Source organism: Salmo trutta, chromosome 2, assembly GCF_901001165.1.
Source record: "Salmo trutta chromosome 2, fSalTru1.1, whole genome shotgun sequence".
NCBI lineage: Eukaryota > Metazoa > Chordata > Actinopteri > Salmoniformes > Salmonidae > Salmo > Salmo trutta.
Window position 1 is genome coordinate 59,412,904 of NC_042958.1, and position 542,251 is coordinate 59,955,154.

At 43.5% G+C, this 542,251-nt stretch overlaps 10 protein-coding genes across 24 annotated transcripts; 3 read left to right on the plus strand and 7 right to left on the minus strand.

The window, feature by feature from the left end:
- Positions 1-31,848: 31,848 nt before the first annotated feature.
- itga3b (integrin, alpha 3b) lies at positions 31,849-82,921 on the plus strand. Its single transcript, XM_029708647.1, has 26 exons — positions 31,849-32,192; positions 61,188-61,315; positions 62,401-62,483; positions 63,221-63,470; positions 63,637-63,735; positions 64,093-64,297; positions 66,594-66,787; positions 67,703-67,791; positions 69,127-69,263; positions 69,477-69,566; positions 69,655-69,722; positions 72,327-72,469; positions 73,054-73,200; positions 73,280-73,377; positions 73,989-74,157; positions 74,279-74,353; positions 74,465-74,544; positions 74,696-74,773; positions 74,939-75,041; positions 75,339-75,515; positions 80,197-80,313; positions 80,486-80,599; positions 80,703-80,801; positions 80,924-81,049; positions 81,441-81,604; positions 82,081-82,921. Exons 1-25 carry the CDS (start codon positions 32,017-32,019, stop codon positions 81,549-81,551), a joined length of 3,156 nt encoding a protein of 1,051 aa, XP_029564507.1. The 5' UTR covers positions 31,849-32,016; the 3' UTR covers positions 81,552-81,604; positions 82,081-82,921.
- Positions 82,922-90,623: 7,702 nt separating this feature from the next.
- LOC115159185 (angiotensin-converting enzyme) lies at positions 90,624-135,517 on the minus strand. The gene is made up of 26 exons (XM_029708660.1): positions 135,428-135,517; positions 127,357-127,837; positions 119,616-119,783; positions 119,308-119,395; positions 115,984-116,127; positions 115,660-115,851; positions 114,897-114,994; positions 114,432-114,601; positions 114,094-114,317; positions 112,759-112,903; positions 112,522-112,620; positions 112,181-112,303; positions 111,708-111,919; positions 110,681-110,817; positions 110,278-110,436; positions 109,975-110,062; positions 106,147-106,290; positions 105,744-105,935; positions 105,336-105,433; positions 105,059-105,231; positions 104,569-104,792; positions 104,150-104,294; positions 103,907-104,005; positions 103,478-103,600; positions 103,054-103,238; positions 90,624-91,213 (listed from the first exon to the last, which is right to left on the minus strand). Exons 2-26 carry the CDS (start codon positions 127,591-127,593, stop codon positions 90,987-90,989), a joined length of 3,894 nt encoding a protein of 1,297 aa, XP_029564520.1. The 5' UTR covers positions 127,594-127,837; positions 135,428-135,517; the 3' UTR covers positions 90,624-90,986.
- Positions 135,518-143,969: 8,452 nt separating this feature from the next.
- On the plus strand, positions 143,970-146,450 carry abi3b (ABI family, member 3b). Its single transcript, XM_029715012.1, has 5 exons — positions 143,970-144,199; positions 144,579-144,746; positions 144,952-145,131; positions 145,407-145,552; positions 145,733-146,450. Exons 1-5 carry the CDS (start codon positions 144,059-144,061, stop codon positions 146,448-146,450), a joined length of 1,353 nt encoding a protein of 450 aa, XP_029570872.1. The 5' UTR covers positions 143,970-144,058.
- A 1,005-nt stretch (positions 146,451-147,455) lies between these two features.
- LOC115159191 (pollen-specific leucine-rich repeat extensin-like protein 4) lies at positions 147,456-153,405 on the plus strand. Its single transcript, XM_029708672.1, has 4 exons — positions 147,456-147,507; positions 148,474-148,541; positions 151,364-151,658; positions 152,035-153,405. The coding sequence occupies exons 2-4, from the start codon at positions 148,507-148,509 to the stop codon at positions 152,221-152,223; spliced, it is 519 nt and encodes a 172-aa protein (XP_029564532.1). The 5' UTR covers positions 147,456-147,507; positions 148,474-148,506; the 3' UTR covers positions 152,224-153,405.
- A 6,846-nt stretch (positions 153,406-160,251) lies between these two features.
- Positions 160,252-203,117, minus strand: mpp2b (MAGUK p55 scaffold protein 2b). Of its 6 annotated transcripts, XM_029708697.1 has the most exons (13): positions 202,752-203,117; positions 192,337-192,418; positions 173,897-173,997; positions 169,842-170,018; positions 169,344-169,499; positions 168,870-169,097; positions 166,289-166,420; positions 166,059-166,161; positions 164,656-164,724; positions 164,310-164,471; positions 163,249-163,451; positions 162,710-162,838; positions 160,252-162,298 (listed from the first exon to the last, which is right to left on the minus strand). In XM_029708697.1, exons 2-13 carry the CDS (start codon positions 192,365-192,367, stop codon positions 162,122-162,124), a joined length of 1,668 nt encoding a protein of 555 aa, XP_029564557.1. In that variant the 5' UTR covers positions 192,368-192,418; positions 202,752-203,117; the 3' UTR covers positions 160,252-162,121. The 6 variants fall into 6 exon arrangements, with proteins under 6 accessions (XP_029564557.1, XP_029564574.1, XP_029564547.1 ...); XM_029708714.1 differs by lacking the exons at positions 192,337-192,418; positions 202,752-203,117 and adding an exon at positions 190,189-190,207; XM_029708687.1 differs by lacking the exons at positions 192,337-192,418; positions 202,752-203,117 and adding an exon at positions 190,035-190,133 and having other exon boundaries at positions 169,842-169,994.
- A 308-nt stretch (positions 203,118-203,425) lies between these two features.
- Positions 203,426-210,103, minus strand: LOC115159232 (peptide YY-like). Its single transcript, XM_029708733.1, has 4 exons — positions 209,943-210,103; positions 207,272-207,459; positions 203,939-204,019; positions 203,426-203,688 (listed from the first exon to the last, which is right to left on the minus strand). Exons 2-4 carry the CDS (start codon positions 207,457-207,459, stop codon positions 203,664-203,666), a joined length of 294 nt encoding a protein of 97 aa, XP_029564593.1. The 5' UTR covers positions 209,943-210,103; the 3' UTR covers positions 203,426-203,663.
- A 19,255-nt stretch (positions 210,104-229,358) lies between these two features.
- Positions 229,359-238,467, minus strand: tut1 (terminal uridylyl transferase 1, U6 snRNA-specific). Of its 2 annotated transcripts, none has more exons than XM_029708799.1 (10): positions 238,239-238,467; positions 237,639-237,829; positions 236,676-236,882; positions 236,418-236,532; positions 236,093-236,220; positions 235,767-236,020; positions 235,411-235,520; positions 235,084-235,206; positions 231,528-231,620; positions 229,359-230,945 (listed from the first exon to the last, which is right to left on the minus strand). In XM_029708799.1, exons 1-10 carry the CDS (start codon positions 238,315-238,317, stop codon positions 229,816-229,818), a joined length of 2,430 nt encoding a protein of 809 aa, XP_029564659.1. In that variant the 5' UTR covers positions 238,318-238,467; the 3' UTR covers positions 229,359-229,815. The 2 variants fall into 2 exon arrangements, with proteins under 2 accessions (XP_029564659.1, XP_029564668.1); XM_029708808.1 differs by having other exon boundaries at positions 235,767-235,993; positions 238,239-238,466.
- A 4,317-nt stretch (positions 238,468-242,784) lies between these two features.
- mki67 (marker of proliferation Ki-67) lies at positions 242,785-260,329 on the minus strand. Of its 5 annotated transcripts, none has more exons than XM_029708765.1 (18): positions 260,133-260,329; positions 259,541-259,646; positions 258,280-258,361; positions 256,517-256,632; positions 256,265-256,337; positions 255,322-256,120; positions 254,444-254,682; positions 254,293-254,349; positions 253,614-254,250; positions 253,393-253,511; positions 253,059-253,236; positions 252,354-252,491; positions 250,917-251,509; positions 250,644-250,680; positions 250,062-250,167; positions 248,941-249,022; positions 248,717-248,832; positions 242,785-246,325 (listed from the first exon to the last, which is right to left on the minus strand). In XM_029708765.1, exons 2-18 carry the CDS (start codon positions 259,627-259,629, stop codon positions 243,049-243,051), a joined length of 6,738 nt encoding a protein of 2,245 aa, XP_029564625.1. In that variant the 5' UTR covers positions 259,630-259,646; positions 260,133-260,329; the 3' UTR covers positions 242,785-243,048. The 5 variants fall into 5 exon arrangements, with proteins under 5 accessions (XP_029564625.1, XP_029564615.1, XP_029564636.1 ...); XM_029708755.1 differs by having other exon boundaries at positions 253,614-254,082; positions 254,125-254,349; XM_029708776.1 differs by having other exon boundaries at positions 242,785-245,775; positions 245,866-246,325; positions 253,614-254,349.
- An 8,957-nt stretch (positions 260,330-269,286) lies between these two features.
- raraa (retinoic acid receptor, alpha a) lies at positions 269,287-483,525 on the minus strand. Of its 5 annotated transcripts, none has more exons than XM_029708829.1 (11): positions 483,304-483,525; positions 436,654-436,712; positions 403,045-403,621; positions 287,400-287,548; positions 282,767-282,908; positions 280,246-280,362; positions 277,399-277,559; positions 275,391-275,567; positions 274,754-274,958; positions 273,403-273,561; positions 269,287-271,677 (listed from the first exon to the last, which is right to left on the minus strand). In XM_029708829.1, the coding sequence occupies exons 3-11, from the start codon at positions 403,196-403,198 to the stop codon at positions 271,475-271,477; spliced, it is 1,467 nt and encodes a 488-aa protein (XP_029564689.1). In that variant the 5' UTR covers positions 403,199-403,621; positions 436,654-436,712; positions 483,304-483,525; the 3' UTR covers positions 269,287-271,474. The 5 variants fall into 5 exon arrangements, with proteins under 5 accessions (XP_029564689.1, XP_029564698.1, XP_029564717.1 ...); XM_029708838.1 differs by lacking the exon at positions 483,304-483,525 and adding an exon at positions 458,472-458,586; XM_029708857.1 differs by lacking the exon at positions 280,246-280,362.
- A 49,826-nt stretch (positions 483,526-533,351) lies between these two features.
- On the minus strand, positions 533,352-536,824 carry LOC115159289 (gap junction delta-3 protein). The gene is made up of 3 exons (XM_029708869.1): positions 536,427-536,824; positions 536,180-536,267; positions 533,352-536,058 (listed from the first exon to the last, which is right to left on the minus strand). The coding sequence occupies exon 3, from the start codon at positions 535,804-535,806 to the stop codon at positions 534,892-534,894; it is 915 nt and encodes a 304-aa protein (XP_029564729.1). The 5' UTR covers positions 535,807-536,058; positions 536,180-536,267; positions 536,427-536,824; the 3' UTR covers positions 533,352-534,891.
- Positions 536,825-542,251: the final 5,427 nt, after the last annotated feature.

The following is a 542,251-nucleotide window of genomic DNA, read 5'->3' on the forward strand; positions in this document are numbered from 1 at the left end:
GTTATCTGTGGTAATCCATGTTTCCGTCAGCGCCAGGAAGTCTAGGGACTGGAGGGTAGCATAGGCTGAGATGAACTCAGCCTTGTTGGCCGCAGACCGGCAGTTCCAGAGGCTGCCGGAGACCTGGAACTCCACGTGGGTCGTGCGCGCTGGGACCACCAGGTTAGAGTGGCAGCAGCCACGCGGTGTGAAGCGTTTGTATGGCCTGTGCAGAGGGGAGAGAACAGGGATAGACAGACACATAGTTGACAAGCTACAGAAGAGGCTATGCTAATGCAAAGGAGATTGGAATGACAAGTGGACTACACGTCTCGAATGTTCAGAAAGTTAAGCTTACGTTGCGAAAATCTTATTGACTAAAATGACGAAAATGCTAGCTAACTAACACAACACTACACTAATCAAGTCGTTCCGTTGTAATGTAATAGTTTCTACAGTGCTGCTAGTCGGTAGAGGTTGGCTATTATACAAAAGCAACTTTGTAGCTAGCTAACATAACATAACACTAATCAAGACGTTCCTTTGTAATGTATTTAGTTTCTACGATGCTGCTCGTCGGTAATAGTTGGCTAGGTATGGAACAATGGCGTCGCGGGGGACGGAAATAGCTGGCTAGCTAACCTAGCTAACCTCGATAATTACTAAACTACACAATTATCAAGCTATGACAAAGACAGCTATGTAGCTAGCTAGCTAACACTGCACTAGTCAAATCGTTCCGTTGTAATGTATTAGTATCTACAGCGCTGCTAGTCGGTAACGGTTGGCTAGCTAGCAGTGTTGACTAGCTAGCAGCTAGCAGCTAGCAGTGTTGACTACGTTAGGAGGACGAAAAAATAGCTAGCCTCGATAATTACTCTGATTACTCTAAACCTCACAATTATCTTTGATAGCTAAGAAAAGTTGCTCAGATCAAACAAACCAAACCGTTGTAATGTAAAGAAGTGTAATATTACCTGTGGAGCGAAGCGAAGTGCGACTGCTCGCTCCGGACCGGAAGTAGACTAGATATGAGTCTCCAGCTTCAGTGATTTTGCAGTTCGTTCCAGTCACTGGCAGCAGAGAACTGGAAGGAAAGGCGGCCAAAGGAGGAATTGGCTTTGTGGGTGACCAGTGAAATATACCTTCTGGAGCGCGTGCTATGGGTGGGTGCTGCTATGGTGACCAGTGAGCTGAGACAAGGCGGGGCTTTACCTAGCAGAGACTTGTAGATGACCTTGAGCCAGTGGGTTTGGCGACGAGTATGAAGCGATGGCCAGCCAACGAGAGCGTACAGGTCGCAGTGGTGGGTAATGTATGGGGCTTTGGTGACAAAACGGATGGCACTGTGATAGACTGCATCCAATTTGTTGAGTAGAGTGTTGGAGGCTATTTTATAAATGACATCGCCGAAGTCGGGGATCAGTAGGGTGGTCAGTTTTACGAGGGTATGTTTGGCAGCATGAGTGAAGGATGCTTTGTTGCGAAATTCTAGATTTAATTTTGGATTGGAGATGCTTAATGTGAGTCTGAAAGGAGAGTTTACAGTCTAGCCAGACACCTTGGTATTTGTAGTTGTCCACATACTCTAAGTCAGAACCGTCCAGAGTAGTGATGCTGGACGGGCGGGCAGGTGCGGGCAGTGATTGGTTGAAGAGCATGCATTTAGTTTTACCTGCATTTAAGAGCATTTGGAGGCCACGGAAGGAGTGTTGTATGGCATTGAAGCTCGTCTGGAGGTTAGTTAACACAGTGTCCAAAGAAGGGCCAGAAGTATACAGAATGGTGTCGTCTGCGTAGAGGTGGATCAGAGAATCACCAGCAGCAAAAGCGACATCATTGATGTATACAGAGACGAGAGTCGTCCCGAGAATTGAACCCTGTGGCACCCCCATAGAGACTGCCAGAGGTCCGGACAACAGACCCTCTGATTTCACACACTGAACTCTATCAAAGAAGTAGTTGGTCAACCAGGCGAGGCAATCATTTGAGAAACCAAGACTGTTGAGTCTGCCAATAAGAATGTGGTGATTGACAGAGTCGAAAGCCTTGGCCAGGTCGATGAATACGGCTGCACAGTAATGTCTCTTATTGATGGTGGTTATGATATCGTTTAGGACCTTGAGCGTGGCTGAGGTGTACCCATGACCAGCTCTGAAACCAGATTGCATAGCGGAGAAGGTACGGTGGGATTCGAAATGGTCGGTGATCTGTTTGGCTTTCGAAGACCTTAGAAAGGCAGGGTAGGATAGATATAGGTCTGTAGCAGTTTGGGTCTAGAGTGTCTCCCCTTTGAAGAGGGGGATGACCACGGCAGCTTTCCAATCATTGGGAATCTCAGACGATACGAAAGAGAGGTTGAACAGGCTAGTAAATAGGGGTTGCAACAATTTTGGCAGATAATTTTAAAAAGAGAGGGTCCAGATTGTCTAGCCCGGTTGATTTGTAGGGGTCCATATTTTGCAGCTCTTTAAGAACATCAGCTATCTGGATTTGGGTGAAGGAGAAATGGGGGATGCTTGGGCGAGTTGCTGTGGGGAGTGCAGGGCTGTTGACCGGGGTAGGGGTAGCCAGGAGGAAAGCATGGCCAGCCGTAGAAAAATGCTTATTAAAATTCTCAATTATAGTGGATTTATCGGTGGTGACAGTGTTTCCTAGCCTCAGTGCAGTGGGCAGCTGGGAGGAGGTGCTCTTATTCTCCATGGACTTTACAGTGTCCCAGAACATTTTTTCGTTTGTGCTACAGGATGCAAATTTCTGCTTGAAAAAGCTACCCTTAGCTTTCCTAACTACCTGTGTATATTGGTTCCTAACTTCCCTGAAAAGTTACATATCACGGGGGATATTCGATGCTAATGCAGAACGCCACAGGATGTTTTTGTGCTGGTCAAGGGCAGTCAGGTCTGGAGAGAACCAAGGGCTATATCTGTTACTGGTTCTACATTTTTTGAAAGGGGCATGCTTATTTAAGATGGTGATAAAGGCACTTTTAAAGAATGACCAGGCATCCTCTACTAACGGGATGAGGTCAATATCCTTCCAGGGTACCCGGGCCAGGTCGATTAGAAAGGCCTGCTCACTGAAGTGTTTTAGGGAGCGTTTGACAGTGATGAGGGGTGGTCGTTTGACCGCAGACCCGTTACGGATGCAGGCAACGAGGCAGTGATCGCTGAGATCTTGGTTGAAAACAGCAGAGGTATATTTGGAGGGCAAGTTGGTTAGGATGATATCTATGAGGGTGCCCGTGTTTACGGATTTGGGGTTGTACCTGATGGGTTCATTGATAATTTGTGAGAGATTGAGGGCATCAAGCATAGATTGTAGGATGGCCGGGGTGTTAACATGATTCCATATGTGTTATTTCATAGTTTTGATGTCTTCACTATTATTCTACAATGTACAAAATAGTAAAACTTGAATTAGTAGGTGTGTCCAAACTTTTGACTGGTACTGTATATATATATATATTATATTTATATTCCGGACTCTGACATTGCTCGTTCTGATATTTCTTAATTTTTATTTTGGGATTATGTGCACATTGTTTTGTATTGGTAGGTGTTATTACTGAAGTGTTGGAGCTAGGAACACAGTCATTTTGCTGCACCTGCGATAACATCTGCAAATCTGTACACACGATCAATAAACGTTGATTTCTTTGGATTTTAAGAGTAATAAGCTCTCCAGATGCACTGTACTGTACATTACCACCTTTCAATTTCTCTAAGTTCTTTCTAAGGAAATTGTTTTGCTGTTCTAAAAATAAAATTAGTTTGGGCCAATTGTGTCAGATTTCTGCTGAAAAGATTGTCGCTGAAAAAAAGCGTCTCCTCGGTGTAGAAAGAGTTATTATTTAATACTTAATATTATGAACGCTAGCCAAGTGCTTAAGTGCCTGATGCCAAATCGCATAAACTAATTGCACAGACTGAATAGCATGCAAACACATCTAGGCCTATCCGTAAATCTTTGCTATAATAAATAATAAATGCTTTCTGTTACATGATATGACTTCCTATGGCGATTCGTGCACATTTGCGTCCATATCGAGGCCTGCTGCAGGGCCGGTGTCTGGACAAATCTCAGAATATGAGATACTGCAGTTCATATTAGCACAGTGAGAGACTTGGCTGGAGTTTAAATAGACGGCAGTGTCTTCCTCCCCATGCAGCCGCTGCAAGCAACATACTGGCCACATAGCAACTGAGAGCTCCATGGCAACGGCTGGCTCTCTCGCTGAGGTGCTGAGAGAACTTGGCTGGCGAGCGTGCTGTGTTTCCTATTCCACTAATGACCATCGACCACTGCGTTTGTGCCTCAAGTCGGTCTAAATTCATACTTACAGTATAACGTACAATGTAGCCAAAGGCTTTATTATTGTTCTCAAGCTCATTACTGTTATTGTCTGAGGTAGCCATTTTGTAGGCTACTGTCTATTTTAAACTTTTATTCTAGGTGGATGTTTATTTTTTTTATTCTCTTAATGAGGTGTCCTCTCATTTCCGAGGCCACTTGGTTGATCTGTTCGCTTCCATTTACATGGTCTCCAGTCTATTTACAATTGACCCAGGCATGAGGTAACTGAAAGGAAGGGCAGGAGACAAGGGAGAGAGGAGGAGTATATGGAACAGGCCTTCCCTCTTTCCTTAGTGCACTTCTCTGCACTAGACCCAGCCCAACCATTACCAGATCATGCAGGTCACCCCTGATACAAGTCATTATTCAACGTCCATCCATGTCTGAAGACGTCAGGAGATGATGTAGACACCGGCCACTAGGGGCAACAGTGACCAGGCTTTGGCTTTGCTGGGGCATTGTGTATGGGGATGGCAGATGGGCATAAGCATCTGGTTCCAAAGGTAGCATGTTTGAATCCAGTGATCGAAAGTTATTTTTTATATTTTTGTTTTAAGCCTATCCCAAACCTTAATCCTTACCTTAATCATTCAGTAACACTAACACTAACACTAATGCCTAACCTTAAGGATTCTGAGTTAATGCCTAACCTTAAGAATTCAGAGTTAATGCCTAAACTTAACCTTAGAACGATACAGAGCAGTAACCAAACACTTTGAAATTTGACATTTGGAACAATGTCCAAATTTGACGTTTGAGAAACATGGATGAACTTCTAATTCTGGCGTGAGACTGTGAGATCTTGTTGCACAGATACACTTACTATATTCATTCCAGCTATCACATGTTTACAATCAGGAAGTCCTGATACCATACCCCCCTCCACCCATGTCCACCCCCCGTCCACCCCCTGTCCACCCTCTACTCCCTTTGAAAGTGTCTCCTAGAGATGACTTTATGTAGTCATTTGGGACTGAGTCAACCACAGAGCAAATTCCAAACGAAAGCGGGAAAACATATAGAAGTAACCTCTTCAATTAGACTGTTATTACAACCAAGAGGTAAAACAGAGAAATAATGAGATGAAGGAGTAATTATTGTTTTTCCGAAATATGGGAATGGAGGGGAAACTGGGAGATAAATGTGTGGTTTGTGATCTGGGATCGGTGGTCTCTAGGTGTAGTGGCAGTTGCATTAGGCCCTTTGTCCTGAAGTTCACAGAAAGTGGTGTTGGCTTTCGTTTGGGTCTGGGGAGCACACATTTAAATCAAATCAAATACATTTTTATTTGTCACACACAGTTTACAGCAGGTATAAAAGGTGCAGTGAAATGCTTATGCGCTAGCTCCCTCAACAATGCAGTACATTAGTCAATAATAACAATAAAAAGAGTCAAGTCAAAAATAACAAGTAATAAAAGTAATAAGAGAGGTAGTATGCATAGTGATAATGAACTGTATTACACTGTATTTACAGTTATGCAGTGGAATAAATAGTATATAAAAGAACAGCAGTGTTGACTGTGTGTGCGTATGTGTGTGTCAGTTCTGAGTGCGTGTGGGTGCTTGTGTGTGTGTTTGTTTATGGGGACGTGTTTAACTATACTTGTGGGGTAAACAAACAAAATTTTGACCAACTGGGGACATTTTGTTAGTCTCCACAAGGTCAAATGCTATTTCTAGGGGGTTTAGGGTGAAGGTTAGAATTAGCATTAGAATTAAGTTTCGGGTAAAGGTTAAAGGCTTAGTTTTAGGGTTAGCAGCTAGGGTTAGGTTTAGAGTTAAGGTTAGGTTTTCAGGTTAGGGTTAAAGTTAAGGTTAGGGTTAGGGTAAGGGTTAAGGAAAATTGGATTTTGAATGGGACTGAATTGTGTGTCCCCACAAGGTTAGTTATACAAGACTGTGTGTGTTTGTGATATTCACAGCATGGCAACTCCAGGAGAAGCGCCGTGAACAACATCAGGACCTTTTCCTGGCCTTCGACACTGAGCAGGGAACTACTATGGGGCATTCTTCTTAAATTTGGCTGTCCCGACATATTTGTCAACATCCTTTGCCAGTTCCATGATGGGATGATGCCTCGGGTGGCCATAGGAGGGCAGGAGTCAGTGCCCTTTGAAATACGTCTTGGTGTGAGGCAGGGGTGCGAGGCAGGGGTGCGTGCTGGCACCTGTACTCTTTAACATCATCCTCCTATGTGTTACCCAGCTTCTCCACAAGGAGCTTGAGGCCAGCAGTGGGGTTGCGGTGGACTTGGAAACCTATTCAACATCAGGAGGCTCCAAGCAAGCCCCAAGATTTTGACAGAGCGGGTTCTTGAGCTGAAGTATGCTGATGACTGTGCTCTCGTGGCCCACACTCAGGAAGATCTTCAGTCTATCCTTGTAACGGCTATGAGCATCTATAGCAGGATGGGACTGTCTATCAACACCACCAAGACAGAGGTGGTCTGCCAATGGAGATACATCCCTCCAACCACCGTGCCTGTTTTCACCATTGACACAAATCACTGACAATAGTCCCATCATTCAAATACCAGTGATCTATTGGGCTGTCCACAACACCCTCTGTAGAGCCTTCCAGTTGAGGCTGGTGCAGTTGCCTTAGCAGGCGGTAATACAGCCGGTCAAGATGCTCTCGATTACTCAGCTGTAGAACTTCTTGAGGATCCAAGGGCCCATGCCAAATTTCTGCCAGTTGCCTGAGGTTGCTTCGACCATGTCAGGTCATCTGTTATGTGCACGACAAGGAACTTGAAGCTTTTGACCCTCTCCACTGCAGCACCGTCAATGACAATAGGGGTGTTCTCCCGCCCTGTTTCCTGTAGTCCACAATCAGCAACTTAGTTTTTCTGACGTTGAGGGAGAGGCTATTTTCCTGGCACCACTCTGCCAGGGCTTTAACCTCCTCCCGGTAGGCTGTCTCGTCGTCGTCGTCAAACTTAAGGAGGGTGTTGGAGTCGTTCATGGAAACGCAGTCATGGGTTTATAGTAGAGGTCTTCACAGGTCCAAAAAGTTGGACCTGGAACTCGAACGGACAGGAAAACAATCAGACCGGACCCAAACGGACAACTCAACCTAGACCCGACCTGTACACTAACGGGTCTGGATCTAGACCAGACCCGATTGGACCCAAGTGACAAAAAAATTATGTTTAGCCACCAAGTTGCTCTTTTGGTTATCAAATATGTCTTTATATATTGGCTAGGCCTTCCATAACGCAACAAATTTCCCTTATTAGCAGCAGGTAGTCTAGTGGCTAAGAGCATTGAGCCAGTAACTGAAAGGTTGCTGGTTTGAATCCCATAGCCAATTAGGTGAAACATCTGTCGATGTACCCTTGAGCAAGGCACTTAACCCTAATTGCTCCTGTAAGTTGCTCTGGATAAGAGCATCTGCTAAATGACTAAAATGTTTAATGTAAATATGCTATAGCCTATGCTGAGCCGTGGTCGGGTCCATTTGGGTCCACTCAGTCTATCAGCTGTAGTTACATAGACCCAAGGCCTGATGACAATCAAACAGGACCTGATGCAACAGCGCCTCTTCAACGTCATGAGGCTGAAGAATTTCACCTTGGCCCCTAAGATTCTCACAAACTTCTACAGATGCACAATTGAAAGCATCCTGCTTGGCTGTATCAATGCCTGGTACGGCAATTGCACTGTCCGCAACCGCAGAACTCTCCAGAGGGGTATGGCGGTGTCATGACGTTGCCCTCTTTGGGTTTTCTATGCACCATCCCCCTATCTCCCCCTACCCAGGCCCTGTGAGAGAGGTCGTAAATTCCTAAGAAAATGTCCCACCTTATGGCCACAGTATAAAGAGAGAGTGGGTTTCATAGAAAGAACCCAGGAATTCTTCCACCTCACAGGACTGGAGAACCGAACGACATTTATGTTCTGGAGAAGGTATAAAATATCGGTGAAGAATCCATCTACGAACTGGTCCATTTAGTACAATTTTGTGAAACTCATAAGAGTTTTTGTGAAACTCATGAGAGTTAACATGGCTCTGTTTATATAATAGCCTCAGTTGTGAGACTTACATCTAATGGTTGTATAAAATGAATGAACAAGGAAGGAACTGTTTGTGAAATTGTGTAATGTGATTTTGGACTGTTTAATGAAGGAAACTCCAATTCCCTTTGGAGTCTTAACCAAGTCCTTGGCACGCCCCCAGGGACACAGACAGGACCAGGCGTCATGAGACAGCCTTTTTCTGTATTCCGAATATAACCCCCACCCAGGGTTTCTATCACCAGACCAGCTTACCTCGATAACAAGAGGGCCAAGGTTTGACCATGCATTCCTCGTTCTGAACTTTAACCATACCACGTGGTTAAACTCTTAGACTATTGATACCGACAGAATAATAACAAGTCTTTGATATTAATTACTAGTCTGCAGCTAGGAATTCGGTATCATTGAACGCGAAGACCGACGAAACATCCGTCCTATAACGACATTAATGAATGTCACTTTGAAATATCCATTCTAACCGAGAGGGAGAAAGGGAGAGAGAGAGAGAACGCGAGGACAACCTCTCCAACAGAACAAAACTCTCCAACAAAGATCCCGACGACACACTGAGCGTAAATATATATATTGATTGCAGTTGTTCCCGAATGAGTGAGCGTTCATGTGCAAAGGATTAGCATTTCAATTGTTAATATTTATCAACTCTGTAGTGTCTTTTCCGCTAACCCCACCCCCCTTTTGTCAAACAAGCCGCCATGCCGGTTTAGCCCACCAGGGCACATTCTCCTATAATTTCCTTGTAACTATATAGTTTGTTATGCATTTCTGTGAATTACTTAGTTAGTCAATAAATGATTTTAAGACAATTGATGTATGGATGACTCATACTGAAGACTGGGTTTGTGCAGATAACCAACAATTTACAACGTTTGGAATGAGACTGACGTGAGGGAAACTAATACGTCATTAATCAGGAGACTCATAGATCAGATATTATGATATCTGAAAGTTATATTAGGAAAATTATAACTTTGTAATCTGAATATTTTCCTTGGTGACCCGACCTCCTAGTTAATTACAGTTACACGATTAATCAGTTTAATCGCGTAATAATAATTACAGAGAGTTATTTGATAAACATGTCTTCAGTTTAATGATGCCAAAGACACAACAGCGGTCAACCCATCGCATCATCGGGGGCACACTGCCTTCTCTCCAGGAAATCTACAGCACCCAGTGTTACAGGAAGGCCAAGAATATCACCAAGGAACTCAGCCACCTGAGCCACAGCCTGTCCACCCCACTACCATCTAGAAGGAGGAAACAGTACAGGTGCATCAAAGCTGGGACAGAGAAACTGATAAACATCTTCTCTCTCCAGGCCATCAGACTGTTAAACACTCAAAACTAGCCGGCCTCCACCGTCACTGTTACTAGCCGGCTACCACCCAGTACTCTACCCTGCACCTTAAAGACTGATTTGCCCTATGAGTCATTGAACACTGGTCACTTTAGTAATGTTTACATACCGTTTTACCCACTGTATATGTATATACTGTATTCTAGTCAAGATTCATCCTATGTAACTACTGTTGTGCATACCTTTTCTATACATTCCGATCATAAAGTATATACACACCATTATATAAACTCACCAAAAAAATTAACTTCCTCTCACTATCAACTACGTTTATTTTCAGCAAACTTAACGTGTAAATATTTGTATGAACATAACAAGATTCAACAACTGAGACATAAACTGAACAAGTTCCACAGACATGTGACTAGCAGAAATTGAATAATGTGTCCCTGAACAAAGGGGGGGGGTGTCAAAATCAAAAGTAACAGTCAGTATCTGGTGTGGCCACCAGCTGCATTAAGTACTGCAGTGCATCTCCTCCTCATGGACTGCACGAGATTTGACCTTTCTTGCTGTGAGATGTTACCCCACTCTTCCACCTAGGCACATGCAAGTTCCTGGACATTTCTGGGAGGAATGGCCCTAGCCCTCACCCTTCGATGCAACAGGTCCCAGACATGCTCAATGGGATTGAGATCCGGGCTGTTCTCTGGCCATGGCAGAACACTGACATTCCTGTCTTGCAGGAAATCACACACAGAACAAGCAGTATGGCTGGTGGCATTGTCATGCTGGAGGGTCATGTCAGGATGAGCCTGCAGGAAGGGTACCACATGAGGGAGGAGGATGTCTTCCCTTTAACGCACAGCGTTGAGATTGCCTGCAATGACAACAAGCTCAGTCCGATGATGCTGTGACACACTGCCCCAGACCATGATGGACCCTCCACCTCCAAATCGATCCCGCTCCAGTGTACAGTGGGTTTGTGTACAGTGTAACGCTCATTCCTTCAACGATAAACGCAAATCCGACCATCACCCCTGGTGAGACAAAACCACGACTCATCAGTGAAGTGCACGTTTTGTCAGTCCTGTCTGGTCCAGCGACAGTGGGTTTGTGCCCATAGTCGACGTTGTTGCGGTGATGTCTGTTTGTACAGTGGCTTGCGACATATTCACCCGCCTTGGCATTTTTCATTTTTTTTTGCCTTACAACCTGGAATTAAAATAGATTTTTGGGGTGTTTGTATAATTTGATTTACACAACATGCCTACCACTTTGAAGATGCAACATATTTTTGGGGGGTGAAACAAACAAGAAATAAGACAAAAAAAAATGAAAACTTGAGCGTGCATAACTATTCACCCCCCCAAAGTCAATACTTTGTAGAATCACCTTTTGCAGCAATTACAGCTGCAAGTCCCTTGGGGTATGTCTCTTAAAGCTTGGCACATCTAGCCACTGGGATTTTTGTCCATTCTTCAAGGCAAAACTGCTCCAGCTCCTTCAAGTTGGATGGGCTTCGCTGGTGTACAACAATCTTTAAGTCATACCACAGATTCTCAATTGGATTGAGGTCTGGGCTTTGACTAGGCCATTCGAAGACATTTAAATGTTTCCCCTTAAACCACTTGAGTGTTTCTTTAGCAGTATGCTTAGGGTCATTGTCCTGCTGGGAGGTGAACCTCTGTCTCAGTCTCAATTCTCTGGAAGACTGAACCAGGTTTCCCTCAAGAATTTCCCTGCATTTAGCGCCATCCATCATTCCTTCAATTCTGACCAGTATCCCAGTCCCTGCCAATGAAAAACATCCCCACAGCATGATGCTGCCACCACCATGGTGGACTTTGTCCCTGACCTGTTTGGAGAGCTCCTTGGTCTTCATGGTGCCGCTTGCTTGGTGGTGTCCCTTGCTTAGTGGTGTTGCAGACTCTGGAGCCTTTCAGAACAGGTGTCTATATACTGAGATCATGTGACAGATCATGTGACACTTAGATTGCACACAGGTGGACTTTATTTAACTAATGATGTGACTTCTGAAGGTAATTGGTTGCACCAGATTTTATTTAGGGGCTTCATAGCAAAGGGGGTGAATACATATGCACACAAACCTTTTCAGTTTTTTATTTAATAAATTTTTTTGAAACAAGTTATTTTTTTCACTTCACTTATTTGGACTATTTTGTGCATGTCTATTACATGAAATTCAAATAAAAATCAATTTAAATTACAGGTTGTAATGCAACAAAATAGGAAAAATGCCAAGGGGGATGAATACTTTTGCAAGGCACTCTATGTGCTATAACTGTGTGTTTTGAGGGTGCACCCATAGCTATAGCATACCTTGACAACTCAGTGTTCAGATAGGCTACTTGTTGGTCAGTCCCAAATGTTTGTATTTTGTAATGTGGATAAGTTTCTTCCCAGATGAACATAGTGGTCAAATGTATAACTAGTTTGGTACCCGTTACATCAACAAATCGGGTTAGCCTACAAAATTTGCGGTCTGGTAGTTTGCGTAAACAGGGTGGCCTGGGATGGAGTCAAATTCCTGGCCTGAATTATTGTTTCAGTCCGCCCCTGTATACAGTGCATTTGGAAAGTATTCAGAACCCTTGACTTTTCCACTTTTTGCAACATTACAGCCTTAAATATATATATTTTAAATGTCCCTCATCAATCTACACATAATACCCCATAATGACAAAGCAAAAACAGATTTCTAGACATTTTTGCAAACGTATAAAATAAAAAAACGGAAATATGATATTTATATAAGTATTGAGACCCTTTACTCAGTATTTTGTTGAAGCACCTTTGACAGCGATTACAGCATTGAGTCTTCTTGGGTCTTCTTGGGGCGGCAGCGTAGCCTAGTGGTTAGAGCATTGGACTAGTAACTGAGAGGTTGCAAGTTTGAATCCCCGAGCTGACAAGGTACAAATCTGTTGTTCTGCCCCTGAACAAGGCAGTTAACCCACTGTTCCTAGGCTGTCATTGTACATATGAATTTGTTCTTAACTGACTTGCCTAGTTAAATAAAGGTTAAATAAAATAATGCTATAAGCTGATTCTCCCATTCTTCTCTGCAGATCCTCTCAAGCTCTGTCAGGTTGGATGGGGAGCGTTGCTGCACAGCTATTTTCAGGTCTCTCCAAAGATGTTCGATCGGGTTCAGGTCCGGGCTCTGGCTGGGCCATTCAAGGTCATTCAGAGACTTGTCCAGAACCACTCCTGCATTGTCTTGGCTCTGAGCTTAGGGTCGTTGTCCTGTTGGAAGGTGAACCTTCAGTCCAGTCTGGTATCCTGAGCATTCCGGAGCAGGTATTCATCAAGGATCTCTCTGTACTTTGCTTCGTTCATGTTTCCCTCGATCCTGACTAGTCTTCCAGCCCCTACTGCTGAAAAACACCCCCACAGCATGATTCTGCCACCACCATGCTTCACCGTAGGGATGGTGCCAGATTTCCTCCAGACGTGATGCTTGGCATTCAATCCAGAGTTCAATCTTGGTTTCATCAGACCAGAGTATCTTGTTTCTCATGGTCTGAGAGTCCTTTAGGTGCCTTTTGGCAAACTCCAAGCGGGCTGTCATGTGCCTTTTACTGAGGAGTGGCTTCCATCTGGCCATTCTACCATAAAGGCCTGATTGGTGGAGTGCTGCAGAGATGGTTGTCCTTCTGGAAGATTCTCCCATCTCCACAGAGGAACTCAGGAGCTCTATCAGAGTGACCGTCGGTTTCTTGGTCACCTCCCTGACCAAGGCTTTTCTCCCCCGATTAATCAGTTTGGCCGGACGGCCAGCCCTAGGAAGAGTCTTGGTGGTTCCAAACTCCTTCCATTTAAGAATGATGGAGGCCACTGTTTTCTTGGGGACCTTCAATGCTGCAGACATTTTTTGGTACCCTTCCCCAGATCTGTGCCTCGACACAATCCTGTCTCGAAGCTCTACGGACAATTCCTTCAACCTCATGGCTTAGTTATTGCTCTGACATGCACTGTCAACTGTGAGAAAATATATAAACAAGTGTGTGCCTTTCCAAATCATGTCCAATCAATACAATTTACCACAGGTGGACTCCAATCAAGTTGTAGAAACAACTCAAGGATGATCAATGGAAAAAGGATGCACCTGAGCTCAATTTCGAGTCTCATAACAAAGGGTCTGAATACTTTAAAGAAGGTATTTCTGTTTTTGATTTTAAAATAAATTAGCAAACATTTCTAAAAACCTGTGTTCCGCTTTGTCATTATGGGGTATAGATTGATAAGGATTTTTTTTTTGTATCAATTTTAGAATAAGGCTGTAACTTAACAAAATGTGCTGTATAGATACGCTGAGTGTACAAAACATTAGGAACACCTTCCTAATATTAAGTTGCACCCCCTTTTGTCCTCAGAATAGCCTTCATTTGTCGGGCCATGGACTCTACAAGGTGTCAAAAGCGTTCGAGAGGGATGCTGGCCCATGTTGATTCCAATGCTTCCCACAGTATTGTCAAGTTGGCTGGTAGCGGTTCTCTACTCCAAATAGCTTGTTTCATGTCATCCCACAGATGCTCAATTGGATTGAGATCGGGTGACTGGGCAGGCCACTGCAGTAAGCTGAATTCACTGTCATGTTCATGGAACCATTCCTGGACAATCATAGCCCTGTGGCATGGGGCATTATCCTGCTGAAAAGATCAATTCTCAGATGGATACACTGCTGCAATGAAGGGATGCACCTGATTGGCAATGATGTTCAGATATCCTGTGGCTCCATTTTTATCAAGGGGCCCAATGTGTGCCATGAAAACACACCCCACACTATCACAACACTACCACAAGCCTGCAATGTTGACACACAGCATGATGGATGCATGTACTCATGTGGTTTTCTCCATACCCTAGTCCTCCCTCAGGGTGAAACAGAAGGAACTGGGATTCATCAGACCAGGCAATGCTTTTCCAATTCTCCGGTGTCCAGTGTTTTTGATCCTTAGCCCAGTGCAACAAGTTTCTTTCTTTTTGCTGAAAGAAGTGGAACTCTGTAAGGTCGTCGGCATCCATACCCCATTTGTGTCAATGTATGACTTGACACAAATGTTGTGCATTCAAAAGTTGTGCATTCTTTTGTGGGTCTTTGGGCACCAATGTTGTACTGAACTGTCAGTTGACTAACTGTAGCCCGTAAGTTGCTCTGCACAATTTGTGTCAGCCTCTTTTGTCTCTTTGATCAATGACTCGTTTTCGGCCACTGGCCTGCCGTTGGCTTGATGTCTTTTGGGTGGTGGACCATTCTTGAAACACACGGGAAACAGTTAAGAGTAAAAAACCCAACCGAGTTTCAGTTCTTGACACACTCAAACCGGTGTGCCTGGCACCTACTACCATACCCTGTTCAAAGGCACTTAAATATTTTGTCTTGCCCATTTACCCTTTGAATGGCACACATACACAATCCATGTCTCAATTGTCTCAAGGCTTAAAAATCCTTCTTTAACTTGTCTTCTCCCCTTCACCTACACTGATTGAAGTGGATTTAATATGTGACATCAATAAGGGATCATAGCTTTCACCTGGATTCACCTGGTCAGTCTGTGGCATGGAAAGAGCAGGTGTTACTAATGCTTTGTACACTCAGTATATATATATATATATATTTATATTCAGGACTCTGACATTTCTTGTTCTAAAATGTCTTTATTTTTATTTTTCGATTATGTGCACATTGTTTTGTATTGGTAGGTGTTATTACTGAAGTGTTGGAGCTAGGAACACAGTCATTTCTCTGCACCTGTGATAACATCTGCAAATTTGTACACGCGATCAATAAACGTTGATTTGTTTTGATTTGAAGAGTAATAGGCTCTCCAGATGCACTGAACTGTACATTACCACCTTTCCCTTCCTCTAAGTTTTTTCCCAAGTAATTGTTTTGCTCTTCTAAAAATAGATTTTGCTTGGGCCATTCATGTCAAATTTCTGTTGAAAAAAATGTACCTGAAAAAAGCTTATTTAATATTATGAACTCTAGCCAAGTGCTTAAGTGCCTGATGCCAAATCTCATAAACTATGCAAACACATCTAGGCCTATCCGTAAATCTTTGTTATAATGCAAGTAATCAATGCTTTCTGTTAGATGATATGGATTCCTATGGCGATTCACGCATGTTTGTGTGCATATTGAGGCCTGCTGCAGGGGTGGTTTCTGGACAAATCTCAGAATATGAGATACTGTATTTCATATCAGCACAGTGAGAGACTTGGCTGGAGTTTAAATAGACGGCAATCTCTTCCTACCCATGCAGCTGCTGCACACAACGTACTGGCCACATAGCAACAAAGAGCTCCATGGCAACGGCTACTCTCTCGCAGAGGTGCTGAGAGAGCGTGCTGTGTTTCCTATTCCACTAATGACCGTCAACCACTGTGTTCGTGCCTCAAGTCAGTCTGAATTCATACTTACAGTATAACGTACAATGTAGCCAAAGGCTTTTATTATTGTTCTCAAGCTCATTACTGTTATTGTCTGAGATAGCCATCTTGTAGGCCACGGTAAGCTACAGTCTATCATAACTGTGTTTTTTTCAGGAGGTTGTTTTGTTTGTTTTTCTCTTTATGAGGTTTCCTCTCATTTCCGAGGCAATTTGGTTGATCTGTTTGCTCCCATTTACATGGTCTCCAATCTATTTACAATTGACCCAGACATGACGTAACTGAAGGGAAGGGCAGGAGCCAAGGAAGTGAGGAGAAGTATATATGGAACAGGCCTTCCCTCTTTCCTAAGTGCACCTCTGCATTAGACGCAGCCCAACCACTGCCAGATACACTTTTTTTCTACCAGATAAACTACAGTTTAGGCAAGTCGGTTAGGACATCTACTTTGTGCATGACACAAGTAATTTTTCCAACAATTGTTTACAGACAGATTATTTCACTTATAATTCACTGTATCACAATTCCAATGGGTCAGAAGTTTACATTCACTAAATTGACTGTGCCTTTAAACAGCTTGGAAAATTTTCGAAAATGATGTCATGGCTTAGAAGCGTCTGATAGGCTAATTGACATCATTTGAGTCAATTGGAGGTGTACCTGTGGATGTATTTCAAGGCCTACCTTCAAACTCAGTGCCTCTTTGCTTGACATCATGGGAAAATCTAAAGAAAACAGCCAAAAATTGTAAACCTTCACAAGTCTGGTTCATCCTTGGGAGCAATTTCCAAACGCCTGAAGGTAACACGTTCATCTGTACAAGCAGTAGTACGCAAGCCTAAACACCATGGGACCACGCAGCCATCATACCGCTCAGGAAGGAGACGCGTTCTGTCTCCTAGAGATGAACGTACTTTGGTGTGAAAAGTGCAAATCAATCCCAGAACAACAGCAAAGGTCCTTGTGAAGATGCTGGAGGAAACAGGTACAAAAGTATCTATATCCACAGTAAAACGAGTCCTATATCGACATAACCTGAAAGGCCACTCAGCAAGGAAGAAGCCACTGCTCCAAAAGCGTCATAAAAAAGCCCGACTATGGTTTGCAACTGCACATGGGGACAAAGATCGTACTTTTTGGAGAAATGTCCTCTGGTCTGATGAAACAAGAATAGAACTGTTTGGCCATAATGACCATCGTTATGTTTGGAGGAAAAAGGGGGAGGCTTGCATGCCCGAAGAACACCATCCCAACCATGAAGCACAGGGGTGGCAGCATCATGTTGTGGGGGTGCTTTGCTGCAGGAGGGACTGTAAGTTAAACAATTTAAAGGCAATGCTACCAAATACTAATTGAGTGTGTGTCAACTTCTGACCCACTGGGAATGTGATGAAAGAAATAAAAGGTGAAATACATAATTCTCTCTACTATTATTCTGACATTTCACTTTCTTAAAATAAAGTGGTGATCCTAACAGACCTAAGACAGGGAATTTCTACTATGATTAAATGTCAGGAATTGTGAAAAACTGAGTTTAAATGTATTTGGCTAAGGTGTATGTAAACTTCTGATTTCAACTGTACATACTTAATATATAATTTCCTTTATGTTCCCCTAACACTACCACTCCTCCCCTAATTGAAGTAAACTAATGGACAACACCACTTAGGCTTCTACTTCCAGCTTATACATACTAAACTCAGCAAAGAAAGAAACGTCCCTTTTTCAGGACCCTGTCTTTCAAAGATAATTCGTAAAATTCCAAATAACTTCACAGATCTTCATTGTAAAGGGTTTAAACACTGTTTCCCATGCTTGTTCAATGAACCATAAACAATTAATGAACATGCACCTGTGGAACGGTCATTAAAACACTAACAGCTTACAGACGGTAGGCAATTAAGGTCACAGTTAGGAAAACTTAAGACCCTGAAGAGGCCTTTCTACTGACTCTGAAAAACACCAAAAGAAAGATGCCCAGGGTCCCTGCTCATCTGCGTGAACGTGCCTTAGGCATGCTGCAAGGAGGCATGAGGACTGCAGATGTGGCCAAGGCAATAAATTGCAACGTCCGGACTGTGAGATGCCTAAGACAGCGCTACAGGGAGACTGGACGGACAGCTGATAGTCCTCGCAGTGGCAGACCACGTGTAACAACACCTGCACAGGATCGGTACATCCGAACATCACACCTGCGGGACAGGTACAGGATGGCAACAACAACTGCCAAAGTTACACCAGGAACACACAATCCTTCCATCAGTGCTCAGACTGTCCGCAATAGGCTGAGAGAGGCAGGACTGAGGGCTTGTAGGCTTGTTGTAAGGCAGGTCCTCACCAGACATCATCGGCAACAACGTCAATTATGGGCACAAACCCACTGTCGCTGGACCAGACAGGACTGGCAAAAAGTGCTCTTCAATGATGAGTCGCGGTTTTGTCTCACCGGGGTGATGGTCGGATTCGCGTTTATCGTCGAAGGAATGAGCGTTACACCGAGGCCTGTACTCTGGAGCGGGATCGATTTGGAGGTGGAGGGTCCGTCATGGTCTGGGGCAGTGTGTCACAGCATCATCGGACTGAGCTTGTCGTCATTGCAGGCAATATCAACGCTGTGCGTTACAGGAAAGACATCCTCCTCCCTCATGTGGTACCCTTCCTGCAGGCTCATCCTGACATGACCCTCCAGCATGACAATGCCACCAGCCATACTGCTCGTTCTGTGCGTGATTTCCTGCAAGACAGGAATGTCAGTGTTCTGCCATGGCCAGCAAAGAGCCCGGATCTCAATCCCATTGTGCATGTCTGGGACCTGTTGGATCGGAGGGTGAGGGCTAAGGCCATTCCCCCCCAGAAATGTCCGGGAACTTGCAGGTGCCTTGGTGGAAGAGTGGGGTAACATCTCCCAGCAAGAACGGGCAAATCTGGTGCAGTCCATGAGGAGGAGATGCACTGCAGTACTTAATGCAGCTGGTGGCCACACCAGATACTGACTGTTACTTTTGATTTTGACTCTGCCCCCCTTTGTTCAGGGACACATTATTCAATTTCTGTTAGTCACATGTCTGTGGAACTTGTTCAGTTTATTTCTCAGTTGATGAATCTTGTTATGTTCATACAAATATTTACACATGTTAAGTTTGCTGAAAATAAACGCAGTTTATTACGTTTCTTTTTTTTCTGAGTTTATGTACATTTACGGACACAATGTATTTTACAATGTTGTTCTCTTTTTTTGTTATTAATTGCATCCTTCAGCTACCCTCAACTCCTCCCAACTATCTCTGAAGACCATCCAGTTTTGATTTCTATTTGCCATATCTTTTTAACTGGGCTGTTTCCCAAAAGTTCTAAACCCATATACATTTTACGGACCCAGTATATTTTACATTAGTTATCTTGTTGTTTTTAGTCCCAGCTTTCAGCTCCACTCAACCCGTCCCATCGATTTCTTAACACCATCCAGTTTCTATTTGCCATATATTTTTCGACTGTGCTGTGATTTTTCACAAAAGTTTTGAACCTTTCTATTCTCATAGTTTCTACAGATTGTAGATTAAAGATAAAACATTTTTCTAAAAGTATTATTGTATTATTGATCGACTGACTATGCCTTTTCAAATCACCCAGCAGTGCTATTTGCAGAGTTAGCTCCAGGTAAACATTGCAATTCTTCAGCTATTTCTGAACCTGTGACCAAAAACAAGCTACATATGGACAGTACCAAAACAAATGATCTCTTCACAGCAAAATCTACAGAGCTGGGATGGTTGTATCCCCCATATATATAACCTTCTATTGGTTATAATAATTTTGTATAATAATATCATTGGAAAATTCTAAGTTTTGAATCCGGCGTTGTTTTGTGTATCAGCTCATAAACCATGTGCCATGGAATCGGTACATCAAAAATCTCTTCCCAACTATTTTGCAATCTATATGGCAGGATATAACCCCATCCACTTTGCCAAAGCACAGCCCCCACACCACTAGAGGGATATCAACAGACCACCAACTTACAAGGCTGAGACAAGGCTGAGTATAGCCCACGAAGATCTCCTCCACTGAATGAGCCTGAGAGGGTGCAAAACCGGACATGATGATCACCTCTGTGACTCAACCCACTCAAGTGACGCACCCTCCTTGGGACGGCATGAAAGAGCACTACTAGGCCAGGTCACCTTAGTGCCCAAGAACACTAAGGTAACCTGCCTAAATGACTACCAATCCGTAGCACTCTTATCTGTAGCCATGAAGTGCTTTGAAAGGCTGGTCATGGCTCACATCAAAAACATTATCCCAGAAACCCTAGATCCACTCCAATTTGCATACCACCCTAACAGATCCACAGATGATGCAATCTGTATTGCACTCCACACTGCCCTTTCCCACCTGGACAAAAGGAACACCTATGTGAGAATGCTATTCATTGACTACAGCTCAGCGTTCAACACCATAGTGCCCTCAAAGCTCATCAACAAGCTAAGGACCCTGGGACTAAACACCTCCCTCTGCAACTGGATCCTGGACTTCCTGATGGGCCGGCCCCAGGTGGTAAGGGTAGGTAACAACACATCCGCCATGCTGATCCTCAACACAGGGGCCCCTCAGGGGTGCGTGCTCAGTCCCCTACTGTACTCCCTGTTCACTCATGACTGCACGGCCAGGCATGACTCCAACACCATCATTAAGGTTGCCGAAGACACAACAGTGGTAGGCCTGATCACCGACAACGACGAGACAACCTTTAGGGAGGAGGTCAGAGACCTGGCCGTGTGGTGCCAGGACAACAACCTCTCCCTCAATGTGATCAAGACAAAGGAGATGATTGTGGACTACAGGAAAAAGAGGGCAGAGCACGTCTCCATTCTCATCGACGGGGCTGTAGTGGAGCAGGTTGAGCGCTGTCCACATCCCCAACAACCTAACTTGGTCCAAGCACACCAAGACAGTCGTGAAGAGGGCATGAGACTGAAAAGATTTGGCATGGGTCCTCAGATCCTCAAAAGGTTCTGCATCACTGCCTGGTATGGCAACTGCTTGGCCTCTGACCACAAGGCACTACAGAGGGTAGTGCGTACGGCCCAGTACATCTGTAGAACCTTCCTGCCATCTAGGACCTCTATACCAGGCGGTGTCAGAGGAAGGCCCTAAAAATTCTCATAGACTCCAGCCACCCTAGTCATAGACTGTTCTCTCTGCTACCCCACTGCAAGCGGTACCGGAGCGCCAAGTCTAGGTCCAAGAGGCTTCTAAACAGCTTCTACCCCCAAGCCTTAAGACTCCTGAATATTTAATCAAATGGCCACCCAGACTATTTGCATTGCCATTCACCTTCGCACCCCTGGGCCAGACTACATTCAATCATAGGACCTCCTGAAGAGATGAGTCTTCAGTAAAGACTTAAAGGTCGAGACAATAAGGAGGCTTGCGTCTTGTGAATGTAGTGTACGTGTAGGTATGTACGGCAGGACCAAATTAGAGAGATAGGTAGGCGCTATCTCATATAATGCTTTGTAGGTTAGCAGTAAAACCTTGAAATCAGCCCTAGCCTTAACAGGAAGCCAATGTAGAGAGGCTAGCACTGAAGTAATATGATCAAATCTTTTGGATCTAGTCAGGATTCTAGCAGCCGTGTTTAGCACTAACTGAAGTTTATTTAGTGCTTTATCCGAGTAGCCAGAGAGTAGAGCATTGCAGTAGTCTAATCTAGAAGTGACAAAAGCACAAATGATCTTTTCTGCATAATTTTTGGACCAAAAGTTTCAGATTTTTGCAATGTTGCGAAGATGGAAAAAATCTGACCTTAAAATATTCTTGATATGTTCATCAAAAGAGAGATCAGGGTCCAGAGTGACGCTGAGGTCCTTCAAAGTTTTATTTGAGATGACTGCACAACCATCAATAATTAATTGTCAGATCCAACAGCAGATCTATTTGTTTCTTGGGACCTAGAACTAGCATCTCTGTTTTGTTTGAGTTTAAAAGTAAAACATTTGCCACCATCCACTTCCTTATGTCTGAAATACAGGCTTCCAGGGGCTTTTTGGGGCTTCACCATGTTTCATTGAAATGTACAGCTGTGTGTCATCCGCATAGCAGTGAAAGTTGACATTGTGTTGACATTGACATTGTGTTTCCGAATGACATCATCAAGAGGTGGAATATATAGAATATATAGTCCTAAAACGGAACCTTGAGGAACGCCAAAACTTACAATTAATTTGTCAGAGGACAAACCATCCACAGAGACGAACTGATATCTTTCCGACAGATAAGATCTAAAGCAGGCAAGAACTTGTAGACCAATGAGTGTGTCTAATCTCTCCAAAAGAATGTGGTGATTGATGCAGAGCCTTGGTCTGATGCCATTAAAAGGTAATTTACCATCTTCACGAGTGCCGTCTCAGTGCTATGATGGGGTCTAAAACCAGACTGAAGCATTTTGTATTCATTATTTTTCTTCAGGAAGGCAGTGAGTTGCTGGGCAACAGCTTTTTCATTTTTTTGAGAGGAATTGTAAGGATCGACGCTGGAGACAAGAAGCAAGTACAGGGAGTGAATATTTAATGAAATACGGACATGGAACAGGACAGGACAGCGTCTGGACATGAACACATAACGACATTAATGTTGACACAGGGAACAAACGGGGGAGCAGACAGTTATAGATGGGGCAATCAACCAAGGGTAAAGAGTTCAGGTGAGTCCAATGAGCGCTGCTGCTCGTAATGTTGGTGACAGGTTTGCGTAAAGAAGGGCAGCCTGGCGCCCTTGAGCACCAGAGAGGAAGAGTAGGAGCAGGCGTGACAGGAATGGGAAAATCGATATAGGCCAATAGTTGTTTTAAATTTCATGGTCAAGGTTTGGCTTTTTCAAGAGAGGCTTTATTACTGCCACTTTTAGTGAGTTTGGTACACATCCGGTGGATAGGGAGTCATTTATTATGTTCCACATAGGAGGGCCAAGCACAGGGAGTAGCTCTTTCAGTAGTTTAGTTGGAATAGGGTCCAGTATTCAGTTTGACAGTTTAGAGGCCATGACTATTTTCATGAACGTGTCAAGAGATACAGGATTAAAAAACTTGAGTGTCTCCATTGATCCTAGGTCCTGGTAGTTCTGAGTAGACTCAGGACAACTGAGCTTTGGAGAAATATGCAGATTCTAAGTGGAGTCCATAATTTGCTTTCTAATAATCGTAATCTTTTCATCAAAGAAAGTTCATGAATTTATCACTGCTGAAGTGAAAGCTATCCTCTCTTGTTGAAGGCTGCTTTTTAGTTAGCTTTGCAACAGTATCAAACATTTATTTTCTTATTCTCCTCAATTAAGTTGTAAAAATAGGATGATCGAGCAGCAGTGAGGGCTCTTCGATATTGCACAGTACTGTCTTTCCAAGCTAGTCGGAAGACTTCCAGTTTTGTGGCGAGCCATTTCCGATCCAATTTTCTGGAAGCTTGCTTCAAGGCTTGGGTATTTTCTGTATACCAGGGAGCAAATTTCTTGTGACAAATGTTTTTGGTTTTTAGGGGTGCGACTGCATCTAGGGTATTACGCAAGGTTAAATTAAGATCCTCAGTTAGGTGGTTAACCAATTTTTGTACTCCGATGTCCATGGGTAGGTGGAGGGAGTCTGGAAGGGCATCTAGGAATCTTTGGGTTGTTCGAGAATTTATAGCACGGCTTTTGATGATCCTTGGTTGGGGTCTGAGCAGATTGTTTGTTGCGATTGCAAACATAATAAAATGGTGATCCGATAAGATTATGAGGAAAAACATTTAGATCCACAATATTTAATCAACGGGACAAAACTAGATCCATGGTATGACTGTGGCAATGAGTAGGTCCGGAGACATGTTAGACAAAACCAACTGAGTTGATGATGGCTCCGAAAGCCTTTTGGATTGGGACTGTGGACTTTTCCATGTGAATATTAAAGTCACCAAAAATGTGAATATTATCTGCTATGACTACATGGTCCGATAGGAATTCAGGGAACTCAATGAGGAACGCTGTATACTGCCTAGGAGGCCTGTAAACAGTAGCTATAAAAAGTGATTGAGTAAGCTGCATAGATTTCATGACTAGAAGCTCAAAATACAAAAACACAGTCATTTTAAATGTATTTTTATTTAAATTTGCTGTCATAAATGTTAGCAACACCTCCGCCTTTGCGGGATGCGTGGGGAAAATGGTCACTAGTGTAACCAGGAGGAGAGGCCTCATTTAACACAGTAACTTCATCAGGCTTGATCCATGTTTCAGTCAGGCCAACCACATCAAGATTATGATCAGTGATTAGTTCATTGACTATGACTGCTTTGGAAGTGAGGGATCTAACATTAAGTAACCCTATTTTGAGATGTGAGGTATCACAATCTCTTTCAATAATGACAGGAATGGAGGAGATCATTATTCCAGTGAGATTGCTAAGGCGAACACCGCCATGTTTTGTTTTGCTCAACCTAGATCGAGGCACAGACATGGTCTCAATGGGGACAGCTGAGCTGACTACACTGACTGTACTAGTTGCAGACTCCACTAAGCTGGCTGGCTGGCTAACAGCCTGCTTTCTGGCCTGCACCCAATCTCATTGTGGAGCATGAGGAGTTAGAGCCCTGTCTATGTTCATAGATAAGATGAGAGCACCCCTCCAGCTAGGATGGAGTCCGTCACTCCTCAGCAGGCCAGGCTTGGTCCTGTTTGTGGGTAAGTCCCAAAAAGAGGGCCAATTATCTACAAATTCTATCTTTTGGGAGGGGCAGTAAACAGTTTTCAGCCATGGATTGAGTTGTGAGACTGCTCTAAAGCTCATCACTCCCCCTAATTGGGAGAGGGCCATAGACAATTACTCGATGCAGGCACATCTTTCCAGCTGATTTACACGCTGAAGCTATGTTGCGCTTTGTGAGCTCTGACTGTTTCATCCTAACTTCGTTGGTGCCGACGTGGATAACAATATCGCGACACTCTCTACACTCGGCAGTTTTAGCCTTAGCCATCAACATCTTCAGATTAGCCTTAACGTCGGTAGCCCTGCCCCCTGGTAAGCAGTATATGATTGCTGGATGATTCTTTTTAAGTCTAATATTGCGGGTAATTGAGTCGCCAATGACTAGGGTTTTCAATTTGTCAGAGCTAATGGTGGAAAGCCTCGGCGGCTCAGACCCCGTAACGTGTAGAGGAGAGACCTGAGAAGGCTCAGCCTCTGACTCCGACTCGTTGCTTCATGGGGATAACCGGTTGAAAGTTTCTGTCGGCTGAATGAGCGACACCGGTTGAGTATGCCGACAGCATTTCTTTCCAGAAGCCTTGAGAAAATTGTCCAGCTGCGGGGACTGTGCGGGGGGATTTATATTACTATCTGTACTTACTGGTGGCACAGACGCTGTTTCATCCTTTCCTACACTTAAATTGCCCTTGCCTAACGATTGCATCTGGAGCTGTGCTTCCAACACGGCTATCCTTACCATAAGGCGCTAGTTCTCCTGTATATGATGAGTACAGCGACTGCAATTAGATGGCATAGTGTTAATGTTACGACTTAGCTTCGGCTGGTGGAGGTCCTGTAGAACCATGTCCAGATAAAGCATCTGGGGTGAAAAAGTTTAATGAAAAAAGTTGAGTGAGGAAAAAACTAAGACATTGGTAAATGTATTAAAAGTAAAAAATGAAAAGTTTGGCAGATAGCCAAGTAGTAACAAACAGCACAACAGCACTGAGACAAGTACAGAAGTTGAGGGCAGGGCAAAAAGGTGAATCTGGCTCCGAGAGGGTGACGTCTGGTTCCAGATCTGTCGGGGAAGCAGAGTTGGCTAAAGCACTACAGTCCCAATGAGTGGGCTGGACAGATACGCTTACCAGATACACTTACTATATTAATTCCTGCTATCGCATGTTCACAATCAGGAAGTCCTGATACCATCCCACCCACCCACCCTCCACTCCCTTTGAAAGTACTGTATGTCTCCCAGAGAAGACTTTGTGCAGTCATTTGGGACTGAGACAACCACAAACCAAATTCAAAACGAAAGTGGGAAAATATATAGATTTAACCTATTCAATTAGACAGACATTACAACCAAGAGGTAAAACAGAGAAATAACGAGATGGAAGACGAGTTATTGTTTTTCCGGAATATGGGAATGGAGGGAAAACAGAAAAGTGGGAGATAAATGTGTTGGTTGTGGTCTGGGGTAGAGGGTATCTAGGGTAGTGGCAGTTGATTTCGGCCCTTTGTCCTGAAGTTCACAGAAAGTAGTGTTGGCTTTCATTTGGGTCATTTGAGCACACATTTAAATCAAATCAAATAAAAATGTATTTGTCACAATCACAGTTTACAGCAGGTATAAAAGGTGCAGCCAAAAGCTTATGCGCTAGCTCCCTCAACAATGCAGTACATTAGTCAATAACAATAATAACAATAAAAAGAGTAAAAAATAACAAGTAATAAAAGTAATGAGAGGTAGTATGCATAGTGATAATGGACTGTATTACACTGTATTTACAAATATAAAGTGGGTAGTGACTTGGTTATGCAGTGGAATTAATAGTATATACAATAACAGCAGCATTGAGAGAGTGTGTGTGTGTGTGTGTGTGTGTGTGTGTGTGTGTGTGTGTGTGTGTGTGTGTGTGTGTGTGTGTGTGTATGTGTGTGTGTGTGTAGGCTATGCAGAGGCGTGGTCGGGTCCTGAACCCGATAGGGCCTGGGTCGGATCTCGGGTATATTGAGTTGAGGCCTCTAGTGTACAGGAGGGGGCTGAGCACACACCTCTGGGGAGCCCCCGTGTTGAGATCAGCATGGCGAAGGAGTGGGTCCAGGGTGTCAGGTAAGGTGGAGCTGGTGTGGTCCTTGACCAGCCTCTTGAAGCACTTCAACAAAAGTGAGTGGTACAGGGCGATAGTCATTTAGGCCAGTTACCTTAGTTTGCTTGGGTACAAGGACAATGTTGGTGATCTTGAATCAGGGAGAGGTTGAATATGTCCTTGGACACTCCAGCCAGCTGGTGTGCACATGCTCTGAGGACGCGGCTGAGGATACAGTCTGGGCCGGCTGCTTTGCAAGTATTCAAGTTGGCCACAGAGATTGAGAGCTCACAGTTTTCTAGAGCAGAGTAGGCCCTCGTAGGAGGATCGGTGTTGATTACCTCGAAGCGATTCATAGAAAGTGTTTCGCTCGTCTGGGAGAGAGGCATCAGTTTTCGCTGCACAGCTGGTTTTCCCTTTGTAGTCCGTTATGGTTTGTAGTCCTTGCCACGTGTCTCGAATTGGAGCCGTTGAAATGCGATTCCACTTTGTACCCTGTACTGTATTTTTGTGTCTTTGATTGATTTCTGGAGGTCGTAGCTGATCTTTTTGTATTCATCCATATCCCCAGAAATCTCACCGGATTTAAATGCATTGGTCCACATGCTCAGTTTTATGCGGCTGTTGCTATATACCCACGGTTGGGATCTTACTGAAAATATCTTACTACGGGTACGTCCTGCTTAAATTTTTGCATGTAAGCTGGTAGAAGCAGGATGGAGGCGTGGTCTGATTTATCGAAGGGGGGGGGCTTTGCATCTGTCTCGGAATGGAGAATAACAATGATCCAGGGTATTTTTCCCGCGAGTGAGGCAGGAGATGTGTTGGTGGAATTTCGGGAGCATTTTTCTTGTCACGGGTGTCGTAAGGATTAGACCAAAACGCAGCGGGAATCTTCTTTTTTAATAGGCAGAAAGAAGGAAAACCGAAACAAAACACACGTATACAAAAACAACGACGATAACAGTCTTGTCAGGCACACAGCTAAACAAGAAACAACTACCCACAAAATCCCATAGAAACACATCCCTCTTAAATAGGACCTTCAATTAGAAGCAACTAGGAGCAGCTGCTTCCAATTGAAGGTCAACCCAACAAACACCACATAGAAATAGACATACTAGAACATAGCCCAACAAACCCCGAAACACTCTAAACAATCACCCCTCTTAAAACAGAACATAGCCCAACAAACCCTGAAACACTCTAAACAAACACACCCCTGCCACGTCCTGACCAAACTACAATAACAAATAACCCCTTATACTGGTCAGGACGTGACATTTCTCATATATCCTTTGTTAAAATCCCCAGCCACATCAGATGCAGCATCAGGATATGCGGTCTCCAGTTTGTATAATGTCCTGAGCAATTCCTTGAGTGGCAGCATGGTGTTGGCCTGGGGGGGTGGGATGTACAGAGCTGTGATACAAACCGTTGTAAATTCTCTCTGGAAATAATGGGGTCTGCATTCATCGTGATGTGTTCATGTAGCTTGTCTATTTTCGTTTAGTTATCTCAAATTCCTTTTAAGAGATCAACTCAGGTATCACACGGACGTCTGTCTTGAAGCTAGTCAGAGAGGTCAAGAGTTGTAGTCTTTGTTTACATTATTGCATGGATCTGTTCAACATCACTGCTGTACAAGATGCATTCGTGATAATGCAGCATCAGGTTGTTGACACTTTATACACAGGCGTGTTATGCACTCACCTTTGGGTTAAATACTATTTACTGGACCTTGTGAGATAACGAGAACAAGTAGAGAGATCACTATGAATAAAGCTATCTATGTCTATTTTTACTAAAACACATTTTAGACAGATGTTAAAGAAAAGAATGCATGTGACAATGTTTTAACCATGTTAACCATGTTATATATATATATATCCAGGCTGTATCACAACTGGCTGTGATTGGTCCCATAGGGCGGCGCACAATTGGCCCAACGTTGTCCGGGTTTGGCCGGTGTAGGCCGTCATTGTAAATAAGAATTTGTTCTTAACTGACTTGCCTAGTTAAATAAAGGTTAAATAAATAAAACAAATAAAATAAAATAAAATAAATGTGCCACTGTCAACCAAATGGCACATCCATTTATGGACCTACAGTGCAAGTTATATGAGAGATCAATAATATCAGCACATCTGAACAGAAATAAAAACGCAACATGTAAACTGTTGGTCCCATGTTTCGTGAGCTGAAATAAAAAATCCCATAAATTTGCCATACGCACAAAAGGCTTATTACTCTCAAATTTTGTGCACACATTTCTTTATATCCCTGTTAGTGAGCATTTCTCCTTTGCCAAGATAATCCATCCACCTGACAGGTGTGGCATATCAAGAAGCTGATTAAACGGCATGATCATTACACAGGTGCACCTTGTGCTGGGGACAATAAAAGGCCACTTTAAAATGTACAGTTTTGTCACACAACACAATGCTACAGATGTCTCAAGTTTTGAGAGAGCATGCAATTGGCATGCTGACTGCAGGAATGTCCACCAGAGCTGTTGAGAGAGAATTGAATATTCATTTCTCTAGCAAAAGCTGCTTCCTACGTTGTTTTAGAGAATTTGGCAGTATGTCCAACCGTCCAACTGGCCATTTGTTATTCTTATCTTGTCACGCCCTGACCATAGAGAGCCCTTGGTTCTCTATGGTGTTTAGGTCAGAACGGGACTAGGGGGGTGTTCTAGTCATTGTATTTCTATGTTGGTGAGTTGTATGGTTCCCAATTAGAGGCAGCTGGTAATCGTTGCCTCTAATTGGGGATCATATTTAGGAAGCCCTTTCTCCCACCTGCTTTGTGGGATATTGTTTTGAGTGAGTGCATGTAGCACTACGGTACTTCACGGTCGTTTCTTGTTTTGTTTAAGTTTCACTAAAATAAATATGTGGAACTCCAATCATGCTGTGCCTTGGTCCGTCTCTCCTCACGACCGTGACATATCTCTTACCTTTTTAGGGATTTTCTTAAAACTGCACTGTTGATTAAGGGCTTGTAAGTAAGCATTTCACTGTAAGGTCTACACCTGTTGTATTCGGGGCATGTGACAAATAATTTTTGCTCGATTTGATTTGACAACCGCAGATCCTGTGTATGGCATCATGTTGGCTAGCGGTTTGCAACGTTTTGAACAGAGTGCCCCATGGTGGCGGTGGGGTTATGGTATGGGCAGGCATAAGCTACGGACAATGAACACAATTGCATTTTATCGATGGCACTTTGAATGCACAGAGATACCGTGACACGATCCTGAGGCCCATAGTCGTGTCATTCATCTGCCGCATCACCTCATGTTTCAGCATGATAATGTATGGCCCCATGTCGCAAGGATCTGTACACAATTCCTGGAAGCTGAAAATGTCCCAGTTCTTCCATGGCCTGCATACTCAGCAGACATGTCATCCATTGAGCATGTTTGGAATGCTCTGGATCGACTTGTACGACAGCGTATTCCATTTCCCGCCAATATCCAGAAATTTGCACAGCCATTGAAGAGGAGTGAGACAACATTCCACAGGCCACAATTAACAGCCTGATCAACTCTATACGAAGGAAATGTGCCACGCTGCATGAGGCAAATGGTGGTCACACCAGATACTGACTGGTTTTCTGATCCACGCACTTACCATTTTTTTTAAGGTATCTGTGACCAACAAATGCCTATCTGTAATCCCAGTCATGTGAAATCCATAGATTAGGGCATAATGAATGTATTTAAATTGACTGATTTCCTTATATGAATTGTAACTCAGTTCAATCTTTGAAATTATTGTATGTTGGGTATATATTTTTGTTCAGTATAAGTGACAACAATTTATTAGTTCACAATGGAATGTAAACTGAACTGTTATCTCCAAAGTCATTATTTATTTGAGGAGAAAAGAGGGGTTTCACCTAGAGCTACAAAACTGCCAGAAAGCAGAAGTGGAATTCAGCGGTTAAGGGGGTCAGTGATACAAGATCTAAACCAGGAGTCATCCGACAAAACGGCAGATATCTTGAGGGATCACATATTGCCTTGCGGTCACAATCTCACAATCGTCAGGGAGGGTGATGGAGTATGGTCTCAGGTCAGGGTGGTCTCCCGGACTCCCTCCAGTACTCTTTGGGTCCAAGAAGGGTGTCAAAAGAAGAAGAATTTGGGGGGTTGGGGGAAACAAGTTAGCAGGCTGGGGAGTGAATGTGGAGGGTGGCTCTTATCAGGGCATTCATGTGAGGTCAGGCGATGCCAATCAGTTGGCCTGGAAAAGGAGAGTCAGGAGGGAGGCCCAGCTCTTATGAAGCTGGCTCCCACAAACATTCATTAGAGACCAGTTGAGAGCTCGCTCAGTTCAGAATGACCTCCAGTCAGATAAGGCTACTCCAGCACAACAATGAGCAATGAGTCATGGGAAATAGACTGGCCAAAATCTTCTGGGATTATGCTGCACGTCTTTGTTTATAACATGGAATAAATCTAATTCAACCCGTGTAGAGAAATAAAAAGGGCGCTGTTTGTGTGTGTGACGTCTAATTACCAAACATTCGAGGAATATCAATAGCATATTTACTGATATGTCCAGAGCTCGGTATGTTTGAAAGTTAGCCAAATGCATATGGTAATGGTAGAATCAAGTATTGTGTGTGTGTGCGTGCGCGCGCGCGTGCGTGTGCGAGAGAAAGAGAGAGTCCCTGCTGTGAATTTACACAACTAATTGCATAAAGTGCATTGCCATTATCGAAGTGCTGGGCACTGCAGTGCCAACATATTCTATCAAGCCAGTAATTAATTCCACTGACCACTCACTGTACGCTTCCAACCTACCGGAAAGAACTGGTGAAAGTGCTTAGGCGACAGGTTTGAATTCTGTGTGTGTAGGCTACTTGTTCAAATGGGTGTGGAGGAGCGGACAAGAGGGAGGGGAGGGAGGGAGGAGAGGCAGACATCGACACCTAGGCAGTGGCAGTTACATCCACAAGACGAGAGGGGATAGACGTTTCTCAATGGAGTGCGTATTTTGAACCACAGCCTGTACAGAGACCTCAGCGGGGTAGAACTATTTTTCAATCCGGCGTTGATCGTGGAGCTGCGGGAAGGCATAATTGCGCGCAAGGAATAAACATGGCCCCAAGTCTATATCTCCACGGGGCCTTGGCTGTGTTTTGTGTGACTCTAACCTGCAATGGATTTAATATAGACTCACGGTTTCCAGTTATCAAAGAAGGGAAAACCAAGGGCAGTTTCTTTGGATTTGCTGTTGCCCTGCACAAACAGACGGATGGGTCCACGAAATACCTGTGAGTATCCGCGGTGTACCTCCTATGCAACTGTTCTATCCTCTTCAGGCGCCATACATTGTGGCGTTCCACTGATCATTCGATTTGGATAGGTATACTTTGTTTTGAAACGAAATGAAATGAGCTACTTAGAAGTTCCATATGTTCTTGCTCTTTAAAACACTTTTCTTCCTTTCATGTGCAAGTCTTTAATATCGGAAAGGTTCCCGGTTATTTGAAACTTCAATAGTTTTTGATGTAAAGCCTGTTTAGATTAGCTTACTTTATGAAGGTCACTAGAACACCTGTCCAAAATAAGCGGGTACTGGCGCCGTGTTTTATATTCTGCTGGCTGCAATCTAATAATTCAGTGCAACTTCAACATGTCAGACACCTGTCCGAACTCTGGAACCAGCGATCCTATACTTTCATTCAAGAGCCTCTTATTTGGTCAATCGTACAAAATGCTTAATTTATATAAACATACATAGCATATAATCTCATTTATCAGGCGTAAAAGAAACATAGGCTATAACATAGACTTCAGTGACCATAGCCTACTGTAGGCTGTCCTTGCGTGTACGCAATTCATGAAATATGGTCCGCCAATATCGCTACACCTTTTTGTACGGATAAAGTGTAGCCAATACCTGTATCCAGAAAATATTTAGGCAAACCCCTGAGAAGAAGCCTACATGTATAGTGTTGGCCGACATTACGATCACTCACATTATTTTCCACGTTTCCTCAACTTTCTTTAATTTCAGTTAAATTGTTCTCTCTCGTTAGTAAGTGTGAGAGAAACAATGGGTTCGGTGCCTGTGGTTAAAAGCAGAACGTGCTGCTCAACGAATAAGGCTTTGTCTCATTATGATAATATGAATGGTCTTAAATGGATGATGTTGTCCCTCGTTGGCTGTCATGACAATCCATACGCGTCATTCTACACAATGGTTATTACAACGCTGTAAAATGTTAATAATAATAAACATGGCACTGATTCTTGTACCCTGATCTGAACAAGAGATTATAAACCATAAACAACTGCAGAACTGTTGAATAAGATCAGTACATAAATGCTTGTTACTTATTGAGTGGGCTGTGTTTTATAGCTGCAGGCAGAGACTTCACACTCACAGGGGGCACAGATTTGTCATGTTCTTTTTTTAAAAATGGGTTGTTTCTCTGTAATTCTACTAGCCACCGAGCAATTTTATGAAGTTGGCTTTAGCTAGCCCAGATAGGTTCCCAATCTCCAAACCTCATAACTAGCTACGAAGAAGCCATTTCAGGCTATCAATCAAGTTACAGTAGCTAGCTTGTCTAACTATCTTAGCTTGTAGGCCTGCTGCCAAGGTTGGCAGACTTGAAAGCAAGCAATAACTAAATGTACTGAAAAAGACTGAAAGGAATGTGAATCTTTTACCCAGTTTCATGAAAAAAAAGAACCACCAGTTAGGAGGATACAGACAGCTCAAGAGGTATGCTTAGATATGCAGAAAAATATACACATATATATATATATATATATATAGAATTTAAAAAAAAATTAACCAAGAATTAAGCACAGTGATTATGGCTGTTTCAGGTGTTTGAAAAATGCTAAATTCTCCAATTTATGGACAAGGTAGCAGCTACTCTTCCTGGGGTCCAGCAAAATTAAGTTTATACAATTTTAAAAACATTACAATACATTCACAGATTTCACAACACACTGTGTGCCCTCAGGCCCCTACTCCACCACTACCACATATCTACAGTACAAAATCCATGTGTACGTGTGTATAGTGAGTATGTTATCGTGTGTGTGTATGCATGTGTTTGTGCATATGCTTGTGTTGCTTCACAGCCCCCGCTGTTCTATACGGTGCATTTTTATCTGTTTTTTAAATCTGATTTTACTGCTTGCATCAGTTATTTGATGTGGAATAGAGTTCTGTGTATTCATGGCTCTATGTAGTACTGTGCGCCTTCCATAGTTTGTTCTGGACTTGAGGACTGTGAAGAGATCTCTTGTGGCATGTCTTGTGGGGTATGCATGGGTGTCCGAGCTGTGTGCCAGTAGTTTAGACAGACAGCTCAGTGCATTCAACATGTCAATACCTCTCATAAAGTAGTGATGAAGTCAATCTCTCCTCCACTTTGAGCCAGGAGAGATTGACATGCATATTATTAATATTAGGTCTCTGTGTACATCCAAGGGCCAGTCGTGCTGTCCTGTTCTGAGCCAATTACAATTTTGCTAAGTCCCTTTTTGTGGCACCTGACCACACAAGTGAACAGTATTCCAGGTGTGACAAAACTAGAGCCTGTAGGACCTGCCTTGTTGATCGTGCTGTTAAGAAGGCAGAGCAGCGCTTTATTATGGACAGACCTCATCCCATCGTAGCTACTGTTGTATCAATATGTTATGACCATGACAGTTTACAATCCAGTGTTACTCCAAGCAGTTTAGTCACCTCAACTTGCTCAATTTGCACATTATATCAAATCACATTTTATTGGTTACATACACGTGTTTAGCAAATGTTATTGTGGATGTAGCGAAATGCTTGTGTTTCTAGCTCTGACAGTGCAGTAATATCTAACATATCTAACAATTTCACAACATATACCAAATACGCACAAATCTAAGTAAAGGAATGGAATTAAGAATATATACATATATGGACAAGCAATGTCAGAGCGGCATAGACTAAAGATATAGTAGAATAGCATAGAATACAGTATATACATATGAGATGAGTAATGCATAGACTAAGATACAGTAGAATAGTATAGAATACAGTATATACATATGAGATGAGTAAGATACAGTAGAATAGCATAGAATACAGTATATACATTTGAGATCAGTAATGCAAGATATGTAAACATTATTAAAGTGACTAGTGTTCCATTTATTAAAGTGGCCAGTGACTTCAAGTCTACGTATATAGGCAGCAGCCTCTAATGTGCTAGTGATGGCTATTTAACAGTCTAAGGGCCTTGAGATAGAAGCTGTTTTTCAGTCTCTCGTTCCCAGCTTTGATGCACCGGTACTGACCTCGCCTTCTGGATGATAGCGGGGTGAACAGACAGTGGCTCGGGTGGTTGTTGTCCTTGATGATCTTTTTGGCCTTCCTGTGACATCGGGTGCTGTAGGTGTCCTGGAGGGCAGGTAGTTTGCCCCTGGTGATGCGTTGGGCAGGCCGCACTACCCTCTGGAGAGCCCTGCGGTTGCGGGCGGTACAGTTGCCGTACCAGGCGGTGATACAGCCCGACAGGATGTTCTCAATTGTGCATCTGTAAAAGTTTGTGAAGGTTTTAGGTGCCAAGCCAAATTTCTTCAGCCTCCTGAGGCGCCGTTGTGCCTTCTTCACCACACTGTCTGTGTGGGTGGACCATTTCAGTTTGTGTACGCCGAGGAACTTGAAGCTTTCCACCTTCTCCACTGCAGTCCTGTTGATGTGAATGGGGGGGGGGGGTTGTTGTCTGCAAACTTGATGATTGACTTGGATGCGTGCTTGGTCATGCAGTCATGGGTGAACAGGGAGTACAGGAGAGGGCTGAGCATGCACCCTTGTGGGGCACCAGTGTTGAGGATCAATGAAGTGGAGGTGTTGTTACCTACCTTCACCAAACGGGGAGCAGCCCGTCAGGAAGTCCAGGACCCAGTTGCACAGGGCGGGGTTCGAGCTTAATGATGAGCTTGGAGGGTACTATCGTATTGAATGCTGAGCTATTGGCAATGAACAGCATTCTTACATAGGTATTCCTCTTGTCCAGATGGGATAGGGCACTGTGCAGTGTGATGGCGATTGCATCGTCTGTGGATCTATTGGGGTGGTAAGAAAATTTAAGTGGGTCTAGCGTGACAGGTAAGGTAGAGGTGATATGATCCTTGACTAGTCTCTCAAAGCACTTCATGATGACAAAAGTGAGTCATTTAGTTCAGTTATCTTTGCTTTTTTAGGTACAGGAACAATGGTGGCCATATTGAAGCATGTGGGGACAGCAGAGGGGATAGGGAGAGATTGACTATGTCTGTAAACACACCAGCCAGCTGGTCTGCGCATGCTCTGAGAACGCGGCTAGGGATGCCTTCTGGGCCGGCAGCCTTGCGAGGGTTAACACGCTTAAATGTCTTACTCACGTCGGCCTCGAAGAAGGAGAGCCCACAGTTCTTGGTATCGGGCCGCGGCGGTCGGTGGCACTGTGTTATCCTCAAAGCGGGTGAAGAAGGTGTTTAGCTTGTCCGGAAGCAAGACGTCAGTGTCTGCGACATGGCTGGTTTTCCATTTGTAGTCAATTTATTACAAGGTTTAGTTGAGGTTTAGGGTTTAGTGAATGATTTGTCCCAATACAACGCTTTTAGTTTTAGAAATATTTAGGACTAACTTATTCCTTGCCACCCACTCTGAAACTAACTGCAGCTCTTTGTTAAGTGTTGCAGTCATTTCAGTCGCTATAGTAGCTGACATGTATAGTGCTGAGTCATCTGTGTACATAGACACACTGGCTTTCCTCATGTCATTAGTAAAGATTGAAAAGTTCAATCAGGAGAAACGACAGGGATTATCCAGTCGCAGTACATTTTAATTACCTAAAGCATGACATTTCTACCTTTAAATTTTGTGGCATAGAGAAAGTTAAGATATCAGACAGGGGAGGTGATATTAACAATACTCTGAGCAAAAGAGAATGTTTTTGGATTTTCACCCTCCAGACATTATTTCCTAAAGGACTTAATGATGAAATGCCTATGTATGTTATGTTGTGAATTTGAAATATGTCCCTATTTAAGATTACTCTGATGTTTTTCATATGATGTACTCAATAATTAATGAAAACTTGCTATGTCCTCATTGTGGTTTTATGGACGTATTCAATGCATCTTATTTATACACTTTTGTAATATTTGTGAAATGCATATTGTTATGTTTGGTAGCACTTATTTATTTTTCCTTTGCCTCCAACCCCTTTCCATACGTGGAACGGATGTGGGTGGGGCTAGGTCTACATAGAGGTGGTGTTTTCAGAAAATTCACAAAAGCTCTGACGAAGGCCGTTAGGCCGATACGTAAGCTTATTAAATATCAGTGATACTATCAAGAGCAGTGTGCGGTTTTCTTTTTTCCTTCATTAGTAAAGATTGAAAAAGTAAGGGGCCTAGACAGCTGCCCTGGGGAATTCCGGATTTTACCTGGATTATGTTGGAGAGGCTTCCATTAAAGAACACACTCTGTGTTCTGTTAGACAGGAAACTCTTTATCCACAATATAGCAGGGGTTGTAACGCCATAACACAAACGCCATATACACAATTTTTTCCAAAAGTTTACTAAGGGTTGATAACAGGCTGATTTGTCAGCTATTTGAGCCAGTAAAGGGGGCTTTACTATTCTTAGGTAGCGGAATGACTTTTGCTTCCCTCTGAGCCTGCGGGCACATACCTAGGCTTAAATTGAAAATTTGGCAAATAGGAGTGGCAATATCGTCCGCTATTATCCTCAATAATTTTCTATCTAAGTTGTCAGACCCCGGTGGCTTGTCAATGTTGATAGATAACAACGATTATTTCACCTCTTCTACACTCACTTTACGGAATACTAAATTACAATGCTTGTCTTTCATAATTTGGTCAGATATACTTGGATGCGTAGTGTTAGCATTTGATGTTGGCAGGTCACCATCTGATTCAATGAATGATGGAGCTGTTTGCCTTTTTCCCCAAAATGTCATTTAAGGTGCTCCAATGCTTTTTTCTATCATTCTTTATGTCATTTATCTTTGTTTTATAGTGTAGTTTCTTCTTTTTATCCAGTTTATTTACATAATTTCTTAATTTGCAATGCGTTTGCCAATCGGTTGTGCAGCCATACTTATATGCCATTCCTTTTGCCTCATCCCTTTCAACCATACAATTATTCAATTCCTCATCAATCCACAGGGATTGAACAGTTTTTACCGTCCTTTTCTGAATGGGTGCATGCTTATTAGTAACTGGAATAAGCAATTTCATATATGTGTCAAGTGCAGCATCTGTTTGCTCCTCATTACACACCATTACTTTGTGCCCTTTCAGTTTTTTTGTGGTGCATGACGCCCCTGGCTGCAGGTGAAACAGGTGTGGCCAGGTGAGCTGTGTTACAGCCTGCCGCATGTCTGTGTGGTGAGTGCACTAAAGGTACTAAAAGGCATCTATGCCGAAGAAAATGTATCCTCAAGGGTTTAACTTATTATGGCAAAAGGAAAAGCAACTATTGATTTGCAGTGGAATACCATGCCATTTCTCTCACACACAAAAAGTGTTCCTTTGCTTATGTTCTCTTAAGTATGCTTTATATGCTTTGGAGTTTCTCTGTCTTGAACATGTACATTGCCTTCAGAAAGTATTCACACCCCTTTACCTTTTCCACATTTTGTTGTTATTACAGTCTGACTAAAAAAATGTAGATTTATTTTGTGACTGGCCTACACACCCATAATGTCAAAGTGTTCTAGAAATGTCTTGCCTACAAATTTTTACAAATTCATTGAAAATGAAAAGCTGAAATGTCTTGAGTCAATAAGTATTCAACCTCTTTGCTAAGGGAAGCCTAAATAAGTTCAGGATTTGCTTAACAAGTCACATAATAAGTTGCATGGACTCACTCTGTGTGCAATAATAGTGTTTAACATGATTTTTGAATGACTACCTCATCTCTGTACGTCACACATACACTTATCTGTAAGGTCCCTCAGTCAAGCAGTGAATTTCAAACACAGATTCAACCACAAAGACCAGGGAGGTTTTCCAATGCCTCGCAAAGAAGGGCACCTATTGGTAGATGGGTACAAATAAAAAAAGGTGACATTGAATATCCCTTTGAGCATGGTGAAGTTATTAATAACACTTTGGATGGGATATCAATACACCCAGTCACTACAAAGATACAGGTGTCCTTCCTAACTCAGTTGCCGTTGAGGAAGGAAACCGCTCAGGGATTTCACCATGAGGCCAATGATGACTTTAACAGTTAAATGGCTGAGATAAGAGAAAACGGAGGATGGATCAACAATATTGTAGTTACTCCACAATACTAACCTAAATGATAGAGTGAAAAGAAGGAAGCCTGTACAGAATAAAACATTTCCAAAACATGCATCCTGTTTGCAACAAGGCACTAAAGTAATACTGCAAAAAATGTGGCAAAGCAATTCGTGTTATGTGTTATGTTTGGAGAAAATCCAATACAACACATTACTGAGTATCACTCTCCATATTTTCAAGCATAGTGGTGGCTGCATCATGTTATGGGTATGCTTGTAATTGTTAAGGACTGGGGAGTTTTTCTGGAGAAAACAGAAATGTAATGGAGCTAAGGAAAGCCTGGTTCAGTCTGCTTTCCATCAGACACGGTGAGATGAATTCACCTTTCAGCAGGAAACCTAAAACACAACTCCAAATAAACACTGGAGTTGCATACCAAGAAGACAGTGAATGTTCGTGAGTGGCCAAGTTACAATTTTGACTTAATTCTACTTGAAAATACCTGGCAAGACCTGAAAAGGGTTGTCTAGCACTGATCAACAACCAATTTGACAAAGCTTAAATAATTTTGAAAAGAATAATGGGGAAATGTTGCACAATCCAGGTGTGGAAAGCTCTTAGAGACTTACCCACAAAGACTCACAGCTGTAATTGCTGCCGAAGGTGCTTCTATAAAGTATTGACTCAGGGGTGTGAATACTTATGTAAATTAGAATTTTATTTAATTTTCAACACATTTCCTAACATTTCTAAAAACCTGTTTTAACTTGGTCATTATTGGGTAATGTGTAGATGGGTGAGAGAATTTGTATTTATTTAATACATTTTAAATTCAGGCTGTAACACAACAAAATGTGGAATTAGTAAGTGTATGAATGCTTTCTGAAGGCACTGTACCTTGCAGTCATTATAAAATGCAAACAGGGGTTTGACACACATTACTTTCCACATGTGCCCAGGCCCATTTCACTCAACTGAGACCTTGGTTTGTGTTTTGCAATACAGTGTTCATTGGCCTTGGCCAGTAACCAATGCATGTATGTTGTTATTACCGAAGTGCTTGTATGGAGTAATTTACATAAGAAAAAGTAAGAAATAATTAGCAATTGAAATAGCATCAGCCTTCAGACTGTTCCTTTTTCATTCATTTCATTAGGAATTTTTGCCTATTTGAATTGGTGGTTGCTTCTGTAGGCAAGTTAAACTTGCTCTCTCCTAACAGCTACCTATTTGAGTTTCTAATAGATCTCCCTCGAAACAGCAAACACTGTTGTCTTTATGTGTGCTCTTTGAAGAACCCTAGACTACCTCAGTTGTATTTAGGACTTCCTCTTGCCAATTATACTGGCCATATCGTTCTGCAGCATCCACGAGAAGTTGAGTTCTTTTGATCTCGGAGTTTTGTTTTGTACTCGTCGTAATTGCTAGTAATTTCTTGCGTGCACTAAGCAGGAAAGAAAATTGTAAACCAAGCCCTGCACTTCCTGTGAGCTAACAGTGGACGCGCAGAATTGGGAATTGATGACTCCTGCCTTCGTCCGATTAAGCCCCCACCTATCTGTTTCATGTGCTCTAAGTGGTGGATTGATGTGTTAAACTGAGAGTTCGTTCTTGGTCAGTCAATGCAATGGATGGTTGTGTCCTGCTGACACTAGATCGATGCACCGTCTTTGCTCTGGCCCCTGAGGGATGGTGTCGTCGTCCAGAAGTTGCAATATAAGAAGGGGACCACATGGCCATGGTAACGAGGCTGGAGGCCTGTGGGACTTGGTGACAAGGCCCCTGTTTGGAGCTGTAACAGATTTATCAGTATAGAGGAGCAGAAGGAGTGGAAGACCCTTCAGCCAAAATGTCATCAATGGTTTCACCTTAGTGCAGTATTATTTACACTCTTAACCTAACTCCTTACCTTCAAAAGAGCTCATCCCACTGAAGTCATGATAGATTTATAACAATGCATAAATAAACTACAATATGTTGTGTAAGTATGTTAGATGAAATATCAGTCTTTATTCTATGCCATTCGTGCAAATAATGTGAACCAGCATGCTTTTGTAACGTAGTCTACCATATTTACTGTAGGATAAGTTAATTTGGCATGTTTTTGGGACAATTCTGAAGAGACACAAGAATGTTTAAGTTAGGGGGATTTCCATGTCCTGTCTGTTCCATCTCTGTGTTGTCAGGGCTTTACAGTATGGGTCTGTCTAGTGTCACCACACTAAGGCCTGAGCACAAAGTTGTTCATTACACACATTTCTCCATTACTAGAGAGAGCATGTGAATATGGGAAAAATGTGTGAGGGCTTAATAAACCAACCAATCACGACATGTATAACATTTTAAGTGGGCATTTGTGTATGTATGTCAGGTTAAAGGGTTTCGAGACAATTTGTCTCATGCAATGGAAAAAAGAGCTGAGATGGTTTTAAAGGAGTGGTCACCAAACGTTTCTGAGCTGGGATCACTTTCTTAGTCAAAATGCAGGCCAAGATGCAGTATGGTTAAGGTTAGGGTTAGGTTTAAAATCACATTCATTTTAAAAAGATCAATTGTAGAAATAGGCGAGGTTTATAACTTTGTGGCTGTGGTAACTAGTCATGACTCAGTCTCAGCGGAGAGCATCAGAGGGACCTCCTCTCACCGTTGGACCATCCCTCACCTCATCCCCCTTCGCTAATACTGACCCAAAAGGGGAAACCGTCTTCGAGCTGAGGGCGAAACTCGAGTCACACCGCATTATTTCTGGCTCATGCAGAAATTCATGTTGTTACTCCTATGACCAGAGAAAGTTAAATATTCCTCACTACTAAAAATACACACAGCCGCTAATAATAACAACCCAAGGCTATCGATACACTTTGCTACTCCACTAATAATAACAATGCAAGCCTATCAATACACTTTTCTACTCATTCATTGAAGCTGCAGTGCTGGTTGCAGCGCAAGTGGAGAAGCGCATTTCATAACAGTGTTGAATAAAAAGTGTTGATAGTGCTGAATAAAAACTTAAACATAAACTCACTCATAAAACAGCAGCTCTTTGCTGTATTCTTTGACAGTTTCTCTTTAGTCATGGTTTTAGACGTTTTGTAATCACAGTATCAACTTACTTTGCTGTGTGCTAGAAGGAAGCTGCGGAGTGCAGACACGGTGATCTGAGCAATCCGATTGGCTAGCGGTAGGCCTATACTGTAGGTACACTTGATTTGCTCTCCAGGCACGCCGAGTAGGCGGAATTTGTATCATCAGACACATGAAATGGTTCAAAATGGGCACACTTCACCTACCCGGCGTGCAGGGCAGCTGAAACAAGCGCACCTACTGCTAACAGTGCGAGACAGAAAATAGAAGGAACACAAGGCTTTATCACTGTTGTTTTTATATACATTTTTGGAGATCGACTAGGAATGCCTTGGAGTTGCCAGTTCGCGTTCGACCATTTGGTGACCACTGGTTTAAAGTGAATGCCATCATCCAGTTTGACTGATTCCAGGACAGTACTTAAACTCAGGTGAAGCAACGAGATTTGAGAGTTTCTCTGGCTATTGTGGAGAAGCTTGATGGCTATAGAGAAAACCCAGACCCCCCCCCCCCCCCTCCCCCCAAGACAAGATCTGGTGCCTGGATAGCGTTGTACGTTCCTCACACAGTACCTGTACCTGCCTGAAGCCAAATATGGCACTCTTCCTTGCACCCTCACCCCTCCCTTCCCATCACATTCACCACCCGCTTCAAGAAGGGAGGAGGTAGCAATGCTGTCAGCTGGTCTCTGATTGGCTCCTTTCAGGCCTCTGACCCATGGTATGCTTGGAATGTTTCACCTTTCCCTGTACACTCGACTTGCCAGTTTGCAGGTTGGGACATGGATGGAATGAGTTTGGGGGTAATTCACAATTCAGCAACTCTTGGATGTGTCTTCTATCTTCTGTCTTGTTCAACCTTCAACAGTAGACAGAGAAGTTTGTCTGTCACTTCTCAACCTAGATTAAGTTTATGAACCACAGCACTCCTAAATAGGCCAATCAATGGTCATAATTCCTCAAGTCTCCAAGGCTTTTTAATCAGAGGGGAGAGGTGCAGTTTAGCAATCTCATCTCTGTCTGAGGGCCGTGGCCCCTGGCCATGAAAACTCTGCCTTTTAGTTTGATGGGGCCTTCCCCTATTGCTCTCCTCTCTTCACTGAGGTGTAAAGTACTGTAGATTGCTGTCAGACCTTTTATAGACAAACTGCAGATTCGCTAACAGATTTCCATGTTTGAAAAAGCATTGCGCTTCGGTTCAGTTCAGTTCACTTACTATACCTTCAGAAAGTATTCCCTCCCCTTGACCTTATCCACATTGTTGTGTTACAGCGTGAATTTAACATTTATTCAATTGAGATCTTTTGGTCCCTGGCCTACACACAATACCCCATAATGTCAAAGTAGAATTATGTTTTTAATTGTTTTTACAAATTAATAAAAAAATGAAAAGCTGAAATATCTTGAGTCAATAAGTATTCAAGCCCTTTGTTATTGCACGCCTACATTAGGCCAGGAGTAACATTTTGCCTAACAAGTCACATAATAAGTCACATAATAATAGTGTTTAGCATTATTTTTTAATGACTACCTCATTTCTGTACCCCACACATATCGTGTCTTCAGAAAATATTCATACTTCTTGACTTATTGTAATAAGGGTCGTCTAAAGGAGACCAAAATGCGGCATGTGAAGTGCTCATATTACTTTTTAATGAAAACACTTAGCAAAATAACAAAATGACCAACAACAGTCCCGTCAGGTACAAACAACGAAACGGAAAACAACCACCCACAAAACCCCATGAAAAACAGGCTGCCTAAGTATGGCTTCCAATCAGAGACAACGAAAAACACCTGCCTCTGATTGGAAACCATACCCGGCACCAACATAGAAAATACAACATAGAACGACAATCTGGACAACCCACATAGAAAACAGAAAACCCAAAATACATAGACAAAAACACCCCCCTGTCATGCCCTGACCAATCTACTATGGAAAAATGACCTCATTCTAAGGTCAGAACGTGACACTTATTCCACATTTTGTTGTGTTAAAGCCTGAATTCAAAATGGATTAAATAGATGTTTTTTCTCACCCACCTACACCCAATACCCCATAATGACTAAAGTGAAAACATGTTTTTAAAAATGTTTGTAAATGTATTGGTTGTCTAGCAATGATCAACAACTAATTTGACAGAGCTTGGAGAATTTTGAAAAGAATAATGGGCAAATGTTAAACAATCCAGGTGTGGAAAGCTCTTAGAGACGTACCCAGAAAGACTCACAGCTGTAAACGCTGCCAATGGTGCTTCTACAAAGTATTGACTCAGGGGTGTGAATACTTACGGAAATGTGCTATTTTTCTATTTCGTTTTCAGTAAATTCACAAAGATTTATAAAGACATGTTTTTGTTTTTTTCATGATAGGCTATTGTGTGTAGATGGGCGAGAGAAAAAAATCAATTTAATCCATTTCATTAATCCAAGTCAAAGGGTATGAAAACTTTCTGAAGGCGCTGTGTGTCACCTCCCTCTCTCGCTGTGCTTAGGCTCAATGTAAACTAATATCAGGATGAATGGTTGTACATTACACACAACTGCCTGGCCTACTTTTTCCCATCCAATTAATTCTCTGCTGCCTGAGAACTGTAAAATTTTTCTGCCCTAACAAAAGAATTAGGGCAGAAAAATGTCCTTCCACATGGTGGCCAAACGAAGAAGACGGGTTTGTTGGACTTGGCTGGGCTCCAACATTTCTTCTCAGCGTTCTGGTTGTCGGCTTTGTCTTCAGAAGTAGGCCTGTCAAAGCACCAACGTCATGCCACAGTGACAAGACTGGCTGATAAGTGACGCGCTGCATGTGTCCATTAGGCCCACATACATGTATGACATGATATTCTATTCAGATAATGTTTGCTGTCAAATCTTTGTGACGGAACTCATCTCAACAACAACAAAAATTCTTCATGAGAATTGCATTAAATATATTTATGAGTCACTGTAACTTACTCTTTATCCATGAAGTAATCTCTTGAAATAAGACCTTAATTGGAAGTCTCAGCAGCTGTGAGGTGTAAAGGATGATTCTTTGATGCAGTTTAGGGGAAGTGGGATTTATTCATGTCAATAGTTGTAGTCGTCAGTGCATTAGCCTTCTATAACTTTGTCTCTCTCTGTTGTCTAACGTTGTAGTGCATTAGGACATTGGCAAAATCCGTAAGTCAGTGCCAATGCTATTTCCAATAAATCGTTAAAAAAGCACAGTAATGCTGAAAATGTATGGGATGTAAGCTACTTGATCTTGTAGCATTGAATCGACAGAAGGATTTATAATTTTTCATTCCTTTAGAGTTTAGAATATGAGCAGTAATTATTAGCCTACACTCTTAGAAAAAAAGTCTCTAGAACCTAAAAGGGCTTTCCCCATAAGGAGAACCCTTTGAAGAACCCTTTTTGGTTCCAGGTAGAACCAATGATTTATATGTACTCCAGATGACTGATAGGGAACGCTGTGTTGAAGCCACTGTGCCTCCCTTGGCACTCCCTACCATTGTAAAAAATATTTTGGAACCTATAGAAATGCATTTATTAATATCTACATTTGATTTTGCCACATTTATTATATTACAGACACCTTCATACTTTTAAATTATAATATGTTAGCTAAACATAAATAAATAAATGCAAATGTATACAGTACCAGTCAAAAGTTTGGACACACCTACTCATTCAAGGGTTTTTCTTTAGTTTGACTATTTTCTACATTGTAGAATAACATCAAAACTATGAAATAACACATATGGAATCATGTAGTAACAAAAAAAGTGTTAAACAAATCAAAATACATTTCAGATTTTAGATTCTTCAAAGGAGTCACCACTTTCAATATATTTTGATTTGTTTCACTCTGTATTGGTTACTACATGATTCTATATGTGTTATTTCATAGTTTTGATGTCTTCACTATTATTCTACAATGTAGATAATATTAAAAATAAAGAAACACCCTCTCCCTGACCGAGTCTGTAATATCTACATGTTTCAAGCAGACTACCATAGTCCCCGTGGCTAAGGAAGCGAAGGTAACCTGCCTAAATGACTACCGCCCCGTGGCACTCATGTCAGTAGCCATGAAGTGCTTTGAAAGGCTGGTCATGACTTACATCAACAGCATCATCCCGGACACCCTAGACCCACTCCAATTCGCATACCGCCCCAACAGATCCACAGATGACGCAATCTCAATTGCACTCCACACTGCCCTTTCCCACCTGGACAGAAGGAACACCTATGTGAGAATGCTATTCATTGACTACAGCTCAGCATTCAACACCATAGAGCCCACAAAGCTCATCACTAAGCTAAGGACTTTGGGACTAAACACCTCCTTCTGCAACTGGATCCTGGATATCCTGACAGGCCACCCCCAGGTGGTAAGAGTAGGCAACAACAAGTCTGCCACGCTGATCCTTAACACTGGGGCCGCTCAGGGGTGTGTACTTAGTCCCCACCTGTACTCCCTGTTCACCCACGACTGTGTGGCCGAACTCGACTCCAACACTGTCATTAAGTTTGCTGACGACACAACAGTGGTAGGCCTGATCACCGACAACGATGAGACGGCCTATAGGGAGGAGGTCAGAGAATTGGCAGTGTGGTGCCAGGACAACAACCTCTCCCTCAATGTGAGCAAGACAAAGGAGCTGATCATGGACTACAGGAAAAGTCTGTCCGAACAGGCTCACATTAACATCGATGGGACTGTAGTGGAGCGGGTCGAGAGTTTCAAGTTCCTTGGTGTCAACATCACCAACGAACTATCATACCAAGACAGTCATGAAGAGGGCACGACAAAACCTTTTCCCCCTCAGGAGACTGAAAAGATTTGGCATGGGTCCCCAGATCCTCAAAAGGTTCTACAGCTGCACCATCGAGAGCATCCTGACCGGTTGCATAACCTCCTGGTATGGCAACTGCTCGGCATCTGACCGTAAGGCGCTACAGAAGGTAGTGCGTACAGCCTAGTACATCACTGGGGCCAAGCTTGATGCCATCCAGGACCTATATAATAGGCAGTGTCAGAGGAAAGCCCATAGAATTGTCAGAGACTTTTCTCTGCTAGCGCACGGCAAGCGGTACCGCAGTGCCAAGTCTAGGACCAAAAGGCTCCTCAACAGCTTCTACCCCCAAGCCAATTAATAAAATCGCCCCAGGACTATTTACATTGACCCCCCTCCCTTTTGTACACTGCTGCTACTCGCTGTTTATTATCTATGCATAGTCACTTCACAAATTACCTCAACTAACCTGTACCCTGCACACTGACTCGGTACCGGTACCCCCTGTGTATAGCCTCGTTATTGTTATTCTTATTGTGTTACTTTTTATTGTTATTTTTTATATGATTTGGTAAATATTTTCTTAACTCTTCTTGAACTGCACTGTTGGTTAAGGGTTTGTAAGTAAGCATTTCACGGTAATGTCTACACTTGTTTTATTCGGCTCAAGTGACAAATAACGTTTGATTTGATTTGAAATCCCTGCAATGAGTAGATGTGTCCAAACTTTTGACTGCTACTGTATCTTTTTAAGAACATTCCTTAAAGTATATTTTTTGAGATTACTAATGTTAGTGTCCTCACTCTACCCCCCAAAAATACTCAAATACATTTAATTGAAATACTGTAGAATTCCATTCATTCCAATGGAGGACTGCTCCTACTAGGGAGTGCCAATATGGTCGACTTCAAAGGCTTCAAAGTCTCTCAATGGCCAATACATAACATCATCAATCCAGGGTTTATATACAGTACATCATTGGGTTCAAACCTTTTGCTTCTAGGTAGAACCCTTTTGAGTTCTATGTAGAACACGTTACACAGAGGGTTCTACATGGGACCCAAAAGAGTTCTACCTGGATCTAAAAAGGGTTCTACCTGGATCTAAAAAGGGTTCTACCTGGAACTAAAAAGGGTTCCACCTGGAACTATAAAGGGTTCTACCTGGAACTATAAAGGGTTCTCCTATGGGGACAGCTGAAGAACCCTTGTGGAACCCTTTTTTCTAAGTGTATACCTGTCGACAAAGGATGTGTCATGTGTCTGAAGTATTATGAGTCAGGGGTTATCTACCAATGGATGTGCTTCTTGTACAGCTGAAGTATCTTCATTTGAGCCAGTTTGCTACAGTAGGAAAATAATCCTGCAGCAACAGGAAATATGAATTATTATGTGGATTATAATTAATGGATATTTTTGTCGGGGTTGCTACATTTTTATTAAAATAAAAACTTTTTTAAACCTCAAATACACTACAAGATTCAAATTAAGATCCTACATATGTACACTGTGATTAGTTTAGACAGTATCTCATAATGGAACAAAAATGGTCTCTGTTTATGCTGGGTCAAATTTGCTGCAGTCCTATTTACTGTCATTTCCTTGCTATTTCATTGGATTTTTGAATATATTATGACTATCCATTGCAATGAACAATAATCATAATGGCATTTACGATCCGTATCAAATTGCTTAGAGATAGCATGGCATCCCTCAGTGTGTGTAGCATTAGAATGAATGACTTTCTAATAACATGTTATAATGAATGAATCCCAGCTGGTCATTAGCCCCCCACTATCGCCCAGTATCTCTCCCGTGGAGAATCCCTCTAGAGGGGCTTTCACCAGGGACTACCTGCAGAGACGACTCTGCTTCTACCCTACAAACACAGGAACACGTCCTTTGTCCCCTCTCTGGCTGTATAAACAGGTTTACAAAAAGCATAGAGTTACAACTTGCCAATGGTGCCTTAGGCCCCTAATGGGGTGTATATGGTCGCCAAGGGAGCAACATGCTGTCTTTCACTCTGCATGTCATTCTTCATCTCAGGAAGGGTAATGTGATATGGATGGAGAGATCCGTTTACTCTTGGCATGTCTCTCTGCACCTCTCTCTCTACATTGTACAGTTGGGAGATACTGTAGTTTGGCTATGTATGAGACGACTGGTCTGGTGGTTGCCCTTTTAATGAACACAAACAAGCTGTGTCAATATGTCTCCTGTTAAACAGTGTACAATATCAGTAGGTTACGTGCCGTCTTTATTTCAATGCTTTTCTGCAGTTATTCTTGCTAGTTGAGAACAGAACTCGAGAAGCTTTCGAATGTAACTATTGTGATAGGTTAGTAGGCTACATTACATGCTTCCTGTGACAAAAACTTTGCGGTCTTCAAGTATCGTACAAAGTTCACACCGAAACGATCCATTTTATCCGCACACTCAAAGCATAACGACCATTTTCAATAGCCAAACACGCTAACATGGCGTTAGCCAAGTGCAAACAGCCTTTAAATAACCCCCTGAGCCGTCCCACCTGTATCCCTCCATCATGGCTAAACACTGTGGTCAAGACAGGTTTGACCAACTCAGGGTTAACTTGCTGGAAATTCCACTATGTGAAACTTCATGGCTTTGTGGGGGCAGTGAGTGAGGTGGAAGTGGCTGCTCCTGGTTTGCTCAACGTGGGCCACTGATTTTGCGGCCTTGTAAAGATTTGAGACCTTGAGGCCAATGATCTCCCAGGTCAACCCAGAAACACATGTCCAGACTCAAGACTTGCAGCTGTGGGGGTTCTAGTCAGGGGACTAAGGTACAGTGCATGGTTGGGGTATGATTCAAACAACGTTTTTTTCTGAGGTTCCCTTGGGAAAAATAAAGTTATTCTAAGTCAATAGATCAGTGTTATGCGTCTATAGTGGTAGGGTAGGGATTAGGGTCACCCTGTGACATCACTCAGTCTGGTAAAGCACTTACGTGTGAGACATAGTGGAGTGAGGTGTTCCAGTGCTTTAAGGGCCAAACCATTGATGTCAATGGAATTCAGTCCCTGCTTAAACCACATTCAGTGCTTGTTGTGAGGCCATTGTCACATTTGACTGTTACAGTATAAACCGGGCCAGTTTAAACCGGATGCATGCGGTTTTCAGAGGAAATGGAAAGAGACCGCGACGCGGCATCCGCTTTTGGACTTTAAGAAGGTGACATCAATGATGGTGGATAAATTAATATACAGTACCAGTCAAATGTTTGGATACACCTACTCATTCAAGGGTTTTTCTTTATTTTTATTATTTTCTACATTGCACAATAATAGTGAAGATATCAAAACTATGAAATAACACATATGGAATCATGTAGTAACCAAAAAAGTGTTAAACAAATCAAAATATATTTTATATTTGAGATTCTTCAAAGTAGCCACCCTTTGCCTTGATGAAAGCTTTGCATGCGCTTGGCATTCTCTCAACCAGCTTCATGAGGAATGCTTTTCCAGCAGTCTTGAAGGAGTTCCCACATATGCTGAGCACTTGTTGGCTGCTTTTCCTTCACTCTGCGGTCCAACTCATCCCAAACCATCTCAATTGGGTTGAGATCGGGTGGTTGCGGAGGCCAGGTCATCTGATGCAGCGCTCCACCAGCCTGAAAAAAGTTTTTAAAAAGTGAAAAAATATTCAGTTCCGGTCTACTTAACAGGGTGGGTCTCCCATAGACATCAATGCAATAGCAGCTGGGTCTGGTCTACTTAGTTCACTGACTTTCAGTGAACCAGAAAAAAACAGTGTGTGTGTGCATGCTTACACCCCTGTGTGTGTGTGTTCGTGTGTGTGCGTGCGTGTGTGTTTGTGTGTGAGTGTGTGTGTGTGTCTGTGTAGGCCTATGCACGTGCATGCGTATGCAGGTCTGTGACTGTGTGAAAGAGAAACCAGAGGGGGTTATTCAATGTTCCAGTCATGCGAGGCCTAACATGAACTGTTCCTCAAACATGTCTTTGTTCCGTGTCAGGGGGATAGTGTGTCATTTCCTCCTGTGATGTACAGCACCATATTAAAACGCACGTATCCTGAACGTGTATTTCCTGTCCGATTAGATGGACCCCTCAAGGCATTGTTGACATTGATCCCAATGATGCATTAATTAATTTCCTGTATCCCCGGCTTTCACTGGACGCATTGGATGCATCCTAAATGGCACCCTATTGCCTGTGTAGTGCACTATATAGGGAATAGGGTGCCATTTGGGATGTGACCATTGCCTTGTATGCATATCCAAGTGTCTCCTGGAATGTTGTCTAAAATGTCTGACACCATTGTGAAGAGAGATGTTTGACAAGCGGAGTGATGTGAAAAGTGCCTCTGGAAAGAGAAGACTGGAGAAGAAGTGAGAGGGGGAAGCCAACAAAATGCTTGGCCAACTCTCCCCTCAGCAACCTAGCATCAGTGGCAGTCAGCTAGCCTGGAGATATCTAGCTGAAATTTGATCTAGACCCCTGTTCAGTGGGTTTATCGAGTTCAAAAAGATCTTTGGCTGGTTTTTGGTTGCAAGAAAACTAGCATTCACCAGAAAACTAGCATTCACCAGAAAACTAGCATTCACCAGAAATCTAGCATTCACCTTCAAATGATGATGTTATTTTGACTATATCCTGTTATAGTTACAGAGTTGTACACTATCTATACACTGCTATCTCTTGTAGGTTTTGAATGAGAAACTGTATTTCAGCCACATGCTGCCACAACAACGACTATTTAGGTGGTTCACCACTAAACACCATTCAACAACCAGGGATCATTCACAAAGTTAATGCAAGTCACTACTGAGTGCATTGATGATGTCATCACATTCATATCTGGAGGAAGTAGCATGATTTCAGTGTGCCTTATCTGCATAGGGTCATTCAATTAAATAATGTGAGTGCTTTTGTGTATTTGCAATGTATTAATGAGGTTGAGGACCTTTGCTTCACTACGATCTGGAAGGAACAAGTCAACTAAGTCAGCATTTTGAGACCTAGTGGATCATAGGAGGTGAATAATGTTGTAGGCATGTTTGTCTGCCGACTAACCACAGTTCCAAAGGCAGCGGGTGTTTCAACTGGCCTGTTTCAACTAAACTGTTTGCCTTGTCAAGACTCATCTAAAAGCTATGTGTGTGTGCACAAAGAATGTGCTAACAGCTAGGTGTGTACACTCTGAATATTCCGCTAGCAATGTGTACCCTCGTGGGTTTGTGTGCGTTCAAAGAAAAGACAGGTATTTGCTGAAAATACATCAATTACAGAGAATATTGTGTTCAAATAGCCCCCCCACACAGAAAATACGTATTCCTTTCTCTCTCTCTCTCTCTCTCTCTCTCTCTCTCTCTCTCTCTCTCTCTCTCTCTCTCTCTCAACCACACACACACACACACACACACACACACACAACGTTTCATCTCAAGTGAGGACAGGATGCAGATGTCCCTTTCCAGTTAGGGTAGAGTCGGACTGTGTATTCCTGTAGCTAGCATTTCAGCATTACCGCTCTTTCAAAGCAGTCATTACACCATTACAAAGAGACAAATAGATTTTAAACCTTGTTCTAATGCAAAATCGAATCTGATAATTGAGTCGAGCTGAGTTCAGTATTACTACCCCATTTATTAGTTTAGCGGGTCAAATGACAACATTTTCCAGGAATTGATCTGGTCGTACTGCTCATCTATAGTGTAATTGGTTTATACTTCAAAGCCCACACACTGGTACTGTCACCTTGTTCTTTGTATACACTATCTATCTAGTTGTTGTGTTGTTTGCTGTGTCTTGCTGTGTCATCTGAAAAAATGACACACTGTTTAAAAGCTCAGCTATAGACTAATGTAGCGTCCACAGTTACAACTGATAGCTGCCACTAAAATACTAATGTATGGACACATTTCATCTGAATAATTCGCAACTCAAACTCCATAGCCTTTCACAATGGATTTACAATTCTTCCAATGCGCTGTGTACACACACACACACACACACACACACACACACACACACACACACACACACCACACACACACACACACACACACACACACACACACACACACACACACACATGTGAACCCTTTGGAAATACCAGGATTTCTGCATAAATTGGTCATAAAATTTGATCTGATCTTCATCTCGGTCACAACAATAGACAAACACTGTCTGTTTAAACTAATAACACACAAACAATTATACGTTTTCATGTCTTTATTGAACACACCGTGTAAACATTCACAGTGCAGGGTGGAAAGGTATGTGAACCCTTGGATTTAATAACTGGTTGACCCTCCTTTGGCAGCAATAACCTCAACCAAACGTTTTCTGTAGTTACGGATCAGACCTGTATAACGGTCAGGAGGAATTTTGGACCATTCCTCTTCACAAAACTGTTTCAGGTCAGCAATATTCATGGGATGTCTATTGTGAACTGATCTCTTGAGGTCATCCCACAGCATCTCAATCGGGTTGAGGTCAGGACTCTGACTGTGCCACTCCAGAAGGTGTATTTTCTTCTGTTGAAGCCATTCTGTTGTGAATTTACTTTTGTCTTTTGGGGCGTTGTCCTGTTGCATCACCCTACTTCTGTTGAGCTTAAATTGGCGGACAGATAGCCTAACATTCTCCTGCAAAATGTCTTGATAAACTTGGGAATTCATTTTTCCTCCAGGTGCCCTTTTGCAAACTTCAGACGTGCAGCGATGTTTTTTTTGGACAGCAGTGGCTTCTTTTGTGGTGTCCTCCCATGAACACCATTCTTGTTTAGTGTTTTACGTATCGTAGACTCATCAACAGACATGCTAGCATGTTCCAGAGATTTCTGTAAGTCTTTAGCTGACACTCTAGGATTCTTCTTAACCTCATTGAGCATTCTGCGCTGTGCAATTGCAGTCATCTTTGCAGGATGGCCACTCCTAGGGAGAGAAGCAACAGTGCTGAACTTTCTCCCTTTATAGACAATTTGTCTTACCGTGGACTGATGAACATCAAGGCTTTTAGAGATACTTTTGTAACCCTTTCCAGCTCTATGCAAGTCAACAATTCTTAATCTTATGTCTTCTGAGATCTTTTTTGTTCAAGCCATGGTTCACATTAGGCAATGCTTCTTGTGAATAGCAAACTCAAATTTTGTGAGTGTTTTTTATGGGGCAAGGCAGCTCTAACCAACGTCTCCAATCTCGTCTCATTCTTTGGACTCCAGGTTAGCTGATTTCTGACTCCAATTAGCTTTTGGGGAAGTCATTAGCCTAGAGGTTTACATACCTTTTCTAACCTACTCTGTGAATGTTAAAATGATATATTCAATATACAATATACAAAATTCAATAATTTGTGTGTTATTAGTTTAAGCACACAATATTTGTCTATTGTTGTGACTTAGATGATCAGATCAAATTTGATGACCAATTTATGCAGAAATCCAGGTAATTCCAAAGGGTTCACATACGTTTCCTTGCCACTGTATATAATACATAAGGTTCTAATGAAATTTCCATATCGACAATCGAAATGACTGAAAAATGCAGTTCAAAATGTAAAAAAATTCTTGCTTGATAATTCAAATGCATTTAAAGGGATGTTGTCTGTTCTCATGATTCAGCTGTAGCCGAACCTGCAAATTGCAAAGGAAAATGCATTTAGGCCTACCTTCGCTTGGAAATCAAGTCCATTTGTCTGGTGAACCTCTCGTGTCAGCGTTGTAGAAGTCACAGCAGAACCCTCATGTCCATTATTTTATTCTGCATGCACACAGCAGGGAGACACATCCCCAAGTCCTCCTTTGGTTCCATTTTCACACTGACACAAAAAGTCATTCCCATTCCTATTATGTCCACAAAGCAAAAGTAAATGTCCAAGATGTGTAAAAGTCTGTGTAAAAAGTATTAATTGGTAATGACGTTTCAGACAAGTGGACAGTCCAGTACTCAGTGTTCGCCTGCCTGACAGCTAGCAGTGAGGGAGATGGTGGTTGCTTGTCATGTCACGTCTTGTGTGTAGAGCTCCTGTATGTTGCCTCTGTCTGGTCTTAACTTTCATTATAGTTGACGTTCCACTCTTCGAACGCTCCAAATGGCACGTTACATTATTCCAACTGGGAAAATAGTTTGAGGTGCAATAGTGTCCATTTGTCAGATTGTTTTTGCTAGCTAGCTAGCTTTGTTTAGTTCAAGGGAAGCGAGGGCCACATTATGTAGACATGCCCAAATGTGCACAGCTTACCCCAGGCAATACCCACGCAACATGTTTAGGCAATATGCATGCGCAGAATATGAAAGAGCCTCAATGAAGCTACTTTAAGCTAGGCGAAGCTGCGACGCTTATGCTGACCCTGTCCATCAACAGTGACTGGACTCAGGAACAGCCACGACGTCAACGATTTGAATGGATTTGAATGGCTGGAAAGGAAGGCATGAATGCCCTGGCGCCTTCTGGTGCAGTTTTAGCACATTTGGGATTTTTTGCATAAAAACCACCAGAATCATTGAGAAGAACAATGACTTAAAAAATATATAATTGTATTTCTTATTTGGCTTTTCATAACTGCTTTCTTTATTAGATTATCTCAGGGTAAGTGCTTCCTACCCTGCCTACTACCCTGACTGCACATCACTGGTTGTCAATGAACACTGGGTTATCATGTAAACCTCAACGCTATGCGGGCCCTGTAAGCCTGATCTCAGACCTGCTATTGGTCCCCATGACGAACAGGTACCCTGGGCTTATCTAGACAGGTGATCAATCACCTGCATATACATGCATGCTCGCACACACACACACACACACACCTATGCAATCATGCGTACACACACACACACCCACTCACACTTCCAGGCTCTTCGGGCAGGGTGCCAGTCCAGCTGGGCCGATGGCTATCGTCTATCTCCACCAGACCTGTGTCATACCTTATCACGCCGCTGTTTAGACTAGAGAGAGATGGATGCACCTTGACAGGAACTATGCTCCTTTGTAGACCTGTCTCATCGTCACTGTGTGGAGCCTGGACTTGTCTTTGAAGTATTTTGCAACATTCAGATGAACAGGAGAAATGACCCAGCAATTCAAACTATTTTTGTGGTTGTAGTAGGATCTTCGTCTACAGAACGATGTCTTCTCCCAGGTATTCTCCAGATTTGAAGCTGAGTTGGGAGAGAATTGGCAGTGAATGAGATTATATGGCCCCATTCCAACATGTTGTAGGGGGACTGGAAGTGTGTTGGCTTAGGTGTCTGGAAGACAGAGGACTGTTTACCAAAACAAGACACCCTCCACCTTGCTTGTAGTGTCACTTTCTCCTTTGTCTGGCTATGCAGTTCTCTTTCCCCACTATTCTCCTCATCCTCTCCCCTCTCATTTTCCCCCATCCCCTCCTCTCCTCTCCCCCCGCCCTCTCTCTCTCCATTCTCTCTCTCACCTTTCTCCTCTCTCTTTCTCTCTGTCTCTCCCCTCTCTTCTCGACCCCTCTCTCCTTTCTCCCTCCTCCCTCCTCTGTTCTAAGATGACACCTTGTCTCATGCAAGTTTGGCATAGAATTGGTCATTTATGCCTCAGCAACTCTTTGTGGAAAAGGTTATCGCGTTATTTCAACCGTTTTGATAAGAATATGATTCATTCAGACACTCCTCCTCTTTCCAACTTCTTTTACTCGAAAGGGTTCAATCTGCGTCGTGGAGGTTCGGCTTTGCAGCGTGATTGACATGTAAAGGCAGCGTTCCTGCTTCAGCAGAGACTGTATCACAGTAAACGCTGCATATGTCGGCTCAATCTGAAATGACCTTACCATTTCTATCGCGGAATCTGTAACGCTTCAGCAATACAGATTGCATAGAGCCCTACATTTCAAGAATGCAGAGGCGACGCACCTTGTGGTCTACATTAAATGTTTGGTTAAGGAAGGCCAGAGGGGCAAATTTCAACATGTCCTTTGAGTTGGAATGCAGCTCCAACCTCCTTGTTCCTGATCCAGAGAGAGAGTTGAGACTGTTTATTAAAAGGTGATGAGCAGAGTGGGAAATATGGGTGGCCATATTGTTTCATTTTGAATAAGCGAGAGAATATCAGTGAGTGAAGGTCAAGAATAGACAACATGCCATTGTTTTTGAGCTCGGGTGCTTACAGAATACAGGGGGTGTTTTATATTGCGAGACTTTGAGGGTTGTGTGTAATCTATCACCAATAAGGATAGCTACAATAATATCACAACATGCTCATGAGGAGACTATTTTTATACTTTTTTTTACAAACAATGTTTTCTGGTTGTCACATTTCTTTAATGTAGCCTATTCCTTAAAGATGGAAGGGGAAACCGGCCCATCGGTCGCCCAGTGGTTATGAAACAGAGGAGACGAGAGGAGCATCCATCATCGTAGTAAAAAAGGATCGTAATACAAACTCTGCTGTTCTATCGCATGTGCAATGATGTCCGAGGGGGGCGGGGTGGGGGTGGGGGGTGGGGGGGGCAGTGTTTGTTGTTTGAAGTAACATCTTTGTTGTTGCAATATCGCTAAAAGGACGTGGCAGTTTCTCCGCTATGGATTCCAGCTTTAATCTGCAAAGCAACTTTCATTAAATGCAACCGATTAGTAACTCTATTTAACTTTTCTCTATGTTGTCTAAGGGGACTTTCAAAAACATGTCCACGTCACTGGAGGCTGCTGAGGGGAGGACGGCTCATAATAATGGCTGGAACAGAGCGAATGGAACGGCATCAAACACATAGAAACCACCTGTTTGATACCATTTCACCTATCTGCTCCAGCCGTTACCACGAGCCTGTCCTCCCCAAGTAAGGTGCCACCAACCTCTTGTGGTTTACATGTGAGAATTGTTATGGGTGAGAAGTCTGTCTAGCAGCAGGGTTGAATTGCCAAAATAAACAAAAGGTGACCCACGTGCTGCAGTACTGGAGATGAGGGCTAGTGAGGACATTCCGTTTTGTGGGGACGTGTCTGTGAATGAGGTCAAACTGATCCAGTATTGTTCAGTAGTGTGCTATTCCAGCAGTTCACTGGCCCTAACTTCCCATTGCCCAGATTAGCAGTTAGTGAACTCAGTGCCCCAATTCCTCACAGCTTTGGACAACAATAATGAATCCAGTGTTTTGTGTATTGTTTTGTTTACTTTCTCACAATGAGCAAAGGTCAGCCTGGTTCCTACTTTGCCTACTGTTTTATATTGTCACCTGGGTATTGTCGAGGTCGGCTAATCCATGTAAATGGTGTTGAGTTTTCCCACAGGAATAGCATGCCCCATATTTTACATTTATAAAGGACTTAGACTTTATCCATAAGTCCTTGTGTTCACCCTTGGTGTGACTTTTCAGTTGAATATCTCCTTGGGTGGCCTTGTCTCAAGATTTAGCAGCCAGACATATATTCAAACAAGCTACTGCACATTCCAGTGCACACACACACACACACACACACACACACACACACAAACACACACACACACACACACACACACACACACACACACACACACACACACACACACACACACACACACACACACACACACACACACACACACACACACACACACACACACACACACACACAACCCTGTTGCTGCATAGTGGGCCTCTCCTCTCCTTCCTTTAAACCTAGTGCTGGGTCCTACTACAGCATATCTGTCTGGTCCCGGTCCTGCGACCGTCTGTGGAATCTCAGATACAGCCTGGCTACTGAGTGACCAAAGTCTCTCTGCCTCCCTAAGGAGCCTACTGTGTGTGAGAACACTTGTCGTAAGTCCCAGTAAGAGGCACAGTATCGAGCACAGTGTGCAGGCCTGGGTCACATTGGCCCTGGTTGTCATCACCCAGGCAAGGTAATTCATTAATGGATGATAATGCACATCGGGAGAAAGGAGGGATAATTGGCTCCCGTCGCTGTTTCAGATGAGGCAGGGATTGCTGTTGTAGCTGGAGTATGTCAGATCCATGTTCTTGGGAGAGGGGATGCCAGTACTTCCTGTAATGGTTGGGCGTAGGATACCCTTGCACCAGTAATCTGTCTTTATATCTCTTTCAGGGCCATGTTTATTGTATAGTCTTATGTGGGCTGAATTACCTTGGTCCATTTAGTAGTGGGAGACTTCTGTTCATTGTCACTGTATGACATGAGACAGGAGGTTTCCCCTACTCAGGTCACATGACCAGGAAAAACACCTTGGCCGGTGTATGACATAGTATAGTTATGTTATGTGTAGACTGCTGTTAGTGTTCACCTTTCTAATGGGGTCCGATATGGCTCAGTTGGTAAAGCGTGGTGCTTGTAATGCCTGGATTCTAGGTTCAATTCCCAGGGCCACCCACAGGTAAAAGTTACTTTGGATAAAAGCTTCTGGGAAATGGCATATGTTATTATTGATAAACAGTAAGGTTGCCCGATGTGGGAGTGTGAGAAGGTCGGCTTGCCGTCGTGTTAAGTGAATAAACACTGAGGCCTTTGTAGGACTGGTGGTGCCAGGCACACGGTCCACTATCTCCACTCTAGCCCACTTTATACACACAATCCACCCCTTAATGTTTTCACCAGTATGACTCACAAGGTGAACTGTATGTTATCTGACTCATTTTTATCACGTCTGGACGTCTTTGAAATATTCACCTGGACTATCTCACCCTCCCTTCAAATGCCTATACCTCAAATTAAATCCTGCCACTCCCCTCAAAAGCTTAAGACATTTACTTTGAAACTCTCTTTGTATTTCTCAACATAGAGCACTCTCCTTGAATGTAGGCTCTGTTTCTTCTTGGACGGCTCCTATCTCTCCACTAAGTGCAATGTATTTACTTTTACTTCTCAGTGAGGTATGAAGCCTGATATTTACATGGGTATGAGACTTGATATTTACATGGGTGTGAGACTTGATATTTACACGGGTGTGAGACTTGATATTTACATGGGTGTGAGACTTGATATTTACATGGGTGTGAGACTTGATATTTACATGGGTGTGAGACTTGATATGAACATAGGTGTGAGACTTGAGTTTTACATGGGTGTGAGACTTGATATTTACATGGGTGTGAGACTTGATATTTACATGGGTGTGAGACTTGATATTTACATGGGTGTGAGACTTGAGTTTTAACTCAAGGCACCAAAAACTCTCGACACACTTCCCGTTGATGTCAGCGAGTTGTGCCAATAACACAACCCAATGTCACAGTCATACGGTAAACACTTTGTGAAGGTTGATTTTGGAATATGAACAGTCCTGTGCTAATTCAAAGTAAAATTCAGCAATGGAGTAGTACATTTTGACCATTGAGCTGGGACTGTTCACAACAGACCATAGTCCCCCTCAGTACTTTATTTCTTCATTGACAACATTGATTCATTGTTAGCATCTTAGCTAATCGCTAACCATATTTCATACAAATGTATCTCATGCTTACATACTTACTTAATTTATACAAATTAGGTTTGATAAATCATTTGCTGACTGTGAATGCTGCGGCTAGCCACAGGGTCAGTTCCCTTGTAGATAACGCTGGCTGCTTCACAGCTTTTTTACCCTGGTGCTAATGTTGTGGCTGTCCGGGTGAGTGAAGAAAAAGACAGGGTTGGCTCCCTAAGCTGCTGTCTGTTGCGTCCAGACTTGTACCATGGTTCACGCTTTGGCTCCCCCACACTCTGATCTCCTCCCTCTGAGACATTTTAAAGGTCATGTGGTTGCTCTCTCTCAGCCCAGAGGCTTTGTGGGTGGTTGTGGGGAAGACATGGTCAGGGTGGGCTAGAGAAGGCTGACCAAATCATTAAGAGAGGTCAAACATTTCTAGCTACGTGTCCCAAGTTGTTATACAAGATGAACAATAACGGCTTTGCTGTATCAAATAGTTTCTGTATCAAATAGTTCCGACTTCCTAGAGGGATAGTTCCTAATCGTGAATATCCATGAATTATAGCTCCTGTCATGAATGCCTATGTTCCCTATGTTGATATACAGTAGGCTATATTATAAACCTGACAGATGTTATGGCTCTGTTATATATGTCTGTCTGTCTGTCTGTCTGTCTGTCTGTCTGTCTGTCTGTCTGTCTGTCTGTCTGTCTGTCTGTCTGTCTGTCTGTCTGTCTGTCTGTCTGTCTGTCTGTCTGTCTGTCTGTCCTCAGTCTCCTGTCAGGAGCACCCAAGGAGAAAGCCCTGGCTCTGAGGAACGTGAATGAGACGGGCGCCATCTACTCCTGCCCTGTCACCACAGAGCTTAACGACTGTGAAAGGATGGACTTGGTCAGCTCTAGTAAGTACTGGCACTCTCACTATCACTACAGTGTCCTCTCTGTATGAAAGGGTTCTCCTGGTTGAGTGGGTGACATGGGGCTTGGTTGGGAGGTTCTTTAGGTGGTTAGATAAGGATGTGTTTGTTAGAACCACTGAATTATGCTTTGTATGTCATGTGTTACTGTGGAGACTGGGTTCACTCACCTGAGTAGGGATTCACCCTTGAGTGGAATTTTATATGGAATTTGCAAAATTGCAAAAACAATCCATACAAACTTGCCAAAGCATTTATTGTCAGTTTCTGACACTGCTCTGTATCTAAAATAATACATTTAAAAAACACTGTAGGATAGCCTGTATTTGATATCAAGTTCTAGCTATCTCATACTTATTCCAGACCAAGCAGAATACCTCCTGCTCCCAGAGGTAGACTCATCAAACTATCAAATTTGACAAATTCCCCTCGTTTCCCAAACCCTTACCTCTGCCCTGATTTGCTAAGCCCAACCAGCAGGTATTAACCTCTGTCATCTCTGAAAGACATGCTCCAAGTAGGAACATATTGAATTAGTCTTAATTAAAGGATATGGTAGACTGACTCACCTAGGAGGTAATTATAGCCTCAGAGGCAGAAAGTAAGAATGATAATGCACTTTTGATGTTAGTCAGTCTCTGTACATTTTTGTGGTTTACACTTGTTCAATCTTGATCCACATTGGATGAGACTGCTGCTGTTTTGTTGCTAGGTGTCTTACTTTCATGATGAACATCCTGTTGTTATATTTTGGGGTTTGTTCAGTTGGAACCTTAAGTTTCAAATAACAGTCAGACATTGTCGTATGTATATGTCTGCTCTGTTGTCACTTTTCATGGAAGTGTAAAAAAAAAGTAAATATGGAAGCTTTATAATCTTTTAATTACATTGAATACATGATTCGTTCTTTGTCATTGAGGTAACCAGTAACTTTGTATTGATCACTTCTGATGTGACTATACGGTTATGATAATTAACAGTCGCAGAAGACACCAGTTCACAGATTTATGTTTCTATTTAAGATAAAGCATGCCCTTTAAAGCAATGAGTGTGATGTGTGTCTCCCACAGCGGACTCGTCTGAGATGGTGGAGGGGATGTGGCTGGGAGTGACCGTGGCCAGCCAGAGAGACCTGCCAGGGGGTCGAGTGCTGGTGAGAGTGGGACAACACCCTCTGGTTCTCTTTCCTCACTGAAAGTGGACCGTCTCCTATCTTGAGATACTAGATGCTTATAACAAAACATTTCACAGAGATCTGCCTTTGACAGTGACATCAGTTCATGATTTATGCCAAAGTTTGAGTTATGGACATCAAGTTTGTTCCTGATAAGGCTAGCCATGTGAGGGTAAGATAAGGTCAATTTAAGACCATAGATAAAGCATAGGCTTAGACACTAGATACGATACAATATACTTTATTGTCCATTGCGAAATCTACATACAAATACACAAACACAATACACTATATACATGCAGTATGAAAAACACTGGTAAGTTAGTACATACTGTAGGTCACATATTCAGAGTCTCTGGCCTGCTGTTTGACCATGTATAGGGTTTGCATATGTTCTGTGTCCCAGTGTTCAGCTGCACTGACAGTTCAGGATTCACTACAGTGATATGGCCACAAGGCAACAGTATGGGAAGAAAAGGTTGTTGTTTCGTCAATAAAGACATAATATTAAATACAAAAACGATGTTTTAATTGACATATAAAGACAGGAAAATTCAAATGAGCAGCCCTACCCTACATTTGACATAGGCACTAAGGTTTTACAGCAAACTCATCTTATTACACCTGCTACTGTAAAAAAATGTCAAATTTACTCAATTATACCACTACTAGAACAAAATAGAACTCCTGCGTTGTGATGTCTAATCCGTGTCCAGGCTTGTGGGCACCGCTACGTGAAGGTGGTGCGGGGGGGCGCGGAGGAGCAGCGGCGGATGGTGGGGAAGTGCTACGTCAGGGGCAATGACCTGACCTTCGACCCCAACGACGAGTGGCAGGCCTACAGCTACGAGGTGTGCAACCCCAACTTTGACATGGAGCTGGAGGGCTTGTGCAACATGGGCATCTCGGGGGGCATGACCGACACGGACGTCTACATTGGCTCTGTGGGCAGCTACGTGTGGCAAGGTGGGCACCAAAAGGAGTTAAAGCCTCAAGACTTCTTCTGCATAGCCTGGTCTCGTAGACTAGACGTAGCATAGTAAACAAGGCTTCTTCTGGAAGCTTTTCTGGAAGGTCATGGCTTAAAAGTTCATGTGAAACTGTATTGTTCTCTTTTGTCTTTGTTACCTAGGCAACGTTCATGTAACGTGGAGAGACCCTGATCCAGGAAACTCGTGGGACTCGAGTGACAAAGACTTTGGGCAACTGAACAGACGATACAGCTACATGGGTATATCAGTGACCTGGCTAGTAGAGCCATTTCTGGATTAACAGGGTAGACTAGGAAGCCTACTGTAAGGGAGTGTCTCGTGCTCTTCCATTTCAAAACGCTCTCAAACATAACCGCTCCCCCATTTAGAAAGACAAACATCTCTTTGAACGTATGAATTGAAAGAGAACTAGAAAGAGGAACTACCGATGCTATCTAGATGGTGGCGCTCCGTTTAGCATAGTGGCAACTGTATCACAGGAAGTTACCTTTGACCTTTGTGTAGAATGATTTAAGGGCAGTGATTAGCCCTACCTACCATAAATGGTACTGTAACATAGTTACAACATTGTTTTAATGTTGTTTTTAACACCACAGGTTACTCTGTCAATGAGGACAAGAAGCTGCTGAGTCAAGACTACTTCACGGTAGTGACGGGGTCTCCCAGAGATGAATCCAAGGGCTCAGTGATGCTGGCTAAGAAGGGCAACACAGCGCTGGTGACCGAGTTCATCATCCCAGGAGAACAAGTGGGCTCGTACTTTGGGAACAGCCTAGCTGTCACCGACCTCAACAATGACAAGTATGTCATCACTGTCCATAGGAAATCCCCAGCTTTAGTGCGTCTCTCAGTGTGCCATATGCCAAAAGCTTGATTATCTAGAACAAAACAATAGCAAACTCAGAGGCAAAAGAATAGCATATGCTAATCTTTTGAGAATAGTATTGAGAACCGTTTGTTATTCTTTTGATACGGGATTGATTGAGTTTGAATTACACTGCTCAAAAAAATAAAGGGAACACTTAAACAACACAATGTAACTCCAAGTCAATCACACTTCTGTGAAATCAAACTGTCCACTTAGGAAGCAACACTGATTGACAATAAATTTCACATGCTGTTGTGCAAATGGAATAGACAACAGGTGGAAATTATAGGCAATTAGCAAGACACCCCCAATAAAGGAGTGGTTCTGCAGGTGGGGACCACAGACCACTTCTCAGTTCCTATGCTTCCTGGCTGATGTTTTGGTCACTTTTGAATGCTGGCGGTGCTTTCACTCTAGTGGTAGCATGAGACGGAGTCTACAACCCACACAAGTGGCTCAGGTAGTGCAGCTCATCCAGGATGGCACATCAATGCGAGCTGTGGCAAGAAGGTTTGCTGTGTCTGTCAGCGTAGTGTCCAGAGCATGGAGGTGCTACCAGGAGACAGGCCAGTACATCAGGAGACGTGGAGGAGGCCGTAGGAGGGCAACAACCCAGCAGCAGGACCGCTACCTCCGCCTTTGTGCAAGGAGGAGCAGGAGGAGCACTGCCAGAGCCCTGCAAAATGACCTCCAGCAGGCCACAAATGTGCATGTGTCTGCTCAAACGGTCAGAAACAGACTCCATGAGGGTGGTATGAGGGCCCGACGTCCACAGGTGGAGGTTGTGCTTACAGCCCAACACCGTGTAGGACATTTGGCATTTGCCAGAGAACACCAAGATTGGCAAATTCGCCACTGGCGCCCTGTGCTCTTCACAGATGAAAGCAGGTTCACACTGAGCACATGTGACAGACGTGACAGAGTCTGAAGACGCCGTGGAGAACGTTCTGCTGCCTGCAACATCCTCCAGCATGACCGGTTTGGCGGTGGGTCAGTCATGGTGTGGGGTGGCATTTCTTTGGGGGGGCCGCACAGCCCTCCATGTGCTCGCCAGAGGTAGCCTGACTGCCATTAGGTACCGAGATGAGATCCTCAGACCCCTTGTGAGACCATATGCTGGTGCGGTTGGCCCTGGGTTCCTCCTAATGCAAGACAATGCTAGACCTCATGTGGCTGGAGTGTGTCAGCAGTTCCTGCAAGAGGAAGGCATTGATGCTATGGACTGGCCCGCTCGTTCCCCAGACCTGAATCCAATTGAGCACATCTGGGACATCATGTCTCGCTCCATCCACCAACGCCACGTTGCACCACAGACTGTCCAGGAGTTGGCGGATGCTTTAGTCCAGGTCTGGGAGGAGATCCCTCAGGAGACCATCCGCCACCTCATCAGCAGCATGCCCAGGCATTGTAGGGAGGTCATACAGGCACGTGGAGGCCACACACACTACTGAGCCTCATTTTGACTTGTTTTAAGGACATTACATCAAAGTTGGATCAGCCTGTAGTGTGGTTTTCCACTTTAATTTTGAGTGTGACTCCAAATCCAGACCTCCATGGGTTGATAAATTGGATTTCCATTGATTCTTTTTATGTGATTTTGTTGTCAGCACATTCAACTATGTAAAGAAAAAAGTATTTAATAAGATTATTTCATTAATTCAGATCTAGGATGTGTTCTTTTAGTGTTCCCTTTATTTTTTTGAGCAGTATATATCACTCGAAAAAAATGCAAGTTTACCAATAGCCCATCTGTAGCTTTTACCTCTACTATTTGGAATACACGCTCTACCTGACCGGTGATGCAGAGAATACTGTACTGTAGTGGTTGAATTGGAGAGGCTGTCCTCGTCGTTTCACCACCTCAGATACGGTATCTGACATGAGATTATGGCTGAGGCATGTGTGCTCTCTCTTTCTCATAATACATGAATAAAACCTTGAGCATTTGTGTTCATGGTCTGTCAGCATGTCCGAGAAAAAGATTATACTGAATAACACATTGTCAAGAAAATATTTTGGCTATACAAAAGACAAGCCAAAAGATATAAAGCATGTCATAGGCTATGTTGCCCTCTCTAAAAGCCAATAAGAATTAAGAATAAGGTGGGTAAAATGGTTGGTAAACCGTATAATGATTATGATCCATGTCCTATATGCTACAATGATACAGAATGTGTACGGTTGTGTGTTAATATTTGTGTGGGGTATTTTTTATTTTCACCATCCTAGCTGGAATGACCTGATCGTAGGTGCCCCATTCTACTTTGACCGTCAGAAGGAGGAGGGAGGAGCGGTGTACGTATTCATGAATGAGAACGGCTCTTTCCAGAAGACACCTAGCATGGTACTGAAGGGTCCTACGGCATCTGGTTTTGGATTCGCCGTGGCAGCCGTTGGCGACGTCAACCAAGATGGATTCCAAGGTAGGCCTACCATAACGGGTAACCTTTTGGGCCTTGTTCAAATTCCTTAAAAGGGCATAATTCCTTCCTCCTTTACTTGAAGTAATCACTGATTTCACATGATTGGACAGGTGAACGCAAGGGCTCCACCACGTGGCTTTCACCTGTCTGGTCAATTCTAATCAGTGATTTCTACAAAGAGGGGAGAAGGAAAGATGCACTTTTAAAGAATTTGAACGGTGCGAAACTGTACCACAATGAGGACGTAGAAGAGGAAGAGGATCATGGTTAACTTCCTGATCCAAGCTCAGACTCTTATTGTTGGATGTGCCTTGTTAAATGTTACAGTCTCACCGATATCATAGAGGGAAATACCATTGGTGTAATCAGACAGGTCACAAATGGGTTATCCGGGATCCTTGGGAAGTCCCTACCCTAACCTTAACCGTAACCCTTACCTAACCCTAACCTTAACCCTTACCTAAACCATTTCAAATTACTTAAATGGGGTGACGTCAGAGTTGGACATCCCAAGGATTCCAGATAGCAAGGAACGTCACAAATGGCTTTGCAGGCCATTAAAATCATTTCTACTGTCATGATGCTGTCACCTAGTGGCGAAATACAGCGAGCACAAGGGCTCACACTGGAACTATAGGCAGAGATCTGTAAATAATGATGAGGATGCTCATGTATCCGCCCTAACAATGGGAGTCGTTTTCCAAAAGGCGGGAAGGCAGGCGACAAGCTTAGGTCCAAAATAAGCTCATAGAAACACATTTTGGCTCTTCCTCTCTGCTCTCGCTCTGCTCTCTGCCTATCAGAGATGGTATTATATGCATCAAATATGCAGATTATTAATTGTTTGAGCAAACTTAATTGGTCATTTTCCAAATGTATGTTCATGTATTTCCAATGCCTATATTTCCTCTATAGACTTTGCAGTAGGAGCCCCATTCCATGAGACTGGGAATGTCTACATCTGGATGGGAAGCAAGAAGGGAATCTCTGAGGAGCCTAGTCAGGTACACACTGGCATACTTAGCATTAGGCAGAAGAGGCAATTGCCTCGGGCCTCACATCATCATGGGGCCTCGTGAGCTGGGCATTAAAAAAAAGTATATAACTGTATATATAATAAATAATCTGCCTTTTTAAACTAGAGGTATCTGTTTTTTTGCATGGTCCGCGTCTCAATGTCGGCCTTCCGCATCTACGGTGGAAGGTGGCAGAGCTACAGCGGTGTTTGTTAGACTAGGCGACATCCTTAAAAATCGGTCTTCTCACAAAAACATCGGTAAAGTCCGAATGGTTTGGGCTACACGCGGTTTGGGCTACCCCTCTATGGAAATATGAGATTCTCACGAACACGGTGGTGTTGTCCGTTTTGTTCTATGACCCCCACAAGTGTCACGGAACTTGAATGGAAGTGAAGTGCCAAAAAATCTATGGAAGTGAATAGGGCATTTCCACTTAAAAAGTATACGGGTAAAAATGATTTATTTATTTTCCTGATTCATTTATTTTCCTGATTTATTTTGGCCGTCCTATATATCTCAGATACAGACATTTCAAAACATACTTCCTTTTGATTACATTTTTGGCTATCTTTTTTTCCATAGATGAATCTGTTATTCACTGTGTTTCTATGGGCTAATAGCAGCAAGGTCAAATAATGTTTTTAGATTTTTTGGGGGGATACCTGCAGGGGTCCTAAAATTCAAAATCAAATAGCTAAATGATCCTTGGTATGACCATCTTAAAGCAATTCCATATAGCTTAGTAGAAACCTAGCCTAGCCTCGGGAAGATACGATATGCATTTCTTTAGTAAAAACACAGGTGTTGCAGATAATACTGCCCTCATCGTTGAGGCAGAGGGCATATATGTGTAGCCCATGTATCTGATGCGCTCGAGCCAAAAAGAGTATGGCATGTCATACTCTTTTTGGCCAGACAGCATCAGATACATGGGCTACATATAGTAAAACAGAGGGGCGCTGTTTCGCTCGCTTCGATGCTTTCTCCAATGAGATAGTTTCAGCCATTTGCGAATTGAAGGAAAGTTGGCGGGTGCACAGTTCGGATGCTGGAATTATTTTGAATGAACGTGCGAAGGTAACCTATTTTTTGAAGTGATTTGTTTGACAATCAGATAAAAACAGGTACATTAGACTGGTTTGATTCATTTTATAGATGAATAGTTCATAGTTCATTAATATTCCCCCAGTAATGCACAATACATTATCTGCTATGAAGCTAAAAGGATGGGGAGAACAGAGTTGAATGCAGGGAAATGGGAGAAAGATACTGTATCGTGATCTATGTAGTTTTGTAACGTGTCCGTGTTGCCCCTTATAGGTTATTGAGGGGAAGTCAGTGGGTAGTGGTGGGTTCCAGACCTTTGGCTATTCCATCAGTGGAGGTATGGACATGGATGAGAACAGTTACCCTGACCTCCTGGTTGGTTCTCTGGATGACCGCATCGCTCTGCTCAGGTAAGTTGTGGACAATAAAAACAGTATGTATTGAATTGAATTGAATCAGCTAAAACTGCCATAACAAACTTGGATATATTCATCCAGGATCTTGTTTGTGTCTCACTTTATTTCATCTGTCTCTTCAGCACGTCTTCTCTTGATTGTAATATGTTTATTTTTGTCTATGTATTCTTATTCTTTGAGTCATCTTTTGACATTGTTCATTTCCAGGGCTCGTCCAGTTATCCATCTCTCTAAGAACTTCACCGTGCTGCCAAAGATTGTAGACCCTAACCTTTGTCCCCGTGGAAACAAATCCTGGTGAGAAAGGTTCCTCTCAGATCACACTGTATGAAGTAAATTCATGTCAACTGTTATTTTACTAATGTCTCTTCTATGTCTTCGACAGTGTGACTGTGACAGTGTGTTTCTCCTACACACTCAGCAATGGAAACAAAGATTTCAAGAAAAACATCAGTGAGTTTCATTCCCTTTCTAATACGGACTAATGCACTCGCCTTTATATGTATTTGGACAGCACAGGAGGCTGGTGAGGGGAGGTCGGCTCATAATAAGGGCCAGAACGGAGCGAATGAAATGGCATCGAACACATGGAAATCATGTGTTTGATACCATTCTACCTATTCTGCTCCAGCCGTTACCACGAGCCCGTCCTCCCCAATTAAGTTGCCCCCGACCTCCTGTGTTGGATAGTGAAGCTAACGTTTTAAATTTGGCTCTATACCCCAGCATTTTGGATTTGAGATCAAACGTTTCATATGAGGTGACAGTACAGAATGTTACTTTTTATTTGAGGGTATTTTCATACTTATCTGTTTTACCGTTTAAAAATGAAAGACCTGCCTCCCGGGTGGTGCCGTGGTCTAAGGCACTGCTTCACAGTGCTAGCTGAGCCACCAGAGATTCTGGGTTTGAGCCCAGGCTCTGTTGCAGCCGGCTGCGACCGGGAGGCCCATGGGGCAGTGCACATTTGGCCCAGTGTCGTCCAGGTTGGGGAGGGTTTGGCCGGCAGGGATATCCTCGTCTCATTGTGCACTAGTGACTCCTGTGTTGGGCTGGGTGCAGTGCACACTGACCAGGTTGCCAGGTGTACGGTGTTTCTTCTGACACATTGGTGCAGCTGGCTTCCGGGTTGAATGTGCATTGTGTCAAGAAGCAATGTGGCTTGGTTGGGTTGTGTTTCGGAGGACGCATGGCTCTTGACCTTTGCCTCTCCCGAGTCCGTGCGGGAGTTGCAGCGATTAGACAAGACTGTAACTACCAATTGGGGAGAAAAAGGGGGGTACATTTATTTTTATTTTTATATGAAATCACTTTATGTTTCTAGTCTCCCCATGTGAATAAGTCATGAGTACTTGGACAAATTCACTTACAGTGTAATAAAGTAGCATTTGGTCCCATGACTACATCACGCTTGTGACTCTACAAACTCTTTGGATGCATTTATGGTTTGTTTTGGTTGGGTTTTGGGTTATAATTTGCCCAATAGTAACTGAATGGTGAATGATGACTGGAGTAATTTTCTTTCTAAGTGTTTAGATAAGATGTTTCTGAACTCCTAAAATTGAAACTGGGGCCTCCCGAGTGGTGCAGTGGTCTAAGGCATTGCAGTGCTAGCTGTGCCACTAGAGATCCTGGTTTGAGTCCAGGCTCTGACGCAGCCGGCCGCGACTCGGAGACCAAGCACAATTCGTCCGGGTTAGGGGAGGGTTTGGCCGGCAGGGATGTCCTTGTCCAATTGTGCTCTAGCGACTCCTGTGGCAGGCTGGGCGCATGCACGCTGACTTGGTTGCCAGGTGTTTGTTGTTGTTGTTGTTGTTGTTGTTGTGTTTGTGGTTGTTGTTGTGTTTGTTGTTGTTGTTGTGTTTGTTGTTGTTGTTGTGTTTGTTGTTGTTGTTGTGTTTGTTGTTGTTGTTGTGTTTGTTGTTGTTGTTGTTGTGTTTGTTGTTGTTGTTGTGTTTGTTGTTGTTGTGGCTGGGTTAAGTGGGCATTGTGTCAAGAAGCGGGTTGGGTTGTGTTTCGGAGGATGCATGGCTCTCAACCTTTGCCTCTCTGGAGTCCGTACGGGAGTTGCAGTGATGAGAGAAGACTGTAACAAAAAAAAACATGGTAAAAAATGTAACCTGGTAATGCCATGATTAAAAAAAGTCATTAATAAATAATGATTAGTCAGAGGCTTCAATAGAACATGCTAACCCCTCACCATTACCAACAAAGGGGAGGTTAGCATTTTGGGGTACGATCTAACTTTCTCACATATCATTATTCACGATTTATCTATAATCATGGTAGCATTCACATGAATGTAGAAATGTTCAGCACTTTCCACTATTGTGGAGCTGTGGTCCAGTGGCAACACTCCCAGATCCATGCAGATATGTTACTCCTAGCTGGAGACCAGAGTTCAATCCCAGTGTGCTCCCTTCCAACTTCATCTCCCACTGTTTCTACTCTGTCAATAAAGCATAACAAAAATCTTCTGTTCTTACTTAATATAAAGGTGACTTGAAAATGGCACAAGACAGTATTCACCATTGTGTTCCTACTGGGCAAAACGAACTGCAAATGTATCCAACAAGTTTGTAGAGTCACAAGCTTGATGTATTCATTGCATGCAAGCAATATGGGACCCAATAATATGCTTTTGAATACATTATAAGTGAATTTAACCTAGCGGTTAAGAGCGTTGGTTCAGTAACTGAAAGGTTGCTGGTTTGAATCCCCGAGTCGGGTAGGTGAAAAATCTGCCAATGTGCCCTTGAGCAAGGCACTTAACCCTAGTTGCTCTGGATAAGAGCGTCTGTAAAAATGTGCTTATGACTTCTTTAAATGGGGAGGACTTGAAACATGAAGTGCTTTCATTCCTAAACTGTTAAACAGATACACTTTATGTATGAAAATACCCTCAACTAAAAGCTGCCATGCTATAATGTCCCCTAATATGAAACTGGAGTATAGAGCCAAAAAAAAGAAAAAAAGCTTCACTGTCTAAATACATACGGTATGGAGGGGAATGTACGGCTGAACATCTAAGTCATTTTGTTCTTCCTCCCTGTGCAGTGGTGAAGTACACAGTGGAAGCCGACATGCATCGCCGGAGCCCTCGAGTTCTCTTCCTTGCCAATAAGCTTGCCACCTACACAGGCCTCCTTACCATGCCATCTCCCAAGACCGAGTGTCAGGTGCTGGAGCTCAGACTAGAGGTAAACACCGCACACACACACACACATGCATACTGTGCATTCGCAAAGTAGTCAGACCCCTTGACTTTTTACACATTTTGTTACGTTACAGCCTTGTTCTAAAATGTATTACATCTTTTTTTCCCCTCATCAATCTACACACAGTACTCCATAATGACAAAGCGAAAAACTGTTTTTTTTTTAAAAATTTAGCAGATTTACTTATTTACATAAGTATTCAGACCCTTTGCTATGAGACTTGAAATTGAGCTCTGGTGCATCCTGTTTCCATTGATCATCCTTGATGTTTCTACAACTTGATTAGAGTCCACCTGTGGTAAATTCAATTGATTGGACATGATTTGGAAAGGCACACACCTGTCTATATAAGGTCCCACAGTTGACAGTGCATGTCAGAGCGAAAACCAAGCCATGAGGTCAAAGGAATTGTCTGTAGAGCTACGAGACAGGATTGTGGCGAGGCACGGATCTGGGAAAGGGTACCAGAACGGAATACTTTCCAAGTGCACTGTATATGACTGCTCACACAGGCACACACACATATATATGACCACACACACACTCATATGTATCATCCTCTCCAGGATCCTGTGAGGGACAAACTGGAGCCGGTGGTTTTCTCCCTCAACGTTTCCCTGGATGAGCAGAAACCCAAAGTTAGGAAGGCCCTGCAGAACCTGGACTCCTACCCTGTACTGAGCCACAAACAGAAAGTGACTGAGAGGAAAGAGGTATGTTACTGACTTAGGAATAAATCCATCGAGTATGTAGTGATGAGTACGATTTGGAACTCTTTCTCCTCCTTTGCAGATCAACTTCCAGAAGGAGTGTGGCTCAGACAACATGTGCACCAGTAACCTGCAGCTAACAGCTACGTTTGCTAACGAGTTACTGAAGCCTTACCCCAGGTATGTGGAAAACACAGAGGAAGATATGTAAAACATGGGGTATCAGTCTGAATACGTTGAAAATTAAGTTTACTCTAATAACTGTAAGTTGGAATTGAATTAATCGAGACTTGATCAAGCCCCAATCATGTAGAATCATGAGAATTTCTTTGCGTAGTCCATGTGTAGACACTCTACAGACTATCTATCTACTAACCCTAACCTAAACCATTATCCTAACCCTAACTCTAACCTAAACCCTACCCGTATTCTAAAACTTACCCTATAACCCTAACCTAACTTCAGGAAGCAGTTGCTCATCAACAGATAGTTTGTTGATAGTATCCAAATATAGTGTGACCCCGGTAGATCTAAAAAAAAACGGTGTGGACCACAGTGCTTCAGATTCAACACGATCTCTCTCTGGTGCAATATTTTGTACATGGCCCCTAATCATTTAAGGGACCGAGTAGCGCAGGCGTCACTACATACCCGGGTTCGAACCCGGGCTGTATCACAACGGCCGTGATCGGGAGCCCCCATAGGGCGGCACACAATTAAAGGATAAAGGATAAATGAAGGATAAATAAATAATACATGAACTGTGATGCTTGCTCTCTGTTTGTACGCAGTCAGGGTAACCGCCAGTTGCTGCAGTACAGCAGTAATGTGAAAAAGGTGGTGCTACTTGTGGAGATAACTAACGTGCCAGGCCCTGGGAAGGTAGCTGAGGACGCCCACCAGGCCATGCTCAACATCTCCACCCCCTCCACGCTCCGTTACTCTGGTGTGCGCTCCCATGTAAGTCCACCGGAGGGTGACAGAGGGTTAGAGGAATTCTGGCTGTTGACTTGAATTGCTCCGTTAACTGCAATTTGTCCTGTACATGCAGATAGTAGTACCATACCTATATTATGTGCAGGATACTGGTGTAGAATGCCGTGCTGGAGATACTGTTATGTGTGAGCTGGGGAATCCACTGAGGAGCAATGAGAAGGTAAGGCCACAGTGTTATTCCATGTATCATTTATACAGTGCATTACATCATTGATTTGAACCTATTGGAATATTGATTGGCGGTAGTTCAAATCTTATGACCATTTCGCAGGTCTCTCTGCAGCTCATCTTTGAAACAACAGGGATCAACCTCCAAACCAGGGAGATTGAGTCTCAGTTGCTGTTGTCCACGTAAGTAACAGGAGACATTTGTCGTCGCTCTATATCCTGAGCTCGTTATCAGATTGGCAACAGTCAGTCTTTATGTCCGAGGTTGAAATATGAATAGGGTTAAGTGGATAAGCTAGCTGAATAAACACTTGTGTCGGTGTTGTTTCCCCAGGTTGAGTGAGCAGAATGACCTGTACCCTGTGTCTGTGGTCCTGTTGATAGAGACCTCCATCCAGACCTCCTTCTCCATGTAAGTGGAACTTTAGACACATGTTCCGTGTTGTCCTGATGCCGTGTGCTCGGATTCATTCAAAATGGATAGGGAGGTATAACACCAACTAACTTCTGTTGACCCCCTCCCTTATCCTTCTTCTTCTCTCTTCTTCTTCATCCTCTCCTCCCCCTCTCTAAACAGAGAGAATCCCCTGGTCCAGACCTACTTCAGCGGGGAGGTGATGGGAGAATCAGCTATGAACACCACTAGTGACGTGGGCAGTCTTGTGGAATACACCTTCAAGGTGAGACACCAACACTTAGCTAACGTCAGCCATGTTGTGGGCTAACGTCAGCCATGTTGTGGGCTAATGAGTAATGTTTCCCTTACATTCTGACCTGTACCTGTAGGCGTAACAGTTTTGTGAGGTAATATGTGGATGGAAAGACTTTATCAATTCTTTATGTAGAACAGACATGCTTTGCTGTCACAGAATGAGGAATTCTGTCAGCTCTGTATACATTGTATTTCTATATCGATATCTGTCCTGTTGCCATGTGTCTGTCCTGTGGTGACTTTGATACCACCCTGCTACCACCAGGTGGCAGTGGAGGGAGAGCCTCTGGGTGCACTGGGGACCCTGGCCGTAGAGTTTGAGTGGCCCTTCGAGGTGACCAGTGGGAAGTGGCTTCTCTACCTGACTGAGATCGTCACCAAGGGGACAACTGAGACACACTGTGTCCCTCCAGGGGACATCATCAATCTTCTCAACCTCACAGTGAGTTACCTGAGTCTTTCTGAGGCTCTATACAGGCCACCGAATTATATTGTATCTCTATGGCCAACTGGGACCAATATGTTACAAAAATATGATTAAAGTAGGACTCCTCAATCTCTGTTTACACCCACAGTTAATCAGTAATATTTGCAATAGGGAGTACTGTTTGGAACGAAACACCCAATTAAACCAGACTTGAACCTGACTCACAAGTCTAAAAGAGGCTAAATATTCATTATGGCCTAGATTCAATCAGTTCAACCATTAACCAGTGATAGCCGACACCCTCATAGCTGATGTTTTGGCGGTGTCGGAGGTGTAACTATGTTGGAGCTGTCAAATCGGTGAGCAGCTGCTCCCCAGCTAACAACAAAGATTTCTACAACTTTAGAGAACGTTCCCATAATAGTTTCATTAGGTCATGAACTAACGTTTTCATGAGAACGTTTCCATGATGTGCAAGGAATGTTTCCAAGAGACCATTGCCTTAATGTCAAATAGAAGTTACCCAGAACGTGGTTACCATGTTCACAGAACATACGTTATTCATGTTATAGACACGCTTCATTGGAGCGTTGCAAGAACATTAATTCGTCCAGTTTTCGGTGGGTTAGGAGAATATTCAATCAACGTCCCACCAAACATACACAGAACATGGTTGCCATGCTCTCAGAATATAAGATATTAATGTTCTAGACACATTTCATGGGAGCGTTGCAAGAACATTCATGTTTCCCCCAAAAATGTCATTACACATCACATCTTGTTACTGTTTTTAAGCCAATCAGATCACAATTGCCTAGGGAGGAGGGGTTATGGTTTCTTCTGGTCAGGGCCGAACTATACTGGCCCAATAAGCACATTCCCTATAGATATTGTCACGCTGTCTAATGGTAGGAGACAGGCGCAGGAATACGTAATTTTTTTTTTCTTCTTCTCCACCCCAAAATAAAGTACGTCATGAAAATGACGGAGACGAAGCCTAACAACAAAAGTGTATATATATAACACAGGGATGTAACCAAAACAAACACGTGTGTGTGTGTATATATATATATATATATAACACAGGGATGTAACTAAAACAAACACGTATTTATATAACACAGGGATGTAACCAAAACAAACACGTATTTATATAACACAGGGATGTAACCAAAACAAACACGTATTTATATAACACAGGGATGTAACCAAAACAAACACGTATTTATATAACACAGGGATGTAACCAAAACAAACACGTATTTATATAACACAGGGATGTAACCAAAACAAACACGTATTTATATAACACAGGGATGTAACCAAAACAAACACGTATTTATATAACACAGGGATGTAACCAAAACAAACACGTATTTATATAACACAGGGATGTAACCAAAACAAAAGAGCGAGGTGTAAACCTCTAAATAATACAGGGGACGAGATCCGTCAACACAAGTGCACAGTAGCACGAAAGCCGAATCAACAGAGCACAGGTACTCACAAGACCAACAGACATGGGACAATAATCGACAAGGACAATGGGGAACAGAGGGCACATATGGGGGGGGCAGATATTCCTTATTGGGCGTTCGTCATTGTTGCTGGTTGCCTTGGCTTGAGACCTACTAGAGGAGTCACCCTACTCTCACGTTCTAGCAGTTAATGTCATTATTGGCATTTTGAATTGCATTTATCAGACATGTGGATTGTTTATATGGAAATGTTGTTAGAACATTTGGAAATATTATTCATGCATCTTTGTTTATTACTATAATGTGCATAGATATCTCCTCTTTCACACATTTCTGGAACTTTGCCTACCAGTTTTGTGTCTCTGTGCACGACCTCCTAAAGCTTTTTCAGGTTTGATGTTTCTGGACAAAGAGATCAATGCTGCCTTCACAGAGTTAGCATCCTCTTTTTCACCATCATTTCTTGGTATCCAATTGGTAGTTACAGTCTTGTCTCATCGCTACAACTCACGTACGGACTCGGGAGAGGCGAAGGTCGCACTGCTTCTTGACACAACGCCCACTAAACACGGAAGCCAGCCGCACAAATGTGTCGGAGGAAAAACCGTACACCTGGCGACCGTGTCAGCGTGCACTTAGCCCAGCCCGCCACAGGAGTCACTAGTGCGCAATGGGCTCCCGGTCACGACAGAGCCTGGACTTGAACCCAGGATCTCTAGTGGCACTGCAATGCCTTAGACCACTGCACCACTCGGGAGGCCACAGAGTTTGCATTTGACTTAAATGTTGTTCTCTTTCACTTCGATTAACTCAAAATAATGGGAGCATTTCAACAAGGAAAAGGTTAAGCGGGATTAGAACACAGCTGCCATCTTTCTTTGACTTTCAGCTTTACGATAGCCTATTGGAAACGTGTTCGCCTACAGCATGAATTCTGTTAGTATGAGACAAGGCTTTAAAAATATATATACCACATCGGTAGAGATATGTTTCTGAAAGTAATATATGGCTTACTTGAAAAAGTAACTGTAATAACAATACAGTATTTGAAGACATGAACTCATAAAAGTAATACAACTAAGTAATATATTACCCCCAACATTGGTCTCAAGTGATTCTGTTGCAATTTGTCTATTTTTGTCACATTAAAACTTTGAGATGGAACTCTGTTGTGTATTGTTTTTGGTATAATTGGCATCATCATTGCTTGAATTGCAAATGTGAGAAAGTACAGACATGCTACTGTAAATATACACATTTCTGATATTCTGAGAATATGGCAACCATGTTCTAGGCATGTTTCTATCAGAAGCAACACTACCGCCTGAGCCGTGGTTCAGCAACCAATTAGGGGTGTTGCAGATCGAAATCCAGTGACGAGAGGCTGATGGGATTCCTTATCAGAGACGCATGTTGTTCTACACAGTATATATGTTGTGTGGATTTAACAAATACGGTCTAGAGTTCTCTAGAATTCTACCAGTTCCCATCTTTCAAAGAGAAACTCATTTTCATTAGATCAGATAGGTGTGTGTGTTGTAACTGTTGCCAAATGAATACGTGAACATCTATTGCTCAGGAAGTTAGAGTAGGGTGACTCCACTAGCGGGTCTAAAATCCAGGCCACCATCAATGACGAACAACCAAGTCACTGTCCCAATAAGGGATATCTCTACAGCATGTGCTTATTGGGCTGGGATAGTTAGGGCCTGTCCAGAGGAAACCCTAAGCCCTCCTCCTTAGGCAATTGTGTGGATCTGAAATAACTTGATAGGTGTAAGCAAAAGGGCGAATGCACTTTGAAGTAAATCTCAGCTCTGTTAAAAGTACACTGAAGAAAAAGTCTATTGATCACAGGCATTAAAACAGGTTAAAATGCCTCACCAACATTAGACAACTAAGCAGAAATGCAGAAAATGTTGAAATAAGTCAATCAAATCAGTGATGCGAGAACAGTCAAATGAATTGATAACTGAAACAGACATGGTGGTGTAACAGGAAGAGCTGAACGCTGTGAACCAAGAGGTTGTGAGTTCAAATCCCAGGTGAGGACATGTTGAATAATAATTACTGTGTAAATGAACATGCACAATGTAATCATGTGTGCCAAATATGTATGTTAATAGCACTGTGTGTGTGTAGGTATCCCTGACCTTGCCAACAGACAAAAATAACTGAATGGATCTATGTTTCAACAGTAACAAGGTGTGATGTGTAATTATGTTTTTTGAGGGGGAGAATATTTATTTTGGACCACGTCCTGACAACTGAAGCAAACAAATGTTCTTGCAACGTTCCCATGAAACGTGTTTAGAACGTCAATATCTTACAGTCTGAGAGTGTGCTGTGTATGTTTAGTGGGACATTGATGGAATATTCTCGTAATGTTCTTGTCACATTCTCATGAAACGTGTCTAGAACATTAGTGTTGTATATTCTGGACACTCAAACATCAAGAGAACATTACGGGTAACATAACAAACATTTTCTCACTCCCTAAAATTGTTAGCTGGGTCTTGATCATTGTCACGAAGCCACACCCGTCCCACTTGCGTTAAAAGTTCAGAACAAGAAAGTGTAGGCTATATAGAAATAATGAGGTTAAAGTTGTCATAAACAAAATGATGAGGGTTTCTATCATCCTAATGGAGGTGTAGATTGCATCTCACATTCCAGTGTTCCTACTTCTAAACGAGGCTGCATTGGGTTTCTCTTAATTCGACTCTGAAGCAGCCAATGTCTGCTTTCGCTATAATGCCAGGAGACGCTTTTGGATTTGACCTCCGACACCACCAAAACAATCGCTATGCAGATGTCGGGTAGAGCAGATCTGATTGAATCGAGCCCATCCGCACCACGGAAGTTCAGCTTTACACCATGATTGAAATTTAAAGGCAATGTTTCCACTAGCGGAGACTGCATTCACGATAAACGCTGCATATGTCGGCTCAATCGGAAATGACCTTTACAATTCTGTCTTGGAATTTGTACCGCTTCAGCAATACAGATTGAATAGAGCCCTGTGTCTGCACAAAGATAGACTGAAAAGGTCAATGATATTTTGAGAAGCAGGAGTTGTCTTTATTTCCATTCCAGTAATTACTGTTGTAACGTGACGTAATGTGCCTCTTTGTCTGTCGCCTCTCCTTTGTCTCTTCCTCTACCTTTTCTCTCTGTCTCCTCCTCTCCTCCGCTCCTGTCCGTCTCTCTCTCTCCAGTTGTCCAAGAACAGGAGCAAACGTCCAAAGCGAGCGGTGGAGGGCGAACACTCTCGCATCATCGAGCCGCAGGCGGTCCTTACCGTGCTGACTCCTCGTAAAGAGACCTACCTACTGGTGAGGACAGGCCATTAGACAATTTAATTATGTCCATGATCTACCAATTATAATGCTGTGATCATGAAACCTCATCCAGAAACTTACTGTAATTGAATGGCTCTAGAAGCACCATTGATGAGCCTAGTGTCTAGTGTCCGGTCCTAATTCTGGGCTTGTTTTTGTTGTGAAGGATTGTTCAAAATGGACGGCCCGCTGTGTGACCTTCACCTGTCCCTTGATCAACATGTCTAGCTCTGCCAAGATCATTGTGAGGTCACGGGTGTGGAACAGCACTATGCTAGAGGTGAGAGGTCAGACGATACAGCAAGACTCTTGGACCAAAAGGGTCAAATTGCCAAATCCGAATAGGGTCATGACCATACCTTTTTGGATTGTGTGTTTGGCAGGACTATAAAAATGCTTTGAGGATTAAGGTTAGAGGTCAGGCCACACTGAAACTTGTGACGGACAACCCCACCATCAAGATGGAAAATGAGACCAGAGAGGTTAGTGTCATAATGATGATGATGTAGACAAATGGTATTCTTAGTATGGTATGGATGACATGGATATTGATTATGATATTTCTCTCTCTCTCTCTTTTTTTTCTTTCTTTTCCATCCTCCAGTTCATAGTGGACATTGACCCAGTCCTTGGGGTGGAAACACCTTACGAGGTTCCCCTGTGGATCATCATCGTTGCCGTGGTAGCAGGAATCCTGCTGTTAGGAGTCATCAGCATCATACTATGGAAGGTGAGAACCCTAAGGACTTTCTGATTAATAACTATACTTTTTGTGGCTATCATGTTTGAATGTAAACCTGTTATGACATGTCTGTTGTACACTGCTTGCTTGCAATAGTATCCCATTTACTCCAATGCACCAGTAAAATAAATTATTCTATGCAGCCTACATTTGTGACTGCCTTTTTATATTGACTGTGATTGTATCAAGTATGTTATACTGTACCTATCAGTAATACTCCATTAAACTCAACTGCGCTAGTTTTAGCATGCTACTGCTAGCAACTAGCCTACAATATGTATAAGTGCTGCCCCAATAGCACTAGCTCGCTACCGCTAGCTACTGTAGCTGTTAGCTTCCACATGTAGCTCCAGTCTAACTGTACCGCATGGTCCCCCAGTGTGGCTTCTTCAGGAGGGCCAGCAGGAGGGAGATGTACGAGGCCAAAGGCCAGAAGGCTGAGATGAAGAGCCAGCCCTCAGAGACGGAGAGGCTGACTGAGGACTACTGAGACAGGAGAGGCCCCCAATGAGGGGCCATGCTACACTCCACTAGGGCGCCCGGGTAATGCAGTCCTCCGGCCTCCGCCGCGGGCAGCGTCTAGCACACTAGATGTAATGCCTTGTAGATTGTGGGATGAAGTTGGTTGTTGGCTAGTAATGTGTCGAAGGGGAATTTGGATTTCTTCCATACTAACTCTTCTTCATTGTCAATTCTAACTAGCATTTGTGTCTCCCTCCTTTTTCAGGCTGATAGTGTGCTGTACCTAACATTTTCTACTTGTCTTTTCTACCGTATTTACTAAGTATCTATTCTGCAGCATCTCTCACTCTCCTGATGATTGACTTTACTCTCTTTCCTCTTCAATCGCTTTTTTACTCTATGGGAAAATACATTTCTAACAGAAATTGTCTAACTTTGTCTAATTCCTGAGTTTAGCCTCCAGATATTTCAATTCTTACATAAAATCAACAGTTCACCACTATTTGAATATGGCTTTCCCTAATGCTGTGTTGTCTACCTGTCTGTCTTCTCAACAGCTTGGCTTCTTCAAGCGGGCCATCTACTACCGGATTATGCCAAAGTACCATGGAGTGAAAATCCGTAAGGAGGAACGCTACCAGTTTAACATGGGCTTCCAGCCAGAGGATCCAGACAAGAAGTACTGGGTCACCAACTGGACAGAGATGCAACGTTACTACTACTGAAACCCTGACCTATGACCCTGAACTCTGAACTCTTGACCTCTGCCAAAGTTCAGGAGCATTGTGACGGAAGGACACAAGGGTTTTTGGGATGTCACACAACTTGGAGGGCACAGCACACAGACCAATTGTGAATACTGACCACATTGATTCTGGAACCTTTCTCCACTGTGTATAAGTCTCTGTAGATTTCATCAAAATATTTGTTGTTCTTTTTTTGGTGCAATATGCCAAATATACTGTTTCAGAAATTGCAATGTTTCAAGTATTTTGATGAAAGCAGTGTTGTACATTGAAAGATTGTTTAAAAATCCCAGTTTGGTTGTAAATTTGATTTATTTTCCTACCACTGCATATTTAAGTACTGAAAAAAAAAACTTCATGTATATTTTTCTTCCATATGATCTATCTGCAAGTTCCTGAGCAAAGTCATTTTTGTTGTTGTCACTGTTTCTTTTTTTAATCAGGTGAATGAGTCTGTAGAGAGTCTGTAAAAATTCTTAGTGAATGTACTGTTCCTTTCATATCGCTTTGTTTTAGAATGTCACTGATTGTCAGTGGTTTAGCGATGATGTCACTACGACAGTAGTTTGGGAGATTATTTTGAACTGTGCAGAGCTTTATTAATCATCAGGGTCATCTGATGTTATGACAGAACAATAACAGTGCCTTAAAAGAAATGGATTCAGTGATGACACTTTACAGTGCCTTCAGGAAGTATTCATACCCCTTGACTTATTCCACATTTTGTTGTGTTACATGCTTGAAATCAAAATGGATTAAATAAATAAAAAGTCTCACCCATCTACTCACAAAACCCCATTATGACAACGGGGAAACATGTTTTTAGAAATGTTTGCTAATATATTGAAAATTAAATACAGAAATATCTCATTTACATAAGCATTCCCACCCCTGGGTCAATACATGTTAGAATCACCTTTGGCAGCGATTACAGCTGTAAGTCTTTCTGGGTAAGTCTCTAAGAGCTTTGCACACCTGGATTTTACAATATTTGCACATAATTATTTTTTTCATTCTTCAAGCTCTGTCAAGTTGGTTGTTGATCACTGCTGGACAGCCATTTTCTAGTCTTGCCATAGATTTTCAAGCCAATTTAAGTCAAAACTGTAACTAGGCCACTCAGGAACATTCAATGTCGTCTTGGTAAGCAACTCCAGTGTATTGTGTCTTAGGTCATGTGCTTAGCTCTATTCCGTTTCTTTTTATCCTACAAAAAACTCCCTAGTCCTTGCTGATGACAAGCATACCCATAACATGATGCAGCCCACCACCATGCTTGAAAAATATGTGGTACTCAGTGATGTGTTTTGTTCGTTTGCCCGAAACATAACGTTTCGTATTCGGGACATACATTTCATTTCTTTGCCAATTTTTCAGCAGTTTTACTTTAGTGCCTTATTGCAAGCACAATGCATGTTTTGGAATCTTTTTTTATTCTGTACAGGCTTCCTTCTTTTCACTCTGTCATTTAGGTTAGTATTGCGGAGAAACCACAATGTTGTTGATCCACCCTCAGTTTTCTCCTATCACAGCCATTTAACTAACTGTTTTAAAATCACCATTGGCTTCATGGTGAAATCTCTGAGCAGTTTTCTTCCTCTCCAGTAACTGAGTTAGGAAGGATGCCGTATCTTTGTAGTGACTGGATGTATTGGTACACCATCCAATGTGTAATTAATAACTTCACCATGCTCAAAGGGATATTCAATGTCTGCTTCTTTAAATGTTAACCCATCTACTAATAGGTGCCCTTTGCTAGGCTTTGGAAAACCTCCCTGGTCTTTGTGGTTGAATCTGGGTTTGAAATTCCTTACAGATAATTGTATGTGTGGGGTACAGAGATGAGGTAGTCATTCAAAAATCTTCACGTTAAACACTATTATTGCACACAGAGTGAGTCCATGCGACTTATGTGACTTGTTAAGCAAATGTTTACTCCTGAACTTATTTAGAGTGCCATAACAAAGGGGTGGAATACTTGTTGACTCAAGAAATGTCAGCTTTTCATGTCTTAAAACATAATTCCACTTTTACATGATGTGCTATAGTGTGTAGGACAGTGACACAAAATCTAAATGTATTCAGTTTTAAATTCAAGCTGTAACACAACAAAATGTGGAAAAAGTCAAGGGGTGTGAATACTTTCTGAAGGCACTGTATGTCTGTGGATTGCATGCCGTACTCTCCAGTGCAAGATCAAGCAGTATAATATTAGTGCATTGCACACAGGAAAATTGTATCTGCACAGCTTTAGACAGAGGATATTTTCAGGGTTTAAAGTTAGAGTTTAAAGTCCCTGTTGTTTCCAGTAGATCTTGGATGGACAGAAAGCACATTACAGAAGGGAAACAAGAAAAATAAGTTGTATGAAAGCAGATTAGCATTTTTTTGTCATGAATCTTGTTCTGGGGGCAGCTCTGCAGAGTGGTCACTAGCTGGCACAGCCACAACGTCATAAAATCTGATTTTAAACCTAACCTTAACCACACTGTTAACCCTAATGCCTAACCCTAACCTTAAATTAAGACCAAAAAGCTAATTTTTGTTTTCATTATTTTTGACAATATAGCCAATTTCGACTTTGCAGCTGCCTCCAGGACAAGACTCAGGACAGTAAACGTTTACCTGCGGTATGAAATGGCAGTGCATACTGTATGTGACCCTACTAGCCCGATCCATCCTCTGCATATCTGCTTCTCGCAATGGCCCCTAAGCACTCCAGCAGGACATAGAATAGCCTAGTGGTTGCTTGTTTTTATGCTCCATCTTTGAAACAAGCCAATATTCGGTGGTGGGATGGGATGGTTGTAGTGCACTTGAATTGTGAATGGCCGACGAGAGATGAACACTTCTCTAAATTAGGATTTATTTCACTGAACTGTGTGGTTTACGACAGTAGAGCGCCGGTGCCGTTGTTGTTGTTGTACTCATATAGAGGGAGTCGTAACACTGAACTTAATGTATAGGTCTTTGGCCTGATTACTGTACATGACAGCAATGTTAGCGGGCTACAGACACTACACTTAGGGCCATATTCAATCCGTATTGTGGAAATTCAACGTTACAGCGTGATTTGAATTTAAAGGCTCTGTTAGCAGAGACTGCATTCACGGTAAACGCTGTACAACACAGTGTACTGTAGATTGTGAGCGTGAACAACGGGATTTGATGTATTCATATTCTCGTAGGAAGTTACCCTATGACTGCTCAAATGGAATGACTGACTGTTTGAATGACTGCATTTCTCCTGAATCATTTACATTGTAACATTTTACTTGTGTAGTTTCTTCCATCGTTCATTACTGTGCTTCATATTGTGAAGTTATGTGGAATGTTTGGTAGGAGGCAGAGCATTTCTTGTCGTGGTCAACCCGCATAACTAATGCCCACAGAGCATTTCTCAGTCAACAGAGAGTAGACAGCTACTGGAGTTGTTACACAACTGTCTGCAGCACACCAAATGGCACCCTATTCTCTACGTAGTGCACTACTTTTGACAGTGGTGGAAAGTACTTAATTAAAAAAACTTTAAAGTACTACTTAAGTAGTTTTTGGGGGGTATCTGTACTTTAGTGTTTATATTTTTTTTTACAACTTTTACTTCACTACATTCCTAATGAAAAAAATGTACTTTTTATTCAATACATTTTCCCTGACATCCAAAAGTACTCGTTACATTTTGAATGCTTAGCAGGACAAGAATATAGTCCAATTCACTCACTTATCAAGAGAACATCCCTGGTGATCCCTACTGCTTCTGATCTGGTGGACTCAGTAAACAAAAATGCTTCATTTGTAAATGATGTATGAGTGTTTGAGTGTCCCCCTGGCTATCAGTAAATAAATAAAAAACAAGAAAACTGTGCCGTCTGGTTTGCTTAATATCTGGAATTTGAAATGATTTATTCTTTTACTTTTGATACTTAAGTACATTTTTGCGATTACAGTTACTTTTGATACTAAATTATATTGAAAACCAAACACTTTTAGACTTTTACTCAAGTACTATTTTACTGGATGACTTTCACTTTTACTTGAGTCATTTTTTATTAAGGTATCTTTACCTTTAATCAAGTATGACAATTAGGTACTTTTTCCATCACTGCTTATGGGCCCTGGTCAAAAGTAATACAATAAATAGGGGATAGGGTGCCATTTGGTCTGCAGCAGACAGTTGTATAACCACTCCAGTAGCCATCACCTGAGGCACCAGAGATATTCCTCTTCTGGCACAGCCAGAAGAGAACTGGCCACCCCTCATAGCCTGGTTCCTCTCTAGGTTTCTTCCTAGGTTTTGGCCTTTCTAGGGAGTTTTTCCTAGCCACCGTGCTTCTACACCTGCATTGCTTGCTGTTTGGGGTTTTAGGCTGGATTTCTGTACAGCACTTTGAGATATCAGCTGACGTAAGAAGGGCTATATAAATCAATTTGATTTGATTTGAATTTGATTTGATTCTGCAAAGAGATTCTTTAACCGGTCATCTGTAGTCGTTGCTACAGACGTTCCATTGACTCACACAGCGGCTTGGGAGGGAGGGGGATGTCAAATCAAACTTTATTTGTCACATGCGGCAAATACAACAAGTGTAGACCTTACCGTGAAATGCTTACTTGCAAGCCCTGTATAGCGGCAGTGGCGATTTTAGCATGTAAATCTTGGTGGGGCAAAACAAATCAAATGTGGGATGCATGCCAGCAAAGCCACTACACAACACATCACTAAGCAATACATTAATTGCACTATAAAAGTGACAAACGGTGCCCACAAACTGTTAGGGCCTACATAAAGCTGTCCCAACAGCAGAGTCCCAACAGCAGTCCCAACACCTTACCACTGCTACACCTGACTATCAGCGGAGCCATTCAGCCTCATTTACTGCCTTTTAAAAACACATAGCTGATATGGCTGACTTGTTAAACAAATGTGGTTTCTACTGACAATTGATATGTACAAACTATGGCATGAGGGGACGACAAGCGGATGAGGCAATCCGTAATTTCGATTAAGACATTAATGAGCGAGCTAGGACGTCCGTAGTCAATATAACTGTTTGTTCAGCACTTTTGAAATGTACAGCGACAAAATGTAGAACATGGGCCGTTCTTACAGTGTTCTCCCTGTACACTAAGTCAGAACCGTAGGATACAGTGAGGGAAAAAAGTATTTGATCCCCTGCTGATTTTGTACGTTTGCCCACTGACAAAGAAATGATCAGTCTATAATTTTAATGATAGGTTTATTTGAACAGTGAGAGACAGAATAACAACAAAAAAATCCAGAAAAGCGCATGTCGAAAATGTTAGAAAATGATTTGCATTTTAATGAGGGAAATAAGTATTTGACCCCTCTGCAAAACATGACTTAGTACTTTGTGGCAAAACCCTTGTTGGCAATCACAGAGGTCAGACGTTTCTTGTAGTTGGCCACCAGGTTTGCACACATCTCAGGAGGGATTTTGTCCCACTCCTCTTTGCAGATCTTCTCCAAGTCATTAGAGTTTCAAGGCTGACGTTTGGCAACTCGTACCTTCAGCTCCCTCCACAGATTTTCTATGGGATTAAGCTCTGGAGACTGGCTAGGCCACTCCAGGACCTTAATGTGCTTCTTCTTGAGCCACTCCTTTGTTGCCTTGGCTGTGTGTTTTGGGTCATTGTCATGCTGGAATACCCATCCACGACCCATTTTCAATGCCCTGGCTGAGGGAAGGAGGTTCTCACCCAAGATTTGACGGTACATGGCCCCGTCCATCGTCCCTTTGATGCGGTGAAGTTGTCCTGTCCCCTTAGCAGAAAAACACCCCCAACGCATAATGTTTCCACCTCCATGTTTGACGGGGGGATGGTGTTCTTGGGGTCATAGGCAGCATTCCTCCGCCTCCAAACACGGTGAGTTGAGTTGATGCCAAAGAGCTCCATTTTGGTCTCATCTGACCACAACACTTTCACCCAGTTGTCCTCTGAATCATTCAGATGTTCATTGGCAAACTTCAGACGGGCATGTATATGTGCTTTCTTGAGCAGGGGGACCTTGCGGGCGCTGCAGGATTTCAGTCCTTCACGGCGTAGTGTGTTACCAATTGTTTTTCTTGTTGACTATGGTCCCAGCTGCCTTGAGATCATTGACAAGATCCTCCCGTGTAGTTCTGGGCTGATTCCTCACCGTTCTCATGATCATTGCAACTCCACGAGGTGAGATCTTGCATGGAGCCCCAGGCCGAGGGAGATTGACAGTTCTTTTGTGTTTCTTCCATTTGCGAATAATCGCACCAACTGTTGTCACCTTCTCACCAAGCTGTTGGCGATGGTCTTGTAGCCCATTCCAGCCTTGTGTAGGTCTACAATCTTGTCCCTGACATCCTTGGAGAGCTCTTTGGTCTTGGCCATGGTGGAGAGTTTGGAATCTGATTGATTGCTTCTGTGGACAGGTGTCTTTTATACAGGTAACAAACTGAGATTAGGAGCACTCCCTTTAAGAGTGTGCTCCTAATCTCAGCTCGTTACCTCAAATACTTATTTCCCTCATTAAAATGCAAATCAATTAATAACATTTTTGACATGCGTTTTTCAGGATTTTTTTGTTGTTATTCTGTCTCTCACTGTTCAAATAAACCTACCATTAAAATGATAGACTGATCAGTACAAAATCAGCAGGGGATCAAATACTTTTTTCCCTCACTGTAAATAAAGGGGACATATAAACAGGCGATGAAAGCGCTTACAATAGTCGATAATTACATTTCTCAAAAACAGGTTAAAGGCTACATGTGCACCACCAAGTCAGAACAGTAGGTGAAATTAAGAGGTGAAAATAGACCAAATTATTAGGGTAAGGCACATGGGCTACTAACAGCTTACTATACAACATACGCTTAGTATTACTTTCTTAGCTACAGTATACATATCTCCCTGGCATGTTACATAATTTATGCAGCAGCATACAATAGATTTTTGGACTCACCTTGTTGTGTTGTGCTCACTTGAACAGGAAGGTGGCGAAGTGGTTCTTCGTGGGCAAATTTTCTCATCAGTCTTTGTCATTAAAGTCTGTCATTCTCTGGATTAATGGTTCTTTCAAGACAACTGGAAAAATAATAATAAAAGTAGAATCATGATGACGTCATTGATCTTCAGGTCGTAATTCTAGTAAGAGGCCCGAGTTCCGGATTTACAATTCCGAGTTGGATGAAAGTTCAAAACTTATTTTCCCAGTCGTAGCTCGTTTTTCCTGAGTTCCCCAGTTGTCTTGAACTCACTAAAGTCAGATTTTGCAGTTCCAATTTTGCAGTTGTTTTGAGCGCGGCACAAATCATGCTTCATTGACAGCACAGCCAATGTTGAATGTTTATCATTTTAAAATAGGAAAAGAGACTTGGGACCACACAGCCACTCCACTGAATAGCAGGCTAGTGATTGCTATGCAATGCTTGCAGTTACCCAGTGATTCCTTCCAAACCACTCATTGTTGAATTTGCGATTTCCTTCTTGTTGGATAATGTTTATCCAACGTTTTATCTATAATTTCTCTTCATTATTTCTCTTCATATGACAAGGATTAAAAAGGATTTGCCAGTAAATTGTCGACTTGATTCATGAGGATGACTCCTAGCTAAGATTTTGAAAGTATGATGTTGACATTGTCACGTCCTGACCAGTAAAAGGGGTTATTTGTCATTGTAGTTTGGTCAGGGCGTGGCAGGGGGTGTTTGTTTTGTGGGTTTCGTTGTGTTTTTGGTTTAGGTTCTATGTTTTCTATTTCTATGTTTATATCTAGTTTTCTATTTCTATGTTGGTTTTTTGGCAATGACCTCCAATTACAGGCAGCTGGTTGTCGTTGTCTCTAATTGGAGGCCATATTTAGTTGTGTTTGTTTCACTTGTGTTTTGTGGGTGGTTGTTTTCCTGTATAGCCTGTGTTGCCTTACGGAACTGTTTCGTCGGTTTGTTTATTTTGTTTAAGTGTTATCTTTAAATAAATTAAGAAGATGAGCACTATACCCGCTGCGCCTTGGTCCTATCCTTACGACGCCTATGACAGACATGATCAGTCCAATCAAAACTACTGTACATATAACGTGATTTGACGTCATTTTATCTATGATTGAGTTTTTTTTGTTGCTTAAAATGTGGGGCTCAAACAGGTGGGGCTCTGCCTGAGACGGGTCGCCACTGTATAGTGGTGTTATTTTATACCATGCTGTGTCAATGTACTGTAATTAAACAGTTTTTACCTGTTAACACCCATTATTTGATTGAATATATCACTTGTTATTACCTGCACGATTAAACACATTGTTAGTGTTTTATCCATCTTATCTTGCCACACAGACCCTCATTGACCAATGAATACAGAGCAAATGGACATTTCTCTCTCTTTATTCTCGAAAGACAAAGTACTGAATGATAAAATCTAATATTTCCAAAAACAATGCATACACAATTAATGACTTTACAAACAATCAGTTGAAACATTTGTTCCCCAGGCTCAGTGTTTCAACTATTACAAATAAATTACAAAACTGTTAGATTCTTTGTTCTTTGCATAGTAAAAATTATTTTGATTCCAAATTTATACAATAAATATACAAGACATCCAACATAGGGGAGAAGCAGACCAAAATAAGAAACAAAACCAATCAAGATGCTGGTACAAACAAACACTGATGATGACACTGCTGTTACGGGGAAGGTGATCTTCCCATTAGAGTAATACGTGCAGCCTTACTTCAGCTCCAGCTCAGATGAGGTCAGATCTCTTCGTTTTGATTTCTTGTACTTGTAGCCCAGGAGGATGGTGGCCACTAGGAGCACCAGGCCCAGGACCAGTAGGACCCACTGGCCTGCTGCAGCCGCTGCACCATCCAGACTCATGCCCAGAAAGTTCACTTTACCATTATCTAGAACTGGGATTGGGCTTGGGGCTGGGGGGGATGTTTCTGAGCCGTCACCTGGAAACACACACAGAGGTGAGTGATGCGAATCAGAAGACGTACTCTTATCCTGTTTCAATCTAGTGCAAGGCTTAAATGAAGGAACAAGAGACGGAATGCAATATGACATTATATGAAAGTTTACTGATGACAGGTAGCCGTCTGGGAGAAGGAGCTCCAATGACGAGGCTTAAAAGGAAAGATTAACCCATTTTGAATGTTATATCGTATTTGAGCATCTCTGAGTGATGTTCAATTGATTTCCAGGGTCATTTCATGTTTATCTGTGTATCTGAGCTATTCGCTATTCAAGCAGGCAGCGATACAGCAGTTATGACGAGTTTTGCGTCACATGAAAATTACCCCAGGAATGTTAGAACATCGCTCTGAGATGAATAAATATTATATAACATAAAAAACGGGTTAATCTTTCATTTAAAAAAGGAAGACTCAACGATATGACATAGATGCGGAACGAAAACAGCATAGTGGGTACATTTTCCCGCAACTAAGACCGTTGAAGCGTGAGGCTCAATTTCTCTGCTGTTTGGTGCCCTGGCTACCACGCTGTGATCAGCATGAAGCGAACCCGTGCACATGCACAGCTCCTGTGTGTAAGTCTTGTATCTCGCTCATCTCAATATCTGCGGTGCTGCTCTCGACAACGTCATTTCGCTGAGTCTACCTTTAAGGTTATTATAGCTGGTGGAGGGTTGTTGTTAACTTTTGTTGTAACACGCAAGTGAAAGAACTTGTGTACGTTTGACATATAAATGCATCCCAAGATTTATGCCCATTGGTTGAGAGAGAGGAAGGTGATGATTGCCTGTGTGTACCCATAGGTTAAACAACAAGCATTATTGTGCCGTGCTCATAGTCTAAAAGTTAAATGGGGGAATGACATTCCACACATGGCAAAGGAGAAACGAGAACATGAAACAAGACCAATGCTGATGATACCTTTGTATACATTCCCACTATGCCCGTAGAATAGGAAACAATGTGAATGACGTTGTACTTACTGGATAAAGTTAAAAAGAGCATTCAGACCAGCCTTACAGATTGAAAATTCGGAAACTACACTGAACAAAAATATAAAACGCAACATGCAATCATTTCAAAGATTTTACTGAGTTGCAGTTCATAAGGAAATCAGTCAACTCAAATAAATAAATCGGATCCTAAATCTATGGATTTCACGTCTGGGAATACAGATATGCATCTGTTGGTCACAGATACCTTAAATAAAAAGGTAGGGGTGTCGATCAGAAAACCAGTCAGTATCTGGTGTGACCACCATTTGCTGTCGTACACTTTGATACAGAGCATCCCAAACATGCTCAATGGGTGACATGTCTGGTGAGTATGCAGGCTATGGAAGAACTGGAACATTTTCAGCTTCCAGGAATTGTGTACAGATCCTTGCGACATGGGGCTGAGCATTATCATGCTGAAACGAGGTGATAATGGCGGATGAATGGCACAACAATGGGCCTCAGGATCTCGTCACGGTATCTCTGTGCATTCAAACTGCCATCAATAAAATGCAATTATGGTCTTTGTTCGTAGCTTATGCCTGCCTATACCATAACCCCACCTCCACCATGGGGCGCTCTATTCACAACGTTAACATCAGCAAACCGCTCGCCCACATGACGCCATACACGTGGTCTGCAGTTGTGAGGCCGGTTGACATTGGAGGCGGCTTATGGTAGAGAAATGAACATTCAATTCTCTGGCAACAGCTCTGGTGGATATTCCTGCAGTCAGCATGCAAATTGCACGCTCCCTCAAAACTTGAGACATCTGTGGCATTGTGTTGTGTAACAAAACTGCACATTTTAGAGTGGCCTTTTATTGGCACCAGCACAAGGTGCACCTGTGTAATGATCATGCCATTTAAGCTTCTTGATATTTCACACCTGTCAGCTCATAAAACATGGGACTAACACTTTATATTTTTGTTCAGTGTACATTACTTTTCCAAGGTTGCTTGTGACAAAACTGTGAACATTGAGACCAAGTCTTAATCTCAGAAAAACGTGGTTAATGCATAATTAGAAAGGAAAGAGTTTCTCTTATCCTTTCCGTCATTTCATCTTTGTTCAGTCAGTGTGGTCAGAGAACAGAGGTCTCTTCTGCGCTCCCCCTCTTTTCTGAAATTCCATTTTCCCCTCTATCGTGTTCTTTTCCCCTGTCTTTTCGACATCCCAGTCCATCTCTCTCCATTGTTTTCTCCATCTACAGGATTTCTCTCCTTCGAGTCCCGTCTCCTCGCTCTATCTAATCTCAAACTCCTCCTTTCAGCAGGAACTCATCATGAAGGATTGGAGGTATTGATTTCATTGCTAGGAGCCTCTAAACCCATTAAAAACAATGCTTCAGCCCTGACAACAGTTGTTTCTCTGCAGAGGGATTGGTTTCAGCTTAAGTACATTGGAATTTTAGTGGCTCTAATCATTGACCTATAAAAGAACTGGAGACAGCGTCAAAGATGGCTGACTGTTGTTTTCAACGTAATCTACTCAAATTCGCATACGCCGTTTCGTGGTGGCTGCCATCTGCTTTACAGAGCCCATAACGCTTGCGCGTCAGCACTTAGTGTGCACTGGAGGTTAGCATGAGCAGCGATGATGTCATCACATTTTCCAAAAACCCGGCAGACATCATGTCAGAAGGTGATTGTAGCTGGTGCATGAAGTCAGACACAGGAGAGCAAAATGAGTGAGCAATGCACTTTACTCAAAAAATAAAAGGCACAAGGTAACAAATACACTTGACCAAATACAAACGGTAAATATTACGCATAGGGTGAACACAGCACCCGTTGGAAAACCAACCATCATGAACCGAAATGAACATTGAAACAATCACACTCAAAAACGTGGGGGAAACAGAGGGTTAAATACATGAACATGTAATTGGGGAATGAAAACCAGTGTGTGTAGAAAACAAAGACAAAACCAATGGAAAATGAAAGGTGGATCATCGATGGCTAGAAGACCGGTGACATCGACCGCCGCCTGAACAAGGAGAGGGACCGACTTCAGCGGAAGTCGTGACACATCAGTTGAATATAAAATGTTAATATCTTCGGCTATGAGTAAAATATCATAAAAAAATAATAATAAACGGCCCCAGCACAATGGTGATAACGAAAGGGTATTTTTAGGAATGTTCTAATTGGACTTCTCTATGGGGCTGGGCTGTCTATGGGAATTGTCTTTTTTTGGATCGACTTCAGCTAAACTGCAGTACTGAAATACTGGCCTCTGGGTACATTGGAAAGGGTGCTATTGGAAAAAACATTTAAGGAATGTGTACTTCCATCTTGTTATCATAATGCAAATATTGAGCTTTAGGTTCTTCTGGCTTTGGTCCCAAAACTGTCCAAAGTCAGCTGAACTGCTACTCTGATAAAGTGTCATTAAAAATAAGACGCTACAAGGCCTTAGTAGTATTTTGTCACCCAACACACATCTCCAAGTCATCAAATCGTCAAGCTTCACTACTAAACTATGACTTGTAATTTAGTAATTCAGTTAAATTAATGAACCCTAAAAAGTGTCATCAGGGGTCCATTTTGACCCCAAGAGGTTAAACAATGTCCTAATTTCGAAAAACTTTGATCCTTTGGAAATGTTAGGATGTCAAGCAACTATTTACCAACAATAAAACAACATTTATCATGCATTTATTTATCTATTTTACCTTTATTTAACTAGGCAAGTCAGTTAAGAACAAATTCTTATTTTCAATGACAGCAGAACTGCCTTGTTCAGGGGCAGAATGACAGATTTTTACCTTGTCAGCTCAGGGATTCGATCTTGCAACCTTGCATTTAGTAGTCCAATGCTCTAACCGCTAGGTGCTTCAACAAAGTACTGAGGAAAGGGTCTGAATACTTACATAAATATATTTCAGTTTTGTATTTTTAATACATTTACAAACATTTCTAAAAACCTGTTTTTGCTTTGTCATAATGGGTTATTGTGTGTAGATTGATGCATTGTATAATCTCTCTTTAGTATACTATTGGTGCACGCTAGTATGAAAATGTGCTGAAAATGTGGAATCAATAGTCAACTGTACAGAATTTGGCACAAAGTACAGTTGAAGTCAGACATTTACATACACTTAGGTTGGAGTCATTAAAACTTGTTTTTCAACAACTCCACAAATGTCTTGTTAACAAATTATACTTTTGGCAAGTCATGACACGAGTCATTTTTCCAACAATTGTTTACAGACAGATTATTTCACTTATGGAACTGTATCACAATTCCAGTGGGTCAGAAGTTTACATACACTAAGTTGACTGTGCCTTTAAACAGCTTGGAAAATTTCAGAAAATGATGTCATGGCTTTAGAAGCTTCTGGTAGGCTAATTGAAATCATTTGAGTCAATTGGGGGTGTACCTGTGGATGTATTTCAAGGCCTGCCTTCAAACTCGGTGACTCTTTGCTTGACATCATGGGAAAATCAAAATAAATCAGCCAAGACCTCAGAAAAAAAATCTAGACCTCCACAAGTCTGGTTCATCCTTGGGAGCAATTTCCAAACTCCTGAAGGTACAAAGATCGTACTTTTTGGAGAAATGTTCTCTGGTCTGATGAAACAAAAATAGAACTGCTTGGCCATAATGACCATCGTTATGTTTGGAGGAAAAAGGGGGAAGCTTGCAAGCCGAAGAACACCATCCTAACCGTGAATCACGGGGGTGGCAGCATCACTTTGTGGGGGTGCTTTGCTTCAGGAGGGCCTGGTGCACTTCCCAAAATAGATGGCTTCATGAGGAGGAAAATGATGTGGATATATTGAAGCAACATCTCAAGACATCAGTCAGGAAGTTAAACCTTGGTCGCAAATGGGTCTTCCAAATCAACAATGACCCCAAGCATACTTCCAAAGTTGTGGCAAAATGGCTTAAGGATAGCAAAGTCAAGGAATTGGAGTGGCCATCACAAAGCCCTGACCTCAATCCTATAGAAAAGTTGTGGGCAGAACTGAAAAAGCGTGTGCGCACAAGGAGGCCTACAAACCCGACTCAGTTACACCAGCTCTGTCAGGAGGAATGGGCCAAAATTAACCCAACTTATTGTGGAAGCTTGTGGAAGGCTACCCGAAACGTTTGACCCAAGTTAAACAATTTAAAGGCAATGCTACCAAATACTAATTGAGTGTATATAAACTCTGACCCACTGAGAATGTGATGAAAGAAATAAAAGCTGAAATAAATCATTCTATCTTCTGTTATTCTGACATTTCACATTCTTAAAATAAAGTGGTGATCGTAACTGACCTAAGGCAGGGAATTTTTACTAGGATTAAATGTCAGGAATTGTTAAAAACTGAGTTTAAATGTATTTGGCTAAGGTGTACGTAAACTTCCGACTTCAACTGTAGATGTATGTACCCTGAAAAGATATAGATATGGACCAACCCCAGTTATGGCCCCTGGGGGGGGGGGGGGCGTGGCAGCCACTATAAGTATAAAAGTTTGCCTCTCAGCTACAGATAGTCCTGTTAGCTATTGGAACCTCAGGAAAAGCTAGACTACAATAGCTTGTTGTACACTTCAAGCATTTTATTTACTACTAGTAGCCTATCCAGGAGAGATTCCAGTAGTGTGGGAGTGATGAGTAGGCAGAACGCACGGTGAGCTTTCCTGAATAACTGGACATGCCACATGTGAGCATATTGGTGGCAGCATTTAATATAGGACGACTTGGGAGACTGATGATCTGGTGAACTGTCGAGAACAGACACGCAACTGATCCAAATAGTTGCGTAATCAGACCTAGGCTGTATGCCGTTTCCGCATGAAACATGCATTCAAAAAGAGGACGTTCGAGCGGTTATTCAAATTAGCCTAGTACATCACTGCAGTTTACAGTCTAGACAATAAATGTACTCACTTGATAACAATGTTGTAGCCTAGGTACAATAAATGGTATTGTCTAAAAATGTGGGACTATTCAATAGAAGAGCTTTGCGTGCCTGGGGACAGCAGAGATCTGCATGGAGGAATGCAGATTTCATAATCTGTTAACTTTTGTTTCTTGCTCTTTGACAGGTGAAATATTTATAGCCCTAATATTTAGCTAATGAATGGCCTAATAACTAGCAAATATTTAACTTGATATTTTGGCCACACATCTCGATCTTCTCTCTTCCGGCTGTTCCTGTGTTCAATAGGCTATAGGCCACGTAAGCATAGGCCAAATGAACTGTCGGGGAAAGTTGACGATAGAGTGCGCGTTTGTGTGATCACTTTGGCGTTTGGCGGTGATGATGACAGTGTGGCACTGATGCATTACAAATGGTTGCCCCGGACAGCCATAGAGATGAGCACAGTGAAAAAGAAGATCCAAATGAATTCACAACTATAAGAAAAAATGGTAATCACTTGCAAACCACTTGAGCAATAAGGCAAGCAATGGCATGCTGTAAAATATGCGCAGGCTAAACTGCAGGCGTTTGTCGTTGAAATGTTGCATTTAAATATACGTTTCTACGTATATTATTTTTCAGTACATGTAGGCCACATGGAAGTAGCCTATTATTTTCACTTATCACTATGAAAATGCACTCACCCTGAAAGGTCTGTGTTACCGTACAGTTCATTTCCGGTGGGCAGTATTATGACATGATGAAAGTATTTTCCAATAACAAGAACGCGAGGAGGCAGCAGGGTAAGTTTAGGCTATTTACTAGATTGTGCAGGTAGAAAACATGTCAGCAGGTGACTTTAAACTTCAACACCCACAGTGCACGCATGCTATATAGGGGAGTGCGCTTAACGTGCCCGTCACCACTATACCTAATACACAACACTCCTGTATGTATATTTATGTATGTATGTACAGTATGCATATGTGTGTATACAGTACCAGTCAAAAGTTTGGACACACCTACTCATTGTAAGGTTCGGTATTTATTTTCTAGGTCAACCTTGTGTCCTGTTTCATTGTGTTCTTGAACGTTGCCCTGTCTTTCATTTTTGTTCTTTGTAATGAATACTCAGGGAGAAAAAGGTGTAGATTCACGCACAGAGCGCGGCAGGTGTTTAGGAATCGCGGTCACAGGCAGGCAATGGTCATACACAGGTAGGCAAACAGGCAGGTGAATCAAAACTAGGACTGAAGGCTATAACTGGTTTTCACAAACGAGCTTGGAAAAGGCTTAGTAGAGTCAAAACTAACAATACTTCACAAAGACACAAACAGAATGATCTGGACTAAATAAGGAGCTGATGAGACCAGGTGAGTAACTAACACAGGTGAAATCAATGAACAAAAATGAAAGACGGCTACTTTCAAGAACTCAAAGAAACAGGGCTGTGTTCAAGAACACAAAACAGAACACAAGGTTGACTAGGAAAATAAATACAGAACCTTACTCGTTCCAGGGATTTCTTTATTTTTACTATTTTCTACATTGTAGAATAATAATGAAGACATCAAATCTATGAAATAACACATATGAAATAATGTAGTAACAAAAAAATTTTTTAAACTTCGCCCTGAAGGCCTGGTTTCTTCAAAGCAGCCACCCTTTGCCTTGACAGCTTTGCACCCGCTTGGCATTTTCTCAACCAGCTTCATGAGGTAGTCACCTGGAATTCATTTCAATTAACCAGCGTGCCTTGTTAAATGACAGTCCATTATTTTAAGAAATGAAGGTCAGTCAATACGAAACATTTCTTGAACTTTGAAAGTTTCTTCAAGTGCAGTCGCCATCAAGCATTATGATGAAACTGGCTCTCATGAGGACCCCCACAGGAAAGGAAGACCCAGAGTTACCTCTGCTGCAGAGGATAAGTTCATTAGAGTTAACTGCACCTCAGATTGCAGCCCAAATAAATGCTTCACAGAGTTCAAGTAACAGACACATCTCAACATCAACTGTTCAGAGGAGACTGTGTGTATCAGGCCTTCATGGTCGAATTGCTGCAAAGAAACCACTACTAAAGGACACCAATAATAAGAAGAGACTTGCTTGGGCCAAGAAACACGAGCAATGGACGTTAGACCGGAGGAAATCTATCCTTTGGTCTGATGAGTCCAAATGTGAGATTTTTGGTTCCAATCGCCGTGTCTTTGTGAGACGCAAAGTAGATGAACGGATGATTTCCACATGTGTGGTTCCCACCGTGAAGCATGGAGGAGGAGGTGTGATGGTGCTTTGCTGGTGGCACTGTCAGTGATGTATTTAGAATTCAAGGCATACTTAACCAGCATGGCTACCACAGCATTCTGCAGGGATACACCATCCCATCTGGTTTGTGCTTAGTGGGACTATCATTTGTTTTTCAACAGGACAATGACCTAAAATACACCTTCAGGCTGTGTAAGGGCTATTTGACCAAGGAGAGTGATGGAGTGCTACATCAGAATACCTGGCCTCCACAATCACCCGACCTCAAACCAATTGAGATGGTTTGGGATGAGTTGGACCGCAGAGTGAAGGAAAAGCAGCCTACAAGTACTCAGCATATGTGGGAACTCCTTCAAGACTGTTGGAAAAGCATTCCTCATGAAGCTGATTGAGAGAATGCCAAGAGTTTGCAAAGCTGTCATCAAGGCAAAGGGTGGCTACTTTGAAGAATCTAAAATATATTTTGATTTGTTTAAAACTTTTTTGTTTACTACATGATTCCATATGTGTTATTTTCATAGTTTTGATGTTTTCACTATTATTCTACAATGTAGAAAATAGTCAAAATAAAGAAAAACCCTACTCATTCAAGGGTTATGGTCAGTACAGACCACAGAATGGCGACCTGCCAAACACTAATGGAACTTCTTGACAGATTTTTTTGTTGTTGCATGGGCCTCTTTACCCAGCTGCGCATCAGCCAAGAGTTAAGAATACTGCGGTATTCACTGTGCCGCGAAAGTCCGCACATATCTTGAAGCTACCATCCTTCTTGGCCACAGGCACAATTGGTATAGCCCACAAAGGCTGTGTTCACACAGGCAGCCCAATCTAGATTTTTTACCACTAATTGGTCTTTTGACCAATCACATCAGCTCTTTAAACATCAGATCTGATTGGTTAAAAGACCAATTAGTGAAAAAAGATCAGAATTGGGCTGCCTGTCTAAATGCAGCCTTAGAGTACTCCACTGGCTTGTAAACCCCCTGAGCCACCAGTTTATCCAGAGCCTCATCGATCTTCAGCTGGAGAGTGAAGGGTACTGGGTATGTTTTAAAAACTTAGGTGACACCTTAGGGTCGATGGCTATGGACACAGGGGCCCCCTGCCCCTGGAAAGCTTCTTATTCCTCCTTTCTAATCAAATCCAAAGCGTTTTGCATGTGATAAACCCCCGTGACCCCGATGGCCAAGACTCAAACCAGTCAGGGCCCAGTAAACTGGCACCTGAGCCCTGGATGACGAACAGGGGTAGCCTTCTGTGGTTGCCTCGATAGCTCACATCCACAAAAATCCTACCCCGCACCTCTAACTGGACCTGTGATCATAGCCTTAACACTTCATTGTCTTGCAAAAGGTCTGGTGGCTCATCAGGCCACAATGCATGGTAAGTTTCTTCACTAATCAGTGAACATCTAGAGCCTGGGTCAGTCCTCCATTACATGCTCCAGACACAGTTGGAGAAGGACCGGGCCTTCAGGGTGAAGTAGGCTTGTGAAGATGGCATTTTATTGCATTCAATGCATCTTATACCTTTTTCAAATGTGATTGTTACTTGTATTTTATTTGGGTCCAAAACAGTTTCATTATTCAAACCATTCCAAATGTATACCACAGGAGGTTGGTGGCAGCTTAATTGGGGAGGATTGGCTCATAGTAACGGCTGGAACGGCGTAAATGGAATGGTTTTGAACTCAAACACATGCTTTCCATGTTTGATACCATTCCATTTACTCCATTCCAGCTATTATTGTGAACTTTCCTCAGCAGCCTCCTGTGATGTATACATTTACCATCAACTTCATCCTCAACAGTCAGTTTGTCTTGTCAATTTCAGTGTGTTCAGGTGTGTTGGCCATTGCTAGTAATTGGCCATAGCTGATCTTAATTGGTTTGTGTCTTGAAAAGTGGTCTGTTTGAACAGTGGGAAAATAAATGCTTGGAAGAGGTAGACATGCTGTATACTCTGCAGGAAAGGTTTTTGTTATTTTAATTAAGCTTTTAGCATGGCCTGTGTTTTAACCATCTGTTTTATAAGCCTAAAATATTTATTAAATTCTGACAATCTTCATCAGTCCAGTTATTATTTGAACATCTTGATGTGCACGGGGTACGGCCAGCTCTGTCACATGGGTGGGTATCATCATAACTCTTTGCAGTAGGGAGGTCCGCACTCAGCAGCACAGCTCCATTTATTTTCACCATTATCAATTTCATAACCCTCAAAACATTCCAGCCTTTCAACGTACTCCTCCCAGGAGCTATTCTTTTCATCAGCAAACTCCGCCATGATCGCGACGATAGAGTAAACTCCACTTTGGCATTTTACTCATGAATCTTCTTCCATTCTAGTCTGTATCCACTTCGTCGCCAGTATTCTGTACGTGACATGAAAGTACAATCCAATAACGAGGAAGCAGTAGGGTAAGTCTAGGTGATTTTCTAGATTGCAAACGTGACTGCCATGTCGGCAGGTGACTGAACTTCTACACCCACGGTGTGTGTACTCCTTAACGTGCCTATCAACACTACATTTAATCCTTAAGAGTCTGATTCACCCGTCTGTCAATCTAAGTAACATAAACAATCCCCATCAAAATCTGTCAGTTTAAGATAAGGAGGATGCACCATGAAAAAAGTCATCTCTGTCAGCATCTGTGGTGGTAGGTGACGGATCTATAGCGGTGGTTATTAGACATCCCGAAAATCAGTCTTCTCACAAACGTCTGTAGCGTCCAAATGGTTTGGCCTACACACTAATATGACCACTCCATGGAACGATGACTCCAACACGTCACGGGACTCGTCTGAGGGTAACCCATACAAATGAATGGAAGTATGGAGGTAGTTGTGCCAACAAAAATAAGGGGTGAAATGTGTCAAATCAAAATGATTTCCTGAACTTTCTTATCTGGCCATGTTACATTTTTGGGGGGGAATACCTAAAATTGTAAATCAAATGATTCATGGCATGACCATCTTAAAGCAAATCCATATGTTAGCTTAGTAGACACCCCCCCCGAAAAAAACAACTGATGCGTTGATCAGCTGATTGACAGGTGTACTGTAGAACGATAAACTTTTCTCTAGTGTGGATGCTCGCCAACATGTATAGTTTATTGTCCTTGCTGTCGATGGCCCTTAACACAATTGATTGTGTGAGACAAATTTACGACGAACTTGACATCCCGAACAATCGCGCACTTTACCTAACGCTCCACCCACTATTCATTTGAATCAGTAAAAAGTAACCTAACGTAGCAGGTATAAAAGAAACACCTGAAACTGTTGGGGGAATTTTTTTTGAGAGATTCTCTTCTGCACTGTTCAACCAATCCAGTAAATGTGGAGGAGTTAAGATGGAGTGTCGCCTTGTTAACGTCCAAAAGCAGAAGTCACGTTACAAGCGCTCTTTCCATTTCCCCAGAAAACTGGATGCATCCATTTGGGTCCAGCCCCACTGAGGGTGGGTAAAAAGAGACGTGCACTTCATGATAGGTCTAAAACCATTCGTCATAATTACGAGCTGTATTTCATTTAATTCAATCATTTTTGGGGGTAATTTAAACTTTTAAATGGGCTAAAAATACATAGTTTAAGTGTCATAGCAACAACAAATTCAGTCATGCCAAATTTTATTTAACCATTTTATTTGGATAAAGGAGGTACGGTAGGGCGGGCCTGGCTATCAGACTTACTTGGTGGTTTCCAGTCATATTCAGGCCAGCCTCTGACCTCGCCATTCTTGTTGTTCTCTGCCTCCAGCCAATCAGTGAGAGGTTTGAAGTACTGTACCAGTGGCTTGGCGGACATGGTAGGCTCTCCAGTGATCATAGCCATCGCTTCAGGCCAGGGCTTACTAAAACCCAGCTTCATCACGTCACTGCAAAACACAGGAAATGGATGAAACAGTCATTCCAAGAGTACAGAAAGAGCGCCTATTTTTCTACAGTCAAACAAATGTTTCAGATGCAAAGGTTTATATACACTATACAACACTTCCGCATATCTGAACGACAACTTCGAACACATTTACATAAACGACATCTATCACATTAAAAAGATTGACAGTGCTTGTCATGGCGATAGAATGCTACTCGTTTGAGGGTGTACATTACTGACCCTAGAAGTTTCCCTGCCTCTTTGGAGCGGTAGATATCACATTGGTGGAGAGGGCCTACATGTCCGGTGGCGTCACACAGAGCCTGATGAAACTGGAACTGGATGATGAAGCTCACGAAGTACCTGATAGGAAGACACTCCGTCACATGACGTTCCCACTGCATCCCACATACAAAACGCTCTGTTTTTATGAACGCCATCTAAATCTATTGATCGACACGGTGAGAATATCGGTAAACCCAACGTAGGCCCACTTGTGTTTTTATGAACAAGACAAAAGTGATCAAATGAAAGTTGGTGGTTTACAGTTGAATGCTTGATTCACTGTTTTCTGTATGTGCGTTGCGCCACTGATTTCATCAAACGTTCCTTTAGCTTCCTCCCTAAGAGCTGTATCCTAGTTAGAGTAATAAACGTCAGACAATGCACCTGACATAGGGCACATTAGCAGGGATGTGGAACTTTGCACCTGGGTCAAAGTCCTGCTCAGTGCGGGCCACAGGTGGACACAAGCCCTGGTACTTCATTCTGGAAGGGACAGACCGTACAAAGAAATAGTCTTTCTGTTACTTTTACATAGATGAGATAGTGAATATCCCCCTTCTCCATCCTCCCTTAAAAGTATTTTTATTTTTCCATTTTCTTTATTTTTTATTTTGTAGCAGTCTCTACCTCATGTTCCACCATTCCTTGTTGTACTCCTCCTGAGAGATGCGTCCATCAAACACTTTCCACCTCCACTGGTCCATCAAGTAGCCGAAGGGCAGGAAGGCAATTTTGTCCAGGGCGATGCTCATGAGGTAATTGATCATACTCTCTGGAAATGAACAGATACATTCATGTTTAGAGTGGATAGTGCAATCACAGCATATAGCTAGTTAATTTATGTTCATCACACAGATTGCTTTAAAATAAAATGTTTTGTTAATGCTGTGGCTGAAGCGGCACTGTCACCACATAACCCTTTTTTTCTGGTTGGCAGAAGGTCTTAGTAGTGAATTGAAATTGTCAAAAAAGGGTTAGTTATTTTCCTCATTTTTGAGAGCGAAAAACCTGGCCAGAGTCAAAACATTTCATTAGTATGCGCTCACCTGGGTTGTCCTCCACCACATCCAGTAAACCAATCTCCTTTAGATGCTGGGGAGTGGCGACGGACAGGGCCAGCACATCACCAATGGCCTCGTGGAAGCCTGGGTTGGCGCCGTCGCGGAAGGAAATAGGTTGGTCCTTGTACTGCAGGAAGTACTGCACATGACCCATCTCATGGTGCACGGTGATGAGGTCATCCATGGTTATCACGGTGCACTGTTTGATCCTGGAAATGAAGGATAAGAATTCATCATTTTAATGGTCAAAAGGGGCTGTCATCTTTGTTTTTCATAGGGAATGCTAACACATCTTGAAAGGTGAAAAACAAAGACTATGGGTGGGGGGTAGCTTGGGTGGTACTCAAACCTGCAACCAAGTACATGTCAGTTCCAATTGCCAAGTTATTAGACCAAAAGTTCCAAAGCTCTTGACAAGGTTTCTGGCATTGTAATGTTCTAAGGAAGCCACAGACTCTACGTCCCTCCAAAGTACCTGACGTCGTTGCGGTTGTAGAAGTCCCAGGCGGAGGCATGGCATACCACGTTGCGTCCATCATTGGGTTTCTCTAGCATGGACTTGGCCCAGAACTCTGGAGGCATGGGCAATAGCCCCAGAGAAGTGAAGAAGTTGTCTGACTCTTGGAACATCCTGGTGGCATTCCAGCCCTGTGGAGAAAACCCCAAAAAGGTTTTCCTGGTCCGGTCACATGGAAACTCCATAATATACAGCCCTTAAACAGAAAACCCTGCAGTGGTGACGGTCTTCTTACCTTGGCTATCATGGCTGGTGTCGCGTCTACTTGAGTGGCATCGGGGTACGGAATGGCCAAGTCCATGATGCCAGACCAGGTCTGCGCCCACATGTTGCCTGATAGGACAAGAGAAACATGGCTGTGCTGTTTTATCCATAACTGAACAAAATGTTAAACAGATAAGCTACTGTATATTCCCGCCTTGCACCACCGACAGAGCTCAAACCAGTGGATTTAGATTCAAAGCCAGGTCAATCACTAGCCTGTCAAACACACCGTCACGTGCAATGCTTCTAAAAGCAAACGAAATCCAGATGATTCCCCAAAAAACATCCACAAAACAGCAGAACATCAATGGTCATACATAATGTAAAATGAGTTTTGGCCTTTGGTGCTGAAATCCATGCTGAATTCTGACAGTCTCACCTAGAAGATGGGCAGGGATGGGTCCCTTCAGGTTGATGCGTTTGCCTCCATACTTCCTGTAGAGAGACCTGCGCACGTAGGCGTGCACATTGAGATAGAGGGGCTCCAGCTCCTTCCACAGACGCTCCAGATCCTCTTCAAAGGAGGGGGTCTCGTACAGGGAGCGCCAGAACGCCCCATTGTCAGAGTGTCCTACAGTATGAACAGACAGCATTAGGGTGAGGGGGAATTCAGTGCCAGAATAGCACACAAGTAATTAGCGGAAACTGACAAGGCTTCCCCCATCCCCTATTTTATTTGTACTAGCACTTGAAACCTGCCCTCACCAATTAGAAGACAGATGCTGGCAGTTGGGAAGTTGAAATGTCTTTAGGAATGGGTCTGTTATTTTTGAAGGCCTTACCGTTAAAAGCGGCAGCTTTGTTGGCCAGTTGCACATATCTCTTGTAGTCCTGTCGCAGTTCTCTGCCAGAGGCATTTCTCCAGCCCTGCCAGGTGAACAACAGCTCATTGTAGTCTCTGGACTCAGCCATGATCTTCTGGAGGTCTGAAACCAGAGATGGAGTCAAGACCAGGGACCGGTTTCCCAAAGCATCTTAAGACTAAGTTTATCGTAAGAACCTTCATAGGAGCATCATTAAATCTCAGAGCTGTTTCCCAAAACCCTCGTTATTACACTTGCACTTAAACACTTTTCACAGCGTCATTAGATACATTTTTGCCCTTCTGTCATTTTATACAGAGAAGATCTCCATTAAAAATAAAATCAAGTTGTTTTTCTGTCTCTCTGTGACCGCTGATAACTTCAGAAGTTGACTACAAATACAAAGTTGCCAATGTCTTTGCAATTGTTACAAACAAGTGAAGAATACAATTATGCTTCAAATAAAAACAGATGACTGCATTATACACTGTGTGTATATAAAACATTAAGAACATGACTGACCAGGTGAAAGCCATTATCCCTTATTGATGTCAATTGTTAAATCCACTTCAAATCAGTGTAGATGAAGGGGAGATTTTTAAGCCTTGAGACAATTGAGAATGTGTGCCATTCAGAGGGTGAATGGGCAAGGCAAAAAAAGTGACTTTGAACAGGGTATGGTAGTAGGTGCCAGGCGCCCCGGTTTGTGTCAAGTACTGAAACGCTGCTTGGTTTTTCACGCTCAACAGTTTCCTGTGTGCATCAAGATTTGTCCACCACCCAAAGGACATCCAGACAACTTGACACAACTGTGAGAAGCATTGGAGTCAACATGGGCCAGCATCCCTGTGGAACGCTTTCGACATCTTGTAGAGTCCATGCCCCGACGAATTGAGGCTGTTCTGAGGGCAAAAGAGGGGGGGGGGGCTGCAACTCAATATTAGGAAGGCGTTCCAAATGTTTGGTATGCTCAGTATTTCAATCATATTGGAATTAATTTCATGTTCATTAAATTGAGTTCTATTTTGCTAATTGTAGGCTCAAATCTTTTGCCTCAATATATTTAATGGTGTAACGTGCTCAATGATGTGCCATATCTACGAATTAGTGTGTTATTATAGGGTAGGATATGCATTAGGCTAGAATAAGCTATTTGCAGGCTGTAGGTGATAATACAGTTGAAGTCGGAAGTTTACATACACCTTAGCCAAATACATTTTAAAACTCAGTTTCACAATTCCTGACATTTAATCCTAGTAAAAATTCCCTGTTTTAGGTCAGTCAGGATCACCCCTTTTTATTTTAAGAATGAGAAATGTCAGAATAATAGTGATTTATTTCAGCTTTTATTTCTTTCATCACATTCCCAGGGGGTCAGAAGTTTACATACACTCAATTAGTATTTGGTAGCATTGCCTTTAAATTGTTTAACTTGGGTCAAACGTTTCAGGTAGCCTTCCACAAGCTTTCCACAATAAGTTGAGTGAATTTTGACCCATTCCTCCTGACAGAGCTGGTGTAACTGAGTCGGGTTTGCAGGCCTCATTGCTCGCACACGCTTTTTCAGTTCTGCCCACAAATTTTCTATAGGATTGAGGTCAGGGCTTTGTGATGGCCACTCCAATACCTTGACTTTGTTGTCCTTAAGCCATTTTACCACAACTTTGGAAGTATGCTTGTGGTCAATGTCCATTTGGAAGACCCATTTGCGACCAAGCTTTAACTTCCTGACTGATGTCTTGAGATGTTGCTTCAATATACCCACATCATTTTCCTACCTCATGATGCCTTCTATTTTGTGAAGTGCACCAGTCCCTCCTGCAGCAAAGCACCCCCACAACATGATGCTGCCAGCCCCGTGCTTCACGGTTGGGATGGTGTTCTTCGGCTTGCAAGCCTCCCCCTTTTTCCTCCAAACATAACGATGGTCATTATGGCCAAACAGTTCTATTTTTGTTTCATCAGACCAGAGGACATTTCTCCAAAAAGTACGATCTTTGTCCCCATGTGCAGTTGCAAACCATAGTCTGGCTTTTTTATGACGGTTTTGGAGCAGTGGCTTCTTCCTTGCTGAGCGGCCTTTCAGGTTATGTCGATATAGGACTCGTTTTATTGTGGATATAGATACTTTTGTACCCGTTTCCTCCATCATCTTCACAAGGTCCTTTTGCTGTTGTTCTGGGATTGATTTGCACTTTTCACACCAAAGTAAGTTAATCTCTAGGAGACAGAACGCATCACCTTCCTGAGCGGTATGACGGCTGCGTGGTCCCATGGTGTTTATACTTGCCTACTATTGTTTGTACAGATGAACGTGGTATCTTCAGGCATTTGGAAATTGCTCCCAAGCATGAACCAGACTTGTGGAGGTCAACAATTTTTTTCTGAGGTCTTGGCTGATTTCTTTTGATTTTCTCATGATGTCAAGCAAAGAGGCACTGAGTTTGAAGGTAGGCCTTGAAATACATCCACAGGTACACCTTTCAATTGACTCAAATGATGTCAATTAGCCTATCAGAAGCTTCTACAGCCATGACATCATTTTCTGGAATTTCCCAAGCTGTTTAAAGGCACAGTCAACTTAGTGTGTGTAAACTTCTGACCCACTGGAATTGTGATACAGTGAAATAATCTGTAAACAATTGTTGGAAAAATTACTTGTGTCATGCACAAAGTAGACGTCCTAACTGACTTGCCTAAACTATAGTTTGTTAACAAATTTGTGTAGTCGTTGAAAAATGTGTATGTACATTTTAGTCATTTTGCAGACGCTCTTATCCAGAGCGACTTACAGTAGTGAATGCATACATTTCATACTTTTATTTTCCTGTGCTGGCCCCCCGTGGGAATCGAACCCACAACCCTGGTGTTGCAAACACCATGTGTTGCAAACTGAGCTACAGGGAACTAACAGTCTGATGAACTAACAGTCTGATTTAACAGTCTGATGGCCTGGAGATAGAAGCTGTTTTCAGTCTCTCCGTCCAAGCTTTGATCTCCGCCTTCTAGATGGTAGTGGGGTGAACTCGGGTAGCTGATGATCTTCTTGGCCTTCCTGTGACACCGGGTGCTGGCAGTGTGCCCCCGGTGATGCGTTGGGCTGACCGCACCACCCTCTGGAGAGCCCTGCATCTGACTTCAACTGTATCTCTTGGAGCTTATTCGTAATCAGTATTGTGGAATTATTAGAATGTTACGGCAAGATGTGAATGGAGAAAGCTGATCTGAGAGCAGCTATGCCTTTCTTTGGATCCTATCAATATCGACACATGCACTAACGACGCACTTAAAGAACGTTCTCTCTGCGTGGTGTTTTGCGAAACGCATGTTTCATCTTCGGCCATTGTAAGAACAATGCATCGTTAAAACACTCATAAGCCTGCGTTCCATCGCTAAAGGGAAACCAGGCCCAGAACTCTCGAGACCCAAACCAAGACCAGACCAAAACCCAACCTCTTGAGACCCAGAACCAGTGTATCAAGACTATGACAAGAACAATAAATGTAAAAGAACAAAATAACTTTTTTGTATTTTTTGATGTAAAAGAACAATAAAAACGATGGTTTTGTCTGAGACCAAGACCCAGTGTATTGGGACCCAGACCAGGACCGCAAGATCAAGACTCCATCTCTGATTCAAATCCCCTGGGAAAGTGGAATTCCTTACGAGTTAGTCATGTCACCTCTTTTGTCAACTTTTTCTCCAGATGATAGTATTTGGGTTTTTTTTATATTGGATGTAAAAAAATAAAAAAAAAAAAACACTGAACCAGGCATGGGATTGGGCAAATATATTGTGTGATCTTACCTGGGTCCAGTGGATGGCAGGTCCCATTGGCTCTGCACACCTCAGCCACACTGTACTTGGTCTCCATGTTGGCCAGCAAATTGTTGTACTAAGCGAAAAACAATGACCAACGGCATAAGAACTTGCAACTGCCCAATGCGGATTCAAGTTTTGTTAATAGGCCTACTTATTAAATTGCTTTAGAATAATTTCATTAAACATTGAGGTCAATATAATGTGTTTTTTTTTTGCTCTTGATTTAGTGTGTGAATAGGGGATCATTTGAAGGTCTTGGGTCAATAAAAGCATTCAGCTAATTCTTACCTCTTTCAGTTCCTCGTCGGGAAGTCCGGCCCTTTCAATTTCACCGAGTTTATTCAAGATACGCTTCACGGCCTCATCCTGGAAGTCTGTGGTGTCATACTTGCGGGCCTCCTTTCCATAGGTCAGTGTGTGGTTAGACATGTCCAAATTCTTCTGCAGCTGGAGACAGAGTAAACAACACACTCGTCAAAATTGGTTTGTCCAAGTGCAAGAAATGTGCCAGAAAAGATGCCGGTTGAGCCGTGGAATCAAGTGTGTTAGTGGTGGGCTAGAACAAAAGCCTGCTCATCCTGTAGCTCCTCCGAACCATGTTTCAGAAATACTGAGAGCAATTTGTGGGTTAGTTGCCTATGTGTACAGTATAAATGAGAGCTGCTCCATTCAGACACCAGACAACTGTTACCATGTTCTGCCTGTTCTTCTCATTGATATCAGTGTTGTAGGCCCACGATGCCTCAATGTAGGCATTCCAGACCACTTCCGCAGTGCTGTTGTACTCCTCCAGGAAATTCTTCGCCTGCACCTCATCTGCAATCATGTCTGGGTATAGAGAGAAAGGTACAAGTAAAGTAGAATAGCTTTCGTAGCTCAAGCTACATGGCTATGTGACCGTGGCCCGATTCTAACTTAAGCGAGTATAGCTTGAATTTGTATGCAAATTCATCTTTCAATGTCACCATACACAATTTAAGAGAGACGTAAATATATTTGTATTGATTTTCCCATGATTCAATGCACATTGTAACAATGAGAGTTCTAAATGCAATGTCCAAACAAGGGAAAAAATACCCATCACTAATAACTACAATAATCATCATGTTCGGGGTGGCAGGGTAGCCTAGTGGTTAGAGCGTTAGACTAGTAACCGAAAGGTTGCAAGATCTAATCCCTGAGCTGACAAGGTAAAAATCTGTCGTTCTGCCCCTAAACAAGGCGTAACCCACTGTTCCTAGGCCGTCATTGAAAATAAGAATTTGTTCTTAACTGACTTGCCTAGTTAAATAAAGGTAAAATGTTTTAAAAAATACAATCATTAATAATAACGATCACAATAATTGCAGTCTACAATTTCATCAAATGTAAGTGGAATCAATCAACAAAGACATTCATGACCAACAATTAAGTGTTCATATAATTATGTAGATTTTTGTAAGACCATAATTAGTCAGAAAAGGAACATAATGAAAAATTATAAATAAAATGAATTCATAAGTATAAATAAGCGAAAGATTAACGTACAAACAGAACAAAAATTTAGAGATTTAAGACGGGTTTTCCTAAATTTGTCCTGCAATCTTCTAAGCGGAATTTGATATTTTCTTGTTTAAAGTGGATACATTTTTTTTATCCATTTGCCAAGTAGGGGGACAGACTTTCAATGCAAAAGAACCATGTTGAAAATGATTGAAATATCCTATTTACTGGCTCACCAATATCCTCGGGGTAGCCCTCTGGTACAGGTGGAACCCAGTTAAAGTCAGGCCAGCCCAAGGTCTCATTCATTGCTGCATTCTGTTCCTCCAAATATGTGATGATGGGACCAAAGTATTCCATCAGGGAGCTGGCGTCAATCTTGTTTGTCCCGACGGCTTCCTGGAGCACCTGTTCCCAGGGCTTGGATTCTCCGGATTTAAGGACTGTCCTGTAAGTCAACAGACGCAGCTATAGTAAATTGGGCATGACACATTTCCCTAACTTTGTATGGTTTAGCTTTAGCAAGTCTAGGGACAATGCTTTATGATTGATTCATGTAGGGGGAAAATATCACACAGTTCAAATTACGGTCGAAAATGTGAAAAACGATAAACGTATTTCTTAGGGTCATTAAGAGATTCAATGGCCATCTTTTGTGTCTCATCTCCTCACTTGATCAGGTAACACCATAGTGTAACAGTATACATACTCTAACATTTTTCCCGCCTCCTTGGACTGGTAGATGTCACATGTGTGCAGGGGTCCTGTCTGATTGGCTGCCTGACACAGCTTCTTGTGGAACTGGAACTGCAGAATGAAGCTCACAAAGTACCTGCAGGAGAGAAAACGACACAGTTAATCAAACATGTTGTCAATTTGATGGCGTTTGAGGATCGATTTTTGTATTAATGTGTATTTGTAATATTAATAGTCCCTCAGTGGTTTTTATTCTTAAAGTGTATGTTGAGAAATGACTATCCATCGTCCAAAATAATACTGCTGTATATGGATCTGAGGGAAAAAGTGAGATGGTTTGAAAGAGAATTCTACCTGATGTATGGGGTGTTTCCTGGAATGTGATATTTCGCTCCAGCGTCCATGTGCTCCTCTGTGCGTTTGGTGGGAGGACATATACCCTGGTATTTTGTCCTTGAAAAGTGAACAAGGGAAGGCAAATTGACAGTGTTTTCTGAAACAGTGCATTTTATATAATGAAACTATTATTTTGGATATAAACAATTTCCCTCCACAAACTTTCCTCATGTTAAATATTTTCGTGCCACTCACCTGAGGTGCCACCAGTCTGCGTTGTATCGCTCTGGGGGGGTGCGCCCACTAAACACACTCCATCTCCACTGGTCAATGAGATAGCCAAAGGGAAGGAAGGCCATCTTCTCCAAAGCCATCTTCAGCAGGTAGTTGATGTCACTCTCTACAATAAACAAGCCAATTAAATCACACACAAAAGAATAACCACAACAATAAGTAACTAAGTACCTTAGTCACTAACATGCTGACCAAACCGGACCCGCGCGTGCGTGCACGATTTTGTTCACCCACACCAGAAGCGTTCAGGACACTCAGGTTGAAATATCAAAACAAGTTCTGAACCAATTATATTAATTTGGGGACAGGTCAAAAAGCATTAAACATTTATGTCATTAAGCTAGCTTGCTGTTGCTAGCTAATTTGTCCCGGTATATAAACATTGGGTTGTTATTTTACCTGAAATGCACAAGGTTTACAGTGTTTTTACTCCGACAATTAAGCCACAGATAAAACAGTAAACCGAATTAGTTTCTCATCATCTCTCCTTCCTTCAGGCTTTTTCTTCTTCTTTGGACTTCATACGGCGGTTGGCAACCAACTTTACAGCATTACTACAACCGAACGGAATTCCTCTTTCAATCACCCACGTGGGTATATGTTCCTAAACACCAATGAGGAGATGAGAGAGGTCGGACTTGCAGCGCGTTGAGCGTCACAAATAGAACCAATTTTTATTTTACCGCCTGACCATGCCGACGCTCGCGAGCAGTGTGGGTGCAATGATTGAATAACATGTATGTCTACATTTATTTTGCAACACGAGCGGTGTGGTCAGCATGTAAGTAACTAACTCAGTTACGTAATAACTTACTTAGGCTACTTACTTTCTTACTACTTACTCATGAATTTTCTTACTTTCCTAATGTGAGAGAGAAATGATGCACTTACCTGATGTTTGATATTAATAGTTAACAGATAGTAAGACATTTCTGTGCTACTAATGCTGTGTTTTGATGGTCTCCACTCTAGCTCCCTGCAGCTAATCTGGGCGTATAAGAACCAGGATTCCTCTGTAAGGTCAGGCTCGGGAGTGTTGGGTCGACCAGCCTCATTATTGCAGAGCACTCATTCCATTCACTTGTGTGTGGTGTGACCTGCTTCTTTTTAATACGTTTTGAATAAAGTCATATCCTGATAGGGGATTGCCCTTGTCTCTCCTCGTTATTAATAAGAATTTCTGTGTCAAATTTACTTACTTACTTGGAAACACTGTACTTACAAACCACAAAAGGAAATTGTTTTATGGATTGTGTATATACTTCAAAACAAAGCAGCGAATAAATTGGAGCATACCGTTGTCATTGGTCGCGTTAGACAATAGGCCAATGCTGGACAGATGCTTAGGTGTGGACACAGAGAGGGACATGACATCACCAATGGCCTCGTGGAAGCCTGGGTTAGCACCGCGGCGGAAGCTTATAGGTTGTTCCTTGTACTGCAGGTAATATTCAACATGGCCCATCTCGTGGTGCACTGTGAAAAGCTGCTGCATGTTGACTGTGGTGCACTGTTTGATCCTGAATGTAAGGAAACATCACATATGAAGACACTGGAACCTTCTTTCGCATCCCCTCCCTCTCTTTTCTCCACTCCTTGAGTTCATTTCCATAACTACATTTCCACTTGCTCACCTGAAGTCCTTTCTATTGTAGAAGTCCCAGGCAGATGCATGACACACCACCTCCCGACCTTCTGGCTTCTCCAACATAGACTTGTCCCAGAAATCTTGGGGCATTTTGATGAGGCCGAGGGAGGTGAAAAACTCCTCAGCCACCCGGAACATGTGAGTAGCATTCCAGTTCTATGAGGGAAATCGTTGTATTTCAGGTATATAGGGCCAAGCTAATGTTAACAGACTTCCAATGGACGAACTTTGACTTTTACCTGAGTTAAAGTGATTAGAAATAATTTGGTAAAAGTGATTTCAACTAGGCTAGATAAGTTTTGGCTTTTATTTTTAACAAACACTGAGTTTTTGGATGTAGTTTTTTCCTATACAGTAATGTAATTCCTTAACTTTCAACTCACAATTTCTCACTGTTCTACATGTAAACTGATCTACAGTAATAACAAAATCTCAAATTTCACCAGCTTACTTTGGCCACCATTTCATCGGTCACGTCCACATTGGGTTTCCCGGGGAAGGGGATCATCATGCCATAGATGTTATTCCAGGTTTGCGACCACATGTTTCCTGAGGAAATGAAGCCCAGGCACTTAGCATTAGCCAGAGGCTTGATAAATCTACTGGTTGAGCCTTCCTATTCACAGACACTGAGCAAATACCGCTAATGCATTATAGCTAGCAGCGGGGTTTCCTGGTGCATGTTTATGTTTGTCATGAATTTTGCCCTGGAGGCAGAACTGAGAGATTTCCGCTAGATGGGCCAGCTGCAAAGTAAAATTGTCTGTAAAAAATTGCTTTTTGGTCTTCACTTTAGGTTAGGGTTAGCACTAGCAGTGTGGTTAAGGTTAGGCATTAGGGTTAGCAGTGTGGTTAATGTTAGGGTTAGGTTTAAAATCAGATTTTATGACTTTGTGGCTGTGCCAGCTAGTGACCACTCTGCAGAGCTGCCTCCAGGGCAAGATTCATGGCAATTTAATGCCAACCTGCTTTCCTGACACCGTCCCTTGATCAGGAAACCTCGGGGCCCGTTCTAAACTACTGAGTGGCTGACAGTAACGTCTATTATAGGGCCCAGGTCAGGGTCAAGTAATAATGAAAAACTCAGGGCCCTAGCTAAAGCGAATGCTAAGCTACGATGGACTGAGTTAAAGTTTGAAAAATGGCTGATAAATCAGTGACTGGACATCGTGCATTGGCTATAAGTTAACACAGACATTTAAAGGTAAACTCACCTAGCAGGTGAGCAGGGATAGGTCCTTTAAGATTGATGTATTTCGGTCCGTAATGGTCGTAGAGCTTGCGGCGCACAAAGGCGTGAAGATTCCGGTAGAGCGGCTGCACCTGTTTGTAAATAGCCTCCAGGTCATTCTCAAAAGTCTTTGACTCGTACCACGAACGCCAGTATGCTCCCGTGTCATCGAAACCTATAGAGGACATAACCATAATGTTTATCTCCTCTCTTTCACTACAGCTATGGCCATAACTTACAATGCCTGTGAAATACTGTATGTTAGAAATAGTGACACACATATGTAAGGTGAACGTGACATTCTTACCATCAGTTTTATAGGCCTTGTTGCTAAGCTCCACAAACTTTGGATACTCTGCCCTGAGTGGCACACCCGATGCATTGTGCCAACCCTCCCAAGCATACAGCAGTGTCTTATAGCTCCGTGAGTTGGCCAAGATCTCTGTCAGCTCTGTGGAGCCAAAGTCAGACGCCCTCAGTTACAGAATACAGAAACTGCTAGAGCACATAGGGGACTACTGGTTTTCCAAACGTTGCCCACGAAAAGAGAAGAATAGTTTTAACTCTCCTAAAACAATGAGGCATTTAAGTGTTCAGATGACTTCCTCATCTCCTCTCCGTGTGACAGGTGCGTTACAGATACATCTTCTAAGAGATCAGCCTTGAGTTATGATGACGCAACAGCAGCAGAGTGGCCAAAAAACAACACATATGCCTTCAGAAAGTATTCACACACTTTTTGCACATTAGGTGTTACAGCCTGAAGTTAAAAATGGATTCAATTGAGATTTTGTGTGACTGATCTACATTTTACACACACAACCCCATAATGTCAATGTGGAAGTATTCACAAGTATTTCAAAAATTAAGTATTCAACCTCTTTGTTCAGGAGTAAAAATGTGCTTAACAATTCACATAATAAGTTGCATGGACTCATTCTGTGTTCAATAATAGTGGTTAACATACTTTTTGAATGACTACCCCATCTCTGTACCCCACACATACAGTTAATTGTAAGGTCTCTCAATCGACCAGGGAGGTTTCAATGCCTTCCAAAGAAGGGCACCGATTGGTAGATGTGTAAAAATATATATTTTAAAAAGTAGACATTGAATATCCCTTTGAGCATTGTGAAGATATTAAGTAGGTTTTGGATTGTGTATCAATCCACCCAGTCACTACAAAGATACAGGCATCCTTCCTAACGCAGTTGCCGGAGAGGAAGGAAACTGCTCAGGGATTTCACCATGAGGCCAATGGTGATTTTAAAACAGTTAAATAGTTTAATGATTCTAATATGAGAACTGAGGATGGATCAACAACATTGTAATTACTTCACAATACTAACCTAAATGACAAAGTGGAAAGAAGGAAGCTTGTACAGAATAGAAAATATTCCATAACATGCATCTGTTTTGCAACAAGGCACTTAATTAATGTGGCAAAGAAATTAACTTTTTGTCCTGAATTCAAAGCGTTATGTTTGGGGCAAATCACTGAGTACCACTTTTCATATTTTCAAGCATGGTGGGGGCTGCATCATGTTATGGGTATGCTTGTCTTCGGCAAGGGAGATTTTTGGGATCAAAATAAACGGAATACAGCTAAGCACAGACTAAATCCTAGAGGAAAACCTGGTTCAGTCTGCTTTCCAACAGACACTTGGAAACAAATTCACCTTTCAGCAGGACAATAATCTAAAATCTCAAGGCCAAATCTACACTGGAGTTGCTTACCAAGACGACATTGAATGTTTCAGAGTGGCCAAGTTACAGTTTTGACTTGAAATCGTCTTGAAAATCTATGGCAAGGCTTGAAAATGGCTTTCTAGCAATGATCAACAACAAACTTGACAGAGCTTGAAGAATTGTAAAATTAATAAATGGGCAAATATTGTACAATCCAGGTGTGCAAAGCTCTTAGTGACTTACCCAAAAGGTGTTTCTAACATGTATTGTCTCAGGGGGTGAATACTTATCTAATCATATATTAGTGTTTTACTTTTTATAAATGTTAGACGTTTTCTTCCACTTTGACATTCAATTATTTTGTGTACTGTAGAACTTTGGCCAAAAGTTAATTAAATCCATTTTAATCCCCCTTTGTAGCACAAAATGTGGAAGAAGTCAAGGGGTGTGAATACTTTCTGAAGGCACTGTATTTTACAGGCTGAGCATAGGAAGTGAAGGTAAGGAAAGTTGAAGGCCACTGAACAAAGTGAGTTTGGGGGGGGGGAGAGCAATGGCTGGGGTCCCTGTTTGTTATTATAATACAACCCAAAGTGTTGTTTTGCGACGCGCAACACCAGTCAGATTCTTTAGTTACCCTGGACCACATAATGTTTACATTAGTAGATTGTGAAATGAGGGATCATCTGGGGTGGAAGTGGACTCTCATTTTGGAGTGTAAACACATTAGCAGAAACCATTTCCATGAACTGGTTTGAAATGTATATTAGTGTCATAATCTTCGTTGTCTGAAGAGGAGAAATCATCGGACCAATATGCAGCGGGTATATTGCTCATCTTCGTATTTATCGAAGGTAACACACTTAAACAAAATAACGATGATAACAGTCCAGTAAGGTGCACAGACTAAACCTGAAACAACCACCCACAAACACAAGTGAAAACAAACACACTTAAATATGGCCTCCAATCAGCGATAACAAACAGCTGCCTCTGATTGGAGGTCATTTACAAAACTAACAGACATAGAAAAACTAGAAAACCACATAGAAATAGAAAGCATAGAACATAAACCAAAAACCCCGAAACACACTAAACAAACACCCCTGCCACGCCCTGACCAAACTACAATAACAAAATAACCCCTTATACTAGTCAGGAAGTGACAATTAGGGTGTCAAAAGGTACACAGTGTACCAGGCCTGTAAGAGCATTTTTGTTGATGTTTGATTTACGTCCATTACACTGTATAACATTGGTCAATTACTTACAGTAAGTGCAAAAGGGATTGTTTGGGTGCATTACTGAATTTTGCATGGAAATGGCTCTCACACAATCTTCTTTTGGCAATCATGATAGTTCACAATTAGTTTTTGGGCGGGCACAGCACACAGGCCAGGGTTTAAACCAACATTTAGATAATTGGGAATGACTGATGAAGTTGACGTGCTCTGCACTGTAGTCTGATGACAAGTAGCAGGATGTTTCAACATTCCTAAAGAGCTGAAATTGAACCACTTCGCCCAGAGACCTCTTCAAAGTAATTGCCCTCATGCTGTTGCTTTTTCTAACTTGATTTAATATTTACCGCTTCTCTTTTCTTTCTTTTTTTGTACAACTATACCCCTCTTTGTTACTCCTTGTTAAGATGTTCCTCTAATTTAAACAACAACAAAAAAAATGTTTTACTAGTACTTTTGTAGTTCTGAAAGCAGCACTCACTAGCCAAAAGTATAGTCTGTCTCTGTCGCTCACACATGTAAGTCATTGCTAATTGTCATTGCTAATTGAGGTAAGACAGTAATTCTGCTCATAGATTATGCATGTAAGAACTACACATGGACACATCCAGCCCAAAGCGGGAGGTTTAAAAAATACTTTCTTAGTCGCCAAAGTACCAGAGCATATCTTTAAGTGTAAATACATGAAGACAGCCACTCACCTGGCTCAATAGACCAGCATTCATTAGTCTTTGGACACACTTTGGCGGTAGAGTATATTTCAGACATCTTGCTTAGTATGACGTTGTACTGGGGAAATAAGGAGATTGTGAAAAGACTCAATTACTCTCTGACTTCATTCAGACCTTGCTGATGCCGTCCTTCAACAGCTGAAATAAACGTATTAGGTTTTATAAAATCTGCTACAGATATTCTGACATTTCAGTATCACATTATACACCACATCTGAGTCTGACTCAAAGCTTGTGATAACGCTCCTCTGATAAGATGTAGACAATAGGAGACTGACCTCATTTCTTTCTCCTGCAGGTAGGTTAGCCGCTCCCAGGATGTTGATCTTCTTGAGAAGCCTCTGAAGAGTCGTGTTGAAGGTGGCCAACACAGTAGGAGAGAAATTATCTTTGACCTTCTTCCCCCAGGCTTCTGTGAAGGCCTGCTTCATCCCATCAGATTCCACCTGTAGACACAGACCGGTGATCAGGTTATATAATCTAGCTAACCAGCAGCCCTCGCTTCACAGCATCCCGTATTTTAGGCAAAGTAGCACACGTAACTAGTAGTCACAGTCCAAGGTGAAAATAGTACACACATTGGCATCCAATCACTTGGGACATTGATATATTTTGTTCAGAAACAAATAATAACCCTACCAAAACTACTTACCAGAAACAAGGAACCCATTAACTGTAGTTGCCCTTTTTATATAATGGCCACTCACACAATCATTTTCCTACTGTATTTTTCTTATTCCCTACTTCTGGTCTAGTGTTGTTAGACTGATTGCACCAATCACAGGCAAAGGCCCACAGCATATTGAATGTTAATGGGGATCATGACAATTAGCTGTGGGGCCAGAAGGCCCTCTTTGTGGCAACAGTTAAAGCACAGGGGTTGAGTGGGAGTACAAAGCTAGAGAACCCTGACCGCTGGATCAAAAAAACAGTGCCTAATACATAAGTGGAGACGACTACTGAACTGGGAAAGCACCATCGCTCACAGTTCAAGGATGGCATACAGACATGATATTGTTCTCTTGCTCTTACTACTGTATTATAACGATGATACATGGGTGACACTGGAAGGCAAGGCCGCTCAGAACATCACACACAGTACATAACATGTTATCCTTTCAGTTCTGACACTGACCGAAGCACATTGAAGATGCATCAAAGGGTTGAGAAGCTCTAGCTAAGCCGCCTCAGTTCACCTTAGCTTCCTGCTTCTGACACCTGATGTTTTACCAATACTGCCAAAAACTAGACTGTCACAAACATATTAGAGTTGTTTTTATTATCAGTTTAGGGTGTTTTTACAGTATAGTGAACTTCTCACCAGCAACACAGGGTGTATGCTAACCTCAAGATGGCACACAGTCGCACATGCTAACACGGATGCATTACAATGTTTCCCTTATTGTGAACATGCCACCAGCTACAGTAGTTTGTGGTTTCTGAATACTCTATTATCACATTTGGGGAAAACACAAAGCAACTCCTTTCCCTCCTGAGTGTTTGTTCCTAAACTGAGTAGACTGGCCTTAGTAAACTGGCCTTTGTGTACTTTTGGGTGCTCTCAATGCATTGTTAATTTAACCCATTTGAGTACCCTTGTTTTTTTTGTGCTATTAAAAAATAAATCACCTATTGAAAACCTACTAGTGCCCAAGCTGCCTTTCTCACTTTGTGTTTTCCTACAGGGAATCTGTCTACATCCACTGTGTTAGGGGTTGAAGAAGCTCCAGTCCAGTAGTTGTGTTATCTTAACCACAGAGCAAAGAGTCACTGTCAGGACACTGACTACACTGGGGCTGTCTGCAGTCACAGCCCAGGACATAGACATCCTGTCAGGAAAGTAGCTTCTGTTACTGTGATGTTTTCATTGAGGTCCAGCTTATCTGATGTGTATCTAACACCACTGATTAACAATGGGCTGAACGGAAAACTGGTAAGTGTTGAGGCCTTAACTCTGACCTTTCTCCTCCCTCTTTCTCTCTCTCTTAACCTCGGTTTTGCTGCCCCACACCCAACTATATTTCTATCTTTCTCTATAGGATAATAAAGATAAGGTGAAAAGCTGTTGACTGCCCTCCTCTCTCTCTCAAGGCCGTTGAATGTGTTCACTCTCTTATGAAAGTTTTCCTCCAATTCAAAGGCCCCGACTGTATAGTGTATCCAACAAACAGGTGATGTCCTGAGGCCATTTGGCAACGTTTCCACCAGGTACCTTAACGGTTTTGGCACTACGTTATCCCTCTGACATTCTGAGAACGTTTTAAAAACATTGCATAATGGTTCCAAGGAAACGTTATGAAAGGGATCTTTGTCTAGTTCCTTGTAAGTTCCCAGGACATCATAGAGGACTGTCAGGACCTTTTTGTAGAACATTCTCAGGAAGTTTACATTTTACTAGTCCTTAGGACGTCGCGTGAAGTTGGGAACGTTCTCTGGGGGACCTTTTTCTAGTTCCCTTTTGGTCCCTTGGACGTCCCCAAGGATGTTTTTAGGACATTCTTGTTACATTGTGTTATTGTCCCATGAAGCTCCCCTGATTGTCTCGGGTGTCCCAAACCATTATAAGTAAAGTAATGAAATGGTATCAGGGTTGTAAGGTATTACGCTGTTTAGCTAAAATAGTGTAAAGATATTGAATCAATGACAATATGATTACATTTGAAATAATCAATTAGTACTGACTATGTACCCCAATATGATTTAGGGTATGCTGATCTTTCTGCTGCGCACAAAGTCCTACCTATAATAAATATCTACACTTAACAAAAGAATGCCACCTGCGCTGCTATTTAAATTATCAGTTAATCTGACTATTCTCTCATTGATTTAATTTACTTATTTCAACAATTTGAGTTTTAGTATACTTGCCTAATGATGTTGGGCCATATTATTCTGTTTTAATGTTACTCCTGAATCACTATGTAAATAGAATAGTTTGCATTCCGTGTATTTTTAACAGAGTTGAGATTTACTTTGAAGTGCAAAGTGTAGGAATTGGCCTATAGGTGACATCAGTCATTGATACAGACATGGTGGCGTAGCAGCCAAGAGGTTGTGAGGACATGTTAAATAATAACTACTGTAGGAATAAACTGTCATTTATGCCAATTTGGTCAAATATGTAAGTTAAAAAAAAACTGTTTGTGAAAAGCACTGTTTGGGACCTTGACACAACAACCCAAGATCGTCCTTAAAACATCCTCGGGGACGTCCCCAGAACAGACCGGGAACTAGACAAAACCATTTTGTGACGTCCCGGGGACATCCTAACTACTCATTATTGTTTGCAGGGTAGTGTCATTGCACAAAGGGCCCAAGGGTTCACTCTTGTTAAGCCTCTTGTCAATATAAAGTTAATTTGTAAAGCGGGGAATGGGGAGGGAAAGATTTCCTTTCACGCGTCAGTCAAATGTTCCCATCCAATTTTAGATTTGGATTCAGAAAAACTAGGAACGGCAGTCAATTTCAAGTGGCACTCTCAGTGTTAGGCTAAATTAAGTATCCATTTTTCTCAGAAAATCTGCATCCTCACTTTGTATGATTTCAGATTTTCTGAGAACCCCGTACGAATGCTGCACTCAAACGTGCTCTATGAACGGTAAAGAAGCCTCTTTGAAAGCAGAACACCATGGATTTGGTACCTGCTTTGACAGCTGTGGGTGCATACGTTTCATGTAATTTTTGGGTAGTTGATATTCCATCGGCGTTTCAAAGTAACTGATGGTTGCCCAAAACCAGCGGTGCTCTTTGAGAGTTTAATTTTCAGAGCCTAATTGAGATTTGTCCGGAGGGTTAATATATCTGCTGTTTGATCCTTTGCTCTCCTCGGCATGGGCTAATTTGCACTGAGATGAAATAACGTGTTCTGAGACTGCGAGGTTATCATAGGTGTGTGTGCATGCGTGCGTCCCTACGTGTGTCCACATAGAGATGCGGGGGGATATATCTAACCTAATTCAACTACCTACCATGCTTTACTATGGAACAGTATAAGAGTACATTTCGCCTCAGATTCAGAACATCAGCTTAATCCACTAGGACAAAGCTCATGTCTGAGACAAGGACTGAGACAAAGATGAACTCAGTGACGTGGTAATCCCAGCCCAAGTTGAATGGAATGCTGGGGTTAACTCTTCAGTACATCCCCCCGCCAGTCAATGTGACGGTCATGCCAATTCAGTGTCGGGGCCTGTGGGGAGGAGACTCGGAGAGAGACCTGGCAGGCTCCCCTCTGCCTGCCAGATCTTATAGAACGCAAAGCCCCTGATTCCCTTTGATCCCATCTTTGATGTGTAAGGAATAATAGCGCTCATAACTGGCAACCTACCAGTCAGGCCAGAGCTTGCTTTTCTTTCACCTCACATCCTCGGCTCACTGTTGGATAGAGGAAAGCAGCGGGCATTGTGTAAGTTGACCCCGGTGACACCGGCTGGGTTCTGGAGAGGTTACACCTGTTGTGACCAACATGTGGTGGAGCCATCGTTCCATTCTAAGCCTGGCTAGTGGAGGAAAACCCTGTTGAGACAGCCGTCTGGCTAGGGAGAATAACTCTGAGGCACAGACGCTCAATGCCTGGTGTTTTGTGTGTGCTTTTATCTCTCAGAGCTACAGAATACTGCCTCACACCTCTGCAGTTTTATTGATCCCTCCAAATGCCTGGATGGCTCTACTTTTTCTCATTTTTTAGTCTCCAGCAAACATAACCAGCCCATACGATCATGCAAATGTTCTCCTGCTAGCATATGGTGAGATGGGAGGAGCAGTAAAAGATAAGCTGGTGGCAGTAGCATGCAAATGTCTCATTACTCCACTCTGAAAAGTCCCATTTAAACCGCGCTACAGTCTTTTATTGTTTATCTTAGGAAATCCATGTTATAAAATGTCAAGTGCATCAACCTGTGAAATTGCATTTTGCACAATGCTTGGAAAATAAGCAGGCTTCTGAACTTAATAAAAATAACTTGGCCAATTCTCCCCTCTCCACACACACCACACCCCCCTCGGGCATCATTCAAGACTCGGAGACGCTCGAACCACATGTGTTTGGGTCCTTTTGATGATTTCAGAAAACACACAAGCCGAGTTGGCAGAAATGGGAGGAACTGAGCATATCATTTTGGATGAGGATGAATAGTGTTGGTTGTAAAGCCGTGCGGGGCTCAACCCAACAAACATCCCTCTATGGGTGCTGTTGTCATACAAGGAACCAGTCCGGCCCTGGCAAACACAACTCAGTAACACTTTACAGTACCCCGATAAAGCCTTTTTTTACCAGGTATACAACATTCACAAAGCCTTTTATGAATGCCTACATAAGGGAGGATACAATAAAGTGTTACTTTAAGGGTGGATGGTAGGCCCCTTACTTGCCCTGAATGGTTCAGGCTGTCTGGCTGGTGTTGGTTAGCAAGGAGAGGCAGGAAGTAGAATATCCAGTGCATGTTTTTTATTTTAAGGGGATAATTCACCCAAATTACAAAATGGCTCGTTGGTTTCCTTACACTGTAAGCAGTCTATGTACAAGGTATGACAGCAATCCATCCATTGGTTTAGTTTCCCTGGCAGTGGCTGGAACTGTGGCACAAATCCCATTCAAGCCATGGGACTGATATTAGGATTTTTCGCGCATAATGTTCAAATCATCTATAAGTGACATTGGTAAGCTTCACAATACATTGGAGATCATTTCGGATGATTTGAACGTGATGCACGAAAAATGTAAATATCAGTCTGATTACTTGAATGGGATTTGTGCCACAAATGCTAAAACGTTAGCATTTGGAAACAATGCCAGGGAAACTAGACCAAATCATGGTTTTCGGTCATACCTTGTCCATAGACTGCTTACAGGGTAAGGAAGCCAATGTGTAATTTTCTCTTTAAGGCTCTTGGAGCAAGTGCAGGTATTTACAAAAGGTACAACTCATCCAACAAGATGCTGGACCAGGCTCAAAGTAAAGTAATGCAACTGATAGAAACTAGTCAAAAGAAGATAAAGACTGACAATCGATCAGTCGTGACTAGCCCTAGGACTCACAGCAGAGACAGATGGACATTTTGAATTCAATCTCTCATAAAGCTCTACACCTGAGCATTTATACTCTCCAGCCACTGGAAACAACAGTTTAACCCATCCAGTGGTGGATGGGTTAATAATAATAATAAAACATTAAAAAAAAAGTTATATTCCTTTCTATTTTATTCACTTGAAAGAAAGCCTGTCCTTTTAAGAGTGACTGATGTTACAGCTAGCGCAAGCTAGCAGTGTTAATTAGCCTTACTCCCAAATTCAGTTTGCCACCTGTGGCTATGCAGAGAATCTCTGGTTTGCTAACATTATTATTCTCTGTTTTATCCGTTACTGTGTGTGAATGCAAGAACTGTGAGTACATCATTTGTTTCCTTATGTTTCTTGACGAAGTTGTCAATGTTTTAGTCATATTTTCATCATTGTACAGAATATTATGCTAACTAAGAAACTACTGTTAGCCACATTTTGCCTGTCATCAGACTAGCTTGCTAGCTAAGTTGTAGCCATGTGTATGTTGTTTTTGAGTCATTGGATTGTTATCGCAGAGGATAAATGTTTTCTTGTTTGTGCCTTTATAATAGGCAAGTCAACCCCGTTTTCATGATTTCTGGTAGCTCATCAAAATAAATCACATGTTTTTGGACTCAATCAGCAGTTTTTAGCAGTTTTTTTTCAGCAGTATTTTTTTAACTAAGTAGAATACTATTGGAAATGAATGTTGAAAGTTCTATTCCTAAAACATACTGTAAGTTGAAAATGATGCTGTTGCTGCTTCCCATTGACGTGCAGCAAGCCTGTTCATTCGCCCTGCCTACTTTATTAGAACCCATCAAGCCATAGTATTGATAGTATTCTATTCATTGTTATTTCAGACCACATTTGGATAAATACAGCTTTATTGGACAATCTCACAGCTAAATATTAATCAAGATTAAAGACCAGAAAACTGAAGAGCAGCCTCTCTCCTGTGTCTCCTGAGCACAATCTCCATATATTTGCCTACTCACACCAGTGATAGTTCCCTGAGGTTCTCACACACCATCATAATATTGGAGTGATTCAAGGCTGCAAGTTCATTTGCAGTGTGACCAACTAAGAAATCCTATCAGATTTTGGACCCAGTCCTATTGGACTCCTATGGGATTCTAACCTATAGAATTGTATTTTATAGGATTCCAATAATTATAATCCGATATAAATCTGACAGCATTTTCTATAGGATTTTTTGACTAGGGTTGAGCCATGGGGTAAGTTAAGCAAATTGAAGTGTTTTCTTCCTAGGCGTAATACAAGGCATTATTACTGGGATATGAGGTAACAGTGCCTGGTCTATGTTAAAAGTGTTTTAAAAAGTACAAAGTGTTAAGCCCGTCTTAAAATGTGATTCAAATACAAACGCGGTTATGAGTGGACATGGTTTTAAAAAGGTAGTGGTAGTATTTATTTCAGTACAGACATTTGTAGGTGGCTTAATTTACCCTGTCCCGCGGCTCAACTTACCCCAAACCCAGGGAAAATTGTGCCAATAGACCACTTTTTGGACAAGCTATGTTTTCAACACTAATGATTACATAAATTCTGATTATTTCCAGGGATACAAACATCCTAAAATATGTAGATATCTTCGTTAGAAATAATAATATTTCCCTTGACTGAGTAATGCTGAATGCAAAAAAATGGCTCAACTTACCCCACTCTCCCCTAGGGTTATTTATCTTCAATGTTCAGGAACGATTTAGTTTAGATTACATAGGTATAACCTACTCAACCAAAATGAATGTTTGGTGAGGTGACCAAGCAATTATATCAACATGTATACTGTGTAATGCGACTAGTGAGGAAGCACAGTTAGCTTTCTCACAGTTACTCACAACAAACGTGTCCATAGTGGTTAGCTTTGGACTGAAGAGGCCAACAACTAAGTAATTAAACAACTGTCAACATTTCATTCAAACACCTCTGTGTGCTGTGTGGGGGAGGGGTCCTACCTTTTTCTCAGCGTTGTGGGTTGTAATGTTGGTCTGGTATGTCCAGCTGGCCTCTTGGTTTTGGTAGATGACCAGCTCAGCGGCGGTATTGTAGGCAGTGACAAAGTCTTTGGCCCCGGCCTCTGTGGCAGGGAAGGTCCCTGGTCCCCACTCAGGTGGCAGGACAAATTGACAGAGTCCCAAGAGTGGCAGTAGCACAACCACCGCTCCCCAAAGCATTCTGGCCATTCTGGCCATAGAGATAAGTGGAGAAGGCTAAAAATACACTTGTTGCTGTGAGAGTAGAGTAACTAACACCTTCCCAGGGTTTTTCTCATCCAAGTCTCCCTCCTGCTTCTCTTCTCCTACTGCCTCTGTCGGTTCCTCAAATGCTGTGCCGCCACAGCCGGCTCCTTTTTAAGTGGCTAGCAGTCTAACCCAGCCCACACTTTTCTGCAGCCTTCCCCTTTCCACTTTCCAGCACTGCCTGCCTGCACACTTACTAACAGTAGGGGAGAGTGGGGTAAGTTAGACCAAAGGGTTAGTTGAGCCACCCTTTGGGAAGATCTCAATCACATACTCCTCGCATGCTCTCGCCTCCTTCTCAAAACCCATTGGAGGAGAAGGTCAGAGGGAAGGGACCTCTGGTGCTCTCACCCAATGGGTTTTGAGAAGGAGACAAGGAGAGAGGATGCGAGGAGTATGGAATTGAGATCTTCCCCTACTTTCTAGGAAACCATACAATGTTTTCATGTGATTTTTAGGAAGAGGTCATCATGTCATGGAGTCTGTGAAGGAAGAAACCACATGGAAAAAGTTGTTATAGGTTTCATGATGCTTGTAGCTTAACCAAAGTACGTAGATCGTTTTAAGATTGTTTTATACATCAGTTGGGGGTCTCTAAGTTACAATATGAGGTCCTTAACCTAGGATGAAAGTGTATCCTTGTGGCTGTGTGGGCTAATATAGTCAAAATGTTTGCATTGGGGTTGAGCCAATCGCCACCATACCCCATACAAATGATGAGTACATTTTGTCAGTTTTATGCATAGTATTTTTAGATTTCTGCATATGAACTCAATATAGTACTTTTTTTTGTTACATCATGCCCCTTCTATAGAAAAGTAAAACAAGCAGGGATCTAGCCCCCCTTGAGCTTCTTGAGAGCGGTAAGGAAGAAGTCCATTTGAGCAGCAGCAAGGGATGAAAAAAATTTGACTGAATGACACTGAAGAGGTACATTGAGAAAAAAAAAACAATGTGCCTGTGTGAAAGAGAAGCTATGATAGAGTAGCAGAGGCACACAAGGTCTTATCTGATGGAGTCTGAGCTTGCTGAACATATCAAGAATCTTACAAACCAGAATTTTGCGTAGCCTCAAATGCTGAGAACTTACGAATTGGCACATCGAAACAGCATCCCTGTCCCAGACAACTGGTCAAGAAATGGAAATTGAACAGAAAGCTTTATATCTGAAGGTAGGCATACATTTGAGATATACAATATACCACATCCCCATTCCATGAATTCAACTTTGACCTACCAGCACTTACCCCAAGGTGGCTTAACTTTAGCCTGATGACTCCCAGTAAATTATTCCGCTGCTCTTTCATTTGCTCCATACTGAAGTCTGAGAGTGCCGTAATTTAACTAGTTTGTGGTCACGAGGGGTGTTACTGCATTTATTTTCATTGACTGATTTCCTTATATGAAGTGTAACTTAGTAAAGTCTTTGAAATTTTTGCATGTTTCGTTTATATTTTTGTTCAGTGTACTTGTTAGCAGTTTTGGGGAAGCTACTCTGAAAATATAGATGACCAATTACTTCACACTGGAAGAAGTTACGCTACACTAAAGCTACCCTTAAAAAACATTTAGTTTACTTAAAAACCTCTACGGGATCGCCCCCCCCCTCCCCGCGGGATGGTAGAGCTAATGTGCGCTAATGTGATTAGCATGACGTTTTAAGTAACAAGAACATTTCAGCAGAAAGCTTAAATTCTTGTTAATCTAACTGCACTGTCCAATTTACAGTAGCTATAACAGTGAAAAAATAACATTCTATGGTTTGAGGAGAGTGCACAACAACAACAAAATTTATCACGGCAACTGGTTTGCTACATTCACCTCTGAAGGTAAATAATGTACTTACATTCAGTAATCTTTGTCATCCTGTGGATCCCAGAGATGAAATGTAGCATAGTTTTGTTTGATAAAATCCATTTTATATTCAAATGTAGGAACTGGGTTCAACAGTTTGAACCGCTGCGGTGAAAGGTGACAGAGGTAAAGCGATGTTTGTCAGACCATGAGACATCCCGAAAATTGGTCTTCTCACAAACAGTTTGGCCTACACACTATTATGAGCCCTCAATGGAAAGATGAGACTCTCATGAGCACAATGGTGCTCTCCGTTTTGGTCTACAACAAGCGTCTTGGGACACGTCTGAAGTTGGTACAGCCAATCTGCCAACATCTGTCTGTATAGTAGCGTCCGAACAGTGGCCTATACAATAATATGACCCCTCTGTGCAAAGGAGAGACTACAAATATGTACAACTCGGTTTTGCTCTAAGATGCCCACAGGCCTCACAAGACTCGTCTGAAGGTCCCCTGACACCAGTTGAAAAAACGTATGGAAGTATATATGAAGACTGTTTAGTGACAATAATAAGGGGTTAAAAACATGTAAAAAAAAAAAATTCCTGATCTTTCTAATATCTCTCAGATATAGGACAGACACACCAGAACAAACTTCATTAAGATTTCTTTAGGGGGAACTATCTATTGTTCCAAGGCCAAATAAAACAAACTTCAAGATGTCTTAAATCAGAATCATAAAGCTAAATGGTCCTTGGTATGACCTTCATAAAACAATTCCATATAGCTCAGTAGAACCCTTCCCCCGGCTTAGACGGGGCTTAAGCTCTATTTGCACGGGACTAATATTACAAGAGAACGTTGGTTATGTATTTATTACCCAAGAATGTCTGTTATTCTAGAGGACGATTCAGACGGGATTCGTTTTTTCAAAACTGGCCCCTATAATTCTCCTACCTACCTACCTACCTACCTACCTACCTACCTACCTACCTATAAAACTGTCCATTTTATATAAATTGACAGTTATGACGGAAGCCTGGAGGTTTTTTTTCTAGGCGTGAAGACAGGTATTTCAACAGATCTGGGCGATAACTGGCTACACTGATAACTCGACTTTGGTTCCCAAGTTTGTAAACCATTTTAGGAATAGTGTCGCCATAATGTTTGAATTGAGGAAGCGTGATCATAATCATTATGATATTTTAGCGATCTGCAGTTTAAGACGTCCTAAATGCCCCCCAACCTTCAGATGTGAGCTAAACAGCTCACTTGCACTTGATATGCATTTTCAGACTATGAATGAGAAAGTGAACTTGTCATTTCCAAATGTTTAGCTCAGTTGTGTACTGCTTTGTGATCTATTAACAGCAAGGGTTACATTAAATAGGTGCAATATTTGTTTTATGATGCATTTGGTGATGTTCAATTAATTTGCACAAAATGTATAAACAAAAGCATACGCTGAGAAAGTTGATACATGTAGGCCCTTCATACTTTACATTTGGAAAGTATTGAGACCACTTTAATCTTTCCACATTTTGTTACGTTACATCCTTGAGATGTTTCTACAACTTGATTGGAGTCCACCTGTGGTAAATTAAATTGATTGGACATGATTTGGAAAGGGACACACCAGTCTATATAAGGTCCCACAGTCGACAGTGCATGTCAGAACAAAAACCAAGCCATGAGTTCGAATGAATTGTCCGTAGAGCTCGGAGACAGGATTTTGTCGAGGCACAGATCTGGGGAAGGGTAGCAAACAATTTCTGCAGAATTGACGTTCCCCAAGAACACAGTGGCCTCCATAATTTTTTAAATGGAAGGAGTTTGGAACCACCTAGACTCTTCTTAGAGCTGGCCGCCCGGCCAAACTGAGCAATTGGGGGAGAAGGGCCTTGGTCAGGGAGGTGACCAAGAACCCGATGGTCACTCTGACAGAGCTCCAAAGTTTCTCTGTGGAGATGGGAGAACCATCCAGAAGGAAAACCATCTCTGCAGCACTCCACCAATCAGGCCTTTATGGTGGAGTGGGCAGACGGAAGCCAATCCTCAGTAAAAGGTAAATGACAACCTGCTTGGAGTTTGCCAAAAGGCACCTAAAGGACTTTCAGACCATGAGAAACATGATTATCTGGTCTGATGAAAACAAGATTGAACTCTTTGGTCTAAATGCCAAGCATCACGTCTGGAGGAAACCTGGCACCATCCCTACTGTGAAGCATGGTGATGGCAGCATGATGCTGTGGGGATGTTTTTCAGCAGCAGGGACTGTGAGACTAGTCAGGATTGAGGGAAAAATTAACAGAGCACAGAGAGATCCTTAATTAAAATCTGCTCCAGAGTGCTCAGGACCTCAGACTGGGGCGAAGGTTCACCTTCCAACAGGACAATGACCCTAAGCACACAGCCTAGACAACACATGAGTGGCTTCGGGACAAGTCTCTGACTGTCCTTGAGTGGCCCAGCCAGGGCCCGGACTTGAACCCGATTGAACATCTTTGGAGAGACCTGAAAATAACTGTGCAGCAACGCTCCCCATCCAACCTGACAGAGCTTGAAAGTATCTGCAGAGAAGAATAGGAGAAACTCCCCAAATACAGGTGTGCCAAGCTTGTAGTGTCATACCCAAGAAGACTCGAGGCTGTAATCGCTGCCAATATGCTTCAACAAAGTACTGAGCAAAGAGTCTGAATACTTACTGTATGTAAATGTAATATTTCAGTTTAAATTATTTATACATTTGCAAAAAATTCTAAAAACCTGTTTTTGCTTTGTCATTATGGGGTATTGTGTGTAGATTGAGGGGGAAAAAACAATTTCATCCATTTAGAATAATGGTGTAACATAACAAAATGTGGAAAAGTCAAGGGGTCTGAATACTTTCCGAATGCACTGTATGTTTCAAGTGAGAATTAGGCAGGTCTGATACCAAAGAAGAAGGCTAAAGTAGGCAAGAATTTCCTATGTTTTATTTTCATTTTGCAAAAATAGTGTGTCGTTCACATGGCAACAAAGTTATTCACTACTGAAAACACAACCAAGATTTGACTTTAAACTACCACCAAGCTACAGCAAAATGTAATTCAATTACTAGTTGAACTACATGAAGTTCACTTCTCCTAAACACTGTTAGAAAGAATACTATATTTCCCTTGACGTAGCGTTGCTGAATGTATAAAAAAATGGCTCAACATACCCCACTCTCCCCCATCTCTTTTTCGTTTTATCTATCCCTTTCCACCCCCCTGTTTTCTTCTCTCCCTCCCACCCTTCTTTCTGTCTCTCTCTTTCTTTCTTCAACGCTTCCTGGTTGGTCAGCAATAGTAATGATTGGAATGGCAAGCACTCGCACCTTTGCCCAGAGCCAAATCCTGCACCGCTTCTGTTGCAGGTAGCTCAATAACCCACTGCACAGCGAGCTCGGGGTCTGTAAGGCACTCCACACACTTCTCGCTCTCTTTTTCTCTATCTCTTCTGCTTCCTCTTTCTCTCTACAGTAAGCTGGGGATGGGAAAAGAGAGAAAAGAGAGGGGGCAGAGGAGGGGGAAAGAGGGAGGGAAGAAAGCAGTGGAGGCTCTTGGGAGGAGGAAGGGGTCTACAGTAGCCTCAACAGCACTGTGTAGAGCAGCACCATGGTGTAGCCGGAGGACAGCTAGTTTGCGTCCTCCTCTGGGTACATTGACTTCAATACAAAACCTAGGAGGCTCATGGTTCTCACCCTCTTCCATAGACTTGAACAGTAATTATGACAACTTCCGGAGGACGTCCTCTAACCTAGCAGAGCTCTTGCAGCATGAACTGACATGTTATCCACCCAAACAAAGAATCAGAGAATGAATCTAGTGCTGAAAGCATAAGCTACAGCTAGCTAGCACTGCAGTGCATAAATTGTGGTGAGTAGTTGACTCAAAGTGAGAGAAAGACAATAGTTTAACAGTTTTTAACAAATAAATTTCTTAAAAAATGAAGGAGAAGCAAGAGAGAGAGCTATATTTTATATTTCACTTTCACTTACTTAGCTAGCAAATGCATCTAGCTAGTTTAGCCTACTCAAACAGAGAGGGATGGTATATTACCTAGCTGGCTATGGCTATCCAACACGGGAACTCTTCCAAGTCAAGGTAAGCTTTTGGTTTGATTAATTCATTACCAACAAGGCCCGTCGGTGTAACTGCTAAACTGCTTCCTAACTGTACACTGCACTGCATGATTGTAGTGGTTTTACTAACGCGTTAGTTCTAGTAGTTATATTGACTTGACATTAGCTAATACGGTGACAAACATGTAGGCTTTGTGTAGTGGTTAAGATATGATGATTTGGCTTGGAAAGATTTTTTCGCCGGGTCACAGACAGCTGATGTTGTGCACTGAACTCCACAAGTGAAGGGAAAAGGTGAGAGGAGGAGAGAGCATAGATGCAAGACGGAATTATCCAACGATCAAAGTGCTCATGCTGTTTGTATGTGGCTGCTAGGAAAGTAGGGGTGTGGAGACATGGCCATACTCATGTTCATAATCGTATCCGTAAATTGACAGTCGATAGTCGGATCAGATGATGCTCATGATCAGAAAAAACTGAAGCGTTTTAACAGGCTTAACTAGATGTTGGCAAAATACCTCCCTGCATGTTCTCACTGCAAAAAAAGCTGCAGATTAGGAGAAGCGCCAAGGGGTGGGTGTGTATGTGAGCTCCTCTGTGTCTGTGTGTCCTCAACTTTCCCTACCCTTGCTCCACCTGTCAATTTCTCCTCTACTTTGAGCCAGGATAGATTGACATGTATATTATGAATATTAACTCTCTGTGTACATTTAAGGGCCAGCCGTGCTGCCCTGTTCTGAGACAATTGTAATATTCCTAAGTCCCTCTTTGTGACACCTGACCACATGACTTGACAGTAGTCCAAGTGCGACAAAACTAAGGACCTGCCTGTAGGATCTGCCTCGTTCATAGCGTTCTTAAGAAGGTAGAGAGCACTTTATTATGGACAGACCTCCTCCCATTTTAGCTACTGTTGCATCAGTTTGTTTTGACCATGATAGTTTACAATCCAGGTTTAATCCAAACAGTTAGGTTCTGTTTGAGGGATTGGTATACATATATGTAGCTTACCGCTCTCACTGCTTATATGCAATTGTATGTATTGATGCTTTGCTTGGACAGTGAGCTACCCTGAAGGAGCAGAGCCTATATCACAAGACTTGAATTATTCATTTGTTAATAAATGGTTAAACATTTCTATGTGGTGTTTCCTTTCTGAAGTATTGTAAGATGAGAAGTGTCTGCAACTAGTCAGCCTCAACCACCTTTAGATTTTTCTTGAAGGTAGGGTTACTTTGAAAAATGTATTGTTATAGCATGAACATTTGCAAACCCCCTGCACTTGGGAAACATAACCCCCTGCAGGACTTTCACTGCACCAAATACCCTAGGTACAGACTCATAATTATCCTTACACCTCTGAAGACACTAACCACTTCTATGCCAGTCGGAAGAACTTAAGTGTTTTATCTCTGAACCCTCAAATTGGTTTCTCCACCTGTTGGATAAGGGGAACCATGGGGTGTTAACAACACTCGATGGAGACGAGAGATCCTGACTGCCAATGTGTCCAGCCAGAGACATGCCATTAAGTTATCCTGACATTCACACCTCACAATTGTTACATCCTGCCCCCCCTCACCTCTCCCTTTCTCACAGCCCCAATCAATGAGAGAAGAAATAGACAAGATGGTGGTGTACACATTGTTGGATTACTTCATGGAGCAAAAAATATATATTTTAATAACAAAGCATACGTTCAAACTGATCCCTGCAACTGGACAAGGACATTTTATGAGACTCCTGTTTATCTGTACTACACCTAACAGTACCTAACCTGTAACTACCAGTATAATGGATACCAGTTCGGGGGGGGGGGGTTAAATCACATTATCTGGTGTTACAATCTGTAGCAAAGTCAGTCCATGTCTCTATGAAACAATTCACCTTCAAAATCTGCCATGCTTCACTCTCCGTCTGTGTCTCTGTGTCTGTAATCTCAGCCGACTGACCAGTAGACCCAGTACGCGGGTGTTGTGCGGTCTGTTCTTCCTGAGACATGACGAAGAACCAACATTAAATTACATTTATGCATGATATTCGCACACCTATTTCATGTAACATATTTCAGAATGCTAAGAACCATCATACAGCAACAACCAACCCTGATTTCTTGGTTGGACTTTTTCCCCCCAAAACAAATTTGGCCTCACTTTTCGTGCGGCTTATATTTGTCCTGCTTGCCAGCATTAATGTGTAGATACCTTACTGCCCACTATTAAAACAGAAAAGACCATCATTACATTACCAAATTAACAGGACTCAAATATTAAACGTTAGCTACCACCAATGTGCAAGTTGTAAAAGTAAACATTGAACTTATGGGTAGCTCATTCTGTCTTGCTCGACAAACACCCCTTTCCGGTGCAGTCGCTGGAGGAGTGCTGTGCTGTAGCTGCTGCTATTGTTGTTGGAATAGTTGAGCTACTTGTGTCATCAGCCTGGCCACGAGTTGTTGGAAATACATGCCCTCGTTTGGTGATGCATCGTTCCCTCGCACTGAAATAATCATGGCAGGCCCGCGGGTCCCACAAACCTATTGTATCAATAAAAAAAATAAACAGTCAATATTGCCGCTTGTCTCCTTTGTTGTATTTTACCAGGTTTGGTTAGCTAACTTTAGCTAGCTAACATTAGGTAGCTAGCTACCAAACTATCTATTCTTCAACGTTGGGTAGCTAACGTTAGCCAACTAACCTTTGGTAGCTAGCTAGTTAGCTAACTTTGCTTGCCAGCAAAGTGTCACGTCCTGACCAGCAGAGGGAGTAATTGTATTATATTTGGTCAGGACGTGGCAGAGGGGTATTTGTTTCATATAGTTCGGGTTGTGTGTGTTATTTAAGGGGTGTTTGGTTTATGTAGTCTGGGGTTTGAGTAATTGTTCTAGTGTTGGTTTTCTATGGTTTTCTAGTCTGTCTATTTCTGTGTGGTTTGTGTGGCTCCCGATCAGGAACAGCTGTACATCGTTGTTCCTGATTGGGAGTCATATATTAGATGCTTGTTTTCACCTGGGGATTTGTGGGTAGTTGTCTTTAGCACTGCTGTTGTAAGTATAGCCTGTTAAACTGTCTTCTGTCGTTCTTTTGTTTATTGGTTTTCCCATGTTCACATTTATTTAATAAATTATTATGATGAGCACGCAACCCGCTGCGCCTTGGTCCTCTCTACACAACGACACCCGTGACACAAAGGTTGTGCGTGATGACGTAGTGCACATAAAAATACCTTTTGCGGTTAAATTCCCATGTACCAAAAAAAATACAAGTTAAATGGGTTTCCGTCGCATTTTCAACTCTACTGATGGTTTTCACACAAAACAATGTGCATTATATAGCGAGTGTGCCTCTCTTGTACTGGCACGTGCGCTTTAGCCAACAGCGCTATCTGCACGTATAGCCTACATGATAAGAGTACCATAACCAAAGATAGGGAAAATTGCAGGAAAGGGCCGTATTGTATAATCGCATTATCATAAAACATTTTTCACTGAAAACTATTTTTTTGCATCCATTTGCAATTCATTTGTTCAGCGCATTTTTAAATGATTTCCTTGCAATTATTTTGTTTTTCTATCAATACTTTTGGGTTTATGTTTTGCTTTCAACATGATTATTTTTGTTTTGAGGCTATACAGTGTTTGTTTACATTTACTTTGTTTACCAACATTGGAGTAAACCAAGCATATATTTGGGGTTCTGATGGGGTACGACAGTTAAACTAAGCTTATGAGGTATTTACGTTATATTCTTCAAGAATCAATGGGTACATTAATTTCTAAGTAAAAAAATTGATGTAGCAACTAAGGATTGCCCCTTTAACAGGCAGCGACCTGTTACAGCAGAATAACTATGTCGCCATTTGAACGTGATCCATTAGCCTGCCGCTGCCCAAAAATGATTCTGTCCACTGTTCTGCGAATGTCCCACGAAATCATTGGGCTTTTTAGATGTGGTCACCCTAATTCCGCTGGTGGAAACATTGCTACTGCAACATGTTAACACCATCTTTTCACATGTGAGGAGAATAACAATGATTCCACATGTGAAAGTGAGATTTTCATGTGAATGTTTTTCACATGTAAAACTGCATATCCGATTTATACACGTGAAACTGCAATTCACATGAGGCGCAAACATGTTATTCTCCTTACATGTGAAAAGGCAATAAATGTAATACATGTGAAAATATTGTTTCACTTGTCAAATTTAAAGGTGCCACAGGATATATTTTTGCATTGTAATTTCAGAAATATATCTGCTGTAATAGTGGAATGATTTTGTTTCACAGGGAGATTTGTTTTTAACGCAGCCTAGTGCTAGGTGAATTGCAACAGCGTTAGGTTGCGTTCAAAACAAATCTCCCCCTCCCCTGCACACCCTTTCCCGTAACATGGGGAGACTCGTGCTTGAGCCTTTCGGTTTTGGTACACCAGCTTTTTGTTAGTGAAAAGATATTTCACAGCGATTTTAGATGTTACAATGGCTCCCTACACTTTTCAGTGCTTTTTTTGTCACATTAACTGAAATTGAGCGAGCAGTGTAGAATTTTAGTAACCAAATAAAATAACATTTTATTGGTCACATGCGCCGAATACAACAGGTGTAGACCTTACAGTGAAATGCTTACTTACAAGCCCCTAACCAACAACGAAGTTTAAAAAATATGAATAAGAATAAGAAATAAAAGGAACAAGTAATTAAAGAGCAGCAGTAAAATAACAATAGCGACACTATATACAGGGGGTACCAGTACAGAGTCACCAGTTAGTCAAAGTAATTGAGGTAATATGTACATGTAGGTAGAGTTATTAAAGTGACTATGCATAGATAATAACAGAGAGTCGCAGCGGCAATGCAAATACTCTGAGTAGCCATTTCATTAGATGTTCAGGAGTCTTTTGGCTTCGGGGTAGAAGCTGTTTAGAAGCCTCTTGCACCGCTGGGATAATGGTGTTGATGTGAGCCATGACCAACCTTTCAAAGCACTTCATGGCTACAGACGGGAGTGCTATGGGTTGGTAGTCATTTAGGCAGGTTACCTTAGTGTTCTTGGGCACAGGGACTATGGTGGTCTGCTTAAAACATGTTGGTATTACAGACTCGGAAAGGGAGAGTTTGAAAATGTCAGTGAAGACACTTGCCAGTTGGTCAGCGCATGCTCGCAGTACACGTCCTGGTAATGCATCTGACCCTGTGGCCTTGTGAATGTTAACCTATTTAAAAGTCTTACTCACATCGGCTGCAGAGAGCGTGATCGCACAGTCGTCCAGAACAGCTGGTGCTCTCATAATTGTTTCAGTGTTATTTGCCTCGAGCGAGCATAGAAGTAGTTTAGCTTGTCTGGTAGGCTCGTGTCACTGGGCAGCTCTCGGCTGTGCTACTTCCCTTTGTAGTCTGTAATGGTTTGCAAGCCCTGCCACGTTCGACGAGCGACGGAGCCGGTGTAGTACAATTCGATCTTAGTCCTGTAATGATGCTTTGCCTGTTTGATTGTTCGTCGGAGTCCCGCTCCTTGAAAGTGGCATGGCTTGCAAACCTTTAGCTCAGTGCGGATGTTGCCTGTAATCCATGGCTTCTGGTTGGGGTATGTACGTACGGTCACTGTGGGGACGACGTCATCGATGCACTTATTGATGAAGCCAATGACTGATGTGGTGTACTCCTCAATGCCATCGGAGGAATCCTGGAACATATTCCAGTATTTTCTAGCAAAACAGTCCTGTAGCTTAGCTTCTGCTACATCTGACCACTTTTTTATTGACCGAGTCACTGGTGCTTCCTGCTTTCATTTTTGCTTGTAAGCGGGAATCAGGAGGATAGAATTATGGTCAGATTTGCCAAATGGAGGGCAAGGGAGAGCTTTGTACGCATCTCTGTGTGTGGAGTAAAGGTGGTCTAGAGTTTTTTTTCCCTCTGGTTGCACATTTAACATGCTGATAGAAATTTGGTAAAACAGATTTAAGTTTCCCTGCATTAAAGTCCCCGGCCACTAGGAGCGCCGCCTCTGGATGAGCGTTTTCCTGTCTGCTTATGGTGGAATATAGCTCATTGAGTGCGGTCTAGTGCCAGCATCGGTCTGTAGTGGTATGTAGACAGCTACGAAAAATACAGGTGAAATCTCTAGGTAGATAGTGTGGTCTACAGCTTATCATAAAATACTCTACCTCAGGCGAGCAAAACCTTGAGACTTGCTTAGATATCATGCACCAGCTATTGTTTACAAATATACATAGTCCGGCACCACTTGTCTTACCAGACGCTGCTGTTCTATCCTGCCGATACAGCGTATAACTAGCTAGCTGTATGTTGATAATGTTGTCGTTCAGCCACGACTCCATGAAGCATAAGATATTACAGTTTTTAATGTCCCGTTGGTAGTTTAATCTTCCTCGTAGGTCGTCGATTTTATTTTCCAATGACTGCATGTTAGCTAGTAGAACAGAAGGCAGTGGGGGTTTATTCAATTGCCTACGAATTTTCAGAAGGCAGCCCGACCTCCGCCCTGTTTTTCTCCGTCTTCTCTTCACGCAAATGACAGGGATTTGGGCCTGTTACCGGGAAAGCAGTATGTCCTTCACATCGGGCTCGTCGGACTCGTTAAAGGAAAAAAAGCTTCTGCCAGTTTGTGGTGAGTAATCGCTGTTCTGATGTCCAAAAGTTATTTCCGGTCATAATGACAGAGCGATATTCACATGACAATACAGCCACGAAGTCAGAACAACTTTTACAACAGATGCAGTTCCATCAGAAGAAATCAATAGGCAAATATCACAGCCAATCACAACACTGGTGGGTAAGTAATACTGTGAAACTATCATTCCACTATTACTGCTGATATATTATGGACATTTTCTGAAATTCCAATTCCAAAATTATTTTTTTAAATCCTATGTGTAGCACCTTTAAACTCAACATGGGAAGACAGCTATTTTGTTTTTTGTAAGGGTACACACCCCAAGCTGATCAACAACAGTTATTTTTTACTAAACTGAGTGGAGAAAAAGAAACCTTGAGGTCTTGAGATATCAGTACTGTAAATTTGAAGCTGATAACCCCAGCCAGTTCACCCCTGATACAAGCCAGTATTGGGAGTCCATCCATGTCTGAGGACGTCGGGAGATGACATGGAAACTGGCCACTAGGGGCAACAGTGAGCGTTGTTACCTTTAAGTAGGTTTCAACGTCGGGGGTAGGGGATGGGGGAGTTAATACCTAAACTTAACCTTAAACACTTTGAAATGTTATATTAGCAATCATTTGGAAATTTGACATTTGAAAAACATGGATGAACGTCTAATTCTGGATAATCCATCAGAATTGGATCTAAGGTCAATGTTACTGGGGACAAAAAAAAGTGTCCTGGGCCAATAGTGTCAGACAGCAAGCTGGCTGTAATGATAGTGTCTGTCTACTACCGTCCATGCAAGGCAACCCCAGTCAATCCTCCCTCCAGACTCAGTGCTATAATTGAATTGGGAAGCTGTAATGGAACTCTGTGAAGCGTGGCGAAACCGTGATAGCCCTGGGCATCCAATCACTACAAATAAAAGAGGCGTAGGGTTAATGGATATGGATTGTGTGTGCGTGTGTGTGTGTGTGTGTGTGTGGGGGGGGGTTGTCCGAGAACCCATATCATGAGGCTATAGCAGGGATTGGAGTAAACAGAGATGTTGTGACTGTGTTTATGTCATGGTCCCCTACACTTTTTGTCATCAATTTGCTATCTTCATTGTTCCGGTGGATTATGATCACACAATACCATGGTGCACGCAACGTTGAAATTCTTCTCTGACAGTGTCATCTTAGAAAACATTCAAATATCATCGGTGTCTTTTGGTATGGTTATAGTATAGTAGTAACGTAGATGATAGAAAATAGAAGTGCAACTCACTTTCATAAGGATACTGTGATCAATTCCTTAACAGAAGTTTCAGGCTCCCTGGCCCTCATCATAAAATAATTATCAAATGTATCGAGGAAGTTTAATGTCTTGGGAATATTTTGTGATGAACTTTGTTTGCATTTAAAAGCAATCTTTCGTAACATAGCAGCTAAAAAGTGCTTCATCATAGCAAAGTAATCAGTGTTCAGCATAATCATAAAACAGGGCATTAATGGTTCCAAAAGGCCCGTTCTGCACTCATCAAGCTCAGAGAGCTACTGATGTAATGACTGGAGGTCAATGGGAACACAGTGAGAGGAGCATTAAAGGGAGCAACCTTGAGGTCTCACTGCATTCTCTATGGTACATCAGTGTGGTCTCTCTATAGACTGTCCCCAGCATAACAACAAGGGGTTGGTATTATAATGAGTGTTTAAGCATTCATATTTCATCACAATTCATCATTCAAAATATGAATAATTGCTTAATTTATTGTAAATGTAGTCAGTGTTATCGTATTGTAACAAGCTCTCTGCGGGTATCCATTGCAAGGCTTATTAAACGAAGCAGAAGAACAAACACTTGCTATGAAATAACAGACATTAATCAATGTCAGACTGTGGGGAACACTTAGTGCTGCACAAAACACTCCATTAGGAAGAAACGGGAGTATTCTTATACAAATGAATGCATCCTCAGGGAGATACTGCACAGTATGCAGCAGTTTTACTGCTTAATGTTGAACCAGGAAAGGACCCTGACACTTTACTTTGAGGCATCCCTGCCTGTCAATAGTCTGTCAGAGTGGAACTACAGAATATCAAACGTATAATATTTGTATGCAAATCAATTGTAATTCTCTTTGAACAATGATCGGAGACTTCATTATGATTGTTCACAATTTTTCTCAGCTACAACACCATTCAATGAGCTAAACAATCTGTAGTTCATTTCATCGCCAACCGATGTACACTGAGTATACCAAACTTCCTAATATTGAGTTTCACCCGCCCCCTCCTTTTGCCCTCAGAACAGCCTCAATTCGTCGGGGCATGGACTCTACAAGGTGTTGAAAGCATTCCACAGGAATGCTGGCCTATGTTGACTCCAATGCTTCCAACTGTTTTGTCAAGTTGGCTGGATGTCCTTTGGATGACGGGAAACTGTTGAACGTGGAAAAACCGAGCAGCGTTGCAGTACTTGACACAAACCAGTGTGCCTGGCACCTACTACCATACCCTGTTCAAAGGCACTTAAATATGTTGTCTTGCCCATTCACCCTCTGACTGGCACACATACACAATCCATGTCTCAATTGTCTCAAGGCTTAAAAATCCTTCTTTAAGCTGTCTCCTCCCATTCATCTACACTGATTGAAATGGATTTAACAAGTGACATCAATAAGGGATCATAGCTTTCACCTGGATTCACCTGGTCAGTCTATGGCATGGAAATAGTTACATTTTTGTATACTCAGTGTATATGAGTAGGGCTGTGGCGGTCACAAAATTTCGTCAGCCGATGATTGTCAAGCAAATAACTGTCGGTCTCATGGTATTTGACCGTTAATTAACATAAACACATTTAGCATCTCCTCGCTTCCAAACATAGCCTACAAGCCACTGATGCAGATCTTTGGAACATCTTTTTTGCGAAGGCTGTACACATTTCATCTGTCTCTCATTCACAATTTGACAAAGAGGTAGCCACATAGCCCAGACAGATAGGCAGGCAGGTAGGTAGGTAGGGAGCTAATGAGAAGGGACCTATTTGAACTGCTGAGGTCATTGTAGAAAATGCATTATAAGACTGACCTCTAGTGGAGGTTCAGTAGAGAAGGCTATAGCTTTATCCTGTTAATGTATTTATGGACCTTGCACTTCTCCTTTCATTGGGGTCTTTGAAATAAAGGCTATGTTAGAAAAATAACCAAAAAGGCGGGCCTGAGCAATGTTGTTATTTAAATAAATGAAATCGATATTTGGGGGCTGACATTAAAAACGTAGACCTATAAATGAGAATTTCAATGTATAAAATCGAGATTATTCAAGTAGCCTAGCTTATGGCTACCTTATTAGATGATTATCAACCGTACTAAATCGTACGGCTGGTTTTTAAGTTCAGCCTGTAATATTAACACCGTAGCCTAGTTGGAGTCAAAACTCATACCTTGCGGTTGTTCCGCATTCAGCAGCAAATCCTTGCAGCAGCATGCCTCGCCTGTCACTTCACCTGGAGTGTATTCATAGTCGGATTCAGTTGCAAAACGTGTGGTCTATTGCAAAACGTTTTAAAACAGAAACCGTTTAGAGTTTACTCTAGGAACCAAAGTGAACCAAACAGAGAAAACTGAACGAACCGGGGAGGGACCTACCTGTACTTGTCTAATAGAAACTATCGTTTTCGTTGCGAAACGTTTTCCGTTTGGATTAAACCGTTTCCGTTAGAAAAAGTTTTGCAAAACTTCCAACTTTTTTCAACGGAATCGGAGTAATGAATGCACCCTTTTAGTCCAGCTCGCTGGCGGGACGTTAGTCCTCCTCGACTATTGATATAAGAACACACCCACAGAGTTTGACACACCTTTACTTTGTAGTTAACTTCTGCACATTCTTTCCGGACCGGACAAAGTCTAAAATGACGGAGCAAAATAAGTCTTCAGAACTTGCTACGCAAATATTAAAAGAGGCTCCCGCGTCGAGAAAAGCGCTTATTGACAACTATAACAACCTTCACAAAGTGGCCGATTACTGTGAAAACAATTATTTAGGCCTACAGGTGAGTATTTTTTGACAATGATAACAGAATAAACTAACTGAATTATTCTAATAGGCTTAGTCTATTTATTTGTTTATTGAATATATTTTTGGGAAATTGTGAATTACTTTTACTTGCTTGCTGTGATCTTTCTCTTTCTGTCTTAAAACAAAAACGGTACGATGCCTTCTTTATAACGTAGTTATAAAACATGTTGCATTTTAATTTAAAGCCTTAGGCCTACCCATTTTGAGGGAACATTGAGGCATATGAAAGGGCAAGTTGTGCACTTTTCTGTTTATCATAGTATTCTGATTGTGTCGAAAAGTATAGGAACACTGTAAGAAGTTTTGATATATCATACCTTTGCCAAGAAAATAATGCTTGAAACATGATTAAGGATGAGGACACATGGAGGGGTTTGGAGGAGACCAAGGCTTTGACCGCTCAGGCTTTGGCCAGTGTGGCCTACCAGATCAACAGCCTAGCCACTTCTGTCCTGAGACTGCTGGACAACCAGTCCATGCAGCTGAAAGACATGGAGAACTCCCTCAACCTCCTCTCTCTGGTGAGAAACACTGCCGCTTTATGGGTCAGTTAGCTCATGAGGCTACAGTACAGTATGGGGCTTTTGCTCAATAGATGAAGTACAGTACAGTACTGCGTCCCACATGGCACCCTATTCCATATCTAGTGCACTACCTCACTATATAGGTAACAGGGTGCCATTTGGGACCTAAACTCAGTGTTGTAATACCCGTGCTATCTCCCAGGCTGTAGCTATCCATCAGGAGAAGGTGTCTCGGAGAGAGATGGGAATTTTCACCACAGTAACGAAGCTGGCTTGCGCCAAATTAATGAGCCCCCCCAACGCTGGCCGGGAGCTCAAGGGTTGCTACATCAGAAGACCCATATCCTTCACCGAACTGGACACACTGGGACACAGCTTTAACGTGAGGACAGCTGGGAGAATGTGTCCCTTATGGATACATTTATCCCATTAGCATTGTTTTATGTTTTTCTGTAATATGATATTTATTGACTGTCCATAGATAGTAAATAGCAGTCAACATTATTGTAATTACAATTACTAGCACTTAGTTACTTATCAGCACCTACTTACTTTGTAATTCAATCCCGCCAGAGCAATGTTATTGGGCCATCTAGATGATGACTTTAGAGCAGTAATATGGTTGTGGTGTTTTTCTCAATTTATTGTCTTCCCCAGCTCAATGAGTTGCAGCCTCGGAAAAGAACAGGGACCACAGAGAGTGTGCGGAGTACAGGGAGCTGTGGCCCTGTGGAGTGTCCCGTTGCTCCTGCTCCCCAGCCTGGGGAACCCTCCTCAGCCAGTGTCAATAAGGATCTCTATAGGTAAGCATAGCGCTCGTTAGGGTGGTGATGGGATAGGACCAGTTAGCATACTGTAGTTAAACTCATCATGAAATCATGCCCTTATAACCAGTAACATCTGTTAGTATTACATGGCTTCAACTGTCTCAAAGATAAAGTGATACATTCATTGAATGGAACCTTCTCATTCTACCCTCCCAGGTCCAATCTTGGCATTAATGTGGCCCTACCATCGGTGCCCACCTTGCCAGTCTCCTCAAACCTCACCCAAAACTGCCCACAACCCCCTCCTGGATCCACGTTTGACTCCAACATCCCACCTCCTCCTCCTCCACCACCTGGCTCCATGGGCACTGGTCCTCCTCCTCCTACACCCTCCATGACCTCATCGAATAACCTCCCTCCTCCCCCTCCTCCTACACCGAATGCATCCCCTAATGTTCCCTCTCCGCCACCCCCTCCTCCACCTCCTGCCAGCTCATCAAATAGCTTCCCCCCTCCTCCTCCTCCTCCTCCTCCTCCTCCTCCTCCTCCTCCTCCTCCACCTGGTTCAATGGGTAATGCTCCACCTCCTCCGCCTCCCAGCTCATCAAATAGCTTCCCCCCTCCTCCTCCTCCTCCACCTGGTTCAATGGGTAATGTTCCACCTCCTCCGCCACCTCCACCTCCTCCCAGCTCATCAAATAGCTTCCCCCCTCCTCCTCCTCCTCCTCCACCACCTGGTTCAATGGGTAATACTCCTCCTCATCCTCCACCTCCTCCCAGCTCATCAAATAGCTTCCCCCCTCCTCCTCCTCCTCCACCTGGTTCAATGGGTAATGCTCCTCCTCCTCCTCCTCCACCACCTCCTCCTCTCCCTGGTACCTCCACTAAGGTGCCCCCACCTCCTCCACCACCCCCACCTCCTCCTCTTCCATAACTTATATTGTTACGTGTCTTCCCGATCTACCTTCTGCTATGTAGGGATTACATGATAACATGGCACAGCAATGAATTTAACTGAATATGGCATGTAACATAAATACAGTGTGTGATCATGATTGAGTTTTATGAATATGTATAAAACAAATTTGATTTATTTCAATTTGCAAGTCTATTGATGACAGGATTCTGCATTAAAGGAAGTTTTTAAATCTATATTTTGCTTTGTTGTGTTTTGCAGAAACTACCTCTTATGTCCACCAGTGTTATGTTATGGTTCTCCATTCAGTTATACAGTTATTCAGCCATTCAATTATACAGTTATTCCGTTTTACAGTTATTCAGTTATATGGTTATTCAGTTATACAGTTATATACTTACTCTGTTATGCATTTGACAACGCCACACCACTACGAAGACCATGCAACACAAACAGATCTGGGACCAGGCTACTATAGCCTACATATCTCTCACAAAATCCCTCCAAAAGTGCACATTCCTACCGATGTAAAGCAGCTGTGGGTCTCACTTATCCAAACTACCCCGAACGTGTCCCAACAATGCCCAGACTGCATTCCTCCGTTACATGCCTTAACGTGGACCCCTTGTTTTTCTCATTAGCCTTATATTCTTCATTTCCCTCCCTCTAATAGTCTTACACATCTATATCATATCTCTTATAAAGTATGTTTATTAATATCTCCATTTGAGTCTCCATTCCATGTGCCTCAAAGCAATTGGCTGATGTAGTCTGTGTCCCAAAATAGCACCCTATTCCCTATATAGTGCACTACTTTTGACCAGAGCCTATGGGTACAGTTCTGGTCAAAAACAGTGCACTAAATAGAGAATAGGGTGCTATTTGGGACATGAGCGTAGCTTCAAAGTGTTGTGAGTCACAGATAGTACCTGACAGTAAACATGCTTAGGGTCTTTGAACAGGTCAATAAGGCTGTAAAAGTTTTCGTCTTTGCGTACTTCCTGTGACAGAGTATGAAAGCAACTCACAGGTCGACATACAGGTTGCTGTACATTCAGAGGTCTTGGTTGTTAAGGTAAGGTGCATTTTGAATACATTTATTAATACGAAATGCAGTAATAATGTAGTAATCATTGGTGACAGGATATTGTATGACTGTTGTCTTACTCCAAATCCAAGTCTGAATGAAACATAAGTACATTAGTACATCATACAAGGTCCAAATTCATTCAGCCCAGTTCAATTATTTTAACATGGTCATGGTTGGGTAGAGGGAGGCACCATAACAACTACGCCTCTCCCTCTTTGTAACAGTGTATAAAGTGTGCTATTTAGCACCACTTTTCCATTGGATTGTAGCATTGTATTAAATGCTTGTTGACAGGGGCTTTGTAATGATCACTCTTGTCATTGGGCATTTATGGACAAAAGGGTCAAAGGTTTATGCTCCAGTTTACTTGTTTTAATTTGTAAAAGAGGTCAAACTTGTACAATTTAAATGTAGCTTATTCGGTTGTCTGTGACTTCAGGGGTGTAATCATTACTCCGATTCTGTTGCAAAATGTTTTGTTTGCTCTGTTTGCTTCCGATTGATTCTTAAACGGTAAACAGTTTCCGTAATAAACACACCCCTGATCACATCTATCTCTGCTGATCAGTGGTCAGTGGCCTGCTCAAAGTCCGCAGCGTTTGGCTTTTAGAAGAAACGTAAAGGATGCCGACTTTAGATAGATTTGTGTAATTCTTACCTAAATCTTGTGTAATCTGGGGCACCTAGAAAATGAAATTACTTCTGAGAACGTACTATGTAAGTGGTTCTGAACCGGTCACAAAAAAGGGTTGAGATGGGTTATTTCTGGGTCATGAAGCTGAGTCTGACATGGAATAGGAACTGAACATGATCGATTGACTAGCGCTTACTGTTGATTCACATAGAGCTTTTGAAAGTTCTAATAATGATGAGAAGGCTGCTGAAGAGAAATGTAAGGAATTTCCTTGAACTGTACCTTAGAATTCTCTTTTGTGTGTTCTCCGCATGGAGACAGAGGCCTGCCACAACAACAGACTGCGCATCATGCAGAATGAAAGTTGGTTACTTGATATGATAAAGTAAGTCTTTCTCTTTTTCATATTTTTTGTGATCTCCACCTCTACCAAACGGAAACAAACATACTGATGTTCCAATTAACACACAGATGTGGATGTAATGTATACTACACATTACAACAGTATGTGTGCAATAACATGAGGTTATATTTAAGCAATAAGGCATGAGGGGGTGTGGTATATGGCCAATATACCACGCCTAAGGGATGTTCTTAGTGGCCATATAACACAGACCCCTGAGGTGCCTTATTGCTATTATAAACTGATTACCAATAAATGTTTTGTCCTACCCATGGTATACGGTCTGATATACCACAGCTTTCAGCAAATCAGCATTCAGGTCTCGAACCACCCAGTTTATAATTTTAAAAAGACAATATCCAAATATAAGAGTTTAATATAAAATGAGATGAATTTGGCGTACCAAATATAGCTATTATTTTGATCTCATGGATGGTCAGTCCTTGCATCCATAGCTATGTATGTCTATGAATTTGAAAGTGGTTACATTTCTCCAGCCCCATCCCTCAGCTGTTTACCAAAACTGTGGCGCTTTGTAGTTGTTGGAAATGCAGATTCCCCCTTTAAGTTAGCCTGCCTCTAGTCTCTTCGATATCTGAAGAGTTTCTACCAAAGCATTGCAACAGACCGCCCACAAGACAAAAATTGATGCTGTATTTAGAAAAGGCTCTTTGTTATATTACTATGAAAATAATAGCAAATCTGACCTAGGTCTAGCGGTCTAAGCAGCTGCCTGGTAGGAAACTGTCCCACTGCTCATTCAGCACACTCTATTTTTACTATCTACTTCTGTCCTATCCAATAAACAAAAGATATGTGAAAATAATTTCAAATGTACCATCACCGCATGCCTATAATTACACCTTGTTAATGTACTGTATTAAAGCACTATGTTACACAATCCCATTCAAAAGAGCACATTCATTAGTTTGACTTGCCCAACTTCGCCTGGCCACAGAGAGACCTCTTAAAATTATGATTTAATAAAATACAGTTGAAGTCGGAAGTTTACATACACCTTAGCCAAATACATTTAAACTCAGTTTAACACAATTCCTGACATTTAATCCTAGTAAAACTTCCCTGTTTTAGGTCAGTTAGGATCACCACTTCATTTTAAGAATGTGAAATGCCAGAATAATAGTAGAGAGAATGATTTATTTCAGCTTTTCTTTCTTTCATCACATTCCCAGTGGGTCAGAAGTTTGCATACACTCAATTAGAATTTGGTAGCATAGCCTTTAAATTGCTTAATTTTGGTCAAACGTTTCAGGTAGCCTTCCACAAGCTTCCCACAATACTTTGGGTGAATGTTGGCCCATTCCTCCTGACAGAGCTGGTGTAACTGAGTCAGGTTTGTAGGCCTCCTTGCTCGCACACGCTTTTTCAGTTCTGTCCACAGATTTTCTATAGGATTGAGGTCAGGGCTTTGTGATGGCCACTCAATACCTTGACTGTGTTGTCCTTAAGCCATTTTGCCACAACTTTGGAAGTATGCTTGAGGTCATTGTCCATTTGGAAGACCCATTTGCGACCAAGCTTTAACTTCCTGATTGATGTCTTGAGATGTTGCTTCAATATATCCACATCGTTTTCCTTCTTCATGATGCCATCTATTTTGTGAAGTGCACCAGTCCCTCCTGCAACAAAGCACCCCCACAACATGATGCTGCCACCCCCGTAATTCACGGTTGGGATGGTGTTCTTTGGCTTTCAAGCATCCCCCCTTTTCCTCCAAACATAACGATGGGCATTATGGCCAAACAGTTCTATTTTTGTTTCATCAGACCAGAGGACATTTCTCCAAAAAGTATGATCTTTGTCCTCATGTGCAGCTGCAACCGTAGTCTGGATTTTTATGGCGGTTTTGGAGCAGTGGCTTCTTCCTTGCTGAGGGGCCTTTCAGGTTATGTCGATATAGGACTCCTTTTACTGTGGATATAGATACTTTTGTACCTGTTTCCTCCAGCATCTTCACAAGGTCCTTTGCTGTTGTTCTGGGATTGATTTGCACTTTTCGCACCAAAGTAAGTTCATCTCTAGGAGACAGAACGCGTCTCCTTCCTGAGCAGTATGACGGCTGTGTGGTCCCATGGTGTTTATACTTGCGTACTATTGTTTGTACAGATGAATGTGGTACCTTCAGGCATTTGGAAATGGCTCCCAAGAATGAACTAGACTTGTGGTGGTCTACAATTCTTTTCTGGGGTCTTGGCTGATTTCTTTTGATTTTCCCATGATGTCAAACAAAGAGGCACTGAGTTTGAAGGTAGACCTTGAAATACATCCACAGGTACACCTCCAATTGACTCAAATGATGTCAATTAGCCTATCAGAAGCTTCTAAAGCCATGACGTAATTTTCTGGAACTTTCCAAGCTGTTTAAAAGCACAGTCAACTTAGTGTATGTAAACTTCTGACCCACTGGAATTGTGATACAGTGAATTCATTATAAGTGAAATAATCTGTCTGTAAACAATTGTTGGAAAAATTACTTGTGTCATGCACAAAGTAGATGTCGTAACCGACTTGCCAAAACTATAATTTGTTAACAAGTTATTTGTGGAGTGGTTGAAAAACGACTTTTAATGACTCCAACCTAACTGTATGTAAACTTCCGACTTCAACTGTACAGTACAGAGAATAGTTTTACAAAGATGTCAAAGAGCAAAACTAAGTGGCAATCCTTGTCACTTCCATGGTCATCAGTCATCATCAAACCTAAGTGTAATATATACTGTAGTTCTGGCTGTAGTAGACTGACTCCTGACTAAATCCTACATTCCTCAAACTACAATTCCCAGGTTCTTAATCACGCCTTTGATGTGCATAGCACTGTACCTGCTGTGTTGCCGTAGAAAATGGCCATGCACTCAGGAAGAAGAGTCAGATGACTCCTCTATCTATGTCATCCCTATGCATGAAGAAGAGAGGGCAGAAGGACGAAGAGAGGAGCCAAGTCCCCCCAGTAGACCTCCTTGGCCCTCAAGGGCCCCAACACCTCCACCGTTACCCACGACTGTCTACAGACCTCCCTATAGAGAACTGCCGCCGTATAGCTCGGTGGATCTCATCAACCCTGCACCACCTTACACTCCGGTACGACATCACTCCACTGCTAGGTTGACCTCCTCAAACTGTCAACAGATCTTGATAATAAAGACTTTCAGCGGCTGTCAACACTTTCCCCCATTTTGTAATTTAGGGGGGAAACATCAGCCTTGCAAAACCAGACTGAACGCTGTGCTCACTATGTTTCCCTTGAATCAGACTAGAAATAAGAACTTGCTTTTAAAAACACGGGCAGTGCAATCTTCTAATGACCGAACTACTAGAAACACATGATCACTTCACATTCAGTTTTTAAGTGATCTACTCCTCTTGAAGAAACAGAAACTACACACAAACAAGAGGTATCAGTGACTATGACCTTTCAACTTGGCACTAACATGAACCTGACTCCTCTCCATTGCAGTTTGACCCGAAGGACCCAGAGGACGTTCCACCTTCCTACCGAGCGGTGATAGAGGACATACCACCCATCGGCTCAGCAGTGGTGGTGTCAGATGACCTTCCGTCTGTCGGGTATCCGCTACCACCCCCAGTCTCACCCCCCTTACTCCCAAGTCCAGGTTACGCCCAACTCCCGTTACCAAGACCCTAACATGGACGCGACTTGCACAATTGAGAATTCCATTTAATCCCACAGCACTTCTGCTACAGCCTGGTCCCAGATTTGTTTGTGCTGTCTTGCCAACACCTATAGACAGCACAAACAGATTTGGGACCAGGCTATGTCTGCTATTCCCTTGCACCTCCATGGGTTCATATAGAGCTCTGAACATACATATTCAGGCCGTCCAAAGAACAATGCTGATTAATCTACGTTTTTGAGGAAACTTTGGATTTATGTGATACAGTTAGGGCCTAGAGTAGTTAGTGAAAACTCAGGTCCTGAAATACTGTATAATGTTACATCTTATTTAAATTGAACACTTTCGTCACTGACGTGACATTGTTCTGTAAAGTATCTGGTTCGGCTTGTGTAGAGGACTGGGCCATCATGGAGTCATTGTTAATTTCGTCAACAGAAATAGTGACTAAAATAATCACCCAGGTGACTCTTGCTTCACCTTAACCAGTCAACACCACCAGCCTTCTAGTTAGCTAGAATACTCTTTGCTGGTTAAGAAATACAAGCTGCTTTACCAAATGAAAAACAATAACAGCATTGAGTTTAACAGCAAAACAACAGTCTAGCTATGTTTTGCTCTTCCTTGAGAAGGCTATAGAAAAGTAGGCCGACTTTGAATTTGTAGTCTTGTTCAACCCTCCCACTTTGCCCACTGCATTTCATATACAGGTTCTGTAGTCAAGCTTGATTTAAGCCCTTAGGGTACCATTCAAAAGACATGACCCATAATACCAGCACTATGCTTTTTTATTTCTATAGTGCATTGGCGGCCGCATTTTACATTCATAAAGCATATCGCAGGCTTTTCTAAAACTAGGTTACTTGTGGACCGAATCGTTAACCACCTTGTTCAGTCATGTTACTTCATTAGCTAGCTAAAGCTAACAACCTGGGGGAACGTTCAGCAGGACGCAACGTTTTGAAACGTTCAGATATAAATATGTTCTGTAGAACAAACATGCCTCTCTGACATGTTGAATAAGAAATCATGTCGGCTCTATTCTTGGAATTTCTATCTGCAACGTTCAAGAACGTTTTTCAACTGGCCCTGGTAACATTACTAGTAGCCTACAGTGACTTCGGAAAGTATTCAGACCCCTTGACTTTTTCCAAATTTTGTTACGTAACAGCCTTTTTCTAAAATTGATCAAATAAAAAAATAATCCTCAGCAATCTACACACAATGTCCTATAATGAGAAAGTGAAAACAGGTTTATAGAATTTTTGGCAAATTTATTTACATAAGTATTCAGCAACGGAATTGAGGTCAGGAGCATCCTGTTTTCATTGATCATCCTTGAGATGTTTCTCCAACTTGATTGGAGTCCACCTGTGGTAAATTCAATTGATTGGACATGATTTGGAAAGGCACACACCCATCTATATAAGGTCCCAAAGTTGAGAGTGCATGTCAGAGCAAAAACCAAGCTATGAGGTCGAAGGAATTGTCCATAGAGCTCCGAGACAGAATTGTGTCAAGGCACAAATCTGGGGAAGGGTACCAAAACATTTCTGCAGCATTGAAGGTCCCCAAGAACACAGTGGCCTCCAAGACATTTCCTAGAGCTGGCCGCCCGGCCAAACTGAACAATAGGGGGAGAAGGGCATTGGTCAGGGAGGTAACCAAAAACCCGATGGTCACTCTGGCAGAGCTCTAGAGTTCCTCTGTGGAGATGGGAGAAACTTCCAGAAGGACAACCATCTCTGCAGCACTCCACCAATCGGGCCTTTATGGTAGAGTGGCCAGACGGAAGCCACTCCTTAGTAAAAGGCACATAACAGCCCGCTTGGAGTTTGCCAAAAGGCACCTAAAGACTCTCAGACCATGAAAAAACAAGATTCTCTGGTCTGATGAAACCAAGATTGCACTCTTTTTCCTGAATGTCAAGTGTCACGTCTGGAGGAAACCTGGCACCATCCCTACTGTGAAGCATGGTGGTGGCAACATCATGCTGTGGGGATTTTTTTCGTTGCAGAGACTGGGACACTAGTCAGGATCGAAGGGAAAGATGAACGGAGCAAAGTACAGAGAGATCCTTGATTAAAACCTGCTCCAGAGCGATCAAGACCTCAGCCTGGGATGAAGGTTCTCCTTCCAACAGGACAACGACCCTAAGCACACAGCCAAGACAACGCAAGAGTTGCTTCAGGACAAGTCTCTGAATGTCCTTGAGTGGCCCAGCCATAGCCCAAACTTGAACATCTCTGGATAGACCTGAAAATAGCTGTGCCGCAACGCTCCCCATCCAACCTGACAGAGCTTGAGAGGATCTGCAGAGAAGAAAGGAAGAAACTCCCGAAATACAGGTGTGCCAAGCTTGTAGCATCATACCCAGCAGACTCAAGGCTGTAATCGCTGCCAATGTTGCTTCAGCAAAGTACTGAGTAAAGGGTCTGAATACTTACGTAAATGTGATATTTCATTTTTTTATACATTTGCTACAATTTCTAAAAACATGTTTTTGATTTGTCATTATGGAGTATTGTGTGTAGATTGATGAGGGAAAAAACATTTTAACAATTTTAAAACAAGTTTGTAACCTAACAAAATGTGGAAAAAGTCAAGGGGTTTGAATACTTTCCGAAGACACTGTATATGCAACCATTTTGTGGCACAGAGAGAAAGCAAAAGGCATTGTAAACAATTTATTGAAATTCTTCTTGCCACTACACAAAATCTGACTTGGTAAATAACTATATTTTGAGTTAATGTGGACCGAGTGACTCAGACTTGAGCACTTGGACCAGAACTCAAGCACTGGGACTCTGACTTCAGCCGTAGGGACTCATGACTTACTAGTGACTTGGGACTCGATTCGGACTTGAGGTTTAGTGACTCGAATACATCACTGGGTGAAATAGTTATTAGCTCCCTTTCAAAATCATTAGCCCCTGTTCTACTTTTGGACATCAGTGTGGCGTCTGTGAAACATTCATAACAATGGTAATGACACGACCGAATGATGAAGGTACAACCCATACTCCTTTGCGGCACCATCTGGTGATTGAATCTTTCTCTCGTGTCTGTTTGTTTTGTATGTAATGTGCAATATCTACATAGGCTGAGTTAGGCTGAGTTAGGAATTTACATGGTCAGAGAATTCTTATACAATATAATTCTTATTTACAGTACCAGTCAAAAGTTTGGGCACACCTACTCATTCAAGGATTTTCCATATTTTTACTACATTGTAGAATAATAGGGAAGACATCAAAATTATGAAATAACACATATGGAATCATGTAGCAACCAAAAAAGTGTTAAACAAATCAAAATATATGTTATATTTGAGATTCTTCAAAGTAGCCACCCTTTGCCTTGATGACAGCTTTGCACACTCTAGGCATTTTCTCAACCAGCTTCATGAGGAATGCTTTTCCAACAGTTTTGAAGGAGTTCTCACATATGCTGAGCACTTGTTGGCTGATTTTCCTTCACTCTGCAGTCCAACTCATCCCAAACCATCTCAATTGGATTGAGGTCAGATGATTTTTTGACTGGTACTGTATGTTTGTCAAATTTTCTTCTGTTGGGAAGACAATAGGATGTTATACAGAAAAATATGTCGATAGGACCATGTTTTGTACTGTATGTTTGTCCACATGGAAATCAGTGATTTGTGTTTACTATAGGTTGAGGCAAATGTGATGTGACTACAATGAAAGGGCATTTAGTTGACAAAAATTGCCCAGTTTTTTCGTACATTTTGACAATAATTAGACTAAATAGATATTCAAATGACAAAAATGTGACTAAGACTTAATGATATTTTAGTCAAAATTACTAAGACTAGACCAAATCTAAAAAAGAGTGCCAAAATGAACACTGTATGGATGATTTTCTCTTTATCTTTTGGAAAGAGTTTCTTGCGAAGAAGGTATAATGCTGAATAAATGCACCTTTATATTTGTCATATTTTGACAAATAGTGCTGATATAAATGATATTGTTTACATTAATGTATATTATTTTGATGTATATGTAATTTCTATTCAAAATGAGAAAAAAAACGATGCAACACTTTTACTGTGCAATATGCCTCCTGTTTGTTTGTAATGCGGATAGAGCACTCAAGGAAGAAGCTGCAGCAAATCTAAAAACAAAATACATTCACTCCATATAGGAGTGAAACACTGCCAAGATCCCCTTTTTAAAATTTTTTTTTTTAACCTTTATTTAACTAGTCAAGTCAGTTAAGAACAAATTCTTATTTACAATGACGGCCTACCGGGGAACAGTGGGTTAACTGCCTTGTTCAGGGGCAGAACAACAGATTTTTACTTCATCAGCTTGTGACAGATTTTTACCTTGTCAGGTAACCTTTCGGTTACTGGCCCAACGCTCTAAACACTAACGCCGCCCCTTTGTTGCAGTGTCTTAAATTAATTGTTCCCAAGGTAGGCTGCGCTACCAAATTAAATTCACTCGATTCAGAGCCGCCTCTTCTTATACGCAGACTAAAACTCACTAGAACATTTTGCCTGTGAGGTGGGGGGCCCCTCGACCAAATCTCTCTTAGGGCGCACAAAAGTTTGCTGTCTACTATAAACCCACATACACTTACTTATCATGCTAAAGGACACATGCAGGTAGGCCTCGCAAAGGTATTTCAATTCATTAATCGAGACAGTACCAGTTAATGAATTGAAATACCTTTGGGATTTAAATGGTTATACAGTACCAACTGTTACGAAACCACCTAGCCAGCCGACTGCTAACGCTAAACGTGCTAGGTCTAGGGGGTGCTAGGCCTGTCTGTATGTGTGCGTTAACGAGTAAGAGTATGCAGTCCATGTTGTATGTGGGTTTATAGGAGACAGCAAACTTACCGGTTCCATGGCTAGCTCCGTTCTTGCTTTTCTGACTTCAATTGCATTGGAGTCATTGAATCTCCATTTTGATTGTTGAGGGGAACTGATCAAAGCGTGAAACTCTATCTAAAAACAATTTATCCTTGACTGCAATACAGTTTTGGAAAACATAAACGCTCAACTTAATTATCATCCAAAAATAACTTCACAAATACAAAAGTTACACTTACTATTAGCTGTTTTACCACAGATTGCCGCTGAGGTTTTTGTGCAACACAGCTTCAAGCCAACGTTCTTTGTGTGTTCCTCCCAAGGTTCCAGGCTCAGGAAGTGTTGTAGTTCAGATAAAAAGAGTTCAACACAAAACAACTCCATGAAAATCATGTTAAAATGGCGCACAGTAAGTCTATCTTATTTTGGAGTGTTATAAAAGTAGAGTTTCTGGGGTTTCCAAAATCGCATTGCACGCTATGATTATTAACGGTTAGACAAAGCGTCAGGTCTGTTGTACACATTGGCAGCGCTGTAGTCAATGGTTCGAATGAGAACCCAATGTCTGTATGGCCTTCTCAAGAGCTAGCTTAGTTCTGACTCCTCCAGCCCAAGAAGCTTACTGTATACTCCTTTAAGTTGTGCTGACCAAACAATGACATGCAAAAAGGAAAATACAAAAAGCGTTACCAAACAAAAGCATTTACACAAACCAACTCAGAGAAAGGCCCCACCATGCCAGGAGGCTCCTGTCCACCTCAAATCAAATTGTATTTGTCACATGCTTTGTAAACAACAGGCGTAAACTAACAGTGAAATGCTTACTTACGGACCCTTCCCAACAATGCAGAAAGAAAAATATAGTAAAAATAATAACACAAGGAATAAATAGATAATGATTAAGGATAACTTGGCTATAGACGAGGTACCAGTACTGAGTCAACTAGGCAAAAGTATAGATAATAAACAGTAGCAGCAGTGTTTGTTATGAGTCAAAATAGTTAGATGCAGATAATCTGTGTAGCTATTTGGTTAACTATTTAGTAGGGTTATGGCTTGGGGGTAGAAGCTGATTAGGGTCCTGTTGGTTACAGACTTGGTGCATTGTGTACCACTTGTCAGGCGGAAGCAGAGAGAACCGTCTGTGACTTGGGTGGCTGGAGTCTTTGACAATTTTTAGGGCCTTCCTCTGACACCGCCAGTGGTGTACTGGTCTGTACGCACTACCCTCTGTAGCGACTTGCGGTCGGATGCCAAGCAGGTGCCATGCCAATTGGTGATGCAGCCAGTCAAGATGCTGTCAATGGTGCAGCTGTAGAACTTTTTGAGGATCTGAGGGCCCATGCCAAATCTTTTCAGCCTCCTAGGCGGGGAAGAGGCATTAATGTGCCTTCTTCAAGACTGCATTGGTGTGTGTGGAACATGTTAAATACTCAGTGATGTGGACACCGAGGAACTTGAAGCTCTCGACCCGTTCCACTACAGCCCCTTCGATGTGAATGGGTGCTCGGCCCTCCGTTTCCTGTAGTCCACCTTCAGCTCCTTTTCTTGCTAAGGTTGAGGGAGAGGTTGCTGTCCTGACATCACACTGGCAGTTCACTAACCTCCTCTTCATAGGCGGTCTCATTATTGCAGGTGATCAGGCCTACCACTATCGTGTCATCATCAAATTTAATGATGGTGTTGGAGTCGTGCGTGGCCACGCAGTCATGGGTGAACCGGGAGTACAGGAGGGGACTAAGAACACACGTTGAGGGGCCCCCGTGTTGAGGGATGACGTGGCGATTGTGTTGTTGCCTACCCTCACCACCTAGGGGCAGCCCGTCAGAAAGTCCAGGGTTGAGTTGCAGAGGAAGGTGTTCAGTCTCAGGGTCCTGAGCTTAGTGATGAGCTTGGTGGGCACTATGGTGTTGGTACAGAGGGCAGTGCGTACGGTCCAGTACATCACTAAGGCCAAGCTTCCTGCCATCCAGGACCTCTATACCAGGCTGTGTCAGAGGAAGGCCCTAAAAATGTTCAAAGACTCCAGCCACCTTAGTCATAGACTGTTCTCTCTGCTACCGCACGGCAAGCGGTACCGGAGCGCCAAGTCTAGGTCCAAAAGGCTTCTTAACAGCTTCTACCCCCAAGCCTTAAGACTCCTGAATCAAAGGGCTACCCAGACCCTTCTTTTACGCTGCTGCTACTCTGTTTATAATCTATGCATAGTCACTTTAACTCTACCTACAAGTACATATTACCTCAATTACCTCGACTAACTGGTGGCCCCCCGCACATTGACTCTGTACCGGTACCCCCTGTATATATCCTTGCTTGTTATTTTATTGCTGCTGTTTAATTATTCATTACTTTTTTCTTTTTTTTTTTACTTATCTATTTTTTACTTTACACTTTCATTTATTTTTTTCTTAAAACTTCTTAAAGCATTGTTGGTTTAGGGCTTGTAAGTAAGCATTTCACTGTAAGGTCTACACCTGTTGTATTCGGCGCATGTGACAAATAACATTTGATTTGATTACTGATGCCACCTTGAGATGGAGTGTGGATGTGTGGTGTCCCAAACCAGCCCCTCGCCCCTACCTACTCGCTTGGTGGGCCCTCCCTTGTACCTTCTTCACTGAAGAAACTCAAAGGGTGACTTCCAGAGTGGCAAGCGGATCAAATAAAGCCATCAACTTTAGGACACACTGGTGACTTGAATGATGCAATTCATGTTCCATATTTAAATAATAAAACAAGCATGAAATTCAAACGAACATATCCCCCTTGTCCTTTCACAAGATGGGAACCTCAGTAACAGTTAAACATTTAATTTGGGTGGAATTTCATTTGTCAAGCCTCGAAATCAGACACAAACAAATGCACGTGACATATAATTATTTTGCATGAAATTGCGCAAATTCCCAACATACTGCAGTGCATGTTGGGATAGCACTTCGCCTGGAGCCTCCAGCCTTGCTGGCTCGGTCAAAGTGGCTATCGGAGGTTCTAATTAGCACCGACACCCTCAGCTTTGGGACACTTGTGTATATGGCAGAGGTGTGCGTGAATGCCCAAATGGAGAGCCGAGGGGCTGATTTGGGATTCAGCCTACCTGTGCACCTAACTACTAACTAACCTTAACTAACCTCCATTCGTAACACAAGGAAGTACATTTAGAATAAAATCTACCTTAAGCCATGAGGACGAGGCAATGTTCTACAAGATATTTCATCTTTAATATTTTTCTATGAACATCAGAATTACAATCTTGTGTAGCTGCCCCACTACCTCAGCACAGTAGTATAGTAACCCAGAGCACTAAAGCTTTCTTTATATATAACCTTGGTTACAGTACAATATTTACGAAATTCTGAGATAAAATCACTGGAATTATACATACTTTTTTTTTTAATCATAGAGAAAGGGATAACATACAGTAATCATGCTGTAGCATGTGAAAAATAGATAACATTTCAACCTATAACTAGTGTACAGTATATCCTTGGCCTCTGTACCATGTTAAGGCAAAGTAAGCATGTTGGAAGCCACTTGTTTTTTATATATACAGTACCAGTCAAAAGTTTGGACCCACCTACTCATTCAAGGGTTTTTCTTTATTTGTACTATTTTCTACATTGTAGAATAATAGTGAAGACATCAACACTATGAAATAACACATATGGAAACATATAGTAACCAAAAAAGCGTTAAACAAATCCAAATATATTTTAGGTTCTTCATAGTAGCCACTTTGAATAAACTATTTCATAATTTTGATGTAGAAAATAATTATACAATGTAGAAAATAGTAAAAATAAAGAAAAACCTTGGAATGAGTAGGTGTGTCCAAACTTTTGACTGGTGTATATATATATATCAACATTGAAAATAAACTATATATGTCCATCAAAACAAATGTTCTACTCAGAGAGAGTCAGACACTATAAGTGACAGACACTATAGTCCACATGAAGTAAAACGAACAAGTGTGCAGAGTAATCAAACAACTACACAGTTTCAATTAAACATAGTTTCAATCATCTAAAACATTTCTTAGGGGCCTAAATTCACACTTAGCGATTGTGGTCACAGCTGTGCTAAAAAGATCACCAACTGAATATTTCCAACATCTCGCACATTAAACTAATAAAAAAAAATACACATTTGATTTTTTTAAAAACATGGTAACAAAGAACAAAGAAATTTAAGATGACATTAAAATATTAAATTCTCAGAGTGAGAAAATAGAGCGTATTGACGTGTATGCATTGTTGATTGCTGTGTGTATGTCTTTGTGTGAGTGCGTATGCTTCATGCGTGAATTTGTGTATTCGTCTCAGATCATGTATTGCTGTGCTATATTTTTTTTCAACAAAGAGAACATAAATAAGAATAAGTACAGTAACATCAGGACAACTGTCAAATATTTACAATCGTACGCTCATATGACAAAATACACCGAAGTTTATATAAAGAATAGTGTGACAGTTGGTACCTTTGTATTCTAAATCGGCCACGAAACGAAACATTCAATGTAAACATTGCACTACATAGTTTTTGTAAGATTTGGGAAGGCTAAACATTTTCAGGGAACTCCTGGTAGTATAACAATATCCATTATACGCCAAGACCGCCAGCACAGTATTTGCAAAATATATAAGCCTACTTCAACATATATAATATACTGTCACTCGTATCACTCACACGCTACGCACTGTACCTCAAATCCCCTCTAAAGCCTCCTCAACAAATACCAATATATATTTGGTTATTCGTTTATTTTTTACATCTTTTTTTTAACAAAAATTGCAGTTTGACATCATGTCTGCGGAGTATATAATTGGTGCAAAATTCTACCATGAGGCAGACCCCTTGCACTGGAACATCGGGATTGGCCCCTTACAACAGACCTCCAACCAATAGCGTCACAAGCTGTGGAGGGAAGCTCCATCCCTTTACAATTTACTCTCTCCTGATTGGTCCCTCTCTACCTGCGGCCTGTACCAACTCCTCAGGCCTTTGACGCCTCTTCTGACCTCCTCATGATGACATCCTGACCTCTAGCTCTGACCTCTGACCGGCCTTTAGAAGACCCAGCTGACTGGAACCCACTGCTGCTCTGCGCCTAGTCTCTCCAGCGCCATCTTCAGGCCGCAGAAGGCCCCCTCCAGGCTGTCGTTGATGATGTTCAGGTCAAAGTAATGCCCGTAGGCCCGCTGGATCCTTTCGCTCTCATCCACTGTCCTCTTCAGCTCTGAGTCCTGCATGGGAGGAACAACAGGGTGATGATAGTGGTTATCATGGACAACTATGACCTGTTTGTGTATGAACAATTGGGCCCATTCAAAAAGCATCTCAGAGTAGACGTGCTGATCTAGGATCAGACCCTCCCTGTCCATTACAATCTTATTCATTGTGGTCTAAAAGGTCAAACTGATCCCATGGCATGACGAGAAGGTAATAAGGGATGACGTAAACACTGAGATTTGTTGTACACGGTCAGAAATGAATTTCCGTGAATGGGCATATTAAAGATGATGAATTGCTAGGGTTAATGCATTTTGAACATACCAGTCCTACATTTTACCATGTGTCTAACAACAATGTCTGCTAACAGTAACAGGACCAATGATGTAGCTGTGATGCAACTATCCAGTCTGTCTGGGACTCACCGTTAACTGTTTGGTCATGACTCCGGCTTCTTTGGCAGACTTATTCATGGCTTTGAGGACCTCGTAATCTGGAGCCTCAATAAACACCACGTAGGGAAGGAACTCTGACGTCCGCAGTACCTTAAGCGCCTGTAGCGTGGAATGAAATAGTTGAAAAGTAGCTGTAACAATATATTATTATTAGCCGCTAATGACGTAACGAGCTAATCAAATTGGCCATGAATCACTTGAAAATGTGTCTCATTAAAGGAATCCTCTCCTTCTGTTTCATCTCTGTAATTCAAACTCCTTCTTTGGTTAAACAATAAGAACATTATATCATAACCCTATTGCTTTACTATGTGCCGAAGTTTGGCATAGTGGTAATGTAGCCAACAATCTAAAAATAAAACAATACAATATGAATGGGGGACAGAATTCAGTTCTCCTTTAAATGAAAAAAAGGTCAAGATCAACCTCTTCCCTGGACCTTGATACCCCAAAAAATGTATCGGGGATCATATCTGAATGAATAAAGATGCCCAGATGCTATAGTCTACCTGTGGGTTGACATCCAGGATGCAGATCTTGCCAGAGTCCACCACCTCGTGGATGGAGTTGATCTTGGTGCCGTAGAGGTTCCCGTCGTACTCGCCATGCTCCAGGAAGCGCCCGTTCTTAATGTCCGAATCCATCTCACTGCGAGTCATGAACGAGTACATCTGTCCATCCTTCTCATCCACCTTGGGTTTCCTCGAGGTAACTGTTGATCAGTGGTGGAAAAAGTACCCAATTTTCATACTTGAGTAAAAGTAAAGATACCTTAATAGAAAAAGTTAAAGTGAGTCACCCAGTACAATTGTACTTGAGTTAAAGCCTTGAAGTATTTGGTTTTACATATACTTAAGTATCAAAAGTAAATGTAATTGCCAAAATATACTTAATTACCAAAGTAAAAGTATGAATAACAAAACAAATCCTTATATTAAGCAAACCAGATGGCACAATTTTCTTATTTTTAAAATTGACGGATAGCCAGGGGTACACTATTGTTTACAACACAGACATCATTTACAAAAAAAGCATTTGTGTTTAGTGAGTCTGACAGATCAGAGGCTGTAGGAATGACCAGGAATGTTCTCTTGACAATTTTCTGTCCTGCTAAGCATTCAAAATGTTAAGAGTACTTTTGGGTGTCAGGGAAAATGTATGGAGTAAAAAGTACATTATTTTCTTTAGGAATGTAGTGAAGTAAAAGTTGTCAAAAATATAAATAGTAAAGTAAAGTACAGATAACCCCCAAAAATACTTAAGTAGTACTTTTAAAGTATTTTTACTTAAGTACTTTACACCACTGCTGGTGATAAATACAGATTGATGGTTGTTGTTTGGTTATGTACATTAAGGTATAGCAACTGACAAATACAGTGCTGAACAACGCACACGGAATCACAAAATGTGGTCTTTGTAACTAATACAAATGTGTATACCGTATTTGTATTTTTAAATAGTTTATGTTTTTTGTATACTTTTCTAATATGGCATTGATTACAAAATACCAGAGTACATCAAAGTGTCAGTGTCAGTAGCTCTGTCAGTGTTGAATGATAGTACTACTCACAGGGGATGGTGGTCCCATAGCGCAGGGGGTCTGACACCAACAGTTTGTTCTTCAGACTACGGCGGCCCACTCCCTGTGCTCCAATCAGAACCAATGTCTTCCGACGGAACGGGGAAACCTTGGCCACCTCCTCGTAGATCCTCAACTCGTGCCGATCAAACTCTGAACAGTCAGCATATTCATATCAGATATGTGCTTTACTAACGGTATTACTTTACCTAATCCAATGAATGCTGCACCTACACAACCTAGCATACTGCATTGACAACAGTTTACACTTTTGTCTAATAATGTTTACAACAAGTAAACGTTTACAAATGGTCATGTTGGTACAAAAAAAACGTACCTGCATTTTTGGTCGTTAGATACATCATCTTTTTTTTCTTCTTCCCGCCCATTCCAGAACAAAGAGGACCTGTGAAAAGCAACACACAAAATGTTCGGTCTTCATTCAGTACTTCTCAACCCACTTCAGTTGAATCTTTATCAATTTAATGAAGAGCGCCTGCCAGTCAGGGTCTGTTGCCTTTTACAAGTGTTGCTGTTCTGAATCGTAAATCAAGTCTGCTGAGGGTGCAATAGGTAGCATGTACCACCAGAGGGTAGTATGCCTCTGCATTACAGTAAGGACGGCACTCCATTTTATTACAACAGTACAACTGGGAATCACTGTTACTGCCCAGTCGTCTCTGTATGGTCGGCAGGTGGGCTTTGAGGATGTATGTTTGAAGCAGGGACAACAATGGGCGTGACATAACCTTTTGATGTGTGTCTCTTTGTTTTATGAAAAGAAATAAGACTTTGACATCGACACAGTGGATCAATATGTTGATGATGCATTAAAAGAGCTGGCCCTTTGACAATGATCACTTCTGCGTTTTAAATATGTCTAGATCACATTCATATACTGCATGCTGGTTCCAATGGCTCAGTCGGTAGCACCATGGCAACGCCACTGTTGTGTGTTTGATTCATACATTCAATACAAGTAGCTTGGGATGGGCATTTTCTATATAATTATTTTCCGCATGAATACCCCCCACAAGTGTCCCATATGTGTCTACATCAGGCCCAAGAGCAGTCTTAGCAGACTGGCACTTCCTCCAACTGAAGTTACATTTAAGTAGACTCTCTTATCCACAGTGCCTTGCATACTTTTTTCTATTGGTCCCCCATGGGAATTGAACCCACATCCCTGGCGTTGCAAGCACCACACGCTACCAACTGAGCCACACGTGAAGTGAAGGGAAGCAGCTGCAGGCTGACTCACCACCCACCACATGTACTAGTGTGCTACAGACAGACAGACAGAGGACACTACAGTATGACTGTGACCTGACCCCTCTGTTTAGAATGAGCTTAACGAGGAACAGATTGAATCAGCCCGCCTGTCTGAGTCATTCTTCTCTAAGCCTGCTGCTTATTGTTAGTCCCTCTTCACTGATGAAACAACCGTCTTGAAGGTTGACTGGGGGACAAGCAGGCGGCTAAAGCGTACACGCGCACAGTGCACACACAAGACACCCAGAGCAACAAATCTTTCTTTTGTCTCCATTTATGCTTTGTGTTTTTTGTTGTTGTGGACCATATTGTTGCGCATTCAGACAATAATAAAGCATCACCACACCCTATCCCGTTTGAGTTTTTAATTGTCTTTAGCGTGTAGAAGATGCCGAGCTACTTTGTGTCCTCCAGCCCTTATGGGTTATAATATGGTATAAGGAAGGATGCATATATAATAAACAGCACCTGTTGTAACCAGCTCCAGATCTCTCTTGACAAAAGCCTTCCTCTTCTCCTCCAGGAGCTGGCTGGGGATGAGACCTGCACTGCCCCCCTCCAGGTGACATGCCTGTGATGGAAAGAAATACATAGAGCTGTCCTATCACCACATTAAACAACAACACACTGAAAACTATTGGGGATAAACGGGATAACGTGAACGAATTAAGAGTGGTTGTCCATTAGAAGGGACTGACCTGCCACCAGTTGAGGTCCTCCTGGTTGAAGATCTGCAGGATGTCTCCACTGCTGAAGCCCAGGCCTGCCTCCTTACAGGGGATCAGGTTGTCATGGGACGGGTCGTAGTCAAAGTGACACTTCACATAGGCCTGAGGAAGATGGAGAGGGAGCTCGGTGAACAGGTCAGCCACTTGACTAGAGGTGTTTGTAATTATTAAGGGTCCCCATTCGCTGCTTCCAAGGCAGCAGCTACTCTTCCTGGGGTCCGGCAACATTAAGACAGTTCTATACAGTTCTAAATATTACATGGCATTACATTTCATGACACTCTACGCAATACATTTAGTGTGTTCCCTCAGGCCACTACTCCACTATCACATATTTACAATACAACATCCATGCGTACGTGTGTGTAGAATACGTGTCTTCTTATCGTGTGTGTCATAATATATAATATACTGCTTATTAAAAAATGCAAAGTTGAACACTTTAGTACATTATAGCTAAACTACTGTAGTTTACATGCCTTTCTAATGTAAACACAATCTGGTCAACCAGCATGTGGTCTCAATGGTCCCTATTGAATAGCTACAGTATCTGGTCAGGACCATATAAATCAGACGGCCTTGCTCATCCGCCTCTTACTTTCCCAGACATTACAAAGCTAGAGCACCACCCCTTGTAATACCTTCGCCTAAAAATGGAAAAGCCGAAAGGAGGAAGAGCCATAACGGGTAGCCATGGCAACCATACCATATGCTCTACGGTGATTTCCAATGCTGCCACTAGGAGTCAGAGAGGGCACTGGGTAAAATATGTTGTCTACTTAGCTCGGTCACCTCAGCATACACCCGCACACAGTACAGAGAGGTGGTTATTGTCGATATTGTGAAAAACACAGAGTCGAACATCTCTTTAATGGACTGGATTTATTTTGCACTTAAGGGGAATTTATCATCTACTATCAACATGTACTGTAGCAGCCACCTGCACGTAGATCCTTTTATGGAATGGAATTGTGTTTAGACAAACAGTTTTTCTCATGATTGGCAATGTGCTGTGATGATGGAGCAGTTTTCCGATGCAAGGGAAATGTCTATACAGACAACAGCGTCTAATCTGTCATCTCTCTCCCTTTCAGAGATAACATTCTGCAGCAGCTCTCTGTTTGGACAGCTTGAAGTCGCCTCCGGCAATCAAAATACTTCAAAATGAACCCTCGTTGGTCGTCAGGAAGAAATTAAATTTGTTGTCCGAACCTTTTGAAATGCGCCCCAAAATATTTCAAAAGAATAGCCCAGACCTGATGTTATCCAGTCAGCCATGAGGGGCCGATTCAAAGGCACTCTTTCAAATGGGCGTCTGGCCCAGGGCCTCTGTCCAGCTCATATTGGGACTTGGCTGGTCAGTGGAATGGGATAGACAGTACAGAGCTGTGGGTTATTGGCATGACATGAATTACTGTTATTTGAGACAGGTGTCCAGTCCTGTGAGCTTTTCCTTGTTCGCTTTCATTTGGGCCATGCTGTCACTGAGTACACTCAGTCTATCACACTCTTTGGCTCCTTTGAGACCCTGTGACCATTAGCTAGACTCCAGGGTTAAACACTCACAGAGCTAAGGACACTATAACAACAACAAATTCAAAGGCTGTGCCTCTAACTGGAAAGGGATTGTTTAAAAGGACTAATAGTAACCAGTCATGTGTTTTGGGTGTATTCATTGAGGGTGCATACTAAGGGGAACAATGCACTATTTTGAATAACTTACTGCAAAAGTTAAAACTCTTGCAAATGATGTGCAAGTCGTAAACACTCTTATATACAGCATTTTTGTCAGCTGAAATACTGAGGATGTGGCTGGAAATCATACATCGAAACATTTTCTTTCTAGTTGGAACAGATCTACTGTACAGATCATTTTTTCCCCAGGTTGTTTTTGGTTTGCTCTAAATCCTACTCACTCCAGTAGCTAATTCATTATTCATGAGAGAAAATAGTTTAGTAGGATTATATGGGGTGAATTTCACGCCATATGTATTGAATTCAAAATAAAATAAATAGCGAACATGAAAAATAAAGTTGAGAACGTAAACATTATATTTTCCAGGACGGGTGAAATAATGGATGTTGAAATCAAAAACCAAACAATTGAAAGCATAATATATAGAATTGTAAACTAAAATAAGACATCAAAAGCAAAACCCCAAAACTTGTAAGCAAATAATTTTAAAGCGAGAGCAAAACTCTATGACAAATTATTTAAAAAAATATTTGAAAACGAATGCAAAAATCTTTTCTGTTAAACTTTCCCAGCAACCAATCCTATTGAATTGCATATAGATCTGAAAAGATTTGATAGGTATAAGAAATATGGTAATAGCTCTAACTGTACTCTGACAGACTAAGTGGATTTTTTGGGGCATATTGGATACACCTATCCAATGCTTTCCGATCTAATGAAGTCCAAAAACGGATATGGGCTAGGGTTCCAATTAGAATGAATCATAGGACCCTAGGAATTTCGGCAGCTGTTGCTGAGGTCATATGGGTCAATGTATGGGGTCACCGGGGGATCAAGGGTCAGTGCTCAACTCACCTGACGTGGGTTATGAGGCTCCTGGTAGCTGGGGAGGATCTTGAGCACCACACTGCCGCTGGCCTCCTTCAGCATCTGCTGGAGCACCTTGGGGTCATTGCCCACCTCTTTTGCATTCACCTCCTTGATAATGTCACCCACGTAGAGGAGGCCCTGCTGGTCGATCATCCCGCCATGAAGGATGCGGGCGATCACCAGCTCTCCACTCTCCACCCGAAATGTCACACCCTACAAAGACAAAGATGTAGCACTTTATTTTACCATTGGTTTTTATCTACCTGAGCCAAGTCAAATAAGAGGAAAACATCCATGACCATGACTAGAAGTACTGACAAAGGTTTAACAAGGACCACCATTTTGTTTTTCAGTTTCATAAAGAACCACAAATCAACACACAGTTGCACATGTAAACCAAAGCCATTTCAAAATGGCTGCCATGGTGTCCAGCATTTCTTGCCCCTCACTGAGTCTTACCAGGTGCTCTCCAGACACCTTGCGGATGCCCACCATCCTGACTGCATCTGGAGGCACAGGCTGGTTGTTGAAGGCAGCGTCCATGAAGGAACAGGGGCTGGGAGGAGGAGTCTCAAAGGTCTTGGAGGCCACCGAATCATGGGTTTCCATGAGAGACTGTGGACCAATAGGGACAGAGGATGAAGATGTGGATGATTGCATGGCACATACTGTAGGATAGAATTGCTCTAGTAAGACAGTAATATTCACAACTGATCTTAAGAAGACTGCTTTGGATACATTAAACAAAGTAGCATGGCATCCATGGTAGCAACATCAGTTAGGTTTCCCTTCAGTAAGGTATTTCTTTGAGAATGGAGTAGAAGTCGTAGAGTTGGAGGGCTGATCTTGGATCAGTTTAGCCTTTTAGATCATGATGAATAAGATTGCATGGACAGATTGCATGATCCTAGATCAGCTATGATAGCAGGCATAAACGAAAACGTTGAGTGTGTAGACCTGGAAGTGTGGCTCCTTCAGTATGCATGCCAGTTCGTCTGCGGCCTTGCTCCTGTGCGTGAGGGGAGTGAGCTCCTTCAGGATGTCCTGCACCAGCTCCATGTTGTTGTCACTCACCGCCTCCAGCCTGGACTCCTCCAGGTTCTCATGGGCCTGCGGGTAGCAGGGAGACGGGAACTGAAGGTCAAAAAGTTATTGTTAATAACTAGCCATCTTTGTTGGTCATTTTATCCCATTGCACTAATTATTTATATGTACTATTTAGCAGACATGCTTATCCAAAGCAACTTTCAGTGCAGTGAGTGCATACATTTTAGTATTCAAACCCAGGACCGTGGCATTCCTAGCGCCATGCTCCTACCAACTGAGCCACACAGGACCAATAATACCAAATTAGAGCAAATATATGGCAAATCTCACGACGTACTTAGGCCGTACAAATAGTCACAGAGTATTTACTATTGACTCAGTTCTTTTGTAGCACTAAAGTCACTGTCCTGTAAAAATACAGAAAACATCTAAAGAAACACAGTGTAACTCCCATGCAGCAACAAACCGCTTTGAGTCACGACGTCACCAAAAAAATATGCGTCTGCCCTGAAACAGTCAGATACACTGTAGGTTTTCTCCCTGTGCTGTGGAGCATCAATATTTTAGTTTATATTAATATTTCACTTCGTCTTTCGCACTGAGGGCACTGGGCCTACTTTACTGGACATGTCTTCACCTTTTAACACAACTGGCCTCTGGCCCACCAGAGGCCTTATGAACTAAATCATAATGTGCTCCTGCCCCTCAATCTCCAAGTGTTTATTTCCCATTAATCCCATTAACAGAAAACCCTCTAATTCATTTAGAAGTTTGAAATGCTGTATAGTGCTTAATTAAATGGTTTCACTTTATATCAACTAATGTTGGCTTCAACCATTATACAGTAGATACAGTGTAATTACAATGTTGAGGCAGTGTTACAGTGTTGAGCCAGTGTTACAGTGTTGAGGCAGTGATACAGTGCTGAGGCAGTGATACAGTGTTGAGGCAGTGTCACAGTGTTGAGGCAGTGATACAGTGTTGAGGCAGTGTTACAGTGTTGAGGCAGTGTTACAGTGTTGAGGCAGTGTTACAGTGCTGAGGCAGTGTTACAGTGCTGAGGCAGTGTTACAGTGTTGAGGCGGCGATACAGTGTTGAGGCGGTGATACAGTGCTGAGGCGGTGTTACAGTGCTGAGGCGGTGTTACAGTGTTGAGGCGGTGTAACAGTGTTGAGGCAGTGTTACAGTGTTGAGGCGGTGTTACAGTGTTGAGGCGGTGTTACAGTGTTGAGGCAGTGATACAGTGTTGAGGCAGTGTTACAGTGTTGAGGCAGTGTTACAGTGTTGAGGCAAGTACAGCGTAATTACAATGCTGATCCAAATTAGCACCGGAGAAATGAATAAGAACACTGAGAAAACAACTCAAATAAGGATATCAATACAAAGCAGTTAATCTGCTGCTGCATAGACTATAAAGATATATCAGATATCATTTAACATCCCACCGCACTGCTACGTTACTCCCAAACAGACACAAATAGTCATGTTGTTTTGTGGGTAGATTTACAGAGACAGTCAATCCCACAGAGACATGCTCCCATGGGCCTGTTGTCTGGTCTGGCAGCTATGGCTGTTTGTTTACGTGACGGAAGGGAACGCGCCCCTGCTGTTGAACAGGATATGAGTACACACAAACACTTGCTCGGACGCAGAAACAGACAGACAGACAGACAGACAGACAGACAGAAAAACAGACAGAAAAACAGACAGAAAAACAGACACACACTCAAAGAGACACACACACACCCACACAAACCCTCCCACTCACACACACACTGTGTAGGACTCTTCTGCAGGAAGACTGGGTTTACTCAATGTGCTTTGGCAAGGGTCTGGCAACCTGGTGGAGCAAGCTGTCAGAAAGTGGTCCTTGGACAGCAGAACAACACAAATACTGCTGCTTAGATCAGGGGGTGGGGAAACAGACAGACAGCCAGAAGGTTCAGCCCTCTTGGAATAGCTACCTTTAGTCTCTGCTGTTGTTGTCTGGCATTGTTAGCTACTTCACAGGCACATTGAAAATATGGGAGGCTGAAGAATCCAAATAGAGCGAAAGGACTGCATGTGCATATTAAGTCTTTGTCCCGTTTAAAATCAATTCTGTAGACCACCTAAATTGACGAGAATACTGTAGCTACCTTTAGTCTCTGCTGTTGTTGTCTGGCTTTGTAAGCTACTTGATATGCACGTTTGAAATATTATATGGGAGCATTGGCAAAACAAACACCGAGAGGACTGTACTGTATGCATACACTCTTCCAAAATGGTTCTTCGGTTGTCCCCATAGGATAATCCTTTTAAGTTCCAGGTAGAACCCTTTTGGGTTCCATGTACAACCCTCTGTTGAAAGGGTTCTACATGGAACCGAACCAAAAGTGTTCTACCTTGAACCAAAAAGGGTTCTTCAAACGATTCTCCTATTGGGGACAGCTGCGGAACCTTTCTAGGTTCTAGATAGCACCCTTTTTTTTCGAATAGTGTAGCAGACCAGGTCTGTGTCGTCTCGTTCAAAAGACATAGGCCACCTCAAGACGTGAATGAGAGCAAGAGCAATTGCGCGCTTGTGATCTTATGAGCTATTTCAATGCTTCAATAGTTCTGATGACTCCAGCATAAGGAGCCAAGCAGTAGCTGCCATGTTGATAATTGATCATGATGCACTGTAGCTTTGTGAATGGCTGTTGGCATAGCTGCTCCATATATTCTATACCATGAAGAATAATACAATAGACCTGCGTGGAGGTCAATGGCAAGCAACAGTACACTCTGTTCAAAACGCCTGTTTCAAGTCCTTGAACATAGGACAGTGTTCGTACAGCTTGCATCTGTGAATGAATCCTTTAGGAGCTTCCCATATATAGATAGACAAAAGGGGGACACACACGCACAGATAATAAATCTCCCCCAGAAAATAAATAAATCAGCCTTGAGAGAAGCGGAGTGGAGAGCAGAGAGAGAGAGCGAGAGAGAGATGCAACTGGATGCATTTGATGCAGTGCTCCCCAAAGAGCTCTAATCTCCTCGCTTCCAGAAATCTCTGTCTGTCTGAATGCTCTGAATCGGAGAGAGACAAAGACCACACACACAGCATTAGTGAGCCTGCGAGTCTGTTCTTTCTTTGAGAGCATGGCAAAGAACAGAATATCCCCCACGATTGTAAAATCTCAGCGCTTCTGACAGTTCCTAGGCCTCAACTGCATTTGAATAGATAACGCAACAATCACGACTATACTGTCATTTTAATAATTACAATGTTAATGTCAATGTTGATTTGTTAATTTCCTTCTCAAGGTTCTAAACTTAAATTGAGGTTTTATTATTTTGTTTATCGATTGTGGACTTTTCATTCGAGTAGCTTTTGGAAAATTCAAATGTTTTTAAGGGCGCTGAATTTGGAATCAGGCTCTTTTCTCTTCGGGAAAAGGAGGACGTTTAAAATCGGGGATAAAAAAGACCGAACCAGGAGCTCAGTGGGGCGCTGCTCTAAATCGCCAGTCTGCTACTCCAAACTCCCTTTATCCCTCCCCTCCTCCTTCCCTCCAACCTCAGTCTCTTCAGAAGCCGAAAAGCTCAAAATGTAACTCAAACGAAGAACATGGATCCATTATATGTTGGAAAACAAGTAGCAGTCGTCATTTAAAAAGAAAAGTCGATAAGGCAAGTTTTTGTTTTGGTATCTCTTCTCTCACAAGAAAGTAGCTTCTTTGTGCTTTTTGGTGAACTTTGTGCCTCATAAGGTTGTGATTTGAGTCCAGTGCATACGGTTTTTGACAAGGACAGACTGATAAGTTGACTAAACAAACGATTCAGGAATTGCACTTCCATCTACGTAAAGCAAAGAATACAGTCATATGAAGACAACTAGAACTCAACAAGAAAGCTATAGCCTTATAACGACAAGCCCGACATAGTGGAACAGATGCATAGAAAAGTAGGTAGACTGTAGGGAAAGGTATATTCTCACCACAGGGCTCTCCATGATGCCCTTGAGGAAGATGAGGTCCAGGTCATTGGCCATGGTGGAGCTGGTGCTGTCACTCAAAGTGTCCAGAACCTGCTGCATAGCTGGAAACAGACACAGGAGAGAAGAGGACAGTTAGGACTACAGGTTACTCACCGTTTCACTTTCCCCCCTGTGCAGTGAAAATCAGTTTACAAAAATGAATAATAAAGTAAGGTCTTTGCAGCAACTTTTTGAGTGTGGAACTACTATATCGTTTGTAGATCTATACTCGCTGGTTGTACACGCATACTAACCCTTTGGGAGAGTGCAGTGGTTTTCATTTCATTAGTCACCATTGGTCAGCTCATAAGGAAAACAAACACATAAAGAGAGAGAGTGTGAGAGAAAAGAAATGTTCACTGGAAGCATGAGCAAAAGAACCGAGAGAAAAAAGTAGTCTAGAGGAAAGCAATACAGAGAGAGATGAAATGCCTCACATCCTTTCCAAAGCAATCTCACCACTGTCAGTGAATTCCCTGTCAATTTTCTTTCTGACAGTGGAGACAGCATCTCACCTCCCCTTCGTCTCTCTCTCCCTCTTATCTCGCTGGGGTAGAGTCACGGCGGGGGGGGGGGGGGGGCAGCAGGAACTGTACGATCTGAGGAAGTCACGTCAACAACCCTTCAAAGCAACTCCACTTGTATAACTAGGAAGGTTGGCAGTGCAGTTTGTCCACTGATTTTATATAACAAAAGGGACACATAGTAGTTGACTGGCTGACGGACTGTCACTAACTGACTGACTGAGTGGCTTTTATTTAACCAGATATGTCATTGAGAATATGTTTTCTTTTACACTAACGACCTGACTGACAGACTGATGGAGACAGTGGCATTTCTTCTCAGAACATTATCCTTCCCTCATTATGTTGGATGGCTTTTCGTTCATCTCACTGGCTTGTCCCATCCCCAACCTATCACAATGCATCAGACTTGTAAATTGTCAGAGAAGTCACAGTGGGAGTCCACTAGAACATGGGTTCTCCAAGTCGTAATGCACATATATATATACTTTTATCTTGCCGTGGTCCCCCCTGCAGTACCTCCGTGGACTGGGGGTCCAAGGCCATATCCCAAAAGTGATATACTGTATGCACTACATCTTTTTACTGAATATTACTAACAACAACAGATTAAATGTATTTTGGCCAAGGGATCTGTGAAATAAGTTTAAAGGGTGAAATACAATAATACAATGTAATATCATTATATATCGTTCATCTACAATTTAGGTTCTTAACCAAGGGCAACATGGGCCTGGGAGGCTCACAGGGATATTGGTATCCACTGCAGTACTCCACCAATTATCAAATGTTTCAACTCAATACTTATTGTATTCCCAAATGTGTATTTTTCCATCAAACATAAATGCATTGTAATTTAAATTTTAAAACTGCAAAGTTTTCTCTGCCTCAAGGCAAAATATGTAGAATTACAGGATATTAGCTTTTAAGCTGCAACAACAAAAAAACTCTTTGCCCCATGACAAAATGTGTAGAATTGCAGGATATAAGCTTTAAAGCTGTAACTACAAAAAAACTCTCTGCCCCATGACAAAATGTGTAGAATTGCAGGAAATTAGCTTGAAAACCGCAACATTTTCTCTCCGATGCCAAGAGACGGGCCTTTAAAATGTTCCTCCTCAGGGCCTGAGACTTGGTTCGTCCTGCCATGCACTGTCAAAGTCATATTGAAATTCCTTGTTTGCTATTTCTGGAATGTGATACAAAACAAGCCCGCAGTGTGCTTCAGGACCATGTGGACGCCTCCGAGGTAGGCTGTTTGGAGTGTTTATCCAACTGGATAAAAAAATATATATATAATAATAATAATTATGTCCCCCCCCACTTCTAAAACCAAAGTTGCGCCCCTGACTCGAGTTGTATTCTAATTATGAGGGGGTCCCTGTTAAATTTGCTATCATAAAAGGGGTCCCCGACCCCAAAAGGTTTGAGAACCCCTTCCCCATGTCATCACTTGCTAACGAGGCATCATTCCCTAATGAGGGCGTGATATGTAACTCAGAGATGATCTGTCCAATTAGAGTGCAGTTCATCAATTTAATCAGCTCCATTAGGAGTGACTGTTAATTTGGAGACACAACGACCCTGCATCATTTACTGCCTCCCACTATAATATTGTTTTCTCATAACCATAGATCAAGGGTATGATTACCCTACCCTACCAAAGACCATAAAAAAAAATATAAAACAGATCCAAACCATAAAGTCCTAGTCCAGTTTTCAGCTCATGTTTCACCTGATTTGGTTAACAAAAGTCGCATCTCAATAGGTGGTGGTCCAGGTAATTTATGAAATAGCACAAGTGTGGGGGTGGGCCTTCCTCTTCTGTTCTCTATTGCTCCTCTATCGTTCCTCAAGCAAAGGGGGAGGCTTGTGTTTTTGATACTAACATGGACGACAATACTGAATATCTAAGGTGGATAATAATATGCATTGTGAACAATAAGATTTGGAGGACAAGATGCATGATGACGTATGACGACTATAAAATATCTTAATTTTGAAACAAATCAAAACGGAATTAAAAAGAAGAAGAAAGCTGGACACTATGAAATATGTAAATGATGTTAAGTAGTCTAATAACGAACCCATGTATTGACGTGAAAACAGATTTGTATTTATATGAATGAATCTATTAGGTTTGTTAAATAAAAATTAAAAATACATTTTTTTATAAAATATTATTTTTAACAAAAAAGAAAGAGAACATGTGACCCTCTAATAGTGTCTGGGAGAAACTTCTACGAAATCCACCCCACTCCGTAATACTATAGTTCTGGTGGCACAGACGGGTAAGATGACATAAAATATAGAGAGAAGACAGTAGAGAAGTTGTGCATCTTTTCCAACATGAGGGTCTGCAATGAATCATGGCCAAGGGTGACAAGTAGTTCTCACATCACTATAGAGACACTTCACAAACACAGTAAGGCTATAAGGAACTCTGAGGTCAGTCATGCATTGTACATCAGACACAGCCTTGACTTGTGTCAAAATAAATGGAAGTCACACACTCTAGTCCACTCCAAATCCTCAAGTATGTCCTATTTTAAGAGAAACACACTACGAATCTATGATGAATCACACACATAAACACACAAACGGTATGTTACCACAAAAATCTCTGATGGTCGTAATGATACTGTTCATTTTCAAGAGGATACTGATGAATGGTTTGTTTTGCGCTCCCTGTCATTTTGTTTTACATCTGTCCTATCATTGCAGACCTCTCCCCAATAATAGAGACATTACTGTAGTTATATTCATCATAGACAACTTCTGCAGTTTCAACACATCCACCCCCAGCTGTCAATAGCGAAACATAAAGATGCAGCCCTGGTCTTGGTTTGGCTTCCACCGGGACAGGAAGGAAGGACGGAAGGAAGGAAGAAATAAAGAGGAAGGAAGGCCCTCCATGATTACAAAACCCAGCCTCCCTCTGCCTCCCTAAACAAATAATTAGATGTAGTGTGCAGTGGTATAACCTTGTTATCCCCTCCCTTCTCCCCTCCTCCCCTCATCCTCTCTTCTCCTCTTCCCCCTCTTCCCCTGGAGATCTGGAGCAGAGGTTGCAGATCAAAATCTGGAGCGGAAGTTGCAGAGAACAGATCAAAATGCCGACCAAGCTTTTTCAGGCCCTGCATAATTCTCTTTAATCACCAACACTCACCACAGTGTGCCACAGGGTTTGTTTACTTTAGTTTACAGGGCCGTTCTTTGCGGCTCTCTCTCTCTCTCAATCTCTCTCCTCTCTCTCTTTCCTCTCTCTCTCTCGTCTTCTCTCAATTTCAATTTAAGTGGATTTATTGGCATGGGAAACATATGTTTACATTGCCAAAGCAAGTTAAATAGATAATAAACAAAAGTGAAATAAACAATAAAAAATGTACAGTAAACCACGTTCCAAAAGAAGAAAGACATTTCAAATGTCATATTATGTCTATATACAGTGTTGTAATGATGTGCAAATAGTTCAAGTACAAAAGGGAGAAAAAAAATAAACATAAATATAGGTTGTATTTACAATGGTGTTTGTTCTTCACTGGTTGCCCTTTTCTTGTGGCAACAGGTCACAAATCTTGCTGCTGTGATTGCACACTGTGGTATTTCACCCAATAGATATGGGAGTTTATCAAAATTGGATTTGTTTTCAAATTCTTTGTGGGTCTGTGTAATCTGAGGGAAATATGTGTCTCTAATATGGTCATACATTTGGCAGGAGGTAAGGAAGCGCAGCTCAGTTTCCACCTCATTTTGTGGGCAGTGTGCACATAGCCTGTCTTCTCTTGAGAGCCAGGTTTGCGTTAGGCTGCCTTTCTCAATAGCAAGGCTATGCTCACTGAGTCTGTACATAGTCAAAGATTTCCTTAATTTTGGGTCCGTCACGGTGGTCAGGTATTCTTCCACTGTGTACTCTCTGTTAAGGGACAAATAACATTCTAGTTTGCTCTGTTTTTTAGTAAATTCTTTCCAATGTGTCAAGTAATTATCTTATTGTTTTCTCATGATTTGGTTGGGTCTAATTGTGTTGCTGTCCTGGGGCTCTGTGGGGTCTGTTTGTGTTTGAGAACAGAGCCCAAGTACCAGCTTGCTTAGGGGGTTCTTCTCCAGGTTAATTTCTCTGTTGATGATGGCTTTGCTATGGAGAGATTTACTGTCAGGGCCCAGGTCTGACAGAATCTGTGCAGAAGATCTAGGTGCTGCTGTAGGCCCACCTTGGTTGGAGAGAGAAGCACCAGATCATCAGCAAACAGTAGATAATTGACTTCGGATTCTAGTAGGGTGAGGCCGGGTGCTGGAGACCGTTCTAGTGCCCTCGCCAATTTGTTGATATATATGTTGAAGAGGGTGAGGCTTAAGCTGCATCCCTGTCTTACCCCTCGGCCCTGTGGAAAGAAATGTTTTTTTGCCAATTTTAACCGCACACTTGTTGTTTGTGTACATGGATTTTATATATCGTATAGTTTTCCCCAACACCACTTTCAATCAATTTGTATAGCAGGCCCTAATGCCAAATTGAGTCGAAAGCTTTTTTGAAATCAACAAAGCATGAGAAGACTTTGCCTTTGTTTTGGTTTGTTTGTTTGTCAATTAAGGTGTGCAGGGTGAATACGTGGTCTGTCGTACGGTAATTTGGTAAAAAGACAATTTGACATTTGCTCAGTACATTGTTTTCGCTGAGGAAATGTACAAGTCTGCTGTTAATGATGAAGCAGTTCTCTGTTGACGCATATCCCACAGTAGTTATTGGGGTCAAATTTGTTTCCATTTTTGTGGATTGGGGTGATCAGTCCTTGGTTCCAAATATTGGGGAATTTGCCAGAGCTGAGGACGATGTTAAAGAGTTTAAGTATAGCCAATTGGAATTTGTGGTATGTATATTTTATCATTTCATTTAGGATACCATCAACCCCACAGGCCTTTTATGGGTTGGAGGGTTTGTATTTTGTCCTGTAGTTCATTCAATGTAATTGGAGAATCCATTGGAGAATCCAGTGTCTCTCTCTTTCTCTCTTTCTCTCTCCTCGCATTCCCTCCTGTTCTTATTCCCATCATTCCTACAATGCTGACATCATGTAGGCATCACAGTAGGCTCTTTACATGGCTTGAATAAGACATGAAGGAGAGCTAAATAACAGAGGGGGGAAATAAGTAGCCTAGCCATGCTTTTGGAATAGGTTTGCCATCTTGGCAGATTACGAGCGAAGTTGTGAAAGCGACAAGAGAACAATGGCCCTATTCAACAGCGGTGGGTTACTGCTGCCATTGTTGTATTATTCAGAAGGATTATCACAAATCCAACGTGGCCTCCTTGTGTCTCAATGCTTTGCTGCTCTGTGTCAGTTGCCGGATTGGGTTGCCTCGCTCACTTTCCCCCAACCTACACTACAATAAAAGAGTTGCAGAATTAAGAGTAAGAAGAGTACAGGTCAGAAGTTCACATACAGACGTAGGTTTAGATGTCAGTATTAGTTCAGGTGATCCCTTTCCCATAGTGTATGACCTGCGGAATCTGTGTAATGTTGTAATTGTGTTTCAAATGAAAATGCAGTTTCATCTTTACGCAGAGTATTAAATTAGTAGGGGACGGATTACTGTGAAATCCTCCCCTCTGAACTGTGTCCAGCTACCATTGTCAAGATTTAATCGTTTCAACCACGCTAAAGAAGTACTCATCTATCTCTATCCCACAGTTGATATACACAGTAAAAACAGTAAAAACGCAATCATTTGTACAGTAATCAACTAATCAACTATAGTTGAATTATGTTTGAAGGCAGACTCAGCGATATGACATCGATGCAGAAATATAACAGTATAGTGGGTCAATTTCCGCAACAACTAAGAGCGTTGAAGTGCGAGGCTCAACAACAGGTTTCCAGATAGGACCCTTTTGGGTTCCACGTAGAACCCTTTCCACAGAGGTTACTGAATGGAAACCAAAAGGGTTCTTCCTGGAATCAAAAAGGGTTATCCTGTAGGGACAGCCAAAGAACCCTTTTTTACAAGAGCAGGGGCGCAACTTTCACTGGGGACGGGGTCCCCACATTCTGAAATTGCATTTTTGTCCCCCCCCAATTTTATCATTGGAACGGGATACAAAACGAGGCAACGGTGTGCTTTAGGACCATTCGAACGCCTCTGAGTGTCGGGTAGGCTGTTTGGAGTGTTTATCCGACTGGATTATAATGACGCCCCCCCTACTTCCAAAACCAAAGTTCAGGCCCTGTATAAGAGTGTAGAGCAATCAGCAAGATTACCACATTCCACTGGCTTTATTAACAGCCTAAGATGGCAGACAGACGAAGGCTTGGCCACTAGCCCATCACAAAAGATAAAACGACGTCAAAGAATGCTCCCTTCTTGTCCATATTCGCCCAAAACAGCAGCATGAGGCCACAGGTGACCAGCCATTGACTGCTAAGTTTCAGTTGATCTCATGGGGAAGCCGCTAAGGTACCACGACGAAAACAATACAACCGGTTGTAATACCGGTTGTAATAACCTCTGTTTGCTTTAGGGGAAAAAGTAGACGTCTTTAAACTAGAAAATATAATTGTGAGAGGGGACTACCTTGAGTTACACACACACTCATGCATTCTCATGCTATGCGGTTTAGCATTCTCAAGCTAACAACAGCTGCAATTAAAGCACCAATGTTGCACATGAAAGTTCTTATTGTTTGTGTTCCAGCACCCTCCGCGGGGATTATTCACAACCGGATGCATACGGTTTTCAGGGGAAATGGAAAGAGAGCCTGTGACGCAACTTACGCTTTTGGACGTTACCAAGGCGACCCTCCATCTTAACTCCTCCTCCACATTTACTGGATTGGTTGAACAGTGCAGAAGAGAACCTCCGCCGACAGTTTGTTTTCTCTCGTGAAGACCCGAAAGAAAGAAATGCCGTTTTTTACACCTGCTACGTTAGGTTAGTGCTTCGGGAACACAGTGGGGAACATTAACCTCGGCAATAGAGGAGGCAACCGGTTGCTATGGAGCACTACTGCTCCACTGAGGGAGGCACGGGATGTGGGTGTTTTTGTTGTGTAGTGAATCCACATAGGGAATACACTGGTCTGAGATATGTCTGTCATTGTCATGCCATACATACAGTACCAGTCAAAAGGTTGAACACACCTAGTCATTCAAGGGTTTTTCTTCATTTTTACTATTTTCTACCTTGTAGGATAATAGTGAAGACATAAAAACTATGAAATAACACATATGGAATCATGTAGTAACCAAAAAAGTGTTAAACAAATCAAACTATATGTTATATCTGAGATTCTTCAAAGTAGCCACCATTTTGCCTAAATGACAGCTTTGCACACTCTTGGCATTCTCACAACCAGCTTCGTGAGGTAGTCACCTAGAATGCATTTAAAATGTTAAAAATAACTTTTTGGAATTTCTTTCCTTCTTAATGTGTTTGAGCCAATCAGTTGTGTTATGACAAGGTAGGGCTAGTATACAGAAGTTTGCCCTTTTTGGTAAAAGACCAAGTCCATATTATGGCAAGAACAACTCAAATAAGCAAAGAGAAATTACAATTCATCGTTATTTTAAGACATGAAGGTCAGTCCTATGATGAAACTGACTCTCATGAGGACCGCCACAGGAAAGGAAGACCCACAGTTACCTCTACTGCAGAGGATAAGTTTATTAGAGTACCAGCCTCAGAAATTACAGCCCAAATAAATGCTTCACAGAGTTCAAGCAACAGACACATCTCAACATCAACTGTTCAGAGGAGACTGCGTGAATCAGGCCTTCATGGTCGAATTGCTGCAAAGAAACCACTACTACAGGACACCACTAAGAAGAAGAGACTTGCTTGGGCCAAGAAACGAGCAATGGACATTAAACCGGTGAAAATCTGTCCTTTGGTCCAAATTTGAGATTTTTGGTTCCAACCGGCGTGTCTTTGTGAGACGCACAGTAGGTGAACGGATGATCTCCGCATGTGTGGTTCCCACCGTGAAGCATGGAGGAGGAGGTGTGATGGTGCTTTACTGGTGACACTGTCAGTGATTTATTTATAATTCAAGGCACACTTAACCAGCATGGCTACCACAGCATTCTGTAGCGATACACCATCCCATCTGGTTTGTGCTTAGTTGGACTATCATTTGTTTTTTAACAGGACAATGACCAACACACCTCCAGGCTGTGTAAGGGATATTTGACCAAGAAGGAGAGTGATGGAGTGCTGCATCAGATTACCTGTCCTCCACAATCACCAGACCTCAACCCAATTGAGATGGTTTGAGATGAGTTGGACCACAGAGTGAAGAAAAAGCAGCCAACAAGTGCTCAGCCTATGTGGGAACTGTTGAAAAAGCATTCCAGGTGAAGCTGGTATGCCAAGAGTGTGCAAAGCTGTCATCAAGACAAAGGGTGGCTACTTTGAAGAATCTCAAATATTCAATATTTTTTGGGGTTACTACATGATTCCAAACGTGTTATTTAATAGTTGTGATGTCTTCACTATTATTCTACAATGTAGAAAATAGTAAAAATAAAGAAAAACCCTTGAATGAGTAGGTGTGTCCAAACTTTTGACTGGTCCTGTATGTCAGAGGGGTTGACTAAAGTACATACAGATCTGGGGTCAGGTGATATGGGGATTGGGTCACAGAGGAGCAGACAGTGGTTTTAGCAGATAGACAGTCATTTCCCAGTTCATGCACACACACACACACACACACACAAATACACACGCCTCTATGGACCGCCTGACAATAACAACAGGATGTACTGTGGATATTGGTTTTGTAGAGGTTTGAAGGATGTAGGAAATACAGACTAATGATGTCTAGAGACAAAGCGTTTCAGGACAGCCAAAATGTCGGATTTGAATTTGCTGAAGGACTACTCGGTAATTCACACTGGCATGTCTCAAGGGTCTTAACAGGTAGTGTTTCTGTAAGCTATTTGGGTAGTTTCCCTGAAATCCTCTTCAACTTTGCTCCCTCTGAATAAATCAATGGGGTGTTTGATTTGACTGTAAGTAATTGCTGTTACATTTTTGAAGTGAGTGCACTGCTGTGGAGTGATTTATAAATCAACTACTTTCCACACTGACAATGACCGACAAAATCGCCTAGATCACCTATTGGGAGTAAGCCTTTTAAAACATTCCATTTGACAGAGATAAAAACGGTAATATAATAATATCCCCTGCTTTCCTACAGTTGTGTAATTAAACTAAGGCCTCAGGTAAAGATGAGCGTCGGTGGACAATATTCAGTAAACGTCTTGGAGTGGAACTTATTCCTGAGTGGTCTGTCCCTGTTGAACAACTTATGATGGAACACGCACTTTTAATCAATAGCTTGTCCTCCCTGCTGAAAACAACAGCATAGACCAGCATAGTTCCAGTTTAGATGGTTTAGATCAGCGGTGTCAGATTCCCCACGGGCCGAATTCAGTATTCACCGAGGGCTGGAGGGCAACATTTAAAATGTATTATATTTCCTTGCCGTAAAAAAATTGCTCAAAATTGTCCTCTAACAATCGCTTTTTCCATTTTTGATGGTCCCTGACTGTCTAGCTCTCGTTTCCATGACTGTTAGCAAGCTGGACAGAGTGAAGAGACTAAACGTAGGTTCATTGTCATTTCTACACAGTTTCGATTTGGTTTTAGTCATTTCTATGTCAATTGAGATCTAGGCTACATCAAAAAGAATCCAAAATGCCATCCAACACAAGGTATTGTATTATAAATTGAGCCAGCCTAGAGTGTGAAAGAGTTCTAGTATGTAGATCTCAGAGTTGAAGTCAACATTCCCACAGTGACACAGTAAGTTTACTGTTAAGACAATTGATTTGGACTGATGTGTGTGTAAAGTATGCGTGCATGCAGTGTGTGTGTGTATCTGCGTACATTTGTGTGTTAATGTGTGCATGCATGTGCCTGTGTCTAATGCAAGTGTACAATATATGTGTGTAACACCTCCTGACAGTCAGATATTCCCAACCCCTCCTTCCCTGTTGAGAACACAACAACCCCTCTGAAGGGCCTGCAGTATAACAGCCACTGAAACCACAACTACATCTCCATGGTGATGGTCATTGTGCCCAGTCTGCGTGCCTCAGAAGGGCTCAGACCTCATTACCAACTGAAGGTCATCAGTCCAGACAACAACCAGTGATATTTAGTGACATTTCACTCTTGCACCACCCATTATATTGAATGGTAGGACGTCCAGAAAGATGACAGGGTTGAACAACAGCTCTATTATATGATGGCTGTCAGGAAGGTAACAGACAAATCTGTGGCGTAGACACACTTTTGTTTTTATAATGACAATTATAATCTAGAATTGCGCAATAAGGCCCGAGGAATGTGCGGTATATGGCCAATATACCATGGCTAAGGGCTGTTCTTATGACGCAACGCAGAGTGCCTGGATACAGCCCTTAGCAGTGGTATATTGGGCCATATACCACAAACCCCCGAGGTGCCTTATTGCTATTATAAACTGGTTACCAACATAATTAGAGAAGTAAAAATAAGTGTTTTTTCATAAACGTGGTACACAGTCTGATATACCACAGCTGTCAGCCAATCAACATTCAGGGCTCGAACCACCCAGTTTATAATAACATTTCAATAGCAACATGACACCATTGTGTCACCAAACCATCCATCTTTGGGTCTTTGAAAATGGCTACGTAAAACCCAGGTTTTATTGTTAGGATAACCAAACAACATTATCAAATCTGGATCACTCAGAAATAATACATTCAACAGTGATGTCTATGGCCCCACACTTTTATTACTGACAGTCTCATCATACATGAAAACTCCCCTTACTCATCATCAATGGTGTTGATGATTTGTGAGTCATAAATGGCGCCCTATTTCCTTTATGGTACACAACTTTTGAGTCCTATGGTTAGTAGTGCACTACATAGGGAATAGGTTGCCATATGGGACATGTGATTGAGTATTCATCTGACAGGTCCTGGTCCAGAGAGGGCAGAGAGAGACGGATATTATTTGAAGGTTGTGTCTCTGTCGGTGATACTCCCGAATGTGACCGCTCTGAGAAGCGCACTGTTGCATCCGAATAACCGAATAACAGCGAATACACAAAACGCCAGGTAGGAGGGACCTCCTCAATGAAGGACTAATGTGAATAAACTGACAGACTGTCTTGCCTGTCACATCAACTACTATTAGGAGATACAGTTGAAGTCAGAAGTTTACATACACCTTAGCCAAATACAATTAAACTCAGTTTTTCACAATTCCTGTCATTTAATCCTAGTAAAAATTCCCTGTTTTAGGTCAGTTAGGATCACCACTTTATTTTAAGAATGTGAAATGTCAGAATAATAGTAGAGAGATTGATTTATTTCAGCTTTTATTTCTTTCATCACATTCCCAGTGGCTCAGAAGTTTACATACACTCAATTAGTATTTGGTAGCATTGCCTTTAAATTGTTTAACTTGGGTCAAACGTGTTGGGTAGCCTTCCACAATAAGTTGGGGGAATTTTGGCCTATTCCTCCTGACAGAGCTGTTGTAACTGAGTCAGGTTTGCAGGCCTCCTTGCACGCACACGCTTTTTCAGTTCTGCCCCAAAAATGTCTATAGGATTGAGGTCAGGGCTTTGTGATGGCCACTCCACTACCTTGCCTTTGTTGTCCTTAAGCCGTTTTGCCACAACTTTGGAAGTATGCTTGGGGTCATTGTCCATTTGGAAGACCCATTTGCGACCAAGCTTTAACTTCCTGACTGATGTCTTGAGATGTTGCTTTAATATATCCACATAATTTTCCTACCTAATGATGCCATCTATTTTGCGAAGTGCACCAGTCCCTCCTGCAGAAAAGCACCCCCACAACATGATGCTGCCACCCCCGTGATTCACTGATGGGATGGTGTCCTTCGGCTTGGAAGCCTCCCCCTTTTTCCTCCAAACATAACGATGGCCATTATGGCCAAACAGTTCTATTTTTGTTTCATCAAAAAGTACGATCTTTGTCCCCATGTGCAGTTGCAAACCGTAGTCTGGATTTTTTTATGGCGGTTTTGGAGCAGTGGCTTCTTCCTTGCTGAGCAGCCTTTCAGGTTATGTCGATAAAGGACTCCTTTTACTGTGGATATAGAATCTTTTGTACCTGTTTCCTCCAGCATCTTCACAAGGTCCTTTGCTGTTGTTCTGGGATTGATTTGCACTTTTCGCACCAAAGTACGTTCATCTCTAGGAGACAGAACGCGTCTCCTTCCTGAGCGGTATGAAGGCTGTGTGGTCCCATGGTGTTTATACTTACGTACTATTGTTTGTACAGATGAACGTGGTACCTTCAGGCATTTGGAAATTGCTCCCAAGGATGAACCAGACTTGTGGAGGTCTACAATTTTCTTTCTTGGGTCTTGGCTGATTTCTTTTGATTTTCTCATGATGTCAAGCAAAGAGGAGCTGAGTTTGAAGGTAGGCCTTGAAATACATCCACAGGTACACCTTCAATTGACTCAAATTATGTCAATAAGCCTATCAGAAGCTTCTAAAGCCATGACATAATTTTCTGGAACTTTCCAAGCTGTTTAAAAGCACAGTCAACTTAGTGTATGTAAACTTCTGACCCACTGGAATTGTGATACAGTGAATTCATTATAAGTGAAATAATCTGTCTGTAAACAATTGTTGGAAAAATGACTTGTGTCATGCACAAAATACATGTCCTAACCGACTTGCCAAAACTATAGTTTGTTAACAAGAAATTTGTGGAGGGGTTGAAAAACGAGTTTTAATGACTCCAACCTAAGTGTACGTAAACGTCCGACTTCAACTGCACATCTCGACCTCACTGTGTTGTACAGCAGTACAAACCACAAGCGTTATCTTATTCACTCCTCATTCACCTCTCTCTCTAGCTGTTTATTGAATGTGTATTATAATTACTTATGATCGTCAACGCAACATTTTGTCTAACAAAGGCATATAAATCCAGTACGTCCTGTGAAAGCTTCAACGCATTCAGTTGTGCAACTGACCAGGTATCCAATTTCCCTTTACGTTCCATTTCCACCACTATCCATTTGTACAGTGACACATTTCCTTAGTGAACAGCATGGACGCGGATGCAGTATAGTACGCAATAAATGCAACATGAATTAATGCCATCAATTATGGATAGAATCTATAAGAGCACTTCCCCCACACACTGAGAGCACGTACAGTATATTCAATGTACTATCATTCAGTTTTGTTCTTTGGGAGGCTGTCACTATCTATCTCCTGGTTATTGTAACGCACGGCCATTTACTGTTACGGGCAGCCATATTTGTCATGAAGAGTAAAATGGTTATTGTCATAGAAATAGAATGAAATAGATTGATTCTATTTCTATGGCTATATGAGGGCTATGCGTAAAGTAGTACATGTTTTCTCTCTATGCACTCATTTTCCTTCAGTTTTCCTTCAATAAGGGACATTGAATCTATATATCCAATAGTTTAGATGGTATGTAATAATTCCACTTGATCAATGGTCAAATTAAAGGACAGGAATACCATACAAAATGATAAGTAGTCCCATATGCTTGAGGTTCCGCTGTTAGTTATTTCTGACATTGGGTGAATACAGTTTCACACCTTAGCAATGAGTCTCGCACATCCACACCCTATCGCCTTTGGTACTGATTTGTCTCGCTTGTATCTCCCAGATAGCTCATAATTCTCACAACCGCACTACACTTCTATTTCTACACCAATGCATACAAGGAGTAAGTGGAACCCAGCCAAACATAGATCAACCATAGAATCCAAACCCGCATCCCTTCACCATAGATCAACCATAGAATTCAAACCCGCATCCCTTCACCATAGATCAACCATAGAATCCAAACCCGCATCCCTTCACCATAGATCAACCATAGAATACAAACCTGCATCCCTTCACCATAGATCAACCATAGAATCCAAACCCGCATCCCTTCACCATAGATCAACCATAGAATACAAACCCGCATCCCTTCACCATAGATCAACCATAGAATTCAAACCCGCATCCCTTCACCATAGATCAACCATAGAATCCAAACCCGCATCCCTTCACCATAGATCAACCATAGAATTCAAACCTGCATCCCTTCACCATAGATCAACCATAGAATTCAAACCCGCATCCCTTCACCATAGATCAACCATAGAATCCAAACCCACATCCCTTCACCATAGATCAACCATAGATTCCAAACCCGCATCCCTTCACCATAGATCAACCATAGAATCCAAATATGCATCCCTTCACCATAGATCAACCATAGAATCCAAACCCGCATCCCTTCACCATAGATCAACCATAGAATTCAAACCTGCATCCCTTCACCATAGATCAACCATAGAATTCAAACCCGCATCCCTTCACCATAGATTCCAAACCCGCATCCCTTCACCATAGATTCCAAACCCGCATCCCTTCACCATAGAATCCAAACCCGCATCCCTTCACCATAGATCAACCATAGAATTCAAACCTGCATCCCTTCACCATAGATCAACCATAGAATTCAAACCCGCATCCCTTCACCATAGATCAACCATAGAATCCAAACCCACATCCCTTCACCATAGATCAACCATAGATTCCAAACCCGCATCCCTTCACCATAGATCAACCATAGAATCCAAATATGCATCCCTTCACCATAGATCAACCATAGAATCCAAACCCGCATCCCTTCACCATAGATCAACCATAGAATCCAAACCCACATCCCTTCACCATAGATCAACCATAGAATCCAAACCCGCATCCCTTCACCATAGATCAACCATAGAATTCAAACCCGCATCCCTTCACCATAGATTCCAAACCCGCATCCCTTCACCATAGATCAACCATAGAATCCAAATATGCATCCCTTCACCATAGATGAGCCACAGAGTCAAAACCCTCATCCTATTACCATATAGTCAAAACCCTCATCCTTTCTATGACCCCTATCAACAGATAGGGGTCAGATAAACCATTAAAACCCTAATTACATTTACATTTTAGTCATTTAGCAGACGCTCTTATCCAGAGCGACTTACAGTAGTGAATGCATACATTTCATACATTTTTTTTCTTCTTCCCGTACTGGCCCCCCGTGGGAATCGAACCCACAACCCTGGCGTTGCAAACACCATTGCAAACACCATGCTCTACCAACTGAGCCACAGGGAGGCCTTTCACCATAAACCATTAAACCCTAATCCTTTCACCATAGATAAACCATTAAAACCCAAATCCTTTCACCATAGATAAACCATTAAAACCCTAATCCTTTCACCATAGATAAACCATTAAAACCCAAATCCTTTCACCATAGATAAACCATTAAAACCCAAATCCTTTCACCATAGATAAACCATTAAAACACTAATCCTTTCACCATAGATAAACCATTAAAACCCTAATCCTTTCACCATAGATAAACCATTAAAACACTAATCCTTTCACCATAGATAAACCATTAAAACACTAATCCTTTCACCATAGATAAACCATTAAAACCCTCAGCCTTTCTATGACCCCCATCACCATGAGCATCACCCCATCCGCCTGTCCTTACCTTTCCCACTGAGCTCCAGGCACTCCAGGGACAGGACAGAGTCCTCCAGGGAGAACCTTCCAAACAGGCTGCCAGCCATGTGGTACACACACACACACACAAACACACACACCTAGCGATGACCCACACACCTAGCGACGACTCACAAACTCACACCTGAGACAGCCTGAGAGAAGCTCCTCTCCTCCTCTCTCCTCCCCTCCTTCAGAGCGCCTCTCCTCTTGCTCCTCTCCCTCCTCCTCCTCTCAATACCTGCAGCTCCTGAGAGCTGCCAAGGATGACTGAGCCTCTCCCCCTGAATGGAAGCTTCTCAGAGGAGAGAGGAAGGGGGAGAGAGAAATAAAGGGGGAAAGAGGAGGGGTAGAGTGATGCATCTCACGTGGGAGGTGTGATGCTTGGAAAGGAAGGGGGAATCAAGGCACTATGATCTTCTACTGGCCACTACCGTGTGTGTGTGTGTGTGTGTGTGTGTGTGTGTGTGTGTGTGTGTGTGTGTGTGTGTGTGTGTGTGTGTGTGTGTGTGTTGGGAGGGAGGGAGGGAGGGAGGGCTCAGGGGCTTAGGGAGGAATCTTCTGATTGGTGCTTATATCAAGAACGTCCTTCCTGTTTAGTGACATCATCACGGTTCACCACACATTGGCCGTGTCCTTATTCTCCACCCTACACTTGGACTCTTTCCCGTATGAATTTAACACTGATGAAAACTCCTTCCAACCAATCCTATACCTTTAAATTCATGACAGGAGTGTGCAAGGTCACGCTTCCGTGAAAGGGTGGAGAATAGAGATATTGCCAAAATCCAAGTAATAAGAGAGACTGGGAAAGCTATGAAACTCTAAAAACTATTCCTCCTCCCCTTCTCTGTGCACAGTATTGTGGCTGTAGCTAGCTATTAGCATTATGCTCACGAAGTAGTGCAAATAAAAACCTTACGGCTTCATTGACCGAGTGCATGAACCACCTCTTCGCTTCAAATCAAAATGTAATTGTAACCGGCTGCATATCAGTACCAAAAAATAGCCATACTATAAAATGCTAACTTTTTTGATAACTGGGAGACAGGAAATTGTTCCGAGGCACAATTTATTCTTGGTTACAGAAAACGTCCATCAGGGAGATCTCCGCTTTGGCTAGTTTACAAACAGAGATTGACGTGCGGGCCATTTCTAAAAACAGATTTAATGCACATTCAATATCTCAGGGGGTTGAACCGCCATAAATCTAATTTCCCCTCCTCTCCTCGCCTGCTCAAACTCATGAGCTACATATACTTCACATCAGATGCCATACAACTTTCGGTAATACATCGAGTCAGCCAGCTATTGGTGAAAACACTTCAAACGAGACAATTTCCCCTCTCTTCCATCTCCCAATGGTGAGATAAATCAACTGTCTCCGTTTTTGTCATTGTGTATGTGTCTGTCCTGTGTCCCTGGCCTTGTCAATGTCCTTCTCCCACTCCCTGTCCAATAGCAAACACAGAAATCAGCCCACAATCAGGAATTGAAAGGATTTATTTGAAGAGAAATCAGCCCACCCAATCTCAAAACTCCCAAACCCCCATCTCACCCCAACACTAATACCCACTAGAGAAGCCTCATCGGGGGAAGGTCGGGGGGGGGGGGGGGGGGGGGGGGGGGGGGCATGCACCAAGGTCAGTGTGCCTCCATTGGAGGGTAATGAGGTCTAATAACAGACAGATCCTTCCAGGCAGCCAGACTGATAAGTCTGAGTTGGAGTCCGAATTCACTGCTTCATTAGGCACATCATTAAAACTCACATTAGAGGAGACCAGATAACTTGCAGGGCCCCACGTGATAAACTGTCCCTACCTGCTCCATCTCTCTCTCTATCTCTCTGTCTCTGTCTCTCTCCCACTTTAACGCCTTATCTCTTTTTATCCCTCCATCATTTCTCTTGCTCTCATTCCTTCTCTGTTTCTTTTTAGCTGTGTTTCTCTCTGTTATGTGGAAATATGCTGGAGTGGGGGGGGTCATTCATCCAGTCTCATTCATCAGAGAAGGTTGAAACATCTCTTCTTCTCTTTCTCTTTCGCTCTCTCACCCCTCCTCGCTCCCTTTTTCTCTATCTCTCACCCTATTTTTCTCTATCTGTCACCCTCTCGCTTTCTCTCTCACCTCCCCCAAGGTTAAAACCTGTCAACAATTAAAACCAATTAAAACCTCTCTCTCCCTCTCCCTCTCTCTCTCACATACACACACACAGACACACACTTTTCACCCCTTTCTCGCTATCTCGATCTCTTTCTATCGCTCTGTCACGGCGAGGCCAAGCCACTTACCAGAGTCCGAGCTGGATGATGCCACGGGCATTTTGGAAATCTGGTCTTCCCAAATCCTCTTCTTTGAATCGTGTTAGGTCAGCTGGAGAGAGAGAATGAGAGAGGTAGGGAGAAGAACATGGTAAACAAACATGAATTATTCATCAGTTATGAATACGACCACCCTCAAACACCAAACTGGAGAAATGGACCAAGAGGAGGGAGGGAGGGACGATAAGAGAAGCAGACAAAGAGCAGTAGAGGGAGACTGAGGGAGTTCTCCCTCATGTTATTTACGCCCACCCAGTCCCAGTCCCAGTATAGTTTCCATGCCCACACATGCCCATTCCCCTGTTGTCAGCGTCTAATTATAGGTAACACCCACACTGTCCATCTCAGTTTCCACGAAGTCAACTATAGCTAGTTAGAGAGATTGGCTCCAGTAAGGGGGTGGGCTGGGTAACATGTTGTATTAGCTTGGAGAGGATTGTTAAGGCATCTGATTGAACCCATTGGCATTACGCTTAATGTCATCAGGAACTGACTGGAGAGGCTCAACAACTTCAGACATGTTCTACATAAATTGTTTGCCGATGGATTTGTGAAGAAGATTCCTAGAATTGCATTACATTACAGCAGTGAGATATCAAGGACAAGTCGCGACGGATTGAAGAGTTGAGTGAGACGTTAGTGTGTGAGAGCGAGAGAGAGAGCTGGAGAGAGAGAGAGAGAGATGGAACAGAGGTGGAAAAAGAGAAGTCGATGAGGGAGAACAGCATCCAAGGATGCTCATTCTTGGTTGCCATAACAATATACCGCAGACTGTGGTCAGGGTGAAGGGGTGGTAGCCAAATAGGAGGGAAAGTCTATCATTCAACCCCCTCATCACACACACACACACACACACACACACACACACACACACACACACACACACACACACACACACACACTTCCTACAGTATAAAGCACAAAGCACAATCATCATCTAAAAAGTGTGTGTCTATGCAGATGAGTATATTACCACCACATCAGCACTTAGACAGAAGCTGGAATTGTAGTTCCTGCTGTGCCATTGAAACACACTGAAAGCCAGAGTGTGAAATGTACTCTACCATTGCCCAGGGCTTTGTATAACTCTGATCTACGCAGATCAGGCTCTTAAAATGTTCACACCAGTCCTTCCTCCCAGCTTATCCCTCCCCCCCAGCCCTCCGGTGTTCACACTGGGAAATGACAGAGCACACAGGCAAGCACACACACGATAAAGCACACACAGACGCGCACGCACACACATACAGTTGCTCTCTCACACATAGACGCACAACAAACGCACACACAAATGACAGAGCTTGTTAAAAGTATGCAGGCAGCTTGCAGGCAGCCTTGGCCATGCTTGAGCTGGGTTTACAGAGGGTGAAGAGAGAGAGAGAGAGAGAGAGAGAGGTCAGCATTTTCCTGCTTTATTTCGCAAGCTCTCTCACACTCTCTTTTTTTTGGAGCGTTTCTTATGCAGGGGCAAAATCAGCCCAATGACGCTGCACACCGAATTATATCATTTTCTTAGCATATTTTAAAAACGGATGAAATTGTAATTAAGCGATTAAGCCTTTATAAAGCACTTTCCAATCTAAATAATAAGGGTATATAAATGTACAATAGTTGCATTAGATTCTACAACAGAGATCAGGGTCTGTAGTGTGTTCCTGCTAGGTCTTTTATATTGTGGGAACTGCTCTGTCTTTTGTTGTGATCCAAAGTCCCATGCTCTCTGTCATACTGAGCCGAGGCTACATCGACAGCACAGCTGCTATGACATCATGCTCGCAGCGCAGGCCTGCAATCATCATCTCTCCACCCTGCCAACCAATTAAGAGAAGAGCAAAGCTGAAGTGGAGAGAAACACTAACACTGGGCCAGGGTCACACAAACAGAGGGACGGACGACAACAGGATTAGCCAACACAATCTCAGAGAGAGGAGTGAGAAACACTGAGGGTAGCATTTCTATTTCTATACAGTCATTTACAGGTCTCTGATATATATTTTTGAACGGTTTGTTGTTACATAAACTAGGTGTCTTGGATCCACATCTTGGCCAAGAGCCAGCACCTACTTTCTTAATGTGTGGCCCTGGCACACAGGTGTTATATCTACCCCCAACAGGTAGGTTCCACCTTAAAGCTGTGATGCCAACACACGCACACACAAACACTTTCTCTCACCCACACACACTGTTACTGACAGACACAGACCCTTTGACACACACATACTCTGACAGGAACAGACACACACAAACGCGCACACACATACACCACAACCAAATCCTAATCCACGCGTGGCTCGCGTCACGCCTAAAAATAACCCTGCCCGCACTCCCACAGGTTCTGCTCCTCCTCTCATTGCTTCACAGGGGGAAAGCGCTCGTATCCAAGACAACCGCAAGGATCTCTTTCCTTTTTTCCACTGGTTTGCCATGGCAACAAGGAAAAATCCGTAAAATAATAACAAGGGGAGAGGGAATTGCAATTGTACTCAATTGGGGAATAATGAAATGCAAATGGTAGTAGTTTAGTGTGTCTCTGCTATTGTATTGTAGTTTTTTTTTAGATATCAAAACAATACTGAGAATAAATTGTAGAGGGTGAACAGCACCATTGAAATCCAGAGTATTGCCTTCAAAACGAATCACAGTGGAATCGATCACAGCACAGTGAGATACACAAGCTGGATAACAAGGCTTAAATGGCAGTTTAAAAAGGCCAACTCAGAGGTCTATGATGAAAGCTCTCAAGGAGAAATGTCTTTGTGAACTTGCCAAAAGACTGATTAACTTGATTTCAGATTTCAGATATGTATCCTGTCTCACCAAAGTGCTTGAATAAACTTCAGGGGTGTGTGTCTGATTGTACACTTTATATAGTTTATATTCAGGTTCACTGGTACAATATTTGAGTGGCAAGCGTATGGTGTATTTGGTCTGGGGCCGGGGCGGTATTCCTATAGTGTCTTAGAGTAAGAGTGCTGATCTACGATCAGTTTTGCCTATTAGATCATAATGAATGTGATTACATGGACAGGAGGGACCTGATCCCACTCTGAGACCGGCTCTGACACCGGCCCTGATTTCTCCATGAAAAACTAAAGGTAGAGAATTACAGAACATTTATAAGGAGCTTTTAAATAACAGATGAAAGGTTTTACTTATTTACTTAAGAGCTGTGAAATCAGGTGTGACCTAAATTCCTCCTAAACAAACTCAAACTTCTGTGAATCTGTGTCACACGACGGGAGCCCAAAATAACTTGAATTCACTACATCAAAACAAAAGAGTATTTTGTTGGGAGGAAAAACAAACTAAATGAAATGTAATTTGAAGCTAGTATGTGCCACATGGTCAACTGAGATCTGCATGTTCAACACTGTTTTCATTCTTACCACCTCATGTATATTGATGCACACAAGGTGTTACTATAGTTAGCTACTTAAATTTCCCTGGGATCAACAGTGATAGCCCCAACTCAACTGGAAAATAACATTTTAGCCACACACACACACAGTAGCCATAGCAGTGAAGCGGTTCCACTGCCAGTAATTCAGTCAAGGTCCCTGTTGCTGGTAATTCAGTCAAGGAAGTACTGATTGAATAAGTCTGAGTAATGACAGGCCTTGGTTCAACGTCACCAACGTACCTCTTGACTAAAGTTTCTGACCAAATGTTACAGATAGGATATGGTACAGTATGGTATGGTATACTATACGACATATTTAAGGAATAAGGCATGAGGGGATGTGGTATATGGCCAATATAGCACGGCTAAGGGCTGTTCTTAGACACGACACATTGGCCATATACCACAAATACCACATTGCAGTATATGAACCACATATACCACATTGTGGTATATTGGCAATATACCTTAGCCGTATTATATTGGCCATATACGACAAACCTCCGGGTTGCCTTATTGCTATTATAAACTGGTTATCCACTAATTAGTAAAAATACATGTTTTTTTCATACCTGTGGTATACGTCTGATATACCATGGCTGTCAGCCAATCAGCATTCAGGGTTCTAGCCACCCAGTTTATAATATACGATACACAATACAATATGTTACAATACAATATGATCAGATACGATATGAGGCCTTCAAAGGAAATGCTGTGATGTGAACCTCTAGTCACAAAGTTTCTAAACCCAGAGGTGCAACATCGTTAGACTTCCGGGAACGCTTGCGAAACAGACGAAGCAAGCCAAACCGGGATTTGGCGTTTGAGAAATCAGTAACCACATTTCCATCCACAATTTTTATGCGAGTAATGTCATACCATATAATAAAATATCCTGACAGCTGTGATGGAAACAGGAAGTCTAGGTACAATGTTATAAATGCAGATAGATCATTTGTTCGGTCGACATAATGGGCTCTTTTTGCATCTGTAAAATCAATTATGCGAGAAATGGCAATGGAAACGCCTTAACACACAAATATTGGTATAATAACCATCATATCAAAGTAATCTTGGAGTCACGCGATGATATATTGTGTGTTCCTCCCACTACGATTTGGGAAAGCATGCAATTTATTAGGCTACAGATTAGATAAAGTATGATGAATTTTCAAAGGGTGGTGAAAGTGCACGGTGATGAGCTTGATGCTCCTTTCCAATAAATATCGAGGGTCTTATTCTGGTGACATGATAATCGATGCTTGACTGCCGTTTGACAAATAAAAATATTCTCGCTCTTATTCATAATAATCTCATGTAGACGAGCCAACCTGCACAGCCAACCCGCACTGTATCTGTGAGCTGTTGGCTAGAGCGCAGATGCCAAGACCAGAGGAGGTACATTTACTATTTAACGCAACAGTTTTTGCGATGGAATTGAAAATGTGATGGAAACACATAAAAACGTTCGATTTTTATTCGGTACATGAAAACTTTACATTTTGTGTGCACTACCTCATCCTGCACTCATTTGTATCCGCAACAAGGCAGTTTGGTGGAAACACCACTGGTGGGAATATAGGCATATATTCTTCATGGGGATTTTAGAATATTCGCATTAAAATCTGTCGCCAATTGGATGGAAACATAGCTGGTAAGAAAGGTGAAAAATGATTCCTTAGTTGTTCATTTTCTCAAATTCCAAAGGCACAACCTAGATTCGAGAAAAGTCTTAATTAGTTGAACATGTTATTACTCCAACCTCATGAACGTGACAAACTGACCCGTTTTAATTTCCGTCAAAAACAACTTTATATCGAAGGAGTGCCTTTGATTTGACAGCCTGCACATGCGCAGTTCAGCGCGAGACAACCTGTTTCTGCACGTGAGTTCAGCTAGCCAACGTCACCATGACGTCGCCTACAAGTGTGATCGGGGATTACTATTGGAGAAGCAGCTTCTGCCTATCTTTATACTATACTGTCTTGGATCTAGTGGCCCAGAGTTTTTCCAGAGCACATGAGCTCACCTCAAGTAAAACTCCTGTCCCTATAGAGCCAATCCATACAAAAGAATGCAGTAGCCCAGCCCATTTTACTGTAGCTGTGTCACCATGGTTACGACCCCTAAATTCATCCAGAACTGATCTGTTGTGGTAGTGGCAGGGGTGACATAAGGATTGTTCACACTGCAGGCCTTAATGCTCAAATCAGTTTTTCAAATCCGTTTTGTAATACTGACTGTCCAAACAGCAAGTTACAAGTGACCAAATCGGATTACGCTAGTTGTCATAGTAACGACTGGTGTGTGCGCGGTGGTGTGAACTGATTGGTGGTGATGCTCGTGCTTTCTATCATTCCTTATGTAGCAAGCTAAGGTGATAACAATGCCTGCCATGGACGTTTTCCAGTTGCTTTAAATGTGGGGCGAAGGGTGAAGGACGGAGGAGTGCCACTGGAATAGATGCTTTACACCGTCGCCGGTGAATCTCTAAGCCGACTGGTGGATAAATGAAGATAGTGTACTAATGGCCGTTTACCATTGAAAAAAAAATGCAGTTCCGGTCTACTTAACGGGGTGTGTCTCCCATAGACACCAATGCAATAGCAGCTGGGTCTGGTGTACTTAGCTTATTGACTTTCATTGTCTTGCTTCCTCTTCCATCTCTGGCCTTACCTCTGCACTTTCTCTGCCGACAGCTGATTCAGCCAGAGAAGAAATCAAAGCCTGGGAGGCTCGGTTGTTTCTCAGCAACACAGTCTCTCCCTACAGCTAAGGATACAGCGCTATAGAGCGGCATAAGGAGAATAGTTCATATGAATATAGGCACAATTAGGTTTGGTATTCAAGATAGAAGTTGCCAAAAAACCTTTCGTGTACAGGCTACATAAACATAAAAGGTACAAATTACGTGAGATTTTAGTTCTGGGCTAATGATCTAGGATCCAGTGTTGGGGAGTAGTGAAATATATGTAGTTCAATTAGTTATTTAACTACACATTTTCAGTAGCTTGGTGGTAGTTAAACCAAATTCAAATCTTGATAGTGTTTTCAGTAGTTACTTTGTTGCCATGTAGAGGTGTAGCTAACTACTGGAACTACACACTATTTTTTTGCAAAGTAGGCAAGAATATCCTTTTTTTCTACAGTAGACCTGCCTAATTGTCACTTGAAACTGTTTTTTGTGTTTAATCGGCTAAATTACACATTCTGTTATTAACATCAGACAATTTTTAGTCTATAACATTTCAGATTTAGATATGCAAATTTTTCACGTAGACTTTTTCAAAGTACTTTACTTAAAGACATGCTCTGGAACTTTTTTAAACCTCCCGCTTTGGGCTGGATGTGTCAATGTGTAGTTCATACATGCATAATCTATGAGCAGAATGAATGTCTTACCTCGATTAGCCACGAAATCCCTAGTTTGAAAGCGACTGTTTCTGGAAGCTGTGCTGCACCATTTTCCACAAAATTTGCCCCACGTGGGCCAACCCCCTAGCAATTTAAGTTCTAGACAATGAGCAAGATGCACACACAGCAGAGTGAGAGCAATGACCTGGTGCACATATGTGATGTAATACGCAATTTTTGGGGACCACTTTTGGCATGTGAGCACCACATTCCGTACTACTGGCTAAAAAATATACAAAAGTACCGGAGAATCTATTTAAGTAAACTATATTTGTATCGTTTTTTATATAAAGGCTAGTGTTAGTGTATCTTAACTTCTTCCAGTGTGAAGTAAGTGGTAGCTTGGTAAACTACATTTTCAGAGTAGCTTCACCAAAACAAATTACACTACCCCATCATAGCCTCTGCCGAGTTGTCAACAACCGGATGTTCCGGTTTTCAGGGGAAATGGAAAGAGAGTCTGTGATGCAACTTCCTCATCCACATTTACTGGATTGGTTAAACAGTGCAGAAGAAAACCTCTACTGACAGTTTTGTTCTTCTCATCAACAGTATCTAGACTAGGGCAGGGTTCCTCAACTGGTGGCCCACGGCCCCCCAGGTTTTCTTTTGTTGGACATAAAAGACTATAAAAACACCAGCAAATCAGCTCCAAGTGATTTTTATTTTGGAAATCTGTTCTAAAGTATTCCCACGCATAATAGAGAGATACTGTATATGTGATCGTACACAAATGTAAGCAAGGTAGGAAATTATTATGTTTTAGTCATAAAACAGTGGCACTCAAATGTTTGGGCTTCGTGCGGTCAATTTGCAGTATACCATTTTTTTCTAATTATGTTCTGGCCCCCTGACCATCAGCTCAAGAAAAAAAGTTGATTATCCCTGCAGTAGGGGATCTTGGTTCATGCATTTACTTTACGCCTGCTAAGTTAGGTTACCCCATCATAACCTTATAATTGTGGGATTTGAGGCTGCCCTAGGCCCTGTTTAAATATTTTAGAGATCCTTCCTTCCTTCCTTAATCACTAATCTGACACGGTTGGATTGGTGAATGAATAATCTGGTTACCTTGCAGTCATTGCCTCAAGGAAGAAGAGAAGTAAGGATAGAAGGAGGAAGTAAGGAAGGCTTAAGACTGTGGGAGAATCTCAATTAGATTTCCTCTATTCCTCACATCCTCTCCTCTGTCCTATCCTCTCCTTGCCTCCTTTTGAAAAAGGTCAAATGCAATCAAGGTGAGGAGGAGAGGAAATGTGGAAACAAATGCGCTTGTATATGAAATGAGGCTATCCTACTGTAGTGCGTCATCAGGCAATGTACAGATGTAGAACCCTAAAATACATCTGTAAAATGGTAAAAAGAAATGTAGCTAGTTGTGCAAGGCATTAATAAAAGGATAAGTAGTATGTTGTTTTTAAATGTGTGCATGATTTTCTCATCCGATAAAACAACAGCTGTTTCAAAAGGGGTGTGGCGGTTTTCAAAATCTTCCGCAGTAGGATACACCTGAACATCCTTCGCCGGAGGAGGCAATCAAGTAGAGGAGCAAACTCCTCAATTTGCTTCTTAACAAATTGACACTCCTTCATATGGCGACCACTTCATATGGCGACCACACCAGGATGACAGAGGAGTCTAGGAGAGGACATACTTTTTTACTAATTGAGAATCACCCCAAATCTGGCAGTGTTTTCATGCTGTGTAAGGAAGTGCTTAGGTCGCATTTCTGTGGAGCTCATTGATCGTGCAGCATCACACAGCTGTCAAACCCGCCAAAAATCCTGTTGCAGCTGCAAGTTCTCAAAAGGAGACTATTAAGAAGGATGAAGTTCCTTTAAGCAGAGCTAAAAGCACTCCAGAATAAGACCTATCAGAGTTTTAATGTGTAAATCAACCAGAGGGATTTAAAAAAAAAAAACTGTATTAGAAGACTTGAATAACTGCTGAAGCTCATCTCAACCCAAACCCCTAATATGATATGATCTATGATTTTAGACATAACCATCTCACTGTAAGTTTGAGTGTAACATGTAATAAAGACCTATCTTCCTGCCAGCCGTGTACTCAGTGCTCATTCAGTAGGCGAGACCAGGGTTTCCCAAACTCGGTCCTGGGTCCCCCCTGGGTGCAGGTATGGTTTTTACCCTAGCGCTACACAGCTGGTTCAAATCATCAAAGCTTGATGATGAGTTGGTTCTTTGAAGCAGCTGTGAAGTGTTAGGGCAAAAACCAAAACGTGCACCCAGGGGGGGCCCCAGGACAGAGTTTGGGAAACCCTGGGCTAGACTACTCCCTCTCCCAATTACCTTGTTAGAGAAGATGTCAAAATGAATTACCAAGTGTTTACATCATGGTCCCATCCACCAGGTATAATGTTCTGATTGAATGGTACGGTTGAGTTTCCACATTATTTCAACAAAACATATATTTGTGGAAAACTGATTGGAATTGCAAGAAGTAAAAAATGTAAGGGGAAAAAATTTCACCAAACACTTTTATCTAAATCCAATGATGGTGAAATGTTTTGTTGATTTTACCTTAGTTGACAACTGAACCAACTAGATGTTGAACGGAAGTCTGTGCCAAGTAGGGAATTGCAGGAAATAAACTCTAAAACGTATATTTTTTGCTCCATTGTCATAAGGTGCCCATCCCTGGGTGAAAGTGTTTGCTTGACAGTCGTGGACACCGGTTCGAGTCCCGGTCGGGGCTACCCCTCGTATTGTCTACAATATCATTACCCAATAAGCTACTGTAGGCTATTACTCTCAGAACCAAATGACACATTATCATTTGTTTGTTTATTCATATGTTCACATTAAAACTGAAAGCGAAATGTGGTGCGTAGGGAGTGACGTGGGCATGCACCAGGGAACAGGTGCACATGATGTCCGATCCGACTATCCTTATGGCTACATAAGGTCTGGAATTCTGCTATTGTAAAACAGCCATTCTCTCCCAGTCACAAGTACATTTCCAAGAGTATGATTGATAATCCATAATTAACTTGTAAAGTCAGTGATATATTGTTCTAATTCACAAGCGCAAAGGATGGAAGACCGGACACGGGTTAGACTACATTGTATCTCCTCACACAACTTGGCACCTATTGAGTGCCGTACGTGGGATAAGAAAATAAATCAGAAATAGCTTCTGTTTTTGCTTAAATGCTTTTCTCTTGGACTATTCCTCACCATCTGTGGGCTTTGTATGCACACCAATAGGCTCCTGCGTAATAACCATAACCATCGCCTATGGACGTAGCCTAAGCTAGAGGAGGTAAAGTGCCAGGAATATGCTATCATGTGCACTATCAACATTATTGATATTGCGATACCACCACTATCAATAATTCACTATGTCCAATTCATTCATTCGCAATATGATGGATTCTAGCGTAAAACAAACCACCCGGTGCCACCGGCGCATCACGGCAGAATCACAATCAATTTAAAATAGCCGGGACACAAAGAAAACGATAGCGACAAGAAATGATCATCTTCTATATCAATAACCATTCTTTCTGTTCAACAAATCACTACTTTAGGAGCTCATATTAGGTTACCTTGCTTCTGTTGCTCCCACTGTCCAATTCGAGACGAGAGCAAAGACGGCGCGGCTGAATAGTCAAATCCCTGAGCACCGTTGCTGAAGATAAAAGGGAAAACGGTATGTGTGCCACAGTGCAGAACCCACCGAACTGCGGTTTGAATGCTTCTTGTCGTGCAGGTCTTGAGTCTAGACGACTTATAGATCAAACTATCACACGTGATAAGACAGTGCAATATACAATGTACCATAAACAAAGTAAGGAAATAGTACACTATACTGTGTCCAAAAGTTTCCAAATGATGAGTTTCATCTTCACCATAGGAAACTGTATTAAAATGCTGATACTTCAATACATCCCTACTCTTTTTGAGACCGTTGTGAGGAATTATGATAAATGTGTAGGCTGGCCATGTCCTGCAGCAAGGTCAGTAGAATATTTGGTCTAATGGTCCAATGGCAAATAACGTACAGAGAACATTTTCCTTGTAATATACTGTCACCTAGTGGTATGACTATGTCACATACAATGATATTACTCTTGGAACCATGGTTAATAATAAGCCTGTAGTGGTGGGTGGTCTAGGATCATTTCCAATCATGGCTTTTGGATATAAAAATTGGTTTGCTTATCTGTTGAGTCACAGAAACGGAAAGGCTTTCAACAAAAGCTCACTGTGACAAGATGTATTATAACGCATTTATTTATTATTCATTGTTTTATTTAATTACAAATTATGTCAACAACAAAAAATAGACAATTATGTGTTGGAATGAGAGAGTGAGAAACAGAGAGAGATGCATGCATGTTGAAAATAAACAGTGGGCCTCACAGTCCAGGGAAGGTTGCCAGTTGAGCAGCCTATTTGAGTTGTTGTAAGGCCCACCATTTGAGTGGAACAGCATGCCAGCGGGACGAGACCCAGATTTATCCGAGATCACTGCCACCCGAACTGTTAGAAAAAGACACAGAAAGTCAGTAGCTGGCCTTTCAAACTCACTAAACTCCATATTAACTGATCAAACTTAGATATCGCTATCCAGTGTGGGCACTGCTTTTAGGAATCTCTGAGTGGACTGTCACATTCCTACTGCAGGTGTACGCATGGGTCATGTTGATATACTCAAGGTATGAGTCTGTTGTAACAAAGAGCAGACAGTCACTTTGAATCACCCTTTCCCTCAGTCTCTTCATCCTCTCACCGTTGTGTTAAATTGCCTTCCGACTGATCTCTGAACAGCAACCACCCCAGAGCTGACTCAGGTGCAGACCTCTTTCCATACCTAGTGGACACAGAGACCATCACATACTGTACGTCACCAAGAGATTTACATTACTTGCTGTTTCTGCTAACAGGGGTCTTATGATCATATCATGTCCCCTTGTGGCAATGAATAGCGTGCCCACCAGATCGTTGACAGACCCATGAATTGCAAGGCACTACCTCAATTAGTCTTTCCGAGTATTGGAAGAGAAGATCCAAGGTCCTTCCCTTCAGAACTCCTTCTCCAATGCGTTTTAAGAAAGAGGATGCCAGGAATGGGAGAAAAATGTATTGAGAAAGAGCCAAAGTTTCAAGAAACGACGTATACATTATTGGTGTGAATACCCTACTGCCAGGTTCCCCAATAGGCAGCCCAGTGATTTTATTTGGCCCACAAGTTTTCTGAGCAAAAAAATTTATAATTTTCATTGTTGGACATATAAGACTGTAAAATCACCAGGAAATCAGCTCAAAGTGATTTTAATTTAGGAAATACAGTACCAGTCAAAAGTTTGGACACACTACTCATTCCAGGGTTTTTCTTTGTTTTACTATTTTCTACATTGTAGAATAATAGTAAGACATCAAAACGATTAAATAACACATATGGAATCATGTAGTAACCAAAAAAGTGTTAAACAAATATATTTTAGATTTGCGATTCTTCAAAGTAGCCACCCTTTGCCTTGTTCAAGGCATACTTAACAAGCATGGCTACCACAGCATTCTGCAGTGATACACCATCCCATCTGGTTTGGGCTTAGTGGGACTATCATTTGTTTTTTAACAGGACAATGTCCCAAAACACACCTCCAGGATGTGTAAGGGCTATTTGACCAAGGAAAGTGATGGAGTGCTGCATCAGATGACCTGGCCTCCACAATCACCCGACCTCAACCCAATTGAGATGGTTTGGGATGAGTTGGACCACAGAGTGAAGGAAAAGATGCTAACAAGTGCTCAACATATGTGGGAACTCCTTCAAGACTGTTGGAAAGGAAAAGCATTCCTCATGAAGCTGGTTGAGAGAATGTCATCAAGGCAAAGGGTAGATACTTTGAAGAATCTAAAATCTAAAATATATTTTGATTTGTTTAACACTTTTTTGGTTACTACATGATTCCATATGTGTTATTTCATAGTTGTGAAGTCTTCACTATTATTCTACAATGTAGAAAATAGTAAAAGTAAAGAAAAATGAGTAGGTGTGTCCAAACTTTTGACTGGTACTGTATGTTCCCAAGTATTCCCACACATAAATAGAGAGGCATATATTTTTGTTTTTGTCAAAAACTATATCTGTTTGGGATTCTCGCTGTTCATGTGCAGTGTGCAAATGATTTAGAACGATGTTCCGGCTCCCCGACCATCCGCCCAAGGAAAAATAGGCCCACGGCTGAATGTAATGTGGACCCTTGCCCTAGTGTGTGTACTCACTACTCGCCTATACCCTTTTTATCTCCAGAGGCAAGAACACATATCTCAAGCAATTAGCTCTAAACAAGGAGAGATTTTAAAGTCCAATGCCCAATGCTCAGCAAGGCAAGCAATCCTCGGTTCCACAGAGAGTGACACGGCTTTTAAATCATCTTTAAATCACTGAAATCAATGCTTTGCCAATGAGGAGTGAATCTCCCTTTGTGTGAGAACAAGAGGAGCTGAACTGCGTGGCACACAGCCCTTGTAGTGCATTGACAGCTCCAGCCCACTTAAAGACATGCTCCGGTACTTTGGCGACTAAGAAAGTATTTTTTAAACCTCCCGCTTTGGGCTGGATGCATGCATAATCTATGAGCAGAATTACTGTCTTACCTTAATTAGCCACAAAATCCCTAGTTTGAAAGCAACTGTTTTCTTGAAGTTGTGCTGTGCCTTTTTCCCTAAATTTCCCGCCACGTGTGCCTGCCCCCTAGCAATTCGAGATCTAGCCAATGAGCTTCAGCCCCTCACATTTGAGTGACAGCTAGCAAGAGGCTGGCCCAGTGTTATCCAATGAGGTTGCAGGGCTCGCCCCATGGCTCGGTGGACACAGCACAGAGAGAGAGAGAGAGAGAGAGAGAGAGAGAGAGAGAGAGAGAGAGAGAGAGAGCAATGACGTAGTGCACATAATATCTGCATATATTTTTTTATTTTATTTAACCTTTTTTTAATTAGGCAAGTCAGTTAAGAGCAAATTCTTATTTACAATGATGGCCACCTTGTAAAGCCCCCCCTGGCCAAAACCTCCCCTAACCCGAACGACGCTGGAACAATTGTGCACCGCCCTCTGGGACTCCCGATCACGGCTGGTTGTAGTGACGCCTCTAGCACTGCGATGCAGTGCCTTAGACCGCTGCGCCACTAAGGGGGCAATTTTAGGGGACCACTTTTAGCTCATGAGTGGTACTTTTACAACTACTGGCTAAAAAGTATACAAAAGTACCGGATAATCTATTTAATGATAGACTGCAGTCTGAGACTGGATTGGTTTCAGGATCCATCAAACTCTATCGGCCTACATGAAAGCTCTCTGAGCCACAAATGTACAAGCACAGAAACATATGCACAGGCACACACACCATGCATGCACGGACACACACACACACACACACACACACACACACACACACACACACACACACACACACACACACACACACACACACACACACACACACACACACACTGAGCAATTCCTGTTGAGCTTTTCTCTTGCCCACAAAACACAGAGACAGGAAATTAACTTAATGCCTAGATCAAAACCAGGCTCCTTTTTCTTTCCTGTCCATACCATCATTATTTGAAATAACTACACTCTGTTCTCTAAATACTCATCTCTCTGTCTGTGTAATGCTGCTGCATATGTGTCTTGCCAAAACTGGAATGAAGTTACGTTATAACAGTGTTCAGAACAACAGGCTGGTTGGAGAGCCAAGAGAATATCATTATCCTCCAGGCTTAGTTCAAATATCTCTTGTCCCCTCAGAACTTCTCCTGTGACCTTGGCTATAGTGGTCATTTGACCCCCTTAAGAACATCAGCAACATTTGATTGGAATTTAGGGATTGGGATTTTTTTGTTGCCTTTGTATTCAAATTGAGCGAAGGAATATGCTATCAGTCTATTGATTATCAGTGGGAGGTTCCATTCCCATAGAACTGGTTTGAGAAATTGTCCCCCCCTCCCGCAATAGGCTGAAACATTGCATTATCTCTGACTCTCGTGCCATATCTAAGACAAGGTTTTCCCGTGTAGATAACATGGTAGCCTACAGAGTGCTGAACTCACTCACCTCTGTCTATTGATGAGGTTGACGTAGTGTCGCAGAGCTGTGTTGTATCTGGCCCATTCCTCCGGAGGCGCGTTGTCATCGGGGCTCACCGGCTTGGTAAAGTAGGCATCCGTGAAAGTGCCCAGACAAACCAGCACGCCCAGGACGAGGACTACAAGGATCAACCAGGGTCTCAGTGTGTTGGCCATCTGTAAATAAAGAATGTAGGCTAGCATTTCCCTCACGTCTGCTGGACGTAAAGAAAAGCTGAACAAAAGCTTGGCATTCTTGACATCAGAATCTCAAAGTTATCAGTTTTAAGCAAAGCTTTTTGATGACTCGGATGAGTAAGTCTTCGTCTTTTTGACAGGAGGCTTTACCAGAGACACGTTAGCAGTTGCACTGTCTATGGTGCTGAAATGTGTGCCAAAGTTGCTTACGAAATAAACCAATTGGTCTTCAACCTATTGATTCTACAATACTATGGAACATTATATTGTGTTAAGTAATGATAATGAAAGAATTGCTTGTTTACTCTTGCTAATTGCTACTGCAATTGCGGTGGCATTTGGGTCCTTTGCCTTTGCAACCATGAAAAACACTTTAAAATTACAAATACTTACACATCAAACATGTTTTTGTTTATATTGATGTGTTTATCAATGATAGAACATAATGCTAGTAGTCCTTTATACTGCAACACATTATGTTTATGCATTATTTAAAGTACCTAGGGCAAGCAAATTGGCTTGTCCCAGTAGTGTTTTAGTTACAAGTCTTTCATATATTGTATAGATCAATAAAAACAAAGGCTATTAAAATACCTTTGTATTTTATTGATATGACATATGTCCCTAAGTTTTATGTCATTGGTGTTACTGCCTTGAAAATCACTGATTACAAAGCTATACAAGGACCTTGAGCATTCCCTTCAGTGGCAAACTGTTAACCAGGGATGGGTCTTTTCATAAAGTTAACGATTAGACAATCACACCCTTTAAGTATGTCATACATTATTTAGTCATTTAACGATTCCATTGATAATTTAGTGTGTCTAAATACAAAGTGTCATGGGTGTTACTCAATTTAAATGAAGGGAAATTAAATTGTGAGCAAAATGACTAATCCTATCACTTTAGTAAATGAAGGGTTAAAGGGTTAACGACATTAGATTTGCGCATCTGTGGTGTTACTACTCCGAGGGTGAAGTCAGCATTATACGGACACTTTTGGTAAATCGCTATGTAGACAATCAAAATCAGCCTACCCTACTCAAGTAATGTTTATTTTCATTAATTAAGGTCTTAATCTACATGTTTATGACGAAAACAAGTGGATAATTGATTATTCAGTGGTTGCTACAATACCTAAAACAACATCAGACCCTCACTTTTGCTAAAGCGTGTCTTTCAGTTGCAGTGGGGCAATTTAGTAGGTGAAGTGGGGCACTATTTGATCATTAGAAATAAATGAATGTCCCACTTCACCTGCCACTTGCTATGAAATCATCAAAGAGACATTGTAGAGGCTTATAAATAACACACTCTGTTTTAACAATTGTGTCAATGACGTTATACCAGACCCTCTCCATGCCCTTGTAAAATATATTTGGGAACCTTCCAAGCTCTTGGTGAAAATCGAACTAAAGGACTCTGCGCAGCTTTTACTTGATCACGAAACAGCTCTATTATTCCACAAATTCGTTCATAAATTGAGCCTATTTTCAATTCTTCCTTTTTTACGTGTTATTGTCCTGCCTTTCTTTACTACTCGTTATTTCCCTCTAATTTCTTCCACAATCACACTATACTGTTTATGTGCCGTATAGCGTTTAGTAGAATCCAGTTTGAGATGTTATAAACTACTAAAACAACATATGTTTATGTATTTTAGAATGTCTAATAAAGGAAATGACATTTCCTTCATTAGATACAATTGATGCAGAGTACACATTCAGCAACAACCCAATAACATTTGTAGTGATTGGGTTGCAAAATGACCGTAGTACAGCACCCTCAAGCATAAATGTACCAGTACACCTGTACTAACGACAAAGCAGGATCAAGGAGTTAGCCAACTAGCTTCCCTAAATGTTCTGAATTAACTTTTTATTTTGGTCATGGTGTAATTGACTCAACAACCAAAGACGCATATCCAAGTTTAGTTTTCTTGATGAACCAGAAAATCAATAGTTATTTCTGGTTGTTTATCAAAGTTAGTTGGGTAACTTGTTGATCCTACTTTGTAGTATGCGCAAAGTTATCATAATGGTAAAAATGATTAGTCACACTTTATTTGGATAGTCCATCTGTAGGTGGTCATACTATTAACAACCTGTTGATAAGCAACTGCTTCCTAAAGTTAGATTAGGGTTATAGGGTAAGGTTTAGAATAAGGGTTAGGGTAAGGGTTAAGGTTACAGTTAGGGTTAGGATAAAGTTTAGGGTTAGGATAAGGGTTAGTAGATAGCTGAAATGTTACTGATAGTCGTCATTAAGCTGCCAAATTAGTTGATTTAGAATGGGTTGATACCCAAATAGTGCACATTTAAATAAAGAAAAATGTAGTTAATTTTTCCCTAAATGGCATGCCACCGCATTTCAAAAACGACCCAATTGCTAAAACTAATTCAACAGTCAAAACCTCCCAACTCAGCCTAGTCACAGAGAGCAAAATGTAACTCATTACTCACTCTGCAGCAGGCTTGCTCCACCGGTTTTCACTATGTTCTTGTGGTGCGTTTTATTACTGCCAAGTCCGGATGGTTTATATAGTCAAGGCTACCTGATGCGCGCGCCTTGAGACACGGCAAAGTTACGTTATCAACTCAATTTACGCAAGCGAGAACGAGCGGAGTATGGAAGCGCTCTTTCCCTATTGAAAGTATCAAATCTAATGTTATTCGTCACATGCTTGTAAACAACAGGTGTAGACTAACGGTGATATGCTTACTTACGGGCCCTTCCCAACAATGAATAGAGAAAGAAAATAGATAAATAATAAAAAAGTGTAACACGTAATAATAAACGCAATAATAAATACACAATGAGTAAAGATAACTTGGCTATACACACAGAGTATCAGTACCGAGTCGATGTGCAGATGTATTGAGGTAGATATGTACATTTAACAAATAACTAGGAATAAAGTGACAGATAATAAACAGTAGCAGCAGCTTATGTGATGGGTCAACAACAAAAAAATTGTCCAAAATGAGCCAATGCAGATACTCCGGGTAGCTATTTGGTTAACTATTGAACTAGCTATTTATCAGTCATGGCTTGGGGGTAGAAGCTGTTCAGGGTCCTGTTGGTTCCAGTACTTTCATGTCATTATTATGATTTGGGAGAACATGCCAGACTCAAAATTTAGTGAATTTGATCAAACAGCGTTAACTTGGGAATATAATTTTTCCAAATATAATTGGGAACCCCTGGTCTATGACCAGGGTGGCTGAGATAGCCCACTTTTGTCTGATTTCAAGCAATAACGATCGACACATAAACCCAGCAAAAAAAGAAACGTCCCTTTTTCAGGTCCCTGTCTTTCAAAGATAATTAGTAAAAATCCAAAGAACTTCACAGATCTTCATTGTAAAGGGTTTTAACACTGTTTCCCATGCTTGTTCAATGAACCATAAACAATTAATGAACATGCACCTGTGGAATGGTCGTTAAGACACTAACAGCTTACAGACAGTAGGCAATTAAGGTCACAGTTATGAAAACTTAGGACACTAAAGAGGCCTTTCTACTGACTCAGAAAAACACCAAAAGAAAGGGACCCTGCTTATCTGCGTGAACGTGCCTTAGGCATGCTGCAAGGAGGCATGAGGACTGCAGATGTGGACAGGGCAATAAATTGCAATGTCCTTACAGTGAGATGCCTAAGACAGCGCTACAGGGAGACAGGACGGACAGCTGATCGTCCTCGCAGTGGCAGACCACGTGTAACAACAGCTTACTACACACCTTACACTTAGTATTACTTTCTTAGCTACAGTATACATATCTCCCTGGCATATTACATAATTTATGCAGCAGCATACAATACATGTTTGGACTCACCTTGTTGTGCTGTGCTCACATGAACAGGAAGATGGCGCTGCGGTCCTTCGTGGGCAAATTTTGTCATCAAACTTTGTCTTCAAAGTCTGGCATTCTCTGGATTTAGGGTGCTTTCAAGACAACTGAAAAAAAAGGACGTCAGTAATCTTCAGGTCGGAGCTGTAGAAAGAGGCCTGGAATTCCGAGTTGGATGACCGTTCAAAACGTATTTTCCCAGTTGGAGCTTGTTTTTTCCCCTAGTTCCCAGTTGTCTTGAACTGACATTTCCCAGTTCCGAGTTTCCAATTGCTTTAAATGAGCCAGAAGTCATGCTGGATTGACAGCATGGCCAATGTATTCAACCTTTTCTGGCCCATGGCATGTGAATCTTTATCCTTTTAAGCTTGGAAAAGAGACCCTTAAATCCAGACTTTTGACCACACACCCACTCCACTGAATAGCAGGCTAGTGATTGCTTTGCAATGCTTGCAGTTATCCACTGATTCCTTCCAAACTATTCATTGTTGAATTTGCGATTTCCAACTTGTTGTCTAATGTTTATATCCAATGGCCAATGAGCACCGATACGTTTTATCTATAATTTCACTTCATATGACAAGGATTGAAAAGGATTTTCCAGTAGATTGTCGACTTGATTCATGATGATTGACATGACTGCTAGCTTGCTAGCTAAGATTCTGAAAGTATGACGTTGACATGATCAGTCCAATCAAAGCTACTGTAGATATAACATGATTTGACGTAATTTTATCTGTGGCCAATTACCTTGAGCGTTCTTGGATGGGCACTTCTAATGTAACTCTATGGCAGCACCCAAGGGGCTTAAATTCTTGAGCTCTCCACGTAGATTTTGCGGTTACGTAGTGTCCCCATGAGTGACAGAACACTGAGCCATCACGGCTCAACTAGAGAAGACTTTTTCTTTTTGCTCTGCCCCACCTGCCCTGAATGACGGGTCGCCACTGCATGTAGTGTATATCAATGTCATAGTTGACTGGTTACTTAGCCTCTTTGCTGGAGACCTGTACATATGGTCTCCCGTCGCTGAAGGCGACATCCCGTACGCCAAAAACATATTTATCAGCACTCTGGTTGACCTATTTCTGAGAAGCTTTTCCCGTCACCGATGGCAAATCTATAAACTAATCCAGAATGCCTTACCAGTCGGTACAGGCTATACAATGTGTGAAAAGAAAAGTTTATATTAACTTTTATAGAGTTCACAGAATTCCCACCATATCTCCCTAAAGGTGCACTGCCATCTGGGATCAGTGAAATTTTTACCATAGTATAGCCCGTATCGACTGGTAAGGCAGTATAGATTTGCTATCGGTGACTGTAAAAGTGTATTAGAAATAGGTAAACCAGAGCGCTGGTAAATATGTTATCGGGGTACGGAATAAGACCAATTTCTAATGATCTCCCAGAGTGAAGAGTCTACAATCAACTCCATTACACTCAAAAGTTACTTCAACAAGTAAATGCTAGCGATTGCTAGCTATGCTAGTTATTTTACCAGTCTGTCTTAATGATTGCTAGCACGCTAATAGCACACCGTGCACACAATTATTTGTATTTTTTGAAGGGGTAGGCCTATGCAGTACACTCTTAGAATTAGTGGTGACTTGATGAACCCTGGAGATCCTCAAGGAACCCCTGGAGTTCCACAAGCAATCATTGCTAGTCAATGGTTCATATTTGCACCTTCGGTTAGTTGAGGGGTTCTTTCTTAAAGGCACGCCTTCAATCTTCTCAAAGGCTGCCACCTCTACAATATATTATTAAAAATATCTTTTTTGAACCTCAAATGACTTTTTTGAACTGGAAATGTACAGCCGGTGTGGCAACCCAAAAGGTTATTCCAGGCACCTTTACTTCTAAGAGAGTAGGTCAATGGTTCCCAACCTTTTTTGGTTACGGAACAACCAACGGAATGTTGCTCTGCCCGGAGTACCCCTGAAGTAGCCGTAGGCTTATGGTCTCATGAGTCTTCCCAAGTACCCCCTGCGGATAGGCCAAGTACCCCCAGGGGTCCTAGTACCCATGGTTGGGAACCACTGCAGTAGGTTGATAATGATATCACAAAAGAATGTTGTATCAGACATTTCAAACAACATTCCCAGCTAATGAGAAAACAGTCATAATTTAAGAGAATGAACAAGATTTCTAGGACATTTTTTGTGATATTTGAGGGTAAAAATGCTTGATTTTGCTGCGGCAATTCTGTCACGACTTCCGCCAAAGTCGGTCCCTCTCCTTGTTCGGGCGGTGTTCGGCGGTCGACGTCACCGACCTTCTAGCCATCACTGATCCATTTTTCATTTTCCATTGGTTTTGTCTTGTCTTCCTTTACACCTGGTTCCAATCCCATCAATTACATGTTTTGTATTTAACCCTCTGTTTTCCCTCATGTCCTTGTCGGAGATTGTTTATTGTAAGTGTTTGTGTACGTCTGTACTGGTGTGCGTCAGGTTATGTTTACCAATTGATTTTTATTATTATGTTTTCCGGTGTGTTTTTTGTAATAAACTGCGCCGTTGGAAATACAGCTATTTCTCTCCTGCGTCTGACTTCTCTGCCGCCAGTTAAACACCCCTTACAGAATCTCCGACCTTACTATGGAGTCAGCAGGAGACGGTACCCCGGCCATAGGAGTGGAGGAGCACGTCCAGGAGCATGCAGCAATACTACACCATCTTGGCACCACCATGGACCGCGTTGCCCAGACAATGGACCGCTGGGAGAGACAGGGAGTTCTTCCAGCGCCTCCACCAGCACAGCCGGGGTCTCCCCTGAGCGCCCCTTTCCCACCTGAATCCAGTGGGATTCGTCTCTCCTTGCCCCAGGAGTACGACGGGAGGGCTGCGAACTGCCAGGGGTTCCTGTTACAATTAGACCTCTACCTGGCCACTGTCCACCCAGCTCCATCGGGTCGTGAGAGGGTGTCCGCCCTCGTCTCGTGCCTCACCGGGAAAGCCCTGGAGTGGGCCAACGCCGTGTGGAGAGAGGGAGTTGCGGCGTTGGACCAGTTTGAGGAGTTCACCCGCCATTTCCGGGCTGTCTTCGACCACCCACCCAAGGGTAGAGCGGTGGGTGAACGCCTCTACCATCTGAGGCAGGAGACGAGGAGCGTCCAGGAGTTCGCCCTGGAGTTTAGGACCCTGGCTGCCGTCGTGGGATGGAACAACAGGGCCCTGATCGACCATTACCGTTGCAGTCTGCGCGAGGACATCCGTCGGGAGCTGGCCTGCAGAGACACCCCCCTCACGTTCAACCAGCTGGTGGACCTGTCCATCCGGCTGGACAACCTGCTGGCTACTTGCGGACGTCCAGATCAGGGTCTGGTGGTTCCATCCTCCCGCACCCTCTCTCCGATACCCATAGAGCTGGGAGGGGCGGTGCGCAGGGAGACCGGAGGGGGTCCTTGCTCGTGCACCATCTGTGGCCGCAGAGGTCACACTGCCAGTCGGTGCCGGGTTGGTTCCTCTGGGAACCGAGGCAGCAGGCATGCTCTGGTGTCACCCCAGGTGAGCCGGCACCATTCTCACCCAGAGCCCTCTGTTGCACATATGTTTGTGTCTGTGACTTTTCCTGAGTTTTCCCCACATTCCCAGCATAAGGCACTCGTAGATTCAGGCGCGGCTGGGAATTTCATTGATAGAGCGTTAGCTCATAGTTTAGGGACCCCCATTGTTCCCGTGGATGTGCCCTTCCCCGTAGATAGTCGACCATAGTCGACCATGGTCACGGTGACGCAGGGGGGTCATGCGGAGAGAATTAGTCTCTTCCTCATTGACTTTCCTGTGTTTCCCGTGGTGCTGGGCCTACCCTGGTTAGCTTGTCTTAACCCCACTGTTTTTTGGCCACAGAGGGCTCTCATGGGGTGGTCGCGAGAGTGCTCAGGTAGGTGTTTCCGTTGGTGCTACAATGGTGGTGAGTCCAGACCAGGTCTCCACCGTGCGCATTCCCCCTGAATATGCCGATTTGGCTCTCGCCTTCTCCAAAAAGAAGGCGACTCAATTATCACCTCATCGACGGGGCGATTGTGCGATAGACCACCTGGTAGACACTGCACTTCCCAGGAGTCACGTGTATCCCCTCTCACAGGCGGAGACGGAGGCTATGGAAACATATGTCTCCGAATCCCTGCATCAGGGGTACATTCGGTCATCCACTTCACCCGCCTCCTCGAGTTTCTTTTTTGTGAAGAAGGAGGGGGGTCTGCGCCCGTGTGTTGACTATCGGGGTCTGAATCAGATCACCGTGAGGTATAGTTACCCGCTACCGCTCATAGCCACAGCGATAGAGTCAATGCACGGGGCGTGCTTCTTCACTAAACTAGATCTCAGGAGCTCTTACAACCTGGTGCGTATCCGAGAGGGAGACGAGTGGAAGACGGCTTTCAGTACCACCTCTGGGCACTATGAGTACCTCGTCATGCCGTACGGGTTGATGAGTGCGCCATCAGTCTTCCAAGCCTTTGTAGACGAGATTTTCAGGGACCTGCATGGGCAGGGTGTAGTGGTGTATATTGATGACATATTGATATACTCAGCTACACGCGCTTGGTCGCCTGTTGGAGCATGACCTGTAGGTCAAGGCTGAGAAATGCCTGTTCTTCCAACAGTCCGTCTCCTCCCTAGGGTATCGCATTTCCACTTCAGGGGTGGAGATGGAGAGTGACCGCATTGCAGCCGTGCGTAATTGGCCGACTCCCACCACGGTAAAGGAGGTGCAGCGGTTCTTAGGGTTTGCCAACTACTACCGGAGGTTTATCCGGGGTTTTGGTCAGGTGGTGGCTCCCATTACCTCACTGCTGAAGGGGGGCCCAGTGCGCTTGCAGTGGTCAGCTGAGGTGGACAGGGCTTTTAGTCACCTGAGGGCTCTGTTTACCTCGGCTCCCGTGTTGGCCCATCCGGATCCCTCTTTGGCGTTCATAGTGGAGGTGGACGCGTCCGAGGCTGGGATAGGAGCGGTGCTCTCTCAGCGCTCAGGTACGCCACCGAAGCTCCGCCCCTGTGCCTTCTTCTCGAAGAAGCTCAGCCCGGCGGAGCGAAACTATGATGTGGGGGACCGGGAGCTGTTGGCTGTCATCAAGGCCTTGAAGGCGTGGAGACATTGGCTTGAGGGGGCTAAACACCCTTTTCTCATCTGGACTTACCACCGCAATCTGGAGTACATCCGGGCGGCGAGGAGACTGAACCCTCGCCAGGCAAGGTGGGCCATGTTTTTCACCCGTTTTATATTTACCCTTTCCTACAGACCAGGCTCTCAGAACGTTAAGGCAGACGCATTGTACCGGCTGTATGACACAGAGGAGCGGCCCATGGATCCCACTCCCATACTCCCAGCCTCTTGCCTGGTGGCACCGGTGGTGTGGGAGCTGGACGCGGGCATTGAGCAGGCGTTGCGTACAGAGCCCGCTCCCCTTCAGTGTCCGGCTGGGTGTTGTGGCGGATGAATCAGAATTAGTTGGGTAACATAGATAATTAAGATGTTTTATTTGCATAATATGCTTACGTGAGATACTTGTCATTAGAATGTATCCCTTTGGACTATAGTGTTGGCAGTTGCACTTTTCCCTTAGCTAGGGCTCAGTCACTTGGGGCCCAGAGAGGTCAGGCTTGTCTTTCACATGTCCCTGGTGCTATGCAGAATATCAGAAAGGGAAGAGGACAAAATGGAACATTGTCTTCATATGTGAATGTGTCTTTACCTATTCTTAAACCATGTGAAGGGATGGCGTGATTAATGGGGAACCAATTACTTGTCTCCACAATGTCTGTGCGCAAGTCACTCCCTCCTTTTCTATTGGGGGGAGGTGTATGGCAGTGTCTGGAACCATTGTATGTCCTCTCTCAGATCTTGCACTTATCCTGGGATGGTGTATGACCTGGAGGCTCACTCCCATCAGTGAGCTTGTCCAGGAGTGGGTTCAAGAGGGGGTTTACTTGAGATGGGAGTATCTAGAGTTGACAATTGATATATGCCATTGGATGAGTTTGTGTTTTTGTACTATGAAGTACCAGGAACGAGATTAGAACCTCGTCATAGGGACCAAACTGAACGATAATTTATAGTGAATGCTATCTGGCTATGGGATACTCCTCTCTAAAGTAAAAGTCTTTGTGAATAGTTCCTAAACATCTGTGGTTTGTCATGTCAAAGGGGGGTGGATCTTTGCAATAAAAGATCTCAGTAGCCATTATGTTAACACTCTCAACGGTTCATTACAAATGGTGAATGGTTGAAAGTCAAGTGCTAATGCAAAGCTCTTATTATTAAAGACGTAGTTTAAGTATAACTCTGACTGGTGTATGAAGTTTGTCTCTCCTCATTTGGTAATACAGAAATTAGCCACCACAGCGTCTGTACATACCGTCTGCTGTCCGCGATCGGCTAATCTATTAGGCCCATACGTCACCCTCCTCTGGTCATCCTGGTATCGGTCGGACGGTGCTCTGTCTTAGTGGAAAGTACTGGTGGCCCACTTTAGCTAAGGACGTGAGGGTTTATGTTACCTCCTGTTCGATGTGCGCCCAGTGCAAGGCTCCTAGACACCTGCCCAGAGGTAAGTTACAACCCTTACCCATTCCACAACGGCCATGGTCGCACCTGTCGGTGGATTTGCTGACTGATCTTCCTCCTTCACAGGGTAACACCACGATCCTGGTCGTTGTGGATTGTTTTTCTAAGTCCTGTCGTCTCCTCCCTTTGCCCGGTCTCCCTACGGCCCTACAGACTGTGGAGGCTCTATTTACACACGTCTTCCGGCATTACGGGGTGCCTGAGGATATAGTGTCTAATCGGGGTCCCCAGTTCACGTCGAGGGTCTGGAGGGCATTCATGGAACGTCTGGGGGTCTCGGTCAGCCTTACCTCAGGTTTTCACCCCGAGAGTAACGGGGAGGTGGAGAGAGTTAACCAGGATGTGGGTAGGTTTCTGAGGTCTTATTGACAGGACCGGCCGGGGGAGTGGGCAGAGTTCGTGCCCTGGGCAGAGATGGTCCAGAACTCGCTCCGCCACTCCTCCACTAACCTTTCTCCCTTCCAGTGTGTATTGGGGTATCAGCCGGTTCTGGCTCCTTGGCATCAGAGTCAGAACGAGGCTCTTGCGGTGGACGACTGGTTCCGGCGAGCGGAGGAGACATGGGACGCCGCCCATGTTCATCTTCAGCGCGCCGTACTGCGCCAGAAAGTTGACGCAGACCGTCACCGAAGTGAGGACCGGGTCTGGCTCTCGACCCGAAACCTGCCCCTCCGCCTGCCCTGTTGGAAGCTGGGTCCGCGGTTTTTGGGGCCATTTAAAGTCCTGAGGAGAGTGAACGAGGTATGTTACAGGTTACAGCTTCCCCCCGATTACTGCATTAACCCCTCGTTCCATGTGTCTCTCCTCAGGCCGGTGGTGGCTGGCCCACTCCAGGAGTCTGAGGTGCGGGAGGTACCTCCGCCCCCTCTGGACATCGTGGGGGCCCCGGCGTACTCTGTTCGTTCCATACTGGATTCGAGATGTTGGGCGAGGGGCCTTCAGTACCTCGTGGACTGGGAGGGGTATGGTCCGGAGGAGAGATGCTGGGTTCCGGTGGAGGACGTGTTGGATCCTTCTATGCTGCGAGATTTCCACCGTCTCCATCCGGATCGCCCTGTGCCTCGCCCTCGAGGTAGGTGCCGACGCACTGCTGGAGCCGCACATCGGGGGGGGGGGGGGGGTACTGTCACGACTTCCACCAAAGTCGGTCCTTCTTCTTGTTCTGGCGGTGTTCGGCGGTCGACGTCACCGACCTTCTAGCCATCACTGATCCATTTTTCATTTTCCATTGGTTTTGTCTTGTCTTCCTTCACACCTGTTTCCCCTCATGTCCTTGTCGGAGATTGTTTATTGTAAGTGTTTGTGTACGTCTGTACTGGTGTGCGTCGGGTTATGTTTACCCATTGATTTTTATTATTATGTTTTCCGGTGGGTTTTTTGTAATAAACTGCGTCTGACTTCTCTGCTGCCGGTTAAACACCCCTTACAAATTCGGACATTTTGCATCCCAATGATTTTGTCCAATTTGTCAGAAAATGCACCGGTGAGGTAAATGGCTATATTTGGCCCGAACATAGATGTCTATAATTGGTTTGGATTTGGTCCAGTCCAGACTGGCCTTGATTTGGCTCAAACATAGACATCTATAATTGGTTTGGATTTGGTCCAGTCCAGACTGGCCTTAATTTGGCTCAAACATAGACATCTATAATTGGCTCAGATTTGGTCCGGGGTGGACCGGACCAAATCTTTTTTCTGGGAAAAACGTATTTTCACCTTTAATTCAGGTAAAATACACCTGATTTAAATGTCCGGAAAATAATAAATGTGGGTTTTTTTTGTGTATAGCTTAGAGGGGTGTGTTATTTATGTGTTCCGGGGTTTTGTGGTGTATGTTTTAGTATGAGTAGGTTCTAGGTTAAGTTTTCTATGTGCAGATTTTGGTTGCTGGACTCTCAATTGGAGGCAGGTGTTTCTAGTTGCCTCTGATTGGGAGTCCTATAAGTAGGTGTGTGTTTTGTTTGTCACTTGTGGGAAGTTGTATGTTAGCACTGCTTTTGTTTAGCCTGCTACACTGTTCCTGTCGTGAGTTTGTTTATTGTTTTTTTCCTCGTGTTTACATTTACAATAAATGATGATGAGCACGCAAGCCGCTGCATATTGGTCCACTTTTTCCGTCAGCGATTTCAACATATCTTCTGTCGAAGAGGAATGTGACAACAAGTGTGTTTTACATAACTTTGTGAGTCTGCGTTTCAGAGATACTATTTAATCTTTCACAAAATTGCAAAGGAGCCTAGCTATAAAGCTCTAAAAGTAACAAACCAATCAATATAAATTAGGCCTATATGTCTGAAAGCGGTAATTAAGTCACATTTTAAATTCTATGCTGCTAGCCTCTTTTTCTTATGTGCTGGGGGGAGTTTCGAGTCATGCCCTGTGGTTTGAAAACAACCACCCTAATATCTTAGTTTTACAGTTCATCAAAAAAACAAATTGCTATATTTTTGCTATGTAACTACTGTGTAAAAAAGTGTCATTTATGTAAAATGTCTGTAGAATGTACATGTAACAAAAAATGAAGTTATTTTTGCCCTCCGAAGAGGGGGAGTGATGGATGAGCAAAGAAATCCCTCAATTCACTATTCGTCGCCTGGTTCTGCATTGCAATGGAAATTCTCCAGTTCTCATATTTAGAATGATCTAGGAGTGAATGGTGGGACTTTGTTTATAACGTAATAATTTACTTGTTGGTTAAGGGCTTGTAAGCATTTCACGGTAAAGTCTACACCTGTTGTATTCGGCACATGTGACAAATAGAATGTGATTGGATTAGTAAATTCATTGAAATGACGTGGAAACAAAGTTGATTCAACAAGTGTGTGTCCAGTGGGATGGGGCACGCATTCAGCAATACCAGCCTACAGGAGGAGTTTGTGTAAATGAATCTGGAGTATTTGTCTTAATGAGTCGCTGCTCGGGAGAAGATTGTAATCGGTGTTCAAATTATCTCTATTGACTCCGGTCTCATCTGTGGAAATGTAATTAATGAGAATTTAGCTCCATGTGTAATTTGGTAACAGGATAGGCCAGTGCATAAAAGCCTACATTCTTTCATTTAATATCAAAACTAGGTTTATAAATGTTTTTCTTCAATAAACGTTACATTGATAACTTTGTTGCATACTTACCTGAATAAGTCAGTTATGTATAGATAACAATAGCCAAGAAATCTTTGTATTTGCAATTGCCGAGAAATGCGAATAATTATCATAAACGCACCTATATCGGTGTAGGTGTATGTATGAATGACCCTAATGAGTCATTTCTTTTTGAATTATTCATATGAGGTAGCCTATAAAATACACCAGCTGAGGGAAAAAATAAACCCAAAATAGCAGTAATTCTGTAGGCCTACACCTACATAATTCCAGTTTGCATTATAGATAGAATGACTGTATGATGCAGTCTCCATGTGACCTGGTGGAGTGAGAGGTGAGAAGAAAGACTAGTCACAGATTAATAATATGGTTGTTAGTCTGATCATATAAAAAGACAGCCTTAAAGCACACATCTCTACGTTATCATAGCAAATATAGATGTGTATAACCTGTGATTGCATATAATGCTTCTAATCCTTTAATACTGAACATGATTTTGTGTTCTAAATGTATGTGTCTTGTATGTACCGATCCGTCACCACACATGAAGTTCCCTCTCAGGAATAAAAGTTCTATGAATTGAATTGAACAAGTTGACTGATATGAATTCCCTATGATAAGGACTGTAGGGACATAGAAGTCATGTGAACATGTGAACAGTAGTGAACAGTAGACCATGACGGTCTAGACCATGACGGTCTAGGATAAACAGAGGCCATTGCCCTGGGGGGGATAAAGGAGAGCTGAGACTTATATGATGGTGCCACACATTAGACTGAGTCACAGCACTTGCGTAGTTATAGTAATCTACACACAATACCCCATAATGACAAAGCGAAAACAGGTTTTTAGAAATGAAATCACTTATTTACATAATTATTCGGACCCTTTGCTATGAGACTTGAAATTAAGCTCAGGTGCATCCTGTTTCCATTGATCATCATTGAGATGTTTCTACAATTTAATTGGAGTCCACCTGTGGTAAATTCAATTGATTGGACATGATTTGGAAAGGCACACACCTGTCTATATAAGGTCCCACAGTTGACAGTGCATGTCAGAGCAAAAACCAAGACATGAGGTCGAAGAAATTGTCCCCAAGAACACAGTGGCCTCCATCATTCTTAAATGGAAGATGTTTGGAACCACCAAGACTCTTCCTAGAGCTGGCCGCCCGGCCAGACTGAGCAATCGGGGAGAAGGGCCTTGGTCAAGGAGGTGACCAAGAACCCAATGGTCACTCTGACAGAGCTCTAGAGTTCCTCTGTGCAGATGGGAGAACCTTCCAAAAGGACAACCATCTCAGCAACCCTCCACCAACTAGGCCTTTATGGTAGAGTGGCCAGATGGAAGCCACTCCTCAGTAAAAGGCACATGACAGCCCGCTTGGAGTTTGCCAAAATACCCCTTAAGACTCTCAGACCATGAGAAACAAGATTCTCTGGTCTGATGAAACCAATATTGAACTCTTAAGGCCTGAATACCAAGCATCACATCTGGAGGAAACCTGGCACCATTGCTACGGTGAAGCATTGTGGTGGCAGCATCAAGCTGTGGGGATGTTTTTCAGCGGCAGAGACCAAGAGACTAGTCAGGATTGAGGCAAAGATGAACGGAGCATGCAGAAAGAATGGTGTGCGTGTGTATGAGAGTGCGTACATTCTTTTGCATGTGAAAGTGCATACATTCTTATGTGTGTGTGTGTGTGACATGAAGACTAATTTCCTGATTTAAACATTTTTGTCTGAGAAGTTGACTGTGATGTCGATACGTAGTTTATCCTTCCCCATCTCTCTGTCTGCGACTACTCATCCCCAAGTGTTATCCCTCTTATCTAGCCTGAAAAGCAATATGAAACGTGTCAATACCAGAATTTTTTGGTATAATCGGATTCATTGTTGAGAACAAATGCTAAATTATATATAGGTATAATTTACATTTGAATCACGTTTACCATATTGAGTAAAGAGAATCCCTCATAAGAATTAGGTATACAAATGAAAGATTCTAGCATCTGTACAGTGGGGTCACTAATTATTGGCACCCTTGATAAAGATGAGCAAAAAGTGTATAACAAAACAAATACTGAGTTATATTGTATGCTCAAAAAAACTGAAAATGTATATTATTTTATATTAATACAGAGAAAGAGATTTGGTTTAATAAGTAATAGGGGTAAAATTGATTGGCACCCATTTTCCGTATTCCAGCACCCTACCCTTGCAAGGATAACGACACAGCCTTTTTCTAGAATGTTTTATGAGATTGGAGAACACATGGGGAGGGATTTTAGACCATTCCTCCATACAGAATCTTTCCAGATCCTTGATATCCTTTGTCTGCGCTTATGGACTGTCCTCTTCAATTCAAACCACAGGCATTCTATTTTAAATATATATTTTTGAAATCCACTCCATATACAAACTTATACGAACAACAACTTAGAGACGCACACAAACAATGACTACATCTCATCTGCCCAGATCGGCATCGTCACCCCACCATCCCTAGTGCCTGCATTATTGTTTGCCACTTGGACCTTAAATTGTATCAATATATTTTCTTTGTCGCCCATCCTATTTCAATATTTTTTTTTAAATCATTTGATTTTTCCATTGTGTTAATGATGGCGGAGTGATTGATTTCCACATTTTTAGTATACTTTTTTTGTTTTTGTGATGAGTCCAGCCCATGGGTATCTCACTACACCCCCATATGCCATATCTTGAAATATGCAGACCGACAGATTAAAAGTAAGTTTACATTGTAATACCTTTTGACAGCCAACTTTCTAGCTCCGCCCACAATTTTCGGACTTCCCAGAAAGCATGGATTATTGAGTCATTGTTAGTTTTACACTTATGACATGACTCTGCCGTTGTGCTGTAGAAACCCAAAGTGTTTTCAATGGGTTTCAAGTCCTGAGACTGAAAATGTGGATTTCTTTGTGAATTTTGATGTGTGCTTGGGGTTGTCTTACTGGAACATCCACTTGTGGCCAAGTTTCAACCTCCTGGCAGAGGCAACCAGGTTTCTGGCTGAAATATCCTGGTACTGGGTAAAGTTCATGATGCTGTTGACCTTAACAAGGGCCCCAGGACCAGTGGAAGCAAAATAGCCCCATAACATCAAAGATCCACCACCATATTTTACAGTAGATATCAGGGATCGAGAAAGGATATCAGGGATCTGGAAAGATTCTGTATGGAAAAATGGTCTAAGACCCCTTCCCATGTGTTCTCCAATCTCATAAAACGTTTTAGAAATAGGCTCAGTGCCGCAAGGTGAGGTATTGAAAAGTATTGAAAACAGTGGCGTCAATAATTTTGACCCGTTCTTTTTGAGAAACATCGTTCTCTGAGCAATTGTATTAGTATACATTTTTAAGAGAATACAATAATATTATAGATTTGTTTTTTCCATTTTTTGCTCATCTTTATCAAAGGTGTCAATAATTTGGGGCCCCACTGTACCTTTCTCTTGCACCCCTCACATCCGGTCTGTGGGATAGCAGTAAAAGCACAGAGTGTATCCCACTACAACTTGTCCGTTCTCCCGTGATCGTAATCTACTGACTCTTTCTGTTTACCCTACTCGCAATAAAAGTCAATGACAAGAAACAACAGGCAGAAGGCAAACTCATCTCCTCATTCGATCTCCGTCTCTACAGGTAAACATTCGGAAGTAACGGAAGATAACGAAAAGGCAAACAGTTGAGTTTTCCATGGCTCATTGGGCCCAATAAACTCCTCCAGATAAGTCTCAGGCTAATGCACTCCAAGACGGCAGCAAATACAACTCATTTACAACTCAGTCACAACCACACACCACATTTTGTTACTAATGTTGTTGTGCCCATTACTCAATTACAGGTGTAACTGATAATGTATGTGCTGATGATCCTCCTTTAACAGTGAACATTTGACATTTACTTTACATAAATATACATTACCAGTCAACACACCTACTCATTCCAGGGTTATTCTTATTTTTTTTACTATTTTCTACATTGTAGAATAATACTGAAGACATCAAAACTATGAAATAACACATATGGAATCATGCAGTAACCCCCAAAAAATATATATATTTGAGATTCTTCAAAGATGTCGCCTTGATGACAGCTTTGCACACGCTTGGCATTCTCTCAACCAGCTTCATGAAGTAGTCACCTGGAATGCATTTCAATTAACAGGTGTGCCATGTTAAAAGTGAATTTGTGGAAGTTCTTTCCTCCTTAATGTGTTTGAGCCAATTAGTTGTGTCGTGACAAGGTAGGGGTGGTATACAGAAGATAGCCCTATATGGTAAAATACCAAGTCCATAATATGTCAAGAGCAGCTCAAATAAGCAAAAAGAAATGACAGTCCATCATTACTTTAAACCTCTACAGGATTGGTGGGTCCCCCTCGGGACGGTCGAGCTAACGTAGGCTAATGCGATTAGCATGAGGTTGTAAGTAACAAGAACATTTCCCAGGAAGAGACATATCTGATATTGGCAGAAAGCTTACATTGTTGTTAATCTAACTGCACTGTCCAATTTACAGTGAAATAATACCATGCTATTGTTTAAGGAGAGTGCACAGTTATGAACTTGAAAACCAATTAGGGACATTTGGGCAGTCTTGATACAACATTTTCAACAGAAATGAAATGGTTATTTGGATCAGTCTAAAACTTTGTGCACCCACTGCTGCCATCTAGTGGCCAAAACCTAAATTGCACCTGTGCTGGAATAATACATTATGGCCTTTCTCTTGCATTTCAATGATCATGGTACAATTTCTTTTTACAAAAGAAAGCATGCTTCACAGAGTTCAAGTAACAGACGCATCTCAACATCAACTGTTCAGAGACTGCGTGAATCGGGTCTTCCTGGTCGAATTGCTGCAAAGAAACCACTACTAAAGGACACCAATAAGAAGAGACTTGCTTGGGCCAAGAAACACGAGCAATGGACATTAGACCGGTGGAAATCTGTCCTTTGGTCTGATGAGTCCAAATGTGAGATTTTTGGTTCCAACTGCCGTGTCTTTGTGAGATGCAGAATAAGTGAACAGAGGATCTCCGCATGTGTGGTTACCACCATGAAGCATGGAGGTGGTGGTGTGATGGTGCTTTGTTGGTGAAACTGTCTGTGATTTATTTAGAATTCAAGGCACAATTAACCAGCATGGCTACCACAGCATTCTGCAGCGATATGCCATCCCACCTGGTTTGTGCTTAGTGGGACTATCATTTATTTTTCAACAGAACAATGACCCAAAACACACCTCCAGGCTGTGTAAGGGCTATTTGACCAAGGAGAGTGATGGAGTGCTGCATCAGAAGACCTGGCCTCCACAATCACCTGACCTCAACCCAATTGAGACGGTTTGGGATGATTTGGACCGCCGAGTGAAGGAAAAGCAGCCAACAAGTGCTCAGCATATGTGGGAACTCCTTCAAGACTGTTGGAAAAGCATTCCAGGTTAAGCTGGTTGAAAGAATGCCACAGAGTTTGCAAAGCTGTTATCAAGGCATAGGGTGGCTACTTTAAAGAATCTAAAATATATCTTGATTTGTTTAACACTTCTTTGTCTAGTGCATGATTCCATGTGTTATTTCATAGTTTTGATGTCTTCACTATTATTCTACAATGTAGAAAATAATACAAAATAAAGAAAAACCCTTGAATGAGTCGGTGTGTCCAAACTTTTGGCTGGTACTGTATGTAAATATAAATATGTATTCCATGGAATGCCAGATATGCTAATACTGGGTTAGTATGCATGTTAGAAGGCTAGACCAAAATCCTGTTTGAAAAACCTCTCGCTTTGAAGACTAGACAATATGATTGTACCCTATTTTGTACTCATGACACTTGCTGCTTCCAAACATAGTAGCATAGTAGAGGGAGGACTAATACACAGACAGAAACCCACTTGCTTCATTTCATGGATGTCTCCCCAGAGAAATCGGACTCCTTCCAGTAGTATTGCAAGGCTGATTTAGCCTTATCTTCTGATTGAGGCAGCCACTAATGTGAGCAGAGTGCTTTCCAGTGATCCAGTCAACCCGGTCTGTTCGCACAGCAGACTTCATCATTGGATATCACTGTCTGTTAGTGCAATAATTTATGAATACATGAACTGCCCTGAAAAGCCCTCTTGAGCGTCACTCGGAAGCACTACCGCATAACAGTAACCAAACAATGAGATGGTATTTCCCAGGGGTTTTCCATTTAATGTGGGGAACATAACCCTTGAGTCGCCACACATGGGAAAGAATAGGTAGAGCAAGACATGCATGCTATCGGTTTGTCATTTGTAGCTTATGTGTCCAAAAATGGTTTACTCCTCTTACACGTAAAACCCTCATATATATATATATATATATTACTTCTCATAATGACACCCAGGCAAAATACTCAACTCCATGTTTCGCCCCACATATCAGCAGCCTTCAATTCTGCTAGCTGTGGGTGAGAAACGTTGCTTTGATTCCCTCACAACAGATGCAACTCGTCATCTCCACAGAGGAACAAAGCCAGTCTGCCTGTAGAAGCAATTCACTTCCCCCCACTCATCTTAAAAAGATCTGACTAATTAAACCAATAGAAAGGCACCTGATATATCTGTTTATGACAGAAAAGACAGCCACATAAACCTTATTTCCATGGGTAACTTGGATTTACTCAGTCTGTTGGGCGTTAGGACTAATTGATGCCATTGATCTGAATAACTGGGAATGTAGGGTGTCAGGGGAACAAATTGATGCAGTGGCTGTATCATGGACACCAATGACACCGAATATTAAATTAGGTGTTTTTTTCCCCCTAATTAAAGATCGACGCTAGTGTCACAAAAACGACAACCACGTAAGAACGTTAAAGATTCAGAAGCAGAATCAATTCCTGATGGTATTGATTACTCAGAGCTCCATGAAACTGACAATGATTGGCAATTAGCCTACATGAAATCATTCTTCATTGCGATAGTCTGTATAATATACACGTATCTGCAAAGGCAATTAAGAAAATGGTGGACGTTTCCTGTTGGGACTTCGTTGGGACTGATCATGGGGGACAAAAGCAGGTATTTTTGCCATATGGCAAAACTCAATTTCTTATTCAATTTCTTCCAGCCTTATGTTCCTGACAGCAGTGTTCTAGGAAATGTATAAAACATCTCACAAGCAGGGCTTCTATGAGTCTTTGATGTACTGCCAAGACAGACTTCAAAGACTGTACAGGAATGATGAGTGCAATGGTGACAGAGCCTTTAGGCTTTGTTTCATGTACTAATCATGCTACAGTACATTTTGTTCTGTGGTCACTTCAGTCTTCAGTGATAGCATGGTTCTAGTAGCATGGTTCTAGTAGCTACACCACATGACCACTAACTGTTGCCACAAAGTTGGAAGCACAGAATTGTCTAGAATGTCATTGTATGCTGTAGCGTTAAGATTTCCCTTCACTGGAACTAAGGGGCCTAGCCTGAATCATGAAAAACAGCCCCAGACCCTTATTCCTCCTCCACCAAACTTTACAGTTGGCACTATGCTTTGGGGCAGGTAGCGTTCTCCTGGTATCTGCCCAACCCAGATTCGTCTGTCGGACTGCCAGATGGTGATGCATGATATCACCACTCCAGAGAACGCGTTTCCACTGATCCAGAGTCCAATGGCGGTGAGAGGTTACACCACTCCGGCCAGCGTTTGGCATTGCGTATGGTGATTTTAGGCTTGTGTGCGGCTGCTCGGCCATGGAAACCCATTTCAGGAAGCCCCCTGACGAACAGTTATCGTTCTGATGTTGCTTCCAGGGGCAGTTTGGAACTCGGTAGTGAGTATTGCAACCGATGAACTGATATAATTTAAAAACATAAAATACTGTCAAATTCCATCATACCGTCCCCCAAAAAATGTAAGTACCATGATATATTTTGGCCATACCGCCCAGCACTACGCCTATGGCCTATCCACTGCCAACTATGGCAGCAGATAGCCTAGGTAATAAAGCAGTATATCTCCCTGAGCAATTGCAGTTGTTGGTCTCAGTCATATGAGCAGAGACCTATCTGGACCAGGCTTCCAGTAAACACACTTCCCCTGGCATAGACCTGTGTCTGCCAGGCTGTTTCAATGGTGGACAGAGGGTCAATGATGCACGCACCATGTAATTCTGACCTGTGTAACATCATAAACAGGCAAGTCCCCCTGGAGACCTTAGGTGGACAGCCTACCATTGTGATTTATGGACATGGGAGCTTGTCCAATAGTTAAACATTGGATAGATTCTGTGGCACAACGGCGCCAACATTAAAGCGCAAAAGTCGGCATGTTAAAAAAGAAAGATCGTTGTCCCGTCGCTTGATAAAGATGTTTTTCATTTTATTCCAACTGTTGACAACAGTTTTCAATAGCCTTTAATTTCCTTCAACCCCCCCCATAAAACAAGATAAACAAAATCACTGAAACAATACAAAGGAGTGCATTGCTGCAGGGCACTTGCCAACCCTAATTTAAAACAAATAAAACATACCTAACTTAATAGCATGACAGCGCACAATCAATTTTCACAATCTTTTTCATGGCTTTATCAAAGCCATTACTCAAGCTCTTTCATAACACTTCAGAGCCATCTTAGTCAGATCCATTTTCAAGAAGAGACAACTCCTTTAGTTTTATCAACAACAAATCTCCCATAATATGAAAATAGTGTAAAATGACCAGTTTCAACCACTCTTTCACTACTCAGAAGAAAAAACACAAAGTGATGATTATCAGAACCCACACAACCCTTTTACAATACAGTCCGGCGTCATCTACCCAGTCTTCCCCATTAGTGTGTCGGCCATCTTGGGCAGGAACATCTCCAGGAAGTGAAAGAAGTCCTGGAACAGTCCGGCGCCATCGGCAGAGGGTCGGAACTTGATCACGGCCTTGGTGCTCTCTGTGCCGCCCACCACCTGGGCCTGAACCTGGAACTCCAGCGGCTCCTTGTCCTCTGGCTCCTTTTCCACAATGTGGTTGGTCACCTGGGTCTCCAGCTCCACACTGCTGCCCTCTGGCCTGGAGTCCATGTCCATCCCTCCTTTAAGCAGCTCCCTCCTTACCTTCCGCCGGCCCGCCCACACCCTGTGCCTCTGGACGTAGGTCCAGTGTGGAGAACCGGGCTGGGACCCGATGTAACTGTCCAACCTGGGCCTCTTGCCCTGCGGGGACACGGACTCGCCGCTGCTCTCAGAGGACAGCAGGGCTCTCTTGGCTCCAGTCTTGCTTTGGGGGCTGGAGTCACGGCAGCTGGCGTCCTCACCGTGGTCGTTTGTCGATTTGCCAATCGGTGATGCAGTATCCATTCCGTCAGCTCCAGTGCTTTCCCCCATGCCGGTGTTAGTTAGGCTGCACTTGAGGACTCCCTGAATCACCCCCTCCACAGCAGAGCACACCCTCTGGAACCAGAGCAAGCGGAAGCCGTCCCCGGCAGAGTGCAGCTGGCTGCGGACCACCTCGGGGAGCGACGCCGCCTTGAAGGGGATGCTGATGGTTAGTTCCCGCTCTGCCCCCTCAGCCCCCTTGTGGTGGTGAGGGCCCTCGTCCCGGGGGGTGAAAAGGCGCACCAGGCCCCACACCTTACCTTTGGTGGACTTGCGCATGTACTGCAGGCTGCGGCAATACTTCTCTGCCTCCTGGCACTCCCTTTGAAAGCTCCTCTGGCTGCGCTCCGTCAGGTTGCCCGCCACATTGTGGTGCAGCTCGAAGGGGTCCAGCACATTGAGGGGGCCCAGCTTAGGACCTGAGGACCTCTCCTGCTCCATGGCCTCCCCTTCCCCCTTTACCTTGTCTCGGCTAAGAAAGCTGGTGACGGGGAGAGAGCAGCCCTCCCTGATGGAGATGACAGAGCTGGCAAAATCGAACTGGGCATAGAAGGAGAAGAAGCCTGACAGCAGGGCACCTACAGAGAATAAAAAAACAAGCAAAAGCTTCAAACCATTGTTCAGTCTAAAATAAATCAATGGGAAAACAAGAGGGTGTTACACCGAAGATTTACTTGGGGCAAGTTTGGTAAGAGAACAGATTTAATTAAGAACTGGCAAATAATACATCCAACTCCATCGTCACTCCCTAACGAATGCCAAAAGACTACAGTTTTTAAATCAATTTAAAAACAGATTTTTATCTTGTACCTGCCAACACAACTAAGGCATTTGAATGAATTTTATGAAGAGTGCCTTCGTCCTCTTAGTTTTTCTCCAAACCAAATGGCACCTTCAATTCTACTATTGATATGCTAGGTGTTCTAACGTCTACTGTAGCTCAGTTGGTAGAGCATAGCGCTTGCAACGCCATGATAGAGGGTTTGATTCCCGGGAACACCCATGTATGCACGCATGACTGACTGAGTTGCTTTGGATAAAAGTCTGCTAAAGGGATAGATATATATATATATATATATATATATAAATTGAACGCTGCCCATCCTTTTTCCCCCTGCATGGTTGGATGTATTTTTCATGCAATTTTTGGTGTAACCTACACAAATCCTGGGTGTTCTTGCTGGGGGGCACAGCAATGGGCTGACTGGGGAAGGTGCAGTTCCAGCCTTCAATCACGCACTCTTCCTCCTCACCTTAGAGGAAGAGAAGAACAGTGAGAAAAAAAAACACAAATAATAATTTAATTCACTAGTTGCAATACTATAGACATCGTCAGGTTAACCCCTGGTCGGGCTCCGTCCCGCATATCCAGCGAAAAATCCTATCGCCATTAGCATAACAAAATTTAATATATATATTTTTTCAAATATAGGACTATGTTATATCGTTTTATAGATACACCTATCCTGAATCGAACCACGTTGTCCGATTTCAAAAAGGCTTTACAGCAAAAGCAAAACATTAGATTATGTTAGAGGAGTATATCGTAAAAGTAGCCACATAGCCATTTTCCGACCAACCGCATGCATCACAAATAACCAAAAAACAGCTAAATGCAGCACTAACCTTTGACAATCTTCATCAGATGACACACCTAGGACATCATGTTACACAATACATGCATTTTTCCCCCCGATAAAGTTAATATTAATATATAAAAACAGCATTTTACATCGGCGCATGACGTTGACTAACTATTTTCCCCCAAATGCATCCGGTGAAACAGCGCTACAATTTACTAAATTACTATTCGAAAACATTTTTAAAATGTAATATTGTCATTCTAAGATTTATAGATGAATATCTCTTGAAAGCACCTGTAATGCCAGATTTAAAAATAACTTTACTGGGTAATCACACTTTGCGATAAAAGGTGATGCGATACTCAGAAAAATAGGCTACCGTTACAGGTCAGCGCCATCTTGGAACAATCGCATATCAAATCTACTCTTGTATACTATTGTCAATAATCCCTTACCTTTGATTATCTTCATCAGAAAGCACTTCCAGGAATCCCAGGTCCACAACAAATGTATTTTCGTTCGAAAAAGTTAATCCTTTACGTCCCAATAGCTTGTTCTTGTTAGCGCGTTCTGAAGGCTGCTCCAAAACTTCCGTCGGCTGCGGGACTTCTCTCTCAACAAAATGCATTTTTTTTAAATGTAGGTTCGTTCAAACATGTCAAACGTTGTATAACATAAATCTTTAGGGCCTTTTTCAACCAGAGCTCCAATAAGATTCAAGGGGGACGATTGCATTGTGTTTCAAAACGTTTCGAAAGGGGAGGGTAACCAGGGGCGCCGGCGTCATAATGGTGATGGCCCTCTCCGTGTGACCACGTTCCACTGCGTCTCATTCATTCAGTTTTCACAGTAGAAGGCTCAATTCACTTTGTAAAGACTGGCGACATCTAGTGGAAGCAATAGGAAGTGCTCAATGAACCATTGCTCACGGTGTGATTTATAGGCACGGTGCTGAAGTTGAGTCCGCAATTCAGATTTCCACATCCTGTTACGATCGGTCTCGGGGTTTTGACTGCCATATGAGTTCTGTTATACTCACAGACACCATTCAAACAGTTGTAGAAACTTTAGGGTGTTTTCTATCCACAGGTATTAATTATATGCATATCCTAGCTTCTGAGTTTGAGTAGGCCGTTTAAAATGGGCACAATTTTTTTTCAAAAATCGCTGTAGCGCCCCCTATCCTAGGCGACCGTCAAGAGGTTAAACCTATTTTCTGCCATATAGGGGATTGAGTGGGTTAATATAGGGTACTATATGGACTAAACAGATACTAGTCAAAATAGTAATAGAATTTATGTACGAGCTAATTACGTTGAACAAACATTAACACAACATGTAGTGTTGGTCCCATGTTTCATGGGCTGAAATAAAAGATCACAGAAATATTCAATATTCACAAAAAGCTTATTTCTCTGAAAAGTTTGGAGGGAGCGTGCAATTGGAACGCAACCCGCAGGAACATCCACCCGAGTTGTTGCCAGAGAATTGAATGCTAATTTCTCTACCATAAGCTGCATCCAAAGTCGTTTTAGAGGATTTGGCAGTACTTCCAACTGGCCTCACAACCGCAGACCACGTGTATGGAGTCGTGTGGGCAAGCGGTTTGCTGATGTCAACGTTGTGAACAGAAGGCCCCATGGTGGCGATGGGGTTATGGTTGGGCAGGCATAAGCTACGGATAACGAACACAATTGCTTTTAATCAATGGCAATTCGAATGCACAGAGATACCGTGACGAGATCCTGAGGCCCATTGTCGTGCCATTCATCCACCGCCATCACCTCATGTTTCAGCATGATAATGCACGGCCCCATGTTGCAAGGATCTGTACACAATTCCTGGAAGCTGAAACTGTCCCGGTTCTTCCATGGCCTAGCATACTCACCACACATGTTGTATGTCGTGTTTAGATTTTTGTTCAGAATAGAAATGTCTTGAGATGAGATACGTGTTAACTTCTCTAGGGTAGGGGGCAGTATTTTGACGTCCGGATGAAAGGGGTGCCCAAATTAAACTGCCTGCTACTCAGGCTCAGAAGGTAGGATATGCATATTGTTAGTAGATTTGGATAGAAAACACTGAAGTTTCTAAAACTGTTTGAATGATGTCTGTGAGTATAACAGAACTCATATGGCAGGCAAAAACCTGAGAAAAATCCAACCAGGAAGTGTGGAAATCTGAGGTTTGTAGTTTGTAGTGATTGCCTATACAGTATACAGTGACTTAGGGTTCATTTTGCACTTCCTAAGGCATCCACTAGATGTCAACAGTCTTTAGAATGTTGTTTCATGCTTCTACTGTGAATATGGAGCGAACAAGAGGGCCTAGAAGTTGATGAGTGAGGAAATGACATGAGCTCAGGGGCGTGCGCTCACGTGAGTGTGAGCTGTGTTCCTTTTCTGAAGACATTGGAATTGTCCGGTTGGAATATTACTGAAGATTTGTTAAAAACATCCTAAAGATCATATTTGACATATTTCTACGAACGTAAATATAACTTTTTTGACTTTTCGTCATGACATTTTCGCTCGCTTCCTGCATTTAGAGTAGTGGACTGAACGCGTGAACAAAAAGGAGGTATTTGGATGTGCTCATTCACCGGAAGTTTTGGAGGCAAAACATTCCTGAACATTACATGCCAATGTAAAATGGGTTTTTGGATATAAATATGAACTTTATCGAGCAAAACATACATGTATTGTGTAACATGAAGTCCTATGAGTGCCATCTGATGAAGATCAAAGGTTAGTTATTAATTTTAGCTGTATTTCTGGTTTTTGTGACACCTCTCCTTGCTTGGAAAATGTCTGTGTGGTTTTTCTTGTCAAGGTGATGTCCAAACATAATCTAATGTTATGCTTTATCCGTAAAGCCTTTTTGAAATCGGACAATGTGGTTGGATTAACGAGAAGTGCATCTTTAAAATGGGATATAATAGTTGTATGTTTCAGAAATTTGAATTATGAGATTTTTGTTGTTTTGAATTTGGCGAACGTGCTATTTCATTGGCTGTTGAATAGTGTGTCCCGCAGGTGGGACGGTCACATCCCACATACCCCAGAGAGGTTAAGGCATGCATGTGCCATTTGTGTTGAGCTTTAAAGCGGTGCAGACAGGAAGTAGTACATACAGGCCATGTCCTTCAGCTGGTCCAACGTGGGGAGAACAGGAGGGTCACACTTCTGCAGATAGAAGATCACCAGCAGTGTCAGAGCGTAGTTATTGAGCAAGGGTCCAGCACCGCTGGGGTTACCTACGGGAGAAACACCAGAGAGACAAAACAGTTATGACAAGCATGTAGCACAAAGAGGCATAATACCGTGTCGTCTGTAGCTAAAAAAAGGTGACAAAGTCCACAAGCAAGGTTCTGCTGACCCCTACTGAACACTGTTCAAAATGGTGTTCAATCTAAAATGATGTTAGTCTCTCATACAGGGGAGCTGTGAAGACCACTCACCAGCCAGCTGCTTCTGTTTAGCCCAGTAGCGGACGGTGTAGACCAGAGGGCGCAGCCTGGAGTCCAGCCCTGAGCACAGCTGCAGGAAACGGGTGTTCCTCACCGCCAGTCTGAGGGGTGGTGGAAGTGAGATTAGGAAGGTTGGCTGGTGGGGGGACCCATTGTGGCCCGTCATGCTTATCTTCATACCCGAAATACTAAGAGTTGCTGTCTGGGACTTTTCTGATCATTATTAGGTTCTAGGACGAAGGGGTAGTGGTCAGTTTGGTTCTGGGCCATACACAGTACAGTAGCAATAGAGATGCACTAAATTACTTGTTCTATTTAATTATGACAGTAGCATTGTATAGGCTGACCTGTTATTGATGGTCACGTCCCCCTGGAGGTTGAGCTCCTTGTGGATGAACTTAACCACAGGGAGGCGAGCGCCGCTGACCGGCATGACCTTGTGCACCCCAGGGACGCACTTTCTCAAGATGGCCGCCACCAGCTCTAGCACTTCGGCCGGCGAGGCGGTGGAGAGGTCGATGTCGGACAGGATGGAGTCCTCAGAGCGGGTGTCGTCCGGCGGGCCTTCCCCTGCCTGGAGGACATCAGAGGAAGAGGAGTGCTGGAAATGGCATGGGTAATTTAAAAGACATTGAGACGCTGGGGGACATTGTAAAAGTTGACACCGCCACACCTGTTCAGAAGAATTCTTGGCCCGAGCTTGGAACACCTTGGTGTTGTCCAGGTCCAGGAACAGATCCAAGTCACAGGAGTGGATGTCAAATGTGTTGACGGAGGAACCGAAGGCCAGGATCTGACTATCTGTACCAAGACAACACACAAACATCAAAGGCCATCCTTTATGCACCTTTATGCACCTAATCACTGACACGGGGTCAGCTATTTTTCATCCCCCTTGTGGTTAAGATTATGACTGGAGGTAATATGATCCTTGATCTGTGGTTAGGGGCAATTTGTACTTCAAGCTACATGATTTGGTTCAATGAAAGTTGGCCTACCTGGGAAGAACTCTGTAAACACCTCCTGGAGCAGTTGCACTAGTAACTCTCTGGCCTTTTTCTCATTCTCGCCCAACTGGAATCGCTCCACCACCGTCTGCATCTGTTCATTCACCTGGAGACAGAGGACCACTTCAACAACACATCATATCCATCAGCACTTTGATACTTACCCTTTTTATTATTCCCTACATTAATAGCGCATATCAAACGGAAAGTCATGGAACGAGGAGGGATACTAAACTAAAGAACACTTACCGAAGCAGTCTGGCACAGCTCTTTGGTGAGCCGCTCCAGTATCTGCTGCAGGTTCTTGGAATCCTGCCTCTTTTTAGGGATCAGTTTGAACTCCTTGTTCTCCCTGGGTTTCACCCGCAGCTTCAGACCGTTCATGTCGTGCTCTAACCGGGACAGCGTGGCCTGCAGACTGTCATTCTCACTGAATTCCACAATAGCGTACACACCCTGTGGACGGAACACAATGGATTATAGACTTATGACAAGGGGTATGTCCGAGGCTTGTGTCAACCAACTGTTAGGGCTGGGGGTCAATAAGAAAACCGCAAAGAATATTCCTCTCCGGCTAGCTATGGAAATAACCTTTATAACGCAATGGATTATCCTACCATTAAATGTTTTGCATGTCAGCAATCAAGTTTAAGATGTCTAACTTTCAAAAAATACAGAAATCTGCCAGATTTCTTTATTTTGAATGTTACATTTCTTGAAAACTTGATTGATGACATGCAAAACATTTTGGAACTAAATCAACAATGGACTAATGAAAGAGTTTTCCTTTAATAATTATGGTTTGGGATGTTCAATCCATCAGGCATTATTTTTCAACCAGCCTTTACTTGCCGATACTTCCTTAATTCAGCTTGGAAGGCACCAGTGTTTTCTAAACTCCCATGGCTAGTTGCAGGTGGAACTTTGGAATTTAGCAAATGCTCCGTTAAATGAAGTTTGGCGCCATGAAGTAATCCGACAATGTATATGCCGCCATCTTTTCAATTTCTGATATTTTGTCATTGATCGAGGAAAGCGAATGTCATTCAAAGCGACGCTTGAGTCCAGTCATGGCGTGTAGCACTTTTTGGGGGGGGAAAGACACCCACCTGTCTCGATAATTGATAGAATATCAGAAATCGAAGATGGTAGCAAGATTATATTGACAATGGCCCCGATTCTAGATCAGCACTCCAACTACTTAGAGCTCACCTTGTCTTTGTCCATGATGACTTCTGACACTGGTCCAAACCTTTGGAAGTAGTCTACAAGGTCAGCTTGAGCTGTATCCGGTTTGATCCCACTGACAAACACACTGTTCTCCACCTGAGCCTTCCGAGTCGCCCGCACAATGCTCAGCTTCACATGCTTTCGCCCTTTCACATGGGCATCCAGACTGGCCTCTGTAGATTCAGTGTTTTCCAGTCAGTAAAGAAAATTGGTCACAAAACTGATATGCATAACGTTAGATTATCCAGCAGACATGTGTAAAACTAAGCCAGCGTGCATATCAATTGTCATGAATTGATATATCTAGCTAAGCATTTACTGTAGGTATCTACTTCTGTTAACTGAAATTGATAAAATAACATAGAAATTCTAAAACGTAAGCTAGCTAACGTTACTGTCTTAGCCACCTGTACGATTGGCTGATTAGTTTACAGCCGACAGGGCAATGAACTAGGTAGCTAACAGTTATCTAGCTAACGTTAGCTATCTTACAAAGTAAGTTAGCCATATAGCTGGTTGGTTTGTGGTTAGCCGATAGCTAGCTAACTGCAACTAAACAGCAAAACTACGACATTCACTTACTATTGGGTACATTCACATTGCATAGGATGCAATGAAAACCTCTCGCAGTGGATCGTATGTCTTTGTCCAAATCTTCCATTTTGCATGAAACCAAATAAACTATTCAGCAAAGTTATTGATTTTTTTTTTTTTCTCAAATCTCCCTCCGTCGTTCACCGTGCGTTCTTCTCCTTAGTCCATCTGCTATCTCATCCGGGTAAATGTGCAAACCTCAATTACTAGTTCCGCTAGAAATATGAATTTCAGAATTTGAAATGGACATAATATTGCATTCTGGTTTGCATTTTTTCTTTACAAATTAAAATCTAAATATGTCAATAACCTAAGACAGACCTAGCATGTAAAACTTGATGCACAGAGTATCTGCTATAAACTGCATCCCCTTTATCGCTGGATGGGTGGGTCTGAGAATGTCTTTCTGCGATATTTAGGGAAGATGTGCTTCATTCATACTCGAGCTGTGCTCGAATACCCATACCAACATACTGTATACTACATACTTAATGAGTATACACTACCGGCCAAAAGTTTTAGAACACCTACTCATTCAAGGCTTTTTCTTTATTTTTCTACATTGTAGAATAATAGTGAAGACATCGAAACTATGAAAAAACACATAAAATCATGTAGTAACCAAAAAAGTGTTAAACAAATCAAAATATATCTTATATTTGAAATCCTTCAAATAGCCACCCTTTGCCTTGATGACAGCTTTGCACACTCATGCCATTCTCTCAACCAGCTTCACCTAGAATGCTTTTACAACAGTCTTGAAGGAGTTCCCACATATACTGAGCACTTGTTGGCTTCTTTTCCTTCACTCTGCGCTCCGACTCATCCCAAACGATCTCAATTTGGTTATGGTCGGGGATTGTGGAGGCCAGGTCATCTGATGCAGCACTCCATCACTCTCCTTCTTGGTAAACTATCCCTTACACAGCCTGGAGGTGTGTTGGGTCAATGTCCTGTTGAAAAACAAATGATAGTCCCACTAAGCCCAAACAAGATGGAATGGTGTATAACTGCAGAATGCTGTGGTAGCCATGCTGGTGAAGCGTGCCTTGAATTCTAAATATATCACAGACAGTGTGACCAGCAAAGCACCACCACACCATAACACCTCCTCCATGCTTTGCAGTGGGAAATACAGATGCGGAGATCATCCGTTCACCTACACTGCATCTCACAAAGCAATAGCGGGTTGGAACCAAAACCTCCAATTTGGACTCCAGACCAAAGGACAGATTTCCACCGGTCTAATGTCCATTGCTTGTGTTTCTTGGCCCAAGCAAGTCTCTTCTTATTATTGGTGTCCTTTAGTAGTGGTTTATTTACAGCAATTCGACCATGAAGGCCTGATTCACAGTCTCCTCTAAACAGGTGATGTTGAGATGTGTCTGTTACTTGAACTCTGAAGCATTTATTTGGGCTGCAATTTCTGAGGCTGGTAACTCTAATGAACTTATCCTCTGCTGCAGAGGTAACTCTGGGTCTTCCATTCCTGTGGCGGTCCTAATGAGAACCAGTTTCATCATAGTGCTTGATAGTTTTCCGTATTGACTGACCTTAAAGTAACATGGACTGTTGTTTCTCTTTGCTTATTTGAGCTGTTCTTGCCATAATATGGAGTTGGACTTTTGACATATATGGCTATCATCTGTACACCCCCCCCCCCCCTAATAAGTGTGTTAGCTAGCATACACCGACGTAATGGTCACATAAGCCCACTGCTAACACAGTTGTCTTCATGCTACAGATTTTGCCATCAATACCGTTAAGCCCTGCACAACTAACGTGCTGTTTCCTATTGTCGGGTCACGTCAATTCGAATCTGGTATTAGAACAAATTATTTAGCAAAGAGTAACTCAAGTTTTCTTTGTTCTTTAATTATTGCAAACACTTGAATGGTAAATATGTTGTTCGTATATACGGTCTCACTGTAACACCACGCAGGGCAAAACAGCGAAGAGAGCGACACATCCTTTTGTTCTCCCTTATATACTCTGACAGAGATAGTTCCCGCTCAATGCTGGCCTGTCAGGGCGAGGATGAGCGTGGTTTAAACTTGCTCATCCTATCGTCGGCGTGCAGGCTGGTCCCAGCCTCGTGACGCATTTCCTGTCGCCGGGTGTAGTTCTTGTCTTCAGCAGTTGACTTATCCGTAGTTTATATACTTAATATTGTAGCATAGCTTCCCCGGTATATTATATAGGTTATGCAAACAAATAGCCAGTTCAACCCTAACACTATTTAACAACAGGTATTTACACGTTATATTTTGTATTGTATTTTTGTATTTTGTTCGCCCAGTATGAAAATGTGATGCAAGGGATTTTGCCATCGACAGCCATCAATACCGTTAAGCCCTGCACAACTAACGTGCTGTTTCCTATTTAACAACAGCAACAGAAATAAATGATGCTCAACTGGGACCACTGGCTGATGTGATTTATTTGGACAAAACACAACGCAAGGAGAGTACGATTTACATCTGTTACAAAGGCACAACAGTTAATTGAAATACATTCCAGGTGACTACCTCAAAGCTGGTTGAGAGAATGGCAAAGAGTGTGCAAAGCTGTCATCAAGGAAAAGGGTGGCTATTTGAAGAATCTCAAATGTAAAATATATTTTGATTTGTTTAACTTTTTTGGTTACTACATGATTCCTTGTGTTATTTCATAGTTTTGATGTCTTCACAACTATTATGCAATGTAGAAAATAGTCTAAATAAAACCCCTTGAATGAGTAGGTGTTCTAAAACTTTTGACCGGTAGTGTATACTACACACTATTAGTTCATTTTAGTATACTGTAAACGAAGGTACTAGGGCTTCGCCTGTAGCGGAAGTTGATACTGTTGCTATGCAACCTCTTGATAGCTTGTTAACAAATGACTAATTTTACGATTTCGGTTGTGTTCGTAAATTCAATCTGGAGTGCCAGAGTTCGCTCAGAACCAGAGTTGGTTGGGCTGTTTCGTGTTATCCAGAGCGTTGGTGACTGTAACTGTGCTGCTGGCAACAATTTAAATATGCTTCTTTTTTTGCCTACGTTTACTGTCAATACTGACACCGGCCATATTCAACAGGTGTTGAGCGTTATTCTGCTCTGACATCGAAATAATCCTGAATAATCAAGTCAATACACGATGCGTAGTTAGTTAAATAGCATATAGTAAATATAATGCCTGACAAGTTCAATGTATTAGTAGGTAGCTAATGTTAGCAACATACCGGTACATAATATTTGTTTCGTAAAGGATAGCATATCTAATCAATTGTCAGCCAACATAACGTGTAATATAACTTTTTTTAAAGTCATTACTTTATTACATTGCTCAACATGTTAACATTTGCCATAACTAGTTAAAGCAATGAATTTGTATCCGCTCTCTGCATATTTTCTGCCATTTTCTTCAAATCTTAAAACGTTGTGAAGCCACGTCCATTTTCTGAAGAAATTGCATTATGGGCCCTAAAAGCATGGAAATACTGTCCACTGCCTGTATACGTCGTATTTTGGCCAATTTAGTGCGACATCCAGGAACTTTTGATATACTAACTATATACTATGACCAATAAGCATACTACATACTCAATTTCTGTCACAGTTAGTGCAGGTTAATACGAGTATTCAAAACACAGCTTCGGTATTAGATGGTCAATGATCATAATTATTCTGTTTATCATGCAGCTAAAATAAACATGGAACATTCCTACACAGCTTGTTCGCACATACGCGAAATTATAAGAGGAATACAATATCTGGCAGGGTCAACATACTTGCCAGCTGAAAACTGCAGCTCATCTTTATTTGTAGATGCAGTCAGAAGTAGTCTAAACCATGTTGCATTTTTCTGCACAGTATGTGAACTTTTGAACAATTCATTCTTTTAACTCCTAGACAACTGTGACAGACAATTACTTTATGGCAGGGTTGTCAAACTCATTCGATATCTGCTGGATTTTGCTTTCAATTAAGACCTAACTAGACAACTACGTGAAGGGAGTTCATAACTAATCTGTGACCTTAATACATCAATCAAGTACAAGCGAAGATTTAAAAAAAACCTGCAGACACTCGGCCCTTCGTGGAATGAGTTTGACACGTGCTTTATGCAGATCGCAAATGTTTAAAGCTTCTTTTTGACAGTAAAGATGACCACTTATTTCCTCAGAGTGTCTGGGGGCAGAGACAGGGAGCTTTGCACAATTTGTTCTCTTCACAGGTTCTGGAAACCGCTTTATACAAGACCTGCCTCCTTGCTTTATTTGGGTTGTGTCAAACAAAGCATTGTTATTCTTTTAACAGCCATGTCATTTTGGCCAAGACAACCACAATGGAAATACGTTAATCCTTTGTGAATGTATTCACAATCATTTGAATGACTAATGTGTGGGGATAACCTCCATGCATGTGGTATTGTATGTGTTGAAGTTAAATCAAAGACAAATAGAAAAATGTACAGTACCAGAACCTACTCAAATCGAGAGAGTTAATCATGCTTTATCAATAATGCTACAGTATAAGAAATTCTGACAACTTAATTTTTTGATTTTTAATATGAACCATTTTCTACAAACAATCTTTTTAAAATGTAAAAAAATATTCAGAGAATGTAGCAAAACTAACCACAATTAAGACCAAAAATCAGAATAATATTGTAAAGCGCTGCTAAGGAAATCAATTATACATCTGTAACTATAAAAAATGTATAACACCAGACAAGCACAAAAAAATAAGTTGAGCAATCACGCATTAGCATTTCTATAACAAAGGATTAAAAACAAATCTATGAATGCCTAAACTATTTTCTAGCTGCTCTCCCTCTGCGGGGCTTACACGGCTGCTCCGACTCAGTACCTTGCTCAATGTCTATTTCCTGAGATACAGCTTTTCCCTTTGTCGCTTTACTTCTTCCTTTTGTAGCACCCACAACTGTGGCTTCGGGGATGGTCTCTGGCACTTCCTCCGGGACAGCAGGAGTAGTGCTAGTGGCCTCAACGGGAGCTGCTACAGTAGACTTTGCTGCTCGTCTTGTTTTCTTGACAGGCTCCTTTGGAACAGCTTTATCAGAGAGATCTGCCTCTTCAGTTTTCATATTTCTTGCTGCATTTCTTTCGTTTACTGCCTTTGAAATGGGGACCGTGGCTTCAGCAGCAGAGGTCTCTATGGCGCTATGGCGTGCCCTTTTTGAGGGTGTTGATTGTACGGTCTCTTTGACCTCGACATAAGATCTTGCTCTTCTTCCTCGCACTGTCTTCACAACCTGCTGTTCTTCACTCCGTTCAGGCTGTTCTTCAACCTTAGTAACAGGAACAGTATCATTCCGTCTGGATGTCTTCTGTTTAGGAAGAGGGGTGACCTTGTGTGTAACTTCCAAATCAGGTTTCCAATTCACAGATTTTGAGGTCTTTTTTGAGTCTTCGTCAATGGTTTCCATGCCTTCAATAGAATTTGCCTGGTCAGAGGTCGTTTCAGAAACAGCATTTCCCTTTTTAGGGGCTTTTCCTCGTCCTTTTTTAACCACAGCAGTCATTACCTCCGTGTCTGTTACCTCAGCCTCCAATGGAGTGCACTCGGCTGCAATGGTGGTGTCATCTGCAGAGACTTTGGATTTAGCTGCCCTTCTACCTCGCTTGACAGGCTCGGTTGGAACTTCCACAGTTGCTTCTGCAACAGTGGGCACCTTTGTGGAATCAGCTGCTCCTCTGCGTGCTCGCTTGGCAGGCACTTCATCCTTAACAACGGCTTTTGCCTTCCCTCTCCATCCTGGTTTGACAACCGGAGCTTCCAGCAGTTCTTCAGCAACAGTCTCTTCACGCTCTGGTTTAGCATTAACCTCAGTTTGTGCAGGAAGGTGGACCTCCTGCACTACCATGTTCTCAACTTCCACTATTTCAGGAACCTTCTGCTGCTTTGCTCGTCTTCCTCCTCTTTTAGGTTTCTCTGTAGAGGGAGCAGATGTTTCCTCCTGAGTCTCTGTGGATACTGGCGGGACAACACACTCAGGGTCCTGTTTAGTCCTCCTTCCCACTCGTTTAGGTTTCTCAACTGGAGCCACAGTAGTCTGCTCCTGAGCTTCAACAGTCAGAGACTCAACAGGGTGATCCTCAGACTCAACTTGCTCTACAGAAGCTTGCTTAGTCTTTCTTCCCCCTCTTTTGGGTTTCTCAACTGGAGCCACGGTAGTGTGCTCCTGGGCTTCAACAGTCAGACACTCAACAGGGTGATCCTCAGACTCAACTTGCTCTACAGAAGCTTGCTTAGTCTTTCTTCCCCCTCTTTTGGGTTTCTCAACTGGAGCCACGGTAGTGTGCTCCTGGGCTTCAACAGTCAGACACTCAACAGGGTGATCCTCAGACTCAACTTGCTCTACAGAAGCTTGCTTAGTCTTTCTTCCCCCTCTTTTGGGTTTCTCAACTGGAGCCACGGTAGTCTGCTCCTGGGCTTCAACAGTCAGAGACTCAACAGGGTGATCCTCAACAGGCTCAACTTGCTCTACAGAAGCTTGCTTAGTCTTTCTCCCCCCTCTTTTGGGTTTCTCAACTGGAGCCACAGTAGTCTGCTCCTGGAGTTCAACAGTCAGAGACTCAACAGGGTGATCCTCAGGCTCAACTTGCGCTACAGAAGCTTGCTTAGTCTTTCTTCCCCCTCTTTTGGGTTTCTCAACTGGAGCCACAGTGGTCTGCTCCTGGGCCTCAACTTGTTCGATGGGAGTTTCAACACTCACAGACTCCACTTGCTCTATAGACTCCTGCTTAGTCTTTCTTCCTCTTTTGAGTTTTGCAAACAGGACTGAGGCCTCCACCTCTTCTGTAGGAATATCAACTGCCACAACTTCAGCAACATTTTCTTCCATTGTTTTGGCTTCTTCAAACTCCTGTTTAGCCCGTCTTCCTCTTGCCCGTGGTTTCTCAACAGGAAGACTAGCAGGCATCTCCTTGGCTTCCACAACATCAATTGGAGAAATTTCAACAACCTCCGCTTCAACTTCTACTGAATCCTGTTTAGTCTTTCTTCCTCTCTTAGATCTAACGACTGGAGTCTGGGCCTCAACCTTCTCAGTGACAGGAACACTCACGGCTTCAACAGTCTTCTCCAACACAGTTTCAACTTGTTCTACAGAAGCCCGTTTGGCCTTTCTTCCTCTTCTGGGTTTTTCCACAGGGACATCAGAAGTTGGCTGCTGGTCCTCAATTGGAGGAATTTCAGCACTCTCACTTTCAACAGCATTCTCCTGCACTGATTCAACTCGCTCTATAGAAGCCTTTTTGGCCTTTCTTCCACTCTTGGGCTTTTCAGCAGGAACTGGGTCAGCTGCCATTTTATCCTGGACATCCACAGAGCCCATCGTTTCTGCTGGTGCCTCAACGCTACTGGTTTCACTATGCCTTGCCGATCTCCCTCTAGCAGGTGGTGGCACAATCCCCTCAGTTTTCTTTCTTCTACCTTTTACTGGAACAGAAGGCTCTTCACTGTCAAGATGTGCTACCTCCACTGCCTCAGCAGGTGCAGCAACGGGCTCTTCTACCTCAGCAGGTGCAGCAACGAGCTCTTCTACCTCAGCAGGTGCAGCAACGAGCTCTTCTACCTCAGCAGGTGCAGCAACGAGCTCTTCTACCTCAGCAGGTGCAGCAACGAGCTCTTCTACCTCAGCAGGTGCAGCAACGAGCTCAGCAAGAGGAGCAGGTTGTTCTTCCTCCACTGCCTCAGCAGGTACAGAAACTGGTTCTTCTACCTCCTGCACGGCCTCAGCAAGAGGAGCAGGTTGTTCTTCCTCCACTGCCTCAGCAGGTGCAGTAACAGGCTCTTCTACGTCCTGCACGGCCTCAGCAAGAGGAGCAGGTTGTTCTTCCTCCACTGCTTCATCAAGAGCAGCAGCAAGCTCTTCCACTGCCTCTGTTGTCATGGCATCAGAAATCTTTTGGGCGTCACCAGAAATCTCTTCAACGGGTTGAGCGATGTGTTTGGGGGTCTTCACACCATCTAAGCTTACTTTCTGAAGAGCCTTACGCCCTCTTGGAGTGTTCTGTTTAGAAGATCTATTTTTCTTTGGAGTGGGTGCTTGAGGGTATTCAAACCTGAAAAGGAAAATATCAAATTAAAATGTTAACAGTAAACCGTTAATTAAACATGGATCCAAGTGTATGGTTTAACATGCCAAATCATTGTTCAATTATGACATGCTGTCCATCACATTTTAAAATTGACTAAAAGACTAAACTAGAGCCTGACCGAGTTTTATCGGTTGACCGATATAATAAAACATTTTAAAAAACGGACAATATTAGCCTTTTACGGATGTATTTGCATCAGCGTTTAACCCACCGAAAAGGGCCGATATAAGTCGCTCTGGATAAGAGCGTCTGCTAAATGACTTAAATGTAAAGATGCAAAGAAAACATCTGAGAAAAAGTAGACTTTCTTTGCACTTCATTAGTCCTTTAGCGAAGCCCGCAAAATCTGATGTGTTATATTCAATCAGTAGGGAACCATCAGTTGTAGGCCTTTAGATATTTTTGTACAAATTACTTTCATTTTAATTTCCATTTCATCTTTACAATAATTGTAATCATTTTCTGATTCCATCAGTTTGTGTTGTAAAGAGCTGGGTTAATACTGAATAGAGAAAATGATCCCCCCCCCAAAAAAACAGGATTTTCTTTGGTCTCTGGGTAGAAAAATTGAGCTAGCTCAGCCAGCCATAGGCTAGGCCTTCAGAAGCTGGACAGATGGCTTCTGCCATTCAACTGTATTAGAGCAGAATTTGAGTGACAGTGGAATGAACCAATTACATTAACAGGCCTCGACAAGAGAAAATAAATCATTGTCACAAGCAGTAGTTTGCTCACACTAGTAACGTTCACTAGCTTTTGTTGTAGTAGTGGGACACTTAGCTAGCTTGTTTTTTTAGTAGTGTGACAAAATAGCAAAGGCAGCAGCAATTAACTTCAAGATGGATGTTTCTGCTAATTTGCTAACATTTAAGATTTACTTTCAAACTGTTTATCTGGTGAGCGGCACTGTTTTGTTGCCATCTCTGAAAACAGTGACTGAAACATTGTTGCATGTAAAACTTTAGATCATTTGTCAGTGTGATAGACATGATCAAATATATTTGCAATGGGAAGTAATAGCTGTTTTTTCCCCTTCATTTCATTTGACATAAAATGGTTGTGCTTTTGTATTGGTATGATTTCATGGGGTCTACTGGAGTGAATGGGCTGCTTATTCTTTAGCATTATTTGATGCTGTGTCGCCTGCATCAGCCGTGTCTGACCAGAATTGACTCTCCATCAGTGCCATGGAGTGCACAGGTATTACGGTCCCTGTCCTTTCAGCACAGTGAGCCTGTCACCTTTGATGTGACACTTGTCGCTATTGTTGATAGTGGTGTTGGCTATGTGTCCATGCCGGTTCTGTCTGCGCAGCAGCACGAACCGCAGCCAGGCCTGTTTAATTAATAATGTCAAAAACTATTGATTAAAGACGCCGTGCGCATTAGGTGATGCTTCGTTCAGTTATTTTCTAGATTTGTTTGATACAACGTATTGGAAGATTTGATGCCTCTGAATGCCTAGTTTCTAAAGTCAGTTTGCCACCGCATTCATTTATGTACATAAACCCCGAATTGCTGATGCTATGTACTGGCCAGAAAGAAATAGTAATGGCGTCTTTTTGTAGGCACTAACTCAGTCATGTTTCGTTGGACAACGCCGATGGGGAAAATGGCGTTAACATACAACAAAAAGTATGAGATAATCATCAGCTAACGTCACTGTGAATGTATGTAATAAAGCACACAAGGGCTTCATAAAAAGGTAATGTTAACTAGCTGTTATTATCTCATAGAACAAAAACCTAAGACCACCTATGCCAGTGATAAACATAGAAAATTGAGTTTATTCCAAAACCCTATATACTTTCCCAATAGCAATGGCTGAACAAACCAGAAGCTGTTTTGAGGCTTTCAAGTCACCGGTCGGCCATATTGGCACTCCCTAGTAGGAGCAGTCCACCATAGGAATTCATGAAATTCTACAGTATTTCAAACGTTTCAAGGAACAAATTAGTCAAAAAAGCATTTCTTTGTAGTGGGGACAGTAACATTAGTAATGTCTAAAATTTCTACTTAACACTTTACCATGCCTTCAGAAAGTTCACACCCCATGACTTTTTCCACATTTTGTTGTGTCACAGCATGAATTTAAAATAGATTAAATAGATTTCCCCCTCCCCTACACACAATACCCCATGTCAAAGTGGAAGATGTAGACATTTTTTGTAAATTCATTAAATGAAAATCAATAAATATTCAACCACTTTATGGCAAAAGTTCAGGAGTAAAAGTCAGTCATTAACAGTGAATATTTACATTAAAATCAGATCCAAAAATCCCATATCGGTCAGGCTCTAGACTAAACACATTAAATAAATTATTTGACTTATAAACTGACATAAGATGCACAAACCTGAAAGAACGGTCAATAATTGTGATTAGATCCCCATGTTTCAAACGTTCAGACTCCTGCAAAACCTCCCCATTGACACGGGTCGGGTTCGTTGAACTCAAATTAGTTAAAATAACCTGTGAGAGAGAAAAAAATAAGTATCTTACAATACTTGCTCTACAGACACGAATGAAAGTGATTGACTTATTGAAGGCAGCAATTATATTGTCTGACTCCGCAATTACCTCGTTATTTTCATTCAACTCAATCCTGCAATGCTCCTTGGATACTTCGGGAAGTTTAATGCAAATGTCGCAGTCAGGTTTCCTAAGAGACAATGAGACCATAAATATTCTGTAGAAAGGTTGTCAACATTTCATTGTATACCAGTCATCAGCTATGCAAATATATGATTGTCCCATTTTTTTTTTTACTGTTTAAGACATTTAAGTTATATTTCATGGTTTATCTTTATCCCCATAAGCTGTTACTCTAGCAACAGCCACAATTGCTGGGGTTCACACAGCACACATATGGAAACAAAAGTTCAGTTGAGTAAATGCGTGGCATTTTATAAACAAGGCTAAATCCAACCCATAATTATCTTTCAGTGGATAAGGCTGAATGGATCTCTAGGGTCTGTGGTGACGTGTTTTGAAACGCTGTAATACTGAACAAAGCTCAACAACCGAAGACAGCAGTAGAAAGGCCGCCGCTTCACAAATTTAAGTCTGACTTTCATACCATTTCTATCACATACCAGGGTATAGAATGTGCACACAAGGGGGTGCCATTTCAACAAGAAATTACAACTGCTTCTTACAACAAGTTAAGTATAAAAACTATAAGAAATCTAAGATGTGTCAAATAAATTATATCCTGCTCTGGGCTCAAGTTAGCAAACCAAATAGCTAAGTGACTAGATGTCAAGATTAAGCTTCTTGGTTACAGAAGAGAGTTTTTACACAAAACAATTTAGGCCACAGGGATCTTGCTCGGGGGACGGACTGAATGTCTCTGCTGTAATCAAGAAGCTTGGTTGGCTAGCAAGTAAGCAAACCAAATGCATAGCTGGAGCCCTGAGCTGGAAATAATTTGACACATTTCAGATTACATTTTGTCTTCCTTCCGGTATTGTAAATCACCCTGTTGGTATTTCAAAATATAATGTACACCGGGGTTTCACCCAAGCCCAGTACCAAGTAAAAACCACATTCCACACATGCAGCAAAAGTAGAGACTCATACAATTAACAGTATCATACAATTAACAGTATCATACAAAACTATGAATATATTACATTTAGACAATGGCACCCACCGCTATGACATTTCACATATTGACAGATTTGAACAGCTTTTCTCACCTTCCAAATAAGCATGATGCAGTCAGAGGAAACTCAGTCCCATCTCCCCCACTCCTTTTGATTACAACTATTTTCCCGTGCAGAGACATTTTGAATTCAACGTTACCTAAATACAAATAAAATGTTAAGACATTTGAGTAATCATGTGAAATGTGACTCAATGATTCTAGCTACTGGCACGAGCTAGCTAGGGTAACCAAGTGGTTACGATTCGTAAAAGACCAGCAACCAATAATGTGTGTGCAAACTGGTTAGTACTGCCTAGCAAGATTAAGTTGAATAATTGCAGTGCCTCTTGATAGTAGTAAACTACTCGTAGGTTACATGAGTTGAGAATTGAATCGCCAACCATCATGCATCGCTGCATTGAACACGCATGCGACAGTGCTTACCAACCAAGCCAGCCAAGTAACCACGAGCTTCAGTGTAAACAAATTACCGGGAGCAGAATAAGCGGAGCATCAAACACCAATTTAGAATTGCTATTCCAACATTGATGTGGACTGATGGGAAAAGCTAACTTATTGTCACTCTGTGCATTGTGAATGCTTATGTTAGCTATCTAGCAAGCAGATATGTTACCTGAGAGGCATTTAGGAGAAATAGCGTCACCGTGAATCTGAAAATGAAACAAAGACCCTTTTAATTAAAAAAGGTGACACAGTTGAAATATTCAGAACCTATTATAGTAGTCATGGGATAAGATGAAATAAACCATTCCACAGCAAATAAACATAACAGGCAAATAAGTTACGCGAAACACTTTTTGATATGTAAACTTACCATTATACCAAACGTGTTATAAAAAGAGAACAATGAGTTGAAAGTACACAAATAGCACTGTGTTGCCTTTACCTCTTTTGACTTGCTGTGGACGTTGTCATCATGGGCATTACCAGAAAGCTGTTCAACAGGTTCAGCGATTTGTTTGGGGGTTGTCAGGAGTTCCTTTACACCAGCTAAGCTCACTTCCTGAGAAGCCTTAGGCCCTCTTGGAGTTGTCATCAGTTTTCCTCTGAGGTCTTCAATGGGTTGCATCTTCTGTCTTGGGGTCTTCATGATCCTCTTCACACCAGTGAGACACTCAGGTTGTTCAAGTTTCTGTTTGGGAGTTGTCATCAGTTTTCCTCTGAGGTCTTCAATGGGTTGCATCTTCTGTCTTGGGGTCTTCATGATCCTCTTCACGCCAGTGAGACACTCGGGTTGTTCAGGTTTCTTCTGTTTGGGAGTCGAAATAGATTTTTTGGATTCTGGCCGCTGTTCTTTCTTCGATTCTTCTGAAGACATCTCTAAGGTAAGAATCTCATTTTGTGTAGTATGGGAGTCATCAGCTTCCTCCGTGATGAAACTGGATTCTTGACCATCCCAAAGGAGTCTAGTGACTGCATCGCTGTTGTACGCGCCCCGTTTAGCAGTAGAAACAACAAGTGGAGACACCACCATTTCACCTGTGAAGATGGGATATGTTTAATGTCAACTGATTTCAACACGATACAGCTAACTGCCAAAATAACAGCAACGCGTGAGTAAATGATGGATACAAAGTATATTGAAAGCAGGTGCGGTTCCTGCCTTAATGAAGCAATTATCATCATGTAGGGCAGGGGTGGGCAACTCCAGACCTCGAGGGCCTGATTGGTGTCACACTTTCTTCATCCCTAGCAAACAGCTGATTAATCAAATTGCATTCTAAACTGAAGATCATGATTAGGTGATTATTGGAGTCAGGTGTGTTAGCTGGGGCAAAACTGTGACACCAAACATGCCCTCAAGGACTGGAATTACCAACCCCTGTATAAGAATGCTGGGCAAGCCATTATTTAGGCTACACCCCCATAGGATGACAATGCTCCCCATCCATAGCGCACAAGTGGTCATTGAATAGTTTGATGAGCATGAAAACAACGTATGAAACATACAGTGTACAATTTAAAACGTTTTTTTTTTTTAAGTCCCCCACACCAGATTCTTCATCACTCATACTCATCTTGACATGATCATAGGGAGAATCTCAACAATTGCATACTCCTTGCATCCCCTCCTCCTAAAAACCCATTGGATGAGAAAGCCAGAGGTCCCTCCCCTCTGAACTTCTCCAATGGGTTTTAAGAAGAGGCGAGAGGACACGGGGGGGCAGTACAAAAAAAACATTTTAAAAAAAATGCATGAAATGAAATGTATGCATTAACTACTGTAAGTCGCTCTGGATAAGAGCGTCTGCTAAATGACTAAAATGTAAATGATGACACGGAGTATACAATTGAGATCCCCCCCCCCAAAAAAATCACTTACCAGTCTCCTCTGGGGTATTCATCACTGATGATTCAATCATAGAAGTAGACTGGGCTCTCAAAGGGGTCTTGAGGGCACTCTGCACATTTACCACAGACTTCCTCTGCCTTGCAGGGGTCTTGAAAATGTCTGCAATGCCTGAAACCACAAACAAAACCAGGTTGCTTTACTTGAGCACAATTTCAAAAGTCCTTTATATACTATGGATGCGTTCATTAATTCACCCTGGCAATCTACCCCGAATTCTGAGCACCCTTGGTTTGAGTGCCAGAGCGCTGAATAAACTAAGAATTTAAGACAACTTTTTTAGCGCATGTTTATGTATACCTATTAAAAATTGTTGCCAGTAACAGAGTAAGTCACTAACCCTCTTTATAACAAACACTTTTCAGCTCTATATTCTCTAGGGCAAGTAAAATGTTCAGAGTGAGGCATTCTCTTATTTGTGTCTGGAAGTAGCTAGCCAACTTAAGCCAGTTAGAACGGGTGCTTGACTAACGTTGTGAGGTCAGAACGCTCGGATCAACCCAACTCAGCCAGAGAGAGTGCCAATGCCAAATGATCTGAATTTAGGAACGGACAATGTGACAACGCTGTGAATTTACAAACGTTCCAGGGCCCGCTGACAATACAGTATATTTACCAACACCCCATATGAAAAACATATGCACATAGAATAGTGGGATTAGGAAATAGACGAATTACCTGACAAATCCTCATCCATTCTCATGTTCTTTTTTAGCAGTGCAATGTTGTGGACAAGCTTTGGGGCGGCCCCACTTGGCTGAATGGCTTTCAGCCTGTGAGCTTTGCCCACAACAATGGTCACAGGTGAATCTGCATGACCAGTGCTGACATGTCCTATGAGTTTCCTCACAGGTGTCTGTAACAGAACAAAACATCAACAAGTTAGGTAATGTAGCCATCGAAAAACAAAATCAAGACAACCATTGAAGTCATTTTAACAAGCTTCAATTTGCTACACTAGACAAATTTCATAAAGTGCAGTCACGGAGGGCAAAATACTATCGAAACATACCTTCGGTTTTGGTACAACAGTCTTCTTCTTAGTCACCCGGGTGGAAGTTTTTTTGGTTGGGATAACAGCTTGGGTCTTGGTCTGGCCAAACTTCACAATGTCAGCCCAGGAATTCACAACTTGAAACAAAGGAAATTAAACACGTAGATTGCAATCAAAATACAAAAATCAACAAAAAGTTACTGAATCCCAAAGAGGAAATAAAGTAAATGGATGCATACCTTTCATAGATGCCCGAGAAACACCACTTCTTCTACGGATGACTTGAAGGGCATTTTTCATTGCACTTTTCTGTGTTGTCTTCGAGGTAGACAACATGGTCGTTCGCCTCAAGGGAACACGAGGCGTTACAGTGACAGACGGCTGTAGGACAGAGTCCTGGTCTGCGGTGGGTGATGGGGTGCTGACGAGGGACACTGAGAACCGGCCTTGCATGGTGGGTGTCGTGTTGGCTGATGGCAAACTTGCAGGGGTCTTGGGAGTTTTCCCAGCCTTGGGTGTTTGAGATTCATCTTTTAATGGAGACTTTCTTCGAGCAGGAGATGGAGTCTTGACAGCGGTTTTCGGGGTCTTCTCTTTACCTGGAGATGGAGTTTTAGCTTTCGGTGACTTCTTGGCAGACGAGGGAGTCTTGGCAGATGCCTTCGGTGACATCTTGGCAGATGCCTTCGGTGACTTCTTGGCAGATGCCTTCGGTGACTTCTTGGCAGGCGAGGGAGTCTTGGCAGATGCCTTCGGTGACTTCTTGGCGGGCGAGGGAGTCTTGGCAGATGCCTTCGGTGACTTCTTGGCGGGCGAGGGAGTCTTGGCAGATGCCTTCGGTGACTTCTTGGCGGGCGAGGGAGTCTTGGCAGATGCCTTCGGTGACTTCTTGGCGGGCGAGGGAGTCTTGGCAGATGCCTTCTTTCCTGGACTTCCTTTCATGCTAAGACTCTCTGGGGCAGATTGTTCATGCTCCTATGAAATGCAAAAATGATTTTAGTGAGAATCAGCAGTATATGTGAAATGAGCAAAGTCAGCACACAAACCTACCGTATATTATTGAACTCACCTTTATCAGACCAGTTGCAGACGCTCTCCTGAGGAGTGACTGTTTCATTTTGGGGGCACACAGGCTTCGCCGTCCAGGAGTGGCTCCTTTGCATAGTGGGGAGTCAGGAGGAAGACGTTTATCGAACAGTTCCGGCTCCAAATGACCTCCAAATGAAACCCTTTTCCTCTTGCACAGAGGTGTTGGAAATTCAGTTTCAAGGTCTCCACTCTTCCGTTTCTTAGCAGACAACTGTTTAACTGAGTAGATGGAAATGAAAAATATTTTATTATAGTGGTCAAACACATGCAATCACAAGAGGACATGACACCTTAGGTTAAACCAGGGGAGAACTGCCCCCTCTCATTGAAGCCACAGAGGTTCATGGCTGTTTGCAGTACTACAGGCATTGTTAGCAAAAAACAGGACCCCTATTATAGTGAATGGGGAATTGTTTTTAGAAGAGTCATGGTACCGATACACCAGATATCCTTGAACAGATTATTTTTAAATTGCACACAGAAGTTAAGAATAATTTAGTTGCTAACGGCGGCCTGCAGTACTCTGGTCGGCCTTGAACTTTGAGTCATTGATTGAGAGAGGGCAGCTAGGCTGTAAAGTCACTTCCTGGAGTAGCTCAAACTGTGCATGTCTCCATGATAGCCATCTTAACAGACTTCAATGCGCTATCGAGTATTCACATAGGAATGAATGGTGTCACGTGATCGATGGCTTTGTTCATACATATATACAGGCATTGGGTTAAATATAGGAATAGTACAGAATGTAATAATCAAATAATTGACATTGAAACTTAAACAAAGTAGGTTAATAATTATATGTATGCGTAAAAAATGTGACCGCTATTGGGAAATAACAGGGCATTGTTTTTCCCGCACCATTGATGGGTGTGGTCACCTCCAGCCCACAAAGCACATCCTGGGCTTGAAGCTTTTTCCCAGCAGACCTTGGAGAGCGGGAGTGCTCGGTCTTAGGAGTACTTGGCGTGGAATTCTCAGTTAGTATGATCTGGTCTTGGTTTGAGACGGCAGCATCAGCAGGTGGTTCTACCCCAGTTATCAAAGATTTGATAGGAGTGGCTTCCTTGCTCCTCCTCCTAGTGGGGGTCGTAAGGGTTTCTGCAGTCGGACACTCAGAAGTGTGCTGAACCACTTCACTAGCAGTGAACTTCTCGGGGGTTGCCTGGCGACTTTTCCTCTGAGAAACAGGGGTGGATTTTTCTTCGACAGCGATGGGTGTTTTGGACTTTGAAGAACGCCTTTTACCTTTGGGAGTTTCAAGAATAGATGGAGGCAGTTGGATGAAATCTTCGACTGGCACATTCCCCTCAACAACCCGACCTTTGAGGGACTTTCGCTTCCCCTGAGCTGATTTTGGAGTCACTCCAGTGACAGGTGACACATTTTCAGTCTCCGCCTTATTGGGTGTGGAATTGACAGACCCCCCATCCACTTTCCTGGTTGAGATAAGGTTCTGTGGGCAAAGCCTCGAAGCAGGTGTTCCAAGTGCTTTCTTTGGAGTCTTGGAATCCAGATCTTGTTTGAACATTTGGTACAGCTCACAGAAGGGGGAGCTTGGTTTGTTCTGTTCAAGACTTCCATCCTCCTTGGGTTTGACATCAGAAGTGTTGGTTCCATCTTTAGCGCTGGTATCCCTCGCTTGGGTTTCATGTAAAACCTGTGACAAACAAAGACAGCTTGAGCAGACCTAGGCAATTCATGAGGTACATTTCCTCAATGGTGCATATAATGAATAGTAAGTCATGCTTTATTATCAAATATGCTTCAGGCTTTTACTTTTAGTGTACAACATGCATAATACCTGAGGAGTTTCACTTTTGCTAGCAGTAGAATATCTATTTTTCTTTGGAGTGGGTGCTGGAGGGTATTCAAACCTAAAAAAAAAAAAAAAAAATGACCCATTATCATATTGTCTATCCAAGTGCATGTTCAAAATGCCAAACACTTGTCCAATTATGACATGCTGTCCATCAAATTGGAGGAAGACAGTAAGCAGACTAAACACACAATTCTTATTCTCTGACTGCTATTAACCGACATAAGATGCACAAACCTGAAAGAACGGTCAATAATTGTGATTAGATCGCCATGTTTTAAACGTTCAGACTGCTGAAAAACCTCCCCATTGACACGGGTCGGGTTCGTTGAACTCAAATTAGTTAAAATAACCTGTAAGAGAGAGAGAGAAAAAAAACTCTTTCAATACTTGCTCTACAGACATTAAAATAAAACTGACTTATTCAAGACAGAAATTAGTGCATTCGGAAAGCATTCAGACCCCTTGAATTTTGTCACATTTTGTTACGTTAGCCATATTCTAAAATTGATTACATTGAGGGGGGGGGGGGATGGACAATCTACACGCAATACCCCATAATGACAAAGCAAAACAGGTTAATGCATTTTTTTTTAAATGTATGAAATAAAAATGTAAAACTGAAATATCACATTTAGATAAGTATTCAGACCCTATAGTCAGTACTTTGTTGAAGCACCTTTGGCAGCGATTACAACCTCGAGTCTTCTTGGATATGACGCTACAAGCTTTGCACACCTGTATTTGGAGTTTCTCCTATTCTTCTCCGCAGATCCTCTCAAGCTCTGTCAGGTTGGATGGGAGCATCGCTGCACAGCTATTATCAGGTCTCGCCAGAGATGTTCGATCAGGTTCATGTCCAGGCCACTCAAGGACATTCAGAGACTTGTCCTGTGTTGTCTTGGCTGTATGCTTTGGGACGTTGTCCTGTTGGAAGGTGAACTTCCACCCCCAGTCTGAGGTCCTGAACGCTCTGGAACAGGTTTTCATCAAGGATCTCTGTGTACTTTGCTCTGTTCATCTCGTCTCCCATGCCCTGAAAAACATCCCCACAGCATGACGCTGCTACCACCATGCTTCACCATAGGGATGGTGCCAGGTTTCCTCCAGATGTGACGCTTGGCATTCAGGCTAAAGAGTTCAATCATGGCTTCATTAGACCAGAGAATCTTGTTTCTCAATGCCAGAGTCCTTTAGGTTCCTTTTGGCAAACTCCAAGCAGGCTGTCCTGTGCCTTTTACTGTGGAGTGGCTTCCATCTAGCCACTCTACCATAAAGGCCTGATTGGTAGAGTGCTGCAGAGATGGTAGTCTTTCTGGAAGGTTCTCCCATCTCCACAGAGGAACTCTGGAGCTCTGTCAGACAAACCATTGGGTTCTTGGTCACCACCCTGACCAAGACCCTTCTCCCCTGATCGCTCAGCTTGGCCAGGTCTAGGAAGAGTCTAGGCTGTTACAAACTTCTTCCATTTAAGAATGATTCAGGCCACTATTATCGGGGACCTTCAATGCTGCAGAAATGTTTTGGTACCCTTCCCCAGATCTGGGCCTCGACACAATCCTGTCTCGGACCACTACGAACAATTTCTTCGACTCATGGCATGGTTTTTCCTCTGACATGCACTGTCAACTGTGGGACCTTATACAGACAGATGTGTGCCTTTCAAAATCATATCCAACCAATTGAATTTACCACAGGTGGACTCCTCAAGAAACATCTCAAGGATGAGCAATGGAAAGAGGATGCACCTGAGCGCAATTTCAAGTCTCATGGCAAAAAGGGTCTGAATAGTTATGTAAATAAGGTATCCGTTTTTGAATATATTTGCAAAAAAAAAGTAAAAACCTGCTTTTGCTTTGTCGTTACAGGGTATTGTGTAGATTTGATTTATTTTATATTTAATCCAATTTAGAATAAGGCTGTAACGTAACAACATTTGGAAAAAGTCAGGCCATCTGAATACTTACCGAATGCAATGTATATTGACTGACTATAGTTACCTCTTTATTTTCATTCAAATCAATCCTGCAATGCTCCTTGGAGACATGGGGAAGTTGAATGCGAATGTCGCAGTCAGGTTTCCTAAGAGACAAAAATACAAGGTTGTCTACATTTTCTGATTTCATTGCATACATAAAGATTTGGTTCAGTCAATACAACATGTGTGTTTATGGCATGTAAATTATATTTCATAACCAATCAAAACGCCTCTTTTGACCAATTAGTAAAAAAAACGGAATCGTGTAGATCATCCTGAGAAAAGTAATGATCCAAACCAAGCCTATCATAAATCGTTAAAGGTAGCTTTTTTTTACCCTTGTAAGATGGCCAAAATTATGATTACTAAATAAATGGAAGCCTGAGAAAGGGTGATAAAAAAATACATAAAAAAAACACAAGTGGCATTGCACCTGACAGGCTCACTTTCTTCTCAAATCTGGAGGACATAAAACTATTTAGAGCTAAGATGATGTTGATTGAGACATGTAGTATTTTCATCTTTTAGTATATGCTTTTCATACAAATTAAATAAATATATAAATATGATATATATATATATTTCAAAAAACAATCTCTGAACTACACTTAATTCAGCTCATGTCATGCAACTTTGAAGACGACCACAAAATCCTCTAAAGTTATGAGAAATCTGCACAACTATGTCAGAGCTAGGTGCTATTTATCAGATGTATTAGGTTACCAAATCTTATTGGATATTATGTTAATGATATGTTAGAGAAAGACCCCACTGAAAGATTTAGAACATGAATAATCATGTATAGGTAAAATGTATTTTGTAACAACAAGGAAGTATAATTTTCACCCATGGGTGGACACCCTACCATAAACTGTTACTCCAGCAAAACTTATTGGGGTTAACAGCACATACAGGAACAGTCCAGTTGAGTAAATGTTAAATGTGTGGCAATTTATCAACATGAGTGGGCTAAACCCAATCCAGTTGACTTTCAGTAGATAAAGTTGAATGGATCTCTAGGATCTGTGGTGACATGTCTTTTGAAACGCTGTAATACTGAACAAAGCTCAACGACAGCAGCAGAAAGCCCGCCTCTTTACAAATTTAAAATGGCTAGACTGCAACATTGAACCACCGAGTAAAAACACGTTCCATACATGCAGCAAAAGTTGACTTTCATACATTTAACAGTACCTATATATAAAAAACGAAAATATACTTAATGACGCTCACTTCCATAGCATTACACGTATTGTTGACAGTTTTTGAATGTTTTTTCTCACCTTCCAAATAAGCATGATGCAGTCAGAGGAAACTCAGTCCCATCTCCGCCACTCCTTTTGATTACAACAATTTTCCCGTGCAGAGACATTTTGAATTCAACGTTACCTAAATACAAAGAACAAACGTTAAGATATTGAGCGATCGTGTAAAATATTACTGATTCAACAATGATTCAAGTTAGCCACATTGTTCTGATTTGTAACAGCGTGGCAACAATGTATTGACAAAGTATGGACAAGTAAGGATACGTTTGGCGATTGTAACGCTGGCATCAGTCTTTGTAAATTAGTAGTTACATTTGTTTAAAATTGAATCGTTTAAAATTGAATCGCCAACCAACATGTATTCCAACACGCATGGCACTGTGCTAACCTAGCTAGCCAACTACCCACGCGCTTCAGTGTTAACGATTTATTCATAATAAACATATTTAGCGAACTACAAACCAATTTAGAATGGTTATTTCAACATCGTTGTGAACGGGCGGGCTAAATGTTGTTGCCACTTTGAAACGTTCTCTGCTATCTAACTTTTGGCTGGCGTTAGCTAGCTACATTTGCAAGCGATTATAAATTATTTTGTTAACGTTACCTGAGGCAGTTCAAATATTCTTCAAAACAGCTGGTCGTCCATAGGATAATATTTTACCCTTTATTCAACTATAACAATGATTGATAAAATCATCAACCTTGTTTTAAAACACTCGCCTTACCTTCCTAAAATTGTTTCTCGTTACCTTGCCCTACCTAACTTTAGCTAATGTGTAGATGTGGACGGTTCCTTATCGCGCTTGGCAAAACTGTTAGCGTACTTCAGTGTACATAAAATCCCTCCGCCCAATTCAATCTTATTAAAATACATAGTTGTGCTGTGGACTTGGTAGGTCATAAAATACATTGGAAATTATATTTTGTAAAACATATACCCCGTTTTTACAGATTTCAGTGTGTCAAATGTGCTTTCAAATATGAAGGACTATTTTGTTTACAAGCCCGGCGGAGGACTTCTTCGCCTTCTAACAGATAGCCATTTGAAAACGTTTGAAATTACGCGCGAAGTGTGTCCATTGGCTGAAATCCTGTTAAAGGTACACCCACAGTAGTAGGAGGCAGAGCGGATTTGTTGAAGGTGAAATAACGTAAGAAATTATACAGTGATCTGTGATAAAATTAACTTGTTTGTCAGCAGTGTATGTTAAAAGTAAAAATTCCCAGAAACAAAAACGTAAAAATATTAGTTCAGTCTTTTCGTTCCTTGAAACGGAATGCTCAATGTGAACAAATCAAAATATCAAACAAATATTTGTGAGTATGGTAATAACTTCCCTGAAGAAATACAATAATGCGATTATTGTGGAGTCAGATTAATATAATAGTTCGATTAAAACGTTTACATGCTTTGCAAGAAGAACGATTTCCCTAATAATCATATTTCCATGGACACGTCTGAAATCAGTCTACCTGATGGCACTCTGATAAATGCAGAACATCGACAACCAAAATAAACGTTCTACCATAGCGACCATGTTATTTTTGGGAATCATATTTGATTCAGTTTATGAACATAACTAAAGTTTGTATGTGAAAACTACTTCTACGACGCATACATTCAATTGTTCCGAACTCACTCAAGAAAGAGGCTCGCTCGGCTCGTGCTAGTAAATGCGCAAATGACACAGAACAAAAATATAAACGAACGCAACATGTAAAGTGTTGGTCCCATGTTTCATAAACTGAAATAAATTATCCCAGAAAATGTCCACAAAAGCGTATTTCTCTCAAATGTTGTGCACAAATATGTTTACATCCCTGTTAACGAGCATTTCTCCTTTGCCAAGATAATCCATCCACCGGACAGGTGTGGTATATCAAGAAGCTGATTAAACAGCATGATCATTACACAGATGGAATTTATGCTGGGGACAATAAAAGGACACTAAAATGGGCAGTTTTTTAACACAACACACTAAAATACCCCAGGATGAGACATAATACCGATAAAAGCTAGCGGTCAAACAGGGAAATGGTTCCAATCGTTTTCCCAAAAAAGGGACATAGTTTGTTAAAGACGAATGGTAGAAAGTGTAAGCAGAGTGAGCTGAAGACAGGAGGAGAAATGAGAGTGAATGAGGGCGAAGTATTGGAGGTGGTAGGTGTGGTGAAGTTCTCGGAAGCCCGAGAAAGATGAGTCTGTGACAGTAGGAGTGAAGTTTTGGGAAAAAGTGGACCCTTGCCTTTTGGCTGATCCATTTGTGGGTTTCAGGGTAGGTGAAAACAGAATTGGGTGCTGTGGAATCGGTGAGGGTAACCAGAAGTGGTCTTGTGATAATTGTTTGTGTTTCTGCTGGTCAGAGGGAGCAGATACTGTGCGTTAAACGAATGGGGGCAAGAGATGTTAATTATTTTTCTCTGAAGAAAATGGCTCCATTAAAAGGAGTGATAACTGGAGTAGTGATAAACTATTTTTAACACTACACCAGTGGGCCGACTCTTTTCTCTGTATACATCAATGATGTCGCTCTTGCTGCTGGAGATTCTCTGATCCACCTCTACGCAGATGACACCATTCTGTATACTTCTGGCCCTTCTTTGAACACTGTTAACAAACCTCCAGACGAGCTTCAATGCCATACAACACTCCTTCCGTCACCTCCAACTGCTCTTAAATGCAAGCAAAACTAAATGCATGCTCTTCAACCGATCGTTGCCCGCACCCCGGAACGAATTGCAAAAATCACTGAATCTGGAGCCATATCTCCCTCACTAACTTTAAGCATCAGCTGTAAGAGCAGATTACCGATCATTGCACCTGTACATAGCCCATCTGTAAATAGCCCATCTGTAAATAGCCCACCCAACTACCTCATCCCCATATTGTTATTCATTTTTTTGCTCCTTTGCACCCCAGTATCTCTACTTGCACATCCATCTTCTGCACATCTATCACTGTTTAATTGCTAAATTGTAATTATTTCACCACTATGGCCTATTTATTGCCTTACCTCCCTAATCTTACTACATTTGCACACACTGTATATAGACTTTTCTATTGTGTTATTGAAGGTATGTTTGTTTATCCCATGTGTAACTCTATGTTGTTTGTGTCGCACTGCTTTGCTCTATCTTGGCCGGGTCGCCGTTCTAAATGAGAACTTGTTCTCAACTGGCCTACCTGGTTAAATAAAGGCAAAATAAAAAAATTATAATAAAAAAAAATGTAAAAATTGAAGATTCCCGGTGTTTGTGATGCTCGTCGTTTGTGCGACGCAGACAGGGTGGCATGAGTGGTGAAACAGAAGAGTCTTTGTCTGTTCTTTTGAGTTTTGATGTTGAGTCTTTGCCCAACAAAGTCATGTTAGCATATACAGTACCAGTCAAAAGTTTGGACACACCTACTCATTCAAGGGTTTTTATTAATTTTTATTATTTTCTACATTGTAGAATAATAGTGAAGACGTCAAAACTATGAAATAACAGATGTGGAATCATGTAGTAACAAAAAGTGTTAAATCAAAATATATTTTATATTTGAGATTCTTCAAAGTAGCCACCCTTTGCCTTGATGACAGCTTTGCACACTCTTGGCATTCTCTCAACCAGCTTCATGAGGTAGTCACCTGGAATGCATTTCACTTAACAGGTGTGCCTTGTTAAAAGTTAATTTGGGGAATTTCTTTCCTTCGTAACACATTTGAACCAGTCAGTTGTGTTGTGACAAGGTAGGGGTGGTATACAGAAGATGGCTTTATTTGGTAAAAGACTAAGTCCATATTATGTCAAGAAAAGCTCAAATAAGCAGTCCAGAAAATGTCAAGAACTTTGAAAGTTTCTTCAAGTGCAGTCACAAAAACCATTAAGCGCTATGATGAAACTGGCTCTCATGAGGACCGCCACAGGAAAGGAAGACCCAGAGTTATTTAGAGTTAACAGCCTCAGAAATGGGCAATTAAATGCATCTCAGATTGCAGCCCAAATAAATGCTTCACAGAGTTCAAGTAACAGACACATCTCAACATCAACTGTTCAGAGGAGACTGTGTGAATTAGGCCTTCATGGTCAAATTGCTGCATAGAAACCGTTACTAAAGGACAGCAATAATAAGAAGAGACTTGCTTGGGCCAAGACCAATGAGACAAGAGCAATGGACATTAGACTGGTGGAAATCAAATACAATTTTATTGGTCATATACACGTGTTCAGCAGATGTTATTGCGGGTGTAGCGAAATACTTGTGTTTCTAGCTCCAACAGTGCAGTAATATCTAACAAGTAATATCTAACAATTTCACAACACTACACACAATACACACAAATCCAAAGTTAAGGAATGGAATTAAGAATATATAAATATTTGCACGAGCAATGTCGGCACGGCATAGACTAAGATAGACTAAGATACAGTAGAATAGAATACAGTATATACATATGAGAAATGCAAAATATGTAAACATTATTAAAGTGACCAGTGTTCCATTATTAAAGTGGCCAGTGATTTCAAGTCTATGTATATAGGGCAACAGCCTCTAAGGCTCTATGGCTATTTAACAGTCTGATGGCCTTGAAGATAGAAGCTGTTTTTCAGTCTCTTGGTCCCAGCTTTGATGCACCTGTACTGACCTCGCCTTCTGGATGATAGCAGGATGAACAGGCAGTGGTTTGGGTGGTTGTTGTCCTTGATGATCCTTTTGGCCTTCCTGTGACATCGGGTACTGTAGGTGTCCTGGAGGGCAGGTCATTTGCCCTTGTTTATGTGCTGGGTAGACCGCACCATCCTTTGGAGAGACCTGCGGTTGCGGGCGGTACAGTTGTCATACCAGGCGGTGATACAGCCCGACAGGATGCTCTCAATTGTGCATCTGTAAAGGTTTGTGAGGGTTTTAGGGGCCAAGCCAAATTTTTCAGACTTCTGAGGTTGAAGAGGCGCAACACCACACTGTCTGTTTGTCAGTGATGTGTACGTTGATGAACTTGAAGCTTTCCACCTTCTCCACTGCGGTCCCGTCGGTGTGGATAGGGGGGTGCTCCCTCTGCTGTTTTCTGAAGTCCACGATCAGCTCCTTTGTTTTGTTGACGTTGAGTGAGACGTTATTTTCCTGGCACCACACTCCCAGGGCCCTCACCTCCTCCCTGTAGGCTGTCTCGCCATTGTTGGTAATCAGGCCTACTACTGTTGTGTCGTCTGCAAACTTGATGATTGAGTTGGAGGTGTGCGTGGCCACGCAGTCATGGGTGAACAGGGAGTACAGGAGGGGGTTGAGCACACACCCTTGTGGGGCCCCTGTGTTGAGGATCAGCAAAGTGGAGGTGTTGTTTCTTACCTTCACCACCTGGGGGGCGGCCCGTCAGGAAGTCCAGGACCGAGTTGAATAGGGCGGGGTTCAGACCCAGGGCCCTGAGCTTACTCATGAGCTTGGAGGGTACTATGGTGTTGAATCAGAAATGTCCGGTGCGAGAGAAGCAGGTTGAGAATTCCAATGTTAGAGTAGTGCAGAAGTTTTCATATGCTGAGGCAGTGAAGAAAGTAGAGGAAGATGAGTCAAGGGGGAGGGATCCTGAGAGGAGTGTTATGAGTAGCAGATCTTTACCAGTACAGAGGGATAAGCCAACAAGTGATATACAGTGCCTTCGGAAAGTATTCAGACCCATTGACTTTGTCCACATTATGTTACGCTACAGCCTTATTCTAAAATTGATTAAATAAAAATCTACGCACAATACCCTATGAGAAATTTTTGCCAAAAAAAGACTAAATTGAGCTCAGGTGCATCCTGTTTCCATTGATCATCCTTGAGATGTTTTTACAACTTGATTGGTGTCCACCTGTTGTAAATTCAATTGATTGGACATGAGTTGGAAAGGCACACATCTGTCTATATAAGGTCTCAAAGTTGACAGTGCCTGTCAAATCAAATCAAAGTTTGTCACGTGCGCTGAATACAACAGGTGTAGACCTTACAGTGAAATGCTTAATTACAAGCCCTTAACCAACAGCGCAGTTTAAGTAAAAAATAGGTATTAGGTAAACAATAGATAAGTAAAGAAAAAAAAGAAATGAGGCTATATACAGGTGTCAGAGCAAAGACCAAGCCATGAGGGTGAAGGAATTTGGCGGCAGGTAGTGGTTAGAGCGTTGGACTTGTAACCTTAAGGTTGCAAGATCGAATCCCTGAGCTGACAAGGTAAACATCTGTCGTTCTGCCCCTGAACAAGGCAGTTAACCCACTGTTCCTAGGCCGTCATTGAAAATAAGAATTTGTTCTTAACTGACTTGCCTGGTTAAAAAGGTAAAAAAAAAAAAAAAAAAAATTGTCCGAAGTGCTCTGAGACAGGATTGTGTCGAGGAACAGATCTGGGGAAGGGTACCAAAAAATGTCTGCTGCACTGAAGGTCCCCAAGAACACAGTGGCCTCCATCATTCTTAAATTGAATTAGTTTTGAACCACCAAGACTCTTCCTAGAGCTGGCTGCCCGGCCAAACTGAGCAGTTGGGGAAGAAGGGTCTTGGTCAGAGAGGTGACCAAGAACTTGATGGTCACTCTGACAGAGCTCTAGAGTTCCTCTGTGGAGATGGGAGAAACTTCCAGAAGGACAACCATCTCTGCAGCACTCCACCAATCAGACCTTTATGGTAGTGGTCAGACGGAAGCCATTCCTCAGTAAAAGGCACATGACAGACCCCTTGGAGTTTGCCAAAAGGCACCTAAAGACTCTCAGACCATGAGAAACAAGATTCTCTGGTTGGATAAAACCAAGATTGAACTCTTTGGCCTGAATGCCAAGCGTCACGTCTGGAGGAAACCTGGCACCATCCCTATGGTGACGCATGGTGTTGCCAGCATCATGCTCTGAGGATGTTTTTCAGCGGCAGAGACTGAGAGACTAGTCAGGGTTGAGGCAAAGATGAACAGAGTAAAGTACGGAGAGATCCTTGATGAAAACCTACTCCAGAGATCTCCGGACCTCAGACTGGGGTGAAGGTTCACCTTCCAACAGGACAACGACCGTAAGCCCATAGCCAAGACAACACAGGAATAGCTCTCCCCATCCAACCTGACAGAGCTTGAGAGAATCTGCAGAGATGAATGGAAGAAACTCCCCAAATACAGGTGTGCCAAGCTTGTAGCACCATACCCAAGAAGACTCAAAGCTGTAATCGCTGCCAAAGGTGCTTCAACAAAGTACTGAGTAAAGGTTCTGAATACTTATGTAAATGTGATATTTAAGTTTTTTATTTTGAATAAATTACCAAAAATGTCTAAATCTGTTTTTGTTTTGTCATTATGGTGTATTGTGTGTAGATTGATGAGGAAAAAATACAATTTAATACATTTTAGAATATGTGGAAATATATGTGGAAAAAGTCAAGAGGTCTGAATACTTTCCAAAGGCACTGTATGTTTCAGTAAGATTGTATTTTTAGCATTAATAAGTAAGTCGCAGAAAATTGAGTTTGTGGTGGCAGCTGCAGAGAGGTATTTGGGTGTGCGAGACTTGATGTCAGAAGAGTTACAGGGCGTGTTAAGTGGTGGTGTCCCATAATTTCAGGCTGATGGCCTGAAGTAGGACTAAATAGATGTAAATCATTTAAATAGGAGTAGGGTGTTTTTATTTATTTATAAAAAAATCTAAATATAATTTAGTGAGTGTAGTGTTAGATGGTAGGGTATTTTCTTTTTAGCAAAGTACAAGGGAGTTATACTTCAGTCTAGTAGGTGGCGGTAATGCAACACTTATTGAATGCCAACCGCCGTTAAACCTCAGTGAAGAAGTGTAGGCTTACTTGGCGTGACGTTTTGATAACTGTGCAAATCTCTCTAGGACAAGGTGACTTTTATCAATATATTCATCTGTATTTACCCCCCAAAAATGAAATGCTAATTAACTGCTAATATGGCTATCATAATGAACTACAAATGCCATGATGATCTGGACGAGACTGCCGAATCAAGGCAAAGGTAAGAATCTCTGGATTAACTATCTAATGTTAGTTAAATGTAGTAATTAATAAATTGGCTACATTTCTTTAAATGGACAATTCTGTGAAATGTCTTGGGCAAGTTTTAAATGGGCACAATCCCTGTTAGCAAAGGTGTCAGCTAGAGATGACGTGATGGAACTTGCAGGGAATTGTAGTTTTGCATGGTGTCTACTTTGATGCTAATTAGCATTTTTGAATCTGAGAGTAAATAGAGCTGAATATATTGATAAGTCACCTTGTCCGAAAGAGATTTAGAAAACCTCAAACCACAGTAAGCCTACATGAAACACAGCACTTATTTGAAGTGTTTCTAAAATCCCCTATGGGAAAAATGAATGGTGGAAAAACAATTGGAACCATTTTCCTGTTTGACCGCTAGGTTTTATGGGTATTATGACACCTCCATGGTGGGGCTCTATGCCACAGATGTCTCAAGTTTTGATGGAGCGTGCAATTGACATGCTGACTGCAGAGCGTTGAGCCAGTAACCGAAAGGTTGCTGGATTCAATCCCAGAGCTGACAAGGAAAAAAAATCTGTCGTTCTGCCCCTGAACAAGGCAGTTACCCACTGTTCCCCGGTAGGGCGTCATTGTAAATAAGAATTTGTTCGTAACTGACTTGCCTAGTTAAATAAAGATGAAATAAATGTGAAATCCATAGATTAGGGCCTAATGAATGTATTTAAGTGGACTGATTGCCTTATATGAACTGTAACTCAGTAAAATCTTTGAAATTGTTTCATATTTATTTTTGTTCAGTATAAATACACAGCTGGAACGCCAATTTAAGGTGTTTACAAGTCTTAATAATTCTAAAGATTGCTCAGAAAACCAGGTGTTTTAATCAGAGTATACTTACTTCGATTTTGACCTTACACAGATTGATAAACAGAGTAAGGTATTTACATTACTATTGCATAATCTGCCTACTGCCATAGTCAGTTTAATATAAAATGATTACTGTGCATGTAAATGTACTCTCTGCTTGTGCTTTTACCTGGTTACCTGGTTAGAACTTAGAAACCAAACCAAACCAAACATAATAACATAACTGGTATTATTATAGTGAATAAATCCTTGTGAACCATGAGAGTGGAGGGGAAGGCTGATAATCCAAAATAAGTTAGACACCTGTACACTGTATCTAAAAAATGAGGAACACTAAATCTTCTACCAATCAAATGATAAAGCCATTTGAGTAACTGCATCAAACAGCTTTCTCGCTAATTTGAAAAGCTGTTCTTATCTCATGCGGTTACTAGAACTAGTACAATCACTCCAAGCACCAGCAGAGACGCAGGCTCCTCAGTGTTAGTAGTTTACTGTCTGTGACGAGAGTGATAAACGTTCTATGCCAGATGACAAACAACCACTCTCAATGGCCTGCTTGCTACCAGTAGAAATCCGTAGCCTTCGTTGGTATTTGAGGGCCTAACGTTTGTATGGTTGTCCTTGTACTGTACTGCAGTCTGCAACAGCACATATACCATGGAACACATTTCTTACTGCGTACTTACATTATGATTGTCCATAAATGGTAGCCGTTGCTGCCATCACTGTATTTCTTCTATCAGAAGAGGCCTACTCATCTATCAGTGGGGTGTATATGACAGACATTTGTTTACACGCCAAGTAATGCTTCTCAAAGTACAAGGCTTAGGTGCAGAAGACTCCTCAAGTATAAGACTATTAAAAAATGATAATTATAGTACACATCTTGATGTATTAACGCAAATGTGTAATCAAACACTGCTACAGGCACACACAAACACTATTATGAAATGTTTTTATTTTAAGTTGCCTGATGACTTTAAAAAAAAAATTGCAACATATTCCATACTTCTGAAATCGAGGGGTTTGTGTTGCTAATCCAGATTCGCTGGGGAGAGAGGCTTGTGCGCTGTTGTGGACAGGTATTTTCCTAATTGAGGAAAAAAGCAGCTTTGACCGTACAAATAAAGAAATGAAAAAAAATGCACACATTTATGATTCCAACAAAATCCATATTGACATCCTCTTCATAGCTCTTGTTGTTCAGACCAGTCTCTCTGCAAAGTACTGGCCTAGCAGAGATGAGTGATTGTAGAGTTGTAGAATTCAAGGGCTCAGTAGCATGCATATGTGTGTCAGTGTATGTGATAGGCAGTGGGGTGCAGCACAGTGGAAACTCTTACAAAGAACAAGCAAAGCATATAGAATGATTCCTTCCTGAGACATCGGTGTGTGTTTGTGTACAGTGATGAATGTTTGAGCGAGCTGCGTGTGAGAATCAAAAACTAGGCTCAGTGGTGATATTGGGATTCTATGAAGAATCACAGGTGGTATTGCTCTGAGGCAAAGGTCCCGTTTCCCAAAACGGGGTCACATTCATTAGTGCACACTGTAGCAAAACATTTTACAAGGGGGGTAGACTCTCCCTGTGTCAATCACTTATTTTTTATGCCTAATGAATACGACCCAGGTTGTTGGTGTAGTCGTGAGAGCATAGTCAACAAGGCCAACTTTCTTCACCATCAATAGGGAACACTAGATCACTCAAGTTACCCTTCCCCACATATCATTTTTTAGATTCTTATAGGAATCACTTGTCTTGAAAATACAGTGTACTGTACTCCATCCTTCACATTGTAATCCATTTGGGAACCATGCTGTGTCTAGTCTCTGTGCCTAGCTGGATGAACCCAGCACCTGGCTCTCAACCCTCCAACTCCCCAAATCCACATCTTTCTTCAGCTACCAATCACCAAAAATCCCCAATATGAGTGCTTTGGTTTTCTTTTTTGTATTCATGGAAATCTATGTTGTAATTTAAGGGGTGAGAGTGAACTAAATTGTGGCTGCTGTTTTTAAGAACCATAGTGATTTCTATGGACCTGTCCCTCATTTAAGGGGACAAATGCGTTTCCTTCAGGAAAATGTGCTTAAAATATATTTTTCTTGAAACAGAAACCTATGAACAAAACACGTAAAAGGTATCCGTTGTTTTTTTTGTTTTTTTAAGAAATGAATACAGCTTATATACATGAACTCAAAGGCTACTTAAAATACACCTTAACTTCATTCATTTGATTTCTTAAAGGACCTGTGACTATATCATACATCCAAGCTCATACAATCATTTTTTTCCATTCTCTTTGCAGCAGAAAAGAAAAAGGAGAGAAAAAGCAAACCCAACCTGGAATAGTTTGATATTTATCGCAACTCTTTTCTGTGCACATTTGCGTGTGTATGTCTTTAAATTGAAAAAGTAATTTTAACTTCTTTACTTTTGTTAATTAAAACATCATCATGTAATGTAAATGATAAAACAATGGAACAATTCTCTTTTGATACCCTCATGGGTATAAAACAATTAAAACACACAAAAAAGTAGTTTTTCTTCTCAACCTGTTATTCCATCAAGAAGAATTCAATCACAACAGTTCCTTACTTTTCTATATATATTTATATATATTTTGTACGAAATCTGTTTTTCAAAGATGGAAAAGGAGAACGACCCAGTCTTTTTATGTGGGGTCTTCTTCGACAAGTCCATGCCTGCAGTCCGCCTTGGAGAAACGAGAAAAGTGTCTGGTGTTAGTCTGTCCGCTTGTCCTGTCCGTTTGTCTGTCTGTCTCCCCCTTTCCCGCCAGCCCCTCTGAGTGGACCAGTGTCCACAGCTCTGACTGCTCCTTTCAATTCCTTCCCTCAGTCTTCCAGGTGGAGAGAGAGAGAGAGAGAGGGAAGGGTGAGGGAGAAGTGAGGGACGGAGGAGATATCAGCAGTGTTCCAGAAAACGGAGAAATCGCACCGCCGCCCGTCCGCCATTTTCCAGACAGTGTCTTTGAGGGGGTGGAGCAGAAGAGGGTGTATCGCACATAGGGAGGAACACTCAAGAACACACCAGTCTCTGTGTCCATTGAGGACCCCCCAACCACAGGGAGAAAGAGGGGGGTGAGAGAAAAAGAGGGCGGCTTGCTACGGTGACTCTGTGGTGGGGCTGGGGCTGCTTTGGGCGGAACTTGGGGATAGGCTGGGGCTGCAGCTGCCTGGGAGGGCCCCACTGGTCCGGGAGCCTGTGGCCCCACTCTCCAGACCCTCAGAATTCTCCAGCATCTCCTGGATGAGAGGGGGCATGGAGCCCGGGATCTCCATCTTCAGGGTGATGACACGCTCGGCTCCTGAGGAGGGGAGGACCAAGATATGGTGTTAGTCTGTCCTCAGTTGTGGACATTCAACCCCTTAATATGAATGAGTAACATTTGACTTGGATCTACATTACAAATGTATACCTTTACAATTGAGTTGAAACCTTTATGGACGTTGCAAAGTAAGTACCTTTAAAGATGCACTATGCAGAAATTGCGCCGCCATTTCCTGGTTGCTAAAATTCAAATAGTTTGCCTAATTTCAGTTTGTGACAAAACAAGCAAGTATAGTGTGAAATATATTTTCCATCACCAAAAATATTGTATTCTCAGCTGGTTTACAAAGCCGAAAGTAAAAGATGACAAAACAAACTTAAGAATAGGAAGCATATAAATAGCACACATAGAACAGATCTATGCTTCTTAGACTTGCTTTCAATAAAAATTACAGATCTATAAATCACATTTATGTTAATTTGGTCGGGTTGCCCAAAAAGTTGAATATTGCAGCTTAAACTAAGATATATAGTAGACAATTATAATATAAGGCTAATTGAAACAGAAGTACAGTATATGGCTAATCCACAGCTGTGTGTATTTTATTTGTGTATTCTTTATTTAACGTTTAAACAGTGGGGTCACCATTGAAACCAGGGTCTCATTCTCAAGGGAGCCCTGTGAACATTAACACATAATTCAATACAACATGAAGCAAAATAGCAACATCAATACCATAAATACAACAAGATGAATCAAAACAAACAACTATCACTGTATCTCCCTCAAAATGGATCTAAACTGTCCAGGGGAGACAAGCGAGTCCAGCTTCAATGTGGCCTGAAGGCTATTCCACAAGATAGACATAAAAACTAAAGCATTTTCCCCCAGCTCAGTGGAGACCCGCGGTACCTCCAGAACCAGCCAGTCCAGAGAACGGGTCTGAAAATTGCTGGACTTCCAATGAACACGTGAGCTGAGTAAGTGGGGTAGTCTCTGAAGAAACACTTCATATACAAAGTGGGCCCTTCTGGTAGTAAGAGGCTCCCCAGCCAACAGAACTAGAACAAAATGCAGTGATGTGTACGAAAATTGTCCCCAGTGATAAAACACAGTGTTGAGTGATAGACTGAGTCTGAAGGTTTTAAAACAGAGGCTGCCGCATGCATGTAGATTATATCACCATAATAAAACACTGGGAGAAGCGTTCCTTGAACAATCTTCCTTCTACTTTTCAAAGTGAAGCAGGATTTATTTCCATAAAAGAAACCCATCTTAATTCTCCGCTTTTTTGTCCGTTTTTCAATGTGTTTTAAAAAAGCGTATCATCACGTGAAAATACGCAGGTCCTCACGGTCAAAATTACAAGACCTAGAGAACGTCAATTTGGTTTTTTATTGGCATTAGGCACTAGTTTAAAGATCAGTAAGTGATTTTTGAATTGAGTCATAAACATGTTGAAGGTCATGAAAGGTCTGCTGTACTGAGGGGGCACAGGAGTAAATAACAGTAATAACTGTACCATCCGCATAGAGAGGAATGTTACAGGTTTCATATAAATAGTGAAGAGAACAGGGCCCCAAACATCAACCCCTGCTGCACACCTTTCGTAATACTGAGGAAACTACATTTGTGTCCTGTCCGTTACCGATAGTTCTTGAACCAAATCGCAAGATGCCTGATCTAGGCCTATTTCAGACAACCTTTGAACGAGAAAGAAATGGTCAACGGTGTAGACGGATGTCTCTGACTGCCTATCACCTTTGGCACTGATGCTCCTCAGGTCGGTGATCTTCATCAGCATCTTGGGGAACATGTGTGGTTTGTGAGGCCTCCTCTTCCTCACGTAGATCTTCAGAGCCTCCAGTAGGGGCTCCTGTAGTACGTCCACCTTGTCTGCCTGCTCCAGGTCCTGCCGATCTACACACAGCCACAAACACAATACAGGGGTGTGTTCAGTGAGTTGAAATGTAATAAATAGAGCTCATGCTAAACTGTATTCTACATGACAGGCCATCATATTTGCACTACATTAACTACATTATCTGAACGTGATTATCTGCAGTGAGTGCGCACCCTCCTGAACGTTCTCCAGGTGGGTCAACGCTGAGAATTTCTAAGTACACGTTGTTATATGTTTACTATTAACCAGTAGATGGTGCTCAAGACACAGCACTAGTCTACATTTCTATACTGACCAAAAATGTCAAAGATTTTACTTTAGCTATAGTTCATATGAGGAAATCAGTCAATTGAAATCAATTAGGCCCTCATCTATGGATTTCACATGATTGGGAATACAGATATGCATCTGTATTTCTGGGCATTCAAATTGAACGTTCACAACGTTAACATCAGCAAACCGCTCGCCCACAGAACACCATACAAGTGGTCTGTGGTTGTGAGGCTGGTTGGACGTACTGCCAAATTCTCTAAAACGACGTTGGAGGTGGCTTATGGTAGAGAAATGAACATTAAATCATCTGGCAACAGCTATGGTGGACATTCCTGCAGTCAGCATGCCAATTGCACGCTCCCTCAAAATTTGAGAGATCTGTGGGATTGTGTTGTGTGACAAAACTGCCTATTTTAAAGTGGCCTTTTATTGTTCCCAACACAAGGTGCACCCGTGTAATGATCATGCTGTTTAATCAGCTTCTTAATATGCCACACCTATCAGGTGGATGAATTATCTTGGCAAAGGAGAAATGCTCACTACAGGGATATAACAAATTTGTGCACAACATTTTTGATGAATAAGCTTTTTGTGTGCATGGAAAATTTCTGGGATCTTTTATTTCAGCTCATGAAACATGGGACCAACAGTTTACATGTTGTGTTTATATTTTTGTTCAGTATAGTTTTGAGCCTGTCCAATATGTGAATGCTGGAATACGGTACAGAGAAAGTTGCCTCTAATGAGAAGTGATGTGACCAGCTCTATTTGTTTTAGACAGCGACACCTTCACAGCCACATGAAGACGAGGCAGATTAACCCCTACCCTACCCTACCCTACCCGGGCACAATGTCATTATCAACTTCAATCACAGAGTGTGTATGGGTGCGTCTGTATATGCAGTAGCATTGGTTAAATCCAAACAGCCGCAGTACCTCCACACAGCAGACAGATGGCGCTGAGCAGCCCCGTCTCGGCGTCGTCCATCTCCAGGGGGAGGAGCTGGTTGGCGAAGGCGAACACCAGGTCGGTGAGCGGTCCGAAGCCGGCATTGTGCATCTGGGTCCGGTTTAGCGTCAGGCCGTCCGAGAACGTCATGGTGTCCTGCTCCGGTGTGTAACGCGTGCAGATCCGCAGAATCTGAGGGAGCAGAGCGCAAGATTGGTTGAGCATGCCAGAAATAAAATGCATAGACCAACCATGCAATAGCACGGGGTATGAATCAATAAGTAGCTGTAGTAACTTCAACAATCCTATGAAAAGATCTTATATAATAACAGAATGGTCACCACTCCCTAATCCCAGACCTGAAAAAACTAGATTGTGGGCAGGTTTTTACACCACCCCAGCACTCATATATCCGTTTCAACTGATCAAGTTCCTACTTATAAGGTGTTTTGTTGGTGATATGGTGTTTTAGTGCTGGAACAAACACCCGTACTCCCTCTCAGATGGACCAGGACCAGGGTTGGTTAATCGACCAACTCTGATCATGAAGAGCAATCCGAGAGGGTGTGTTAGCATTTGTTCCTGACAACCACTAGTAGACCTAACCAAAGGCGATCCCCTTACCAATATGTCCAGACAGGCGGCCTTGAGCAGGGTGATCTGGTCAGCGATGGTGAGCGTGGTAAAGCCGGGCAGCTGCTTGGCAAACTCCACCGTCTTGATGATACACTTGGTGGACAGCTCGCTGAATTTGTCCCACAGGTTCACGTCCAAAGCCACACGCCGCTCCGAGCTGTTACTCTGTGAATAAGAGAGAGACTAGTAAGAGTTTGATGGCTAACATGGTTTTACATTGAAGCAGGGGCGCAACTTTCACTGGGGACCAGGGTGGGTCTCATTCTAAAATTGCCAGTAGTGTAACTGATATGTAACGTTAGCAAATTCTTCATCCCCTCTCGACTGAGGTGAATGAATTAGCTAGCTAGTAGCTACCAAAGCCAATTTAGCTCTAGTCTAGCCTGTAGCTATCGGTATCAGAAAGCGATATGAGGTGGCTATTATTACCATTTAACAGCTGTTGTTTGTATGGAAATGTTTTGTAGCCTTTTTGTCCCGTTTCAACAGAAGTAAATTAACTTCGATTGCTTTCGCCAGTTGATGTACAGAGAAAGAGAGCTGGCCAAAATTGGCGTTTTTTGTGCAATGTGAGTTTTTATTAGAGTCAGTATAGCAATGTAATCTTATTGATCTGTCAGTTTCCCTAGCTAATTCCTTACTTTTCACACTGACACAGTAATAAACAGCTCTACAGGCTTCATTGTCATGGTGCACAGTCAGTACACAACACTATGATCATCATGTCTTAGTAGGATAAGATGGTGACAGGTGTCCCAACAGGGTCAGACAGCCAGGGAAGACCAGTCTACGGAGATCAGGTGAATTTTGCAGTATATTACCAATATCAGTGAATGATACAAAGTTTCATCTTGAGTTGATGGGTAGACTTACAGTACCTACAGGACAGCAGATTAAAGCTACAGTCTGGGATCTGGGAATAATGGTCATTTCAATTATTGAACCATTGATTCTATTCTTGGATAATATAATGTATAAATTCTTTGTCATGCCTCATTTTAGGAGGATCAGCTGGTGACGGATCACAGCATGGTCAGGCAGCCAGGGAAGACCAGTTTGTGATGGAGCTGAGGTGAATTTTTGCAGATACAACACTTTATTCTCTCTGTGCAGCAAACACTGAACAAGCCAGATGCCTTAAAAGATTAACTATAATACTGAACAAAAATATAAATGCAACATGTAAAGTGTTTCATGAGCTGAAATAAAATATGTATAATGTTTATGTGTATCTTTGCACTTATTTTTTGTATTATTTTTAACCTTTATGCCGAAACCTAAAGATGGGGGAAAATTGTGTTGGAAGAGAGTTTAGTTATTGACTAGGCTGGTGGGGTCGGGCGTGTAGGCGGCTCGGGCTGGCTGGGTGGTCTGGCTGAAATTTGATATAGAGGATGTCTTAATAAACAATCAAAAGTCTTTGTACTTCATTTTTCTTTAAAGAGTTGTTCATTTGTTAGGCTACTGGTTAAAGGTGCAACAATATTGATTAAATAATTAGCTTTGATCTTGTTCAGTCTTATCACTTAAACATATTTAACAATGATCTCTTAACTAGCTTGATGACTGGGACATTTTTGCTTACTTTTTTTTGTTCTAAATAGAGACGGCTAGAAGGGCCAAGGGTCATATTGGATTGTGTAGAAATGTAGGAAATTAGCTTTAGATGCCCCAATGTTTTGGAGGGGAAGAATCCACAGATCCCCGCCAGATTATACCCCCCCCCACTTCTAAAAACAAAGTTGTGCCCCCGCATTCAAGACTCCACACAGACAACATGAATGACACAATAGATCAAACGAATGTACTCTGTGGTTATGAGAAGCACAGGTAGCAGCACCAACAAGGTTCTGAAGCTATACTTAAACAACACTGAAGAATCATTCAGTTAAAATACCAACCACAACAGATGAGCGAATGCACTGTCCTGGTTTATCTGTGAGATTCTACATACAGAAACACACACACCTCTGTCTCTAAGTATTGCGGTGCTCACCGTAGTGTATTTGCCCAGCTGGCAGAGGGAAGGGAAGGTCTCCTTATGCGCCTTGCTGACCCTGTTGATCATCTGCTCCGTCTCAGTGCTCAGCACGTAGCTCTCAGTACACTCTGGCTTCTTCTCATCCTTCTTCTTCTTGTTCCGGTCGTTCCTCACCGCTGACGGGAGAGAGAAGGAAGAGAAGCAGGGTTTAGGAACAGGGAGGCCATTTAGCAGTGGAATGTTTAAAAGGTGTGTTAAAAAGAAGGGGGCTTCTGAGGTAAATTTGGTTTGTCTCGGTTTCAGTTGGTTGGTTTACAAACAGTCTAGGAAGGATACTGCATTTCCTGCCTAAACTAGAAAGTAATTGTGATATCAAAGACAGAAATAAAACCAAAATGAAATGGCAAGACCATTGGTGAAATTAAACTGCTGGTAAAGCACCCAGGATTTCACTTGTGTTGGGGGAACAAATTGTGGAACAGTATTTAAATTGTGGCGGTATCTAGACCGAAACTAAGAAGAGATTGAGATATAAAATAGAGGTAGCAAAAGGACAAGAGCAGGAGGTGGTGTAGGTAGGGTAGCTAGCAGGACAGATACCCGATAGAAGAGGATGATTAAGTGGCAGTAGGAAAACAACAAGCTCCGAGGGCTTCTGTAGCTAAGAAGCCGGCAGAACACATTCCAGCTCTGATCCCATCCGGGAAGATAAACGACCATGAGAGGTCGACCCAGGGGGGACAGAGATATTACTGAGGAAATAATCCAAAAGGAAAGCCTGAGAAATGCCATTCCCTGCGGCGCTCCGACCGCTGCTGCGAATGTAGCTACACTCACTCCCGAAATGACAAATACACCAGCCGCTGCTGTGTTTAGCATTGGAAAGCCATTAGGATATATTCAGCTCTCTCCCTCCTCCCCCTCCTTCCCCTCACCCACCCTGGGGTGTATAGGTCTGACGAGGGGGGGCGGGTTAGGTGATAAATAGCGTTGGCGGATAAGGTCGTTCATAATGCTGACACATTGCTACTGCTTTCATTAGAGGCCCTGGCTAATCTAATAACATAATATGACAAATATCCAGGCGGTAATGGTTTTAAGGGCTCGACTGAGCCCCCCGCTCCCACTAGCTGCACAACCCCCTCTAGCATTTGCTCTCATGCACTCTTTCTATCTCCATCACTGTTGTGCATTCCTCTCTTCTCCCTCTCTTTAATACTCAATAGCAAGCTTATTTCCCTCTTTGTCGCTCCAAGCTTCACTCGTCCTCTGATAGGTCTTCCCTGGGTTTGTTTTCCTCTTCTCCCCCTTTCCCCAGACCACAGCTCGAGTCCCAGCACAGGCCCAGTAGTCCCAGACCTCGACCCAGAGGTTACCCTTAGGCACAGATCCTGGATCAGTTCCCCTGTCCAAATCCTAACCATTATAGGGGTACGCAAAACTCATCACAGATTACTGTCTGTCTAGGGGCAACATCTGACATGGGGGACTGGCCCAGGGCCAGGAAGGGATGCAGGGACAACGTTCATTAAATCAGTCCACAGACAGGGCTCTCTCCCTGGGATAACTTCTGGTGAGACGGGAGGGGGGGATCCAGGTCTGATACTCACACACTATACAACAGCAGATCCTGCATTTGCTAGGTAAGCGCACCCTCACATCGCTAAGACCCAAGGGACTTCAGATGAAAATGTGACTTTTGGCAAAATTTGGCACAATTACAGAGATATTGATTAATGTGCGTCACTAACAAATAAAAAGCAAGCAAGTAAAGTAAAGCACTTTCTTACGTCTATACAACTATGCATTGCCAACAGCTATTTCTCCTTGCCAGAAAGTCCATACACCTTTAAAGGAGCTGACAGGTGAGGAGAGCTGAGAATGATGTGAGTGTGTGTGTGTGTATATGTCTCAGCCCCCCTCCCCCCAGCCGCCATTACGACGCCCGTTGGAGACGTTAAATGAATTCCCTAAATAAAAGTGGAGCATCCTTAACGCAGAGACATTACCCGTGCTGACAAATTGACACCGCAATCAAAAGCTGCACAACACAATTGAACGCAGTCATTAAAGAACTATTAGCCGGGACTCGCGATCAGTCACAGAGAATTGCTTTGTGCAATAACTGGAGGGTGATCCATAGCAGGGCTAGCGAGGGGGAGAAGAAATACAGCCCACAGCATTATTTTGTGTGTGTGTGTGTGTAAATCGTGGAATGTGTCTACATGAATGCTTTGTTTGAATATGAATGTGTTTGAGCTATGAAGGATTCTTTCTAGCATTCTTAAAATGGTATGACCGTGTGGAATTGGGTTTCCCACTGATATGAAACATTCTAGCAGTATATTCATTGTAGCGTACAGTATTGTATATGCTAGAAGCAATACACATACTCCCATCAATCAATCACTTGTACTCATAGTGGATTTCGTAATATAAAAGACTACGTCTGACAGTGTGTCTGCGTGCATGTGTATGAATGTGTGGGTGCGTGCACATGTGTGTGTCTGTGTGTATGAGAAAGAGAGAGAGGGCCAGCTAGCTGACAGACAGGGATAATTTGAAGGAGGAAAATTAAACCCATGACAGGTCGTCCATCACACAGATTAAATTCAATGGAAAGATAAAAATGTCAATGTTCCCCTGCTTCTCCTGCCTGCCTCTCTCTCGCTGCTCTGTTTTGGCCAGACAATGATGAAACTTATTCTCCCTCTATCCTCTCCCCCTCCTCCTTCTCCGTTCATACATGCTGGAGATGCTAGGGCACTGCACGGGAGATGAAAACAGGTGATGAGGGATGGATGGAGGGAAAGAGGGGACAGAGGAATGGGTTTGGGGAAGGAGGGGGGGGTGACTGCTTACCCGGGGGAGCTGCCCTGTCCGCCCCTGGCGCCCCAGTCTGTCCCCTCCCGGTCTCCAAGGGTGGGGGCGGCGGCTGGGGGCCCAACGCCATCCCGCCTTTGGAGCTGGAGCGAGGAGCTGAGGCGACAAGGAGGTGCACAGTTTTACCCCCTCGACAGGGCACACACTAACTAACACAGGGCTCCCCCGTAGTACAGTACAGCCACACACACACCCTACCACAGTAATTACAGCGGGGAACGTTTACGCATGTACAATGAAATGGACCGTCCTATAAATCTGAATGTTAATAACCAAATTCAAAACACAACTAAAAAAAAAAACTAACTTGAATAGGCATATTCTCTGTCGTACACAGATTGTATTCTAAACACAAGTTCACCAGTAGACATCATACAAACCAAATTCAAAACCACACAACTTCATAACACGGATCAACTCTACATTCTACACGCATACAGTAGTCACCAGCAGAGTTTTAACGGCACGCCTAAGGAAACAAAAATAGTCAACATTGATATTGTAAAAGAGCATTTCCCCCAAAAACTCCAGGACAGCCCTGCCTTTCCTCGACATCACTGACTCCTCTCTCAGGCTTTCCCTGGTAACCCCCATCTCTCCCTCCTTCTCTTTCACTCTCTCTCCCTCTCGGCATGGCCACCTGGCACCGGTCCTGACGGTGTTGGAGCTGTCGAGCAGAGGCAAGGTCACCGAGACGTCCCCTAGCAGAGCGGCCGGCCCTCCCAGCCTCCTCGGTAGCTCCCCGCAGGCCCCCAGATGGCCAGGCCCCCCCCGCCGACGGAGCCCCGCAACACAACCAAAGTCATTGGCCAGGACACAGGGACACACAGAGAAAGACATCTCAACACTACACCCTCACATAACCCAATCAGTACACACACACAGAGAATAAATAGAGGGAGTATGGGAGAGTAAAGGTGTCCGTCCGCATGCTTCCCAGACGAAACAGTTTGGTAGAGTTGGTGCATATATTATGACGACATTTGGTGATGTTTTTGTTCGTTTTGGACTCCGGTGAGGTTTTTAAAAATCGGCTGTTCGGGAACCCAACTTTTTTTGTCTCGAGGAAAGCCGAAGACCGGAGCCGAAGACCGGAGCCAAAGTCTATACCCGTTCGTCGGTGATTGGTCAACAGTAGGGATTCTTCAATAAAGTCTGTTGTCATTCAATCATTCAACGAGAGACGAAATACTGCACCAAACATCTTAGTTAGCTGTAAAATTGCGTGACTAAGATCTCCACTGCAAAAATGTTAAAATTGATGACAGATTTCTTGAGTTATCTCAGATTAATTCTGACTATTGTGAGGAAGTGTATACTGGCTACGGTGTCTCAAAATGGACAAACATGTACAGTATTGTCGCTTTTTTCTTGTTTTTCAAGCGAAGGCTGTAGGGAGCATGCGAGCACACTCCTTCGGTTCACCTGGCTGAGTTCAGCATGCTGACGCCTTAAGAGTGAACCTATATGGCTACTTTTTGAACTTGAGATAGAAGTTGGCCCTTAACCATTAGGGAGATGAACAGAAGAGACATCTCACCCTATATCAGTTGTTAGGTTCCACTTCTACCTGTCCTGTCTATTTACCTTCAGCCATGCAGTACCGACTTCAAGCCACAAGATGGCAGTGCCATTTCAAACTATCTCCTGTCTGTCCCTGTGGTGGGTGTTGCAGAGCCGGCCTGCCGTAATCCTCATAATCATGATTAATGGGCCCATTCAGAGGTAAGGAGCGCTGAGGATAACTTACTTTACAGTAGGCCTCAGACGGCCAGCCGCGTGGGAAACTCGCAGAGCGCTTACAGTACCATGAAGAGGGTAAATACCATAGTAGAGAGACGACAGAGGATGAGTGTGCCCGCCTGTGTGTGTGTGTGTGTGTGTGTGTGTGTGTGTGTGAGTCAGTATATTTACAATGTATACAGTGTGGACCTGTGTGTGTGTGTGTGGGGCGGGAGTGTGTTCACACAGCCCCAGGGATGCACTGATCAGAGGCGATGCCTGCTCATTCACTCTCCGCAGGTGCTAACATATTCATCACAGAGATCCACTAAGACTCACTATGCTACCACTATTACTGTGCAAAGCCAAACTGTGTATAGGGGCAGTCTACACTACCCACATATATACGCACACACACACACACACACACACACACACACACACACACACACACACACACACACACACACACACACACACACACACACTTCTGAGGTCCTATGATAGAGAATGATGATTGTGATCAGAGTTTTTGTTTTGTAGTATAGGCTCGACTGGACAGTGTAGCGTACTTCCGTGACGCATGATATCCCATCAATCAGAACTCAATCAAATACCCAGACGACATTCGAACGGAAATTAACTGCTTGTCCTGATTGTCAGGGCATAGTTTAGATAACAACATGGCCTCTGTGATTGACGTCCTGCCCGGGAGGTGTAGCGTATAGTGTTCTGAGGTTAGGGTAGCAGGGTGGTGTAGTTTAGCAGTGCTACTCACACTCCTTGGACATGCCCACTTCCAGGCATTTCTGCAGCCGGCAGTACTGGCAGCGGTTCCTGGTCACCTTGTTGATGATGCAGTTCTTCTCCCGGTGACACGTGTACACCATGTTCTTCTGGATGCTCCTCCGAAAGAAGCCCTGGAGGACAGAGGAATGAAGACAGAGAGCGAGGAGAGGGAGAGAGAGAAAAAAGAAAGAAAGAGAGAGATGAGAAGAGAGAGAGATATTGTCAGTGAGCGTGAGGAGATTCAAGAACGTATAGACAGTCCCAGAGTGTTCCATAAGGGCCACAGTGCGTTACCCAAACACTACGCTCTTGAAAGTCGTAGCAATGAATAATCTGCAGGAGAAATATTAACTCCTGTTGCCATCTCATGAGATCACCCACGTACCATGGTAATAGCCCATTAGGACATTGAGAGATTCTTTTAGGACTTTAAGTAAGTCAAAACGGTTCGGGGATATGAAACGCAGAGGGCAATGGGCCTCTAGCTATTTTCCATGACCTACTTTATATATTTAAAATGGCCCAGCAAAAAGAAATTCTGGGTCGGGGCCAACTGGGCCAACTGAAAATCATTACAGAAAGAGAACATGGGTTTAAAATGCTTACAAGCACTCAGAACCAAAACAAAACCACTCGCCGCGGATAATTTTGTTTCAGCGGATATCCGAAACAAAATGAAAGGACAGGAGGAGGGTTGGAGATTCAGGAGGTGTCAGATACACAAGAAATGCCAAACCATGCGTCTCAAAGCTCCAAAAACCTAAAAACCCTAACAAAAGCTCACAAACAGTACATCTACCATTCGAGGCATCTACCCCTTTTGTGTATTCTGCAAAGAATCTGGCAGGGCAGATACTGTAGAGGATGCTATCAGTATCAAGCACAATGTGGATGTTATAACTCCTCTATTTCTTTTCATTAGTCACTCAATGGGTTAATCACTGGCAACATTGACGGGCGGAGGAGTGACAGTGGGTCGTAGGTCATGTTGAATCGCGGAGGAAAGGGGGTGGGTCATGTTGAATCGCGGAGGAAAGGGGGTGGGTCATGTTGAATTGCGGAGGAAAGGGGGTGGGTCATGTTGAATCGCAGAGGAAAGGGGGTGGGTCATGTTGAATCGCGGAGGAAAGGGGGTGGGTCATGTTGAATCGCGGAGGAAAGGGGGTGGGTCATGTTTGGGTGAGGCCGGCTGGCAGGGGAGCGCCACAATTCCAGGACGAGATTAGCTCTCTGGCCGACAGATGGACTAAAACCCACAATTTGTCCTTCCCGGATCATCGGCTATCCTTCGCTCTCCTTGTCCTACCCCTCCTGAGAGGAGACGGCAGGCTGATAGGTGGGGAGGGATCCTATTTGAAGGTGAGCGAGATGAGGAGGAGAGGAACAGTATTATTACAGTATACTGTAGGCTATATATGTGTGTTTGATCAATCGATTAAAGTGCTATTGCATAGACGTGGCACAATTGTAAGGGACGGCAGCAACCACAAGAGGCCATCTCAGTCTACGGACTTGAACCCCATTGAAAACCTGTGGTTTGAACTGGAGAGGGCGGTCCCATAAGTGCAGACGAAGGATATCATTGTTCTGGAAAGATTATTTCTTAAGGAATGGTCTAAGATCCCTCCCAATGTGTTCTGTAATCTCATAATTTTTTTTTTGAAAAAGGCTAAGTGCCGTTATCCTTGTGAGATATTGAAAGGTATTGAAAACAGGGGTGCCAATAATTTTGACCCATATCTTTCTGAGAGAAAATATGTTTTACTTGGTAAACAAAATCTCTTTCTATGAGCAAATGTATTAGTATAAAATAATATTATTAGAATTATTTTGGGAGCATACAATATAGCTCACATTTATCAAGGGTGCCAATAATTTTGGACCTGACTGTAACTGATGTTGTGCATGTGTGTGTGGTAACGATTGATTGCGTGGGAAAGATTTGAAACTTCACAGGAAAAAAAGCATGAATCCTCTCATAGTTCACAAACTGCGCCTAGAGTAAAGCCAGCCTTCTCAGACTCCCACTGACTGTGCAGGTGTCCTCATGCGACCATCTGAAAATGCCCAGAGACTCTGCCTCTCCTGCTCGGCAACTACGTCTACGACAGGCACATTACTAAAGAACTGACTAACAAGGACAGCCAAAAACACCGCAACAACATCAGAGAGACGAGCCATGTTGGGGGGGGTTTAAGATGCTAGTCTCTTTCGCATCAAAGAAAATAAAAAGAGAGGGTTCATGCTGTGCACCGACGCCTCGGAGGCAAAAACATAAACATGAAGAGAGCATGCAAATGTTATGTTAAAGTGTTTATATCTGGGAGAAAGAGAGGGAACATGAGAGAGAGACTCCACTTCAACAACAAACAAATGAGCCATCTCTAAGTAGCTTGTTCCGACCATATCCCTCAACGCCACCCCCCCAGGGTTGGGCTTTGTAGCTGGGCTAGCTAAGGCGATGCTAAAATGCTAACCCTCAACTTACCCCAGTCTCCGATGACTGGCCGTATATACATGAATATGCCTGTAGGGTTGAATTATTGAGAATGCCAAGCTTACTCACCTCCTATGGTGAACAGGACAGAGGGGAGGCGAATGCTGAATTTGTGAAAGTTCTGCTGGGGGGCGGTGACTAGCAGCTGGCGTAGCTACCACCCGGCCGGGACGTACACACACACGCACAGCACCCAGTGGGTTTTAGCCAGTTTGTTTCTTATATAGCCAACATGAAGTCATGGTCCTGCTGTCATATCGACTCAGACTGCACACACACTCACTCACTCTACATCTCTCCATCAATAGCTAGTATTCAGTCATTAGCATATTTAAAATCAGGGACTATTTGACAACAAGGAGTAGTGTGAAGTTAAGAGACATTAAAAGCTATTGAGGACGTGCAACAGGCAACTCCGTCAAGCGGTGCATTTCTGCCCCCATAAAAGGGCAGGTTAAGGATTTAGTTTCTTTGTTCACTTTTTCTAAGTCTCTATTAGAGGGCAGGTTAAGTTTCATTGAAGGCACAGAGGCGAGATCGTGCTGTGTTAAAACAGGACTCTGTGGGCTCCAGAAGCTCCACTCGTCTCTTTGTTCTCCCCTTTCGGTCCTCTCTATTCTCCGGTCCTTATGGCCCCGTCTTTCTAATCTCTCCTCCTCTTCTTTCCTTCTCGCCCTCTTCCTAATCCCCCTTTTCTCATCTCCACTGTGGATGCCGTGACCCGTCCTCCTTTGAGTGTCAACTGGGCTCCTTCCTGCAGCACCTCCTTCCCTCCGTCCGTCCCCCGCCCTAGGCCAGGTGTTCTCTTCCCTGGGCCCAGCCATGTGAGGCAGGCCTAATGGTCACCTGTCCCCACCGCAGCCAGTCATCCAGCCTCCCTCTCTGCCTGCCAGTCTTAGACCCTCCCCTTTAAACCCCCCATCCCTCGACCTCCATGCATTACAGATGAACAGCGAGTCCCCCAGCGCACCACTGCTTACACAACCCCACATGTCGGTCTTATGAAACACTGTACTGCAGATAAGGCGGCCAGATACCACTTCAGAAGGCGGCCGGTTGCCTTATTACAGGACAGTGTGGAAGTCAGTGTACTTGCTGCTTTCATAACACGTCTCACATAACCACATGAAAAGGCTTGCGAGGCCTGATCAATGGAGAGCTCGGGAGTGAAGGACACACGTGATATTCGAGGACGTGCTGGAGGTGGCTTATGACACATGCATGGAGAGTGGGGATGACAAGTGTACACGTTGACACTTGCTGAACGAGGGTACAGCTCCTCTGCACCCGGCTGGAACACCCGCTTTATATAATGATTTCATTTGGAGTTGGGACGACACAGCAGATCCACACTCTCAAACTAAAGCAACTAATGGAAGACATTTTCCCATATAGTTTATGAGAACTGTATAGCGCAATACTATTGAAGCACGGCCCACATCTGGCAGTCCCATCACGTATAGATAACGCATAGATAACGTATAGATAACGTATAGGGCGACAGGTAAGCCTAGTGGTTAAGACTGTCGGGCCAGTAACCGAAAGGTCGCTGGTTTGAAACCCCGCTTCGACTAGGTGAAAAATCTGTTGCTGTGCCCTTGAGCAAGGCAGTTAGCCCCCACAACAACCGCTCCCAGGGCACCGATGACGTAGATGTGGATTAAGGCAGCCCCTCTCACCTCTCTGATTCAGAGGGGTTGGGTTAAATGCGGAAGACACATTTCGGTTGAGCAACTGATTAGGTATCCCCCTTCCCTAGATATAGAAGGTTAGAATAAGCGATGAAATAAGCGATGGTCCAGGTCACTATTTTTAGGCCACCCCCCAACCGGTCTATGTATATTCTGAACTTTGGATAAAGTTCATTGGAAATGCTAGGCATAGCATGCGTTCAAATGTTCAGGGGTGCCTTAGGGTGATGGCCCCTGGGACTGGTTAGACAAGCAGGATATGTGTTCGAAATATCAACATGGGCACGCCTATATGCATTCAGCCCACCATTTACACAACATCCCCCAGAATCAATGTACAATTTGAACCTTGGATCAAATAGAAAGAAATAGCATAGAATAGGATATAGTATAGAATATTGTGTATGGATATAAGGTTAGGTGGTGTGTCTCACCTTGCAGCCTTCACAGGCGCTGACTCCATAGTGGTATCCTGAGGACTTGTCTTGGCACACGAAGCAGGGCTTGTAGACCCGCGGGGGAGGAGGGGGCGACGGCGGGCTCGGCACTATCTCCTCTGAGCTGGTACTCTGTGTCTCTATAGCTGTGGGAGAGAGAAGAGGGGGAGACGCTTAGTACATACTACTTAACACACACACACACACACACACACACAGCGACAGAAACGACAAGGACAATATCTTTTATAGGCCACTATCGTATCCCGGACAAGAAAGACTAGTCTGGGTATTGTCGAGAGACTCTCTCTCTCGCTCTCTCTCTCTCAGAGCGCTTGGCAAGAAACAGGCCTACACAGTGAATCAAAGCAAGGCTTGAGCCGAAGAGAAGCAGGCCATCGTTGTTTACCGGTAACCTTGGGGGGGTTCCACATATCAATCGAGACAATGTTAGCAGCGGAGATCACATAAGGATGTCCTGAATGGCTGTATAGAGGAACTGGCTCACCCATCAGGGAAGGAACTCGACAGATAACAGTATTCTCTCTAGGCTGTGTGTGAATGAATGGTGCTTCTAGCGAGGAATAATGTGCTGCTGGACTAGCGTCCATTACGCTCCGTTGTATAAGATATACGAGTCCTGGTGTATATGGTCACCAAGGGTGTGAAGGCGAAATCGAGCGGTATCGTCATGCTTTCCCAGAGAGAAAAGGTGACAAAAGCTAAGGTCAAGTTGGACATTGAGAACCAGACACCCCAAGGCTGTCCACAGTCATCCTTTCTCTTCCTCTAATTCTCTCCACCCCCCCTCTCTCAGAGTCAGAAAACAAAACAGGGCTTAAGACGGGAGAATGAACGAAGATAATTAGTCGAGCGCCCTTGATATGAGACCTAAGATGATTATTCTTGAGATAGACAGAGTATAAAGGGATCAGGTGAGCAGCAGCACTCAGCTGCTCACCCAACGGCATGGCATACAGGCTGTAGAATGTAGTTCTTTTTTCTTTTATTTAACCTTGATTTAACTCATTTAACTAGTATACGGCAGGTCTCTGGGAGGGTGGGGGGTAGAGAAATACTGTTGTTGGGTTGAAGTAACAGAGTAACAGGCATGGTGGACTTTGCCCCTAATATCCTCTGTGTGTTTCACAAAACCACTGTAAACACACACACGTCAGCCATACACTGTAGCACACACACACACGCACACACGTCAGTCATACACTGTAGCTAGCGCGCACACACACACACACACACACACACACATACACACACACACACACACACACACCAGTCATACACTGTAGCACACACAGACACACACAAACAGATTGAGAAATTGTGACGTCTCGGTCTCGGAGTGCCCAGAGGCCCGGGCGGCACTCGTGTGTAAATAAACAAACTATATTTAACACAAGGCTCACGGGTTCACCAGGCTTGCAGTACAGCTGGGAACAGACTCCACGTGACGCAGCAGACAGCCTTTCTGGATGGAAACACCACTGTCTCGCGCACCGACGCAAACACACTCATGTCCATCATCCACATAATCTCCCTCTCTTCACTCACAGCTCGCGCTCTCTTCGTAATGTGTCTGTTCATGTTTCTGCAGTTTGCATGCTCCCGAAAAACTCTTGGGAAGAGTACATTCAGACAACCCAAATACACCAGGCTGATGCACACCAATATGCTCACCGCTGGAAAAACATGAAATAAATGTTAAAACCAACCCCAAATGATCCTGATATCTCCCTTTTCACGAGGCAAACATACAGTATATCCACGAGGTTCAGATATCCTGATAGCAGTAACGCAGTTAACTGTAAAGACAACACCAATGAAGCTCATATTGAAGGGACCAACTGCAACACTAATCAGACCCAGGATATAAAGACAATCTCACTCAAAACCAGAACAATTATTATTACAATAGATTTTTTACCTTTAACTAGGCAAGTGAGTTAAGAACAAATTCTTACTTACAATGACGGCCTACACCGGCCAGACCCGGACGACGGGTGGGACTCCCAATCTATGGGACTCCCAATCACGGCTGGTTGTGACACAGCCTGGAATCGAACCAGGGTGTCTGTAGTGACGCCCCTAGCACTGAGATGCAGTGCCTTAGACCGCTGCGCCACTCGGGAGCACGAATGACAGAGTGAGTGGATGTCTTTAAAAGTGGGCCGCTGTTTTCAACAGACCAGCAGCATACTGTAACGTGAGAATAGCGTTCCTCTATTACTTTAGCTTCTTAGTGCTTTAGCATTAGGGGACAAATTGAAGCTTATTTAGCCCATGTTGCTAGCTTGCTCCTGTACAACCAAGGGTGGTCTCATTAGTCTACCCTGTTGTACCCATACCTCCCTCATCATACCAGCTGTGTCCCACAGTTATTATGAGATCCGTTCTGTGGCTTTCTGCTAAATGCCACAAGCTCCCTTGTGTGGCCCTACACTCTAGAGCAGGGCAATTCCAACTCTGTTCCCGGAGAGATACTGTTCTGTAGGTTTTAGCTGTAACCCTAATCTAGCACACCTGTTTCTAATAATGAGCTGTTTGGTAAGAAGAAGCAGGTTAGTTACAACTGGAGTTGGAGAAAACCTACAGGAGGGTAGCTCTCCAGGAACAGGGTTGGAGTTAAAACCTACAGGAGGGTAGCTCTCCAGGAACAGGGTTGGGGTTAAAACCTACAGGAGGGTCGCTCTCCAGGAACAGGGTTGGGGTTAAAACCTACAGGAGGGTCGCTCTCCAGGAACAGGGTTGGGGTTAAAACCTACAGGAGGGCAGCTCTCCAGGAACAGGGTTGGGGTTAAAACCTACAGGAGGGCAGCTCTCCAGGAACAGGGTTGGGGTTAAAACCTACAGGAGGGTAGCTCTCCAGGAACAGGGTTGGGGTTAAAACCTACAGGAGGGTAGCTCTCCAGGAACAGGGTTGGGGTTAAAACCTACAGGAGGGCAGCTCTCCAGGAACAGGGTTGGGGTTAAAACCTACAGGAGGGCGGCTCTCCAGGAACAGGGTTGGGGTTAAAACCTACAGGAGGGTAACTCTCCAGGAACAGGGTTGGGGTTAAAACCTACAGGAGGGTAACTCTCCAGGAACAGGGTTGGGGTTAAAACCTACAGGAGGGTCGCTCTCCAGGAACAGGGTTGGGGTTAAAACCTACAGGAGGGTCGCTCTCCAGGAACAGGGTTGGGGTTAAAACCTACAGGAGGGTCGCTCTCCAGGAACAGGGTTGGGGTTAAAACCTACAGGAGGGTCGCTCTCCAGGAACAGGGTTGGGGTTAAAACCTACAGGAGGGTCGCTCTCCAGGAACAGGGTTGGGGTTAAAACCTACAGGAGGGTCGCTCTCCAGGAACAGGGTTGGGGTTAAAACCTACAGGAGAGTCGCTCTCCAGGAACAGGGTTGGGGTTAAAACCTACAGGAGGGTCGCTCTCCAGGAACAGGGTTGGGGTTAAAACCTACAGGAGGGTCGCTCTCCAGGAACAGGGTTGGGGTTAAAACCTACAGGAGGGTCGCTCTCCAGGAACAGGGTTGGGGTTAAAACCTACAGGAGGGTCGCTCTCCAGGAACAGGGTTGGGGTTAAAACCTACAGGAGGGTCGCTCTCCAGGAACAGGGTTGGGGTTAAAACCTACAGGAGGGTTTCTCTCCAGGAACAGGGTTGGGGTTAAAACCTACAGGAGGGTTTCTCTCCAGGAACAGGGTTGGAGTTAAAACCTACAGGAGGGTTTCTCTCCAGGAACAGGGTTGGAGTTAAAACCTACAGGAGGGCAGCTCTCCAGGAACAGGGTTGGGGTTAAAACCTACAGGAGGGTGTCTCTCCAGGAACAGGGTTGGAGTTAAAACCTACAGGAGGGTGTCTCTCCAGGAACAGGGTTGGAGTTAAAACCTACAGGAGGGCAGCTCTCCAGGAACAGGGTTGGGGTTAAAACCTACAGGAGGGCAGCTCTCCAGGAACAGGGTTGGGGTTAAAACCTACAGGAGGGCAGCTCTCCAGGAACAGGGTTGGAGTTAAAACCTACAGGAGGGTAGCTCTCCAGGAACAGGGTTGGGGTTAAAACCTACAGGAGGGTCGCTCTCCAGGAACAGGGTTGGAGTTAAAACCTACAGGAGGGTCGCTCTCCAGGAACAGGGTTGGGGTTAAAACCTACAGGAGGGTATCTCTCCAGGAACAGGGTTGGAGTTAAAACCTACAGGAGGGCAGCTCTCCAGGAACAGGGTTGGGGTTAAAACCTACAGGAGGGTATCTCTCCAGGAACAGGGTTGGAGTTAAAACCTACAGGAGGGTATCTCTCCAGGAACAGGGTTGGAGTTAAAACCTACAGGAGGGTATCTCTCCAGGAACAGGGTTGGAGTTAAAACCTACAGGAGGGTGTCTCTCCAGGAACAGGGTTGGAGTTAAAACCTACAGGAGGGTCGCTCTCCAGGAACAGGGTTGGAGTTAAAACCTACAGGAGGGTATCTCTCCAGGAACAGGGTTGGAGTTAAAACCTACAGGAGGGTCGCTCTCCAGGAACAGGGTTGGAGTTAAAACCTACAGGAGGGTATCTCTCCAGGAACAGGGTTGGAGTTAAAACCTACAGGAGGGTTTCTCTCCAGGAACAGGGTTGGAGTTAAAACCTACAGGAGGGTTTCTCTCCAGGAACAGGGTTGGAGTTAAAACCTACAGGAGGGTATCTCTCCAGGAACAGGGTTGGAGTTAAAACCTACAGGAGGGTATCTCTCCAGGAACAGGGTTGGAGTTAAAACCTACAGGAGGGTTTCTCTCCAGGAACAGGGTTGGAGTTAAAACCTACAGGAGGGTATCTCTCCAGGAACAGGGTTGGAGAGCCCTGCTATACAGAACGCCATGCCGGGTTCTTACCCAGTCCAAGACAAAACCACACACACGGAACACACACGGAACACACACACACACACACACACACACACACACACACACACACACACACACACACACACACACACACACACGGAACACACACACACATGGACCACACACACACACACGGAACACACACACACACACACGGAACACACACACACATGGAACACACACACACTAACGGGCACTAACCGCACCACCGACGTATGGAGAATGACCTTTAAAAACCTCTTGTTAGGAAAACCTTTTTTTACATTTTTTATCTCCGGGGGGGTCTTGCCTATGTGTAAACACAAACTAGCCTCGGGTCAGCACTTTAAAGCCTGTGCCTTTAAAATCATTTTATAGAGGAAATGAAAAGGTGATCTCGTAACTGCTCCCTAGGGGACTCCACTTCTGTACATATATGTGCCCCCATTGCACCTATTATTTTAAAGGCATTTTTATTGTCATTCATCAGCCATGGAACATTCTATGTAAAATGACACAGGTTCAAAGCCTAAGGAATACAGGCGGAATGAAATATAGGCTAACTACTAAAGGATGCACACTATACAGAAGCACCTGTATGGCCAAAAGCCAGTCTGCATGAAGAAAAGTTAAAAAGTTCAATATAAAGTATAGCTAAATATAAGCCCTATAGTAACAAGGCCTGCGCAAGACTGGAGGCACAGTGACTGTTTACGGCAGTCTTACTCACTGCAGCTCACATGGCCCTCCACCTTGGCCCTCAAAGAGAGGGAGCGAGACGGAGCGAGAACGACTGAGCGAACGAGTGGTAGAGGGGCAGAGCAGGAAAAACGCAATGTTAGGTATACCTACCGCTCTGATACACCTGTGTCTAGTGCTTCATACTGTAAGCTCACCCAAAGGAAGAACAGTATTAACCTTATGTATGTACTTAATGTACTATTGTATTTAAAAAAGTCAAAATACACTAAACACTGCACTAATTAAATAGGGGCCGCTATTCGCTTCAATTGACGACGGACGGGGGGACACAAGAAGAAGTCAAAGAGAGATGGTGGGTGAGATGAAGGATTGAGGACAGAGGGAGGGATGAAGGATTGAGGACAGAGGGAGGGATGAAGGGTTGAGGACAGAGGGAGGGATGAAGGGTTGAGGACAGAGGGAGGGATGAAGGGTTGAGGACAGAGGGAGGGATGAAGGGTTGAGGACAGAGGGAGGGATGAAGGATTGAGGACAGAGGGAGGGATGAAGGGTTGAGGACAGAGGGAGGGATGAAGGGTTGAGGACAGAGGGAGGGATGAAGGATTGAGGACAGAGGGCGGGATGAAGGGTTAAGGACAGAGGGAGGGATGAAGGGTTGAGGACAGAGGGAGGGATGAAGGGTTGAGGACAGAGGGAGGGATGAAGGGTTGAGGACAGAGGGAGGGATGAAGGGGTGAGGACAGAGGGAGGGATGAAGGGGTGAGGACAGAGGGAGGGATGAAGGGGTGAGGACAGAGGGAGGGATGAAGGGTTGAGGACAGAGGGAGGGATGAAGGGTTGAGGACAGAGGGAGGGATGAAGGGTTGAGGACAGAGGGAGGGATGAAGGGTTGAGGACAGAGGGAGGGATGAAGGGGTGAGGACAGAGGGAGGGATGAAGGGGTGAGGACAGAGGGAGGGATGAAGGGGTGAGGACAGAGGGAGGGATGAAGGGTTGAGGACAGAGGGAAGGAAGGGGGAAATATTTTGCTTTCATTGCCTTTTTTTGCTGTCATCAGCGTTCAGTCTTCGCTGATCCCATTGGCCCTGGCTGGCAGTCATTACACTCATGTCAAACAAATGAAACCCGAATAGAGCACCTCTTTACGTAAACGCACCACATTTTCTCGCATTAGCAAAAACCTATTCACCCTTTCCCTTCCTATTACACCCTGCATTATTACCAGGTCTACAAACCTATTCACCCTTTCCCTTCCTATTACACCCTGCATTATTACCAGGTCTACAAACCTATTCACCCTTTCCCTTCCTATTACACCCTGCATTATTACCAGGTCTACAAACCTATTCACCCTTTCCCTTCCTATTACACCCTGCATTATTACCAGGTCTACAAACCTATTCACCCTTTCCCTTCCTATTACACCCTGCATTATTACCAGGTCTACAAACCTATTCACCCTTTCCCTTCCTATTACACCCTGCATTATTACCAGGTCTACAAACCTATTCACCCTTTCCCTTCCTATTACGCCCTGCATTATTACCAGGTCTACACACCTAGTCACCCTTTCCCTTCCTATTACACCCTGCATTATTACCAGGTCTACAAACCTATTCACCCTTTCCCTTCCTATTACACCCTGCATTATTACCAGGTCTACACACCTATTCACCCTTTCCCTTCCTATTACACCCTGCATTATTACCAGGTCTACAAACCTATTCACCCTTTCCCTTCCAATTACGCCCTGCATTATTACCAGGTCTACAAACCTATTCACCCTTTCCCTTCCTATTACACCCTGCATTATTACCAGGTCTACAAACCTATTCACCCTTTCCCTTCCTATTACACCCTGCATTATTACCAGGTCTACAAACCTATTCACCCTTTCCCTTCCTATTACACCCTGCATTATTACCAGGTCTACAAACCTATTCACCCTTTCCCTTCCTATTACACCCTGCATTATTACCAGGTCTACAAACCTATTCACCCTTTCCCTTCCTATTACACCCTGCATTATTACCAGGTCTACAAACCTATTCACCCTTTCCCTTCCTATTACGCCCTGCATTATTACCAGGTCTACAAACCTATTCACCCTTTCCCTTCCTATTACGCCCTGCATTATTACCAGGTCTACACACCTAGTCACCCTTTCCCTTCCTATTACGCCCTGCATTATTACCAGGTCTACACACCTATTCACCCTTTCCCTTCCTATTACACCCTGCATTATTACCAGGTCTACACACCTATTCACCCTTTCCCTTCCTATTACACCCTGCATTATTACCAGGTCTACAAACCTATTCACCCTTTCCCTTCCAATTACGCCCTGCATTATTACCAGGTCTACAAACCTATTCACCCTTTCCCTTCCTATTACACCCTGCATTATTACCAGGTCTACAAACCTATTCACCCTTTCCCTTCCTATTACACCCTGCATTATTACCAGGTCTACAAACCTATTCACCCTTTCCCTTCCTATTACATCCTGCATTATTACCAGGTCTACAAACCTAGTCACCCTTTCCCTTCCTATTACACCCTGCATTATTACCAGGTCTACAAACCTATTCACCCTTTCCCTTCCTATTACACCCTGCATTATTACCAGGTCTACAAACCTATTCACCCTTTCCCTTCCTATTACACCCTGCATTATTACCAGGTCTACAAACCTATTCACCCTTTCCCTTCCTATTACACCCTGCATTATTACCAGGTCTACACACCTAGTCACCCTTTCCCTTCCTATTACACCCTGCATTATTACCAGGTCTACAAACCTATTCACCCTTTCCCTTCCTATTACATCCTGCATTATTACCAGGTCTACACACCTATTCACCCTTTCCCTTCCTATTACACCCTGCATTATTACCAGGTCTACAAACCTATTCACCCTTTCCCTTCCTATTACACCCTGCATTATTACCAGGTCTACAAACCTATTCACCCTTTCCCTTCCTATTACACCCTGCATTATTACCAGGTCTACAAACCTATTCACCCTTTCCCTTCCTATTACACCCTGCATTATTACCAGGTCTACAAACCTATTCACCCTTTCCCTTCCTATTACACCCTGCATTATTACCAGGTCTACAAACCTATTCACCCTTTCCCTTCCTATTACACCCTGCATTATTACCAGGTCTACACACCTATTCACCCTTTCCCTTCCTATTACACCCTGCATTATTACCAGGTCTACAAACCTATTCACCCTTTCCCTTCCTATTACACCCTGCATTATTACCAGGTCTACAAACCTATTCACCCTTTCCCTTCCTATTACGCCCTGCATTATTACCAGGTCTACACACCAGTCACCCTTTCCCTTCCTATTACGCCCTGCATTATTACCAGGTCTACAAACCTATTCACCCTTTCCCTTCCTATTACACCCTGCATTATTACCAGGTCTACAAACCTATTCACCCTTTCCCTTCCTATTACACCCTGCATTATTACCAGGTCTACAAACCTATTCACCCTTTCCCTTCCTATTACACCCTGCATTATTACCAGGTCTACAAACCTATTCACCCTTTCCCTTCCTATTACACCCTGCATTTTTACCAGGTCTACAAACCTATTCACCCTTTCCCTTCCTATTACACCCTGCATTATTACCAGGTCTACAAACCTATTCACCCTTTCCCTTCCTATTACACCCTGCATTATTACCAGGTCTACAAACCTATTCACCCTTTCCCTTCCTATTACACCCTGCATTATTACCAGGTCTACACACCTATTCACCCTTTCCCTTCCTATTACACCCTGCATTATTACCAGGTCTACAAACCTATTCACCCTTTCCCTTCCTATTACACCCTGCATTATTACCAGGTCTACAAACCTATTCACCCTTTCCCTTCCTATTACACCCTGCATTATTACCAGGTCTACACACCTAGTCACCCTTTCCCTTCCTATTACACCCTGCATTATTACCAGGTCTACAAACCTATTCACCCTTTCCCTTCCAATTACGCCCTGCATTATTACCAGGTCTACAAACCTATTCACCCTTTCCCTTCCAATTACGCCCTGCATTATTACCAGGTCTACACACCTAGTCACCCTTTCCCTTCCTATTACACCCTGCATTATTACCAGGTCTACAAACCTATTCACCCTTTCCCTTCCTATTACACCCTGCATTATTACCAGGTCTACACACCTATTCACCCTTTCCCTTCCTATTACACCCTGCATTATTACCAGGTCTACAAACCTATTCACCCTTTCCCTTCCTATTACACCCTGCATTATTACCAGGTCTACAAACCTATTCACCCTTTCCCTTCCTATTACACCCTGCATTATTACCAGGTCTACAAACCTATTCACCCTTTCCCTTCCAATTACACCCTGCATTATTACCAGGTCTACACACCTAGTCACCCTTTCCCTTCCTATTACGCCCTGCATTATTACCAGGTCTACAAACCTATTCACCCTTTCCCTTCCTATTACACCCTGCATTATTACCAGGTCTACACACCTAGTCACCCTTTCCCTTCCTATTACGCCCTGCATTATTACCAGGTCTACAAACCTATTCACCCTTTCCCTTCCAATTACGCCCTGCATTATTACCAGGTCTACAAACCTATTCACCCTTTCCCTTCCAATTACGCCCTGCATTATTACCAGGTCTACAAACCTATTCACCCTTTCCCTTCCAATTACGCCCTGCATTATTACCAGGTCTACAAACCTATTCACCCTTTCCCTTCCTATTACACCCTGCATTATTACCAGGGCTACAAACCTATTCACCCTTTCCCTTCCTATTACACCCTGCATTATTACCAGGTCTACAAACCTATTCACCCTTTCCCTTCCTATTACACCCTGCATTATTACCAGGTCTACACACCTAGTCACCCTTTCCCTTCCTATTACGCCCTGCATTATTACCAGGTCTACAAACCTATTCACCCTTTCCCTTCCAATTACGCCCTGCATTATTACCAGGTCTACAAACCTATTCACCCTTTCCCTTCCAATTACGCCCTGCATTATTACCAGGTCTACAAACCTATTCACCCTTTCCCTTCCTATTACACCCTGCATTATTACCAGGTCTACAAACCTATTCACCCTTTCCCTTCCTATTACACCCTGCATTATTACCAGGTCTACAAACCTATTCACCCTTTCCCTTCCTATTACACCCTGCATTATTACCAGGTCTACAACCTATTCACCCTTTCCCTTCCTATTACACCCTGCATTATTACCAGGTCTACAAACCTATTCACCCTTTCCCTTCCTATTACACCCTGCATTATTACCAGGTCTACAAACCTATTCACCCTTTCCCTTCCTATTACACCCTGCATTATTACCAGGTCTACAAACCTATTCACCCTTTCCCTTCCTATTACACCCTGCATTATTACCAGGTCTACAAACCTATTCACCCTTTCCCTTCCTATTACACCCTGCATTATTACCAGGTCTACAAACCTATTCACCCTTTCCCTTCCTATTACACCCTGCATTATTACCAGGTCTACAAACCTATTCACCCTTTCCCTTCCTATTACACCCTGCATTATTACCAGGTCTACAAACCTATTCACCCTTTCCCTTCCTATTACGCCCTGCATTATTACCAGGTCTACAAACCTATTCACCCTTTCCCTTCCTATTACACCCTGCATTATTACCAGGTCTACAAACCTATTCACCCTTTCCCTTCCTATTACACCCTGCATTATTACCAGGTCTACAAACCTATTCACCCTTTCCCTTCCTATTACACCCTGCATTATTACCAGGTCTACAAACCTATTCACCCTTTCCCTTCCTATTACACCCTGCATTATTACCAGGTCTACAAACCTATTCACCCTTTCCCTTCCTATTACACCCTGCATTATTACCAGGTCTACAAACCTAGTCACCCCTACTACAGCTGCCTTCATTAGACGTATGCAACTACGCATACAAACACACACACAAGCAAACACACGTACAGTACATATGCGCACAAGGGCAACAGCCCTTCAGTTATCCACCGAGCCCCACTGCCACACACACCTACACAGGCACGCGCGCACACACTAACTGTCCTAATGAGAGCACACATGGAGAAAAAAAAAAAACACACAAAAAAAATGGACAAAATCTGGGACACAGGACAAGAGTCTGCGAGGGGACTGGTTACTGTAATTAAAAACAATGGCCCAGTTCTGGAGCGCAGAGCAAAGCTGGGGCATTGAACAGAACAATGGTGGCCCTGTGGGATGGAGGGGCTGACTCAGAAGACAGAGCCCACAGGGCTGCTGCTACAGCTGCTGGGCCACACCAGCTCTACCACAGCACAGTCAATGGAGCACCTCTGGGCAGTGCTACAGCCATAGGCCTGTCTGTTGTTCCCTAGCACTGATAAGGCTAGCTCGCCTCTTAGATTTGATTTTGATTTTATTTGGATCTCTTTTAGTCCCCATTTGGACTAATCTTCCAAGAGTGCTTAAATATTAAAATACAATTTATATACGAACACATTAGACACCATGACAGAGAGGCTAGCTTAGCTATACTGTATAAAGGCCAGCTAGGCTGTCCCTAGTCCTGTAAATACAGTACTGTGGCAGTGGGTTGTGGCAGTGGATTGATGAACCATCTAAATATTATAGAGCTGTACTGAAGGGGGTAAAGGACCATGTTAATGCATCATCTATAGAGACATCATCTAGACAGAACAGGATCTAGCCGAGCCTCTCTATCTGAATCATCTCGACCTCAGTGAACCCCCTAGTCGCTATGATCAGTATGACCATGACTAGTGCGGAGCGACTAGCCGAAACTTCAGTTTATTTTTGTTTCTTTAAATAACAGCTGCCTGTTCTCATTGGTTCTTGCACGGGTAAGCCTGTAGGGCCGGCAGACAGACACGGAGAGGAAGAGAGGGGCAGAAATTCACACAGGACGCAACGCGAACGAGAGGTATAGGAAGCAGTTGCTTAGGAATCTCTACCCGACAATGCATCTAATTGATAGTTGTTATTCAGCAGTATTAAAAGTATGCCTTATGTACTTTGAAGAACTACTGAAGTAGTGATTTCGTCAGACTGTAGGCAGCAAGCCAGCATTTTCCCAAACTCGGTCCTGGGTCCCCCCTGGGTGAATGTTTTGGTTTTTGCCCTAGCACTACACAGCTGACTCAAATAATCAAAGCTTGATGATGAGTTGGTTATTTGTAGTGCTAAGGCAAAAACCAAAACATGCACCCAGGGGGGGCCCCAGGACAGAGTTTGGGAAACCCTGAGGTAGACTACTAGCCTAAATGGGATACCTCTTTGGGACGCACAGTCATAGATGGCTGGCTGGCTGCTACTGCATGAACAGAGATGAGATGATGACTTGGAATGAAATGAAAGTTAAAAACACACACACACACACACACACACACACACACACACACACAGAAATACTTCATTAAAGCAATGTGAAAAGGTTGGTTTATTAATAAGTGATAAGCAGTAATGGGCAATCACTACCATCTTTGGGGTTTTATTAATGAAATAATAAAGTCATCATCAAACTAAAAACACATCTGTAATATACACAACCAAAATATTTGATTTAAGTAAAGTCATGTGAATAAATGATAGTTAGAGCCTAATAAGTGCTAATGGACAGTTAACCCAATTGCTTTATTCTGTGTTACAGCATTCAACCCACAAACTGCATTTATTGTAAAAAAAAAAAAAAAAAAAAAAAAAAAAATTGAATAAAATTGAAAAGCTATTATAAAAACAAAAAAAAACCTACCTCAAAAAGCATTAATCGCTGAACACTAACCATGATACATCTCTCTCTGGTTTCTCAGAATGCCCTTTGATGTTCACATTCCCAGACAAACGTTCAAAAACACAGTGTGTGTTGCGTTTGTCGGCAGACCAAACATGTTAATGGTTTAACTTAATGTGCTTACACGGCAGCAGCACCCAAAGCACCGGCCATTTCATTAGCGCCAGTGTTGAGCGTTCACAAAGTACACTTCAACCGTTGTGCTCACATTAGACATCTTTTTAGTACTCAGTTACACTGTAGATTAGGCCGAACAGCAGGACAAAGAAATTATTCAAAGAAGAGGCAGAAAAATAGGCTATATCAAAAGTTCTGACAATACATTAAAACTAGCCTGATAACCAGTCAGTTTAAATCCTCTGTCATTGGCTAGAGGAGAAACAGACTGGCACCCAGACTGTATAAAGACAACCATACAGAAAAACCTACTGGCCATCTTGTAAAGTTAAGCCTGAGTGGCTCAAAGCAGGCCTCATTCGTTGGCCTATTCCTGGTCTGTGTAAGGTTCAGGTCTGGGTTATAGGCAGGGAGATTTGATTAACGTCATCCCCATGGGTGATTGGGCCCAGCTGTGAAGCATATTAATGAGATTTCAGCATTATTAGGGGGAATTGTAACTACATTAGCCAACAGGCTGGCGGGCCTAGCAGACATCGGGTGGGGTGAGGGGGAATTCACGGGGTCTTCCAGTGTACTGTCCTTTACGACCGGTCACAGGCTTCTGTGTTTCCTATTAGATTAGACCCCCGACACACACACACACCCCATTTGTCTCTCTGTTCAGTCTCCAGACACTACTCTCGTCCAGACCACCAGACTACGCCACAGGCTGGCAGACACAGACAGACATATTAGGGATGCTTTGAAGTCCGACCAAAATAATGAACTGACAACGTGGTTGAGGGATGGAAAGTGTCTCGTCTATAGCCAAGGGGCATAAAGTTTTTCGCTAAAGTATCATAGGTCTCAAGAGACCAGACATGCTTCACATTTAGAGACCGTTGATGTGCAGTCAAGTACTGTGTGAGAATCACAGAGGGGCCTAAGATAGATGACAAAGATTTGTCAGAAATGTAGGCAAGCAGGGAAGACACAAACACAGCAGTATGCATTGTCAGCGTTCTACTAACTGCTGGGGGGAAATACATCTAATTCCTACCTCAAAGGGAAATCCTGCCATTCAACAGCACAAATTGACGCCAGTTCCCAAAACACTAATAGATCAATATCATTTCAACACGCACATGGACGGACGGACAAAGGCATGGACGGACAGACGAGCCATGTAAGATACTTGTGGAAGAGGTAGGGTTTCAGATGTTTTCGGGACTCTGCTGTCCTAGCTTCAGGGGGAAGCGGTTTCCAACATTGGTGTGCCAGGACAGAGAAGAGCTTGGACTGAGCTGAGCGGGAGCTAGGGGTGGGAGGGCCAAGAGACCAGAGGTGGCAGTACGGAATAGTCGGGTTGTGGTGAAGGGTTTGAGTAGAGCCTGAAGGTAGGGAGGGGCAGTTCCTTACGCTGCTCCTTGGCAAGTACCATGGTCTTGTAGTAGATGCGAGCTTCGACTAGAAGCCAGTGGAGTGTGCGGAGGAGCGCGGTGACATGGGAGAATTTTGGAAGGTTGAACACCAGACGGGCTGCAGCATTCTGGATAAGTTGCAGGGGTTTGATGGCACAAGCGGGAAGCCCAGCCAACAGTGAGTTGCAGTAGTCCAGACGGGAGATGATAAGTGCCTGGATTAGGACCTGCGCCACTTCCTGTGTGAGGTAAGGTCGTACTCTATGGATGTTGTAGAGCATTACCCTGCAGGAGCGAGTCACTGCTTTGATGTTTGCAAAGAACGACAGGGTGTTGTCCAGGGTCACGCCAAGGTTCTTTGCACTCTGGGAGAGGGACACAGTGGAGTTGTCAACCGTGATGGACGGGTCTGGGAGAGGGCAAGCCTTACCCGGGAGGAAAAGCAGCTCCGTCTTGTCGAGGTTGAGCTTGAGGTGGTGGGCCGACATCCAAGCTGAAATATCTGCCAGGCACACAGAGATGCGTGACGCCACCTGAGTGTCAGAAGGGGGGAAGTAAATAAGTAGTTGAGTGTCATCCGCATAGCAATGATAGGAGAGATCATGTGGGGATATGACGGAGCCGAGTGACTTGGTGTAGAGAGAGAAGAGGAGAGGGCCTAGAACCAAGCCTTAGGGGCCACTTGTAGTGAGAGTAAGTGGCGCAGACAAAGATCCTCTCCACGTCACCTGGTAGAAGCAGCCTGCCAGGTAGGATGCAAGCCAAGAGTGTGCAGAGCCTGAGACACCCAGCCCTGGGAGGGTGGAGAGGAGGATCTGATGGTTTACGGGGGTCAAAGGCAGCGGATAGATCTAGTAGGATGAGAACAGAGAGAGAGTCAGCTTTGGCAGTGTCGGAAAGCCTTCGTGACACAGAGAAGAGCAGCATCGGCGGAGTGACCCGTCTTGAAGCCTGACTGGTTAGGGACAAGAAGATCGTTCTGAGAGAGAAAGCGAGAGAGTTGGTGAGAGGCAGTACACGCAAGTGTGTTGGAATGAAAAGAAAGAAGGGATACCGTTCTGTAGGGCTGGGCGATATGACGATATATATCATGTGACTATAGAAAACAGTCTATCGTTTCATATTATGCTCTATCGTTTATTTCGTTGTGTCGCAAATCACACACTTTACGGCAACATTTTTTGTTGTTTTGCTTTCTTCCACACGTGCCGTGTGTTAGGAAATTTGCAACATAAACAAACATGGAAGAGAGTGAACGTGACACAGATCATGGAGACACGGAGCTCGTACCTAAAAGAGGGGCAACTTCGGTCGCATGGACGTGGTTAGGGTATGAAAAGTCTGGCACGGACCAGAAAACCATCCACTGCAAAACATGCCGCAGGCCGGTCCCGACAACAGGCTCAAACACCACTAACCTCTTTTACCACCTATGCAAGAATCATGTGAAACAGTACGGAAAGAGTCTACGGATGAGACCCAAAAAAGTACAGTCGAATGCTCAAAACAGACGTTGCAAGAGGCTTTTGCCCGCGGCACACCATATGGCAAAGAATCACGAAGATGGAAGGAGATAACAGCTGCCGTTACAACTTACATCTGCAAAGACATGGCCCCAATTTACACGGTGGAGAAACAGGGGTTTTGTGAGTTAGTGCCAACACTCGACCCAAGGTACCAAATGCAAATTGATATGTGACACGTATTAATGCCAAAATAACATGCAAAACAGGCAAGCCCCCAAATATATATATTTTTTAGGCCTATATTTATTTTGTTTGCAACTATAGTTGAAGTGTTTTCTATTTACCTTTTTAGATTTTATACATTCATATTTTGTTACATGCTTAATTGAAAATTTGCACAGATTATAAATAAAATAAATAATCAAATATGAGTAGGTACCTTTTTATTTGTTGAGTATAATTCAAAATGTAATAAGAAATAGACCTTTACATGTGGTCATTTTATATAAACTATTTATTCATTGAATTTATAGAAAATGTGCTATATCGTGATAGGTATCGTTATCGGGATATGAAATGACCTATATCGGGATATGAGATTTTGGCCATATTGCCCAGCCCTACTGTTCTGTAGTTTCTGACATCAGATGGGTCGAGTGTTGGTTTCTTGAGGAGGGGAGTGACTCGGGCCATTTTGAAATCAGAGGAGACGTAGCCAGTGGTAAGGGATGAGTTGAGGGAAGTGAAGAACGGGAGAAGGTCTCCAAAGACGATCTGGAGGAGGTTGACACGATAGTGATCAGAGACCTGGAGGGGGGTTGCCGTGAGATTACTAGACCAACAGCCTCTAGTAAAGATGAGGTCAAGTGTGCTCCCTGCCTTGTGTGTGGGAGGGGACTGGGAAAGGGTGAGGTCAAAAGAGGCAAGGAGAGGAAAGAAAGAATTGGGGGAAAAAATGAATCGAAGGCCGACATCGGGAGGTTGAAGTTGCCCAGGACGAAGAGCGGTGAGATGTTTTCAGGAAATGAGCTTATCAAGGTGTCAAGCTCATTGAAGAACTATTTAAAGGCACCTGGTGGGCGACAGATGACAACCATGTTAAGATTGAGTGGACAAGTGACGGTGACAGCATGGAATTCAAATGAGGAGATGGACAGGTGAGTGTGGGAGAAAAGAGAAAATCTCCACTTAGGAGAAATTAGCAGCCCTGTGCCGCCACCACGACGACCAGATGCTCTCGGACTATGAGACCCAGCTATTGCACCTCTCCTTTTCTCTCCTCTCCCCCTTCTCTCTGACCCGGTCTACCTGTGCCCCTGCTGTGGCTGGCATTCTCTCACCTCCCGTCTCCTATTCACAGTCTGTGCAAGAAAGCCTTCTCTTCCTCTTCTGTCCTTCTCTTTTCAGCCAATCTCTCTCCTCTCTCTCAGCCAGAAAAGATCTCAGATATACATTCTCTCCTCTCGCTCTACCAGCAAATATGTCTACCCTCCTCTTCAGCTTCCTTTCCTCACTTTGCACGACTGTGTTTTTGCATGCCTGAGTGTGGGAGGATTACCAGTGAGTGCCTCCCAGCCTGGTAGCACCCCACAAAGCTGCTGCTTGTCTGCGGTGAGTCTGGCTCCCTGTCCATTTCAGCCACATGTGCTCTGGTGATGAGGAGGAGCGAGCGGGCCCCGTCAGTCAACATGAGGCTCACGCCGCTCTAACTGGGTTAATGGGAACCGACATACCAGATTTACACAACCGCCACCGCCCCCTGTCCCAGACCCACCAACCACAGCCCTACCAGCTCCCAGATGACCTGCCTTCTACTCCCAGACCCACCAACCACAGCCCTATAAACAACCAGACAGATTGGAAGGAGATTATTCATTTTTAGATGAGATCAAACTGCAGCCCGTAATCCCGTTTTAATACGATTGGTTGGGAGAGTGAGAAATTAGGTCCTATCGCTTTTGGTCCGGGCACTATTAGATTGCAATGGGGGCTGGGGAGGAGATATACTGAGTGGACAGCTTTCGGGTTCTCAGTAATGCATAGACAAAAAAAAAAAATATTAAAGCCTACATTAATTTACTTCACCCTACATGCGGTGATGAATAATGCTTTGCATTGGTGCGCAATAACCCGCCAATCTTTACACAAGTGCCACATCGTAAGTCAAACACACAGTCAAACCCGCATGCACCCCTAGGTGGACGATGGCCCCTTGATGGACAAGGGCCCCAGGAGAAGCAGAAGTGTACGGGGCGAGTAAGAGAGGCCCCATTCTTGCCTGGACCAGGATTGCTCCTCTCGGGCAGGAAATGGCAGTGTTTGTGTAGGGCCCGAACTGGGGCAAACGCGGCAGGCTGCGCATTAGGAGGATCATTTATGTTGCCTTTACACGTGAGTGAAGTGGGAGGGGGTGTGCGTGAGCTGTTTTTATCTACCAGGTCTGGTTTGAATCAGCCAAGGGTCTCGGAGACTCTAACCCTGCTTATGTTCCCCTTCATGTTCCCAGCCCCCTTCTCAGGGGCCCAAGATAACTTCCCGTCATTGACAGGATTGTAATAATGCACAGGGTTTCACTATCAGCCTATCACTTGGTGGTGAGAAGGCAAACGGAGGAGACTGACCATGTATGGCCAGACCGGGCAAGGAGGAGAGGATAGGAAATAAGATGTAAAGGTGAGGTCACTGGAAAGAGAGAGAAAGAAAGAAAGACAGAAAGAAAGAAGCCCTCACTGGAGCGCTCACTCTGCTCCAGGGGATAGGTAGAGACAGAGCAGCATTTCCTATTACACTGTGACAAATACACAGACCTAAGAGAATATTTCTGTCCCAAAATTCTATAAATTGAATTGAGAGAGCGAGAGAGAGAGAGAGATGCGGTATCTTAGGCATACTAAAATGAACAGGTGTTCATCGGATCTGACGGTACGATAGCCTTGTCTACCGCAGCTGAGACACCCTTTAGTTGTAAGAAACAACTTTTGAATTGTTCTAGAACCACATTTGGATCTGATTCTGAACACATCAACGAAACAGTCTATACTACAATCCATTGACCCAGACTAGAAGAGTTCAAGAGAGCGCTTCAAGGTTGCAATAGCCGTGTAGTCTTCCACATCTGAAGATGAAGCTGTAAGAACCGTTTTTGAGTTGTTATAAAGCCAATTTTCGGAGCTGAATACATCAGTTTAGCTAACAGTCTTCTCTCGATTAAAAGAGGTCAACAGATTGCCCACACTGAGTAGTAGGTTAACAACTTTCTCTGGCAGAATAACTTTATGTGTACTGAACAACATAAGCGCAACGTGTAAAAAGTGTTGGTCCCATGTTTTATGAGCTGAAATAAAAGCTGATATATACAGACGCACCCATAGACACTCAGTGATTGAAGTTGATAATGACATTGTGCCCGGGTAGGGTAGGGTAGGGGTTAATCTGCCTCGTCTTCATGTGGCTGTGAAGGTGTCGCTGTCTAAAACAAATAGAGCTGGTCACATCACTTCTCATTAGAGGCAACTTTCTCTGTACCGTATTCCAGCATTCACATATTGGACAGGCTCAAAACTATACTGAACAAAAATATAAACACAACATGTAAACTGTTGGTCCCATGTTTCATGAGCTGAAATAAAAGATCCCAGAAATGTTCCATACCCACTAAAAGCTTATTTCTCTCATTTTGTGCACTAATTTATTTACTTCCCTGTTAGTGAGCATGCATCCTTTGTCAAGATAATCCATCCACCTGACAGGTGTGGCATATCAAGATTCAAGAATGTAATTAAACAGCATGATAATTACACAGGTGTTCCTTGTGCTGGGGACAATAAAAGGCCACTCTAAAATGTGCAGTTCTGACACCCTACACAATGCCACAGATTACTAAAGTTTTGGCACGCTGACTGCAGGAATGTCCACCAGAGCTGTTGCCAGAGAATTGAATGCTCATTTCTCTACCATAAGCCACCTCCAACGTCGTTTTAGAGAATTTTGCAGTATGCCCAACCGGCCTCAAAACCGCAGACCCCGTGTAACCAAGCCAGACCAGGATTCTCCACATCCGGCTTCTTCACCGGTGGGATCGTCTTAGACCAGCCACCCTGTAACTGTTAAATCTTTGAAATTGTTACATGTTGAGTTGATATTTTTGTTCAGTGTCGTAACTAAATCCAACAGCTGTCTATAGCTGCTGACTGACGCCGGGGTCATGTGTGCTGGCACCTGTCCGGGGAACCTAGAGACATTTGGCATGAGCTGATGGTGGGGGACAACATGGTGACAACAGCACCCCAGAGGGAGAGGCTGAGAGAGGGGGGCAAAGGGCAGCCAGAAAAGGGGATACCAGGGCATGGAGGGGTGTGAGAGGAGAGACTCTTGCCGTTCACACAATGATGCTGTCCAGTGTTGGTGCAACTTAGACTCAGTCAGAACGAGTCTCTATAGGAGCTGTTACATCCACTTCGCTGTGACACATTTCCCTATATAGTACACTACTTTTTGGTCCCGTGTGGCTCAGATGGTAGAGCATGGCGCTTGCAAAGCCAGGGTTGTGGGTTAGATCCCCATAGTGGACCAGTACGAAAATGTATGCACTCACTACTGTAAGTTGCTCTGGATAAAAGCGTCTGCTTAATTACTTAAATGTAAATCTGAGCCATATGGGTCCTGGTCAAAAGTAGTGCACGAAAAAGGGAATAGGATGTTATTTGGGACGCAAAGGCTCAAACCATGGAGCGGAGTGACCCACATCCAGCCTACTGAAAGTAGAGGGGGGTGGGGAATCATGATCTGAACCGTGTTATTATCTTTCTATTATCTTTCTCTCTGCATTGTTGGGAAGGGCCCGTAAGTACTTCACTGTTAGTCTACACTGGGGTTGAGCGGTATCCAGATTTTCATTCCTCGTACCATCCTTTCACGCCGGGATTTACGGTATTACCAGTTTAGTCCACAAGGGACAAAAATACAAATCTAAAATTCCCATTGGTGTCAGCTAAATATGCAAACGAGCGCACGCGAAAATAAACTAACGCGAAGACAGTTAATCCAGCTCATAAAGTTAAACATATAGGTAGGAGCTACCGAATGGTGAGTTTGGACATTTACAAGTGAATGTGAACGAGAGACATTGTGCAAATAAACAACGTTTTGACGCGTGCTTGTCCGAACAAAGAACAGTACCGTGTGTCTGTATGGAGTCAACGGGCCTGCCTGCTCTGCTCGAGAAGATAGGGATGAGCAGACGGCCCAGAACGAAAGGAGAAAAAATGCAAGGAAATCAAGCTGCAATGGCAACTGTACAGATAACTCGTCCACAGGGCTTTGACTTCTCAAACACGGCAGAAAGCTAACACAATATGATTTCCCCGTGACGTTATTAATTCAGCTACTTACTTAGATAACTAGCAAGTTAAACTAAGGGTCGCTCTAACGCAGAATTCTTAGTTTTTCCACGCAGGATTTTTGGTTTTAAATGGATAAGAAACATCTTTTTGTTTTGTAAACGCAGATCTAAAATGGTTCTTATTGTAATTTCTGCTCAGCGTCAAACAAATGGTGTGCTTCAGTTGCACTTCTCTACTCGGATGAGAATTCAAGAATAAGAATTCACTCAGGGCATTCTATCAGCAGACTGCTCTGACTGATGTGTAGCTACTTGTCTCCGGTACTTTTCTCTGGTAAAATGCAAGATTAACTTTAAGCAAAACATTAGGAAATGTAGCTAGTCACATTCTTTCTATGATAAACATCAGAAATATGCTTGCCATGCATCATTTATTGCAACAAGACCTTGCGTTGTCATTGTAAGCTCATTTACTTGTGTGGCTGCCAGCCAAATAGTGTCGCGCTTCTGTTGTTGTCTGATGACAATGAAGCTATTTTCTGCCAATTTCTTTGCACTAATGTATTTTCTGTGAAGGAAAACTATAGCCGCAAGTCCCTGATCACTATATTGAAAGAAAACAAAAACGATATTATATTGACTTTCAATATAAAACAAGACCCCTGTCAATACACAGCTGGACTCACCTGCTCCCGCTTTCTCCTGTTGTGCTATTTACAAACAAGCATGCGACTGACTCAACTCTGCGTTATTAATTTCACATTATCTGCTTTATCTCCTAATGAACTGCACAAGTTGACGGCAGGTATTTACTTAAAACATAAATAGTTTCAACGGCATTGAAAAACCATCCCGTTGCTATTTCCAAATACCCCGGTATATGCTATATACGGTATACAGCCAAAGCCCAGTCTACACCTGTTGTTTATGAAGCGCGTGACAAATAACATTTGATTTGATACTGTTGGGGGGGAAAAAGTGGCTAAACTGTGTTTACTTGCGCTTACCTTCAGCTACACCACATGTGTATGTGTGCGTTTGCCCTACTACAGCCTCTTTTGACAACTCTGGCCTTTCCCGCCTCATACCTTGTGACACACTTCTGCTGTGGATAGCCTAGCCATAGCCAGTGTCGTGGGACAGCCCACTCCAATGATCATCCTGAACAATAGTGAATTAGACTGAGGTCTTATCAAACCAGCTTTTAAATGACAACTGTGTCAAGTGTGAAAGGGCTGCATCAAACATTGAGATGATCCCTCCTTATAAAGGATGTGTTAACTGGATGAATTATGTAAGTGTGTCTCTCTCTCTCTCTGATGTGCAGCTGCAGACACACAAGGCCTGTGCCAGCGGGCATGGCGGGGCATGCCAATGCAATGCTGCCAAGGTTAAGTCTGGAGATGCCCTCAGAGTGGTGGCACTGGCACCATATTCTTCATCTGTACTGTACACTAGCAAACAGCAAAACACACGTCCGCTCCAAAGTAAACAAAAAGGTACTAAATCCTCATAAAGATAGCCCATCAACAATGATTAGGACAGCACGGTAGTTTTTCAAGATTTCTCCTACTCATATGGATAAAACTCTATGGATTTACTATGCCATGTTTGTACGCAAACATCCTTCAGTTACATTTTAGTCATTTAGCAGACGCTGTTATCCAGAGCGACTTACAGGAGCAATTAGGGTTAAGAAGTGCCTTGCTCAAGGGCACTGGCAGATTTTTCCACCTTTGAGATTCGAACCAGCGACCTTTCAATTTAATGGCCCAGTGTGCTTAACCACTAGAATACCTGGCTTAAGTTGTATATTAACTAGGGCTAATAAATTGCATTAGCCCAACACCACACACAGTGACAGGGTGGGCACCTCTGTGAGAGCCAACAGAGGCTCAAACATTCCCAAGTGCTTGCTCTAAACTTGCTCTAAACAGAGAGGTTATCTGCTCATTGATAGGGCCTAATCCATTGTGACTGGCAGTTATTCAGCCCTCTGTTCTCAAGCGCATATTCAAACACTAGAGGAAGTGGGTCATAAATATACACAAGGGGACCAAAGGGCTATTTGCATTAGAGAGTTGAAGTGGACTTTGAGAGCCAGGGGAGGGTTAAGAGGGGGGCTCGGTGAACAAGGGACCGAGAGAAAGAGTGGAGGAGTGGGTCACTGAAATCAGGCTTTGTCACGTTTAACTAAAACTCCCCACCTCTCTTTGTCTTCCTCTCCCTCTGTGTGGAAGACAGTAGTCAATCACAGGGGGGCAGGATTAGTACCATTTGATCTCCTCAACTGCTAGTTTCAGCCTGACACTGACACTGGAGATGAGAGAGTGAGGTCGAGAGTGCAGTGTGCGTGTGTGTTGGATCATGTTCGTGTGTGACTGACTGACGTGCGTAGCATTGCGACCGGGTCATCCCGCTTCCATTGCCGACGTTAGATCGCAGATAACCGCAATTGCTTCAAACACTTGTCAACGTGATTTAAACCCTAACAATTCCTCCTGTCATTTATGTATGTTTTTATCTCTATATCATGTCACTCATAGCTAGATAATAGTTCACATTCCTGTACTGTACAGTGTACACCCCATGTACAGGACATAAACAATATATTCATAGACTTTTTAATTGTTTTTACAAGAATGGTGCTGGAGGGGATGGCTGCCGTTTTACGGGCTCCTAACCAATTGTGCTATTTTGTGTGTTTTTTTCGCATTGTTTGTAACATATTTTGTATATAATGTTGATGCTACTGTCTCTTAGGACCGAAAAGAGCTACTGGATATCAGAACAGAGATTACTCACCTAGAACTGGACTAAGTTTTTTTCTTTAATGAGTCTGACATGAAGGACATAACGCCGCTCCCATACAAGGCCCAAATCGCGGAGATCAGGGTGCCTTCTGAGAATTAGTCAGCGAGTGGGTAACCCGCCTTTACCATCCGTTCTATTAGCCAATGTGGAATCACTGGAGAATAAACTGGATGAGCTCTGTTCAAGACTATCCTACCAACGGGACATTAAAAACTGTAAAATCGTATGTTTCACCGAGTCGTGGCTGAACGACGACACGGATAATATACAGTTGGCTGGGTTTTCCGTGCATCTGCAGGACAGAACAGCTATGTCTGGTAAGACGAGGGGTGGGGGAGTGTGTCTATTTGTCAACAGTTGGTGCACAATTTCTAACATTAAGGTAGTCTCAAGGTATTGCTCACCTGAAGTAAAGATAAGCTATACACCACACTATCTATCAAGAAACTTTATCTATATATTTTGTAGCAGGCTATTTACCAGCACAAACCGACGCTGGCACTAAGACCGCACTCAAAGAGCTGTATAAGGCCATAAGCAAACAAGAAAATGCTCATCCAGAAGGGGCGCCCCTAGTGGCAGGGGACTTTAATGCAGGCGAACCTAATCTTTTACCTCATTTCTACCAGCATATCACATGTATAACCAGAGGGGGAAAAAACAACAACTCTAGACCACCTTTACTCCACACACAGAGACGCGTACAAAGCTCTCCCTCACCCTCCATTTAGAAAATCTGAATTCGGACAGTAAAATCTGAATTCATAATTCTATTGGTCAGATGACGCGGATGCTACACTACAGGACTGTTTTACTAGCACAGACTGGAATGTGTTCTGGGATTCATCCAATGGCATTGAGGAGTATACCACCTCAGTCATCGGCTTCATCAATAAGTGCATCGACGACGTCGTCCCCACAGTGACCGTACGTACATATCCCAACCAGAAGCCATAGTTTACAGGCAAAATCTGCACCGAGTTAAAGGCTAGAGCTGCCGCTTTCAAGGAGCGGGACATTAATTCCGGAAGCTTATAAGAAACCCCGATATGCCCTCAGATGAACTATCAAACAGGAAAAACGTCAATACAGGACTAAGATTGAATCCTACTACACTGGCTCTGACGCTCGTCGGATGTGGCAGGGCTTGCAAACCATTACAGACAACAAAGGGAAACCCAACTGCGAGTTGCCCAGTGATACGAGCCTACCAGACAGGCTAAATGCCTTTTATGCTCGCTTCGAGGCAAGCGAGAGCACCAGCTGTTCTGGGACGAATGTGTGATCACGCTCTCCGTAGCATATGTGAGCAAGACCTTTAAACAGGTCAACATTCACAAGGCTGCGGGGCCAGAAAGATTGCCAGGACGTGTACTCAGAACTTGCGCAGACCAACTGACAAGTGTCTTCACTGACATTTTCAACCTCTCCCTGACCGAGTCTGTAAAATCTACATGTTTCAAGCAGACCACCATAGTCCCTGTGCCCAAGAAAGCAAAGGTAACCTGCCTAAATGACTACCGCCCCGTAGCACTCATGTCGATAGCCATGAAGTGCTTTGAAAGGCTTGTCATGGCTCACAACACCATCATCCCGGAAACCTTAGACCCACTCCAATTCGCATACAGCTCCAACAGATCCACAGATGACGCAATCTCAATTGCACTCCACACTGGACAAAAGGAACACCTACGTAAGAATGCTATTCATTGACTACAGCTCAGCGTTCAACACCATTGTGCCCACAAAGCTCATCACTAAGCTAAGGACCCTGGGACTAAACACCTCCCTCTGCAACTGGATCCTGGACTTCCTGACGGGCCGTACCCAGGTGGTAAGGGTAGGCAACACGTCTGCCACGCTGATCCTCAACACGGGAGCCCCTCAGGGGTGCATGCTTAGCCCCTCCTGTACTCCCTGTTCACCCATGACTGTGTGGCCAGGCACGACTCCAACACCATCATTAAGTTTCCTGACGACAACAATGAGACAGCATATAGGGAGGAGGTCAGAGACTTGGCAGTGTGGTGCCAGGACAACAACCTCTCCCTCAACGTGAGCAAGACAAAGGAGATGATCGTGGACTACAGGAAAAGGAGGGCCGAACATGCCCCCATTCACATCGACGGGGCTGTAGTGGAGCGGGTCGAGAGTTTCAAGTTCTTTGGTGTCCACATCACCAACAAACTACCATGGTCCAAACACACCAAGAAAGAGGGCACGACAACGCCTTTTCCCCCTCAGGAAACTGAAAAGATTTGGCATGGGTCCCCAGAACCTCAAAAAGTTCTACAGCTTCTCCATCGAGAGCATCCTGACCAGTTGCATCACTGCCTGGAACGTCAACTGCTCTGCATCTGACCGTAATGCGCTACAGTGGGCAGTGCGTACGGCCCAGTACATCACTGGGGCCAAGCTTCCTGCCATCCAGGACCTCTATACTAGGCGGTGTCAGAGGAAGGCCCGAAAAATTGTCAAAGACTCCAGTCACCCAAGTCAGAGACTGTTCTCTTTGCTACCGCACGGCAAGCGGTACCGGAGCGCCAAGTCTAGGTCCGAAAGGCTCCTTAACAGCTTCTACCCCCAAGCCATAAGACTGCTGAACAATTCATCAAAATGGCCACCCGGACTATATGCATCGACACCCCCCCTTTGTTTTTACACTGCTGCTACTCGCTGTTTATTATCTATGCATAGTCACTTTACCCCTACCTACATGTACATATGACCTCGACTAACCTATACCCCCGCACACTGACCCGGTACCCCCTGTATATAGACAGCCTCATTATTGTAACTTTTTTTTATTTTTTACTTTCGTTTATTTAGTAAATATTTTCTTAACTCTATTTTCTTAAAACTGCATTTTAAGGGCTTGTAAGTAAGCATTTCTCTACTTTCTTAAAACTGCATTTTAAGGGCTAGTAAGTAAGCATTTCACGGTAGGGTCTACACCGGTTGTAATCGGAGCATGTGACAAATAAAATGTGTTTTGATTTGATTACCTCAAATACAAGGTCAGGCTAAAAACATGCCATAATTACTGTGGTATATCCTACGACTATCCACGTGACGTAAGGGGTGGATGGTGGGTTGAGATAGGGCAGAGACAGTGACCGTGCTATTATTACCAAAGACAGACAGCACAGACCTAGGAACAGAGCTCCATTTGTAGTTGAACACCAGCCGCCTAGCTCTAGGCTGTGTCATTATGGCAGAACACATGACAGCAAAGTACCGAAGCCCCGGACCTCAGATCAGCCTCCTCCTCATTCCCACTAATGATGACTGATGACACACATTTGATTCAGCTGTCTGCCGAGCCGAGTCAGGGGTCTCCTTACCGGTGGATTTGGGCAGAGCGAGGGGAGGACAGGGCTGAGGAGCACTCATTTGTCTTTAGCACCGGGAGCTAATGCGGAAAAACAGTCTCAAATCGCACCCTATGTAGTGCACTCCTTTTGACCAGAGCCTTATGGGTCGGTGGAGCCGGGGCCTATCCAGAGACTTAGGAAAGTTGGCTGATGAGAGCAGATGGTGTATGCAGAGGGATTGCAAAGGGATATTTCCAGACTTTAATGAAGGACATGTTTAGCTTCCTCTGTCAGTGTGCGTTTAGATTTTCCAAGTTGCGTGTGCGACGAAGCGCATATGTGTGAGTGTGTGTGTGTTCAATGGACTAAGTGTGTAAAGAGTTAACTGGCTGGTAACCTGAGCCTGCAGTCGGTCAGGTGAGAGGCGTTAACCCCCACCCCCTGGGGTGCTGTTAACCTGCTCGCACGCCTGACCTCAAACTCAACGTTTGAACCCAGGGCCACCCGACCGTGTGTATACTAAGGGCCCCTGTGTGTGTAACAGCGACACCCGAGCATCCCGGCCCTTCCCAGTTAACTGTCCATTAAGCTAAGTGGCCCATCCATAATGCAAGCCTCCCCAATGTGTTATTCAGAGCGGGAGCTTACCATAAATAGTTGCGTTAAAAGGGAATTAATGCACATTCTAGAATGCCCTTCAAGCCCATCAGAAAGGAATATTCAACAATGCCATGGTATAATGTAGTGTAGTACACTCTAGGTAGAGACCATAGTGTCTATGCTAAACTACATGATATAGGACAGACAACCATTCATACACTACAAAGCCTGAATCTAATGAGGATATTGGGGGAATGAGGACAATATGAACGCGAGTCTGCTATGAGTAAGTAAACAAGAGCCCTGCAGAAGGGGTTGAGAGATGGGAGCTGTTTAGGGCGTGAGAGAGGGAATCAAGGCGCCTCCGCCGCCTCTCTCTCAGCCAGGCCTCCGCTGGGTTTGTTGGCTGCTTCAAAATGAGATCAAACTGACTGACTACAGCTAGGCTCCAAGTAGGCCAGGTCAGGGGAAGAAGCAGGTTGATCAGGCTTCGGGCCAGAGAAAGGTGATATACAGTCACCTTCAAAATTATTGGCACCCTATATAAAGATGAGGGAAATAAATACACTGTATAAAATACAAATACTGAGCAACAAAAAATGTGTAAAAGTCTATTTTACAATAATACAATTGCTTAGAGAAAGATTTTGTTTAACAAATAATACTTTATCAACATGATAGGTGTCAAAATGATAGGTATTAGCACCAGTTTTCAATACTTGGTGCCCCCTCCCTTTGTGTGGATAACGGCACTGAGCCTTTTACTAGAATGTTTTATGAGACTGGAGAACACATTGGGAGGGATCTTAGACCATTCTTCCATACAGAATCTTTCCAGATCCTTCAGTCTGCTCTTATGGACTGCCCTCTTCAATTCAAACCACAGGTTTTCAATGGTCCGGCGACTGAGATGGCCATTGTACAATTTAGATTTTGTGGTCAAATAACCACTTCTTTGTGGATTTTGATGTGTGCTTGGGATCATTGTCTTGCTGGAAGATCCACTTGCGGACAAGTTTCAGCCTTCAAGCAGAGGTAACCAGGTTTTTGGATAAAAATGTCCTGGTACTTGGTAGAGTTCATGATGTCGTTGACCTTAACAAGGGCCACAAAACCCTTGTTAAAGTGGGGGATTAAGATGGTCATACCAAGCATAATTTAGCTATTTGATTTTGAATTTCAGGACCTTCGGAAAGTACTCAGACCCCTTGACTTGTTCCACATTTTGTTATGTTACAGCCTTATTCTAAAACAGAAATACCTTGTTTACATAAGTATTCAGACTTGAAATTGAGCTCAGGTGCATCCTGTTTCCATTGATCATATTTGATATGTTTATACAAGGCACCTCAAGGAACCTAAAGGACTCTCAGACTATAAGAAGCAAGATTCTCTGGTCTGATGAAACCTAGGCAAGTCAGTTAAGAACAAATTCTTATTTATAATGACGGCCTACCGGGAAACAGTGGGTTAAAACTTTAGGGATAGGCGTCCCGTCAACAGGACAGTTGTAAATCATGCAACGCCTTGTGTCACGATCGCAGATTTTAGAGAAACAACAAATGTCGGTACATACAAGTGTCTTATATCAGCTGAAAGCTTAAATTCTTGTTAATATAAATGCACTGTCCAATTTACAGTAGCTATTGCTGCGAAAAAATGCCATGCTATTGTTTGAGGAGAGCTCCTAAAAGCAAAACACTTTTTTCGCCGCGATAGGTTTGATAAATTCACCTCTGAAGGTGAAATGTGTACTTACATTCTGAAATCTTGCTCGTATTTATCATCGAAAAGGTCCCAGAGATAACATGAAGTGTCGTTTTGTTAGATAAAATCATTTTTAATATCCTAAAATGGTCCATATAGCATGCACGATCGATTTTGTTTTTCCACTCGTTCAATTGCAAAGAAAGGAATCTGTGAAAATCTAACCCTAAAGTTGTTTCAACCAGTCAAATCACGTTCGTATTTATTCCTCAGAGATCCTAAAACGTAACCAGACTTCACTATATCATTAGAGGTGTAGTATATCCTATAGGACACCAAATTTGGTCAGAGAGCGACGCCTTCATGGCACGCCGATGACGCGGGCAGTCTTCACTTGATCGACTGTAACTTTGTCAAATAAGCACCAATCGGGGTCAAACAAAGCTAGCTAGATAGCCAATGAGCTGGGCTTTACGGGAGTATCCAGAAACTCCGTATCTGTTGCAAAATGTAGCTGCTAACCTTGTGCAACAGCAATCCTTTTCCTTTTGGACAAAAATTATATGGAGAGTTATGAAGTTATAAAAACGGGGTGTTTTGCAATTGTTGAACTTATAATATGGCTACAAATACTGGAAAAGCTAAATCAAAGTCCAAGTATACAGATTTGACGATATTCTTGCAGAAAAAAGTAATGTGAATGTAAATGTCTCCTTCACAATTTTCCCAAATGTACCTGGGTGACTTCACACTAAATATCATGTAGTTTGCTACTTCAAGTTATCCGTTTGAAACTTTGCACATACACTGCTGCCAACCAGAGTGATGGCTAGATGTGGGACCTTTCTGTTGCATTTCAAAGATGGTGGTAGAAAAAAAACAAAAAAAAACGGTTGTTTTGTTCTTTGTATTTTCTTCTACCAGATCTATTGTGTTATATTCTCCTACATTCAATTCACATTTCCACAAACTTCAAAGTGTTTCCTTTCAAATGGTACCAATAATATGCATATCCTTGCTTCAGGGCCTGAGCTACAGGCAGTTAGATTTGGGTATGTCATTTTAGGTGAAAATTGAAAAAAAGGGGGCTATCCCTAAGAAGTTTTAACTGCCTTGTTCAGGGGCGGAACAACGGATTTCTACCTTGTCAGCTTGGGGATTCGATCCAGCACCTTTCGGTTACTGGCCCAACGCTCTAACCACTAGGCTACCTGCCGCCCCAAGCGTCACATCTGGAGGAAACCTGGCACCATCCCTACGGTGAAGCATTGTGGTGGCAGCATCATGCAGTGGGGATGTTTTTCAGCGGCAGGGTCTGGGAGACTAGTCAGTACAGAGGGAAAGATGAATGGAGCAAAGTACAGAGACATCCTTGATGAAAACCTGCTCCAGAGCGCTCAGGACCTCAGACTGGGGTGAAGGCTCATCTTCCAATAGGACAATGACCCTAAGTGCACAGCCAAGACAATGCAGGAGTGGCTTCGGGGACAAGTCTCTGAATGTCCTTGAGTGGCCCAGCCAGAGCCTGAACTTGAACATCTCTGGAGAGACCTGAAAATAGCTATGCAACGACGCTCCCCATCCAACCTGACAGAGCTTTAGAGGATCTGCAGAAAACTTAATCCATTTTAGAATAAGGCTGTAAATGTAACAAAATGAAGAAAAAGTCAAGGGGTCGGAATACTTTCCAAATGCACTGTATTCATTGTTTAAACTGGTACGCAGCTACCTTCAGTCTAGTCTTGTGAGGCTTGTACGTGTTCGTGAGAGAGTCACCTTTCCACAGAGGGGTCATATTAGTATATAGCCCAAACTGTTTGGACGCTACAGACAGAAGTTGGCAGATGGGCTGTACCGACTTCAGATGCATCCTGTGATGCTTGTGGGGGTCGTAGAGCAAAACGGAGAACACCATCGTGTTCGTGATAGTCATCTTAGAGGATTCATAATAGGAACATTTTGTAGGCCAAAATGTTCCGACTCCACAGATGTTTCTGGATGTCTCATGATCTGACAAACACTGCTTAAGCTCTGCCACCTTTCACCGCAAATGCGGAAGGGCGACATCAGCGGATGCTGTGGATTGAGACGCAACCCATGAAAAAAACGTGTATATATATATATATATATTCAGACTATATTCCTTACCTCAGTTTACCTCTGCACGTTTCAGCCGTGGATATAAGGTGAGGAGAGTAGCGGAGGACAGCTAATGGGGGCTTTAAAGCTGGTCTTATCCTAACCTTTCTTCTGTGGCCCAGAGAGCTTCAGTCTCCTTCTGCAGGCACCTGATTGGTCACCTATGCACCAACTACAGCACAGCTGGACCAGGAAGTTTGTGGGGGCTAATGCCTGCATTACACCCAATCCATAATTCACACAGGGGGGATTACTACTGAACCACTCTGCGCACGAGAAAGAATTTGGGCAACCGCGCAGTCAGCACTTGCTTGGTCATTAAGACTGTGTGAGGCTTTGGCTCCATATGTCACAGGAGACAACGTGAGGAGGTGGAGCAGGCAGGTAAAAACAAACAACTGGCAACAGTAACGCTGCTAAATAGGACAAAGATATAGGCCATTCTGTACCACACTACATTTTCACATCTGATCCAGACCAAGTCCCCATCAGTTGAAACTGAGAGCATTCAAATAATATGAGTCATCCTAGCAAAGCCTCAGCTCTCACTCACTCACTTCCTGCCTCGCCCTCTCCCTCTTTTCATCTCTCAACCCACTCAAAAATGACATTAAACCCTGCGACTGCTCCAGAGGGATGAGGGTTTCAAAATGCCAGCTCCCGCAGCCCTTTTTCTCAGAGTGAAACCTCGCCGCTCAGGGTGCTGACAGCACAGACATAGAGATCCAGCGCTGTTGTGGAACGGCCGTGGCTGTGCAAAGGTTTCACACGTACGGTATGAGGGCACAGCAGCCTGTGTGCCAGTGGCCCGTGGAGGCAGCAGGGAGTCAGAGACACAGCGGGACTTCACTATACTACAATAAAGAGATGAACTAGTTTACGCTGTGTGGTGGCTCGGTCACTACAGTTCAAACAAGTGTCACTTTCCTTCTCCGTTTAGTTACATCCTTGGGTGGAGAGAAAGGAGAAAAGTAAACTCATGTAGTAAGATTGTTTCCCTAACTACTGATAGGATCAGTGGTATGCTGTACAGTAGAGCACTCTCTCAGTTCTGGTCTTAGGTGTGTGTGCAAGCATTACTCACTGTGTGTGTGCAGCAAAGGCAATATTTGTGGATGGATCTACTTTACAGTAAAGGCCAGACATCCTCCTTTCAGCACATTGTGTGACTATCATTGAGCAACACTTGGGTGATATGGGGACATTGGGAGATGGTGTTGTTATAGAGTGAGATGTTTGTTTGCCTACAAAGGAACAGTGATGACGAAATAAAAGTTGAAACAGAATAATATCAAAAGCAATTATCTTCCGTGAGATAAACTGACACATAAATGACACAAATGCCTTCTCTGACCTCCTAAAAAAAGCCTACTACAAAATGCTTTCCTCAGGTAATGTAGAAATTCCTTCTGAAATAACACAACCAGACTCCCTACCGCGCAGATGGCACAAATGCAAATTTCAATTTTCTCCCAGTTGTTTAAATAAGATGGCTTAACCTCTCTGGGCTGGGGGGCAGTATTTTCATGTTCAGATGAAAAGCATGCCCAGAGTAAACTGCCTGCTACTCAGGCCCAGAAGCTAAGATATGCATATTATTAGTAGATTTGGATAGAAAACACTGAGTGTTTAAGACACTCTCCGTTTCTAAAACTGTTTGAATGATGTCTGTGAGTATAACAGAACTCATATGGCAGGCGAAAGCCTGAGAAAAATCCAACCAGGAAGTGGGAAATCTGAGGTTTGTAGTTTTTCAAGTGATTGCCTATCCAATATACAGTGTAAATTTTGGCAGATTGCACTTCCTAAGGCTTCCACTAGATGGCAACAGTCTTTAGAACATTGTTTCAGGCTTCTATTGTGGAAGGGGAGCGAATAAGAGCTGTTTGAACCAGTGGTCTGGCTGAAAGCCTTTAGTTTAGTCACGTGCGCGGCCGTGAGCACGAGCTCCATTTCCTTTCATGTCTAAAGACAAAGGAATTGTCCAGTTGGAATATTATTGAAGATGTATGATAAAAAAATCCTAAAGATTGATTCTATACAACGTTTGACAGGTTTCGACAAACTGTAATGGAAATTTTTTGACTTTTCGTCTGGACTTAGTGCCCGCGCCTTGTGCATTTGGAATAGTGAACTAAACGCGCGAACAGAAAGGAGGTATTTGGACATAAAGATTAACTTTATCGAACAAAACGAACATTTATTGTGGAACTGGGAATCCTGGGAGTGCATTCCGATGAAGATCATCAAAGGTAAGTGAATATTTATAACGCTCTTTCTGACTTTTACTGACTCCGCAACATGGCGGGTATCTGTATGGCTTGTTTTGGTGGCTGAGCGCTGTACTCAGATTATTGCATGGTGTGCTTTCACCGTAAAGCTTTTTTGAAATCTGACACAGCGGTTGCATTAAGGAGAAGTTTATCTTTAATTCTATGCATAACACTTGTATCTTTCAATAACGTTTATGATGAGTATTTCTGTAAATTGATGTGGCTCTCTGCAAAATCACCGGATGTTTTGGAAGCAAAACATTACTGGACATAACGCGCCAATGTAAACTGAGATTTTTGGATATAAATATGAACTTTATTGAACAAAACATACATGTATTGTCTAACATGAAGTCCTATGAGTGCCATCTGATGAAGATCATCAAAGGTTAGTGATTAATTTTCTCTCTATTTCTGCTTTTTGTGATACAGCCATTTTCCAGCCAAAGAGAGGTATGTTTTTTGTGACTAGGCGCTGACCTAACATAATCGCATGGTATGCTTTCACCGTAAAGCCTTTTTGAAATCGGACACTGTGGTTGGATTAACAAGAAGTTTATCTTTAAAATGGTGTATAATACTTGTATGTTTGAGGAATTTTAATTGTGAGATTTCTGTTGTTTTGAATTTGGCGCCCTGCACTTTCACTGGCTGTTGTCAAATCGATCCCGTTAACGGGATTTGATCCCTAAGAAGTTTTAAATGAGGAACAGACAGCAACTTCGATGTCTGTCTGAAACATCAAAACATTGGTAGCTGTAGGCTCAAATCACCATGGTGCTGTTTCTCTGCTTTCACTACACATTGCCTGAAACGTCTTCAGAGGAGAAATAGCCGTAGTTGGCTGTATTCATATCAAATAGCCAGTAAGTGGACTATGAAGCAGTGAGCTTTAGTCTAGATATTATGCTTCTTTAGGAGATGCGTTCTCTATCTAGCTAGCATCACTGTTAACCTGATGTGATATCTGCACAATTACTATCATAGGAAACACTAACTAAGTCCTTAGTAAGACAGTAGGCCCTATTCTCTGATTCGCCTAAGGTGCAACGGTTAGAGACAAAACACTACATCTAATGATGGGCAAAGATCCTATTTTACACACTAACACCATTCATAGTAAACATGATAGGGATAATGAGCGTCTGTCTCTCACCTCTCATCAACCACACGTGTCCGAGCTGTCGTGCTAGAGGGCATCTCTCACTTCGCACAATGAGAGCCACACTAATATCCTCAATGCTAGACGGTGAACGATCCGTCTAAGTCGAGCCTCTCCTTCCCTCGCATGCCGTCGTATCCTTCTTAGGGGGGTAAGAGAGTCTCTTCTTCTCCATCTTTTAAAAGGTGTTGATCATACTTTATTTCCACCTCCACATCTCTGGATGCTGGTTAAAGGAGTTCCCAGGTGGGCCTTTAACCCTCAAATGTCAGACAAAGTGGGTGAAAAGAGACAGATGAGCCTAATGAATATCAAATGATACAGCGAGTAAGTCAGTCGCTGGCCAGAGAAAGACTGGCTTGACCCAGACATGCAGGGTTTCTCTCCAGCTGTGGCCGGATTGAGTGGAGCGGGATGGAGAGGAGAGTGAAGACAATCTGGAGGGATCTTAAAATCATTTCGGGGTAACAATTACGTACTTTACGGTGATTGTTTTCAATTAAAAATGGTCAAAAAGAAACAAATATATTCTTAGCAAAGGGCAATTTCTCAAGCAAGAATATTGTAGGGCTGTCTGGGAGTGGTCTGAGTGGGGAGGGGGAAACAGGAAATTAGCAGTTATTGGCAGAGAGGTTTGGAACTCTTTGTTATTGGTCTATCAACTAATTTAGCTCACGGTGATGTCAAAACTGAAGGCTAAAACGCCATCCCACCAAAACAGGTTGACATTACAAACAGCTCCTTCACTAAAAGAGCAGAAATTTCACAATATCACAGTATTATTCAAACCTCAGTGTGGAAATGTATATAAAACACAGGAAAATCACGTTTATGACTGCACTGGGCCTTTAAGTTACTCCACCAGAAGCAGCTCATAAATCAAGGGACAATATCGGCTCATCTTCCTCAGACGAGCTACCCAGCCCAGGAACCCTTAAACACACAGACACAACGCTATTGTGACGGCAGAGCAAATAAGGACCCGGCTTCTGTAACCGCAATGAGATCATCTGGGCCACAGAGACTCAATGTCTCGTTTCTTTTTGTGTTCAGGCATGGGTCGGCCCGCTATGTTATTAAAACTATGTCCTGGTGCAGAAAATGAGACGGATACACTTTCATGACAAGAAATAAAGCAGATTGTGGTTATATGATATGACCTCCAATTTCTCTAAAAATGGATGTAATAGCAGTATACTAACTTCATAATGTAAACGTATTATAAGCTCCGAGGGGCCATTTTGGTGAGAGATTAAAACTCACTTTGGTGGTGGCAGCAGGCAGCCGCAGTATGCTATTTTCTCTCACAGAAGCGGGAAAAATGCCAGTATTTTTAGCGTGCTAACCTCTGGCCCATTTTCTGGGCCCTTCGCTGCGTTTGGTACGGATGTCCCACTCTCTAAATAGGAGGGGATTCCATTGTGTGGAGACAGACAACCTGAGACGTACACAGTTGGCTGGCCCTCCGTGTGATGATGTAGCAACATGCTGACTCTCCAGAGGAGGACCAGAGGGCAAGGGGATGGGCAGACGGCCATCTTGCTTTCGGTCAGAGGGAGAGAGTTTGTGGGGGGGGGGGGGGGGGGCTTTAACCCTGGGAGAATTATGCATAAGTTTCTGATGAAATAAGGCGACTTTCCCTGTAATAACCCCTTATACAGAAAGCAAATGAACAAAAAACGAGTGTAAAATAAGAAACAAATGAGGACAGCCGACCTTAAAAGATTAATAATACCACGGACTGCCAGGCTCTAGCTTACCACCTAGGCAGCATGCTAAAGAATGCAACCAAAAGAAATAAACAAAATGGGAATGAGAATGCATGGCAGAGGAAGTCTGGGTTGATAAATGTCCTTGGTTCGATACCTCAGTGAATTTATGCATGTTCTATTATGAGTGAGTGTGTATGAGACACGAAGATGGTAGAGAAGAGTTATTGAGAGAGAGAGAGAGAGAGAGAGCAAGAGCTCTTCTCAATGTGCTATGTAGCCAGCCAAGCAGCGCACAAACCATCTGAAGAGATAAGTAAAGAAGTGATTACAAAAGGCTGGCTCAATTTCTGACAGTCTGATGCTTGACTGGCTCCATATACACCGAATTGATTTAAATGAAGAGGCTATGAATATTTTAGAGTGGAACCCCCTTAGCCTAAGCCATTTCGATCTCCTGTTCTCTGTTTCTCTGTGTGTGTGTGTGTGTGTGTGTGTGTGTGTGTAGGTGGGACAAGAGGGAGAATGTAATTATTGATAGTGAGATTACGGCCTGTTGTCACTATGTCTGCAATTGCTTGTCTACTTTAAGCTCCGATGAATCAATGACACTGGCTGAATCCTTTCTGTCCGCTTTGCTGTGTTCATGAAAGTGGGCTTTACAGAGTAAACCCACCCTTGTTTGGGGATTTAGCATCAAACCCAGCTCACGTACAGTACTTTGACCAATACCCCAGACTAAATCTCTCTGCAAACAAGCCGACGGCCTGTTGGTGGATCCAAGCGTGAGTGCAAACACAGTCTCCGCACAAATATGCAGAATTTCCCTCATGCTCGACGTCTAAAGATTTTTGAAACGTGCCGCCAACAGCAAATAAAACTGTTGAAGTCAGCGCTGTTGTTTGTGTGTACGTGAAGCAGGTGCGGTGCCAAGTGCAAATACTCAAGGTGACGAACCACACCCGTTTGGCACATATTTCAAAAACATTAATGCGTGAGCGCGACGCGTGACCAGGTTGCCACTGGTAACCTTGGGCTGGCGAACGCCCAGTTCAGAGAGGCGTCTGTATTTGGTAAATGATGCATTGAATTAAAGCGATGACTGCTTTGAAGGTTGACGGCAGGGTGCCATTTGAGGAGGCGAGTGATGGCAGGTTGTGAAATGCTGCCCCGCGGCCTTTCCCAGGCACGGCGTTGAACTCCTTTCACCCTGCGCCATTAAAAACATACCTTGATGACAAAGCAGGTCGTTCTGTGGGACAGGGTGCTCTCTGCTATCAGCCATCCGGCTGGGCCACTAAATCACTGTGTCTGCAGGGCTGACAGGAGCAGGCAGACGCACGTGAGACTGTGTGTCTGCTGCTCACCCTGTTAAAACAGAGGACCTTGCCCAACGCAAGCCTGTCCATCCATCTAGCCTGTCCCATCAGGTTCACATCAACACAGCCTCAAGGGAAAAATACCCGGTCCATAAAAGCACTAAAAGGTCATCAAGGAGTATGGACATGAAAGAGAAAGCAGATAATTGATGTGAAAAGGCATTGACAGAACAGGCAAATACTGTGGTTCAAAACAGTAGGGTAGAACAAGTCCTGCAGTGTTCTATTGAAAGAACACCTAAAAACCTAAGCGCATGACCAGTGATTTTCTGTAAACTAATCTATATACAGTGGGGTTAGGGTTAGATTAGAAGAGTACGTGGCCATTAAGGCCAGATTGTTCTTCAAGATGTTTCAACGTTCATAGATGACCAGCAGGGTCAAATAATAATCACAGTGGTGTAGCTATTGCATGCTAGGAATATGGGACCGAATACTAAACTTTTGACTACTTTGTTTATAGGGATCTTTAGGGGTGTCAATTTTGATCCCTACCTTTGAGAAGAAAAAAAGATTACTTGTAAACAAAATCTCTTCTCCGAGCAATTGTATTCGTATTAAAGAAAATTATTTCCCAAAGAAATTCGGCATACGATACACCTCAGTATTTTGAATTATTTATTTTAAACAGTCCTTATTGCACATCTTTATCAAGAGTGTCAATTTCAGACCTCACTATAGATCATGCTAGAACAAGCCTGGTAGGATGACAATTTTTCCCAGTTGTTATGCTCAGCATCTCTACATTGCATTGTCACAAAACTCCTACTTTTTGGCCATGTCAATTTGGGGTTGAGTGGAACTGCCGGTTTTTTAATGCTAAGTTGTTTATGGACGGTTTCAAGTCCCTGGTGCACGCTGCCAGATGCAATTCGTACGTCAGGGGCGAAAAACAATATTCGTAGCTCATTCGCAAAGCCAACAATCGTTTGGCGAGTGCTGCGTCCAAACACATCAGCCGCAGTTTCCATGTACTGTAAAAAAAAAACAGCACAAACAATTACCGGGCGGTCTCACTACGCTGTGTGACGCTTCCAAGACTTCAACTCTTGGAGGAAACCGCACGGGTTTACACTTCACCAGCAAACTGGAACTCTTCCCCTCAAACTCTTCCACCCCTCACTCGCCCTGCCAAAATTGCTCCTGCTTTTGGAAAACAAAAATACCATCTGTTTTTTTTGTGGGGGGGGGGTTCACTCTACTGAAAGGACTTCCGCACTTAAATACCACATGATTCAGATTAGGCGAGCAGTTAACAAACCCCCTCCAATACAGGCGATTAGAGCCAATAGGCCACCACTTGGCAGCTCTGCCTTGAGAAAAAGTAAAAGCTTGGCTCCTTGGGCTGCTGTCGGCGCACACCCTACAGGCCATACGACAGCCTGGGAAAAAGCAATAGGCCTGAGAGAGGGAGTCCAAGCCACTGTGACAGGAGCCCACCTTGTGTCCCCCTTACCCCCCTCCCCGTGCAGTGTGTGTGACAGTCATGTGAAAAAAGACATGCACATTCCTTCATGCATGAGCCTGCAATTGCTGTAAGGATTCCGACAGGAGCAACCCTCTGAAAGGAATGGAACCAAGTGCTTTTAATCTACTTTGCTGAGACTGGGCATTGTTCTTCAGCATAATAACAAATCAGATTCCTACTGGAGTTGCTGTTGTTGTTCCTTATGATTAACACCACTCACTGACGTGGCTGGATAGAGATAACACAGTTGGCTTGGAGCTGAAATGAAATATTCTGTAAATATATAATACTGTGAGTAGTAGTAGCTGATAAGGTTGCGTCTTAGACCACACGCACCGCACCGAATGTTAATCTGCCGTTTAGGGACCACCCGCTGGTGGACGTCTGACTCCCGACATTAGGTTTGCAAATTACAGCCAGCACTCTGTTCAGAGATGCTAAGTACTCTCTCCCGGCAAACGCTACCGGTGTGTCTAAACCCTTAGAGGCAGTTTGAGACAAGTTTCACTTCAGTGGAGATGTCACTGAATGTACTCAGAGTTGAGAGAATATCTGAAGGGTCATCTGATGAATAGCCTAATTGCTGTAAATACATGCAGAAGTGGCCTGCCAAGAAAAAGTCATTATATTGCTATGAGGCCGGCCCTCTAAAATGAACCACACTGCCAAGGTAAAAGTGTATCATCTATTTCCTAACCCATGTGCAGTGGATTACACAGCATAGGATTCCCTGCATATGAAGTTCATTTCAAACGAGTGGGATAAAAACAGGTAAATAAAAAGAGGAGAGGCGCACCAGACGTTGTTTGACTATCCCAGCCCTCTTTGGTTTAGCACAACAATGTGAACCAGAGCTTGGGATCAGAGGTCTTTTCCTGGTCCCACCCTCTGCTAGCCTCCTGCATATTAGCTCATATGGTTTGAATCAATGCTGCCACTAGAGCCGTTCACTGGGCCAATAAGATAATAGCATACGGGCTGGAGACCGCGGCTCAGTGAGGGCTGGTGCTGTCTGTGTTGTGTTCAGAGGAGCTGTATTGCTTTAACCCTAGTAGAGATGTGACCTCCTAAACAAAACCAGCAGCACGTGAGCGGTTTCTGTCTGCGATTGGTGTTGTCGTCGATGTGTTTCTCAATGTCCAGTCCCTATCTCTGTCCAAACCTCATGACTTAAGTAAACACAGAATCAGGTCAGGCAGGACGGATATTCATTTACAAACTCTGGGGCCTAGGCACATTTTTCAATACCCGGATGAGAAACACACACTTTTTCATCTACTTCTCTTGTACATTTATATAGCCCAGATTTAGTGAGGAAATGATCCTGTCTCAGGATATGAGAGCGCCTGGCTGTTATGGTCACTCAGCTGTAATCAACAAGCAGACCACTTCTACTATAAAGTCCCAGTGTGCTTTGTGACTGAGTGGCACAGCGGGTTACCCCTGTGGAGATACAGAATGAAATGACCCTTCAAATGATACTTTGTTGCCACAATAAAATCATCTCAATTGCTACAGATGCACTCTATAGCCAATTCTGCAAGTGCGGCAGGGGGGACTATTTCCCTCCACGTGTAAACTACTGTGTTTCAAGAGGAAATAATAACTTCTATCTGATAACATTTTTAAATGGACTTGGACTTAAATCACGATATATGCTAGATCAGGGGTACTCAACTCCTACCTCACGGAGGTCCGGAGCCTGCTGGTTTTCTGTTCTACCTGATAATTCATTGCACACACCTGGTATCCCAGGTCTAAATCGGTCCCTGAATAGAGGGGAACAACGACAAAATGCAGTGGAACTGGCTTCGAAGTCCAGAGTTTAGTTTGAGGGTGCTAGATGTTCAGCAATATACCACTATCCTCGTGCCCCCCATTTAACATATGAGCCTACTCCATAGACACGAGGGTTAGAGCAGCATCTGACAGTAAAACAACTAAAGTTCTTCCAAATGTCGTTGCAAAAGTACAAACTCCACAACAGCAACATTGTAGATCTTTTTTTTTTATCGGTGCATGGAGATATTTATACAGTACCAATAACTATACGATTACAGATCTGCATCATTTTGCCGCATAATTATCGGTAAATTCGATGATAATATAGGTCTACACTTTCAAATTCATCTTTATTATTATTGTGCACTCCTCAATGGAAAAGCATTTAATCATTTTGAACGAGGTATATAATGGCTACATATCTACAGCAATGGCTCTAGAATAGGTTATTGCAGCAGCGAAGGTTAATGACAGCGGGGAAGTTTGAGCTGATTACATTTGGCATGCCTGGATAAAACCTCGTGGATATTAATCAAAATGCAATAGCTTGGATAACATTGCCTGCATCATAGGCTATTGTAGGCTATTATGCGACTGACAGACATCCTTGTAGATGATTTCAAATCATACTTAAACGTGGGTTATAGAAGACCGGTATAACAAAAATGCGTCAACTATAATGCAGTGTTAAGAGGTAAATAGTACAGTAATAACCATGTTATAAGCTACATGGGATATACATGACTGTTTATTAACTTGATTAGAACGAATTTAATAGGCATAATATATGTATGCAATAATTCTACACCTCATAAAACAATTATCATGAAGAGTTATAGAAAAACAGTGGCGTAGTTCGCGCAAAGGGCTTTGCGTTAACTTCGCCGATTAGTGAAATGAAGTTAACGAGGCAGTGAAAATGCCACCTACAGTGATTTGAGCCGTTCCAGTGTTGGTTTCTGATGGACGAGCTGTAGGGATGAGGCACTCCGGGCACAAGTCCTTTCTCCGGGATCAAACATCCTCTGCTCTGGTTGTAGTAATCCATCATTAAAAACGGGTTCGGGCTGGGATTCAGTCCCACGACGTCCACACTCTCATACATCATATGTAGAGAGAAAGCGGGAGGATTATTGTCAGATGAGAGAAATAATGACTGCTGCGCTCAATGATTTGGGCACAAGAAAATAGGAGGCGCAGCCTTGTGGTTTTCAGTTTGCTACCAGCAGAGGTAGTAGAAAGGCTGCAAACTGGTCAAAACGGCAATGAATTAAGAAAGGGGAATAAATCCGTTCATAGACACACTTGAGGTTTCGGATCCACTAGTTGGTAGAGTCAATCCGATACAAACCTATAATAAATGTATGGAATATTCACCTACACTCAATTTGAACACATCGTTCAAAAGAATGGTCAACATGATGTCAAACGTGATGTTCAGGAATTCGCCGAATTATTCGTTTGATCGAAAAAGCTTAAGAACTTCAACCAGACATATCAGTTCAATGGCCTTGCTCAAATAATAAACTAGATCCAAACCAATATCGGCTACCCTACAAATTACAAGAATACCTGAAATCACGCAAAGGGGTCCCAGTCCATTTCAATAACACTGCAACCACATCCGAATAGACAAAAGAGAATAGTTGCAGATCAATCAGAACGGAATTCCGTATTTAGTTCCAACTCGTCCTCTGGGATAAGGAAGATTGTCCCGTTTGAGCTCTTGCCTTGGGCAGACTATCAGCCTGCTGTCTGTCTGTCTGGCTATCTACTTATGTTGTCCACCGCGCAACACCACCAATGCACGACGACTTGATTTGTTAGATATCTTGCCCTTCTTGTTTTTAAAATCTCCCGATTCGCAAAACACAATCTGTTCTTCTTGTTTTTATTTAGAGAGGACCCGAATTCGTTCCCACACAAATTGTGTGGCTATCATGTTCTGCAGAATGTGACAAGGAATAGCAGCTGGGCTTTGGCTCCACCTTCAATCGCTTGTTTTTTCCTCGCTCCCTTTTCAGTGGTGGCTCCTCCCAGATGTAACCCTTCACAGGCACCACTCACAGAGCGGGACGTGGACCCTGAAAGCCACAACACAAGCCCGCTGGCGCCTTGCCTCGCTCCTATGTAAAAAGTAACGTTTTGAACGACACAATTAAGTTACGTAAACTCCCAAATTAACTTGGCATGTCTTTTCAGAGAGTATATGAATATAATAGAGTTTTCCATGAGCCTATAGGCTACCTCTTTTCCTAGAAATTATGTCTACCCTCACTCGTCATTTGGGCTCCTCCTTCCAACTAATTTGACCCCTTTCCCCGTGCTCTCATCGTTCACTACCCTACTATTTTTCTCCCTCATTCCCTGTCTCGCTAATTTGCCTAATACTATGCAGCTGAACTTTTCTTGAACCCACGGAAGCAAGCAGCTTCACCCCCCCCAAATTATCCACACACTGACTCCGATTCGCCTCTGATTTTCTTATCTGACATAATTCAATGTTTCCCACCTTGTACACTTACTATTACACAATCAACTTTCCTCAAGTGCTGCTCTCACTGAACCAGCGCAAATAGCCTCAGAGCAGAAACCAGAATTCAACCAGGCCCTTTAACCAAGAAATGCCACTTTTTCCCACCACAATAAAATCCACCCAGAAGTAGGTGGACAACCCTTCAAATTAGTGGATTTGGCTATTTCAGTCACCCCTTTGCCGACAGGTGTATAAAATCGGGCACACTTCCATACAATCTCCATAGACAAACATTGGCAGTAGAATGGCTCATACTGAAGAGATCAGTGACTTTCAACGTGTCACCATCATAGGATGCCACCTTTCCAACAAGTCGGTTCATAATTTTTTTTCCCCTGCTAGAGCTGCCCCGGTCAACTGTAAGTGCTGTTATTGTGAAGTGGAAACATCTAGGAGCAACAACGGCTCAGCCGCAAAGTGGTAGGCCACACAAGCATACAGAAAGGGACCGCAGAGTGTTGAAGCGCGTAAAAATCGTCTGTCCTCGGTTGCAACACTCACTACCAAGTTCCAAACTGCCTCTGGAAGCAATGTCAGCACATGAACTGTTCTTCGAAAGCTTCATGAAATGGGTTTCCATGGTCTTGCAGCTGCACACAGCCTAAGATCGCCATGCGCAATGCCAAGCGTCGGCTGGAGTGGTGTAAAGCTCGCCGCCATTGGACTCTGGAGCAGTGAAAACGCCTTCTCTGGAGTGATGAATCATGCTTCACCATCTGGCAGTCTGACGGACGTATCTGGGTTTGGTGGATGCCAGGAGAACGCTACCTGCCCAAATGCATAGTGCCAACTGTAAAGTTTGGTGGATAAGGAATAATGGTCTGGGGCTGTTTTTCATGGTTCGGTCTAGGCCCCTTAGTTCCAGTGAAGGGTAATCTTAACACTACAGCATACAATGACATCCTAGATGATTCTGTCCTTCCAACTTTGTGGCAACAGTGTGGGAAAGGCCCTTTCCTGTTTCAGCATGACAATGCCCCCATGCACAAAGCGAGGTACAGAAATGGTTGTCGGGATCGGTGTGGTAGAACTTAACTGGTCTGCACAGAGTCCTGACCTCAACCCCATCAAACACTTTTGGGATGAATTGGAACGCCGACTGCGAGCCAGGCCTAATAGCCCAACATCAGTACCCGACCTCACCAATACTCTTGTGGCCGAATGTTCCAACATCTAGTGGAAATCCTTCCCAGAAGAGTGGAGGCTGTTATAGCAGCAAAGGGGGGACCAACTCCATATTAATGCACATGATATTGGAATGAGATGTTTGATGAACAGGTGTCCACATACTTTGGTGTAGTGTATATAAATGTTACTTACAAGTGTTCTAAAATAATTAGAATGAAGTTTGCTACATCAAGCTGGTGAGGTTGTACCATTGTTGCAACTTCCTACTGAATATAACCATGCAACATTCTTACAGAAGCATGCAACAATGTGGTACAAAAAGCAAATACACAACACTAGTTTTATTCCATTGTAATAACCATTACAACACTAATTAAATCGCATGTTGAAACAAGACTATCCATTGAGATACAAACAATAGATAATACAAACACTAACTCCAAAACTATGATGACCAATTGACTAATACATGATGTTTCAGGACCGATACCTCTGCATACCACAGTGCTGGCAGGGTTTAGCCAGTGCCTCATCCCCCATCAGGGGCTCAATATTGGTACATCCCAGCCTCTGGTTCACATCTGAACCACAGGGCAGGGCCATGACTAGGACTGAGTGAAAAGGTGTTAGAGGAATTATTGGCATTGTCCACAGCAGGGGTGGACTGCTCCACCTTTGACTGTGACACTTATTTAATGCAGGGACCAGACTGTTTACTTTGACTGATAACAACACAGCAGAGAGCCAGCTCTGGTCAGATACCACAAGGGAAATTCCTTCACAGGATTAGCCACAATGAGTAATGGTGTCAGAAAATGCTAATTCTCTCTGCCTGTTTTTCTTCTCAGCTTGGGCAGTATTAATTTGACCCCTATGTTGTGATGGCACAGCCAGAGTGGGAGATAATGGATTGTTGATCATTGCTTATAACAGAGAGGAGGCATGGGAAACCTTGAGAGACTAAGCTCCATTTCAGGACTTCAAAGACAAAAGTCACATTGCAGGAACTTGAAAAGATGCAGAAGTCAATGCCAAATAGAGTGACTTGTAGAATTCCTTAACATGACTAATCATTGTGAATATATGCATGTGCCAGGAGAGCTGTTTTCCAGGCTTAGAGAAAGTCTTATTATTCTTAATTTCACTTTTGTATATTATCTACTTCACTTTCTTTGGCAATGTTAACATATGTTTCCCATCCCAACAAAGCCCCTTGAATTGAATTGAGAATGAAAGAGACAGACAGACAGACAGACAGACAGACAGACAGACAGACAGACAGACAGACAGACAGACAGACAGACAGACAGACAGACAGACAGACAGACAGACAGACAGACAGACAGACAGACAGATAGATAGATAGATAGATAGAGGGGAAGAGGGGAAGAGAGGGAGGTAGAGAATAGTAAAAGATAGAGGGGAATAGAGAATGAAAAACAGAGAGAGAAGGGGGGAGGTGCTTTGCCCTTTCTGCATAGGGGTATTATATCAGCGTTAGCTGGGAGAATGAGGTTGCTGGCATGCTGCCATGCGGTGCCCAGTCATATCTGCATAGCCACGGGAAGTAGGGGTGCTGCAGCACCCCCTGATAAACCACAATTAAAAAATAATTAATATAAAAACAAATAATCTTAGTGCAGTAATTTATTACTCCTGCATGAGCAGAGAAAAATACTTATTGACAAAAATGTCCCTCAGCACCTCCCCACTTGAGTGAGTCTGACCACAAGTCAGAGAGCACTAGTTAAATAAAGGTTAACATTTTTTTTACAAAAAATTAATGACAAAATAAATGAAATTAAAAACACTATGATGACACACCAAATGAGTTTGATGGATCCTTTAGGTCATCTTCTAATGTCTCTTAAGAGGAAAGTAATCCAAAAGTAACTGAAAGTAATCTGATTATGTTATAGAGTTTGGTAATCCAAAAGTTAAATTACTGATCACTATTTTGGACAGGTAGCTAACTAGTAACTAACGGATTACATTTAGAAAGTAACCTACCCAACCCTGGCGGCTTGTTTTGACATTAAGAGGTGAGAGAGTAGGCATTGTCAAACGCAACACTAAGCCAAAGGAGCCAAGCTTGGCCAGTTAGAGGTTAAGTGAATGTGGTCACTGGCTTCTGGCACAACATAGCAGCCGTGTGTGAAGGCAAAGCCTAGGAGGAAGAGGAGTCGGTGCCAGCTAACCAGCCCGTTCAAATATGCTGGAGAGAGAGAGAGCAGCTTCAAAAGTTCCACACTCCTGAGAATTCAGAAAGCCACTCAGGCTTCAGAGAGATTGGACCTGTGTGTGTGTACTACTCTGCTGCACGGCTCAGGCTTCAAAGCATGGTTATTTAAAGGGGTAGTTCGGGATTTTGGCAATGACGCCCTTTATCTACTTCCCCAGAGTCAGATGGAAGGAAGTTGCTAACTAGCGTTAGTGCAATGAGTGGAAGTCTATGGGAACAGCTAGCATGTTCCTGTAGACTTCCAGTCATTGCGCTAACGCTAGTTAGCATTGGCTTGCGAAACTATCTCTGACTTCCTTTATACTGGACGCAAATACATAAAAATGGTATCCACGAGTTCATCTGACTCTGGGGAAGTAGATAACGGGCTTCATTGCCAAAATCCTGAACTATCCCTTTAAAGCCTCAACAGCCCACTGATGGAAAGGCCTTGTTTAAAACACCATTCAGGCACTATTGCCTGGCTGAAATCGCACTGTTATGTACATACAAAATAATAGAGGGATATGATGTCAAATCAAATCAAACTTTATTTGCCAAATGCGCCGAATACAACAACTGTAGACTTTACCATGAAATGCTTACTTACAAACCCTTAACCAACAGTGCAGTTAAAGAAGAAGAAAATATTTACCAAGTAGGCTAAAATAAAACGTAATAATAAAAAGTTACACAATAAGCATAACAATAACAAGGCTATATACAGGGGGCACCGGTACCGAGTCAGTGTGCAAGGGTACAGGCTAGTTGAGGTAATCTGTACATGTAGGTGGGGGCGAAGTGACTATGCATAGGTAACAAACAAACAGCGAGTAGCAGCAGTGTACAAGGGGGGAGGTGTCAATGTAAATTGTGCGGTGGCGATTTTTATGAATTGTTCAGCAGTCTAATGGCTTGGGGGTAGAAGCTGTTGAGGAGCCTTCTGGTCCTAGACTTGGCGCTCTGGTACCGCTTGCAGTGCAGTAGCAGAGAAAACAGTCTATAACCTGGGTGACTGAAGTCTCTGACAATTCAACGAGCCAGACACCACCTATTGTATAGGTCCTGGATGGCAGGTAGCTTGGCCCCAGTGATGTACTGGGCCGTTCGCACTACCCACTTTAGCGCCTTACGGTCAGATGCTGAGCAGTTGCCATACCAGGTGGTGATGCAACCGGTCAGGATGCTCTTGATGGTGCAACTGTAGAACCTTTTGAGGATCTGGGGGCCCATGCCAAATCTTTTCAGTCTCCTGAGGGGGAAAAGATTTTGTCGTGCCCTCTTCACGACTGTCTTGGTATGTTTGGACCATGATAGTTTGTTGGTGATGTGGACACCAAGGAACTTGAAACTCTCGACCCGCTCCACTACAGCCCCGTCGATGTTAATGGGGGCCTGTTCGGCCCGCCTTTTCCTGTAGTCCACAATCAGCTCCTTTGTCTTGCTCACATTGAGGGAGAGGTTGTTGTCCTGGCACCACACTGCCAATTCTCTGACCTCCTCCCTATAGGCCGTCTCATCGTTGTCGGTGATCAGGCCTACCACTGTTGGGTCATCAGCAAACTTAATGATGGTGTTGGAGTCGTACTTGGCCACACAGTCATGGGGGAACAGGGAGTACAGGAGGGGACTAAGTACACACCCCTGATGGGCCCCAGTGTTAAGGATCAGCGTGGCAGACGTGTTGTTGCCTACTCTTACCACTTGGGGGGGGACCGTCAGGAAGTCCAGGATCCAGTTGCAGAGGGAGGTGTTTAGTCCCAGAGTCCTTAGCTTAGTGATGAGCTTTGTGGGCACTATGGTGTTGAACGATGAGCTCTAGTCTATGAACAGCATTCTCATATAGGTGTTCCTTTTGTCCAGGTGAGAAAGGGAAGTGTGGAGTGCGATTGAGATTGCGTCATCTGTGGATCTGTTGGGGCGGTATTCGAATTGGAGTGGGTCTAGGGTGTCTGGGAGGATGCTGTTGATGTGAGCCATTACCAGCCTTTCAAAGCACTTCATGGCTACCGACTTGAGTGCCACGGGCGGTAATCATTTAGGCAGGTTACCTTCGCTTCTTTGGGCACAGGGACTATGGTGGTCTGCTTGAAACATGTAGGTATTACAGACTCGGTCAGGGAGAGGTTGAAAATGTCAGTGAAGACAGTTGGTCCGCGCATGCTTTGAGTACATGTCCTGATAATCCGTCTGGCCCAGCGGCTTTGTGAATGTTGACCTGTTTAAAGGTTTTGTTCACATCTGCTACCGATAGCGTTATCACACAGTCATGCAGAACAGCTGGTGCTCTCGTGCATGCTTCAGTGTTGTTGCCTCGAAACGAGCATAAAAAAGCATTTAGCTCGTCTGGTAGGCTCGCGTCACTGGGCAGCTTGCATCTGGGTTTCCCTTTGCAGTCCGTAATAGTTTTCAAGCCCTGCCACATCTGACGAGCATCAGAGCCGGTATAGTAGGATTCAATCTTAATCCTTTATTGACGCTTTGCTTGTTTGATGGTTCGTCTGAGGGCATAGCGGGATTTATTCAAGTGTCTGGATTAGTCTCCCGCTCCTTGAAAGCGGTAGCTCTAGCCTTTAGCTCGATGCGGATGTTGCCTGTAATGCATGGCTTCTGGTTGGGATATGTACGTACAGTCACTGTGGAGACGACGTCATTGATGCACTTATTGATGAAGCCGATAACTGAGGTGGTATACTCCTCAATGCCATTGGATGAATCCCGGAAAATATTCCAGTCTGTGCTAGCAAAACAGTCCTGTAGTGTAGCATCCGTGTCATCTGACCACTTCCGTATTGAGTGAGTCACTGGTACTTCCTGCTTTAGTTTTTGCTTGTAAGCAGGAATCAGGAGGATAGAATTGTGGTCAGATTTGCCAAATGGAGGGCGGGGGAGAGCTTTGTATGCATCTCTGTGTGTGGAGTAAAGGTAGTCTAGGATTTTTTCCCCCTGGTTACACATGTGACATGCTCGTGAAAATGTGATACAGATTTAAGTTTGCCTGCATTAAAGTCCTCAGCCACTAGGAGCGCCGCTTCTGGGTGAGCCTTTTCTTCTTTGCTTATGGCCTTATAGAGTTGGTTGAGAGCGGTCTTAGTGCCAGCTTTGCTTTGTGGTGGTAAATAGACGGCTACGAATAATACAGATGAGAACTCTCTTGGTAGATAGTGTGGTCGACAGCTTATCATCAGGTACTCTACCTCAGGCAAGCAATACCTCAAGACGTCTTTAATATTAGATATCGCGCACCAGCTGTTATTGACAAAAAGACACATACCCCCAGCCCTTGTCTTACCAGAGGTAGCGTCTCTGTTCTGCTGGTGCATGGAAAATCCCGCCAGCTCTATATTGTCCATTTCTTCGTTCAGCCACATCTCGGTGAAACATAAGATGTTACAGTTTTTAATGTCCCGTTGGTAGGATAATCTTAATACTAGGTCATCAATTTTGTTTTCTAACGATTGCACGTTAGCAAGGAGAACGGAAGGCATTGGGAGTTTACTCACTCGCCTCCGGCTTCTCAGAAGGATCCCCAATCGGCGTCTTTTCTTCACGCAAAAGGCATGGAGCTGGGCCTGTTCCAGTGAAAGCAGGATATCCTTCTCATCGGACTCTTTAAAGGAAAAAGTTTCTTCCAGTCCGCAATGAGTAATTGCTTTTCTGATGTCCAGAAGTTATTTTCGGTCATAAGAGACGGTAGCAGCAACATTATGTACACAATAAGTTAAAAAATAAGTTACGCAAAAAAAATACCAAATTTGCACAATTGGTTGGGAGAAAGTCCCTGATTAGGGAGTGAAATGGAGGAGAGATTGAATGGGAGGATGGGGAGAGAAAGGAGAGCGAGAGAGTGGAAGAAGGGGTGGTTTGAAGGAATTCAAAGAGCTTTATGAGTGAGGGCGGAGGAGATTGCGGCCTGAACCTTGAGGGTGTCAAACTATTTTTACAGCCCCTCTCTCCATGCCCCAATTAAGGGTGTTAGGAAGCAGTAAAAATGGGTCCCTCACCATTCCCCCCACAGGACAGGTGATAGCTAGCTGTAGGTCTACAGGTTAGAACAATGGGTCATTATGCCATTGGGCTAACTGCTATAGTGCTGAGAAGGCAAAATAAAAAGGGGTTCTTTGGCTAACAAACCATCGTAAAATCTAGGCATACAGGCTTAGAACCATGCAAGAAAAGGAATACGTCTTCTTTTCATGTTCAGCTAAAATTGCCACCGATTCAGCAACATCTGCAATCAGCTGTCCCTTGATGCTTGTGTTCTCACACTTTTCAGATTTGTATTGCTCCACTTATTTCCTGTAACAAATCAAATGTTATGTCGTCACATGTTTCGTAAACAACAGGTGTGGACTAACAGTGAAATGCTAATTCACAGGCCCTTCCCAACAATGCAGAGAGAAAGAAAATAGCGAAATAATAGAGGAGGCTTGGCCTAGGCTACTGTTGATTGCCAAAATAGAGGTCTTTTTCATTGAAGTAAAACCAAATTTAGAGGAAAAAGGGTATAACTACAGTGAAAAACCTACAAGAGGAATGTGAAGAGAACGTTGGCGCGGTAAAATGCAGGCTACTGTGCAACTCCGGTAGGATGCAATTTCGGAAGTTACATTTATTTATTTTTGTATTGATAATAATTAGTTTTATCATTATTATTTTTGTATATCATTATTATTGTAAACCTAAATATTAATTGAAACTAGTTCATTAAATATGCAAATTAAGTTCTAACTATAATGCTGTGTTTGCTGTAATATAATATCCTGCTCGTATTTTACCTGTAAACAATGGCTTGACATACTTTTGATATTACCCTAATAAAAGTTTTTAATATTTTGTGAAGGTTTGGTGTGGTGTGGCTATTATTGTACTTTAGCTACTGCAGGCCTATTATATGAAGGCAGTGCGCACCGGCGCTCCAACTACTACATTTGAACTTGAGGTGAGGAAGAATGTTTTAAGGCCTACCAGAGTTACTCCTATAATCTAACAATATAATGCCCATCTTTATACAAAATACTCAGACGCCGTACCCACCTGACAACTAGAAATGCATGTCGGTGTCGTAGCATGCCGCCTACTGCAATCCTTGTCCTCCACAGACCAGAGCATGTGAACGGAGTTGAGCTGGAAATCCCACTCATCGTTCCATGCTTGCGCACCGCTCCCTTTCCAACTACTCAGCTAAAAACCACTCAGCACTCAATTTAAAAAAAAACTGGAGCTCCAAATTCACTCCATTCATTAAAATCACAATTTAACCAACACCCATCTATTTTTGTGACTACGTGGACCTACCATTTGGTTTTGAAGTATTGAACCCAAACCATATGGATTTGAATGAAAAGTATTTGAATAAACATGTAAAGGTGAATGTAAGAAGCGCTCATCATTTTAATCAGGTTACATGTCATATTAAACAGCATATAAACCCTGGAGTCAAACAGGGAGCCTAAGAAGGAACAAAAATGTATCATTAGTTTATATTATTTCAAGTCTATAGCCTACAAAGAAATACATTGTGAAGCATTTGCGAGTGTGACACAATAGGCTGGTAGGGCCATAATGAGCTCAGCATTTAAACATTTTGTTGTATTAAATCATTAGTCTATAAATTACACATATAGGCTGTGACTTACTTATAATTAAATACAAATTAAACTAAAAATGACTTATTAGTGCCTTTGAATTCATTTTTGGAAAAACAAGTTTGACCAGTCTGTGGCTTCAGGCTCATGCGATGGTGCATGGAGAGCAGGCCAGCAGCCGAGAATGTCCTCTCCTCACTTGCAAAGCCACTGGGGATGCTAAACACCCTTTTGGCCACTCTTGACAGGCTGGGTAGAGATGCAGAGTTATTTTTTATATAGGTAGTCCAAGGTTTTTAGGCAAAATAACCCAATCAAAACGGAAAGCTCCTTGAACATGGGAACGTGCCAGGCCGTTTGGTCCAAAATCAATTATGACCTATTGTATAGATAATAGAACAAAAGTTTAAGAGATCATATTTTTTGTTGATAAATACTTTGCTACAATGACACTTAGTTATCTACCCACCTCGTTCCTTTCTTTCAGCATGTGCACGTAGTAAGTACACCATCATGCTTTCGGGATACGTGTCTTTCAGATTCTGCAATGATTCTTTAGTTGTGGACACTACATCACCACACTCCCTGTCTTGCTCTTGGCCCTCATCTTTGTAAGTCACCTTGATTTCACACCTGTGTGTTCTATCAGTTTCTTTATGAAAATATTTAGCAAACTCCATGCCAGTAGCTAAAGCAAGGGGCTACAGCAGCACACAAGTAGACTACAAACACATCCTGGGCCGGGCGTGCCCTGAGCTCGTGAAGTGAGCGCTACTGGAGCGAAATTGGAGCGGGCGAGAAGGCCGACGCTCCAGCCTTTGGGAATCACGCTCCGCGCTCCAGTCAAATTGGGCACGCTCCGCTCCAGCTCCGCTCACATACTCTGCCACAGACAGCACTCATTCTGCCAATCAGATTCTGTTAAAGGTCCCCGAAGCACACACACACATCCCTGGGTCGCTACTCTTTTCAGTTCGCTGCCGCTAGCGACTGGAACGAGCTGCAAAAAACTCTCAAACTGGAAAGTTTTATCTCCATTGCTACATTCAAAGACTCAATCATGGACACTCTTACAGACACTTGTGGCTGCTTTCCGTGATTTTTTTAATGAATTTTTTATTTCACCTTTATTTAACCAGGTAGGCCAGTTGAGAACAAGTTCCCATTTGCAACTGTGACCTGGCCAAGATAAAGCAAAGCAGTGCAACAAAAACAACAGAGTTACACATGGGATAAACAAACGTACAGTCAATAACACAATAGAAAAATCTGTATACAGTGTGTGCAAATGAAGTAAGGAGGTAAGGCAATAAATAGGTCATAGTGGTGAAGTAATTACAATTTAGCAATTTACACTGGAGTGATAGATGTGCAGATGAGGATGTGCAAGTGGAAATACTGGTGTGCAAAAGAGCAGAAAAACAAAAATAAATATGGGAATGAGGTAGGTAGTTGGTTGGATGGGCTATTTACAGATGGGCTGTGTACAGCTGCAGTGATCGGTAAACTGCTCTGACAGCTGATGATTAAAGTTAGTGAGGGAGATATAAGTCTCCAGCTTCAGTGATTTTTGCAAGTCCTTCCAGTCATTGGCAGCAGAGAACTGGAAGGAAAGGCGGCCGAAGGAGGAATTGGCTTTGGGGGTGACCAGTGAAATATACCTGCTGGAGTGCGTGCTACGGGTTGGTGTTGCTATGGTGACCAGTGAGCTGAGATAAGGCGGGGCTTTACCTAGCAAAGACTTATAGATGACCTGGAGCCAGTGGGTTTGGCGACTAAACTATGTAGAGAGGGCCAGCCAACGAGAGCATACAGGTCGCAGTGGTGGGTAGTATATGGGGCTTTGGTGACAAAACGGATGGCACTGTGATAGACTGCATCCAATGTGCTGAGTAGAGTGTTGGAGGCTATTTTGTAAATGACATCGCCGAAGTCAAGGATGGGTAGAATAGTCAGTTTTACGAGGGTATGTTTGGCAGCATGAGTGAAGGAGGCTTTGTTGCGAAATAGGAAGCCGATTCTAGATTTAATTTTGGATTGGAGATGCTTAATATGAGTCTGGAAGGAGAGTTTACAGTCTAGCCAGACACCTAGGTATTTATAGTTGTCCACATATTCTAAGTCAGAACCGTCCAGAGTAGTGATGCTAGTCGGGCGGGCGGGTGCGGGCAGCGATCGGTTGAAGAGCATGCATTTCGTTTTACTAGTATTAAAGAGCAGTTGGAGGCCACGGAAGGAGAGTTGTATGGCATTGAAGCTCGTTTGGAGGTTTGTTAACACAGTGTCCAAAGAAGGGCCATATGTATACAGAATGGTGTCATCTGCGTAGAGGTGGATCAAAGAATCACCCGCAGCAAGAGCAACATCATTGATATATACAGAGAAAAGAGTCGGCCCGAGAATTGAACCCTGTGGCACCCCCATAGAGACTGCCAGAGGTCTGGACAACAGGCCCTCCGATTTGACACACTGAACTCTATCTGAGAAGTAGTTAGTGAACCAGGCGAGGCAGTCATTAGAGAAACCAAGGCTGTTGAGTCTGCCGATAAGAATACGGTGATTGACAGATTCGAAAGCCTTGGCCAGGTCGATGAAGACGGCTGCACAGTACTGTCTTTTATCGATGGTGGTTATGATATTGTTTAAGACCTTGAGCGTGGCTGAGGTGCACCCGTGACCTGCTCGGAAACCGGATTGCATAGTGGAGAAGGTACGGTGGAATTTGAAATGGTCGGTGATCTGTTTGTTCACTTGGCTTTCGAAGACTTTAGACAGGCAGGGCAGGATGGATATAGGTCTGTAACAGTTTTATGTGATGTAGTATTGTCTCTACCTTTTTGTCGTTTGTGCTGTTGTCTGTGGCTAACAATGTTTGTATCATGTTTGTGCTGCTACCATGTTGTGCTGCTGCCATGTTGTGTTGCTGCCATGTTGTGTTGCTGTCTTAGATCTCTCTTTATGTAGCTTTATGGTGTCTCTTGTCATGATGTGTGTTCTGTCCTATTTTTTTATTTTTTATCTCAGACCCTGTCCTCAAAGGAGACCTTTTGCCTCTTGGTAGGCAGTCATTGTAAATAAGAATTTGTTCTTAAATGACTTGCCTAGTTAAATAAACATTAAAATAAAACAAATTATAAATAAAAGCGAATTCTCTATCTGGACCTAGGCCTAATGCATATGGATGTCCGGTAAATTTCTCAAATTTTCCAATAAATTTAAATCTTCCCAATCATGTTGCTTGGCACCAAATTTTCCTAACAGAAACCCTTGCACACACTGGCAAAGATTTTCTGGCAGGCAGGCAGACACGGGAATAAGTTCCTGAATGACAAAGTAAGGGCTTTTGTGGGAGTGGAAATGAATGCCCAGAACGTAAAAGAATGTTATGAACTGGTTCCTGTGCGTTTAAAATAATGGTGCTGTTCCAGAACAGTATAGATCACTTTTGTTCGCAGTTCTGACTCTGTTCCTCTAAAATGTTTTTTTTTTTTTCTGGTTATCGGTTCTGTTGCCAGAACCAGTTTCAACCCCTGGTTCAGTCCCAGGGTCCTTAGCTTACTGATGAGCTTGGAGGGCACTATGGCATTGAACACTGAGCTGTAGTCAATGAACAGCATTCTCACGTAGGTGTTCTTTCTATTGAAGTGGGAAAGGGCAGTGTGGAGTTCAATAGAGATTGCGTCATCTGTGGATCTGTTGTGGCAGTATGCGAATTGGAGTGGGTCCAGGATGTCTGGGATGATGGTGTTGATGTGAGCCTTGAACTGTCTTTCAAAGCATTTCATGGCTACAGAGTCATTTAGACAATATGTTTTTAAGCGGAGTGGACAGACAAATCAAAACAAAACACCATCAATTCGTCAAAAAGTCTGGGAAAAGTCAGGTATTCAACGGCTAAGTTGGGAAAAAGAGTGGAGAAAAGCCGGCCAAGTAGTGTTTTCCATCAGCTAGTCTGCTCAACAACATTTGGCAGGGAGTAGACCTATTGGCTGACAAGATAAGGACGGACATATTTGAGCCGGTCCAGCCCTGCTCGTCTAATTTTGGATTTCCCTTCATCCGCTAGTTCCCAGATCCCTGTCCTCCACACCCTCCTCCCCCACGCTACCTTTCACATGTGCCAACAGATGGTTAATACATATGTAGGATCATAATGTGATCACCCTGTTGCAATGCAGGGAATGTAAAACTTGTAGTGTATTTGAAGTTTAAAAAGGCTTCTGAAGTTTGTAGTTTCCCTTACGAAAAATGTCCATTAATTATAATCCACATAATAATTCACATTTCCTATTCCTGCAGGACTGTGTTCCTGGTGTAGAAAACTGGCACAAATTAAAATCCCACATCTGTACCAGCACCCAGACTGGGAGGAGATTATTGATAGTTGGTGGAAGCCAGCTCAGCAAAGCTTTCCATCTCTCTTGTAGTATCTTATGTGCGACCTCATAAGGCCAAACAGCAGGAGAGGCCAAAGAAAGAAAGAGCTTAAGAGGAGGAAGTAGAGGCAAGAAGGTACACTAGCTTTGCAACAAACACAAGAGCATTGAGACAAAGATAGTGCATGCTCTCGTCTCTATACTCTTCGGTGTTGCACCAGTTTGTGTGCTCTGCGTTTCTCTGCCATTATCCCATGAGACTGTGCAGCTCAGTACTTAAATCTGCACTCCCACGGCTGGCTTTGCTGCATGGAAAACTTGCTCATGCCAGTGCTCCACTTTACAATGCGTGTTTCTGTCTGTCTGGCCCACAAGCCCTGGTGTTTTCACTATACCTGAGACGGCATGGGCTCAGTGACATTACTGTTATCACCCTGTTGCCTGCCGTGTGTGTGTGTGTGTTTACACAGCTGGTTTTACGCAGCCCGTATGCTTGCCGCGGCCAGAAAAAAACAGCAGCTGCGCTCGCCAAAAATGTGTCGATGGTGTAAAAGACCTGGCCCTCCATGTGAGAACGAGCCGCGGTATCGATGGACATCGCCCCACTTTCACGTCTTCCACCTTTTTCCTATGGTTCCATCGGACACAGGGCAGGAGCCTCCTATGGATCCAACATCAGAGAAGAGGCACTCCCATATGTGTGTGTGTGTGTGGTGGGGATTTTCTAAAGGGCTGTTCAGTGGCTTGCAGGGATCGTTGTGAAACCCCCATGTCATTATCCCCTTTAATGTGCCTCAAACAGCAGATTCTGGCATTTATGGTACAAGCCTATCTCCCCATAAAGGTTTTTATTGTTTGGCCCAGTCTATGGCGGCCGTAACCCAGTTTCCTGCTTTATGGGGACCTTCACTATATCACTAGCTGGAAGGACAAAGAAGGCTGACATTGGTGTTTACCAAAGTATTGGGAGCTCATAAATCCATCAGGGCCAGTGGCATTCTGAAAATACCCCTGCACTGAAGATCTAGGGCTGGGAGAAAGCGGCTGTTGTTGTTATGGCTCAGCTTCTAGGACATTATTATCTATGAAGCCTTCAGGAAGAAAATCTATCATAGACAAGGCCATTGGACCTATGTGAGATAGTAAATAATTGGAAATAATTTACCAAATCAAGAGGGATCACCTCCAAAGTTCAACCTAGAAATATAGCCAATAGAATGGGTAATAAACTGGGATTGAGACATTGTCTTATGTCCATACACACACAAATGGACACCACTGTTTCTATCCAGCTCCGAGAGAAGAAGGCCTAACCCACCTACACTGGACTGGAGCCTTAGGGCTAACTGAGGAGATGGATGATTCAATCATGACAAAGAGACGAAGAAGGCAGGGAGGGAGGAAGAGATGAACCGGGCTTGCTGTCTGGCTGACAGAAAGCCCTGCTCTATCAAGACCCTACTACCTCATTAAGGTGTCAGCATGCTTCAGTCCTAGCCGAACTTTGCTAGCCGAACAAGTATGCTCGTATACTCCCTTAAAAGACCTTTGTTTAAAAAAAAATGGCAATAGTACGGTTTGTCCATTTTGAGATGCCATAGCCAGTATACACTTCCTCAAAATAGTCTGAATTAATCTAAGATAACTCACTAAATCTGTCATTCATTTTCCATCTAACTAAGATGTTTGTTGAAGTATCTCAATGAAAAAAGGTGCAAGAAAACGAGTCGTCTCGTTGAATGACAACAAAGACTTTATTGAATAATCCCTACTGTTGACCAATCACCGACGAAGGAGCGTAGACTTTGGCTCCGAACTTTGGCTTGCCTCCAGAAAAAAATGTGTGTGCCAGAATGGCTGGAAAAACCCTCACCGAAGTCCAAAAAATGACATCAGATGACGTCAGAATATACACTACCGGTCAAAAACACCTACTCATTCAAGGGTTTTTCTTTATTTTTTAGTATTTTCTACATTGTAGAATAATAGTGAAGACATCAAAACTATGAAATAACATATGGAATCATGTAGTAACCAAAAAAGTGTTAAACAAATCAAAATAGATTTTATATTTGAGATTCTTCAAAGTAGCCTTGATGTCAACCTTGCACACTCTTGGCATTCTCTCAACCAGCTTCATGAGGTAGTCACCTGAAATGAATTTCAATTAACATGTGTGCCTTGCTAAAAGTTAATTTGTGGAATTTTTCCTTCTTAATGCGTTTAAGCCAATCAGTTGTGTTGTGACAAGGTAGGGTTGATATACAGAAGATAGCACTATTTGGTAAAAGACCAAGTCCACAATATATCAAGAACAGCTCAAATAAGCAAAGAGAAACGACAGTCCATCATTACATTAACCTCTATGGGACCGGCGGGACGAATTCGTCCCACCTACGTAACAGCCAGTTGAATCCAGTGGCACGATTTTTAAAACGTTTGAAATACTATTACTTCAATTTCTCAAACATATGACTATTTTACAGCTATTTAAAGACAAGACTCTCGTTAATCTAACCACACTGTCCGATTTCAAAAAGGCTTTACAACGAAAGCAAAACATTAGATTATGTCAGGAGAGTGCCCAGCCAGAAATAATCAGACACCCATTTTTCAAGCTAGCATATAATGTCACAAAAACCCAAACCACAGCTAAATGCAGCACTAACCTTTTATGATCTTCATCAGATGACACACCTAGGACATTATGTTATACAATACATGCATGTCTGTTCAATCAAGTTCATATTTGTATCAAAAAACAGCTTTTTACATTAGCATGTGACGTTCAGAAAAAGCATACCCCCCGCAAACTTCCGGGGAATTTACTAACAATTTGCTCAATTACTCACGATAAACGTTCACAAAAAGCATAACAATTATTTTAAGAATTATAGATACATTACTCCTCTATGCACTCGATATGTCCGATTTTAAAATAGCTTTTCGGATGAAGCACATTTTGCAATATTCTAAGTACATAGCCCAGCCATCACGGGCTAGCTATTTAGACACCCGGCAAGTTTAGCCTTCACCAAAATCACATTTCCTATAAGAAAAATGGTCTTACCTTTCCTGTTCTTCGTCAGAATGCACTCCCAGGACTTCTACTTCAATAACAAATGTAGGTTTGGTCCCAAATAATCCATCGTTATATCCAAACAGCGGTGTTTTGTTCGTGCGTTCTAGACACTATCAGAATGCTAAATCACGGTCGTGCGCATGGCGCAGAATGTGACAAAAAATTTCTAAATATTCCATTACCGTACTTCGAAGCATGTCAACCGCTGTTTAAAATCATTTTTTATGCAATTTATCTCATAGAAAAGCGCTAATATTCCGACCGGGAATCTGCAATTAGCTAAACAGCCGAAGGAAAATACTCCACGGGGTCGAATTGCGCAGGCGCCTAATTCTATTGTCCTCTGATGCGACACTTGGAAAAGGGGATTCTGTGTTTCAGCCTGAGGCTGCCTCGTCATCGTTCAGGTTTTTCCCGGGTTCTGAGAGCCTATTGGAGCCCTAGGAATTGTCACGTTACAGCTAAGATCCTGACTCTTCAATTAACAGAAGCAAGAACAACAACACCTTGTCAGACAGGGTACTTCCTGCATGAAACCTTCTCAGGTTTTTGCCTGCCATAGGAGTTCTGTTATACTCACAGACACCATTCAAACAGTTTTAGAAACTTTAGGGTGTTTTCTATCCAAACCTGAACAATAATATGCATATTCTAGCTTCTGAGTTGGTGTAGGAGGCAGTTAAAAATGGGCACATATTTTTTCCAAAATTCTCAATTCTGCCCCCTAGCCCGTAGAGGTTAAGACATTAAGGTCAGTCAATACGGAAAATCTCAAGAACTTTGAAAGTTTCTTCAAGTGCAGTCGCAAAAACCATCAAGCGCTACGATGACACTAGCTCTCATGAGAACCGCCGCTGGAATGGAAGAGTTACCTCTGCTGCAGAGGATGTTCATTAGAGTTACCAGCCTCAGAAATTGCAGCTCAAATAAATGCTTCACAGAATTCAAGTAACATCTCAACATCAACTGTTCAGAGGAGTCTGTATGAATCATCATGGTCATGGTCGAATTGCTGCAAAGAAACCACTACTAAAGGACACCGATAAGAAGAGGAGACTTGCTTGGGCCAAGAAACACGAGCATTGGACATTAGAACGACGGAAATGTGTCCTTTGGTCTGGAGTCCAAATTGGAGATTTTTGGTTCCAACCACCGTGTCTTTGTGAGACGCGGTGTGAGTGAACGGATGATCTCTGCATGTGTATTCAAGGCACACTGTATACCACCCCTACCACAGAATTCTGCAGCGATATGCCATCCCATCTGGTTTGGGCTTAGTGGGACTATCATTTGTTTTTCAACAGGACAATGACCCAACACACCTCCAGGCTGTGTAAGGGCTATTTGACCAAGAAGGAGAGTGATTTGAGTGCTGCATCAGATGACCCGACCTCCACAATCACCTGACCTCAACCACATTGAATGGTTTGGAATGAGTTGGACCGCAGAGAGAAGGAAAAGCAGCCAACAAGTGCTCAGCATATGTGGGAACTCCTTCAAGACTGTTGGAAAAGCATTTCAGGTGAAGCTGGTTGAGAGAATGCCAAGTGTGTGCAAAGCTGTCATCAAGGCAAAGGGCGGCTACTTTGAAGAATCTCAAATATAAAATATATTTTGATTTGTTTAACACTTTTTTGGTTACTACATGATTCCATATGTGTTATTTCATAGTTTTGATGTCTTCACTATTATTCTACAATGTAGAAAATAGTAAAAATAAAGAAAAACCCTTGAATGAGTAGGTGTTCTAAAACTTTTGACCAGTATTGTATGCACAAACTCTTCTGAACTGTTTCGGCTGGGAAGGTTGCGGACACCTTTAGACTTCTGATCAGTGAAGCAATTACAGCTCTCCGTTCATTACACCCATCCATCTACCTTTTCTATCCATCCATCATTCCATCTATTCATCTCTCCATCCCGGTCTGGCCTCTACTTCAGCCTTGCCCTCAGAGCATCACTAACTCAGGGTTAACCAGGGGCACCGGCAAGAGAGAGCAAGAGAGAGGGTGGGAGGGGGAGAGAGAGTGACAGAAAGTGAAAACAGAGTCAGAGCCCTCCTCATGAAAACCGACTTGCCTGGCTTTGATTCACTCCTCTGTGCTTCTCTCTAGTCTAGTGTTTCATCTCCATCTTCCCCAACAGAGATCTCAGGCCTGCCTTGCTGCCTGGCAGGCTGTGTCTCAGTCTGTCTCATCTCAGGGCTCTAGGCCCTGTATAAAAGCCTTTATTCTCTCTCTCAGAGCCTGGAGTCTGAACTGAAGTGAAGAGAGTGCTGAAGAGGAGGATTTCCCATTGAAAAGTGCTGGCCGGCGGGGTTCGCTTTAAGTGGATTTTCCCTTTCCCCTTGCCGCGTGTTGTTCCCAGGCCCATGGCATTATGACACCCCCGCCAATGACCTCCACTTGAGACGTGCCCCGGGACATGACAGCGGACGCTTTTTCTGGGGATGGCTGATTGCTGCACGGCACAAAGCCGAAGTGTGAGCCGACGGAGTGGTTGGTGGGTGGGTGGATGGATGGATGCACAGTGCAGTGAGCACACAGCGCCGGGCTGTGCAGGTTATCATTAGGCATAATGTCCTGTTTGTGGTGGTACTATACTGTAGAGTACAGTGATATTCGTTCTTCCCCACCACCCCACATCACCCCTTCCATCCACCCAGTTGAGGCCTAACCTGGTGAGATAGGGGAGGGGAGTGATGCGAAATGTAAAAATGTGCAGAGCCAGTTCAAATGTTAATGGAACATCTAAAATCCCCCCCTGCTTAGCCAGCAGGTTGTGGGGAACAAAAGCCTGTCGAAGAGAGCAACAGCTGCTGCTGTGGTGCTGCTATCAGGGTTGGGGGGGGTGGGGGGGGGTGATAGTGTGGTTAGGGTTTAACCCATTGGTGGGGGTGGTGGGTTGTGGTAATGGAATGGATAACTCCATTGCACCAAATCACATTAAAGAGAAATGAAGCTATGATGGGGAGTGGTGGTGGAGGGAGGGTGAGGTGAGGGTGCAATCATCAGCATTTCAAAAGAATGGGAGCCAGAGAATGCAGATGATAGCGGTGGCTGGGCTCCACCCCCATCCCTCCCTCCCCTCCCCTGTTCCGGGCAGAAACCCTGTGGCTCTGTAGAGGCTGATGAAGATACTAGCCCTGTCACCCTCTGTGTGTAGGGGACAATGAGAGAAGAATCTCTCCCTCCATCCCTCCTCCTCCACTGGAAGAGAACAGTTAATTGTATGAAAGCTGGCCCTTTTACCCACAACTCCCATGGGTCGCTGTGGGTCAACTTCACTGGAGACAGCCCTGACAGTGGAAGTGCACTATCAGGGGAGAGAGACTTTTCATCGAGCTTAAAGCTACAATTCTGCTAGCTTCAACAATGGAAGAGCCTTGAGAAGTCCCTTGACATATCTCTCTAAGTGAAGAAACATGACTGTCCTTTGCCGCAACAACTAATGGAGAAATTCTGTGAAAATATTACAATGTGTTCTGAATGCCACTCATATTCCGGCCCTTGACTAATGAAATTAGCTAGTAGGAGGCAAAGAAAAAATGCGATGACAAACTGTTGTTGGACTTTGAGAGTGCACCACCGGAAAACCTTGTCAAACCCTATCAGCTTCACATGTGGCTGTGTGTATAATTTTGAATAGAAAATGTATTTGTAACTGGTCTGAAGTCAGTCAAAAAGAAAATATATAGCCCACTGTAAAGCCACCTGTCACCAAGCCATCAGATTTACATGGCCTTCACTAGATTTTTACAGCTTAGGCATGCACAAATAAAACCTTCACTCAAACGGCAACAAGGGAGCAACTCAATAAAGCCATTTATGAAGATCTAGCAGACAACAAATCAACCAAGATCCAGAGGGAATCTTTTCTTTTGCCAATAGTGCTGGACTAACTTTCTTTCTGAAAGGTTTCTCTATCTTTAAACAAGTTTTGATCAATTTACTATCGTCTTGGGAAACTTGAGAACTTGGGAACTTCTAAACTGAGACTGAATGCTTCCCAGATTCGCTGACAGTGACAGACATAAATAATCACAATGGATACTCAAACCATCTGTGTTGCAAATCAAATCAAATTTTATTAGTCGCATACATGTACTTAGCAGATGTTATTGTGGATGTAGCGAAATGCTTGTGTTCCTAGCTCCAACAGTGCAGTAGTATTGAAAAGTGTAGTAGTATCTAAAAACAATTCACAACAATACAGCTGTTTTTCAGTCTCTCGGTCCCAGCTTTGATGAACCTGTACTGACCTCGCCTTCTGGATGATAGCAGGTTGAACAGGCAGGGTGCTGTAGGTGTCCTGGAGGGCAGGTAGTTTGCCCCCTGTGATGCGTTGGGCAGACCGTACCACTCTCTGGAGAGCCCTGCGGTTGCGGGCAGTGCAGTTGCCGTACCAGGCAGTGATACAGCCCGACAAGATGCTCTCAATTGTGCAGGGCCCAAGACAAATTTCTTCAGCCTCCTGAGGTTGAAGAGGCGCTGTTTTACCTTCACCACACATTCTGTGTGGGTGAACTATTTCAGATCGTCAGTTATGTGTACTGCGAGGAACTTAAAGCTTTCCACCTTCCCCATTGCGGTCCCGTCGATGTGGATAGGGGCGTGCTCCCTCTGCTGTTTCCTGAAGTTCACAATCAACTCCTTTGTTTTGTTGACATTGAGTGAGAGGTTATTTTACTAGCACCACTCTCCCAAGGCCCTCACCTCCTCCCTGTAGGCTGTTGTTGGTAATCAAGCCTACTACTGTTGTGTCGTCTGCAAACTTGATGATTGAGTTGGAGGCGTGCTTGGCCACGCAGTAATGGGTGAACAGGGAGTACAGGAGAGGTCTGAGCACGCACCCTTGTTGGGCCTGTGTTGAGGATCAGCGAAGTGGAGATGTTGTTTCCTACCTTCACCACCTGGTGGCGGCCCATCAGGTCGTCCAGGACCCAGTTGCACAGGGCGGGGTTCAGACCCAGGGCCTCAAGTTTAATGATGAGCTTGGAGGGTATGATGGTATTGAATACTGAGCTACAATCAATGAACAGCATTCTTACATAGGTATTCCTCTTCTCCAGATGGGATAGGGCAGTGTGCAGTGTGATGGCGATTGCATCGTCTGTGGAGCTATTGAAGCGGTAAGCAAATTGAAGTGGGTCTACGGTGTCGGGTAAGGTAGAGGTGATATGATCCTTGATTAGTCTCTCAAAGCATTTCATGATGACAGAAGTGAGTCTCATAGTTAAATGCGGTGGTTCGCGCTTTCAGTTTTGCACGAATGCGACCATCTATCCACAGTTTCTAGTTAAGGTAGGTTTTAATAGTCACAGTGGGTACATCATCTCCTATACACTTCCTGATGAACTCAGTCAGCGCATCCTTGTATTCGTCGTTGTTATTCTCAGAGCCTACCGGGACTTATCCCAGTCCACGTGATCAAAACAATCTCTTGAAGCATGGATGCCGATTGGTCAGACCAGCGTTGAATAGACCTAAGCACGGGTACTTCCTGTTTGAGCGTTTAGGAAGGGAGGAGAAAAATGGAGTCGTGATCAGATTTTCTGAAGGGACAGCGGGGGAGGGCCTTGTAGGCATTTCGAAATGTTGAGTAGCAGTGGTTCAATGTTTTACTAGCGCAAATACCACAGTCAATGTGTTGGTTGAACTTCGGTAGCGTTTTCCTCAAATTTGCTTTGATACAATCCCCAGATACAATAAACGCAGCCTCAGGATATGTGCTTTCCAGTTTGCATAAAGTCCAGTGTAGTTCTTTGAGGGCCGTCGTGTTATCGGCTTAAGGGGGAATATACATCGCTGTGACTATAACAGAAGATAATTCTCTTGGGAGGTAATATGGTCGGCATTTTATTGTGAGGTATTCTAGGTCAGGTGAACAAAAGGACTTGAGTTTCTGTATGTTATCACAATCACACTATGCGTAGTTAATCATAAAACATACATCCTGGAGAGTTCTTTATTCCTGTCTGCGCGATGTACTGAGAACCCAGATGGCTGTATGGACAGGGACAGTATATCCCAAGAGAGCCATGTTTCCGTGAAACAGAGTATGTTACATTATGCTACAATCCCTGATGTCTCTCTGGAAGGATATCCTTGCCCTGAGCTCGTCTACTTTATTATCCAGAGACTGAACATTAGCGAGTAATATACTCGGAAGCGGTGGATGGTGTGCACGCCTTCTGAGTCAGACCAGAAGTCCACACTGAATACCTCTTCTCCGCCGGCGGTGTTTTGGAGCAGCCTCTGGAATAAGTTAAATTGCCCTGGGGGGTACGAACAAAGGATCCAATTCAGGAAAGTCGTATTCTTGGTCGTAATGCTGGTGAGTTACCACCACTCTGATATCCAAAAGTTCTTTCCAGCTGTATGTAATAACACCAAAAAATGTTAAGAATGTAAAAAATAGCACACACAAAAAACGAAATACTACAAAGTTGCTTAGGAGCTAGAAGCAGAGCTGCCATATCTGTCAGCGCCATCCTAAAGCAGAAAAGAAAAAGAGAAACCGCCAGTCTCTCAATAGTTGGTAAACAGTGCATTACAAAGTGAAAGGCCCAGAAGGACAGATCATTAGCCCGGTGGACCAATCTATCCTCAGAGTGAGGAGGGGGGGTTTGATACATGAAGAAAAGAGCCTGATAATATTTAACCATGTATCATCAATCTCCCCCGCTCTCTTCACCCCTGGGTCGTTCCCCATTGTCATGCCAGCCCCGACCCCCATTCACTCTTTATTCAACTTTTTGGGCACATTGTTCCACCTTACATGCCCCCTCTGAAGTACATTACTTTTCCCACTCACTTCTCAAAGGAAGGGTTAGCCGAAAAAACATAATATGTTATGGCGGTATCAGGGGGTAACAAAACAAGTCTTTCTTCACTCACACATAAGCATACAGAGGCTTGCACACGCACCACCCACGCCCATCCCGAGGCTCTCTGCCTGGCTCTTTGGATGAAAGAAGATGTCATTTATCCAACTCATCCTCGCAGCACCTATTAAAAACACTCTTTATTCCCCGGCTGCGAAAGCTGCCTCTCTCTCTCTCTCCCTCTCCCTTGGTCTACTCCTCACAGGGAAATACAGGCTTCTGTGCCCATGTGTGTGAAATTGTGTGCAAATGCATACATATGAGTGTGTCTGCATGTTTATCTATATCTGTACGTGATTGTGTGTTTATCTGTGATAGCTTCAAGTAAATTGGAACAAAACTTGTGTCAAGGGTGTTTCACATATTAATCTGTTAATAGAGAAGGTGAGAAGAGGAATGTGAGGGGGGAAACTGAGGCCTGGCATGACAGAGTTCATCTGGAGCTAACAGTCATTCTCTCTGTCTGCCATCTGGATGGCCAGGCGGTGCGTTATCTGGTGTGTTCCTGAAATGCCCTGCTCGCTGCTGGGGCCTCAGCCATTATAGGGGCTGGAGAGGTGGCCTGATGGGCTGGTGGGGCGCTGTGTGTGTGTGTGTGTCAGTTAGGGCTTGGCGTATCGCAATAATCACATTGTTTCCGTTTGTCTGCTAGTTCTCGTGTCTTTTTTGTCTCGTCTCTGTCACTCAATTCTATGATGTGTGCACCTTCCCATTTACTCACACATACCAAGCCCCTCCCCCTGCCACTCAAAAGCGGTTTTAACTCGCTATTTGCATTTGAGGTGTGGTCCAACAGAATCGGTCATACGGACACCGAAAGAGATTTATAAATGATTTTACTGTAATAGAGTAGCTAACCTTTCTAGCGATACCCTTTTTATGTCTCAACTCCTCAAATTGTGCACAGCGCAGACACTACTAAAACAGGAGTATCAATGAACATTGATTCTGAAAAATATATGCTCTGTTGTGTGTGTTTTAGCCCGAGACTATTATACTATCTGTCTAGTCTGTGTTTTATTAAAGTGAAATAAGCATAAAACAAAATTATATAAGGAATTGGCAACTCGTTCTCATTCTGAGAAATAAAGTAGGGCACTTGATTACAATATCTGAACAAAGTGGACAGGCTAGTGTGCTGTTCAGACTGTTGGAGACTGACAGAAGGGTGTGTACAATACAATTAAACTGTTATGTCACGACTTCCGCCGAAGTTGGTCCCTCTCCTTGTTCGGGCGGCGTTTGGCGGTCGAAGTCACCGACCTTCTAGATATCACTGATCCTCTTTTCATTTTCCTTTGGTTTTGTCTTGTCTTCCATCACACCTGGTTCCAATCCCATCAATTACATGTTGTGTATTTAACCCTCTGTTTCCCCTCATGTCCTTGTCGGTGATTGTTTATTGTAGTGCTTGTGCACGTCTGTCCTGGTGTGCGTCGGGTTATGTACCCATTATTTGATTGTTCTGTTTTCCGGTGGGTTTTTCTGTTATTAAATTGCGCCGTTTGGAAACACAGTTTTTGTTCTCCTGCGTCTGACTTCTCTGCCGCCAGTACACACTCCATACAGCTAGCAAATAGATCCAAGTTGGCCAAACTTGTAATATAAAGATTAGCTGGGTACTCACTAGCACGTGGGCTTGTGCTTAAGAGATTGTTTATGAGACCTGTATAATTCTATAAGGCCTGCTACAGGAATTTAGTCGTTATTAGTGAATGTGCATTATGCATGCATGGTTAAATTTGTAACAAAAATGTCATTTTCATAGACAGACTTCAAAGCCAGATTAGTGATTATTGCAAAAAGCAAGTTAAACTATTTGTATAAAATAATTGAATTATTAGTGGGTCTTATGGTTGTGGGAGGAGTATATTTAGCCTAGGTATAATTACAGCCTGAATTCATTAGAATTCATTTGATTATTGCTGACTGTTTGAAATGCAGTGTATTTGACCTTTAATTATACGACAAAGATTATTTCGAGAAAACATGAAAATAAAATGTTTAGATGTATCGTGAATCGCCCATAAATTAGAAAAACTAAAATGGAGTCTTGATTTTCAGTCCATATCACCCAGCCCTAGTGTCAGCACTCTGCTCACAGCTCCCACCCCTGCAGTCTGTCTCTCTCGGTCTGCAGCCTTTGCCTTGTTAACTCAATATAACAACTGGGACGGCAGTGAGGTTTGGAAACGGTATCAAAAATACATTGTGATTAAAAGGGACACAATGAGACGTTCTTTTTAGTATCTCATAAATGTATGCTGAATAGATTATAGTGTACACACACACGACCCAGACTGAAATTGAATAGGGAAACCAGTCCAGAGCATCTGTGCTGTGCAGCCTTGTACGGGAAAATGAATATACTATAGATCAGTTTAGATCTTAAGTAGAACTGAAATCACAAGCTTCTCTGTTATAACTATAGGGAGAAGTGTGTGTGTGTCTGTGTGTGTGTATGTGTGTGTGTTGAGAACTGGGCAGAAATAAACACTCTGACCCATAACCTACTTGGCTGAGGGTCCTGCATTTTCAATCTTGTTCTATTTCCTTCTTTTCTTTCTATAGATCCTTCATCACTCCCTCCCTGTGATGGTGGTGTTGGGGATATGATGGTGGTGTTGGGGATATGATGGTGGTGTTGGGGATATGATGGTGGTGTTGGGGATATGATGGTGGTGTTGGGATGGCGGTGTTGGGGATATGATGGTGGTGTTGGGGATATGATGGCGGTGTTGGGGATATGATGGCGGTGTTGGGGATATGATGGCGGTGTTGGGGATATGATGGCGGTGTTGGGGATATGATGGCGGTGTTGGGGATATGCTGGCGGTGTTGGGGATATGATGGTGGTGTTGGGGATATGATGGTGGTGTTGGGGATATAGTAGTGGTGGTGTTGGGGATATAGTAGTGGTGGTGTTGGGGATATAGTAGTGGTGGTGTTGGGGATATAGTAGTGGTGGTGTTGGGGATATAGTAGTGGTGGTATTGGGGATATAGTAGTGGTGGTGTTGGGGATATAGTAGTGGTGGTGTTGGGGATATAGTGGTGGTGGTGTTAGGGATATAATGGTGGTGGTGTTGAGGACATCATGGTGGTGGTGTTGAGGATATAATGGTGGTGGTGTTGAGGATATAATAGTGGTGGTGTTGAGGATATAATGGTGGTGGTGTTGAGGATATAATGGTGGTGGTGTTGGGGATATGATGGTGGTGGTGTTAGGGATGTGATGGTGGTAGTGTTAGGGATGTGATGGTGGTAGTGTTAGGGATGTGATGGTGGTAGTGTTAGGGATGTGATGGTGGTAGTGTTAGGGGTATGATGGTGGTAGTGTTAGGGGTGTGATGGTGGTAGTGTTAGGGATGTGATGGTGGTAGTGTTAGGGATGTGATGGTGGTAGTGTTAGGGATGTGATGGTGGTAGTGTTAGGGATGTGATGGTGGTAGTGTTAGGGATATGATGGTGGTAGTGTTAGGGATGTGATGGTGGTAGTGTTAGGGATGTGATGGTGGTAGTGTTAGGGATGTGATGGTGGTAGTGTTAGGGATGTGATGGTGGTAGTGTTAGGGATGTGATGGTGGTAGTGTTAGGGATGTGATGGTGGTAGTGTTAGGGATGTGATGGTGGTGGTGTTAGGGATATGATGGTGGTAGTGTTAGGGATGTGATGGTGGTAGTGTTAGGGATATGATGGTGGTGGTGTTAGGGATGTGATGGTGGTAGTGTTAGGGGTATGATGGTAGTTAGGGGTATGATGGTGGTAGTGTTAGGGATGTGATGGTGGTAGTGTTAGGGGTATGATGGTGGTAGTGTTAGGGATATGATGGTGGTAGTGTTAGGGATATGATGGTGGTAGTGTTAGGGATATGATGGTGGTAGTGTTAGGGGTATGATGGTGGTAGTGTTAGGGATATGATGGTGGTATTGTTAGGGATATGATGGTGGTGGTGTTAGGGATGTGATGGTGGTAGTGTTAGGGGTATGATGGTGGTAGTGTTAGGGATATGATGGTGGTAGTGGTAGGGATGTGATGATGGTAGTGTTAGGGATGTGATGGTGGTAGTGTTAGGGAGGTGATGGTGGTAGTGTTAGGGAGGTGATGGTGGTAGTGTTAGGGATGTGATGGTGGTAGTGTTAGGGAGGTGATGGTGGTAGTGTTAGGGAGGTGATGGTGGTAGTGTTAGGGATGTGATGGTGGTAGTGTTAGGGATGTGATGGTGGTAGTGTTAGGGATGTGATGGTGGTGGTGTTAGGGATATGATGGTGGTAGTGTTAGGGGTATGATGGTGGTAGTGCTAGGGATGTGATGGTGGTAGTGTTAGGGATGTGATGGTGGTAGTGTTAGGGATGTGATGGTGGTGGTGTTAGGGATATGATGGTGGTAGTGTTAGGGATGTGATGGTGGTAGTGTTAGGGATATGATGGTGGTAGTGTTAGGGATGTGATGGTGGTAGTGTTAGGGGTATGATGGTGGTAGTGTTAGGGGTATGATGGTGGTAGTGCTAGGGATGTGATGGTGGTAGTGTTAGGGATGTGATGGTGGTAGTGTTAGGGATGTGATGGTGGTAGTGTTAGGGATGTGATGGTGGTAGTGTTAGGGATATGATGGTGGTGGTGTTAGGGATGTGATGGTGGTAGTGTTAGGGATGTGATGGTGGTAGTGTTAGGGGTATGATGGTGGTAGTGTTAGGGGTATGATGGTGGTAGTGTTAGGGATGTGATGGTGGTAGTGTTAGGGATATGATGGTGGTAGTGTTAGGGATATGATGGTGGTAGTGTTAGGGGTATGATGGTGGTAGTGTTAGGGATGTGATGGTGGTAGTGTTAGGGATATGATGGTGGTAGTGTTAGGGGTATGATGGTGGTAGTGTTAGGGATGTGATGGTGGTAGTGTTAGGGATGTGATGGTGGTAGTGCTAGGGATGTGATGGTGGTAGTGTTAGGGATGTGATGGTGGTAGTGTTAGGGGTATGATGGTGGTAGTGTTAGGGATGTGATGGTGGTAGTGTTAGGGGTATGATGGTGGTAGTGTTAGGGATGTGATGGTGGTAGTGTTAGGGATATGATGGTGGTAGTGTTAGGGGTATGATGGTGGTAGTGTTAGGGGTATGATGGTGGTAGTGTTAGGGATGTGATGGTGGTAGTGTTAGGGATATGATGGTGGTAGTGCTAGGGATGTGATGGTGGTAGTGTTAGGGATATGATGGTGGTAGTGTTAGGGATATGATGGTGGTAGTGTTAGGGGTATGATGGTGGTAGTGTTAGGGATGTGATGGTGGTAGTGTTAGGGATATGATGGTGGTAGTGTTAGGGATATGATGGTGGTAGTGTTAGGGATATGATGGTGGTAGTGTTAGGGGTATGATGGTGGTAGTGTTAGGGATATGATGGTGGTAGTGTTAGGGGTATGATGGTGGTAGTGTTAGGGATATGATGGTGGTAGTGGTAGGGATGTGATGGTGGTAGTGTTAGGGATGTGATGGTGGTAGTGTTAGGGATGTGATGGTGGTAGTGTTAGGGATGTGATGGTGGTAGTGTTAGGGATATGATGGTGGTAGTGTTAGGGGTATGATGGTGGTAGTGTTAGGGATGTGATGGTGGTAGTGTTAGGGATATGATGGTGGTAGTGTTAGGGATGTGATGGTGGTAGTGTTAGGGATGTGATGGTGGTAGTGTTAGGGATATGATGGTGGTAGTGTTAGGGATGTGATGGTGGTAGTGTTAGGGATATGATGGTGGTAGTGTTAGGGATATGATGGTGGTAGTGTTAGGGATATGATGGTGGTAGTGTTAGGGATATGATGGTGGTAGTGTTAGGGATATGATGGTGGTAGTGTTAGGGATATGATGGTGGTAGTGTTAGGGATGTGATGGTGGTAGTGTTAGGGATATGATGGTGGTAGTGTTAGGGATGTGATGGTGGTAGTGTTAGGGATGTGATGGTGGTAGTGCTAGGGATGTGATGGTGGTAGTGTTAGGGATGTGATGGTGGTAGTGTTAGGGATGTGATGGTGGTAGTGTTAGGGATATGATGGTGGTAGTGTTAGGGATATGATGGTGGTAGTGTTAGGGATATGATGGTGGTAGTGTTAGGGATATGATGGTGGTAGTGTTAGGGATATGATGGTGGTAGTGTTAGGGATATGATGGTGGTAGTGTTAGGGATATGATGGTGGTAGTGTTAGGGATATGATGGTGGTAGTGTTAGGGATATGATGGTGGTAGTGTTAGGGATATGATGGTGGTAGTGTTAGGGATATGATGGTGGTAGTGTTAGGGATGTGATGGTGGTAGTGTTAGGGATGTGATGGTGGTAGTGTTAGGGATGTGATGGTGGTAGTGTTAGGGGTATGATGGTGGTAGTGTTAGGGATGTGATGGTGGTAGTGTTAGGGATATGATGGTGGTAGTGTTAGGGATATGATGGTGGTAGTGTTAGGGATGTGATGGTGGTAGTGCTAGGGATGTGATTGTGGTAGTGTTAGGGGTATGATGGTGGTAGTGTTAGGGATATGATGGTGGTAGTGTTAGGGATATGATGGTGGTAGTGTTAGGGATATGATGGTGGTAGTGTTAGGGATATGATGGTGGTAGTGTTAGGGATATGATGGTGGTAGTGTTAGGGATATGATGGTGGTAGTGTTAGGGATATGATGGTGGTAGTGTTAGGGATATGATGGTGGTAGTGTTAGGGATATGATGGTGGTAGTGTTAGGGATGTGATGGTGGTAGTGTTAGGGATGTGATGGTGGTAGTGTTAGGGATGTGATGGTGGTAGTGTTAGGGGTATGATGGTGGTAGTGTTAGGGATGTGATGGTGGTAGTGTTAGGGATATGATGGTGGTAGTGTTAGGGATATGATGGTGGTAGTGTTAGGGATGTGATGGTGGTAGTGCTAGGGATGTGATTGTGGTAGTGTTAGGGGTATGATGGTGGTAGTGTTAGGGATATGATGGTGGTAGTGTTAGGGAGGTACAGTAGTAGTTGTAATGGAGGTGGAAGTAGCAGTAATGGTTTCAGTGGCAGTAGTAGGTCTAGCTACCTGGTAGTAGTAACCAAGCAATTAATAATCATACTAGTATCAGTAGTATGCTTCTCCTCGGTGATGTGTGGTGACTGGTATAGCACGGGACATTACACGGCGTGAGTGACACCCATACAGTCTAATGTAAAGTGCTTTGAAACCAAGTGGAAAAACCCTGTATAAAATGCCATCTATAATCAGTAGGTCAGTCATATCCCTATGTAGAATGTTGATGACAGTTTTAGGCAGCTGATGCAGTGTCATGCTCCAGTTCATCCACCCACAGTGTGATGTGATCGGAGGGAGACGGGCTCTCACTAAGTACACATGAGTCATCAGGCCCAGGCAGGCCAGCTATGCAGGGATAACAGGGGGCAGGCCCCGGCCTGTGTGTGTGTGTGTGTGTGTGTGTGTGTGTGGTGTGCGCACGTCAAGCTTGCGCGCAATCTGCAAGTGCGCATGCTTGCATATGTGTGTGCAGAGTGCACCGATGTGTGTGTGTGTGTGTGTGTGTGTGTGTGTGGTGTGCGCACGTCAAGCTTGCGCGCAATCTGCAAGTGCGCATGCTTGCATATGTGTGTGCAGAGTGCACCGATGTGTGTGTGTGTGTGTGTGTGTGTGTGTGTGTGTGTGTGTGTGCCTTTCTTTTCGTCTGTGTGTGTGTGCAGGTCTCGGTACTGGAGCAGAGCTAATGTGTGCATGACACAGGTGAGGAAATAACATGCCAATAATTCATCGGAGAGAGACGGAGAGAAAGAAAGACAAAGAGAAAGGACAGTAAACAGGGCTGTGTTAGTCCCAGGACCCCAGTGGCCTTTCCATCCACACATCCAATGTACACACACACACACACCCTTCCCCCTTGAAGTGTTGGAGTTGTTTTTACGTCCCTCTCTCTCAGGATAATGGACCTGCTGACATTCAGCTGCCCCACATGAAGATTCTCATTAAATAACCCGGTTAGTAGGGAGGGACACACACAAATTCTGGTACACACATGCACACGCACACTTATGGACGTACATGTTCTCCATCTTATTTTTAATAGTGAGCCAACATGTTTTCAGCACTTTCATTTGCCTTACCGATCAAAACTCGTTGTCTCATGCTCTCTCGTCCCTCTGCAGCAGACATATGGTGAGCAATAGGTTTGGAACATCAAATCGCAATATTGAATTGCAATACATATAGAATAGTGGGAATCGCTAGACATATCGGATCGGTCCCTGGCAATTCCCACCCCTACTGTGTTTGTATGTAAGCCTTTTGTTTACTCAATACCCGGCACGTAGCCTAGTGGTTGGAGCGTTTAGTCAGTAACCGAAAGGTTGCTGGATCGAATCCCTGAGCTGACAAGGTAAAAATCTGTCGTTCTCCGAGCAAGGCAGTTAACCCACTGCTCCCCGGGCGCCGAAGACGTGGATGTCGATTAAGGCAGCCCCCTGCACCTCTCTGATTCAGAAGGCTGTACAACTGACTAGGTATTCCCCTTTCCCTTTCCCCAGTATGATCAACACAGAGTGCCGGTTGGGCACTAGAGATCAGTCAGCCAGTCATCCACCCACCTGCCTTCCCAGCCCCACAGCTCAGAGGTCAAGCGCAGAGAATTACCCAGAGAGCCGGTTGGGCACTAGAGATCAGTCAGCCCCGCAGCCCCTCAAGCCATCCACCCACCAGCCTCCCTACCTGTGGGCCTTAATTGCAATATGAGCCACCACAAACAATGGCTAATCACTGGCCATACACACACATGGCTGGGTATGTATGATGAGGAAGCCTGGCAAATGCTACCTACCGCTGACTGAACGGCAGCTGTCTGCAGTGTGTGGAGCGCTCACAAACGCCACATTTACTTACTGTACATAGACAGAAATACAGACACATGGAAAAAGCTCACACACACACACTGACCAAATAGACACACAGTCAGACGCGGCAAACAAACCACCCACAAAACAGCATCAGTAGCACAGCATCAGCAACGCGACCATTCCAGCAACATGAAAACAATGGGGGACAGGCTGCTGCTCTGCTGAAAGAGCAGTGGGCTGGCAAAACAGCTGAGTGGGACAACATCAAGGCCTCCCCCCCACCCAACACACTATAAGCCTGGGGGAGTTAGGACCGTTCACAGTCCACACAATATCTGACGCACCCACTATGTGGCTTCTGTTAGAGGCTGCTGAGACGCTTTTCAGACATTATAAATGGGTTATACGTGCTTATGACAAGTCGGACATGACCGTAATATAAGACATTATACCTGTTGGTTAAACTGACCTTAGATACGTTTGGTGTGGAAGAGGAGAAATCTGTATTTCCCAGGTGCTATCCCTCGTTTTCCTCACACTAATGGGAGACAGGGGGAGAGGTGGAGTTATGTGCCCCATACACAGGAAGATACTTCCGATCTCCCGCTCTCACATTCTCTCTTTTTTTCTCTCCCTCTCTGTCCTCTCTCTAGGGATCCATACCAGTCCATATAATTAACTTAACTGCTTGGCCGTCTGCTGATGGGGTTTTTGGGCTAGCTCAGGTCCGAGTGCTGCCTGCCATGAGGCGTGCTGCCTACCATGAGGCGTGCTGCCTGCCATGAGGCGTGCTGCCTGCCATGAGGCGTGCTGCCTGCCATGAGGCGTGCTGCCTGCCATGAGGCGTGCTGCCTGCCATGAGGCGTGCTGCCTGCCATGAGGCGTGCTGCCTGCCATGAGGCGAGCTGCCTGCCATGAGGCGAGCTGCTTGCCATGAGGCGTGCTGCCTGCCATGAGGCGTGCTGCCTGCCATGAGGCAAGCTGCTTGCCATGAGGCGTGCTGCCTGCCATGAGGCGAGCTGCCTGCCATGAGGCGAGCTGCTTGCCATGAGGCGTGCTGCCTGCCATGAGGCGTGCTGCCTGCCATGAGGCAAGCTGCTTGCCATGAAGCGTGCTGCTCACCTGTGTTCTTACACCTTGACTGGGCTATTAGCTCAATCCCCATCAGCTGCCCATTGCCTGGAGACTACAGCCAATTGAAGGGAGGAGTAGAGGAAGGGATGGAGAGGAAGGGAGGGATAGAGGAAGGGATGGCGAGGGGAAGAAGCTTGTGTTAAGATAGCAGCAGTATGGGTGCGGCTGGCCAGGCTGGGGGACCTGCAGCATGGCTGCCTGGTGTGGCAGGCTGTTGGAAGAATGTCTGGGCTTGAAGACCAGACCCCTCCTCTCTCCTCACTCTCTCTGTCCTCCCTACTTCTCCACCCTCCCGCTTCCTCCTCACTCCGTTTTTCTTGATTCTTTCTTTTCCCTCTTTCTCCACCTCTTCCCCTTCCTCTTTCTCTCTCATTCCTCAGTCTTTTCTCTACTCTCCCTCTCCTGTCCCACAGCTTCCCCACCCCTCCTCCTCCCTCTCTCCCCTCCCGGCCTTTCTTTGTCTCTCAATTCAAAGGTGATTTTGTGGCATGGGAAACGTGTGTTTACATTGTCAAAGCAAGTGAAATACAATAAACAAAAGTGAGAAGACGCAAAACATCAACAAAAACCTCAGAAAGGTTTAAAAAAGATAGACATTTCAAGTGTTATATTATCAGCTATGTACAGTCTCTCTCTCTCCCTCTCCCTCTCCCTCTCTCTCTCTCTCTCTCTCTCGGGGCTGAGTGCCAGTGAAGGGAGTTTTGTTGGTGTAATTTACATCCACCCCCCCAACAGACCCTCCTCCCTCCCTCCACCACTTCAGTTTACTGTGTCCAGGCTCTAATAAAAGCTTTATTATGGTTCTCTCAGGGAGGAGAGATAACTCATCCTGGAATATACAAGGTCTGAGGTCATATGCCTTTGACCTAAAGAGCAGGAACCTAGACTTAATCAAAGACATTGGAAATACAGACATTGTCATCCTACAATAAACATGGTATAGAGGAGACGGACCCACTGGTTGCCCTCTAGGTTACAGAGAGCTGGTAGTCCTATCCACCAAACTACCAGGTGTGAAACAGGGAAGAGACTCGGGGTATGCTAATTTGGTATAGAGCAGACCTAACCAACTCTATTAAATTTGGCAAAACAGAAACATTTTACATTGGACTAGAAATTATAAGAAAATTATAGACAAGTATAGTATAGTATAGTATAGTATAGACACATTTGACCACAATAACTACCGTGGGATATGTGGCAACAGCAAATTTGGTTAAATCCTCTGCATTATCATTAACAGCAGACTTGTATATTTCCTCAGTGAAAACAACGTACTGAGCACAAGACAAACTGGCTTTTTACCAAATTACCGTACGACAGACCACTTACAGTGCATTCAGAAAGTATTCAGACCCCTTGACTTTTTCCACATTTTGTTACATTACAGCCTTATTGTAAAATTGATTAAATTGTCCTCCCCCCATCAATCTACACACAATACTCCATAATGACAACGCAAAAACAGGTTTTTAGACATTTTGTCAAAGGTATAAAAAAAAAGATGAACGGAAATATGACATTTACATAAGTATTCAGACCCTTTACTCAGTACTTTGTTGAAGCACCTTTGGCAGCGATTACAGCCTTGAGTCTTCTTGGGTATGACGCTATAAGCTTGGCACACCTGTATTTGGGGAGTTTCTCCCATTCTTCAGTGCAGATCCTCTCAAGCTCTGTCAGATGGGGAGCGTCACTGCCCAGCTATTTTCAGGTCTCGGGTTTGATCGGGTTTAATTCCGGGCTCTGACTGGGCCCCTCAATGACATTCAGAGACTTGTCCCAAAGCCCCTCCTGCATTCTCGTGGTTATGTGCTTAAGGTCATTGTCCTATTGGAAGGTGAACTCCAACCCAGTCTGAGGACCTGAGCGCTCTGGAGCAGGTTTTCCCTCGATCCTGACTGGTCTCGCAGTCCCTGCCAGTGAAAAACATCCCCACAGCATGATGCTGCCACCACCATGCTTTACCATAGGGATTGTGCCAGGTTTTCTCCAGACGTGACGCTTGGCATTGAGGCCAAAGAGTTCAATCTTGGTTTCATCAGACCAGAAAACCTTGTTTCTCATGGTCTGAGAGTCTTTTAGGTGCCCTTTGGCAAACTCCAAGCGGGCTGTCGTGCCTTTTACAGAGGAGTGTCTTCCGTCTGGCCACCATAAAGGCCTGATTGGTGGAGAGCTGCAGAGATAGTTGTCCTTCTGGAAGTTTCTCCCATCTCCACAGAAACTCTGGAGCTCTGTCAGAGTGACCATCGGGTTCTTGGCCACCTCCCTGACAAAGGCCCTTCTCCCCCGATTGCTCATTTTGGCCGGGCGTCCAGCTCTAGGTAGACTTTTGGTGGTTCCAAACTTCTTCCATTTAGGAATGATGGAGGCCACTGTGTTCTTGGGGACCTTCAATGCTCCCCAGATCTGTGTCTCGACACAATCCTGTCTCAGAACTCTACGGACAATTCTGTCAACCTCATGGCTTGGTTTTTGCTCGGACATGCACTGTCCACTGTGGGACCTTATATAGACAGGTGTGTGCCTTTTCAAGTCATGTCCAACCAATTGAATTTACCACAGGTGGACTCCAATCAAGTTGTATAAACATCTCAAGGATGATCAATGGAAACAGGATGCACCTGAGCTCAATTTCGAGTCTCATAACAAAGGGTCTGAATACTTATGTAAATAAGGCATTTCTGTTCTTTATTTGTAATAAAATTGCAAACATTTCTAAAAACCTGTTTTCGCTTTGTCATTATGGGGTATTGTTTGTAGATTGATGAAAAAAAAGAAAGGTGATCCATCGTAGAATAAGGCTGTAACGTAACAAAATGTGGAAAAAGATACGGGGTCAGAATACTTTCTGAATGCACTGTATTCACTCTGCACACCTTAATTGACAAACAAACATAACAAAACAAAGGCAAAGTCTTCTCATGCTTTGTTGATTTCAAAAAAGCTTTTGACTCAATTTGGCATGAGGGTCTACTATAGAAATTGACGGAAAGCGGTGTTGGGGGAAATAACATATGACATTATAAAATCCATATAGACAAACAACAAGTGTAAAATTTGCAAAAAACACACATTTCTTTCCACAGGGCCGTGAGGTAAGACAGGGATGCAGCTTGAGCCCTACCCTCTTCAACTTATATATCAACGAATTGACGAGGGCACTAGAACAGTCTGCATCACCCGGCCTCACCCTACTAGAATCTCAAGTCAAATATCTACTGTTTGCTGATGATCTGGTGCTTCTCTCTCCAACTAAGGAGGGCCTAAAGCAACACCTAGATCTTCTGCACAGATTCTGTCAGACCTGGGTCCTGACAGTTAATCTCAGTAAGACAAAAATAATGGTGTTCCAAAAAAAGTGCAGTTGCCAGGACCAGTAATACAAATTCCATCTAGACACCGTTGCCCTAGAGCACACAAAAAACTATACATACCTCGGCCTAAACATCAGTACCACAGGTAACTCCCACAAAGCTGTGAAGAATCTAAAATACAAGGCAAGAAGGGCCTTCTACGCCATCAAAAATAACAATATTTTACATCCCAAATAAGATCTGGCAAAAAAAACTTGAATCAGTTATAGAACCCATTGCCCTTCAAGGTTAAGGTCTGGGGTCTGCTCACCATCCAATAATTCACAAAATGGGACAAACAAATTGAGACTGCATGCATAATTCTGCAAAAACATCTGTGTACAACGTAAAACACCAAATAATGCATGCAGAGCAGAATTAGGCCGGTACCCGCTAATTATCAAAATCCAGAAAATAGACGTTCAATTCTACAACCACCTAAAAGGAAGCAATTCCCAAACCTTCCATAACAAAGCCATCACCTACAGAGACATTAACCTAGAGAAGAGTCCCCTAAGCAAGCCGCTCTTCGGGCTTCAAACACAGACCCCACAGTGCCCCAGGACAGCAACAGCAAAACAATTAGACCCAGCCAAATCATGAGAAAACAAAAATATAACTACACATTGGAAAGAATTTACCAAAAACTGGAATGTTATTTGGCCCTAAACAGAGAGTAAACAGTGTCAGAATACCTAACCCAAAATGAAGGAAACCTTTGACTATGTACAGACTCAGTGAGCATAGCCTTGCTATTGAGAAAGGCTGCTGTAGGAAGACCTGGCTCTCAAGAGAAGACAGGCTATGTGCACACTGCCCACAAAATGAAGTGGAAACTGAGCTGCACTTCCTAACCTCCTGCCAAACGTATGACCATATTAGAGACACAGATATCCCTCAGATTTCACAGACCCACAAAGAATTCAAAAACAAATCCAGTTTTGATAAAATCCCATATCTATTGGGTGAAATACCACAGTGTGCCATCACTGCAGCAAGATTTGTGACCTGTTGCCTCAAAAAAGCAACCAGTGAAGAACAAACACCATTGTAAATATAACCCGTATTTAATGTTTTATTTATTTTCCCTTTTGTACTTTAAACATTTGCACATCGTTATAACACTGTCCATTGCCATAATATGACATTTGAAATGTCTCTATTCCATTGAAACTTACACTTCAAGGGGGATGGGTGTGTGTGCGCGTGTGTGTGTGAGCGTATGGTACTGGGGTTGCTAAAGAAGCACCAAGCAGACAAGATGAAGCTTTAGAGAATGTAGAGAGAAAAATGGGATCATATTCCAATCCCTTCACATGCAGATTCTGGACAGGGGTTGAAGTACAATATACAGAATAGGTCAAATCGATGATGCAACAGGTGTCACATTGCATAATCCATATCAGGCTAGACTCCTTGGCCCAGTAGGATAGTAAACATCCTAAAGCAATAGCCAACTTCCTGTTCCTGCAGAGGCCTAAATGTGATCTCTAATATACACAACGTCTTCCAGTAAGCTCCTGATAGGACAGCAGGCCTGGTGCCATTAAAACCAACACACTGACACACAGAGAGAGAGACTAGGCACAACTAAGACAACATGACCAACAAAAACGGGTCACAACTCCTGCAGCTCCATCACACGCTGGGTCTGTACATAGTCAATGGTAGGCTTCGAGGGGACTCCTATGGTAGGTACACCTATAGCACATCTCTTGGCAGTAGTACTGTAGACTACTTTATCACTGACCTCAACCCAGGGTCTCTCAGAGCGTTCACAGTCAGCCCACTGACACGCCTATCAGATCACAGCAAAATCCCAGTCTACTTGAACAGAGCAATACGCAATCATGAGGTATCAAAGCCAAAGGAACTGAGTAATATTAAGAAATGCTATTGATGCAAGGAATGTAGTGTGGAAACCTACCAAAAAACAATTAGGCAACAACAAATTCAATCCCTTTCGGACAACTTCCTGGACAAAACGTTCCACTGTAATAGTGAAGGTGTAAACTTGGCAGTAGAAAATCTTAACAGTATATTTGACCTCTCAGCTTCCCTATCAAATCTAAAAATGTCAAACAGAAAACCGAATAAAATGAACAACAATGACAAATGGTTTGATGAAGAATGCAAAAACCTAAGAAAGAAATTGAGTAATCTATCCAACCAAAAACATAGTCTACGCCTTCACTATGGTGGATCACTAAAACAATACAGAAATACACTACGGAAAAAGAAGGAACAGCACGTCAGAAATTAGCTCAATGTAATTGAAGAATCCATAGACTCTAACCACTTCTGGGAAAATTGGAAAACACTAAACAAACAACATGAAGAATTATCTATCCAAAATGGAGATGTATGGGTAAACCACTTCTCCAATCATTTCGGCTCTATAACAACGAACAAACAGCAAAAACATATATATTTGTACTTTAACCATTTGCACATCGTTACCACATTGTATACGTACATAATATGACATTTGTAATGTCTATATTCTTTTGGAACTTCTATGAGTATAATGTTAACTGTTCATTTTATTTGTTTATTTCACTTTTGTATATTATCTACGTCACTTGCTTTGGCAATGTTAACATATGTTTCCCATACCAATAAAGCCCTTGAACTGAATTGAACTAACTGACTGCCCTGGGATATGGGGAACAATGACCTCCAGTGGCAGACAGAGCCTGACTGACTGTAGAGTGTCTGTGTGTGTATGAGGGTTGGTTCACAAGATGTGGGTACGCAGACCCACGAGCCACTGCGGCCCCTCATGATGAGTTAAACATTTTTGAGGCCCCCACCCCCATCAAAGTTGCCTATCCCTGATTTAGATCGATGCCGTTGCACACACACACAACACTGCAAGCAACAACGACAGAAACACAAATATTTTCCACCTAGTTAGACATTAGCCTCAATAAGTCCTACGTATAATCTCATATTTTTTATATTACTTTCCAAAGACAACTCCTACAGTACAGTCTGTGGGAGAGGGAGAGAGAGAAAGAGAAGACGTCAAAGGGGAGAGAGAGAGAGAGCGAGAGAGAAGAGGTCAAAGGAGAGAGAGAGAAAAGAGGTCAAAGGAGAGAGAGAGAGAGGTCAAAGGAGAGAGAGAGAACGAGCGAGAGAGAAGAAGAGATCGAAGGAGAGAGAAGAAGAGATCGAAGGAGAGAGAAGAAGAGATCGAAGGAGAGAGAGAGAGAACAGGAGGTCGAAGGAGAGAGAGAGGAAGAGAGAGAGAGAGAGAGAGAGAGAGAGAGAGAGAGAGAGAGAGAGAGAGAGAGATAGAGACAGAGAGCGTGAGGGAGAGAGGGAGGGGTGGCATTGGCGTACAGCTGCTAGAGCAGAGAATCAAAGGTGACAGCCAGGCAGCACAGAGCTAAATTAGCAAAATTGAACATGCATCATGTGTCAACCGTAATCTTCATCTTCTCCCCTTTAACACAGGGGGTAGAGATTGGGCTCGGATTTGGTTCTGGGAACCTCTTCCAAGGCCTGTATGGTAATTGGTGGGGGTTTGGGTTTTGGTGGGAACACTGTATGACTTGCACACGCTTACACACAAACACGCACAGACAGGCTGGACATTAGGGGAGAATAACTTTTAACACGATGTGTACCTATAGTCTGAAACTCATACTTCCCCTTCGCTGAGCTAATATATTTATGTTGGAGGTTCGACCATCCGAGGGTGTCTAAAATAAAATAGAATGACAATACATTTCTCGCTTACATTACATTATGACAGGGACAGTACTGGTTGCTCATTATTGTCTGCATCCCAAATGACAGCCTATTCCCATTCTAGTGGACTACTTCTGTCCCTGGTCAAAAGTAGTGCACTATAATGGGAATAGGGTGTCATTTGGAACGCATCCATTGACTCATGGCCTCTCTTCAATGGAGTGGTAGTGGTTGTGGGATAAGCTTGATGTGTTATTTTAATCAAGTCAGCCTGCCGACATCCATTATTCACTAGGGTGGATATTGGAAGCCAGGGGGCACAGGGAGGAGGGGGCTCTGATTAAGGGCTTTAGGAGAGGAGGATGATGAATAAGAGGAGAGGAGAAGAATGCAAAGGAAGAAGTGCGAAGTGAGAGAAGCAGCGCAAAGGAGAGGTAGGGAGGGCCAAAAGACATAGGCCCTAGTCCTTGCGACCTCTAGCGTCATAACAGAAACGGAGAGAGGAGGAGAAGTTAAACGAAGCCTATGGGGATCCATGGAGGTAGGGAAGCGAGAGAGATGATGGGACTAGGGGAGGAGAGGAGAGGAGGAGGGGTGCAGCTCAAATCCAATACTCAAGGGCTCCATGATCTAATTCCTACTGGCTGGGCCCCCTGTGGTGCCCAGTAGGACCCCTGAGGCAGGGTGAAATGTGATTGGCCTAGATGGGAGCTAGATGATGTGGCGGAGATAGGACCGAGGCCCCTATTGATTGGAGCATATTTGTTGGGTAGAGAGGAGAGAGGCAAGGAGACAGTTAGGGGGAGAGAGAGAGAGGGCCGGCCGTGCTGTGATGTAGCATCGTCCCGAGGCGAAGCCGATGTGTGTGTGTGTGTGCGCGCGCGAGTGTAAGCGGCTCGGAGAGCGATACTCACACAGCAGAGGCAGAGGGGGGGGGGCACAGAGCGCCCTGCTGACACTCTCAGTGGGAACGACACAGAAAGCTTGTTGGAGGGCATTAAATCTTAATGTAAGAGGAGGAGAGGGAGAGGGAGAGAGGGGAAAAGACAGACGAAGGGAAGACGAGAAAAAGGGAGGGAGGATGAGAGAAAGGGTAAGAGAGAGAGAAAGAAAGAGACAGCACAAGGAACAGATCGAGAGAAAGAAAAGGAGGGAAATGGCAAGAAAAAATGTCCCCTTCCCTCTCTTTCTCTCCTCCCCAATCCACAGGAGGATGCCCTGAGATGGCAGAAAGGCACGCCGCTAAATCAAACCGGTTAAATAATCTTGTGTTAGGGACTCCTTTAACCCTCCTCCTCCCTCCCTCCCTCCATGCCCCTCTCCCTCTTCTCTAAAACCTTGCACCCAGGCTCTGCCATTCCTAAATCATCCTCTCAGCTGAGAGGAGAAGAGGAGGAGGAAGTGGTCCCCTAGGCCTGCTGCTGTAGTGTATTAACAATTTCCCAAAGTGCAATGTGACTGCGTTCAGAAATGGCATTGTTGTTCTCCTGCGTGGTGCTGACTTGGGCCCGCTGTGCGCTGCCGACGCCGGGCTGAGTGCCTAGAGCTGGTCCTGCTGTGCTGAGCAGTGAATCTATGTTAGTGGAGCGTTGAGAAAGATCACTGGTGGCATGTCTAGGGCTGTGGCTGTCATGAAATGTTGTCAGTCCGTGATGGTCATTCAAATAACTGCCGGTCTCACAGTAATTGACCGTTAATTAACATAAAACACGTTTAGCATCTTCGGCTTCCACGCTTGGCCTACAAGCCACTGATGCGGACTTTTGGAACATCTACATTTTAAAAAGTCTAATATATCTATTTAATATAGCCTACACACCATCACAATAAATCTATTTAATATACCCTACACACCATCACAATAAATCCATTAGTTATTTTAGACAGGTCTAAAGAGACATTATGATATGAAGAAAAATGTAGCCTATTTCAGAAGAACAGAACAGCATATTCTGAGTCGTCCTTATGTTAGGCCCTGATCTGGCTATACCATAAGGCTGTAGCCTACGCTAGTTAATTTAGCAGGCAAACTTATAAAATTGGCATTATTTTATGGAAAGAACAATACAATTGAACACAGCTGAAAAAAATCAAAAGGATATTTTTCCCCCAAACGATTTCCGTAGGAGTGTGCACCAGAGGCTATTCTGTGTTCAGAAGTTAAAAAAAAAGAAAAGAAACAGGTCCTCCGATATGCTTAACTTATTTATGCAACTTTAGTTGTGATACAAACGTTAGGCTGGCTATATGTTTTGATTTCTAAAACATTCTAAGGCTGCATGGTGTGATGGATGATTTGAAAAAAATTGGATGAAAGGGAAGCGCTCTGCTTTGTTTCTTGTGCAGGCTGTACACACTTCATCAGTCTCTCATTCACAATTTGAAATGCACTTGATAATATACTTATGCAGTATCCTCAATGTAATCTGGACTCTTACATATAGCCTACTAATACACTCCATGACCAAAAGTATGTGGACACCTGCTTGTCGAAAAGCTCATTCCAAAATCATGGGCATTAATATGGAGTTGGTCCCCCTTTTGCTGCTTTAATAGCCTCCACTCTTCTGGGAAGGCTTCCACTAGATGTTGAAACATTGCTGCGGGGACGTGCTTCCATTCAGCCACAAAAGCATGAGTGAGGTTGGGCACTGATGTTTGGCGATTAGGCCTGGCTCGCAGTCGGCGTTCCAATTCATCCCAAAGGTGTTCAATGGGGTTGAGGTCAGGGCTCTGTGTAGGCCAGTTAAGTTCTTCTACACCGACCTCACTTTGTGAATGGGGGCATTGATATGCTGAAACAGGAAAGGGCCTTCCCAAAACTATTGCCACAAAGTTGGAAGCACAGAATCGTCTAGAATGTCATTGTATGCTGTAGCATTAGTTCACCGGAACTAAGCGGCCTAGCACGAACCATGAAAAACAACACCAGACTGTTATTCCTCCTCCACCAAATTTTTGTTGGCACTATGCATTGGGGCTGGTAGCGTTCTCCTGACATTCGCCAAACCCAGATTCGTCCGTCGGACTGCCAGATTCTGAAGCATGATTCATCACTCAAGAGAACGTGTTGTTTCACTGCTCCAGAGCCCAATGGCGGCGAGCTTTACGCCACTCCAGCCTACCCTTGGCATTGCGCATGGTGATCTTAGGCTTATGTGCGGCTGCTCGGCCATGGAAACCCATTTCATAAAGCTCCCGACAAACAGTTCTTGTGCTGACGTTACTTCCAGAGGCAGTCTGGAACTTGGTAGTGAGTGTTGCCAGACGATTTTTACGTGCTACGTGCTTCAGCACTCGGCGGCCCCATTCTGTGAGCTTGTGTGGCCTACCACTTCACGGCTGAGTTGTTGTTGCTCCTAGACGTTTCCACTTCACAATAACAGCACTTACAGTTGACCGGGGCAGCTCTAGCAGGTCAGAAATTTGACTAACTGACTTGTTGGAAAGGTGGCATCCTATGACAGTGCCACGTTGAAAGTCACTGAGCTCTTCAGTAAGGCCAGTCTACTGCCGATGTTTGTCTATGGAGATTGCATGGCTGTGTGTTCGATTTGATACACCTGTCAGCAACGGTTCTGGCTGAAATAGCCGAATCCACATACTTTGTATTTATAGTGTATGTGTGCAATTATTTTTGATTTGGAATGGCCCCCCCCCAAAACAAAATGACATCCATAGCCTGCACTCGAATAGCGAAAGGAGGTGTTGTGCAGTTACCCTTTTAATATGCCAGGTAGGCTATACCATTTGTTACAGATTAATGTGATTCATTTTTAAGAATTGAGCAATAAATATAGCAGCTGGGATCTGCTTTTATTATATAGTGGCCTGTCAAAACATTGCGATTGCACAATGACTGGGCTTACAATTTAAATAAATTTGCCAAAGTTATATAATTACTGCTGTCTGTTCAGAAAGAAATTAAATAATTCAGAATAGTGTACTACACCAGGAACAAGCATATAATTATAAACGCAGAGGATCAATAGCTTATTTCACAAAATAGCCTAGCTGTGGATTGTGTGTAGCCAAAATCTGTCAGTGAACAGCATGTAGACAAAACTGGCCTTTCGCAATATTTCAAATACAACCGCTGGATAACACAGGTTGGAAAGCAAATAGCTCCTGCTATTTGGGCTTTTGGCACGAGCGCATTGGCCATCACCAGCGAGTGAGCTGCGCATCACTGGGTGAGTCAGTGAAACTGGAAAGATTTTTTAGGACTATAATTTCTTCCTCATATTGTACGTAGAAAGCCAGTATGAGGGTTTGCGCTTAGGCTAGAATGAAAGGCGGTCGGTGTGTATCAGTAGAGTTCAAAAAGTACTCCCACTCAAAACCATGAAAAGGATTAACCCAAGGAGGCCGAGATGTAAAAATAATATAATTAATTTGAAAGAATACAAAAAGAGAGCGTGTAAGGTGCTATATAAACATTAAATAAAACGGAGCTTATGTCTTCATCAGTGCCGTACAACCCAATTAAGAAGACACGTGCATAAACAGACACACCTGCAGTGCGCAACAGGTGCAAGCTGATAGTTGATTAGAGACTGGCGAATCGGGAATCAATGCGTATTAACAAGGTATATATAGAAGAGTATAAAAAAAATGACAATTCAAATGTCACATATAATCAGAAAGACAACAGTCTGGGCTACATAGCAATATCAGAAGCAATAGATATGAAATACATTTACATTGTAGGCTAAAAAGCTCAGTGAGCTGGTGCGTGTAGACAAAACTACAAGAAACATACAAGGTCCAAATCCTCATGAAGCCGGCAGGGGAAGAAACCACGGGCATCACCCAGTCATTCCTGAGGAGATTTCGATGCGTCATAAGTGTCTACGCGCACCAGCATGTCCCTTAGGCTGCGGGACCTAGAATGAGTGAACGGGGAGATCATGAAACACATGAGTAATATACAAGCCAGTGTAGTCTTATAATGTTCTTAATGTCAGAGCTGTAAGGGGCGTATGCGGTACAGCCCACCACAGAATTTTTGTAAAAAAAAAAAAAAGGATTGCGTTTGCCTTGTAATGTGTCACGTATGTCCATAGCCTGGACTTTATCAAGAGCAGAGTCCAAACTTGAGGCGGAGTAACAATTTATTTGCTTCGATGATTAAAAGAAAAATCCTTATTTCGAGTGCAGGTGCATCTCCACACACACATAGGGCTAGGCTATTGATGGATTCAAGACAAGGTCGTTTTTATTGATCTCAGATTCTCAGTGTCAAAGTAGCCTGTCATTTCGATAATTTTTGCGGTATTAAAATATATTCTGCCAGTCTCCAGTCATGTAAAATGACTTAGAAATGCATGAAATGTATTTATAAAAAGGAGACATTTTTTTCCCCCATGTGTGCAACTTCTGTAAGTGCCTCAAATCTACTGCTCTGTGCCATTACGCAAATGAAATGATATGCATGCAATACTTTATTATAAAGGTGAGCTCCGTAGGTCACACCCCTCTCAAGCTTACTTTTTGTTCCCTCCTGATTTACAAATGAAGCACCGGTCTTTACATATACTAAATAATGTGTGATATTAGTTTTGATTTAGAATGGGCCAGTATCATGCACCTGTCGGAACAGGGGTGGGGTAAAAAAATGATATGTCATCCATATGTTGAGAAATATATATATAGTAGGCCTAGCCAATAGAATTCCATGCATCAACCAGCTATGAGGAGCTGGCTCTCGCTGCACAACAGGTGATCCTATACTGGTCATTAGCAAGTTTGGTTGGCTACTAATGACCATCAGAGGGCAGTTTTGGAGAAGCCAAGTTACTGTGACTCAATGGTCACATGGAATTTGACTGTGGTCAAGACTCCTGACTGCCGGTGTGGCGGTAATACGGTCACTGTAACAGCCCTAGCCATGTCTGCTGTGTGTTGCTATACTGGCTAGCATAGCGGAGGTGAATGGATGACTGGTAGTGAAGGCTATCGTTGGGTGAGTGACTAGGGCTGGTCCTCCTGCTGTGCAGAGCTGTACGGCTATGCTAGCTAGCGTAGCGGAGGTGAATGGATGACTGGTAGTGAAGGCTATCGTTGGGTGAGTGACTAGGGCTGGTCCTCCTGCTGTGCAGAGCTGTACGGCTATGCTAGCTAGCGTAGCGGAGGTGAATGGATGACTGGTAGTGAAGGCTATCGTTGGGTGAGTGACTAGGGCTGGTCCTCCTGCTGTGCAGAGCTGTACGGCTATGCTAGCTAGCGTAGCGAAGGCTAGGTGAGTGGATGACTGGTGGCATGTGTGCATATGTGCAGCTTTGCTAGCTAGCGTAGGCTATACTGTAGGTGGGCGGATGACTCAGATGACCAATACGTTTAGGTGTTCAAAGTCTACAAAGGGCATATTCAACTTCAAACACAGACAGGCCTTTCTCAATCCAGCCCGTCTTCAGTATGCCAAACAACGGATCAATGCACGTTGAAAGGATGTTCAGTTGGTTGAGAAAACGTACTGTCGCTATGGAACGATATCACCCCATCAAAGATATCAAGTCCAACCTCACCGGCGTTTAGTTAATCCAGCTCACGCAGCACTCATATTCAACATCCTCGACATACTGTACAGGGACCAACCTAGGTTACGCACACACTAGAGAGAGGGATCCAGTTCTGGTCTGAAAATGTGGCAGGGGATATGGATTCCACGAAAGTCCAATCTCTTGCCAAGGTATTTTTGTACTACAGAGAAAGAGTTCAAACCCGATGTCGACACTTACCCAGAGGCAAACACATGGACACCACATTCATGAAATTTAAGGTGAGCAACTGTAACAAGACTGTTTCGGTCAACTTGGCTTGCATACTGCAGAGATGCTACATAAATGAAATAGCTCAAATTGCTTGATAGTGCGGCTCCAGTGAGCCAAAGTTCGGTGGCAAAGGATACAACTGTATTTTTCTTTCACAATTCGTTTTCCCATCACATTTCTCAGTTTGTTTGCTTGTAACAGAAGAGGCTAATGTACATCAAGGAATGATCTAGCCCAGGGCTCGGCAACCGTGTTCCTGGAGAGTTACCTTCCTCCAGGTTTTCACTCCAATCCTAATCTAGCACACTTGATTCTAATAATAAACTGTTTGGTAAGCTGCATCGGGTTAGTTACATCTGGGTTGGAGCGGAAACTTACAGGAGGGTAGCTCTCCAGGAACAGGGTTGGAGCGGAAACTTACAGGAGGGTAGCTCTCCAGGAACAGGGTTGGAGAGCCCTGATGTAGCCTCGCCACACATCCTTGAAAATGTGCTACAATGCACGGCATTTAAACAAACAAAAGGAACAGGCATTTTTCTCTCTACATTGTATCATTTGGAAACTGGACAGCATGTCCTGACAAGACACTGTATATACTATTAGAGATACAAGTAGCCTAAAAATTGATTGGACAGCTATCATACAAATACATTGAGTCTCTCTCCTGCTCCCCATCCAGAGGAAAGTCCCAAGCCCAGAGGAAGTGAGATAACACCCCCGGGAGAAGAAGACAATGCCATCAACAAGCATACATGTACGAACACACACACACACGAAGGGGACACACGTGTAGGCCACACACACACTTGGATGCACTAATGACAAGACAGACAGACATTCAAAAGTACACAAACACACACATTCTCTCGCTATACACACACACTCACAAACTCAACCTCCGCACACACACACACATGCACACACTTTTGTTCTTACAAACACAACGCACCCACATTCGTTCCCCTCTCTCTCTCTCCCTCTCTCTCCCTCTCTCACAGAGACACCATCTCTCGGCTGCTCGTCTCAGTAAATGAGTGTGGTGTGATGACTGACTGATGGCTTCATCTCTGGGCCAGTTTCAGGCTGCAGTAATGATCCCTCCCTCCTCCCTCTCCATCTCTCCACTCTGCAGGCTGAAGCCAAACCACATGGATGGAGGCCTGCCTGCCTCTCTGCCTGCCTGCCTCTCTGCCTGCCTGCCTACCTACCGTCACTGTCATCAAGTTGGATGCAGAAGCAGTAACTGTTCCCTCCAGTTAGACTGACACACACACACACACACACACTTTCACATACGCTGCTGCTACTCTGTTTATCATCTATCCTGATTGCCTAGTCACTTTTACCCCGACCTACATGTACGTATTACCTCTACATCAACTACCTCGTACCCCTGCACATTGACTCGGTACTGGTACTCCTTGTATATAGTCTCGTTATTGTTATTTTCATTACGTTCCTATTTCATTTTTTGCAAATTGTTTGTACTTCGTAACTCTGCATTGTTGTGAATGGGCTCGTAAGTAAGCATTTCACGGTAAAGTCTACACTGGTTGTATTCGGCGCATGTGAGGGGAAGAATTGCTGCTAAAAGACTAAAATATAATATAATATAAATATAATTGCTCGCTCCCTCGCTCCCTCCCCCCTCCATCCCTCCGGTGAGTGACTAGGAAGATGTCCAGTGCAGTAATACAGTAGTGGCGGGCTGCTGTTAGATGTTATAGATGCTAGACCAGACACAGATCTCCCTGAAAGAGACTGATCACCTTTAATCCAGCCTCATCCATCACACTGTACTCCCCACACTAATACCACTGATTACGTGCAGACACTACGTCCCAAATAGCAGCCTTTCCCCCGTACAGTGCACTACTCTTGGCCATATATAGGGAACAGGGTGCCATTTGGGACACAGCCTCCGTCTCGGTAGTCTAGCATCAGCAGAGGCAAAGAGAGATGGTGTGTATGTGGGATTACATGCAGACACAGTAGTGAGTGTGCACGCACGCACGCGCGTGTGTATGATTTTAACTAATCTATCCATCCGTGCCAATAATGAAGGAATGACTAAAGAGGGAGAGAAAAGGGAGAGATAGATGAAGACAAAAACAGAGAAAGAGTGGAGAGCTACAGGTCTTCTGAGTCCGACAAGGCTTGGGCCGTTTTAGGTCCAAACACACCTGGTAGTAATTTGGGGTCTCCTGGTGAACCAGGTCAGGGAAGGAAAATAATGTCTGTTAGGTTTGTGGTTTAGTTTTTCAATCAAATAAATCAGGACCTTACAGAAAATAAATTCTCTGTTTTAATGCTCCCTCCAGTGTTTGAAGTCCTCAAGGAGCTGAGAGCTTTGAAGTCGAAGGGAAGGGCTCGGGAAAGACTGAGGGAGGAAGGACGCCGTGTGAGTGTATGCCTGCCTGCCTGTGTGCGTGTGTGAGTACATGCGTGAATATGTGCATCTGTGTGTGTGTGCCTGCTTATGAGTGTGATTATCTGAATGTTTGTGTGTTGAGGTGGGTATTCTACTCCCTTAATATGCCACGCTTGCCTGTTGAGCCCCAACCCTCCAGAGAGTGTGTGTGTGTGTGTGTGTGTGTGTGTGTGTGTGTGCACGTCTTACTGCTATGCATTCCTCCTTTAACATCTGGAACAGGGCCAGAGGGGATCCCAGGCTTCAACTAGGACAACTATGAAGTGCACAGGCTAGACAAATTACACGCAAGTGCTACCTTAAACACCTCTCACTCCTCCTAGTTACAGACAGACCACATTAAAACAGCATCCTACCTTTACTTTGACCAGGGCCCATAATGCACTATATAGGGAACAGGGTACCCTATGGGGAATAGTGGGTCAGGGTGAATAAAGAAACTACTGTAAAATAATACCATTATACCATACAGGCCTGGTATTAGAGTGAAAAAACATCATGTTTTAAAACAGAGTGAGAAAAAGGCCTAATATATATTTAATATTATATTACGATACAATATAGTAGAGTAATGATAATCATAATGTTAAAACAACAAGGTAGGTGGTGTAAGGTGGCCATTTAATTAAACCAAGTGCATATTGGCGTGGGGGAAAAAAACAGGAGTGTTTCTTTACAGTATTAATAAATATCTCGGTTTCATTTCCTTCCCGCTACCTATCCTTCATGTATTATGACCAATAACCCATTTACCAAGAACAGATGCGGTATGGCAGGGATGGATGGATGGAGGGAGGGAGGGAGAGATGGGAGGAACAATTAGATCCAAGATGGTGGAAGAGCCACATGTGGATGAAACAAAATTAGTAGCTGTCTGACCCCTCTCCCCTCCCTCTTCCCCCTCTCCACTGGCAAAGAGCTGCTATCAATTAGAAAGATAGATAGACGGAGGGAGAGAGACAGCGAGAGGGAAGAGGGGAGCGCAACAAGAGACTTGGCCTATCTTGAGTTAAAGGATGACAAGAGAGAGAGAGAGAGAGAGAGAGAGAGAGAGAGAGAATACAAAGGCTTAAAGACAGAACCACTGCCCCTTATTCTCTGTCTGATGTCTCTTCAGATGTAGGCTAGCCCAGTGGTTATCAAACTGGGGACTTCGGACCCGCGGGGGTCCGCGTAAAAATTTGAGAAAAATATTTTTTAAATTACAAATTATACATGTCAGGTAAAATCTTGATCCATCTTTCTGTCTTTCCTATCCACCCCCAATGACAATAATATTTTTTCCAGCAATATGCAAATAGCCTTTGCACTTGCCTGTCTCACTCTGTACACCAGTGGTAGTCAGGGCCGTACTACTGACGTAAACGCAAGGCACGTGCCTAAACCCAATTATTATGATTATTTCTGGCGGCAGGTGGGGAGGCCCCCAACCAAAAGTTAGGGGACCAAAAGGTTAGATAGCGTTTGAAAAAGGCATAAGCCATTGCAAAATGTGTAGAATAGCAGGAAATGTGCTTTAAAACTGCAACATTTTCTCTCAGCCTCATAGCTCATAATATTTGGGGGTCCTTGACATTAAAAAGTTTGCAAACAGCTGGGCTAGTCTATTCATCCGGAGGGTTATGGGTAGTTTGGGCTGCACATCCCATCCCCCAATCAATAAGAGGCCAACTGAACAGAGCCACAGACCTTTAAGACTCAACCATAGCTCTTCATGTTCACACCACACACCCCACATAAAGAACAATGTCCTCTAAGTTTACAGTCCAAAATGAAGACTAGCTTCTAAGATATCATAATATCACACAGCCATATACAAACATTGGCAGTATAATGGCCTTACTGAAGAGCTCAGTGACTTTCAAATTGGCACTGTCATAGGATGACACCTTTCCAACAAGTCAGTTTGTCAAATTTCTGCGTTGCTAAAACTGCCCCGGTCAACTGTAAGTGCAGTTATTGTGAAGTGTAAACGTCTAGGAGCAACAACGGCTCGGCCGCGAGGTGGTAGGCCTCACACGCTCACAGAACGGGACCGCCGAGTGCTGTCCTCAGTTGCAACACTCACTATCGAGTTCCAAACTGCCTCTGGAAGCAACGTCAGCACAAGAACTGTTCATCGGGAGCTTCATGAAATGGGCTTTCATGGCCGAGCAGCCGCACACAAGCCTAAGATCTCAATGCGCAACGCCAAGCATCAGCTGGAGTGGTGTAAAGCTCGCCGCCATTGGACTCAGTGGAAACGCGTTCTCTGGAGTGATGAATCACGCTTCACCATCTGGCAGTCCGACAGACTAATCTAGTTTTGGAGGATGCCAGGAGAATGCTATCTTCCCCAATGCATAATCCCCACTGTAAAGTGGAGGAATAATGGTCTGGGGTTGTTTTTCATGGTTCGGCTAGGCCCCTTAGTTCCAGTGAAGGGTAATCTTAACGCTACAGCATACAGTGACGATTCTGTGCTTCCAACTTTGTGGCAACAGTTTGGGAAAGGCCCTTTCCTGTTTCAGCATGACAATTCCCCTGTGCACAAAGCGAAGGCCCATTCATCATGACAATGCCCCCGTGCACTAAGCGAGGTCCATACAGAAATGGTTTGTCAAGATCAGTTTGGAAGAACTTGACTGGCCTGCACAGAGCCCTGACCTCAACCCCATCAAACACCTTTGGGATGAATTGGAACGCCGACGCCAGGCCTAATTGCTCAACATCAGTGCCTGACCTCACTAACGCTCTTGTGGCTGAATGGAAGCAAGTCCCCACAGCAATGTTCCAACATCTAGTGAAAAGCCTTCCCAGAAGAGCGGAGTCTGTTATACCAGCAAACAGCAAAAGGGGACCAACTCCATATTAATGCCCATGATTTTGGAATGAAATGTTCAACGAGTGGGTGTCCGCATACTTTTGGTAATGTAGCGTATTTGTTTTTGACATGAGATATATTGTTCAAGGCTCTGAGACTTTGAGTTTGAGAAAAGCTAGTACAGCTGGAGTCTCATTTTATGCTCTCGTTGAGAACTGATACTTGTCCCTCGACCAAAACCACTTAATCCAACCCAGACGTGGGAAGACAACCAGCAAAGCCCCTATTTGTGGTGACATTCTCCCAAAACACACACACGCACGCACGCGCACGCACACACACACACACACACACACACAGAGAAATACAAGCACACACACACACAGACGCACACATACATATCCTCCAAACACGCACACAAAGAAACACACAGACACACACACTTGCGACCAAAACACACACACACACCCGCAGACACACACACCCGCAGACACACACACACACACACACACACACACAGAAATACAAGCACACACACACACACAGACACACCAAACACACAGGCACACAAAGAAACACACACACACACACACACACAAATGCATGCACACACATCTCCGTCAATGTAATCAAACCAGCTGGCCCGTCTAGCATCTCACACTGTGTAAACGGCTCAATTATCAAATCAGTTTGAAACAACACAGTTAGAGGCACTTCACTTGTCTTCTCCCTGCCTGGCCTCTCCCTCATTACAGATACCCCTATGGAGGGAGGGAGGGAGGATCCTGACACAGAGAGCTAATGGAGAGAAGAAAAGAAGAGAGGGGAGGAGAGGAGAGGGTTAGGAGAGACTGGAACAAGAGGGGGAAAGTTAGAGGGGGAAAGTTAGAGGGGGAAAGTTAGAGGGGGAAAGCGAGAAGAGAGGTCGAGCAAGCGAGAGAGAGAGAGAGAGAGAGAGATGCTCTTATGCCCACAGGAAACATAGAATCGGCAAAATCCCACCTCCACTACATCTCATCTCTCTCTGCCGTAGCAACACGCACTAGGAGGAGATTGACCTTGTTTCTGGTGGGTAAACACACCTCTCGTATTCAGACGCAGTTCAATCAAGGTATTGATATCAACTAACAGTTTTAGATTACGTAAATCCCACTTGATCATGTGTCCAAAACCAGTTTGGACCATCTGGGCATATGAACTATCGGTGTGAATAAGAGAAGACCAACCTACTTTTGGTTGAACATCCCCGCCCATTCTAATAGCAGTCCACATAGTCCATGTGAGACACACATGTCCCCTGATTCTTTGGTGAAGGGTGCATCTGGGTCATGACTGATTTAAGACGCCCAGAGGGTCCACGGTCAACCCTCCTCCCTTCCCTGTGTCCTCCTGCTCTGTGGGGGTGAGGGGGATGATGTGATGGATGAGGATTAGGCTCCAGGTGAGAGGGGGAGTTCCTGGGTGTGTCTCCGCAGGACTGCAGGTATGTGGCTGCTCTCCCTCTGGGTGATTAATCACATTGATCTCCCCTCTGATGGAAAAGATAAGATCACCCGCTTTTACTACAAGGATGAGTTGTGCGCGTGTGTCAGAGCTGGTCCACCAGCGCCATAGCCCACTGAGTCACTGGAGCCGGGCCGTGGAGGTGGAAACACAACATTGGGAGCTGAAGGACAAAGTGGCGTTCAGCTAAATACATACAATCACATAGAAGCCTTGATCGCTGCAGACCTGTTCATATAAAGCGCTGTCAATGTCAACCATGAAGCACTACTGTAAACATCTGCATAGCATCTAAGGAAGTGAACTTTGACAATTGGTATGCCTTTAGATAATAGTTGACATAATAACTGATTTGTAAATACAGCAAAACAGGTTTATTGAAAGTAATGCTACACACAAACACATCGTTGCCTTATCCTGAGTAGGCTTTGTGTTAACAGTATGAGAAAGTGTGTGTGTGTGTTCAACTCTAGTCCTGGAGGGCACTGCCAGCTTCGCTTCATCTCTAACGGTACTTAAATGATCAATGTCATTCATTTTCCAGCGTCTGAATTCCTGCTCCCTCAGGTCTTAAACACCAGCTAAGAGAAACTGACACTGTGACTTTTTTTATGGGGACTTGAAAACCACCAATCAGAAAGTTATTTTGAGGGCAATATAAGGCTCTGCTCTTGATGACAGATCTACAGGATAGGGGGATTCCATTCCATTCAGTTAAACTGTTAATCATCTCTTCAGGGGGACCTGGCTATGACTGCTTAGCTCCTCCAGATCAAAAGTGATAACATAAGAGGAGGAGGACAGACAGAGACAGACAGAAAGAGACAGACAGACAGACAGACAGAGAGAGACAGACAGACAGACAGACAGACAGACAGACAGACAGACAGACAGACAGACAGACAGACAGACAGACAGACAGACAGACAGACAGACAGACAGACAGACAGACAGACAGACAGACAGACAGACAGACAGACAGACAGACAGACAGACAGAGAGAGAGAGCGCATCTGTTTAGGTATCCCTCAGAGAGAGAGAGAGGGAGTCTGTTTAGGTATCCCTCAGAGAGAGAGCGCATCTGTTTAGGTATCCCTCAGAGAGAGAGGGAGTCTGTTTAGGTATCCCTCAGAGAGAGAGGGAGTCTGTTTAGGTATCCCTCAGAGAGAGAGGGAGTCTGTTTAGGTATCCCTCAGAGAGAGGGGGAGTCTGTTTAGGTATCCCTCAGAGAGAAGGGGAGTCTGTTTAGGTATCCCTCAGAGAGAGAGGGAGTCTGTTTAGGTATCCCTCAGACAGAGAGCGCAACTGTTTAGGTATCCCTCAGAGAGAGAGGGAGTCTGTTTAGGTATCCCTCAGAGAGAGAGAGGGAATCTGTTTAGGTATCCCTCAGAGAGAGAGGGAGTCTGTTTAGGTATCCCTCAGAGAGAGAGGGAGTCTGTTTAGGTATCCCTCAGAGAGAGAGGGAATCTGTTTAGGTATCCCTCAGAGAGAGGGGGAGTCTGTTTAGGTATCCCTCAGAGAGAGAGGGAGTCTGTTTAGGTATCCCTCAGAGAGAGAGGGAATCTGTTTAGGTATCCCTCAGAGAGAGGGGGAGTCTGTTTAGGTATCCCTCAGAGAGAGAGGGAGTCTGTTTAGGTATCCCTCAGAGAGAGAGAGGGAGTCTGTTTAGGTATCCCTCAGAGAGAGGGGGAGTCTGTTTAGGTATCCCTCAGAGAGAGGGGGAGTCTGTTTAGGTATCCCTCAGAGAGAGAGAGGGAGTCTGTTTAGGTATCCCTCAGAGAGAGGGGGAGTCTGTTTAGGTATCCCTCAGAGAGAGGGGGAGTCTGTTTAGGTATCCCTCAGAGAGAGAGGGAGTCTGTTTAGGTATCCCTCAGAGAGAGAGCGCATCTGTTTAGGTATCCCTCAGAGAGAGAGGGAGTCTGTTTAGGTATCCCTCAGAGAGAGGGGGAGTCTGTTTAGGTATCCCTCAGAGAGAGAGGGAGTCTGTTTAGGTATCCCTCAGAGAGAGAGGGAGTCTGTTTAGGTATCCCTCAGAGAGATGGGGAGTCTGTTTAGGTATCCCTCAGAGAGAGAGGGAGTGTGTTTAGGTATCCCTCAGAGAGAGGTATCCCTCAGAGAGAGAGGGAGTCTGTTTAGAGAGAGAGAGGGAGTCTGTTTAGGTATCCCTCAGAGAGAGAGGGAGTCTGTTTAGGTATCCCTCAGAGAGAGAGGGAGTCTGTTTAGGTATCCCTCAGAGAGGGGGGGAGTCTGTTTAGGTATCCCTCAGAGAGGGGGGGGGGAGTCTGGTAGACCTCAGGTCAGTCTACTGATCACAGAGTGGAGCCAGACATCTCTAATTAGGCTACCTAATCAAACAGAGCGCTGTGGATGTGATCTGTCAAAGGTCCGAGTGCTACAAAGTGAGAACGAGAGTGAGAAAAGGGGGGAGCAAGCGAGGGAGAACAAGAGAGCGGGATCGAGAAAAGAGCAAGAGAAAGGCAGGGTGGGAGTGAGAAGGAGATCTGTTTATGAAGTGCTTGTCACACCCCTCAGTAACGAATGGGGCTTCTTATCTCTATTGTCTTTGTGTGTGTGTGTGTGTGTGTGTGTGTGTGTGTGTGTGTGTGTGTGTGTGTGTGTGTGTGTGTGTGTGTGTGTGTGTGTGTGTGTGTGTGTGTGTGTGTGTGTGTGTGCAGAGCGGTGTGGGCCCTCAGAGCACCCCAGCCACTGGCCCCAAATAATCTCAGCACAGCAGACCTCTTTCTTACCCCCGCTCTATACCGTGGCTCCTGTAGCGTAGGGGAAACGTACATCATCCGCTAAGAAAGGGTTCGCAAACACCAACAACAAGCCCAGGGCCCTCTGCGTGATCATTTAATGACTCTCATCCGACCTCTCCCAACCCCTGCTCGTCCCCTTCCCTCCCGCCCTTCTACCCCTTAGGTAACTGGCCTGTATTTCTGCGACCGACATTCAAAACACACTGTCAGCGCAATACACTTAATGAAGACTCAATGATATGGTACTGCATTTCACATATATTAGAACTGAATGCATAGATCTAGGCTTGGGCGGTATACTGGGGTATTTGGAAATAGCTACGGGATGGTTTCTCAATACCTTTTCAAAGACGTCTTTGAAGTTTTTTCCCCAATAAGCTTTGATATTTGTCGCTACTTTTTAAGTAAATACCTGCAGTCAACTTGTGCAATACGTTGGGAGATCAAGCAGATCACATTTTCATTTCACCTGCCACATTATTTTACATAATGAAGCATAGTTCCCCAGAACAGTCGAGCCATTCAGTGTGTGTAAATAGAACTAAGGGAGAAAGCGGGAGTCCAGCTAATTGACAGGGATCGCGTTTTATATCGAAAGTCAACAGTGTTTTTACGCTTCAATAGAGTGATCAGGAACGACGGTGCAACTATAGTTTTCCTTCACAGAAAATACATTATTGAAACACATTCGGCAGAAAATTGCTTAATAGATGACACTATTACAAGTAAATGATCTTATAATGAAAAAGCAAGGTATTTTTGGTAAAACAACGCATGGTCATCATATTTCTAATGTTTACCACAGAAAGAATGTAGCCAGCTACATTTCCTAATGTTTTACATGAAGTTAACCTTGCTTTTTACCAGAGAAAAGTAGGTTGTCTATCCTGAGAAAAGTACCAGAGAAAAGTAGCTACACATCAGTCAGGGTGCGGTCTGCTGATAGAATATCCGTTCGTGAATTCTCATCCAAGTGGAGAAGTGCAACTGAAGCACAAAATTAGTCAGAGGCCGAGCAGAAATTACAATAAGAAGCATTTTAGATCTGCGCTTACAAAACGCAGCAAGATGTTTTTTTTCTGAGTGAAAAATGCTGAATTCTGTTTAACTTGCTAGTTAACAAAAACATTAACACAACATTTAAAGTATTGGCCCCATGTTTCATGAGCTGAAATAAAAGATCCCAGAAATGTTCCATACGCACAAGAAGCTTATTTCTCTCAAATTCTGTACACTCATTTATTTACATCCCTGTTAGTGAGAATTTCTCCTTTGCCAAGATAATCCAGCCACCTGACAGGTGTGGCATATCAAGAAGCTGATTAAACAGCATGATCATTACACAGGTGCATCTTGTGCTGGGGACAATAAAAGGCCACTAAAATGTGCACTTTTGTCACCCAACAGAATGCCACAGATGTCTCAAGTTTTGAGGGAGTGTGCAATTGGCATGCTGACTGCAGGAATGTCCACCAGAGCTGTTGCCAAACAATTGAGTGTTCATTTCTCTACCATAAGCCACCTCCAACGTCGCTTTAAAGAATTTGGCAGTACGTCCAACTGGCCTCACTACCGCAGACAAGGTGTATGACGTCGTGTGGGTGAGTGGTTTGCTGATGTCAACGATGCGAACAGTCACCCCATGGTGGCGGTGGGGTTATGGTGTGGGCAGGCATAAATTACAGACAATTGAACGCAATAGTATTTTATCCATGGCAATTTAAATTCACAGATACCGTGGCAAGATCCCGAGGCCCATTGTGAGGCCCATTTTTTTTTAAAGGTATCTGTGACCAATAGATGTATGTCTGTATTCCCAGTCATGTAAAATCCATAGATTATTGACTGATTTCCTGATTTGAGCTGTAACTCAGTAAAACCTTAGAAATTGTTGCATGTTGCGTTCATATTTTTGTTCAGTATAAGTAAGTGGCTGAATTAATAAGATGACTGGACATCATATTGTTATCTTTCTGCCCTGTTTGAGAAGTCAAAGCCCTTTGGTTGTGTTATCTGCACAGCTGCCACTGCCAATGTTCCCTCTAAGCTGTGGGTGTGCGCCAGCCGCGCACCTCCTCCAGGACTGCAGCGCTGAAGAAATGCCAGGCCGAGCTGAGACGCAAGGGATTGAACTTCACTGAGTTCGCCCAGTTAGTTTGCACTGATCAACGGTTTTTTCTGTGATCGAATCAACATTATATCAGCCCCGTTTTAATGCAACAAACCAAAACAAATCTAACTTTGCAAGATTGAGTCTGATTTTGTTGTAGGCAGAACCCGAGCTCAACAGAGTACAATTCTTTTGGCGGGGGTTGCCCACGAGCGGTCTTTCAATCCCCGCTAGTTAGAGAGTTATTTACCTTTATTTAACTAGGCAGGTCACTTAAGAACAAATTCTTATTTTCAATGACAACCTGGAACAGTGGGTTAACTGCCTTGTTCAGGGGCAGAACGACAGATTTTTACCTTGTCAGCTCAGGGATTCGATCTTGCAACCTTCCGGTTACTAGTCCAACACTCTAACCACTAGGCTACCTGCCACCCCAGTTATAGATACTATAGGTCAGCAATGGGGAGTTACTGCTTCATACAAAAATACAATTGTGTTGTCGTTTCTACTGTAGCATACAGTATGTATGCTAAACTTCCTGAAGTGAATGAAGGGAAGTGAATGATCGTAGATGACACACCCCCTTCAACATGCATAATGCAAACAGATCAAACATCTTGTCTCCTCTTATTATCTTATTATCTTTGGTTGACGCGAAAAAACAAACATGGCAGTGTGCACAAACTACCCATCGTCAGGTTACTTTTGATTTCTAGAAAGTGTTTTACTCAATTATTTAGATCAATAGTGAGCTCACTCGTGATGTGATGAATTATAAATAGTAATTGCTATTAGCTAATTCATATTGTGGTTTCTGTCAGCCGAGAGTTCTCTAAATATGACCGCTTGTGTTACGTCAATATTTCCTCAGTTAGCGCTAGGACTAATGTAGCCTACATTTTCCGGTTTGGATGATTGTGTTATGCTGTCGCTACTTCTGTGAATGTCTGAAGAGTTGCATCCCAAAAAAAACTGGTCACATTCAGGACATAACTTTGTAAGGACTGTGTTATTGCAAAATGTTTCTGTGAAAAGAAAGTGTTGCCAACTCAAACGCTGACTGTTGCGTCAATCTAAACTGGCGTTCTAATCACACCAGTTTGAGCGTACGCTGCAGGGACCACTGTAGAATGATCACACCAGTTTGAGCGTACGCTGCAGGGACCACTGTAGAATGATCACACCAGTTTGAGCGTACGCTGCAGGGACCACTGTAGAATGATCACACCAGTTTGAGCATACGCTGCAGGGACCACTGTAGAATGATCACACCAGTTTGTTGGTACATGTGAAAAGGTTTCAAGTCTCATGCAATGTAGGCCTGCATTGAACACCACATATAGGCTACTGTAGGCTATATCATAGAAATCAAAAGCTATTTCCATGTGAAAATTTTGGGAAGATTTCCTCCATTGTTTTTGTTGGTAGGCCTACATTATGCACAAATAGCCACAATAGCCTACTGTCTAAACCTGTAAGGGTACAGCCTCAGTGTTCACTGTAAACGCATGCCAGAAGTTGCACAAAATTCTCACAATGTTCAAGTTTCCTCTCACAAATTTGCTCAGTGCCCCCCAAAATTAGAGGGAATATTGGCCACTGCTATCTTGATTTCCTTGCGTTTTTTTCTCCTCTCCATTCCCGACCATCTGCTCCTCCCTGTTCTCCTCCGAGCAGAGCAGGCAGGCCCGTTGTCCTAGCGACTCCACACAGACACAGTGTGTACACATGCTGCTCCAGAGTCAGTACTGTTCTTCCTTCAGACAAGCATGCGTCAACATTTTGTTCATTTGCACAATGTCTCACGTTCACATTCGATTGTAAATGTCCAAACTCAACAAAAATGACATTTGGTAGCTCCTATATGTATAACTTTATGAGCTGGATTGCCTGTCTTTGCAATTAGTTTATTTTCGCTTGCTCATTAGCATATTTAGCTAGCAGCCTCCATGGAGATTCACAATTACTTGTGCACATTTCTTAGCATTCTGTAAATATATATTTTTTTGCGTTTAATGGCGCCCCCTTGGGTACTAAGCCGGTAAATTACGTAAATCCCGGGATGAGAGAAGGACGGTACTACAATATGAAAATCTGTGTACCGCCCAACCCTACATAGAACATCAAAGGGGGTGTCGAGAGTGTATGTGTGTGTGTGAGTTGTATCTCTTTACCCTTGTATTGACTCACACATTTTCTTTGAAGAAAGCTTACATAAAGGGAGTTGAGTTCCTGCAGCATCAGAGGGGAGATTTAGATTGCTGTTTACTCGTCTGTCGCATAGCTGCTAGCGGCAGGATGGTGTTTTTGAAGTTGTTATAGTTCAACTAGCTCAACATTTACTGTGTGTGTGTGCGTGTGTGTGTGTGTCAGTGTCAACGAGTGTCTCTGTTTGAATGTGTGTATATCAATGTGTGGGGCTCAGAAAATGGAGCCATCCACCGGATTATCAGAAGACAGCTCTTTGAAAAGGAGGGTCCTCATTTGCATAAGCGGCCGCAAAAAAAGACCCACAGAAAAGAAAAGAAAGAGAGAGGGAGAAGAGGGAGAGAGAGCGGCGGCCACACTTGCCAAGCCAATGGATGGGGGATAATGCTTTGGCTAGGTTCAAGTATTCAGGGCAGGGAAGGGTTTCGGCCCCCGGTTCCCTCAAAGCAAATGGAAATAATGTGAAATTAGTAAATAAATTGAATAATGATAGCACTGTCAGGCTGATGTGGGGGGAGGGACGATAAAAAGGAGGAAAGATAGGGAGGGAGAGACACCGAAGGCTGCGGCCTCTCTTGTGGGAGCACTGTTGGCTTAGCTGCTGGTGGTTGGCAGCTCTCACCAACAACACTGGCCCCTGCCAAAGCCAGTGTGTGTACGCCCCAGGCGCCCGCTTCTGCTGCCTCTGCACAGGGGACCTTGTCTGGTTCGCTTTCCATCTCTGTCTTTCTCCCTCTCTCTTTCCATCTCTTCTAGCCTTTCTCCCACCCTCTGTCATCTCGCTCTCTCTCCGATTCACTGTCTCACACTATCCCTCTCTATCCATCTCTCTCTCTCCCTCCCCTCTGCGTGGTGTCCGGAGGGGATGTCCCCAGCCTCCTGATAAAGAACTCACACCACACACACCCAAAGCAGAGTCACCTTGCAGCTGTCATAGCGACCATCGCGCCAGACAGGCTCCAGGGCTAACCGCACAGATGACAATAGCACAGTTTACACTGGTCTGGGATCTGATGACCAGACGGAAAAGTATCAGACTGGTGGTACTGTGAGCGTTGACCTTGCAATAGAACATGTGAACATTACGAAGGCAAAATGTAGGGTATAACATGCTTTTCATAGTTGAAACATCTCTACATGTGACCGACATACATTTGACATGCTAAACCAAAAGTTTTCTGAGGGTATTTAACGTACAAATGAAAAGTATCACCGCATAGTTGATGCTCTTCTCAACTCTGCAGTTAATTACCAACCGTTAATCAGTGGTTAGGGCTAAATGACTAAATGAAGGAGAGCCGGCTTGGGGAGAAATGTGTTTTACATGGCGTGCTTAATACGCATAATATGAGCAGTGCTCAAATGATTTTCCATTTTCCAATAATGACCTGATCTCCTGAGAGGTTCTCTCTCTGTGTGTGTGTGTGTGTGTGTGTGTGTGTGTGTGTGTGTGTGTGTGTGTACCTCAATGCTACTGTGTTGATTGCCTTCTATACTCATATAGGCAGCATTTATCTTTACTGATGGGTGATATGGCCTGAGATAACATTCAATGTGGTTCCAAAGTCACACAATTGAGCTTTACATTCGGGGTACATTGTGTGCGTGTCCTGTGTTGAAGTAGGTGGCAAATGGATGGGTGTGGTGTGATTCACAAGTGGTAGGCTACTCAATGTTATCTTTATCCCTACATAACAAACCGTGTGTGTGTCTGCGTGCAGTGCAAGGCCAAAATCTGGAGTTAACCTGTCCATTCCAGCCTGTAACTGCGGCTTCTCTTCAGCGTATATATGGTCCGACTAGTCAACTGTCTTCTGTTTGTTTGTCCACTCTCTGTTTACCTACAAACCCAAACGTTTCCTCTTTGGCTTGCCCGCCCACCCACATGGCATCCGGACTTGTCCCTGGGATGTCCCCAGAGTGCCACGGACCACCAGCGCAGACACACACACCCCCTGTCTGACCATGCCGCCACCTCACACACACACTACCATATCCATATTTAATCACAGGCAGGACATTCCATCTTGTACAGTTTAAAACACTACAGAGGTCGCCAACATTGACACACACACACACACACACACACACACACACACACACACACACACACACACACACACACACACAAACTGAACAGGGCTCCTAATGTTTCCGGCCTCTGAAAATATAATTTAATATTCCCCCACCCCTCTGAAAGGCTTAATACATTCCAATTTGCCGCTCGTAAAGTCAAAATCTACAGCACACACTGCCCCGGCCAGGGTTGGATTTCCCCACCAAGCAATGACTGGAGTATGGACCGAAACAGTGAGTTCCATGGGGGAAAACAATACAGCCAAGTATACCATAAGGGTATAATATAATAACAACATCAGTAGCCAGGAATGATGTAACCAGTTTCCCAGTAATACTAGAGCCACTATGGTTTCCCTACATGCTACATCTGATGTAACAAGGTTCAGCTAATTAGCTAATAAACCTACCATCTAGCGTGCCTAGCTTCCTGCTAATACAATAGACAGAAATGATCATTGACCCAGTTGCCTAGCCTAGCTTCATGATAATACCAACATCGAAACATTAGCCCTGAGTGTCAGGTGGCCTAGCCTCTATCCTAGTTTCCCATTCCCCAGCAGCATAAATGCTAAAGGCTAAATGAGCTCCCTACTGAAAGAAAGGATGGATTAGGGACTAGTTCCAGGGTTGGTTGCCTTCGCCAACAATTTTCCGATAATGGAGGTAAAGACACCTCTGGAGGTTAGGTAAGGTTACGCTGGGCTGGGCTGTGTGTATGTTAGCCGAGAATGAATGGATTAACCCTTCTGCTCTGTTTGGCCCCAATAATTGGCCTGCAGGGGTTGAACTAGAGAATAACTTTGACTGAACCAGGTGACTGCTCTCTGGCCACTCAGGCGAAAGCACCTGGAACACTGACTGACTGGACGGGCTGGGCTCTCTAGGGTGCAGACCTGGGTTCAACTAGTATTTGCAATCATTGAAATAATATGAGAGTTTGCTCTAGCCTGCCTGAAGTGCCAGATGGGTTGGGTTTGCCGTTTTGGGACTACTCTATTGTTCCATTAAGCCAGGAAAGCTCAATCAAGCACAGATAAAGTATTTGAAATGATTTCAACCCGTATTTGAACCCAGGTCTGCTAGGGTGCGAGTCAGAACGTGTGAGTATGATCCATCTGAAAATAGTGAAATGACAGTTGAATGATCATATAATATTTCCCTCAACCGAGTTGGTCATGTGTTTTGTGAGCAACCATGTTGGAATCAAGGCTGGCAAAGTAAAGAGAAATTAGGGTGACAGTTGAAATGGATGATAATTTGGCTACTTCATCCTCTAAGGAAGTAGCCCATTTCTTTTATAAATGATTTGGTTTGTCCTAAATCGTCCTGCCAATCCCAAAACACCCTGTGGCTTGGGAGTCTACGATATGCCATGTTGCTAAGGGGAAAAAGTTGAATAAGTGGAAAATATGCTCTACACACAAACAAATAACTTGGCAGCCATGCACTGTGTTGACGCCAATGCTATTGCTAGCACTAACAGAATGTCCACTACATTTCTACTCACAGGTCTGCAATAGAACTGTGAAGCCCAAGAGAGACAAATTGCTTCCCTAAAACTTCCAGTTTTGTGTGTTGCAGCCTACATTTAGAACACTGCAGCTTTGAAATCCATAAACCCCCAAAAAGGATTGGATTTCCTCCAACAATCTGACATTCTGTAAATCCCCATATTCTAAAGCTCCAAACAAACTTTCTCTTTCTTTCCTTCTTTTTTGGGTTGTAATGTGAATTGAGTGGCCGGGGATTAACTGTGTGTTTCGTGAGAGTGGTTGTGTGTGTGTGTGTGTGTGTGTGTGTGTATGCATGTGTGTGTCAGGGAAAGAAAGTGATGGTGTGTGTGAGTGTGAGTGTGAGAAAGAGAGTGTAAAGGGAAAGGGGGATACCTAGTCAGTTGTACAACTGAATGCATTCAACTGAAATGTGTCTTCCACATTTAACCCAACCCCTCTGCATCAGAGGTGCGGGGGGCTGCCATAATCGACATCCACGTCTTCGGCCCTAGGGAACAGTGGGTTAACTGGCTTGCGCAGAACGACAGATTTTTACCTTGTTGGGGCTCTCTGTGCATGTGCTGCATACCCTGGTATGGCACAAGGACGGTATATAGTCCAAACTGTCACAATTGTGGTCTGCTTAAGGGGTGGCTCTTAATGACATAGCAGCTGGATCTGGTCTGCTTAGTTCATTGACTGTATATGAACCAGAAAAAGGAAGCCTATGAAATGTCTCGCTTTCTCTATCGTCTCTGGTGGTGTGAGTGGTTTTGCTGGAATCATGGGAGTTTGAGCCTTGAACAACAGAAAAATATTAGCGTAAGCTGACTATAAATGTAATTCTATAGGTTTTTGGGCCTGTATTTAAAATATTTACAGGTGTTATTAGGAGAAGACAACAAGAGCAATATATACCAGGGAGTTCCTATATGATCAGAAAACTACAGACACGTTATATAGGTCGTTAGAAATGACATCATGCCAGGGATCCTACTCATCTATGTCATTGAGCAGCAGTCTCCCATTTTGTTCAGGACTAAACAGTCAAAATGAGACTGAAAATGTGTAGGACTTCACTAAATAGTCCATAATAACATCCCAAATGTTAATTTTGGTGGAACTGCCCTTTAAAATCAATGGACAGCATGCGTGGATGTGATAGTTCTAGTAATAGTCATTATATAGGCAGAGTGAAAACCCTGGGGAAAGTTACAGAGACATCAATCAACACGAAACCAAAAGGGTAAATCCATTTGAATTCAATCGATCTTTGACAGCATCCCCTTTGATTTAAATAAAACTTTCCATACATGTTTGCCTGTGGAAAAATTGGTCAGAAATGGACTTTTTGGACCTGACTGCAAAAATGTTCAGAAGACAACGTTGCATATCCCACCATATAATGAGAGACATCCATGTCTTCCTCACTGGAAAAGATAAACGGTTGAGTTTGATATCAATTAAAAGCGTACAAACAGGGTTGTAAAACAACTTTATAATTTCTTGAAAGATAGTTTTTTTTTTATAACACTTTTACATGATCTAAAAATGCATAAGCTCTATTTTTTTTCATATTCACATATGTTGTAGTTTACACCCTACTTTACATCATCTCAGGTTTTTGTGTTGTCTCAACCGATTGCGGGCACAACATGCTCTTGAATACAGGGTGGGTGCATGTCTAGCTACAGCCAGGTACACAGGAACACGTCTAGCTACAGCCAGGTACACAGGAACATGTCTAGCTACAGCCAGGTACACAGGAACATGTCTAGCTACAGCCAGGTACACAGGAACACGTCTAGCTACAGCCAGGTACACAGGAACACGTCTAGCTACAGCCAGGTACACAGGAACACGTCTAGCTACAGCCAGGTACACAGGAACATGTCTAGCTACAGCCAGGTACACATGAACACGTCTAGCTACAGCCAGGTACACAGGAACATGTCTAGCTACAGCCAGGTACACAGGAACATGTCTAGCTACAGCCAGGTACACAGGAACATGTCTAGCTACAGCCAGGTACACAGGAACATGTCTAGCTACAGCCAGGTACACAGGAACACGTCTAGCTACAGCCAGGTACACAGGAACACGTCTAGCTACAGCCAGGTACACAGGAACACGTCTAGCTACAGCCAGGTACACAGGAACACGTCTAGCTACAGCCAGGTACACAGGAACACGTCTAGCTACAGCCAGGTACACAGGAACACGTCTAGCTACAGCCAGGTACACAGGAACATGTCTAGCTACAGCCAGGTACACATGAACACGTCTAGCTACAGCCAGGTACACAGGAACATGTCTAGCTACAGCCAGGTACACAGGAACATGTCTAGCTACAGCCAGGTACACAGGAACATGTCTAGCTACAGCCAGGTACACAGGAACATGTCTAGCTACAGCCAGGTACACAGGAACATATCTAGCTACAGCCAGGTACACAGGAACATGTCTAGCTACAGCCAGGTACACAGGAACATGTCTAGCTACAGCCAGGTACACAGGAACACGTCTAGCTACAGCCAGGTACACAGGAACATGTCTAGCTACAGCCAGGTACACAGGAACATGTCTAGCTACAGCCAGGTACACAGGAACACGTCTAGCTACAGCCAGGTACACAGGAACATGTCTAGCTACAGCCAGGTACACAGGAACACGTCTAGCTACAGCCAGGTACACAGGAACATGTCTAGCTACAGCCAGGTACACATGAACACGTCTAGCTACAGCCAGGTACACAGGAACATGTCTAGCTACAGCCAGGTACACAGGAACATGTCTAGCTACAGCCAGGTACACAGGAACATGTCTAGCTACAGCCAGGTACACAGGAACATGTCTAGCTACAGCCAGGTACACAGGAACATATCTAGCTACAGCCAGGTACACAGGAACACGTCTAGCTACAGCCAGGTACACAGGAACACGTCTAGCTACAGCCAGGTACACAGGAACACGTCTAGCTACAGCCAGGTACACAGGAACACGTCTAGCTACAGCCAGGTACACAGGAACACGTCTAGCTACAGCCAGGTACACAGGAACATGTCTAGCTACAGCCAGGTACACATGAACACGTCTAGCTACAGCCAGGTACACAGGAACATGTCTAGCTACAGCCAGGTACACAGGAACATGTCTAGCTACAGCCAGGTACACAGGAACATGTCTAGCTACAGCCAGGTACACAGGAACATGTCTAGCTACAGCCAGGTACACAGGAACATATCTAGCTACAGCCAGGTACACAGGAACATGTCTAGCTACAGCCAGGTACACAGGAACATGTCTAGCTACAGCCAGGTACACAGGAACATGTCTAGCTACAACCAGGTACACAGGAACATGTCTAGCTACAGCCAGGTACACAGGAACATGACTAGCTACAGCCAGGTACACAGGAACATGTCTAGCTACAGCCAGGTACACAGGAACATGTCTAGCTACAGCCAGGTACACAGGAATATGTCTAGCTACAGCCAGGTACACAGGAACATGTCTAGCTACAGCCAGGTACACAGGAACATGTCTAGCTACAGCCAGGTACACAGGAACAAGTCTAGCTACAGCCAGGTACACAGGAACATGTCTAGCTACAGCCAAGTACACAGGAACATGTCTAGCTACAGCCAGGTACACAGGAACATGTCTAGTTACAGCCAGGTACACAGGAACATGTCTAGCTACAGCCAGGTACACAGGAACATGTCTAGCTACAGCCAGGTACACAGGAACATGTCTAGCTACAGCCAGGTACACTGGAACATGTCTAGCTACAGCCAGGTACACTGGAACATGTCTAGCTACTGCCAGGTACACAGGAACATGTCTAGCTACAGCCAGGTACACAGGAACATGTCTAGCTACAGCCAGGTACACAGGAACATGTCTAGCTACAGCCAGGTACACAGGAACATGTCTAGCTACAGCCAGGTACACAGGAACATGTCTAGCTACAGCCAGGTACACAGGAACATGTCTAGCTACAGCCAGGTACACAGGAACATATCTAGCTACAGCCAGGTACACAGGAACATGTCTAGCTACAGCCAGGTACACAGGAACATGTCTAGCTACAGCCAGGTACACAGGAACATGTCTAGCTACAACCAGGTACACAGGAACATGTCTAGCTACAGCCAAGTACACAGGAACATGTCTAGCTACAGCCAGGTACACAGGAACATGTCTAGCTACAGCCAGGTACACAGGAACATGTCTAGCTACAGCCAGGTACACAGGAATATGTCTAGCTACAGCCAGGTACACAGGAACATGTCTAGCTACAGCCAGGTACACAGGAACATGTCTAGCTACAGCCAGGTACACAGGAACATGTCTAGCTACAGCCAGGTACACAGGAACAAGTCTAGCTACAGCCAGGTACACAGGAACATGTCTAGCTACAGCCAAGTACACAGGAACATGTCTAGCTACAGCCAGGTACACAGGAACATGTCTAGCTACAGCCAGGTACACTGGAACATGTCTAGCTACAGCCAGGTACACTGGAACATGTCTAGCTACTGCCAGGTACACAGGAACATGTCTAGCTACAGCCAGGTACACAGGAACATGTCTAGCTACAGCCAGGTACACAGGAACATGTCTAGCTACAGCCAGGTACACAGGAACATGTCTAGTTACAGCCAGGTACACAGGAACATGTCTAGCTACAGCCAGGTACACAGGAACATGTCTAGCTACAGCCAGGTACACAGGAACATGTCTAGCTACAGCCAGGTACACTGGAACATGTCTAGCTACAGCCAGGTACACAGGAACATGTCTAGCTACAGGAGGCCTCTGTATAATTCATGGACACAGTTTTATGAAATGTTTATGATATGATATTTTGACCGTAATTACCCCGTTATGAGTCAGGGGTGTTAACACAGATGGTGAAACCTTGACAACGGGTACGCACAACCACCTCACTCCCTCTAACCAACAGAGGAAGGATATGTGGCATTTGGTAAAAAGGATTACTCAAGTAAGCATTACAAACATAAATCATGCACATTTCTGGGAACTATTACGTCAATGAGAGAGTATACGTGTGTGAATGCGTGTACACTGCTTCGCTGTCTCGTAGCATTAGTGTGTTTATTTGGATCCCCATTAGCTTTAGCAGAAGCTACTCTTCCTAGTGACTGAGTGACTGAGTGACTGAGTTACTGAGTGACTGAGTGACTGAGTGAGTGAGTGAGTAGGAAGAGGTGATCAGTGTCCCTGGCTAGCTCTCCAGTGTTTACTGACAGGAAATGTTTGTCCTGCAAAAGGGAAGGAACCCCGCCGCCCCTCTTGCCAAACACTGGGAGCGAGTCCCGACAAGACACACACACCACACACACGCCACAGACAGCAATGCAGTGCCCCCCCCATGCAATCGGAATGTTCCTTATTCAAATTGATACATATACAACTCAAATGAGAAATAATGGGGAAGTGGATACGACTGACGGCTTTTCACGGTTCCTCCTGTTGCTAATCCCAATGAACACCATGCTAATCCCAATGAACACCATGCTAATCCCAATGAACACCATGCTAATCCCAATGAACACCATGCTAATCCCAATGAACACCATACTAATCCCAATGAACACCATACTAATACGCCCAGATGGAAAGTCAATACACTGACCCCAAACCACCTGGCTGGCCGGAGATTGGAGACTACGTCTCCTATAGCAACCTGTAGTCATTTTACATAGGCTAGATAAGATCGGCTTTAGAGGTGTGTCCATTTTGAGATGTCAGGTTGATTACCCTGTCCTCCTGTTCTGTTTGATCTGGGCAGTATTCAGCGCGTGTGTGTGCGTGTGTGTGTGTGCGTGTGTGTGTGTGTGTGCGTGTGTGTGTGTGTGCTATGCTCGGTTTACCATCACACAGACCATCACACAGACATGATCTAACCAGGACAAGATGAAAGCTCACTCCCCCACACACATACATTCTCAGCATCTCTGTTGAATTCCTGTCTCTCCAACATCCAACCTTCAATAATCAATAAATACCTAAACTAAATTATTGAGACAAATATGTCAACAACTGCAGGAGGCCGGTAACACTGCAATTATAGTATTCCATTCCCGCCATCAGCCTACAGATGTGACAGCTGTTCATCAGACATCATGGCACAGCAACACAGAGACACTTTATCTGCTAATATAGACCCACTTTTCTGAGGAGCAGAACAGCTCAGAGCCACACAATGGAAAACTCTGTTCCTTTATACAAGACCTATCAAACGCAGTCTCTACAATAACTATAGTGGTAGGCTGTTTAGGACTAAATGCTCAGACTCAAAATACTGCAACTGGCCAATACTCTTGATACCTTGAGTGTCAGCCTGTTTCTGCCATGTTTGGCATGGCAGCAACAAAGAAGTTGGCTATTCCAGAAATAGGCTAATATTCTGAGGTAAACCAGTCAACAATGCAGCCAAAACACATGTGCTTTAGTGAGCACTAACAATACACCACACAGTCCAACAGCAGAGAGAAGGTTTTAAGCACGTACAGTAGGGGTACTTACTGGCTGGTGATGGCGTGCTGTAGCCACTGAGGGACAAGCTGGGCAGGGCGGGGGGCGAGAGCCCCCCCAGCATGTGGGGGAAGAAGTAGGAGTAGTGGGGCATGGGGAAGCCGTTGAGGTGGGGGCCCGGGATCGGGTTGCTCTTCCCAGCCATGTTGGCTCAATCCACCTCCACCGATGACGACACCCAAAAAACGATATTGTGGTAATACAGGGCTCAGAACGGAGTCAGTGTGGGTTACGGAGTGGTTTTAGTGCCCATACGGGCGATGGACGTGTGGGGTATTCCAGTGGCGTGGTGACTTTGGAGAGATGCCCTCAATTAGGAAACTACAGTTGTGGAATTCCCAAAATGGTCGCCTGTTACCTCTGACTGATGGAGAGGAGAGGTACAGGATAGTGGTTATGAAGGTGGCTATGAAGCTTCACAAGGATTTTATAATGAGTCTTCCACTGTGGAGTCGGTTCCAGAGATAGGGAATGTGTAGAGACATGGTGCCTATGCAACTGTCAGCTCTGGTATACCCCCAACCGTTCAGTGTCTCAACTCTCTTTTTTAGTGTCCCTCAATCTTCACCTAGAGAGAAAGAGAGAGTGAGATCATTTAGAATTTAAAAACCCCTTTGGGACAATGTCACACATAACAAAAATACATTTAAAAAACATTACATTTCATCCCTCACAAGGTCAACAGCAACACACAGACAGCGAGAGAGAGAGACAGAGAGAAACACAGAGATAGAGAGAAGCACAGAGACAGACAGACAGATGGAGAGAGAGAGACGGAAAGAGAGGGAGAGACAGAGAGAGTTCATTATTTTAAGATGATAACAACATATTTCCCCTCTTTATTTAAAAGCATGGGGAAAGAAATGCATCTCCGTGAAGCTAATTACTGGCAATGTCTCATCTGAAATGGTACAAAAACAACCATTTCAGCTTAATTATCTTACAGAGCATTAAAAGCCATGAACAGAATGTGTGGGTATGTGATAGCTCGACCAATACACACACTCATTATCAAGGCTGGAGTAAAAACCCTGGGGAAATGTCCGAGAAATAAACGAACATGAATCAAAAGAAAACGTCGCTAATTATGACTGTTGTTAGTCCCTGAGGTCTTTCCTAAAGCCCAGTTCTATTAAACACATGGGAGGTTTTTATGGCAGTGTGTACTCACAGTCCAAGGTGTGTAAGTCCTTGGCCCGCTATCAAGGACTGTGGGCTCTCCTTCTCCGTAGTCGACATGAGTAAGACGTTTAAGAGTGTTAACCATCGCAAGGCTGCCGGCCCAGACGGCATCCCTAGCCGTGTCCTCAGAGCATGCACAGACCAGCTGGCTGGTGTGTTTACGGACATATTCAATCGCTCCATATCCCAGTCTGTTGTCCCCACATGCTTCAAGATGGCTACCATTGTTCCTGTACCCAAGAAATCAAAAGGTAACTGAACTAAATGACTGCGGCCCCGTAGCACTCACTTCTGTCATCATGAAGTGCTTTGAGAGACCCTAGACCCACTTGAATTTGCTTACCTCCCCAATAGATCCACAGATGATGCAATTGCCATCGCACTGCACACTGCCCTATCCCATCTGCTTAAGAGGAATACCTATGTAAGAATGCTGTTTATTGACTATAGCGCAGTATTCAACACCATAGTACCCTCCAAGCTCATAATTAAGCTTGAGGCCCTGGTTCTGAACACTGCCCTGTGCAATTGGGTCCTGGACTTCCTGACGGGCTGCTCCCAGGAGGTGAAGGTAGGAAACAACACCTCCACTTCGCTGATCCTCAACACTGGGGCCCCACAAGGGTGCGTGCTCAACCCCCTCCTGTATTCCCTGGTCACCCATGACTGCGTGGCCATGCACACCTCCAACTCAATCATCAAGTTTGCAGACAACACAACAGTGGTAGGCTTGATTACCAGCAATGACGAGACAGCCTACAGGGAGGAGATGAGGGCCCTGGGAGTGTGGTGCCAGGAAAATAACCTCCCACTCAACATCAACAAAACAAAGGAGATGATCGTGGACTTCAGAAAACAGCAGAGGGAGCACCCCCCTATCCACATCGATGGGACCGCAGTCGAGAAGGTGGAAAGCTTCAAGTTCCTCGGCGTACACATCACGGACAAACTGAAATGGTCCACCCACACAGACAGTGTGGTGAAGGCGCAATGGCGCCTCTTCAACCTCAAGAGGCTGTAGAAATTTGTCTTCGCACCTAAAACTCTCACAAACTTTTACAGACACACAATTGAGAGCATCCTGTCGTGCTGTATCACTGCCTGGTACAGTAACTGCACCGCCCGCAACCGCAGGGCTCACCAGAGGGTGGTGCGGTCTGCCCAACGCATCACCGGGGGCAAACTACCTGCCCTCCAGAACACCCGATGTCACAGGAAGGCCAAAAAGATCATCAAGGACAACAACCACCCGAGCCACTACCTGTTCACCCCTCTTTCATCCAGAAGGCGAGGTCAGTACAGGTGCATCAAAGCTGGGAACGAGAGACTGAAAAACAGCTTCTATCTTCAAGGCCATCAGACTGTTAAATAGCCATCAGTAGCAATTTACAGGCTGCTGCCTATATACATAGACTTGAAATCACTGGCCACTTTAATAAATGGAACACTAGTCACTTTAATAATGTTTACATATCTTGCATTACTGATCTCATATGTATATACTGTATTCTATGCTATTCTACTGTATCTTTAGTCTATGCCGCTCTGACATTGCTCGTCCATATATGTATATATTCTTAATTCCATTCCTTTACTTAGATTTGTGTGTATTGTTGTGGAATTTTTAGATATTACTTGTTAGATATCACTTCACTGTCGGAGCTAGAAACACAAGCATTTCGCTACACCCGCAATAACATCTGCTAAACACGTGTATATGACCAATAAAATTAGATTGGAAGACACACTGATACACGTGAAAACACACACACACATCAACGCCATACAGCAGGTTTGAACAACACACATGTACACACACACACACACACACACACACACACACACACACACACTATATTAAACTGAGTCTCTATACACCATTAAATGTCAGAATATGTCATGTAAGAATACCCATTGTTTTACCAACATTAGACAAACACAATATACTGTAAGACTATCTATTCTAGTCCATTACTCAGACAAGTCTCGTCTCTAGCTACAGCCAGGTACACAGGAACATGTCTAGCTACAGCCAGGTACACAGGAACATGTCTAGCTACAGCCAGGAACACAGGAACATGTCTAGCTACAGCCAGGTACACAGGAACATGTCTAGCTACAGCCAGGTACACAGGAACATGTCTAGCTACAGCCAGGTACACAGGAACATGTCTAGCTACTGCCAGGTACACAGGAACATGTCTAGCTACAGCCAGGTACACAGGAACATGTCTAGCTACTGCCAGGTACACAGGAACATGTCTAGCTACAGCCAGGTACACAGGAACATGTCTAGCTACAGCCAAGTACACAGGAACATGTCTAGCTACAGCCAGGTACACAGGAACATGTCTAGCTACTGCCAGGTACACAGGAACATGTCTAGCTACAGCCAGGTACACAGGAACATGTCTAGCTACAGCCAGGTACACTGGAACATGTCTAGCTACAGCCAGGTACACAGGAACACGTCTAGCTACTGCCAGGTACACAGGAACATGTCTAGCTACAGCCAGGTACACAGGAACATGTCTAGCTACAGCCAGGTACACAGGAACATGTCTAGCTACAGCCAGGTACACAGGAACATGTCTAGCTACAGCCAGGTACACAGGAACATGTCTAGCTACAGCCAGGTACACAGGAACATGTCTAGCTACAGCCAGGTACACAGGAACATGTCTAGCTACAGCCAGGTACACTGGAACATGTCTAGCTACAGCCAGGTACACTGGAACATGTCTAGCTACAGCCAGGTACACAGGAACATGTCTAGCTACAGCCAGGTACACAGGAACATGTCTAGCTACAGCCAGGTACACAGGAACATGTCTAGCTACAGCCAGGTACACAGGAACATGTCTAGCTACAGCCAGGTACACAGGAACATGTCTAGCTACAGCCAGGTACACAGGAACATGTCTAGCTACAGCCAGGTACACAGGAACATGTCTAGCTACAGGAGGCCTCTGTATAAATCAGGGAAACAATTTGATGACATTTCTACGACATATTTTGACCATAATGACCCTGTCATGAGTCAGGTGTGTTACACACGGAGCAACGGTCTGAGGAACCTTAACGGGCTCGCACAACCACCTTACTCCCTCTCAGCATTATACACATGAATCACGCAAGAGGGAAGAATCTATTGAAATAAAATGTGTCATTGACATGCGTGATTCATGTGTATAATGCTTCCTTTCCACCGAACCCCACACCTCCATCCTCCTTGGTGAGATGTGTGTCAGAAAAGTCTGTACAGCCTTCTCCCTCCAGAATGAACGATAAGCGTCTTCTGCCGATCTATTGATAAGATAGGCGCCTGTCAGTCACAAAGCGAGCGATGACAGGGAGGCACTGCTGGTTTGTCAGTCTGTTCCGCCTCTCGGTACCTATGGTGTGCTATGGTTAGCTGCGGTCAAATGTCTTTTCACGGAGGAGGTAGCGCATGATGCTTCTTTATAGTGTCCCATGTAAGGAAGGTCGTAACAATGTGTTGAAATCCATTTAATACATTGTTTGTGCCCCATTCAATTATTTTGCTTGTTTCATCTGCCTATATAGCCAGCCACGGAGTCGGGGCGCATAGGCTATTCAATGTTACTTGGTTGACGACCGTTCATTTGGCGCTCTAATTTCCATTCTGGTAGCCTACTACTGTTTTTTGCCGATTATCCGCAGATAAATGATGAAAACATTGGATGAAGATGTTGAAACCTCACTGCAGGAACAATAGGTAGGGGAGAGAGAAAGACTCATTCTGGTCCAAGAAAAAAATGACAGATTGAAGGTTATAAAAGCTAATGTCATGATACTGGTATTACTAAAGATATTGATATATGGCTACCGATTTTAATGAAGTGTCGACAATTAAGTCATCAACTGCTGCTTTCTGTGTAGCAAAGCCCATGTCCAACACCTGCTTCATTCTTCAATCACACCTGTAGGTCTATTCAGCGACGCCTGACTTTTTGTATAAAAGTGGGATATACACTATACCAACAAAAGTATGTGGACACCCCTTCAAATTAGTGGATTCGGCTATTTCGGCCCCACCCCTTGCTGACAGGTGTATAAAATCGAGCACACAACTATGCAATCTCCATAGACAAACACTGTCAGTAGAATGAATAAATTCTGCTTGTCACCAAAAACACTCACAAACTTTTACAGATGCACAATCGAGAGCATCCTGTCAGGCTGTATCACCGCCTGGTACGGCAGCTGCTCCGCCCATAACCGTAAGGCTCTCCAGAGGGTAGTGAGGTCTGCACAACGCATCACCGGGTGCAAACTACCTGTCCTCCAGGACACCTACACCACCCGATGTCACAGGAAGGCCAAAAAGATCATCAAGGACAGCAACCACCCGAGCCACTGCCTGTTCACCCCGTTAACATCCAGAAGGCGAGGTCAGTACAGGTGCATCAAAGCTGGAACCGAGAGACTGGAAAAACAGCTTCTATCTCAAGGCCATCAGACTGTTAAACAGCCATCACTAACATTGAGTGGCTGCTGCCAACATACTGACTCAACTCAAGCCACTTTGATAATGGGAAAATTGATGTAATCAATTTATCACTTGCCACTTTATATTATTTATATTAGAGAATGTTTACATAAATTACATTATTCATCTCATATGTTTATACTGTACGCCATACCATCTACTGCATCTTGCCATCTTCACGTAATTAGATGTATCACTAGCCACTTTAAAAAATGCCACTTTATATAATGTTTTCATAACCTACATTACTCATCTCATATGTATATACTGTACTCTATACCATCTACTGCATCTTGCCATCCTGATGTAATCTATCACTAGCCACCTTAAACAATGCTGCTTTATGTTTTCATACCCTACAATACTCATCTCATATGTATATACTGTACTCCATACCATCTTGCCTATGCAGTTCGGCCATCACTCATTTATATATTTTTATGTACATATTCATATTCATTCGTTTATACTTGTGTGTACAAGGTAGTTGTTGTGGAATTGGTAGATTACTTGTTAGATATTACTGCATGGTCGGAACTAGAAGCACAAGCATTTTGCTACACTTGCATTAACACCTGCTAACCATGTGTATGTGACAAATAAATTTGATTTGATGGCCCCCGCGATATGCAACTTTTCATGGAAGTCAGGAACCGATATACTCAGTCAGTTAGGAAAGCTAAGGCTAGCTTTTTCAAACAAACAGAAATTTGTATCCTGTAGCACTAACTCCAAAATGTTTTGGAGCACTAAAGTGGAGAATAAGAGCACCTCCTCCCAGCTGCCCACTGCACTGAGGCTAGGAAACATTGTCACCACCAGTAAATCTACGATAATCGATAACTTCAATAAGCATTTTTCTACAGCTGGCCATGCTTTCCACCTGGCTACCCCAACCCCAGCTAACATCTCAGCACCCCCTGCAGCAACTTGCCCAAGCCCCCCCCCCCCCTTCCACTTCTCCTTCACCCAAATCCAGACAGCTGATGTTTTGAAAGAGCTGCAAAATCTGGATCCCTACAAATCAGCTGGGCTAGACATTCTGGACCCTCTCTTTCTAAAATGATCTGCCAAAATTGTTGCAAAGCCTATTACGAGCCTATTCAACCTCTTTCGTATCGCCTGAGATCCCCAAAGATTGGAAAGCTGCCGCAGTCATCCCCCTCTTCAAAGGGGGAGACACTCTAGACCCAAACTGTTATAGGCCTATATCCATCCTGACAAACATACCCTCGTAAAACTGACTATCCTACCCATCCTTGACTTCGGCGATGTCATTTACAAAATAGCCTCCAACATTCTACTCAGCAAATTGGATGTAGTCGATCACAGTGCCATCCGTTTTGTCACCAAAGCCCCATATACTACCCACCACTGCGACCTGTATGCTCTCATTGGCTGGCCCTCACTATATATTCATCGCCAAACCCGCTGGCTCCAGGTCATCTATAAGTCTATGCTAGGTAAAGCCCCGCCTTATCTCACCAAGCCATCACCATAGCAACACCCACCCGTAGCACGCGCTTCAGCAGGTATATTTCACTGGTCACCCCCAAAGCCAACACTTCCTTTGGCCCCCTTTCCTTCCAGTTCTCTGCTGCCAATGACTGGAACAAATTGCAAAAATCACTGAAGCTGGAGACTCATATCTCCCTCGTTAACTTTAAGCATCAGTTGTCAGAGCAGCTCACAGATCACTGTACCTGTACATAGCCCATCTATAAATAGCCAACTACTTCATCCCCATATTGCTCTTGCTCTTTTGCACCCCAGTATCTCTACTTGCTCATCATCATCTGCACATCTATCACTCCAGTGTTAATGCTAAATTGTAATTATTTCGCCTCCATGGCCTATTTACCTCTTACCTCCCTACTCTTCTACATTTGCACACACTGTACATAGATTTTCTCTATTGTGTTATTGACTGTACGTTTGTTTATGCGTAACTCTGTGTTGTTTTTGGTCGCACTGCTTTGCTTTATCTTGGCCAGGTCGCAGTTGTAAATGAGAACTTGTTCTCAACTGGCCTACCTGGTTAAATAAAGGTGAAATAAAAAATAAATAAAATAAATGTAGCACACGTTTGTTTAAGTCCATCTCCCAGACATGGTTTATATGGTGCCGTGCCCCTGGTTTGTGTCTGTCTCTTCATCAGGCTGAGAGCATGGTTTTATGGGCTCTACAAAGTGTTCTCCCTGTCATATCACTGGGAAGCCGGATACCTTCCACCCACCCACCCACACTTAAAAACAGAGGGCTCTGCACGAGGGGCGTATTGCAATAACGAAAGAGCTTTAAAAACCCAAGGGAGCTGTTTTATTTCACTTTTAAACCTCACTTGTACTACCCACCTGTTTTACTGTTGTTTAGAGCCATATTGAGAGGACATAGGCTACATAATAGCTGAGGTACAGTTACATATTGGTCTGGTTCACATGTCAAAACATCAGAGTAAATCATCTAACCAGGCTTAAAACACAGCATAATCCTGGAAATGCATGCTCGCTGCATATTTAGATATGGTAGCTTAGCTATAGGCTATAGGTTGTGTATCAACAACGTGCCGACCGAGATCAGAGGAAAGGTTGCAGGCTGAAAATGGGTCAATTGCTATGTATTCTATCACCAAGCCATCTGGAATTTACGTCACCTAAGCCGGCCATTTTAAACCATAAGCTACATGACCTTACAACTGACCCACTGTACAGAAATATACATATTCTCTAGCTGCTCTCACTGTGTTCAAGAGATCTCCGTTACATTCTCTGCCTGTCAATACGTGGAAACCTGGGAGAGAGATTGGTCTACAGTTCACTTAAAGGTGACCAGGGTTGGGGAGTAACAGATTACATGTAAAACGTTACCAAAAAAGGGTAACTCTAATCCGTTAGCAAAAATATTGTTATCAGATTACAGATACTTTCAAAAAACTAGATGATTACTTCCGAGGATAACTTTTAAATTCAGAAAGGATGTTTGCGGAAAAAAATATCTTTGACACTTCTCTGTTTTCTCAATGACATTCAAATCAGCATTGAAAAAAGGCTCATGTTAAAGTTTGTTCCACCTGAGCGAGTCTGACCACAAGTCAGAGACCACTATGAGGACACAGAAAATGGGGCTGATGGATCGCGGCACAAGAGCAGGAACAGTCTTTTATAGGCTACAGTCCAAACTATGTCTTCCAATGGTACGACTGCTGTCGGCATCCCAAGATTATCCAACTTGAATAAACGCTTGGAGGTAAGGATGACAGCAGTGGTGTAGTCTACGGCGATACGGGTATCACTTATTATTGATATCTAGATAGCGCATTGATGTGAATCACACTGTTGATCTCTCATTTAGCTATTTGCGCCTTACGGATTGTGGTTGTTTTGGATGGCTGTTCACAAATCTAAATGTGTATTTGAACCCAATAATGATTGAATTCAAGAAGTTTAAGCTGCCTATCAATAACTCTGTTTAAAACCAGTGGACAGCCAGCACAGTGCGGATCCCAGCATATTGAATCAAAGTGGGGCTTTTATTGCTCAATCTAATGCTGATTAAAAAAATGACATCCATAGGCCTAATGGACACATGTTCAAATTTGCACACTGTTGATAAGACTTAAAGGGGCAATCTGTAGTTGCTACATCCATTTTTGGACTTATAAATTATACACACACACACACACACACACACACACACACACACACACACACACACACACACACACACACACACACACACAGCCAGTCAAAAGTTTGGACACACCTACTCATTCAAGGGTTTTCTTTATTTTTATACTATTTTCTACATTGTAAAATAATAGTGAAGACATCAAAACTATGAAATAACACATATCGAATCACGTAGTGACCAAAAAAAGTGTTAACCTGTTAGGACTAGGGGGCAGTATTGACACGGCCGGATAAAAAACGTACCCGATTTAATCTGGTTACTACTCCTGCCCAGTAACTAGAATATGCATATAATTATTGGCTTTGGATAGAAAACACCCTAAAGTTTCTAAAACTGTTTGAATGGTGTCTGTGAGTATAACAGAACTCATATGGCAGGCCAAAACCTGAGAAGATTCCATACAGGAAGTGGCCTGTCTGACAAGTTGTGTTTCATCTTGGCTCTGTTTATTGAAGACTGAGGATCTTTGCTATAACGTGACACTTCCTACGGCTCCCATAGGCTCTCAGAGCCCGGGAAAAAGCTGAACGATATCGAGGCAGCCTCTGGCTGAAACACATTATCGCCTTTGCCAAGTGGCCGATCAGAGGACAATAGGCTTAGGCGCGTGCCCGAGTCGACCCCATGCTGTATTTTATTTCGTCTGTTTACCTAATTGCAGATTCCCTGTCGGAATATTATCGCTTTTTTACGAGAAAAATTGCATAAAAATTGATTTTAAACAGGGGTTGACACGTTTCGAAGTACGGTAATGAAATATTTAGAATTTTTTTGTCACGAAATGCGCCGTGCGCGTGACCCTTATTTACACTTCGGATAGTGTCTTGAGTGCACGAACAAAACGCCGCTGTTGGAACATAACTATGGATTATTTTGGACCAAACCAACATTTGTTATTGAAGTAGAAGTCCTGGGAGTGCATTCTGACGAAGAACACCAAAGGTAATCAAACTTTTCTAATAGTAAATCGGAGTTTGGTGAAGGCTAAACTTGCTGGGTGTCTAAATAGCCCTGTGATGCCGGGCTATCTACTTAGAATATTGCAAAATGTGCTTTCACCAAAAAGCTATTTTAAAATCGGACATATCGAGTGCATAGAGGAGTTCTGTATCTATAATTCTTAAAATAATTGTTATGCTTTTTGTGAACGTTTATCGTGAGTAATTTAGTAAATTGTTAGTAAATTTGCCGGAAGTTTGCGGGGGGGTATGCTAGTTCTGAACGTCACATGCTAATGTAAAAAGCTGGTTTTTGATATAAATATGAACTTGATTGAACAAAACATGCATGTATTGTATAACATAATGTCCTAGGTGTGTCATCTGATGAAGATCATCAAAGGTTAGTGCTGCATTTAGCTGTCTTCTGGGTTTATGTGACATTATATGCTAGCTTGAAAAATGGGTGTCTGATTATTTCTGGCTGGGCACTCTGCTGACATAATCTAATGTTTTGCTTTCGTTGTAAAGCCTTTTTGAAATCGGACAGTGTGGTTAGATTAACGAGAGTCTTGTCTTTAAAATGCTGTAAAATAGTCATATGTTTGAGAAATTGAAGTAATAGCATTTCTAAGGTATTTGAATATCGCGCCACAGGATTCCACTGGCTGTTACGTAGGTGGGACGATTTGGTGCCACCTACCCTAGAGAGGTTAAACAAATCAAAATATAAGTATATTTGAAACTCTTCTAAGTAGCCACCCTTTGCCTTGATGACAGCTTTTCAGCAACTCTTGGCATTCTCTCAAGCCACACCTGGAATGCTTTTCCAACAGTCTTGAGCACTTGTTGGCTGCTTTTCCTTCACTCTGCGTTCCAGCTCATCCCAAACAATCTCAATTGGATTGAGGTTGGGTGATTGTGGAGGCCAGGTCATCTGATGCAGCACTCCCTCACTCTCCTTCTTGGTCAAATAGCCCTTACACAGCCTGGAGGTGTGTTGGGTCATTGCCATTGGATGGTCAGTCCTTGCATCCATAGCTATGCCTATTAATCTGAGAGTGGTTACATTTCTCCAGGACCATCCCTCAGCTTTTTACCAAAACAGAGGCGGGGTGACCGTTTTGTTATTGTTTCCATCTGTGGATTATCAAGATATGAAAGTGTCACCAACAAAAAGTTTAACAATAGGCCTATAGCAAATGCAGCATATGGCATTCATTTTTCTCATGTAAAAAGCACTTTTCAGTAGTGCTCAAAGCATGCCATTCCATGAACACAGCATTTATTTTTCAACTCGAATCAATGAGCCCAATCCGTCCTCCATGACAACACAATCATGAACAACAGAGTAGGGCTGGCTAATAAGTCCTTAGTTTTGGGGTTATGCTCAGGTAAAACAATTTGGCTAATCTATACTTCCATATTTCCAAGTCCTATTCTTGAAGATCAAGAGGTATAACATTTATTGGAATAAATGGAATTCTGATAAACTGGTTTTTAATGTAAAGAAATAATTTAATCATATTATTATATGTAGTAGAAAGCGATGGGTTAGAAGAAGCCTACATAACCAACCCATAAAGTAAAATGTAACATCCATATATGGCCGGCTATGTAAACTTTAACATTGATTTATCTTGCAATAGATGTCGTTCAATTGGTTACAAATATTTTTGTCTTCTTCTAATACCTCTTAAGGGGAAAGTAAACTAAAAGTAACTGAATATTCAGATTACGTTCCTGAGTTTGGGTAATCCAAAAGTTACGTTACTGATTACAAATTTTGCACAGGTAACTAGAAACTGTTACAGATTACATTTAGAAAGTAACCTACCCAACCCTGAAGGTGACAATGTATTGAATGTCACGTAAGGTAACAAGACATTGAAATGGAAAATAGCGCATATGATTTTGTAATGTGTAGGCATTATCGTGGTTGATCTCAAAAGGACACTTCATATACAAGGCTCTTGTTTCATTTGGACCAAGAAAGATGCCAACAAGTGCCTAGGATATTGTATGTTTTTGAAGCAAAGTTCAAACAAACACTACCATACAAATGCAAACTAGCACAAACATATTCACCAACGCATACAAATCAACTCAGTGTAGAATTGTAAAAAATGCATGCATTCAAACTCTTAAAAATATATGTACACGGATTCATTCTCACAAAAGCAAAGCCATAGTGACAGTCGTTCAGGATTTTCAAACACACACATCATAGCAGTGTTCTGCGGACAGGAGAAGTGTAATTGAGCACACGTAATCCCTGTACCACGCAGGGTCCTCCGCTGTCACGCGCACACACGCACACACACAGTACAGTCGTGGCCAAAAGTTTTGAGAATGACACAAATATTAATTTTCACAAAATCTGCTGCCTCAGTTTGTATGATGGCAATTTGCATATACTCCAGAATGTTATGAAGAGTGATCAGATGAATTGCAAAGTCCCTCTTTGCCATGCAAATTAACTGAATCCCCAAAAAACATTTACATTGCATTTCAGCTCTGCCACAAAAGGACCAGCTGACATCATGTCAGTGATTCTCTCGTTAACACAGGTGTGAGTGTTGACAAGGACAAGGCTGTCAACACTCTGTCATGCTGATTGAGTTTGAATAACAGACTGGAAGCTTCAAAAGGAGGGTGGTGCTTGGAATCATTGTTCTTCCTCTGTCAACCATGGTTGCCTGCAAGGAAACACGTGCCGTCATCATTGCTTTGCACAAAATGGACTTCACAGGCAAGGATATTGCTGCCAGTAAGATTGCACCTAAATCAACCATTTATCAGATCATCAAGAACTTCAAGGAGAGCGATTCAATTGTTGTGAAGAAGGCTTCAGGGCGCCCAAGAAAGTCCAGCAAGCGCCAGGACCGTCTCCTAAAGTTGATTCAGCTGCGGGATTGGGGCACCACCAGTACAGAGCTTGCTCAGGAATGGCAGCAGGCAGGTGTGAGTGCATCTGCATGCACAGTGAGGCAAAGACTTTTGGCCTAGTGTCAAGAAGGGCAGCAAAGAAGCCCCTTCTCTCCAGGAAAAACATCAGGGACAGTCTGATATTCTGCAAAAGGTACAGGGATTGGACTGCTGAGGACTGGGGTAAAGTAATTTTCCCTTTCCGATTGTTTGGGGCATCTGGGAAAAAAACTTGTCCGGAGAGTCCAGAGTCAGGGTATATGCAACAGTTTGGGCCGCCTGGCTCGTTGCAAACTAATTTGCCAGAATTGTAAGTAATTATGACATAACATTGAAGGTTGTGCAATGTAACAGCAATATTTAGACTTATGGATGCCACCCGTTAGATAAAATACGGAACGGTTCCGTATTTCACTGAAAGAATAAATGTTTTGTTTTAGAAATGATAGTTTCTGGATTTGACCATATTAATGACCTAAGGCTCGCATTTCTGTGTGTTATTATATTATAATTAAGTCTATGATTTGATAGAGCAGTCTGACTGCTCTAAAACTTCTTACCTGGGAATATTGAAGACTCATGTTAAAAGGAACCACCAGCATTCATTGTTCTCAAGGAACTTAAACGTTAGCTTTTTTACATGGCACATATTGCACTTTTACTTTCTCCAAAACTTTGTTTTTGCATTATTTAGACCAAATTGAACATGTTTCATTATTTATTTGAGACTAAATTGATTTTATTGATGTATTATATTAAGTTAAAATAAAAAAGTGTTGTTCATTCAGTATTGTTGTAATTGTCATTATTACAAATATATATTTAAAAATCGGCTGATTAATCGGTATCGTTTTTTTTGGTCCTCCAATAAATCGGTATTGGTGTTGAAAAATCATAAATCGGTCGACCTCTAGTGTAGACACTAATGTTGTAAATGACTATTGTAGCAGGAAACGGCTGAGTTTTAATGGAATATCTACATAGGCGTACAGAGGCCCATTATCAGCAACCATCACTCCTGTGTTCCAATGGCACGTTGTGTTAGCTAATCCAAGTTTGTCATTTTAATAGGCTAATTGATCATTAGAAAACCATTTTGCAGTTATGTTAGCACAGCTGAAAACTGTTGTGCTTATTAAAGAAGCAATACAACTGGCCTTCTTTAGACTAGTTGAGTATCTGGAGCATAAGTATCTGGATTCCTTAAAATAAAAAAAATCTGCCGTTTCCAGCTACAATAGTCATTTACAACATTAACAATGTCTACACTCTATTTCTGATCAATTTGATGTTATTTGACTTGCCTAGTTAAATAAAAAAAATACAAATATATAACCCAACCCTGGCAGCCCCACTCTCCTTGCAGTCCCATGTATTGTGATCTATGTGTTCTATATGATAGGGCTGGCTTAGAAGGTCAGTGCTGTGGAGGATGGTTGGAGCCCTACAAGATGATCATACTGAACGTCCTTGTGCTGTCAGGCTGCAGAGTGATCGAATGGACGACTAACCCTGGAATAGAAACACACGCATGTACGCACACACGCATATACACTCTCGAGTGGATGGGGATACTGGGACCTTCAAAAGGGCTCTCTAATGATGGATACTTTTTATAAAGCCTCTATCTAGTCAGACATCTCTCTCTGACATCCATTTATCCATCCTGTATTTATTTCTTTAGACTTCTGTTTGTCCTTCTTTCAGTGTCCTTCTTTCAGTGCATCTCAAGTGCATTTAGAAGCTGAGTCCTAAGGGACTGTATCTGATATGTTAGGTGAGAGGATGAGAGCCTAAACAAACATTATAGATCACTTCTTGTGCCTGTGCTGCACTGACACGTGTGTGTGTGCGTGCACGTAGGGAGAATGCAGGTCGGAGGTTATGTTATGTAGTAGCAGGAGCCAGTGACTTTAAGAGGATCTGACAGCTGATGCTGAATGAATAATCGAAAAGCTTCGATAGGCAGAGGGGGTTAGGTGAGGGCTGCGTTCGTAACATGTCTGCAGGGAATGGTAAAGGCATACGCATGCAGACACACACACACACACACATTCTGAGTAAAAAGGTCAACGTCAGTGAAGAGACAAACACGAGCTATGGCCCTGGAAAACAAGCGGGGGGGAAGGGGGGTTCTTTGGCTGGTTGACCCCGACCGCATGATGACGCTAAAGTGGCGCTAACGCTAGCACAGTTCAATGAAACTAGATCTACTGTCCTAGACCTACTGTCCTAGACCTACTGTCCTAGACCAACTGTCCTAGACCTACTGTCCTAGACCTACTGTCCTAAACCTACTGTCCTAGACCTACTGTCCTAGACCTACTGTCCTAGACATACTGTCGTAGACCTACTGTCCTAAACCTACTGTCCTAGACCTACTGTCCTAGACCTACTGTCCTAAATCTACTGTCCTAAACCTACTGTCCTAGACCTACTGTCCTAAACCTACTGTCCTAGACCTACTGTCCTAAACCTACTGTCCTAGACCTACTGTCCTAGACCTACTGTCCTAGACCTACTGTCCTAAACCTACTGTCCTAGACCTACTGTCCTAGACCTACTGTCCTAGACCTACTGTCCTAGACCTACTGTCCTAAACCTACTGTCCTAGACCTACTGTCCTAGACCTACTGTCCTAGACCTATTGTCCTAGACCTACTGTCCTAGACCTATCTATAGTCTAAGAGACGGCCTACAAACCCTACAGTAGGCTAACGCGATGCTAACATGCTAAGAGGATTAGCCTGTCCCTGAAGATCAGCGAGTCTGGTACACAATGTTATTTTCTTGGGAAAATCATCGGGAAAAGCCGCAAGCACGTACAGTACTGCGTTTTCTATTACACGGCTGTAGCTTAAGCTGTGTGTGAAAGAGGTCAGCGAAGGTTGCTGAGCCATTACAACCATTATACAACACCGGCTGTCTGCAACACGCCTCGGTTTCTACAACAAAGCACCCGGTGGTGAAAGGTCTAAAGAAAACAGAGTCGTGATGACAGTCAACTCAGGCACAGTGGCTGGTGGGGGGGGGGGGGGGGGGGGGGGGGGGGGAATATCACCTCATGAAACAGAGTCACCTTTGCACAACGACAACATCAGCTGCTCCATAGAAAAGAAACAGTAGAGTGAATATGGCTTGGCGGTTGGCACACACAGTACAGAGCGGCTGCGGCAGCAGCACGACGCACTGAAACTTTTACGAGGAGAGGGCTGTGTGGGTGGGTACAGGGGAAGGCATATACATACCGGATCAATTGTGTGTAGGTGTGTCGGTGTGCGCACATGCTTCTGTGTCTGTGCAGAAGCCAGCACACACTATGCGTGAAAAGTCATGCACATTAGGTATGTCATGGCAGCATCCCCCAGGACAGCGACAGAACATTACAGTACAGTAGACTGTACTGTAGCTGGCAGCGTTTAGCTAGGGAGGAAGGAAAGACACTGGACAAGGGGGAGGGCTAGGACTGAGCGGGCCCTCCCAGGGCTTTACAGTGCCACCATTTTACATGCATATGCGCCTTAAAATAGACGTGTGCGAACTTAAAAAGTCAAGTATGCGCACATGTGCGAGTTGTGATTTATAGCAATAAAAATTGCTGTCGTAGGTATTTTCAAAGTATTTCTTCCGTTTTGTTTTATAGCTGGTAGCTAATCAGAAAAACCATACAGCTATCCCGCCTCTTGGAGCAATGTGACATTTTTAGAAGCGCACAGGCATGTCCTTGTTTTTCTTGGTATTTACATCGTTTTGCTCATACACTAGGTTTTTTTTCAATGTTAGTTTGAGGTTCCTCAACTGCTAGTGAAGAGAGACGGAGAATTTCATCTCTCACAGACAGACGTGAATCCCACCGTTACAATGCCGCTTAAAGGGACAGCTGAACAATTTATGTCTCACCTAAGTCAGGGGTTCCGAACCTGTTTCACTCAGACCCCATTCCAGCATTGGGGAACATCTAACATCTATTTCTATAGGCACAAGCACTGTTCATGACAAAAAAAACAGTTCACACCCCTCTTGTTGGCTGAGAGAACATTTTGCAGGTTTAAAGCTTATTTCCTGCAATTCCAAAAATGAGGTGCTAGGAAATGTTCATGTTTTAAAGCTAATTTTATTGCAATTCTATACATTTTGCCATGTCTAATGTGTATTCATGTGATATTTGTGTGACTCGAACATTACTACACTGAACAAAAATATAAACGCAACATGTAAAGTGTTGGTCCCATGTTTAATTAGCTGAAATAAAAGATCCCAGAAATGATTCTCAAATTTTGTGCATACATTTGTTTACATCCCTGTTATTGGGCATTTCTCCTTTGCCAAGATAATCCATCCACCTGACAGGTGTGGCATATCAAGAAGCTGATTAAACAACATGATCATTACACTGGTGCACCTTGTGCTGGGGACAATAAAAGGTCACTAAAATGCCACAGATGTCTGAAGTTTTAAGGGAGCGTGCAATTGGCATGCTGACTGCAGGACTGTCCACTAGAGCTGTTGCTGTTCATTTCTCTACCATAAGCCGCCTCCAACGTCGTTTTAGAGAATTTTGCAGTACGTCCAACCAGCCTCACAGCCGCAGACCACGTGTATGGCATTGTGTGGGCGAGCGCTTTGCTGATGTCGAGAGTGCCCCATGATGGCGGTGGGGTTATGATTCCACAATTGGATTTTAACGATGGCGATTTGAATGCACAGAGATACCGTGACGAGATGCTGAGGACCATTGTCGTGCCATTCATCCACCGCCATCACCTCATGTTTCAGCATGATAATGCACGACTCCATGTCGCAAGGATCTGTACACAATTCCTGGAAGCTGAACATTTTCCATTTCTTCCATGGCCTGCATACTCACTAGACATGTCACCCTGAGACATGTTTGGGATGCCCTGGATCGACGTGTACGACAGCGTGTTCCAGTTCCCAACAATATCCAGCAACTTCGCACAGCCATTGAAGAGCGGGACAACATTCCACAGGCTACAATCAACAGCCTGGTCAACTCTACGCGAAAGAGATACCAGATGCTGACTGGTTTTATGATCCACATTTTGTTACAGCCTTATTCGAAAATGGATTAAAAAATATATATCTACACACAATACTCTATAATGACAAAGCGAAAACAGGTTTTGGGAACCCACAGTTTGGGAACCACTGACCTAAGTGACTCACATTATAAATGATTGAGCACGGAACACTCTAAAAAAAAAGCACGTGCTACAGCCCTGCCTCCTCAGCGACTGTGTGTGTGTGTGTGTGTGTGTGTGTGTGTGTGTGTGTGTGTGTGTGTGTGTGTGTGTGTGTGTGTGTGTGTGTGCCTGAACGGAGAGGTGACAGGAGGTGACTACACTTGTCGGCAGAAGAGGCAGAGAGGAACCGTGACATTTCTGGCTCCCATCAAAAAGGTCAAGCTTTAATTATCTCAAATGCCAGCGAGCATGCACCTGCAAAAATAGGCTCAGGGATGATCTGTCTGTGTGTCCGGGTGTGTCCGTGCCGAGGGTGGTGGCCCTCTCCTCTCCTTGCCGTATTAGACACACACACACACACACACCCCACCACTCTGCGCTGCTGTCCACCTAAAGCCATATGTCTATGAGCACACATACACCGCTGCACTGACAAATCTACGACCAACACATGCACGCACGCACACGGGCACACCGAGTAAGCCATCAGACTAAGCATCTTGCCACCTACTAGTCAGCATCACTGACATACAGCCATTCCTAGAATCACACCACTGTACTAAAAATCACAAAGCTATAATAAGAATCACGATTGACATCAGACTCCAATTGGTTTAGTGTGAACAGAACACACAACAGCAAGGCTTTGTTCCATTTATCAACCTTCCCGTCTTTCTAATCAACGTTACTAGGGTATGTGAAGGTCTGGCAACAGCAGAGAAGCTGATTAAGGACTATTTCCTGTGGAAATGCACACAAAACAATGTGCAAATTTGGCACAGCATTAAGAGTGTGGCGTTTAGAAGGAAGCACATTACACGAGTCATGTAAAAAAAAAAGCACACACAGACTACCCCACATGCATATTAGTGTTGTCACGATACCAGTATCGTGATACTACAATACCAGATTTTCCTTGGCAAAAAAAACCTCCAAAAAACACGAGGCAGACTGAATTCTACGGTCCTTTAAAACCTACTTTGGTTAAATACTGTGTGCTATAGCTAAGAAAATAAACAACATGTGACTCTGGGTGATAACATAATGCTGTTTTTCCAACATGAGGACTGTTTTCCTCAAATTAAGTCAGTTTCATGTTTTGTTTACTTTGCTTCCTTACACCTTAGTATCGCGATACCGGTATCGTGACAACATTAATCCACATCCAGTTTAAAAACAGACACACACATATACACACACACACACACACACACAGGCCCACCTCCAGTAAAAACATGCACAAACACACACACACACGCTGTGTCCAAGTTTTTCCGGCATCAATTCTGCCTTTCTTTCTGAGAAAACATGCAGGGCTGGTCCCGCTGTTTACACAGCTGGTCGTATGGAAATGATTGCTTCATATGAAATATGAACAGAGCGGAGAGGTGGGGGGGGCAGCCTTTTCTGTTTTACTTCTGTATCATGTCCCCCAACCTTTTGAATGTACAATTATATTTGTGTTTGAATTAACTTTGGCCAGATGCCTTTTATGAAGTTGTTCCTCTGAAAATCCATTGCGCTACGTTTTTGCACATTGAAAAGCCTACAAAAGTTCAAAAACGACAAGGCTACTTCCTGGAAAACGAAGCACCAGTTGCATACCGTACAGCGCCAGTGTGAAGGTGAAGCTAAAGGCTAAATGTAGAGAGCGAGAGAATGCAATGAAAAGGTGTGCATGAGGAAGAGAGGCAGCGGGGAGAGAAGGAGCGAGAGAGAGGCGTGAGAGAAGAGCGACAAGCAGAGACAGAAAGAGAGAAAGAGAGGGAGAGAAACACTGAGGTTCTGCTCCTGTGGTCTGGAGTTGTGGTCTTTGCAGTTCTTCCCCCACAGTCAGTCAGTCAGTCCCATCCTAGCTAACGTCTCTGTACTCAGTTCTACCCTCTACTACCCCATCACTGCCTCTCTGGCTTGGTCCCATAGTCTTCAAAAGCTTACCGACCTCGTCTCCTTTCCTTCACGACCACTAGCCTAACAAGATAAGACTGAAATGATTGTATTTATCTATCAGTGGTTACACAGTAGGGCCCTGTGTTTTTCTAGGTCAAGTCACATGGGAAGAAAGGAAAGGAAAGAAAGGAAACGAGAAAAGGCAGCTTTGTCTAGAGTATTGGAACGGTATCCGTCTCTGAATCTCCCTGGTTGCCATGTCTTCTTGAGAGGTCATTTCTCCCTGCTTGCCTTAAGAGTTGAGTCATCTGTGTAGAATTCAACAGCACACCATCAACTACGCAAATAATCCTGAATAGAAGGCCTATCTACATTTGTAACATTTTATCAATCTTCAATTTCTGCATGGCCATCTGCCTCACAAGGTTGTGTACAGGGAGTGGAGTTACCCTTCTGGGAATTAGAGAGGCTAGTTGTAAGAGCAAGACCCTAATATACCATTCATTTAACACTTGTGTGTGTGTGTGTGTGTGTGTGTGTGTGTGAGAACGTTCATCTCCACACACAGAGCCAGCAGTCTTCCAGCTATCTATTACTTCCAGGAAGAGGACAACAGCTCTCCACAGTAGAGGGGCTTCCAGCCTCCGTCACACTGAGCAGGAAAAGCCCACTCCTAATCAGGTCCATATTGCTGAACACAACCACAGCCCCTTCAGCTAGACTCAACACTCCCCCACCCACTGACACACTCCCCCACACCCCCACCCACACATTCAAGACAAGCACACTCACACACATTCAAGACAAGCACACTCACACCTCGAAGAGACAGTTACATAATTTTTCAATCTCATGAGCAGTGACACAGCTGGCTGAAAAGGATGTCTTATTGTTCTCATTCAATCATCTCCTAATATTCAATAATGTCCTTATATCCGGAGCACGTCACACACACACACACACACACACACACACACACACACACACACACACACACACACACACACACACGGCCTAACCCTGTGTAAGACATGCGTCTGGCTACATTATTTGATCTGCTTGAGCCTTTCTAAAAACAGGAAGAGGCCTCTGCTGTGCTTGGGTGCGTCATTGGAGATTTTATGTTGAAACCTGGTTAAGTGTTTTGTATAACCTTGGAGTTATGTAGAAACACAGTGAAATGTTTTGTATAACCTCAATTTTCTTGCAACAGAATTAAAAAAAAAATATTTCTATGAAGTATAATACAAAAATAAAACTAAAGGTCCAATGACAAAAGATCCAATGATGCCCCAAAGCACAGCGGAGGCGTTACACCAGTCAAGGCCTTCACTGTGTGTGTGTGTGTGTGTGTGTGTGCGCACGCGCGCATGTGCACGCTGTCTACTTGTGTGTACTGACCCAAACCAGTGCGCCACTAAACAGGGTGACAAGTGCTACCACATGGCTACCAGTCCGCTGTGTTTTAGCGTTGCTGTTGTTTTTATTGCCGGGCAAAAAAACACATCCAGCTTGCCAACCTAAATGTCACATGTATTACAGAGGGCCTATTTTAGAAGCTTGTTTACTGGGACGCTCGCATCTTGGAGCAGCTTCAGGTCCGGAGCAATTACAGTGAATTCAATTATGAGTGTGTATGTGTGTATGTATGTGTGTGTAAAAGGGGGGAGCAGGAAGGCAGACGAGTTGGAAGAACATTGCACAAGGTGTTATTGGTCTGCGTGTCCCAACTAGGGCTGTTACAGTGACCATATTACCACAGTCAAATTCATATCCACAGTCAAATTCCACATGACTGTTTAGTCACGGTAACTATGCATCTCCAAAACGGAGCTCTGATGCTGCTGAAGCTCTTTAGTAGCCAACCAAACTTGCTAACTGCCAGTCGCTAATGGCCTGGTACTCAGCTATCTATTGTCCCTCTAATCACTGACATTTACATTTTAGTAATTTAGCAGACACTCATCCAGAGCGACTTACAGTTAGTGCATTCAAGGGCCAAGAGAACAGAGGTGGCAGAATGGAGAGCTCAGGTTCGGGTGTAGGGTCGTACTCTACGGATGCTGTAGAGCATGAACCTGGGTGTCAGAAGGGGGGAAGTTGAGTGTCATCCACATAGCAATGATAGGAGAGACTGTGGATATGACGGAGCATAGTGACTTGGTGTATAGAGAGAAGATGTTCCCTGTGGCTCAGTTGGTAGAGCATGGTGTTTGCAACGCCAGCATGGTGTGTGCGACGCCAGGGTTGTGGGTTGGATTCCCATGGGGAGCCAGTAAAGGTTTTTTTTTAAATGCAGGAAATGAAATGTATGCATTCACTACTGTAAGTCGCTCTGGATAAGAGCGTCTGCTAAATGACGTAAATGGAAGAGGAGAGGGCATATAAGCGAGCCCTGGGGGACACCAGTAGTGAGAGTAGGTGTTGCAGACACAGATCCTTTCCACATCACCTGGTAGGAGCAGCCTGCCAGGTAGGATGCAATCCAAAATTGTGCAGCGCCTGAGACGCCCAGCCCTGAGAGGGTGGAAAGGAGGATCTGATTGTTCACAGTGTTGAAGCAGCAGATAGATCTAGGAGAATGACAACAAAGGAGAGAGTCAGCTTTGGCAGTGTGGAGAGCCTCCATCACACAGAGAAGAGCAGTCTCGGTTGAGTGACCTGTCTTGAAGCCTGACATGTTTTGGGTCAAGAAGATCGTTCAGAGAGACAACGAGAGAGTTGATCAGAAAGAGCACTCTCAAGTGTTTTGGAAGGAAAAGAAAGAACGGCTACAAGTCTATAGTTTTTGACGTCAGATGAGTGTTTGTTTCTTGAGGAGGGGAGTGACTCGGGCAGTTTTGAAGTCAAATGGGACGCAGGCACCGGGAATGTTGCCACTGCACTCCGCTGGTGCCAATAAGATAGGCTATACTGTTGTTCGCTCAATTAAGTTGAGAATTTTGATAACTAAAAGACGGATTAGTCTTTTCATTGTCTTCTCTTTACAGCAATAACCATTTGCTTTCCAAACTATGTTTTCCTGCGATTGTATTTTTGAAAAATGGTGATATGCCTGGCTTGGCCTCTACTTTTCAGACAGTTGCAAGTCAACAATAATCTGCCCAAATTGGGCGCGCTGCCTTTCCTTCCGACTGTAGGCAATACGATTTAAAACAATCCACAACTGATTTTTTTAAAAGAAGCGAATGGCCAAATCATGCTTCAGTGAATTTTTTGGTTTGTTCTGTATAGACAGGAGTAGGATAATTAGGCTTTATAATTTTGGCAATTTATTTCAATTTACTTCAGGAAAACATTAGCTTCCACTAGCCTTATGAACGTGCTGCCTATGCTTGCATATTAAAAACATAACCACACGTAACCGCTATTCGAGTGCAGGCTACGGATTACTTTTTTTGTCCGCCATTCTCAATCAAAACTAATTGCACCCATAGGCTATATATAAAGACCAGATTAAATTAAGAATAGTCTGATGGGTGAGAATATTATCAAGTGCTTGTCAAATTATGAATGAGAGACTGATGAAGTGCGTGCAGCCAGCACAAGAAACAGAGAAGAGCTCATGCCTTTCATGCAACATCATTAGTCACATCAGCTTTAGAATATATTACAAATCATAACATATAGCCTTTATAACATTTGTATCACATCTAAAGTTGTATAAATAACTCTAAATTAAGCAGGAGGACCTGTTTCTTTGTTAACTGCTCAACACAGAATAGCCGCATGTGCACTCCCCCTCTGAAATTGTTTGGAGAAAATATCCTATCCATTTTATTCAGCTATGTACAATTATAGGCCTATTCTTCATACTATAAAATAATATAAAATGCCACGTAATTCTAAGCAAATCTTGTCTGCTAAATTAACTAGTGTAGCCCACAGCCATTTGGCATAGCCCGATCAGGGCCTAACATAAGGACAACTCAGAGTACGCTATTCTGTTCTTCTGAAATAGACTACATTGTCTTCATGCTTCTTTAGACCTGTCTAAAATAAAGAATGGATTTATTGTGAAGGTCTAGGCTATATTACATGGATTTATTAGACTTTTTAAAATGTAAATGTTCCAATAGTCTGCATCAGTAGGCTATGCATGGAAGCCAGGAGATGCTAAATGTGTTTATGTTAATTATGGTCAATTACCGTGAGACAGGCAGTTATTTGCATGACAATCACTAGCTGACCAAGTTTCATGACCGCCACAGCCCTAGTCCCATCATCTTCCCTATTGCCTTTCTGGACTATGGCTTAAGATTTGGGTGCCACAGGAACCTCCAGAATTTGAGGAAGGATTATTGTTATTACTTGAGGATAAGAAATGATAGGTGGCACCTAGAAGGCAAGATCTAATTTCCTTCCTTTTTGCAGCTCTGGCATCAGCCTCTCTTGTTGCTCCCTGCTGTCATTGTAAGTAGCTGATCTGTAATGGACCGGCGCTGACTGTTGTACTGTATGACTCCCTATCCAGGGGTATTGGATTAATAAACTTGTTGCCGGTGTGGTGGTAGGCCAGTGTGGTATGTCAGCCATGTCAGCATAGCCTGGAGCAGTGTGTGCGCCTCTGTGCGCCTCTGTGCGCCTCTGTGCGCCTCTGTGCGCCTCTGTGCGCGTGTAGAGTAGGGCCAGGGGTTAGTGGGTCAGGGTTGAGGGCAGTAGATGGAGGCTGCAGCTAGGCAATGGCATACCATGACCTTACTTTGTCAGTCACATTGTACACACTGTGCATAAGCTCACAGCCACACACTGATGCACTGTACAGAATAACCAATGACTGTTGTCACACACACACACAGCTGTATAAAGTACCGTACACACACACTTTTTTTTTAGGCTAATTGAGAATAGCAGCTGGATGCTTACACGCACACATCAAAACACACAATCCCACGCACACTACCAGATGGACACCCACTAGACACAATTACCTAATAGGCCATTTTCCTCTCAATGTTACCTAATAGGCCATTTTCCTCTCAATGTTACCTAATAGGCCCTTTTCCTCTCAATGTTACCTAATAGGCCATTTTCCTCTCAATGTTACCTAATAGGGCTACAGCATGGTAGAGAGGTCAGCAATGGCAACATGACCTAGACTAGAGGCTGGAAGGGTAAACCTATAATAGAGACATTTACTGTCACACAAGTTCCCTCTAGTGTGGCCCCAGCTAAGCGGCTCTAAAGCTTCTCCATACCTCATTCACATTGAAACACGTTCAAATGAGCGCGCTAAACCAGGCTCTCCATCATGCGCTCCTGCACAGTATTTCATAGCCTCAAACATAGCCTAAAGTAACAACTGACCGAGAATACAAAAAAATATGCACATTAAAGACCCATCCACTCAGTCTCATCTCTGCATTTGCACAAATATGGAAGGAATAAATATGAAGAAAATTCCCCCTCGCGGTCGTAAATGTCCCATGCCAGGCTATCCATTAGCTGTGTTATGCTGTAGGCTCCCATTAAAGCTGGGAGCGAGCTGAGAATCTTCCACTCATTTGTTCTGTTCCCTTACAGTGTCACCACACTGCTCAAAGTTCAGAGTGTGTGTGTGTGTGTGTGTGTGTGTTGTGGGGACCCTCTCTCTGGCTAGCTACGTATTTAGCCCGTGCAGCTAAGAAGTGAAAAGTTATTGATTGGAGTGTAGTGCTGCCTGAAATTGGCACACATTTCTAAGGACACACCTCAGATATCACCAGCCCTCCCACCTCAGTGAAAGCGAGCTCATATAAGACAGGTAAACTGCCAATCCTGGCGCAACCATTTGAAAAAATAGCCAAGTTGAAAATTGCCAACGAGCGTGCATTCGGCGCTTGTTTAAAGCCAGCCAAAAATATAACCCTCCATGACTTTGAATTGAATTACTTTACTCTATAGAGTGCAAAGTTAATTAAACTAGCCTATAAAACAGCCCGGAAATGACATGCTGTTTCATTTGGGCTTCCTACGATGAAGTAGGCCTATTAAACATGGATCAAATGTATGAAGGACACCACAATACAACCTTTGTTTTGTAGCACTTGTTGTGAATAGATGACAACAGGGATCAAATGAACAGACATGAATATGCACGCCCGGGCACATATGTTTTCAGTCAGTTTTCAATGGCATATGGACGAGGCACACAGAAAGAGCGAGAGAGAGAGAGAGAGAGAGAGCGAGACAGGGAACAAGAGAGAACGAGAGAGACAGGGAACAAGAGAGAACGACAGAGAGCGAGAGAGAGAGAGAGAGCGAGAGAAAGCAAGAGAGAAAGGATAAACAATGGGGGGGGAGAACAGTAAAACAAAGAAGCATTCCTAAAATAAAACCGTTTGGACGGCTCCCGGAGATGAAGAAAAAAGGTGCACAGCGTGAGGGTGATTAAATACAATACTGACCTCATTTCTATCTGCCACTGATAGGGATGAAGGGGGGTAAAAAAAGATCAGAAAGCAACATTTGAGAAGGACCTGAAATCGGGGGAAGATGAAGTATTTTGCCATGATTAATGAGGATTGGTGTGGTGGGAGGCAAAGACAACAACATGGGTTTAGATGTCAGGTCCTGAATAAAAGTGTGTGTGTGTGTGTGTGTGTGTCTCTCTCTCTCTCTCTCTCTCTCCCCCACTATGAGATCATGAGCCTTGCTACCTCACACATCCCACAGTGTCCTTACACACACCGATGAAAGCTTTTAAAGGCTTCCCGTTTGAGCATGAGTGACCAGAACATTGTGTGCAATCGCTACTGCGGCGTTCCATTTCTTCCCCTTACTTTTTGGGGTTTGGGAGAGCTATGTTTAGCAACATACTGACAAAATCATCCCCATCCATGCATAATCATATTATGTTGGAGGCACTAAGAGCCGGCCGCAAGCTGGGGAAATGTAGCTTATGTCACCAGAGGAAGACGACAACACACAACTGCCATTTTCAGGGATTTTTAATATAAAAAGGACACAGAGCCAGAGAAGGATTGGTCAGAGGGGGAAGGGTGGAACTGAAGAGAGAAAAGAAGAGAACTGCAGAGGGAGACGGAGAGAACCGCAGAGGGAGACGGAGAGAACCGCAGAGGGAGACGGAGAGATCCGCAGAGGGAGACGAAGAGATCCGCAGAGGGAGACGGAGAGATCCGCAGAGGGAGACGGAGAGATCCGCAGAGGGAGACGGAGAGAACCGCAGAGGGAGACGGAGAGATCCGCAGAGGGAGACGGAGAGATCCGCAGAGGGAGACGGAGAGAACCGCAGAGGGAGACGGAGAGATCCGCAGAGGGAGACGGAGAGATCCGCAGAGGGAGACGGAGAGATCCGCAGAGGGAGACGGAGAGAACCGCAGAGGGAGACGGAGAGAACCGCAGAGGGAGACGGAGAGAACCGCAGAGGGAGACGGAGAGATCCGCAGAGGGAGACGGAGAGAACCGCAGAGGGAGACGGAGAGAACCGCAGAGGGAGACGGAGAGATCCGCAGAGGGAGACGGAGAGATCCGCAGAGGGAGACGGAGAGAACCGCAGAGGGAGACGGAGAGATCCGCAGAGGGAGACGGAGAGATCCGCAGAGGGAGACGGAGAGATCCGCAGAGGGAGACGGAGAGATCCGCAGAGGGAGACGGAGAGATCCGCAGAGGGAGACGGAGAGAACCGCAGAGGGAGACGGAGAGAACCGCAGAGGGAGACGGAGAGAACCGCAGAGGGAGACGGAGAGAACCGCAGAGGGAGACGGAGAGAACCGCAGAGGGAGACGGAGAGAACCGGAGATCTGCAGAGGGAGACGGAGAGATCTGCAGAGGGAGACGGAGAGAACCGCAGAGGAAGACGGGGAGATCTGCAGAGGGAGACGGAGAGATCTGCAGAGGGAGACGGAGAGATCTGCAGAGGGAGACGGAGAAAGATGAATAGGGTAAACTCATTAGTAATTGCAAGTGGATTTTCTTTCTATGCCTCCATTCGGAGAGGATCACGATGGCCAAATGCAAATGATTCCACCCGGCAAACAATATTAGGTTTTGCACGGATCCCATTCATTTTGTTGTGGTGGTGGGGCCGGTTGCCTGCGTGGCTAGGGCGGTGGCGGTGATAGATGGAAGTCTGAACTTTAATCAGAATGGCGCCCGGAGCATTTTCAGGGAGGTAAACAGGTTAATCAGTCAACCCCCCCACGTCATGTGACCATTTCTGACACCGGCGAGCGATTCATCTCTTTCCCATCAGCGCCTTCGCTGAGGCACCCCCCTCCTCCACCAGTTCCCCCCCCCCCCCATGCCGCAGGTTGACGTTTGTCATGAATCTTGCTCTGGAGGCTGAACTGAGCGGTTTCCGCTAGATGGGCCAGCTGCAAAGTCAAAATTGGCTGTATCATAAAGATTTATGAAAACAAAAATGTGCTTTATGATCTTAATGTAAGGTTACAGTTAGGCATTAGGGTTAGCAGTGTGGTTAAGGTTAGGGTTAGGTTTAAAATCAGATTTTATGACTTTGTGGCTGTGCCAGCTTGTGACCACTCTGCAGAGCTGCCTCCAGTACATGAGTCATCCCAATAAATGCCAGCCTGCCCCAACGCCTCCTCCACTAGCCAACGCTGGTTAACAGATATCAACAGAACCACCCCCACCTCTCTCTGTGCGCAACCATTCACTAATATAATGTACAGCATGGGTGGGGGGGAGGACAAAACACCATCCACTCCGTCACCGAAGCCAGTGAGGAACCCTCCATCCCTTCACCAGTGTCCAATATACTGTACATCCCTTGGACAATAAAGTTGTTCAATTCAAAGCAACAACGCTCCCCAGAACATCGTGCCACTCCACCAGAGCCTGACAGACATGTTGGACCTTTAACAACATAGCATCTAGGACAGAACAGCCAGAACAGCTTTGCTCAGAGGGCCTTGGGAGGACGCTGAATTAGTGGTATGATCTTAGCCCAAAATGCATTTTAGTGCCATTTCAGAGGACTGAGCAAGCAGTGTGTGTGTGTGTGTGTGTGTGTGTGTGTGTGTGTGTGTGAGCAGTGTTTTGGGAGCCAGCCGCAGACTTGCTGGAGTAATCAACGGCTCTACGGCGGCCAAGGTCAACTTCACAAGCGGTCGCCACTCATTTACGAGGCCGTGTCGACCGCTGTCCAGGCCCGGGCGAGCAGGACAACGGAGCACTAGGGTTGTTATTGTCACACTATTTACTGAAGAAAAAAACAAAAAAACAAACGTCACACCGCCCAACGCTGTTCATTGATTGGGTGAAGAGTAGGAAACTACTGTGGTGTGGCACGAACTGTACTGTTGGTTCATATTTGCTCAGGATGTTGCAGAAGGATATGGCTGTTGTGCAATATGTCTTGAGTTAGGAAATTGGCTTTATAGGGGGCCCTGGTCGAAGGGGGGGTGGAGGGGGGAGAGTGGGCAGAGCTCTGGCGCCTTATGTGATGTCTTTGTTTTTCTCTGTACTCCAGAGTTCTTCGTTAGAAACGATAACTCCCCACACACACACACACACACAGTATTACCTCCAACGCTTTTTTTCTTCTCTGTGTGTGAGCCCTCTATACTGTATTTGTACTCCTAGCTAGTATAGGCTATATGTGCAGCCTTTTTCAGTCTCATTACACGGTTAAAACAATGATCGAAAAACTAAATCCTCCTTTTGATCTTATTAGCACTATGCTCAGAGAAAACGCTAACGGACTTCTTAGTCATAGATCTATGCATAACTCAACGTGTCAGTGGACAGGAGGGGAGGCGACCAACACCGCCGCTAAAAACATTTCTATTAGTCGTCCGTGTGTGCGTGGTAGGAGGAGGGAGAAAGGACAGAAGTGCTGGGCCTGGGAGGCGCGCGTTCAAATCAAATGTTCAGTTGCATTGAGGGGCGGTAAAGACAATCTATTCTCTTGGGGGTTTCGCCCTCCGACGGGGGCTCTCACTCACTCCTCTATCCTCCTACACTGCCCTTTGCTTCTGCCTGTTTCTATCCATCTCGGGCCACTCGTTATTTCTCTCCCACTATTTTCTTCCTTCTCATTGTGATGATGGTCAGAGGAAGCCGTGGACCAGTCTGGACACACACACACTTCTCAGCATTCGTGGAAGTGCAAGGGAATCTAAATACGGGTGTCACGGCGATATTAGGTTCCTTGTCTACTACAAATGGGTTTAAACCTGGAGTATGTGCAGCTTTTGTATCTCCTTGACACATACTGCAAATGCAAAGTGAATATAAGATGAGCATAGGTAGGTAGACATGATGATATAGTGGACAGCTTCAAATATGTATATCTCTGGTCTGGTGCATTTCAAGCAGGACTGTCAGTGCTGCAGGCCTGCTGAAAGTGATTCCAGAGAAGGAGGGAGGGAGGGACAGAAGGAGAGGGAGACAGCCATCTGTCAGTGGTTATGGATGAATCTGTCTTGACAACACGGGAGAAGCCCCCCCCCCTGTCCCCGCCCCCCCCCGTCCCCCAACCCATCTGCACTAACCCCCCACATCTCCACACAGAGACTGAGAGAGACAGAGAGAGAGACAGAGAGAGAGACAGAGAGAGAGAGACAGAGAGAGAGAGAGAGAGAGAGAGACAGAGAGAGAGACAGAGAGAGAGAGACAGAGAGAGAGAGACAGAGAGAGAGAGAGAGAGAGAGACAGAGAGAGAGACAGAGAGAGAGACAGAGAGAGAGACAGAGAGAGAGAGACAGAGAGAGAGAGACAGAGAGAGAGAGACAGAGAGAGAGACAGAGAGAGAGACAGAGAGAGAGAGACAGAGAGAGAGAGAGAGAGAGAGACAGAGAGAGAGACAGAGAGAGAGACAGAGAGAGAGACAGAGAGAGAGAGACAGAGAGAGAGAGAGAAAGAGAGAGAGAGAGAGAGACAGAGAGAGAGACAGAGAGAGAGAGAGAGAGAGAGAGAGAGAGAGAGAGAGAGAGAAGAGAGAGAGAGAGAGAGAGACACAGAGAGAGAGAGAGAAAGAAAGGGCGGGACAGATGAAGAGAGAGGGAGAGATATACACTGTAGTCAGAAACAGTAGGGAGGCAGAGCGGAATAGAGAGACAGATCGATCTCAAACGAGAGAGAAATAAGATGGGGGAAAGGGAAGAAAGAAATAGAGATGGACAGCCAGAGACTGGGCGAGGATGCCTTTTCCCAGCCTCCATTTGCACAAAACTTTCATTACTACCAATTTAGGCTGGGAGCCATATCTGTGCTGCCATTAGGGCTGGCCCACATAAATCAGTCCAATCTTCCTCGCAGGCCCTTAAATTACACCTCCGAGTTGGTTATTAAAATGTGTCGCCTGTCTCACAACACCCAGCCGGCTGGAGATTGGACAGGGGCCCCAGACAAATCTGTTTCAGGGGAGAGAAAAAGAGGGAGGCCTCGTCTACCAGCCAGCCCACACATAACAGGGGGAAGAAGAGAAAAATCTGCCGGCTCAGACGAGCAAATCAGAGTAGCGGGATAGGAGCCTATCATCTGGTTTGATTTATACACTCCTGTCGATCTGGTTCAGACTGGCTCGCACCTCCCTCACCTCCTTCTCCTCACCCCCCTCCCTCACCTCTAGAGAGTACTTCTACCCCCCCACCCCCCATTCCCAATTCCATTACCATCAACACCCCCCACAGCCCCCCATCCTCCCCATCACGTCAAAACTCAGCCTCAACGCCTCCCCTCGCAACACTCAATCAAACCCACGGCCAGATAAGACCCGTGATAAATGGCCTAATTGAAGGGAGCGCTGGGTAATGTTGCGTCGCTCTGGTTTGGAGGCGAGAGCCGAGGGTGATTAGCCTGTAGGATTTATTGTTATTGCTGCGTTATTAAAAAATACAGACGCGTCTGGGTGGGTTAACACTGGCAGACAGAGCCCTGTAGACGGACGGACTGGCAAGCTCACACCTCAGGCCTTTTTCTTATGGATTTCATTGAAATCTTGTAGTCCTGACAACACGCAGTAATAGGCCTCCACTTCAAACACACACACGGGCAACGGGAGGACATTTCCACTTAAAATGTGTCCGACAAGAAACACAGTGATCTATAATTCATGGCCATGAAATTTCGCTTTTCCCCTTCTCCCTACCCCCCTTCCTGCTTTCAGCTCGGAGAAATTAAGCATAGTGTTTTTCTCGCGTGGAGTAGGCTTCGACAACATCCAAGGGGCAGAGAGAAATCCCTGTGGACCAGGGGTTCGGCTGCAAATGGGATGATATCATTAGGTTTCCTGCACAAAATAGTCGGAAACGGTCTCAACCTTTCACATGTCAAAATGATCGCGCCTCATCAACAGGATCCATGGGGCCCAGACTGCTTTGCTCACGACAAATGGCTATGTACCGGGATCTAATACGCGCCGCGAGTTCAGTTGAAGAGGAGATATGTGGACCTCAGGCGTATCCTCAGTCGTAGACGCATCTGATCATCTTAATGTTGGCCTGCCTGTAAATGATTGTTCTTGTGGTATAAGTTGATCTTAACGGATCCGGACTTGTGGCACATGGGAAGATGATTCCACTTAAGGGGAAGCCAGAGGAAGGATGTACTGGTATATTATGTAAAGCAAATCTCTTGGCGTTCAATGGTGGCAAACACAGCTCACGTTAAAGAGTTTTCCGTACATCGACACAACATCCAAAAAGGACAAGGAAAATCAAAATCTACCTGCGTACCATTTTCCGGTACAAGCGGTGAGCATGTATTCTGTCCTCTCGCGTAACACGCAATCGGCAGGAAAAAGAAACAAACCGCTGCTAAATATAAAAGCTTGCTTGTCCTCGCCACAGTGTTGACATTCAAACAAAGAACAGCCACATTTACAGGGGCCTGTACCTACGCCATTTTCCATCTGACCCTCCGCCACAGTGAGACTACAGCTTCCTCTTCAAATGAACACCCAACTGTGCATTTACACACACTCCAATGAACAAGTGAAAGCCCACCACCACAGAAACTATAGGGCGAGAGTAAGTGTACACACACACACACACCACACACACACAAACACAGCAATCACGTCACACGCACAGCAATCCAAAACTAACCACAAGTGTATACAACATTACCCATAAGGAGTAGCTTCCACTACCATTAGGACACAGTGCAGTGTTTGTGATAATGAGTGATACGGTAAGCTGGTGTTGACTCTCTCGTGTGTATGTGTGTGTGTGTGTGTGTGTGTGTGTGTGTGTGTGTGTGTGTGTGTGTGTGTGTGTGCCTGCCTACCGGTGATCTCCTCTTCTCTGCTCTAATGACAGTGCTCAGACTGATGGAGTGGTCTACTCACCGGCCAACTGTGCTTCCGGGTGGATGGCAGGTGGCATCGATAGCTTGGGTACCCCTCTTCTGTGAGAGAGAGAGAGAAAAAAAGAGTGCGAGAAGGAGAGAGAAAAAACAAAGCAGGAAAAATCGAGAGAGCAAGCAATAGAGAGAGAGAGAGAGAGGAGAGAGAGAGAGAGAGAGAGAGAGAGAGAGAGAGAGAGAGAGAGAGAGAGAGAGAGAGAGAGAGAGAGAGAGAGAGAGAGAGAGAGAGAGAGAGAGAGAGAGAGAGAGAGAGAGAGAGAGAGAGAGAAAAGATCAAAAGAGTGTGGGGGGAAAAAAGCAAAAGACAGAGAGAGGGAGAGAGACATAAAGAGAGGGACAAAAGGAAAAGGACATTAGCTTAAATGAAGTTTATTAGCTGTATTAGTCAGGGTGGGCTGGAGCTGCCCCCCCTCCACCCCCACCACCACCACTCCTACCCCTAGGCTCCCAGGTCTCCTTGCAGTCTCCCCCACAAATGACAGCCATTTGGGCCTGGCTCAGCTGGGAGGGTCAGCCATGACGGAATCCATTACATTACAGCTTACTCACTCACTATACCACACTTAATTTGGTTTCCTAATGGTCACTCACACTGACAAATGTTGCTACTGTAACAACGTTAGGACGCAGTGCTTTAAATTCAGAGATCGGCGTCGGGTACAGCCGGAGAGCCCTACAAAGCCTTAACTCACTGGCAATGTGTTTTGCTGTGCAACTAAGTATTCATTAGGGTACACCGTAGCGAAAACACTTCCTAAATGTACAAGTGAGGAGATGCAGTCCCATGTATTGTACCCACAGCTGCCTGTGTCCTCCAAACAAGTGACAGATATGGGATGGAGTGAGAGAGGGAAAGGGGGGGGGGATAAAACAGGATAAGTTCCATTTTTCATCCCTCTCTGCATCCCTCCCATCAAGTCTGAAGGCAAGCTGAGCCACTAATGTCCATTGTGTCTGGCGAGGAGGGCTAAATGTGTGTCTGGCACAAGTGTGTGTGAGTGTATGTGTGTGTGTAAACGTATCTTACTACAGTATGTCTATGTGTGTGAATAACATGCAAACATATGGGTATACGAGTGTGTGTGTGTGTGTGTGTGTGTGTGTGTATACATAGTAATTGACTGATGTGTCTGTGTGTGTGATCAACTGATGCGTGTGATAGAGAAAGGACAGGTCATAGCAGTAGCCCCACAGCCACCAGACAGACAGGCCCCACCAACCCAGCTGGTTCATGATATCCATTATGATTTACGTGCCAAAAGGAGCCCGCCGCCGAACAAAGACACACAGACACTACACAGAGAGTGTGTGCGTGAGAGAGAGAGAGCTTCCACTGTTTCATATTTCCCGTCCTGTCCGTCCATCCCTCCCTCTTTCATTTCTCCTTTTCCTCCCCTCTTGACCAGGCTGGCTGTTCCTGCCTCAAGGAGCGCACGCGGTGGGTCGTTTCCCGTTCGCAACTAGAGAGGGCATTTTTGGATTCTGCTCTTGTAAAATCAAACCGCTCAGTTCTACAAAGGCCTCGATCGGCACTACAGACAGAGCAAAGGTAACGATCGTGCTGCCTGACTGTTGCATCTCAAAGGAAGACATGGTCAGCTGGATTGATTGGTAGCCCAGCAGAACAGTATAATGTGCCAGAACTAGAAAGTGATTTGTTCAATGTTATCAGTTAGAGGGTTTGTTTGTCCACTGCAAACTGAGGCAGCTGTCAAACACAGTGTAGACACATTACTTAATTATAACCTTTGGCTACAATTTACAATTGCGACCTGGCCAAGATAAAGCAAGCAGTTTGACACATACAACAACACAGAGTTACACATGGAGTAAAACAAACATACAGTCAATAATATAGTAGAACAATAAGTCTATATAAAAAGTGAGCAAATGAGGTGAGATAAGGGAGGTAAAGGCAAAAAAGGCCATGGTGGCAAAGTAAATACAATATAGCAAGAAAAACACTGGAATGGTAGATTTGCAGTGGAAGAAAGTCCAAAGTACAAATAGAAATAATGGGGTGCAAAGGAGCAAAATAAATAAATAAATACATACAGTAGGGTAAGAGGTAGTTGTTTGGGCTAAATTATAGATGGGCTATGTAGAGGTGCAGTAATCTGTGAGCTGCTCTGACAGCTGGTGCTTAAAGCTAGTGAGGGAGATAAGTGATAAGTGGAATTGAAAGAGTATTCATGGTCCGCCAACAGAATTAGAGGGCCAAATGCCAAGGAGCAGATCAGGGTCCTCTTCAGCTGGAGAGACTGACTGACAAACAACGAGGACACTTGACTTCAGGGAGCACAGGGTGACCAGAGAGAGATGGAGAGAGGGAGCACAGGGTGACCAAAGAAAGATGGAGAGAGAGCGGAAAGGAGAGAGAGAAAGGAGAGGATGAAGAGCGAGAGAGATGGAGGGAACGTAGAAGGGAAGATAGAGCCGGGAGATAGAGAGAGATGAGGGGGCTCGGCAGTGGGCTAGGCAGTGGGCAAAGAGGGCCATTTCCATCCCCACTGCCTAGCCCACTGCCTAGCCCACTGCCTAGCCCACTGCCTAGCTCACTGCCTAGCCCACCTCTCTCCATCTTTCTCTGGTCACCCTGTGCTCGCTGAAGTCAAGTGTCCTCGTTGTTCGTCAGTCAGTCTCTCCAGCTGAAGAGGACCCTGATCTGCTCCTTGGCATTTGGCCCTCTCATTCTGTTGGCGGCCCATGAACACTGAACATATGCCCGCCAGAAACAGACCTGGGCAGTGGACCGTGAAGGCCCCTCGGGTGAGCCTGCCTCTGGTCAGATACAGATACACCCCCCTCCTCAGACAGACACACACACTAAGATACGTATTGCTATCATCAAATGCAATCAGCTCTACTGTACTCCAGCCAGTATGCAGTCAGAGTGGCATTGACTAAAATACAATATATACTGTATTCTATTCTACTGTATTTTAGTCAATGCCACTCCGACATTGCTCAATCGAATATTTATACATTTCTTAATTCCATTCTTTTAGATTTGTGTGTATAGTTGTGAATTAGATACTACTGCACTGTTGGAGCTAAGAACACAAGCACTTCGCTACACCCGCAATAACATCTGCTAAATATGTGCATGTGACCAATAAAATTAGATTTGAGTCACCCATCCATGATACTCCCTGAGGAGAGGAGGAACGGAGGGTCACACACACGGCCATGTCCCCAACTCCTCGTAGTGACCTAGATCCTGAGGCCACTGCTGACCCCTGACCCCTGACCACAGACAACATTTGACAAACACAGTGAAATACACGCCAGACTCAATTAATCCAACTAGTCTAATTCTGTCCAAACAACAAGCAACACAATACTGAACCGAAGCCTCAAAACAGGCCAAAGAGCCCAATGAAGATCAGATGGGTGAAAAAAAACATTGATTTTACAGATGGTTGAATCCCTGTTGATGTAGCTCATTTAGCATACTGTCCACACCACCAGGGGAACAATAACAACATTGGTCTTTGGGTTTCTGAGACAAACCTCCAAACGTTCTCTTACAGTAAACATTTTTCCTCAGCAGTCAAACCACCAAATTGGGTTCAACAATACCTCAGTACACTTTGACGAGTAGAACGCTACGCTGCACTGCCAGGGCCAATCACCGTGCGGCCCAGGTGGTTCTCGTTGACTCGGCAAACTCCTCGGAGGGGTGCCATGCCAGAGGAAATTGGCTCGTCCACGGCTCGTTTATTGCGCTAGCGAGCACCGCCGGGCTCGCGGAGGCCCTCCAAACCAATACCCGTTTTGTCTCTTAGCTCTGGCTCGAGGAACCTTTCAGCAGCCAGTTATCCAGCCACGTCAGAGCAGCTGGGAGCCCTGGGAGCAGTGTTGGAAGAGAGGATCCCATCCAAGGCACAATTAAAAGACACCTTTTTTTCCATTAGCCTAGCTTCTAGTCTACAGCCTAGCTAGCAATAGCTCCCATTGTATATAACCATCTGGGGCTAATAGGGGGGCTCAGCTTCCCTCCGCTGAAGAGGTCTTCCTCTAATGAAGAGGGTCTTGACGGTTTTAATTAAAACCACCATCTTGGACAATAGAGGCTCTTTGTCGTGTGAAACCTGTGGAGGAGATGGGTTCATGGGACCATCAGGGCTCCGTACTCAAAAAGAGTCTCAGGGCAGGACTGCTGATCTAAGATCCGTTTTCATTATGAGCCAAAAGGCTGATCCTAGATCAGCGCTCTTACACTGAGACGCTAATACGGGCCCAGGTGTAAAGCTTCATTGGTCCATGGGGATGAGTGCCCCCTACTTGCCCATCTCCCCGAACAGCAACGTTTCTATTCAGGCAAGCCCCAAATTGAAGTAGTACCCCTCCTTAATTTCAACTGTCAAGCAGCGTCTGAAGATAGTTATCCTCCACATCATTTGCACCCCAATTTCTGCATCAGCCCCTCCCTCCCTCCTCTGCTAAGCTAACTAATCAGCAGAGATATTCATCATTATCTCGGCTGTGTGTGTGCGTGTTCCTGGTAATCTGGGCTGCGTTATTGCTTCTCTTCTCCCTGTGTGTCAGTGTTAATGCTGCAAACCCAGTGGGGAGCTGCAGCGAGAGAGAGGAACAGCAAGAAAGAGAGAGAAAAAGGAGAGAGAACACGTGAGCGAGAAAGAGAAAGCGAGAGAGCCCCCGGCTAGCCCATTAAAGGGAGGCCTTCTCCTCATTTAGAGAGAGGCACTGCCAGGGCCACACTGCTGCTCTGCAACCATAGAAACAAATATAAACTCAGCAAAAAAACAAACGTCACTTTTTCAGGACCCTGTCTTTCAAAGATAAAAATCCAAATACCTTCACAGATCTTCACTGTAAAGGGTTTAAACACTGTTTCCCAATGCTTGTTCAATGAACCATAAACAATTAATGAACATGCACCTGTGGAATGGTCGTTAAGACACTAACAGCTTACAGACGGTAGGCAATTAAGGTCACAGTTATGAAAACTTAGGACACTAGAGGCCTTTCTACTGACTCTGAAAAACACCAAAAGAAAGATGCCCAGGGTCCCTGCTCATCTGCGTGAACGTGCCTTAGGCATGCTGCAAGGAGGCATGAGGACTGCAATATATTGCCCTGGCCACATCTGCAATGTCCGTACTGTGAGACGCCTAAGACAGCGCTACAGGGAGACGGGACGGACAGCTGATCGTCCTCGCAGTGGCAGACCATGTGTAACAACACCTGCATAGGATCAGTACATCTGAACATCACACCTGCTGGACAGGTACAGGATGGCAACAACAACTGCCCAAGTTACACCAGGGACGCACAATCCCTCCATCAGGGCTCAGACTGTCCGCAATAGGCTGAGAGAGGCTGGACTGAGGGCTTGTAGGCCTGTTGTAAGGCAGGTCCTCACCAGACATCACCGGCAACAACATCGCCTATGGGCACAAACCCACCGTCGCTGGACCAGACAGGACAGGCAAAAAGTGCTCTTCACTGATGAGTCGCGGTTTTGTCTCACCAGGGGTGATGGTCGGATTCGCGTTTATCGTCGAAGGAATGAGCATTACACCGAGGCCTGTACTCTGGAGCGGGATCGATTTGGAGGTGGAGGGTCCGTCATGGTCTGGGGCGGTGTGTCACAGCATCATCGGACTGAGTTTGTTGTCATTGCAGGCAATCTCAGTGCTGTGCGTTACAGGGAAGACATCCTCCTCCCTCATCCTGACATGACCTTCCAGCATGACAATGCCACCAGCCATATTGCTCGTTCTGTGCGTGATTTCCTGGAAGACAGGAAGTCAGTGTTCTGCCATGGCCAGCGAAGAGCCCAGATCTCAATCCCATTGAGCACGTCCGGGACCTGTTGGATCGAAGGGTGATGGCTAGGGCCATTCCCCCCAGAAATGTCCAGGAACTTCCAGGTGCTTTGGTGAAAGAGTGGGGTAACATCTCACAGCAAGAACTGGTAAATCTGGTGCAGTCCACGAGGAGGAGATGCACTGCAGTACTTAATGCAGCTGGTGGCCACACCAGATACTGACTGTTACTTTTGATTTTGACCCCCCCCCCTTTGTTCAGGAACACATTATTCCATTTCTGTTAGTCACATGTCTGTGGAACTTGTTCAGTTTATGTCTCAGTTGTTGAATCTTGTTATGTTCATACAAATATTTACACGTTAAGTTTGCTGAAAATAAACACAGTTGACAGTGAGAGGACGTTTATTTTTTGCAATGGTCTACAATGAATGGTCTGCAATGAATTCAGCTGTTTTTCCTCCTCTTAAATCTCAAGTCTCTCTAGCTGTTTTATCCTCTTTTAAAATCCCCCACCTTGGCTCTCTACTACTGCTGTTCTCCTCTTCCTTTCATGGCCTGATCTCTCCTCCCTACCTCTTCTTTCTACTCTCATCCCTCCTTCCATTTTCCTCCTCCTCTCACCTTCTTCCCTTTCCTGATCTCCTCCCTCTCCTGCTTCCTGTCCTCCATCACAGGGCCCGCCATTTACTGCAGTAGTTCTGATTTAATGCTCCCGCTGACAATTTATGCAGCAGCCGCCAGAGAAAGGCACATTAGGCCCCACTGTACATCCAACGTTATGGATCGGCCTATAAATAGCCACGCGTGTCCTGTAAAAGCTTTTCATTACATAGAGACATCTCACGATCGATAGCCGCTAAATCTGTTTACTAACTGTACCGGCCTTACAAATATTTTTTTTCCAGACAGATAGCAGAGTAGTTTTATTTTTTTCTGTGGAATAGGACAAAAATCTGGTTTGAAGTCTAAGTGCCGTACGTATGGCGTGTTTTCAGCCAATGCAAGCACAAAGAGCGGAAAGAGAAAATGATGGTATATAATGGTAAGATGGAAATGTGTGTATGGGGTTTGTACGGATCTGCTGTGATTAAACACAGGCTCTATAGCCTATTACTGTAAGGTACGATAAGCTTTCACACAAATACAGTATTCACACGCAGCACACATGCTTTGTTCTGCTGAAACAACTGAACAGACCCAACTCCTTAGGACTCACTGGTAAAACTGGAATCACACGGCATCCCCCTAAAAATGTGCAGCTGAGAGAGACTAGGAGGAGACCAGGGGATCATTTCTCTCCCCGTCAGCTCACCCCACCCTCCCTCCCTCCTCCCAGCCCCGTGGAGATGTGGATGCTTCGCAGGACAATTACCGGGTGACACTTCATCATGGGCCGCGCGACAGGCGCTGACGGGTCCTCGTCCAAACAAATGATGCCGGGGTCGAGGTTGTCGGAGCCTGCCTCCCAGCTCCGAGGCTGCAGCGCCGCAGCCACATTACAACTTTACTAGGCCTGTTGAAAAACTAAACATTAAAGAGACCCCCTCTCAGGCAGACCAATACACTCACCCCCTTGCCCTTTAAAAAAACACATTGATCAGTGGGGGAGGGGTGCAGGGGGGGGCTCCCTCCCAAGTAGACGAAGATCTCTTCAACCCCCCCCCCCCCCAAAGATAAAGGGGTTAAACGCCAGTTTTAAAAAAGACAGCTCGACAAAATCTTGCATCTGATGAGCCCACTGATTTTGGTGCATGTTACTGGGATGGGACAGAGATCGGGTCCATTTATATGAGGATGGGCTGGCTATTCATTGAGCTTTTGGCAACGTTTTAACTGTTGTAGTAAATACATTTCCTCGCCTTGGTAGAGGTTTGGTTAAAGCACAGCTAAGTATAGAATTAAAGTAGGTCAAAGGCGGAGACAACTAAAAAAACAGATATAGTTTAAATAGATCCTTGATTTCTTATTGTAACACTGAAAATGAACCGTTGGGAAACTGTGGAGAAGCTCAAAAGTAGCACTCCCTGAGCTACTCAACGAACCAGCATATTAATATAGGGGTTTCTATGATCTCAGCATGAGAAGTCTGAAAAAGAACCAGAGAAAAAGACAACAAACGCATTCCTGAAACTGCTATAGGAAAACAATACACCTCTGGTACCCTGACAGAATCAGCTCTACACACATAGAACAGAGAGAGGAGAGGGAAACAATGAGAGCAGATAGAAATGTAGATAAAAATGTACATAAAATAGAAATAGAAAACGCAGCACACGTTGCATTATGACAGTATCGGCAGCTGGAGTCAATTCCATTCTTAGTCGAATGACACATGGAGTCCATTATTAAGAGTAGAGTTAAATTCCTGAATTGACCTCGACTCGGCTATAGCCGACACGACACAATTCCAATGACTTGCTTATCCAACCCACTCATTTCAAAAGAAAGACCGTTGAAAACAAAAACAAAGGCCTCCATTTTGAATGTAAGCACTATAAGCAAGCGCTTCTCTCGGACTGTTGTGTGATAGTCTGTTCATCTGTTATCACATTCATATTACCAACGTTCTCTCTATCGGCATCCTCCAGTGATGAATGTGTTCATTTTTCCCTTCTAGAAACCAATGTGGACATCTAAGATAAATAAGGGGGGGTTGTAAAAAAAAAACAGCAGTGGAGTGATGCTTCATGTTGGAAAGGCCCTCGAGAGGCGCATTCAATCTTTCAATCAATACACGCCATCGTCGGGTGTACGCCATCATTAGGGAGGACACTTCCCTGTTTATTTATCATCAACAAGACTCGCGCCTGACAGCATCTTGTAAACAACCACTCAGTATGTATTATTTTTAACCCTTATTTTACCAGGTAAGTTGACTAAGAACACATTCTAATTCACAGCAACAACCTGGAGAATAGTTACAGGGGAGAGGAGGGGGATGAATAAGCCAATTGGAAGCTGGGGATGATTAGGTGGCCATGGTGGCCAGATTGGGATTTTAGCCAGGACACCGGGGTTAACACCTCTACTCTTATGATAAGTGCCATGGGATCTTTAGTGACCACAGAGTCCAGACACCCGTTTAACATCCCATCTGAAAGACGGCACCCTACACAGAGCAATATCACCAATCACTGCCCTGGGATATATTCTTTAGACCAGAGGAAAGAGTGCCTCCTACTGGCCCTCCAACACAACTCTGCATGTGTAAGTATGTATGCCTTGTGTACTGATAATGCACTGTGCTTTCTATGTAGGTTCATGGTTTAACCAACTAATTTGCACTCAAATAAGGGACACAAAGAGGCTACTAAATGTGAATGGAGTCATGTTACCTGAATGGAGTCATGTTACAGGCTGTATCACATCCGGCCGTGATTGGGAGTCCCATAGGGCGGTGCACAATTGGCCCAGAATCGTCCGCCAGCGACGTCCGGGGTTTGGCCGGGGTAGGCCATCATTGTAAATAAGAATTTGTTCTTAACTGACTTGCCTAGTTAAATAAAAGGTTAAATGCATTTATTTTTATTTTTATTTTATTTTTTTAAATACCTGGGATGACATGTTTACAAAAACAGCCTCATGGATTTCCATTAGACCCGATGTGTTTGTGATGACATTAGGCGAGCTACTACTACCAACAAGTACTACTACTGAATATGTTTGAGTGCAACTCCATCTCTGTCTGTTGACCACATTAATCTTCAGATGACCACATGAATCAAGCTAAGGTCAGAGGGTCAGAGGTTAAGTGACCTCCTTGGTCATTTGGACAATCATTCGCTATCCTAAAGACGTGGGGATGCATCAATAGACAGTGAAACTTCAAAACGCCTTTGGAGTGAAGTACCACTGTGTGATGAAGAACAATGGGAGCAGATAAGATTCCTCTCAACAGTGTGTTTTTATTCCGGCGGGAGGGAGGGAGGGAGGGAGGGAGGGAGGGATGGTGGGATGAGCTCCCCTGCTCCTCTGAGGCTGTTTGAAGTGGAGCGGTTGGGTTTATCTTCTTCGGATGGTGGGAGGGCGTGTGTGTGTGTGTGTGTACGCTCGTGCTCTTGTGTGTGTGTGTGTGTGCGCCCATTACTGTGCATGCTGTGTGTGTGTGTGTGTCCATGAGAGAGAGAGAGAGAGCTGGTCAGACTAAAGCAGGTGGGGGTCTGGGATGTGGACGAATGACCCGGGAGAAGACAAATGGCTTTAGCAGGAGGGCCGGTGACATTTATGTGGTTTCATGTGGTAATGGACAATGACCCCTGGGGGTCAGGGTGCCAATAAGGCAGAGGCCCATTCCAGCACAACCCTGAAACCTGAGCCAATCCAAAACAGGCCTCTGACTGTCACACACACATAGGGCGGAAGATGGAACAGTATCCAGCACAGTGCATTCCTCACCTCGGACCACCTAGGTTGGGTGCCAAAAACACCCAGGATGGGTAGTGTGTGTGTGTGTGTGTGTGTGTGTGTGTGTGTGTGTGTGTGTGTGTGTGTGTGTGTGTGTGTGTGTTATTAAGAGGCTCCCTGCCCTGTGTTCACTCAAGGCTTATGAGGAGAGGCTACTTCATACTGTTGGTGACAGCTTTGTGGTAATAATGTACCGAGCCCCTGCTACTGCAAGTGGTACGCTCAGTCAAGTGAGACTTTGCCTGGGAGGAGACACATACAGAGACTCCTCGGCAGCTAATGAGACAACTGGGAGAATGAGAGAGAGAGAGAGAGAGAGAGAGAGAGAGAGAGAGAGAGAGAGAGAGAGAGAGAGAGAGAGAGAGAGAGAGAGAGAGAGCAACTGAGCCGACTTTCAAGGTTTGGGAACAGGGGAGGAAGAGAGGGAGGCAGAGGGTGACCTGGATGGCTGCCAAGAAACAGAAGAGGCAGAACGAGAGGGGGAGGGAGGGAAGGAGGGGAGGGTACACCTCTAGCCATGGTAGCAGCGGGTGGTTATGCAATGTACACAAAACAGAGGAGGGCTGCGATCAAAGGCACCAGGTGCATACATAACAAAAATCTGACACTACCACAAAAAAACGACAAGGGGAAGAAAAATGAAAAGAATGCGCCGGGAAAAAAAAGGAACAGAACAGAAGCTCAGTGCCGAAGACACATCAGTGGAGATTTAGAACAGAGGGATGAGATCGATAGAATGAATAAAAACAACTAAAACGGTCGTAGCTTCAGCTCTGGCTGTGTAGTCATCTGTTCAGCCAAGCAGAGGCACATGGGAAGGTAAAGTGGTGACGGTGAGTAAATACTTAAAACATCAAGATACCGAATGGGGGGGGGGAGAGAGAGAGAGAGAGAAAGAGAGGCAAGAATAGCCTAGTTTGGCTTTAGCTGCTCGAGGGAACGGGCCTATAAAAGTTTAAGGATGCTGAGTGGTGACAAACAGTAATGTGATGACGACTATTATTACTACAACTACTACTGCTGTTTCTGTGTGAATTTCTTTGTATGTCACTCTGTGTCATTGTTCCCCCTTTTCCTTCCGTCTGTGTAGTACATTACGAACACACACACTCGTTTGAAAGCTGTAAGAGCAGAGCACATGTTTGTTATTAGCTGGATATTTCCTGGAAAATAACACATTTCCTTGGAAACTGTAATTGGACATTTCCATGTAAAAGGACCCATGAGCACCAACATGTGAGGTTCATAGGAGCATGACAAAATGAGTAACAAATGAAAGTTAAGAGTCAATATTTTTTTTAAGTGAATGGATTTTTTTTTATACCATTTTCCATCCTACAATGTTTGAATAAGCAAAGGCTTTGATTTCTTGTCAAACAAATGGAAAGGGGGTCTTATAAACCATCTACGAGAAAAAGTCTTAAAAGGCATTAGAAAGACAGACCCCTGCCAACAAATATCAACACTTTTATTTAGTTTAGGATCATTTTCTTCTGCCTTTTGTAACATAAACATTGTCTTGTGCCTTAAATTCCGTTACCAAAAATCCACATATATTTAAGATATTTTCTCATTTCTCTCCCTCATGAGGATAGAGGATAATGAAAGTTCACAGAACTAACAAGTAAAGGTAAAACCTTTCAATTAGTTAGTGTTTTACAGATATAATTTTTTTTAATGCATTATTAAGTGATTAAAACTCAAAATTCTGTTACCAAATTGGTAACAGAATTTTAGAAATATTTGTAACGGAATTGTTACAATTAAATTGGCTAACAGTGCTTATTTCGTCAAAACAATTTTGACTATTCGTCAAACACCCATTTCTCAGTGGCAACTGATGAGCCTATAACTGACTAAATAGACCCAGAAAAAAAATTGATATATTTTTTTTAATTAGTTGACTAAAACGAGACAAAATGATCTCTGACTAAAATCTGACTACTAAGTGGAGTTTTTGGAGATTGAGAGCTTTTCAGGTGATAAGCACAAGTAATATTAGCAGCACAGATGCGCAACACAGTTCTGTTCAGCAGTGGGAAGGACCAGTCACACCCGGTAAACACAGCCTACATCAGCTGGTGAGCAAATGATGAGTGTGGGCAGACAGGCTCCGCTCCGGTTCCACCTCCGATTATACACATCGCATCGTGACTCTCTTGCTAACCAGTCACCACCAGCCTTCTAGTTAGCTACTCTTTGCCTGGTTAAGAAACACAAGCTTCTTTACAAAATTAAAAACAATAACAGCATTCAGTTTAACAGCAAAACGACAGTCTAGCTATGTTTTCGTCTTCCTTGAGAAGGCTATAGAAAAGTAGGCCGTCTTTGAATTTGTAGTCTCGTTCAACCCTCCCCCTTTGCCCACTGCATTTCATATACAGATTCTGTAGCCAACGTAGCCAAGTCTCCCTCCTTTCCTCAGCGATAACGGCTTATTCTAGGCCCTTAGGCTGACTTATCTCAGCTCACTGGTCACCATAGCAGCACCCACCCATAGCACGCGCTCCAGCAGGTATATTTCACTGGTCACCCCCAAAGCCAATTCCTCCTTTGGCCGCCTTTCCTTCCAGTTCTCTGCTGCCAATGACTGGGACGAACTGCAAAAATCACTGAAGCTGGAGACTCATATCTCCCTCACTAACTTTAAGCACCAGCTGTCAGAGCAGCTCACAGATCACTGCACCTGTATGTAGCCCATCCAACTACCTCATCCCCATATTGTATTTATTTATTTATCTTGCTCCTTTGCACCCCAGTATCGCTACTTGCACATTCATCTTCTGCACATCTATCACTCCAGTGTATAATTGCTATATTGTATTTACTTCGCCACCATGGCCTATTTATTGCCTTATCTCCCTTATCTTACCTCATTTGCACACAATGTATATAGACTTTTTTCTACTGTATTATTGACTGTATGTTTGTTTATTCCATGTGTAACTCTGTGTTGTTGTTTGTGTCGCACTGCTTTGCTTTATCTTGGCCAGGTCGCAGTTGTAAATGAGAACTTGTTCTCAGCTAGCCTACCTGGTTAAATAAAGGTGAAATAAAAATATATAAAAAGGCTACCATTCAATAGACATGACCAATAATACCTGCGCTCCATTTATTTTACTTCTATCGTGCATCGGTGGGCCGCATTTTGCACTTATCAAGCATATCTGCTACGTTCGAGAACGTTTCGCAACTGTAAGTGACCCTGGTAATGTTACCTGTAGCCTATAGGCAAAAATGTTGTACCACAGAAAGAAAGGAAAAGCAAACAATTTGACTAAATTCCTCTTGCCACTACGCTATCTGACAGGGTAAATAACTATTTTGAGTTCATGTAGACCCAACGACTCAGACTTGAGCACTTGGACCAGGACTCAAGCACTGGGGACTTGGGACTGGATTCGGACTCGAGGTTTAGTGACTCCACTACATCACTGGGCGAAACAGTCATTAGCTCCCGTTCTACTTTAGGTCCTCAATGTGGCTGCGGCGTCTGTGGGACGAACGTTCATAACAATGGCAATGACATGACCAATAGATGGAGGTATACTACTTTGCCAATGTCATGAAAATAATAGTCAGTTGGTAGAAAAATACCCAAATACAGTATGTAAAGGAGGATATTACATATTTCTACCTTTGTGTACCTATTTAGGAAACATCACCACAAAGTTCTCTTAGTAGGCCATCACCATGAAGTCCTCTTACTAGGGCATCACCATGAAGTCCTCTTACTAGGGCATCACCATGAAGTCCTCTTACTAGGCCATCACCATGAAGTCCTCTTACTAGGGCATCACCATGAAGTCCTCTTACTAGGGCATCACCATGAAGTCCTCTTACTAGGGCATCACCATGAAGTTCTCTTACTAGGGCATCACCATGAAGTCCTCTTACTAGGCCATCACCATGAAGTCCTCTTACTAGGCCATCACCATGAAGTCCTCTTACTAGGGCATCACCATGAAGTCCTCTTACTAGGGCATCACCATGAAGTCCTCTTACTAGGGCATCACCATGAAGTTCTCTTACTAGGGCATCACCATGAAGTCCTCTTACTAGGGCATCACCATGAAGTTCTCTTACTAGGCCATCACCATGAAGTTCTCTTACTAGGGCATCACCATGAAGTCCTCTTACTAGGGCATCACCATGAAGTTCTCTTCATGGTGATGTTTCCTAAATAGGTACACAAAGGTAGAAATATGTAATATCCATTCATATTTGTGTAGTACAGATCAGGGACCCATGATCAAATTCCGTTACCACAATTCTGTTACCACTTCACTTACTGTAGTTCAATAACCAAAAGAGAGTTTTTCAAACTCAAGGTGTCATGTAATAGCTGATAGCCCATTCTTTCTGAAGACATCTTTGAATCTTAATTCAGAGCAGATATTTAACAGAATTTTTGGAAAATGTGGTTGCACAAAAAAAAAAGGAAAAATGGAGGGAGATTTTTACAGAAATACTGTTACCAAACTTTGCATCTGCACTGTTCTTCCAGTAAAATTGGGTTGTATGGTGTGTTAAAGTGACATTCATGTTTTTCGTTTGGAATACATTTTAAGAGAAAAATCTGAGTCTCAGCGCAATTACATTAATGTGGAATTGCCCAATTACAACTGTGTCGATGCTGCCACACACGCACACACCCCAGGCTAATAAAGTAAGACACTGTACCAAGCCGCACTATTGTCAACACTAAAAGCTACAGACATCAATATTCTCTGACTTGCAACAAAGGATGGTTCCTTATCATTCAATGGAATTTTCTTTACAACATCCTCGTTGACAGAAGCCTCCTTCCTGTAAAGCCTGAAAGAGAACAGAAGCATTCAGGTGTTGAAACTTCTTTTCATCGTACTGAGAGAAAAAAACACATCTGCAGAACATAGGCTTAGATACAAATAAATGAATAACGGCGGCCCACTATATACACACTACATAGCCAAAAGTATGTGGACACCCCTTCAACTTAGTGGACTCGGCTATTTCAGCCACACCGTTGTTAACAGGCGTATAGCGTCGAGCACACCGCCATGCAATCTCCATAGACAAACACTGGCAGTAGAATGGCCCGTACTGAAGAGCTCAGTGACTTTTAACGTGGCGCCTTCATAGGATGCCACCTTTCCAACAAGTAAATGTGTCAAATTTCTGCCCTGCTAGAGCTGCCCCGGTCAACTATAAGTGCTGTTATTGTGAAGTAGAAATATCTAGGAGCAACAACGGCTCAGCCACGAAGCCACACAAGCTCACAGAACGGGACAGCCGAGTGCTTAAGCACGTAAAGAAAATTGCCGGTCCTTGGTTGCAACACTCACTACTGGGTTCCAAACTGATCCTGGAAGCAACGTCAGCACAATAACTGTTCGTCGAGAGCTTCATGAAATGGGTTTCCATGGTCGAGGAGCCGCACACAAGCCTAAGATGACCATGCGCAATGCCAAGCATCGGCTGGAGTGGTGTAAAGCTCGCAGCCATTGGACTCTGAAGCAGTGGAAACGTGTTCTCTGGAGTGACGAATCACGCTTCACCATCTGGCAGTCCGACGGACTAATCTGGGATTGGCGGAAGCCAGGAGAACGCTACCTGCCCGATTGCATAGTGCTAACTGTAAAGTTTGGTGGAGGAGGAATAATGGTCTGGGGCTGTTTTTCATGGTTCATTAGTTCCAGTGAAGGGAAATCTTAACGCTACAGCATACAATGACATTCTAGACGATTCGGTGCTTCCAACTTTGTGGCAACAGTGTGGGGAAGGCCCTTTCCTGTTTCAGCATGACAATGTCCCTGTGCACAAAGCGAGGTCCATACAGAAATGGTTTGTCGAGATCGGTGTGGAAGAACTTGACTGGCCTGACCCTGACCTCAACCCCATCGAACACCTTTGTGATGAATTGGAATGCCGACTGCGAGCCAGGCCTAATCGCCCAACGTCACTGCCCGACCTCACTAATGCTCTTGTGGCTTAATGGAAGCAAGTCCCTGCAGCAATGTTCCAACATCTATTAGAAAGCCTTCCCAGAAGAGTGGAGGCTGTTACAGCAGCAAAGAGGGGACCAACTTCAAATGAATGCCCATGATTTTGGAATCATGGGCAGGTGTCCACATACTTTTGGTAATGTAGTGCATGTACAAAGCCTCTGACCTCTAACCCAGTCCCATGACACAGCAACTGTTGAGCTGTCCACACTGCCAGTTGGACACACACACAGCAAATAGGCATTCTAGGCCTGCCCATCGCATAAATAGAACGTTGACGCACTACTTTTCCCACTCAAGGAAGGGCTATATAAAATGTATATAATATATCAGACGAAGCCCTGTCATCAATTTCTCCTCTCCAGTCCTGCTCTCGGTGGCTGTCCAAAGCACATGTTTTTTTATTTACCTTAGCTCTATCTGGGCCGTGGCCTGGGCTCAAACTGGAGTCTTTTGTCTTTGGCATCATTAATCAAGTGTCCTCTAACAAAAACACAGAACCAGATGAGAGACAAAGGGAAGAGAAGGGAAGCGGGGGTGAGCAGGGGGGGGGGGGACCGAGCTAGGTAAGGAGGAACAGAGGTGTGGGAGGGGGATGCTTGACCCACATCCAAGACCTTCATAAATCAACTGTTAACAATAACAAGCAAAGTTTCATGTGGCTCCTTGATTGATTAATCCGTTTTCAAATCCTTCTATTTTTTTTCGTCTTCCCTCTGCTTTTTGGGTTTTGAAGTGGCGCGAGAGAATGTGGACTGCGAAAGGGTGAAACAGTTTGGTGTGTCTGATTTCCTCCACTAGGCTAACGTCTTCATGTGGTAGCGTTTCGATGGTAATGGTGACTGCACCCTGTTCTATTTCAAGCTTTATTTGCTCTGACACTATTGACTGTTGCATCCTTGTTCCAATCCAGCCAAGGTCTGTTAACGTGATTGGACAAGATTTTCAATACATGCATTTTCAATACATACACATGCCCACACAAACACACCACAGTGAGCACACATAGGCCAGCGCACCCGAACACGTACACCCCCCCCCCTTCTTCACACACATACATACACACACACAGAGCTGTCCTCCCCTCTACGGTGGAGAAACACACCGCAGGATGTGAAGTAGCCTCCCGAGACTCTTTGTTAGGTGCGCATCGATCTGCATTGAGTGTGGACAAGGAGGGCCGGGGATCGATAGGTGGCCATTATGGGAGATGTGTGCAGTGGGGCCTGAGTGCAGCTGGGGCCCTCCCCGCTGTCACTACCTCCCTTGTCGTCTATTGGAGATTTTTCTCCACTGGAGCAGGCTACGCTCCATAGAGGGAGGGGGGCACACCAGCTAGCGGCATCCCAGGAGAATACCACCACACTAGGATCTCTCCCTCCCTGTGTGTGTGTGTGTGTGTGTGTGTGTGTGTGTGTGTGTGTGTGTGTGTGTGTGTGTGGAACAGCTTGATCCTAAGACTCTGTCACGCACTCCCACTGCACATAGTCAGGGAGCACTGAATGTTCTATTCCTCTGTCTTGTCAGATTCGGAGCGCAGAGAAAAACAGTATTACTGCATTTCCGTATTACAAAATGTGTGCCGATGACATAACTCATGTGCCATAGTGTCTTTTTAGGTTTTAAAGCAAAATGTAGTGCCTGTGCCCTTTCACACTGCAATGCTGTAGGACTTCCAGTTTGATATGACAATTAAATGAAGACACGTAATGTAGGGTAATGTTTGATCAGATGCTTTAAAAACCTCCATGTCGACGCTCAGATTGAAAACGTGATATATTTCAGGCGGTTTGAGACCTGCAGACTCTCAATAGGCCAGTAAAATAAACAAATGATGCAGTCCAGCCCTGCTCTAGCACCGTAGGAAAAACACCAGTGTCTCCCCAAGATTCACTATAATATAATACAGCACTAAACTCAATTTAGACTTTTCTTTTTTTCCTCCACTCCTCCACTGCAGATCTCACCATCACTAGGAGCGGGATGAAAACTGTGCGTTTGGATGACGTTATGGAGACGCAGCGACTATTAAAAGCCAGGCAAATGCCTTTACCAGTTGTTATGAAATGGAGCCGGGGTGCCAAGTCAAGGCCCGGTGCTGCATCCCCCAGTCGAAAAAACCTTCTCCAGCTGACCAAAGATCTAGTTAACTGGCTCACCCCTCTTCTGCTGAAGTGCTGCTGAGCTCTGACGGCTATAGTGAGCGGTGCCTGTTGGCTCGGCCGTCCACGGAACTATATAATAACTCCTACTTCCCCGCCCTTTAGTTGTGTGGCTGTTCGCCCTCTGTTGCAGCGATCTGGGTTCTTGGCTTTGGCCGGTGACCAGGGCAGCTAGCGCTCACACACAATACAGTACTGTGCTTCGTGTGTGAGTGAGAGAGAGGGATGGGGGGGTGAAAGGGGGAAGAGAGAGAGCGAGAGTCTGGCTCGTTCGAAGCTTTATGAGAAGGAGCCCTCCACACCCTTTCTTCCATACTGGATTACAGGGCCTGGACTTCCTTGCTCCACATCCCCAGACTGCAACATTTCTGATGACTTTTTCCACTCTTGCTATTTCACTGGTTCGGCAAAATAGAGCCATTTTGGAGCCCTCATACTGTAGCTCCCCATCCTCCGGGCTGATCCTTGTTGTTCGTAATCTCTGAGGAAGTCTACGGGCCGGGCAGCAACACAAGTCACTGTCAGACTGCAACAAGGCTGTAGTACAGAGCTCCGGTCCGTGGAGGTGGCACAGCCGCCCCCTTTAAGGCCTCGAGGGGTCACCTGGTCCTTTAACAGCTTGTCATTCTCCACAGCTGGCCCACGCTGAGCTGTGCATGTATGGTAACAGGGAGAGCCTCAGCGAGCCGTCGCTCCGGAGTGGCACAGGGAATTTGTTTATGTTTCCCGCTGCCAAGATCCTGTCAGGAGTAGCCCCAAAGCTCCAGAAGAGGAACTGCAGACTGTTCAGTCTCGAGCTACCTACGCCCTCTCGCCTGCATGCTCACAACTGCTGTGGGGATCATTTGGCTTTTATTGTAAGGAAGGGGCTCTATAAGTCTGCCCCACACTCTCGCTCCACAATAGCTCTTACTGCTCAGACTGCCTCAGTGCAATGGAGGAAGTAGGGCAGTGTGGGTGTTAACATCAAAACCAAATCAATTTAAATTATCTTTAGTCCAAGTACTACAGTAGTCACATACAAAGTGTTAAGTGTTTAAATTCAAAACATCTTCACAGGCTCCAGTTAAGTGTCGCCACTGCCCAGACATGCGTCAGACAATACCAAACATTACAGCACTTCACATATCTGTGAAGGACCCTTGTGTATGACTCCGGGTCAGAGAGTTTGTCCCACTTTCCCTCTCCTCGCCATTAAACGAGCCAGACTCTATAGTAGACACAGTAGGCCAGGAATGAGCCTCTCAACTTTTCAAGCCCTATTCTGGCCTACTAGAGTCCAGGCACTGTAGCCGTGTCAAGCAGCGGGACTGTCTTCATTTTGAGACAGTGTAGCGATAGAAATAGATGGAGAGGTGTGTAAAAAGCAGGGGGGGTGAAGGAGGTTCAGATGAGGGGAGGGAGCAGAACAAAAGATGGAAGAGTACGAGATATGGAGACGGGTGTGATACAAAAAAAGGAAGCAATCTCTTGTCAGTGATGAGGTTTGGATGGTCCACAGTCACATGTCACGTCGCTAGGGGGGAGTGATGATTCCCAGCATTCCACAGCTTTAGGGGAAGTTAACCGTCAACAAACTATGGAGCAGAGAACCCCTCAACTGTCAGCAACAACACTCATTCATGATTAGCTAAATTCACAGACGACAAAACTTTCTGTGGCTACATAGGAACAATACTTTAGTAGGGTTCTTTGTCAGCCTACACAAGAAATCAAACATTCCATTACTGAGTTTCATCGAATCGCTAAATAGTATCCGAACATTCAAGGACAAAGTGCTTTGTAAGAACACACATAAATATCTGAACCATTCAACAATTAGGTCTATACTGTGGAAACGTTTCCTAAGAAATCACACAATACCTGAGTGTCAAAGGAATTGCGACAGCAAAACCATACTGTAGCCAGTCTTAACTCCATTAGGACTCGCCCGATACTCTGTGGGTTTCATAACTCTGTGGGTTTCATTTTCTAAAAGAAATCACAATATTACACACCCGACAATGAAAACTTCATAATACTTTCCATAAAGAAGACCAAGGTAACCACTTGCTTCAGACCGCACACAGAGTGAGAATCATTAAAGGCATGTGTTACACATCAGCTGCTGGAGCTGCTCACCACCTAAAAGCCGGGACTTCTGAGAGGCAAGTTCAAATGTTGCTTCAACCCTGAAGCAAATTCAAAGACCAATCAGGAGTAGTAGAGTGATATTTCCTAGGGTTCAAAATCATATGAGATAGGAAGGCTAGAGTAAAAAAAAAATATGTCCCGAGCACATTGAAAGGACAGAAAGTAAAGAGAGGAGGCCAGCTGGCCAGCCCCAGCCAGCCAGCCCCAGCCAGCCATATGCCAGTCCAGACCAGTTCAAATGTGGTTAGCTAGCCTAATGGGGGATTTGCCAGGCGACTTGTCAGCCATAGTTTAGACACATGGACATCCTCTGTGGATGCACACAGTCTGTCTAGAGGCTGGCATACTTCAGGAACAGAGGGCAGGGATGGGCTGGGGCAGGGCTGGGCAGGGGCAGCGCTGGGCAGGGGCAGGGATGGGCAGGGGCAGGGCTAGGCAGGGGCAGGACTGGGCAGGGGCAGGGATGGGCAGGGGCAGGGATGGGCAGGGGCAGGGCTGGGCAGGGGCAGCGCTGGGCAGGGGCAGCACTGGGCAGGGGCAGCACTGGGCAGCGCTGGGCAGGGGCAGGGATGGGCAGGGGCAGGGCAGGGGCAGGGCTGGGCAGGGGCAGGGCTGGGCAGGGCTGGCCTTGGCGTCATCATGCACATCCTATCGGTCTTTCCTGTTACCGCCTGGAAGGGACTGATCACCTCCCTGTGGTGCTGGCAGGACAAACCCGCAATCCCATCCCTCTGGTCACAGTCTGGTTGGCTGTCTGAAATTTACACTGTCCTGCTTTACTGTGTGCTGTGGCCCATAGCCTAAAGTAGGGCACTGGACCAAAGCCTATTCACTTGTAAAGGTCACCAACGCAACTTGACTTGCTCTGCCTAAACCTAATGAATAGCTGTTCAGTTCTGCTTTATCTTTGCCATTTTAACTTGGGAATAAAACTGTTACTAGATGTTCCAAATGAGGAAAAACAGTGGAATTACACTTGATCTGACACTTGCAGATCGTAGGCCACATGCCACTGGGTACGTAATGGGTGAGTGTGTCGAGTTTGAGAAACAGGGTAAAGCCTTTGAAGACATTCCAACAATACAACGGTAAGTGACCTTCACCATGACAGCACAAGGTAAGACAAGGCAGAGGAAAAGCTAACTAGCTAACAGACACTGCTCTCTGAACTTAAACAAATCAACCACAAAACCCCCTAATATAAACAGTGACATGCAACGAAAAAAACTAACGAAACCAATGAGCGCTCGCTGCCTCTTAGAAGGACACGGTCTGACCGCTCCCCAGGTTTCACAGGGCTGACAAATTCGGGCTTACCCCAAAAACGTCAATCCGCCCTTTTTTTGGCCGAGGAAATCTCCCAGTCAATCGATTGCAGATCCTCAGCTCTGGGAGAGAGAGCCCCTCAAACTGGGAGCTTTGGTCCTTATCCACATGCTGCATGCAGCCTCACTCAATCTTTCCCTCTCTCTGTACCGCGGCAGTGGCAGTCGCCTCACTCACAAGTCTCTCTCACATTCTCCCACTCCCTCCTTCGGCTACGGGTAATCGCTCGTTCCACCAGATCGGGCGCTCTTTTTTTCTCCTCCCGACATCATGTGAAAGTGGGAGAAAGAAGTATTTTTGTGGTGTGTGTGCGCGGATTACCTAAGGCCTACAAGTTCGCAGTGTGAATGGCTGCAACTCAATTACAGCAATGTGAATCAGGTGGCAGAGGCTAGAAATCACCCTCAGCATGACATGGGACAAAGACTACTTCAACCAGGGGACTTCTGGGTTGGATAGCGGTTAGACGGGACGCTTTGTACAGTTACATCGGTTTTGTTTACGCTAAAGAAGCCGTCGCTAAAACATAGCGACTGTTTACTAATATGTCCCGCCACAAATGCAAATCGTAATTAAGGCCAAGTTTCGAGGGGAAAACTGGAAATGTGGCACGTGCCAGGCCATACTTTACCAAAAGCAACATGACATGAATTGCAGACCTGGATATCTAAAAAGGCATTGATATCTTAGATGAATCCTTAAGAATAACAAACTGTTTTGGACTGCAGTTAAAGATCCTGGCCAGGGCCGACGATTTAAAATGGAAAATGGGGTTTGATCAAATATAACTGTAAGCAAAGACAGTACAGTGGGACTAGAAATCCAATAGAAATCCCAGATCGCGCTTGTGGCTATGTTGGCTAGCTAAGCTGATTCACAGAAACGCGTCATTGGGTCTAGCGGTCGTCTCACGCCGAACCGCGCATGTGAAGGCCGTCAAAATCAAAGGCACTTCCATATCAAGTTGTTTTTGACTAAAATGAAACATTTCAGAATGTAACTTTCACAGGGTTGAAGTAATAACATGTTCAACTACTTAACACACTGGTTTGAAACTAGGTTGTGCATTTAGAATTAGAAAACATTTTCAACTAAGGGAAACTAAAAGTTATTCCTTATCAACTCCTCAAACCGCGGCCTGGTCTGCTTCACAAGCATTCCCAGAAGTCTCACGATGTTGCATTTCTTGGTTTAGAAACTCTGTGCTGTAAGCTAGTTTCCATGCTCCACTTCCTCTGGTATCCGGTGTCTCCAATCTGACAATTAGCTGCCCCATGCTAGGGCCCCATGTAACCCCCGACCTCACTTCCTGTCTCACTGCAGCGCTCTCTTCCTGTTTGCAGGTCTGGCCTGTGTCTGAGTGGAGTTCTGCTCGTCGTTCCTCTCAGCTGCTGCTGGCGCAGCGTGTCAGCTTTGCTTGTAATGGCTGGCCTTTTGCTGGTCCACTAGGTCCACCATGGCTTCATTTATGGAGGGGGGGGGGGGGGGGCTGATGAGAATAGACAGGAGTAGCCTGGGGTAATCACATCTTTATCCTTGCTGTTGGAGACCACGCTCTCGCAGACGCTAACCTCTTAACACACACACACAAATGGAGGGGCAGGTTGGACGGCTGCCAAACACGTACGTCTGCTTTTCAAATGGAACCCGATAGCCGTGACCCACACCGTTCAGCCCGGCTCAATCGGGAGGTATCCGTCGTACGGGTTTGAAATGATAACACAGTGGGACCAATCGAGAGCACAGCTCCACCTGCAAGAGACTGGGCCCCTCAACAGGAGGCCGGATTTAGCTCTCAAAAGAAAAACATTCATCCACTCCTGACGCTTTCTAACTCATTCTGACAGCGGCTCCCCGCCGCGTTGGGCCATGAAATATGAAAGTGTGAATAAATGAGTGCGGAGGGAGTGAAGCGCTGTTACAACAGTCGTCTCCTCACTGGGGGTCATCTGGAAATGGCAGTCCTGTGACCAGAGTCATGAGCTCGCATTAGACAAACATAACGCGTTGTTTTAACCAGACCCCGCTATACAAATACACACCCACCCCCAGGCCATTGGCTCTCAGTGGTAAGCCCCCACAGCCATGGACCCTTCACATCCCAAAGGATGGCGCTGCGATTCGAAAGATGCGCATTCACGCCAAGGTCACAGACCGCCATTGTCCTTCAGACCCTTCGAAACAAACAGGGAGGGTCATGCAACGCCACCCTGTGGAACCTCAAAGCACAAAGATTAGGGTTGTCAGTAGAGACACACAACTCACTCCAACAGAACCTCTCAAATGCCGTGACAATGAGACAGAATGTGCAGAATATGACCGGGTGATGATAGGAGTTTCTCTGATTTACAATCATGTGAGAGGGATTTCAACTTTCACACTAATATATATGTATATATAAAAAACATACATACATACCATTTTGCATTTGTCCTGTCATTTTCGTTCACTTTTAGTAAGTTAAGCGAACAGTATCAATCATAACATAATTAAAAAGGTACACAATAACAAGTACCACATTGGTCAAGCCATTAATCTGACCAAGCCACTGAAATAGAGAAGCTATTTTTGCACCAATATTTCATTTAGTAAAGTTTGCCCCCGGGGCAGCATGGAAAAAAATGGCAAGATACTAAATCATATTCTGTGCTTATAATTTGATAATGCTGGTAAGTATTATGATGAGATTATAATTTCCCATGCGCCACCAAAATAATGAGTGCTTGGTCAGTTTTTCAACTGCATTCACAAAAAGGTAAACCACAGAAGCTTGGAGCGATGCTACACCTTTTCCTGCTCCCTTTCATATGCTAATGTTGAAAGCTCTGTGTTTTAACTGGCATAGTTTGTAATGATTCAGGGCGACACCGGCGTTCTCTGCTTTTTGTATTTGTAGGGAGGAGAATAGGGGATGGATCGTATATCACCATGATCATAAATCAATTAAGTCTCTTCGCCACCTGTCGTACAATGCAACCCAAACATTCCTGCCCTTGGGGGTGTTGCTAGACGATGATCACCACCACCAACCTAAAGACCCTGACCCTAACTAACCCCTCCCCCATCTGCCTTCAATGGTCAATATCCTGATTAATCACCCAAACACTCGTCTGATGAGAAGTTTTCAAGCGAGGCAATCACAGAGAAACTGCCTTGGTAATTTTTATGAGGGGTACATTGAGTGAGTGAGCAGCGCTGGTTTCATTCATTCATTCATTCATTCATTCATTCATTTATTCATACGCCCCTTGTCGTTTGTCACAGACAAAAGAACGGAGAGAAATTGATGCAGACCTTGAAGGAAATTGCGAATCAATACACTGATGGCTTTTCAAAAGTGCTGAATGCACAGCAAACGCCACACAGTGTCATTGTTTTAAAATGGGAGCCTGGACGGATATTGACGCCTGTTTGTATTGATGGTGCGTCAGTGGCAAAACACATCGTAGATGGAGAGGTTCCAACTGTCAACATCTAGATGACCTACCTTCCGACAACTCCGTCCCTCTAGAAAAGTTGGGTTGTCTCATCTAGCTGACTTGCAGTAAGTCAGTCGAACTAGACGACTGCACACAAGCACTACGCTGTTCATTCCAGCACTTCAGATCAGGATCTAGGTCTCAGAGGAAAGTTAAGGAAAACTCCACTGAATGGAGAAAAAAAAAGTCCTCTTCAATTTTTCATGATCTGTGGCGTTTCAACAACTTCATCACGCATTGTAATGTCAAACTGCTTGGGCCGCATCGGGCAATTGGGGGGGGGGGGGGGGGGGGGGGGGGGGGTGAGAAAGTCTCAGAAGACTTCCGCTTAACAACTGCCTGGTGCCTTTTCATGTTGGGCTTAACTGCTAGATAATAATATCCTTTTCCCAGAGCCAGCTCCCCTAACAATGCTCCCCCCTCCCTTTATTGTATTCACACATTTTGCTATTTGGAACTAATTCTTAAAAAGCAGCTGAAAAGATGGTGGCACTAAAAAAAAAATGTGTCTAATCCTCCCAATCCTCAATGTGAGAACATGGAGAAAGTAGATTTGTCAAGCTTTGATTTAGCAGTATTATTTCATTATAAAGTGGGACTCGTAGTACAGCTTAGCTGTGTGAAATGGCTCAATCAGTGTCACGCGGAACACTGAAGTGGGGGGAGGGCCATCTGAAGACCTGAGCAAAACCAACTTGGCAGTGTGTTAAAGACACTATGGTATTGTACCTGTCACCTGTACCATATTCTTCAACTGCATAGAGTCTTTTCAGCCGACACTTACCATTCCCTTCCAGAGGACTTGACAGTGGAGAGCGATTTGGCTTGGGTTTAACAGAATCTAGGGCAGGGTGGTGGTGTATTGTGTAGCAATAGCTGGGCACTGGAGGACGGTTTTTAATCAGACAAGCTCACACACGGAGCCTGCTGTAGACATTATAAGGTGGATTTTCAAAAGAACAAAAGCTGCCATGCAATTCTTTACACTGCTGGCGGGAAAGGGGGGTGAAACAGAATCCAACTAGGAAGTTTATCTGCGTCACTGCCCTCCTTCATCCAAATTTGCCAAATATGATTTTTGCAATAATCTCCCACGGTTCCCCCATTTCCTTATCTCCTTGGTCAGATCCAAAAAAAACGGATATTCGAGGACCAAGGTCAGACCAAAGCTGAGGGAGGAGGATATATCTGGCCAAACATTTTGTATCTTGAGCCAAAGTCACTTTAGAAGGTACAAGGCCAAGGATGCAAAATAGCGAGGCCCTAAAATGTGACTTTTTTCCCCACACACGGAAACATGCACATTTTCGTAAAGTGCAAAAAAAATGGTGTTGTTCAATGCTCGACTTGGGCATGAGCTCACCGGAGCAGAGCACCTCAAATTCTCTACTGGTTGAGCTCCTGTTCCTCTTATAGGATATTAGCTCAACAGTATTGTGGACTTCCTGTTCCTCTTATAGGATATTATCTCAAAAGTATTGTGGAGTTTCTGTTCCTCTTATCCTGTCTGGGCTAGGGGGCAGTATTTTCACGGCCGGATGAAAAACATACCCAATTTAAACAGGTTACTACTCTGGCCCAGAAACTAGAATATGCATATTATTAGTAGATTTGGATAGACAACACTCTGAAGTTTCTGAAACTGTTTGAATGGTGTCTATGAGTATAACAGAACTCATATAGCAGGCAAAAATCTGAGAAAAAGTCAACCAGGAAGTGGAGGATCTGAGAATTGTAGTTCTTCTTTCTAGTCCCTTTTGAAACTACAGTATCCGTGGGGTTATGTTGCACTTCCTAAGGCTTCCATTGGCTGTCTAAAGCCTTCAGAAAGTGGTTTGAGCATTCTCCTGTCACTGGGCAGATAATAGGAGCTCAGTTTCTGAGTGGACTGCCTGGCAACAAAGGGATTGGATATGCGCAGTCACGCGAGCACGCTGTTCCTTCTTTTTCTCCTTGAATGAATACGCTATTGTCCGGTTGGAATATTATTGCAATTTTACGTTAAAAATACCATAAAGATTGATTTTAAACAGCGTTTGACATGCTTCTAAGTACGGTAATGGAACATTTTCACTTTTTGTCTCTGGTTCCGCGCTCGCGCGTTATGCCTTTGGATAAGTGATCTGTACGCACGAACAAAACGGAGGTATTTGGACATAAATATGGATTATTTGGAACAAAAACAACATTTCATGTGGAAGTAGCAGTCCTGGGAGTGCATTCTGACAAAGATCAGCAAAGGTAAGAGAATATTTCTAATACTAATTCTGAGTTTAGGTTGCCCCGAACTTGGCGGGTGTCTGTATAGCTCACCGTGATGCCTGAGCTATGTACTCAGAATATTGAAAAATGTGCTTTCTCCGTAAAGCTATTTTAAAATCTGACACAGCAGTTGCATCCAGGGGTGGTCTATCTATAATTCTTTAAATAATTGTTATATATTTTGTCAACGTTTATGATGAGTATTTTTGTAAATTGATGTGCACATTCACTGGACGTTTTGGTGGGAATACATTTCCTGGACATCATGCGCCAATGTAAAATGCTGTTTTTGGATATAAATATGAACTTTATCGAACAAAACATACATGTATTGTGTAACATAATGTCCTAGGAGTGTCATCTGATGAAGATCATCAAAGGTTAGTGCTTCATTTAGCTGTGTTTTGGGTTTTATTGACACATGTCCTTGCTTGGAAAATGGCTGTGTGATTATTTTTGTCTATGTACTCTCCTAACATAATCTAATGTTTTGCTTTCGCTGTAAAGCCTTTTTGAAATCAGACAATGTGGTTACATCAAGGAGGAGTGTATCTTTAAAATGGTGTGTATGTTTGAGAAAGTTGAATTAGGATATTTTGTTGTTTTTGAATTTGCCGCCCTGATATTTCACTGGCTGTGTCCCGCAGGTGGGACGCTAGCCCATAGAAGTTAAATGATATTATCTCAAAACTATTATGGAGTTCCTGCGCATAAATATACAACTGTACAGGCACCCAAAATGAGTACCGGAACCTATTTCAGTCAAACACTGGTTGTCACAATACTAAAGTTTGACTAATGATGCGATACCAGGCCAAGTATTACAATAGCGAGCATGTACTGTGATACCACGGGGTGGGGGATTATTAGCGTCCTGTTCACCCCGACCCCCAGGACGCCTGATTTTGTTTTCTATACGTTCTGCATGTTCTTCACAAAAACCTGTCCCTGATATTCACACCTGTACGCAATACAACACATTGAATCTAACTTCAAACTGTTTACTGTATAATAAAATAGGTTACTGCAGAAAGTATGCAGAAATGGTTGATTTGCTCATATCCAAAAGGCATCCTTGTGATTTGGCAGAAATAATATAGTAAGGAATATACAGTCGGTCCATATTTATTGGCACCCTTGATAAAATGAGCAAAAAAGTACTGTATAATATTAATCATATAAAAGTACTGAGCTTTTATATATATAATCAAAATTATTGGCACCCCTCTTTACAATACTCTAGCATCCTCCCCTTGCGAGGATAACGACACTGAGCGACAATCTCACAATCTCATAAAACGACACTGTTTTATGAGATTGGAGAACACATGGGGAGGGATTTTAGACCATTCCTCCATACAGAATCTTTCCAGATCCTTGATATCCTTTTAAACTACTGGCAGGCCACTAACAAAAACCTGGTAGGTTGACCAATACGCTATGCACAAATTTGATCGGCACAGGAAGAACGGAAAAGGGATAGATGGCCTACTCAAAGAGATACAGTACGCTTCAAAGGAAGGAAGCATATGCCTAATCACCGTAATTCTAAGCGCTCTTTTTCTGGTGTTAGTTCAATTCTGTTTGGTCCTACATTTTCTAAGTTGGGAGCAGTGTGTGTGCGGGTGTGTGTGTGCGGGTGTGTGTGTGTGTGTGTGTGTGTGTGTGTGTGTGTGTGTGTGTGTGTGTGTGTGTGTGTGTGTGTGTGTGTGTGTGTGTGTGTGTGTGTGTGTGAGATGGTATAGTTATCTGAATAGTAGGCTAAAGATTGTTTCATATAGTGCGTTTTCCCTTACTGCCAAAATGACATGCAGATCATTATGCATTTACAGTCATGTCCATAGTATTGGCACCCTTGATAAGAGATTATCTATCAAGGGTGCCAATAATTATGAAACATTTGAAAAGTTAGGCACAAAACAGAATTTAACAAACAGAAAAATAGAATGTTTTTTTATTAAGATACAGTGGCTTAGAATGACATTGATTAGGCATATGCATCCTACCTTTGAGTAGGCCGTCTATCCTTTTCCGCTCTTCCTGTGCCATCCAAATATGCATAGCCTATTGGTCAAGTTACCAGATTTTTTGCTAGCTAGGTAACATGACTAAACAAGGTTGTTTGTTATCAAACCAACAATTAGTGGCCTTCCAGTTGTTTAAAACCGCACACGTCATGGTTTATTCAATGACATAAAATGGGTGTGAATTGAAGTAGAAAGGGGAAAAGATAGCTCTGGTGATATGGGGAACAGCTTTTGAATAGCTTGGGCTAGAGACACGTGGTTTTCAGCAATGTAAAGGCGCCGGCACGACTGTCACTGTGCTCTGTGTTTACTCTATGTCACTCAGAGGCTGCGTGACAGCGAAGCCTAGACAGACTGGCCTGTGCTCTTGGTTCTTACAGGCAAAATTAAAAGTAGTGCATCTACTTCGCTCACGCCGCGAGCTGCTCCAATAATTAAACAAATTTAACAACAGAAGACTCATCACTGTCTGTACACCCCAGCGCGCCATCACGGCTAAATGACATTTTAAAACTGATGGAGATGAGCAGAAAGAGAGGTCGGAGAAGCAGGCGAGTAACGGCTGGTAGCGGATGCGTCTGGCTGATCACAGCTGATATTGGATGAAGCCCTCATTCTGATCTGACATATCTGACACCGCGCTCTGAACTTGATTTGATATTCTCCTTGTAGAACGAGTAGGGATGATCTCGATATGAGCAACAGACCACCCCTCCCATTCCCAAACCATTTTCTTCAGATCTACACGATTCACGTGGATGGCCTATTTCGAGATCAAAACAGAGAATATTGCTGAAGGCCAAGCATCCATGAAGGCCAAATAATATGTTTTTCTGCACAGAGGAATTGGGGAAGAATCTAACAGTGAACTGTAAACAAGAAAGTACACAGTTAGCTGGCAATTATAAGTTCGCGCAAAGTAGAAGACAATGGTCAAAAAGTAAAAATAGTTAAACAAATTTGGCCTGGTGCAGAGTATCCACGGGCTGACTGAGCTAAAGGGGGTTGGGGGTTAAGTGCACCAAGTTGACCTCTATGGGTCAATAGGTGATGGCTACATTTATCATACCTCTGCTAGCTTCCAAATGAGAACCAAGGAGGCTGCTTTCTCTAAAGAATTTCAACCGCATTTCTACATCAACCTCTACGCTAATGAAGACTTACTACAGGCAACCAGATGCCCAGTGTTTATGAGAGAGACAAATATTGGAATCCCTGAATGGAAAAACATGCCATGCTGGCTTCAGGCAAAAGCAATGAAACATTGCGTCAGTTTGACGATTTAATGACTGTGGTCTGGATCATATCAGAAGTTTAAATACCTGCCAGAGTCAATATAAAGCCCAGTATTTCATGCTTCATGAGGGCAGTTAAAATTCAATTTGGCTTGATAGGAAAACAATGCCGGGGGTGTGTGTTGTGATGAGCGCCAGCTACAACACAATGTCTAGCTTTCCAAATGAACCAATGGGAGAAATATAGTGAGAAATAGATTTGGGAAATGCTTATCAGAGAACACCCCACCCCTGGGGGTCCTTCCCACAGAGCATCTCAGAACAGAGTGCAGGTCCAAAATGGCTGCTGCACTGCAGATGAGTAGAGCGAGTGGCTACTGAAGGCTAGGGGCCAACTGAGGATGACCGCATCCTGTTGTACGAAGTGGGAACCGCCAACACTGGGACAATGGAGAGGGACACGCTCACGCTAGAGAAATCCACCCTCGTCGAAGAGAAGATGGCAAGAATTCGACAAGCAAAACAAACATAGCATTCGTTTCAGCTCCCGTTTCATAAGTTGTGTGTGGGCGGAAAATTCCTTGGTGATTGCAATTATCAAAACGAACACACATGCAATGTGAAAATGCATTCAATTTTGGCATTCCACTCTTTCATAAGTCTGTCCAGCCTTGCCTAACACAGAGAAAAGGTACCGTTTTCAGAGAGGCAATTAGCTCACATGTATTTCCATTAGGTCACATCTATTTTTCGTTGTTGCCGCTATTCTATTGAGGCCAAATATAATTGTACTAAATAAGAGTACTGCAACACATCATATGGCAATAGACCACTCCAACACAACATAACTACCAGGTCATTCTCACAGCAAAATCATCATGTTGACAAAAAAGACAGAAAATACAGATATTTGCAATAGCATTCCTGGGTCTGCTGTTAAGGTCTACAAAGACCGTGTGTGGACTGGACAGCCAATGAAAGTAGGTGACACTCTTCATCAAATAGGCCTATGCTTACAAAACCTTGACACCCTTTAAACCTTATGAAACAAGACACATCTTAACAATGCCGCTCAGCTCAGACTCCCTGATCATCAACACTTGTGCTCAGCAAAATAATGTTGTTGACATCACATAGGATTCCAGTGTTTGCTGAACACAGTTATGTAAGCTACTGAAAATGTCACAAGTTAAACAGAGCAAGCCTCTCAGGATAAGTACGAGTTGTAGGGAAACGTACATGGAGCTACAGATGAGACAAAGATAGCCTTATATTAGGGCGGGAGCAGCAAGTTAGAGGCAGAGAGGGCTTTGACAAACGAAGAGTGGCTGGTGTGTACATAGCGAAAGACGTTCTGGAAATAGCCCTGGAACACAAAGCAGCGAACACCTCCTGGAGCACTCCCACCACATTTCACACACGCAGGACGCCAAACTACATGCTTGGGGTTTCCATGTTCATTTTGATGAAAATGGAACTTCGGAGAGGAAATAAAGCAATTTAACTCCCTCCCGCTCGCTCGGTCTCTGATAATGCGCCCAGTCAATGGACTGTGGGTCTATTTAACTGCAGGCAGCCCACAGCACAGTCATACATAATGAATGGTAACTCACACGAAAGCCTAATCACCATTGTGCTGTCACCCAGCAGAGAAGATTGCTTGTTTAATTTACTGCGCCGCATAAGTCTCAGTTCTGCCCAATTTAGTTTAGCAATTTCGATGAGTGAGTACTCCAGGTATTTATCAATATGCTTTTCTCCCAATGCCATGAATCAGTAAGAATGTAAACGCTAATGTACCTGCTGCAGTGTGTGTGTGTGTGTGTGTGTGTGTGTGTGTGTGTGTGTGTGTGTGTGTGTGTGTGTGTGTGTGTGCGTGTGTGTGTGTGTGTGTGTGTGTGTGTGTGTGTGTGTGTGTGTGTGTGTGTATTACATGGCGAAAACAACACGTTCTCTGACAAGAAACCACATGACAAAGGCTGGGTGAAATAAACTCGTCAACATTAAGACTGCAATAAGACATATACACTACATGACCAAAAGTATGTGGACACCTGCTTGTCGAACATCTCATTCCAAAATCATGGGCATTAATATGGAGTTGGTCCCGTCCTTTTCTGCTATAACAGCCTCCACTCTTCTGGGAAGGCTTTCCACTAGATGTTGGAACATTGCTGCGGGGACTTGCTTCCAATCAGCCACAAGAGCCTTAGTGAGGTCGGGCACTGATGGGCGATTAAACCTGGCTCGCAGTCAGCATCCCAATTCATCCTAAAAGGTGATCTACGGGGTTGAGGTCAGGGCTTAGTGCAGGCTAGTCAAGTTCCTACACACCGATCTCGACAAACCATTTCTGTATGGACCTCACTCTGTGCACGGGGGCATTGTCATGCTGAAACAATAAAGGGCCTTCCCCAAACTGTCGCCACAAATTTGGAAGCAACAGAATTGTCTAGAATGTCATTGGATGCTGTAGCGTTAAGAATTCTCGAACCATGAAAAACAGCCCCAGACCATTATTCCTCCACCACTTTACAGTTTGCACTATGCACTCGGGCAGGTAGCCTACTCCTGCAACCGCCAAACCCACTGCTCCAAAGTCCAATGGTGACAAGCTTTTCACCACTGCAGCCGACACTTGGCATTGGCATGGTGATCTTAGGATTGTGTGTGGCTGCTCGGCCATGGAAACCCATTTCATGAAGCTCCCGACAAGCAGTTATTGTGCTGACCTTGCATCCAGAGCCAGTTTGGAAATTGGTAGGGAGTATTGCAACCGAGGACAGACAATTTTTACACGCTACGCGCTTCAGCACTCGGTGGTCCTGTTCTGTGAGCTTGTGTGGCCTACCACTTCCTGGCTGAGCCGTTGTTGCTCCTAGACATTTACACTTCACAATAACTGCACTTACAGTTGACCGGGGCAGCTCTAGCAACGCAGAAATTTGACAAACTGACTTGTTGGAAAGGTGTCATCCTATGACAGTGCCACACTGAAAGTCACTGAGCTCTTCAGTATTATTTTTTTAAATGTAACTAAGTAAGGACATTCTACTGCCAATGTTTGTCTATGGAGATTGCATGGCTGTGTGCTCGATTTATACACCTGTCAGCAACGGGTGTGGCTGAAATAGCCGATTCCACTCATTTGAAGGGGTGTCCACATACTCTCGCATATGTAGTGTAGTTGTTGGAACAGTATATTGCATGGTCATTCATGTTAACCGAAAACAAAAGAAAATCGTGTTGATGTGTAATGACACATAGGATACTTACACAACCTAGGCTGATGGCAAGACACACTGTGTACTACGATCTACGTCACTTACACAGCAAGTTTCTCATCGACTTGCTAAATCATGTCAGCTGACATGGTCAGACATCACCACAGGCACGGTGAAAGCCTGGACCCATTCTGCCCATTAAAAGACTGATGTGGTCCAAGTCTGGCCACTGGAGGCTTAACTTAGCTCTGCTCTGGATCCTTGCACTGGAATCTCATCAGTTTAGCGAACAACAGCAGCCTCTCTGAAGCAGTGTACCATGACTGAGATCCAGAGAGGTGGGATGGCTTCTCCCCGGCTCTGCTGTGTTGACAGACCATAGAGACAGTGGAAGCAGCAGCAGGCAGCAGCTCACAAAAGAGGTTTGGCTGAAGTGAGCAGGGCACAGCACACAGTATGATAATGACGCTATGAGCTGAGCTCTTCAGTTTGCCCTAGCAGAAGCAGCAGCCAAAGCATTATCAGATCCGTTCTGGGTCATTATCCTCCCGTTCACACAGATCTGGCACCGGCCTCATCTAATGTGCAGGCAGGAAGCAGGGTGAGACGTCATCTATGCCCGCCTGGCACCCGCCAACACAGCAGAACCTGTTATACACGGACAACAATTCTAAAAAAAGGTCCATGGAATGCAGGACGTCAACCAGATAAACTGTCAGTGTCTCTGCCTTGACAGAAGCCCAGAGGTACAGTTTCACAACTACAAAAGTGATTGACTGACCAAAAAGTAAAAAGTCCCTAGAAATACATGCACAAGGAAACAGAGACATACTGTGCAAGCTACATTGTGTTTGATTAGTAGGACTACTTCCTGGAGGAGAACATTTGCTAGCTGGTGTAGTAAGTACCCTGTGCTGAAGTGACCCCAGGCTAGCTGTTGGCAGGAGGGGGTTAACTCCTCAGACTGTGCAGTGGAGCTGCTCTAACAAGAATATTAAAGGCATGTCCCTGGGTGCTGACAGAGAGCACCGAGACAGGGAGAGGAGGAAGGAGAGATGGGGGGAGAGGGAGAGAGAGAGAGAGAGAGATAGAGAGAGAGAGAGAGAAGGGAAAGCGAATGAGAGCATGTGGTGGTGGTGGGAGGGTGAATACGATTTTCAATGACAATGTGCTTAAGATCCCAGTTTCAATGAACGAACATATCATCCGTCACCGTTAATGTCAGTGTCCAGGGGAAAATGAAGGGAAATGGAATGGAAGCCATTCATTAGGAAAGGGGCAGGAGAGCCCAAAGCGGCCAGTCTCGCCCTGCTGATAGCCGCCCCGGGAAAATAAATATATACAGAGACCATTATTAATTGTGCATTTCCGAGGTGGCAGGCCAGGCACGATAAAAGGTTGGTTCTCATGCTACAGAGATATTATTAGACTAGCTGCCTGGGCTGGAATCAGTTAGTATTGTACAACTACCAGGGGCTGTCAATGGGAATGAATACGAGGTTTCACTGCCTGCCTGGAGTGGCTGACTGGCTGCCTGGCTGGAAGGAGAATGGGCCTGGCTCTTTACAGCAATGTGGATGTACTCAGTGGAAGCAATTGATACCATTGTTTTATGGATGGGGGGGGGATTAACTGACGACAATAGAGCTCTTTCACTGGAAATGTCAGCCGTCAAGCTGAGGGACTGTCCGACTGGGCAAAAGAGACTTCTATGAAAGCAAAGGCACAAAATGGATGTGGAAAAAATGACACTGCCACAATATCCCCACACAAATTGTGAAATGCAATAGGTCTCTCGTGGTAGAATAGATTAGGCCGACAGGGTGTGCGTGTACGGCAATGCCAGACCAAAGTGAAATGTACCAAAATAGACAGTATGAACTCAATATAGATAAAGTACTAAGCTACACCAAATTAAGTGTACTAATTAGCGAAAGCTTCGTCTTCCACACAGCGATCTGAAAAACAGCCTTATGTAGGCTAAATCTGCTCAGAATCTCAATGTCTAAATCAATTGTCTTTTCAATCACACCCGATACAATGAATCACAATAATAGCTCAGTGATCAGTCTTAAGGTTAGCCTCATTTCAAAAGAAGACAAAAACTGACCTAATTCTTCAGGCATATTAAACTGGTGAGGGACTTAAAATATCAGAACTGATTATCCATTCTAGGCCATTCTAGGCCATTTTTGTCCTGATGAGACTATACAATAGCTGATAATATTAAAGATCCCTCACCACAGCCTCCCAGCACTGCGTAGGTAACACAATGTCCTTGGGTCTCCGACTTCCCATCTGGGTTTAAGTATATTGGAATAGTAACTTGAGGGGAGGCGCCCTGCCACTTTAAGACTTCAATGAAGCATAGTTATTCGAGCTACCACTCTGATCTAATTGCTCTCCTACATGAACACGGGAGAGCTGTGCACTCTGACACGTAAAGATTATTTAATACCATCAAAGCCATAAAGGGAGAAATAAAAGGAGGTGATAGAAAAGGGGGGATGACTTAACCCTTTCATGGCTCCCAGGGAGGACTAGGAGAGTAGGGAAGCAGACGGTGGACCGGGTGGAGATAGAATCAGTATGCGTGAGCTGGCCTGTCAAACTCCCATCAGCCAGGCTGACTAGAGCTCCTATATTCCTACATCACAGGGGCCTAACTTCCCCAATCCCCACTCCGCTCCACTCCCATGGTAGCGACTCCCACCCTTCTCCTCAGTCTTTTCCCACACTCGCCCCATTCCCAAAGGCAGCGGAAAAGTCAGCGAGTACCACGGCCAAAACCACTATAACATTGCAATTTATTTCTACTCATTCTGAAGAGGTCTGGAGCTGGGGCCTGTTTGATAAAACCAGGCCTTGACCGACATGAGTGTCAGCCACACTATTTAGCTGCACTCCAGCTCATACCTTCTCTATTCAGCAAGTGTTTCTTTCCCTGTGTAAACAGTTAGTCAACGGCAAAGAAACAACTTCATGATAAACAACATCAGAGTTGGAAGACTTGACACACCACACTACTGATCATTATAACAAACTCCCAAAATGTCTGACTGACTAATGTATTTCTTTCATAAAAGTGAACCAAAGCCTCAGCTCTCGAAACTGTGGTTTTGCTCAGATCGGAGCTCCTCACTCTTAAAATAAAACCCACACAAACCCCGGCATCTCAGCGCGAGCGGGTCGACTCGGTTGAGGTGTTTACCGTTTAGCAAGCGCCGTGTGATATCTCCAGGGTAACCTGCCATTGTGAGGGACCTGTCTCATCTGTCATTTCTCCTGCACAGTCTCAACTTTGGGAAGCAGGAAGTCACCGACTGAACACAAGGGACAGATAGTGTGTGTATAGCCTTACCACAGACCTGTGTGCCTCGGCTAACCAAAGTTAAAATGTGTTGAGGTTGCCTTTTTGGTAGAATCTCTATACCAAATGTAGCTGTACTTTCTATCGCTACAATCAATTGGGCAAACATTTCTGCCCATCCCTGAACCACACCACATTGCTAGGAGTCTTATAACCCTCCATATTGCTAGACATGAGTATATTTGGTAGATACGGTAGCTAAATACTAAGCCTATCATTTGAACTCATAATTCTACCTTCAATCAACAGTGAATGACAATCGACAGAAAGTAAAAGGACACTTTTAGGAATAACACTGGGTGCTCCCAAATACAAAATGACATCACAAATCAGCGGCTCTGTGGGATACTAATCTCAAAGATTTTTATAACTAAACCAAGATAGACCAAAGCCTGTTGTTTCAAATGGGAACAAATGAGCCATTATGGACAGAACAAGCAAGAAGGTGGGCAGAGCCAAGCACGAGGTAGCGAGATCTTATTGCCGCGTTCTAGCATTCATTTGCATATTTCCGTTAGGTAACACCTACTCTGTGAAGTGCACAATAACTAAATTTGCCTTTGAACACCTTGTAAACAACGCCATTTTTTCTAACTTTGGCAAAGTGTAAAGTCTACTAAACTTACTCCACTCTGTTCGTAACAGATTGTAGTTTTGGGAACAAAAAACTGTATTGAGATCAAATGTTTAATCCACGAGTAAATTAGCAGAATGTCAGCCAGAATGAATCTCTTTCCATCTTCTCCCACTGGGCATCCTCACACTACCATATTTGGTAGTGAGTGGAAACGCCAACCGGATGCTTCACATTTATACATCCAGTGAAATATCTGTCTCATTGTTCTATCTGTACTAATCTCATGTCCTGCAGAAAAGGTTTCAAAGTGGAAACACTCTCCCACCATCCTCCAATAAGACATCTCACTTCATCTGGGCGTCATGAGCGTCAAGTTCCTCACTGGGGACTTCACATAGTCCTCTCACACCAAAACAGTCATGAAGAAGGCACGGCAGCACCTCTTCTTCCGCAGGAGGCTAAAATGATTTGGCATGGCACCTTAGATCCTGAAGAACTTTTAGAGCTGCAACATCGAAAGCATCCTGACTGGTTGGATCACCACCTGGTATGGCAACAGCACCGCCTTCAACCGGAAGGTCCTACAGAGGGTGGTGCAGACGGCCCAGCACATCACTGGGAGCGAGCTCCCAGCCATCAAGGACGTACATGCGAGGTTGGTGTCTGTTTGGTGTAAATGGGGAGGTGCACACAGGCTCGAAAATTTGCCAAAGACTCCACCCACCCGAGACATGGACTCTTCTCCATGCTCCCGTCCGGCAGGTGGTACTGGTTAGTGCTGGCCGAATGCATGTTTTTGTACGATATTCGAAATGTCTGTATCGCAAGAATCAAGGTTTTGTTATTTTTCGTTTTTACGAGAGTTTATGTCCACTTGTTCTCATGTTGTATTTTTGGTCTTGTCTCTTTCGCTCCTTCTGTGCACCTCCCCATTTACACCAGAGATCTATATATAATGACGAGATGACACCCTAACAATAGGAGTCAAGCTTAGGTCCAAAATAAGCCTATAGAAACACATAAAGCCAGTTAAACTATTTTGATAAAATAATGAAGTTATTGGTGGGTCTTATGGTTGTGGAAGGCTTATATTTAGCTTTGGTATAACTTCACAAGACCGGAATTCATTAGATTATTGCTGACTGTCTGAAATGCAGTGTATTGACCTTTAATTGTACAACAACGCTTTTTAAAAAATATATATACCTTGAATCACTCATAAGTTTGAAAAAAAGAAAATATGATTTTTAGGTCATATCGCCCAGCCCCTAGTACTGGTGCATCAACGCTCAGACCAACAGACCCCTAAACAGCTAAACAGCTTCTATCCCTGGCTATAAGACTGTTAAATGGCTAACAACTACTGATCTCCCACAGACTATCCACATTAACTCGATGCCCATCCACAGATCTGGACCCACTCTGACACAACCCTTCACCCTTACTCAAACGCACCCTCACTACTACTGACGGTAAACATTTACACCCACACACAGCCTCAAACCTACGCTGCTGTTATTGACTGCCATTAGTATCTATCTATTTATCTTGCCACTGGTCACTATTACTCCTGTTTACATGTATATATTACCATTAGTATATTACCATAAATATTGATATATTCCTATTACCAGTCACTTTTCAGCCCTGTTTACATGTATATCCTACTACCAGTCACTTCTTATGTATAAACCTACCTCAACCACTCCTGTAACCCTGCACATTGAATAAGGCACTGGCACTGACTTGTACTGTGGCTTCACAAAGTAATCACCCTCAATGTTCCCTGTTAGAAGGAAAATCATCCCGCGCAGAGAAGCACTTCACTCATCTTTCTAGTTTCCCCTTTTAGTTTAGTTAACACTATCAATGTTTCCCCTCTACTGTGCGACTTGTGAACGAATCAACGCAATATTAGTCACTTTCAGTGCAACATACTAACTCTGCAAGAGATTTTCTTGTAGGCAGAGCACATTGGAGTAGGATTTCATTGCATTGACAGGCACAAATCAGGCCCATACACTACACAGACCGGTGCGCCATAACCATTCAGAGCTGCAGTTCCCCTATATGCAAATATACCATTGCCATATATGGATCTGTGCCATTCCCTTTGAACTGTATGAGTGGTCGTGAGTAGATGCACTTGTTTGGAGATCAAAGCAAGAGCTGCATGTAGCCACGTGTGCACATTTTGTTCATATCCTTTGCTAGTTAGTGAGTTATTAGCCCAGATATTGATCATTTGCAGTCAGTGTAACAGTGCAGGTTCCGTCCCTCTCTTCGCCCCAACCCGGGCTCGAACCAGGGACCCTTGCACACATCAACAACTGACACCCAGCGAAGCATCGTTACCCATCGCGCCACAAAAGCCGCGGTTGCAAGGGGAAACCCTACTTCAGGTCTCAGAGAGAGTGACGTCACCGATTGAAACACTATTAGCGCGAATCACCGCTAACTAACTAGCCATTTCACATCGGTTACATCAGCAATGGGGGAGTGGTTACTTCCTACAAGAGCACAAAACGTGTGCATTTTAGCCATCTTTGAAAAGCAAGTCAGGTAAAGAGCATTTTTTTCTGTCTTAAAAGGGCAGTGTTGTATTTGAGCAGGGCTTGAACAGGCTAAATAGCCAATATGCAGAGGGTAGCATCATTTGTCTGATTCTCTGTAATAATGGTATGGCAATAATAATGAATGTTATTTTGTAAAGTGGTTTCTTGCATCACACAACACAAGTGGATAAACAGGTGAATGACAATCCCTACATGTTATTTTCAAAAGTCTCATGGATTGTAGGCCTACATTGAACACTACACATTGGCTGCAACTGTAGGCTGAATAATAGAACATTTCCATGTTACAATGTTATGAGATGCATTTTCTCCATTGTTTTTTATGATAGGCCTACATTATGATCAAATAGCCACAGTAGCCTACTTGGCCATTGTTATAACTGTAACCTAAAGCGGGTACAGCCTCAGTGTTCACAGTAAACGTGCTCCACAAGTTGCATAAAGTTTGCGCTGAGCAGACCTGAAATTTGCTCAGTGCCTTAAAAAAATGTGGGAACACTGATCACACCCCTTTACTTTTTCAACATTTTGTCAACGTTCTACACAAAATACTCTGTAATTTCAAAGTGGACGAAAAATAAATAAAATACTAATATATCTTGATTTGATACGTTTTCAACCCCTTAAAAACTTTTTGTTCCACAGGTTACAAGAAAAAAAAGAAAGTGTCAGCCATTTTGAATCACTATCATGTTTATTACTATCAAATAACATTTTCCAGTGTAACACTTATGATTTTGAAGAGGAAGGAAAAAGTGGGGGAGAGCAGGGAGGGTACTGTCTTACTTCAGAGGAGGTATGGTGAGGTGGCATAGCAAGTGAGTGAGGGATGACACATTTATCACAATGCGAAACCAAGTCGTGTGAGGTTTCTAACTGGCATATCTCATACAAGAAGGAAACCGACATCCGTAGACACACAAGTCGTTTGACGGTCGCTCAAAAAATGCCCCAACTATCTACACTCAAAATACAGTACTAGGCTATACAATTGAGTTTGCTGCTATCCTAAAACACATTGTATGGTCTAATCCTAAAACTTAGAATGGACAATCACCCAACAACAGCATGTCTGCACTATAGACTACATATAGAGTATCTGCCACAAGAGAAGCTGATGAACACATTGACTTGAGGTGCCTGCAAGGCTGAAGTTGATAACTTATCACCATAGAATTGTAACTGCACTACATGGCCAAAGGTATGTGGACGCACCTTCAAATTAGTGGAATCGGCTATTTCAGCCACACCCGTTGCTGACAGGTTTATAAAATGGAGCACACCGCCATGCAATCTCCCTAGACAAACATTAGCAGTATAATGGCCCGTACTGAAGAGCTCAGTGACTTTCAACATGGCACCGTCATAGGATGCCACCTTTCCAACAAGTCAGTTTCCTTAAATGTCTCCCCTGCTAGAGCTGCCCCGGTCAATTGTATTTTAAAGTGGAAACATCTAGGAGCAACAACGGCTCAACCACGAAGTGGTAGGCCACACAAGCTCACAGAACGGGACCGCGAGTGCTGAAACATGTAGTGTGTAAAAAGCATCAGTCCTCAGTTGCAACACTCACGACAGAGTTCCAAACTGCCTCTGGAAGCAACGTCAGCACAATAACTGTTCGTCGAGAGCCTCGTGAAATGGGTTTCCATGGTCGAGCAGCCGCACACAAGCCTAAGATCCCCATGCGCAATGCCAAGCATCGGCTGGAGTGGTGTAAAGCTGGCTACCATTGGACTCTGGAGCAGTGGAAACGCGTTCTCTGCAGTGATGAATCACGCTTCACCATCTGGCAGTCCGGAAGAATCTGGGTTTGGAGGATGCCAGGAAAACACTACCTGCCCCAATGCATAGTGCCAACTGTACATTTTATTGGAGGCGGCATAAGGGTTGTTCTTCATGGTTCGGCTAGGCCCCTTAGTTCCAGTGAAGGGTAATCTTAACGCTACAGCATACAGTGACGATTCTGTGCTTCCAACTTTGTGGCAACAGTTTGGGGAAGGCCCATTCAGCATGACAATGCCCCAGTGTACAAAGCGAAGGCCCATTCAGCATGACAGTGCCCCCGTGCACAAAGCGAGATCCATACAGAAATGGTTTGTCAAGATCGGTGTGGAAGAACTTGACTGGCCTGCACAGAGCCCTGACCTCAACCCCCATAGAACACCTTTGGGATGAATTGGAACGCCGACTGCGAGCCAGACCTAATCGCCCAACATCAGTGCCCGACCTCACTAATGCTCATGGCTGAATGGATGCAAGGCCCTGCAGCAATGTTCCAACATCTAGAGGAAAGCCTTCCCAGAAGAGTGGAGGCTGTTATAGCAGCAAAGGGAGGACCAACTCCATATTAATGCCCATCATTTTGATTTTTTAGTTGCCAAACTCATAACACGGTGAACACATCTCAGATCCTCTTGCCCTTGAGGGAGGACAGGCGAAACCCAAGGACGATTGGATTGTTGACGTACCAGACCAGTCAGTAGACTAAATCTTTCCCATAGGGCTTATCCTGTATCATGAGTTGGCGACAGTGACACAGCAGATTAAACTTCGATGATTGTTTCATTTTCCACCGACCAGAAGGACCGAAAGGGCAGGTTACATTACATACGGAGTGGCTACGTGAATGGATTTTCTGACTCCTTTTCCGAATAGCTAAACAACTGTACTTTTAGTGGGAAACAACGCAATCGCGCATGACATATTCTTAGTATGCAAAAATATTATGTTTTATAGTATGTGAATTTGTAAAAATTGGGGAAGTTTGAAACGCAAGGATGTTATACTAATTTCGGCTCTACATCGATTAGAATTCGATGCACACTTTTCCACAGTGCATTGGAAGAGGTGGGCTTCGAGTGATCGGCACTAGTTCTCTTCAATAAGCCAAACAACAAAACTAGGCTACTTAATTGGGAAGATGCCAAATAGCGAAGCTTCCGCGGTGGTGTTCAATTGTAGGCTAAGTAGTTTTTGTTCTCCTTAAAATGATCACAAGTATTGCATCGTAGGCTACATCATTTGTATTTTTTTACCCAATGTGGATTTCAGTTGTCATTGAAAAGTTTTTATTGTTCTCTTGGCCTTCTTCAAAGCTTCTAAACCAAATATTACACCATCTTTTGATTTCTGAATGCGTCGGCACTGGAGACTCTGGTTGTGGCCGCGTTATTAATGTCATGTTTATCAGGCCTTTTGATTTAAACATATGGATTGTTTTCGTTTTGTAGGCTAGGCTCCCTATTTAATTCGTGGATAAAGCCTTAGCAGACATTCTGATCTCGTTCCCAATGATCAGTGCTTTAGTTTATTATGTTGCGGTCTTGCGGTTCTGAATGCACCTGATGTTCCACGTTTTTCGGGGCAATAGCCTTTTCATTTGAACATTTGAAAAGTTTTGGTGTTTGATTATGTAGAATACTAATGAATCATCATGTGATCTTTCAAAATAAATAAAGTCGCACACTCCATGTGTAATCTCCCATCAATTTAATGGGTATTTACCAACGTTTCGGCACAGTGATGCAACATGTCGGTTGCGATCATGACGTTTATTATAGTTACAAAATAAGTTTGTAGGCTACAACATGTCGATCATGTCATTTATAGTACAACTTCGTTACAACAGAAGTTTATATAAAAATGGTGCGTAAACATGTGCAAATCCTACTACGTTTGTTTAGATCTGGGAAAGAGGCATCCTGGGGGGCGGGACGGGGGCAGAATGGGCAGTTTGATCATTACATAACAGTACCTTTCAGGATTAGGCCACTATAGTGACAGTCATAGCAATTCTAAGTGAACCTACTGCTTGGTTAGGTTACAGCTGACTAGGGTCTTTGCAGTTATGGCATAACTAGGGATGTAACGATTCACCAATATGCATCGGTCCCTGGTTCAAATGTTTAAGATATACGAGTGCATTGGTCTGCGGGACCCCAAACCAGTGATCCAAATGAAGCATGCATCGGTCAGAAAGTCGATTCAAACGTTACGAATCGCCCGTTCACTTTCTTTTTTTTCTCAAATTATTTTTCTACCTTCTGAAAATACCTCGTCTTTTGTGACAACTGCTTCCTTTCCTTCAGTGTCAAACTAAGCACGTAATTATGACAATCATTGATCCACAAGTCATTTTGCATGCCGAACAACCCCAGGCAATATTAGCAGCCTAGTCAAACTGCGCATTCAAATGTATGTAAAATGACTTGCGCAATATTAGGCGTTATTAGTCGAGCGACTGATATTTTGATCAAATGTGCTTTTGAAAATGGTGTTTTACCAGAATAAAAGTAGTCTAAGCTACCATCAGAGACAACTCTCATCTGGCTATAGGTTGGCTACATGCTGATCGGGGCTTACATTCAATTTGATTTTGATTGTTCAGGTTCACCATCAGCCATAGTTTGGTAGTTTTGCTTAAAACAATCAATGTATTATGGTCCTTTTTAGATATGTAGGGTAAAGTTGATAATTTCATAACGAGGACACACACGTCAGCTCAGACAGATCCAGCTCAGAGAGGCCAAGCCCAGGAGCTCCATCATCAGCAGACTTTCATTTTGAATGGAAAATGTGTGTGTTTATGCAACAAATGTTAGCGCATCGAATCGATTTGTTCCTCTAATCAAATCGGATCGTTTCGACTAAAACACATCTGGATACATATCGAGTCGTCTTAAAAATGGAACTATGCACATCCGTAGGCACAACGTGTAACTGTGATTCACGCCAAGCGGGAAGGTGGCAGGGTGGGAAAATCCTCAGACACACCAAATGTCCCACTCAGCGACTAAGCCTCTGATGCATCTTGCTCTGAATGTCACAGGTTTTATGGAGAAAAGGGCAAATGACTTTTTCACAACAAAAACAGTACTTTGTTGTACACATTATGCAGCCAGTCTTGGACAGGGCATTGGAATAATCCATATGAGGGTATTATTAACATATATGATATCTTATGGTGGATGATTGATATTACACCGCGATTAGGCTACCTCATAGTCATACCGAATCCCAATGAAAATGTTATTACAGAGCTACATAGGAAAGAATGGATTTGAATCATGCTGAAATTAAACTTAATAAAAGCGTAATAAAATATTTGCAAGAAATTGGTCATAATAAAGTTGACTGTTATGAAGGAAATCCTAACTGGCGCAATTTCGAAATTACACTAGACTTTCACTAAACACATTGCCACAATGTTAATAATTATGTCATACATAATTGTGACATTTCATTTTGTCAGATGCTCCTCTGAGGAGGCTGCAAATGTGGGCATATTATCTTGACAAAGGTGCATCAAAGGTGTAAACAAATTGGGGGAGGCATCTGTTTCACAGTGTGACATACATTTTAAGTTATTTGCAGAGAACAAAATACTTTTGTGCCACTGTCTTGGGAATAAGTTTGTGCACACAGTTTTGGGATTGTTCCGCATTAATATTCCATTGTCTTGACGTTCCATGGCTAGCTCCCGCTAAACTGCAGCTAAAAACCACTAAGTTAGATCTTGTTTATGTGGGTACACTTGTCTCATAACATGGTGAATAAATACTGTGAAAAAGTTAGCCGGCTGATTGGTTGACCTTGCGACAAGGAGTAGCGATGTAACTCAATATTGAGAAAACTGTCTGCCTGTCAAAATCCAGTTAGCTGACAAGCCAACGAACTAAACTATAGGTAGCTTGTTGTCCCTTATTACAACGTTTATATTTTGTTGCTTGCTTGCGCTATTTCAATTATGGGAAATTAATACGGAAAATTGTTATCAAATAACTCTGTTTTGTTATCTAAATAAGGCTTGCTTGTTGATAGCTACTGTCAAGCATAACGTCTAACACCTCGTCGAACTGTATGCATAATATCGACATCGTACAGTATGAGGTTAGTGTGCATAATAAACTGGCAATGCATGGCCCATCTGACAATTAGAATCTCCTCGAATTGAAGGACTTCAATTAGTCGTGACATTTACCTGTTAGCTAATGTTAATCTTCAACTGGACAGAAAACTCGAAACGTTGACAAGGTATGCAACATCCAAAGACAAGTGTAATTTCAAATACCTGTTGACTCCTCCTGGTTCCGTGGTTGGTGGAGGCTGAGACGCGTATAATTATTTTTGATAGCCTCTCCAAAAGTCGTTACCTGTAAAGCGATTCGCGACGGTGGACAACAACGGGTGTCGACCCAAACCACCCTCCGGCTATTCGTCGGTGAAAGGCTTTCAGTGTGCAGAGAAGTTCAGCACAGCTTTCGCAGCAGCCGCAGCCATTGAGGTCACGTGCTCCGGCTATGACGTCCACTTTCCCCGCCCCCTCTATTTTTACGGCGTGGTCCTCTGAAAGGGGATGTCCTGTTAACTCCAGATGTTCGGACAGTTTTTCCAAACACAGTACAGTATGCTTTAGAAAATCATCTCCCCAATAAATCTTGACAGGGCAACTCTAATAATTCAAAGACAGTATTTGAATTGAATTAGGTAATTAGCTGACCATTATTTTGTTGCAGCACACGTTTCTGTCCTTGTCCTCTGTCCTGCCAGAAATACGACCATTTCTGTGAGTGATTGTTGGGTTTTTGGTCACACTAGGACACGATATAGTCAGCGAGATACTATACGTTCCTCCCATTGCAAGTAACCCACCTCAAAGTTTTCCCTGCGAGATTTGTATGGCGGTCAGCTACACTGGATGTTTTTCCAACAATGCCTCCGAGGCTGCTGCAACGAAGCAGTGAGTGGCAGTGAGCTGTGTCAACTGTTACACATCAGCACACAAGTGAGGAATGCTGTGCTGGGGGTGACGTGGTTTGACACAGTGGTAGGGCTATGTGAGGACTTGGAAGCGGAGTGAAAGGCCTTCAAATGCTCAAAGCATGTTTTGGTGGAAGTGGTTGCTGACAAAATAGTGTGCGATAGGCCTATTAAAAATAGTGTGCAATAGGCCTATTAAAAATAGTGTGCGATAGGCCTATTAAAAATAGTGTGCGATAGGCCTATTAAAAATAGTGTGCAATAGGCCTATTAAAAATAGTGTGCGATAGGCCTATTAAAAATAGTGTGCGATAGGCCTATTAAAAATAGTGTGCAATAGGCCTATTAAAAATAGTGTGCGATAGGCCTATTAAAAATAGTGTGAGATAGGCCTATTAAAAATAGTGTGAGATAGGCCTATTTCACAGGATTTTGGCAGATGACATTGAGCCCTGGCGTGATATCCTTACGTGCACCGATGTAGACTACCATTTGCCTGCAGACAGACAGTGGGACTTTACTCTGTTGGCAGCCATAGTGTTTCCTAAACATTATCTCTAGGTTTGGTTGGAAGGCCCCCAGGGTGTCCTCGGTACAGCTGCATCCTGGACGTGCAGTCAGGTTTACCCCCTAATGTTAGGAGGGATGTTATACAGTCTCTTAATGGACTAATTGTAGAGCTATCAAGCATAGTGTTTAGTGCAGTGCCATGTCATGCATGTTTTATGCATGCTTTGCATAATCCACTTTACACCAAAATAAAGTAGGCTCAGGGATGTCAAAAGTCATACAGCGTACATTTCTTTTATTGCTTTGGATAAACGGGAAAAAATCAAGGGTTTGACATGCTAACATCTGCTAAATATGTGCATGTGACCAATAACATTTTATTTTATTTGAAAGGTTGCAAATGTGAAACGCTTATTTTTTAAAGCCTCACACCTGAACTGACAAGGAGTGATACAGCTGTCAGTGAAGGCTGACTGTGATTTATGTACGTCGACGTATGTACGCATTTAGCCTACAGTACCAGTCAAAAGTTTGGAAACACCAACTCATTCAAGGGTTTTTCTTTATTTTTACTATTTTCTACATAATAGTGAAGACATCAAAACTATGAAATAACACATGGAATCATGAAGTAATCAAAACATGTTTAAACAATTCAAAATATATTTTATATTTGAGATTCTTCAAAGTAGCCACCCTTTGCCTTGATGACAGCTTTGCACACTCTTGGCATTCTCTCAACCTGCTTCAGGAGGTAGTCACCTGGAATTCATTTCACTTAACAGGTGTGCCTTGTTAAAAGTTAATTTGTGGAATTTCTTTCCTTAATACATTTGAGTCAATCAGTTGTGTTGTGACAAGGTAGGAGTGGTATACAGAAGATAGCCCTATTTGGTAAAAGACCAAGTGAATAATATGGCAGGAACAGCTCAAATAAGCAAAGAGAAATGACAGTCCATCATTACTTTAAGACATGAAGGTCAGTCAATCCTGAAAATGTCAAGAACTTTTGAAGTTTCTTCAAGTGCAGTCGCAAAAACCTACAAGCACTATGATGAAACTGGCTCTCATGAGGACACACACAGGAAAGGAAGACCCAGAGTTACCTCTGCTGCAGAGGATTCATTAGTTACCAGCCTCAGAAATTGCAGCCCAAATAAATGCTTCACAGAGTTCAAGTAACAGACACATCTCAACATCAACTGTTCAGAGGAGACTGCCTGAATCAGGCCTTCATGGTCAAATTGCTGCAAAGAAACCACTACTAAAGGCCACCAATAAGAAGAAGAGACTTGCTTGGGCCAAGAAACAAGAGCAATGGACATTAGACTGGTGGAAATCTGTCCTTTGGTCTGATGAGTCCAAATTTGAGATTTTTTGTTCCAACCACCGTGTCTTTGTGAGACGCAGAGTAGGTGAACGGATGATCTCTGCATGTGTGGTTCCTACTGTGAAGCATGGAGGAGGAGGTGTGATGGTGTGGGGGTGCTTTTCTGTTGACACTGTCTGTGATTTATTTAGAATTCAAGGCACACTAAACCAGCATGGCTACCACAGCATTCTGCAGTGATATGCCATCCCATCTGGTTTGGGCTTAGTGGGACAATCATTTGTTTTTCAACAGGACAATGACCCAACACACCTCAAGGCTGTGTAAGGGCTATCTGACCAAGAAGGAGAGTGATGGAGTGCTGCATCAGATGACCTGGCCTCCACAATCACCCAACCTCAATCCAACTGAGATGGTTTGGAATGAGTTGGACCTCAGAGTGAAGGAAAAGCAGCCAACAAGTGCTCAGCGTATGTGGGAACACCTTCAAGACTGTTGGATAATCATTCCAGGTGAAGCTGGTTGTGAAAATGCCAATAGTGTGCAAAGTTATCATCGAGGCAAAGGGTGGATACTTTGAAGAATCTCAAATATAAAATCTATTTTGATTTGTGTAACACTTGTTTCCTTACTATATGATTCCATGTGTTATTTCATAGTTTTGATGTTTTCACTATTATTCTACAATGTAGAACATTTTTAAAAATCAAGAAAACCCCTTGAATGAGTAGGTGTGTCCGAAACTTTAAACTGGTACTGTATATATTTGGCTTCGGTTGGCATGACATTTTTGCTGACAATCACTGAGTTTGTGTTTTTTTAAAGCGGCAGACTGAAATGATTTCAGGTTAGCCACAATTCATCATTCACTCAGCAACATTGTAAACGCTCATCCTTTTAGAATCAAGAGTAAGCCCCTTTAAGAGGCCTGACGTGCATGGTGCTTAGAGAGACTTCACGCTGGTATCCTGACCCTGGAATCTCTCCTGTAAAATGGATGGGTCAACAACGAAATGTGCTCCTTGGCTCTCCTGGTTCCCTCGGCTTTCCATATTTGTATTTAGGGGAAGTGCCAGTGCTAGCACAAATAGTCCCAAATACTCCCTGACAACCTAGTCTTAGGAGCAGCTCTCAAGAAGAAGTCCCATAGTCTCTCCTGTTTCAGTTTAACAAGGCACCTGGCGAGCCCCCAGCAGGTGTTTGAGTGCACCTCGCAACCTCCTGTAAACACAGGATACCATTTACTGGCCCGGCTATTTCCAGTGGCTGACTAACAGCGTGGGCCGCATGCCACCACACCAGTCACAGCCAGAGCGGGAGACTAGGGTGACAATGTGACACCTACACATCACGTGAGTGTCACCCACCCAAGAGCAACATCTCCAGGGTCTCCAAATGTCAGTCGACAATTAGAGTGTGACGGCCAGTGCATCACGTGACACATGAGAGCCTAAGTCGCCTACTTCAATGAAATCGAGAGGCTTTCACCTGGCAGGCCAGCTCGGTGTAGGTTTGGAGAATGTTTCAGATCTGCCTCAAGACCAGGGCCGGTATTCATACAATGTCTCAGTGTGCTGGTCTAGGATCAGGTCTCCTCCCCTCTTGTTCATTATAATGTAAAAGGCAAAACGGATCCTAGATCAGCACTGCCACTCTACTCTGAGACACTTTATGGAGTGCTAATCTAAAATTAGGTCCCTTTGTCCGTGTAACGTTATTCATTATTCTCCAAAAGGCAAAATGAATTCTAGATCAGCACTCCTACTCTGACATGCCTTATGAATACGGCCCAGACCTACAGAGAGAGAAAGCTGTGAAGGGAGACGTGAGGGCAGGGCCGTGCCAAGGCTTTGTGGTCAATCAAGACCCACATACTCCCTCACCATTAATATCCCTCCACCCCTGAAACAACCAATTTCGCTACCTCACAGCAGCCAACCATTCATCACTGCTATGGCCCCTTTATTAGCTTGTCATCCATAGACATAGCACAGTGTAATGGTGAAACCAACGGGCAAGGCTCTTTGTGGCAAGGCTGGCACCCACAAGTCCTTCTGGACACATTTAAATAAGACGGTCGATGAATGTATTGGAGTAGCTGAATATGTCTGTGTCCCTTTTGTTTATAAGTGCAGATGTACACGTGCGTTGAAAGGAGACAACTTTCATGTCAGTCCACTTTATATGTTAGTCCTCTTTATGGTTGTAAGTTGTGAGAATCAGAGGAAATAAGCAGACAATACTATATTAGATGCTTGGAATTGGTTATTGTGGTCCAGAATCCTCCTTTTCTGTTTCTTTCTATTTTCTCCCCCCCCCCCAAAAAAAGAAACATTTTCAAACCCCTGACAACCGAACCTTTCGCGGGATTTCGTCCATCTAAGAACATGTGGTAAGTCTTGTGGAATGTTTCAAATGATTCCCAGATGTGGTCCGCAGACAGGTTTAACCCCTTCCTTCCTGGCCGCAGCCGGAGGAGAAATATTAACAGGGCTTTCGCGGGAGAAAGTTTGAGCAATATCCAAAAACCTGCGAAACCTTTATCGCCCCTCTCTGCGTGTTACTTACTTACTTTTTTTTGTGTTACTTTCAAAGTATGGGAGCCTGTTGAAGTGTGGTTGAATGTAATTTACTGTAAGGTTAAAGATGAAGTGCACTTACGCTGCATTACACAAGTTTAAAGAATGTTGAAAAAGCCCAGCTTTTTCCAGATGACTCAGCGAAAGCATGGCGTTGACAAAGATTAGAAAAACACCTTTGCGGAGCAATGATAGGTTTTCCTGACATGGTAACTTTTTCCCCCGTCTCCTTGGAACTCCTGTCCTCCTCTGTTTCCTTGGCTTTGTTTCCCAAGCAACCTGCAACCAATAGGACCATCTCTTGTGTTATCTGACCTCCAACAACTTCATGTTGTCATGAAGCGTATGCAATGTGAGATATCACGGTCAGCAAATGCAATATAAAAGAAATATAAGGTTTAAGCTTAGTAGTACTCAAATCATCTCTGTTTCCATATCGCATATATAGACCTAGATCAAAACAATACAGTTACTTGTGCATTTTTATTACGGACACTTATTGGTGATATAACACTCCCAAAGATGGCGGTTTTATGAGGTAGAAGAGGGAGGTAACGGAACAGCTCCACTGCTCTGGGGGTGGAGACACAGAGCTGATTGATATCCTATGAGCAACAAACTCAAGTGACCCCATTCCCTGCTCTCCTTCTCCCTCCGACCCTCCCTCCCTCCCTCCCTCCCTCAGCCAACTGTGAAGCAGTTGTTCAACACGCCCGTCAGCCAGCGCTCTGAATTGGAGCCCATTATACACAATCATAACAGACAGAAAGAGTACATGCAGACAACACCGAAAAGCACAGGAAAAAACGTCAGTGACTGACTGACTGAGTGAGAGCTGTTGCTGGTGCTGCTCGGGGGTTTTAGCTGAGGGAAAGAAAGGCAGAGAGAGAGAGAGAGAGAGAGTACATGCTGCTACTTTGTGCTCCACATGTGAATGCACCACAACTCCCCTTTGCTCCCCTCCCACAGCCCTCCCTTAGGATGGACCAGTGTTTTAAAACAAGCAAAATACAGAAACTGCCAGCGCTGCCTCAAGTCTGCTTTGGTCTTATGGGAGGGGATGGGGAATCAACCGTATTTGACTCCTATGGCCGGCCATGCGAAGCAACTAGCAGTATAATACTCTCTGTAATTCTCAGGTGACCCATTAAGGGAATTTGAGCTATTGGGCCCTGGCTGCTGTCCAGAAGGGATTAAGGTAAATGTTTGGAGGGGTGAGACTTTCATTTCCACATACACTGAGTGTACACAACATCTTTCCATGACATCTTTCCACAACATCTTTCCATGACTGACCAGGTGAATCCAGGTGAAAGCTATGATCCCTTATTGATGTCACCTGTTAAATCCACTTCAATCCGTGTTGATTAAGGGGGGAAACAGGTTAAAGAAGGATTTTTAAGCCTTGAGACAATTGAGACGTGGATTGTGTATGTGTGCCATTCAGAGGGTGAATGGGCAAGACTAAAAATCGAAGTGTCTTTGAGCAAGGTATGGTAGTAGGTGCCAGGCGCACCGGTCTGTGTCAAGAACTGCAACGCTGCTGGGTTTTTCACACTCAACAGTTTCCTGTGTGTATCAAGAATGGTCCAACACCCAAGGACATCCAGTCAACTTGACACAACTGTGGGAAGCATTGGAGTCAACATGGGTCAGTATCCCTGTGGAACGCTTTTGACACCTTGTAGAGCCCATGCCCTGACGAATTAAGACTGCAACTCAATATTAGGAAGGTGTTCCTTATGTTTGGTGTACTCAGTGTATGCCCCTTCTAATTTCCGCCTTTTACACTGTATTTTAGGAGGAAAGATCATTGAAGTGCCAGACTTTGGGTTCCAACTTCCAACCAGAAACTTTTTTATCAAGTAAGTTTTTGTCAGACCACTAACGCAATGTCAGCAAGCCAAGGTTACTGCAGCTATGGCCCAGTGGGGTTACAGGGTTGACGGTGACAGGGATGACAAGTAAGGTGAAACCACAGTAGCTCGGCGATGACAGGGTGAAAGGAAAAACAACAGAGCAGAATACATAAAGGTCTCTGTGATTATCTTGCCCCTTCATCTCCCATCAGTCCATTAACATTTTATACATACTACATCCCCAGTTACATATGTCACTGCCTTCATTCTTCAGTCATTTCCAAATTGACTTATCTCTGCAGAACATTTACCCTGCAGTGCAGGCCATGTGCCCCCTGTTGCGGAAGCCATTTTGGATCATTGAGGGGCCAGACGCCAACGTGCCCCCTTTCCCACCGGCTCATCAGCGGAAACCAAGAGAGTATGTCCCTTTAATTAGACTGCCCGTGAAAATAATGGTGCATTAATGACATTTCTATGGGGGCCAATGAGCTGAAACAACAGAGGCAAGACTAAATCACAAATCAATTCCAACAAATGTAATTAAGGCTCAATTAGCCTCCGGGGTGCCTCCAGAACATGATGAGAGAGAGATGGAGGAAGAGAGAGAGAAGGAGAGATGTAGGAAGAGAGGCGGGAACGAGACAGAGAGAGAGACAAAGTAGCATGGGTTCCACCTCCATCACTCGGTCGCATCATTGCCATTGTTATGAATGCTGCAGCGAGAGAGAGGTCTTGGGAGAAGGTCCATGGTTCAATTGGAAAGAGGCTCAAAGAAAGATGAATAACATATCCATTTACATACAATAACATTTCCATTTTAGTCCTTTAGCAGACAACCTTATCCCCAGCGACTTACAGGAGCTCCTGCTCAAAGGCACATTGACAGATTTTTCCCCAAGTCGGCTCAGGAATTCGAACCAGCGACTTTTCAGTCTCTGGCGAAACCCTATTAACCGCTAGGCTACCTGCCGTACCTGCGTATCTGACGTCTTGTAGTTGTGTTATGATTGTAACCAAAGTCTGAGAGGAACAAACTAGGCTCACGACTCACTAATGGCGCGTGCCCAGCAGTTTTAACACAGAGGGACAATTTAAAGGGACCACTTACATTGTAAGCCACACAACCCGGCGTGGGTATGATGAGGGCTAATTCTCTGTAAAAACAGCAGCGTGTATGGTTAGGCGCAACAACAACATTCTGGTATTAAAAAGAGGGGGGAGGAAAGAACGACCGCAGCTGGGAGAAGCCCAAGGCCCAGCCAGGCTCGTTGGACGCCAGATCACACAAACACACACTCTCGCACCAATAACTGAGCTTTATAAACTGCAATTAAAACCCTGGGCACTAATTTAGTGGAAATGGAAGCCTGTAAAAGTGAGGAGTGTTAGAGAAAGGGAGGAGAAGCAGTGGAGCGATGTAAAGGGGTGGGGGGGATTGGAACTGAGCTGATTGTTTTTGCTTTATCCCTCTCTTTAATCCAAAACACACCAGCTTTGTACTTTTTTTCTCTCATCTGTGCTGTACCAAACACGCGCGCTCACACACAGGAGCGAACGCACAGTCATACATGCATGCATGCATGCGCGCACGCAAGCACACACGCATTATTTTGAGCCCCTTATTCCTGGTCTCTCCCCCAGGCTTGTTCAACCCCTATCATATCTGAGAGAGAGAGTGAGAGAAAGAAAGAAAGAAAGAAGAGAGGGAAAGAGAGAGAGAAAGAAAGAGAGAGAGCGAGAGAGAGAGGAGCGAGAGAGAGAGAGCGAGCGAGAATGAAAGAGAGAGAAAGAGAGAGAGAGGGAAAGGGAGAGGGTGCAGAGGATCCAGCAGACAGAAGACATCTGCCTCTGCCTTGTCAGGCCAGACGACTGAAGTTGTGTGTCAGCGCTCTGATAAAAACAGGCCACACACTCTCCCCACCGAGAGCAGCACTCTTCTCAGACAACACAGAGCACAAACACATCTCTCTGACACCATGCCTCAGACAACGCTGTCTAAGCTGTGTACTGTACTTAGTGTGACTGAAGGAGGCGTGTGGCGGCTGAGAAGAAAGACAAGAAGACTATTGGTCATGCAAGAGGAGAATTAGAGGTTGAAAAAGACTAGTTGGGCCATATACGCGTTTCCCATTCTTCTTTTTTTACACGTTGGTGCTTTTGTAACCACAGCCCTTGACATCAAAATCCCAAAACGATCTTATTTTCTTCCTTATATTCTAATATCCTCGATATCTTCAGTCACGTTTTAGTGCGTGGGATCCTACAAATGACTACTCCTCAATACATTTTTAAGCAATCAATAATATTCTCATTAGCACATAAACATCCATGTCAGTATGTCAACTACAAGAGACGGGCAGTAAAGGGAAACGTTATGAACCAATTTGCAGCCAGTTGCCTTCATGATTCAGAGTTTATGAAAGTGTGTAACGCCCTGGCCATAGAGAGGGTTTTTTTGTTCTTTATTTTGGTTAGGGCAGGGTGTTACATTGGGTGGGCGTTCTATGTTTGTTTTCTAGGTTTTTTGTATTTCTTTGTTTTGGGCCGTGTGTGGCTCCCAATCAGGCACAGCTGGAGTTCGTTGTTGCTGATTGGGAGTCACACATAAGGAGCATGTTTTTCCTTTGGGTTTTGTGGGTAAATGTTTCTGTTGAGTGTTTTGCACCTGACAGGACTGTTTGGCTGTCAGTTTTATAGTTTTTTTTGTGTAGTGTTCTTTATTAAATTAAAATCATGATGAACACTAACTCCGCTGTGCCTTGGTCTACTCTCTCTCCCGACAGCCGTTACAAAGTGCTACAGTATGCCTTGCTTATGAAGCTCTCATACAGTCCTTATGATTAGCCCATACTTGAATGACCATGATCACAGTAACACACAAGACTGAGTCTGAGTTGGTCCAACTCCCACCCCTGGTTGTGCCTTGCCCCTTCCAAGTATATGGACATCCACAGTTTAGCGTAAAAACACCCAGTAGAACTAGGTAAGCAGAGCCCAGTGATGTTGTCCCTTTTAATTGCTTATTGATCACAGTGTCAAGCTGTGAGGGGTAGAGGAAAACCTGAAACGGCGGAGATTGAGAGGCATAATGCGTTACTGAGGATGACTAGGACTCTCAGTTTGAGAAGTAAGAGCAGAGTTAGAAAGAGTTCATCATATTTTATTCAATTCATGTTCACATTAAAGGTGATTGGTATATTCATATTCTCTAAAATAGTATTGTCAATTCAATTGAATTAAAGCATGGATGAGGGTTTCAGCGGCAGGACGGGAGAGTTAGGACCTAGACTTTGGCAATGTTGCGGAGGTGGAAGAATGAGGATTTGACAGTCTGTCTGATGTGGTGGTCGAAGGAGGGTCAGGTGAGCTGAAATCAAACTCCCAGTATCCTCTTGGGTTGTGAAGCTCCTCTAGGGAATCACCCAAGGGAACACAAATTCAGACTTCTGGACAGTGAGTGCCTGCGTTTCAGGAATGCACATCAGTCCAGCATTAAACCACAGAGCAAATAGAGCAAAGTTAACCTCAAACCTCGTCCCCAAAGGTCACGCTAAGTCTCATAGTTTGGCTCAACCTCTGAACCTCCCTCCCTTCCATTCCCACCCTTCCCCATTCCTCCCTCTCTCCCTCCCTCCTTCCTTCTCTCCTCCTCGATCTGCCACCCCTCCATCAACACATCTCATTATCCTTCCATCTCTGGTTGCTCTCTCGCTTCCCTCTTTTTTAGAGCCTTGTTTTAAGGACACAGGCCTGGTGAAGTGGAAAGTCGCCTGGCAATTACGTCCAATCGTGGACCAGTGGAGTGACATTTGGAGGCAGGGGAACCATAAACGATCAATGCAGACGGATGGACTAGACAGGGTTCCCCCTCGGGACTAGACGAGAGCAGGGTTGGAGGTAGAGAGAGGGGGGAGGATATTCGAGACTGCACCACCAACCAAACCTTAATCCGATAATGCAAAGTTTGAGAAAACTTGAGAAAAGACAGGCAATAATTGACAAAAGGTTACATGGGGACTCTGGGCTATAGGGAGGTGCATGGAGGAAAAGCGAGGGAGGGAGAGGCAAGAGAGAAAGAGATAAAAAAAAGAGTGAGGGGGAAGGAAAGAGGACAACAGGTTTGTTCATTCTTTAATCCCCTAAACCCCCATACCCCTGATCTGTTCATCCCAATCTTTCGCTCCAGTAAAAAGCAGTTTCCCCACTCAGGTCTACAGATGTAGGATCTTAAATTTGAGCCAGAATGCTACAGCAGGAAAATAATCCTGCAGCAACAGAAAAGTTTAATCATTATGTGGATTATAATTAATGGACATTTGATGTAGGGGTTGATACTTTTTTCATTAGGGCAAATCAAGTCTGACATTTGAAAGTGGAAATTACAAACTTTAGAAGCATTTTGAAACCTTGAATACAATGCAAGTTTGCATTTCATGCTGTGCAGGAAAATTCTCAGCAGCAAAAGAGTGATCAAATTAAGATCCTACACCTGTAGATAAGAAGACTTCTGGAGAATGTCAGATGCTTGACTTAACCCGCACCACTCTCCACCTTCCCTTCCCATTTTTACCTTTCAGCCCCCCCCCCTCTCCTGTACCCACCACCCCATGTAATTCTTTCTCTGTTTTCATCAAATCACTCACTTCTGTGGCAAGGACAAATAGTCCGTTAGGAAGAGGTCTTTTTTTAACTTGTGATAATAACTATCGACGTTGTTTGGTGAAGCTTCTGAAATGTTGTAATATTTCATCCATTTCAACATTAAGCTGATATTATAAAACACACTGGTTGCGAAACACGAACAGCCCGACTCTCTGTCACGTTAGATATCTGGGTGTGCCTGAATGAGGAGACTGTTTACACTGAAGAAGAATTCATATGCTAGGATCACACTTCTGTAATAAGATGGAAAATCTGAGTCGTGTGCTAGTCATTGCTTTGATGGCCATGTTAAACTCTAAATACACGGAGTACGCAAATCATTAGGAACACCGGCTCTTTCCATGACATAGACTGACCAGGTGAATCCAAGTGAAAGCTAGGATCCCTTATTGATGTCACTTGTTAAATCCATTTCAATCAGCGTAGATGAAGGTTAAACAAGGATTTTTAAGCCTTGAGAGAATTGAGACGTGGATTGTGTATGTGTGCCATTCAGAGAGTGAATGGACGTGACAAAAGATTTAAGTGCCTTTGAACGGGGTATGGTAGAAGCAGTTGTGTAACCTTTATCTAAATAGGCAAGTCGATTAAGAACAAATTCTTATTTACAATGACGGCCAAACCCGGGACAACTGTGCGCCACCCTATGGGACTCCCAATCACAGCCAAATGTGATGCAGCCTGGATTCGAACCAGGGACTGCAGCGACGCCTCTTGCGTTGAGACGCAGTGCCTTAGACCGCTGCGCCACTCGGGAGCCCTTCCCGGCAAACTTTCACCAGGTCAATCTATGTCAGGGAAAGAGCAGGTGTTCTTAATGTTTTGTAGACTCAGTGTACAGTATATAACGTGCATATATATATAGATATATATATATATATATGCACGTTATATATGCACGTTATATACTGTACACTGAGTCTACAAAACATTAAGAACACCTGCTCTTTCCCTGACACCAGGTGAAAGTTTGAAGATATATATATATATCGATAGTATACGTAGATCGCAGAGCATATATGAAAGTAGACATACACGTTTTAACACCGATACATATTGAAATAGTCAAGAACAGCCATGGAAGGAAGGCACCCGTTTCTGTGCATTTTGCGAATCAGTCGGTAGAACCTCGGCTACCAGACAATGTGATCATTGATCGGAATGGGCTGCCAACACCAGAGCAGATCATTCATTCCCATTGATCCCACAGCACGTGACTGTGCACGTGCGTTCGTGTGCGCGCGTGTTAGCGATGGACTGCATGTGTCAGTGTGTGAGGAGAAACGTGCAAGGCTTCCAGGTGAATCGGAGATACATTCACGGTAACAAAGAGTGAAATAGGCAGAGCTTACTCTTGAGTGATTGTCTCCGCAGCGGGCTTTGGTGAGGTAATGCATCCCCTCCGCTTACTCAATAAAACAGCATGAGATTTACAAGGCTTGCAGCGGCTGAGGTATGATGGTGGATATCTTTACGGTTTCCACAACCAGGCCAAGAGCAAAGGATGTTAGAAGAACATTTTTTCAATTGTCCTTCTTTTTTTTAAACATTTGAGTCATTTAGCAGACACTCTTATCCAGCGCGACTTACAGTGGTGAGTGCATATAGATTTTCATACTTTTTTTTGTACTGGTCCCCGGTGGGAATCAAACTCACAACCCTGGCAAACGTCATGCTCGACCAACTGAGCCACACGGGACCTGCTTGATGCCACGTTGCTCTCCACGCATCAAATCAGGAGACTTTTTAGCAGACAGTCTTATCCAAAGCGACTCACAAGAGCAATTAGGGTTAAGTGCCTTCCACAAGGGTACATTGGCAGATTTTTCACCTAGTCGGCTCGGGATTCATACCAGCAACCAGCAACCTTTCGGTACCTTCCTGCGTATCTGTATGCACTATACAGACCCCCATCTATAGTACACAAAGCCTATGCATGACTGGACCAACTGACAATGCAAATGCTAGACAGCGCTAGTGAAGGAAGACATGAAACTCTGGCAATTCTGTCGCTATTAGTAGAAAACTCTCTTCCCATAACACTGTTATGGAACCTATTGGTTGGAGTTGGAGGGTTTATGAAAGCCTGATAAATTCTAAATTGCTTGTCGGCATTAACGCTGATCACCCCCACCATCAGGGGTATAGTAGATAAATGGAGATCACTATGTAAGGTAGTTATCACCATGGCCCGAGGCCCACTGTGACAGGCCTTCAATACTCTCCTCTATCTCTCGCTCGGAGCAACGGATGTTCGACACAGATACAGCGATAAAAGGCAGGCAAAGAAAAATAAATGGATGCTATACGGGGAGGAGGAGAGACAGAGAGAGAGAGAGAGAGAGAGAGGGAGAGAGGTAAAGGGAGAGGGAGATGGAGAGAGAGAGAAAGACAGATGATGGCATGCTGTTGGAATGAGGCATACTCCCGCTCGTATCCATCCGGGGGAGGAGAAGAGCGAATATCACACAAAGAGAAACATAAAAATCTGATGAGAGAGGGAATGAAAAAATCATCAACCCCCGAAACGCTTGAAACATGAACCGTCTGTCTTTATGGTTCAAGAACAATGTCCCGCATTCTTTCCCCCTAACCATAAAACTGCAAGGCACTTACCCTGGCTCACACACACAATGGCATACACATACCTCCCCAAACACACGTACAATGTGTGCATGTGCACACACACACACACACACACACGCACATGTTCGTGTGAACACACACACACACACACCCTTTTCTCCAAGAGGCCAGTTGCTGGTTGTGCGTTGGACATGAAAGGATGAGGGAGATAGGTTCCGACTCAGAGTGTCTGTTTGTCAGGTGGGGGAGTAGCCGAGAGCGGGTGGTGTTAGATTTATTTGCTGCCGTCGGAAAACTTTGACCCCAAAGTTGTAAATCTGTCAAAGGAGTCTAGCCAGCCCAACAGGAAACATGAAGAGGAAAGAGAGAGATGGGGGGGGGGGGCAAGAGCACACCCATGGCTCAAGCATTTCCAAAGAGGCAGTAGTTGGGGGGGGGGGGGGGGGCAGTGTGTTTACAATCCTACAATTGATCCCTCGCAGCCGGAGAAGACTCTTCCTCCACACCCCTCTGTCCCTCCCTCCTCCAAACACTATAACTCCAGCCTCCGCCTGTTCTCTGATCAGCCCACTCCCTGCTCAACCAAGACACACACAGTGGACACACAACTATGCTGGAGAAAAAGCTTGGAAATATGCTTGAGTACATTTTTGCCACTTCTCTTATACTCTCTGATGTCAAGCTTCATACTCCAAATGTCAACTGACAGGTGCTGAAATGGTAGCAAAGTCTATCATAAACTACAGGCTACAATTCTTTTTGAACAAATCTGTTTCCCTCCAACGTCCCTCACTCTCAAACAGGCCATTGATGAAAATCCCGCTCTCAAAATAGCTCTTTTAAAGTGTGCGCTCAAAATGAGTGTGCATTGGCGGACCTGCCTGGGACCTCCCCCTGTCACTTAAAGTGCATTCAAAAGTGCATAGGTTAAGTGCACTCTGGGTGAAATGCCCTTTGGGTCTCCCAGTGAGTGCCCCCTCTCTGTGCCAGAGGGGCCTGGCGATTGGACATGCTATGGGGGCATAAAGGGCCTCTTCTTGGGCCACTGCCCTGAGAATCCCCCATCTTGGCACAGGGTGGCACGCTGTCACAGGCCTGCCCTGGTAATAGCTCAATTAACCACCCGGGCACTGCGGGCACTGCCACCCAGTCACAAGACACAAACCTTTCAAAACCCCGGGCACAGATAGGTGGAAAGCAACAAGAGGATGGTGAGAAAGGAAGAGGAATACTAGCCAAGTAGACATAGTGGTTTTGTAATAAACTATGTCTACAGGATTTCCCACTTTTCTCGTTAATCATCTTGAAATAATGGAAATCAACCAAGCCTCCATCGTTAACACAACGGAAAAGGTTAAACGCTTTATTACCTAAGTGTTGAAAGTGCGTGGGCAACGGAGAGAAACAAAATGGCGGAGAGTGATATGGGAGCGTGAGATGGGGGTTTGAGCAGGTGGGTCTGGGCAGGGGTGTTATGTGGATGTTTGTGAGCGTCTGTATGTCGTTTGTATGTGTATGTTTTGTACTGTAAAAAAAATATATCGAAAATAAAATGTAAGGATCTGTAATGTACTTTTTTGAAACAAAAATGCATGTTTAAAAATGTTTAAATGAGTAAAAGCTACTCTGTTCTGCAGGTTATTTAGTAAGTTAGAGTGTACTGTGTCTGAGTGGTGCACGATAACAAGGGTTTATCATCTGTGGTTTCTTTCCCAAACAAGGGGCGTTTTTAACACGTCACAGCGTAGAATGAGTGTTTGTTGATGTGTTAGGTGTGCAGTGTTGATCCATAGTAGTACTGAAAAGGATGTGAGGACCAGTAAGCAGGGAACACGGCAGTGTGAGATAAGCTATGTGGGCTATAGAAGGTCTGTGGGTAGGTGTGGGTGTGCGTGTGCGTGCGTGTGTGTGTGTGTGTGTTTGTGCAGATGAGGGCCCCGTCAGGCATGTGTCTGTGTGCCACAACACACACACACACACACACTACCCCACGGTGTCAACTTCTCACATTACTGTGGGTGTAGGCCTGTTCATGCTTAACCGAGAGAGAGTGAGGTGTGAAGCCTCAGTCACGCAATGTGCCTACCGCATGCGCGCGTGTGTGGGTGTGCTTGTGTGTGCGTGTGTGTATATATGTTTGTGTGTGTGAGTGTGTCTGTGTGCGTGTGCGTGTGCGTGTGAGAGGCCCCTACAGCCATGATACACAGAACCGGAAATGTGCCATATGAAGTGAGTGGTGAGAGGTACGTGTGTGTGCGTGATGTGATGTGTTCGCCTGTGTCACATATCCTGGACAATTTGTTACAGCGTGAAATAGCCACGTTAAACATAGCGAACGAGTGCGTATAAAGTATTCGGCTACTTACATCATTACAGAGAAATGCTAAACACATGACCAGCATACCAAAGCTGAATACGCATTTCTGAGATCTTCAATTTCCCCATTGGAGATAGAAATAGAAGCATCTAGATTAAGGGTGCATACGGGAAGACACTCTTTTCCCACACAACTTCAATCTAATCTACTAAAACAAATCACTCTATGAATTCTTCCTTCGCATTGCCTTTGAGCCTGGTCGCCAGGGCTTTGGAAACATCGTTCGTACCACAAGGTACCACAAAGCTCAGGTAAGAAAATGAAGGACACCGACAACTTGTTGATTTTAGGAATCTTTACTTTAGTTTGCACAGCAGAGCAGGAGACAACACAGCTGTGTTGCAACGCTCCTAACTCTGGGCCTAGTGGACTAGACTGAATCAAGAGCTGACTTTGCCCTTCCAGCTCTTGCAGTCTTGTACCTCACTGATCTATACCCCAACATGAAGAACCATTCTAATCATTAGTACGTAACTTAATTCCACACCATCATTGGGTGTGGTGAGACTTTCTCCAAATGAATGATCTCATAACACAAACTGTTTGGAAGAATTCCACGAGTCTAAGTCTTACTATGAGAATACTGGAGTGCTTGAGGGTAACGTGAAACACTACTTAACTTCTATCTATTCAGTTAGATGACATTGCAACACCCTTCTCGGTGTTTCGGGTGGCATTGGGGAGGAGAGGGTCCGACGAGATGGTATGTTTGGGGAACTTGTTGTGGGACACGCGTAGTTTCAGAAAAAGGAGAAACAAAACTTAGAGGCTGCAGCTGCTGAAGGAAGGAAGAAGCATGTGTGAAATAGCAAACATGTCTTTCCTATCTATGAGTCATACTCAGCCAACCAGCTAGTGGGTATCATTGACACCAGCAACAATTCCACCCAGTAGTGAAATTACCATTTTGAGCCCTCACCTTGAAACTGTTGTGGCATACACATATAAATCTGACTATCAATTTCTATTTTGGGACAGGTACAGTGCAACTTTTTTTATCTGTCGGAAATAGCATGACTTAGCCACCATCTTATCTTATGGGACTTCTGTATACCTTAAAATGGTGCCAAGGGGAACCTGTATAAGACCTTGGAGCGCACACACGCCTGCACAAGCACGGACAGACAGACGCACGCACCTCTCTCCCCAGTCTCCTAGTCTCCCAGTATAATCCCTGAGCTCCAGTATGAAATCAACATTGGGTCTGGCGGAAATGAGAGATCTCCACGGGGGATAACGGAGGGAGGGAGGGAGGGAGGGAGGGAGGGAGGGAGGGAGGGAGGGAGGGAGGGAGGGAAAGAGAAAATAACAGAAAGAACAGGGCTTGAGTAATACGCCGAAACATAAACATTGTTGCCCTTGCTAACCTTCCATTTCTCCATAACTATTCTCCAAAACCAAGGCAACCCATTTAACTCCTCCTCCACCTTTACTGGATTGCTAAATGATATATATTTATATTATATTAATGAACAGTGCGGAAGAAAACCTTCCCCGACAGTCATATGTTCTCATCAGGAACAGAAAGAAAGGAACGCCGGCCAGTCGTTTATTTTACGTCTGCTACGTTAAGTTTCTTTATGAAACACTTTGGAAGTGTTGTTTTCTCGCTGTAGTTGTATTTGTTTTGATGAGCGAACCGTTTCACGGTGGTTGTTTGTGCAATGATGTACGAGGGGAAAAACATGTGTTTGTTGTTTGCAGTAACTTCGTTGTCGATGTAGTATCCCAATGTAACGCCCTGGCCATAGAGAGGGGTTTTATGTTCTTTATTTTGGTTAGGCCAGGGTGTTACATTGGGTGGGCGTTCTATGTTCGTTTTCTAGGTTTTTTGTATTTCTTTGTTTTGGGCCGCGTGTGGCTCCCAATCAGGCACAGCTGAAGTTCGTTGTTGCTGATTGGGAGTCACACATAAGGAGCATGTTTTTCCTTTGGGTTTTGTGGGTAATTGTTTCTGTTAGTGTTTGCACCTGACAGGACTATTTGGCTGTCAGTTTTCTGGTTTTGTTTTGTATAGTGTTCTTTCTGCTATTAAAGATTCTATGATGAACACTAACTCCGCTGCACCTTGGTCTACTCTCTCTCACGACAGCCCTTACACCCAAACGGACATGGCAGTTTCACCGAGTAAGGATTTCAGCTTAAAGAAATGGCCTCCTTATAGGTTTGTTGAATTTACGTACCATTATCTTAGCACATGTCTGTTAGCATCGGCATGTAATTAAAACATTTAGGCTGGAGTACGTAGATTAGTCTACATAGTACACTCACTGCGTGACAGGTATGCAGAAGTGGTCTGGTATATAAGTTTGTACACTTTTCTGTTTGGCAGCAAGAGATGTCACAGTCTGGGCCACGTAAGGTCATGTTTACTCTGAACGAGTCACAACAAAAACAACCACAGAGAAACGACTCGCTTGTCAAAACCAAAAAACCTAGAGTGAGAGACCAGCACTTTTTGTCTACCAGAACCTTCTATTGTGTACGTTAGCAGGGCTTCCCTTCCACTTTTATTTTTTCAACACTTCCAAAGTGTTTCATAAAGTAACTTAAGGTAGCAGGCGTAAAATAAACGACTGGCCGGCGTTCCTTTCTTTCTGTTCCTGATGAAAAAAAATAACTGTCGGGGGAGGTTTTCTGCACTGTTCAATAATCTACAATAAAATATATATACAGGAAGTATTCAGAGCCCTTAACGTTTTACGTTACAGCCTTATTCTAAAATTGATTAAATTGTTTTTTTTTTCTCATCAATCTACACACAATACCCCACAACGTCAAAGCAAAAACAGGTTTTTAGAAATGTTTGTATGTATTAAAAGTATAAAACTGAAATATCACTTTTACATAAGTATTCATACCCTTTACTCAGTACTTTGTTGAAGCACCTTTGGCAGCGATTACAGCCTTGAGTCTTCTTGGGTATGACGCTACAAACTTGTCACACGTGTATTTGGGGATTTTCTCCCATTCTTCTCTGCAGATCCACTCAAGCTCTGTTAGGTTGGATGGGGAGCGTCGCTGCACAGCTATTTTCAGGTGTCTCCAGAGATGTTCAATCGGGTTCAAAGTCTGGGCTCTGGTTGGAACACTCAAGGACATTGAGAGGCTTGTCCCGAAGCCATTCTTGCGTCTTGGCTGTGTGCTTATGGTCGTTATCCATGCTTCACTGTAGCGATGGTGCCAGGTTTCCTTCAGATGTGAAAAGAGGTCAATCTTGGTTTTGTCAGACCAGAGAATCTTGTTTCACATGGTCTGAGAGTCCTTTAGGTGCCTTTCGACTAACTCCAAGTGGGCTGTCATGTGCCTTTTACTCAGGAATGGCTTCCGTCTGGCCGCTCTACCATAAAGGCCTGATTGGTGAAGTGCTGCAGAGATGGTTGTCCTTCTGGAAGGTTTTCACATCTCCACAGAGGAACTCTGGAGCTCTGTCAGAGTGACCATTGGATTCTTGGTCACCTGTCTGACCAAGGCCCTCTCCCCCGATTGCTCAGTTTGGCCGGGTGGCCAGCTCTAGGAAGAGTCTTGGTGGTTCCAAACTTCACCATTTAAGAATGATGGAGACCACTGTGTTCTTGGGGATCTTCAATGCTGCAGAAATATTTTTGTACCCTTCCCCAGATCTGTGCTCGACCCAATCCTGTCTCGGAGCTCTACGGACAATTCCTTCCACCTCATGGTTTGCTTTTTGCTCTGACATGCACTCTCAACTGTGGGATATATAGACAGGTGTGTGCCTTTCCAAATCATGTCCAATGAATTGAATTTACCACAGGTGGACTCCAATCAAGTTGTAGAAACATCTCAAGGATGATCAATGGAATCAGAATGCACCTGAGCTCAATTTCTAGTCTCATATCAAAGGGTCTGAATATCTATGAAAATAAAGTACTTATGTTTTTTTTTGTATACATTTGCAAAAATGTCTAAAAACCTGTTTTCGCTTTGTCATTATGAGGCATTGTGTGTAAAAATATATTTCATCAAATCAAATCAAATTTATTTATATAGCCCTTCATACATCAGCTGAAATCTCAAAGTGCTGTACAGAAACCCAGCCTAAAACCCCAAACAGCAAGCAATGCATGTGAAAGAAGCACGGTGGCTGGGAAAAACTCCCTAGGAAAAACTCCTGAGAAAGGCCAAAAACCTAGGAAGAAACCTAGAGAGGAACCAGGCTATGAGGGGTGGCCAGTCCTCTTCTGGCTGTGCCGGGTGGATATTATAACAGAACATGGTCAAGATGTTAAAATGTTCGTAAATGACCAGCATGGTCAAATAATAATAATCATAGTAATTGTCGAGGGTGCAACAAGCACGTCCGGTGAACAGGTCAGGGTTCCGTAGCCGCAGGCAGAACAGTTGAAACTGGAGCAGCAGCATGGCCAGGTGGACTGGGGACAGCAAGGAGTCATCATGCCAGGTAGTCCTGAGGCATGGTTCTAGGGCTCAGGTCCTCCGAGAGAAAGAAAGAAAGAGAGAAAGAGAGAATTAGAGAGAGCATATTTACATTCACACAGGACACCGGATAAGACAAGAGAATACTCCAGATGTAACAGACTGACCCTAGCCCCCCGACACATAAACTACTGCAGCATAAATACTGGAGGCTGAGACAGGAGGGATCAGAATTTCATCAATTTTAGAATAAGGCTGTAACGTAACAAAATGTTGAAAAAGTAAAGGGGTCTGAATACTTTTCGAATGCACCGTATATATATATATATATATCATTTAGAAATACTGCAACAAAAAGATAACCACACTGAGGCTCTGTTTTTCCTCCGTTTCAACAACAAAACAAATATAGTAACAAAGGTGCTGGGGCCAACAGTGGCACTGTTTCCCATGATGCGAATTTGATCTTTGACCCCTTTCCTGCAGTGGAATGACCAAAGCCTAATTAATAAACATTATTTCAAAAATCCCGCCGTTGTGATGTATATAAAGTGTAATATTGGGATGCAAACTCAAAATGTAATACATTTCAACTCTATATCTGATATGGTATGGTGGCAGGTAGCCTAGTGGTTAGAGCGTTGGACTAGTAACCGAAAGGTTGCAAGATCGAATCCCTGAGCCGAAAAGATAAAACTCTGTCGTTTTCCCCTGAACAAGGTAGTTAACCCACTGTTTCTAAGCCGTCATTGAAAATAAGAATTTGTTCTTGACTTGCTTAGTTAAATAAATAAAAAAAAATGTCAGGTGTACAGGTGCCTTATTTTTTGTAAGCCAATAACCATGTGTGTGAGGTGTATACTTTTTGTTTCAAAGTAGATTTGTTTAAGACAACCAAGAAACACTCTGTGCGACCCTGATTTAGCCCACTGCAGTAAAAAGTTAAAGGGCACCATCCTTAAAGTATATAGTATAACCTAGCACAGTATGCACAGTAGAGTACACATGCACACTAACGCAGGCGCACACATGCACACACATGCACACACACATACACACCCTATCTCCTGGTGCAAAGGGGCAGGTTAGCGATGAGGGGTTCAGTTAGTGGCTTTTACATGTCCAATGAATGAGTGACTTACAACTGTGGACGACTGCAGCTGTTTCTGATTTGAGGGAACAAAGAAGGGGGGAACGGCAGCGATCTGAGCGATCGCTGCTCTGGACTGGGCTTCACTTGGTTAATGGGCCAAAATCTCTCAGGAATTACACAGATGTAGCTGAGTGTGTGTGTGTGTGCATGTGTGTGCGCGTGTATATATAGGGGGCTGGGGAGCAACAGGATATGTCTATGTCTACAGGCATATAATCCAGCTGTAGAGAGAGAAAGCGAAGAGGGTAGAGGAGTTACTGCTTGCCAGAACTGAATGATTGCAGAGGTCAGCTCATTTGGGGATGAGAGGAAGAGAGGATGAGAGGAGGAGAGGAGTGCAGTGTTTCAGATTCCACAGATTTAATCCAGGGAGAGAGAGGGAGAAGATTAACTCCCAATGACATGCTTAGACGAACCCTCACTTATAAGGGGCTTTAAAGAACCACACAGTCACTAAGTGGAACATCTGAAATTGCACCCTATTACCTATATAGTGCACTACTTTTGACAAGGGCCCATAGTAGGCTCTGGTCAAAAGTAATGTGTTACGTAGGAAATAGGGTGCATGGACCGTGGTCAAAAGTAATAAAAGGGCCCATAGGGTTCTGGTCAAAAGTAGTGTGTTCTGTAAATCAAATCAAATTGTATTGGTCACATGCACATGGTTAGCAGATGTTAATGCGAGTGTAGCGAAATGCTTGTGCTTCTAATTCCGACAGGGCAGTAATATCTAACAAGTAATCTAACAATTCCCCAAAACTACCTAATACACACAAATCTAAAGGGGTGAATGAGAATATGTACATGTAAGTATATGGTGCAATAGATGATATAAAATACAGTATATACATGTCATATGAGTAATGTAAGATATGTAAACATTATTAAAGTGGCATTATTTAGAGTGGCATTGTATAAAGTGACTAGTGATCCATTTATTCAAGTGGCCAGTGATTAGGTCTCAGTGTAGGCAGCAGCCTCTCTGAGTTAGTGAATGCTGTTTAGCAGTCTGATGGCCTTGAGATAGAAGCTGTTTTTCAGTCTCTCGGTCCCAGCTTTGATGCACCTGTACTGACCTCGCCTTCTGGATGATAGCAGGATGAACAGGCAGTGGCTCGAGTGGTTGTTGTCCTTGATGATCTTTATGGCCTTCCTGTGACATCGGGTGCTGTAGGTGTCATGGAGGGCAGGTAGTTTGCCCTCGGTGATGCGTTGTGCAGACCGCACCACCCTCTGGAGAGCCTTGCGGTTGAGGGCGGTGCAGTTGCCGTACCAGGCTGTGATACAGCCCGACAGGATGCTCTTGATTGTGCATCTGTAAAAGTTTGTCATGGTTTTGGGTGACAAGCCAAATTTCTTTAGCCTCCTGAGGTTGAAGAGGCGCTGTTGCGCCTTCTTCACCACACTGTCTGTGTGGGTGGACCATTTCAGTTTGTCTGTGATGTGTACACCGAGGAACTTAAAGCTGTCCACCTTCTCCACTGCTGTCCCTTCGATGTGGATGGGGGGTGCTCCCTCTGCTGTTTCCTGAAGTCTACGATCATCTCCTTTGTTTTGTTTTGTTGACGTTGAGTGAGAGGTTGTTTTCCTGACACCACACCTGCCCTCACCTTCTCCCTGTAGGCTGTCTCGTCGTTGTTGGTAATCAAGCCCACTACTGTTGTGTCATCTGCAAACGTGATGATTGAGTTGGAGGCGTGCATGGCCACGCAGTCATGGGTGACCAGGGAGTACAGGAGAGGGCTGAGCACACACCCTTGTGGGGCCCCAGTGTTGAGGATCAGCAAAGTGGAGATGTTGTTTCCTACCTTCACCACCTGTGGCGGCCCGTCAGAAAGTCCAGGACCCAATTGCACAGGGACGCGATGAGACCCAGGGCCACCAGCTTGGTGATGAGCTTGGAGGGTATGGAATAGGGTGCATGAGCCCTGGTGAAAATCCCCACTATTTCAGCTGATACATGTCAAGGTAACCTTATTTGAAAGACCAGTGGACATTCAAGAAGCAAAACAACTCCACTCCCCTCTATGCAACATTTTGTTTCCTGCTGCTATTGGACGCAGCCTAGCCGTCCCCCAGAGGCTCCTGCTGCTGCACTGCAGCCTTGTAAAACATAGCAGGTCAGAATCACATGATCAGGGTCTGGGACTTGGACACTGCAGCCTTGTAAAACATAGCAGGTCAGAATAACATGATCAGGGTCTGGGGCTTGGACACTGCAGCCTTGTAAAACATAGCAGGTCAGAATCACATGATCAGGGTCTGGGACTTGGACACTGCAGCCTTGTAAAACATAGCAGGTCAGAATCACATGATCAGGGTCTGGGACTTGGACACTCCAGCCTTGTAAAACATAGCAGGTCAGAATAACATGATCAGGGTCTGGGACTTGGACACTGCAGCCTTGTAAAACATAGCAGGTCAGAATCACATGATCAGGGTCTGGGGCTTGGACACTGCAGCCTTGTAAAACATAGCAGGTCAGAATAACATGATCAGGGTCTGGGACTTGGACACTGCAGCCTTGTAAAACATAGCAGGTCAGAATCACATGATCAGGGTCTGGGACTTGGACACTGCAGCCTTGTAAAACATAGCAGGTCAGAATCACATGATCAGGGTCTGGGACTTGGACACTGAAGCAGGGGGTGGAACTGGGGTTTAGTATGGAGCAGATGAAGACTTGGGTGTCAGAGTACAGTAGAGCACAGTATAGTACAGTACTGTTCAGTACAGAGTAGTTATGGTGGGGTTACCTCTCTACAACTAACGAAGAACAAATATAGAAGAATGAATAAGTGAAAGAAAGCAAAGATGTAAAAGAGGGCGAAGTTTGTCTGTCCATTCCCCCATAGTGTACCTCTCTCTGCTCCCTCTCTCGTCTGTCACCTCTTTCCCCGTTCTTTCCATCCATCCCTCATTCCAAAAGTCTCCTCTTTTCTTTTTCAGCTCAGTGCTGCACTCTCACCTCTGGCCAGCCTTGAAGCCCCAGTCTAGAGTGAGGCCTTCTCCCTCTCCCCTTTGTGATCTGACAGATGGAACATTCTCATCCCAGTAGCCTTCAATAGAAGGAGAGAGAAAATAACACCTTTTTCAGCTATGCTGTTTTCTCCTCACCTGGCTGGCCAAGGGTCTCTGTCTCTCTGTCTCTGTCTCTCTCTCTCTCTCTCTTTCTCTCTCTCTCTCTCTCTCTCAATTCAATAGTTAAATAAATAAACATAAATATGGGTTGTATTTACAATAGTTTCTCTTTCTCATACACACACACTCTTTCTCTCTCACTCTCTCTCAGATTGTTTGACCAAATCTCTCTGCCTCACTCTCTCTCTCCTTCCCTCCTCCTCTCACTCTCTTTATCTCTGTCTCCCTCTTCCCTGACCCTCAGATTGCTCGGCCCACTCTCTCTATCCTCTCTGTTTTTCGCTAAGCGTTCCCAGCAGTTCCCAGGAGGATGTCTGGGCTTTCTAGGAGGCCTGTCAGACTAATAGATTTCATTTTTTTCTACCCATCTGTGTGCAGCGCACAAATGCTTCCCCATTTCTATGACTGAGTTTGAGCAGTGGGGTTGTTGTTGCAGGAGGGGTAAAAGGGTCTATTGGACTCTCTCCAACTGTTATACAGAGAGAAATATTCTGTATTCATTTATCAAACCATGTGAGTGAATAAAATAATAATAATAATACAAATAATATATGCCATTTAGCAGACACTTTTATCCAAAGAGACTTAAATCATATTGGCTTAGGCCAATGCATGTTCACATGTATCCAGAAGTATGTGCCGTTGTTGAAAGCAGTACGGGTAAGGATTTCTGTACTGTATAATACAGTGCATTCGGAAAGTATTCACACCCCTTGACTTTTTCCACATTTTGTTAAATTACAGCCTTATTCGAAAGTTGATTAAATAAAGACAAATCCTTATCAATCTCCACTCAATAGCCCATAATGACAAAGCAAAAACTGTTTTTAGAAATGTTCTCAAATGTATTGAAAATGAAAAAACAGAAATACCTTATTTACATAAGTATTCAGACCCTTTGCTATGAGATTCAAAATTGAGCTCAGGTGCATCCTGTTTCCATTGATCCTCCTTGAGATGTTTAGTACAACTTGATTGGAGTCCACCAGTGGTAAATTCAATTGAGTAGACATGATTTGGAAAGGCACACACCTGTCTATATAAGGTCCCACAGTGGACAGTGCATGTCAGAGCAAAAAGCAAGCCATGAGGTTGAAGGAATTGTTCGAAGAGCTCCGAGACAAGATTGTGTCGAGGCACAAATCTGGGGAAGTGTACCAAAAACTTTCTGCATCATTGAAGGTCCCCAAGAACACAGTGGCCTCCATCATTCTTAAATGGAATAAGTTTGGAACCACCAAGACTCTTCCTAGAGCTGGCCGCCCGGCCAAACTGAGCAATCGGGGGGGAGAAGGACCTTGGTCAGGGAGGTGACCAAGAACCTGATGGACACTCTGACAGAGCTCTAGAGTTCCTATGTGGAGATCAGAGAAACTTCCAGGTCAACCATCTCTGCAGCATTTCACCAATCAGGCATTTAAGGTAGATTGGACAGACAGAAGCCAATCCTCAGTAAAAAACACATGACAGCCCGCTTGGAGTTTGCCAAAAAGCACCTTAAGACTCTCAGATCAAGAGAAACAAGATTCTCTGGTCTGATGAAACCAAGATTGAACTCTTTGGCCTGAATGCCAAGCATCACGTCTGGAGGAAACCTGGCACCATCCCTACGGTGAAGCATGGTGGTGGTAGCATCATCCTGTGGGGATGTTTTTCAGCAGCAGGGACTGGGAGACTAGTAAGGATCGAGGCAAAGTACAGAGAAATCCTTGGTGAAAACCTGCTCCAGAGCGCTCAGGACCTCAGACTAGGGCGAAGGTTTACCTTCCAATAGGACAACGACCCTAAGAACACAGCCAAGAGAATGCAGGAGTGGCTACAGAACAAGTCTCTGAATGTCCTTGTGTGGCCCAGCAAAAGCCCGGACTTCAACCCGATCAAACATCTCTGAAGAGACCTGAAAATAGTTGTGCAGCAACGCTCCCAATTCAATCTGACAGAGCTTGAGAGGATCTGCAGAGAAGAATGGGAAACTCCCCAAATACAGGTGTGCCAAGCTTGTACTGTCACACCCAAGAAGACTTTTGAGGATTTTACATGTTGTGGTGGTTGTCTGCAAAGTTGTTTCCGCGGGTCGTAAAAAAGCTACATAATTATTGTCATGACACGAGCTGAATTAAATGTAAAAGGCTTTGAAAATAAAACCGCTTGCGGTACGCTCACTGCTATGTTGACATTTCACAGAGATTTTCACAGATTTTCTGAGGAATCTTTGAAAAATAAGATGAATTTTGCATTAATATGAAAACTGTATAGTAAAATATGAAAATACTACACGTCATGTCTCAAAATAGATATCTATCTTACCTCTATATTGTTTTATGTCCTCCGGATTCGAGAAGAAAGATGACCAGTTCAACTGTGAGCCTGTCAGTTTCCTTTCTGCTATGGACCACTGCTTTTCTTAGGTGAGTATCTACAGTAATTAACATATTTTACCCATTGGTCATAAGATGCGTTTTTGATTGGACATCCTACCATATATAAGCCATATACAGTATAGAGCAATATATGCCTCTGTGACTGTGTAGGCCTATCTATGTGATTTTGTGCTTTTGTGCACACTGTCTGTACTGTCATATGGGTTACTCTAGCTGTAAGCTTGGCTGCCTGTATATGGGCTATTCTACTGAGAACCTGCCAAAGACCTGATAGGGACTCCCTCCCTAGCTCCACCACTACACTTCTTCCTCTTCCTCCTCACCCCCAATGTCACATCACATCTCCCGGAACCCTGAGAAAAGGACAAGGACAAGGGCGCACCACATGGCTCAGTGCGGCTCGCTAACCGGCAGGCAGGCACACAGACACTAAAGGTTACCTGCCTAGAGAGCGGAGCTAGAGGACAGACAGGTCACACACACAGACGTGGAAACATGAGCACAAACGTTCTGAAATTCAGAAATGCACTCCCTTGCTTGTCACATGCTTGCGTCGGCATACTACATGAACTCTCTGATCCTCATCCTCACACAGTGCATTGCAGACATACACACGCACGGTCGCACACACGCACGGTCGCACACACGCACGCCCCAAAAGTTTCTGAAAGGAGTTGTTGGGTTTGACCTAAGAACAGGTAAGCCAATATCGCCACCTACTGGTAGATGTCATGTTCAGAATTGGTCTCTAACGTGAATAGTTAAAGAATAACGGTGTAGCTGTTTTCAGGAAGGAATTAAACAATGTATTTACAGTTTCATTTCACAAGTTATGTTTATTACCAAGGCTACATATCAAATTATACACCCTATTCCCTCAATAGTTAAATAAAGGTTCAATCAAATTTAAATTAAAAAAATTGTCCAGGGCTCTGGTCAAAAGCAGCACACTTTCTGGAGAAGAAGTTTTAGTCATTTAGCAGACCCTCTTATCCAGAGCCACTTAAAAATGAGCACATTCATCTTAAGATAGCTAGGTGAGACAACCACATATCACATTCTGCAGGGCTGTTCCAATTCTTCCTGATTTACCCCAATTTCCCCACAGCTTACAAAGAGTATTTTATACGTTCACTTAGGCGATCAAGTCATTACATTGGGTAATGGACAGCAGAGGGGCTCCTGGGAGGCTCAGGCTCTTTCTCAATTGATCTTTCTAAGATTCCTCGCATGCTCTTTCCTCCTCGTCTGATTCTCAAAACACATGGGAGAAGAAGGTCCGAGGGGAGGGAGCTTGGATCTTCTCCAATATGGTTGAGAAGGAGAAAAGGAGACAGAATTGAGGAATCGAAGAAAAAAAAGATGAATTGAGGAAGAGCCGCTGAATATGTCCACTGGACTGGAGAAGAATGCAGTCGAAAGTATGGACCTCTATCCAAGGATTAAGGTCAAAGAGTAGTGTTACATGCATACACAGCATTCTGTAAAACCCAATATTTTAGTTTGAAGAGGGGATAACAACAAAGGGATATCGAAACACAAGTTAATACCATACATATGACAAGCACATGGGGAGACGGACAATGTTATATATGAGCAGCACAAATGAAAAATACACTGTTCCAACATGAGCAGCAGCCCCCGTACAGTAACAATAGCAGAGAACAGAACACCATATCAGTTTCCTGCATCCCACTAAGAGCTTTCGAAACCCGTCATCTAGAGAAATGGAGGGCTTCAGAGGCGCTGTCTTAAAGTTCAGTGATCCCCACCATGTCCGCATGCAGCCCTCTCCTTTCCCAGAGGACAGAGAGAAAAACAGCACAGAGAGAGGGAGGGAGGGAGAAAAGAAAGTGCATGTACAGTACAGAGAAAGGGAGGAGAGAGACGAGGAAACAGAAAAGAACCGTTTAGAAGGACCGAGCTCAAGGGAGAAAACAGAGCCTTCGTCTTAATATAGAAGCTTTTAAGCGAAGGTCAAGGGAGAAAACAGAGCCTTCGTCTTAATATAGAAGCTTTTAAGCGAAGGTCAAGGGAGCAATGCTTCTACTTCTACTTGTGCTTCAGGGGATTTTCCATCTTATATCCCCACTGAATGATAGAATACACTTCTTATTTGGTAAGAATCAACCCACAGGGCACAGATGTCAATTCAACGTCTTTTTTTATTTTGTATACAGTATATACAGTACCAGTCAAATGTTTGGACACACCTACTCATTCTACATGAAATAACACATATGGAATAATGTAGTAACCAAAAAGGTGTTAAACAAATCAAAAAATATTTTATATTTGAGATTCTTCCAAGTAGCCATCCTTTGCCTTGATGACAGTTTTGCACGCTATTGGCATTCTCTCAACCAGCTTCATGAGTTGGTCACCTGGTATACAATAAGTTCATTTGTGGAATTTCTTTCCTTCTTAATGCATTTGAGCCAATCAGTTGTGTTGTGACAAGGTAGGGTTGATATACAGAAGATAGCACTATTTGGTAAAAGACCAAGTCCATATTATGGCAAGAACAGCTCAAATAAGCAAAGATAAACGACAGTCCATCATTACTTAAAGACATGAAGATCAGTCAATTCAGAAAAGTTCAAGAACTTAGAAAGTGCAGTTGCAAAATCCATCAAGCGCTATGATGAAACTGGCTCTCATGAGGACCGCCAGGGGAAAGAAAAACCCAGAGTTACCTCTGCTGCAGAGGATAAGTTCAATAGAGTTTTCCAGCCTCAGAAATCTGCAATTAATTGCACCTCAGATTGCAGCCCAAATAAATGCTTCACAGAGTTCAAGTAACTGTAATGAACACGAGGGGAGACAGAGAGCTGCTTTCAAGCGCAGGGCGCAGCAGGTATTTATTGCAAAGGACCACAGGAGGAGGCAGGTAACTGGGTCCAGGGGCAGGCAGAAGGTCATACACAGGGGGTCCAAAAGCGCAACACCACAGGCAGGGAAAAGGCTAGTAACGTAGTCCGGGAGATCAGGCAATAGGTAGATAACAGGAAATCCAATAGGCTACAGTACAGGCAGGGAGTAGGCAAAAGGCGGTCTTTGTGAGGCAGGCAAAACCTATCATACACGGGAGGAGTAAATCACGGGAAACCCAGAGCTCTGAAAGACGTGTGTCACAAAACAAACAATACCTCACAGTGATGGGGTGCAAAGAACTGAACTAAATTGGGTGTGATTATGACATACAGGTGTGTGAACAGGGGATTAGAATTCAGGTGATTTGGATCTGGAGAGTGAGCTGCGTTCAGGGGATCTACGTGTTTGAGGGTGTGAGTTGGAAGCAGACGTTACAGTAACAGACACATCTTAACATCAACTGTTCAGAGGAGACTGCCTGAATCAGGCCTTCATGGTCAAATTGCTGCAAAGAACCCAATACTAAAGGACACCAATAATAAGAAGAGACTTGCTTGGCCCAAAAACCACGAGCAATGGACATTAGACCGGTGGAAATCTGTCCTTTGGTCTGATGAGTCCAAATTTGAGATTTTTGGTTGCAACCGCCATGTTTTTGTGAGACGCAGAGTAGGTGAACGGATGATCTCTGCATGTGTGGTTCCTACTGTGAAGCATGGAGGAGGAGGTGTGATGGTGTGGGGGTGCTTTTCTGGTGACACTGTCTGTGATTTATTTTGAATTCAAGGCACACTTAACCAGCATGGCTACCTCAGCATTCTGCAGCGATACGCCATCCCATCTGGTTTGCGTTTAGTGGGACAATCATTTGTTTTTCAACAGGACAATGACCCAAAACACACCTCCAGGCTGTGTAAGGGCTATTTGACCAAAAAGGAGAGTGATGGAGTGCTGCATCAGATCACCCGACCTCAACCCAATTGAGATGGTTTGGGATGAGTTGAAACGCAGAGTGAAGGAAAAGCAGCACTCCAGCTGGTTGAGAATGCTAAGAGTGTGCGAAGCTGTCATCAAGGCAAAGGGTGGCTTCTTTGAGGAATCTCCAATGTAAAATATATTTTGATTTGTTTAACACTTTTTGGGTTATTACATGATTCCATGTGTGTTATTTCATGGTTTTGATGCCTTCGCTATTATTCTACAATGTAGAAAATAGTAAAAATAAAGAAAAACTGATGAATGAGTAGGTGTGTCCAAACTTTTGACTGGTACTGTATATTTTTGTTATTGTTTTTCTATCCCACGTTGGGTTCCACGTAATTTAACTGAAATGACGTGGAAAGAACATTGATTCAACCAGTGTGTGACCAGTGGGAAAGATTGTGTCATGCTGATGTGCTGTATATTCTACAGTAGGTGAAATGTCAAATTCTGACAACCACTAAGGTGAAATAACATGTTATATGATTGTCAAACTGAGGAGGCCATTTCTTAAAGGGCACTGTCCTTAAAGTAAATTGTATAACCTACACCAGTATGCACAAAGGCAGAGTACTTAATATCGACGCTTTCATCCTTTCATCTGAATGTCAAGAGAGCAATGCTTCTACAGTATTTCTATTTCTGCTTTGGGGGATCTGCCTTTTTATTCCCCACTCAACTTTAAAATACACTGCTTATTAGGCAAGAATCAAGAACTGATAAGAATTATGTATGGCTACCAGTAGAGGCTGGTGAGGGGAGGACGGCTCATAATAATGGATGGAATGGAGTTAATAGAATGGTATCACATATATGGAAAACCAGATGTTTGATGGGTTTTTAATACCATTCCGTTGATTCCATTCCAGCCATTACTATGAGCCTGTCCTCCCCATTTAAAGTGCCACCAGCCACCACTGATGGCCGCTCAACTTTTACGATCTATTCTACAGCACTGATCAAACACACGTAGGGTTAAAGGTCAGAGGTCAAATCATTGACAGCCACAAAGGTCAAATGACATGCTATGTGATCGTCACCTTGGCCTGTTGTGAAGCAACCAAGCAGAGGAGGAAGAAATAATAAAATAACAAGAATACCTTCAGAGAATGAGGTTACGGGTATGGAGGTGAGCTGACTGACATCAATGGCTGGAATGGATTGAACGGGATGGTATCAAACTCATGGCAACCATTAGTTTGATGTGTTTGATCCAATACCAACTACCACAGACCACATGACATTAACATTTCCTGGACCTACACCTAATGGTGTGAAGTTGGTTGAACAGGCGATAGAGGGATGGAGGGATAGGAAGGTAGAGTTTAGGTCCTCCTGTCTCCAAGCAGAAGACAAGAGCATCGGAGGTGAGGAGCCAATGGGAGGTGGGTGTAGCGCGGGGAGAGGAGATGATGTGTGGGCGTAGGCGGTGGAGCTGGTATTTCTGCCCTGTCACATCGCGTTAGTGTGCTGCCGAGCACGACTGCTGAACACACTGCTCTGGACAGGCTCTGCACACTGCATGCCGCGCTAACGCACACAGATATGCGCGCTCAAGGACGACACACGCACACACACTCAGACACACACACACTCAGACACACACACACACACACACACACACACACACACACACAGGGCTACAAATGAATATACAAGGACATATACATACGTATGAGTGCACAAGGTCGCGAACGCATACACACACATGCACACACACACATGCACACACACACATGCACACACACACATGCACACACACACATGCACACACACATGCACACACACACGCACACACACACACGCACACACACACACACACACACACACACACACACACGGACACAGACATGCATAGGTCCACATATGAGCGCACAAGGACACACGCACAAACACACACACTATCAAATATCTGCGTAAAAAAAATCACATTTTAACAGATAGGAGGGTTTCCATCAAACTGTCTTGTTGCGGATGAAAAGCTGTGCGTGATGACTTAGTGCACATGAAAACACTTTTTCGCATATGTTTCCATGTACCCGAATAAAAAACAGAAGTTCAATGCATTTCCATCACATTTTCAACTTTACTGGCGGTTTTGTCACAAAAACTGTTGTGATAAAAAGCTAACTTGGCCAGTCTTGTCTTGGTGCATGCTCTCTAGACAACAGTTCGCTGATAAAGTGAAGAGGGTAGGAACAGAGCAAGATCATTTATATTTCATAATTGGCAGGAAAACACGATCATCATGTCCCCAGCATACAAATAACACCCTCAATATTAATTGAATATTTGCATCAAGCTCATCACCATTCATTTAACCATGTGAAGTTCTGCATAACTTATTCCATCTGCCAAATAAACTCTTTATACTTTTCCACGTCCCACGTCGTGGTGGGAGAACAACACAACATATCATCGCGTGACTCCAAGTTTACTTCGACATGATGGTTATTATATCATTGTTTGCGCATAAAAGCGTTTCCATCGCAATTGTCTCAAAATCTACAGTTGAAGTAGAAAGATTACATAAACTTTGGTTGGAGTCATTAAAACTAGTTTTTCAACCACTCCACAAATTTCTTGTTAACAAACTATAGTTTTGGCAAGTCGGTTAGGGCATCTACTTTGTGCATGACACAAGTAATTTTTCCAACAATTGTTTACAGACAGATTATTTCACTTATAATTCACTGTATCACAATTCCAGTGGGTTAAAGGTTTACATACACTAAATTGACTGTGCCTTTAAACAGCTTGGAAAATTCCAGAAAATGATGTCATGGCTTTAGAAGCTAATAGTACACAAGTATAAACACCATGGGACCATGCAGCCGTCATACCGCTCAGGAAGGAAACGCGTTCTGTCTCCTAGAGATGAACGTACTTTGGTGCGAAAAGTGCAAGTCAATCCCAGAACAACAGCAAAGGACCTTTTGAAGATGCTGGAGGAAACAGGTACAAAAGTATCTATATCTACAGTAAAACGAGTCCTATATCGACATAACCTGAAAGGCCGCTCAGCAAGGAAGAAGCCACTGCTCCAAAACCGCCATAAAAAAGCCAGACTACGGTTTGCAACTGCACATGGGGACAAAGATCATACTTTTTGGAGAAATGTCCTCTGGTCTGATGAAACAAAAATAGAACTGTTTGGCCATAATGACCATCGTTATGTTTGGAGGAAAAGGGGGAGGCTTGCAAGCTGAAGAACACCATCCCAACTGTGAAGCACGGGGGTGGCAGCATCATGTTGTGGGGGTGTTTTGCTGCAGGAGGGACTGGTGCACTTCACAAAATAGATGGCATCATGAGGGAGGAGAATTATGTGGATATATTGAAGCAACATCTCAAGACATCAATCAGGAACTTAAAGCTTGGTCGCAAATGGGTCTTCCAAATGAACAATGACCCCAAGCATACTTCCAAAGTTGTGGCAAAATGGCTTAAGGACAACAAAGTCAAGGTATTGGAATGGTCATCACAAAGCCCTGACCTCATCCTATAGAAAATTTGTGGGCAGAACTGAAAAAATGTGTGCGAGCAAGGAGGCCTACAAACCTGACTCAGTTACATCAGCTCTGTCAGGAGGAATGGGACAAAATTCACCCAACTTCCTGTGGGAAGCTTGTGGAAGGCTACCCGAAACGTTTGACCCAAGTTAAACAATTTAAAGGCAATGCTACCAAGTACTAATTGAGTGTATGTAAACTTCTAACCCACTGGGAATGTGATGAAAGAAATAAAAGCTGAAATAAATAATTCTGACATTTCACATTCTTAAAATAAAGTGGTGATCCTAACTGACCTAAGACAGGGAATTTTTACTAGGATTAAATGTCAGGAATTGTGAAAAACTGAGTTTAAATGTATTTGGCTAAGGTGTATGTAAACTTCCGACTTCAACTGTATTTCCCTAACAAAATAATATCCACCCATTTGCCACTTCCGTCAGGCTTGTCTGTTTTTTTAGGGTTAGGTAATACTTCCCCAAAAATGGTTGGATGTAAACATGATTTCTGAGAGAGAGAGAGAGAGAGAGAGAGAGAGAGAGAGAGAGAGAGAGAGAGAGAGAGAGATGGAATGGGTGAAAAAAAGCATTACCACTTTTACACAGTAGCAGTCCTGAGGTTCTGATAAAAGAGGAAGGGAGAGAAGGAGAAAGGGAGGGAGAGGATACAGCAGAGTGACCCGTGTTCTCTAGCAACTCCATAGACTGAGGAGTACTCTCCAGTGAGCTGAACCGGACAGAGGTACACCGGGCTCTGTGGCTCTATGGCTGGCGTCAGAGGCCAGAGGGGCTACCACAGTAGAATTAAAGGGGCTTTGGCTGTTCTAGTCATTGTATTTCTATGGTAGGCACTAAGCTAGGTGTTACATGGGTTACATTCATTAGACCAGGCCTGGGCAAAGGCCGGCCCGTATGCGGCCCGCGACCTGATTCAACATGGCCCGCGGAATCATGCTCAGATCACATAAAGAATTTGCGATAGTAAAGTTTTGAAAAAAGTATTTGTTTATTCAAATTAAAAGCCCAATGAATACTCACCTTTGTGTAATGATGTAAGTCCCAACATTTATTTTGAAGACACGTATAAATAACAACTGCACGAGGACAGTGACTGACAGGCTGACACACACGCCACAAATAGTAGCTAGCTAGAAATTATTTTTCAAAGAAAAGGAAAGTAGACAATGAATATAGGGTGTTCCAGCAAGAGTGGACATCTAAATGTCTTTATTGAGGTATCAGGGAAAGCTGTGTGCTTAGTGTGCAAAGATAGCAACGTTTTCTTGAAAGACTACAACTTGTCCCGACACTTTCAGACAAAGCATGCAGAGAAATATTGGAATATGTCTTCTGAGCAGAGGGCAAGTGCATCGAAAGAGTTGCTTTCTCAGTTGCAAAAGCAGCAAGGACTTTTCACAAAACTGCATTCAGCATATGACGGAATTGCAAGAGCTAGCTATGTACTGTCCCACAAAATTGCTAAACATAGCAAGCCATTCGCTGAGGGCAAATTCATTAAAGAATGTTTCATTGACTCTGCAGCAATACTTTGACCCGAGAAGAAAGAGCTGTTAGGAAATGTTTCCCTGTCAAGACGAACAGTGACATGGCGTGTTGAGGACATTGCAGAGAATATGACACAACAGTTGAAAGACAAGGTAAAGGATTTCACCTATTTGTCCTTGGCCCTGGATGAGAGCAGTGATGCAAGTGACATGGCCAAGTTGTTGATATTCTTACGAAGCATAACCCCAGACTTTGAAATTACAGAGGAGCTTGCTTCAGTGCAGTCACTGAAGATCACAACCACAGGGAAAGATTTATTGGAGGAGGGTAATAAGTGTGTGGCAAAGCTGGGACTGAGTTTTGAAAAGTTATCCAGTGTGACCACTGATGGGTGCCCAAACTTGACAGGAAAAAACATTGGCCTTTTGAAAAGGATACAAGATCAAGTAGATGAGCTGAACCCAGACCAGAAAATAATTTTCCTGGTTTGCATTATTCATCAGGAAGTGCTCTGTAAATGTGTTCTGAAAATGAGCCATGTTGTGGATACAGTCACTAAAGCAGTAAACTTCATAAGGGCACAATCTTTAAACCACAGGCAGTTTGTCTCACTGTTGGAAGAGACAGAGTCGGGTCATGCATATCTCCCCTACCACACAAACATTAGATTGCTGAGTTTGGGGAAGGTGTTTAAAAGGGTGTGGGACCTGAAGTCGGAGATTGCTGAGTTTTTGCAAATGAAAGGAGAATATGTGGATTTCCCTCAACTGCAAGATAAAGAATGGTTGGCTGATTTTGCCTTCACCGTGGACATCATGGCCCTCATGAATGAACTGAATTCCAAACTGAGGGAAGGGCCTTTTTGCACATCAGATGTACAGCATTGTCAAAGCCTTCAAGGGATAATGAATTCTCCCGACCCGCCAAGTAGAAGCCAACAATCTCACCCACCTTCCGACACTACTAGTCTGTTCCCTATCAGATGACCAGTGGGAGAAGTATACATCGATGCTGCGTGCTTTGAACTGTGAGTTTTCTCGTCGTTTTGAGGATTTCAAAGTGTTGGAAAATGACATGCTGTTGGTTTCCTCTCCTTTCACCTTCAATGTGGATAACGCTCCCACTGACCTGTAACTTGAGCTTATCCATCTTCAGTCTGATGCAGTGATTGGACAACTATTCAAAACAATGTCACTGATGTGGTTCTATGCATCTCTCGATGAACAAAATGTTCCAAAGATTAGGAGTCATGCTCAGAAGATGTTTGTACTGTTTAGGTCAACCTATGTATGTGAACAGACATTTTCAGTGATGAAATATAACAAGTCAAGGCACAGATCATCTCTTACTGACTCTCACCTCTCAGCAACCCTGTGCATAGCGACGTCAGAAACTATACCTGATTTCACTGCTCTAGTCAATGCCCATCAGAGACTTCACTCTTCACACTGATTGAGTAGTTTAAATGTAATTTTGAGCTCTCTCTTTCTTGTGTTTTTGTACATACCCGTTAACAAGAGTTCTGTCCATTTACATTTCCCTCTTGTAAGTAACAAGACAATTTCCCAGGACATAGACCTATCTGATATTGGCAGAAAATTTAAATTCTTGTTAACCTAACTGCACCGTCAAATTTACAGTAGCTATTAATCAAATCAAATGTATTTATATAGCCCTTCTTACATCAGCTGATATCTCAAAGTGCTGTACAGAAACCCAGCCTAAAACCCCAAACAGCAAGCAATGCAGGTGTAGAAGCACAGTGGCTAGGAAAAACTCCCTAGAAAGGCCAAAACCTAGGAAGAAACCTAGAGAGGAACCAGGCTATGAGGGGTGGCCAGTCCTCTTCTGGCTGTGCCGGGTGGAGATTATAACAGAACATGGCCAAGATGTTCAAATGTTCATAAATGACCAGCATGGTCAAATAATAATACAGTAGTTGTTGAGGGTGCAACAAGTCAGCACCTCAAGAGTAAATGTCAGTTGCCTTTTCATAGCCGATCATTGAGAATATCTCTACCGTCCTGCTGTCTCTAGAGAGTGGAAAACAGCAGATCTGGGACAGGTAGCACATCCGGTGAACAGGTCAGGGTTCCATAGCCGCAGGCAGAACAGTTGAAACTGGAGCAGCAGCACGGCCAGGTGGACTGGGGACAGCAAGGAGTCATCATGCCAGGTAGTCCTGAGGCATGGTCCTAGGGCTCAGGTCCTCCGAGAGAGAGAGAGAGAAAGAAAGAAAGAGAGAAAGAGAGAGAGAATTAGAGAGCATACTTAAATTCACACAGGACACCGGATAAGACAGGAGAAATACTCCAGATATAACAGACTGACCCTAGCCCCCCGACACATAAACTACTGCAGCATAAATACTGGAGGCTGAGACAGGAGGGGTCAGGAGACACTGTGGCCCCATCCGATGATACCCCCGGACAGGGCCAAACAGGCAGGATATAACCCCACCCACTTTGCCAAAGCACAGCCCCCACACCACTAGAGTGATGTCTTCAACCACCAACTTATCATCCTGAGACAAGGCCGAGTATAGCCCACATTGAAAGAATACCATGCTATTGTTTGAGGAGAGTGCACAGTTATGAACTTGAAAAGTTATTAATAAACCAATTAGGCACATTTGGGCAGTCTTGCTACAAAATTCTTTACAGAAATGCAATAGTTCATTGGATAAGTATAAACTTTGCACAAACGCTGCCGCCATCTAGTGGCCAAGATCTAAATTGCACATAGATTCCTAAGTCATATATTGGCCTTTCTCTTGCATTTCAAAGATGATGGGGGGGAAAACGCATGTTTTTTTTGTTGTATTATCTTTTACCAGATCTAATGTGTTATATTCTCCTACATTACATTCACATTTTGTCACGGCTGTCGAAAGGAGGAGCGGACCAAAGTGCAGCGTGTGTGTCGTTCCACATTCTATTTACACTGTGAAACTATGCAATACATAAATAAACTGAATGACAAAAACAACAAACCGTGACGCAGAGGTGAAACATACACTGACTCAAAGATAATCTCCCACAAACCCAGGTGGAAAAAAAAAAACCCTACTTAAGTATGATATCCAATTAGAGACAACGAGGACCAGCTGCCTCTAATTGGATATCATCCCAAACAAAACCCCAACATAGAAATACAAAACTAGAACCTGAACATAGAAATAGAAAACATAGAGAGAGAAAAAACCTGTCACTCCCTGACCTACTCTACCATAGAAAATAACATCTTTCTATGGTCAGGACGTGACACATTTCCACAAACTACAAAATGTTTCCTTTCAAATGTTATCAAGAATATGCATATCCTTGCTTCAGGTCCTGAGCTACAGGCAGTTAGATTTGGGTATGTCATTTTAGGCATCCTTAAGAGGTCCTTGTACGGTTACTGAAGTCACATTAAATGTTGTCGTGTCTTTACTATGGATTAAGTGATATATGACATGCTATTTTATCATATAAATTCTCTGTAATTAATATTAGCTGATTAAACTAATCATGTAAATGTAATTAACTAGAAAGTTGGGGCACCATGGAAGAATGTTTATAGAGCTGTTGTCTTCTGAATAAACTCTTAAAGACCTGGTAATCTTTTATATCAATAGCAGTCAATTATTAATCGTCACCTTATTCAGTCTCATCTGAACGTCGTAAAATTCTTGGTTATCTTCACAAACCCCAGCTAAGAAGTTGAATCAGCAATACAACATTTGGTTTAATGATTTATTTACTAAATACCTAAATAATCATACAGAATTACATATACACAGGATGGATCATACATCGATTACTAATTATGTCACAAAAGAAAAAGTCCCTAGCGGATAAAACCGATATGACGGCCGGTTACACAAAGAAAGGGAGTTAGATTTGAATGAAAGCGCAGGAAGACTGAGGAACAAAAGGATTGGGTCTCTATCGGACCTTATGAAGCTATGCTATCGTAAATACAGAATCTTATGCATTCTAAATAACCGCCCATTCGTAAAAGGAAAATGCAAAAACTATATTTACTCTGAGCTGCGCTTTGATAGATTGATCGAAGATGGAAGGCTGGGTTGCCCAGCAGAGAACTCCCTTGTCCTTTGAAGAATATTTCTGGGCGGATACGTTGTCGTACCCTGTCGTCTTGTGGTAGAATGGGTACATTGTAGTACCATTGTGGTGTGGTAGAATGGATACGTTGTAGTACCATTGTGGTGTGGTAGAATGGTTACGTTGTAGTACCATTGTGGTGTGGTAGAATGGTTACGTTGTAGTACCATTGTGGTGTGGTAGAATGGATACGTTGTAGTACCATTGTGGTGTGGTAGAATGGTTACGTTGTAGTACCTAGTTACGTTGTAGTATCTTTTTACAAATAGTTTCATATTTCAACATTTAAATTGCACAACAATTCCATGTGAATCTGATAACTACAATGTATAGACTTCCAAGATATAGTTTATGTCATCCTATAATCAGTAATAATGTCTCAGACGACAACTGATCTGACATCATATTTTTTAAGTACCAACGGACACTTTCAACTGGTTGGATTACATAAAGATTGTTCTTTTCCCCTACCTTTTGATGTTACACTACTCTCTCTACGTTAACAAAGGGCTTTCCAAGAGTCTGTAGAGTAGAGAGAGAAAAGGGGGAAAAGTATTTATGGGGGTCATAACTCTCACCAACAGGACAACTTCATGACAATGTGGAATTGTCAACCTTGCACATCACTGAATAGTACATATTCACATCCTGCATCTTTGTAGGCTAATATCAGTTCTGGACATATACAGGAAGAGGTGCCAAGATATCAGCTGGCTGGTTGTCAACCACCTGGAGCTGTCAGTGTACTGCAACAGTCCTGAACCCCAGCCTAGAGGGAGGCAGAGGGGGCTACAGGTGTTGACTGGGGGATCCCTGAGATGTCTGGCTAGGGAAGAAAATACCCTGGGAGAGGGGTAAATATGCTACCTCTCTTTCCTCTCCTCTCTTCCTAATCTACAGAGGGAATCACTCAAACAGCCAACCTAAATTCAACTTCAGACAGAAACACGTATAGGAGCCTCCAAGGATTCACAGAGCGATAGCGAGAGAGCGAGAGAGAGAGTTGGAGGGAGAAAGGGGAGAGAGAGATGAGAGTGGGGGGAAGAGTAGAGAGGGAGAAGAGAGGGGGGGAGGGAGAGGATGAGCGGGGAGAAATAGATGGGCAAGAGGGGGGAGGGAGAGGATGGGAGACATATGGGAGAGAGAGGAAGAGAGAGAGAGTTGGAGGGAGAAAGGGGAGAGAGAGATGAGAGTGGGGGGGAAGAGTAGAGAGGGAGAAGAGAGAGGGGGAGGGAGAGGATGAGAGGGGAGAAAGAGATCGGCGAGAGGGGGGTGGGAGAGGGAGAGGATGAGAGACATATGGGAGAGAGGAGGAGGATAGATAGAGAGAGAGAGAGAGGGGGAGACAGCCAGCCAGTCGAGAGAGTGTTGAAAACTTTGGGCCGATAATCCTCTTTTTCTCTCTCTTTTCCTCTCCTCCAGTGAGGGAGCAGTTATGTAAAAGACATCTATAATTCTGTTCTATGAAACATCAAAGCCTTGCACCACCTCCTCACAATCTGCATATACTGTATGCTGTGTCCAGGGAAAAGATAGAGGGAGCTGAGAGGGAGGAGGTTTGAGCTAGAAATACTTCATGGGGAGATTTAGAAAGTTGGGAGATTTAAACTGTTTTACAACATTAATCATTTGAGGAATAATCACAAGAAATTGACAGTGTAGGCCAACATGTTGGAATCGACAGGATCAAGGCATAACATTGATATATCTATGCATAGGATATTATGCATTATATAATTATACAGGATTAATATAAGGATTAACATAAGGGTTTAGCATTTTTTTTTGTGGGTAAAAAAAAACGTACCTTGGGTAGAATGATTATTCGCTAAGTATGTCACAACCACAATTTCCATTCCCTGTGTCTATGTAGCAAATCATATCAAATCAAACTTTATTTAAAGGGCATTTTAAATCACAACTCACTTTACATTAAAACAATAAAATGAAAAAAGTAAAAAGTATGAATAAAAAAACATAAACCAGGGCATCCCGAGTGGCGCAGAGGTCTAAGGCTATGCATCGCAGTGCTAGAGGCGTCACTATCCCGGCCCTGACCGGGAGACCCATGAGGCGGCGCACAATTGTCCGGGTTAGGGGAGGGTTTGGCTGGCCCATCCCACTCTAGCGACTTGTGTGGCGGGCCGTTAGCATGCATGCTGACACGGTCGCCAGTTGTACGGTGTCGTCTCCGACAAATTGGTGCTTCTGGGTTAAGCGGGCAGTGTGTCAAGAAGCAGTGTGTCAAGAAGCAGTGTGGCTTGGCAGGGTTGTGTTTCGGAGGACGCATGGCTCTTGACCTTTGCCTCTCCTGAGTCCGTATGGGAGTTGCAGCGATTGGACAAGACTGTAACTACTAATTGAATATCATGAAATTGGGAAGGTAAAAAGTAACAACAAAACAAAAAAATAACATAAAACACAGAGGATACTGAAAACAATCACTGATTAAAGGCTATAAAAGTGAGGTTTTAAAAGTGATTTAAAAACTTCAATGGTGTCTGCCCCTCTTACCTGACAGGGCAAGCAGTTCCATAACTGAGGAGCTTTGATAGAGCATGCTCGCCCCCTGCCTTGGTTCTGCATTTAAGTACAGTAAGCGGACCAGCTCCTTGGAAGCAGAGCTCCCTCACTGGGTTGTGTGGAATGAGCATGTCTGTCAGATATGACCGGGCAAGGCAAAGCAGAGGTTTAAAAATTAAGAGGAAGATCTTAAAATCAGAACGATACTGTACAGGCAGATATAACTGGAGTGATGTGCCTGTGCTTCCTAGCTTTGGTTAAAATGCGAGCTGCAGTGTGTTGTATAAGTTGTAGGCTTTTAATAGTGCAGTATGGGCAGCTCGAGAGGAAGGCATTGCAATAGTCTAATCTAGATTAAATAAACGCATGGGAAAAAATTCGGCATCTGGCTGAGTGATGAAGTGAAAAAACTGGAAATGTTTTGGATATGCTTTTTATGGGGTTATCAAAAGATAGGCCGGGGTCAAAGGTAACACCGATGTTTTTAACGTGCATGTTTGGTGTAATGAGACAACCATTAATGTTGAGAGTGAGCGCTGAGACTTTGTGAGTTTCTTGTGGCCAAGTAGTATCATCAGTTTAAAACCATCCAGTTACTACCATCTGTTATGCACGGCAGGCTGACTGTAAAGTATCGTCTGGTTTAAAATACAATTGGGTGTCATCAGCATAGCAATGAAAGTGTATGTTGTGCTAGTGGATGACATTACTAAGGGGTAGCATGTATAAGGAAAATTAAAGGGGTCCAAGCACAGAACCTTGAGGAACACCAAATTCAACCTTGGAATGTCAAATAAATGATTGCCTAGGTGAACAAATTGTTAGCGCTCAGAGAGGTAGGATTTGAACCAGTTAAGAACCTGTCCTCGTAGACCAACCAAGTCTTCCAACCTCCTAATAAGAATAGCAGTAGGTCATTCACTACCTTGACCAGCGCAGTCTCAGTGCTGGGAAATTGTCTAAAACCAGATTGGTAGGTTTCAAACATACTGTTTGGATTTTTTAATTATGTAAGCTGCTGGGTTATGGTCTTCTCTAGTATCTGACGCAGAAAAAGCTTCTACAATGATCCTACTGTATCGTTGGTCTGTTTTGAAACATATGTCACACCTTGATCTGTTTCACCTGTCTTTGTGTTTGTCTCCCCCCCTTCCAGGTGTCGCCCAGCTTCCCCATTATCCCATGTGTATTTATACCTGTGTTCTCTGTTTGTCTGTTGCCAGTTTGTTTGTTTTCGTGAAACCTACCAGCGTTTGTTCCCCTGCTCCTGTCTGTCTTGCTCCTGTTTTCTAGTCCTTCCCGGTTTTGACCCTTCTGCCTGCCCTGACCGTGAGCCTGCCTGCCGTTCTATACCTTGCCCCACCTCACTGGATTATACACCCCTGCCTGCCCTGACCCTGAGACTGCCTGCCGTTCTGGACCTTTTGCACCCTCTCTGGATTACTGACCTCTGCCTGCCTTTGACCTGTCATTTGCCTGCCCCTGTACAAGAAATAAACTTTTGTTTCTTTGACACCGTCTGCATCTGGGTCATACCTTAAACCTGATAATGGGTTTGATTAAATATGATTCAAATATTATATGCCAATCCCTCAGCTATAGTAACATTAAGCAATACTTGCTCTGCTCCGTTCTGAATAAGTAGAAGGCAAGGTGACCCCATCTCACCTCTGCTATTTTTATTGTCTATGGAGCCCCTGTTCCAGGCAATTCGACAATCAAAAGAAATTACACCAATATATCTCAGTTCTTCAGATCACATTTACATTTGAGTCATTTCACTCTTATCCAGAGTGACTTACAGTAGTGAGTGCATACATTTTTATACTTTTTTCACACTGATCCACAATAGGAATCGAATCCACAACCCTGGCGTTGCAAGTGCTATGCTATACTGAACTGCACAGGACCACACGTCATCTCATTATCCACTGACAATATCTTACTTATCTAGACAATGTATCTCATCTCATCTCTCCCAAACGCTTTGAAGATCATAGACAAATTCAGCTCTATCTCAAATTGTAAAATGAATCTAACCAAATCTGCCCTACTGCCCCCCAAGAACCTGACAGAGGACCCCATCTCTATTTATGGAATCCCAATGATTTCTCATTTTAAATATTTAAGGATAGATACATTTCCTTCTTTAGATAAAACCATTGCCAAAAACTTAAACAGAATTTTTTTTATTTTTTTTATTTATTTATTTAACCTTTATTTAACTAGGCAACTCAGAATGCTCAAATCAATTCAACCAGACCTTAGTAGATGTACTAACATCCCAGTCGCTCTACTGGCAGAATTTATTTTATTAAAATGAAAATATTATCTCGGTTGAACTTCATGAGCATTTCTGGCTATTGGGATAAAATCCACAGTGCATTTTCAAAATGTATATGGAGAGGTAAGAGATCCCAAACTTCAAATTGTATTTCCAAGTACTAGCATTTCGCCCAATTATAAATTGGTTGAGACATGACTCTTCCGCTCCCTGGCTGAGAATAGAGCTAACTAGCCTTCCCTGTGGCTCAGTTGGTAGAGCATGGTGTTTGCAACGCCAGGGTTGTGGGTTCGATTCCCACGGGGGGCCAGTAGGAAAAAAAATAAAAGTATGAAATTAAATGTATGCATTCACTACTGTAAGTGGCTCTGGATAAGAGCCTCTGCTAAATGACTAAAATGTAAAATGATAACTATGATGGCTCCCATTGCACTGGAAGAAGTGGTGTTCATTGATCTACGTATCTCTTAAACAATGTAAACTACGCTTTGGCCCTATTATTGCTCAAACTATTTCTATTTGGCGCAAATTTAAAAACGATGTAATCGGGAAACTAAATGGCATACCCAGACTCGAATATTAAGCAATAATGTCTTGCGATCGGGAAAACAGCCTTTCACACCACTCCAATGGTCCAAATGCGGTATCTGTAATCCATACCCTTGTCAATATCATGAATAGTAATGGCTTGAGGATATTGCAATATCTGAAATAAGCATTTATATTACCAGGTGACTCTTTTTTTCTTAATGATGAAAAAATATCTCTTGAATATCTTCATTTAACCAGAAAAGATAAATGCTGAAAACAAAATTGGGCTCTAAGATGGCAACTACCTCACTCTCTCCCATTTAATCAGTGGATACAGTTACTATTAGAAGATATAACATTAGAATTATCGACAACAAGAATGAATATTATATATATATATATATATACGATTGGAGGCTAGTGGGAGGAGCTATAGGAGGATGGGTTCATTGTAATGGCTGAAATGGCATGAAATGAGCGGAATCAAACGTGGTCTCCATATGTTTGATGTGTTTGATACCGTTCCATTCCAACCATTACAATGAGCCCGTCCTCCTATAGCTCCTCCCACCAGCCTCCACTGATATATACATTGCTTTCAGAAAATATTCATACCCTTTGACTTATTGCCACCTACAGGCCAATCAGTGGCATTCTTTTTGACTAAGTTACTCATGGACTGTAGTTTCTGTGTGCCGAATTAGAAAAAAAGTTACCAATCTATGCTTGAGTTATTTGATGTAAAGGAAAATAAATCTAAAAATAACAATAGGTTTCACAGCTTTTTTGTGAATCCATAATTAAACAATTGTATGAAACAAAAAATGTGGATGCTATTCAGTCACACTGGTAACCAGCAGGGTATTGGGATAAGTAAAACTATGATATTGTTGCTTGGGGTTCTAGAACACTAGTTAAGAGCCGTTTTTTATAAAAATCTGTGACAATAAGATCAGCCCCTTTTTAAAAAAATGTCTTTGCTTAAAATGACATACCCAAATCTAATTGTCTGTAGCAAGGACCAGGTACCATTTGAAAGGAAACACTTGGAAGTGTGTGAAAATGTGAGAAGAATGTAGGAGAATATAACACATTAGATCCGGTAAAATATAATACAAAGAAAAAAACAACTGTAAAAAAAATGATAATTGTCCCATCATCTTTGAAATGCAAAAGAAAGGCCATAATGTATTATTCCAGCCCAGGTGCAATTTAGATATTGGCCACTAGATGGCAGCAGTGTATGTGCAAAGTTTTAGTCTGATCCAATGAAACATTGCATTTCTGTTCCAAATGTGCCTAATTTGTTTATTAATAACTTTCATGTTCAAAACTGTGCACTCTCCTCAAACAATAACATGATATTGTTTCACTGTAATTGCTACTGTAATTTTTTTTGTTTATTCTGGTGTTAGACATGTTTGCTAACTGTACTGCTGGTTGCTGCTCCTGAACTGACTTCCTACCTGGTTTTAACCCTTTATTTTATACCTGATCAAACCTAAAGAATCCCTAGCCCCATTGTTCAAACCCCTGACCCAGTAACATGCTACAGAAGCTGGACCCGTCAGTCTTTAGAAAAGGCTGTTTCTCAATTGGCTATTTCTCAAACAAAGTAACATAAAGCCTTTTGAGAGTTTACAACAGCTAGTAACAGCCTTGACATTGGAAGTTCTCCATACATTGTGCAAAACTTTGTTAAGTTTTGTAAGCCTATTTGAAAGATGCCTTTTATTAAATATTGATAATACATAGCTCAATGTTATATTGTAAGCTCATTTGATTTAAGATTAAAAAAACTAGAAATCACACATATTGGCTTAAGAGTGAAAGTCTGGGGTTAACTTGTTTGGTTAAACTTAATCTTCATTTCTCCACATGTGCCATTCTACTATGGCTGACCCTGTAACACAACACATTTCACTGCACCTGTCCTGTGTGTGACAATAAAACATTCATTTAATACATAATCAAAAGTGAGTTGTTACTGAACTAACCTTTGCTTTTCATAATCATGATACTGGAGAAATTGTTACAACATTTAAGAAATGTTATTTTGTCTTTTCTTAATATTTCAAATACATCAACAATCCATTTAGTTAATTCCTCACAAAAAATCATTTGGTAACACTTATTTTAAAGAACTCTTAATTAATAAAGGGGTTTCAAAAGTAAAGTAGTTACTATAAGTGGTTTACAACTGCAAAATAAAGAGATTTAACGGTACCTTATTGTAAAGTGTGAACAGGAATTCATATTAGTATCTGTGTACAAATTATGGTAGTACTTTATTTACTCTACTACTATGTTTAAAAAAAAAAAATTGTACAAATTAATAAAAAGTAAAAAGCTGAAATGTCTTGAGTCAATAAGTAGTAAGTTTAAGAGTAAAAATGTGTTTAACAAGTCACATAATAAGTTGCATGGACTGTGTGCAATAATAGTGTTTAACATGATTTTTAATGACTACCCCATCTCTGTACCCCACCCATATAAGGTCCCTCAGTCGAACAGTGAGTTTCAAACACAAATTCAACCACAAAGACCAGGGAGGTTTACCAATGCCTTGCAAAGTTACAAAATATTGGTAGATGGGTAAAAATAAAATTAAAAGCAGACATTAAATATCCCTTTGAGCATGGTGAAGTTATTAATTACTCTTTGGATGGTGTATCAATACACCCAGTCACTATAAAGAAAATAGGTGTCCTTCCTAACTCAGTTGCCGGAGAGGAAGGAAGCCACTTAGGGATTTCACTATGAGGCCAGAGTTTAATGGCTGTGATAGGAGAAAATGGAAGATGGATCAACAACATAGTAGCTACTTCACAGAACTAAACTAATTGACAGACTGGAAAGAAGAACGCCTGTAAAGAATAACACATTTTCCAAAACATTCATCCTGTTTGCAACAAGGCACTAAAGTAATACTGCAAAAAAATATTTTTGTCCTGAATACAAAGTGTTATGTTTGAGGCAAATCCAATACAACACATTACTGAGTACCACTCTCCATATATGCATTTTTTGGCTCAGTCTGCTTTCCACCAGACACAGCAGGACAATAACCAAAAACACAAGGCCAAATCTGCACTGGAGCTGCTTACCAAGAAGACAGTGAATGTTCCTGAGTGGCCGAGTTACAGTTTTGACTTAAATCGACTTGAAAATCTATGACAAGACTTGAAAAATGTTGTCTAAAAATGATCAACAACCAATTTGACAGATCTTGAAGTACTTCAAAAAGAATAATGGGCAAATCTAGGTTTGGAAAGCTCTCAGCGACTTACCCAGAAAGACTAACACCTGTAATCACTGCCAAAGGTGCTTCTAGAAAGTATTGACTCAGGGGTGTGAATAATTATGAAAATTAGATATTTCTGTATTTCATTTTCAATAAATTATTAAAAATGTCTAAAAACATGTTTTCACTTTATCATTATGGGGTAGTGTGTAGATGGGTGAGAAAATAAATATATTTAATCCATTTGAATTCAGGCTGGAACACAACAAAATGTGCAATAAGTCAAGGGGTATGAATAGTTTTTGAAGGTCTCAAAACCCAGGCAGTTTGTGTCATGTTCAGTGTAACTGCTGTTGAGTATAATTCAAATTTATCATGGCTGCGTTAGACAGGCAGCTTAATTCTGATCTTTGTTTCACTAATTGGTATTTTGACCAATCAGATCAGCTCTGAAAAATATCTGTTGCAAAAAGATCTGATGTGATTGGTCAAAAGACCAATTAGTTGAAAAAAATATAAGACTTGGGATGCCTGTCTAAACGCAGCCTATGAGAAACAAGGCCAGGCCACAGTTATGACTCTGCTGACCCCTATTGTTTTCTGATACACACTGCAGTTAACAAAAGACAAGCTGAGTCCACAGATACCACTTACTGGTCGGGTCTAGCTTCTCCACTCGATGAGAGAGGGAAATGAAAGGTGTTTCCATCTTGCAATTCAAGTAGATTACATAGCTGTAATAACAAAGGCACATCTATGTTATTTTGAGAGTCCTACAAACTGTATATATTTAAAATAAGACAAAGGTTCACAAGACTGATTCTAAAACATTTATTTCCATGTTACAAAAACAGCTTTGCATACCCCTGTGCATATTCATGCGCACACGTTTCACTGCCAGTGAAAATAAGATATTACTCAGTCTCACAATACCGATGGTATCAGACAGTGTGCAACATTCTTAATTCACTCTTAACGGAAAACCTTGCATAGTACTATGTAGCTAGCTCTTTCCACCGGTGCAAAGGTTCAGTCGAGCAGAGATTAAATTATGAAAATGATGTAATCATGGATCTCATGTAGGTCATATTTCGCACGCTAGATTCATACAAACCACATATACCAAGTTACAGTATATTAAGTTCAAGTTATTTCATCTGTATTGCACTTCATTTTAACTCACTCTTGTTCTGCATAAAATGGATCAAGAGGAATAAGACATTGCTGTAACGCCAACAGCAAAATACTTTGGTACAATCCAGCACATTTGAATGCCATTGGAAAATATCACTGTCCACACACAAGAATCCTGAAATACATTGGCTGGATGTGCCATCAATCTAAACATGTAGGAAAGCCTTATTGAAAACCATTGGAGCCACAGTTATTACAGTGCCTATTCTGTATGCACTTCAGAGATTCTTTGTGCTCCAAATATCAGTCCCCCTGTTGTTCATACATCCTCCTGAGTCTTGACCAATCAGTCTTGTTATGACTGCTTTACAGGTCTTGTCTCCAAACAGTTCCTGTATGGAGTATTGACACAAATCTTTTCCGGCCACACTTTACATTAGAGAACATAGTATTTCCTTTGTGTTCATTTTAGGGGAATAACTTGTGTCTAAATACCAACAAAAATAAACAAAAAAAGTACTCCAAGTGCATGAAATTGCAAACCTGTTACATGTAACCTAATAACATTACATTACACATAACTTTCCTTTGTATAAAGTAAGTAAGTAGCCTGGTCCAAGCCAGAATGTTACTGCAGTTACCGTTATTGTAGTAATACCAACAATGCATTAACTAGCTGTCGTCATTGGCTTCAGCATCACCCTGGACAAGCTGCTGGAGAAGGCCTTCTTCATCCACCTGTTCAGACGCAAAGAGATTACCCTCCTGCAGCTCGCCAATGAGAAGTCGCTGCAGCAGAAGGGCATCACCGTCAAACAGAAGAGGTGAGTGAGGGCTAGAGACACAGCATGAGCTCTATTGGGTCTAATTGAAATTGGAGAGTTAATTTACTTCTAGAGAAATGATTGGGGATCCTAATAAATCAAATCAAAATATACTCAAATCCACTGTCTAATTGAATATATGACTTCTTTCAAATTAATCTAAATTACACCATAAATGTATTCAGTGTTTCCCCTAGGATTTGTTTCAGCAGCGGTGGCAAGGTTAGCGGGGTGTGGATTTCTACTAGCATTAGCGCAATGACATGCTGGCTGTTCCCATAGACTTCCAGTCATTGAGTCAACGACTATCCATTTAAAAGTGTGTCTGGCAGAAATATATATTAAAACAAAAAATTCTGTCAGAATTTTTTGCAACAGTGGCAACAATTTCCACACCTGCTAAATGAATATAGGAGAAACACTGGTCTTGGTGCTCTGGTTGCTGCCCTGATATCCGATGCTCTTGTGTCCAATGCTGGACACCTTCCTGTTGGCGCTGCCCCTCACTGCCCCTGCCTTCATTCTGACGCTACTACTCCCACTCTCGGACATGGTCCTTCCCCTCCTTTTCTGCTCCTCCTCCTCCTCATCCTCCATCCCCCTCTCCGCCTCCTCCTGCTGCAGGTTCCGGAGGTTCTGACAGTTGCATACCCGCTCCTCTGGCTGCTCCCTGGTGGGACGGAACCACTTCAATGAAGCGTAGACGAGCTCTACGAAACTGGACACGGCAGATATCACTCCCACGGCGAAGTAGAAACAGAGGAAGACTGTCTTCTCCATGGGACGTGACACGAAGCAGTCCACCGTGTAGGGGCATGGGAAGCGGCTGCATGGGAACTGGGCCTCAACCTGGAAGCCGTACAGCCACCACTGACCTACCAGAAATCCCACTTCTGTCACCAAACGGAAGGCCACGTTTATAACATAGAGCTGTCGGAGGTGGCGCTCTTCCCTGGCGGCGTTGCTAATCAGCTGGATGAACCTTGGCTGGCTTAACTGCATGGTCCTCTTGTTGTGGTGGTGCATGGCGTACATGAGGAAAATGAGGGACGGCGTGGAGATGAGGACTATGTGGAACACCCAGAAGCGATACTGGGAGATGGGGAAGGCATCATCGTAACATACCTGCTTGCAGCCCGGCTGCAGGGTGTTACAGGCAAACTCCCCCTGCTCGTCTTCGAACAAGTCGCCGGCGACAGTGCCCAGGATGAGGATGCGGAAGACCAGCATGAGCAGCAGCCAGAAGCGGCCAAGCATAGGGGAGTGGGCCTGGAGGGAATCGAAGAGGCCACCGAGGAAGCTCCACTCACCCATGATGCGAGGACTTGGCCTGGCCTATTCCTCCTGGCTCTCTGGGGGTCTCTGGAGGTCTAGTGGAACTTATATTCAGTCCATTTTCAGAAATAGTTATCCCTCATGATTTACTGGCACGCAGGGTTGTCAAGTCAAAATGCCAAGTCTGGTCACAAGCCCTTCCTTAAGAAGTACTAAAATGGATGATGAAATCTGAACATGGTGATTAACAGATCAAAGGCTAATTCCATGGGCATGTGTCCTTCACATGACCTGAAACAAGACAGATCAAATATTTGATTGTGTAACATGCAGAAAAAAAACGTATAAAGATAGCTATTCCAATATGTTCCCTCATCCACATTACATTTAATTAATTAACACAAGCAAATACCTGTATTAGATGAGAAGTTGCTTCAACTCCTTTTAAGCTTCCTTAGGAAATGAACCAATTCAGTGAAAACCTCTGCTCCTTTCGTGATCTTAAATGACATTGAAGAACAGAGGTTTTGATTAGTTAAGAAGCACATAGGCAAAACAATATAGGTATATTATTGAATGTACTTAATATTACATACAAAACGACCCACACAAATATTTAACTTGCTCACATAAAGGTTAAACATACTGAGAGAACATACCAAACTTTTCAACCATATACATGTTAGATCGTCATAATAAGCCGATTCCTGTACAAGCCTGGTAGAAGTACTCTTTAGCCTCTGGCAAGCACACTCTGGGTGCCTTGTTTATGTGGGCAGGTGCCTTCTTTGATTTGGTACTTCAGCCTGAGGCAGCCGTGAATCAATGGGTAGCAGTCAATGAGTCATCAAAATATTGTCAGTCCAAAAAAAAAAAAAAAAAGCTCTGTAGAAAAACCTTTAAACATTAGGCATTATATCATCCATCCATTAAAAGGTGCAATGACAAACAAATGGAGCCAACCCGTGTTGGTTCCCTCAGTGTGCTTCTCCTAGCAAGCCGACTATTACCACAGTCTAACTCCACGTTAGACAGTGATAATGGTTGGCTTTTAGTAGTCGGCTTGCTAGGGCGTCAACGGGGAAGGAAATTCCTGTCATGTCCTATCTGGGATATCAAAGTACACAAACATAATTAATGTTTACTCAAGAGTGCATACTCTTGATTGATGATGGCTTTTCCTAATGGCAGGAAGAGTCAGCACTTCCCAATCGGCCTGAGCAGTTCAGGAGAACACAGGAACACCCCAGCATCAATACACCACCCACAGGGTAAAAACTGGTTGAATCAACGTTGTTGATTGGATTTAAAAAAAGTAAACAACATAAGGGAATTTCATATTTTTCCCCCCCAACTTTTAACCTAAATCCAATTACATGGTGTAATGTTTTGTTGATTTCACATTGAATTCACATTAGTTGACAACTCAACCAAATTTAAATCAAAACTAGACGTTGAACTGAAGTCTGCGCCCAGTGGGCACTGGTAGACCTACTGATACAACAGCTGTGAGTGCTTTTGTATTGGGATTGGGTGAGCCGGCCAGTCCCCGACTTTGTTTTAATTTTCAAATAGCCTACACCCCTCTCCTGCAGTCAAATGAACAATTCGTCCTCTAGTGGCCTCATGGGTGGAATGTTTGTAATACTTTTCATAATTAATAAACGTTATTATTAAACCTGCTTAAAATCCGCTGTTTCTATGTCAAATGAACGGTTTTGTTATATTTCAGTTTTCTGTGATAAATATGAAATGTAATATTGGGATGCAAACTCAAAATTGAACAAATTTAAACTCTATATGTGACATGGTACAGGTGTCTTCAGTTTTTAAGCCCATAACCATGTATGTGAAGTGAATACTTTGTTTTAAAGTAAATGTGACTACCAAGAAACACTCTGTGTGACCCTAATTTAGCCCACTGCAGAAAAAGACTAGATTGAGTCATCCTTTGAACTTTAAATGTAGGCTACATGAGGTCAATACATTTTTATGTCAGTATCGGATGAAACTGTGGGCTGAGGTAAATTGTTTAATTGCTACTTGCCCTGTTACAGTTTAGATTATTTAGTTACTTACATTAACCATGTTTGGAATCATAGCCTTCCATGTCGATACGCAGGTTGGCATTTATTGGGATGCAGCTCTGCAGCGGTCACTAGCTGGCCTAGCCACATTCATAACATCTTATTTCAAACCCTAACTACACTGCTAACCTTATGCTTAGCCCTAACCTTAAATTATGACCAAAAAGCACTTCTTTGTTTTCACCATAAAGACAATTTTGACTATGCAAGCCGCAGTCAAAATTGCCTTTATGGTAAAAATGTCATGAGCTAGCTACTAGTTTAAAGCAATTAAAGATCTAATTGTTACAAATAATTAATGCATGGACTACATTTGAGAATATTTTTTTTACCTTATCAAGCTTGACAATGATACACTAATTTATCAATCAAAAAAGGTGTTATGAGTGAGTGCACCATAAACATCTTTCCAGGGTGTTGGTGCATCCTCCTCCCAATAGAGCCTCTTGCAACACCACTGATAGGGAAAGGGAATCCATTTGCAAAAGTCAAGTTTTGCTTTGATGTCAAGTCAGCTCATATTGTTGCTACCTTAGCTGTTATGCTAGCTAATGTGCTACTGAAGAGTGACACTAGCATATTGACATGCACATTGTCTAGCTAGCTACCTACCAAAGTTCTCAGTTGAGTGTCTAACTTATCAAGTAAACTTCCTAATAAACGTTAAAGTTGTGTAAGCTAATTGATGCCTTGTTAGCAATGCAATGTTTTATGATATAGAGTGAAACACATTTTGTTGATACCAGTTTCAATCTGTCAGCGTCACTGACTGGCTAGCGTTTAGCTAGCTGGCTAGCTAGTAGACTGTCTCTTAATGATGAAGTCCGTAGCTATCACATTTTTGCACAATTCATGTGATAGCTAGCTACCTAACTAATGATTTGCCGAAACAATGTTCCCGTCTTTTAATACCTAGCTAGCTTGGTTTCCATTTTCCAACAGATTTTTCTAAACCACCTAATTGGTTGTCACTTTCTAATTCCCTGATTGGTCATCAGCGGTTATTGATCTTGGAACTGTTCACCAGAAGAACCGGCTTCTGGTAAACTGTTTGCCACTAGTGGCAAAAAATGTTATTGTCGCCAAAGGTTTGCAGCAGATTCACTACTAGTGGTAAACATTTCCAAACTTCTAGCAACATTTTGTGGCACACCATTTATCTTGCAGCAAATTTGTCACAAACTTTCAGGAAGTTTGCCGCAACAAATTCATTTTTGTATCCTATCGAACAGGCAGTGTAAATTTTTTTGTGGAAGTCAACAACTTTTTTTTATGTCAGAGAGACAAAAAGCACATCAGTAGAACCCAGTAAAAAACTGCGGGCGAGGTGCCGCCTGAATTGATAAAAAATTACTTTGATATCATGGGTAGAGTGAGGCTGGAGAGGTTGCAGTAGCCTAATGGTGTGTGTGTTAGTGCACTGTGTTTGTATGTCATGACTGTAAACACATCTTGCTTTAAAAATTTAACAGCACTGCAGCCTCACTCTACCCCTGATATAAGTAATTTTTTAAAGTGAAAAAAAACGACTTGGTATAATTTTGATTATAGAAGATTGAATAAGTGTGCTTTAAACTGTTTACTTGGAATGATTTGTAGCTATCGTCTCTATCTGTGCATGAGAGTTCATCCGACTCAGTTTCTCTACCAGAAAACACGCGATACCGTAAAGTGTTGTGTATCCGCGCACGAGAATCCAGGCGCAAACTCAAGTGCAGACGTCTTGACTGCGTTTTGCGAGTGTCGGCTCACTTGACCGCAGTAGAAAACTGGGCCAGTTTGACAGCACATCTGTTTGAATGAGAAAAAAATAAAAAAATAACATATTTGGACTATCAGTAACCACGTTTCCATGCGAGTAAAGTCACGAACTTCACAGGGTGTTGAACGTGCAAGCTATGAGTTTCATGCTCCTTTCCAATAAATATGGAGGGATTATTCTGGTGGCATTAGGATTGATGCTCGTTTGACAAATAGGCCTACAAATATTCTCGCTCTTATCCATAATAATCAAATTATTTAGACTAGCTGTTGGCTAAAGCGCATGTAACAAGACCAGAGTAAAGTCACATTTGCTGTTCAACGCAACAGTGTTTGTGACAAAACTGCCGGTAGAGTTGAACATGTAATGGAAAAAAAACATTGAACGTTAGATCTTTATTCGGTACATGAAAACTTAAGTGAACATTTTTCTTTTGTGTGCACTACTTCGTCACACACGGACTTTTCTTCACTACAATTCAGTTTGGTGGAAACACCACTGGAGGGAAAATGCGCATATTTTCTTCATGCGGGTTTTAAACTGAACAAAAATATAAACGCAACAACTTCAATTATTTTACCGAGTTATAGTTCATAACTGTAAATCAATCAATTGAAATAAATTCATTAGGCCCCATCTGGATTTCATATGACTGGGCAGGGACGCAGCCATGGGTGCCTGCCCACTTGGGAACCAGGCCCAGCCAATCAGGAGTTTTTCCCCACAAAGGGGCTTTATTACAGACAGAAATACTCATCAGTTTCATCAGCTGTGACTGGTCTCAAATGATCCCGCAAGTAAAGAAGCCGGATTTGGAGGTCCTGGGCAGGTGTCTTTACACGTGGTCGGCGGTTGGAGGTACTGCCAAATTCTCATTGCAGGCGGTTTATGGTAGAGAAATGAACATTAACTATCTGGCAACAGCTTTGGTGGACATTCCTGCAGTCAGCATGCCAATTGCAATTGTGGCATTGTGTTGTGTGACAAAAAAAAAAAAAAAACATTTTACAGTGGCATTTTATTGTCCCCAGCACAAGGTGCACCTGTGTAATGATCATGCTGTTTAATCAGCTTCTTGATATGCCACACCTGTCAGGTGGATGGATTATTTTGGCAAAGAAGAAATGTTCACTAACAGGGATGTAAACAAATTTGTGCACCAAATTTGCGAGAAATGTTTTTTGTGCACATGGGAAATGTTCCTATTGGGAAAATTAACAATAGTGTTCCTTCATGACCCTTTGCAGAACCCATTGGTGTGTGCATGAATGCGCCAGACATCTTCGTGCTTGTGTGACACTTTTTAATGTGGGTCAAACAGGAAATAAAATTATCGGAGTTTATTGCTAGTCGTTAACAGAAATGTGGGACAACCGTGACCGACAGGAGACTGTCTACCGGTCGCCCCCAGTTAGTACAGGCAGGAAGCTGGAGCGACACCGTGTGCTAACTACACTCTACCGGTGTGTACTAACTAAAGCCACCTAGTCTTCTTGGGGTTTATCAGCGATTGTTATGGTGCATTACAACCATCGACAGTACTGGGGCACCCCTGCTTCCCACCTATGTAGTGCAATCATAGTTTAAAAATGGACTAATACAGGTATAAAATGCATATTTTGGATAAAGAAAAAAAAATTGTGTGTAGAGCTTCCTGAAACTGATTATAACTATAGACATACATTGTGTACACAAAACATTAGGAAAACCTACCTGATATTGAGTTGAACCTCATACTGCTGCTGTTCCAAGTCTCATGTGCATTATCCTGCCTCTGAAGTGGGGCTGCTATAACATTAGGAACAGGTGTTCCTAATGTTGTTCTCTTACAGGGTAAAGTATGAAATGGTTTAAGTCACGTCATGAATTCACTATGATATATTTGTATGATTACAAAAGTATAACAATATATCATATGGGTTAAAATGTGTATTTTCAATCCATATGGGGGGGGGGGGGGGGGGAGTACATTTGTCAAAAATATTGCCATTCTAGATTGATGAAAATAACCATAGCAAATCAGAGCAAACGGTATCAAGTAGAGATTATCCATGATGCAATTAAGCTATGAGTTCTCATTTCACAGGGTAACGATAGCCAATTCTTTTCAAACTAAAAAGTTCTTATACAGTATTCACCTGAAATGAGTTTGTAGAGAAAATGAGTTGTAGAACTGTTGAAATGCCCATCCCGATCAGGCTACCAAGCTCAACTTGATCAGGGGCCTGCTCGGGAGGATGTAACCTTGCAGAACATTCAGATAGAAATGTATCCTGCACAACAGATGTGCAAGAGACTAGGGAATCATGTCAGCTCTATTCTTTCCATTTCTGTCTGCAATGTTGAGGACATTCCACATCACTGAATACACTTCTGCTCATTTGGGATAAGGAGCACATCTGTGCTGAGTTGTGTCAAAGCAAATAAATGGGAATGCTAAATTCCAAAAACTTAAGCATAGCGTGATTTCAAATTTACATGGAACTCCTCCCAATTACTAACAAACACATAACCACCACATGATAAGCACCTACTTTATTTCCCAAAACAAATATAAAAAGACATCCAATGAAATATTTACATGACAAGACATGAATAAAAAGATGAAAGCCAAAAACTGAACATGTAACGAATA

Bases quoted from the DNA above. Each gene is read 5' to 3' on its own strand.
- abi3b (XM_029715012.1), top strand. From the start codon at position 144,059: ATGACGGAGCAAAATAAGTCTTCAGAACTTGCTACGCAAATATTAAAA. The intron at 144,747-144,951 runs GTGAGAAACACT...GCTATCTCCCAG, and splicing joins CCCTCAACCTCCTCTCTCTG to GCTGTAGCTATCCATCAGGA. The intron at 145,132-145,406 runs GTGAGGACAGCT...TGTCTTCCCCAG, and splicing joins CACTGGGACACAGCTTTAAC to CTCAATGAGTTGCAGCCTCG.
- tut1 (XM_029708799.1), bottom strand. From the start codon at position 238,317: ATGGAAGATTTGGACAAAGACATACGATCCACTGCGAGAGGTTTTCAT. The intron at 236,533-236,675 runs GTAAGTGTTCTT...CTCTGTCTCCAG, and splicing joins AGCTGTGCCAGACTGCTTCG to GTGAATGAACAGATGCAGAC. The intron at 235,521-235,766 runs GTCAGCCTATAC...ACCACCCCTCAG, and splicing joins GACGTGACCATCAATAACAG to ACTGGCGGTGAGGAACACCC.
- mpp2b (XM_029708679.1), bottom strand. From the start codon at position 190,113: ATGGCTGGCAGCCTGTTTGGAAGGTTCTCCCTGGAGGACTCTGTCCTG. The intron at 163,452-164,309 runs GTGAGTAGTACT...ACTGATCAACAG, and splicing joins CTATGGGACCACCATCCCCT to TTACCTCGAGGAAACCCAAG. The intron at 162,839-163,248 runs GTAGACTATAGC...TCCACGCTACAG, and splicing joins TCCTGGATGTCAACCCACAG to GCGCTTAAGGTACTGCGGAC.
- raraa (XM_029708821.1), bottom strand. From the start codon at position 330,597: ATGATGTATGAGAGTGTGGACGTCGTGGGACTGAATCCCAGCCCGAAC. The intron at 287,549-330,419 runs GTAGGTGGCATT...TCTCTCCCACAG, and splicing joins CTGGAACGGCTCAAATCACT to CTATAGAGACACAGAGTACC. The intron at 274,959-275,390 runs GTAAGGGGATCG...CTGCTCCCTCAG, and splicing joins CCGCCTGTCTGGACATATTG to ATTCTGCGGATCTGCACGCG.
- LOC115159191 (XM_029708672.1), top strand. From the start codon at position 148,507: ATGCAGAATGAAAGTTGGTTACTTGATATGATAAA. The intron at 148,542-151,363 runs GTAAGTCTTTCT...TACAATTCCCAG, and splicing joins TGGTTACTTGATATGATAAA to GTTCTTAATCACGCCTTTGA. The intron at 151,659-152,034 runs GTACGACATCAC...TCTCCATTGCAG, and splicing joins CTGCACCACCTTACACTCCG to TTTGACCCGAAGGACCCAGA.
- LOC115159289 (XM_029708869.1), bottom strand. From the start codon at position 535,806: ATGGGTGAGTGGAGCTTCCTCGGTGGCCTCTTCGATTCCCTCCAGGCC.
- LOC115159232 (XM_029708733.1), bottom strand. From the start codon at position 207,459: ATGGCCAACACACTGAGACCCTGGTTGATCCTTGTAGTCCTCGTCCTG. The intron at 204,020-207,271 runs GTGAGTGAGTTC...TGTGTCCACTAG, and splicing joins AACCTCATCAATAGACAGAG to GTATGGAAAGAGGTCTGCAC. The intron at 203,689-203,938 runs GTGAGAGGATGA...TTTTTCTAACAG, and splicing joins GAAGGCAATTTAACACAACG to TTCGGGTGGCAGTGATCTCG.
- itga3b (XM_029708647.1), top strand. From the start codon at position 32,017: ATGGCCCCAAGTCTATATCTCCACGGGGCCTTGGCTGTGTTTTGTGTG. The intron at 67,792-69,126 runs GTACACACTGGC...TGCCCCTTATAG, and splicing joins TCTCTGAGGAGCCTAGTCAG to GTTATTGAGGGGAAGTCAGT. The intron at 73,378-73,988 runs GTATGTGGAAAA...GTTTGTACGCAG, and splicing joins TTACTGAAGCCTTACCCCAG to TCAGGGTAACCGCCAGTTGC.
- mki67 (XM_029708747.1), bottom strand. From the start codon at position 259,629: ATGTCTCTGCACGGGAAAATTGTTGTAATCAAAAGGAGTGGCGGAGAT. The intron at 254,350-254,443 runs GTGAGTTCAATA...TGCATTTCATAG, and splicing joins CTGCAACTGGTCTGATAAAG to GAGCATGAACAATCTGCCCC. The intron at 253,512-253,613 runs GTATGCATCCAT...CTTTGTTTCAAG, and splicing joins TTCTCGGGCATCTATGAAAG to TTGTGAATTCCTGGGCTGAC.
- LOC115159185 (XM_029708660.1), bottom strand. From the start codon at position 127,593: ATGGCCAGAATGGCCAGAATGCTTTGGGGAGCGGTGGTTGTGCTACTG. The intron at 115,852-115,983 runs GTAAGAATGTCA...TGTCCTCTATAG, and splicing joins CAAGGCCTATAAAACTGATG to GTTTCGATGACACGGGAGCA. The intron at 110,818-111,707 runs GTGAGCCAGTAA...CTCTATACCCAG, and splicing joins GGGCTACCCCGAGGATATTG to ACATGATTGCAGATGAGGTG.